Below are 568,190 nucleotides of genomic sequence, written 5' to 3' on the forward strand. Positions count from 1 at the left end.
ACACTCATCAAAAGCCGCTCCCAGAGGGAAAGGGGCCCTTGCTCCCTGACGAATATCTGATTCACACCTGAGTCCTGCGTCAAGGGTCCCACATTCCTTGCCTCACCACCATCCAGCTGCACGCCTGTACCCATAAGGTCCCAGACCCGAAGTAACCAGGTGGTATAAGGCTCACGCCCCCGCCTCACAATGTCTTTTTGTAACTTACGGAGACTGTCATATGTCAGAGACTCAGTAATGATTTCAACTTCTGGCTCCCCTGTGGGTTGTGAGGACCCTCCTTTCTTATCCTTATCAGCAGGGTGCTGTGATTTCATCTTAGACTTCCTCGTTTCCACAGGGGCAACAGCTGCTGGCTGTGACTGCCCTTGTGGTTCAGCTGGAACCTGGACGGTTGTAACATCTGTGGGTTCCACTGCTGCACCATCAGACTCTCCCTCTTTGGGGCAGGGGAAGGGTTTCCCAGCAGCTGAGTAAATGCACTCCTTTAGCATCTGGCCCATCTCATGCATCTCCTTCACCAGCACCCCCACCCACCCTGGGTGGGTCATTTCTGAGGTGGGCTGTGGGGCAGGGGCAGGCTCTGGAGCAGCACTCCCTGTCTCTGGGGCAGGGGCAGGCTCTGGGGCAGCACTCCCTGTCTCTGGGGCAGGGGCAGGCTCTGGAGCAGCACTCCCTGTCTCTGGGGCTGTGCCAGGCTCTGGAGCAGCACCTCCGGTCTCTTTCCCTTTGTCTCTGAAGGCTAGGTAGAACAGGCCTATCAGCAACACCAGCCACTGTATGATGTCATTAGCATCCAGAGAAGATTTTAGCCCTTTGAAAACTGGCGGGGTAGGCCCAAGGAACTGGGTGAAAGGTTGGGAGAAAATTTCCCCAGCTGTCTTTTTCTCCCAGTAGGTACCATTATTAAAGTAACCTGAAAACCATCCAGTTAGTGTGTGACAGCTCTGAATCCATGAGCCCGCCGTCCAGAGGACGTTAAACATCCATGAATTCCTCACCTTATCAACCCACAAAACAAGCTGGATAATAGCCACAGTAGCCTTAGTTATAGGACCCATATTTAGGTAAGGTGCAGCAAATGGGAGAAATATAGCTGTGACCACATGGCCCACGAACCTGGGTAAGCTAAACAGCATGGTTCTACCTAACAAGGTTTCTAAATCCAGCACACAAAAGTTAGGTTATTTAAGAACTGTTATTCCTTTTTTGCCCTTTTTCTCTCAGTGCCCCACGATGGGCGGCCAAAATCTGTCTTGGTTCTAGAAGACAGGTGTCTGCTAGGGAGAGCAGGAGCCTCCCTTGGGATGAAAGAATGTAGACCCCCTCCCTCCGAATTATTATAATTTTGAAATCAGGGGCTTTCAGGCAGAGATCTGGGGATAGGAATAACAGTTCTTTACTAGTATAACCAGGTAAACAAACAAACAATAACTACAGCAATAACAAGAAAACAGAACCAGGGACCCCGGGACAGCTTTCTCGGCTGAGACGGGATGGAGGAGAGGCTTTGTTTTCACAAACCCCTCGGGCAGTCAGTCCCGGTGCTCCTGCAGGGCTCCGAGGAAACAGTCGGCTGGGACAGCAGGGACGAGCTGCGATCCTGGGCTGGTGGATGAGGTGTATCAGCAGCTCCACGGCGATGCCTGGCAGGACAGCGGGTGCGAGGCCACCGACCAAGAGGGGAGAAGGAGAAGAAGCAGCTCCGCGACCCAGCGCACCAACGTCCTTCTTCCCCGAAGCCGAGGAAAAAGCCAGCCAAAAACTGTCCCCACCCTCCTTTTTCTGCCCCCTTCCCCGCCACCCTGGGCCCGGCTACTCTTTGTTCTTCGTGAGCACCCTTAAGTACCGGTAGTTAGGTTTCCCAGCACATAATGGGTAAAAATTCCCACCTAACCCTCAACAAGTAGTTATTAAGACATGCTTTTACATCAAGTCACAGAATATGTTTAATCTCTAGCAGTTGGGGTAAACATGGGGTTTTCTGCAAGGTTTTTCATGGCAGTGGGATTGAAGAAGGTAGGTTTAGATGGATTTTCCAGGCTGCAGCTTGCCTAGGTTAGCCCAGTGGTGTGAGCCTGCTGTAGGAGTGATACAGCAGGGAACAAACAGGAAAGTACCTGCTTTGCACATGGCTCCAGGAGCACTTCTTGGGTTAGTTCTCCAGTAATGCCCACATTACTGCGTTATGCTTCATATCCCAGAGCATACATACCTCCCTCCTTCTATAGCATCCTAGCAATCTAGGACTGTCTTTGGGGAATCCTGAAGTCATGGATCTCAGACTTTAGAGAGCAAGTTGTAATTGACAGCTCAGGGTAGGTGCTATTTGGGACACTTGGCTGCTGCAGATTACTACCAGTAAGTTGTCTGCAGTTGTATTACATCTCCTAAGCATAGACAGTCTAGTGCATTCAGTACAAGACTGAAAAACTTCTAGTGTCCGTTCAAACTCTATCATTAGAGGTACAACAAACAGCTTAGTGATGTGATACAAATATAAAATTTACATATTCCATTTTCTAGGTTATTTACCCAGAGGTAAGTGGCTAAGAGCAGTTAATATGAGGTTGGATGCTTTAATTATTTATTCACCACAACATGCATTTGTAGTTCATCCAGCAGCGGATGTTCAGATTATGTGGATTTTTCCTTGAAAGGAATCAAAAATAAGTATTATTTTTTATCAGGTTCCTCATACTTTGTCACAATTCTCTTAGTTTCATTAAAGAGAGATGAAAAATTCCAAGCTGACCTTAAAAGAAAATACTAAGTACTTTAGAGATTTCGTTGCAATTAGAGTGGCAAGACATATGGCACAATTTTACTCGATAAAGCAAAAAAGACTGCCAGGAGAAGCCTGCCTGGGAATAGCATATGCTGTACAGGTACTACAATTGCATCATAGTGATCTAACACAAGAAACTTGAATGAAAATGATTGATTCCTATGCAGTAGCTTTAATTGGATCTTGTTAAAGGAGTAGCCATCAGTTAATGCACATTTAGGGTTAAGTAATTCTTTTCACTGATATAATAGTCCGTATTGTCAAAAAATAGAAAGAATCATGACAGTTTTCATTTTGGGAGGAGACAATTGAAATGGTGATGTTCCTAATTTTCTCAAGTGGAGTCTGTGATATGAATCATTGTGAAAAATCAAAATTTATGTGAATGGTAGGTGGTAAAAACATTCTGCTTAATGATTTTGAGCTGGCTAGCTGTTGTTTTCATATAGCCACCTTATTTTCCTGAGTAAAATGAGTTACAGAGAGCTGTTCTAAAGTATCAGTTAAAACAAAGGCATTAAAGATGGCTTCTTGCTCTGTTCTTAAAAATGGACTTCCTATGTCTTTGTAAGAGGTAGAGGGTTTGTTTTTTCTGTGAGATCCTATTGTCAGTCATTTCCTTACTGATACAATTATTCGCATCTAATTATTTTGGATGAAACACTTCTGCCTTTCAGTTATGAAAGAGATTGTCCTTAACAAAAATAAATAAAACTGAGTTCTAGTTCTGCTTTCTCAATTTTTTTTTTTTCAGAGCAGACTATTGACTAGTTAATGAATTTAATAAATTTACAAAATATTCAGCAGTTTAACTGGCTCATCTTATCTCTGGAAAATGCTGTAAAATGTATGAAGCTAATGAGGAGCAGTTGTGAAAACATCACATATACAATAACATTTTTTTTCTTGTCTGTTTACTTGCACAGCTTGCTTTACCTACTAAGTGATGCTTAGAAGGATGAATATAGGACAGGGAAAGGCAAATCATGGAACTGCCGCTCAATTTGTTGTTGCTGATAGTCAGCGTGTCAGGCTGAGGAATGTCTTTGGAGACTGCCTTGCAAAATAGCACCTGGATTGATGCTCAACTGGGCTAGGAAGAACAGGATGCTACTATTTTTAAAAACATAGCCTGGTAATTTAACCTTAAAAATATTCAGCCTCTTGAGACTATTTTCTTTACTTGTCAGATGGGTAAATGTTTTTTGTGTAAGAAAAGTACATAGAGGTTGATTTATTCTGGTGCAATTTCTGTCCATCTGTAGTACAAACAGACTCATTTTTCTTGTGTTGCTTTAATGTTCTGAAAATGTTCATCTGTAACTTCTTAGCTTGGGAATTCCCAGGTGTTTTTCTACTTGGATGATAACCAGTCCCAGATATGCTCTACAGCTTCAAAAGTCAGGCAGGACTGAATGCATTTATATGGCATTGCTGTGGGTGATTCCCAGTTTATTTAATGAAGCGAGGCTTGCTCATCTTGCCTGGTTTTTGCTCTTGGTCCATGGGCGTTTTAACTATTATTTAATTTTTTACTCTTTATACAGCAGAGTTAGGGTTAGGTCTACAGAAACACCCAGTGGAATCTGGTTATCTGCCTGTGCATGAGTGCAATTTACAAAACCTTTCCTGGCTTAGGATGGGACTGCGATAAAATTGAGACACAGTTCACAACCTTTGCCTGATCTTAGGTAGTTTTACAGGTTAAAATTTACTGTCCTGTGTGTGGTAGTGCATCACCTATGTGCTTGGATTTTTGCTTCTGCATAGGTGTAAAATTACTTTCTTGCAAGAACTTTGCTCAGTTCGACACTTTTCTCATCCTTAAACCAACAGATCGGGTGTCTGGTGTCTTCAGTTCCCTACAAAGGCTGATTTGCTATCTGTGGTTGTAGCTTGCCTCATCAGCCTAGGTGTGAAAATCGAAATATCTGACCTGCTACTTAAGTGAGACTAGTGATGAAGCTGGGCTGAAGAGGTGATAGCACTTGCTCTGCTTCCTGCTGCAGCTGTGCCTTGCTGCAAAATGTAAGGCTCATAAAGCCTGCAAGATTCCTGAGTACTGAGCTTAGGTCAGCTTCAAACTCCAAAACTATGTCTAAACAACTTAAGGAAATTCACCAGCTTGACTTCTTAGGAGACTCGCTTCCCACAGGTTGGTCTTTAGTATTTTTCCTTTCATTCAGACTCTTCTATGAGCTTCTGTATGCTAGTCTGACTTTGGCAAGCAGCATGAGAGACTGGCACTAAATGGCCAGCTAAACTTCCCAGAATTTTTAGTTAAATTATGACAAAATGATTGTTTTCCTTGGGTCATAAGCAGCAGGTTTTTGTGTGTACATTGCAAAGACATATTAATGAATTTGCATCATCACCAGCACAGTCTTGGGACTTCTGAATTTTGTCATTTCAGCAATTGCTCTCAAGCAGCAGACTGTATGTATGTGTATGTATAAGCACGCATGTGTTTATACACAGAGAGAGCTTTTCTGGATCTTTGGAACTTTGCATCTTTACTGGGGCACACCTGTAAAAAAGAATACTTCTCCTGATTTTTTTTTTTTTTTTTGTTGACTAAATTTTCCAAATCATATCAAGACAGCAAAAATAATGCCAAAGTAAATTAGAGGTCTTAATTTCATTATGTGTATAAATAGGAAACCAAATTTAAAAAAAAAAAATCAACGCACACCACCCAAATGTCTCCAATTTTTGTGTTTTATCGAGTTTATTCTGAGTGTTGCTCTGGTATGGATATATACAGTGTAGTTACAAGTCTTTTAAAGAAATAGTGTTCTTATGTCATCATACTATATTTGCACAAGATCCTTGTACCCAACTTTTTTAAATTAGGCAAAAAATAAGAAATGTCAGCTTTTTGGGATGTTGCCCAAAAATTTTTTTCTATTTGCAAATTATTACAATTTAAGCTACATTTAAAATATGCTTTTGTATTTTACTCTGAGGCGTTGAGTAGGAGGGAGGGAATTCTAAATTGTCATTTGATGTCTTACTCATTGTTAGTGGTCAATGAACCATGGATACTCATGAATACTTGAATTATCAGCCTAGTTAGCACTACACCAACTTCCCTTATTAGGAAATGACAAAACTATACTTACAATGAGAAATATCATTTTGACAATGGTAACATCATCACATTAACATTCTTGAGATTTTTCAAGAGTTATGGAACACAGTAATTGCTCTACAGCTTCATGTGACATTAAAACACGTCTACTTTGCTATTGCAATTTCCTTGTTTATATACTAGCTTATACGAGAAGAGGTTAATTAGCTAGATTTTTTTAATAAAGCAAATATTGCATCTAATAAACTCTAGTTTTAAATAGTGGCAAAGTTCTCCAAAATTACTGTATGATGTAAATATTACATAAAGCATGGTTCTGAATACAGTGATTTCTCCTGACAGATTTGTTCTTGGTGTGTGAACTTGGGTGTTCCTTACATCTGGCAGGTGAATGAGCAGTTTATGGTGCAAGGAATTCTAGAGGTCCTGAACATTACAGTGAATATAATTTGATTATATGTTAGGAATAAATTCATCACTATAGGGGTAGTGAGGTACAGGTTTCCCAGAGAAGTTGTGGATGCCCCATCCCTGGAAGTGTTCAAGGCCAGGCTGGATTGGGGCCTGAGCAACCTGGTCTAGTGGAAGATGTCCCTGCCTATGGCAGAGGGGTTGGACTAGATCTTTAATGTCCATTTCAACCCAGACCATTCTGTGATTCTGTAATATAATGAAAGAAACAAAAACAAAATTCTAGTGACCTCAGGAAGTTGTTGGCATGACTGGGACCAGATAGAAGTGGTTAAGGGGCTTACTCTCTGGAAAAGCTGGTTTGTCCTGGGTCTTTTCCTGTTCAACAAACTTTTCAGTGACCTGGAGAAGGAGGCTGAGCTCTCTCGTCAAGTTTATCAATGATACCAAACAATGTGAACCACTTTTTACAGTGGAGGGAAGAGCTGACATTCAGGGGAACCTGAAGAGGCTGCAGGAACAGGGTGGCAGGAACCCTTAATGAAATTCCACGAGGATGGGTGCAGAGCCAGGTGCCTGGGAAGTAAGTGCCCCTTGAAATTCTAGGGACTGGGGAATGCCAGGCTGGGGAGTGATTCTGCCGAAAGGGAACTGGGGCACAAGAAGAACAAGAGCTGGTGGCATGCCCTGGCAGCAGAGAGGGACAGCAGCCTCCCAGCTCTGTGAATGAGAGCTTGGCCACCAGATCAGCAGAAACAGCTCTTCTCAGCCAACCACACCGTGCTGTGGCATGCAGTCTGGAGACAATGAGCAGGATAGACATTGGCCAACCACAGCAGGTCCAGCAAAGGCCACCCCAGTGTTTGGGGGCTGGAGCACTTCCCTGTGAGGAGGGGCTGAGGGAGTAGGCCTTGTTCACCTTAAAGAAAGAAAGTGCTGCTGGGGGACCTCAGAGCAGCCCTTCAGCATCATAAGGTCATAAAGAACATGGTTCCAGGCTCTCCAGAGTCCTGTGTGGTGGGAGGTTGAGACAAAAGGGGCACAAGTTGAAAAGGGAGGTAGCGGTTGGACATAAATAATACTCTTTCACCCCACAATCCCGCAGTGCCACAGGTTGCCCAGAGAGGTTGTGCATTCTCCTTCCTTGGGAGTTTTTCAAGATTCTCTGTTCTGACCCTGCATGAGGCCTTGCTTGGAGCAGCAGGTAAGACCAAGGACCTCCTGAAGTCCCTTCTAACCTGAATTGTCCAATGCAATGAGATCCAGTGGGGAGGATAGATGGAAGAGCTATAATAACAAAGGAGTCGCATTCGGGAAAGTATCCTCCAGTAGTTCTATGCATGGCTTTTGTTCGCTTGCCTTTTATTAAGTCTGAAGTACAGATGAACTTAGAATCATATTTAAAATAGTATTGAGAGCTGCACAATACAAAATAAAAGTATTTTAATACTACTCTCTTTCCTGGAGCCAATGCATATGGGGACTCTGGGTCCAGTCTTGGTGCTGCTGGTCCAGTCAGTCCTTTGTTTTTAATACTGGGTGATGGGAAGCTGTCTAGTCTGCACTGGGCCGAGAACAAATATGTTCTGCCTTGTACAACTGCCAGTGGTGCAAACAGACAGAAATACCTCCTGAAATCATAAGCACCTAGCTAGTGTTGGACAGTGGGCCAGCCCACAATTGTTGAGTGCTTCCCACGTCAGTGAGAGTTTCTGTGGAAGGAGCCACTGCAGGGGACAAATTGATCACCTAAGAGAGGCTTAAAGATCTGAATGCTGAGTTACTGACAGCAGGTCAGGTTTCTTGAATCAAATAGAGGACTGCCAGATTCCCAGTTAGGTTTACTTTACTTGCAGCTGGGGAAGAAGCAATGTGAATCCCATTTGAGATAAAAAAAGTTCTTTGCAAGCTCAGATTTGTTGTGTTTCTTCTGATCCTTATTTAACCACCAGTCCACATCATTCTCAACAGCACACCCTTTCAGCAGGGGCCTTAAATACCTGGCAAAGCAAGCTGGGATCCAGGACCTGTGCCACAAAGCAACATATTCAACTTCCTTATGTGCTCAGTTGTCATCTCCATATGTTGCTATTACACAACTAAATATTTCAGTGTTTGTCGAGTTAGCTTCAGTCTTTTTCACCATTAAGATACAATCCTGGAGATATTTTCAGGGCTCCTGCCTTCCCTTCAAGCCATCTTCTCAACAACTCTGAAAGTGCCCTCACTACCTGTCTTTTTCTTTGTGCAACCACTCTAGCTCCATTCTTCAATAATTCATGATCTTGCAGGAGGTGCACCAAAATGATTTTAGCTACCTCCAACTTTTTTGGACAGAAAGATAATAAAAATGATTTCACAGTAACTAAAGTAAGTCAGTTCATTGGTGCAAGCACTTAAATATAACTTATTAGCTATTCAGGAGGAAGGTTTTACTAAAGGTACAATGCATTTATGTTTTGAAGTGCAGCTCAGCTCCTGAAAAATGACTACGTAAATAATCACTTGTCACATCTTATTTTTGCTGGTTTTTTCCCTTCTCCTTCTAAGTTTGTTTTTTGCTGTTGACCCTATTGCTGCCATGATTTTAACTGTGAAGTAGCTGGATCTTACTCCTAATGGAGTTAATTGCCAATGAGTTACACTTGTGTGTTGCCACTGATGAGCTGCTGTTACAGGCATTCTAACAAGACAGAAGGCACAAGTCAGTGTGATCCATGGCACAATATGACACAGAAGCTTTTGGAATATGATTATTGAGATAAAAAGTTCAGATTGTGGTCCAGTTTTCTAAGTCTGGGGTAAAAATAAATATAACTGAAAATACTGAGGTAAATCCACAAAATATTTTAAACTCTTAATTTCCACTAGACCTGACAGTATGCCATTATGTCCAGTGGGGGATCAAGAGTTGCTTTGGCTCCAACAGCATCCATGGCTAATCTAATTTCCTAGTTTCTTGATGTCTGGGCATAGGGGCTATTAGCGCTAATAGACTTCATTCTAGCACTGTGCAGTGCTAGAGGAACCTGAGGAACCAGAGGTTAAATCAAGAAAAAAATACAGCTGCAGTACTTCTCAAATCTGAGGTGAAGGAACAGCTGGGGAGGTGTTTCTAGAGTACAAGTCTGACTGCAGACATCATGATTCAAGTTACCCAGATGTTTGGCTCCTTTTATCTGTTTTGGATCTTGCTGTTAGCACCTTGGTACTTGTATACAAAGAATAGTTGATAGCACAATCACAAAAGCAATAAAGAGCCTTACAAAGGCATAGATCTAAGGTGACTCCTTCTAGTGGAATCTTACTTTAAGCACAATTTCAATGTCACGTATCATAATTGCATCTAATATTAGAGACTGACTTAATGCAACACAACGTCAATGACAATATAAAGGCAATCATGAACAGAGCAGATAACTGAAAACTGTTTGGGGGGATGGAAGGAAGAATTACACTGCAGTGAAGACTTCTCTAGACATTACAAACCTTTTTCAGTGACATGCAGAGGAATTTTTTTTCTCTACTAAACTTCTGGAAACTTTCTTCCTTTTTCCATTTTGATCCTGAAATCTTTCCAGAATCTCTAAATGTGATTTAGGGTTGGGGTTTTTTCCCCTTCCTCAGACTTGTGAGTCTATCTTCTGCTAAGCACTGCAGTTACATATGTAAGATTGGTTAGCAAGCTGAATATTATTCTATATGATATATTACATATATTTTATATTTTGTTATTATAATATGAAGTACTATAAGCTGCTGAGTACTAAATACATACATACAAAAGTTTTCTTCCCCTCAGCAGCACATATCCTCCCACCCCCCAAAGGAATATGGTTTAAAAGGTGTGAAGGTAGACAATTTTGGCTCTATTAAAGTCTGAAGACACAATGAAAATGCTGCACATCTTCTGAAATGACTGACTGAGAGTCTCTCAGATTTTTTGTGGGTGTAGGTATCAGCAGAGTGACCTGCTTTTACCAGCTTAAAAGCATGTTACCACAGAAGGCCCCTGTGGCTTGTGCGTGATTCCTACTTGCAGCAGTGCTTGTGATGGGGCTGTAATTTCAATGAATTGAAATGACATCAGCTGTCCTGCACAGTCTCTGTCTTGCCCTGATGTGAGTGCAGAGGTGCACACAGAGGTGCTGGAGATGAGCTGCCTTTGGCAGTGGCATTTTAGACCTGCTTATGGCAGGCACGCACAAGCATCCTCCATGTGCTTCAGGTTTGGCTTGCCTACAGAATTACAGAAGGGAGCCACAGACTATCCTGAGTTAGAGGGGACCCACAAGGATCATTGAGTCCAAATCTTCTCCTCTTGTGTCCTCTCCTCACCAGAGGAATGGATTTACTTATGCTGAAATTTATACTTATTGAAATTCCATGACAAAACTAGTGATAGCACCTTACAGAATCCGTATAACCAATGCAAATGAAAACCTTTGCAGATATTAACGCAGCAGCAGGTGAGGTCTTAGGTTTTGAAACACAGAAGCTTGCCTGCGCCGTTTCTACTAATTTAAACAGCTTCCCCCTCTTCCCTCTCCTTCCTCCCACACCCCAAAAACACCCAAACAACCCAAAACAAGTGCAAAAAGCAACCAACCCAGAGGTTCAGAGGGAATAAGTTGTACTCCAGTCTCACTGGTTTGCCATTAAAACCAGATTGCTCTACCTGAAGCTAAGAAAAGCTTTAAAAGTGACCCCATTGGAGTCCAACAACACCTGAATTATCAGGATCTCCTATAACAGAATGAATTCTCTTTTTTTTTTTTCAGTGGGCTGCTGTTCTAATAATGCTTTGAATGTCAGCAGTGATAACTATTTCTAATTAGTCCTTCCAATTCTGTGAGGAAGGAAGAAATCCATAATACAAAACTAATTCTAGTGAGGGATGGAACTCTCCTCCTAAGAAACAGTACTCCAGAGCTGTTTCTATCTCCAAGAGCTGCAGAGATTTGCCCCATGGGGACCTGCCTGACACTTTAGCTTAACACTTGAGGGTTTAAGTGACCCTACAGAATATAAATCAGCTTGTGCTGCTTCAGCATTAGCTGCTGAACAGCCAGTGCATGGGAAAGTTGACCTCTTTACTCAGGTTACCTTGAAGCTTAGTTGAAAAAACACCCATGCTTTGTTGGATTGAGAGTGCAGGTGGGAAGCACTCCTAAGTTGATTCTATATTGTGAAAAGTCCTCTTTTAAAGGCATGTCCATGGATGACAAGAAAAAGCAGAGTGCTGAGATGTCCTTGGTGCCTGGCGAGCTCCTGGTTTGGGATGTCCCTGGGTGAGGATCCTGAACTCATAAGCAAATGACATTACAGCCCTGAAAGTGAGTCTACTCTACAAGCTTGTCACCAATAGCCTTTAATAAATATGCAAGCCTAGTCTTTTACAGCACAATCTGAAAAACTGAAAACATGATAACTCTAAAGCTATTAATGATACCAACGTCTATGCTGTGTGATTCCAGACCAAAGAAGAAAAGCCGTAGTAAGTGATGGCTTACACCTTACAAAAGGGCTGGAGTTGAGAGCTTGGGGGAGACAATACTATTTCCCAAAATGCAGCAGAAAGAATGAACATAAATGCTTTAAAATTTTTGAATGACTCAGTGTTTCATAAAAATGTGTAGGGGAAAATGATTTCATAAAAGACAAAGGCACTGTTTCAAGTAAATAACTCATCCGTGCCTGGAAAAGCCACCCTCTGATTCACATTTTCCTCTGCTGTGTCCATCCAGCAGAGGTTGCTAATGATTCTGATAGCAAGTTATTGCAGTCAGTAAAGGTAAACTGAAGAATACAGGGTTTTTTCCCACTGACCTTTGTGCCTGCTTTTGTATCCCTGCTTGCACTTGAGGAAAAGCATTGAACAGGTATAAATGCCCTTCGTATCTGATGCCTGGTAGCCTATAGCTATACCAAGGCAGCCTGGTAAAAATGAGGCTGCCTTGCTTTTGTTGCTTTATGAAATACTCCTTTTATTTTTAGTTTTTGTGCAACCAGCAAATTGCTAATGCCTCTGACTGGCAGGCAAGATTGCCTGATCCTCATTGTTGCAGTTTTTCTACTAATGCCCAGGGCTGAAGAGAATTTTTAACAGCATGAAAGACAGGCTGTATATGACGAGGCAGTGGATATGAGTTTGTGGAGTTTTTTCCTGAGGACTTTGTTACAGTTTCCTTCATGTCATGTATTATTTCTAGGCTTGTGAATGAGTAAAAAAAATAAGTGTATGTTGTTATTTTTATTTTTCTTTTAAAAAGAAATTACCTTCTTGCTTCTAAGGTGATTGACATGGTGGTCTGTGCTTCCAAGGAGAATATGTCTTCAGTTTTCTTTTCTTTACCAGCCTGTTGGACACCTTTGTGGAGCTTCAGAACACTTCTATTTCCAGCAAAGTGGAGTAGCAACAGCTGCATTTTTCTGGCAATCCTAATAACCTGCTCCAAGTTGCAGGAAGTGGAACCCAAAAAGTTATCAGAGAATCGAAGCCATGGCATTTCCAGTATATCACATCATTTGAATATGAATAATGAAATTCAGCAGTCATCACTCTTCATGTTTAAAAACTGTATGTGAGCAGGTAAGCACTTTAAACAAGAAATGCAGTGCCAAAGTAATCTCTGCCATAATATCCTCAAATTCCCTGGAGTTATAGCAGGGATTAACTTGCTTCGTGATGTTTGAAAATTGGAGGAAAGAATGAATTAAAGCTTTCTACCAGAAATTCCAATCAACATTAAAGAGTTGAATGAATACTACTAAACATAAATCTAAAGAAAAAAAAACCAACCCAAACCTGCTCTTACCTGCTCAAAGGTTTAAATGGATGTTTTTCATCTCTGTTAGTGGCTTTCCTTAGTGAAAGTTTTAGTAGCACAAATAGATTAGAAGAATGAACTTTTGGGCTAGGCACAAGTGTTAAGAGGAAAGAATTGGTTTTACTCCCACATGAACATTTGCATGAACTGTGCAAATGTGTTTAACCACTGACACAGTGAAAGTGTCAGCACAGGTCTTGTGCTTAAACTCAGCTCAAATATTCTGCAGTAACTGGTACTGCAGCTACAGAGTAAAAAATAATATTAGCAAAATAAGTAGGAAAAAAGGAAATTGCAGACTGTTTGTAAATATGTTTTTGAGACCACTAATAGAAAGTAATTTGTAAACTTGAATTATTCACTGTTAACTACTGACTGAGATTTGGCCCGGTATAATGGTTTAAGATGAAGAACAGAATAAGTTGTAAAACTTATGATCTCATTTGTAACTTCATCCATTCAAAATGGAAGTATTTTCAATCTTTCTAAACATGTGAGTTATGAAATCTGTGTCCAGTTGCCTGATACTAAAAGATCAATGTGAAGCCTTGATGATTAAGCCATTTGATGAGTTCAGTACAATTCAGCAAAACAGTTGCAACGTCTATAAAGACAAGAAGATTTAGTTTCTGGCCTGATGCTGTGATAAAGAAAGTGAAACCTTCTGTATTGTCCATCTCCTACAGATTCATTTCTTGTATTCATAAATGAAAAAATTACTGGGAATAGCTTCAGTATTGTCCTTACCAGTCTGCTGAAACTGCCCACTGAAGGAAGTAGTTTCTCTAAAGACATTTGACCTTTAAGGTGAAATAACCCCATACATAATCTTCAGTGCAGATTTTTATTGCTGCTAAACAACTTTCCAATGCAGCTGGCCATTTTTATATCTTGAAAAACTGGTAATGATACAAACAGTTGATTATGGTTTACAATGGCAATAAACCTCTCAGTATTGGTTGTTACCAAAATAAATTGCCATTCTGTTAAATGTTAAATAACAAGTCATAAACTGCTGAAAACAACCAATTTCTTGTGGATTATTGCCTGAATAAATTTTAGTAGGAAATGCAGATCATGAAGTTGTGATCAGCAGATCAGGCCTAATGAAATTTTATATTTTTTAAAAAGCTGAAGGATCCTCAGAATATGATGCAAACTGTAACGCTTAATAGAAAAAAATTAAGTCTCCTGGTAGTTTTGGGATTTTTGTATGAGACTATTTTTATCATCTGACACCAGCTCTTACTGTTTTCCATTGTTTCTTCAGGTGTTGAAAAACCCAATCAATGCCAGCACGCTGAGCCCACTGAGAGGGCAGACAAGAGCCTGTTCAAATACAAAGCACCTACATGAGAAGTCTGCTCAGAATCAGAAGAGTTAGAATCTGCTTTGGAGTAATTACTACTGCTCATCTCCAAAGCAAAAATGCCATCAGACATTCATGGCTCAGGTACCATCTTCCCAAGAGTGAGTGACAGATCTTCACCATAGCAACGAGTGTTATCTCCTAAGAATAACATTAACCTCCCTTGTTACTAGTTTTAAGTCCTTGGGTATAAACAGCAGTTGTGTGCCATTTCATTACTTAATATGTACTGGGTGTGCATTAACTGCTGTAAGACTGAAAAGGACATCACCAGAAGAGAAAGTAATTAAAAGGATGGAAATACAGCCATTAATAATCCAGTCCTGTAAACATGATCAGGGAGAGGTCTCTTGTTCATGCTCATGAAAATCAGACCTCTCCACAGAGAAGCCTGGCAGAGAGCACTCTTCAGCAGCAGCATCCTACCCCTCGCTCCACAGGTTGATTTCGAATCAGTCAGGGAGAGGTGGGAGAGCAAAAGGAGAAAGGGAGAGAGGGTTATTTCTATTTCTCTCCCTTTTCTTCTGCACCTCCCTTCCTGCATACTTTTTTTCGCAGGCAGGGCTGAAATCCAGGAAACTTGAACCAAATATTTTAGCTATTTTAAATTGCTGAATTATGCATTTTTTTCCGGAATGTCACCAAAGCTTTTTCAAGTAAAGGAGATGAAATTCCCCTCATAATAGCCTTGTAGGATACAGTGATATCCTGGGAGTGCCATAAAAATGCCATTGAGAGACATTTCATTCTGGCTTCTGGGGGCTCTACACTTATCTATTTTGACTTAAACTCTTTCTTCCATCTCTGCAAGAGAGGAACATGACACAGGAGTTGCACAAAATGAGCTCAGATCAGGGAAGACAGATTGTAAATCGAGACTTGCTAGAGCTAAATCATGTTCTCTCTCTTGATCTCTTATCTGATAACTTTTATCCAAAAGGTATTGAGGAAGTTAATTGCAACTGCTAAGATGAATCTTTAGGAAATATCATTCTCCAGAGCCTTCTTTTCCTTGCTCTCCAGACCCCATGTTGCATTTTTTTCAAAGCCTCAGATATGAAATGGTTATCTTGTGAATTTTAACATCCTTATCCTTTCCTACAGAACTGTTCAGATGAAGAAAACTGTAGCTTTTTATTTGCAAGGTTTAGGACTCCAGAGAAGTAGTGCATGAGGGGGAAAGGTAGCAGCTTTCTGAATTCAAATGCTTGCTCTAGTTGACAAGCTAAAGACAAAGGGAAAAAAGGATGTTTTCTTTTTAGAGACTGAAGTACTGTAGACAGTATTGGATTAGTAACAGGGTGAAATTCCCATTGTAAACTTCTAATTACCTTGTGTGTCATGACTTCTAGATACACTGTCTTGCAAAGATAGTGAAGTTGTGAGTACATGTTAAAACAGCTTTATGCATACAACGAGCAGGTGTTGGTAAAGGTTGTGGGAGATCTAGTTACTTGCTGGAAATGGGTATCATAAAACTCTCGGTGGAAAAATATTGCAACTTTCCCATTGCCAATAAGTATTTAAATATTCTCAGATCACCAAATTAACAACAGAGACAGTAGTTAGTTAATTGACAGAACACAGGCACCAGCAGATGTGAACATTTGAAGGAAGGCAAAAACATAATCAATGGCTGTTGGGAAAGGTCAGGTTATATCACACTCAAAAGGAGAGCTCTTCCCTCACAGATGGATAGGAAGGACATTATAATCCATGCAATACATTGGTGTTTATGCAATGAGGTGGGCTAAATAAAATTCATAGGAAGAAGGAGGTTCCATCTGCTTTGACGGCAATGCAAGCACAAGCAGCTTTTAACATTTTGCACACTCAAAATCAAGTAAATTACCATCTTCCTGACAGCTTCAGCAGTGGCATGAAAGCTGATTGGATACAGCATCAGATTTTGTGTGTAATCTGTTTCAAGATCCAAGTGGTTTTATATTTTAATGTATTAAATAAATGGATAAAAGTCTGGATACTATGTCAGAGGGTGCATAAGGATCTTGAATGCTGAAGAATACCTTACATTTGTGGACATATGGGGAGGGAAAAACACTCCTAAAACATTTCTGCTATGTGGCACAGACAGAGGGACAGAATGATGTATTCAAATTAGCACTGGATTCAGTGATCTAGATTTTCCTCACTCATCTTGACAACGTGCAATTTGTATATTCACCTCCAGTATCCTAGTATCACGTGTAATTTTTGAACTCTAGCTCTATTTGGCATAGGTACTGGTAAGACATTAAACAGATATAGGTTTCACAGCACTGCTGGCATCTACAGTGCTTTTGGACCAGAGCCTATTGTTTTTCATAAGCCAAGGAAGATGGTGAGTCCACAAACCTAGACATGAGTAGGGAGGATGCATGGGAAGCAAGGGCAGTGTCTGTGGGTCTGTGTGTTAAAAGTAAGTAGGTTGAAGCTAGAGAGGACACTTTTCCTAAAGGAGGAAGAAGATTATCTATCCTTTATTACAGAGTTTTCCTTCTGGTGTTTTTCTGTTTGCTGAGCATGGCAGAGCAGAGATTCGTTGTGAAATCTAGCAAAAGAAGTGAGCTTTGATTTTGTTTGCTCAGTTTCTCAAGAGCTGTTCTAAGACTAAGGTTAAAGGCCACTGAACAAATGCAGGCTCCATTTGTTTGGAAATGACTTAATGGCAAATATATTTCTATTATCCAGTGACTAGTTTTTTTATATTTTGCGCTGATGCTTTCATCAATCAAAGCAATCACCACTTGGGTTGTTTCTTTGTATGCAAGTGCAATCAATGCAAAAACCCAAAATCACAAAAAGCGGTTTTTACACAGTTATATTGAGCTGCAATTCGGGCAGTAGGAAGTGGGGGCTCTCCAGGAGGAAAACCCCAGACAGATGTTAGCAGAATACCATTTTTCTGATCCCTGTTTCTCAATACACTTTGTAGGAGGTAGATGTTAAAAGGTGGAGCTGCTGAGCCAAGTGTATTTTCCTCTATATTTGCAGCTAGACAATGAAAGAGGGTGACTGTGACATACAGGACAAGAACTGAAATGTATACTCAGGACCATTCCCCAATTATTCTCATTTTGTGAAGCCAACAGAAACCTCAGTAATGGCCTTGCTGTGAAAGGGAGTTTTGAATGGCAGTTTGTTTTATGACTCTTAATTTATTTCTCCTTCAGTTGTTGGTCTCATGACTGACTCCTCCTTCCCTCTCCCACTCACACTGTGGCGTCATTCTGCAACAGCTTTCCTTGCATTTCACTGTACGCAGCCTCATAAATCTTACTGTGAAATGCTTTGGCACATAGGCAGTGAGGAAAAATCTGTGTAACAAGCCTGATGCGCTGGAAATATTTTGTATGTTCCTCTACAGAGGATAGAAAGTGTAAAAACACAGGGGAAGGTATTCTGCTGAAAAAAATTATTACTGTATGCTACATGAATGCTGTTTGAGAGCTACGAATTCCTGCACATAAAATAATAAAATGTAATGAACACCTGTCCTGCTGGAATCCTACATAAGACATAGCTCAGCTTCCCCTTGAGTTGAGGCTTGGTGGGAAAAGTTCAGGAGGGGAGAAAAAGAGGAGCCCTCAGACCCTTGCAAGCAGGTGGCACCCTGCCTTTCTCATTTGCATGTTTGGACAGTGCGTGACACGGGCATCCCACAGGTATCTCTGTAAACCCTGAGCCCACACTTGAATGATGCACCAAGTGGTGATGGATGTGCACCTGCCTGTCCCTTTCCCAGGCTTTGCTCGGAAAAAGAAGATGCAGCTGAGGCTGAATGAGGTGGGACAATAGGAAAGAAGATGTGGTGTGGCCAATGGAAGTAGACCTGGGCTGCCTCTGAAGTGTCCTGAATACCTCAGCTGGTGTGCACACATCTCTCTCTCCCATCTAATGATGGAAGGGAGGTCAAAAGAGCTCAGTTGGAAACAACTGCCAAGGATAGCAAAGTCTTACAAATTAGTGTGCCTTTTGGGAAGGAGCAAGGCAGTGCAATTTTGATGAGAAAGGCTGCTTTTGGTTTGGGCTTAATCATGCAAGGTGCTGAGTGCCTTCAGTCCTCATTCACATTGATAGGAGCTGACTGTCCTCATGCTACCTGGCAGGCATGGCTGCTAGGTCAGCTCTCATTCCCCTCTCCCCCACAGCCTGTCACTTTACTTCCTAAAGAATGTCTTATTTGATGTCATCTGCAGCACAGGGAATTAATGAGGTTTCTTTCAGAGGCTTCTCATTTATCCCCGCAAAATCAAAGGGACAGATGTTTTTCTCTGCTAGAAAGTAAACCTCTAAGAAGATAACAGAAAAGAGCTGGTTGGATGCTTGTAGTATCCCTGTCCCAGAAATCCAGAGGGGGCTTGGACCTTGGACTTTGGGTCTGTGAAAAGAAGGAGCAGCTGTTTGGTGTCTGTCCTCATGAGCTGTGGTTCTCCTTTCTCGTTTCATTGGATTTCCAACCCTCAGGGACCACCACTGACCACATCATTCCTTGAGAAGTGCATGCAAGGCACGCTTAATGTCATTGACAACTTAATCATCTGGTCTTTGAAAAGCAAAAAGGCCAAGGCAAATACTTCTATTACCAGGAGAATCATAGTATTTGATAAACATGGACAGCATGCATCTAGTTCAGATGCCTCTATGCTGAACTGTGCATTTCACAAAATGTAAATGGGATACTTATCAGATGGATTATTTTCTGAAAGCACAGGCAAAATTACAGTAATTATTTTTCCTCCTGCTACATTATCTGTATTCCCAAGAAACTTTATAACTTCATGCAGAAATAAATAAATATTTACTTAAAAGATCAGAATAGCTGAGTAAAGTTCCCTTCACTTCCCACAAAACCAGCATTTCTCTTGAACAAAAAAGCTGTTCTTGGCAGCATGAGATTTTTTACCGTCAATGAAAACTTCTTCCAAGTAGATCACTAGATATTAATCTAGATTTTCAAGAAGCTACAATTTCCTTAAATTTCCACCTCTTTGACATGCCCTTGGATGAGAAATGAGTTCCTACTATTCTTCCTTCAGCAACTGAGTGCTTCAGCCCAGCTTTTTAGATATAACCACCAAGATTATCACCTGAGAATAATCAATATTAAGGACCGATATTTTTAATGTGAGATAAAGATTAATGTACTTTGTCACTCCACTTAGACTCCCTTAAGCCCACTCATATACATGCATTTCATTATATTTTGTGATTTGCAAAGAATAAATCTAAAGAACTAGTTAGAAAAAGAAATCATGCACCATGGCTTGTTCAGCTCATCAAACTGTGTAGATTATGGTATAATTTTAACACCAAATGGTTCTACAACATCATAGGGCTCTGTAGACAAATAATAAGCAAGCTTTATAACACTCCCCCATCCATCCCAAGTGTAACCATTTTAACCTAGATTATTAGTTTTTTTTTATTCTCACATGTGAGAAGCAAACATTTTCTTGGGCACTTGTATCCTTTGTTACTCTAGAGTGATAGTGTCCACAGTCTTTTATGGTTTTGTCTTCAAAATTTCCCCACAAGGTAGAAAGTGCTGTTTTGTTGTAACTGAGAAAGTGAAGTGCAGAAAAGTTAGAAGACTTTTCTCATGGCCACCTGGGAAAGTCAAAAGGGGTCAGGAACTCAAGCTATGAATTCAGCTGGGACCTTCTCACTCCCTTTCAAGTAAGAAAAATTGTTCACAGCCACTCTCACGTCTCTGACCTGGGAATAATGCAGTGTCCTCACGGGGTACATCTGGACCTAAGACAACCTGTCTGACTGTACACTGAAACAGCCTCAGAATGTTCAGCCTGTTCATCACAGTCTTGTCCATGAGCTGTGAGGATGGGAGCAAGCAGCTGGGTGGTGCTACACACTTGAGCAAAAATACCATCAATCCCCTTAGTGACAGCACCAGGGCCTGAGAGCTAACTAATTCCTAGGACACTGCTTCAGCCTCTGAACTAACCTTCTTCCCTATAAAATACAGTTAATATGCAGGTGCTATGTGGCTGGGCAGAGACCTTGTAATGTGAGCAACATCATGCCAAAAACACCCATTCGATTCTGATTAAGAAATCACACAAAGATTCAACCTCGTCCAGCTCAGCCCATGCCCTAAGTGCACAGAGATGATACAAGAGACATTGCTGTTCTGTAGCACATGTGTGCAAATAGTTGGGAAATAGCTCAAAAGATATCAAGTAACTAATTGAGCATCATGACTGCATCACTGCATAAACTCCTTGAAAGAGCAGCAAAGGGTGAAAATTGCTGATGGCAATTTCCACAGTAGAGTAATTTAGCTCAGAGGCAAAGAGAGTGGTGAAGGAGAGAGAGAATATATATGTCAGCGTGGGAGAGGGTGGATTGGTACAAGAAGGAGTGCATTAGAGTATGTGAGAGTGTGGAGGAGTAAGTTTCTCAGAATTAGGGCAATTTCTGCATTCATAGTAGACCTTGCAGAGAAGCTGCATGTGTGCATGTGTATACATCTATACAGTTTTGAGCTTGGCCATCTCGGGGTCATTAGAGTTTTTTAAGACATTTTTTTAGAATATATTCCCAGTACTTGCAAGTATAGGGGAAAAAAAACCAAAAACCAAAACCTTGAGGGTGGGATTGAAAGTCAGCTGAAAATGCAAAACTTAGAAGATGTACCAGTGATTTGGAAAATATATAAAAGCAGCAGGACTCTTTCTTTTTTCAGAAAGTGGAAAGATGGAGATGGGGAGATGGGGAGACTGTTGTTATAACTGCCTCCTGGAAAGATGCTGGCAGTGTTTATCCAAAGAGGAGATGTAGGGTGGGTGGGCATTCCACCTCCATCTCTTGGCAAAGGAGAACATGTAGAGAGTCCTGAGCCACTGACAATAAGGAATAGGAGTTTAAGTGCGCAGATCCATCCTTCCTCTTTCACCATACCAGTGCCTTCATGTAGGCAAGAAGAAGATGCTCTTTGCTGTAATCCAGGGTCTTTGGATGTAGAGAGGAGAACACTTAGAAATCAAAGGTTAAACAAGTGAGAAATTATTTTCAAAAGCATTTTTTAGTAAAAAATGTATCTTTACTGAGATGGGCAGTGAAGTATATCCAAGTTCTTTACGCACACTGCATCTCTCCAAAATGTATGCCAGGAAAACAGAGTCAGATGTTTAGGCTCTGGTTCCTAGTCATTGCTGGTTTCCCTGGTAATCCACTCTAGCAGTATTCCAGCTTTGAGACTCCTAAGCACAAATTTTTGGGCTCATTTCCAGTCACTTATCTTTCCAGTGGGAACAGTCTATTTCTTACTTCACCCACTTAGGCACAGCAATTTATACTTCTGATTCATGCTGTGGCGACTGAGGGGAAGATTTTATAGTGGTAATACCAATTGTCCCCTATCCCACAGTAACTTTAAAGTACTTAGCAAAACCTCAGGAGGTGTGGAAATGCATGACAGGAAAATAAAGTGTTCATGTAAGTAACAGAATTGTCCCTTACATGTCCCTTAACCCCCAAAAGTCATGTTCACACAGCCGAAGTTTCTTCTAATTAAGAAAACACCTCACAAGGCAAGATTTCACCTGGAAATAATATTTCAAATATATTCTCATTGGTCATTGATCATAATAAGTAATTGATCTCTTGGTCAGTAGCTAAAAGATTTTGCTCTGACCATGTTAACCTAAGGAAGAATCTAAGTGTACATTCATCTGTCTACATTTCCTCTTCCCTTTCAGTGATTCAGTGCAGCGTTGGCTAAGGATAAACAACATTCGCTAAAATAGTGCAATAGCTACATTCCTCACACTTTCCACACTTAAAAAACTCCCAGCACCAGTAGTTCCTATGGCCAGTGCTAGGATCACATAAAGGATTAAGAAAGCCCATTATTCCTTGATTTTGTCCTTTAGTATTACATCTATAAGGGAAATGGAATAAAGTCCTGAGATCTGGGCTGTCTGCATGCTGACCTTACAGGGCACCACCAAATTATTGGAGATGAATGTTTCTCTCAAGATGCTGTTTTCTATTATGTTCTTCTTTAGGAGTGAAAACCACCTGGGATTGACTGTTCAAATGGAACTTGATTTCTATAAGCTTTTCAGCTTTATTGCATGCATGTGGCAATAATTACTGGCAAAAAAAAGGGCTGCGTGGATTGTGTTTTACCAAATGATTTAGGTATTTGTGATGGATTTCCACTTGTTTAAGTTTTGATTGCAAAATCACTCTATGGAGAAAAAATATAGATAAGTGTCAACATTGCCTAACTGAGGTAAACATCTCTTGGTCTCCCAAAAGCTGCTTAACTGGTTTCCACTGTTTAAATGTACTCTTGACTGTGGACTATTTAAAACTCTCCATATGAATTTTTAAGTTGGTTCAAAGCATTAGGCCACAATCTCTTTGGAGTAATTTAAGGCATAATTTAATGGTAATGAAGTTAAAGATAGCACTCAAAATAACCCCTTTAAGATGCCAAATCATTAATATACACTTGCATAAATTCCGTTTCCAAATGAAACCTTTTAACGGATTCTGAAATGTTTTGCATGCTAGAATCCGATCCAAATACATTCATGCACACCTCACAGTGAGACTATATAAAATAAAGTAGTGAGGGAAAAGTCAGCAAAACCCATAGGCCAAAAGCTACACGTTTATCAAAGCAAGTTTTTGGCTATGGATGGAATTAGGTATTTTTTAGTAGACTGTAAAATTAAGTAGGAATTGTAGGTCTCAGTGTTCACCTTGGCTTTGGCAGGCAGATATGGTCTGTGTTAGCCTAAGCTGTATCCCACACAGATGAACTCTTAGGTGTCTGCATGTCTGCTATCATACATGCAGTCGGTGGAGTCTGGGGGGCCACCCAGCTGGTTGGGTATAAAAGTACCTCTCTCTAAAGCAGGCACCTACATCTGGGAAGCTGAATAGCAGTGCAAACTCCTTCAGCCTTAGTGACTTGCTTTTCCACTGCCTGTGAAGGGAACATAAGCACTCTGCTCACACACCAACCTTTGGGAGTGTAAATTAGGGCTTCATCCTTTGCAAAACCTACATGTCTCTGAGCTAGGTAGGCAAAGGCTTCTGTTGTGTCTTTATGACTCCCTCCTTGTAGGCATGGGTGTGTTTGGACATCACATGAAAGACATTGCAGTGTGAGAAAAACTGGATGCTGAGCCATGCTGTTCCTGTGACCTGGCTGCTTCTGCACTAGGGAGCACTGGACACTGAGGTTCAGATTCCAGGAGGAGGGACCATGCAGACCTACAAGCCTTCAGCATTTGTCTCAAGGCTCTCTGTGTTTCTGTTGCAGTTTGGTTTAGGCAGGAGAAGCTGCTCGCTGCACATTGCTGAACTGGCCCAAAGGACATTCCATGGAGCAGCTCCAATGCAGTCCTTCAGGAGAGAGCTGAGGACTGTGGAGAGCACTGTGTCATGAACACAGTTCTGAGCTTCTCTGTGGCCCTGGGAAGGGCTTCATTAATTTCTTCCATAGGTGTCTCAGCCCATTCCTTCAATTCCCATTGCTTAATGGAGAAATTGGCTTCTCTGTTGATGGCAGTAAAGAATACCAGCTTCTCTGGAGTCTAGGGTCTGACCCTCATATGTGGATGTACTGAATCCTTACAGAACCATTTGTTTTACAAACAGTTTATTGGCTGTATATTGGTACGTTTAAAAGGAAGTATTCCAAATATCTTGTATAGGATCATAAAACACCTATTTTATAAATTATTTTAAGATGCATTTACAATGTGGATAGATAGATGGATAGATAGATAGATAGATAGATAGATAGATAGATAGATAGATAGACAGATAGATAACAGACAGACACTTTTTTTCTCCTAAATGTCTGGGATTAGAAGCAGTACGAAAAGTTATGTAATGTTTAAAACACCATCACATTCTCCTAGGTGGTGATAAATATGGATTTTGATATTAGGAATATGCTCCTCTATTAATCAGATCAACTGTTTGTTTTGGTTTTTTTTAAAGTTTGTCCCTTTAAAAACATACTTGTAACACCTTGGACATAATGTTTTTGCTTTCCTCAGAGATCCTGAGATGATATTGAGTTACTAGGGAAATTAGATTTGTCAGTTTTATTTCTGGTTGCTGTCTACATTAATTTTATAATTAAAACCCAAAGATGTGTGTCTAATATGTACGAATCTACAAAAAGCAGAAAGAGGAAGAAGTGTGCTTAAGCCCATATAAAAGAAGTAGTTTGACACATGTCAGCGCTATGTTTCAGTGCAAGAAAGGAAATATTTTTTGGCAGAGAGCTCAGAGAACATGTAGGCAAACCAAGCAAAAACTCATGAATCTGAAAATTAGTCTGTGAAGTGTTTGTAGTCACAGTCATTTTTTGCTAAAACATTCAAATACAAATAGTTGGATTGCAGATTTGGTATGCACTACAAGTTTTGCTCATTTATACACAGATCATATATGTTGCATTTTGTATATAAGGCTGGGATATGGAAGGAGAAAAAGTTGATTCAGGGAGCTCCTCTCCTACCACATATCCCCATCTTCCCCTTATTCTGATCTTCAAGAAATCTTAACCAAGGGGAAACACACATTATTATCCACCACATACATTATAGAAAACTATTTACTTTGTCTGCAGCACAATGACCTTTGTGTGCCTTGCCTCCTTTGTAGATGCTGTGAATAAGTCACTGCCTGTGTGTGTCAGCAGTGGCAGTGTTCTCTGCTGACTGATACCTTCAAGAAGTGATGTTGTTTTTGAGGGTAGCAACACCAAGGAGGTGCTGTATCTTTTTATTTAGGGGCACCCCAGGAAACAGCAGTCACAGTCCCTGCTACTGAAACCACTCTGAAAGTGGCAATGTTTACCAGCTGTTTCCTTGTTGCAAAAAATCAGAAGGCTGTGGTCTAGCATTTCTAGTGAGCCACAGCTGAAGATGGGTTCATAAACTCAGCACCACTTTAACGAGGTGGCAGTGCAAGATTATGGATGTGACTGAGCACTTGATCTGTCTGCTTGAAAGCTAAACTGGGATGAGATAAAGTCACTGCCAACTAAGATTCTCCAGCAGTTTGTGCTTTGAGTAAAGTCATCACTGGCTGGATGTTGTAGCCCTTGGTTTTCCAGCAGCTACCTGCAGTGAGGACCAAGCACACTTTCCCCACGCTTCTTCCTCCTCAGCTGACTTCAGTCTCACATCTCTTGTTGTGATGCCTGAAAAACAGTGTCCCTAGTGATAGGTGGAAGCTGGTTCTTGTTTACCAGCATAACTGGGCTGAGAAAGCAAGGTCCCATCTGTTTACATGAGACCTGCTGTCTGAAGGCTGGGTTCTGCCCCTGCCTGCCAGATGTCGGACAGAGGCTTTGTAGCTGCTTTTCCAGTCATATGGCACAAGCCTTGAGTCACAGTTGCTCTCCTGAATTTAGATACTGTAGGAGTAGTGTCAGTCCCTGAGGCTAGGTACTGCTAATCTGTGGTCTCAATTAGACGCTGCAGTTTGGACTTCTTGTTTCTCCTGTTCAAATGAAAATTTAAGTATGTGGTAGATTTTGGTCCATCAGGATAAAATTACTCTGAGTAGGCAGCCTTTCATCTTTCAAGGCTAATTAATATTATCCATTTATATAAATCTTTATGGTTTCTCAGTTGCAATTTCTTATTCCTTTATTCTTTGTAAACCCGACAGATTGTCATTTATTTACATGTAGATTTTTCCCGACATATAAGATTATTGTTAGATGTATTTCATTCTGTGGCTTGGTAGATATTTTTCCTTTGTAATTCACCCCTTCCTGTATGACTTGTACTAAAATAAACAGAAATCACATAATGAACAAACTAAAAGACCTGATGCGCCGAGGAAACAAAAAGCCATCATCCACTAGAATGGTCGGGAGACTTCACACACATGTACACAAACCCGTATCAATCTGCAGACAGAAAGAGAAGGGATAAAGGCTGGATTAAGAAGACCTTAAGAAAGGTCTCCTCAGAATCCCAAGAAGAATTTGCTATACTTCAAGGCCTGTGTTTCTTCTGCTTCCTTATGTTACTCAGAGTGTCAGTGGCTCTCAGACTTTGAATTCAGAGGACCATGGCTCTCAATCAGTTCCACACAAAGGTCTGAGGACTTTCTGAAACGCCAGAGTTTAGAGTGCTGAGAAGCCAGGTGTGCACTTACAGCTGCAGGAAAGGGGATCAGTCTGGTAGGTGCCCTCAGAACATGTCAGATGGATACAGCCTTGCATGAGGTGATGGCACCTGGGACAGTGGGATATTTTGCCTATCCAGTAGTTCAGCAGATAAAGTGCTCGGCTGGGAAACCAAAACTTAGGCTCTGCACTCTGGAGTTAGTTGAGTGGCTGACATCCCTCACACCTTTGTCTCCATGTCCACATGACAGTGAATGTCCTTGTATGGATGACTTTTAAAAGAAAATTTTTGGTAGAAAATATGCATTGTGTGGCTGGGTTTTGGAGTGTTGCTGAGTAGCTTTAGCGTTGGGTTTGGTCACAGATTCTCTCTGTTTGCTTGGTGACACCTCTCAGACACCCAGTAGTTAAAAAAATGAGAGTCTTAGCCTAAGTCAGTATGTTGTCATATAATATAACTGTGATTTGAGAGAACTTTTTAGCAATGCGTTATGCTCTATGTCATGGCACGAAGTGGTGATATCTCAATATCTCTGCTGGGAGAAGAGCCTTGATACTCATGCATAGCTTTAAACTTGTGCACCTCCTGCCTAGCTGCAAAACTGAGACTTTGTGTATCCAGAGCTATTTTCTTTGTTACTTAGTTCTTGATGTATGCTGTTACACTGGATTCTTGTGGGATTTTGTATTGCTTTTTTTGCCAGCCTAAACATTCTCTTTCGGTTTGTTTCACAATGCATCAAATAAAGAGAGTTAATGAAAACCTTACTTTAGATTAGTTACACAGAAGAACAGTAGCATTGATTGTGGGCTTGCCCACAAGGGAACTTTTTATAACCTGTCCAAAGCCTTGAATTTCTCACACGATTTAATCTCTGGAACACCTTTTGCTTTCTCCTGAACATGGTTGCACGTGTAGATTGGGGAACATGAAGTGCGTGTGGGCCAAATGGGTCTGGGAGATGAAACCTTATTCTGGTTATTTCTGGAAATGTTTTTGCTGTTCCTTCTCCTTTGGAAACTGTAGATAAAGCAATTTCAAGGCTTGTAGCAAATTTAGGAAGAAGTTGTCCGGGTTCTTTCTCTGGTTCAGATCCACCTGCTATTGCTGCAGATCACCCATAGTTTCCTGTTGATTGAACAGCTTGTTAGCTCCCTGTAAAAAGGCTTGAAATACTTCCAAATTAATTTTCCAGAAGAAACCCTGTAGGAAGACGTTCAGAAGAAGACAGCCCATATTGCTTAAGCTGGAAGCAGTAAGCAGAGTGGATTGAACTGGGCAGAGGCTGTACAGTCACAGCTGTGATGTCTTCTGCGGCCAAATTAGCTTGTTCACTGTTTGTGGGGATATGTACTGTGTTACAGTCACACAGCTGGCCACTGATTAGGCCTCTTTCCCCAGATCCATCCAGATTACTCTCTGATGTCTTTCTCAATGCTGCATGTGACAGAAGTGTCAGCATTCTTGAGAGAAAGACAAAAATTTAAGTTCTCAGTCCTAAACATATACAGATTTCCTGACTGCGTGACCAATGTACGTCATTGAACTTCTGACCATCTGCCCAGGATTTATTCCTGTAAATAAAAAGCTCTGCACTGCAGAAAAGCAACAGTTCTGTGTGACTGCCCAGTTCCATTTCACCTGGGCACACACTTTCATACTTTTCTTTGCACATTTGAACTGCACAGACCACAAAAATCAAACAAAGGCTGCAAATCCTGCATTGTTCCTGCTCTTAACTGTAAATGTTTGAAACAGTAGGGATTTCAGCCTTCACACTGAAATCTCTTCAAAGGGGAAGACTAATAAAGTACTCATAAAAGATAATACTTTTTTTTTCATTGCTTCTCCATTTGCCTGTGCTTACCTTTGTTTTAAGAGCATCTCATGTCTATAAACTGCAAAGAGTTTTCTTTAGACTTAAAAAACCCATCTCAAAACATTCTGTGTAAATATAGCATTAGCTCTTCTCTGTCTGTTCTAATAGGATGAACCTCTTTGCCAGCTATGTACTTCCAAATCTTCTTGCTCACTGTGAAGATTGAGGGAGAAGAATGGGGTCACCATGATATATTTGTGCTTCAAGAAAGCCTGCCTTCCTCTCCTTTGTCATTGGATCATTTCCTTAAGACAGTAGTTTATCCATTTTACAGATCACAGATTCAAATCCAGCTCTGAAACTAAAGTTTTAACCAGCAGAAGTTCTGTGGACTCAGATCAGGGTCAAATGTGCACTCTGCAGATGTCCCCTTCCTCTGCAGTTTGGACAGATGAAGCAAGGACTTCATAGGGATGGAAATGAAAGGGCAGGTGATTTCTGTAGACCTCTGGTGGGACAATATTAGCTGCCTTCACTGTGCTGCCCTGTGGACAAATAAAACACCTGTTTCCAGAACTTCCAGTCAAGAACTTCTCAGGGTAGGAGATGCATTTTAGAAAACTTGGGCTGTTGAGACACCATATGGCTTCTTTCTCTGTCAGTATGTTTTATTGCACAAAACCGGCTTCCAGTATCACCCTGCAAAGCAGCTCCTGCCTTGCAATTCTTTATTAGACATATCAGCCTTGAACAGGTGGCACGATGTTTATCCATAGCTGTTCTTCTTCTCAAGACAAAAGTGTATTTTCCACCCTGAGAGACTTTAGCTTTTTTTGTCTCCATCTAACCAAAGTGACAAGTTCAAGCAAGGTGACAGCCAGTCAGAATGGAGGGGTGGAAATGACACCCTGAAATGAGTCCTGATTACCTGGAAAATATTTGCTTTCCATGAGTAATGTATATTCTCACTAGCCTTCAAGAATAAGAAAAATGTTTTTGCTAACATCACCATCAACCAGTGAACTGGTAGAGCTAGAGATACAGATTTTTCTTGCAGCTAGGGGCTCCTCTGCAATTGGAAATTAGTATTATCTGAGTTTATTATTGGGATAAAGCCAACTGCAGAGTAATTTTGGACAGTTCCTCTGTAAAGAGTCTCAGTCACAACATCTGAGACAGCTGACTCCATGGGCAGAACCAGCTGAGGAAATGCACAAACTCTCATAAATTCAATACCTCCATAATTTACAATGATTTTTACTATGAATTTTTATCCCTTCTTTTTCCTTGTTCCCTCTCTTAGTTTATAACAGGCTTCTGGGATGTCCTAGGATTTGCGTGGGTTTTTTTGATGGAACGCCAGGTTCTAACAAAATCCCTCCAGTCTCTATTTTTAATCCTATTTTATGGTCTTCTGTTGCTTCGCTCACATTTCGTCTCAAAAGCGCACCATGTCTCCCCCCTGTGAAATGCAAGTCAGCTTTTAACGTCAGCAATCAGATCTGCAGAGTGTACAAGTTTTCCAGCCTCCTCCCCAGACACAACCAGGCTAATCAGCTGTATTCAGTAAGGAGCAGTGATAAAAACAGAATTGCACCAGTGGGTTAATTTTTAAATACAACAACTCTAACATGGGAAACTTTTTTTTTTCCCGAGGAAAGTTAAAAAAAAAAAAAAAAAGTGAGGGAAAACTTACCTAGTTAAGTATATATTACTACTATATTGAGCTATTTCAGAGCAACTACTTGAGAATTAATCTTTTTCTGGCCTGAAGTCCTGGAGCAGCCCTTTAGATTCATAGCCTATCTTCTTCCAAATTAACTGGTCTTTGCAGACAAGCCCTCAGCTAACTTATTCCAAAATCCTAAAATAGACAAACCAGAGTCAACGCCAATGCCCAAGGGCCTAACTCAGCCAGCTTTTCACATTAAAGGCATTATGCCTCGTCTGCATCAGACTTTTAAAATGTATCAGCTAATATGTGCTAATGACACACATTTAAACCCTAGTCTAGACAAAGCCTGTGCGATTGCCCTCTGAATGCTTGATGCGATCCCAACACCCTGACAGCAAATCTGATTACCCCATTTTAATATTGAAAGGCTATAAACATCTGAGAGTCATCCAAACCTGCCCCATAGCGAAGAACAGGGATCTAAGCCTCAAATTATCCTCGTGGGGTGAGACCTTTGGCCTTGCACGAGCAAGCTTGCCAGTGGGGATAAAAAAGCCAGGCTTTAGCAGACAGAAATGTATCTTTGCAGAGGAATCTGTTACACCAGGATGAAGAGAACAACACAACAGCCATTCACGTGTGTTACTGCTTTGACACTGGTGATCCTCTCAGAGTCTGACAGGAATAGGAGGCAAAGAGCTGAACTGGAGCAGAGATGTGTCTGCATGTCTGTGTGCCGTAAACTGATCAGTTTAATTCAAGTAACAGTCTTTTCCCCACACATTTAAAAGAAAGTTTTGAAAAATTGGAAAGGGTATTAAAAAAAAAGGGATGCAATGATTTGAGGAAGAGAAGATAAACGCTTTATAGCAAAACACTTAAAAACTCAATCTGTTTAGCTTATGAGAAAGAATACTGAGAAGTAAATAGACTACAATATATAAATATCTTCACAGGGAGAAAATACACAGTACTAAAGGATTGTTTAATCTTGCAGAGAAAAGCAAAGCTGGCTAGAAGAAACCAGAAAAAAATGAAGTTAGGAAGTTAGGACCCAATTTTGACAACACTAATCTCTTCTAAGAAACTATCAAGCAAAAAGTATCTTTTTCATCAGTTGGTAACCTTGATTATGGCTGGGTTCTATTATGGAAAGTGTATTTTAATCCACCACATATTATTGGGATCACTACACAATAGTGACATGGCTAAGATACGAACAGTCTAAGTCAATGAGGGTTTTTTAGGCTTCAGTGTTATGTGTATAAGAGTACATAAATTGGCAAGAAGTATTTACCAGCCAGCAGTCTCAGCAAATGGTTGTAATATGTCTATGGTATGACTGCAGGAATGCTGTCTGCTAGCTTTAAAGGAATATTTACTTTTTTTCCTCTTGCTGCCCCACAAATATGCCTGTTGAAAGGGCACCTGACATTGGAGTCAGCCTATTAAATCTGAACAGGCACAGTCTTACCCAGTGTGAGACAAAACACTTAATCAAAGGTACTCCTGAGTGTATCTATTTGATTTTGCTTACAAATTCAATGTAATGGGTTTATATAGTCAGAGTATCTGTACCTTGTAAGCATAATTTCCTGAGCTGGCTGCTTTTTCAGTTGATTTACTTGTTCTTGAAACATTCAGTTTTAAGTCAGTAAATCCGTGGTCAGTTTTTGCTGTCCAAGCAGTCCCACACAGAACCAGAAAGAATTTGATGCTGTTTCTACTTCCTTTTTGAGGGAAAAGTTAGGGCAAAGAGCTGAAAAATTTAGCAGGATAACCAGCATGACAATTCAAGGAGCAGCTTGTACTCTGTTTCATAAATAAATAAATAAATAAATAAATAAATAAATAAATAAATAAAAATATTATAAAAGCCTCACAATTTTAATGCTGAAAACTGACATGCAGTTGTTAAGTGGAAAAAATGGACATCAGTTCTGCATCACACCTGGCTAATTATTGGTGCCAGAGGCACCAACAGAATATCCAAAGCCAACTCTCTCCTTTCCCTCCTTCTCTTTCCAAATCTCCTTCCCCAAATCAACTCATACCATCATCATAGGACATTTTTGTCATACTAACACTGACTGTCAAAGCCATTCTGATTTTAAATAAAACAATGTTTGCAAGACCAGAATCTTTATGTAAACAAACCACCCATAATGCTCTTAGAACCAATTTTCTAGCTTTAGATTCCGTAGCATTTGCTGCACATCATGTGTAGCTAAATGTAGCATAGCTTGATACAGGATTTTCTCTAAATCTCAGTATATCTGTTCCTTAAGTGAATGTGATGCTCTGGCAGTCCTAAACATGCAAGTTTTGCCCTAAACACACGCACTTCAATAAACAATTGACTCCGCTGTGTACAAGGAGATATTAAGAATTTCCTTTTCAGTGATGGGGATAATGCAGACTTCATCAAACATGATCAAACATAAAACATCTCTTGTGGGCATAAAATGCAGTTTAACACAGAGGTTACACTTATCTCCCTTGAATGTGCAAGGTTAAATGCACATTTGTCCAAGAGGTTTTGCACAGTGTATCTCTTAATCCTTCTAGAGGGAATCAGATACAGTGCAGCAAGAGGCCGGCCCCTCTAAGCTGATGAAAGTCACCTCTGCCATCAGTCCAAAACAGTTCAAAGATGAGGATGGTCTGAAAATCTTTCCTGGGAGAACAGGAGTTCAGGCCAACCTAGCTTAAAACTCTGTGCAAAATGCCCTCAGCATGTTTGGGCAGTTAGAAACCAAATCCTCCTGCTCCACTAGTCCCTATTTGAGAAGAGGGGATGCTGCTATAACTTTCTTCCATAACTTGCAGTTGTATACCAGACCGTTGCTCAGTTTCATCTCTGGAGCTCATGGTTAGCATGATGTGATACCTCTTTGGCCCTTTTTTTTTTTCCTCCCCACTACTGTTGTGAAAATCCTTTTAAGTGCAGCTGGCTTTGAGTTTTTGCCAAATGTGCATCTTCCTTCAACCCGACTCAGCTGCAGAAACTTGCTTTAGGTCTTGTGGTGACCTATAAGGATCATCTAATTCAATTGCCTGACCACGTCAGGGCTGACAAAAAGTTAAATCATGCCATTAAAGGCATTGTGCAAACGTCCTTAAACACCAACACCCTCGGGGCATTGATCACCTCTCTGGAAGCCCATTCCAGTGTTTGGCCAACATGTCAGTAAAGAAATGCTCTCTAATGTCAAGTCTAGGTGGCTTTCCTGTACAAAAAAATCCTGTATCAAATCCTGTACTGAAAACAGCTTTCTTGTTATTAATCTCACTGTATTTACTGCAGAACTCCCAGCTGGGCACCCTGAGAGTCATCCTAGGGACATTTCAGCACCTAAATGATGGAGCTCAACATTTTCAGCCAGTTTGCCCCAAAGCACACAAAGTGAAAGCTAGTTCTTGGGGCCGACCTGACACTCATTGAGGATGGTTTTCAAGTTCTCAACTGATATGTTCCAATATTTCAGGATGCCTATATGCTATTCATACTCAAAGTTTAGATCTTGTTTGGCAGTATCTAAAAGCCAATGAAAGAGGTTCCCTTTTAACTGGTACAAGGACTAAAAAGGCACCCTTCTAAAGCTCTGATGGTCCAGACAGACATGAAAAACTCATGAAGAAAAAAAATACGAAAAAACCAGGCAAAACAAATATAATGTTTACATTACAAGGTTCTCTCTCAAAAAAAAAAAAGTTTTCTGACTGTATTTGAAGTTGTTTTCTGAGAGAGACAATGATCTAAAGGGAAAAAAAGGAAGACAAGGAAAGGAAGGACAGAACATAATGAATAAATATGGCATGGAGTACACTGAGGTGGAAGCTTTCTCACATCTCTTCTCCCCAGCCTTAGTGGCATCCATACACATTTAAGTTTCAGTACCTAAATACGAGCTGTCAGACCTAACACATTTTTGCCAGAATTATTCATGAAACTGTATGATCTCAAGAGAGGACAGAGTTGTTACTTGGATTAAACTAGTTAATTTTCATTAACATAACTGGCATATAATTACTAGTTTCACCTGAGTAACTTATCACAGGCTCTATAGCAACCATAATTGAGATGTACTTGATTTTTTTAATTTTGTGTGTACTGCCTGAAAGCATAATTTTTTCCCCATAATAGACCTGCTAAGCCTCTTTCTTTTCCCCTTTTGTATGCAATTAGCATTTCATTTAATATTTCTATATTCCAGGTAGATGCTAGAAGAGAAATATGTCCTGAAGTACCAATCACTGAAAGCCATGTTGGAGAGTTCCTTCACTACTAAATGAATTTGACACTAATTGCTGTTTATTGAAGGACCTGAGTGAAACATCACTCTGACATATATCTGGATACTCCCTGCAGCTGTTTCAGTTTTCTGTATTTCCCACTGTTGGTGCCCCACTTCCTAGGACCAGGTCTCTTGTGGCTGGATCCTCTGCCTGCACAGGGGTGTGGCAAAGAGGGGGCTGCTGTTTCTCACCCACAGCAGTTCTTACCCAACACAACAATGAAAACAGGAAGCTTGAATGTGTTCATTTTTCACCTGTCTGCTTGTTGAAAAAAAAAAATCAAAGGTCCATACTAGTTCTTCCTCTACTGATATTTTAAATTATTTTAATCTTAGCTAATATTGCAAGCTCTTGTTTTTAAAATTATATTTCATTTAACTGAGTTATCTGCAATTCATAGTTCAGGTAGGGGAAAGATAAGTTCCAGGAGACTCTTGCTGGATCGATTAATATTCAATAACGTCAGAAAAAATACTTATACAAACAATATGGTAGAAGTCATATTTATTGATAAAAATTAATATATCTGCTATAAAATTTGTAACAGTAATGCAACTGAATATTTATTTTGATGCATAAACCTGAATGTTACATACCAAATACAATACAGTAACACTGGTTTCCTCCTTATTTACACGTTTATGAAAATTGATATGCAATCCATGTTAAAAGAACTTGTAATGGAGAATAGTTACATTAGAAAAATAATATTCTTGATAAAGCATTCTTGAGGACTCCAATCACATTTTCAGGCCTCTTTCAATAAGGCAAAAATCCCTGGTACAGCATATAACTTAATTTACAAAATACAATAACTTCAGACACGTCTTCAAGTTTTCTTTTGGTATGCTTTTCCTCACTGCAAAATTACTCAATTCTCTTACTAAACAGAAAGAACTTTCTATAACAAAACTTAATGAGTTCTACTACATATTACATATAAATCGCTGTAGCTTAGCGACCATAACTGGGCAATCTTTCTCCTTAGCTGTTTGCTCAATGAGCTTTTCTTAGATGTAGGACATGTAGTATTTTGAAATCATTATGACTGTGGTATCTTTCTTCAGTTTTCATAGGAAACAATCTGTCACATTTTGAAACTTTTTTTTTAAATTTTATTTTATTTTAGGAACCGGTGCACAACTACATTTCCACTCACAAGAGAACGTCACAAATGTAACTAAAATTAGGCTTGGATAACTTTGAAAACATACTACTATGTGCCCAAACCCAAATTTCTTACTTTAATACTTTATAACCCTGCCATGCTCTAGGAATTCTTCTTCTGCATAGCTTCATTACTAGTCACAGTCAGACAGTTTTAATTCCTTCAAAGGCACAAAACTTCCACCTCTTTTCCAGTGTTGCTCCTACACCAGTGAATTCTTGTTTAAACATGCGTGGCAGTCTCATCAAAAGCATTTCTATCTCATTTGCAGAGATCTGAGAAAGAAACAAAGGTAAAATTAAAGTGAGAAAGCTGCTCTGTAGCTTATAAAAAAGAAACATTAAGAACAGATATAACAGGGGTGCAGGGGAGAGGAATCCAGGGCATATGAAAACAGCCAACCATTATTTTTTTTTTAACCTTAGCTTGACATGAATTTCCTGACTCCAAAGCAAGTGCAGATTCCTCACAGGAATAATTTTGCTCATGTGGGTGGCATCCCACTGTAAAGCAATGATAACTGCCATGTCAGGGTTGTGGCCACAGTGTGGTATGAAGTCCATCTAAAAATTACAGTCATGGGTGTTCTTGTGAGGAGGAGGAAGCAGATGGGACCTTATTCTTCTTCTCATCCAACTGTTTTGAATTCTTCTCCCAGCTCTATCAGTTCTTCTCCTTCAAAAAGATTTTATTCAGCTCCCTGCTGTTACTGAAGGCTGACTATCCCTGGAACCATCTTCCCTTGGTCTCACCCAATTCTGCAGTCCCAGATAATTAAAACTCCCAGTTTTGCACTGGTCAGGATGTTTTTATCTTTCCAAAATCTTAATGACTGCTCACCTTCCTAATAGTCAAGATGCTCTCATTACAGAAAAACTTTCACAAAAGCAACCTTCCTGGTATAATCAGTAGGGAAGACATAAAATGACACAGTCATGGAATATGAGCCATTTTATCCTACTGCATCTAAAGTGGTGGTCATGAAAGGAACAGCAAAGAGATCTATTGGTGCTGCCTGTTATCCACAGGCATCTCCATGGTTTGAAAGGCTTCTCTGGAAATAATGATACTTCTGCTTATTAATACTAGTAGAAACCTTCCATGATGAAACCCTTCCTTTTTAAAACAGTATATAAACATAAAATGTGCTAATTATACCTCACTACACCCAAGGGGGGTGAAAAAATATCTATTGCTTCTTATTTTTCTGTAGGGGTTAGTGCAGCAGAAATACTAAATGATTTGTTAAAAGTGGCACCAAAACTCAGTCTAAAGCCTCAGCAAAAATCCATCTTTTAAGTACTCATGTGGCAGCTGTGGGTGTCTGGTTACTTTTGTGCAATGTATCTGAGCCCTCAGCCCACATGGGTATGCTGACCTTATCATTCCTGTTCAGGCGAGGAATGACAGGCTAACCATGGAAAGTAATTGAAATTCATCTCTGAAATTGCATCTCTGGATCGTGCTATTAAAAAGTAATTTGTTTCTACAAGCAGCTGCTTCCAAAATAAACCAACGAGGTCACATTTTGCAGCTTGTGTTTATTATGCAGTAGGTAGGTCCAGCGGTAGCTGCAGAGATGGAGACAATGCTCCTTCCTTGAGGGCTCTGTTTGCAAGTCAAGAGCTGCCCTGGCAGCCTCACAGAAGCCCTCAGGTTACTCATGTGAGCAAAATCTCAAGGATGGAGCCCACAGTCATGTGCAAGAAAGGACCACAGCACTGCAGGGTGAGAATGTTGAAGAGCTCACTGGGCAGAAGCAATGAGCAGCAGGGCTGGAGCCTATAGAGTCCATATTTTGGATGATTGCTGTTATCACTCAAGAGATATAGAGCTGGAGAGGACATCCAGGGGAAAAAGCAGTTGAAACTTGGCCAAATGCTGTGTTAAGGGAGGGCTTGAAAGAAAACTGAGGAGATTGGACAGACTGGGTGATTCAGGACAAGACAAAGCAAAATGCAGCTTTGGCGGGGCACAGAGAGGCAGAAGAATGGCTGGTGTGAAGCTCTGGATTCATCTTGATAAAGAGATGGTCTTGATAAAATCAGACATTTAAAAAAGAATTAAAATTCACCAGTTTCTCCCCTCTTTCTCCCATCCCCATCCCCTACTCTCTTTTCATTGTGTGTGGCTGTAAAGCGCTAGGAAACCTAAGTTGCCATGGCCTGAAGGCAGTGCCTAACAAATTCATCATCCTTCCTCACTCACCAGTGCAGCCTGTTGTAGTTCCAGTGAGCTTCTAGTTCAGGATCCCCTCTGCTTTTAGCTCTACACTTTTTCATAGAAACAGAGGAAAGATCCTGGATCATCCAGAAGCATGAAGCAGCCCATCAAAGCAGTGGGAAGCTGATCTTATCTGTGGGCTGAGGATACTGTTCAGGAGTAAAATGTTACCAGGACCAAAGGAGTTGTGTTACAAGAAAATCTGGGAAAGCACCATCATCCAAGTATTGGCAGATGTGGGACAGAGCTGTGGCTGGCTGCAGGGTGACCCCTGCATTTGCTAAGTGTCTCTTGCAGCCTGGCATCCTGCAGAGCTGCTGTTTAGCACCTGGAGTACCATTCACCTGATCATTTCACACTTGAGCTTCTCACCCGTGACTTGCTTAATATTCAGTGCAGAGGAACAGGCCCTTTTGGGAGCTTGATTTAATCTCATTCTACAGCAGAAATTAAAAAGTAAATCAAAGAATCTTATCCTACAGGTATGTATCGACTGTAAGTCTACTGTATGATCTGATGCATTCAACACTTTGCACACTCTTTTGTGTTTGCCTCACTTTTGTTTTTGCCACAACTTCACTGAAATTGGTATGGTCACCCAATTCCTTTATGTGGTCATCTCTGCTCCCACATGGAGACAAAGGACATGCAACATGGTCCATTCCTGTGTTCATGATGGTTCAGTCCAGTATGACACATGACTAACAGCTTCTCAAAGAATAAAGGGCCATCTCCAAAAACTGCAGTTTGATGTCCATGGCCACACCTGCCTCCTGTTCTGCTTTTTTTCTCTGCAGCTATATTTCAGCATCATATGTGTCATAAAATCAGCTGCTAGTCTTTGCCATTTAGAGCTCTGCTCTTCTGTGCCACAAAGGATAGCTAAGCAGTGCGAGGCAAAGACCTCAACACAAGCACGTGCACTGTAATTTGCAAATGAATAAAGACTGCAAACCCCCAAGCCCCATATCCCATTATCTTTCTAATGGAAATGCATGAAGAGTTTAACCTGCAGTAAAGAATAATACAATATTTCTAAAGAGAAAACAGATTTTGATTAAATTTTTTTTACCCTAGAGTCCAACTGCTGCATATAAGACCAAAGATACTCTATATTGGCTCCAAAAGGGTGGACATGAAGAAATGTGGATATGATACCTGTAATAAAAACAGACACAAAGTATTAAAATTACCTCAGACACTGTATCATTAAAATAGGAAAAATAATTCTGAAGAGTCTGTTCTTGAAGGTTTTTCAATATGAATTATGATTCTTATTTTCTTTGCAGAACCCAATAAACATAACAAAACAGCACATTTTTAATACAGTCATAGTAACATGCTAAATACAATAGCTCATCTTCAGGAAATGACAGCAGTTAGCAAGTAAGTGACCAAGATAATATACTGATGAATAAAGGAATTTCTAAACAAAGCCTTGCTGGGAGCATTTCAACTACTAATTTTATGCTTGATTTACCAATATAAAATTGTGGATATTGTAATGGTAAAATTATTGTTTTTTTCCCCTTCACTGGATTCTGTGTTGTGAAAACTTATCATACAATTGTGTCAGAACCCTCACTCCCTCAAATTTTTCTAGTAATTATGCAGATGCTGGTTATGAAAAGTGTTTAATCCATATTACCCCTAACTGCTGCTGAAGAAAACACAAATGCTTTATGACATATTTGCTTATTTACTTTTTCTTAAGAGAGAACACTTTCTGTCTATCTTCATTGTTGTTCTCAGGATGATTATAAGAGTTATGGGAATTAAAAGTGGCTTAGAAGGAGTCAGGATCTAAGTCTAGAGATTTTTTTCTGCAGTCAAAATCAAGTGCCAGCATTAATAATGATGACCAGAGAAAACAAGATTTGGGGCAGCAGTACTGCTATTAAAAGCATTATCCAATTTCTCCTCTTCTAAGTACACAGTGAAAATACAAAATGGCATGTGTGCTACTTGCTGTTTGGGGAGAGCTGAACTGTAAGAATCAGAATAAATATTTTCAACTCTCTTTGGATGGGCTTCTTAGTTGAACCACCCTAGGGGAAGTTTCTTATACTTAAATCATAAACACCAGGATTAAAAATGCTTACAAATGACAAAAATGGGTCACTGTATCTCATGTACTGCAGGCCATACTGCTTTCTTGATGCTGAATGAATTAGGATAATCTTGGATTTCATTTTTCCCCAAGTACTGGCCATGGTTGAAACTGATAAGCAATATTTAACTCATTTTAGACTGGCTTTGCAAAGAACACCTTTTTTCTCCTCCACTTTTCAAACAGCATTTACAAACTTCTGATCCTGCATAAGGAGTGGCATGTAAAACATATTTTGCTATGGCAAGTCCTAGCAGCAATGACCTTCTTTGTGCTGTGGGTGAGTGACTACAGGTAACCACACAAGAGCTCTAGAAGCAAAAGCCAAGACCATCACACTTGGATGGGATGACTGGAAATCCAATTTGTACTCAAATCACATTTTACCAGTGTCGTTGCACCTGTTATGTGATTCCCATGGCTTTTTAATTCAGGGCATTCAAAGCCAGCTCTTTCATATAATGTAAATAATAAGTAATTTGTCAATATTTTGTAGTTATTGACTGGAGTTCCATTATAATTGTTTATTTTTTTTTCTTTTATGCTCTTTTCCTCTAAGACAACATTGTTATTTTTTGAAATACAGAAAAACTTAGTGAATGGATGGAGGCAATGCCAATTTTTCCCTTGCCACACCTAATCATGCCTCAGAGGAAGATATAACATGAAGTCCTTCTTGAGGAATCTTTAATCTTTGAACTGTGAGTCAGTTGTGGGGGGGTATTATGACCAGCAATATCTGAACTGAGGTTATTCTGTTTATCTGAGTGTGCCACTGAACAGCAGATGTATGGGACCCACTTTGGGACACTGCCACTGTTTGTTACAGTCAAATAGTGAGTGACTTAGGAAAAAAGTTTGCTATTCTGTTCTTAAAATCCCGTGCTTGCTCTGTTTCTCACAGAATGAACTTTGAAAAGATCAAGTACTGTCCCCTGCAATTAAAAGTTTCAGATTTAATTATAACAATCAGAATTCAATCAAGTCATACATTTCTGTGCATTCCATTTTTGCATCTCACTAGTCACAGGGAGTTTGTGTAGTAAGAACTTTAAACATTTAAATACATTCTTCACCTTCAAATGACCTCTTTGGTCTGAACTGAACTTGTGAATTGCTGAATCTGTTCCTCAGCAATAAACCAGCAATCTTCCTGGTGCCTAGGTGATGAAAATGAGTTGCATTTAAACAAACTAATGTAGTTTTGGAGCCATCATTTATCAGGATACCACTGATGTGTGAAAAGACCAAACCAAAGAAATTAAGCCTGTTCTTTCAGATCAACATTTCTGTTGCCATGCCAGAGGGTACACTTTGGAACTGCGGGCTTTGTGCTCCCTGAAAACCTACCCCACTGAAACCAAATGCAAAATATGCACAAGTCTAAATGGGGCATGTTCCCTCCAAGGGTAGCATGGGTACAGCCAGTTCTGTGTGGCTGAATGCCTGATACCAGTTAGCTGGCCCACTGCCTATAAGCCTTAGCTTTAGGCACTATTTAAGAGTTTATTTTAAAAATTTTATTCTAGGTAAAGGGTATGACAGTCCTTGTGGTATTCTTTATAAATATTCATATTGCTAATTCCCTCACCTAATGTCAAAGGCATAAATCTGGCTTGCTTAATACATGCAATATATGTATTTTTTTTTGCTTGGTAGTTTACTAATATTATTTCCACCCCCTTTTCCTTCACCACTTTGTCTAATAATCATCTAACAAGCTATACAACTCTGGCCTGCTAAATCTTGATGTAAATAAAGTCATCATACATTCATGCTGCAAGTCTAAATGCAGATCCTGCAGTTTTGTCATACCTGAAATCCTTTCATTAAACTACAGACTTTTTCAGAAAGGCAACGTTCACTTGTATTTTAGGATTTTTCTTCTTACTAAAAGCCATTTTGAACACAGATGAAAAAAACAAAAAGTCTATTTTTTCTTTTTTACTGGTATTAGGACAAAGATGTGTGTAAACATATATGCAAAACAGAAACCTGTTAGAAAGTGTTTTGTTCTCAAAAATCTTCTTTGGGGTTATCTTACCTATTAATAGTGCCTCTTTCTCTGATTTTAGACCTGGGCTTCGTTTCTCTGAGTTTTTTTCTCTGTCCTGGTTGACCAATGCTACTGTCAATACATTGATTTCCTATAAAGTTTAAAGAAAACAAACAGGTGGTCATGTAGATTTCATTTACCTCGATTAAACTTGTCTGCTTCCTTTCAACTCTATAAAAAAAATAATTACTTTAATTCACATCTAAAGACAAGACAATTATAAATAATTGATTTGTTTACAGAATATTAAGACATATTTTGAACTACCTTTTTGCGAAGCGCTGCCAAGAAGAGAAATTTTGCTTGCAAAGTAATAACTTTGTTGCTAGTGCTTCTTCATTATAACAGCTGGAGAGATTGTGCCATAAAGTGTGGGGATGGTCAGAAAACTCACATTTTCTAGCTATTAAAGCTGTAAACCAAGACCGCCTCCAGGGAACATGGATGGAGACATTCAGCTACAACCATAAGAGTAAATTCAGCAGTCACTAACAACATTTCTAGCTACTAGAGCACAACCCTTTGCCCTGTTACACTCTTCAACCAGGGCCTGGCATTGGCCCATCCCAAGCAATTCTCAGGTATTCTCAGGTTTGGGGGGTCAGCACATTTCAGGAAGACCATTCCTAACAGGTGATTTGCATAATGCTATCTTGTTTTGAGGACTGAAAGAGCATCAGCCTGAAGGGCAAAAAAATCAAGGCTCCTACTTGGAGCTCTTTTTTTCTGGAATCAGGTGGCCTGAGCCACCTGAATTTCATCTGAGAGATGCTCCATCAGAAGTACCCAGGCAGTTGTGTGACTGGGTATATGTGAATAAATTATTTCCAAGGCATGCAAGTGGCCTCAGAGTGTATTGCACAATATTCAAACATGTCCATGGGCTGTTTCCATGGAGTAGCCAATGTGCAGTAACTCGTTCCTTGGTGAGGCAGTGACTCACGCTGCTGCATCTGCTCTGCGAAATGCTCAGCAGTTCCATGCAAAACTTCGGAGGCAGAGAGCACGGTGCTGGAGACATGGTGGTGTGAGGTGGGACTGTGAAGGAATGGTGCTCTTGTTCTGTTTGAGGGAGTCAAGGTAAGCTGCTGGAGGTTGCATGGGACTGGGCAGCCTTAAATGCAAGCAAATATGTACTGTTTGATGTAACGCTGTGGCTCATTTTGGATATACCCATGGTGTGGTGCCTTGCTCCAAAATTTTTGGCAAGTATTTTTGGCAATAAAAGGGGATACTGGGCTTGAGTTGCTCTGAGGCATTTCTGAAGGTGTGAATCATCCATGCTATAAAAAGGCATAAACTCCAAAATTTGTCAAATGTGCTTCTTTATGGATGACTAAAGGCTTCACAGTCTGAGAGGCTGGTAAAAAGAGTCACATGCTTCCTCATTTTTAATTGAAAAAGAAACAGCAATCAACATAACCCAAAAACCCCCAGTGACGTAGTCTGTGCTCTTCATAGGTCTGCTCCAAGGGGCAGCTGCCAGACAGGCAGTGCCTGATGGCTCAGATGCATTCAGATGGATTCAGGTGTTCCTTCATGTCACAAAGAATTGAAGCTACTGAGTGTCAGCTAAGGAACTCTATGTTCACGTAAGTGACATACACACATGTGCATCCTCAGTCCCCAGCAACACGGGGCTCTGACAGGCCCTGGACCACACTGAATGAGGCGTGAGGTCCACTGGGTCATGTGGGGTTTGTTGCAGCTGTAATGGCCAGCTGAGGCATTTCTGCTGGCCACAGATCTATGTGTAGCTGTGCACGTGTCAGCCTTTGCTGGCTTTTGCATTAGTAGAGACCAAATAACTTTTTAGTTGTATATTTTAGCTTAGGGAGTCTGCGGTTCAGGTGTTGGCAGTGATCCACCCCTAAAATAATGGTGCTCCTGGGTGCTCTAGCAGCTACATCACCTTGCCACTAGCACTCCTGTAGTGTCGTAATGCACAAGGCACATTATAGCTTTTAGAGCAGCAGCATGCTCTAAATTGTCCAGCACTGTTGATTCTCCTCCTGACAGAGCCAAAGGCTAATGCAAATTCTGATCTACTGCTGGCCATGACATCCAAAAGCAGTGAAAGGAAATCCAAGCAAGAAACTGAAATAAAAGGTGTTTACCTGACTTTCTCCAAGAAGGCAGTAATGACAAGGGGGTTACAGATCCGAACAGAGCTGTATGACAGATTTTGTGATACTGCAGCAGAAAAGCAGAGCAGCATATGCCACCAAAGCTTGTATATGTTAAGATGTAACTTTGACTTCATCAGAGATAGAAAAGTAGTCTAAAAACAGCAGCTCCTGAGAGGGGAAGGTGGGAACAGAGAGATGTGTATTTGATATAACAGGCACCAAACACAGCACACTGGCAGTTTCAGGTGGGATTAGGAGTTTTGTCAAGCAGTGATGCAGAGAAAAAAACTATAATCCCATTGGGAGCAATGAACAGATGGATTCTCATTTAATGCCTAGATTTGAGCCTCTGCAGAACATTTCATATGATTTATAGGACAGTGTAAATGGATGCTAAAGGAAGTCACATCAAGTCTTCCTTAACTGTATGTTGGAACAGAGGATAAAAGAGTAAAAGTTTTTTTATGGGGAAGCCTGAGGAAATGAGTGGCAAAGATAGATACTCAGCAAACCAGAGGCTTTAGAAGAAAGTTGCAAGTTCTTGGAGGCTTTAAAAGGAGAGGTTTCTGCCATCCAATGCTACCTGCCTCACAGAAGATAATAAATTAGATCACCCTGATGTATTCAGCTGCCAAAAGAAGTTTGTGCAGGCCATGACATACAGGGTGTGCATAGTCACATAAAGTAAATCAGAATTCAGTAGCAATGCTGCTAGGAATTAATAGTGGTTTAAGAGAAATGTCATAATTGGGTCTAAAAAATGGGTGTGAAATTCACCCAGAAACTGGGCTAATTATAGCGTAAGTGAAAACCTTAAGAATCTGACAGCATACTGCAGATACAAATCTGGTACCTATGAAGCCTTGACAACAAATCCTCATGCGGTTAATTTACACTTTTTTAGAGGCACTACTTATGTCAACCCGCAGAAACAAGACTTTTGAGAGTACAAAGGTGAATGAGGCAATAAATAATTGGAAAAAACCAGTTAGGTCACCTCTCTGACATGGGAGAAAGCTACTGATCACCAGATGCCTGAGGAAAATTATTTAATATATACTGCATTACAGTATTTCCTTTCTTTCCTGAAGACCATTCTTTATTTGGCAAATTATATTTTCTGAGGCCCTAAGCAGTCTCCTTCAGCAGGTTTCATTATAAAAGGAATATTTTGCTACCATCTGTCAGTTACTGCATTAAAGGACAAGAACAGAGCTGAGCATGTGCAAACTGGTACTTATTAGAAATGAAATGACCTTGCAAGAACTAAACATAGTGTGTGAAAGGCTTAATCCAGGTTAAATCACACCTGGAGATCATTAGGGACCTGGTCCTATTTATTATTCACAAATTATGTCAGGTATTGGAAACCGAGGAGGACCAATTTGATGACGACAGCTGCAGAGCTGCTCAGTATGAATGCAACCATTCTGTGTGATGCTCTCACCATTGCCAGCTTAGAGCTTTTTCTCACAAATGACCCTTTAATCCATCATCAGATGATGAAAAGCCATGAATTTGCCTCATGGGATTGAAATCCCTGTGGCTCTGCAGATATCCCTTGGGACCAGCATTTTGATTCAGGGCTCCCTGAACCAGGGAGGGAGAAACAGGCAGAGAGTCTTTCTGGACAACTTTCATGAGAACTTGCTGGATGAAACAGGACAGCAAATAACAGTTTTATCCCATGGACTATTAATTTCCACAAGCAGATCTCTGACACCACCATTGACACAGAGCTGATAGCTGTGGCGAGTCATACATTGCAGTTTTGAACATGGATGTATAAAGGCTGCAAGGTGGGAGAGAAGTTTGGTTTTCATCATTCACTCAAGCATCTTGGCTTCTTTTGGAAGAGGCATGGGCAAATATATTGCACCAAAAGTTGCCTGGTCTGACTGTCCAGAGAGCAGGTGGGTCTAACACTGGAGACACAGCAAATCACAGCATGACTCCTGAGAGAAATGCGCTTGCTAGAGAAAGAGACAGAGCTCCTGAAGAGTAGAAGAGATGTGCTGATATTCTACAGAAGATAGTCACGGATCCTCTAAGAACAAAAGGCTAGCTCTGCACTCCAGGGCTCTAGCAGATCAGAAAGCTCCAGATATTTAGGCTGGATAACTTGGGTGTTTCTCTCCCTTCTTTGTTTATTTTTTCCCCTATGGGAAAGTAAGATATTAAATAAAACTTTCTCAATCTAGATAGCATTAATCCTCTTCAGGTCAGTCTTGAACTAGTGCAAAAAAAGCAGACAATATAAAATATTTGTTCTTGCCTGAAAATATGCACTAGCCAGCATCCCTAAAAATGGGGGGAGTGAGGACTTGATATTGTTCATAAACACTGAGCAAGAGTTGAAGAGGGCTTGCACAGTAGCTGCCGTACCTGGAAACTCCTCTGGCCAGAGTGCAGTTCTATACCATCTGTTGTTCAGGACTCTCCTTTGAAAGGCAGAATATAGGATTTAATGACTGTGCCATTGAAGATACCTGACACATGCCCAGGATGCAATGACATTCAAAGAGATTAAATATTCCCTCCACTCTCTGGGTAATCTAGGTATTTGATAATTATCTTTGAATCTAGGGGGAACAATGACTGCTTGTGTACTATCTTCAAAGACCTCATTTTCTTTATTGTAGTTTATGGAATTCTGAAGCATTGTGTGGTGAGGGGGTAAAAATAATATTGAGTCTTCTGAAAGGCCCAGTAAACATCCCATAAACCTACCAGCCTCTGAAAAAGTTTGCATTTTTACTATATGTACAAAGCCAATTGTCTGAGGCATTAAAACAGTGGCAGAAAAAGGAAAGACTTGATGTTTGTCACAGCAGGCAAAACAGAGCAACTGCTGAATGTTGTTAGATGTAAGGGATACACCACACTTTCTCATCAGCCAGGGGATTTATGAGAGAGAATGAGTAGGAGGAGAAAAAACTATATCTGAAACATAAGCAAAAATCTTGCAGGCTATTAACAGCAGGCCAGAGAGATGCTATAAGCTTGGAAATCAAAGGTAATTTTAAAATTCTGGTAGAAGAAAGAGCCATGCACATGATACCAAATCCAGCCTATAAGGTATTGAAAGGCATACATGTGCCTGCTCTGAGCATACAGAACTGGGTTTGGAATTCAGGTGAGTTTACCCAAATTGCTTATTGAGGACCAGGCAAGATTGATTGCAAACTTGGGTCAAAACTGGTCTGCAGCATGAAGAAAGGCTTGTATTTAATTTATTTGCATTTATCTGTGAACCTCCTATAGTCTGGTATAGATAGGTTCGCCTTGCTAGTCGCTCTTTAAATGTACTTCAGAACTACATCTGAAAATTTCATCTTCCAGTTTTAACCTGAGTGGAGCATAATTCAATAACCAATCAAGTGAATGGAAGTCTTGCAATACTTTCAATGCACATCAAGTCAGGCATCTTAAATTTATGGGGACATGAAAGGTTGAGGTACAGGACAACTGTACAGCTTAGCATGGTTGTCAGCTGAGAATGAGCTACTGTCCTTGTCTATGTTCTTATCCACAGTGAATTCAAAATTATTCAATCCAAGTTAAACTATTCTACAGTGAAAGAGCTTATTTAAATTTAACTTAAATCAAATTTCCTTGCAAATGTGGTAACGTATGAGTACACTCACAGGCAGTGATTGTGACTCAGATGATCAGAGCATCACAAAATCAGGCAGATGACCTTGGGAGATCTCTAGTCCAACCTTCTGCTCAGAGCAGGATCAGCTGCAATGGCAGAGCGTGTGGATGTGCAACAGAAAGGTAGAAATCCAATGGCTCAGCAGTTTCTCTGCAACATCCCACTGCTGCACCTTTATCAAGAGAGGGGTGCCTCTGTCCCTGGCAGGAAGGATTTTCCAACCATCGTCACTTGCTTCATCCTTGTGATACTTGCGATTCAAGTTTTATTTCCACAAGCACAAAGGAGTACACAGGCACCATTACAGACTGGGAAAATGTGATAACCTAATCAGAGAAAGGAGAGTCCCCTGACCCAGGTCTTCCCAGGGCTGTTACAGTAAAGTATCAGCCCCAGGGGCCGAACATGACACAGTGAACATCAGTCCACCTTTCTGAAACAGAGGTTGTCAGGCTGCCAGGATTCAGCAGGATTCAGCATCTCCCAAAACCAGTAATAGTTGGTTTGGGCCAAAGGTCTCTTTCTCTTTCTTTAATGAGCTTGCTCCACTTCATTGGCTACACACTGTGTTGTGATGTGATGTGTGAAAATTTGGTTGAGTGTCTGAACTCTAAAAGTACCTTAAAATTGTCCTAACTTAAATAAACATCATGTGTGTTACATAGCTCTTCTCTCAGTCTGTTATCTTCAGTGACTGTTTCTGACTCTCTGCTGAATTCTCCTCTAAAAATACTCTGACTAGAAAATTGCTCATAATTTTGATTAATATCATTCTTTTGTTGCTTCAAATGAATTATCTTGTATCGGTGTATTAACTACTTCCTTCCTAGAAAGCTTATCTTTTACATGGTCCTGACTCCATACAGCCTAAGAACTGATTTTAGAAAAGTGGCTAGCACTAAGTTAAATGGCCTTGTGACACACTGTTTATATGCAGAGAGGTTTCTTGGCTTTTCTATTTGTATAGGGATAACTCAGTTTACAGTAAAAATTTGCAGTGGTGCATCACATATGAAAAAAATAAGGCAAAGAATGAGGCATCCAACCATCTGCCTAAACCCAGAGCTCTCACAAGTAGCTAGTGACACTGTTAGAGTTAGCACCAGGTCAGAAATGCCTTTAAAAAAAGCCTTTGCTTTTCAGTGTTTTTTTTGTTTTTTTTTTTTTTACCAGGGTCTTACAAGATCCTTCTCCTTCTAACCTACCAACCAATATGCAGAAGGACATATTTGCCATTCATTGCTGGTGAATATGACTGATCTATCATTAGAAATGATAGACACCAGGTTTCATTTTTTCATTCAAATCAAGCCTAAACTTGGTAACTTATTTTGTTCTATGCAAGAAGCCAGTATTGGTCTTGTCAGAAACAACACATTGCAATTACTTTTAAAGGACACTCATACTGAAATTTACTTTAAAATTCACTAATATAGTATTTACTGTTATTGTAAATTTAAGAGTGCACTGGTATTAACAAATAAACTGTTGAAAACTTGAAAAATTATCTGGCATTAAAATTATGCTAACAGCAATGTAGACAAATTAGAACTGTGAACGTAAGACCTTGTGAATGAAAAACTTCAAATGGAAGGATCTAAGGTTTGTTTATCTGATTTATACTACATAATAGAAGCATTTTCAGGAGTGAAGATTAATTGTATTATGGTGCTCTTGACATTCTATTTTTCTGATCCGTTTGCCAGAGAGATGCTTTCAACTTTTTCATTATAAAGCTTTTACTATTGTAACTTTCACCTGCTGAGTTTTAGGCAAGTAGCAATAATCTGAAAATGCTTTTCTCATCGAAACTATCTCTTCATATTTTTTCATTGTATTCAAGCACATTTATTTTATGGGAATGTACATACGCAAAATATGGAAGACTAATAGGAAAGTTACTTCATGCTCGTTTTCAAAAGTATGATCAGGTTGCTTCATTTTCTAAAGCTGGATTTATGTGTAGGTTCCTGATGACTTAACACAGATGTTTTATGTGATGTGAAGGTGGTTGCTTTGCAAGATAAAAGGTAATTGTCATTTTGCACATTTTGTTTTAGGGAATTGCAGCAAACCAATGGCTGGCTGAATGAAAGCATCACTTGCCCACCAGCTCTGCTGAAGTTATCATAGGAGGAGGTACTTCATGTTTACTTGAGATTGAGAATTTGTGAAAACCCTTTGAAATGATCTTTAGCACAAATATTGCTCTTGCAATCTCTTTAGAATGATGCACTTCCAAAAGAAAAGTTAAGAGAGAAAAACAAACGCTGTTAGTTTCCCTTCTGGGACTTGTAGAAGTTTTTAAAATTACTTGGTTGAAATAAAAAGAAGTAGCAGGCAGGGAAAACTAACCTTAAATGTCTTACGAGAGTGAATGGCTTTCTTCATGGTTTTGTATTTGAAAGATATTCACTTTAGTAATCTCCACATCTGAATATGCCAAAAAGTACCTAAACACTTTGGAGTTTTTATTCCTTTGAAGTGGGTCTTGATCAGGATGACGAACTCTTTCTGATGTTCCTTAGAGCAACTTGGGAATATTGTTTGATGAAAAGCTCAACATGACCCAGCAGGAGTGAGCTTGCAGCCCAGTAAGCTGTTGGAGTCTGAGATACAGAGTGTGTGCCCTTGTTTCTAATATTTAGTTCTAGGATTCAAGGAAACACTGAAGTTCATATAATATGAAATTCATGAGCATGTTTTCATGGTGATACATGAAAACAAATGCTAAAGTTAGATAGGAAAAGTGTAAGTGTGTAGATTAGAAAGTTCTTTAAATCACTGGGTGAAAAAGTAGTTTAGAGAACAGGAGACAAGATGGAGGATTTAGGGTGTTGTCTCTTGTCCTTCTTCTTTCTTCTTCATGTTCTTCTCCTAGGGGTGTTTGGGTAGTAGTAGGTGATTGGGTAGAAAATGCCACAGTGCAGCACACAGGTGTTGGGTCATTGGGTCACTAAGAAAAATAGCTTGGTTGGCATCTGTTAATTGGGTAAATGGACATATAAAAGACCTTGAAGAAGATCTTTGTTAGCCATTTTACCCCTTTTCTATCATAGTGCACATAGCTCCTTGTACCTTGTAATGCTGATAAGAGAAAATAAACAACTGAGACCGAACAAGAGAAAACCAGGCTTCCTCTCATCAATCTTCAGTTCAAAGGGAAAAAGAACCCAAAACCAAAAGTCCCTAATGAGACAGTAAGCCAGTTGTATCCTGGGCTGCATCAAAAGAAGATTATCCAGCAGGGTGAGGGAGGGAATTCTGCCCCTCTGCTCTGCTCTGCTCTGCTCTGCTCTGCTCTGCTCTGCTCTGGGGTGAGACCCCACCTGTGGTGCTGGATCCAGCTCTGGGGCTCCCAGCATAGGAAGGTCATGAACCTGTTGGAGCAATGCCAGAGAAGAGTCATGAAGATGATAAGAGGGCTTCAGTAACTCTCCTTTGAAGTAACTCTCCTGTGGTTGTTCAGCCTGGAGAAGAGAAGGTTCTAAGGAGAGACCTTGGAGTATCTTGACGTACCTAAAGGGGGCTGCAAGAGAGGTGGAGAGGGACTTTTTACAAGGCCATGCTGGAACAGGACAAGTAGAAATGGCTTTATACTGACAGAGCAGGTTTAGATCAGATTCTAGGAAGAAATTCTTTACTGTGAGGGTGGTAAGACACTAGCACAGTTTGCCCAGAGAAGTTGTGGATGTCTCATCCTTGGAAGTGTTCCAGGCCAGGATGGATGGGACTTTGATCAATCTAGTCAAGTGAAAGCTGTCTCTGCCTGTGGCAGGGGATTGCACTAGATGATCTTTAAAGCCCTTCAAAATGAAAACCATTCTATGAAGAGTGGCTCTTAGGAATACTGAAGTCCCTTTCTCACTTCTGTCACTTTTTTCTATTCTGTGAAAGCCAGTTGGAAGGCACGTGAGCGTGGTGTACAACCCCCAGGAGTGCAGTAGAAGGCTTGTGGCTGAAGCAGAGGTGGCCCATCATCCTTCAGGTGGTTGCGGGGGAGCCTGAGTGCTCTGACAAGCCAATCTGCCTTGCACACTGTGTGGGTTCAGCACACAGCTGCATATGTATAAGGCTGAAAGTTATTCCTCACTAGAAATGACAGGATGACTCCTGTATACGTGTGCAGTATAAATACTCAGGGAAAATGCTTTGGGATGAAAGGCTCCACATAATGATCAGATATTATTAAAATGTCAGGTAGCTCTGAGCATTGAAGATCTGTCTCCCTGTGGAGCTCATATGAAATTTAAAGTGAAAAAAAAACTTTTGTGATTTGCTGAGTGGGTGGCTGAATGGGTTTTATCATTGTGTCTCAGAGTTCTCTTTCTCCTCCCTCGGATGATCAGAATTCACTGCAATCAAAAGCCAAATCACTCTGACACTCTTAATTAGGGACAAAGGAAGTGGTGTGATTTCTTGCTGCACATTAAAAAAGGGGTTATTGCTACAGCCCAGATCCACTTCAGGCAGCACATTCTGTGTCAGAATATACCTTGGTCTGCTCCCTGTTTGCTCCCTGTAGGGTTCAATCATGGCTGGAATCTCATAGAGACTCTGATTTAGCCAGCAGAGACCATGCTAATGAAACTGTCTTCTGAAAAGGCAAACCAGGGCTGGGGTGGAAAAGGGGGGAACTTGGGGAGATTTAATCTACCAGTGTAAAAGAACTTCTAGAGGCTGAGTGGGCTCTTTGATAATACCCTAAACAGCCCGTTAAACTTCTGCTACTTTTCAGGCCTCGTGGTATTGAATTCAGGAGGTGGTCATTCCTCATGCCTGTCACAGGAAGTAGGAAAGCTGCTGATCTGTGAACGGTCAGAGCTGCTTGAATCTATCATGCTCCATGTGCCTTAAAATGAGGAAATGAGAAGAAATTAGTGATGGAAGGGCTACAAATAAATGTCTGTAATGGAAAAAGTAGGGAGTAGAAAAGAGGCACAGCCACTCCTCACCCCCTGGCACTGGCCCCACCAGGACAGAAGAACCACATTCAGTGAATGTGTCTCTCAAAAGCCCCTGTGACTGCTCCAATCCAATCAGGGTAAGGGTCCTTGCACCTTCTCCTAACGACACACCCATGATGAGAAACCAAACCCCACTTCAATCTTTTCAAGGACCTGTCATCATCCCTGCACTCTCCATTATTCCTGCCTGCTGTCTTTATACACCTGCAGAAGGGAGTAGTTATAACAAAAGGGGCTGCAGGGTGACCATAGTCCATGCTCTTTCCTTCTCAGGCATGGCAGAGAGACAAACCCCAGCTGCTGGCAAGGGCTGCCAGGACCTTTTCCTTATCCTCTAAAGCACCCAGGTGTCATGGCCACAGTTTCTGCAGTGCCCAATCACACCCATGTGCTCCAGAAATGCCTGCTGCAAGGGCAGAGGACCTCATTGTGGGGAGCCCAAGGAAGGTACTCAGTGACTAACATCAGTTTGCTGAGGCAGAGGTTCACAGTTTACAAAGCTGGGAGGCTCACACAGGAGAGAAACACACAATTCCTGACATATGCAAGGCCTGCACTGGGGTTTTCTGGTCTGTAATTTTAGACTCAAATTGCTCTTATATAAGCCATATTGAGCATTTTTTATTGCCAGCCTGTGCTGTTCTGGAAAGAGCAAGCCTTTTGAAGAGTGGGATTACCAGGAAATGACTGTTGCACGGACAAGGAAGTGAAGCAGAAGAATCAGCAATCACTTGGGATCTTCATCACCAAAGATGATCAACTTCTGTCCCACACTCCCAAACTACTGGGATGATTTTGCACTCTTCTAGCTCCTACTCCTCTCCCTGTGTTCAGGACCCTTTCCATCTCACCCAGCTCAATGTGATGCTGGCACATCAAATGCCATGTGTGTACTAACACACACACTGAAACATTCACAGCAGGCACCTTTGGATGCCTAAATTAAAGCTTTATATAGTGAAGTACAAGAAGTGAACTCTGATCAGTTTGATTTTTTAAATCTTTTCCTGACTTGTTGCAAAAGTAAGCCTTACTTAACCATTTTTTCTTTGATGAAGATCATCAGTGATTAACCTACTCTATGAAAAGAGAAATCTAGGGTGTAGTTAGGAATATCACCACTTTCAGTGTAATATAAAGTAAGCAATGCAGTGATATATCCCCCCTCCTCAGAGTCAAGGATCATCTGGAAACTGCTTCAAAATCAAATACAAAAGACAAAAATTAAAGGAAGAATCAACACTAAATGTAAGATGCTTAAGCTGAACTCAAGAAATGCTCTGACAACAGCTTCAAGCATTCAAATGGAAAAATGCATCCCTGCTTAATATTATTGATTTTGTGTCTGGAGAAAAACCCCGGAACATTGTGTCCAAGCCGCGGGAGATGCTAACTGAAGGCAGACAGACAAATGCAGTCAAAGTCAGTACTTTGTTCAAACAACAAAACTCAAAGAGAACAAAAAGCTGGTCAAAAAAAGCCCACCCTTGTGGTAAAATCAGTTTCAATCTCTGAAATATATTCACTTCAGTTTATTATGTTATGGTGGTAATGAGGTAACCCTAGAAGTTTTTTGGCAAAATTCTGACTTTTTAACCTGATGGGAATTTACTTAGTGACTTCAACAATGTCAGGACTTTGCCATGAAATTGCAATCAGCATTCAAAATGCTTCTGTGGCCATTATTCATGTCTTGCTTTGGTCTGAATGTATCAGGCAAACTGATACTCTTGATTAGAATTTTACAGCACTTTTATAAAGGGTAGGAGTCATTCACAGCAGTCATCTAAGGAAGGCAGATAGCTGACAAGGGAGAGAAACAAACTCCTGGAAGATCACTGAGTAATTGTAAAATGAGACTTGTATAAAAAAAAAAATCTTCCTTTCTCCAGTTGCAGTAGAGAGATACCATGGATGTTAACTTTCTGACCCCAAACCAGGCCAAATATTCACTGTGTTTGTATGCAGTGCCATAACTATACTGAATTCAGCAGTGAGCAAAAGGAGATCTTTGATCAAAACACAGAATTAATTTGTATACCAGGGGCTTCACAGAAAGCCACTGAACTTATAGAAAGAGTAGAAGAATAAATTGTCTTTGCAGAGTTAGTCACAAAACATCTGATTAGCATTTTCCATTTGCAAAGTGGTCTCTACTCGAGCACAGCTCCCAAGCATGATTATTTTTTTTTCATGTTGGGAGTATTCAGGTCCCAAGAGTCTGGGAACATCCTTGAAGAGGATTATATCTCAAATTATGATTGTCCAGTGGTCATTATTTTCACTTCAGTTAAGACAGAGATGTGAATGAAATACCATTTTATGCAGCAATGAAGAGGAAATGAAAAGGGGGTAAGATTAGAAGCAGGAACTGATCTCTTCTGAAGCACAGGACTGATGGAAATAAGCACTCAGTGACAGCACCTCTGGCAGTGCTTGCTGTTCAAGTCTCTGTTAACACCAGGCCAGAATCTCGGGCTTTGTGTACTGCCTGAGCCCGACATTTGGCCTTTCCTGACACAGAGTATAGCTGGGAAATGTCAACAGCCATAACAAATATTACTGCATGTACCTAGCAAATCACTCATGAAACACCCTTATGACTCTGTAAAGAACCTTGTAAGATGGTTTTGCTTTCTGGAAATAACAGATGTACTGGCAGTACACTAAAATTTTCGTCTACCCCACCCCTGCAGATTTGTGCATGAACTGACATGCAGGGAATGTGACGTTGCAATTGCTGCAGCCTGTTAGTCAACTTAATTAATTTTTCTGAAAAAACAAGAGAAAAAAAATGAATGTCAGTTTGTAGGTTGGGCACCTATAAATTAATTCAGGAAGGAAGTTTTTCTTTTTCCAAAGGTGTCCAGATCCTTGTCTCCCTTTCAGGATGGTCAGGATGATGGTCTCACATAATAAGCATGTAGAAGACCAGGTCTAAGTATACATTTTCATCTGTATCTGCTTTTGCTAAGAAAAATATTTCCACATTTTATTTTAATTGACACCATTTTCTAATGTAAAAGATTATGCAGACTAGTGCCATTGGGAGAAACCCCAAGTGAAGAAAGTGATCTTTAAGGTTACAATATGGGCTTTCTTGATGTGTATGCACTGTGCCTAAAGTTTCTTCTGTCCTTTCCAGGAGCCTCATTTTCTGCAGAGTAAGTAATCTAAATAAGCCACAGAGTGAAGATAAGACTGTGTGTTCAGTGTACAGGCATACGTTGCCATTTTTCCTTACCAACACCTCCCACTATTGCTCGGCATGTAGAGGTATTTCATTTGCTGAATTCAACCTGTCATCTGTAACAAATATGTCCTAATCCAATTATATGCATCACAGTTCACTAAGAACCACGCAGGAGCCACCAAGCCTTCTTCTCTTTGATCATCCCTGATTTGCAGTGGCCAGGGGCAAAACCCATTGAGTCTGCTGAGAATATATGTGGAGACAACCTGCAAGGCACAACACCTGAGTGCTACATATTTGATATAAATGACAATTGTTTAAAAGGCACTTCAGCTTTCATTTTACAAAGTTCATTATCGTAGCAAATGTTTTAACATCAGTTCTTTCCCTCTATTTCTCTATTTCCATTTGTACTGCTGTGCTTTCTCTGATTTCATGGTGGTATTATTGTTGAATACATGGCTGCAACTGTGACTCAATAATTGTAACTATCTGGTTTCCTTCTTTGCCATTAATCTAGGTATCGACTTCTTTTCTTAAGAGTCATATATTGCTGTGAGACCAGCTGGGGAAGAGCTCATGGAAAAGAGGGGCAGAAAATATCCTATGGAAAATTCAGGCATTTGAGACTTGTACAATTACAAACTGGATCAAAATATTATGTTTTGAAAAATTTACTATTAACCAAAGATTCTGAAATATTTTGTTTTAGATATCTGGGAATGATGTACTGAAACAGTCTCTTTACAAAATTGATATGTTTCCTTTCAATGCTATTTCAACCTTTATATTATATAAATATAAAACTTTCAAGCACTTCTGTTTATCCAGTTACATATAAGCTGAAATGGTACAACTTGAAGCTTTCAGGTAATTTCTCTTTAAAACATTTCAGTACTGCAAAAGATTGTTTCATCCATATTTTTGGTGAGGAAACAAGTTCTTTTAGAGAGTTTCTAAGACTTACATGTAGATATTCCTCTAGGATTTCCTTTGGGAAACCTGCAAGCAGCCGTTGGACAACGAACAGTTTTTAGCTAGTATATGTGAATATTTCAAGATCATCGTTGGATTAATGTATTTTTGGTTTGCAAACAGAATCTTTCAAAGGGACAATGGGATGCTGTGCAGACAGACTGCAGCTGCAGATTTGTTGGAGCTATCAGACAATATTGAATGTCTCCTGTCCAAATGCTGAGAGCTACGAGGCTCTATCGACTTCACTGCGGAAACGAATCACAATGAATGAGATTTAGGAAAGGATTAAAAAAACGAGGACAACATTTCCTTATCAAAAAAGCAGTTCACAAAATTTGAGCCTTCCATTCAGGTTGGAAATAAAACTGCTTTCCTGACTGAGCCATTAGACAACACATAGACTAAAATAGGTGCTAAAATATACTAGTGTTTAAACTGTTGCTAGTTCACTTGGCCAGGAGGAAGATATCGCATATAATCAATTTTAATATTCATATGTTTTTGACAAAGCACAAGACTGCACAGTTCAGATGACAAACATAGCAGGAAACTTTACTTTTTTTTTCTCTTCCTCCCTTATGGAAATTGCTGTTTTCATGGCAAACATTAAGGGAATAACAGAAGAAATTTATTTTTTTTTTGGCAGCAGGCTTTAAAAAACACGACCTTAAGAGTCCTTTAATGTTTTTGGACAAAATAATGATTCAATGAATTAATTTAGTCCTCTTGTGAAAATTAACTTTCAAAATTTTACACATATACTTCACTTCACTCAGAACTGAAATATGGCCAGGCTTGCCCAGCTGGAAGGTGGCAGCCACAGAGACAAATGATATAACTTTGTAGCTTGAATAATCCTGGACAGGACACTAAGGAAAAGCATTTCTTTTGCAGTCGTTTCCATGGTATCTTTAACACCCACATAGAGCAAGTAGGACACTGGTTGTTAAAGTCTCATCCAAATAAATCCTACAAAGTAAATTGCATGGAACCCAATTTATCTACCTCGAATGGAGTTCGCTGGGATTTGAACCTGTGGCTTCAAGAAAAAAAACCCAGACACTTCAAACCTGATGTGCAAATCATTCAGCCATTCTATCAGCTTTAAGACATACATAGTGAATTTGAGACCATACACATACATGTACTAAATCTATACATAGACAAATGTACATACATTTGCTTGAGATTCATCATGCCCATTGATTTCTGCTAATTCCTTGGCACTTTTTAACTGCAAAGAGTAAAAAAAAAAAACAAAACAGAACAAAACAAGCACATTACTTCAGTATTTCACACAGTTATCTTTGATTTATTTGAAGGAGCATTTTATAAAGCTTCCAATGAGAAAAACAGATGGAGCATATAATTCTAATGAGTTTTTGCTCAAACCATTTTGAAACCAACATACTTAAGGCTTGATAGGTTGGCAAAAGAAAAAAAAAAAAGATAAATAACAGGACTGAGTCATTATTTTTTAAATAATAAGATTAGAAAGTAGTTTCAAGGCATAAAAGGTGCATAGATTTCTCCCTCAAGAATAATAAACAATTTAATTTCCCATTGTTGTTGCTATTAATTTAAACCTTACAATATATGCAAGTTCCCACTAGCTAAATAGTGTTTTGCCAGTGATTACTTTTGAATGATATATTTTGAGGTAAGATGCCGAGGTGCTACCATACACTGTCTTCCTGACATCATACCTAAATAACTGACATGGCTCCTGAGTATGATGGAAAGGCAGGGGAAGTGAAGAACAGCCCCTTATTTTAACCAGTGGCAGGAAGAACTGAGGAGACACTGCAAATATATGACCTGAACAAAAACTCTTTTTTCCCTCCTGAATTAGCTTTTAGGGAAAAATCCAGGATTACATTGGGAATTATAAAGATCACTCTCAGGAGATTTAAGAGAAGTCCTAGCTCACATCTTGAACCACAGTGAAATATGCTGTCTTTCATCCTGTGATTGAGCAAACAGAGCAAAGAGGAGACACCGCAGCTGTCCTGAGACTATAAGCCATGGAGGTTTTTACACTTAAACAAAACTTACAGATTCATTTGCTCTTTAGGTTAAGCTCTGAAAAGTCATACTTTTACTGTAATTTAATTCACAATAGATATCATGTGGAGGAGGGGGATGGAGGGAGAGGGGAGGGATGGGGAACAATAAACACAACTTTCCTCTGAATTCCTTTTTTGCCAAAGAAGCTGAGTCCTAAAATCCTGATGAAATGGAACACTAATATGTATTGATCAGTATCTAACTCAGAAGTGTTGGTGGACTACCCATCCTAGGCAGGGTTGGTCACCTTCATCATATTTTTGCTAGGTGGCAACAACTGAACTCAGCTGAACTGAGTGTGATTCAGCTCCCAGCTCTTCAGTTTCCAATCTGACAATTAAGGTAAGCAGGCCATGGTCTATTCGTACCTTATTATGCAGGGCTGTGAACTGCACCAATTCAGGAACTGCTGCTTAAGCCACTAAACCAGTCCTGATGGAGAGGGAAGAGGGCAACACTTCCTGATAAAGTAGTACAAATGATATCTGGGGACTGCAAAATCATCAGTTCTCCAGGTGCAATTCACTGAAGCTCATCTTTCAAAAGCCTCAAGAAGTCTGCAATTTATACTGACAGCAGGGTGGTGCATTTCCAATGAATGCTACATGTTTTCCCTACCCTGAAAAAATAACCATCCTGTGAAACCACCTCACGGTGAGGATAGCTGGTAGGAATGAGCTGTGATGGCTACTTCCAGCCAAGCACCAGAATGAGGTATTTATGCATCGCAGTGTGACCAAAAGAGCTGTTTCCAGATTCTGCCAATTCTTTGTTGTAGAAATTCATCCAACATGAGCAGTTCTATTAGGTTCAGCTGAGTTTCTCCTCTGATTATGAGGTCGGGGAAGCATGCTCAGTTTTGTAAAATTGCTCTCCATGCTGATGCAAGTGTCCTGAGTGCTCAAGAAATGCTGTTAATTGCTTATGCTTTGCCTTTCCCAGAAGAGATGATGCTTGAGCCTCTCCATCTCTTTTATTACACACCATGGTCTGAAAAGGATGCTAGGGCTCAGCAAGGAGGTGCCTGCATCCATGCCAAGCTCTGCAGGAGGAGGTGAAGGTGAACCAGTGGAGGTAATGGCAGAAAACTTAAAGGTAGAAAGTGCACAGCTGTATTCCCACAGGTAAAAGGGCTGAAGTTTAAAGGTTAAAGGCCTTTTTTTCCCATTTTTTTTCTAAATTATTACTTAAATTATATTTTTCTCTCATATGTTAAATGGGGAAATGTTGGAATAGGAAGCTCAGAAAAACATACAATATTGGAAAAACAGGATTTGCCTTGGCCCCTAATCTGACTGCAGGGCAAGTCAGGGGCGAGTGTGATGTTAGCAGTGGAGAGTGTGCTGAGGCAACACACAGACCTAGTGCCAGCGATAACCAGGAGCCTGCCTGGGAGGAGAAGGGGTGAGGAATCAGAAGTATCTGTTAAATCTAATGCTGTGGTGGGGTAGGCCTGACTCAAATCAGTGGGCATGAATCCCATGCATGAATAGACAGCCAGAGCTGATGGCCACGTACCAGGTGTCATTCAGAAGCCTTTTGGCTATAGCAATGCAATATGGTTCACCAGCAAGCAGACTTCTCCCAGCAGGACATCCCAGCCTGGATGTGGCCAGGTGGGTGCGTGGAGCAGCCATGCTCAGATAGAGCTGCACCTCCCTGTGCAAACGCCCTGAGCGAGGCAGGACAGGATCCCTTTGCCAACTCGGGATGGAAAGGCAGTTTTCAGAAAGCCTATCACAAAACCAAGCCATAAAGTCAAGGCAGGAGTTCTGTGCGATTTATTTTTGAAAGAAATGCTCTATTTACTTGGCTCGGCTGGATGATTTTCAATACCCATTGTGAATAAAACATACAGATAAGCTGTGGTGCTTGTAAAGGAAAGCTGTGAGTCTTGGCAAGTGGGGGTCATTATTGCTAGGGCTTCTGCTGTTCTGGAAACTTTTGGAACTCATTCAGGGTTCTTGGAGGAGCACAATGGCTGCCTAGCACTCTTCAGGAATTCTCGCTACTTACAGTCTTGGCCTTAGGCGTGTTTCAGAGCTAATTCTCAAGAGAAATGCAGATCCATCCTGCCTTTCTTCCAGCTACTGTTTTGCCTGTCTGCCTAGCATGAGTGCACATTTGTTTCACAATTACAAAGAGTCTGCAGAGATTCAGAGGTCTGCCCTCGTGGTCCCTACTGAGCCTCACACTGCAAGATCTTCCTATACGTTTTTGCAGCATATAATTGCTACAAAGATATAAAATAACTTCATGCAATTATGCAATTTCCGTTTTTCTTTTTTTTTTTTTTTTTTTTAAAAGCACTTTATAAATGCTATACCTTCAAAGCCATGTGAAAATGGAAATGAGATGCAATTAACTCAAGAGACCTGGTGGAATCTGTGTTTATAAAGATTCTGTCATTACCAAATCCACTCTTTCTCATGGCATTTTCTGTATTACAGTCTTGCCTCAGCTTTCATTTAGGTTATCTCTGTGACCATAAGTCCTAAGAACATGTATCTGAACATAAAAGCTTCCAGAATCTAAATTATTAGTTTGTAGAATACATTGTCATCAGATATGTTCAATGATAAATGTTAAATGTGGAACAATGTCCCAACTTTCATAATGAACATTAAAAAAATCTGGAATAAACATAATTTACTTTTCCTAATGTGTGCATTAAATGTATACATCTGTGTGCAGATATATTCAGACACATATGATGAAAAATCTTGAACATAAGAATCATCCGCATTTTAAATATCTGCCACCTGAGCAATTCAGATCCCACAGACCTTAAATTGTAAATACTTAACCGAGACATTAAACATATTAGAAGAAAGTTTATATAGAAAGGGTTAAAAGAAGATCTCAAAGCAGAGACTGTGCCTGTGCAGCAGAGGTGGGGATTTTCAGTTTCAGTGTGTCCAAGCTAGACAGTCTACACATAAAACACATATTTTTTGCACACTGCACTTGCACACAATGCACTTTTTCTTCTCTAAATTTACAGATTTAGGGCCAGACTTGCTTTTTGCTGTGTAGCTATCCATCTTACCATCCTTATAAAACAATACTATCAAATATATTTCTCTGTGTTATAGTACACCTTAGTATCAAAGAAGGTAGGATAATAATAAGATTTACAGAGATTTGATTCTCACTGCTTAAATAAGTGCATTGATAACTACTTTTTTAATGCCATTATGATAATGCCACTGTAAGTTTTTTATATATTAATACTTGTGTGAATTACACAGGAGATGCCAAAATGTGGGGTTTTTTTTGAATACTAATCTTAAAAGGAAGCGATATTTTGGCTTAGTTATATTTAACTCCCCCAACATTTTTTTAATTCAGAGCAAAAACACTTAGCACTGATATCCATGTAGAATACATAAGAGGAAACACTACTCAAGACAGGAAATCCAGTATTGGACAGTATAAAGTAAGGATCCCTTTTCACTCTGTTCTCTCAAACTCTGTTAGGCTAATCAGAGCAGGCAGACAGGCCACATAAGGTTAGGTCTTGCTCACAGCATATCCTGTGGTCAGAGTCCTATGGATTTTGGAGGTGAAGCCATGAGACTTTCAGAGCTAATGGTTTTGCCTTCCTTCCCCTTAGCATGCTTAAGCCAGCATTTTTCTCCTGCCAAAATCACTCACCTGTTCCTGCAGGACTTTAAGCATTGCTTGTGTGTGTGTTTGCTCCTCCTTTGCTTGCTCCAGTTCAGATTTTTTGTTATTTAATTCTTCCTGTATGCTCAGCAATTGCTGCACAAACAAAAGAAGTTTCTGGTTAGCCTCCAAAGCAGTTTAAAACCCTCAGTTTGACAAATACTCATTTCAAACAATATTTTGCAGTCTGCTCCTCCATTTAGATTGTTGCATAATCTGCTGTGTCTAAATGGACCAGAGGTAAATTATTTTCATCTGCATCTCCGTCTGCGGCAGTGCACCACAAGTAATGCATCTGCTAATGTGCATTAAGCTATTTGTTACATTAAAGCAGAAAATCCTGGTATAATATGTCACCCACAGAGTGACTGTCACATCCATCTGAACCAAAATCTTATTTGTAGAAGTATATGTGGTGGTTTTAATAATACTGGGGTAAACACTATGGTACATAAATAATTTAAAAGCACAGTCCCTTAATATAATTAGTCATTGGCCCACAGCCATTTTCATTCTATGCAAAGCAATATTCTGGAAAGCTTTCAGACTGACTTGCCAAGAAGACAAAGGCTTTCCTTTTTTATTTTTTTTATTTTTTTTTGTCTTGCGCTGCGATATTTCATTAGATCAGGAAGACTGATGCCCTACAATCAATATATCAGCCAGGAAGACTGCTGATCTACTGTCAAAACAAAAAGCTATGACCAAAATCTATTTTTATGAAGAGAATTCTAGGATGAAGGGACATATTTGAAAGCCCAAGTCCCCTGGTCTTGGCTAGCTTTAGATTCTGCATAGATTTATTGTGACTGCCAAGAGCAGGTCAGTAGATTTAATTAATTCTGAAATAGTTATATGCTTTTGTATTGATGTGAAGAATGTTAGACACTGATGAAGAGCAGGAGCAGACAAACAGGTGAAGAGTTAATGTGCTTTCTCCTAGTGAATAAGAAAGGAAACCATGATTTTCTGGGGCAACATATTGCTTGTAAGCACACTCCATTTAAAGGACTAATTGAACTACTAATTGCTTTACTAACATGCATTACTGATTTAGCCATGTACCTACGTCTAAAGCTTAGTTTATGGTTGTGCTTAGGGGTGGTGGCTGACTCAAACTGATGTTGCAGGTGTTCAGCTTCTTGGTAAGTTACAGACAGCAGACTTAGAAAAAGTCTTAGCCTTGTTCCACTGCACTGGAAGTCCCAGACATCAAAGGACACAGTGTCAGCATTGTTTTCAGAGTGACTTGGAAACAGATGACATTTCAGGGACTGGTGGAGTTCTTGGTAGTGTATTTCTGTTGTAAGTGAACATCAGTATGATGGATTAATTCAGCCACTGAAGTAAAAATACACGTGGGTATATGTCTGATTATATCTCACACACTCTACAGTCCAGCTGAGTTGGTTAGCTTTTTGATGGATCATGTCGCCTGGACTGTTCCCTGGGAGCCTTCAACAGACATTCTGATATGTGTTTTCACTCTACCACAGCACAAGATCATTTTGAATCTCAAGACTCTTCCATGAAATAAATAGGTCTCTTCCACCGAGGCTCACACCCAACCAACTTTTTTGTGGGAAACTCTGCTTTGCCATTTCTCAAACAGGGACATGTTAACCTTGCCTGTTGGGTACTACTTCCCACATTTTCAGAAGATACACTGGATTTATGCACACTGCCATAGGTCACATGCTGACACCTATGCAGGTTCAGGGTACATGCAGAAGGGACCATCCAGTCACCCCATGTAAACTCATGTTATAAAATACTTCTAAGGTTCACCTAGGATAGTTCTAGTTGATGTCTGCAATTTAGAAAGAATGGACCCCAGTCCTCAGAGGAGAAGCAGAGAATACAAGACACCAGAAAGATGCCATAAGCCCTCTCAATGGTCACTAGTTGGAACACCTGAGATGTGACAAGCAGACGCCTAAGAAGAGCTGGTGAGATGTCCTCTCCTTAGCAGCTGCAACCTGTTTGACTTCACACACCTGAACATATCATGAGAGAGGAGTCTTGGGCCCATGTTGAGCATTTATGTCTCCATATGGCACCAATGTGACCAGACTCCACCTTGATCCTGGTTGAGAGAATTTTACTCCAGCTTCTGGGAGAAACCCTACAGGCCATCCTTTTGAACAACATAAATTCACATCTGGGAGATCCCAAGTGAGTTTTCAGTTCATCTTGGCCCTGAATAACCTTTTACTACTGAATGACTGTTACAAAGAGGAAACCAAGATTGACTCTTGGGTTGAACTTGTTTACACAACTGAACTTAAACCTCCTTTATCCCACCCACCCTCTCTCCATGGTTCTCCCATGGCCATATTTTACTTATTCCGGATCAGCTCATAAACTTCCACTGTTTTATTTTCACATCTCCCACTGTGACTTCCCACTGTGATTTAGCCTAATTATATATCTCTTCTTTTGACCCTGACTTTTCCTGTTTGGTGTTTAAGGCAATTTCTCCAAAACTGAGCATGGGAGGAATTGGTGTGGAAGACACTGAAAGCATGAGAGAGAGAGGGAGATGTGATGCTTTGCATCTTTGTACTTGGCTCTGGACCAGCAAGGAACAGGAATCCCAGGAAAATATCCAACATTCTCAGTTTCCCTGGGGTAAAAGAATGTGCATTCTCATTGGAGTATGAACTACAAAGTGCTTGATATGAGATAAAACCTTCGAGCAGTCTTAGTGGTTAAACTGTCAACTATTGAAGGTTTACTGTGTGTGCATAGGCTTCAAAGACAGTAAATGTGTCCTATTTTCACAGGGGTGGAAAGCAGAGTAACTGTAACTAAGATATCCTATTCCCAGTCATACATAAGGTTTTTCATTCACAGGACTGGGACCTTCCCATTCAACCTCCAGAGATGTCAAAATTTATTAAAATTTGGAGCCATCCCTTAGGGGTTTAACTTTCTTTTTCTCTCCCTCATATTTATCTCTAAAAGCTGCAGAATCTGCTAATTTTGCATGGGTTGGGTTTGGATAATTCTTTTTCCTGAGTGGTTGATGCTGCCACCAAGAAGTCGTAACAAGGAGTTGTACCTGCCAAACAGCATATTTTTCTCTTTTAGTCTCATTTTGGAAAATGAAGAAATAATAAATGTGACTGAAAGAAAATATCAGCCTAAGACAGATGAACAGCCTGAAAAATTTCAGCACAAACACGTGATGTTTGGCAAAGTTAGAAGCAAATGGGAAAAGGATCTTACACTGGCAGAAATGAGACAAGTTTCATAAAAGGGACTACTGTCATGCCTGCTTATAAGCAGACAGGCTTTCCATAAAGATTATAATGAATGATGCCAAGATGCAGGTATTAATTATTCAAAATTACTTTGTTTTTCATACATATATCTGCTTATTAAAAATTGATCCTATAGATATTTCTTCTGCCCTTGAAATTTCTTGCAACTATATACCACAATCAATCAAAATAAAAACTTATTCTTGCTTCCAGTGATTATGCTGTCTGATACTGTTCCACCTACTTTGCCACCTCACACAGCCTTTCTGCCAGTTTCCCTGTGTAGGAAGCTGATCTACTACACCAATGCTCACCACAGCTATGGAAGTGTTTGTTCTTTCAATTTTGTCTCACATCTCTGGCCATTCCATTTAAGCCCTGATGTTTCCAGCTTTGTGACACAGCATTCAGACAGAAGTTCCCCGGTTTTATCAGGCAAAGAACTGATTCCATGGATATACAGCCAGGAAATATCTGGCCCATATTTCTGTTTTATTCCATGTCCCCTGTGTGCAATACTTTGGGTCTGCGAGGGTGCCCTGCATGTTATGCAAGTGTCCTCTCCCTGAACCAAAATGCAAGTGTCAGGAAGCGGAAAAGTGTATCACAGGGCTCATCGCAGCTCTGATGATCCTGAAGAGAGACACCTGCAGAGCTCCACCAGTAACAGCCTGGAAGCTCAGCTGGTCTATGTGCAACCAAAAGCCTTTGTCACCACGACTGCCAGCTTGACCCTAGGAGATAGAGCTGTGTAGCAGCTCAGATCAGACAAGATCAGACTGGCAGACATCACTAATATCCTCTTACTGGTATTTCCAAAGAGAAGATAGGAAAGCCAGAAAGAATTAACCTCCTGGTTGCCTGTCCAGAGATCAATCAATGCATTTTAGACCCCCCAAAAAATGGAAGACATTGCTTCCAATGGCTACTCTGGAACTGGTCTGTGTAGAAATGGTAGATATCACTATTGCTTGTTAATCTTCCTTCATTCACAAGGACCAAATCCTCCCTGTACATAATAAGCCTGTAGCTAATTCCATTATGTAGGGCAAAAGAGGGTGTGTGTTTTATTTTGATTTTTTTTTCACACATTCCCACTCCAGTGCTGAATCCCTGGCAGAGACAGTTCAGTACCACCCATATTGCATAGATCTCAAAAGCGTAGACAGAAAATTACCATCTTAAACCAATCTTCGCAGCTTCTGAAACATTAAATATAGATGGCATTATTGAAGCCAGCTGAATTACTCAGGCTGTGTACAATGCAGCACCAGTGTGGCCGAGAATGCTAACAACTGAGCAGCACACACTGCCTTGGAATATATGAGAAGTCCTAAAGGGAAAGTAATGGCTTGCAGTTGTGTAGCATTGTGCAGCCATGAAACACTCCTTCTATTTCCTCTCCCCCTCCCTGCCCACAGCTCTTCATTGCTCCCCAAAAAGGCAGTGTGGATTTGAATATAAAATATGGACATACCTAGAAGGGTGGTCGCATCCGAAGCCTAGTTGGATAGACAAGGATCCCATAAGGAAAGCATGATTTCCAGCATGAAACCAACAACTTTGCATGCAAAGAAAAGGGAGGCAGATCAGAAGCGACCGCAGGGCCTGGGGCTGTACTTGGGATGCTGTAAGGCTGACAGAATAATGAAAAAGGAAAAGCAGCATTTTCCACAAGTTTAGCAGTTATACTGCTGAATGATCCTGCCCCTGCTATTTTGTTTATGATTTTCTCTACAACTGCTTGAAATGAAGCATGTAAAGGTTATAAAGATCTTAAAGAAAGGGCAGTGAGGAGGAGCAGACGAAAGAACACCTCTGGAGTGGGAGTGTTGACGTCGAGCACAGGTTGTGCAGGCAGTTTCAGCAAACTCAGCCTGTTCAGCCACAGGAAGGAGGCACAGACTCTCCCATTTATGGAGTAGCTGCAGAATGTCCAGAAATGGTACCCATTAAAGGTCTCTGAAATTAATGTATCAGTCAAACAGGGATGCTCTTACACAGCTTAACTGAGCCAACTCAGTTGAATGGTCATCTTCAACACTCAGTGAACTCGGGCAAACTGGATTCTCCTGCCCATATAATGTGTAGGAGAAACATACTCGCATTACTCTCCACTTGCTACCTATAGGAAATATATCCCTATACAGGAAATATTGATTCATTATGTGACTAAAAAGAAGGTGGAAGTTGTGTGTCTCAAATTGGCAGGCTGTATCCCAACCAATGCTGCCAATCCCAACCAATCCCAACCAATGCTACTTTTTTCAGTCTAAAAGAAACCAAGGCATGCATGTAAAACAGTAGCCTTGGGAAGCAGAACTCACTTGTGAAAAAGTGGAGTCCTTTTCCCGAAACTACACAAGAATCAGAGAGCTGAGAAGTATGAAACCACAGGCATTCAAATGACTGCAGCGTTCACCTAAAAATTTAAGCACTCACTTATGATAGCAATTTCTTACATTTTATTATTTTTTTTCTTTTTCCAAAGTAAAACCTTGTTCCATCTTTTCTAACTTCATTTTATATAAAGAAAAATAAGTTAAGAGTTTGCCAAATGGAAAATGACAAAAATTGCAAGGAAATGAGTCTTTTGAAATTCTTAGAAGCTGTTCACAAATACAGAGAGGAAAGATGGCAAATGTTTCCTTTCAGAATCTTCTTTAGGTAGAGGAAAAGAAAAAATGAATTAAAATGAAATCAACTATTTGCAAAATAAAAACAAAAAGTTTTTACCCTCTCCCAGTACTTCCATGTACTGTCTGGAAGAGTGTCTTTCTCTTTCTGCAAGACAGACAAGATTTCATATCACAAATGGCCAGCACATGGCAGGCTTGAATAATGAGAAAGTGACTTCCCAGCTGAGCAAATATGCATTAGTAACAAGACGCTGATGAGGCCTGACAAATCACCAAGGAAACAGGAGAATGTGAAAGACAAGTCAAAGAAGCTTTAGAAATGAGCCCTCAAGGAAGTTAGCCATGTTGCAGCAAGGCGTTATTAAAACAAAAAGTATGGCGGCGGGTTTGGGTTTTTTAAGGGATTTAAAAGAAACACAGTGTAGTAGCGCAGTTTCTCACCCCTGCCAGCACTCAGAGACTGGCTGTATCCCTGGATGCATGGATGGCATTGTTTGGATGGATTGTGGGGCTTGCAATGACAAAAGAGAGCTGCTGAAGAGCTGCACGTGGATGAACAGCCCAGCTCCTGCTTGACAGGCATTCACCTGCAAAGTGAGTTTTCCTGGCTCTCTGGCCAGAGGCAAAGACCACGCTGAACATGTTTGCTCTGCAGGTTACCCACCTCAGAGGGGGCTGGGGATCTGGAAACACACCTGATGGAGGAATGCGTGTGGTGACACTAAAAAACAAACTTGTCCAGCTGCTTCCTTAGGGAATGTTTGCCGTGCTTCCCTTCCCCTGCTATTAGACAGACTCTAGAAGCCCTACAGCTCTGCAGTGCTCAGAGTGGTTGCAGGCAGGCCTGCATCCCAAGAAATAAACTAAAAGAGAAAACAGACAGATGGACACAGACAGACTGAAACTACCTAGAGGGACATTACAGAGGAGGTGGCGTCAGGCTTTTCTTGAGTAGTTTGAGGACAAACAGACAACAAGAAACATTTTTGTTACACGGGAGGAAAATATTCCACAGTGAGGGTGGCCAACTTCTTGAGCAAGGGCTCAGAGAAGCTGTGGACTCTCCATCCTTGGGAGTACCAAGACCATAGCTGGACGAGGTCCTGAACAAAACTGAGATGACTCCAGAGATGTCCCTGTTTTGAGCAGAGGTGTACATGACCTTCAGATGTGCCTTCTGACTTCAGTTTTTCTAGGATTCTAGAGAAAAGTTGATAGATATCAGAGAATTAGCTCTCAATTTCTTTTGTTTTTTTGAGGCTTAGCAGTTCAGCCACACCAGCTACAAGAGGCAGTGCTAAGGGCTGGGCAGCAGAGGGAAAGAACATGGGTGGTGCAATGAATGGTTTAAGAGACAGCCTACAGCTTTCCTCTGCCACATAATTTTCTATATAACTCTTACTCATCAAGAAAGACAAGTTGTCTTCAGTCATCTATGGACTTTTGCAGCAAATGAAGAAAAGACCAAGTCCTTAGGAACCTTACAGAATCAATCCTTCATCTCAGAATTTAAATTTACTAATAAGACATTTAGCTCTATAGCATCAGGGATCCCTCTCTGGGATCTGGGTTTCATCGCAAGTTATGCAAAGTCCCTTATTTTGGTGGTGGCCTGTGAAGGGGAGAAACCTGACAAAAGCCCATTGTACCTCAATAAAGCTCCCTTATTTCTTTGCTAAATGAGGTGATTGGAATATCACATAGCCCTTGACTTTACTGACAGCAGGTGAGTAGATCCTGATCAGAGAAAGCAGGCTGATCCCAAATGAGCATCATGTTCCCTCTGCCCTCATATCTGTCCTCCAAGGAAACAAGGTGGCACCTTGCATGATGCACAGTCAAAGGAAGACACGATTATCTAGTCATAACAACATCTTCAGCCTTTCACTTGTACTGTCCATTGTGGATAACTCTTCATCAGTTAATGGCATTTTCGCAGTGTGATCCCATTTCTTCCTTCATGGGACTGAAAATGAGCATGATACAGCATGTCTTTTCTCAACAGACCGGAACAGATCTTTTAAATTTTGATTTCCTATTCAACAAAAAATATTTTATTTATTTTGATGGGGAATAAAAATTTGATTAGAAGAGCAATATTATGGAAGAGAATCAATTTACCCAGTGTAATTTCCACTGAAACACAATTCCTAGTAATGGCAACAGAGTTCTTAGCACTGATAGCATCAAACACATTTGGAAATTCTAATCAGCAAGCCAATGCTAGTATTTAGGATCTTTTAAAAAATTCATGTAAGATCACTGGACTGTAAAACTTATAAGATTTGTCCTTTACCACCACTGGACTACACAAGCATGTTAATGAAGATATTAGTTGATTTATTTCATATTATAAATAAAATGTGTGCACCCAATTATTTCTCAGTGAAGGGTTTATTCTCGCTGACAATCTCAGTCTAGCTTTATCAACACTAGCAGGAAAAAAGATGCTACTCTCCTCCATCTTACCACTAGAACAGCTGTTGGGAATATGGTGCTTAAAGTATCTGTGGGCCCTTATTTACACTCCCCTAATATTACTGAAGTGGTGGTTGCAGAAGTGGGAAATCAAACACTACTTTCAATAAAGAAAGGTTGTTAAACAGAGAAGAGAACCCATTTGGCTTGTCTGAGATCTGGTAAATAAATAGCACTTAATTGCCAGCTGCTCCTTTTTTTTTTTTTTTTTTAATATAATCAAAGGAGTAAGTGTTTTCTGGAAGTTTAAACATGGATTGGACTGTACAGAGCCCTGAAAAGCACCAGAGAATTAAGGCAACACTTATGGGAACATTTCTCTATGTCCTGGGGGAATCACATATTTCTTAACCAGTTTACAAAATATCAGCCACTGGGTGAGAGAAGGAACAGGCATGGAAGTGAACATCTGGATGTTGAATCCAGTCCCTCACATTTAACTTGTAACCCTTCCCTATAAGGTTAGCAGTACTGGAATAAGGTTATTCACTATAAGGTTATGGAGTATTACTACTCCAGTGCCACTTTTACAGAAAAAAAATAAAAAAATCTACCTGTAATTCATGCTGCAAGAGTAGCAATTGAAAACATTTCCACAGTAATTACTCCACTCTGTTTATTTACCAGGTAAAATGCAAATAAAAGGGATATTTATTTTTTATCTCTTATATTTATTCTTCTTTAATGCTACTTTGGAGAAGAATCAGTTTATAGTTGTGCATAAGTATGCATTGGTTGGGTTGTATGCTGAATAGGTGTTTGGTGAGCAAGAGGTAGATGGAATAAAAAAAGGCCACAAATCTCCTCTGCACTTAGGCTATATTAATAAATACCGCCATAACATGCTCCATCTATTCAACAATGATCTTAATTTCACCACTAAACTCCTACTAGAAACTGTATACTTAAAGGTATATCATTGTTATAATGGCCATGGCACTTACAAAGCACCAGATTCAGCAATTTTCAGCCACCAGCATTTGTGTCTGTGGCTTCTGACATTTCAGAACGTGTGTATGTGACAAAAAGGAATGGCTGTGACAGTTAACAACATGTGTGAAGGATCTGAGACCTGCAGACCTCAATGCCAACTGAGGCTTACTGGAACTTAATAGGTGGTAGATTGGTTAAAAGACTGATAAGGGAAAAAAAAAACCCCTCACAATGCCCTCCCCTCTGTCTGTTGCAACCTCCTGAACAGAAATGTTCTTTTTGTCCCTGCTCCCACTGAAAGAGTGTGGACCATGGGAATATTCAATTCTACTACTTGTATGAGAAAAAAGCTAGGAAAAAAGGGAAGGAAAGACCTCAGCAGTGCCATCTCTGCTTGTAGAAAAAAATTCTGCTAGCTCCATCTGAAAATGGATTGGCTCTGCTCTAAATGCTGGGAATGGTAGAAACTCAATTAATTTCAAAGGCAGCATAGTGAAGCTAGCACCAATTACCTTTGGATTTTCTACTCAGGAGAGTTACTATATTTTAGAGGTACATGGTCTTGCTGAAAAAGCTGATAGAGGCCCCTTGTGACACCTCAATTAGACAAAAGGGTTGTAATCTGTCTCCCAGTGATGGTACTATGGAAAATGTGTGCTCCCCACAGTCCACATCACCAAATATGTACCCTGACCACTCTCCTTTGAGGGAGCAATGAGTGTAAAGAGGGAGCTGCAGTGCACTCCAGCAGCAATTCCTACTCTCCCAACCTCAAAAGCGAGGCATATCAAAGACAAAACAGTCCTACCCTGTATGAACACTAAAAGCTTGAAATGAGGTTTAGGGCTGGATATTAGGAAAAATTTCTCCACCAAAAGGGTTGTCAAGCTTTTGCCCAGGGAAGTGGTGGAGTCACCATCCCTGGAGTTATTTAAAAGATGTGTAGATGCTGTGCTTAGGGACATGACTTAGTGGTGGACTGGGCAATACTGGCTTAATTGTTGGATTTGATGATCTTAAAGGTTCTTTACAACCTAAATGATTTTGTGATTTTATGATTGCTGGTCATCTGGCATTTATCAGAGCTCTTTAAAAAAGGTGTACCAGTCTCAGATGCACGCGCTATTTATTTTACATGTTAAATGATTAGTAAACTGCAAAAGAAAGTCCTCAGTAGGTAGGAAATGCCAGGAGCAATGTGGCCTTTGCAGAAAGACCTTGAGTTGCATATTGAACAGCAAGGACAGGAAGGTATTGAACAGGTGATGATTAACTGTGTACTCTCTGCCTGCAGCACCAAATGGGGAAGGGTCTCTGAGGTATACAAAGAAAAATGCACAGGCAGTGGTTCTGGCAGCTCCTGGCTTCTGACTGTTCAGGTTCATAATCTGCATTGCAATTCACAATAAATTGGCATTGTCTGGGGATAAAAAGAAGACAAAAGTGGACTTTTATCACACTGCATCAGAGTGACACCCATGTGGGTCATCAGCAGAGCCAGAATATGTTCAGTCTCATGCTGACACATGCTGAGCTGAGTTGGTGGCACTCCTAGAAGTGTGTCAGCCTTTATGTCAGCCCTACACCTGCCACACAGGACTGTCACCTTTGTTCTGGCTTTCCAGCTTGAGCACTAATTTTAAGAGAGGCACTGCAGCACATCCCCTGCTCCTGCAATAACCCCGTGCATTAATGCACCCCTGGCAGTGCAGGGGAGCCTGTGCTGTCACTGTTTGGAGTATGATCCCAAGCCCAGCCAGTGAATCAGGCCCCCTGGGGGCAATGAGGTGCCTCTTATATGTCTCAGACACAGCCCAGCATGTGCAATAGCAGAACTGTAGGCATTTGTGTACCTTTCCTGGACATAACACCGATGGAAGCATGATTTAAACAGGGATTTGTGGATGACACCCTTGCCTGCAGGAGCTAAATTCAGCCCATCATGCTCAGGGAATTATTAGAGGAAAGAACATTATCCTACATTTACATGATACGATGAAGCACCATGCAAAATGACCAGCCTATTGGCAAGTGTATCAGTTCAGGAATCTGCACAGCTACACAAGCAGGGCCCCATGCCTTGGCCAGTTAAGCCTGACAAAAAAGGTGGAGCTAACTTGTTAAATTAGAGCCATGTTAAAGAAGGTGTGCTCTGACTCAGGACTAACTTAAGGCTTAAAACATTGCACTGATGGCTGTGCTGTGCAAGTGGTTCATGAACAATCTTGGATGCCCGGCAAAAATCCAAAGTTTACTCAAACACATGCTAATGAGTGTCATCTCCTATGTGGCAAACTGACATTTTTTCAAAGGCTTGCTAACACTATGAGTTTCAGACATTGTATAAAGGATCTGGAATACATCATTAATTCAATAGAGACTCACTGTCAGATCCTGAGCCTTTGTTTCAAAGCATAAAGGTGGCAAGCACATTTCTTCAAGAATTATATTTGATGGACAATATACAATAAAAGTATATTTTCCATGCTTTGTTCTTGGAATAGCTGAGAGATTTTGCTGAGGACTTTTTTCAAAAGAATTCTGCTTGCTAATCCACATGGAATACACTAAACTAAATGGTTAAAATTTGGAGAAATTATATAGCCACCGAAAATCGAGCCTTATAATTTTGAGCATTAAGCAACACTACTAGGTGATATTTTCTGCATTACCTTTAGTCATGTATCTGGAGAAACATTTTAGATACAGAGGCAAGATTAAAAAAATTCCTCCAGCTGTGCTGTGAAGTGTTGCAAAAATAGTTACAACTAAAACATCCTTTCTTGTGATCACAGACTTTTTTAGACCATACCAAACACTGCTGGAAAAAAGAGCCATTCAAAAAGTGATCTTCTTGGTATGGTGTTCTCATATAGAAATAAATTGAAGGCAATACCACCTATGCAGCAGTGACAAGTTAATTCAATTTCCATCTCAAAATCAGGTAAAGTGTATCTCATTTGTTACCATGGATACAAGACATTATTTCCATTTGTTTGAGATCTCACAGTGGGTATGAAATTAAACTGTGACACAGTTTTATGGAGGAAGTTGACTAAAACCCCCATAAGTTCTATGTCATTAGTCCAGAGGATTTTCTTTTTTTAGACACAGCAAATAAGGAGGTTGCTACTACTGTCCATAAGGTACACTTCATAAGCAAACATCTGTGTGATTTTCCTGATGCTTCTTTGGATCAGTGGGAGTGATAGAAGAGGAAATATGCATCTATTTCATCAGTCCTGCAAATACAGGGAAGAATCCTGAAAAACATCCAGATGGTAGAAGTACATTAAAAATACATTGGTGTTGTGTTATTTGCTATTGTTTGGCACCAAATATGTTTACAAAAAATGTCTTGATTCTGACAATGCATGCAATTTTTCTCAGATAAATCTGCTTTTCAGGCTGAAGCTCAAATCACTTGTTCTCTTGTTTTCAGAGTTAGAATAAGAAGTGTATGAAAAAGTGGGGGAGAATGAAGAGAAAAGAAGAAGGAGAAATGTGATTTTTAATGCTGACATATATGAAGGATTCAGGAATTCAGTGGCATTCAGTTTACCTTGTCTGAAATTAATTTTAATATATACAAAAGGATAAAAGGGAATACAGGTCTTCTTGTTAAATTATTTATACTCAAGTCTTGGATATATATTTAATATTTCATAGTGAGACTGATTTCCATAGATGCTGAGCACCTGCTACACTGACAGATTTCAGCTAAGGTTGTCGTCTCTCAACATTTACAAAACCAAGCTGAGATAAAACTGAGTCTACCTAAATCAAAGGTTTATTTCTATATATTCATGCATTAACTGCATGAAAATCACAAAGGTTATGGAATGTCATGACTGTGGCAAATTACTGAAATCCAAAACCATCATCCATCTGCTTAACTGACTGATAATTTCCCACCAAATATTCTGAACTTCACCTCCCGTGCTTTCTGTGTTGCTGCTCTCCTCAGCATATTGTCAGACTGGATTATCTGCAGTGTCTTCTTCAGCTCCTTGGGCCATCTCTAATTATATCCCACTGGGAGCAAGTGGGTCTGACCCTGAGATGGCAAACTAGAAAAACTGAGAACCTCACAGTAAAACTGTCACAAGCACAGAAACTCTCAGAGGAATAGGGACTACAGTGTCCACGGCCAGCTGAACAGAGAAATAAGTCAGCCACTCTGTGTTATTGATTTGCATTATTAACATTTGCTTGAAGTTCAATAAAAATCTATTTATATTCTACAGACTTGATTATACTTTATCCAGACACCAGACAGAAAATTATAACGCCAAATGGGTGCTAGGGCTTTATAATTTTTTTAGTAGTATTTTATGCCTATTTTTTACTAATTTTAATGGAGAATTAGCAGCAGAGTGAAATATAGCACAATCTTTGCATATGGTGTTAAATTTATTAAAACCATGATATTTAAGTATCCATTTATATAAGGATAAGATCATGAACAGACCTAAAGCTTATCTAAAGTATACAGAAACCTCAAGTATTTCTGAGTAATGACTTAATTCTGAAGTCTGGGAAATATTTTATTCCTGAATTATCAATTACTTATTTTCAATTTTTAAAGCATTTTGGTCAGAATTATTCCACCACCCAACAAATCACCCTGATTTTGTAAAACTTTGCAGGCTTAAAGTGGCTTGTGTTGATATCAATATGTGTGTAGGGTTGCCTTGCGCTTTGTCATTGGGTGTGAGTTGGGATTTGCAGATTTGCTGGATTCGATGGGTAGGTACCAGGACAGCCATGCAATTTCTAACCCAACAAGGCAGCTCATATGTAAATGAGTATCTCCTGGGTTTTGCCATACAAAAGCAGCTTAGCACAGTCTGGAAGTGGGTACAACTTGTCCCCTTGCGGAATCTAATAACCGGGGGTGACAGAGGAGCGTGTGCAATGCTACAGATGAAAGAAGCAAAACTAACCTCTGCATGCCAGGCTGAGAGGCTCCACTCCAGCTGGGAGCACAACCCAGCACTGTGGAGAGCCACTGCCCTTGTGCTCTGTCACGTACCAGCTGAACACAAGTGCCTGGGCAGGGAAGATGCTGCACACACGTGCACGCTGGATGAGGGCTCCCGTGTGTCAGTGGACATGTCAGACAACACAGTGGGAACAGTCTGGATGTGCTTGCCAAGACTCACCCAGCACAGTGTCAGGAGCACACTAACAAATAAGGGATAATAATTATGATAAACTGACACCCCTTGCCCCTTCAGAGACACAATGCAGTTTCTTGTTCACTGGTGTCAGAGAAAAAGCTTTTTTGCTGCACTAAACCACTTAAAAACTGTCTGAATGAAAAGGTTACATCCGTGGGTCAGCATAAATGATAATAGCTCAGGAAACAGCACTGATGTTGCTAATGATTTGCAAGTTATGGAGGGTAGTCTGGACATGCTGATATCTCAGTCATTCTCAAACAATAGCAGAAAAAAAGATGCAGATGAATGCAAATGAAGACACCACAGAACATTGACTATGATACATTAGACAATTTTTTTTTTTAAATTTCTGTGCAATACCAGGGCCAGTTGGATTGTGAGAAGAGGAACAGAGCAATTTGCTCATAACTAGCAAATGCATAAGGAGTTTTCTTGAATGATCAATGGGTTTGCAGTTTATGAATTCCTAAAATGACTATGCCTAAATATATCCCCAAATTCTCCTCCTTTTTCCCCCATCAAAAGTCCCCATGATTTTCTGAAAAGAAATCAGGACCTTAATGAACAGTCTTGAGTACAGCAGAGCCCCATTGGTACCACTGTCCTAAAATAGAAGATCTGTTCTTTTCCTCCTTAGCAATACCTGCTGCATGCCTTGCATTGTCTGCTGTAGGAACTGCAGCTGCTGGTCCTTCGTAAGGCTTTCTTCTGTTCGGAAGAGCTGTCCTTTCTCCTGCTTCAGGAGCTCCACTTCATTCCTATAAGCATCCAGCTGCCATCGAAGACTGTCGTTCTCTTCCTTTAGCGCATATGCTTGGGCGGCTAGAGCTAAGAGAAAATGAAAATGTGAAGAAATCAGTCAAATGGATTATTTCTTTTCAAATAATACAGAGGACATTGTCTGGAGAGATGACAATACAGCTGGATGACAGTGAGACATTCCGGAGCTGAGACAAGACCCAGCAGAGCTGAAAATGGTTAGGTTCTGGCATGGATTGTGGCTGGGAGGTTATTTTCTGGGATGGAAGAAGCCATAAAGTGACCCTGGATAATTCAAATGCTACTTGCAATCTGGCTGCTAAATTTAGGCTTATATTTTAGGAAGAAACTGGCATGCAATCCAAGGGCAAGGCACTCACCAACTTTACAACCTTTTCCCAGTGATGTTATAGGAATTGATACAGCCATTTAGTATTTATACTTGCACAGTGGCCAGATGTTCCAATCAGGTCTGTGCTAAGGAATTTTCCCAATGTAAAGTTGCTGGATTTAGTCCCGTGAGAGAGGAAACACGGAAATTTGTCTCCAGCCTTGCTATGAACTACTTCACAGCAACAGTTATGAGGAACCATTTAGACAGAAAAATGATGTAATAGAAAAAAATTATATAAAATGCAAATGCTGAAAAAAAGTGTTGGCACTACAAGAACATTACTACATTAAAGGCATTGAAAGACACTTAAGTCATTTCCTTAGGAAGCTCCATTTGGCCCCTTTTCAATTTAGAATGGCATTTTTATTATCATAACTGATAGCAGGTGTTTGTGAAGAAATCGATTAGTATGCAGGGATGGAAATTACATTTGCCAAATGACTTGCACAGTCTGCAATATAAGCTAAAATTTGTGTAGCAAAAGGCAGAAGGCTATAAAGCATGTAGTAGGAACATTATTTAAATAAATTATCCGAACATAAATATATATAGGGAAAGGTGGCATTCATTAATTGGGGATGTGGCTATCATCCTATAGAAGAACCCACTCCTGGTAGTATTTATATTTGGCAGGAGCAGCGGTCATTTGGCATAGCAAACTGCTATACCATGCTATTTTCCTTCTTGGAACCTGGTAACACAACAGAGTAGCTGTAATTAAAAAAACAACAATCTACTATAGCCAGTTCTATCAACATTTGGTAACTGAACCACATAACTGATTTGCATTCCTGATTAAATGATTTCAGGCTTGGTATCACAGAATTCGTTTTTGCCCACCTACCACAGAACTATGGTTAAACTCCAAATTACATGAAATTGCATATTAACTCCATTTAATACTAGGCACCTCTAGACTAGACCTTTTGCAGATAAAGAGTCCCCAGTTCCCCATGATAACATGATTCAGCACATTTGTGAAATTATACCAGCAATTAGGTAGAATGTCACAATATTTTATTAGCAATAAAAATGTTTTATCTTTGGTAGGACAAATCTACCTTCATCTCAGATAATTTTTACTAATTTTAAAGTAGTACAAATGCATTATTCAAAATAATGTACAGTCAGCTACTATTCAAATACAGACATGGATTGGCTACCGTGCTTAATTTGGGTACTTTACAGAATCTCCCTGCAAGATTTAGCAATAGTTACAGTATTGTTACATCAAATTAAGTTGTTCTGAAAAGCATGTAATCATCCTTCCATGACAAAATTTACCATCAAGAAATTGCACTGATGAGTCCAATGGGGAAATAAGATGATGAAGTATTTTTTTAGCTTTTATTTTTGTAAGAGTCAACAAGCTACAATAAAATAAAGGATTAAAACAAAAAAAAAAGAGGCCAAGCAAACAGAAACATCAGTCCAAAAAAAATCTCAAGTCAAAATTAACTAGTTTGTGTTGGAATGACCTCTAAAGATGATTTAGTACAGCTTGTGCAATTTTCTCACCACCCTTATCCTAAAATATTTCTTTTTTCTAATCTAATATTTCTTCCTTCCAATCTAAACCTACCCTCTTTCAGTACATAAACTGTTTCCCCTTGACTTGTCTTGTCACTACAGCCCCTGGTGAAAAGTCTCTCTGTCATTTGCACTCTCTAATTTCTACCAATTAGACTCTCACAAAATTAATATATATATACATATATATATATATATACTTTTTTTTTTTTTTTTTTTTAATGTAACACTAACTTCTAGCCAGAAGCTGCCTACCCTTCAGCTCCCTGAGAACAGGAATAAAGCCCATCAGGGATGGACTCAAGTTTCCACAGTGGCTCGGGAGCAGTAGCTCACCTTCTGCTCACCATTTATTCCAGTCCTCAAAAACTTCCGAGAGCTGCTGCACAAGTGGGGGCGTGAGGCCAGTGTATTTCCCCACTTAAATGTGGGTTCTGACCCAGAGTCAGCTGAGGTTCAGACTGCCTTATCTGGAAAGGCTGCTTGACTGTTTTCTGTGCCTCACTACAGCCTAATTGGAGAACTTCTTCTCCTTTTTGTACTCCTAGGTGAGTTCAGGCTGTTAAGTGGGGTTACAGACAGCAAGGGATGTCTGCTACGGGGTCAGCAAAATAGGAGAAATGAGAAGGGCCACAACATCTCACAAAAGCTAGTAACCTGCATGTGATGAACCTATTAGAGTTCAAAAAATAACTAATCCAAATGGAACAAGTCACAATACATAGGAGCAATGAAGGTAACTGTCCATTTACCCCGTAGGAATGCAATGCAGGTTTTTACTGTTCAACAACAGAGATGCACTTCTAAATGCTATTATGTCATTACTTAAAAAAATATATGTAATACATAATATTCAAACCTTCATAGCAATAATTACATTGCAGTGCTACCAAGAAGTTCCATCCGAGGGTGGTGCTCTGTTCTTTTCTACACACCAGAAGACAAAGGCTGTGTCTGGAAGATCTTACAATCTATTTTAAGACAAAATGAAAACATCCAAACTACCTAAAGTGAGAGAATAAGAATACAGGAGAGATATGTTTCTGATAGGCAGGATTCCCTCTGATGTACAGTGCCTTATCAACATCATTATACACTTGGGTGATCATTCAAATCACTCATAGAGAGCAAATAACAACAGGGTCCAAGACAGAAATATGTTCTTATATAAGAAAGATGCAACACATAGAGTAACAGTGTAACAGAGTTTTAAATGACCACAAGCTTAAAATTAATTAATTTTAGATAAGAGTCCAGAAATGATACAACATTAACTACTTGTTATATATTTTGCTATTTAATTTAAAGCTACAAAGAGTTAGTTCCTAACATGTATGGACAGAAATGTCAACAGAAAATGAGCGTAAAACAAAAGGAAGACATCTGACAGACCTCAGGGTGTCCAGCTCATTCAACATTGGGTAACTGTTTTAAACAACATCAGACACATTCCTTGTGTTGACCTAACAAAACTATAATTTTGAGATACTTATGTTTTAGTACACCAAGATTAAAAAAACCCTGAATTCGTATCAATGTTTTTTTTTTATTCCAAGCAAAATATCTATTCTATATAAACATCCTATAATTAATTTTAAATTATATTTCAATTACAGCAATTATATATAATGATAATGTGATTTATTATATAGGATATAGAGAAAGGCACTTAATTGAATATTAAATTAAAAATAGAGGAGAATTTTGGGGGAAAGAGAATCAGCATTTTAAAAAGTTTTGGTTTTTTTCAAATTTTGCATAAATTTTTGTCAGGAGTTCATTGACAAAGCTGGTAAGTGCAGTTTTACTTGAAAAAAAAATTGTTCATCTAATCTCAAGCAATTTTACATTTGGTAGTTCAGATACGCATCTTCAAAATCCCTCTCTGAGGCACACTAAAAAACATCTTCGGATAAGAAGACAATGAATGCTGAAAGCATTTACAGAAGAACTATATACAAGGAATCTATATCAAAAGAAAACTGACAACAATCCCAAATAGCTGCCTGTGCCACAAGCAGAAGAAAATATTCCTACCTAAACAAACACAGCTGGAAAACAGCTCAATATTCTCTTTACAGCATTTTCACTGAGGGATGCAAAATGATACCTGCCAGCCTCAGAGAAGCAGCTGAAGGAAGATTAGACATATATATGTGGGGGAAACCTTTGCACTCATATTTCAAAGACTTCCAAGAGGTTAGTGTGATTTCTTTGTGCTGAGGCAGAAGTGCTATATTCAATTTAGCAACAGCCTCAGTGGCAAGATAGACTCCATTAGTGGATCCAAACTAGGTCCAAATCAAAAAGACACTCTATTTAATACAAGAAATGACTGGCTGATTAGAAATCCACTGAAATCTAAGGACATATTCATTGATGGATGTCTCAGAAGAAACAAGCAATTAACTTTATTCTTCTAGGGCACCTACCTTGGATAGCTAGGAGAGTGTGTACTTTCTGAGCAGCACTGATCTGCACTTTTCACTTTCAGCTGGTGCTCAGTGACTGCATTTGACCTAATACATATCAGGGCCCACAGGAGCCAAAGCTGAATAAGTCTTCACAGGTGATATGGGGTAACTGTAGACTTTTATGACCCACATCATGTCATGGTGGCCAGGAAATAAAGCTAACACCCCACATCTCTGAATGCACTTATTTATTGAGGACATTAGCGAGAACTCAAAATTTTCTACCATTTCTACCAATGCACACCCACACTGTGGATTACTCATTCGATGATGCCCTAATAACATTACAGCTAATGTTAATGACAGTCTGCTAATTTGCATACTGAGGACACACTGGGTTGAAAAGCATAAGCAGTAAGTTATTTCAAGAGCCTGAAGAAATCTGAAAGTAGTATCTGAAAAACAAATGACAAACACTAAAAACAATAACAGAAAACCTGCCCGCAAATTCAGAGTAAAGGTTTTCCATATGTCCTCCTAGCAGAAACTCTTCTACAGTTTATATTACAGTTTATATTTATATAGATTCTTCTATATTTTGCAAAAATAGATCATAAATCTGAGAACTTCTGATGTTTGTCCAGACTTTTGGTCTAACCAGCACAATTTTTCAGGGTTTTTGAACTGTAACTGATGTATTGATATAGTGAGACAGATGCCTACCCCCAAACCTTCCTGCTGTTTGAGTCCTACTAATGCCATTATCCTGATTTCCTAACTTGAAAATGAAGGTTTAAATGATATAATGCTTCTTTTGATAACAGCAAAAAGAGAAGCACCAAAACATGTCAAAATAATGGATATTAAGGTAATTTGTTTCATCACTCCCATTGCTGAGCATTTCCAATGTCAAAAAACCCATCTTGCAAGACACAGCTACCTCTTCAAAGAGTTTTCAGCTTGAGGGACTGAACAAATGTGAGTGGAGAAAAATAAGGACACAAAGTTCACAACTATAAATACAAACAATAAAAGTTATCCCTGGCCTCTAGCTAGCCTGCTTGTTTTTCAAATAGGTGAACTGTGAAGTTTTCACAAGCATGTGAAAATCGTCAAGGAAAAATGCTTCTGGAGGATCTGGAAGGACATGAACTGTGTTTTGATGCTGTAGAAAACAGGGTAAATTATAGAATAATGGCATTTTTCATTAGGAAGATAGTCTTTGCAGAAGTACAGTTTGGATTGTCTTAGGAGATACAGTGGGTAGCATCCTTGCTCATGGCAGGGGAATTGTAACTAGAGGATCATTAAGGTCCTTTCCAGTCTAAACCATTCTGTGTTTCTAGGATTATAACTATATAGGACCACTGGCCCCTTATTCACTTTTATCCTCTAAGACTGTCCTTAGTGCTTCAGCCCACTGAAAATTTAATTTTGTGCTAGAATCTGGGAGTCCCATTATGATCACTCAATGGCAGGGTGTGTGTGTCAGTCAGCAGCCCCACACTTTGGGGCATGTGAGAAAGTCATGTTTGGAGGAGTTGTGCAAGGTGGTGGGACGGAAGGCACAGTCCTCATTGCAGATGGCAAGCTGTATGGTCTCTGAGGTGAAGAGAGACACCGAGCACCTGCACAGGTGATAACCAACATCTCCAGCACCAAGTGTCACAGCTGACCCTTCTTTCTGTGCTCTCCTAGAAACTTTCTGATAGAGGAAGACTTGGCAAGTACACCTTGGTCGCTTTGAGGCATCTTCTTGAGTCCACAATATCAGGATCCCGAGTCATCCAATATCTAAAGCGGTTTATTATCATTTACCAATGATCCATTTACCAGTGATCCATTGTCTTGAGTTCCCAGAGGGCACTTGCTTTTCTTTATAGACACTCACCAAATACCTGATAACTATCATAGAGCTCAGATGTCAATGACAAGTGCATAAAAATGCATCTGATATTAGCAGTTGAAAGCAACCTTCTTTCTATAACGCATTCTTTAACAAATACTTGTCCCATAGATGTACCTCATTCCTGAAAAAATAAACTATGTCACTTGAGTTTTTTTTAAAAAACACATTTTGCTTACAGCTTGGAAATAGTTAGCTAAGTACCATGAATAAACTCTAGAAACAGAATTTGCATGGTGTGAAAATAAATAATTGGGAGCAATTACAAGCTAACCTAGCTACAAACAGTTTTTTTCTTTCCCCCTTCAGACATAATGCAACCAACCAATGAAGAGATTTCCACATTATTTTCAACTGCTAAACACACTTCATTTAAATGTCTTGGTCCTTGCAAATTTAAACTCTGAGGGCACTAATTATCCTATATGAGACGGGTTTATTGTCATTAATGTTAGTGGGGTTTAGACCCTGCACACTGGGAAGGAGATTTACTCTTTTGCAAAACCTGTTTAATTCAGGTGCAGTTGCTTCAAAGTCCTTTCCTTACCATGCAGCCTATATTCAATGCAGAGAAGCTCTTTATACCAGTTACATTCATGATGATACCAGATGTTCAAATTGAATAATCATGAGAATTACTTTCAGGTTTTCTATTCAAACAAAACTTGGTGGTGAACAATTAGTAAATGGAAGGATGCTAAAAGAAGGAAGGGAAGGGAAGGGAAGGGAAGGGAAGGGAAGGGAAGGGAAGGGAAGGGAAGGGAAGGGAAGGGAAGGGAAGGGAAGGGAAGGGAAGGGAAGGGAAGGGAAGGGAAGGGAAGGGAAGGGAAGGGAAGGGAAGGGAAGGGAAGGGAAGGGAAGGGAAGGGAAGGGAAGGGAAGGGAAGGGAAGGGAAGGGAAGGGAAGGGAAGGGAAGGGAAGGGAAGGGAAGGGAAGGGAAGGGAAGGGAAGGGATCCATGAAACTTTGGAATTAGATAATATATAAGGCCCCTTCCAACACTAACCATGCTATGATTCTATGAGTCTATTAATTACAATTTTATCCATCCTATTCAAGACAGACCTCTTCACATTTGAGAAATGAAAGTGTTTCTCCTTGAAAAACAAACAAAATCTTATTTCAAAAAGAAACAAAATTTCTTCCTGCTTAGCAGACATTAGCAACATCACTGTTCTTTCCTACGTTTATGACACCTGTGGCTCACCAGTAATTTATGAAAGCTTATTGTATAATAAAGCACATCTCTTTGCAAATACCAGAGAAGGTGCAGGGAAAGGGAGGACCTATTACTGTCCAGCTGGGACTAATAAAAAAAAAATTTGTAGACAATTGCTGGCTCTGCAGGGGACTAAGAATGCCCCAGAGAACAGCTCTGCCAACTCCAGTGGTGTTATGATGAGTCCCATGATATCTAACATTTTATTTAAAGGCCTACAGAGATCATTAACTGAACACCTGTGGTTTAAGTTTCTGGAATAGTGGCTTCCAAACTTTCTAGATTGTGGATCAGTACTGGGTCTTCCATTTAAATCATGCTCTCACAAGCTGAGTTTCAATTAAAAACACTAACAAGACCACTTAATCTAGCTGTTTTAGCCAGTCCAAGGAATAAAGATGTAGATTACTTGGTACAGTCTTACAAGTGATCATTGACTCCAGTGGTCATTTGGGATAATTGATTTGGACCTTGTGGCTGCAGAAAACCCACTTGAGCAGCGATCCAAAGGTTGCAAAGATGCAAGACTCATTTCCCACTTTAAGCCAATCTCCCTACCCCTCTTTTTGTCCCCTTCTCTCTTTTACCTTTGCACTGGTTCTGTTCAGCTCATCTTCAGCTCTAAATGCATGAGTTCATCTATTTGCTCATTTGTAATTCCCACTTGCCTGACATGGCCAGATGTTTCTCTCTTCCCTCACTCACACTTATTTTGCACTACATTCTCTAGTCCCCTGTTACCAGATCTGTCCCAGGTAAATTGCAGCATTAAGCATTTTGGACTTTTCCTACAAAGATGTCACATCACATTACTGAAAGGAGTATTTGGAATTTGGAAGAGACCACATTCTTACAATAATATCAAAGCCTGACATATTTTAGGTTTATTTTACTTGACAGCAGCTCTTTGGAGAACAGGAACCTTACATAGCTTCTAAATGATATTTTGACAGTTGCTAGTTAATCTGGCCCATTGAGACCACTTTCTGCAGGTCACCTCTTTAAAGCAAAGGGCCCTTTCTTCCTCTACTTTTTGAGTTGCATTTCTCCTACCACCATCAGCCATGATATGCACTGATACCAGCTGACTTGGCATATGTATAAGGGGAGACAGGAAGGACAAGATTGACTCTGCACAGACATCTCCGATGGTGGACTTTAGTTGAGTTGGTTAGGAAGAAAGCCATCATAGGAGTAGAACTTTGATCAAAAAGTGTAGCAGTTCTCAGGTATTTTCAAAATTCACAAAAAGCCACTTAACTTCTTATTAGTGTATTTGGTTTCTGATGAGGTGAGTTTTTTTAAACTTTGTGTTTACCAGTAACTGCTACCTCAGTTAAATATGATCAATCAAATAATAAATCTCTTTTTAGAGGTTCTACTTTTTTTTCCTAAATGAGAAGAACTGTTACAAGAGTTTTACAGATACTGTTCTTTAAAGATGCTAGCAAAGAAGTGGCTTTTTCCTCTAATCAATATTTTAAAAATTACTGTATTCATGTAATACTAAAAATGAGCAGAGGAGATTCTAGTCTTGAGGGTGAAGGAATGAAGAAAATAAGAAAAGCGCTGGTTACTGGGGAAATACCCCGTGGCACTGATGACTCACTCCCACACCAGTAATGAAAAACACTGCTTGTTCTACTGGTGCTTCGCAGCTGAGGGCATAGACATTTGAACTCTGCATAGCAGAAGAGATGCTGATGAATGCTGAGTGTTTCATATATGTTACATAACCTGATATATACTGTATGAGTGCGTGTACATGTGATGCATAAATCACTGCGGGTATTCAAGGATTATTGTACACAGGTAAACCTCCATGTAGGTGGGTCACTGATGGTTACTTCTTAGGAGTCTAAGTGCCTCTTATATTTTTATTCAGACTTAATCAGCACTGGCATTTACAGACACATGGCTGCATCACTGCTGTTGGCATTTGAACTAGGACCTGCATTCAGGCTCAGCACCACTGCGAGAACTTGAAAAAAATAATCCATAGGATTTATGAAGAAAATGCCATTGCTACTTTGAAACAAACTTGACAATGTGCATGTGAACCCCTCAATTTGTCACATTCATTAAGGAAGAAAGAGCTGATCTGAGTGGTTTGAATGACTGTGGTGATTTGAATTGGTCTGATTTATAATAGACAAATTTTGTTCACAAATGTAAAGTGCTTTCTATAAATGTGAGGATAAACCACTTCTGAAAAAAATTCTATTGCACCTTGAATTGCAGGAGGGCATTTATCCAGCTATCTCTCTGACCTTGTAGTGGATTAGAGGGCTGAGTTAATTTTTCTTTTAAAATCATGCATAATACTGAAATACTTGCTCAGATACTTTTGCCTTAGATAAAAATGGATTTTAAATGAGAATACATTTTTACCCCTTTATGCCCTAGAAGGCATAAGCAAATGATGACATGAAGCTTGTAATTTTTGACCCTCACATTCAGGGACAATTTCTTGAGCAATTTATCCCTTATGTGAATGGAAGGGTGTTCAGAAGAGCTGCATCTGAAAGGCCAAACCTCCTTTCCTCCCCTCCTTCTGCTTACAGAATATTCAGTGTATGAAAATAGAGGCCTCTGTGCTTTTCCACAATTTATCATGTTTAAAGCAGGTATTTTCTCAGCTTCTAAAAAATAAAAGTATTGCAAACTTGCAGATAACTGTGTTCTACGGGGCTTAGTTAGGTACTTCCAGGACTTTCAGAAACAGAAATTTTATTGAAATTTGCAGAGTGTGTAGCTTTGAAGAGATAAGTGTGAAATAGTCCTTGTAACAGATTTTGTGAGTAAGCCATGACTTAGGACATTTTATCTGCGGGTGTTGAGCAGAATGTGAGTGCATACAGTCCAACCAGCAGGGAGCAGCTTGTAGGATCAAGGTTTTACAGCACAGACATCTCAAAATCTTTCAACAAAACATTATGAGACAGATGACTATCTCAGAACAACATAGGGAGAGTTATTGCTTTTTATCATGTTCTTCCTTGACTGTTAAAAATGCTCACTAGTCTCCAGATAAATTGAAGAAGGGGGATAGTCTGTATCTGACACATGACAAAGAAGCAATGAACAAAGTGGTGTTAGGAACTAGCAACCACCCAAGTACCTCCAGAGAGGGACCTGGTTGACATGTGAGGTGGGCACTTGGCTGTTGTAGAAGCAGCCCAGTAATCACTGGATCCAAGTGCTGTAAAGACATGCTGCAAGACATTCTTGCACCCGATAAAACTTGTGATGCATCGAATATTTGGAGGGCTGTATAAAGAAAAAAAGGTTGCAAAATATTTTGCCCACTGAAAGGCAGACAAACAATAAAAAACCCAGTAAAAATCCTAATTTAAAAAGAAAACAAAACAAAAAACCACCACCAACAAAACAAAACACCTTTCTGTATGCTGATGTTCAAGGAGTCACATGCTGGATCTACCAGAGAACTGGAATAAAATGGGGCAGTATCTAACTCTTCAGTCTGTCATTTCACATCCTAGAGGACAGTTCTTTGTTTTCTCTTCTCTCTGCCATGAATCTAAATCCAAATAAGACTAAAAGAAGATCACTCACCTCCAAGCAGCTTTGAATCCACTTGGCTTTCAAATTTATGAGTCAAATCCCACAATATACTCGTCATGACAATGCTATACTATGGATATTTGTCATTAGTAAGAAGCTTATTTTCTTGAGATGGCCTTTATCCAAAATAAGAGCAGGACGTCATGAAACTCCTCTGAATCTAAGATTCATTCACCAAAGTAAACTAGCAGTATATTGGGGATTTCTGTAGCCCCACAGCTTCAAGCAGGAACTCTTCTAGGTTTGTTTTTATCTCCTGGCACAAAACCACACCACCGTCTGCCAGTCGGCTGGACACATGAGAAAGTAGAAGATTCATGCTTTGAGAAAGAAGCTTTTAATGCTTTGGAAACTTCAGCCACCCTTGCATGTCTCATGACACAAGAACACTCCCCAAACCTGCAATTATGAGCTTAGAAGTTTGTACTGACATCAGAAAAGACTCTGCTTTCTGATCATTATCTCCTCTGACATGTTAGCAATGGCTGATGATTACTGGAAATAAAGGCAGGTAGGAAGGCACCTAAATCTCCACCTCAAACAATATCTGCAACTTTGTCTAATATGCCAAGGTGAGAATGGCTTCTAAAAACAGGGCAATAAGGGCAGTGTGATTAAGAAAAAGTAACCCCTAAATCTCAGTTTAAACAGTAATAGAAATGATCTTTCATTGGAGGTCAGAAATAACATTTAGGCTGAAGTCACTCTTGAAGGAGTCTGTACTCTGTTCAGAATCAACCACCTTCACTGTTAAAAATAGGGCTCATTCTATTGAAGGCTAAATATGAAAGAAAATGTACAGAAGTTTTATATTGGAGAGGGCACTGTAAGGAAGGTCACTTTACAGAAAGCATGAAATGTAATTTGGAGAAGAATGCTAATACAAGCTATATCAGATTGTAAGGAAGCTGAAAACAGCATATGTTCTAATATTGTCTTTTATTGATTTTGCTGCCAACATCCCACTTCAACAATGTTATAGCCACACTTCAGGACTCTTAATGGAGGGGGATGGAAAAAATCAATATACAGAGCTTGCTTCTGCTCCCATTCAATTCAATGTGAGTTTCATTATTAAGTGCAATGAGCAGAGGACAGAGTTCAGACTGTTTCATCACTTTGTGTTTGTTTATTCTTTCCCTTTTTATTTAACCTCCTAAGGGGCAATGTATATTTTTATCCTATGTTTTAGAAAAGTCCCATTTAAATAGGGCAATCCCCTATCAAACTGTAAGTTTACATGCTGGAAATGATGCCCTGTTTTATGAAACCTAATGAAAAATTATAGCCCATATCCTGAATTGGGAAAGTTATAATAAAAGATATAGGATTTGAAATAAATTCTAATAACAAAATCATCTTTTTTCTTAAAAATATTTTCATTCCAATATGAAGAGAATAAAAGCAGTTTAGTTTTCACTGACTTGTAAAATATTACTTTCAATGTACATTGTTTTCTCAGTTACAATTAGATAGGATGCACCTGAGCTTCTTTTCGTTATTATTTTAATGCTATTTACACAAAATGAAATATGCTAAAATTATCTCCAAGAATTATAACCATCATCTTCATTCCAACAACATGCTGTTAATTTTGTTCTAGCATGAATGCAAAACATATTTTAACATGCTGTCAAAAGGAAACACTAAGAATGTCAATAAAATAACACTAAAATAAATGTAAATTTAGACTGCTGTCACAAGTGGCTGCTTGGTTTTGTGAAGATGTTAGGTTGCTATAGCGTTTTCCATAGCAACTTTGCATCTTATTACATAAATAATCCCTCAGTGTCCTTAAAGCTTACTAAAAACAGGATTAAATCTATTCTCATATGTAATGATCCTGCATAAAATCTTATCAGTATGAAATACCCAGAAAACCTGATAAATTGTAATCTAGATAATAGTACTTCTGGCAGTGAAAAAGCATCAAAACACAACAGACTTGTTTCATAGTAAACAGGACATTCTCCTACACCCCATATTGGGCAAATGCCTTTGAAGGGCCTGTTTCCTCCAAAATTTGGGAGTTAGATTAAGCCCTTCACTGCTGCATTCACAGGACCAGCAGACACCTCCATCCCACAGCCCATGTGTTGTACATGACCTAGAGGAATTGGCCCAGTACCTGGGACAGGACAAGGCTGCCTTTATTCCCCCGGGAACTACATTCAGCCCCAATTCATCAAGACCTTTCTGCTAAATTCACCTGCACAAGAAGCATTATTAGAGGCAAATGGACTTAAGACCAGGGGTGTAAAATTAGGCCCTTGCCTACATGTGTCCTGAACACCAGCCTATTTTTGTAAAAGCTGTGGGAAAAATGGAATGCATTTTATGGCACGCAATTGGAGCCTGCCTGATGATAACAGCTCTGAACTGGCATGCTGTGAAAGACACTAGAGCAGACTTTTCCCAGCACAGAGGAAGTAATCATCTTGTGCTGCTTTCTAGTGATCACCCCTGATGGTTCCAGGGAGCAAAGCTGATTGTCTGCTGTGCTCAGAGCATTTCATTCGAAGGGAAGTTACTCTGCTCACAGAGCTCAAAAGGGCTGTTCAGCTGTCTTCTCTGGCCAGAGAGGGGACTGTGTCACTACAGTGACAATTCAGAGCCTCACATTTTAAATAAGTTCTTTTCTTTGAGAATACTTCTACAACCAGGTTGGTGGTGTCTGTTGACAGGGCTCACTTGTTTATCACTGCAGGGCTGTTTATGATACCAGCTGCTTATGGCTTTGAAATGGTACCACTTTATTTAAGGACTAAAAAGCAATGCTAGCCCATTAATTTCTGAAGTAAATACATTTTGTTATTTTTCATTATGTTTATCAATAAGTGTTTAAAAGGAAAATTATGGGTTCATTAAATCCCAATAAAATCTGATGCCAAAAAGCTATGGGACAGAGAGTAATGACAGAAAAATAAATCAGACTTTTGTTTGAAACAAAATCTCTCATAAAACCAAAAGGTTAGTCTTACAAGAAAGGAAGGGAGAATTATCTGATCTCTGAGATCAGGAGGAAGAAGGAGAAGATCTGACATGAGATTTGGTGTGACACTTGTTCAGTTGGAAACAAAGCAAAACCAAAGCTCAGCCCCACGCAGCTGGGGCTTGGTGATTTCTATTCAGTTTTAACAAGCAATATAAAGCTTTCCTACCAGTTTAATCCACCTAAAACCCACAGTTTCCGTTCCATGTGTGTATCGCTGCGTTCACAAAAGCCTTAGAGAAAGTAAAAAGAGGATTCAATTGCAGAGAAAAGATGAATAAGCATGACACAGATCACTTTGGTGTTGTTTCAGGCTTTCCTTGAAGACTTGCCAGGCTTGCAACTTTCAAGACAGACTTGTAAACAATATCCCAAAGCCTGTTTTATGCTGTGTGGACCAGGGTCGGATTTTCAAATACTGAGTTTCACAAGGACTTAAACTCTTCTGTGAGATGGACTGCCCACTATTCAGGCTATCTCTTACAGCAAGTGACATAGCTGATGCTGCAAAGATGACAGATCAGTTCAGGACAGCATTAAAGATCCAACTTCAGTGTTTAAGTTTGGAACCTACTTTAGGTATGTTTGAAAATGCTGCCATGGAGGATGACCTAACTTGCAAAGCAGCACCAATCTTACGTGTTCAAACTGGGCTTGCATTATGCAACTTGCAATTTATTATTTGCACACAGCTTCTGAGATGTTATGAAGCTACCTCATCAGAGGTAGTACAGTGGTGGTGAAATGCTGCAGGGGTCCAATGTGTAGCCTATTGCAAGTCTGTTGAGCTGGAGGGAGGCCTATACCAAGAAACCTACTGTCCATGTGGACAGAACAAGTAGTGGCTGAATGAAAGAAAGAACCATTGTCTCCATTCGATACTAGAAAACTGAGATAACACAAATTCATTGATTAGTCCAGGCAGGGGACATGTAGCAGAGCTGGGATTTGGCCTAGAGCTCTGGGATCCCAGTCAAACACCTTAATCACACCACAATCTTTCCTGCACCCCTCTCCAAGTGCAGTGCATTTCATTCTTTTCCACAGCACCAACTCCAGTCTCTCACTGAAGTTGGAGTTGCTAGAATTAATGGTATGTAGCTGTGCACTGCAAAGGAAAAGATTAACCCACTTCCCCTTAAAATTGGTTTATGCTTTGTAGGCATAAACCAAACCTCAGCTCCTCTTTACAAAACACATCTTTACTGATTCTTAAAATCACTTTTGAGGCTTTTACATGTGGTTCCTTACTTTCCGTGCTAGCAGGTGGGAGAGGAAGCATCCATAAATCCTGATCATTCTGAAGATTTTTGTATATCCTCTGAACTCCAGCACTGAATTTCTTTTTTCTCCATTGAGCTAATGCTCCAGTAGCTGTGTCTGGACTTTCAAATATATTAACTGAGTTGCCAATAATCATTATTATTTTTTTTCTTAGCAATCTTCCAGCTTTACTTCAGTAGCCCTCTTGTCTCTTTCAAACTCCTAAATCCACATTGCAGAAAAAGCATTGTTTAAAGGCTGAATTTTGGGGGCAGGGTGGGGGGGAAGTAATAGCTGGTCCCACGAGTCAGATTCACTCAGTCCCAGGTCAGCCTCCTTCCAGCTTTCCCGGGGATACAAATGACTTTTAGTCTGAATCTGGGAGGATCTCCTATAAACCAGGCACATGTGACAGTCGAACCAACTTATTGGCTACCCTAGGGGATTCTTCAGGCTATCCTTGTGGCACTTTGAGATGATCTCCAACATAACAAACAAGTAGTTTCCTTGAAGATTCAGCTTGCAGAATAGAGTAGGGTACTGACTAAGCCTGGGGAGAATGACCTGTAAAACACCTGGATTAGCAGGTCTATGTGCAGGAAGCAGTGGCCCAGGCCTACCATGCCAACTAGGGGGTGGAAGACAAGTTTAGGAGATTTTAGATGCCAGTTCTCATTCCAGCTCTGCCACTGAGTCACTGATATCAATAAGTCAAGTTCATGAATAGCTATCAGGAGCAAAATTTGCAGATGAAAGAAGAGGATTAAAGTCTAGAATGGAGGGACACATTTTGCAACAAGTCCCTGTGGACCTCTTCTGATTGTTGTGAGACCAAATTTTCCCAAAGGTCAGTTTCTAACATGCACCATGATTTGATCTCTTGCATGACTTAATAGGTAGCATGACTTGAAGAAAAATGCAAACTATTCTTAGTAACAGCTTCTTCATCCCCAGATGTTATTGTGTGCTAGGGTGTCAGCTACCTGTAACACTCCTCTGTGTCCTGCTTGCAGCTGGGATAGAGTTAATTTTCTTCCTAGAAGCTGTGTTTTGGATTTAGTATGAGAAGATTGTTGGTAACATACTGATATTTTAGTTGCTGCTAAAGAGTGCTTTCTCTAAACCAAGGACTTGTCAGTTCCCCATGCTCCATGAGGGAGGAGGTGCACAAGAAGCCTGGAGGGAGCATGGCTGGGACAGATGACCCAAAGTAGCCAGTGGTGTTCTACACCACAGAGCTGCAAGTATGCTCAGTATATAAACTGGGGGAGTTGGCCAGGAGGGGTAAATTAATGCTGGGGACAAGGTGGGCATCTGTCAGAGGGTGGTGGGCAATTGTGCATCACTTCTTTCTCTCGGATTTTATTTCCATCTCTCTCTCCTTTTCATCATCATCATTACTACTACTATTACTACTACTACTACTATTATTATTAATATTATTACCTATGATCATCATCATCATTATATTTTGTTCAATTATTAAGCCCACAACTTACTACTTTTTTTTCTGATTCTGCTCCCCACTGCACTGGGCTGGGGGAGTGAGCAGGCAGCTGAGTCATACTTAGTTGACAGCTAGGTAATGCCACAACACTCTGAAACCACAAGTCCAGCAAATCTGGACAAGCATTCAAGCACTGAAGTTACTTCTTCTCAGGGCTTAGATGTGTTGCAGTATGTTTTCAAATGCTGGGGCTGGAATCCATCCTCTTTTTCTCAGGGTGTTTAATGGGTTTATCTTCAGATATCCTAGAGGAAAGTTTTCATTCTAACTATCTAGCTGTGAGAAGATCTGATGTGCTCAGCGTGTTTTCTTCCAGGAAAGAAGAAATTATGCTGGGAGACTCCTGAAACTATGCTTACCAAGACAGAATGAGGTCTTAGAACCCATTCTAAATTGTTGAATTAATTAAGCCTTCTTGTACTAGAAGTGACTTAACCAGGTGAACCATTGAAAAAAAAGACCTGACGCAGGTGTTGAAGCCTGAGGGAATCTCTGTCACTTATTATGGCTTTAGGGTCATAACGTCCCAGCAGTCTTGCTCAAAAAGTCAAAAAGGGCAGGCTGAAAAATAATGTCCTCAAGAAAATTGTTGGAATGGCAGAACACACAGTCTACAGCTCTGGAACTCTCCACATCAATTCATCATGTCTCATTGCTTCAGCTACTTTTGGATTTAGACTTTTAAAACTTTATGTGTGCACGCTAGCCTTAAATTGAAGAGGCACAATATCCTCATGTTATTCAAGTCTTGCTCTTCCCAAGGTTAAGTACTTAGACAAATTTTTAAGAAAAGGGTTTAAAAATAAAGAAAGTGACAATGTTTTCTTACTGTGCAAGATGGTTTCTTGGTGACAAAAGACTCCTTAAAAGACATGTTTCATACAACAGAGGTTACTGTGAATACAGATAGCCACTCCAGAGAGACCAAGTGGTGGTTCTGGAATGACGTACTTAGAAAGAGAGAGGAGAAAAAAACAAAAAGTGAAGGCAGCTAACATAAATAGTAATTTAAAAAAATGGCAGAAGAAGGAAAGAAGAATCACATTTCTGTACCTAAGAGTAATAATCAAAAAAAGTCCTTTTTCAGTTTATTTTAATTTACCAGTGTTTCATACTCAATAGCTCTTTTGGTTTAATTCCAGGTTCCTTCTATTGTCATTGACAGACGAACCAAATGCACTTGCTTTAGCTGAGAGTGTGGTGTTGAAAGAAAAAAGCCATAATATTAATTTGAGAACTGGATGACTATGTATGCAGCAGGATGGATCAACTTCACTGAGTTTAAGAGGATGATGAATGGTACAACAAACAGTGATGGACACTTACTCAAGTGGATTCACATTGTTAAATGTTGATTTAGAATGCAACACAGTACTGGGTTTGCTCAAGTGCCTGTGTTGTAACAACACAAATAAGCTGAAATTGTTTGGGATAGAACACTGTAGAAATCTCAGACATCAAAACTTTTGACAGTAATGTCTTTTTTCATGCATGAAAACCAAACATGCTTTCCTATCTGTGGTGCTACAAAATGAATGACCTTCACAGTTCTGCTCTAAGCATGCATATGTTAAACCTGGCTGAATTGGTAAGTACTACAGTTCATTCCTGCTCCTCTTCTGGCAGGCAGGCTGTATATTTCTCTCTCTACCTTCCTTTTGTTAGTTCTAATGACTTTTCTGCATGAGAGTGGACACAGTCAATGTAAAATGGTTAGATAGTCATAAAAATTGTTGATTTCTAGCAGTTCCGGGTCTGCAACATCCTACTGTTTCAGCTTCAAACACTCTGCTAATGGCATCTAGAAAATACAAATCCATAAAATTAGCCTAGCAAAATTTAAGGCTGCCCTTAACTGGTTTAATTGTGTTTTTCTTCCAGGAAAAATATCAAATCTCCCCTCAAGAGAGAGGTCACAGTAAAAATTTCTTTGCTAGAATGACTCCTTCCTTTGGTCTGTACTTCTGAGGACCAACCTCACACAGTATCTTGTCACAGAAGGAGCCAAAGAGTTCTTCTATCTGTAAATTTGAATTCATACCTTTTGACTGGCATACCAAGACTTGAAATCATTGAATGGATGAAATTCTTTCCTTTCTTACTATGGTGCCTGTATGAAAAGGTCTAGATCAAGTTTACCCTAATGAAGACTCACAGTTTATTTCCATATTATTCCTGCCTTTTTCATTGTTCTGAAAGTTCACTGCTGCCTGGAAGTTTCTAGTCATGCTTTGGCTTCAGCTCCTGAAAATTTCATTCTTTATATGAGTGTCTAAACAAGCAAACCCTTGTTAGCAACTCACAAATGATTAGCCAATATCAAGAAATAGACCAAAGCATACATCCAGATCATGTTACCAGTTAGTAACTCTGGCAGCTTCTGAGCCACCTCTTGATGTCTGTCCTGGATAGCAGAGTATTTGCAGAAGGCTGAAAAAGCTGCTTTTCTTATTCACATTACATGCACCCTTGTTCTTGGACTCATGATAGCAATCTAATGAGTGTCTAATTCATGCAGAATGCAGTACCATACTGCGAAATAGGTACCCTTAGAGAGGCAGTATGCAGCCATAAAAGCCCTACAGTTAAAATGTTAGTTCTTATCGAGATTAGAGATTTTTATGTGCTTGTTGCAAAGAAAGGTACATCTCAGAGAATACTGACCAAAGCATAAATTGAACTGGTCTCACAATAAAATATTGTTTCTACCACGGAATGAAATGCTGCCATGCAAAGCTGTGGAGAGTGCAGTAAGGAAACATAATGCTTCCAGCCAAGGGCAGAACTGGAGAATTTTCATCATTATAGAACACAGCAGGTGACAGACATCTCCTAGAGACAGCTTGCATCATTCAAATAACTAATTTATGAGGGTTTAAAATAAGATACTCTCTTATATAATCGGGTATTAACATGTCACTTCTCATATGTAAATTTTTGTTTGCTTTTAATAAAACAACACTTGCACATATTTACCTGAATCATCTACTCTCAGCTTTTTACTGGGATTGTCACCACTGTCATCATCGGACATTTCCATCTCCTCTTCCCGGCGGATTCCCATGAGCTGTTCACTGTGAGCATTTCGGAGCTCCTAAAATCCAAAATTACCTTTTGTCAGCATTAACTTCCATAAAGTCATTATGCATTATTTAGTATCTGTTTTTAATACTGATCTGATTTTAATTATACATCATTTATCATTGTAATCATATATATTTGTGTATGAATATTTATAAAAACAGTAGCACAGGGAATTCTTCCTGTGAAAGAACTGAGTTTATCAATGGTAACACTCAGGGAAAACAAGAGAAAAAGTGACTTTCCCCATTGAGTGATCTTTGGGTTTGCTAAAAATAGGAGAATATTTTAACAGCAGGGATAATAATTAAAACTGCTGTATAAAGCAGACTGATAAAGAGATTTTCAGACTGCTTAACGGATAGCTAATTCTTGCTTCTCTCTACCACTTGGGGGTATGATTCATTTGGCCAAATGTAGGTGTCTCCAACACACAAAGTTGCATTGTACATTGTATATTGTATTGTATATTGTATATCAACACCCTAAAAGTGCCTCTTTCTGTCTTCTGACTGCAAAGGGAGCCAAGAACAGACAATGCAGATGAAGAGCTGTGTATTTGTAAGTGCCTCATGCTGGTCAAAGGAACATCACCCTCTGTCCCTATGCACAGACTGCCTTGGATTTAGAAGACCCAGTCCCACAACGCTGGCCTGAAAATCTTTGCATCTTGATCCAAAATGAGCAGCAGCAGGGACAGCTTGGTCTCTGGGTGACCGCTGCAAGGGCAGGCAGGCAGCCCCCGCACATGTCACCAGGAAAAGGATCAGCAGGCACGCGGGCTTTGTGGGAGTCTAGACAGTCTTTGTTCTGGGTAGAAAGGCTGGCGCGGGTGTAGCGGCTGCCTTTTTAATGGCAGCACTGAGAAGATTGAGAGGACTCTATTTTGTCCTAATAATCCTGTCAGGTGTAACATGGGGATGCTGCACTGTGATTAGTGTAGGCTTTGTCCACCCGCAGACAGCTAATTTTTCTGCCAACAAAGAGCTTAATTCCCAAAGAGGTGGTTTGAAGTCTTTGAAACAAGGGAGAGTCGTGTGGAAGGAGGAGACAGCATTGAGGAGTCCGACAACAGCTCTGTGCAATTAACAATAATCTGTCAGAGACGGGCTGCGTGAAAAAAAGGGAAGGCGTTTCTCTTGAGCTGTAACCTTGGTTCATCGGCAGATCTCAAATATTCTGAAAAATGTACCTGCACTCATTAATCCCAGCAAAGGCAAGGAACCTAATTAGCGGGTGTTTTACAGGGGAACGATTTCAAATTAAAAAAAAAAAAATGTTTTTAAAAGGCTAAATTGTAAACCAGTGTCTAATGAAATCAGAAGTGACTCTGGAAGAAATTGGCAAGACATTTCTGAATGCTCGATTGGAAAAGGCCACCTGCACATTTTCCTGGAGAAGAATACTGCATACATGAGCAGACATCCGCTTACATTTACTCCCTCATTAGTGGACAAATGTCCTTGATGCATCCGTGTCTACATTTTCAACAAAGTCAATAATTTTCTATGGAGAATGTTTATATGTACGAGTCTTTACTTTGCCTTGAGTTTCTAGCAAAGCTCTTCTAAATTCAGGAAAAAAACTGGAAGGTGATCAAGTAATTAAACAAATCAGCAGATAATACCATGGTTAGAAGATACAATTTAAATCAAATATACTATTTGGTTTATTTCCATCACGTTTTAGATCTGAAAAACAGGCGTTTCCAAAATAGATTGGTTTAACTAGATGCTTTACATAATTTTGGATTGTTTTAGTTGTCCTCCTCTTAGAAAAACAAAAGGCAGTAATTTTTGAAAAAAATTAGTAGAGAATTAACATTTCTGGAAAGTCCAACTCTTATACATTTCAGTTTATTAAATACTTAGAAACCAGCAAATGAATGACACACCACATCCCCTTACAGAATGTTAGTTTAAGAAGGGATGATCTTAATATAATTAAAATAATCTACCAGCAAATGATATTTTCATATTTCTCTAAAAGATAAGACAAACACCAATTCCCAGCTTCCCAACTTTCAATTGAACAAAGGCATTATCCACTATGTATATGAAATATTTGTGAACAAAATGCAAAATACAGTTTGTACCAATAAATTATGCTAACATTTTATTTTAAGTGTCCCATTATTGAAGTAATTTTGTATTCACCATAATAGCACTGATAATAAAGTATTCATTTGGTATTCATGTGGATGTTACATTTAGTGCCATTGGTATTCAACTGTAATTTAGCATTAGTTAATGGACACTTAAAATGTTATCCAAATGATTTATATCACAGCACTTCAGTGTTTCTCAAACTAAGTGTACAACACTTATTTTACAAGTGTACTACAAAATAATTAAATAAGTGCACCTTACCTTCTAAAGTTTTTATTCTGAGACAGAGAAAAATCATTTAGAGGACTGTGATAGTAACAATCAACACACTGTACCACATGACAGTAAACCAAGTGTATGTAAATTGCTCATATTAAAATTTAAAAAAAAAAAAGGAAGAAGAAAGAAAACAAAGACAGCGGTACTTACTTTTTAAAATACAGGCTCATAGCGTATATACTGAATTAAAATCGAAAGCTGGATGACCAAAACACAGGATGAGGTCTAGCACTTCCTTTGCTGCCACACACAGCAAGGGGAGTTAGAATCCCATTTCCTCTGCTCATGCTTATGACAGTCACACATGCATGGTCCCACATTGCTAACTGTGTGGTTGTATGATTACATTTATACTGGTTTCTTTGCAAGCATAATACTTAGAATCAACACAAGCGATGTATCTACTTTTTTAAAGATAAACATAGAACAAATGGGAAGGAATAGGTCACAGTTACGGACTTAATATTCTTAAGTCATTATTTAGGAAAGAAATTTTTTTATTTTATTTTCACTCAATGTCATCTTATAATGACCATAAGATGGAAAAAACAAAAATCTTTGCCACAGAATTCTTCTTTTAAAAACAGATCACGATGACTCCTAAATTCCTTATTTGAAAATACTGTTCCGAATTTCACTACTTCAGTTCATTATTTTAGATAGTAAACATAATCTTCTAATGATTTCCCAAATTTTGCGTGAAAAATAAGAACACATTGCTCCCTGTCTTCATGCTATTTAATGACTATTACCATAATGAGAGCAATGGGAGCAATTCATACTGTGGACGAGACTGTAAACGGCCAATTGATTAACAGCTGAAATGGTAGCTGTAAATATTGCCAAATACACTATGTCACACTCGTTCTGTGTCAATCCAGCTGTGAGATGATGGATAGAAAGTAAAAATAAAATCACCAACCTCAGAATGCTTTCGCCAAATGTCTATGTTCTTTCGCTGGGCCTTCGAGAAATGGTCCCAAGCTTTTTGTCTGGTAGAAGCGTTGAAAACGGCGACAATCTGCTCAACTTTGGTGAACAAGGAAGTCAAACAAGACAAGCAATTTATGTTGTGATCACTATAGAGAAGCAAAGCAAAGACACTAGGAGTCTATGGATGATGTCATTACTGAAACAACATCATCAATATCCATCCAATGACGTGTCTTTTGTACTTACATTGCATCAATGTTGGAGATGTCTCCCTTCAAGTCTGTCTCCATAACTTTAGTCTACACAACTCTTAACTATGCAACAAGAGCCAGGCATGCAGCTGCTTCCCTGTGATGCCTGCTACCACTCCCTGTGCTGGCACATGCCTTTGCATGTGTGCAATAGGTGTGTGACCACAGAAATAACCTCGGGACATCCACCTGACACATGTTCCCCCACGGCAGCATCGTACAGACGAGTGGGCTGCACAAACAGAAAGTGTGGAGGGCTGGCAGGCTCTGCTTTGAAGGATGACTACCTGATAATGGGAGCTTGACAGCAGGTGGGAAGGGCTAAACCATACACCAATCCTGCACTCTGTGGCCGCAGCTGCTGCTTCTCCTCTATTCAATATCAAATGGCTCACCTGTGGTAGATCAGTGCTGTCTCCACGGCCTATGTATGGTTACTTACATGGACACTTTTTTCTTCCATATAAGATGAAGAACAGATGTGAAATAGGCTTTCCTCATTCAACTCTAATGAATTTTTTCTGAAGCCAAACATCAATATTTCGATCAGTTATTTAGGATCATTAAGATCCCCAAGCTTTTAGCCATTTGTTCATCTCAGTTGAGGAAGCTTTCCTCTCAACACCCTTTTCTTTCTCTTCAGTTACTAGCAAAATTATCCTTTCACAACAGTGACCTGCCTAAAAATGATTTGGCCAAGATGTAAGCCAACTTGATCCCAGCACAATTAACTGAAGAAAACACCAATAAACCCAGATTTTCTACAACCTCAGCTGTGCTCCTGAATAAGCAGCTGTGCCAGCCTATGAAGTCAAACTGAAAAATGCTTCAGCTCTTTGACAAGGTTCTTTCCTATCTTTCTATTTAGATTCCTAGGTGGAAACAATGTCTTTTCTTTATCAAGTTGCAGCTTGCATCACTTCTTGCTCCTCTCACTGAAAAGTGGTGGTGGGAGTGCTGTAACACCCTCTGCCCTGGTCTGTTGTCTTGCTGATCTAGAGTTTCTCTCATTCTTCCCTAAAGTCAGAGATGTAGAGGATCTTATTATACATAGCAACCTATCCTTCCTAAAATGGTGAGCTCACCTACTAAAGCGGAATCTTTCACCTCTAGAATGGAAAGTTAATCTCTCATTTGAGCATACTTCTTCTCTTCTATGCTTTTAGATTCCAGAAGATTACACCATTTTCAATGGAAGTTTTTCTTTCAAGAATGATTAATTACATTCTAAAGTCACAGAAAATAACTGTAGTTCAGTTTATTTTAAAATTAATCCATGTAGGTAGTTTACAATAAAGAAAGTGCCTCAGACCTATTGTGATGATCTTATTCATTTGCAATGCATTCAACTTTTAAAGGTAGATGTGATAATTTCAGCCCATTAGAACTTGCTTAGACTGAAGAGTGGATGTATCAAGGAAATAATGCTTCATATATTTTTTCAATTAATTTGAAAAGAATGAAAATGGTAAAGCACTCTATTATTATGTGTATAGAAATTGAGGCTAGAATTTAATTACTGTCGTTCTGTTGACGACCAGGTGCTCAGAAAATTTTGCTTAATTAACAATCTGTTTTCAGTTTGCAAGTGGAAATTCAAGTAGAAAAAGATTCACAAAGATACGAGGAAGAGCTGGTTTGCCATTTTCCACTAATAAGTATTAATAAGATCATCTGAATTTTGAAAAACATTTGAACTTTAAAGTGTTTAATTTCCATTATGTGAACAGGTGCTAAGATTTATCAAAAGTCATTATCTGATCATTTCAGAAACTTTCCTCAATGGAAACACAAGCTAGGAAGATGGCACAGCTTCTTCTTGTATAACGGCAGTAGACAAAGTGAATATTAAGAGGATCTTCATCACTTACCTAACTTGTTGGAATTAAAAAGTAAGAAGAGGTAGGATAGTATGAGTATGACATGCATAAAATCAAGGCATTTAAAGAAACTTTATGAAACAGGCATCAAGGGATAATAAAAGGGAAAATGTAGAGGAGAATACTAAATTAGTATATATCAAGGACCAACATGCCAGTTCTCTATTCAAAGAAAGTGTCAATGTATGTATAGCAACTTCAATATTCACAGCAATCTAGGCCACAAAACTCTGCAAATTCCAACATAAAAGGTCTCCAAGACATTAGAGCTAAACAGCAGTCAAGGCCTTGGTTTGACAGTACAGGGAAGTACTGCATCAAAATCCTGTATTCATGTGCTATGAGATGGCAATTTAGTGTAAATCTGCTCTGCCACATTTGTTCTTGTTGCACCAAGATTCAATTGTTTTCCCATAGATACCTTGGAAGCCTAAAGCTGGCATAATGTTTGTGGCTCTGGGAAATTGGAAGAGAAAACGTGATGTACCCATTCCTGATCAGGATCGGATTTGTATGGGTAAATGATCCAGCAGACCACAGCCCATAGGAATGGTAGATTCACCCCTAAGGAGAAGCCATGAAAGGTCCATATTAGCTGAGAAATTCCCCAGTTAACTCATGTTAATTCCCCAGTTAACTTATGTCTGGGTAAAACTTGGACAAAGAGAGGCCCGAGATTTTGGGCTGATATCTCCATAATCTGAGTCTCACTGCTGACCATGGTTTTCAGGTTATTTTCTGATCTCCAGGAAGAAATTTCCAAAACTATATAACAGGTCATATCTATCTCTCCAGGGCACCTTGAACTCCAGAATGCACTGTAGTGTCAACTGTGACTGGTAAGTAGAATTATTAAGTAACATGAAATATTCATTGTCAAACATCTGTTAGCGAGTTCTATGCTATATCAAATTTTCATTGACCATATGCAAAGCTGTTTCCTTACTAAATTAGGATTTAAAAAAACACATTGTTCTGGAAGGGTCCATAACATGTCATGTTTTTCCCATCAATATAACTTACAGGATGTAAGTTATTGCATCTTTCCTAAAGACTTATTCTGTGGCTGCTAATTTAAGTGGCATGTTTTGGACAAAGGATTATTAGCTATTTGTTTTTCTGCTGTGTTATAAATAGCTAGAAAGACCCACACAACTAAGCCTAGAGTGGTATGCAAATGCCAATGCTTAACAAAGGTAATGCAACCACAATACACTTCAGTGGATTTAGTTTTTTAGAGGTGCCAGCTCACAGTAAGTACATCAATAGAAAGTTTAAGCCTTGGTTTCTGCTGCCATAAGGAATGCTACCTGGAAAAAGTATTGGTATCAAGTATAAATGTAAAAACCAAGCTAGGAAAAACAACAAAAGAGCAAAAACCCAGAAAAACAGCAAAAATCCCTTCAACAATGCCTGCAGAAGTTGAAAAGAAGATTGCATTAAATGCAAAACTAGAATATCTCCAGAGCATGAAAATATTTTATACAGGATATTTGAAAATTGTACTACGAAAAAAACCCAAAATTCAATGAGAACTAAAGTGTAGCCTCGTCTGCAGATTAAGAGGTAGAGAGAACACTTTCACCCTGAATTACATTTATCAAGGAGTCAATTTTAAATACATGATTGAGTGAAGGCTGAAATTTACCTCTGGGTTCAGGAGTTAAGAAGTACTCAATTTTCCTTTGCTTATTACATTATAAGCTGCCATGCATATTATTTTATACTATATAATATAACATATATAATTTATAATAGAAAAAAAGAAACAAAATGTAAACAAAAAAAATGTGCTAGAATAAAAACAAAAGCCTTGGCTGGCAGATGAAAGAATCGGATTTCATGTAGAACTTTACTCTAAATTCCACCAATTAAGGACACCGGCTGAAAATGGTTTTGCACTAAATTACTGCAAGTGTCAGAGTAGAATATACAGCAATTTAGCACCGAAAAATTCTGTAAGAGTGCGACAGTTGACATGAAGGGTAAAAGAAAAATTCCACCCATAAAATTACAGTGTAAAGGAAACTGTTACAGTAAATGTATAACACACTTTTCAAATATAGAGTCACAGCACAGAGAGGATATAGAGTTGGCGTGGTTTGGGTCAGAAGCCCTGTTGCTGAATTCTGACTAAGCTGCAGTCTGCCAATCGATTTGGCTCCAAGCCCAGCAAACCAAGGAATTACAGTAGTCAAGGCTGGATGCTGTAGTGAATGAATTAGTCTCCAGGTCAGTTTTGGATAGGGAAGAGAATACTTTTGGCAACAGTCCTGAAAGGCGTTTGGTAATGAACTGAACAGAACTTAGCATTAAGTCTGGGGCTAAAACTTGCATACGTAAATGACATGTGACATTAGTAAGAGAAATGGTAGACAGATTGCAGAGTAATGAAAACTGTATTATTTTAATTAATTTCAGCCAAACACTCGTTCTTTTGGTTATGGTACTGTTTACTTTCAAAAAAGAATTTGCCTTTCTCACTTTTTGAGCTGCGAACCTGCAGTCTTTCCCTGTTACTCAATTCTCATGCCACAGACGGAGAAACAGATGTGATTGCCTTCGACTAGCAGAGGAAAACGTAAGAGTTGGAAATATCACCCTGGGGAAGACTGCAGATAATGCAAGGGATGAGTCTTAAAGTAAAGTAGACCACAGCTGGATACATAAGCAAAGGCCATTATAGATTGTATAATGAAGATACAGGTTTTGACAGCTATGCAAAATATCTCACCTGCCACAAATAAATGCCATAGCTGTTTCACTTTGTTTTTGGTTTTGTTAAGGTTTTGTGTTTGTCCGTGTTTTATAAAAACACTTTTTAAAATCCACAGTTATCTGCAACTCCATCAGACAAATTTGGTCTGCATGCTGCCCAGCTGCCAAGAATAACACGATAAAGGAGAAAACCATAGGACTTCACCATTATATCCTCGAATCCCACCTTTTTGGACAGACTGAGAGAATGGTGTCTACAGTGATTTATCTCCCAAATAATTTTGCTGCGTGGGCGGTCAGATTGCAAGGATGCCATTCCTCAACCTGCCCTTCTACCAATAACTACATCTGTACTAGCCATCAAAAACTGCCAGGGACCATTCTTATTCCCTGAAACCACGTGCACAACATGCTGAGTGTTGTCCCTGCAGCAGCAGCCCTTCTCTCTTCCCAAAAAGATGTTCTCCTGGGAAACTACTTGGCCTGTATCAAACTCTAAACTGTACCACATTTTGTAGGAAAACACTAGCTGACCCAGAGCAACAACTTTCTAACAGATAAACAGTATAATGTACACACTCAGCTTTATTTAACCCTGCAGACAGAGTCAGGGGGGTCATCCCTTTCTAGCAGTCTCACCTTTTCTGGTCTCATCCTGGTACAGAGGTCTCAGCAGTGAAGAGAGCAATTACACGACTTACCAGAGGAAGAAGGATGTTTTTCTCTTCCATCTACCCTATCTCACCTATCTGAATATTAGAAAGAATGTCCTCTGTCTAAATTATTTCTGCATTTCCCCTTGACTAGCATTTGAGATGAGCAGGGTGCGTGTCTGGGCTCATGCTTGGTCCCTCTTCCTGTTCCATCTGACTCAGAGTGGTCCTAGTCAATCTGTTTGTATGAGTTATTAAGAGGCTGAGTGAATGTCAGTGGTCTATACATGGGTGATGCAGGAAGAAATACCTCTTTCTAATACAATAAAGAGATCCTTCCACATAGACAAAGAAAAAAAAATACTTATACCACAACACTTACTATAACCCCATGTCTTGTAAGAATATCAAAATCCTGTGTCAGCAGCCGTTGTTTTTCTTCCTCCTTCTTTCAGCTAAGAAACCCAGTGGGGAACAGTGAAAGAAGGAGCATTATGGGGATACTAAAAGTGCCCAATTTATAGGATTCATACTGAAACCTGTGCAGTAATTTGTCTGAGGTATGTATATCAGCAATTGATAGTTCTAGAAATAGAATGCTCCCTGTTAAACTTTGAAATAATAAAAAAAAACCCAACAAAATCAATTTAATTAAAGATAGCCCAGTTTTCCCTGAAAGGCATTGCTGGAAAATCTGTCTACAATTTAAGCTTTGAAAATCTTCTAGGTTGTGAAACCATGGTTTAATTTACAACAGAGAAACTGACAGCTTAGTGTAACCGCAAGAGTTGGTGCCGTGCCATGTGATAAATCACTCGGACTCAACAAGACCATTCACCCTCATGTCATTTCTCAACAAACAGAAGCCTGACATCAGACCAGCACAACACAGTAGGGCAAGTACAAATGTACAGTACCTGCTCTTTCAACACCACCATCTTACTTTACTGAATGGACTTTATGGACCTTGTGTTGACAACCAGAAAAAAACCAGAAAAACCTCAACTCCCCCCCCTCCAACTCAAAGGAAGATGAAGTGAATCCTGCTTTCTTCATTGGCTTGACAAGATTGTAAGCCATGCCCAAAGTACTACAGTAATTAGCTGTTCTTTCTTTTCTTGTTAGGCACACCTTTCTTTTCAGTTCCCAGATTTAAAAATAGCAGAAACGGGAACTACCATTTTTGATAAACCTGTCTAAAAAGAGAACTCCCAAGGAACTCTGCAGTGTAGGAACATCATAAATGGGACTAAACCATTGCAAGTCCCATTAAGTGAAGTAATAATTATGCAAGGATCTTGCAGATTAAAGTGTTCCTAGGGAGATCAGGAGGGCTATATTTGTTTGGGGTATAATATGATTTCTTTTGCTGAAGGAAAAGGATAAAGATGTGGATGAGGAGGTTTTAACAGCCATAGCCTCTTCTGGCAATCAAAACAAAAAATTGTCTCACACACTTTAGGTGTGAAATTTACTTCTCCATTTGTTGCTATACCTTATGTTCCCTTGCCTGCCATGACTTCTTCCTTCTGTATTTTTGTTCCTTCTGTGCATGTCCATCTTTCTCTCCCACATAGTCTATCCCTTTCCAAAACATTTTATTTGCCCCATAACATCTCTGTCATCATCACAAACTAAATCATTTGTAACAAATCCATTGATTTGACATGAAGCATGACTAGTGCACACTGAAGGGAACAAGTATTTCAATCACTCATAGTTGCATAGGATTATATTTATATGAATATATTTATAAAGGTTTATTCAATCATTTTTAAGCATGTGCAGACCACATGGTATGCACAGTAGACTCATCCTTTTGGGTGAAATCACCATCTTTCTTCCTTGCCTAATGACTCTTCCCTCATCCTTTATTTCCACAGAACATTTACAGCTCAGTTCTGTGACGCATCAGGCCCTTAACCCTGTCTCTATTCAGCAAGGCAAATCAAAACCAAGCACAGATTTCCACGTGGCTAAAGCACATGCTTCTTTGCCTTAAACCTTGTGTCATTATCTAGGAGAAATGCAAATTCCAGGCAAGTGGCATGAGTTATCAAAATAGACTGAAATCTCTTGGAAGGCAACACTTTTATTTTTCTGCAAAACACCATGCATATTTAATGGACTACATTATAAAACAAAACCCCTTAAAAGTAACAGAAGAGCTTCTGTTGAAATTCTGGCCATGCTTAAATCGATATCAAGATTCATATTGACTTTAGGTGGAGTGAAAGCTACAGACAATAGAAGGAATGCAGAAATTCAAATAAAATGAAACACAGAAGAATGAGCTATGCGAAACACTACAAATTGCAATCACAAAAGGTTATACTGCCAAAAGAAAGGGAGGAACTACAAGAATGCAAGGTAAAATAAAAATGGAATCTTTCATCTCTGTTCTCTGCCCCTGCCACAGGATCTTCTATAGAAATGTTTTTGGGAACATGTGTGTATGAGATACAAAATCCCATAGATAGGACAACTGAAAAAAGAATAAAGAGATCCAGCTGAGCTTTACTGGACAAATTATCAGTATAGAAACAAGCCAAGAGCACACTGACTAAATGAGCTAACAAAAGGAACTGGATGGAATGTAGAGGTTATTTTGTACTTAATTTTTTATTTTTTTTTTTTAGAAATGCATCAAGGTAGAAAGTAATAGTGGCAACTAATGACATGAATGATTAATGTTTTTGTATTATAACGGCATTCTATGACACCAGCTGAGAACTGGGCTGTGCTGTAAAAACACATTATATGACTCAATCTCTTTCACAAAGAGCTTAATGATGACCTAAAAATTGCACATAAAGTAAGCTCATATTTTTGAATTAGTCAGTGGCAAAGGAAAGAAAGACTGTATGACTGGACAATTAAAGAGCAGGAAAATCCTTTTAAAAGTTGTTATTAATGTGGAGCAATTCACAGAATACTCTGGAAAGCATGATTGTATATAAAAGATCTGACTGTTATGAGAATTTTAACCAGCATGCTTTCAATATCTGTAATGAAACTGGCTTAATTTTTAGTACTATTAGAATAGTAAAAATGGAAGGATTTTTGGGAGAAAGTAACGAAGTATGGAAGTTAAAGCAAATCAGATGAGACAGTGATTTTAGCAATCACCATTATATCAATATATATTCTATGTTTTCTAAAGCAAGAGAGCAACTTCTGAAATGAACCTGTAAAGAGAAAAACAAAACTGATGCCAATCATCTTTTTGAAGCGAGCTCAAAAGGGATTTGTAACGTTTTTCTTACTTTTTTAATATTAAAAAAAATGCAGATTCTATCTGTGAAGGCATTGATAATGTTAAAACAGATTAAATAATATCCAGGGAGATCAGAGAATGAAAATGAAGAAACCTGAAAGGAGAAGAATTTTATTCAGTCTATTGAGAATGCTTTTCCCTTCAGAACTATTTAACTACAATTTTTATATTTTTTTTTTTTTGATGAGGGGGTGTAATTTGTATCAGGTACCTACCACCTATTTGATAAAAAGTCAATGTAATCAAATATACCTCTGGAGTCCTTTAGTAGAAAGAAAACTCAACGTGAAAATTGTGTGATTCCCAAAAAGGGGCACATGACACACAGCCTTATCCTCAAACCTTTGATTCTTCCTAAATGGACATGCCTACTGAATCAGCTCAGAGTTGAATCTAACTTTACTTCCTGTTTCACAAATAAGGTCTGAAGATGCTTAGCCACAGGCAAAGCAGGTAAATCATAATCCATAGAATCATACAATGGTTCAGCTTGGAATGGATCTTAAAGATCATCTGGCTTCAACCTCCTGCCATGGGAAGAGACACCTTCCACTAGACTAGGTTGCTTAAAGCTCCATCCAGCCTGGTCTTGAACATTTCCAGGAATGGGGTATCCACAGCTTCTCTAGGCAACCTCTTCCAGTGTATCACCACTCTCACAGTAAGTTTCTTCCTGATATCTAATCTAAACTGGTCCTCTTTCAGTTTAAAGCCATTCCCCCTTTTTCGTGTTCATCCTGGACATCAGGAAGAATTTTTTCACTGAAAGGGTGGTTAACCACCGGAAGAGGCTGCCCAGGGTGGTGGTGAAGGCACCATCCCTGGAAGTGCTTAAGAAATGATTGCACATGGCACTTGGTGCTATGGTTTAGTTGGCATGGTGGTATTCATTCAAGGGCTGGGCTCAAATGATCTTGGAGGTCTTTTCCAACCTTACTGATTCTATGATTCTATGTCATAAAATCTGGCCAGGGGGCTCCATGATAAAAACCACACTCCCACTGTTCCCCCACAGGCACACGAGAGACTGATTCACAGTCTCTGATGGGGAACTGGTTTCAGAGTCCACTAAGTCCATTAATTCATTAGTAAAATGGACAAAAATGATGGAATGTCATAATCTTCTCAGTAACCAGTCATGGGGGACGTCTCCTCATTACACTGTGTGTGTAACCTGTGAATTGTATACTGGGACACTTCCACCACCTTGTGTGTCTTACTCTAGATATCAAATTAATTTTTGAATATGGAATTTTTATTGACCTATAGGTATTTTTGTCAGTGTTGTCAAGGGAGACTGCATTTAATAGTCTGAAAACTCAGTAAGAGATAGGTGAAGTTCACAGTGCATGGAAAATAGAGTCAGAGGAGGTAATTGCAGCTTTGGTGGTCTAAAAACCACCAACACCCCAAAAGGGATATCTCTAGGGCCTCCATTCTCCTTAAACATGACAATCAACATCTGTAAACCTTAGGCTGTTAGGTGGTTTGGGAGGAAACGCAACACAGATTAATGGAAAATCAGGGGGCAGTGTTACATGTATCTAAGATGTAGAGGTAAAGTAGATGTCAGACGACAAAGACAGACCTATCCAAAGTCCTTGAAAACAATCTGTACTTTAAGCACAAATTGAAATCTAGAAAAATCAAGTAATTTAATAAAAAGAAGGAAGTGGACATTTTTCTCTCTTTATCCCTTAAATACCTGAAGAAGCACCATACCAAGGCTAAGACTCCCTGTAGCACTTAAATCAGGTGCTATAAATTTGTGATGTGACAACAGTAATACACTTTATTTCACAGATTATCCTGGCACAAGTTCCTTGATCAGGTAATTAATTCACGTGTTGAGCAATTGACCCAAATTTTTAGGGGTAATCTGCTCAGTAATCTCCTAAATACCTCCAGGCACAAATTTGTAGCAGGGATTTCAATGCCTGTACTTCTTTAGTAGTTGGGCCATAAGATGAAATGTTCTGGTCACAGTAATCCTCATTAATAAGAAAGTATTTTGTACAGAGACCCACTAAGACAGAGTATGTGTATGTGTGTGAGTGTGTATGTTCCAGGTGAGTGCACTTGAAGCCAGTTTTATTTCTTTTTCACTCCCCATAACATTCATTGCTGGCATTTTTCTCTAACTTCCCTGATGCTACAGCCGTCTGCATCTATGCTGTACACAGTAAGTGGGATTAATCTGCTCTGAACAAGGCACGTAAAAAGTGGGACATCTGGTTCAGAGCTAGGCCCCCTGTGAATCCTCTATGGGCAGCAGAGAAAAAATGGCCTATCCAAGGGATGATTCATCTCACTGGAAGAGCACCATGAGGTCAATTTGATGACTCATTCCATGAAGATTCTTATTTTTCTCTTCTGACTGCAAAGAAAGCCCAGAATGGTCAGCTCCAAGCTGACATCTGACCTAGTTCATGAGAGAGGACTGCCACATGGTATTTTTAAAATACTGTAATATTTATGTCAAACGGCCACACAGCTGCAGCATTACACTAGACTTTTGTATCCTCACTGAAAAAGAGCAGAAGTGGGTTTTGTCACTCTGCAGAATTTAATAGGCCACACACACCTATTTTGGACATCTTATATTTTCAAATTCTTCTTCATAAAGCAACTGACATATTGTAACCAATTATGCAGAACTGTGGAACAACAATGGAAAAAGATGCATGAAAATCATTCCTCAGATCAATTCAAATACAGATCAATTCCTTTGAAAAAGGGAGACTCGTTTCAGAATCTCCATGCCTAGCAATCTTAGGCATATGCATGTGTAAAGGAAAAACATCACCCATCTGTTCGCAGCAAGTTTGCAAGGAATTTTAATAAGACATATTAATGCTAATAATGGCCAATGTTTATGATGTTTATAAAATAAACAATGGGGAACATCTGGAAAACTTGTAAAACTTGTTCTTATAAAATCCATAGTGTAACACCTTTCCCTGAGGCTGCTTTTTGCTGACCTTGTCCTCCTAGGCAAGATCTGTCAGAAACTTTCTTCTTCCAGACACTGCTGTTACTGTGGCACTAGGAAACTCACATTTTCAAGCCAAAGCTATTTCTGTTTCTGTAAATTCAGCATTCAGCACATCACAGGAACAAAACAGATAGCCCAAACTGCAAATTTCCACCTGAAACTACAGGGATCTCTATTTCCAAGTGACAGATGTTCTACAACAGTTGGTGACAAATGGGCTAATTTAGACTGATTTAACTAAAGTTCAGCCTGCTGACAATGGGGGACTTTTTTTAATGCAGCTGAAGAAGGCATTTCTGAATGCTAGAGCTGGCTGTCGCACACAAAACTAGAGAGGCCCTGGTGTGAACTGAACAGCCCGCCATGCGTGGTGCCTGCATCTCTGTGCCTCACACTGGCTTTTAGATGCTGATACGCAAGACAATATTGCCTAGCAAATTACCAAGGGAATTAGCTGGTCTTTTAAATTTACTCTCTGAACATATGTCCACAGAAATCAATGTATTTGGCCCAGAATCTTTGTTTCTAGGTTCTCGCATCTAAACTCTTAAATTAGGATATGTGCCCTATTGTGAATTGGTCTTCTGAGATGCTGAGCTCTCCATCACTTATGCAGGAAGCTTCAGTGGCTGCTCCGCTAAGCCAGGCAAGTCCATCCAAGCTTATGCCTTCAACCCTAACTTTTAAAGGATGTTCAGTGAAGAACAAGAAATAGATTGCACAAAAGCTTTTAGGGCTTTTTTATTTAAATGTAAAGATTAGGGGTATGATTCAGAAATTACAATATAACAATTTCACTGTCTTCTATCTGGTAAATTATCTTGGGTTTTGTTCTCAACTGGCACATGAGAGCTGGCTCCAGGCTTCACCTTTCTGAGTATCATAGTGCCTCTTCCTTGAGGAGCCATGAGCAGACATGTTAAAAACCACCAACAATTAAATCAGTTTTCTTCTTTTTTCCTTGCCTTTTCTTTTTTTTCCTTGAACTTTACACCTTCCTCTCCTCTCCAAAAACTTCTAGGCAAGTATCCTGTTCATTGTTTTATGAGGGAACCTCGTTAGAGTAAGTTCATTGATTGTATTTCTGTACTAAGGAAATAGCTGCCAGCACTAGATATTTAAGACAGTTTATCTGCCCAATTAATACTGGCATTGTATCAGCCAACCACTCCTGCTGCCAGCAGCAGTACAGCATGCTTTTCTGCTGTGGAGGTGGCCTTTACCTGTGAATATATCCCTAAAAGTTAATGGATTCTACTGCCTTTTACCTAAACCCAGGCTAAAAATATTACCCAATTGTGCTCTATTCTGTAATTGACTTAGTTAACTACTGCCACACACAGTACTACAGGCTACATATCCCTCCTCTCAAAAAAAACCATGATCTTTTCTCAGAGCAGTGAGGCTTCTGTCTTGTCCATTCTTGAAGTGTTATGTCTACACAATGGTAGACATTGTGAATAGAGCACGTCTTCATCTATTAATAAAAAAAACTACTGAAACTTTGCTCACCTTGAATAATAAGTTCTTAGGAATGGTCCTTGATCCTCCAAACTGCCATAGAGTATGGAATAGGATGTAAAGGAGAGCATGACTGCATTGCAACTACTTACCCCCAAAAAAACAAGCAAAATGATAAAACCACTACCACCACCACCACCATCACTACAACACTGACAAAAAGGGAGTTACTTACATTGAGTGAGGATCCCTGTTAAGGCATTTTTGAAACTCTCCTTGGCTTGCTCCATTTCTTGCTCGTGAGCTGCCTTTTCGTTCATCAGCCGGCGGACGTGGCTGTTGGCTGACTGCACCATGGAATAGAACTGGTTTGCAGAGCGACGATTCACCTCGCCTCGCTCAATCCAGGTGAGCAGCACCGTGATGGCCTCGGAAAACTTGCTATCATCTAGAACAATCAAAGCACAGGTTTCAAATTGCAGGCATAAATAGCCTGCTGAGAACACATTTTCTGCTCCGTGTCACATTAAAATCACCATAAATCCTGCTTGCAGTATATCATTTTGGGCAACTTTTGTGTCCTTTGTTCTATCAGATGTAAGAAGCCAATACAGCCATGCGAAACTACATAAATCTTCCTTCAAGACTTGTCTTCTCCTCATTTTAACAGCTTTCACACAACAAATAGCAGCCTCCCCCCCTTCCCTGTGGCCTGAGTCTTCACTTTCACAATGTCTGCCTTAAGCCATTCAGTGATATGGAATGACCTTAAAGCGGGAGTGAGGAGACCTCTGTGGTACTGGACTCACTGCGGAAATTAAATGTGTCTGTGTTAATCTGCTCAGCCAAAAGCTCAGTCTTGGAGCTTGGGCTCAGCCATACTTCTGTCAACAGATTTCACTGACATCATGTTGTTAATTAAGGAACAATGTTGAGGCTGAACAATTCCTCCTCAAAACACTGATTAATTACAAGGGACTGCTTTGAACAGATGAGGTGCCTGCATTCATTTTGTGTTATTTGTTTTGTACTATTTGTTTTATGTTTCGCGTAATATATGTATTTTTAAAGGATTCCAGATAAATCCAGGAAAACACCTAGATTACAGCTTCATGTTTACCATTCAGGTAACGAAAGTTGATTTTCTCTGCAGAAAGATTGCCAAAATTGAAGGCTAGATTTTGTACATTCCCTCCCCAGGTAATCTTCTTTCCTTTGACAGTGCTCTCAGCTTCCTCAGAAGACTCTAAGCGCAGCATCCATTACACTTCAGGCTTCATCAGGATTAAGAAGAAACATTTCTTTTTAAGTCCCATTTAGACTGAACTGCAAGAAAATATTACAACGGTGTCTTCCTGTGGAACCATTTTTGCGCAATTTGATATCAATTTTTCACTAGGATTTTATTCTATAAAACTTCAATTTCCCAACAACTCATTTAAAACATCTTGTCTGGTCCTTTTTGGTTATGCTTCTTTATATATATTTCATATGGTATGCATACCTTTCTGTGGAAGACAGTATATGGTTATGGTGGGAAGATGTAGTGTAATCATAACCAGACCTTCAAACAAAAATTGGAAAATACTAAACCCAGCCAACTGTGTTACAGGATACAGAAACACGTGACACAGTTTGTGAGACTCTGCTTTCTATGTACAAAGAATAATGAAATACTAACTGCTAAGTGATGATTTTGGCTTTTATTCTGAGTTAATCATCACTTCCCTAAAAGGCGAGTAGCCTAAAATACAGAGAGGAGTAGTGACATGCTCTGTGCCCACAGCCTCTGAAGAAGAGATTTTTACCTTGCTTGATCTTTAACATCTTATTAACTGAAACATGCTTTCAGCTACAGCAATAAGACTTTCTCTCCACAGATGAATAGGCATGGTCACCCAAGATCCCTCAAGAAAAAACTGCAAAATAACACATAACACCCTCCCTGTGTACAGTGGTGTATCTGCTGTAAACCATTAACATGTGATTCATTATCACCATTTCATTAATTTTTTGCCAGGCAGGAAGAGTCAGATGGGCATCCTTTCTTTTCATATTGTCCCCTTGAATTAGACTCCACTTCTGAGCTTTGCTGGATACATATGCAGCAGGACTGTATTAAGTGGCTCTGACAAGTGAGGTTGGCTGAATATAGACCCCAGAAAAGACAAATGTAAACCAGACTCATGCAAAGCCTCTTCACTGCAAGAAAACACAAGGATAAGGCTCTCCAAAAGACTTGGGCAAAATCTTTAGCCTGCTGAATTGCATGGAAATTGGATGTCAAAGATGCAATATAGCCAAGAACTCATCCCTGGAACATAATGTTTATTATAATTACACTAGTAAATAAGAATAACCAGTAATGGTTTCTGGCAATGTTAGCATGTTTCCATGCATGAGGAAAATCAGCAGCACAGAAACATCCTCCCTTTTCCTCATTTTAGTCTCTCCCCAGTACTCATTTATGTGTTGTTTTGCTACAGAGTCTCTGAAATAAGAACACACTCCCCTTGTTTTGTTTTTATCAGGCGCAGTGGGTGTCTGTAAGGGATGTTCGTAAACATATCATCCTTCTGCCACATAGATTCTACCCATTTAAAAGGACATGCTAAAAACAAGTATGTTTTCATCATACTGTACTTCCAGGGAGCTGCAGAGGTCTGTGGAACTGCTACAGTTAATTCACAGCTCTGTACGAGCAGGAAAAAATCCTTTCATTGGTAAACATCAGCATCTTCATTGATTACATAATTAGAAGGTACATTCAAAAATCCTAGAGGGTAATATATGCACAAGAGGAGCAGATTAGTTAATAAAATCTTTTCTCTACAGTTTTAACATTTATTTCACCTTAATTTCTAATTTATAAATTCTTGCCATATCACTCAGTGACTGGTATAAGGTAACTCACCGTGAATCCATTTTTTTCATCCAGAATACAGTGACTCTTTCTTAGCAATGAGACTGCCTTAGAAAATCAGATTTTTATATGAGATTGTTTATTTCTTTTTTAGTTAGTAGATAAATAGTAGAAGAAATGCAGCAATGGAATCTAATTTAAACAGAGCATGAACTGCCTTATGATTGCAGTTGTTCATTAAAAAAAAATAAAAACAAAACTCCTAATTCTGTTCAAAATTATTCCCTCATGGTAGGATGCACATAATTATACACTGTTTAAAAACACACTCTTCAAATAAATTCCTTTATATAAGACACGTTCCCATATGCAATTGTTCTTTTAAAATAAAGCATGCGGCAAATTATTTGTTACTCTTAGAGCTTTTTCCTCCTCCAAGTCACAGCATATTCTAAGCAAATAAGGTAGGCTTTATCAGTCCTGATTTTGCTGTCTGTTTAATGGTGAGTTGAACTGTGCCCCAGAAGTGCCCGCTTCCCTCAAATGGCTGCAAAGGGAGCCTGGGTTGGCCTGCTCCTGTATCAACATCTCTGCAACAGGGCCACATTTGGTCAGAGAAACCCCAACCATTCCAGAGGTGCACCTGCTGCAAACCCTCACCCAGCACCTGCACCCTGCAGGGTGTCCCCATAAAGGACAGCTCTAACACAAGCTCTGACAATGTCGTGTCATTTGAAGATTACCCATCCATCAAGGATGGCTTGCTGGGTCGATAGATATTTCCAGGTGCTGCCAGACTCAATCACAGGGCTCTAGAGATAAGATATTTCAAATTCCTCCTATATCAACTAAAGATATTTGACATTTAAATCCTAGCTCACAACTTAGATGAAATGGAAGATAAAGAAAAGAAAATGCATTTCTAGAGCTGCCCTGAAAATTGTTAACAGGAATATTTCTATGAAAAAAGGGAATAATTGTTGACAAATATTTTGCATTTTTCTGCTTGCAATTTGACCACCTTTAAGCAAACCCAACTAGAATAAACATTTAATTGAAAAAGCTGTGACAACAACTTACAAAATGGTGTCCTGGGATAAGGTATTGGAAACAGAGGTTTTACTTTCAGCCTATGGAGTTTCCCTGGTGTAACACAGGGCAGAATTCAGCTCAGAGTCCCCTCAAATGTGACTATTTATCTCTCAGTGTTAAGCACCTCTATAAGGTGCTTTAATAACTTAGGTGATGGTGTCTATGGTCTAAGCCATTAGAAAGGATAAAGATTATTCCATCACTCTGAAGCCAGGCATTCAAACACTTATTTCTATAATTTGTACATTTATAGATACTTTGCAAGTATAGCTAACTTGATATTTCTGTGTTTCAAGAGTGACATTGCATGCAGGAGCTCTAGCTAGGACAAGATCAAACACTGGCCTACAGATTTAGCCTTGTTATTATCTTTTCAACCCTTGTCTTTCTCAGATGTTTGAAAAGTATCTGAGATATTTCACACAACACTTGCAGCCTCTCTAAATCACAGCAGACCTTCTACATTGTCCTATGGTCTGTGGTGTTACCCAGTCACCATACACTATCTCTTGTCCCTAATCTTGCTCCCCTTATGCAACCCCACAGGCTTATTAGGACATGCTGAAAAGACAGAGCTGTTGGTCTTTACTCCAATGAGTACACCTAGAAAGCTCCTGTGCTGCTTGCCTATGTTTTGGGATGCATTAACGATCTCATTGTTCTCTGGCCCCTCTGTCAGATGGGAAGGTATACCTTTATGCCAAGTTCTGCCCTGACCAGCAGAAACCCAATTGACACACACCCCTTCAAGGTGTTCTTGTGAGCACTGAGCATGACTGTGCTGCAGGGCAGGCAGAGAAAGGACAAGAGCGGTGGGATATGTCCCTCCTATTTTGCCTCTGATCAACAGCCTGTCCTCTGTCAGCTGCAGCAGTGCCATGGGAAGATGTGCTCCTTGCCTCATCCCTATGCTCAGCACTACTCTTTTGCTCATGGTTACACTGCTCTCAGTCTGCTTGGAACTGCTCAGCTGCTTAGACTCCAGTTCCAGTTTGTCAAACTGGGCCCGGTTCAGTTATAGCAGGAAGGTGGCACCGTTCAGTTCAGGATGTAAATTTCCTCATTATGTAAAACTGCAGCCAGAGCAGGATGCATGGCCAAAGTTACTTTTAATCTGACTTCTGACTTGATAATTTATTAAACTATAACTAAGATTTCTAAACTGCAAAGACTGAATTCAACAGCAAAAAAATAAACCTTAGGAGGTGACTGCTGTGGGTGAATCAGGTCAGAGAAAAGGTTCTCTAACCTCTCTCATCAGCAGGCTCAGCCCAGCTCCCCTGTGCATTGGGAACAATTTGCTTCCCAGCACACACCACTTCTGGTGCCAAAATGACAACCTATTTTTCTCTTGGCTTAAGAGCTTCTTCTGTACAGAGTGCCTGCCAGTGACCTAGAAACACAACTCTTCAGTCTACTACCATCACCTTCTTTTTTTCCTGCTCAAATCCCTTATATAATTGTACCATGCATCACACACATCAGTCTAGTACTTTTGGGATTAATAACATTTTTAACCCAGTGGCATTGCATAACAAGTGAGAATCAAGAAATAAAAATTCTTACTGCCAAAGGGTTCTTTTAAAGAATGATTAATATCCACCTTACTATTTTTTAAATAGCCTTAACTTCATGCTATAACCAAGAAACTTTTCCAGTTATGTAACAAATGTCTAGCTGACACTAGATTTGATAAAAATACGCGTGTATGTTCACTAAAAGATATTTTAAAAAGTAGTTTCTCCCCCCTAAATAATCAAACTCTTTTTTTTCTTTCAAATTAAATCACACAAGATTCTTCCCGGGGTTGGTGTTTCATGTCAGGCACAGAAATCCATTATCTTCTCCTGCTGATGCCATTATTTCCAATGAAAAGTAATTATGAGGGTATTGAGTTTCCTCCTTATTTCTCAAAATCACACCACAACCTTTCAGATCAGTGAGCTGCCATTTCCCAGCTCTTAGTAATTAACTTGAGTAATTTTGCAGTGTGGTACATTTAATCCAGTGGGCTTGTATTAAAACCTCAAAATCTGAGTTGATACAATACAGCTGAGGAGAGGGAGGATGAATTTAGTATTGCACTGAGTGTCCCTCCTGTAGGCTTTGGGAGGGAGGTGCCCAGGGAATTGGGTTACCAGGCTGCTGATAGCTGAACCCACCTTATGCGCTTCTGCCAGCAGACAAAAGTGCCCTCTCACTGTGCCTGCTCACAGCCCCTGTGCGAGGCTCTCGGAGCCAGATGTATTGTGCCACAGCAGATGTCAGCAGCATATGGAAGAAGGAAGGAGAAAATGATAATCTAAAACCAGGAAGGGTGCGTGAACAGATTTGATGCTAAAGTGAAATATGTCTGTTTTAGGGCTCTGTCCTGATATACCACTAATAAAAAAAAAATGTCCGGAGTTTCAGCATTTAAACCTGACATTCACTGGTTTTGTTCACAGGATCTCGCTTTGCCTCCCCTTCTGATGCAGCTCTGCACTGAATTCAATCCTTTCTGGGTGAGACTTGGCTCCCTGCATAACTGCACTGTTTCTGCAGTGCTCCACCAGTCTGGCTCCCAAGAGCAGGGTGATCATGAAAGCAGTGTATTTTCCTTCTTAGAGAAACATCCTATCTCCCAAGCAATTAAATGTTGTTTATATTTCAAACGATGCGCAGGAGTTGAGATTGTCAGGCTTGATGTTACCTGAGTCTTGTGCAAGGCACATCCCTGGTTAGTTCATTCTACTGTAACTGCCATCTATTTATTTAAATTTCCAATCTGTGCTCTCTTCAGGGGATAATACAGTGCCTGGCAAAGAAGCAGCTTCTCAATTTTTAAATTATATTTCTTAAAATGAAAAACCATATGAATAACTTCCCTGTGCTCATAAAGAAACATTCTATTAAAAAGGGAGGTAAATTCCAGGGTATTGTATATAACTCTTAGATATTTATGTCTCCTTTGCTCAAAATATTTAAAAAACTAGATATTCAGATATAAAGAGATGCCTTTGTTAGGTGATAGAACTATTTAGCTACCCACAAAAAGTAAGACAGATGTAGCATTTTAAGGTATCTTACTTGCAAGAAGTGATTTCTGAAGATGATACCATTAGGTACAGATACGCTTGAATTAAGAAAACCATAATGTTCGAAATTCTGCTTTGAAACGCAAATGTCATAAGAACGGATTAAAATGTTTTGTTCCAATGCACCTGACAGAGTAGCATTCCACTTAAAAGGTTCAGCTTATCTCCAGTTGTGTCATGTTCTGGGCACCACATGACTTAACTGTTTATAACGCACCCAGGAAAACAGATGTCAGAGCATGCAAATTTGAAACTAAATATCTACCGACACATTTCACTGTGCAGTAATAACACATCTGATTTAACACTGGGGAATTAAAATCTCAAACACACACACACACACACAAATGCTGCAATGAACCAGAAGAAGCAAAAGTCACTTCTTTCTAGTGTAATAGCTGCAGACACGATATACTGCTGGTTTTGTCAAAACAAGAAATTAGGGTCTATTTTCAAAGACTGTTTACGGAGGTAAATAACATTTACACTTCATTGTAAATGACCTTGGGTTCCCAGAGTTCAGATCTGTGAATTTATTGAGGTATTTCCTCTAAGAAACACAGGTAAGGAGGAGCTCATGCTCTTCATGTTACTCATCTTGTTGGAATACTGGCGCTCATTTCATTCTGATAACTGAGGCTCAGGCAAATGACATGAATGGTACAGGAAGAAAATGTCCATACTGACAACAAGAAGAGAGTTAAGAAGGACTTCATTTGAAGGAGTACTGAAGATCTTAATAAGTAATAAAAAAAGGAAAAAGGAAAAAGGGAAACAGAGACACACATAAACCAACACTGTTTGCCACATGCCGAATTGGAAAGTGGTGAAAAATTGCACTGGTCCATAGTTTTATGGGTTGCTTTAATTTTTGCAAAAATCAAGTGTTCAAACCAAATTCTTTGCAGATATGAAGGGATTTAGGATAGTCCACAGAAAATGGAGAGTATGTCCTAACTCCTCATGTGTATGAGGCCTTCCGTTCCCAGCCTCAGCCATCAGGAACTGAAGAACTAGTTCCTTTGTTCTGTGAAGCTCCACACCAGTAGAGATTATACCTGGCTGAAAATTTACAATGAACTTCTGTTTCCAACTGGCACAGAAGTTCCTCTGTACTCTCTCACCCACAGTCACTGCTGTAACAGGTGACTTCAGGACACCAGAGGAATAGGAATATGCTGACAAGCTGTGGGGCAAGAGCTTCCAGCCAAGTCTGTTACACAAAAACAACGATTTCTTAGTCTTATGCTGCAGTCTGCAGAAGGTGAAAAAAAATTTATTGTCACCTCTGTTACAGACTCAGTAAATATTTAGACCACATTAGGGGAGTGGCTGATAAGCCTACTTCATCTCTGCTTACCATAAGATTTCCTTGCTGTCAGGAATTTCCAAGGTTATTTTGACAACAAAAGTTGCTTGGATTCAGACCAAATTATCTACATCTGTTGTTGCAAAGCAGTATCTTGGGTTGAGATATGCTTAGCTATTTTGGCTTGCTTTTTAGCTAGTGTTGCTCTGTGAACTTCTGGAGGCACTGCAGGAGCTGAAGCCTGCATGTCGGGCACCTGCAGCTCTGTCTCATGAGCTGGCAACAGAGCTCAGGGATCTTTTGAAGTGGGCACCACAGCAAGGTCAGGAGTTTCCTTAGGAAAACCACCGCGGAGCATCTGCTGAGGAACCAGTCTTTCAAACTAAATCCTGCCAAGTACAGATATACTGTGATCCTTCTTTATTTTAGGATGAATTGTCCAGGCTTTTGCAGCAGTGCAAATGTGGTGATAATACAGAGACCTGAGATTTTAACTCCAAGTTTTACACATCTGTGAGTGTATATGTGTATGTCTATGTGTGTATGTATGTAGTGCTAAACCCACCACATTATGTATATTCTGCTACTTTCACTCAAGTCCACATTTAAATTGTGAATGTATGATGATGGCTGGACTCAATCTTAGAGGTCTTTTCCAACCTTAATGAGTGTATGATTCTGTTACATGAACTGCCCTTTGCCAGAGTTGAAGAATTTTCTTTATTGCTTTACCTCTTTTTTAGGATGACACAAAGAGCTCATGTGGTGATTCCATGTTGCCCAAGGGAGCCCATAAAGCTCAACACCACTATTTTACAGATACTGGCTGTGGTGACATAGGGAAGGTAAACTACTGAAGCCCACCATTGCTTTACTACCTAGAACAGGGAACAACTCATGTCTACTGAGAAGAGAGGGGTCTTCTCTGCATTCTCCACCCTTAACTATCTGTACAGATCCAGGGCTGGTGTCTTTAATCTGACAATAAGGCAACTGTTAATTAGAAGAACTTTTAAAATTTCAATACATTTTTTTTTAAATTACATACACTGCTGAAAATTTATTTCTGGAGAAACAGTTATGCACATAGTGTTGGTCCATACTGTGCTAAAAAAATTTTATATTAAGCTTGAGCATATATGTCAAACTCTGGTTAAATTTCCCTTAGGAGAACCAAAGCAAGATAAATGCTTGGAGTAGATTTTAATTAAGTATGGAAACTTCCCATAATGAAAAGAAAATCTTTCTAAATATAGTCATCTTAGACATCTTGCAAAAACCCACATTCAGTTGCCCCAAGCAATGACCAGCCATATGGAAGAAATTGTCCAGACTTCTTGCATTTTCTGGTTTAGTTCAGGAAACCTGTAGGCCTTACTACATAAAGAAAAACCTCCCTACAAAAGATTAACTCCTAAAATATTCAACTAAAACCAGATGGATCTAAAACTGGACTGGAAGATAATTATGAATTAAAATTTCTTATATTAGAGCCTCTTTTCTCCTGGTCTATCAACCCATCTGGGTTGTTTTAAAAGTTAGATAGATTAATGAATTATTTTATGGAGAAGTGTACTTGGTGGGGATGACAGTCAGCCAAACTAGTAACTGACTGAGTTACCAGAGTACTCAGAGAGTACTCATGCAACCAATGCAGTACTCAGAGAGACAGCAGGGTGCATCTCTGCTCCACGCTCCAAGGATGAAACACTTTGCACTGTCCTTCTTCAGCTCCCCAAACACATTTCATAGTTAGAACAGAGGGCAGTGTGATGACAGCTAGATAGTCTTAGCCTAATCTAGATAATTCTGAAATAGTGGCAAGAATCACAGCTTCTTGTGACCTGGCACACAGTTATGCAGCGTGCTTGGCCATCATGGGGGAAAGAATGCCAAACACAACTGCTAAACACTTGATGAAAATAAATACAACTCTAAGCGGTGTGAAGAGTTGTTTGCTAGAAATTTCTTTTAAATTTTGTTACCATGAATAATTTTATTTCTTCGCTTCTTAATGTTTATGTTAGCTATTAAAATAAAATGGATCCTCGAAGTACACCCTTGGAAAATATTAACTCAGTAAATGTACCTAGGAAAAAAACCACAAGGAAGCAAACACATACCAAAACACGACACTATCCTGGACAAGTAGTTCTAACCCTAACGAGGGAGTGAAAGAATGAATGGTGTGTGTCAGAGATAAGTTGTGTCAGCTCATGAGGGCAATTTGAATGCCAGGGACAGTCAAATGCATGCGATGGAGTAACCCACATGTTGAGGACTAAAGTAATTTTAAGAATAAGGCCTTTCATATGAAGAAGGATTCTTGCAACAGGTTGTCTTACTGTGAGAATATTTCCAAGATATATGATGGCAGCAACTTAACAGAAAAAAAACCCATCTGTAGCATTCTGATGACTGTGTTTTAACTGTTAAAGCACAGGTAGATAGATAGATGTCACACATTTCCAGCAGGTGGGTGAGTATCATTACCATTGGCATAGAAATGGCAAAGAAAGCCATTTCAGTGGGGGAAAGCTAACAGGGCAAGTAATGAAACACATCAGAAAGAAACTGGCTTCACTGCCCTGGCCTCTGCATGGCTCCTGCTTTTAAGGAATAATAAACTGAGAAGTGGCAAATGCTGCTTACCTTTCAATTTTTCAGCCAGCAAAGCAGCTTCGTGTTCAGAATAATGCATTATTGCCGGAGGTGAAGGAGGGCGCAGTCTGTCTTCTTCCATTTTGCGTCTGTGGCGTTCTTCTCTGGCCAGCATTCTTTGTTTGCATTCCCATTCATAAAAGTCATCTCTTGCCTGAGCAAAATCAACATGAAGGCGACCTGAATCCTTTTTGTCTGTGCTAGATCCTAATCTCATGCGGTAACCTGAAATCAACAAGTAGAACTAACTGTTGCAGGATTTATTTGCTTAAATTTCTCTTCATTTTTTTCCCCTCTTTTCAAGTGCAGCCAGGTAAAAATCTACATTAACAGATTCCCACATATCTATGCAATATCTATCAATCACCATGTTTTCACAAGAAGATAAATATCCACCCACTCATTTTTCTTTACAATTTCCTGCATCACCTATCACCGTTGTAGATGAACTAAAAAGTCAACCCTAAGGTATAGAACCTACATTTCTGTTTAGAAGTCTCTCAAAATACATAATTTTTCCACTTGATGGTCCCAACTTTTAAAAGCACAAAAGTCAGATAAACAATTACTTAAAATGGATCTGTCTTAGTTTGAGTGGGGAGTCCTTCTTCCTCTGATCCTGTTGAGATTGTGTTCAATCTAATGTTTTTCTCCACTCTGCCAAAGGAATTGGAAGTATGGGGAAAGGCTGAATTTTCTAAAACACACGACTACAGGTGAACATGAAAATTGTGCTACATAAATTCCTGTGCAACAAAGAGTTCCATAACTACAGTGGTGCTAGATCTCAGATTTTGAGACTTTACAATTGCAACCATTATTTTCAAATTCCCCAGTGAAAATAATCTAGCAGCAAATATAAATCACCTACAAATTAATTGAGTTCATAATTCCTTAAAGTAATTTCTAAAGTAGGGACAGATTTATTAGGCATTTGCAAGACTCCTTTCAGAACAAATAATGAAACCTCTTGTACCTTATCTTTAGGGATATTCTGCATATTTGTAATTTGGTCAATGTATCATATTCTAAAGTTAGCACACAGCAAAGGCTTTAAGTTAAGGGCTAAACAGCAGTACAAAGGGGCCCTGCTCTGAAATAAAACCCTTGACTAGTGTCAGAGGCCAAAAAAAGCATGCCAAAGGTATTAGAGGAGGTTTTTGTGGACATATTTGGGCACCTGTCTTTTTTCCAAGTTTTATTTCTAAGGCACAAATATATACACAGAGCAGTTCATCTAACTTTTAAAATGCCAACTCAGAGAAAGTGTGAGAAAGTTCTACATAGAAAGCTCCAAACAGAGCATTCAAATGTGGGCAAAATTAATCAGTCTACACAGGATAGCTCTAATTTTTCCATGCCAACACACAACAGCCCAGCAGAGATTTGTCAAATGACGGGATGCTGCAGAGATGAACTCTGTGCTGAGCTGGCACACAGGAAGCTCTTCAGAAATGCACACTACTGTAATCACTGCATAATAACTCCAGGAAGAGAAAACTTCTATTCAAAATGTCAGGAAAAATGGTGTTTGCTGTTTCTCATCTGCAATCCAAGAGAACCTACCTTCCAGTCTTGTGGTTTGCCTGTGGTTTTAAGAGCTTTAGCACCTCACCACCACAGTTAAAATTCCATTTTGAGCTCCCTCCAGGAATAGCAGTAGACTAAGCACATCCTTGCAGAAATGCGTACCTAGGCATACTCTGTTTTACTGCTGGAAAAACATCCTGCTGTATGAATACAAGGGATTGTCTGTACTGCAGCACATATGAGACAATAGCTTCAAAGACATTAAATATCTATATATGTAGTGATCCTTCAAATAAAAAATAATCTGGGTGCCTTTTGATTTGACATTTTCCTTTCAAACATCTTGTGGAGTTTAGTTAAGGAGTCTGCAGGTGAGGGAATTATATTACTTTCATTGACCAGCAAGGAGCCCAAACCCAGATGAAAAACTCGAGCTGAATGTTTCAGAGGTCCTTCAAAACCAGAAGATATAAAAAACTTCACTACCAAGGCATGGTTTTGGTAGGTCCCTACCAATGGTAGGTTCCTATCAAATCTGGTCTCCAAGATTCAGGAGCTTGGGGTGAAGTAAAACTGAATATTGTAGGAGTGGCAAAGGAGGGGACTGTTTATTATTTTAAATTCCTCTTGGCTTTGCTTTCTCTAGCTTAGAGAAGTAAACACCACTCTTTCCCCCAAAAAGCTTTTTGTGGCCATAGATGTAGCTCTAGTCCCAAGGTGTTGAAGGGAAGAGTTACTTATACACCCCATTCAGTGTGACATAATAGAAGAAGAGCGTGAGTGACCTTTCAGAATTGGGCTCTGAACTAATGAGAATGTAATTATATGGTTTTATCCACAGAGGTGTAGGCACAAAGGAGTCAGCCAAAAGGGGTCAGTGGTGCAGCTACCCTGATAACTGTGACAAATGTTAGCCCCCTGCTCCCCGCCAGTTTGGCGTGCCAGCTGCATTCCTCACACAGTGTTTGCTCTGTGCCAGAACAGCATTATCAGCAATGTAAAGGACACTGCCAAGGTGCCAGGTCCCGTGAACCTAAAATTAGATCTCCCAGCTGGGCTGCACTTTCCAGGAAGACTCAATTTCTCTTCCTCTCCCCCCACCATCTTTCGCCTCCATTGGCAGGAGTACAATAGTTATGGGCAGAGACAGAAATATGGCACTGCAGAAGGCAAAACTCTTGTGGACTTCAAGGCCCCTCACATAAGCTGAATAAAGAACTAATGAAAAGGACTGTACATCTATAGGTTTTGTGTACACTGGCAAAGCTGAGTTGTAATAAAGTGGCCCTCATTTTTGAAGTAAATGGGAAAAAAAAATGGAACAGTGAACATTGCAGTAGCACTGGACAGGGTTTCCCTTTAGGAAAATTAAATTAACAGATTTTGGAAATTTACCATGAATCACACTGAAAAAATGTGACTGCTTGTTTAACTCCAAAGACTGAAGATCGTCAGCAAGCCAGGTGATTTCCACCAGCACAGAAACCTAGAACAACCGAGCTAAAAAGGGACCTTGGATATATCACTTAGTCCAGAGCAGGGTTAGTTTAAAAGTCAAATCAGAATGCTCATGGTTTGGCATCTTTCCTTTAACAAAAACAACAAATGCCTTTAGGATGGTTTCTTGCACCCTCATATATTAGGCTTTGCTGACACTACAGGCAGGACCAGCAGCCTGGCCAGTGAAGAACAGACTCCTTGATGTGTTGATAACCAGAAAGACTCTGCATGCACAACTGGCAGGTTCTATTTTGTACATGAGATCCTCAGGCACCCATCTGTGATGGAAATTTTGAGCCCCAAGGCAGCTGGGAGGGCCGGTTTCTTTCCAATACCGTGTCTCCCTATTGATGTTTGAGGATGTTTGAATGTATGAGAGAAACACCTGGCACTGCCTCCCCTTCATGCATGGGCAATGAATTTTTTCTCCATCTCTTTGCTCAGGGCTGCAGTTAGCATTAACTTTGTGCCTGGCTTGTCATTTTTAATTTCAGGTTTGCACAAAATGGAAGAGGAAAAGACTTTGGGAACTTGCCAAGATCCTCACTTTAAAGGAGCAGAAACAGGAAAAGTTAATGAAGGTGCTAAATAAAAATCAAACAGTATTTTCATATCACAGGTCTAGTGCAAACTCCATGGCTTGACTTACCTTTGAGTGTTGCTATACTGGGAACCAGCCAATAGCTGAGGGCTAACTGAGGATCTAGATCAGAGTGTTAACGGTGATCAGAGAGAACTTAAAATAAAACAAGTAAACAGTACTGAAAGGAAACCCACAGGGGGAAAATATCAGCACAGGAAAAATGCATACACAGGCTTTTGTAGTATAAACAGGTCTGTGTCCACACACCTGTTTTCCCATACATTTAAGTCTGGGGCCATCAATATTTGCAGGAGTTACTGAATTATCATCCAAGAGACTAAAGTACATACAGTTTTGAGAAAGAGCTTTCTCATGGGCTGGTATATGATTTTAGAAAGTCTTTTCCTTGGATGATCAAAATACATCTTTAAGGGTTAAATGAAACCTAGCCCTCCTCAAGTTGACAATTTTATCATAGTCTTCTACCCATCTTCCAGTCTCCCTTTTCATACACATTTACTTGGGAGTACAAAGGAAAAAAAAAACAACCCAGTGATTAAACTGCTTGATGGATTTTGTAATCACTTGCTCTATTCTGATGATAAGCATGGGATAAATGCAAAACTTGATGAGATTAGATGGGCTAGACAGATAAAACTGATTAGGTAGACAAAATTATCATTATACCAGAAATATCAAAGGCATGACTTTCCCCTAATATAACACACATACTGTATTTGTACATCTCTTTTGTCTCTTTCAGGGAAAATAAAATGCCTTAAAAATATGCTTTGTTCCCACTATTTCAGAATATATTATGTTTGAGAATGGAATAAATACTGGTAAACCACCCATCCAATATTTCAGTACAAGGAAAACATGCCCCTGCCTAGTGCCAGACCTCCCTGGTAGTGGTGGGGGCAGTCAGTGCTTCATGTTTCATCTGCAGAGTTCAGCAGCCTTGGTAAAAAGAAGTGGAACTTGGCTACAGAGTACTCCTGCATTTCTTTCTTATCCCTGTCAGTTCCACTGGTTCTTTCCCTTGTCTGGATGGAGACAATAGATACAACACTTTGGAAGAATGAAAAGGTGTGGAGGAAAAAACGGATGGGAAGGGAGGCTGCGGAACAGACATAAGAGGAAGCACAGACAGCAGAGTGACTGTGACAGAAGGAAACAGAAGAAGGAATGATGCATTGGGAACTTGGAATCAAATTTGCAGAAAATTCAGAATGTGGAAGAATGAGGAAAGTGATCTTTCACCTCTGTTTCTACTCGTGTCCCATCTTCTGAATGAGCACTCCAGTGCATTATGAATGAAGACACAGGGCAGCACAGAGAATTTCTTACCTCGATGGTCCTTCAGGATTTAAGGCAAATTAAATTAAAACAAAACTTGACTTGGAGTGAAGCAAAGGATGTAGCCAGCTGCTGAGAAGCAGGAAACTGAGCTAGGGAAGCACTGCTTCTGGCCCAGGGTGGCAGTGTGTACATTTTTGTGCTTTGTTTTCCTCTTTGTCACTGTTTTGTTTATCATAATATGGTAATACCAGTTCCTACTGAATCTGGTGTGGCCCTCTTCTATTCTGTTACTAGGGCCCCCTAGACAGAAGCTGGAAGCTGGTAAATGTGCTACTGCTTGTGATGCCTCTAATCTGCTGCAATGATATACAGCATTTTAGATATAACATGAATAAACAAATAAATAAGAAGGATGGAAATCAGGAAAGATTGGGGGTGGGGGTGAAGAAATTACGTGAAAATTAAAAAAAAATAAAAAATAAAAAAAATCCAGAGTGGAATAAAGATCTGGAATAAAACTGAAAATATAGCAATGTTTCAAAGAAATCTTTACCCCAACAGACCCCCAAAATGAGTGATTTTTTTGTAGCTCTTCAAATAGGTATTTAAAGCAAGCAGCCAAGCTAGAAAAAAAACAACTCATACAACCTAAAAATCCTAAGGAAAACCTTTGTGAAACAAAGGACCTAGGCTTTTCCTGATGATGCATTTCAAAAGTTGAGAGGCTTTCTTTTCTCTCTCTCTCTCTCTCTTTCTTTCTTTCCTTCCTTCTTTCTCTCTCTGTCTCTCTTTCTCTCTTTCTTTCTATGTAGTTGATGGTGGTTTTAAAGGAAGCTTGTTGCTAGCAGTATGAGCTTCCTATGGACACCTACACGATGCTGAGATTCTGTCCTTATTGCTGAAGAGAAAATGGTCAGGGTGGGAGCTCAAACAAGAATCCTGGGTCATTAACACCCTCCCAGGCTCAAAAGGATGGTCCCAGTGGGTGCTTTGAGGTCACCCTACACAGAGTGCGTGTATGTAAGCCAGTCTATGTCCCCTTGTCCCAGCCAAGGAGCAGTCCCTGGATCTTGTTTACTCAAGAATACATTGCATATGGGTTGAAAGTGTTGCATTACAATTGTGAGGCAAAACAGTGCTTTTGAGCCTCTCCAGGACCCAGAAAGATGGATGAACCAGACTGTGGAGTGGAGACAAACACAGGCAGGGCATGTGATCCAACTCAGTAAGATGAAAAAGGGCTTGCTTAGCAAGTCAATCCTCAAATGAAGGAAATTAACCTCAAGAAGACACTGACAATCACAGAAGCCTAAAATGTGAAAGCAGATTTGTTTTTCATCTTTTGTCTTAATATTTTCTCCCCTGTGAATTAGAGGCTGGGGGGTGGTTGGGTGTTTGTTTGCTTGGTTTCTGTTTTGTTTTGGAGTTTTTTTCCTGTTCCTTTGTTGGAAAATAAAGAGATTCTGAAATGTTACACCCTGTAGTTTCTGTAGCACTCGTTGTCATGGGAGGCAACAGACGTAGCCTACAGATGGGGCTCAGAATCCAACCCATGCAATAGCTGAATACATGCATGCATAAAGACAGACTTTATTCAGGCTGCACCACAAATCTATAAAAATATGCCAGGGAAATTGCCAGCCTATCAGAAAAATTGGCACTGGAAAACAGCAAAGTTCCTGGCCTGGTGCCCTTCCACTTCCACAACCTGTGAGCAAAACTATATAAACCTGTGTAAATTGAAAATAGGATTGTTCTGTAGTGAATTTCAGGATCTGCTGCATTGTTGTGGGGTGGCAGGAAATGGCTCCCGGGTAAGTAACATACAACACCATTCATGACTCTTGGCAGACAGAGAGAAATAACAGAATTGCCCCTTGCCACTCCATGCTATAGCCACTGAGTTCAAGAAAGACTTGCTGAGAGAAAAGCTAAGAAAATAAGCAAGCATTAGCATCACAAAATACAAATGAGAAGCAAGGAAAATCCATTTAAGAATGTGAAGTACCAGAAAGGTATATGGCTTTATCAACCATGAACTCCTCTGCAAAACGAATGTGACAAAAATTCTTCTTGCTTTTCCGAATTGCTGTTATATCTCCACACTGCTCAAAGACTTCCTGAATAATTTCCTCCGTTGCGTTTTCTGGTAATCCTCCAACAAACACTGTTTTACACCCAGGAGGTCTCTCTCTTGTTGAAGGTGGTGGAAGATCTAAGTCAAAACAGAAATCACACTGGAATACAAAATTTGTCTTTTGATCCATTGGCTCTATTCACCCCTTTAATCAGTTCTGGGCAGCAAGTTACTTGACATAGTATAGAGACAGAAGAGAGGGACAAGCAAAATAATTGAATATTGCAGAGATTATCCAAAATTGATTACTTGAATCTAAACCCTTTCAAGCTTTAGGTGGTACTTCAAACATTAATTCCTGCCACTGCAGGTTGTTCTCCATGACAGACAGTGAAGTCTAAAAGGGTCTTTCTTTTCCCTGTACAGCCACACAAAAACCAGAAAAATATTCTGTTTCAAAGCAGAGGAGCTTCTGCAACTGATTTGACCCTGAGCACAGATCTCAGGCTCTAGTGCAGTGCATTCAAAGCCTGAAGTGCACCATCTCTGGCTCATACCCATCACTCGCCACACGCACCAAGTGTGTGGGCTGTGAGCAAGCCCATGCTGTGTACACCCTGTGCACTTGGGCTGGACACCTTTCCCTGGTATTAGCATAATTTCATTTCTGTCTGAGAGTACAGGAGCATAGCAAACAGAAAAACAAAGTGGGAAACACAACAAAGTGACAGCATGATGAAAACACTCTGCTGGTTATCTGTTTTGTCTTGTTGCCAGATAATGGAGCAGATGCCTGCACAGGGGAAGGATAACCTCACTGTTTACAAGTGTTCATGAGGTGGAGTAGCTAGAAATGCTACTTCCATGTATATATAGAGAGAATGTACACAAACTTACATGGAAAAAACTAATAAATTTTTGAAAGCCATATAAAAAATAGGAGCTATCATAACACTTCACCTTATTTATACACAGTGAAAGCAATTCTATAAGAAGGAATCTGACTAATATGACTTTTTGGGCCCCTTAAGACAGTAAAGGAGGTTACAACCTTGAAGTGTACATATACATATATACACAGTCACATACATAACCAGTTTGATTAAACTGTGATCAGGGCACACTGCAAATCCAGAGCACCTGAATATTTGCTAAACATTCTCATTTCAGAGCGACAGTGAAAGTCACTGGTATGATGGCTCTGAAACTCATGGGGCCAATACACAAAATCAAGGTTTGTGCCGGGTATCTCAGTGGGAAGAGTCTTCCATGAAGGAACTCTTCAGAAGGAACACGAGGGAACCTGGTCCCTGCTTTCAAAAAGAAGAAGGAACTCATCTACCATGTTGAACCTCCTGAAAAATGGCAGGAGAAAAGCTGTAGCCCCCTTTCCCTCCATCTCCCTGCAGAAGGGACTATAGTGAGGCAGTTTGGGGTGCAAGATACTGTGTTCAGGGACACAGCCCGAATTGGTCCCATCTAACTACACGCACCTGAAGCACAGAGATGACCATATACGCTTTATGTTTTGTGACATCCTGATCTACAGGAAAGACAGATATCAACTATATCAGCTATAAGCAGTGTAGATCATGAGGATGTTACTTTCCTTTAAGTGTTTTTATTTTTGTACAAGCTGCATTGTTTTTTTGTGTGACCTTACAGAGATGAATAAGAATGCTCTTATACCATACCATGCTTTACACACAAAATAGACCTTAGAAGGAAAGACCACACATGCCTGTAATTAAAAAGCATAACTGCTACTAGATAAAAAAATTCATGCAATGTATTTAGGAAAGTAATACTCTTTCTTCGGTTCCACTTACTTGGGTTTGGAGGGAAGAGCGTGCAGCTTTTGCAGTGAATAATTTCTTTGACTACAGGCACATCTGTTGGTGGTGGTGGTGGCACTAACCCCATGCCTGGTATCATTGGGTTAATTGGAGTGATTCCAGTCATCATGCTAAGGCTTGGATCAAAGCCTGGTACACAGATTGAATCTGTAAGCATAGAACATAAAACCCCGGCTTATAAATCTTGAAATACCTGTTAAAATTTTCTTGTACAGACAGTTTCACTTCAAATTTGTTTTCCTTGCTTGTTTCCACAAGCATCACTGTGAGAATTAGGAGAAGAGAAAAAAAGAAAAAATGGAAAAAAAGAAAAGGCTGAGAAATAGGGAGAAGAGAGGGAGAAGGAGAGATAAATGGAAAGGAGGAGGGGGTTGAGGAGGAGGGAGCTACATTCTCAGTGAAAAAAATAAACTACGCATAAAGAAGGGAATGTTACATAATCTAAAATATTAACATGACTGAGTAAAACATAGCACATTAATGTGTAAAACCATGCACCATGAATATCTGTTATTATCTGGAATGCAATTTTCTGTTCATAACGCTACTGTGGTGTTTACATTGCTTTCCGCCCAAAGCGTACAAAGAATATAATTTAACGTTGATATGTCCTCTCCATCTAATTGTCAGACAGATTTATCACAATATAGCCTTCTCACATAAATGACCTTGATTTACAAACAATACAGAGAAAGATCCATTTCTGTCTGCTTTATAGAAGTCTAGTTAGCCAAGACTTCTAACCAATTTACCCTGGAATATAAATTTTCAGCTGCAAAGAATGGGGTCTTTTTGAACCTTGGAAATAATTCCTTCTTGTCCTGTTATTTAATCGGATTAGTAGATCCTCCTCGACACATGTACTATTAACATATACCACTACAGCCTCATAAAGTAAAATGAATATTTGGCATGCATTGCTCTTTCTCCTTTCTGATCTCTTTGCCAAGACTTCCATACGTGTTACTTAAAGCTGAAAGATTTACTGGGGAGCACCAGTGCTTTAACACCAAGAATTGTAATAAGCAGATGTTTCAGAGGAAACGAGAGCCAACTTCTGAAATTCGCTTTCGTTAAAAACAAGGCTTTGGGTTTCTTGAGGCATAATGAATAAAATATTTTGAGAGACCGATCTCTTTGTTGGCATAACACTGCTGCTATTTGGCATCATCAATTATTTAAAAGAAGACAGTTACTTTGGTGTTCTACAGATTTTCTGCTGAGTTTTCTGGCTAGCAACTGGAAAGTATTTAATGATACGTGTAAACATGGGGTTTGGTAGCTCAGGAGCTTGTTTATTTTGAAGAAGCAAAGAGGGAAGAGGGAGAAAACTCCTTCTCAAGTACTTTATGCATAGATAGATAGATAGATAGATAGATAGATAGATACATGAGATTTGAGCTAATTTTAAAAAGGCAGCATGATTAATGAAATGTGAACAGAGAGACACCAGTTTCTTCATCTCAAATCTGCTGCTGAGAAGCTATGTGGCCCTGGGTCAGCCCTCTGACCTTCCTGTATCTTCATTTCTGTGTCTACAAAACAGGCACAGCAATATTCACTTACTGGCAAGTATTAGCTCACATTTTTATAGCACTTTGCAGGTGTAAAGCACTCTGTGGGGGCTGAAAATTAGCATTATTATTCCTGTGAAACATCCCTAATCGTCTTCTCCGGGAAGGACAACTGAGGACTGAGAACTACTCTTAAGAGAGCTCCTATCTGTCTCAACCGTACGCTCCCTGTTCTTCGCGCACTGACTGTGAGCCTTTACCCCCTTCAGGCAGTCCTGTACAACAAGCGTAGCAAGTGCACAGTAAGCAAGGATTTGCTTCAGGCTTAGTGAAGACTAGTATTAATGAAAAGTCATGATATTACATTACTTTTTTTTTAATAAGTGGGTTTATGAAAAAGGATTTGCTCTGGGTGTGATGCTTTTTTTTCAGTATCAATGTGTATGCATTGCTTTTCAGATTTAGCTTTGAAACTTGGAGCCTGTCGTTTATTCTGCAAGATGCAGTGGTGGCCATATATTAAATATTCATGGTGAATGCTGGGAGATAAAGTTACAGGTGAAAGGGCAACATATAATTCAAATAAATCCTTAGGCTATGCTAATAATCTTAATCTCATTTTTACAAGTCGGGCTTCTGACAGTCACAGAAGATCATCCTGTGCAGCACTCCCTGGCTGTGGGTGGAGCTCCATCTTTGCTACTCACTGCTAAAACATCCCATAGAGCTCAGTGGAATGCAAAGCGGGTCACCACACTAGCACCCAACACACTGTGCCATAGCAGTCCTCTCCTGGGATCAGGAGATGCCAAATGAGGCATTTTTCCCGTCCCTCTGGACAAGTGCAGGGAGCGCTACAGTCCCACCCAGATATGAAATTTCATATTGAATCCAATATCCACAGTAGACCTGCAGCATTCTGAAGCATGGGTCCAAGATGATGGCAGAAGGCCAAGTTCTCCCTGTCCCATAAGTACCTTTCAGGCCCCATGTCACAGCCAAGGAAAGAGATTGTCATCTGGCAAATGCTACCACAAGGTGTATTTAGGTTTTGCTGCTCTGTCCTTAAGACAACCACTAGATACATTTCAGCTCCTCTCCAGGGCTAGTCACATGAAATAACAGCAAACTCGGCCCAAACCACGGGCACATGCTCTCACCCAGAGCAAAGACAGCAGGTTTCAGTAAGGTGCAGTTTTCTGAATTTTCTTTTGGCAGTGGTGCAGACACATAGAAAAACAAATCTAAAGGAGATGGCCACAGGGAAACTCATGCCCACAAATGCTGTGAATCTGGGCATGGGGAGGGAGAGCTTTTAGGCTGCATGCTAATCAGAACAGGTTTTGAATTAAGCAGAATAAAATTATTTGCCACTAATTCCTGGCACATCCAAGGAAATGTGACTTTGCAAGTAACTTTGCCTGCATGTCATTAAATAAGTACACAGCTTTGTCATCAGTTTCTTTTACAACTAGAATCAATCTAAAAGAGCATGAGCAAAGTGCTGGGGTCCAGTCCAACACTCATGGAATGTCCTTCTAGGAGTGCTGGGACTCCATGCCTTTAGAAGGAGACTGTGCTGAGGCGTACTGAAGGAGGACTCAGTCAATAATCCTTGAAATCAAATTCCACATCTTACAGGCACTAATCCAAGCCCTGCTAAGGTCAATAGCAAGACTGCTCAAGGAATGAACAGATTTTAACCCTGACCAGGTTTACTTTCTCTGTCCTCTTGAATCAATTGCTTCATTTTCCCAATGTGTTAAATTGACAATGAAATGCTTTCATACACAGCATGAGCACTGAGAGGATGCACAGGTACCAACTGCTGAACGTCCTGGAAATGAAAATCATTCTCTGAAACTAAAAACTATTACTATGCATTGCAGTGATGGAAAATCCAGATGAATTGCTAAAGAGTGAAGCTCTTGTTTAGACCCCAAACTGGTGGTGCTTGCATCTCCAGAGAAGCTGATGCATGCCAACTGGATATGACTGACAAACCATGACAAGAGACTATAGATGGGGTGTCCAAAGGAAATACTGGTCTGGACTCTGGGGTGCAGAGAAAAAAGACCGATAAGATCTCTGTAAAAGAAAGTCAATAAATTTGCCACATCTGTGATAGGATCTAGAAGAATCTCAAGTTTAACTATATTAATGCTATTGAGTGGTGCAATAATAGAAATTGGATATATAGCTCTTGTCTTGAAACAAGGGACGATCATCCATCAGCACCACCACTGCAGTCTGCTCCAGGTCCTGGCAAAATGCCTATCTGGAGCAGGGCCAGGACACCAAACTTAGCACTGGAGGCAGCTCCTGTTGAACTAACTGCTAAGATTGTTGGTCTTCAGCATGAAAGGAAATGATAAGAGTTATGCAAGGTTTTTCAAAATATAGGAATAAATCCTGCCCACATGTGAATTTTTAACAGATCCCCTTAAAGACATGATTATTGAGATATTGTAGATAGTAATATGTTACACGAAACAAAAAGATATATTACTTTTATAAGCAACACATCTGAAGAGTTAAAAAAGCAATATTTTATGCTTTCAGTGATCATGGCATTCTTTTTAAAGGGATCTCTATATATTTATGCAGCTAGGTAAGAGTTTATAAATTATGAAAAACAATCCATAAGAAGAGACAAAATTTTCATTTAAAAATGTTAATTAAGAATTACTAAATGAAATCATTAAAATGGAAAGTAATCAGAGATGATAAAGAACTTTGAGAAAGGAAAAACACATGTTGATCAAGTTAGAGTCCTTGTAGATACTGTACAAAAGGCCTGAACGATCACACCTTTGTGTACAAAAATAATGGTTTTTAACAGTATTTTTGAAGTCCGAGTTCTGCTTAAATTTGGCATGACAAGTTAATTCCTGTTTCATCTGATAAGAAATTGGAATGGTGGAGAACAATGAAAACCTCTGGAAAGCTAATATTTGGAACTGGCAGTCAGATAGGCAATAAGAAAAACCTTGAACATGTGGAGTAGTTTTTAAAGCTTTTTCTCTCAAGTGGAATAAAAGAACAAAACATTTCACAGGAAGCCTCTGAGTCTGAAAAACACAGAAGAAAAATAAAATCCCTTTGATGAAAACTACAATCTAACACAGTAAGCAGTGTAAAACAATTGTTTTTATTAGGGTCCATTTTGGAAGGGTAGGAACAACTTTGTCTTCCATGAAATTGGCCACACAATCCTGTAGAACCATCTTCATTTCCTTCTTTGGCAATGGTTGCTGACTGAATCACCTTACATTTTTGCCAAGTTATTGCTCTGCCCAGGTAACAGGGATGTTTACTCCTGCCAGCTGTGCTTTTGTGTATTGCACTCCATCACCAATACTAAGTTAACACCACATTTCCACCAGCCCTTGCCACAAGGTATTTATCTGATCAAAATCACTTTTTAAGTGTATAATCCCCTCTACAATTAATAGTATTAGCTCTTGTGTGCGTGTTTTTATTTTTTTATGCCTGCAGCTGGCAATTGTTTCTGTGGAGTTTTATGACAGCTGCCAAGCTGTATTTCTGTTGGATGCATAAGAACTTCCACAAAGCAGGGGTTTGTTTTTGAGCCCCTGCTCACATACGGGGAAGGTTTCCACCATGGACATCATCAGCCATGTGGCTCAGACCTGCTGGTCAAACACACAGAGAAATGGTGAGCAGTGAAAACAATCATCTGAACACAAAACAAAACAAAACAAAACTAACATTGAAAAGGTTCCCATGGCCTGGGAGTGATAATTTTTCACCTAAAAATAGTCTGTTTTCTGCTAGGGAATGCCAACATGAACTGGAAGGACTAGGACAGTCCTGGCAGCAGCTTGTGGTAAATGTATAAGAAGCTCTTTAAACTTTGTGTGTGTTTGTGTGTGTGTGCACATGTGAAGGTGTATATTTGGAGGAGCAAAAAGGAGTGAGTTAAGAAGGGCCAGGAGATCAGCCTCTTGACCTCTGGCTTTCTCAGCTGGCCAGGGGATTCCTATTAACACCATTCAGCAATAAGCTACATTCTGTGAAACAGAGCCTGGTATGTAGTAAATACAAGTCTCTAAGGGAGTTTTGACAAAACAGAGGGTGAGGGGGAATCCAGATGAATGTTTCTCATTAATAATCAATGAAGTTATAATTTATGTGAGCTCTATAGTGTCTGCCAGACCCACTTCATAAACAAAGCTCTTGTAGCATCATCAAAACACTTGCCACTTGAAAATTACATCTACAAGACACATATCACTGACAAAGCTTTAGGGCTGTATTATTGTACTTGCTTTTTTGAAGAAAGCACTGTGTCTGCACAGAGGAATACAACAGAAAATCCCAAAACTTTAGATGCAGTTCTTCAGAGATATCTATGCTACAGCTGAAAACACTAAAAGCAAATCTGTTCTCCTCTTGATCCCTGCCCACAAAATCACTTGACAAACACTATATTTAGAGCAATATACATGACAAAGACTAAATTAAAGAAATACACCTTCTCTTTTTACAAGCAAATCATGGGGTGAATCCTGGTTCATCTTTTATTGCCGCAGAGCTTGGCACAACAGGACCTCAATCGTGTTTAGAGCTTCTAATGCAATGCAAATAATAGGAGAGAATAACAAATAATAATAATACAACAAAGTGTTACGACAATGGATGCCACTCTCCTGCAAAGATGCAATTTCAACACTGTTGTGTAAAGAAATCTACAATGTTAATGTTATTTCTAATGCTGTTTCTGCTTATGGATAGCCACCAGTGCCTTTTTTACCTCAGAGGGGCTTCAGGCACTCCCTGCCCGTGGTGGATCTATTTAGTTTCCTCTTAGAACACGTCTGCAAAATAGTACCTGACAGACAAGCCTGAGAGTGATCTAGAAAACTCAGGACTTAATGTTGAGGGAATCTGATGATGGCTTGTCAGTTTTTAATGCCTGACAGCTGCATGTGTAAGAAGCTAAGCCAACAAAAAAGTGACTAATCTTAATCTTCATCCACAATCAGCTGCTCTTCCATGTGGAAAACCCTGTTGCCATTGCAGCAGAAACTTGTGGGGATGAAAATTGAAGTGGTAGAAAACAGAAAAATAAAAAAGAAAGAAAAATGTGAAGGGAAAAATCAAAATTAATTCAGGGAAAGAGATGAAGGAGAGGGAAAGAGGACAATATTGTCTAGACTGTCTGTGTCCATGCCTTATCCACAGGCTCTTTTATCTGTACCAGGATTTTGAAGGATTCATGACTTTATAGCACATCACAACATTCAGAGTACTGACCTTCCCAAAGTGTCTGCTGTTAAAGAACCTTTCCACAGAATAGGAACAATGGGCTTCTTCCACCTTTTCGCCAATAAATCACTTCCTTGCATGGGCTCAGTCACAAGTTCATTGTGAAGAAAATAACAAAAATGCAAATTGTGCACAGTGCCACCTGGTTCCCAGTTAATGGCTCCTGAGCTGGTTTGCAAAAATATGGGGCTGGCCAATACGCAAGATGCAACGTAATACATTGCCTATATGCTGTAAAATCTGCACAGCTGTTATTTCCTGACTTTCAAAAGTCTTTGTTCACTCACTATTTGCTGCCTGGGGCAATCCTCCCCTGTTCTGAGATTTTTTTTCTTACATTTCTTCAATTTTGAGCTCATCGCAGTGGGCTATTTAGTAAGGTTAGCCTTAGCCAAACTAAGTAGCCTCTGAAAACTGTTCAGTCTGCCAAATGAACCTCTTCCTAAAATAAAACTTTGCCATGTTCCTTGAAAACAAGATCACCTTTCATTTCAAAGCCCTAGACGATGAGAAAATAAATAAATAAAACATGATTACACAGTCTAGGAAATGTTAATGGATTTTTTTTCTTGCTTGATATCTAGGAAAGTGCTATATTCCAGAAATTTGAGAGGCATTTGTGCAGGCACAAAAAGAAAAAAAAAGTTTATTAGAAGATATGAGCTCCTAAGATGTAAATGAATACCGAAAAGAAATTGGAGAAATAGGAAAAATTTCAGTTCCCAGGCTATGCTAATACTGAAATATAACCCCTATAATAAATGAAACATAAAAAGCTTTCAGTGTGTAAAAGATGGTAAAATACCGTCTCTTGGTTATTAATGTGACCTCAGAGAAAATGGGTGAAAAAAAAAGAAATTCAGACATTCCATTGGACATTTTCCAAATGAAAGCAAAAGGGACTCATTTTTCTCATGAACCATGAAAGAAATTCTGGCTATTAAGCTGGAGTTACTGTGTAGATTCTTGAATCTGTGGAATGCATACAAACACTCTCCTTGCCTTTCCAGGGTCACAGGAGTAACAACAGCCTTGCCAAAACTGGAAAGAAGCTGTACAACCCAGAAAGGTGCTGCACAGTCAAGTTCTCAGAGAAACACAACAAAAATTGTGCTCTGACAGACTGAAGAGTCCTTCCAGCCCTCTAGCCCAGACACCTGCCCCTATACAGCAAGTCCCTAATTTTGTTTAGCACCAGAACAGAAAAATGCTGAAGTATAATTCATTCTTCTACATAATATTTTCCCAATCTCCAACACTCACTCTGCTGCTCAGGGGCTTCCAAAAGCAGAGCAAGTTTTGTGCCTCCTCCAGATTTATTTTTGGACAAAAATACCAATGAGCTTTATTGCATGGGATGTATTTCTTTGGGTGCCATTACAAGAGATGACAGAAAGTTGTCCTGTGAAATCAGCTGGAAAATCTTGACTGACAATATTTCAAACTTTTAACCAAGTTGTTCTACGTGCATGCTTCTCTTTTAAAAGCCTGAGCAAACAGCCAAAAGAGAGACTTCAGCTATAATTTTAAATAATTATTCCTGGTACTATTTTCCTAGTCTCTTTTATGTTAAATCACTTAAATAACAGTGTCGAAACTCTTAAATCTACAGTATCTTTAACCCACTGAGTACTAGGAGAAGATAAAGATTTGCTGTTTGTATATGGATGTAGTAAGAAATCTTGATATTTTGTATTATCCTCCACTAGAACTGTTTGACCTCCATACAGTTTATGGCAGTAACTTGTAGGACAATATTTGAATGTTCTGTGCATGAGCAGAATACATGTTGGATTTGAATTTGATTAACTAACTGTTGAGTAAGTAATAGAGTGGTACTTGGTGAATTAATAAACTGTTTATTGGTTAAGAATTAACCAAGAATCCTATCTTGAGAATACTGTGCTACATAAAACATGATCTGAAAAGAATCTGGAGTTGAGAGCAGCAAGTAATGCTCCTGAGTGTCTGTAGACCGAGCTATCTTAATTAAACTCCAATGCACTTGGCTAGATTTCTGCTATAAAAGCCATCTAGCACCTCAGCAACCTGAAAACACTCCTACGTGCTTAGGTCTCACTGCAAACACAGAGTGTTGGTGACTACAGCTCTTCAGGAACTTGAGCAACCATTTAGCTTTACATAAGCAGATACCTTACTTTACATTCTTTTAGCTCACATAAGCAGGTACTGTAGCTAAGGGCAGGCTCAGGCCATGGGCAGCTCCATGCAGACCAGAAGGATTTGTGAATTCACAGGGGTCACAGCCAGGTACAGCCTCAGCACTGGGGAGCTATGTGGGGAGGGAGTGACCTGTGGTGACAAGGGGGCTTGCACACAGACAGAGATGGCAGAGGATGCAAAATCAGACACAACGAGCCACTTAAAGAGCAAGCACTTAGCTTTGAGGGATGAAAGCCGTATAAACCAAGAGAATGGAAAGTACTGTCCACAGTACTATTCCTTCCACATTCAAAGGAGAAAGAAGGGCAAAAAAGACCGTGGAATTTAGTCACAATTCTCAGTCAACCCTTTTTTCTTCAGCTTCGTATAATCCACAACACCCTCATCTTTGAATGATTTGCAACACCCTCAGTTTTTAGCCGGAGATCTGCCAGAAGGTGAGGTAATAAAGTCTGCTAGACAAAAACAGAATATGTTGCTTATCAAACAGCAGAGGGTTTTTTTTATCTTTTTCATTGCTAAATCTGGGATTTAACCTGTGTTCTCAAACACAAATAAGTGAAAAATATTAAATAAATAAATGCTATAAATTTCCACAGGTTAACAGTGCTTCATCTGCAGTTTGTAATTTCATGAATGTAGTATTGGGCTTGAGCTAAAAAGATTTAAAATTCTAGTTTTTGAATCATCTCTTAGTTAGTGAAGGCTTCCTTTGGCCACCTCCCCACTTCTCGAATTTCACAGGGTTTGAAAATTTTCTGATGCATTCATTGCAATTCAAGAAAATGTTTCAAATTCCCCTTCCATCTATGAATTCAATAATTCAATGATTGTAGATCTTGATGGTATAAGCACAAGGGCCCTCTCAGCTCTCTGAAGTGCCTGTTTTAGGCAGCCAGACTCAGTGGCCAAATGGCCAGCAGTGGTGGTAACTGGAGTACTCTCCATGGCTGGTAGAGAAATCCCAAATGGACACCCCTAACTTCATAATAAAGCAATTCCTCTTCATGTTATTTGAGTACAGTAATTATCCCATTGACCGGTTTAGAAGAGGCTTGACATTAAAACAGTGTCAGGAGAATGTGCATCATGCTAAGGTAAATAAGGTGTCCCATATGTCTGAGAGCTGTTACCTCAGCCTTTTAGAAGGCTTAGACAGAAATTTCTGTGTGTTTTGACATCTGGGTCACAACCATAAAGTTTTCCAGCACAAGTACAATAATTACAACATTATGAATACATTTTTCAGCTCATCTCCACTCCTTCTGTATATCCCATGGAGCAGAAAACCCTTCTTTCCACCATCTGGGCATTTCTCTAGTACAAGGAAGGTCAGCAGCAGCTAGAGATGCCAGAGTAGCCAGCTGCTCTGCAGACTCCCTCCCCGGGGCCTCAGTACCGGAGCCATTATCAATGGAACGGTGCGGACTAATAAACTTTGCTTTTGGCAAATAGCCCAGGGGCAGCCAGCTGGAATGGGTTAAATCATCCTGAGGTTCTTTTAAGATACTCTAGGACCTATGCAGGGCAGTGCACAGAACTGGGTTAATGCCTCTGGCCCCCAGTGACTCCTTCCATCTTTCCAGTCTCTCACAGCAAGGGGAAATGGATGCCTCAACTAATAATAAACTGGAGCTGAGCATGTGGAGAACACCAGGCCAAATATAAAACAGCTGGGGCTCTCAGCCCAGCCATTAGCTTAGCTCAACCACAGCATTGCCTGGAGTCATCTAGAAAATAGGTAAAAATAGGATGAGTAAATAAGAAACTTCCAAATCAAGCAGGAAAAAATAAAAATACATCTTAAAACAAGCTCTTATGTCTTGTCAAAGAATTTATTATGACATAGCTTTTATCTCCATACAAACTTCTCAGCATGTTCTTCACCAAAAAAGGGACTAAAAAGATGAGAAATGCTTACACAGAAGGAAGAAGGAATCTCTCCGAGAACACTTGCATCTCTGTACCTCCATACAGACATTGCTCTTGTCTGTCTTTCATTGTGGGTAAAAAAAAGGGCCTTATTTCACTTTAGAAAGTAGCGGTCTTAATAACATTCTTACAATGTCATATTTCATTACTTAGTTTAACAAGGAAAAATCCTGTCTCAAAAGAAATCAGGAACTTTTTTAAATGAACAACATACTAGAGGAAGCAGACTGAGACAGTGTGCACAGAATTAGCTCAACTTTTATTCAATTAAGGAAGAATTCAGGTTTTGTATCTCCTGTGCATAACACATTTTAATTTAGATTATATTAGTGGTTGTGTGCAAAACATGTGACTTAAAATTCCTGCTGCTAGAAAATTTAATCTGTAATTTCTGGCAGCCTACACTGAAGGTTCAGCTGCAAATATTGCAGAGCAGTGAACTAAGTGCATAGCAATTTCACACTCATACACAATCACCCCCACCATTCAAAAATGAAATTGGCCCTCTTGGTATTTACAATTTACCATCAGAACACCCTACATGTGACTTTCTTAAACAATACTGTCAAGCAAGGTTTGCAAACACCAAGAGCAAAAGATATGTTTATTATTTCAGGAAGTATCTATTTTTTTATAAATTAAAATAAAGCCAAATCATGTCAGACTGACTTTCTTTCAAATAATAATTATTTTTTATCCCATTTTTAGTGAAAATGCATTTCTTTGTAACAATTGTGAGCTAGAATATGTTATCCACATAAAGATGCTTCTTTTCCCTCACCCTATACATTTTCACAGCTACAGTTCTGTCAATAGCTTTATTAATTTTTATTTTTATAGGTTTGTAAAAGTCTACTGTAAAAGTAAGTTCCAAGATGAAAATTGTCAGTGTTGTTTGTCAGTTCAAGGACATATGACAGCATTGCTCTTAATATACCCTTAGCATATTTTTTCAAATATGAAAAAGAAACCCCAACGAAACCTCCTTTACCAGCTTTGTTAAGCCTTGTTTTACAAGGTGTACAACTATAGTCTCTGACAGTGAAGTAATATAAAAATAACAGAAAGACACTTGCAGCATGCAAATGTGTTGGGGATAAAGGTGTAGATGTATTTGAAATTCTGTGTACAATAAATGCAGCATAACTGAGCAATGTGTAGTTGTATTTGAAATGCTATATACAATTAATGCAGCATAATCGAGCAATGCTCAATAAATAGTGGGTAATTATTTAAGACTGAAAAAAAAAAAAATCTTTGCTAAAGTCTTTCCCAATAGGCTGTCAAAAAACCTGCAGGCATAAAGTGAGAGACAAGGTCCTGTCATGATTGATACAGGTCAGAAGCTGGCCAAAGAGATGGAAATCCAAGAACAGGAACTAACAAACACTTACCATCTGTGATAAGTGGTGTGATTTGAGGTGATTTTATTAATAATTGTACTGAAAAGAAAGAGAGTAATGTTACAGCAAAACATCCATCCAACAGACATATAACTAATTGGCTGAAAAATACATATATATTTATATATAAAAGGCATTTTAGAGGAACCAAAGACAAGGAAGAAAGGAGAGCACAAGGTTGTCAGTGCTAACAAATCCCAAAAGAGCCTCTTTGCAGAGAACAGGCAGAATGGCTTGTGCAGTAAAGACCTGGCAGTGTGGCACTGTGCATTGAAGGGGTCAGGGAAGCCAATTAAAGGTTAGCCTGGATAAGGGATAAGAGAAAAAGGTATGGGAAAATTACTGCGAGCCTCTTAGAAAACCCAGACTCTCACCATGCTCTGTATTACTCACTCCATCCTCTCCAAGGAATAGAAAAGCACAGCAAAAACAGGACAATGAGTATCATCAGGAAAATTATAAAGTAGCTTAGTGGAACCATGGCTGAAAAAGCTTTGGATTGCTCACTGGGGAGAAGAGGCAGATGTGTAGGAGCACTACAAAGCTCACGAATTTTATAGAGGAGGGAAGTGGACAGGTACTGTGGACTCTGTTACACGATACAAAACTGAGAAGCATTTCATGAAATAAATAAAGGAGGTTTTAAATGAAGGACAGGTAGGTGGAAACACTTCCTAATTGCAACAAGAATTACTCCCATTAAACTCCATTTTTATCTGAAATTTACTCCATTAAGTGAATGAAGATCTTATCAGAATTGATATATAAAGAAAGAAAGAAAGAAATGCAGACAAAAACCACACAGAGAAATATATCATACACCTTAGACAACAAAAGTGTTCAAAGTGATAGAACAGGAGGCAGGGTGATCTATTATTAAAATCGTCTGACACTTCCTATTACAACACCCTGTTGTCAGTTGCTTTTAGCTTTACCAATCATTAACAGTTTGGACTGAAATTTTACACTTCGAATATCTGCCTGAGGCTGCAATACTCTGGAAAATTTTAGTCTGAACAACTCAAATGCTGCACAAATGGAGCCAGAGAAAAGTCCTTGTTTTATTTTTACTTCATTATTTAAAAAAACCTGATGCTGTGTCTCACCAGCTGTAGCCCCTCCAGACTTCTGAGGGAGGATGTAATATTTTAGAACTGAAAAGCCTTTGCATTGGAGCAGTAACATTTGCCATTCTCTTTAAACTCTACCTGAAAATTCAGGCAAATTATGCCTTTGAATAAAATTATATTCACTCATACTCTGAAAAATAGGTCTATTTTTGGCTTTAATAGCTGAAATCACAAAGGATTACATCTTCCATGAACGTTCTGGATTATGTTTGTGGCTCTGCTCAGCAAACAAGTAAAGAGGTAAAGCAGAAAGAGCTCAGCTATTGTTAACATTTGAAATGATTTGTTTCAGCTTTTTATAACTTGAAATCTAAAGTTGCCTTCTACTTTCTTTGCCTTCAGTCTGTGAGATTTCCAGCTTAGCTGCTGAGGACAAATCTAACCTTGCAACACTTGCTAAGATCACAGTGGTTAAATCAGAAGGTTGTCTGAGCAGCCTAAAAGCCTGTCAGGTCTGAAGCAGCTAATTGGGTCTTGCCTCATATGTTCTGCCTGTGATTTTTCCAACAACAGAACACAGAAAATAACAATGTCAGCAAGCAGAATTTTCCCCAAGTCTTGCTATTCTTGTCTCTCTCCTCATTTACGGGAAAAAATATCTTTCATGCCAATCCTAGGAGAGGTTTGCAAAGTTCTGAAAGTTTGCCTTTGTTCACTTGCTGACCATTTCATTTGAAACATCTCCACTCTGCAGGAGTTTTGAAGAGAAACCAACTTTTCAGACTACAGAGGATACATCATGACCGGGATGTATCTAGTCCACTCTGAACCAGCTGTTAGCTCCCCACCCAACACCGCTTTCACCAGGGAGGCACAAAAACAGCTTTTCAAGCACCGAGAGCCAGGCAGATGATAGCAGCATTTGCATCTACTGCCGGGCCAAAGAGAGAACGTGTCAGAGCTGATGATATCACCTACCTCCCTTTTCCTCCTCTCCATCAGAAGAGGCTCAGCTCTCCCTGTTGCTCTAAAAGGGGCACAGGAAAAGGCACATAGGGAGATAGTGGTGGGGAGGAGAGAAGGGACAGTGACTCGCCATCAGTTTGGTTGGCATGGAGTGAATGGCTTCAAATCTGGCGGCAGCCCACGTGGTTTGGCTGGTTGAGTCAGTAGATTTGCTCGGGTGTTTTCACACCAGCTGAACTGATTAGCTCTGCGGGTTGCTCTCGGCTGTACTACAGCTGTGTTCAGGGGAGCCCAGAGAAGAGGATTTTAGCAGCTGGGACTGCCAGTGACTGCTTTGTTCTTTGCTTTGTGCTGAAGTGGCCGCAGGATAGTTTTGAGGTTTTTGGGGCTGCGCTACTTAACACAGACTGCTAATGGGCCACGGGCCCTCTGCTCTGCTCTGCGTAATGCCAGCTCTTAACCACCTTTGCCACGCCAGTGAATTTTCGGCCTTTGACATTTTAGGCAGCTTTATGGCTTATTTGCAATGCTGAAATGGGACAGAAGGATGAGGTTAAGAAAGGTTCTTTCTAAGCCTAGCATACAGGCTTTTAACTCAGCCGATAAATTTGCTGTTCAAAGAGGTTTCCAACTGGCTCCTTTGGTCTCTGGGTTCCAGCACTGAGAGGATTTATGTTTCACACCATGTACTGTAGTTCCAGATATTTAAATCAAGAACATACTTGTCTGAGCTTCACAGGAAAGTATACTACTTCAGATAGAATTATGGCCAGCATCTTTATGTTTTGTTGTCACTTAAACATTAAACAGCTCCATGCTGCCTTGTATAATTCTTAAAACAGTCAGGTTTCTCAGATTAAATGCCAGTCTCACATTATGAAACAAGTTGTGTTCTGGAGAATTAAATCACAAAATAACTATGGTACCAGGCCAGGAATTCATGTGTAATAATTTTTTCCCCACCTTTTCCAACATTTCCAGATTATAGGTCTTATGTTATCATGAACAGTCATCGTCACGGTACCCCTCCAAACATGAATTGACATCATTCCAAATCACAGATGAGACATAGCCCATCCATCAAAAAAACACCCAATGTGGCAGAAGTAATGGGAAACCCTTCCCACTTTATCTGCCACTTTATAAATCTGACTGCACTTGACTGAATCTTTTTCCCTAGGGCTTGTTAAATTTCAGCAGAATTCTCTGTCAAGTTGTGAACTGAATGTGAAAAGCAAAGTGACCAAACTGATACTCAGCAAAGCTAAAATGCATAGTAACACTGATTCTGTAGGTCAGCAAACCACAACTTATTAGAATGATTTTCTAAGGAAAAAAAAAAGGCAAGAGAATAATAAAAAAAAAGCCTCTTCAGGAAAAAAAGAACCCATAGATCTCAAAAAAAAAAAAAAAAAGGTGGAGGAGGGAGAGGATGAAAAAGAAATGGCTGATACAAGTAAAGATAAAAAGGTAAACCACCCAGCAATGTCTTCTTTGACATTCTCCTTTGATGGCAATCTATTGCAAAGCAGAATACTCTAAAATAAATATTTTGGACTGCACTTCACACCCAGTTCCACCAGTGTGACTACACTGCTACTAGCAGGACTGTGCCAAGGTCCCAGGTGGCAAGGATGGAAACAGAAACTCATTATGGAATAAGAAATGTAAGAATTCTTTGGTGAGAACACATTCCCTGCAGAGTGCTATGAAAGTAAAAAGAACATTTAAATAATACTGGCCCTTGATCCCCTCAAAAGCTGAAAGCACATTTATTCAGCTTGAATTCTAAAATCCCAGCCATGGTTTAAAATGTGCTTGATCCTTGTGTAAGACCCTTTGGCACTTTTTTTTCAGAGAAAAGATCTCCAGATGTTATTTTTACAGCTCATCTTAAGCAAATGTATGTGTTTAGCTAAACAGGCTTAAATGCAAGAGGCACCTAAGAGAACAATGATGAAATGCTTGACTTGATTTATGGACCAACTGTCAAATTCTTGTTTAGAACATCTGGCTGGTAAGGTGATTTGAAAACTTTTTCTGTCAGTGAATATCAGCACAGTAGGCTCTTCTACCTTACAGACAGCTCTAAATTGTAATTGTAATTAGTGGAGAAGTGTCATCAGATATTATGTCTAAAGTCACATTCAGCTTATCCACGCTCACAAAACATTCATTCTACAGCACCGCTAACATGTAATGTGCAATCATTTGCAACTTTTTAATTAACAAAATATGCAAAATATCAGCTTCAAAACCTGAAAGTTGCTACCTACAAGCTGCACAGGCAAGTGCAAGTCTGTCTCTTACGACAGTCCTTCAAAGTAAGCTCATGAGCCTCCATGACAACTTCTCAGCAGCCACTGTGGCCTGGATTTGGTAGCCCAGCTTTCTCTCACATGCATGTAACCATTCCCTCTGGCTTTGTCACACAGGTCCAGCAGGCATCCTTGGGAGAGAGGAACTTCACCCGCCCTCTGCACACCCCGTCTGTTTCTCAGCCCAGTTTCTGCAGTTTTCCATGAACACAACAGCTTGCAAGGGCATAAATGCCACAGCAACCGTCCTAATTCAAAGGTTGATATAATCTAAACTCAACAAAGCAAGGCTGATCCCAGGAAAATTGAATTTTTCTCTCTGTCTTCCCCTGTTTTGCAACAACATGACAACTCAGAGATGACACAATCCAGGAACCCTTTCTGTAATTCAATTCTACTTCTGAAGCAAAAATCTACTTTCATCTTGGGTCTAATCTAATATCAGGGAATGATGAGGTTTTTTGTGAGGGATTTCTTTGTTCCCTGAGAAAAAAAAAAAGCAGCAGCTTTATTGTAGAAATCACTTTCAGATGAAATTAAGATAACACCAATCTGGGCCCTCTCCATAGATTCAGAAAGATTCATATCACCCACACACCAAAACATCTAACCACAGCATCTCAGACAGGAGTCTTTAACCTCCGCATAAGGAAAAGCTGGAAAAGGTGAAAAAGGTGAAGATTTCATAGAATGATTTGTCCTCCCTTCAGCAATTTCTCCATCCCCTGAAGGAGATTTTTATCTCTTTTCAAAAGCTATGGCAGAAACCTACTGTCATCACAGGCCTTTCTTTGTCACTCCTGTTGTGCATCCAGTAACAGGGAGGCAGAACCATGTACTTCTCTGCTATAAAGAAACCACTGGGAAATTACTGCATTACCTTATTAAACACCATCAACAAAAATTGAATTAAATCTCAAACTCAGACTAGGTGGAAAAATTACTGTGAACTAGAGAAGCAACTTAGAACAGGCTCATTTTGGTTAAACCACATTAGAAAAGATGCCGCTATATTCTTGAGTGGTTCTCCATACAGGCAACAGCCAAGACATTTACTGACAAGGATGAGATCTTCAGACATGTTTAAAACATTGAAGAGCTCCATCACATGAAAATTTCACCAAAGCCATTGAGTAGAAAACTGTTGCAAAAGGGACAAGATGAAAAATGTGTCAGACTGAAATGGAACAGCAGTCCAGTTTGAACGAGGCAAAAGGGATTTAGAAGATGCAGAGCACAGGAAGAGAAGCTGGGGCTTTTTCTAGACATTGTGTTTATAAATGATAAGAAAAATAAGTATGGAAGTAGCATATTTGTTTCAATTTCCAAAAGTATTTGACAAGTTTCCATAGGAGAGATTAATGGCTAAGAGGCACAGGGCAAGAATAAAGAAATAAAGAAGTCTTCTGTGTATAAAATCTAGCTCAAATTGTTGCTTTGCCCTTAGAAGATCACCACGTCTTTTACACAAGGGATCTTTTCCTTACAGCCATAAATTGACCATTATCCTGTGGGTCTGGCTTTGGAGTACTACTTTAAAGATAATGTCACACATTTGTAATAGTATTGCTGTAGCTGTAATGGTCTAAGAGCAAAAACAGGACAAGACCTATGGGTCAGTATAGTCAGGAAAAAAAAAGAGAAGTCCATGTTCAGGTCTGAAAAGCATTGAACATCCAAGAGAAGTACACGTAGGGAGCACATCCTTTGAGTTTAATTAGATATGTTAAATCAGACAAAAAAGCTGGTTGGCACCTGTAAAATAAAGGGAATATTAAAAGCAAAGTGCTGACACTGCGATTATTCTGTAAAGGAATAGATAGGTAAGCCTATGGCAGATAAAAAGATTAATAAAGGGGGGAAAATTATAGTGTACTGCAAAAACAACTCTTTCCTTTGAATTCACCTTTTTTATGTCTACTATAATTAATATTTTAGTCCCCTGGTTGCCTCAGACAATCAGAGGGCTGGTGCATATTTTCCTAGCTACCCAAGTTGGTCCAAGAAGCAATATAAGCTTTACCCACAAATCTTGGTTTGTGCAAAAGGCAGGCAGGGATAGTACCTGCTACTAGAAATGCACACCACTTGCTTCCTTGCTCTCTGAGCAAATCTATGTTGGAGGAGTCTGCTGTGAGCCTGCCCTTCTCTTCTCATCTTCTCACTCACAAAGGTTGGTTTGTTGTTGTCAGAGTCTCCGAGGTTAGAGCAGCACACGCTGTGAGTGGAGCCTGTGCTTTAAATGAAGGGGTCAATTATATGTGATGGAAAGGACTTTTTTTGTTTGCTTTTTTCACAGGTTTTGTAATCTAAAAGACAGATGAAGCCTGGTCTTTTATGGTCAGATTCATTTTCCTTTATTTTACTAACACAAGGGAGAAAAAAAAGTACAACCTCTTATTCCTGCTGGCTCTGCAAACCTCTACAAATGGAAGAGGGAAACTGGGTCTTATTCTGGTCCATATTATTGATGGAGGGGCTCTCTCCACCTCACCCTGGAATCACTCTCTTCTCTGTGTTCATCTCTGAAACTCCAGGGGGGACAATCAAGGCTCCAACAACAATATTTGCCCAACAACACCTTACTACTGCCTTTTATTGATGTCAGAGCAAAAACCAGGTTTGTTACCCTTTAAATCTCAAAATGAGTTTGCAGAGCACGAAGAACTTGCAGACCTGTAAAATCTGTTTTTATGCAGCCATCAAGTATTGTGTACTTTCCTGATATTTTCAATCTATAACACAACTGTAAAAGAAAACCATGACAGATTGTCATCTTTTGATCATAAAAACATACTGAGGAATAAAAAAAGTCTGCCAGAGGACATCTTTAGCTCACGCTTATTATATACATATGTGGATGAGGCATTAAACAGAGTATCTCAAGGCTATAGATGAAACAAATCTTGGAAGCACAACAAATAACAGGTCATGTAATCCAGCCTAGTGAGATGCAGCTCTAATGCAACACGGCCCACGGAGGTCAGATGCTATTCTGCCTTGGAAACTGTGACATAATTGAATGAGAATAAGGCAAACAACCTAGGAACCCCCAAACGGTCTTCGAATTCTAACAAGAGAACTCTGAAAAAGTACCACTAGATCCACAACCTGATGCCTGTAAGGATTCAGAAGGGAGAACTACAGTACCCAGGAAGAGCGGTTAGAACACGCAGATGTGTGATAATGTTTCTGTTACATAATCCTTAGAATAATGGAATCCCTCTACTAGAGCAAGCTGAGACCTTCATGCCCATTAGTAGGCATCTGTAGCATTACAGAGATTGGCATTCAAATCTATGACACTGCTTTGTTGATGGAAAAACAAAGATCAGGGGAGTGAGAAAGCAGGGAGGTAGGAACACGACTGTCTGCTAAAAGAGCTGTGGCAAAAAAGCCCTCCGCTGAGAACTCAGGGCCTCAAATCCCAGTATGAATAGAAGGATGGTTAGTATGATTGGAAGGATGGTTAGCTCTTGTGTCCCCGATGAGCTCAGTTGCTGAAATAAAACACTGAAAGAGAGGCAGTTCCTAAGGGACCCCAAATGGTGTATATGAGTCATTAGCTATCATCTGTTTCCTTAGTGTCGCACCTTTATGTTTTGAAGGCATGCACATGTGTACAGACACACGCCACCCCATCAGGTGGTGCTGAAGCTATAGGGAAGCAAGTGCTGGGATCCTTGATGGAGATGCATGTTTGCTTTGAAGGCCCTCTACTTGTAATTTCCAGCAATACATAATAGTCCCCTTACCTTCAACCTCTGTAATGATGGGTTACATGCAAGCCTGTTTCTGCAGAATTGGATGGTTAGAGTTTGTTTTATCTTAATTCCAGTCCAAATTCCACTCAAACACCAACAAAAAAAACCAAACAGAAACACAGTCAGTTTTCTCTTTTGAAGGGAAAATACAGGACATGTTCCAAACCACATTTAGATTTTTAAGTTCAGAATTAATACCCTGAATTTTAGCCAGAAATTTTCTTAGTCTTGAGGTTGAAAGTCTTTAGTCTTGGGAGTCGACAAATCAGTCATGACAAGCCTGAGCCAGCCATGGTTTATTATAAAATCAAGCCTGATTATCTACTTGAGGTAATTAGACAGACCAGAACAAAAGGACACAAAGTTAAAAGGCAACATATGTAGGAAGAACTGGAAGAGAAATCTTACTTTACAGATGCTGGTGAATAGCAAGAACAAACTTGTACTTGATTTTTTTTTTCGTATACTAAATTCTGGCTAATAACATCAAGGGACCTACAATATTTATAATAAGCAGTTCATTAAAATCAGCTACTCAGCTTCTCAGCTGCAGATTCCTCCCATTCCCTGCTACATGCATAAAGTCCTGAAATCCAGGCACAGCTTCTGAGCTCTTTCTGTCCATAACAGTCCTAGAAGGTTACAAAAGTATTAAAAACACAATGAAGAAAGAAAAGGAAGCTGTGACATTTTTTACATTAAAGGACAGCAGCAGTGTGTTTGGGTTTAAGCACATTTAGTGTGAATTAAAAGACAACAAAATCTAGCCACTTTTTCTTGTCCTCTTGTTTTGGTGAATTTATTGCTATTTTAATGAATACTTAATTAATTTATGGTACTGCTTATCATAGCAGATAAAGTTTAGGATAATCTGCAATGTCGCAAAAATGCTTCAATTAAGTGCACTTAATTAAAGTGCCAAAATTGTTACCAAAAGGCGCCAGAAAAGAAGGTTTCAGTGACTACTCTTGGAAAGGTCTAATGCAAGTCCAAGTATATATCAAGACCTGAAAGAGGTGATTTCCAACAGAAGTGTTAAATACATTTGACAAATGCGGCTCAAAAAGAGGTAAAACTTTAACACTGCAGTCCGCAATAATATTCCACATTTATTGCTACAGAAATGAACCACTTGAAATACAATTGCGTCAGAAAGAAGAAAAAGTCGTGGAGAAGCATACAACTTGCCCTCTCCCTTCAGTGCAGTCTGGACAAGTGTTTTCTGAAACACAGCTTGTGCTACTAGATCTTTACGAAAAAGGTGACATTAAGCACATCTGCACCTTCTCCCAAAGTGCTTTCTTCTCTAAATGCTACCAAAGCTCTCTCCCTCCCCTTTCCCAAATCCTTCTCTAAATATCACAGCAGCATAGTCAAAGAGGAAGAGAAGGTAGGAATTGTCTGCCTGTTTCTAATGTGCACAATAGTTTTCCTGTTCTTCAGTGCCTGACTCAGAATATCAGATAAAAAGTGTTAAAACTGCTTTTTCACTTAGCACCATATTACTGCTCTACCAAGATGCCTATAAAAAAGCCTACATAATAGTCAGGAAGCTCCATAATCACTGCTACTTCTCATGCCAATCAGTATTATCCCATTGTTTCCATGCAGTCCCTTACCTACCTGGTTTATCTAAGTGAAAGAAAACAGACCATGTGCAATTTGGGCCAGGATTGACTCTTAAGGGGTCAGGCATTGTTTAGCTTACTAGAGCTCTGTATCTCTAAGCCCTTCCTGAATTGAAATAACAAATAATTACTACATAATGTAGGCATTGTGGTCAGGAGGAGGAGATTACCTATAAAGGAAAATCTTCTAGAGCCAAGAAAATAATTTTTTTAGGAAAAGAAAAATTGGGATAAGAAATGTGCAAAACCAGGAAAGACAGATAAAGCTGTTCTTGTTCATGAATAGACTTATTAAATTTCTGAAGCTACAGTAACAGAATATCTTTTATATTTGGGCAGAATACAATCTAAATCTATACTACAGCATGTTAGAGCATATTGTATGTATTAAGCTTAATTATCTTTCACCTCCATGTCCACTAAGGGAACTACTCCAGTGGCCAGCTGCTTCCCATTACAGAGACATTACTCAGAGCTGCTGTCACGCACATCATTTGTCACCACCAGAGCACGGGAAGGTGTGGCAAATCCATTGTTGATCCGACCGAAGACAACATTAATGAAATATTCTCTTACAAACTCCCTCACATGCCCAGGGATTAGGCTAACTGAAACCAAACTTTCTTCTTCAGTGTGGACCATCAAAAGACATTTTTCCACACTGATCGGTTCTGCTCATATTTCACAGACCGACTCCTGCCTTGAACTGAATGTGCATCTTCATGCTCTTTGTGCGACCTAGTTCTCATGCTATGAGCAAAGGGCATTTGAAGCACAGGTGGCAGAAAAGAAAGAAAACCATGCTTATGTTCTTCTCCTCAAGCTAAAATATAGAAATTAAGCTTCTCATGCTTCCTCTCCAGGGGCCAAGCTCTACGCATCAACCTAAACCATACAGAAAAAAGAGCAAACCTGACTAGGGAAGAACAAAGGATTTTATAGCCTTGATTTGGGGTGGCTGCCTTGGGATCCATTCATATTCAAGTGTACCCCTCTCAAGAAGTTTTGCTCAGGGACTGCCCCAGGCGGTGCCATCTGCACCCTCCTGAGAACACTGCATGGACAGAGCTAACAGTCCTCTTAGGACTGCTGTGTCCATCCCCTGAGGACCACAGCCAGAACCCGTAACAGCTTTGGCCTAAGGGCTTCAGGTAGCATCGCCTTGCCTTTGCCACCTAGACACCAAGACTGTGCTCAGCAGCTCACCTTCCAGCAGCCTGCCATTAACGAACCTTTTTCACCCCTGAATTTATGTAGCCTGGTGTTAATTCATCACCTTTGATTAGTTAAAATGGTCTCTCTGCTTTTTCTATTGACTTCTACCCAATACTCAATACACAAAAACTCAGTTTTTCCATCAGCAAACTGTATGTCACCCAGGCTACACTGGGCTCCCCATGCTGGCCAAGGAACCCGGGATCCTTGGAAGGGAAAGTGCTGCAGACAAAGCTATACTCAACAGAAGTAAACAGTCAGTAGCAAATGGCTCCCAACAGGCTCTTGGCTTACTTTATACAGTGGGATGCTCATAATTACTCGTGGGCTTTCTGGTCTAGAATAAACAAACACATGGAAAATAATAGGAATGGAGGCTTTCCAAAGCAAGATAAAAGATGGGGAAAACTTCTGCAAAAATAAAATATTTCCTTGTATTACTTTATTCTAACATCAAATAAGAACATGCTAAACAGATTGTGGGCGGTATAATTAACAACAGCCAGGAATTAAAAAAAAAAAAAACAAACCTAAAACAAAATGCCAAAACATCCAAACAATATGGCTTGCATCATAAATTTATTCCAGTATTTTGAGACCATTAAAAAGAGTATGCCAAATAGTAATCAGTTTGTTTTCCTAAACTGTTAACTGGCTGGGATAGAAGTATAGCAGCAGAAAGGGAGATATTCCTAAAAAAACCTCCACTCCACATTCAACACAAGTTTTGCACTTAGCACTTCCCTCTATGTGGCCCTGCTCACCTCTGAATCTTGTTTACTTGGGACATTCAGCCCTTCATACCATGTTAAAAAGTACAATTTATCTTCAAGCACCGAGCAGATTTTAATCATTATCTTCATCCCTGGCCTCAATTAAGGTCTAATATAGAGGAGGTACTTGAATGACCTAAGAGGCACACTTAACCCTGACAGCGTGTCAAAAGGCACTCGAGAGTTTCTGCCACATTTCCTCTGGCTGTCAAATCTTCCTCTCCTTTTTCTGTTGTAAACTGGCTGTGTTTGTTCCTAGCACTTTAATGTCCCCTGGAGTGAAGTCTCCTTGAGTAACACTCACATGATAGAAAGTGTGATTAACTCTGCAGGCGCTTTTCAGGTCAATGAAAAAACCTACTTGTTACACTAGTATATAATACTTTAGAGATGTTCCCAGTGGCTCTACACACTGGGATTCCCACAGTACCTATTTTCTCTCATCCTTGCTGTTCTCCTGTGTCTTGGTAATAAAAGTACGTAGTTTGATCTGGGTATACGTGCAACACTAATCCTTTAGAGTATGTTTCATACAACTGCAATTATTCTGATGGGTCATTCAGATAATTTGAATGGTTTTTCTTTTCCTCTTGACTAAAATGTTTCTATAGTGAAGATGATAAGATAGAAAGGAACTAAAATAAAATTAAGAATTTATTTTTTTTGGAACATACCTTACTACATTTCTTTTGCATCATAGGCAAACTTGTTAACAAAACACAATGCCTAAAACAGGTTGGGAAGCCATAAGAGATGAAAAGATGCCTTCTGAAGATACCCTGTAACCTCGAGAGGATTGCAAAACCTATGGAAAAATGTGGACTTTATTAAGACTTTTGATATTTTTTTTTTTACTGCCAGATGTCAAGCCAGTGCAGCATTCAGATAAGGGGTAAAGACACTGAACACTACTTTGCCATGGGGCTGCTGAACTCTTCAGTTCTTGTGGTCTGCAGCTTTCACAGGCAGAGGAACCTGAGCCTCAGCTTGTGGAGTGCCTCAAACAGCTGCCTGTTCACACCAAAGCTTACATCTGGAGAGTGCTAAAATTCAGTCACAAATTATAGATGCTCAAGCATTTTTTTTCCTTGGAAAAGTGACTATCTTCAGCTCATGATGCGAGTGACTCACTTCAAAATTTTTGTGGATAGACTATAATGAGATGCAGGAGTTAAGTGTTAATTACAGAAAAGGAAGCTGTGTTTTGTTAGGCATTCTCTTGGATGATTCGAGTTACGGACTCATCAGCACATTGGATTAGTGGCTGAGCAATGGAGTGTAGAAAAAAGGAAGCTTTAATAGGTAACAGGGCAGCAGAGTTAGAATGAAATGAGACTGCCAGATGGCTACTAGTGGCTCCAAGCCTTCAGTAATGGAGAGGCCACAGAAGAAGAGGTATACACAAGAGAGTTGGCAGAGTCCTCTGGCCAGCTGACTTCTTAAAATCTTCAGCACTGTACAGTCTTTCTTTGGGGAGCTGCTGAATACAACCAAATATATCTTGATTTTCTACTTGATTTGATTTTTCTTCATTAATGTTACCCAAAATGGTACACAACCAGAACAGTGAGGAATATGTTTACAATTTAGTCAGCATATGATGACCTGCAGTGAACAATAATTAATAAAGCATGCCTGGAATCTGAATATAGTGATTGTCTTTACTTACAGTCTTCATTCTGAAGAAAAAGAGTCTGAATATTAAGACTCCAAACACTTGTAGGCCTCAAGCTAATAAAATTCTGTGAAGGATGTTTAACCTTGTGTCTTGAGATTTAGGAGTCTCTAGATCAAAGTTTCACAAATCTTTCTGTTACCAAAAAGTACATCTGGGGTTGCAGTTTCAGGATTTTAACTACTTACTTTAGCAGCTATTGCTTCTACAAGTGAAGTTTTCCTGAATTATGACTTGATTTGGATAGATAACTTCTAATTTGGGGAACCTCATTCTATTTATTAATGATCAAGAGGCGAGAACATTGGAGAGAGCAGCACTAGAGCACTGATTTGCCTTGTGGATCGCTCCCTATGAAGTATCTGGCACCCAACACTGTCAAAAGCACAGTCCTGAGCGAGGTGACCTGATTGGAACTGACAGCTCCTATGTTCCACTGAAATCAGGTCAAAAGACAAGTGTGTAGGGAAAGCAGAGACAAATGGAAAAACAGAAAGGTTGATGTAAGTGCCTAATATTTCACAACCTCTAGTGTCTAAAAAATACATGCCTGAAGCCACAAAAATGGTATTCTTTTCTATATCTTTTGGTAAGCAAGATGTTAGGCTTCAAAGTTTCCTAGTCTCTGATTTCACTAGGATTGTGTACAAGTGGTCAAAGACTAACTTCAGGGGGAAAAAAATAAAAAAAAACCTGTGCATCACTGAAAATTTTAGTACTTTGAGGCTGAGGCATATTGGCCAGACTTGCTATGGAGCAAAGTGCCTTAATAATTATTCTGTAAATAAGCAGAAAGCATCAGTTTTCAGACATACCCTTGACTTCCAGGCAGACCTGTAACTTCCATCTTGGATGTCTGCCCTTGTGGTTTGCTGTTTTACTCTGCAAGAGCACAAATATGCATCACAGGGCATGAGCTTAACATAAAGGCTAAATGAATTACCACTTGTGTACCACTCTTCAGGCTCATTTGTACTGGGGAACTTTTTGACATGTACCATTTTTGACTCACAAATGTTTAGGTCATCTGGAGGAAAGTGCCTCAAAATTGCCTCCTGTTTCTGAGAGCACTGCTTAATTAGTGAAAGGAGAACTGAACTGAACCAGAGAAGTAAATAATTTTCTCAGCAAGAGATCTTCCCTTAGAAAACAGGTGACCTGATGGCATTTGCTGAAATAAATGAAAGTGCAAGAACTCTAAATTCAGGAATGTCAAAATTGTCTTTAAAAAGTAGCAGTGCAAAGGCAAAATAAAACATTCTTGGTTGGCTTAGGTCACCGAGTATTTCTTCTAGTCCTAGAATCTAACAAAACAGCAGCCTTGTATGTACTTGAAAGATGTGCTTGAATCAGAGTTGCTGAGTGCAAAAAGAGGATTTAGTTCTCAAAAAGATGAACTACAAACTAACCTTCCCCTCTCACCTGACTATTTTTCTCAAAGTCTCAAAGCATAGAAAACAGCAATTTTAAGGCCTGAATCATTCAGAAGCAGTTTAACAGATTGCCTTCAACTTTTCCAGATCCTTTTTCCTCTGGACTAAAAGCAACCATGAGAAAGTTCAGCTGAAAAGTTACATTTTTTTAAGAAATTATAACCTGCTGAAAGGGGAAATTTAGACTGAAAATACTTTTCAGCTGTAAGTATTCCACTTGAATCTTTAAGACTTTAACTAATGTATTATTAAACCACAGTTTATGGTATGAATTATGTATATATAATGTATAAATGCATATAGAAGTGTATATGTAATGCAGTAGCCAAATACCTGGGAAAAAAGTAAGCTTTCTGAATAAGTGTAAGCAAAATATATGTAGACACACCAGACATATTATATAACTATTAACAGGATCCCATCTTTACAAATGAAAGGTACTGACATTTGCCCAGATCAAAAATCCAATTTTACAGCACTGGGAGATAAGGAATTAAATAAAGTGCAGATATCACCTAAACTGGTAGTAAAAGGTTAGCAGTGCTTAAAATTGATTAGTTACCAAGATCAGACAGCCGTGATCCCAGGCTGAGAGGAGAGTATTGGCCAGATGTTGTGGAAGCTTTAGTTGTCATTTTAGCAAACTCTTGAGCTAGACAAGAGCTTCACAGATTGCAAACTGGGGAGCATAACTGTTGCAAGGCAGGCATCCCAGCGAACGTAAGAACTGCTGGGAGATAAAAAGTCTTGAGACGCCTCTAAAAGGACTTAGCAGTTCATATGAACTCTATACATATGAGAATAAAAATGCCCTGCACAGCAATCAGGAACTGATCAGTTTGGGGAAGGAAAGTTCAAGAATGCATAAGTCCTTCAAGCACTGATAGACCAGAGGACTAAGAGATATGTCAGGATGCAGGTGAATATCATACTCCAAATTTCAGACTATGGCAGGATATGTAAAGATATCCAGTAAAAAACATAGTCTCTCCAAGATTAATCTAAACTACTCACTGCTTTCCTAGCTATCAACAAGGCTGGGGACAAAAAAAAAAACAAAACAAAAAAAACCCAATAACATAAAGTTTTAAAGATGGGCAAACAGTTAGCACTAGGACACGGTTGTGTCATTTTCATCACAGAGAAATGTAACAGATGATAGCAGCAAAAGCAGTATGTGACTCCTGACAAAGCTGACTTCATTACTAGGATTAATAGCAAAAAAATGAAAAAGCCAGAAATAGCTAGGGACTAGTTAGATACTTGGGTGAATATAATGATGCAAACCCTCACTGAACACAAATACAGTAAATATATTAGAACAAGTAAATCTCTAAGTATTTCTATGGCAAACTGAAGTTTTGCTATTATGGATGCGCCATAAAGAAAATGTACCAAAAACGTATGAATCTTAAGGAAATATAATGAAGCATCAAAGCACCTATTTACCTTGAAAATACAAAGGAGTCTAAAACAAAGAAAAACAAAAAAAGAAGAAAGAAAATAAGTTATTCTGCATCTATAGAGAAATCAAGCACTTCAGTAATTAATATTTATTACTTATGGCACCTTTCATACATTGAAAATGCTGAACAAATATGAACTGACTTGTACAACATCTTTACAATACGTGATACACATAATTATGGAAATTACAGCAGGGGGCTGTCAATGGTGTAAAATCCTGGAGATCTTCCCTTGTGGGGAAAAGCACTGCACCTGAAATGAGGCTGCCATGTAGGGACTGCACAGCACATCTGAGAACAAAATTTACTCCAAAACTGAAAATACAGAATACAGCAAGACGAAAAGGCAGGGTAAACTTCCACAGCATATGCAACTAAGATGCTTACAAATGAAAGCAGCAGAAGCTGACTTTGACATGTGACTATTTTCAGGTTGGAGGTAATCACATTCAAGTCGAGCACAACACCTGCAGGCAAATCCCCACCAGAAGATGGAAAAATTTGTTTGCCCATCAACACACAATCATTAAATGTTCTGGAAGGGACTCACAAGTCCAGCTCCTAACTCCACATGGTACAAATTATAACATGTATCCAAGAGTGTTGTCCAAACACTTGAACAACAGGCCATGACCACATCCCTGAGTGGCTTGTTCCAGTGCTTGACCACCCGCACAGAGAAGAACTTCCTCCTAATAACAAATCTGAACATCCCCTTATGCAGCTCGAAGCCATTCCCTCACATCCTATCACTGGACACACAGAGAAGAGATCAGTGTCACCCTCTGCACTCACCTTTATCAGGATGTTGTAGACAGCAACTCCTCAGCCTCCTCTTCTCTAAGCTGAACAAACCTAGTACCCACAGCTGCTCCTCAGAAGTCCTCTAGTCCCTTTTATCATTTTTGTTGTCTTCCCTTGGACACACTCATCACTCATATTTTTCATGTGACTCTTACGACACACAGCTCTCATGGTGAAGCAGCACCAAAGCTGAGTAAAGTGGGATAAACACTTCTTTTGAGTGGTTAGTTACATTGTGCCTAATGCAACACAGGTTGGCCCTTTTGGCCACCAGGACACATTATTGACAGATACTGAGCTTCCCCATCAACAAAGCTCTCCAGATTCTTTCTGCGGCCTCTTCTCTCCCAGTCCACTCCTGCATCCAGGATAACATAGTCCCAGGTGCAGAATCTGGCATTTGTCCTGATTAAACATCACACAGTTGGTGATTGGCCAGCCCTGTAATCTGTCCAGACTCCCTATAAGGCCAGTCTGCCCTCCAGAGAATCAACAGCTTCTCTTTTATTTAGTATCATCAGAAAACTTAGTGTGGATTCAGCTTCTGCATCCAGGTTGTTGACAGAAGCATTGAAGAGAATTGGATCCCAAGGAGTGGATGGCTTTGCTTGTTTCTTTTAATCAGGAGCATGGGGTTAAAGCCAGAGATCACCAATCAGTTCACAGCCTCCACCAGCTCAACTCTCTGCTTGAGACTGATTCGCTATAAATCAGCTTTCTTGCAGCTTAGTGTACCAGCCTGTAAAACAGGTAATTCAGAGCCAGACAGTCAGCAGTGAACTGGCACAGCTCCACTCAGTTCCCAGTGTCAGGAGGGAGCATATTTGGCCAAAATTAAGCATCAGGAATCCCTGGTGAGCAAGCAGAGTGATTTACATCATGACCTGGCTCACTGCATCCATGTCTATGTGGAAAGGCGCAGACGTGACAGGATGCTGCTCTGATACAGATATTACACAGCTCTTCTTGAGATGAAGTGGCAGTGCAGCTTCCAGAGGGAACCTGTCATATGCCTAGCATGTGGCTTGTGTCTACAGGGCACCCACCCATATATAAATAATGTTTCTCTACATCACAGGAGCAAAGAAGTTTTAATGTTTCCAGCTAATTGGGCCTCTACTGTTGACAACAAAGTCTGCTATGTCCAATCTTATCTGTAAAATATTGCTGGTTTCGAAATACTGTTTTTGTGGGTGTTACAATAAGCGTTCCCTTGCAACACTCTCCCAAACTATGATTGGGAAGTAAATGACAAAGTCTAACAAGAACAATCCTTTGACATTCAATTTTATGGAACCAGTCAGAAAGTAAATAAGCACACACCTGACAGGACAGCTGCATTTCACTAATACCAACTGAGCACATGAACTGGACAGGCTTCATGATTTTCTGCCCAATTAACACAACTCCAAAATCTCCAGTCAAGAGTTCTCAGCCCAGGGTATTCCTTGGCAGAACCTCAAGACATCCTGCTTGAACAGAGAAACAAAAACAAATGTTCCTCTTACATGACTTGCCTCCTAGTCTTGACCCAGCATAAAGATTGATGGTTTAGCTGTACAATTTCCCCTGAGAGTTTTAGTTTTTTCACAAGGTTAAAATATAATATGGATTACATACCTACTACAAGAAGAGACCAATACACAGTATGCAATATTAATCATAGGTGATGTTTTCAGAACATAAAAATATAATATCCTCAGAAAACATTCCATATATTTTTTTCAAAGGACACAAAGAATTCATGACTGGTGCAAGTGATGTTTTTTTAGAAAAAGAAAAATCTTACCTGTCACAAGCTGTTGTCCTGCTAGTCCTACTGGAACCATCCCCAGATTATTCATAGCTGTAGCCCAAGCCGTGGGATCAGTGACTGACATGTTAAGCTGTGTGGTATCTATAGCTATACTTCCCAAACCATCAGCTGCTGCAAGAAAGTAAACATGCTGTAAGCAGAAAAGCCAATGCACCACAATTTTAACCAAAATTTTCAGTGAAAACAAGGTTTTCACCACTTATTTTGGGTCTGTTTTATTTCTTAGTTATGATTCACCTTTTGATCATTGATAACAGTTCTTGGTATTGTATAAAGACATTGTAAACATTCAACAGATGTAAAATCGTACAAGGTAAAGAGAAAATTATTTCACCATGAGGACAGTCAAGAAGTAGAACAGACTGTGCAGTCACCATCCCTGGCACCTTACAAGACTCAACTTGACAAAGCCTTGAACAGCTGGTCTGACCCTATGTCTGACCCTGCTTTAAACAGGAGGTTGGACTGGAGACCTTCTGAGGTCTCTTCCAACCTGAATAAATTGCCTTGCAACACTCTGATAGACCTTAATGATACATAAATAGTTGTGGAACTTGCCTGAAACCTGTGAGAACCAAACACAGCTGAAGGAAAAAAAAGTTTTCTATAAGGCGTAATTTTTTATTTTGAAAAACTTTAAGAATACATTATCCCCTAACTAAAAAAAATCAAAAAAAAATCTATTCACTATAGCAAATATCAAATTTTCTAAAACCAAAATAGAAATATCATTAATATGGTGAAAATAGACTGAGCCCATGTATGGATCTTCCTTTGAACAGGAAGAGTGGGTCGGGTAGTTAAGGGATGGCACCTTTCTGATACTGAAACACCAGACACAAGATGTAATCACAGATTTTTGCTTCTCCCCTCCCCAGTCACACCTGAAATCAACTCCTTCCAGTTATTTTCTTATGGTCTTTGCAGACCTGAGATATTTACCGGCAGCCATTGCTTTTCCCTGTATCCTTTTTCTTCTGTTAGACTTCTTCAGACAGGAATAATTAGCTACTGTATTAGCAGCATCTTGAGATGGGATATCACCAAGCACAGGGCCCACACACAGCTCATGAGGCTCTGAAAGAGAAAAGATGGAAATGAAGTCCAAGTGCCAGAGTCAGAACACAACAATGTTTGGGAGGCACTGGAAGCTCCTGCCCTCTGCCTCCGGATCACCAGCCCCAGCCTCTGTGCACACATTTCACAGCCCCCATAGAGGCATTCCAGCAAACGCTCGTCCTTGCCTGCTGAACAAACAGTACCATGTATGAACCTGTCAGGCTGCTGAAAAGCCCTTCACAAATTAGGTCTTATCAGCAGCCACACAGCCTCCTCGGCATGAAGGCATCAGCTGAAGGAACATATTAAGGGATAAATACGACTTTTTTTTTTTTAAAACTGTTAACAATTAACTGATGTTGCAAGTTTCAAGGAAATAGTCATCTGTTCTGAGATGGAAAGAGGAAAGAAAATACTATGCAATGACTTACGGAATGGAGTCTGCAGACATGTGGCAAAGAAAACCTAACAAAGCTGAGGATGATGCCTGCTCCTTAACTAACACTGCACCCTTGACTCACAGGGGTTAGTTAGCTCAAAGCAAAAGTGCAGTATCTGCTTCTATCTAAGACACATTGCTCTCATCAGGTGTCTGTCAGGCCATGAATGTTTCATAAGGCCAACTTCTTGCTGTTACTGTTGTTATTTGGGAGGATACGTTAGCGCATCGCTCATCGGAAAGGAGGCTGAACAGGTGACAGGTAAGAGGTGTGAGTAAAGTCTGTGAGCTCCCAGCATTTCCAGCAGGGGCAGAAAACACTGGGCTGAGGATGATCACATACACAAGCCCAAGTTACTCTTTGTGCACCAGGTACATGGGACTGTGGGTGAAGAAGGGCCACGTTAATTTTTTTTTGGCTGTCCAGTAGCTTAAGCGGTCTGATCCAGGGTGTTGGGTACCAGGGGCCAGCAACTGACCAGAAGATTACAAATGTTCAGGGAGATCATTAGCACCATGCAGCTGAGTCTCAGTGACTTGTTCAGCCCTAAAATAGCTGTGCTGACTTTAAAAAACTACTTGAAGGACCATAATTAAGAGGTTTCCAACATGCAGACCCTAAGGATTCTTCTATAGAAAAGACACAATTAACATAATTACACTATATTTTAGCTTGGTACCTCCCACACCTTTTTTTTTTTTTCATTTGATGTGCATAAAGTACAAGCCAGAAAGTTTTAAGTTCCATTACATTGTACACATCATTTCATAGGAATGTGACCAAATCAATGGCTGTAAAAGTGAAGAAAGAGTCAGGCTGAGCCAGTGGTCTATGTTTTTTTGTATGTTGTAATTTACAAATAACCAGTATACTAGGCTAAAAAGCATTTTGTTCAAATCTACAGTGGGTCTAATTAAAAGTCAATATTTATCAACCCTTAATATTTGAATTTGCAATTCCAATTCTTATTTGATCTCCACTACTCATTATACATAACATAAAATATTTTATCATAAAATTAGCTTTAAAAAAACATCTATAAACACCAAACAAACATTGAATGGAAATCCTCTGCAGGGAATGTGACTAACATAAGGCAAGGCAGCCAAGATTTATGTCAAGTTTTTAAAAACTGGGTGTCTCCTGTTCAGCTCTTAAAACTTGTACTTAGCCCTTTCCACTGAGGCTATAAACTTCTGACCACAAACATCTATTTTGAGGTTAAGGCTGGCTGAATTATTCCTTGTCAGTAAGTTATTTCTCAAGCAGTGCAGCCCTCCTTGCTCTTTATGAACACTGCCAAATCAATCCCAATTTACAAATATATGCTGAATAGCCCAGACGAGAGTGGTTCACCTCTTCCCCTGACCAGCAGCCTTGTTGCCTTGATGAAGGAAAGAGCATTTAAAACACAATGGTGATGAAATGCCTCTTCATAGCTTGCTGTGTGCTACTTGCTTGGCCCCATAATGCATCACCACAGCTAATGGGGAGGAAGGAGGCACTGCCCCATGGTTTTGGGGCAAGGCATCTCAGATAGGTGTGATTTGCTGGGATAAGAGGAGGAAAATGGGTGTTGGACTCTCTCTGCCATCCCCCTCGCCCATGTTTTACTGTTAGGTGAAGTGTGTACCAGGCAACAGCTCTGCTGCTGAACGCTACAGACTTCTGCCCAAGCCCACACTGCAGCTGCATCAGTTCTGCCAGAAGTGCAGGAGCAGGCACTGGGCTAGGCAAACACACCTCAGTCTACTGGGAATGACTTTTTGGTGTTTGCCTTCTGACATGTTGTTACATATTTCAAATTCTGGAATACTTCCATGAATTATCTATAAGCATTTGTTAAATTCCTTTCAGAGGAAGAAGAATATAACACCATGAATATGAATGAAAGCAGAATCAGTAGGTTAAACTGGTGAAACTCATGGTGTACTATAACACCAGGTCTGCCCAATATGCCAAGGAAGTCTTTGCTCAAAACACTCTCTCATAGCCCACCCTGGCTCTGGGCAGCTTTGTTTTCTCCCTGACCATCAGGTCTGCTGTTTCATCAAAAGTACCTGGATGCAGTGCAGGGTGAACCAGGGGAAAACCCATAAAAGAGAACGTGAGGAGCCTAAAGTGGAACTAGTTCTATCTAACCAAGAACTGCTGCAGGCTATTTTGTCAGTGGAAGAGAGCTGAATAACAAGCATAAACGAACCTATGAACACTGAATAATTTGCAGTAAGCTGTAGGCAGAACTAATACTCCATACTGAAGGACACAGATTGCAGAAACTAGCTCTTTTAAAAAGAAAAGTACTAATTGTGAACATCCCTTCTAGTGACAACTCAGTGGTTACATTAACACAGAGCAGCATAGTATGGCTAAAGTAGTCTCACAGGCATTTCATACCTGATTTAAACTCAAACATTAGCTATTGTTTAAAAACTTCTGAAAATTTGTATAGAGAAGGTTTCATTAATGCTTAAAATAAAGTCAGCTTTGGGCAAATTTCAGCATTTCTTTGTGTAGCTCAGACACTGCACTGTTATACCCTTCATGACACTGGAAACAAAACAAGTAAGGAAAACTGTATAAGTCATAAAAAACAAGATCATAAGTTTGATGAGAAATACATCTACTAGCAAAGATTCTTGCTTTCTTAATAATAAATTCAATCACTGTTACTGGTTAAACAGGCAAGAAAGCGTAAGCTTATGCAGGGATTTTGTGTAACCTGAGCAGACATTAACCAACACCATTTCACTGACATCACACCTTTAGAGAGCATTCCTGATTTGCAATTCACTAATACTCCTCCGGGCATTAATGACCTGAAGATATATGGAAAAGAAATCTGTTTTTATAAACACATGTGCATGGGAGTAGCTCTACTCCAGGGGAGTAACTTCAGAAGCAAATAAAGCCATAATCCTGATTTACAGGAGAAAATGTATAAAATATTCTGGGGCCTGCTATTCCTTGATGTTTGGGAGAGGCAGGGACATTAATAAAAACTTCCTGATTTGAGAACTTCTGAATAACAAAATTTTGATGCCAAACATTTTGTAAAGAGATTTCACGTTATACATTTTTGGTGGTCTCTCTTTTTGCAGACACTATGCAGGTATCAGCCCTTGGACGGTGAATTGCAAGAGACATTTAGATTTCCCTCAGACAGGCTGTCAGGAAGATAAAGCACCCTCAAGTCCATACCAATGAGCACTTCTCAGTCATAGCAGTCATAGCAGATTGTACTTAGTGCACATATTTTATACCAGGCAATTAAATGCAGTTACCCAAATGAATACAGAAGTCAGTTATACATTGTGCATCAATTATCACAGGCAATGAATGCCATGAGACAAAGAAATTAACGCAACATAAAACTAATTCAATAACAGCAGATTGTGAAGTTAAAATCCTACCCTTTAGATATCCATAACACCACAATGAGTTACAACACAGAGCGAAGCTGATTAAATGCACCACAGTAATGAGGCTCTGTGGAGTGCCCGGGTCAGCAGCCAGCCCTGGGATGCAAGGAGGTGCTTCTCTGCCCAGCTCTGACACTGACCTTCTGAGTGACCTTCAGTCATTTCAGCTCCTTGTCTAATTTTTGTGACCACTAAATCCTTCAAGGAAAAGAATGATGGCATCAACCTTTTGAAACCTGGGCATACAAGTCACAAAGTCATTAAATGCTATTAGGGCTCTTGAGGAAACACAGATGGGAAGGAGCAATGTGGAATCTTGTGAACTGTTACATCTAGGTGAGTTTTCCAGTTCTTAAAAGAACGGCAATTTCAAAGTGTTTGTTACTATTCACTGTGATTCATAGGACAGTGGTCATTAGGTTAGTCACACTCCACCTGACCTGCCAAAGTACAGGTCATTTATCAGGCTACCTCAATCTGTCTTCTAAAATATATCAAGAGTTTTGTACTGGTTCTTCCCAGTGTTTTTGTTACTCCAGCTGCATACAGGACTCCCAGTGAAGAAGGGAGAAACAGAAAGAAAAGCTAGACAAGGATATGCTGTAAGTCACTATTCATTTCTTTCTGCCCATCTTACAATGAAGAAGAAAGATGGGAGTAGCAACAATGAAAATGATATTTTTGTGCCATAGCCATCGTACGTGAGCTACATGAAAAAAATGGCATCTCCCATGTGATTCCAAGGATGGCTTTTTAAAATATTTTGATAGTACTGCATATGCAGTGTTACAAGAAAAGACACTCTTTTGCATGGTTAATGGTATGTTAACACCAAGAAACATCACCTAAATTCGGAAATCCAAAACTAATTGAAGGAAAACACATTTCTTGCAACAATGTGCAAAAAGACATTTACTACAGCAAGTGAAAAATTGCATCAGGTACCAAAGCTTTTTTTGGAACAAAATCTGTTTTTCTGGAAGGGAGTTCTAACTCATGCATCTACTGTATGCTTCATCTCCCTCCTCTACTGCAAAGACCAGTTGGTTTCCAGCATCTCCAGAGTCACTGTTTACGTGGATTTTTTTGCCACATCTCCTTCTTACAGGAGGTCTTTGAAAGCAAAGATTAATTCTGCAGGAACTAGCACATTTCTTAAGAAAACAGCTTCATTAGGCACAGGCTAGGGAGGGTACGCTCCCTTAGAGCCTAAATAAGGGCTCCGGTTTTGTGTTCACTTATATAATCTTCCCAATTTTTTGTCTTAAGAATGATTTGAAACACCTTTGATCATTCTGTATTATGCCACTAAAAAACCTACATTGTCATCTTATAAACTTATAAAATATGTGCTGGTGCATTAAGACCTTTCATTTTTAACTATGTAGACCGAATATGTAGGTTTTCCCATGATTGCAAGGGATCCTTTCCGCCAATTTTCACTGAAAAAACTGTTAATGAGTAAATCATGTCCATACTGATAGGACTAAGACAACTTAGAGAAAAATCACGATATATTTACAGTTTCCCTCTATATTCAACGAAGAGAATTTTAAAAAACATATTTTCTGGATGAACTGCTCATTTGAGATGCCGCATTACTTAAATCCGCTGTCCCAGCACTTCTTGAAGATAACACATGGTACACACAAAGGCCAGACTTCCCTTGGAAAGCAGAACGCTGCAAGATTTCAACAGAGAAAGAAAAATAAAACAAAGGTCTCCAAGATAAACAGGTATTCTCTGGTGATGTTCCTTGAAAGGTCACTCAGTAATATTTCATGGTAAATCCCAGACTTCACTGGCATCTCAGAGCAAAGCCTTAACAGGTTACAAATGTGCTTTTTGTTTTGCATGTATTTTAGCAGCTGCAGTCTGATTATGCTGAAGTCTATAAATAACAGAATCTGGAGACACATTAAGCAAAGCATTATAGAAGTCCAGCTTACTTACTGAAAAAGCGTATGCAGTTCCAAAATCATCTGGAACAGGGAGAAAAAAAGCCATGTTTCTGGCTAGCAATGCAGCACAGCCTTGATAAAAACAGGTCTGATTATTCCTTGAGCACAAAACACTGTTGTGAATTGATGATTGCATCTCTGTTTTCCACCCTGCCAAGATGGCTTGCAATTGTGACTCACTTGCTTCCCATTTAAAAGAACAGTGACTTACTGACTAAATTAAGACAATCCTTTCTTTAAATGCGGCATTTTAACTTCATTTGTATTTAACAACAACAAAATATTCTGAAATGTTTTAATTATTTACAGCAGTATTTTAATAGCAAGCCTTTTATCACACTATTTCCTACTAAAGGCCAGTGATTATTTTAGAAACATGACATCCCACACCACTGCATTTCAGACAAAAGGGGAAGCATCCGAAGAAAATTTTGAACAAAGACACTTCAGCAACTTCATTGAAAGGCTGAATGCTGAAATGAGAGGTGCTGGAATGCTTTCTTGATGCCATAAAGTACCTAGGGCAGACATATGGGCTTTCATGCTATTTCTTGTCTTTTTGGGCTTGAGAGAATTCCTATGTAAATGCACCACACCTATCAAATATATTCTCTCACTCACTGTACCATACAGTGTTCTTGCTTCATGTTTACTAAACCTACATCAAGTAGCTAAAATACAAGGGATTGTTTGGTTGAGTGTTTTTAAAGAGTGTTTTTAAAGAAAAATTAAGACAAAAGGGGGGAAAAAAAGAGACCAAAGCAAGCTGGGACACACTTCCAGAAAGAGTATTTTAGCTTCTTGGCTAAACTAAAGTGAAATCATTCCCATGTCACCTACTGAAAAAATGAACAGCTTGACAGGCAAGCCCTGTCTGTGGCAGAGCCCCAGCGACTGTATCATACAGACCATCAGAGGCAGGGGTGCCTTGCTATTGAATTTCCAAATGAACACAGACTGCTGTCTCCTAGTCCCAGAAGATCAAGATACAGCTGAGTTTCACATGGTAACATTATGTATGGAAAGTCTATTTTAAGTAACTTTTTAGAAATTTCTAAAATGCATTCATTATCATTTTTCTTCTCCCTCAAAGTCTGTATAATTGAACTCCTGGAGTCAAGGCAGCCTGTCTTTTCAGGCAGACATTCATCAGGGGAAAAAACCTCAAACCTGTCAGCTAAGCAATTTTCTTATTTTTAAAATACACTTTTATCATTAGGTCAAATTATGACAACAGGTGACATCTAAGTGTCCTTGGCTAAGTGCGAGGGTGATCTGCAGAGCACTTTTTGCAGTATATTAAAAATCTAAAGTCATATTGATCAAAATTTTATACAGTACCATCACATATTCTCTCAGTGATGGGTATTCAGTGGAAGTCTGTTTTGTTTGTTTTAATTCAAGATTTCTGGTGATAAATTTTGCTTAAGAGAAAAACCCACTATCTCCTCTATCAGGTTACATCTGTCCTCACTCTGAGAGCTGCCATCCCCTTTTAGCACATCACACTCAGGATATTTTCTCCAGCTACAAGCTCTAAATTGCCAGTGTGCTCCCTGGGCTCATTTATCTTGCAGTCCTTCCATCTCTCTTAGTACACCTCCTGTTCTCCATTTACCTCATAATACTTTTTCTTGCTTTTCTTTATGTTATTTTTTTCCATCCATTGACTCCACACTCCTCCTACAATGTAGGCACATTTCTTGCCTTAATCTGCCCTGGGCCGTTCTCTCACTCAGAGATCTCTTCACAGCCAAGGTGTTACTGTTTGTTTCACTGTGCTGTTGTATTAGGGAAGAGAGGGATTCACCTCACCTAAATTCTGCCAATGCAGACATTTATGCTTGAGCTTTCTTGCTGTTGTTGTTGCCAATGGGGAGAACCAGATATTTCTGCCAGCCTGTTTCAGATACCTACCTTGCCAGGCAGCGAAGCTCACCTTGGAGGTGCACATCTCACTCCCTGGCTGGAAGTCTACACTGCAGTTTTGGATATGAACATCTGTTTTGTCAGACACCCACGGGATGAGATGAGCTGGGCTGAGCAAACTGTGCCTTGGGAGCTCAATTGTCACTCTGCTACCTGCATGCCATATGAATCCCAGCAAGACACTCAGTCCTGAGGGACTTGGCTCCCACTCCTGTCCTTTGCCTGATAACTCTGGCACACTGAGCTGCAGGAGAACAGAAAGCACGACTCAGTTTGCAATAGCTCATGAGAATGTCCCCAAATATAGATACATACAAATTAGAGAGAGAGAGATGGTTGTCTTTCTGATTATTTTTCTGCCCATCCCTAGTGAATATGCCAACATATAATTATTAGTGTTTGACAGCAGGAGCTGCCCACTCTAACACAGTTCCAACAGCTGTGATGCCCTATATCTGCCTTTTCTCTGGAGAGAAAATTCATCCTGGACCTTTTCTTCCTACTTCCAAATGATGAATCCCATCTCCTCATCCCCATTTCCTTACCAGACACTTAACTTTCCTGCTCCTTTTAATTCCCATTTTAAAGACCAGGGTAAATCACACACCTCTAGGCTACCACAGTCCCCTGTTTCTGCCCATCAGCCTTGCCAAGGCTGCTCCTGGCTTTCTTCATCAGCCCTGCTGTATTTGGGGACAGCATCTGTTTTTGAATCAGAAGTGAGGACAGCTACAGGGAGTTTCCCTCTGTCCTTTCTGATTTACAAGGTAGTTTGCCCTACATAAAAGAGGGAAACAATGAATATTTTCCACCTCCCACAGGATGAAGCAGAGCTTCCAGGGTCTTTGTGCTGCCACATGCCCATTAGCTTTCCTCAGAGGCTGAATTAAGTTGCTAAGCAGAGCCAGGAATTTTGCCTGTTTTCTAAACAGTTGTTTATGGGATCACTAGCAAGTTACATAAATTTAGGATTATCACATACTGTGTGGGCACTGAGGGAGAAGGAATTCCACAGTTAACGTGAGGTCAGATCAGGAAAACAGCAGCTACTATGTGTGCATCAACTATGACCAGGCAACAAAAATTATTTTGATGCTTCTGCCTTGTAACTGGCTGTCAGGGGGTCAGGATGGAGGAGATTAGGGCTGCAGATCAGGGTGAATATAGTGATGCTAAAAGCCCTCCTTCCCTCCAGGTGGTCCTGCCATATCTTTACTGAGACAACAAGCCTTCCACTCCCCTTTCCCTGAAACGTCTTCTTGAATGTGCATTTCTTTTCTTCAATTTCAGTTACAATTCTTCAGGGCAGGAAATCGTGGATTTTCCTTCAGGCAGGGCTAAAACCTACTGAAAATGTGGCATTCCTTGTGCTGTAATTGGACTGATGCTGCCTTTAGCCAGGTACCCTCCAGGCAGGGATATCAGCGAGGCAGCACTGCTCTAAGACACAGAGACAAGGCCACCCCCTTGGCAGGCTTCTGCCAAGCCCCTTGTACAGCCAGGCTTTCATCCCATTTCAGGCTTTTAAGGTGCCACTGTGTTGTAAAACTAGGAATAATGATAACCCTATCATCTTTCTCTCTCCTCACAGAGCCCTTCCACCTCTTTCAGGTAGTTATAATCCCCTCATCCACCATTTTCTGAAGTGTTGTACATTTGTTTGTCTTTTCTTATTTGAATTATAAGCTCTTCAGGGTAGAGAATTTGCCTTTATCTGTGTTGGTAAAGTACAATGTCAATTTACTGCACTATATAAGTATTTTCTAATAACAAGGGCAATAACAAGAATAATGTATTTACTTTACTGCAATACAGTATTTCTAACCTTCAAGATACAATCAGAAACAACCCAAAGTCAACAACAAGACCAAAAGATTTGCAGAACCTTTAACCATGAAGCGGAAGCCATGAAGCCACTTTGTGGAACTTTGGTAAATTAGTTACTTATATTCATAAATAGCAGTAAAGATTCTTGCAAATTGACCCTCTGGAAAATATAAAGCAGAACATAACCAGTGTAAACCAGCAGAGCACTGCTCCACATGTGTATTATAAGGGTCACAAATGGCCTCCTAGTTACTTTTTAAACAAATGCAATGTTAATACTTTCACTGCAACATTATGAATAAAGCATTTGGCCTGTAGCTATGAATCTCATGGCTTTTGACTGGTTTGTTAATATTGTCATCCAGAGAATTTATATACCATGCTCTCTTGGAGTCAATCTTGACTCACCCCTTGAACATGCAGAGGACACGGCCCATGTAGAGGGCTCTGGGGTGCAGAAGTTTCCATCAGCTTCCCCAGTGCAGCTTGATGGCCACCACAACAGCAGCACAGCGCTCTTCTGGCACACAGGAGGAGAACGGGGTGCCAGGGTCAGTGTCCAGGCCTCTTTGGCACCATCTCTGCTCATGCTGTTAATGGTTTCTTTGTCCTTTAAAGCTCTGAGGTATCAAATTAATCAAAATAATGGGGATGGTGCAAGAGATTAAACTGACAGGAGTATGAACTGCCCTTGTTTATCCAGGTGATACTATAGGAAGTGCAAAGCAAATGCATGTAGAGGACAAAGCCCTGTCCTTTGAATTTACGGTCTGAATGGAAAATACTTTGTGAGACCACCATATTTCTGTCTGAAATATATGGTTTAATTTAGGAGTGCCCGAGTGACACTAGCAGCCTCTGATATATAAGTGGCCAGGTTAAATGACCTCTACTTTCTTGCCTGAAGCTCCAAACAACAGCAAGTGGAGCATTTTGAATGAGTCCTATTTCTTATTCTTTTAATTGCCTACTAATATTTCTCTTGGTGGGAAAGACTTAATAGAGCCCTTCTGCCTCCAAGTGTCTTCCAAACTATCCAAACTGCAATTCAGCCAAAAAAAAATATGGGTCCTCAGTTCTCTAGAAATGAAAAAGAAACTTGATGGGGATCCAGGAGATTTCTGTTCCTCATATAGCTCTGCAACACACCTTCGGCAAGTAATTTAAACCATCTATATCTTGATCTCCCACCCATGAAATGGTGTGATTATACTTTCTTTAACGCAGACTTTATTAATCTTGCCTAGTCAGGCTGTGCTTATGGGGTATGTCCAGCATCACAGGACCATGACCTGGGCCTGCAGATAACACAGAATTGCATTAGGCCAAGGAATATTCTACCCCCATAAAATCCAAAACTAAAGCAGAGTGGAAAAAACAAAACAAACAAACAGAAAAATATCAATTATCATAATTTCCCATGGAATCACTCTTTATCTGAATGTGGAGAAAATAGCAAGTTTCCTTTAAAAGCATTTGCAATGAAATTCACATTGTCAGGTGTAAATTACAGCCTGTATCTCATCTTGTTCTATCTACAGCTCCTTTCATAGTCATGCATAGCACCAGTGTACAAAAATATTTCCTGCATGTGATCAAGCAACTGTGGGCACATAAGATGCAAGCAAAATAGGAGACTCAACAAAAAATGTTTACTGGTATCTTAAAAGAAAACTAGGAGTTTGTAATCATGCCATTTCTCAATCAGATAAGGTGAATTACAATTGTGCTTGAGAACACAATTCAAATAAATCGAAGAAATATTTTCTTTAAGAAGTTGCAGAGAACTGAAGTAGCTAAAAATAAATCACAAAAAGAAATAATAATCCCAGGAACACGATTATATTTGCAATCACAAATATAGTAGATCACTTAAATTAAGTCGTGACCATAATAGAGTTGCTCAGTGGAATAGCATGGGAAACAGGCTTTTCATCTTTTTTTCCTCGGTGTTTTATGCAAGATCTTCTGGTTGCATATGCTCTATGACATCTAATAGATTACTTCAGACAAATATCTACATACCATAGTAAACTCTGCAGAAACCTGGTTTCAATCTATACTCATCTTCGAAACAGTGAACTCCTCCCTGAGTCCCATGGATTGGTGATACTGCGAGGTGCATCACTGGCACACTGTGAAGCACCACTGAGTTTGGGAGGAGTCACCAGATGGAGTTGTAGCACACAGTCATGTTATTTCAGGGTCCATATTTCAGGGTACAAACAAGATTTCAGCCTGGGTAGAAACTCAATGTTGTTAATCTTCTTTAGGACAACTGTGGCCAGGGGCAAGGAAGTGGCGTATTTAGTTTAATTACACAGCCAGAAATGCCTGAGCTAGGAAATTCTCACTTTAAAGTTGGCAATTTCCTTTCATTCAGGAATGGTTAAAATGTCTTAATTGTTAAGTTATCTATACAAAGAGTATACCTCAGGTTTTCTACCAATTAGGTCTCCAAATGCTCATCAGATGGTGAGGACTGGATATCTGCCACAGCATAGAGAGAGAGAAACAATAATTTTCTAGCTGATAAAACCTTTGTGGGGCACTAAAATTAAACATTTGCTTGTTCAAATAGGGTCTGAACAAAATAGTTCTGTATGACTTCTCAGTGAATGAAAAGAGATGCCATACCTACTATGCATGGCTACAGAACTTCTGAAGACTCTGCAGACAAGCCACCCAACTTTCCTGTCATGTCTGGCACAGGTTTTTGCACTTTACAAGATAAGGCAATCAAGCTTTGACCCCTAGCTTTGTCATAATCAACATTTGTGCAAGTCAATTCAGTTTAATTGGAATTTATTCATGTTTCTAAGGGGAGTTTAATGATGGAAAGATTCATGCTACATCACATCTCAGTAGTACTAAGATTTGCACATGCAGATCCATCACTGAGAATGGCCTGACCTCTGTTATCATTAATTGAAGCATATTAAGAGACTTAGCAGAAAAAAAATATCCAAATATGAAATGTCAAGAGACAGATCCATCTAGTTTCATATCCTGTAGTTATAATATACCTTAATTACAGTTAATTAGGAGACATTGTTCCTGGTGGAAGATCATCTGACATAGTTTCTGTTGGTGATTAAACACAGAACATTATTTGTTGAATGTGGGACCTGTTTATTGTGACTGTACAATTCTATCTAGAGTATCATTCCTGCTACTTAACAAAACAAAAGAAAGTCATAGGTCAAAAATATTTCCCTTGACTCATGATGCTTTAATATACCCTGCTGCCTTCTTAAATTTTCCACTGCTGGTGCCTTAGGACTCTAGCACATGATGCATCTCCCACTAAGGAGGGATGCAGAGCCTCTCCTTGGGCTTCAACTGAGCCCCATCAGATCCTAAATGAACAGCAGATATAGGAAAAGGCTGAGAGAAGACAAGTGCTACAGGAATTGACCTCTGTGGAAGAACAGTGAAGTTGGACAGAGAATCAATGAAGGCTTCAGTACCATTTGTGAAAAAGTAATCTTTGATTTATTGGAGGAGTGCTATTATCTGGAATCCTTTCCTCATACAGTGTAAAATACAAAAATTAGAAACTCAGGCTGAAGGCATAAGCTCAGCTTCTGCTGGCATCAATACAGTTTGCCCACACTCATTGATCTATGGCTATATATGACTCTGAAATACATTTTGCTGGGCTGTCTGGGATCTTTGCTCATGCTTAGAATAGAAATGATGGGATTGGTTTTGTCACTGAAAAGTAAGCAGTGCATATCTTCTGCCTGAAAAGCAAGCAAATTAACATTTGTGAAGCAATCTTTTTTCCTCAGTTACAAGAAAAAAAAAAAGCAGCAGCATAATTGGCTAGATTACTTGTACTAGGAAAAGTCTTGGTTTTCACAAACTCTGTGCACACTGGTTTCCTAAATGCTTGTTTACTCTGAACAGCAACAATTGTGATAAATCATTTGCTATTTACTCTTCAGTGCTACTATATGCTTTGGGCAAAGATTTTTTTTCTGCTCATTATTTATTTATTTTTAATAGCAAAACCACTCTTTTAACACATTTTTCCATTTCCAGTGATGGATTTTATCTTTGATATGTGATCCAGATATTTAACTACCTCTCTCTACATCTCCCATGAATTGTTTATACAGCCACTTGGCAGCATCATTTGCATATCACAGGAAAGATCCCATTACATGTTCCCAGAGGTGCGGTTTCACCAGCTTTATCACTTTCTGCCACCTATGCACGTCTCAGAAGCTGAGTGTCTGGTTAATCCAGAAAGGCACTTCTTGGCTACCAATAGTAATTAAACATTAATGGTGCAGTCACAACATTTCCAGCTACCCAGAACTTATTTTCCCATTGTCTTAGACAAATATAATACCCAAAAAGATATTCATCTTTTTATACAAATTTTTCTGCTACAGGAAAATCACAGATCTTTACCTTTAATGCATTCTGTTCAGCTGTTGCAGACTTGACCAAAAATAATTAGAAAAGGAACAAATACACAAAGGAAAAAAAGTTGGAAAGAAGAGAAACATTCTTAGGAGCAGAGGAACTGAACATACCACAAAAGAGCTAAAGGAGATGTAGAGCTGGACATTGTATTCACTCTCCAGACTCTTATTTGGTGACTGAATGGGACAATGGCTCTAACAGCAGGCTTCATGGTGATGAAATGCCGATGTTTGGGTGTATTCCAGATTATTCTTCACCCGTTGTATGAAACATTAAAAAATGACAGCAGTGTAACTTTCACTGAGAGGAGCACTTACTCCAAGAGCACTCTAGCAACATCAAAGCATACAATCACTAGGGATCGGGCACAGGAATTAAAGGGAAGGCAGAACCACAAGTCAAACACCAACTAATTTCCTTGCATAAAGCACTGCTGCCTCCAGATGTTTTTCCCAATAAGCAGATAAACAGTACTGTGTCTTCAAACAGAGTTTCCTATGTACATTTGGGAGAAACAAACATTGCAGGTACCAAATTTTGTTAACTTTGATTTTCCCTCTGCAAATCCACCTTGCAGTTAGACTGCTAACATGAAGTTTCAGAAATGCAAGCTCTGGGTGAATTTGGAGAGTCTGGGATCTAGAGTAGAATTATTATCAAAAAGAGCCTTTTCAGAAAGTGCCCCACACAAACCAAGTAACACCCCTCCAGTTGCTTTCAGTGCAATAGTCAACCCAGCATCGCTCTCTCTACCAATAAGAAAAACCCCACAAACTCCTCAACACCATAGAAGGCTTGAAGAGCCTTGAAGAGAGAGAAAGGGTTGATTCACTGATAAAACTAATGAGCTATTGAGTCAGCGCCCTTTGAGTCACAAAGTCAACCTCAGTGAACATTGATTGAAACTGGTCACATCCCACAGCCCAAGATTGCATTATACAGTGCAATAGCCAATAGTCACAGTGACAGAGCAAAAGGCAGATGAAGCACAGCTGTCCTCTCAAGTCCAAGTATAGCCTGGTGGGCAGGAAGGAAAATCAGAGCTGTTCCTGCCTGTTTAAAAGAGAGCATTTAGTTTTTGAGCCTGTCAGCATGATTCTTTTTGAACACATTATGTTCACTGACATGTCACCCTGACATTTTGTTTAGTAGTACAAAAAACCCCAGAACCTAAAGCAAGAAGTAAGGTTATAAAATCAAATATGATGCTCTCTGCATGTTAAAAGAAGTATTGCTTCCACAGAGACCTGGAAGCTCAAACAGCTGCAGCGCAGTGCCAGTACATGAAAACCAAAAAATGGAACTGACCTGGGTTTCACGGTTCAAGCGTGCCGTGGCAGGGATCCCGGCACGACTCCCAAATTCAAAGCTTGAATAAACACAGTTGTAGTTTCTTGAAGTGGATGCTTTTAATGTAATCTGTAAAGGGTGAGACAGGACATACTCCTGAAACCCATGTTTCTTAGGTAGAAATTCTGCCTGGAGAAGCCCAGCTCGTGACTGTTTGCTATTAAGACTGCACAGCAGCGAGGGAGCGTCTTTGAGTTCACATACTTAATGCTCAGTGGTGTGTCTGCGGAGTGGCAGGAAATAAACAACAGTGAGGAGGGGTTAACCAGAGACCTGCTGGCTAAAATCTATATGCCTGGAAGCAGAAGGGAGAGGGCTGCACAGTCAGATATAGTTCAATTGTTTCTAATAGGGGAACTGCCACAGAGCTACCAGGCACAGACAAAGACACCTATCAAAGGCTGTACCTGTTTTACATCTCCCCCTAAACCCAAAATAGCAGTTGTGTATCAGGTCATTTCAGTTTTTCTAAACTGATCTAGAACATCTTCCTAATTCCCAAATACAGCATCGCTAGAAAGCCATACAGTAAACAGAAAAGATCAAATAAGCCACCTATTCATGGTTCTCCATCACATCTAAAACTCCTAAATCACACCCTAAGATGTGTTCTCTAACTTATTTCCTAAGACAGCTGTGTGCCTTATGAAATAATGTCCCCATTCTGCCATAACTGCATCAAGGGAAAATCCACACAGATGGTCAGATGCAAGTAAAAATGTCTCTGAGCCTGATAGGAGACGGTAAAGTGAAAATCCCTTTACTTGGAGCCTATCTACCAAAATTTCACCACTGCACCAAGTCACAATTGACTCAGCAGGTAGGTAAGGGCAGTGCTTTGTGAAGCCACTAGCCATATATGCAGACAGAGGTATGGAGTTGGGCACAGAGCACAGAATGAGTCAGAGAGCCCAGGTGTGGGGATGGCTTGAGAGGAAGAGGGACAGCAGCTGCCCACTACGTGTGGCAATGTGCAGAGGAAGAATGAGCTAAGCTATGCTTCCAAAGAGCTCCTTCTGCTGCAAGATGCAAAGGATGCAGCAGACATGTTCCAGAAGATCCGTCACAAGCACTAACATTGGCAGAAATCAGATACGCTTGCAGACATTTCACTCTAGCTTTTTGCTAGCAGCTTTTATTAGAGAAGGAATCTCCAGACCTGGGATACTGTCTGGGATACTGCCTCCCCCTCCCCCAAAAAAACAACAGATCAAACCCAACTCTATGAACTCAATTGGTGGACAATGGTATTGAGGAAACACCCAGTAGCAATGGAGGAACATACTGTAAAGTATAAAGCAGTTATGTGGCTGCATGCATTTTTTACGTACAGAGTATTTATAGATGCTAACCCGGGCAATTTCATATCTCTAGCTATTTACTCTATGCTTGTCAAATGAAATGGCATTTTTCATCCCATTTTGACTGGAAGAGAGAATATGTTTGGATTATAAATTGTTTAGAATTACTTGTTAATGCTGTCAGCTTTTCTGTATCTGCTTGTAGGAGGGACAGGAGGGAGAAAACAAATAATACATTACACATAAAACCACAGTGGAGAAAAACAGAAAGCAAGATGTTTTCAACACATTTAAACTGTTCAAATTAGAAGAATCAGTTGCTGTGGAAGCAGATCTGCAGCTGAATGAAACCTTTCACCTGTCCAACATATGAAATATTTATTATCTGAGGGTGACTAGATTAAACAAGCCAGACATACAATGCAGAAAGCAGATCATGGCTCATCACCTCCATGATTTTCACAGGTCCTGTGGCAGCCAGATTAGATTTTGCCATAGAGAAAGGGAAGTGGGTTCAATTGCAGTATTGGGTGTCAGGAGAAATAAAACTAGAGGAAAGAAACTTCTCAATTTTAATTTAACCAGGTTGGTGAGCCTCTGCTGTGTTTAGTAAGACTGGAAAATGTTATAATTTCCAATTAGAGAGAAGAGCCCACTCTCTTTAGATAATTACTTCTCCAATAAATTATTCTTGGCCACTTGTTTCCCCATAAAAAATGCCTAGTGTTTTTGCCTTGTAGAAGTTGTTGGGTTATTTCCCCTTCTTTTTTATTTCCTTACCTTGTGTGGGTTGGACTTAATATATTATGGGGCTGAAACTTGGCAGAGATCCAGACACAACAATTTGAAAAATGTTCATACTAAAAGTCAGTGATGGCATTCCTTGTTCATTTTATCTCAGAGCCTCCCTGATAATTCAGTCCTGCAAAATCGAGAATAATTGATGCAGAAGTGGGTATGTAATCCAGGTAATTTTATTTTTCAGAAAAAAAATTTCAACATTTCTTTTGCTGTAGACACAACTCTGACTATGAGCAAAAGCCAAAGCCATTATTTAAGAAAGTGATAATTTTGCATAGCTGCTTTCAGCAGTAAATCACACTTGGAAATAATATTTTTTGCCCTTTATCACACTAGTTTCCCAGAAAATCTGGATTTCTAAGACCTTTGGCATCATTACTATAGTTAAACAGCTTTAATGTCTGCATTCTAAGATGCTGAAATTGTCTAATTAAACCAAGGGGTAAAAATAAAGCTTAAAGTCCATTGTTATTAATTCATAAATGATACCATGATAAAATGTAATTCTGCTAAGTCTGGTGTGTGTGTGTGAAGTGACTGAAAAGTTGTAGAGAGCAAACACACAACACCAAAATATGATCACTTCTTTCAGTTCATGCCTGCTGCATTTGCCAATTGCATGAAGATTTTAGCAGTAAATATTGGATCAGGTAACGTGATTTCAAGTCAGATTTACAGACTTGGGTGCTGCACAGGACTGATCCTGCCCTAACAATTAAGGCAGAAGTGAGGTAGGAACAAGATGGGGACGGGAGAAAGAACAGCAGAAGAGTCAACACGATATCCGAGCAGTGCCACTGAACAAACTGTGCCATCACAAAACCAATGACACACTGCAGAAACATGGGGATTCCTGGCTCCATAGTGCAGATGACATTTCTCTCTAGCCTCTTCCACAACGCAATAGACCTTAGAATATTAATTAGTCCTCTCTGCCAGTTATGCTCTTCTGGCACTAGTCCTGTACCTTAATAGGTGCCTCTGATGGTGCAGGGCAGGAGCCCTTTCACATACCTAGAACATAATACTCACTTATACACTCTGGATTTTCCTAGTCTCAGCCTTCATTTTCATTGCTTCTGTGCGAATAACTTCCTCCACATCTGTTACAGTCCCTTTGCCCTCTCGCAGAGTGCTGCGCTTACACTTTCCCAAGTTTGCCAGAAAGAGACTGCTAGGCTCCAAGTGCACCAAAAAAAGCACAGAACGTGCCTTCTTTCCTGCCTTTCCATCTGTCTGGAATACCCTCCCTTCTTTCCCACCGTGGTACATCAAGTACCTTCCCTTTCTTTGAGAAAACTGAGAATCCATCTGTTCGGCATGGTGCTCCATCTGCAACAACGGCAAGTCCAGTGATGTGCTGCCAATATTTCAACAAAGGGCTCCTCTAAACCCATTCCCCTGAGTCAGTAACACAACCCACGTACCCAGGGTGGGGATGCTCACAGACAGGAGGCGTGTGGAACTGGCAGGCTCTATTCATTTGGTTTTCCCATTTCCACAAAATGCTTTCCCATATCCAGGGAAAGAGGCAGCACCATTTGGCAAATACATTTCTGTTACATGCCTCCTACTAGAAGTGTTAATACTTGGGAATAAAAAAGTAATAAACAAAAGAACCCACTTTGTTGTTGAGACAGTTGCAGAGTGTGCACCTGGACAAAACACAAGGGATGACAATGGTAGGGAGGGATCTAGATCCCTTTAAGGGACTCCTCAGGACCATATCTGTGTCAAGCAAATTAGTGAAAGGGCCCCGGTTACAAAGAAGGAATTCATGACAAGTTTTCCTTTTAGTGTGAGCTAGAAGAGGGTTGAGCTTTGCAAATGTGCCTGGTTAGTCTGAGGACAAGGGTGAGGGAAGAGGGGTAAACAGTTAAGGCAGACAGTTTTTCAGAAAGGAATTGTACACCACTTTTGCATTCATATTTCTGTATCAGGTGTGAATACATATCATACAGTTTGTAAATATGCTTGTATGTATAAACACACACGAATTAGTCAGTTGCTTTTACAAACTTTGGCTGCTGCTTTTGCTTCAAAAGCTGTCCTATCTCAGGCATTTTAGAAGTCCAGGCTTAATAGTTTTCCATATGTGGTTATACAGATGTTGATGCACACAGTTCAGGATGCTCTGACTGCATGTACTTTGGATTAACCACTTTTCCTGTTGCTTTTTATTAGCTGCACAGTGTTAGATTTATGACAAGTTTCAGAGACATATAAATGGCCAACTGTTAAATTAAAGTCCCAAAGTTTTCAAAGGTGACAGTATAATGTATTATTTGCTATTTTTAAAAAATAAAAAATCAGCAGTTTTTCAGAATGGTCCTCATATAAAATAGGAGTTACTAGAGTTCCACTCTGCATTGGAACACATGATCACACCACTTCAAATCTCTTATCTTGATTGCTTTCTAAATAAGGAAAATTAAATCAAACAAAAAAACCTCCAAAACCCAAGCCAATCAACCAAACAAAACACAATGAAACCAAAAATTGGACTCAACAACTCAGTGTTCAGTTCAACAGATGACTTTTGTTGGCTATTAAGAATAATGAATGCAAGATTAGCAGGAGTGGCTGCCATCATATAGTTTAGTTTGAGAACATTAAAATATAATACATGTGAAAATTATAACACAAAATAATCTCTATTTATATGCCAGGAAACAAATTTAAAAGTATGTTCTGCTTTTGTCTACTTTGGCTGCCACATAGATGGCAAAGTGTCAAGCCTCTTACCTAAAAAAGCAGGCAACGCTAGTGTGTCTGTCCTGTAATGAGTTCTTCCAGAAAGAAATCCTGATCCTTATCTAGCAGAGCACATCAGCACATTTTGGAGGTCACCCATCTGTAGCAAAACATGCTGGAACACGTTTATGTTTAAAAATAATTTGCTGAACTGGCAGAGATTAGGCAGGTGCCCAGTCAGTCTGTTGAGCTGTGACCTGTTTTAGGCTCCCACAAGATGCTGTGCCATGCTCAGAGCTGCCCTGCACAGACACCCCACTGGCTCCAGCACCACAGGTCCTCCACACAACAGTTTTAAAACCATACCACAAGAAAATAACAAAAGGCAAGTACAGCCCAAATCAAAGCATCACTGGGAACATTCCTCTCAAGCCAAATTGTCCTCTCAAGACAAATTTTCTTAAGCAGAGGGCTGGTGTGGTGTGAGAGGGCTGGAACACTGCTGATCCAGGGCACAGATATGCAGAGCCCCAAAAATCCCACCAGCTGAATTGGCAAGGCATGATAGCATGGGTGGAACATAAGGATCATCCTCTTTTATTTTTGCAGACAACATGAATAAAATGAGGCACAGACAAAAACCCTGAAAGTTAAAATCTGCTAAAAATCTCCTAAAGCAAAGCTATGACATGAATTTGAAATTAATCCAGATCTGAATTCTACTCTGATTCTCCAACCATCAGACCAGTAACCCTCTTGCCTTTGAAGGAAGCATTCAAACTATAAGTAAAGCAATTTCTATTTCCATCATGTTCGCAAGGCAAGTAAGCAAAAATGGAATTGTCCAAGTTACTTGTCACACAAAGACAAGATGAACCAGTTTAAGTGGGGCAGAGAGTTTGACATTCATAGGAGCATTTTCCTCTTCCAAACAGGTGCATGTTAGTTCCCTTCACATCTTTCTCTATTTTCTTTAAATCTCTAATAATACCAGTAATGTGTCCAGCCCACTTTCACTTAGATTTGATCTTGACAAAGTATCTTATCAGTCTTCTCCCTAATCCATGCTCCCAGAGTGATTGCACAGAAAGTCAGTTCATTTTCCCAGAGTGAGTTCTTTATAATCTATACAGCTCTCATCTGTTTAAATCATGTGAACAAGAATACAACATTCCATACAAAAAGCTCACTTTCCTTTTGGAAAAAAAAGTTCCTGCCCTCACTAGTGAGTGAGCAGGAACACAAAGCCACCAGCCTTAACTTGAAACCAGAGGGGTTATGTTAGGCCATAAGGGGTCCAGTAAGCTTGTGAGTGGGATGGTTTATAATATACCATGACTTTGAAACATTCTGTATTTTCAGGCTTGTAAAGCGATATCCATCATACAAGTCAAGTTGGGAACTACATGAGAGAAACTAGCTGGGCTGTGTTGCCTTTAGCATTTGTACTGAATTCTCCTCTTTGACCTGAGTCTACTACTGAGCCGCTTTTTGGCCTCAGTGTACCTTGTGCACTCTGTGAACCCTTCTCTCCGTGGGTGCCACAGCCCTCTGCAGGATTGAAACCTGATGATCTAGTCTTGAGCTCCTACTGGGCTACCACTGCACCATCTTTCTTTGCAAATGCTGCATGCAAAGAGGAGGGAAGATGACACTGAAATGCATGACTGGAACTATCTTGTACTAAAATTCTGTGGTGATCATGTTAGTCTGATACTTTAAGCTGACCACAAGCTTCCAAACTGAGAATGTAAGTGCTGCTGATAGGAGCAATTTAGTGACAAAATAAATACCCCAGTGTGAACTCTGACAACTAAAGAATGTCAAACTTCTCTCTTACCTTCCTCTCTCTGAGAAGACCTATTTCTCAAAGGACAGACTTGTTTCCAAAAGCACACATTAGCACTGAAGCTGGAAAACACTGCATGCCATTAAAGCATTGGCCGCAGCAGTTTCATCTCCAACACACACCTGAAGGACCCATCCTCCTCATTTTTTTTCTACAGCCCTTGAACATCCCAGCATTCCAATGCAGTATCTTTCAGTCTCTATTTCAGTACCTATTTATTTATCCATAAACTGTCTCCTAACAAATATAGGTACGTATGTGCACACATGCACGTACTAAGAGACCAACTAACCAACCAACCAGCAAGCCAATACTGTATATTTATACCTAGCCTCTGACTTGCCCAGTATCCTATTTTAAATTATCTCTCCTCAAATATTTTCTTCACATTCCCTCAAACTTTTTTACTGCTTCAACTCTGTATACAGCTGCTTCTTCATGAGGCAATTTTGTTGCTCAGTTAACTATCACATTAATCAGGTGAATGTGTCTCCCTAGTATATCTAACAATTGCTCATTAAATCAGGTCTCCAGTACTGTTGAAAAATAATTAAAAACCTGTTTCCAATAAACAAGCTATAAAGGCATTAAGGACAAAATAGTGTGTACGAAATGTATTAGAAACACAGGGAAAGAAAATTCTGACCAGGCACAGGCTGGGCAGATTTAGTTGAATACTGCTATAATTGCTCATAGTGTCAGGCTAACAGTAAAAAGAAAGTTATAAATATTCACTTCACATTAACAATGAATGTGTTGTGGCTGAACACAAGCGCCTTTTATGTTTGCTTCCTACAAAGAGTCATGCAAAGCAAATTCAAAGCTTGTATGCTCCACTGTTTGTTTCCAGAATAGGAGGTATAATTGATATGGGATTTACACAGCTTGACAAAGCAAGGGAGGCCAGGCTCCCCAAATCTTTTGGATCCAGCACACAAAGTTAATTAAATAAACCGTAAAGGAACTGCACCAGTTCCCTGCAACTTCTTCATCTAGCACCATGCACAAGGATACCTAATTACAGTTTGTCAGCAACTGAGGTGATGAGAGAAACCTGCCAACAGGCAACTCAAACAAATATAATCTAGAGATAATAATACTTCCATTGAAGGAACAAGAGACTAAATTTGTCAGGTAAGTAATTCACTTTGCCTTAATTGCTACACACAAAGTGAAATGACACAGTAAGATCTCAGTGACCAGATAAAATATGTCATTTTCTCCCCACCCAGTGAACCATGCAGTGCTGAACATATGAGTCACCTACCTTTTCCTGCCTGCATTAAAGGAGAACAATTGGAAAAGATTTAAAATTTAGTTTGTAAATTGAGCCATTTTAATTCAGCTTGAAGTCTATCACCCCATCTCCAAGTTAGTCACTGATGGTAGAGGCAACTTAGCAAAAATGAGCATTTATAATTTGCAATTCTTATATGTTTAGTTAGCATTGTGGTGGTTAATTTACTGTTCCACTTAATTAAATACTGCTAAAATTATACTTTAAGCTTTGTCTCATATTTTGTTAGCACAATTACAATCTAGAAGTGATTTTATATCAATCACTAATTTGCTCTCCGGCAGTGTAATTTCTTGTTACAAAGCACTCATCTCTAACAAGGTGTGCTGAGTGCTCCTAACACCACAGCAGCCACTCACCATGGTGAAACTGTGACCCCAGGATAAAGAATCAGCTGTCCTCCTCCTTCTCCAGGAGGACTCCCATGGCATGTGACACAAGTCATATAAATACACTACAGGCACATAGTTGTGGAAGGGTACTCCTGAACCATGGGTGTGCTAAGGAGGTGTGTGCTGAGGACACTGCCATCCTGTACTGCAGCTGAAGAATGAGCAGTAGGACCAATTTAATTCTATAGAAAAGCAAGAACCTGATAATAGAGAGATGATTATCAAATCCACAAAATTAGCAAATAGAAAAAAGTGAATAAAGCCTCACACTCACTATAGCTGAGCACCCCCATCCTCTAGAAAGCAGATGCTTCTTGTAAAATAGCAGAAAGAAAAGGGAAAGGAGGACAGCCTGACAAGCAAATCAGGGATAGAAGTGAGATATTTATCTTGATTTTGTATCTGAGTGCTCTTCACACATTTCTGCAAGGTTTAGCTCTGCACTGCAAGCTTACTCGACAGTAATCTCCCAGCCACACTGTGCATTAAATTAGATGGTGTTTTCCTGGATATTGTTTTATGTCTGCACTTCATGTGTAAAGATTCTCTGTGCTGACTCTGGTACAATGCTTGCCTCTTCGGGAGGCATGCACATCTACACAAGCATTACTTAAACTCACACAGAGCATATGCTGTGTGTAACAAAAAGCTTGCACGAGTGAACCTCTTCTGAAGTTTGCTGTTCATTAATTCAGGGCAAAGAAAGCTTTTCAAAGGGAATCCAAATCCACTGCTTTTGGAAATCAATTATGTCTTAACAAATAAGTGTCAATCATCATCTATCCTAAGGGCAATATCTTGAGAATATTGTAATTCTCTGCAATACTTTCTTGGAGATTAAAGCATATAGATACTTAGGGTATTAGATATTTCTAAGCAAAATAATTAATTGTGCCTATTTTTTGCTCAACAAGTAGGTAGTAGAAAAACTATTGAGAATTAAATACAATTTAAAGCAGTCCTTGCCCGAGAGTAAGCTGTGTGTGCAAAACATCTGTTTTTCTATGAAAATGCTTCAGGAAACTTTCATGGAAGAAGACAAATTGTTTTGGTCTCTCAAAAATTATAATCTTGGCTGCTTACCATTAAACTATACAATACATTTTGGTTTGTGAAGCCAAAGCTTTATTCCTCAAAAGCTTTATTCAGTAGCCAAGAAAGCCAATGTTCAGAAAATAGGAGTGAAACTTAACTGATGTGGTCACAACTCCTTCACTGTCTTTTATAAGCTTGCTATTATAATGTAATATAACCTGTATATTGTACTGATAAACAGTCCTTCCTGGCTAAGTAAATAATACTGATTAAATCCATCTGGTCTTTACTGTACATGTTTCTTGCAAGAAACATCAGTTTTCACAGGATTGCTTTCCTTTTTCCCAAGAAGGCAGAACTGTGCAGACCTGTCCCAAATGACAAGGAAAAATACCCTAGTTATAAAGCCAGATGTTTCAACAATAACCATAAGATGATGTGGCAGGCAGAAAATCCCCATGTACGGTATTTACGTTAAACTATCCTGGTTCTGTGCTAGCTTCTACTCTGTTTATCAGAGGAAAAGAGAAACATTTATTGAGATACAACTAGCTTCAGAAAAAATGTAAACCTCCTCTGCAGGTTAAAGTTTTGCACCCTCATTCACTTCCCAGGTTGTTTCACATCTAGAAGCAGTGCTGCTGGAGTGTCTGTCACAACTGCAACCCAGTTGGATCTAGCAAATTAAGGAAGTTTCATATTTTTCTTATTTTACTTCATGAGACAGGTTTGTCCTATTTCCAGACTTTTATTACAGAACAGATATATTGAAGTCCATTGAGCTGGTTTTGGCTGGAATAGAGTTAATTTTCCTCACAGTAGATGGCAGGGGGCTATGTTGTGAATTTGTGCTTAGAACAGTGTTGATGGTAACAAAGAGATGTGTTTGTTACAGCTGAGCAGAGCTCACACAGAGTCAGGACCCTCTCTGCCTCTCACCCAAACAGAGAGTGGCTGGGAGTGTGCAAGGAGCTGGGAGGGGACACAGCCGGGACAGCTGACTCCAAGTGACCAAAGGGATATCCCAAAGCAAACAGTGCCATGCTCAGCATATACAGCTGGGGGAAGGAGAAGGAAACAGGGAATGTTTGGAGTGATGGCTTTTGTCTTCCCAAGTCACCATTACATGTAGATGGAGCATGGATGCTTGGCCATGGCTGAACACCTGCCTGCCCATGGGGAGTGGTAAATGGATTCCCAGTTCAGGCCTGCTTGTGTGCTCAGCTTTTGTTAAAAAAAGTTTTGTTAAATTGCCATTATTTCAGCCCAGGACTTTCTCACTTTAACCCTTCTTATTCTCTCCCCCATCCCACCAGCAGAGGGAGTGAAGGGATATGTGGGGCTAAGCTGGCAGATGAATTAAAACACAGCATCCATATAAGACCTAGAGTTCATATTCTATATGTACATATTCCATAAACATATCCCATCCTTTGCTGTAATATACTATAAATACATTGTGTGTTAAACAGAGATCATTCTTCTATACTATAAGAAATTCTGAAATACACAGTCTGTTTAACCACCCTAAATCAAGCCAAATTCATTGACCAGAATTTCAGCTCATAATACATTTCATGTCGCAGCTTTCTAAAAAGTTTATAAATTCTCTACTTAGAAATGTAAAATAAAATATTTCAAGTAGAAATGTGTAACTTCTTAATTTGCAAAAGCACACTCAGGTTATTTAATTGAAAAACTGCTCAAAACATTTTAAACAAAACCAGTTTTAATTCTCAGTTTTTGACAAGAGTCTTTAAAAGTCTTGACTTTAACAGCTTCACAAGGAAAATCTTTTGGGACAAAAGTATTACAAAAGCACACTGCAAAAGACATACATCCACTAAGACACAGATTATTAGAAACAGCAAGAAGAGATGTTTATATTTATATGGAAAACCAGACCTATCAGTGGTAATAATTACATTTATTAGACTTGATCTTATTTTCAGTATGAAAACAGGCATGTTTTGATATTCCAAACTACCACAGAATACTTTTATTTGTTTTGTTCATTAAAAAGAAAAGAGAGGAAAACACTGCAAATTAATCTTATTCATGGATACAGATATCTCTGCTCATAAAATCAGTGAGCTCTCAGCACATGTTTTCTACTGGGTATTATAAACAAAATGTATGGTTCCAGAGAGAAGTATATGGTTTTGCAGTTCACTGAATCCTTTCTTTAGCAACCTTTCTGTTTCTCATCTAAGTAAATGAGAGAAAAACCCAGTAGGTTCTGAAAACAGACAGAACATTTCTCCTTTATTTAAGAGTTAGATGAAAACAGTAAACTACATAAAAGGAACAGAATTCATAGAAGCACAGAACTTAAGCTGGGGGGCATCGTTGGCAGTCACTTGGTGCAATCTAGGTATGACCAAGTCAGATCTGGTTGCTCAAGACTGTCAGGTCTGACTATCTCCAAGTGCAACCTGCTCTAAAGTTTGGCTACATTACTGTGATTTGGTTTTTTGGTTTTTTTTTTTCCCCTAATATCCAAGGGGGATTTCTCACATCACAATTTATGTCCATTCCCTCTCCTATCACTTTCCCCTTACAAGAAACATCTGGTAGGGGGCTTCCTTATATCCCCATTAGACAGCTGAAGACAACATTTAGATCCTGAAGATAACATTTATATATTTCCTAGAAATTCTTTTCCTCAAAAATCTTTTGTGGAAAAGCTCTTGCAAAGGCATGCTGTGCAAAAGACACGGCTCCACTATTGTGCAGAAGATAACAAACACCAAACAGACTCAGTTGTCTCAGTTCCATTGTGTGTGTCATACCCTCTATCTCTATCAACACTCAAGAAATCTCTAAAGCATTTGTTACAAAGACAAAACATACAGGTGATGTCCAAGCAGTGGCCAACCCAGCTGACAGATAATCTACTTCAAAGGGCTTTTGATCAAGTCCTTGTTTTACATGTGTACTTGAATGAACAGTAAGAAAGGAGGGGAAAGATTAGGCATATCACAGAGCTGTTGAATTCAGGTATCTCTGCTTTCAGTTTAAAGATTTTTTCATAATTGGAATTTAAGCATCTCAGTCCTTATGATATCAGACATTATACACTGATGTCTTCAGAAAAAAAGCATCTAAATGTCCTGGTACATAATTTGGTTTAAGATGAAATGGTACATTACATCTATCTGTTCTACAGCAGGAGTGGAAATCTTTAGATTTAATTTGCCAAGTATTTTGTTCTTTCTTGGTTACTGCACTCAGTGACCAAAGTACACTGTGTACAAATAGCTGGTAAGTGGGAGAGAGCACACTGTCACATTGCTGGCAAAGCACTCATCATTGAACACTTATTAAAGTTCTAATGTTTAGATACATCTTAACTTTCAGCTTTCAGTGCTGGGATTCATCTATATCTCTGTGTACCTTTATTCTCTGACATTTCATGATTTCTCTTGAGACTATAACGAAAAAGAAGCTGTTTATACACACATCAGATCCAGAAATTGATTCACTTTCCAAACAGAAACACGAACTAATAGGATGGTGAGACTGTGAATCACATATTCTGGGGCTTTAAGGCAAGCTGATAGTCATAAAATTAAGTTCCCTGGAGACACTGAAACTCAGCAGAGCATATTAGAGTATATTTTCTGAATAATTTGTAATTTTTTGTCCAATGGAATACATATTTTGAGTCAAACTTATAATAATACGATTATTTCTGTCATCATCACATACTGATTTGACTGCATTTTAAAAAGTCAGCTACCAAATAGAGAATTTGCAAGCATTCCTTCAAAAAGAACACAAAGCCTCCCGTCACTAAGCCATCTCCAAGCTTCCTTGTTCCCATTCCTCTCAAGCAAGAAGTGCATTCACTAGCTATTAGATATGAAGTGGCTGTAAGTCATTAGTATTTCACTTTTTCAAGGACCTTATTTTTTCCCCGGTGTTTTTAAGGGCAGTCAGCCAGCAACATTTGCTGTATGTGACAGACATCTGCAAGAAATGCGAACCCACACAAAATTCCAGCTTTCAGACAGCTCAAGCTAAATTACTAACTTGAAGTTTCAATATAAGCTTGCTGCTGGATGCAGCAAAGACTCAGCACAAATAAAGGCAATACTCTGTCCCAAAGATCATACTAGACACAACTAAAACAAGCTGATGTTCTTGAAAGAGTAAGTTCTCGTCTGCTGATTTCTCTGTTTCTTTTACTAATTATTCCTCGAGTTTGTTGCACCTTCTACAATACTGTGATGGAGCAAAATTTTGACTAATAATAGCATTTGAAAATTTCCTGAAAAAAGAAAGAGGTTCTTCTGTTATTTTGATACATTTAGATACAATCAGGGATGAAAAGTGGATTCAAATTTTAGGAATCAGAGGGTGTCTGGCACTTCAGATATGGATATGACGACAGGAAAGGTGCTTTGTGCTCTATAATACTCTCTCTGGATTTTGTGGATGAGAAAATCTCATAAATAGCCAGATCAAAAGGGAGATAACACCTTGAAAGTAAGATAAGTCTTCATTTGATTTCTCAAGAAGAGAGTTTCCAGTCAAAGGAGAAGTTTGCAGAAGGCTCAGAGATATAATTATAGTACTGGCACCTTTAGTTGGCTTGAAATGATAGACATATTCTTAGCCCTCCTAAAAGCTCTTAAGACCTTTCTTAGTTAAGGCCCCATGAGCTTGAAATTATTTTGAAACAAGTGGCTTTATAGCAAAGCTGACCTGGGGACTTGCCTGTAGCAAACTCTGCTCTTTGTGTAGACAGAAATGGAAAGCTGACACACCAAGGGCACAGCAAGGCAAGTCAGGGAAGGGATTACACTCGGAGGTTGCTTACTGGAGACAGAACACAAACCAGAAACACGGCACTGGATGATGCAAGACAAACTAAGCAAGAAGAAATAAATTTGTGAGTTAAAACTGCAGAGATAAAGCAGATGCTTTACAAACAAATGAGGTTACTGATGCTGGAGGCATGGAGGGAGGTTCCCACGTCTTGTGGGGGTTCAGCTGAAAGATGGAGTGGGAGGAGGAGAAATTCCACGAGATGAGAGAATGATAAGAGAAGAAGGACACAAGCGCAAAAGCAAAGTGAGAAGAAAAGGTCAATAAGATTGAAGTAAAATTGCAGTGAAGTGCTTCTGAATAGTCTTACAGATATTATATAAATTACATACTTTATCCTTAGCTGTTTTAAGAAGAATTGTATTGAAATCAATATAAAATTATCAAGGTACTCCACACAAACACCAGATTGGATAACGTACCTGCCCTGCAACACTTACCATCAATCTGAACTTCATAAATCTCACTCATTCAGTCATAAATAACTGCCCAGAACCTCTGCCAGATCGGCACTATTTCCAAATTTCAGCTATATTTACACACCCACAGTTATCAGCTGACAAGTCATATATGAGGGAAATTGCCTCCCTCTAAAAAAGAGCTGCTGTCAGAGCTGCTCTGTTCCACATGGAAATAATTCAAAGGAGTTGTCATGAAAGAGCAGCTATACCCAGAATACTTACCACAACAGACATTTTTACTCAACACCTATTGCAGTATTTTTTCACTACTTTTGTTCAACTCCTGAGTTAAGTACCAAAGATAAGTTTTCTTTTTTTAATTCTTTTTTTAAACTCCTCATAACTTCATGAAGCTAGCAGAAAGAAATAAGATTAAAGGTCCAGGCAATGTTTTTAAAACTTCAAATACAGGAGGCAGGTAGACGTTGCCCAGAGATGGGCCCTGTGTAATTTATTAGCTCTTGATAACCACTGTCAATACTTGGAAAGGTAGGTATGAGATAAGCAGTCTCACCCTATGTCTTGGTGTTGCAGATCTGGTGGAGAAGGGGAGGAAACTCTTTACATTTCAGAAGCCACCACCTTCACACCTAATTTTGGCAATGACTTCAGTGCCTCCTCTGGGAGGACCCTCTGTATTTTCTTTTTCTATATCTTTTTTTTTGCCTTTTCCTCCTTCAGAGCACCAAGAACAGATGAATGGGGAGGGCAGACTGCCTTTTATGAGCTGGATTGATACTACAATGCTGGATGGTGACAAGTCTGCAAGCTCCGGGAAATGTGAGCTCAGAGACTCATATCCTAAAGAAAGGTGAATGCAGAGGGAGAGGGATTTTCTAGAGGGAAAAGAGCACTCACTAATCATAGAATGGCTTGGGTTGGAAGGTACCTTAAAGAACATTTAGCTACAACCCTACTGCCAAGGGGCAAGACACCTTTCTCTAGACCAGGTTGCTCAAAGCCCTGTCCAACCTGGCCTCAAACACTTCCTGGGATGGGGCGTCCACAGCTTCTCTGGGAAACCTGTTCCAGTGCCTGCTACAGCCTCCTGCACCTTCCCCCCAGCCCCACTGTCTCTGCAGAGCTCTTCACTCCTTTTCCCCAGCTGTTCTTAGAGAATTGATGGGGCAAGGTAACTTTCCCCACACACAGCTGACCTCTTGTCTGTCTAGGACATCTCCAGCAGCTCAGCCATTATCTCAAACCCCTTTCCCTTATTCTCTGCATCCTAAGCTCACCCTGCTACTGCAGAGCCTCAGGCTCTGTCTACAGAGGCAGAAAACCTTGTGCTGGTCCCTCACAGAGTTGAACATCTGAATGGCACATGAGTCCCTCTTGTGACATGTGTCACCTCTTCAGCTGGGCAAAGAGTCGCAAGCAGGCAACATGCCCTCACATCCAGTTTTCAAGTCCTTGCAGTGACATGCCACTGGGCATGGGGGATACTAAGATATAGTTGTACCACCCAAAATGGCACTTTATGCTTACATTTTTTCAGTGTAAATCCTAAATGGAAATTTCCATAATTTTGCTTTGAAAGCAGTTTAAGTTACTGCTTCATTCCCTAATCTAAGAAAAGGGAATACCATAAATGTCACAGCAATTTCAGTTACTTACAAAAACATTCATAGAGATTTTAGTATCACCTCCTATACATGAGCAGTATTGCCCTAAGTAAGTGAATCCATAAAAAGCAGGTTTTATTGTTAGGAAATATTAACCTTGGTGAAATAATCAGTATTCCTGATATCTCTGGCTTGGTTGACATAGATACTCGTTCCAGATAAACCTAAGATAAAAAGATGAAATGCAGCATTGAAGACAACTTGTGAATTTAGGATAACTAGTGAATTTTGGATCCACTGAAAACATTACAATGAAATGAAATATAATACTTCCTTATGTGCCAAATATTCTGTCTGGTTTTGTTTGGTTCACATAACAACCCAAAATTCAGGTATCCATTCTTTTCAAAGCAGCAACTCTCAATTTCAGATAGAAAGCATGAATAACTAATATTATGCCTATATATATACATAGACATGTCAGCTTTTGGACTGTACTGTGCCACAAGTTATCACAGCTGTAAAACAGGCTGGATAAACTTGAAAAGAAAACATGGACAGAAATCCTGCTTTGCTGAACAGCATGCCCAGTAATGATCTCAGCTCTTAGCACAATGACAGAATCCCCAGGATCTGCAAAATTCCCACCCCGCTGTATCAGAGTAGGTTTCCTTTTCCCTCTTACAATTCTTTAGACTCAGGGCCATCACTCAAAGGGTTTGAGGACTTGCAGTTCTTCTTCTTGTTGTACAGTCAGTCAGGGTGGGAGAAAAGATGGGAGACAAACTTAGTTTATTTATCCTAGGCTGGCACCCCTCTTTCTGCAAAGCATCCAGTGCCTGCCTTGGCTCACTCCCACAGGTTTCCTAAGCCGTGATAGAATGATATGGACATAATCCTTGGCATTTTGTCACTGGTGTCCAAAATGTTCTCAGCAGCAACGGTGAGTATTGTCCAACATAATCAGACATTGAGTAATGTGAAGCTAAAATAAGACAGAGGGACCAAATAATAATAGCTAAGGCTCTCCATCACAAATGGATCCAGCCCACGAACCAAACCAGATGTACAAAATGCTCTCACAACCAGCACCATGCATTAAATCCATACCCTCCTACCCCAGGGCTCTGCTGTGCATTTGGCATTCTCTCCCCAAATGTTTAGCTCCCTTGTTCATTTTCTCCTTCAAATGACTGCTAACAACAAGAAGCAACCATGTTCACAATTTGAGGACAAGAGTGGCTTTAAGAAGGAAGATCATTTTTTTTTTATTATTTATTTGAGGCTCTAAACTATGCATTTCTTTGTCTGTCTTATTCTGATCCCACTTTACTCCTGGCCAAGAAGTAAGCCAAATAACACTCTTCATAGACTGCAATTAAAAAAAACCACAAAAACAAACCAGAAAGCATTGCTAGTACCTGGACAAACAGTCACTAATTATTTAGGTGTGCGTGCCAGTACCATTCCATCTGATTCTGAAATGGAGCCTGGGTATATATTCTAGGAATGTTTGAGATGGGAAGTGCTCAGTATTTTTACAGAAGGGTGATGAGTTCAAGTACCTTAAAAATGTCAATATGGAAGACTTCACCAAAGTCTTTGTCAAGCTTTGAACACAGATCTGTTCCACAGCAAGAAAGTTTGATCCAGGTATTTTGGAGGGTAATAGAATAAATGCTGCGCATTACCCTACAAGACACCAACCACAGCATAGTTTTATCCAAGATAGTTCTCCTCATTGCAAAGTAAATATACTGACAAAATCCAAGGTAAAGCCAGAAATACACTTGTTTGCATGTGGAAAATAGGAATAAACTACACACCCAAGCTCATACCTGCCCACCACCAGATGAGCTGTGAGATGAGATGAGCCTCAAGACAGGAGCTGTTTGCATCACTCAGGCCACAGCTTCATCTTCTGTAGCATCACATCCCTAGATTTTTTTTTTCAGAGACCAAGAACAGGCATGAAGCTACTGACCTTGTCCTATCAAGGTTAACCATTCTTTACAGAGCAGCATAGAGAAGAAAACAATACAAGAAGTCAACAAGCATCTGCTTTTGAAACTTTTATCACACCTTTTGGGGATTTTCCTCATCCCCCTAGCCCACTAATTTTGTAACAGGGACTGCTGCACCTACTGAAGTTGTACAGCTGAACTACAGAGGACCTCTAGTTTCTGTGAATTCGAGAACAGCAATCAAAGAAATAGCTACATATGGTTACCATTTTGTATCTTTATCCATTTTTTTTGCCTTTATTATCTGCACAACATCTTTGTTGGAACTTCTTGATATTCATTTTAAGTTTAGCAAGTATGATAAAGTAACTGAGATAAGTTGCCTCGCTAACTTAGACATTACGTCAGCGTACCCTTTCCAGAAAGGATAAAGTATTTATGATGATTAATACAAAAGACATTACCAACAGAGCATTTCAGGAACATCAGAACAGATTAAAATTTAAAACAATAACATACCTAATAGCTTTCTCTACTTTGGGATCTGAAGGGCTGTACTGAGGGTCTTTTACCACTTCAGAAATAACATTAAAAGACATTCCTGTACAATTTGTACTTAGGTCTAGTGTGAAAGTCACGTGAAAAACATGATAAGTTCAGATTATAGTCTTTCTTAACTCACCACAGGCAGGGAAAGTTGATGCCATGTTTAATATCAGCAAGCACCACCTGTGTAACCTGAAGTGTTGCTTATTTCATTGATCTAATGAGAAGCAGTAACCCTTTGGGAATGATCAGCAGTCCTGCTTGATCAATGCCAGCTGGATGTGGTGTAGATCAGCTGCAGTGTGGGATGGAGCTGTGAGATGCCTTGCTGGGACCCTCTTCCCCCATAGCCCAGCAGCTGCTTGTGCTCAGGCCTGTTCCTCACTCCCTGCCTACACTGTGTTGTAGCTGTGGTGTGTCTGGCCACTGCTCCTGCTCCTGCACTGCCACCCTCATAGCTTCCCTGGCCCTTAGAAGCAACCCTGACACAGGGATGTGTGGAGACATCCCATATTTCCCATATTGTCCCATACACTCATAATTTCTTAGAAAGGTTCTCTACTGTTTTTCAATAGAATCATAGAATCATTAGGGTTGGAAAAGATCTTAAAGATCACTGAGTTCCACCATTAAACACTAACCCAACACTACCACCTTGATAAAGGCCAGAGCTTTATCAGCCTGACATTTGCTGTATGACTGGCACATCTTGTAAGTCTGAAATGTTCAGCCTGGAGGAGACTGTGGAGAGACCTCATTGTGGTCTTCAACTTCCTCATGAGGGAGGAGGGGCAGGCTGATCTCTTCCCTGTGACAGGACCCGAAGGAATGGCCTGGAGCTGTGTCAGGCGAGGTTTGGGTTGGATATCAGGAAAATGTTCTTCACCCAGAGGGTGTTTGGGCACTGGAACAGGCTCCCCAGGGAGGTGATCACAGCTCCAGCCTGACAGAGCTCAAGGAGCATTCGGACAATGCTCTCAGACACAGGGTGTGACACTTGGGGTGTGCTGCACAGGGCCAGGATCTGGACTTAATAATCCTTGGCGGTCCCTCACAAGTCAGAAGAGTCTATGGTTCTACAAAAAATACCAAATCTCTTGAACTGAGTGGTTTTACACACTGACCACAATCCAGCAAAATCTTTGGTTTCCCCGGGCTGGCTGAGCAATAAAGTCAGGCTGCAGCTGTGGCCCTCAGGATGGAGAAGTGTTTGCTGGACAGAAACAACTGAATCTTCCCACAGCCCATCCTGGGGCAGTAGAGGGAGGCATTCAGAGGCTGGAATGCTTTTGAAAGTAAGGCTTTGCAAGAAAAGCAGGGTGATATCTGTTCCAGACCACAAATACACTGGGGAAAATGCTGACGAGGGATTCCTCAAGCATCTGTTTATACTGTGTAGGAGAGAAATCTGAGTTGCCACAGAGGACTTAGTAGCACATGCTGGAGGCTTTGTGCTGCCTTGAAATAAATAAAATGATTTTTAAAATTCTACATAAAGATGTTTTCTGAACTCAGTAAGAACTGCATTTAGCTTGCGGGAATTTTACATTATACCTAATCTTGAATGATAACATAAAAATTACCACAGAACTAAAAATTAGCAGTTGCTTCTTTATGAATGTCACCTTTTGCTCATTATGTTTCTTAATCACAAACAGGATAACATGAAAACAAATATACCTGATGTGTTAAAAGGACTCATTTTGCAATCCTAAGAACAATTATGAGCAAATTCAGCTGGGAGAAACAGTTTATTTGGGAAAAAGATGAAAGCTGGGACCTGTTTAAGAACATTTTATCAGACACTAAAAAAAGCCATTAACAAAGAAAAAAAATGAATACTTGCCTGAATCATCACACTGTCCTAGTGAAGTAAAAATAGATATAAAAAATAATCCACATTAGGGAACACAGGGAAATGGATTGCAATTAATATACATTAGGTGATTAAGAAAAAAATTAAAGTAGAAAAAAAATCAATGGTATGCAGACTAAAGGACATCATCAACTTTCTAAGTATGGCAAGCAAAAGAGGAATCTCAGCAATGACATTAGTGCTTTTCTGGACAGAAATTCCAGCAATCCCAATAAAGATGCAGGAAAGTTAAACATGCTCAATAAATAGATCGCTTCTGCTTTTGTTGGTGAGAGGAAGCTTCTCTGAAGTTTACTCTTCTCAGTAAGTGTGCCTCTCTGCCAAATGCACTTTTTTATTCTAATTTCAAGCTGGTTCATTTGGATTTTCAACTGTTTTGATGGTCAGTGTTTCCTTTTTATTGTCTTCTACAGTGCTTCCATAGAATGAGTTTTTCTTCTCTGTGTCATCATTTCGTAAGTGAACCTGAAATATTTCCACAAAGAAGTGAAGTCTGGGACATTCTCAGGAGATGCCTGCAATCCCTCCATCACTGTCCTCAACCCACCCCTGCCATGATACATAGGTGCAGTTTACTTGGCTACTTTGATGTTTTAATTTACACTCTGCTATGATAAATACTTTCTCTGCTTGTAAAGTAGCTTGGAAGCATATTAATCAGCAGTTGTATCAGCACTTTTGTATAAAAAGCTAAATTAGGAGGTTTTGAACCACCAGCATTGATTTTTAATTAATCTTAGACAGAGAAATTCTCTCTTATGGAAGAATGCTAAAACTGTGTTGGTTTTGTAAATGGTAAATAGGATAACCAAGGTCTAAACAGACCTATAAGCCCTTCATCAATCCCAAACAAAGAAACCCAGAGTGCTTGCTATCATGCCATAAAGTTATTCTTTATCTTGCCCAAACAAGCTTCACTGATGACAGGGGTTTCCTGAACAAGACCACAAAAAAACCCTAATGGACTTGGTTGAGGCAGAAAGCATCCAGGAACTTGGACTAATCTTAAAATAAAAAAAAAAAGAGAAAACAGTAATCAAAACTTTTTTAAAAAATTTTAAAACCCACATAGTATTAATCCTTACCAGATGACTTGTATGTCCTCCCAACTTTACAGGGCTGTTTTCATTTATTGTAATTTATTTATATCTCATTTCATTGTCTACTTAAGTAGACAAAAACAGTAAAGAAATTAAGCTGAATAATTACACAGCTTAAAGAAAAGTTGCATTTGATGTATTAGGGTATCTTCTAGAACACTATGTTTTTATTTTTAAAACATTTTGGGATACTTTATACATCTTTGGGTTGGCTTTTTTTTTTTTTTTTCCAGATCGAGAAGTAAAATTTAAAAAATACACGGAAAAATCATGGCTCTTCATTCAGCATTAAGTCCTCATGAAGTCCAGAGCCTTTAAGTGTAGGTGCAGAAAATGACACTGATGTTTCCTTGTGGATTGCTTTTAAATGGTTTTTTTGTACATAGCTCGTATTCATCTAAGAAGCTAAAGAAATATCAGTGCAATGAAGGCAAACAGAAATGGTAAACTTTCTAAAAGTTTTGAGGTTTCAAATGTTTTGAGGTCTATAATGTCATATTTCCTACAAACAAATATTTATGGGGTGCCACTCACAGTTAAAATAAGCTTTTGCAACATATATGTAGGTTAAGACAGACCATAACACAATTAGCTAAGGTATGAATTAACTTTTGACTTCTTATGTTGTAGTGCCTTGAACAATATTTTCTTTCCCAGAAGAAATAATCTGGCTTCTATTTATCAGTCATTCAAAAAGGGGACTCTCGACACATCCAAAGGCTGTGTTTAGGAAGCATTATTCGCCCATAAGAGTCACAGATCGCTAAGCAGATTTACAGGCTTGTACAAATGTTAGCCTCGCTAATCTTTGCTTAAGAGTAAGTTGAGTCTGATACGACAGCCAAGCAGCTTCCAGTATTGTATTGAGTTATGCTCCACTGCTCATAGTGTCTTTTCTTCCTGCTAAATGATCAATCTCAATTTAGGCATTGGGGGGGAAAAGAAAGATGGAAGAGGATGGAGAGAAGGCAGTCCTAGTCTTCACTTGGCCCTCTGTAAAGCACAACAATTCCTGATCCCCTGATGGTTTCTGTGTTGAACTGGGCCACAGAGAATTCCAGAAGCCTTGCATGAGGAGGGTTTGAACAGAGAGTGATTAACCATGTACATCACAGACACTTGCAGGTAATAATGCAATGGATTTTTAATTAATACATTCAAGCATCTAAGAGACTGCCTCATGACTGTGAAAGTCACTAAAAATTTAGATTATTTGTAACCAAATATTTTACTTTCTTTTTTTAATTATTCTTCAGAATTTCTCTCTTACAGATAGGGAATATGAAGCATCAAATTCTGCTTTCCTATCCCTATGTATGTATGATTTGTATAAAGAGAAAACATTTTTCAGCATTGACTGATCTGCAAGCTGAAATACTGTGATCCTCTTTGTCAGGTGAAGAAGTTCAGCCTGCTAATCTTAGCAAGAATTTTTTTTAAAAAAAGGAAAAATGTGTTCATTTATAATTTTTAAAACAATCCTGTTCCTTATAAAAGAAAAGTCAATAAACTAAATCATCTCTCTACCCAGAGCTGCTCAGGCAAGAAGCAGAGGATATAGAAGAGGCCTTCACACCTGGGGCAAACCTGAGCGCTCTCAGAACAATGAAGATGTAACCCTTGAAGCTGAAATCCTCCCCAGTAATGCCTTGTCTCCAGGCCTGAGAACTAGGACCAGCAAGAGTGTAACTGGCACTTTTTCAGTTTGTGCTAGCATGCAGAGCTAGTTCTAAATTACATACAGCAGCACACCTTCAGATCTCTGTGTATCACATTCAGCCCTGGATTACACCTGGAAGATTATACAAAGCATGGGACGCCAGTGTACCACATACCCTCCACTATGTAAACATTTCACCTTGCCAGCAGTCTATAACAGTGTCAGTCCTATCTCTGTCTGATGCTAAAACAGGCACGTCTGTCTCTCCAACACTCACTAATCAACTACTCTGAGCAAACAAAAGGAAGAGGCTTGGCAATGCCATCTCAAACCTTGTAACCACCAAATCAGAAATTTTTATAGAAATACCATTATTTTTGTGATTATATAATACTGGAAATTTACTCTGCAGAGTACAGCCATCAAACATTCTAGCTGCATGTGTTCCTGCATCCCCACTATTGCAGTGGGCCTGCCAAAGTCCTGTCCTGCCAGCTAGGATTTGACATGCTGTGAAAAGAGACCTTGAAATCAGAGTTGCTGTGCAGCTCCACTTGCTGATAACTGATCTATATGAGATAGCATGACAAAATGTGAACAATGATGCTTGACATCCCACATGTTATCACATGCCAGAAATGTTTGGAGGGCGGAACAGAATGACATAAAAGGAAATTATGTGCAGCATACTTTTCTTTCCACGCTGGTTAAGTGACATTGTTTTGGCAGTTCAGTCTGATGCAGTAAGTACAGTATCCTATATATTTTCTATTTTGAAGAGATACACTAATCTGGCAGAGAAAAGATTTGACTTTCTTTCATTCCAGTTGAAGTTGCATATATTTAAATGCAAAGTACACATAATTTAGACAATTGTCTGTAAATAATCTCATAGACCAAACCCCAGGCCATCACACTTGTTTCTCTAAACAAGGTAGAAAACTTCAGTCTCTCCACCAGAATTTTCTCAGTAGAATCAAAATAAACATGTATTAAAGCAAGACAATATATAATTATGTTTTCTTTTCATAAAAGCAACAACTGATGAACACAGAGCTTTTTCCAAATCAGCAATTGAGAGCATTTTGCAGCCTTGCAGAGAAATAAGTGGCTAAAGCACAGACATTGCAAAGTTTCATCTGCTAGGGATCAATAGCTCTGGGATATAGCTTGTGCACAGAAAAAGCTTTGCATCCCCCTCCATTAGGGGTCTGCCTACTCCAAAAATTAGACCACAGAAAAGAGTAGAGGGGAAACAGGAAACAGTCTGCCTTGTCCCTAGAGAAAAAATGTTTAGCTTTCCTTGGCAGAACTTTCTTCCTCTTACATTTCCCAGGTTTTAATTGTTTGAGGTTTGTTTTGGTTTTGTTTGGTTTTTTTCTCCCACTTCTTTTCCAGCTCTATCCTGTTTGAGAAAAATCTAGAATTCCACCCAAATGGCTACTTTCCTATTTAAACATACTAATGACTGCCTTTCTCACAAGTTTTTGTTTAATGTGCTCCTCTCTGTTTTCCGGAGAAGTCCCTACTCCTCTTTCCACTTTGTAGGAAACAAACGCTTCAAGATGCGGAGCATCCTGAGGGCTCCTTCTCAGCTGACACTGTCATTATATGGAGGGTGTGCCATCCCTGGCTGAGCTGTGATTTTATTTATTTTGCATTTTCTCAGGAGAAACAACAGCCTTTGATCCCCCAGCCATGCACCTGCCTTTTTACCTGTGCAGTCTTACGTCCAAACACCCACTAACGACGCTGCAATGGATGAGCTGTGTACGCACTAACTCAGGAAGTGATTTGGTAAAATTAACATTTAGAACCAGGCACCAGTAGTTATTTCACACATTATTAACTTATATTACAATTCAAATAAGCTTACAGCTGGCAAAAAAAGTCTCTTCTGTAAAGTGATCTCAAACATAATAGGCTTAATCAGAGATAAATTAAATTAGTCAGTCATGCATACTACAGCATATTAGCACTGAGTAGTTATTAAATACATTTTCTGTTATCAGTTGTGCAGGCAGTATTGTAGCAAACAAAGTGCATGGGAAACCAGTAAATAAACTTTATGTTTGGGAGGCTACATGTTTGACACTTCCTAGGTTTCATCAAATGTTACATGATCTTTACCACTATAACTGCCACCAGGTTAAGTCCCCATAAATGATTCAACTTCACTCCCAGGCAATTAGCCAAAAGCAGAGCAGACAGAACTAATGAATACCTAGACAACAGATGTTCAGCATAGTTTTGTGTTTTGGAGGGAATTTCTTTCACGTCAGTTTTTGGAAAGAAAAAAGCATGCATGGATGAGTCATGGCTGGTACACAGTTGATAAAGAGGTGACAGGCAACATTTCTATTTCTTACAAAATTAATCTTTTTGTTTAGGGCTTTTCAAAATTTATTTTCTCCTTCGGTTTCACAACTACAGTTTGAAAAGTTCTTCTAGTTGTGTACAAATATTGAAAAGCATTGCTGTTGCCTTGCTGCTATTTTAACTTCCTTTTCTATGGCTGTCTATGGCATCACCTTCAGCTGAAAATTTGTGTGAAAAAGAATACAACACAAAATCACTCACATGCACTTTAAAAGAGGAATCATTACTTTTGTCATAGGATCCTAAACCCATATTTTTGTCCTCTCATCCATCTTACCAAAACCCATCAGTACAGTACTTGGAAATATCATAACTTGCTGAGCCTGACCCAAAGACTTGGGAGCACATCTGACATTCTCTTACACTCTGCACATTTAAAACTCAATGTAAGGTGACAAGAACATTAAGCTGCCCACAGACCAAAATGTGAAACTAATCAGTATCTGTTCTGAGCCACAGGTACGATAATTGGAAAATTAAAGTGCCTGTGAACTGCTGGGGCTGGCTGCATCAAAAAGCAACACCTTGAAATGATTAATGAAGACAAATGTATGCAACTATTTCTATTGACAACAACTTCAGACAATTGCAGACTAAAAAAAATAACACTGTAGTTCTCATTTATTTTCTCTAAATCTTGCTGCTTCCAAGAATCACTTCCTAGGAAACGTGTAGGCACTCACTGGTTAAAAAGTGTTTTAACTGGAAGCTCCTTTAACTCAGATGTAGAAAACACAGGTTCTTTGCTGCACCTCCTGTAACTACTGTCTGTGACAATTCTGGTACAGGGGACATCAGTCACGACAGAGGCATGCAACATCACACCCTTCACCTGAAAATGTTAACATGACCTGTAAAAGTAAAATGTCTCAACTAATATGTGATGGCAGCGCTCAACAGGCCTCTTAAGAAAATCATTCATGGCAGTGTTGTTTCAAAATGTACCTTTCTTTTTTTACTGCTCCCATCACATCCATCAGTGGCATGGCCCACTGGATGAACAGGATGTGCTAATGCACACCATCATGGAAGGGGCTACTGCCATGGCTCTGAGCTGCACAGAGCAGGGGCTCCTTTTCTTAGGTGTGAAAGGGGGAGTGAGGCTAAATAAACTCTTCTTGAAAAGTAAATGGTGTATACTTACCCACACATTTATACACACATATATATACATACATATAAAAATTAATGTGATTTTTTTTCAGTTTCCTCCTCCCCTTTAATGTCCTGACAGTAAAAAAAAAAAAATAAAATTATTCAGTCCTCTGAGAAACTGGAACTGAGTCACAAGCAGAAAAAATGAAACATTATCTATTTTTAAATGGAACTTACTGAATCTTATTAAGAGAATCCTGACTTCCAGGATTTTGATAAATTTCCTAAGTCAAAGCATGTCACATGATTGGAAGTCAGCACGACAGCCAATGAGTATCAGTTAAGTTTTGAAGAAGAAAGGCTTCACCACTTTGAAGGCAATCTAAAGTACAAATGACCAGCACTGCAGCCAGAGTATGTTATGACTATTCAATTATACATACATTCAGAAGCTTGGAACTGCAACCAACTGTTATGTCTTTATCCAGCATGAACGTGTAGTTGTGCTACCCATGGAGCTGTATCCATTTCTGCTTTATTCCCCCACACACTTTCCCCCACCATTTCTTAGCAAGACAGTGCTCAATGTGTTTCAGACAAGTCTTCTTCAGGTCAGGCTTTTAAGAAAAGCAGTAAGAATGGTCTGCAGCAGGCAAGCAGAATTTCCGCATGTCTGTTTATTTCCATTAGAATGGTGTTTCGGATGAAAATACACTTGTGATGATGCAGCTGTCCAAAGGCAGGATGTTCTCACACATTATGTTTTCTGTCCTTTTCTGTTACCCATGATGGAAAAATATAAAGCATTATTAAAAATTTATAGATGTATTTAAGGTACAGTTGGGAAAAAGAGACTGACAAAGAAAAGTCTCTGTGCGGACACAGGTCTATATTCTAAATCTAGTCAGTAAAGGCAGCAGAGACAGGAAGTTTTTAAATGTTAAAATATAGGAAATCTGGTTTCATTCCACAACTCTTCCAAGAATTTACTGCATGACCTTGGACAATCTCTGAGGTAAAACAGACAAACCTTTTGTGGTTTTAGATACCATTAGATATGAGGAGAAATCTTGAGCCTCTGTGAGAAACTTTGCACAGGATGCTGAGAATAAAATTTATGAGCATGTGGTGGGCTGAAAATTGGCCAAATGAACTTAGAGAGTCCATTAGATCAGCGGCACAAAGTCCAGCTGGGCACTGGTCCCTTGTGATGATCGATACTAAGGTGAGCACTGTTCAGAATCTTCATTAATGACCTGGATGATGGGGCAGGGTGCACCCTCAGCATGTTTGCAGAAGATACAAAAGTGTGAGGAGTGACTGGTACACCAAAAGGTTGGTGTGCCACCCAGGGAGCCTTGGACAGGATGGAGAAATGGGCTGACAGGAACCTTATGCAGTTCCATTACAGAAGATGTCAAGTCCTGCCCCTGGGGAGGAATAACCCCAAGTACCAGTGCATGCTGAGCCATAATATCTGGAAAACAGCTTTACAGAAAAGGACATGGGGACAGGAAATGTCCCCTTGCAACAAAGGCCAACAGGTCATTCTTTCCCTCTGTTAGCATTGGTGAGGCACAAATGAAGAGCTGGGCCTGGTGTTGGGATCTCCAGCACAAGACAAGACATGGACAAAATGCAGTGAGTTCAGTAAAAAGCCACAAAAGTGCTGAAGGGTCTGGATTATCTTCAAGATAAGAAGGGGTTGAGAGAGTTGGGAGCCTAGAGGAAAGGAGGCCTAGAGAATCTTACCCATATGAATAAATACCTGATGGGGTGGGAAACAAAGAATATTGAACCAGATTCTTCCCAGTGGCACCCAGCGACAAGCCAAAAAAGACAAATTGAAAAACAAAAAATTCCATGTAAATGTAAGAATATTTTATTTTATTTTATTTTATTTTATTTTATTTTATTTTATTTTATTTTATTTCATTTTATTTTAAGCATAGTCAGGTACTGTGGCAGGCCCAGAGAGGCTGTGGCATCTCTACCCTTGAATATCTTTGACATTCAAGAGGCCGTGGTCCTGCACGACGTGCTGAAGCTGACCCTATTCTGAGTAAAGAGTTGGACTAGATGATTTCTAGAAATGCCTGCCAGCCCTATCCTTTCTCTGATTCCGTAAGAGAATCACAGAAAAGATTTATGGAAATGAGGCCAAGTACTGAAAGTGGAAGTACTAGACCTTTGAGATCATTAAGTCCAACTCTTAACCCAGCACTAAGGCCACAACTAAACCATGTCTCTAAGCACTACACCTATGTGTCTTTTGAACACCTCCAGGGCAGGAGGTGACCCAAACACTTCCCTGGTCATCCTGTTTCAATACTTAACAACCCCTTTCTGTGAAGAAATTTTTCCTAATACCCAATCTAAACATCCCCTACTGCTTGTTACTTGGGAAAACAGACTACTCCCACCTGGCTACCTCCTTTCAGGCAGTTGTAGAGAGCCATAAGGTCCCCCTTAGCCTCCTCTTCTCCAGGCTGAACAACCCCAACTCTCTCAGCCATTCCTCAATACATCTGTGCTCCAGATCCTTCATCAGCATCACTCCCTCATCCAACTAAGTGGGTCCCTTTGCCACAGAAGGACATCAGGTTGGTCAATCAGGACCAGCCTTTCTTAAAACCACACTGGCTAGGCCTGATTCCTGAGTTATCCTGTACCTGCTGGTTGATAGTATTCAAGGTGATCTGCTCCATGACCTTTCCCAGCAACAAGGTCAGGTTGACAGGGCTGTAGTTCCTTGGATTCTCCTTACAGCCCTCTTGTTTTCCCTGAAGTCTTGGGATAGTTGAAGAGGGACCATAGCACCTCTTTTACTTTACATGACAGTAAAAACATCTAGATTTTTCCTTCTAGGTTCTTCCTTTGCCCTGATGGCATGGGAGTAGGAAAACGGCTTTTCCTGCTTCATGTGCTGAATTTCATTGGGATTTGAAAGAGAAGCCACAGGGCTTCTCTGCCCAGTATATAGAGGAAGAACACTTAGCAGGCATCTCCCTTGCACATTTTGTGCAGGTATTTACAGAACATTATATCTATGTATCTATCTATGTATCTATCTATGTATCTATCTATCTATGTATCTATCTATCTATGTATCTATCTATCTATGTATCTATCTATCTATCTATCTATCTATCTATCTATCTATCTATCCAACATTATATATTATTATTTTCATTATTATTATTACATTATTATTACACAACATTATATATATATAAGCAGAAAAAGATGGAGTGATTTAGACTCAGTTTAGAAAGAAGGAGAAAACTATGTGATGGAAGAAGGGTAAAACACAAAAATGAAGATGTAGAGAAGGTAGGTGTGAAGGGAACAACATGAAAGGAATATAGCCAAAAGTCAATGATGCAACCTGACATCTCTCTCACTTAAAAAAAAAAAATAAGGAAAGACTGGACAGCTTTTATCACACTTTTTTTCTGGAGCATTCACATACCAATGAGTTAGCCATTCTGAGGTGCAATTTCATAAGGTCTTCCAAATGCACCAGATTCCCAAAATTATAATGTACAAAGTTTAACTATAGGTTGATCCCTTTCAAAGCCTTGTAAGAAAGGGCATTTTCACAAGTACACAGTCACAACCTCCCAGACATTAATGTCATGTGGTTTCCATTAAGTAAAATATGAATAAAAATCTAATGACAGAAAAGGAAAATTTCTTTCCTCAAAATGCATTCTGAAGCTCACATCCCATCATCACTACAGCTCTAATGTCCCAGTCAGAGCTGAATAACAAGTAATAGATTAAAAAGCTCTGAATATGCACTTGATATTCTCCTCTTCCATTACTCTGTTGCACTCTCTGCTCTTTTCCTGCACTTAGTATTGGATAAGACTTACAGGAAGAGATTCTTCTCTGACACAGCTATTGAAAACCCGATAGTCTGATTTCCATTATTCAGTTTGATTTCTCTCACCTTTCTGAATCCATTCTCACAGAAACATAGATTTCTTAACATCCATTACACAAATGTAACTTCCTCATTATTCACAAGCATAATACCAGCTTCATTTTGCACCTGTTTTTTGTCTCCTAGCTAAAACCTCTTTTAAAGAATATCTTTACTCCTCACTACTGAAATTTCTTCTTTACCCTAGAGCAGCACTTCTTATTAGCTACGACATATTTTTCAAAATCACCTGAAATACTCCTCAAAAACCTGCACATTTCCTGTTTTATGTCTGATATGCCTCTACTTTCAGATTTAAGAATTATAGACTACCCCAGGGTTCAGATAAGAAGCATTCAGCGAAGTTCTGTATGACCACTGCAGAATAAAAAAAAAATCAACTTTATAAACAGAGCCTGGACAGTTCATCAAAAGTATAATAAACTTACATCTTGCATAAGCAGTAAGTAAACTGCCTTATGCATACAGGTTTTATTGTCTGCTTCCAATGAATTTATCTCATTTTCACTATCGATAAAAAATATAGATTTGGGGAGGCATAAAATGAGTTTAAGGAAGAATTTTTAAAACTCTCATAAAATGATGGATCTACTAAGTAAATACATTGATTTTGAATGCAATGAAATAGTGAACATTACTCGTTGTCTGTGAACATGTAGATAGGCAGAGGTAATGTCAGGATTTCCCCTAACAGCCCTGTTTTTCAGTGGTTTCACAATTTGGCCTGCAGACTCTCACTGCAGACTACATTTGGCAAAGAACACTTCAGCCTGGGAGTATTTTCTTGCCATAAATAATTTTCAAAACAAATTAAATCTGGGTCATTTTATATGTAGTTAGCAGTGTAAAGGACATTTTCTATGCTTGTTAACAGTCTTCAAAAAAAAGGGCTTTGATTTTTAAAAATTTGAAACTTGGCAAGTGATAAATCCATAGAACTGTGCAGTCAAATCACTTGGGGTATTCTGAAAGCAAATTCAGTTAAAAATAAAGAATTTTTTTTCAGTTAAAAAAAAAAAACCTAAATAAATAGTAATAAATAAACCTAAGGGTTTGACTTGTAAATTTTGAACAGAACATTTACAGTTCTTTTTATATGTGAGGCTTTCCAAAGCTATTCCTGTTCTCCAAAAGAGATTTAAAGAATATTTTAGCACACCCTTTAGCACATAGTCCTTTAGCAATGCAAAGGTTGTAAAGGTGTATTGGAGAGATGACACCAGAGAAAAATAGCCCTCATCATCTCAGCCCATTGCTTTGCTAATCTGCATCGACAAACCAGTTTCAACACATTTTTAATCCTAAGAAAGGGACACTTTAATGTCTGTGTTTACTCTCCCCTGATGTCCACCAGTGACTTCATGTGAATTTTCTTATGTTAAATGCAGAAAAAATGGTGACAGAATTAATTCCCAGCTCTGACTAATCAGACTGAGATCTGAAAAGGAGATGGACATTCTTCTGCCTGAATCTCTACTAGTATTAAAACACTGGCAAACAATGTTAGGCCACTGTTTATATTTCTGCTACCCTGCCGAATTCAAAACCTGTAGGCTCTTCCACAGCTGCACAGACTTGATGTCTTCAGCACATTTGCATAGGTGACAATCACTAAATGCAATGAACAACTTTGCTGCTATGGCAGTAAAAAGGAAAGAAAACCCACTTTCATCTCCTGTAGTTGCACTCTCCAATAGTCAGTCAGAATAAAAAAACTGAATTTACTGTAGACCCTGAAGTGGAATGGATGGGACTCTATAGAAACAGGAAAGGACCTCCCAAAAGATGTGCCGTTTCACTGTTTGGCATGTAAAAACAAATAGATACCCATACCTCTAGCTCTTGCATACAAAAGATTGGTCAATTCCATATATATTAGTGCTGTTAACTGTCCCTTCTTCCTCTCTGGCTCTGCAGCAGATGTAGCAGAAGGGGACATGCCTATATGCCATTTACTTAATACCCATCCTACTCATAATATCACACAACCAGTTTGGTTCAAGCTAAAATGCCAACCTCTGTGTTGGGGCTTAGCAGGTATAAGCAGATGATCCCTCTTCTGCTACTCTTCATTTCTCAAGCAGCGACCTCAGAGAATTATTCTTGAATTACCAAGCAATAATTCAATATTTTTGCTAATACCACAGCACAGCCTGTCTGCAAAGCTGGAACTCTGGACCCTTTTGTAAGGCTGACTTTTAACAAAGTGCAATAATTCTGCTGTGACAGAGAGAGCCTGCAGCTATGGGAAGAGTATCCTGGTGCACCTGTGTTTAGGTAGATGGACAGGCATGTACAAGACTGGTTTTCATCAAGAGAGGGCTCTAGCTTGGAAAGCCCACAGCCACCACCAGATACCTGCAGTCCTTTAGATCAATCTGTTTGACTCTATAGGGTAAGTGTTGGAAAGTTGGATGGATGGATGGATGGATGGATGGATGGATGGATGGATGGATGGATGGATGGATGGATGGATGGATGGGAGTTCTGTGAGTTTCTGGAAGAGCTCTTGGGTTCTGGGACAGCCTTTATGGCTAAAAGGACATATGCACATGGTTACATGTAAAAGCCTTGCACAGAAGGTGTTTCTGTATCCTACTGGATTCTCTGATGGCTGGTAGTGGAATAACTAGTTGATGCTTTTAAGGGTAAGAACTGCCTCCCAGTACAGAGGCGGGATGCCTCAGGAGTACTTTAGAAGAGCTGGCAGCCATGTGCTTTGTAAGAGTCAAGCTTCTGGAAGGATGTCTGTGGCTGACTGCTTTTCAGTGTCACATGAAGGATTAATCTCTCTGGGGAGGTTGGACTGGATTAGGTGGTTTGTTCAGGGCTGGCAAGAGTGTTTTTGCAACCAGTGCCAAGGCTGGAATAAACTAGAGCACAGCTATACTGAAATGAATTAAAATGTCCAGATATTCAGGGACTCCAGCAGCATTCTGAGGTTTGTTACTTCAGTAACAATTTTTCCAAGCTTTAGGAGAAACAGGTTTAAGAACAGAACTTTCTTAATATTCTATATAAAATAATAGCATTTAAATGTTACATTTTATAGCTAGGCTGTATTGAGTTTTATTTAATACTTGTTACAGAAGGGGCTCATCTGGGAATGTGTTCTTTTCTTATGTGAAGTGGTACAAACAGAAGAAATCACGTGCAATGCATGGAATTACAGAGGTCTACATGTGAAGAGTCAAACAAGGGCTCTTCACAGCCTTCAGAAACTACAATTTTTTCTATAGCTACTCTGTTTTTAAAAAATAATAATTCACACTAACATAGTGCTTCTATCATTAATGTGTGATTTGGTGTAGGATATTTACAGATGTATTAATTAGTGGGAATAATTGATCAAACTTTGTAGAAAAATAAGTTAGTAGCACAATCTTCAAAAAGGTGCCCATAACCTCCAAATCTCATAAACTTCAGTGCTGGTATGTGGAAGTTAAACACCTGCAGAAGGCAGGAAATAGTTTGGGCAGTTAGTTTTGGTGTTCATATATTCATATGAACTGTAAAATGAGAACAGACAACTAAAAATATCTTAATAAGGCACAGTGCCAAAAACAATGAGACAGAAACATTTTTCTGGTGAGATTACTCTGCAGTAATTTAAAAGGAATAGTTTAAAAAGTAGAAAGAAGCTAATGACTGCAGGCAAGTTACGTTGCAAATGTGCTTTTCCTTAGCAAGCTGTCACTGTGTACAGAGGTGAAATATAAACCTGTGAGTAAAGAAAATACATGCCTATATTTTAAAATATAATGTTTATATTTTATTATGTCCTATTTTTCAAATGCTGTTAAAATTATCAAGCATAAAACTAATATTTATTCCTCTATTATAAGCACCAAGCTACTCTGCAAACTCAGGACTTACAGCTATACAAACACAACTTATTTATGTACACAAGGAGAAATATGTCTTGTTGGGAATTCAGTCCAAGTGTGTGGTCATCAAGCTTTAAATCAGAGACTAACATGAAGATGTATGTAAAATATTTACTCTTCTATTATTACTATTATTATTTCTTAAATTATTTTTCTTTTTTTTTTTCCCCACTTTCAGTATTCTGCTACTTGTAGAGGTGCACTGGTTTGTGCTCAATTATTTTTTTAAAGTAAATAAATAAGCAAATAAACAAAAAGAAAACTAATTCTTGAAGTGGTGATTTGTTAGGGAAAGACAGACTATACCCAAGAGAACCACACTGCAGAATATATTCCTTCCCTATAATGAAGCTTCAGATCCTAGGCATTTGCAATTACAGTCCCTTCCACAGCAGGAACTGCTGTTGTTATTGATACCTTTTATAGTCCATGTCATGTAGAGAGGCTCCCAGAAGGTTTGATATTTTAAGAGCAAAGCAGGCTGGATTGAAAATGGAAGCAGGTTGAAAAGCCTGACATTTGTGCTAGTCTCCCCTTAGAAACAACTTCCAGTACATCGAGATATGAAGAATACAGGAAAAGTAAGTTATGACACTGGCCTGGTTTAAACTGATGAAAACAATCCCAACTGAAAATACAGACTGCATTCTTTCCTCTTGAATGGCAGTGAAAGAAAAATATACATAAAATATTCACCTTAAACAACTTGAACAACATGCATGTTTTTTGATTGAATAATCATGTAGATCTGTAATTGTAGTTTAGAGCTTCACCAGCCATGAAGGCTGAAATTTTCTATTTGAGATGTCTGCCTCAGGCTCTCCTCCCTTACCTATCCTCTCCTGTCATCCCACTCCCAGAAGTTCAAAAATTAAAATCAACTTGTGTTAGTTCATCTAAACAACTGGGTTGTTTCTGAGAACATGGTTGACATGGATATTCTCACTGTGTATTTTACTTTTTTTTTTGACATTCTGCTGTCCCCAGGACAACACACATACTGAGCAGGAAAAAGCAAGGCTTCTTTTGAGAAGACCTGTGATCTGTGAAATGATGATTGTCTGTTGTCAGCAGGGAATTCACACATCCTCATACATCCGACTTCTGGTAGCACCAAATGCTCCAAAAATGACATCTGCACTTGAGTGTAGCCCAGCACCCCAAAGGTAACTTCACAAATTAAACTGACCTTATTCCAGGAACACTTCTGTTGACCCTGGGCACTATCTCTAAGACTACAGAGAATCAATCTTTTTCTCTGCCACTCTTTCCCCTGAATTAATGTCCTGTTGCCATAGGAGAAGAGAAAGCTCCAGGGAGGATTCATATGCCCTACCTTTTGCCTCCTAGAAAAGAAGACACTAGGATCTGGAATAGACTGTTAAGAGTCAATGGAAAAAAGAGGTTTTTCATGAGGGGTAACTGATCTTAGAAACTATATTTTAGCTATATCTGATGCTACCTGTGTATTTGATGATGGTATGAGTTGTCCCTGGAAAGGTTTATTTCTCTGCAGAGGATACAGAGGAAGCTCTGAGAGGCTGGTTCAAATGTCAATGTCTATGTTTCAGATGACTCAAAAAGGATAGACTAAACTTACTCATTTTGATTTCGTGCAAAGAAGTAAATACTGGACAGAAAAGATACCAAGGTGAATAAAAGATGTAGGAAGAGACAGAAAGAAAAAAGAGCAAAAAAATAGGGACAGAGTGTGACACAGAGAAAACATATGAGTGGCAGGCAGAATAACCATCAGTTTGGAAGGTATAAAAGTCAAACTAGTCTGTAAGTAATGGTTACACATCTCTCTTCAGAAGGTGGAATTGATCCTAGAAAGCTTCATTTCTCACATTCCTCCGTTTTAACAAAATGCCTCTAAAATTCACAAGGAAAATTACTGTCTTAGTCCTCCTTTAATTTCTGGTGTCCACAGAGGGCAGACAGCTTATTATTATCGTCAGTAGTTCAACTAACTCAGACGGGAGAGGTATGAACTATAAATCCGGGCATCTTAACCTGCAGTTAGCCTGTGAGTGCTAGCATGTAAGATACCATTTCTACTTCCTTAGTTTTAGAAGAAGAGACACTCTTGGACTCTTAAGTCAAACTCTCAGGAGGCAAGCAATATCCCAATCTAGGCATTTTTTATTATATCCCTTTTAAATAGGATACAGATTAGATATGGGACTCTACATTAATGTCTGCTTCATTCAGCAGTTCAGTATTGGTTATTTTTATTGACTAAGTTTAGAGTGAAAAGTGAAGATGACTTTATTTCCTTGCAGGACTCACAGCTACTTAGTTGCAGAAGGCTGAAGATATTTCAGGAATAGAAGGTGGAATTACAGGGGGAAAAAAAAGGCCATATGTAGAGGCAGTGGGATTTCAGTGGTGAAAGCCAGTTTCTTCATTTGCCAGTTATAAATTATTTTGGGATGGATGAGCTATGCTAATCAGAAAACTTCATTTTGGGTTGGAGGTGACATGGCAGGAGCACAGCTATAGATTGAAATCATTATCCATTGTGTCTAGAACATATAAAATGCTATGAAATACCCTGAAAAATCAATATCCCAGCCTGGACACTAAAAAATAGGTCAGCGTATTTCATAAAGCTCAACTGGGACAAATATCTCCTGGGAAATTCAGCTTTCCCATTAACCTCAGGGATGGTTAATTTCCAGATGATTGAAACTGGTTTAACCTGTTAACCATGCCTCTACTTCCCAAAAAATAGATAAAATCTTGCCTTTTTTCCATTATTTTTCTTCCATGTCTGATCTAACAATTATTTTTTTTTTAAGCAGGACCTTTCTATCTCAACAGCAGTTAACACCTCTCCTATTGCTTAATATATTTTGCTAATCAATATCTTTGAGACAGTATGAGTTGGTTCATCTTGCTGAACACTGGACATTTGCAAAGCTGATATTTAACATTTGAGGCTGTTTTCACAGGCACAAGTGAGAAATGGGTGAGTTTTGGCAGCTGGTTCATCTGACCTATTTTAGACATGCCTATTTCTCTTGTCTAGCTATACCACCTTCAGGCAAGTACCACCGCTGTACACATCTCCACTGGAGAGGTTCAAATGCCAGCAAAACTAAATCCACCTGCCACTTAGCCTTTCAAACAGAGAGGCCAAAATCACTAAAATTAAATGGGTTTACATAAAAGCAAATTTCTCTCAACATTTTTAACATTTTCATGCACCTTACAGTTTGCTATTTCTTTTTCCTTGTTGTCCTTATCTTGGACAGATTTAGGATATTGAACATGCACAGATAAGCCTCCATGACTACCTACTTTGACAGATACACAGATAAGAATGTACTGTTAAAGTGATTTAGCAAGGTTGAGGTATTTAGAAACAGCTTTAAAGGTGCTTCAAAAGTGGTTTAGTACTACAAAGGCATCATTAAAGCATTTATAGTTTTTTCTGCTTCTTAAGGGGGCATGGGGTGGAAAAGAAAGAAAGGAGACAAGGAAGGAAGAAAGGTGATAAAAGTATAAAACCTCAGCATTAACTGAATGCCAAAAATAACAAAAGAAGCATATGAGTATCCCCAGGACACTGTTTTGATTTGGCAGTTTTACTAAAAATTCCTCAATTTTACTAAACTTCCAAGGACATATGAAAACTGAATGTTCTCAGTGTTTGTATCTGAATAAAGAAGGTCTCTTACCTCTTTTTTCAGTCACTGTTATCTGCTGAGAGAGCTACAGGTGGGACACTTACAGACTTATGAAGGAGCTTTTCACCCAGCTTTTACTTTTGCATTGTACTTTTTATTGAGACTCACCATTTCAAGCAGAGAACTCTGTAAAATGCAAAACTGAAAAGAGACATTCCCTGGTTTCTGTTGAATGGCACCCTCATGGTTTCTCTTGCTGCAAGACTTCTGCAAAGAGCTTCCATAAAGGATAGCCTGAAAATTGTGTACAGTTTACACACAAGATGAGTATGTTTAGAAAGTGCTGGTCTGACAGATGGAAATTTTGTTTCATATATTCATCGTACGGTTTTAAGCTCTATGGCTTTGCTCAGACAAAAAGTGCAAGAATTCTAGCAAACTGGAAATACTTTAAATTTTCTGATATAATATCTTTAATTTTAGTTCACAGCAAATCTTCTGCTTAGCTGGAGATGAATCAGGTACTAAACAGAACTACATACACAGCTACTGCTTATGAACACCAACAGTCTATCTTCTGAAGACACCTCTACCACATTGAGAGAATGGCTTTTTCCAGTTTAATATTATCTTTTTAATTCTGATGGAAGTATCCAGATTGTATTCACTTAGAAACTGCTCTTACTTCCATTCATGATAATTGATGCAGTAACTGCAGATACCTGATATTCTGTTACATGTATATAAATTATTGTTACAAATTTGCAGAAGTCAAATCCTAATCTAACCACTGTCAAATTCTTAGCTACATAAGATTTGGTGAGATTCTGTAAAATCTTCTGGGATAAAAGATAAAATGCTTTCAAAACTTTAAAAAATGCTAGTACCTGCAGTGAAAAATAAATTTGAGTAGCATAAGGCCTCATTGTGCTAATTTATGGCTAAGCAGACATGATGCACCTACATAAAAGGAACTCACAGGAAAAAAGGATCTTCTGTGTCACTGAACATATGTGTCACTGAATTATAGTCACTATATGTGTGATGTATGCTCAAGATTTTTGTATTTTCTCTGACACTAGTCTAACTAATCACATGGTGATGGAGGAGTCAACATTTCTTTTTACAGGCTACCAGGAGTCATATAGTGATGCCTGCACAGAAATACATTTAGATTTATTTTTTTTTCACCATGAAAGTAGGGCAAAATTCTATTTTTTCTTCAATGATAGAAGGGAGTTATTATTTTTTTTTCTGTAACATTGAAGAAAAAAGGTACAGATAGAGTCCATAAAAGTTTTATGAATACTCTTATTTACACTGTGCTTAAAAAGAAACAACATCTGTGACTGCTTTATAGTTTCTTTGTTTGCAGACAAAATTTATCTGGTTTACAAGTTCCTTCTGAAAAACAGCTGAAACATAAAATTCATCACAGCATTCTGTTCCACATCTGCCCTTTTGCTAATACACACCTTTTCAGGCTACAGCTGAGGAGGATCACAGTTCTTCAAAAACATGGAGGCAAGATTTTAAATGTAAGAAAACTGATTTCCTTAACACAGCTGACAGTAAAATAGTTACTGACTTGTTCAGTGGCTGCAGTTCCTAAAGAAATATTGTGTGACTATCTCCTCAGTCACTGTGCCAGAGTCTCAGGATGAACACTGCCTGCTGCAGTCAAGTCCTTCATGCTTTTGTGTTTCTAAACTGGCAGTGCACAAAGCTGGATTAACCACACCATGCACACAAAATCTGAGCGCCATCCAGCTCCAGCTCAGTGCAGAACTGAACCAAGAGGCCACACAGGATACATATGTCCAGCATGGGTGAAAGAACCTGCTCTTCAAACAAAGCAGACTTCTGCATGTACAGCCATGCACGTACACATCCATAAACACACCAGATACCGCAGCTTCCCATCAGGAAATCCCTGCTAGAAATGCTTTTTAAATTGTGTCAGCGCTGCAGTTGGGCCCCACTTCACTTCTCTCCCTGATACAGTGACATACTAACAGGTAAAGGGAACAACTCCACCTCTTCAATGAATTTGTTACCACCAGGCACGTTTCTGAGAGAAACTACCCAAGCAGGCTTAAACCTTATCAAACTTCCTCCTTGATTCTGGAGTTGTACCAGCCAGTTTACAGCATATTTTGAATCATGAAAAAAGCCACTTTGTGTTTGTTCTTCAGTTGCCAAATTTTCCCATTTGTTAAGGGAGGTTGGGGATGTGCTGCAAAATTTCAAGGTGCCAGGAAGGCTTATGAGCAAAAAACACCACATAATGACAGAGGTATTTTCAAGAAAGATTTGACATTCAGAGTAAAAGGGCAACACAGGTTGGGGAAGAGATAAATATAAGATGGCAGAACTCATCTTTGAATTTAGATGAGCAGTCAAATCTGATGCTTGGAAGCCATAGGGGATGGATGACATTAGGTCTGCTGCCCTCTAAAAATGATAGTGAGATTTTTTACAGTTCTGGTGTATAATGTTTCTGCAAGACAGCAGGTATATATACATCCCCAAAAACCTGAAGGCTGCCCTGAGATGAGTGAAATGTGTTTCAGTCACTCACTTGCATATCACTGAACAATTTGGAAGACCAAAATTTGACAGTTGTGCAATTCTTCAGGGCTTTCACAGGAGTAAAGCCGAGAGGATCTGTGCATTGCAATGGATGTTGTTCAAGCCTGGAGCCGTGCATCTTCCAGGATGCCCACAGGGATGTTCCAGCTTCAAAGTGACCTTAGCAGCAAGGGACATGAACTTTTCTCCCAGTATTCAGGCAGTTTTTCAATGGATTTTGACAGGGAGTCCCAATTAATAAAATCATATTTCACCATTAAGCATGGTTCAATATCCTTATTTGAAGATTCCAGTGCAATTGGTTTTTTTTCCTGCCAATTAGCCTCAGTTCAGAATTCTCTTTACTTTTTCTATTGATCTCTCTTCCTTTTGAAGAAGCCTTTATTTGTGAGGACAAATAAATTAATGTAAGCTGGGTTAAAAACTTCTCATGCTTCTGGTATTAGTGGTAGCATGTACCATGTTTTGATTAGGACAACATCCCTGGGCAATTCAGGAATTTGTGCAGCTGCATCTTGAAAATGGAATAGTCTATCCCTGCCTGCCCCTAGAAATCTTCACTTGCCGGGGATGTATGTGATTCAGTCCAGCCTTGTCAGGAGAGCTTTGGAACAAGGGTTCTGTTTGGTCTCCAGGTCTCTGTAATGGAGTCGAAAAGCATGACACATATCTGAGTCCCCAGATTCTCCACTTCTTGTCCAGGAAATTTGAAAATCCTGCTGCAGATTACAGCACTATAGCCCCAACTCCTGACAAAACTGATGTTCTCAGTTGGACTGAGGTGCAATACTCCTAATGACGCTCAAACTCCACATCTTATAGGTGATATTTCCAGTTTATAAAACTGGCCTTTCTAGATTGGTTGAAAAACTTCCGGAGGTTCTAAGAGTAAACAGCAACAGTATGAGGCCAGTTTGCCCACTGGTGTCCTTTCCAGCCTTGTCCTTCACCCTACCTTGGTTATGCAATGGCCACTGCATTAGCCCATGACACAGGGGATAATTTGGAGTTTGTAAGCAGAGCATTCAGAACCACTCTATTGACAGGTGAAAAGGAATAGACAGCTCATGCTTAGAGATGTTGACTCTGATGTGCTAACACAAGTAAAATATAATGGGGGGAACAAACCTTCTATTTTTACTGTTAGCATTTGAAGATAGCATTCTGAATACACTCTGGGATTAAACTTCCTGAGTCAAATAGTGGCATATACCACCACTATTCAGAGAAGAATGGCCTTTTAAGTGATGCTTAGCAACAGCAGTCTCCATTCTATTCTATTAGTTTTAACACTTCCATGTCCATTTTTTGAGTGAAAAATGCACAAGAAGAATTTTATTCATGCTCTGAATGCCAGCATGTTCAGATGGATGGCAGTAGGCATAGGAAGCCTTTCTGCAACTGACATTGCACTCAAAGTCTGTCTGGACCAAAAGTCCAAGCCTCCCAAGCCCACAACTAATGTCAGTCACTTTTATATGGATGTGATTTTCAGCCCTCTATCAGCTTACACTCTGTCCAGAAGAAGCTGTCAGACTGAAGATGGGCAATCAATTTGCAAAGACCAGGATGAACCACAGCCTATGAGAAGTTATGCATCCATGTACCACACAGAAGTAGACAGAGCTGTGCTGATCAAAGTCTCTTAGGAATGAATAGATGTGCATAGGATTTCAGAAACAGAACAAGGAACATGAAGTTTAATCTTGCAAAAAAGAGAGAGGGGTGTGTGGCTGAGGGGGAAGGGCCAGGAGGTTATTCTGTACCATTCCACATAACTGCCAGGGTGGGAGTAAGGGATTCTCTGGCATCCTGGAAGAGGAGCAGGGGTTTCGGTGGAGGAAATGTGGCAGGAGGGGGAAGTTCATTGTTACCTGAGGTCTGCAGGAGCATTTTGTATGTAAATCTCTCCTTCCTTAGTGCACTTTTTTCATTAATATATTTGCCATAGTTCGTTTTCTTATCTCACTGCTGTTTCCAGTAAACTTTTCTTATCTCAACCCATGAACTTCACTTTTGTACCTCCAGCTCTCAGCTATGGATCTGAACAGTAAAACCAAAATTCTTCCTCCCTTGCAGCTTCAAGTAATTTCTTCATTTCTGTTCCTTACTATATAAATTGACTTGTGTTACTACAAATCACGTTTATTTGGACTGCCATGTGAGTTTGCTGAACGTTTTAATACAATTCTCTACCAGATATAAAAAAAAAATAAAAATCAGCTACTTTGATCAGGACTAAACCATGAAATCAGAGTTCACACATAATACTTAACCTAAATAAAGAATTCATGTGAAACAGAATCTTGCTATCATAATATTTATTGGAGAGGTATACAAGAAGAAAAAATCCATACATGCTTCTCAGGAAAGCATAATTTCCCAATGGATACTGCTCTATTCGACTTGAATCTAAACTAACACTGTAGATTCTAATAGCACTTGGCAAGCTGCAGACACCAGCATTTTTTAACTTGGGCTTATATTTGAATTACCTGGAATTCAGATTTCCAATGTGACCTTTTCAGGGCTTTGTTTAGGAACAAAAAGGGGTTCTCACTGGAGCGAGAAAACACCTTTTAGAGAACAAGATATCTCGTTGAGGTTAGAGGCTAAAATAGGTTGGAGCTGCCGCTAGTCTAGATTTAAATAAAACAATGACTATGTACGTGAGATTTGTTGTTTTCAGAAAACAAGAAGGAAGTTGTTTTTTTTTTTACATTTAAACCAAAATTTGTGATCTTTTATACTGTGCTTTCAAGTACATATTTATTCACCCTGTGCCTGAAGCTTATAAAATGCAGGAACATGGAGGTTTTTCTGCCTGCAATAATGGACACACTAAAGATGTACATGACAAACAGAATGTTTTTATTTGTGCCTTCAGTTCTGCAAGGAGTTCTGCACCAAAGAATATAAACAATGAATGTCAAAGCATCTCACCTCTCAAAATAGACCCTGCAGTCTTTAATGACCATCTAAAATTCCAGCATATTAGGATCATATTAGATTTTTTTTCTTTTCCCATAGTTCTGCTGATAGAAGTACAGAAAATCTGACTTGCAAAGTGCAACTGTTCCGCTGTGTAACCAGATTTATACTGGAGCTATAGGCTGTTTTTGTTCCTATTTCCTTTATCCTTCCTAAGCTGCATAGCCTGGCATTTAAAACTGCCTTTTCACTGCTGAATTTAGAAATATACAACAGGAAATTTCAACTGCATATTTGTACAGAAAAAAGTGGAAAGCATGGGGGAACCAAAAAGAGTTTTGAGTCTTTTTGTGGCATGCTCAAAGACACAAGTGGAGAAGAAGGCCAAAATAGATATGCTATCTAATTGCTAAATATTTACTTAATGCAATCATCATTTATTGAGGAAGAACAAGAGTCCAAATATTTATGAGAGATGACAGCATTAGTTACTATAGATGTGGCTTAACACTAATTTGGGGGAAGAAGACTGCTATGACAGATAAAGATTAGTTTACATTATTCAAACTCATTATGCCCTTAATTTTCCACAAAAACACAGTTCAAAATCCACCACAGAATTAAGTGGTTCTTCCTCTGAGCTAGCCCCTTCCCTTCAGTCCTTCTTCTGCCTGTTTTTTTTTGTGGATACAATGCCTGAGTGCTTGGTCCAACATTCCACATGTGCCATTCTGATGCAAATGACAGAAGACAGGGTAGTACATTCTTTCCTCTTCTCTACCATTAGAGGCATGCCAAAAGGGCATGTAATAAAGAATTACTTTGTTCAGTTTTATCCCTGCAACCACCTATAAGCGTAAAAACTGCTCTGCACAGAGGCAGAGCAAGTAGGAACAGTAATGGGAGAAGATACTTCATCTCTCTGCACCTCATGGGCGCCAGTCAGAAATCCATGCAGGCAATTAAACCATCATCCTCTCAGTGGAGTTGAATGATCCTTGAGGCTTTGGAATTATATTCTTTCAATCTACGAAGGTCCTGATTGGGAAGAGAAAATTGGAGTAGGTGGGCTCATAACACAAGGATACAATTCATACATACAACATGGAAAAGCTTTGGATGATGAAGGAAAGCTACCAGCAGTGCTCAGAGTGGCTGCAGGAATTAGTGAACATGACAATTACTGGATGCCTAGAAACACCACTTTTGTCCCATCTAATGGATCTAATTTATATGAAGTGCATTCAAAACATCACTTAAGGTTATTACCACATCTCTGAAATCATTTCATTCAACTGACTAACTGAAACGCTTTATGTACCTTTTATTAATGCATAAACATGATTAACTTGCACTTTACCCATCTGAAATATTAAAATGTTAAAAGAAGCATAAAACCAGAAAATTACTGGACATTTCCTAGTTGTTGCTGAGTGAGACAGGCAGGTGGAATGAACCGTAACCAACCTGTGACCCTTCCCTTCAATACTAATGCCACTAATGAAATCCAATGTCAATCAGGAACCCCCATCAAAACAGCATGATCACTTGTCATCAGTCCCTTAGAGCAACATAACAATCTGAAAATTGAATAGGAAAGAAGTGCTTTGTTAAAGATTGCCTCGGCAAAGTGGCTGCCTTTATATTCAGCTTATACAACTAATGCTGCATCTGCTTTTGGTTGACTACAGTCGGATTAAATTTAGATCTAACATGAGGTACATACTGCTATACAGTCACCTCCAGCTGAGATTCCATGCAGGGTTGTTAGAAATACATTATTTTTTTCAAAGATGCAGTGTGAAAGCAATTTTGTAATGCTCTAATACAACCAAAACTTCTCTTCCCTTTCCCAATAATATTTTCCAACACTGTGGCAACATGAATTACATAAAACCTCTCTGGGCCAGAAAAGAGTGCTTGAAGAATAAGCAGTACAAACTCAAGAATTCTGCTTCAGATCATTAAAATGAACAAAAAAATGTTTTTTTCTGAATAGCTTAACTAGGTAAAGAAAGACAAATGACATGGCAGGAGAGAGGAAAATTTTTTTAAGTAAAAGAGATTATTTCAAATAATCAAAAGACAAATAAAATAGATTAAATTGAAGTTTATGCTAGTATTAACGGGGCCATGACAAGGCTTAAGGTAGGTCTGCACTGTCCCATCTGGAGGGACTGTGTTTACACTGTTTCCACTTTCTGTAGGCTTTTAACTGGCTCCTTGTTTGATTGCATCTAATTGCTTTATAATTTACGGTTGCTTCAGTTCTTGCATGGCTTTCATTACATGATATACCTATAAGAAAATGGTTCACCAGCAGATCACATGGATTTGTTAGTTGGCTACATAAGCTCTTTTCTCAGGAAATAAACATGTGTAAATTATGCATGCTGCTTTGTTGCTGTAGAACTGTTCAGACAGGCCACACTTAGATCCTTCCAAGTTGCTAGAAAGAGCACACCCTGCAGTGAACTGAGAGGGGAGCACAGCAAACACAAAGACTAAGTTTTCCCAGCCTCACTGAGCTAGGGCCACCCTGCATGCAAGCAGGGTGTAAACAGACAAGTTCTCCCATTGATAGCCCTAGTAGTGGGGTAGATGTAGAAGTCACTTGAAGGCATCAGAGAATCACTGCAGTCCTGTCTCAACCACTCTACTAATATCCACACAAGCCCAGAGAATAGCAGGTGATTAACCCTGTTCTTATAGCAAGAGATGTGAGCAGAGCGTTTCTCCTGCCCACTGACAGCATGGCTGAGATCCCCCTGCAGCACATATCCTCTGAATTCTGTCCAAGCATTGCACCATTGTCTTTGCAGCACAGACTTTGCTTTAAAAGTCATCTTCTGGCACTCAGTTTGCAGAATAGCTTGCTGTTTGGCACCCTCTGCACCAGATGTTATCTTGTAAACTCAATGAACAGATGCCTATTCCATTGTCACAATAAAAGAATAATCAGAGTTACCACTTAATTCTGTGATTCGAAGTTAACAATATTTAAGATTTATAAATATGCAACAGAAGCATGTTAATTCTGTAAATGTGCTGAAAAAAAGGCATGTAGCTCAGGAATGAGACAAATATTTCATAAATATGCCTAACAATAAGGATTTAATTTATTAGCACTTTTGGCAGAACAACTGCAAAGAAGATTGCAGTTTTGAAGCACGTTTGTCATTTGACAAAGGGGAGGCTGTTACTCAATATGAAGACAATACTAGGTTTATTTTCTTTTAACTATTCAAAAAATACCTGCCTGAAAAATTCTCTGGATCATACTGTTTGCTTCTAATCCCAAGATGGATTTCACACCATACTTGAGAGACCAGACACCAAGGAGATCCTGTTATATTTATGAGGCCAATTATGGCTTCACAGTAATCAGAAGTTTCATGGAAGTTCTCAGACCCGTGTTTCATAGATGGATGACTAGGGCACTTCATAAGCCTATTTTGACTCCTCCACCATGGCTACTTCAATCCCAAGAGTGACAGATGGAAAAAACTAGATATCAAAACAGCAGAAGGTTAAATTAATCATAAATCATCGCACTCCATCAATTTATGCATTTATCCTACTCTGCACATTTAAAGCTGAATGAAGTGTCTGGAGGTTTTTGGTTGAGCAAACTGAAGTAATGAAAACAATTTCCTAAAAAAAAAAAAAAAAGCATTTTCAAGAGGTCATAAATAGAAGTCCAGCAAGATGAGTTTCCATCTCAAAAGGAACAGAAAATTGGTTCCTTCAGACCCACAATCAAATGCGCCCATAAGTGAAATTTTGCCTATTGAAACAGAAAGACAGAGCATTGCAAAATGTGATAATCCTGCAAGTTAAAAAGGTTTCATATCATAACCACTGCTGTGACCACAAGGTTAGAGAGACAACTTATATAAACCACACCAGCTTGTTCATCATCTCTCAACAACATATTCATTCAAGACCAGTCCCTGTTTTTGTTTCCCATTAAATCAATTGCTGAAGATCAGTTATCAAGTACGCCAATTTTAAAGAATTTACCATTCCCTCAAACTCATCTACTTCTCTTCCTTACTTTTGGCTGCTTATCTTTCATTGAAAATAATAATATAAAGGAGACAGTGAAACATTCACCCTGAGCATTAAAGTTCAGAGAAAAACTACCGGAAACAGCCAAGATTTTTTAAAATTATTTTTTTAATTCGTTCATAATAAAAACTAAAAAGTATCAGGCACAGGAGTAGAAAAAAGCTGGTAAGAAATGGTACATATAAGAAGATCTAGAGGAAAAATGTGTCCCTACTCAATTATATTGGTCTAACATCTTGAACCTAAACTGCATAATATTTGCCAATTTTAACACCCATGTCGATGACACGAATTTGCTCTGGAAGGTAAAGGTAAGGGTAAGTGGTGAAGTACTGCAGTAAAGCTTGAACCCATGTTAAAAATGGGAAGAACCAAGGATCAAAAGGAGCAGATGTGTACAACGAAATAGTTGCTGATGAAGACCACACATGATCCAAACTTCATAATTGTTTTCATTCTATTTTTTTTTAATTTAATTTGTACTCATTCTAGTCTACTTCCATGGGTTCAATGTCTGAGAATAGCACACCTAAGCTGAACTTCAGGAGCTTATCTTCTGGTTTAATTACATCTGAAAGGAATCAAATTTTTCTGTGTATACAAATACATGGTAAGGAGAAACAATCAGGAGATTTGCTCCAAGAGCACCCTCTTGTTCACACACCACCAATACCAGTGCATTCTTTGTAGCTCAGAAGCCAAGCAATTAACTAGCAGGTAAAATTGAAAACATGTAATTTGACAGTCCTGGACATGTGGAAAAAGCCAACAACCATGACTTTGTACACAGGGGGATGAAGTCTACAATAGGCTATTATCAGGCACAAATGAGATTTCAGAGTCACAAGAGCTTCAAACAGCTCAGCTCGGTGCTCATGAAAGTAAAGTAAATGTGCTGGGTTTTGATGGGGTAGAGTTAATTTTCTTCACTGTAGCTGGTATGGGGCTGTGCTTTGGATTTGTGCTTAGAACAATGTTGATAACACAGGGATGTTTTTGTTACAGCTGAGCAGGGCTGACACTGAGCCAGGACCTTTTCTGCCTCTCACCCCACCAGGGAGAGGGCTGGGGGTCCACAAGGGGCTGGGAGAGGACACAGCCTGGACAGCTGACCCCATCTTACCTAAGGGATACTCCAGACCATATGACATCATGCCCAACATATAAAGCTGGGGGAAGAAGGAGGAAGGAGGAGGGCATTCAGAGGTATGGAGTTTGTTTTCCCAAGTCACTTTATGTATGATTGAGCCCTTCTTTCCTGGAAATAACTGAACACCTGCCTGCCTGCTCGTGGGAAGTGGTGAATGAAACCTTTGTCCTGCTTTGCTTTTGTGTGTGGCTTTGTCTTTACCTGTTAAAGTCAACCCGTGAGGTTTCCCACTTTACTCTTTCGATTCTCTTTCCCATCCCACCAGGGGAAAATGAGTGAGCAGCTGTGTAGTGCCTGGATGCTGTCTGGCACTAAACCAGAACAATAAATCTAATTACTAGGAAAGGAAGGGAAAACAAACAGAAATATCATTCTCTCATTGCAAAAGTTCCATTCTTATCTCCTGGTTTCTCTACCCAAAAAAAAAAAATGTGGAAAAATTTAATAGACCAATAGGAAGGTGGCAAGTACACTCAATGACATGGAGCAGTTTCCAGGTGAAAATAACTACAGAGTTATTTTCAGCCTGGAAAAGCAATGACTAAGGATGGGATGTGACAGACATTCACAGAATCATCAGATGAATGAAGAGGATGGAAAGGAATCTGTTCATCCTGTCTGGAGATATAAAGAACAGGGGCATATCACATGAAGCTACCATGCTACAGAACCAGCAAAAAGATGTGGTTCTTCATACAGCACATCATTAAACTGCGTGCAGGTCTTTGCCATGGGAAGCTGTAACTGCTAGAAGTCTACTTGCTCTGAAAAGCTGACTGGACCAATTCATAGAAATCACAGGAACTTATCAAGGGCTATAACCTCTGGCTCAGGTGGTCTTTGAGCAATGAAGTAGTACAAAGTATTTCTTGGAAACAGCTACACCTGCCTGTCCTCTTGGACTTTTTACTAGGCTTTAATTTCAGAGCTGAAGACTGAGTATTAACTTAGACCAGATTTGTTCTGACCCAATGTGGCTGTTTCTGCATTAGCCTTTCATTCACTAGTCAATGGAATAATCTAATAAATCAAAAATCAGAATCAGTTGATTCTGAATAGGGAAAAAAAAAAACAAAGAAAAAAAAAGAAAAAGTTGACTCAACAAATTTTATTTATTTTTATTTATGCTGGAATATGATACTGGAGATTTAGCTTTATAATCCAAATTTGTGCTGGGAAAAGAGTTTACACATCACAGTCCTACACAGAGATGATGGAAAACTGTAAATGTAACAGAAAGTCTAGAAGTTGACTTTCAGCATTCAGAATTATTATTTTTCAGTGTATTTATTCCTGAACAATGAAATTTCCTAGCAAATGAGCATGTTTTTAGCATGTTAAGACCAATTTGAATAAAATTTTTAACACATGATGGAATAAGAAATATGTCAGCAAAGTGTGCCACTTGTTAATGATGAACTCTAAATTATGGTAGGCTGAACACTCTCAGCAGGCTGGAGGATTTGATTGTAGTGTTTTGAGTCTGTCTTATAGAATTGCACATTTTGTGGCTCAGACAATAATTATTATACCTCAGAGAGCACAACCAAATACTTTCACTAAAGCAAATATTTAATAGTATTTACTTCTCCTTCCTTCCTTCCTTCCTGCCTTCCTTCCTTCCTGCCTTCCTCCCTCCCTCCCCTTTTTGGGGTGTTTCCCTTTTCCTTTCTCCTGTCAAAGGTGTATTTGGGAAGAGGTTGCAAAAGTCCTGTTTTCCCCCACCTCTTGAAACACACATGGTAATTATCCTAATCTGAAATTATCCAGTTTTGCAATGTGGTCATTTAGCGCTTGAAAAAAAAAATATGACAAATGGAGGAGTTATTATAAAAAAATTTGGTCCCTACATTTTGTGAACTGTGATTTTTTTCCTGCTCATAATGGAGACCCAAAATGTTGTCTGGGTGTCACTAATGCTAGCAACTATTGCTCCCAGCTGTTTTTGCTTCAAATATAGGATACAGTTGAAATAATATCCTGTATCTGCCACTACTGGGCTTCCCTGATTTTGAGGGGGAATCGGGTATGTTCCGATTAATGTGACCCTGATTAATTTATTCAACAAGCCCCATGCACAACCCACCAACACACAATTTCAAATTGACAACTGCATCTTGATGAAACTGGTTATTTCAAGTAAACTGCGACCTCCTGGGAATTTTTCCTCACTTTCTTTAACCACTACCATTAACTAAAACTCTTGCTTCATAGAGGATACGAACAAGCAGTTAATAAGGCAGCTGTTTATGGCTTCAGCCACTCTATGGAAACTAAGATATCATTCTGAAAGTGATGACATAATTCACAAGGAAACGGTGATTAATCCATCACACAAACTAGGACACTTCAGACTATGAGTAAAAATGCACATTATTCATTTGATCCAATTATTGTTCCAGGTATTATTCTACAGCAGAGACTTCATTTTTTTTTTTTTTTTTTAATCTTGAATTTAATCTTTGTGGAAAGAAAAAAAGAAGAGGAAAATATGAAAAAAAAATCAGAGGTGCAGATAGACTTTGGTCTTTGATTGCTACAGGGCTGAAATGCTGCTATGGCAGAGGTTTCTGGCCCCAAAGGTGTCCTGTGCCACAGTGAAATCCCTTCCTTACTCCCTGAGGGATCCTTGGGCAGAGCCTCTGCAGGGAAGGGCACTTGTCTTGCTCATTGTAGCCTGCATACAAAAATTACTATTGTTTATCTTCAGCATCCCTCCAACAACTGACTTAGTGGAAAGAAATGGTTTGGGTCCAAACAATCCTTATGGTGACACTGTATCAGTGACCTCACTGCTTTTCACCCCAAGGCAAGAGCTGAGGTCTGTGGGTGCAAGGATCTGGCTTCTCACTGGCCAAGAAGCAGCCAGCCGTTCCTAACCTTGAGGGCATGAAAGCTACAAATGGTGGTAAATTAAGCACAGGTTAGCTTGGGAGCTGTAATCACATGCAAGCAGGTGGCAACTGAGTTTGGATACCTGGGCTGACAAAGCCTCAGGAATGTGCAGTGCTATACATACAGCACATACATAGAAGCAGATAAAATGAGATCTACATGTTAAATACTTAAGAGATTTGTTTTAGCCCTCACATTACAGGGTGGGTATGCCTTATACAGGAGTGTTACTCTTCATCACCATGACCTCATGAACTCTGCAGTGGGACAGACTTACATTCTAAACTTTGGTATACACCAACATCCTCTGGAAAACTGGAAATGCTAGGTTACTCAGGCTCCCTTTGTGATCTGGGCTCCTCTAGCCAAGGGTTATACTTTTCTATCTGACATTAAAGGAGGCTCAAGAAAGTAAAGTAGAGGTCTGAACTGATCACTGTACCATTTTGGAACAATAAGTCCTGTACTTACTTCAAAGCTGGAAATGGTATCTCAGGCACAATCAAGAATGAAGTATTAAAACTGAAAGAACTCTTTCAACACAGACATTGCCCCAGCTTTAACTAAGCATCCAGAAGCAGAGGGTTCATTGTTAGCATGTATGCATTCTTAAACATACTAGCTTTTTAAATTTCACAAAAAATGGATTTGGAGTTTTGTTCACATCAAAAGAATTATAACAAAGAAACAGGAGACTGGATTTATGATTAAGAGAAGCAGAAGCACATTCATTTTCTTTTCCAAAGCAAAGCACCATAGGAAAACCAGACTACGGCTGCTGAAGGCATTCAGTGATGAAGAGTTTAGATTAGCATGCAAACAATAAAATGTTTGACTACATAAAAGATAACCTGAGTACCAGGACTATATTTTATGCAAAAACTAGTTATAAAACTGCTGCATAAACGATCCCCATAGGAATAATTTAGGGAAAAATAATCTTGAGATATTTACGTACCTGACAAACACTCCAGACTCTGGGAGATTTTTCTTCTGTTTATATGCCAATCGTCTAAGCCTACAATGCTTAGCCATGATATCCAAAGTCAGGCTGACCATAAGCACCAGCCTTGATGCTGGGATCAGCCTGGCTACGTGAGAAGGGCTAATCAGCCCAGGTGGAATATCACACGAAAGCAGCCTCCCAGTGCCGTGGCTGGGGTGTTCACATGGCTCAGGTGATCCTGCAGCCTGCCACAGAGACACATCCTAGGGTGATAAAGCTAACAAGACAGCTGGGCTCCAGACCACCTGCATTAACGTTTCATCTAAGCAATGGTCCCTACGCTCATTGCAAAATGGTTGGAGCCCAAGGGATGCATTGTCCTCACTTTCTCTTTTTGTGCCCTGCACCTCTCTAAAAATTATTGCTTCCACCTTATCAGCCTCCCCACTTTTGCACATCTCCCCAGTGAAATACCATGTCCTACCTTGTTCCTGCATCCTTGGTCCAGAGCTCCTGCCAACACAGTGGAATACACAGAAGAGCTGGAAGCTGCTTCTTAGTACTAGAAGCATCACATGTACCAGACCATTGTACATAGATCTTGTGCCTATTTATTCCATTTTCTTACCTTGCAGAGCTGGCACTACACTTCTCTTGCATTTTGGGCAGCAGCACTAACACTGAATAATCAGCAAAAGAGACACATTGTAAGAGCTTATGAGACACATGTACTTCACAAGCTGGAGTTTGGCCATCATCATCATAAAATGAAAATGGACAAGGTATAGAAAATGTCTGCAAAAATCATTTTGGAGAGAGCTTTTTTTCTTCAAGGGAGATTAGAGGAGCTTAGATTGTTTAGTCTAGCAAAATGAAGTGAAACAGCTAAGGGGAAAGGTAAGGGAGGATGTGTTTGCTCTCTATTAAATATTAATTAATACCTCATTAATTATTAATAAAGAACTATTCAAGATAAAAGGTAATGGTGTCACAAAACAAATGGATAGAGGTTGTTCGTGAATATATTTAGGCTAGGAATGCAAATAAAGTTCCTAGCCATTAATTTGGTTTGGAATCAGCCTTCCAATGGGAAAAGTGGAAGGAAAAGACCTCAAACACCTCTAAGATGATTCCTCTGTCAAGAGACTGTATGTTCCTGAACTATATGTGCCAAGAGAGGGTTCAAGCCCTCTAGCCCAAACCTGTTCTTTCATCTCACTTCTGAAAGAAGATGCTAAGACCTAGTTTCCAATGTCCTTTCCTAAATCTTAGGCAAAGAGAAAGTCAGTATTTTCTAAGTACAGAGGGAAAACCCCCATATCAGAGGGTTTTGATTAGTGCTATTTGTATTTTACATGATGAAGTCCACTTACACTGTGAGGTGGAATTTATGGCACTTCACAGCTACCACCCTGGCCTGTCTTTAAACTAGAACACTCTGAAGTTCATCTTCACCATCTATAACTGCACAGTTCTCTTAAGATCCACCTCAAACACATGGATCCATCACCAGAAGCATAAAAAGATAAGTGATTACAGTAGCAGTGGGGGATGCTCCAAATGAAGTCTTCAAGGCAAAATTGTTTAAATCTCAACTGTAGTACTACACTGAAAAGCTTTCCTATTGAAAGATATAGGCCAGTGCTCTCTCAAAAACAACTGACCTCTTTAATATGGAGGTGCCATTGGATATTTACACAAAACACATCCATTACAAAAAGTTATTTCCTGATATGAGTCATCCAGCAAGAAGTAAGGCTTTATTGTGAATGGTGGGTCAAATGCACTGGGGAATATCATCACATCAAAATATTAGCTTTTACTTTACTGCTTTGTTGGCACAGCATTTAAATTCCATGTGAAAAGCAAAGGAGAGAGTAGAAAAATCAAAGACATTTGAAATAGAAGGGGAAGTACAACAGAATGATAAAAAAAAAAAGAGATCAATAAGAAAAGTAAAGTTTGCACCAATAATTTTAAGAGTGTTAAGAAAATAAATGTGGGTATAGATACATGAGAAATGGACTGTGGTAGTTTAAGGAATGTAAGGGAACTTTAAAGACTGAATCTTGGACTTAATCCCATTTAGAAAAAAATATTTCTGTCCAGTACCCATTTCATAAACCTCTTAAGTTTTAGTACAGTTCCTAGTGAGAAAAGGATCCACAGAATGAGCCAATATGTGGCATTTATGTAACAGCATTTTCAAAAAGCTCTGATAGTCAGAGAGAGCCATGCAATCGTGGCTACTCTGTGCCCAGCAAGTGGTTCCTTCATAGCAGGGTTGAGATGCACCATTTCACAGTGAAGAGTAATTTGCTCACATCCACCTGCCCCTTCTGATGCATTTGCTTTCTGCTCCAGCAAGTGACTACAGGTAATACATAAAACTTAAATGTAATAAAGAAACAAATCCCAGGTTATCCACATAAATCCCTTGGTCTTCCCTTGCTATGATTTAAATTCTATGACTTACTATGTCTTAAACTCCACTTTCAAGGCACTCAAGTAGCCAAAAGAATATCCACCTCCCCTCCACCTCCTTAAAATAGGTTCTTCCATATTTCCTTTGTTCTATAGGCATGAAAAATAGTTATAGAGGGTCACCAGCCAGGATTAGCATGATATTTGTCTTGTCTGTGGAAGCAGAACTGTCATTCTCTCCATCCTCTGGGCACTGTGCCTGATGACCAGCAACAGCTGTGACTGGAAGTTTTATGGGATAACCAATGAACACAAGTAGGTAAGAAAAACAAATTGAGAAAAAAAACCCCAGGAAACCAAAACCCCACAATGTGAGGAAATGCACAAACTATTCAATTTTCACCATTTTCAGGAGGTTTTGGTTGTTTGTTTACATTTATTATGCGTATAGGTCCTAGAGGAGTATTACCTACTATAAATAAGGAAAAACGAACCCTGCTTCTAAGCCAGCCTTTCTGTACTGGGATTTGTGACAAAAAACATATGATGGGTATACAAAATGAGTACAGAAAATTGATAAACTCTGTTTACAAACCTGTTCCCTACAGAAACCACAGATGTGTATTGAGATGGGCAGATTCAGCAGGCAGGATAGGAATCCAGACTGTCTAGTGAAGCGTATTAGAATAAATGCCTTAACCCTATTTATACTTGCCTCTGTTGAAGTCTTATTTCTGCCTACACAGAACAGGAGATTTTTTTATGTTCTGAAGAAAAGTGGTGTGGTGATAGCCACTACCAGGAAGTGTGCAACTGATGCTGGAACCATTGACTGATTTTGTTTGTTCATTCTAATTATCATCCTTCAGATGCCTGATGGTGATTTGCTGTCAAGGTAGTCAGAAACTAATAAAATGATCATGTCCTACCCTCACTAACATAGTTACCATCACTGGGAATGAACTGAGAAATGAAAGAGAAAAGGGGAAAACAAAGACAAAGGGAGCAGACCCTGATTTTCTGAGGAGTTGAGCCTTGGAATGCTGTGTGTGACAGACAAGGAACAGAGGCAATACACCAGATCAACATCTACCCAAAACTGAAAGAGACAATTTAGTTACCTGCCAGATATTTCTGACAGCCTACAGAAGAAACATTCCTCTCTGTTATTGACAAACAATAAGATAAACTGCAGTACTGTATCCAGAAGTGTTTCCAGTCAGGAATGCATGTAATTGCAAACCAGCTACTGTTTGTTTTTAAATGACTAAAATACCAAAGTAATCTCAGGAACTCCTCTAGAAAATGGGATTTTTAATGAAAAATATTTGCTGAAAAAGCAAAAGTGAGAGCACAGTTTGCCTTCCCATTTGTCTTTTATGGTGCTTGACAAATTGACACACAATTGTTAATTATGGGCACCAAGTGCCACATGATTATGAATAAAATATTCCAGCTGATCGGAGCATAAGTCTAATAGCATTTCCAGGAAATTAAGTAGCATTCTTACAGATACTGAAGCCTACAAATTCCAAATCATGACATAATTAAATTTCTCAAGCAGATATTCAAAATGTTCTTAATTTTTAGTTAGCATTTAACCATATCACAACCTGAGTGTGTTCTCTGGAGAAAGATTTTGAATGCAGCCTTTAACAACCACCACATCACAAAAAATCTGCAGATCATTGAAAATTATTCAGAAGAATGTAATCTTGGACTTTTTTTTTTTTTTTTTTTTGTGCAGGGTGTTTTCTGAATTTTAAAGTGGAAAAAAGAGAAAAGTCAGTTTTCACTTAGAGGTTTCAAAAAAATGTGAAAATGCCTGACAGACTTCGGATGAGACTACTGCAAAACTTGGTAGCCAGAAGTGGAGAGGATGATAATGATAACACATTGACAACTTTTGCTCCTTACTAAAATCTGTGAGAATGTGTCCCTGACCTCCTCTTCCCCACCAGAGCTGGAATGGACTTGTGTCTTTTCCCTGGACAGGTCCAGTCCCTGCGCTGGCACCATCTGCTCACAGGCAGGATCAGGATGGAGAGGGTCACCCACCAGCATCCACCAGCGAGGAGGGAGATCATTGGCACATTTTCCATCTCCACCTCCATTGCTGTCTGTTCCATGTGTAAGGAGCAGCACAGATTTCAAAGAGAGATCATACCTACCATGTACACAAAGACATACATTTTTTTCACAGGTTCGGAACAAGCTTCAGAAGACAAACACTGTGGCACCATTGGGGGAGTGTAATAGGCAAAGCATGTCAAAAAGTGAAACAGTGATTGAACCTAAGATATATCAAAAAATAAAATTTATATTGTAACCTTAAAGGAAAAGTATCTCCTGAAGCAAAAATCCAAAATTTAAAAAAAAAAAAAAAAAGTTAAATCTTGTCAGAGTTTTTTTTTCCTCTACATGATATCTTGCTTGTGTCAAGTAATAGGAATACACACTGTGTTTTCATGTGTTAATTGTAAACTAAATATTTTATGAATCTATGTAATTTTCTTATCTCTGGAAGGTCTCAGTTGTTCCTTCAGCTTTGGAATTTCAGTCCGAACACATCAGTTCAAAGGGTGAGCCAGATCTTACAGTACAGACAAAACAGTGTCATGGAATGACTTGGAAAGGCACTTGGAATTTACAAACTTTTTAGTTCCTTGCTCAGGAACAGGGGTAACCACGCCTGCCCAGTGCAGAAGGGGGCTGAACACATTTGTCAGTGACCACTGGACCCTCTATGTCTTGAGAAGTATGGATCACCATTCCTTCAGCAAAGGGCACACCAGCTGCCTTGTCTGGTTGCTCAGCTCTAAGAAGCGACTCTGCTAACAAAACATTTTTGAAGAGAACAGAGATAAGTGTCTCAGAAGAATCAAGGGTCTTCTATTCAGCACAGTATATGTTGCTAGTTCAGGCTAAAGATACAATTCAACAGTGTTAAGACAAACTCCTGAGCAGAAACAAATATTTCAATATTCATCTGTATATAATGCTCCTTGTGGGTCCTGAATTCACTTTGCCTTGAGACAGCTGCACAGGATCCTCATCAGGTTCCCCTTGCACTGAGAGCTACCAACACAACTGATCAGCTGTGGCCCCAGTGGCTTGATCTTGCTGAAGAACAATGATTGTCAGCACACACTGAGGGATGCCAGGAAATGGTGAGATTGTTACAATGACTGAAAATCCTTCAAAATAAACTAGAGAGGCACAAAGCAACCTCTACTCCATATTTTTCTCCTTCCACACAGGCTTCATCTCCATCAAAATATTGATAAAGCAATTCACTACCCAGCATCATGTTCTCAGGTGCTTGGCACCTCCAAACACAGGTTTTCAAAAAGACTGGCTCCTCTCTCATTGCATTTTCCACGTTGAAGTAGCATCTTATAATACAGCAGAGCACCCCACAGCTCCCTCACCACTATTTATAGAGAGGATTTCTGGGTAGCTGAACCTTCTCTTTCACATCCTACTGAAACCTCCAGATGTGTGCTCTGGACTTGGGCTAGAATCTGAACCTTTCTGGACCATGCCTCCTGCTGTGGCCCCGGGCATGTTTGAAAACAGGCAAATAATCAGGTATCTCTTCATCAAAGCAAATGAAACCACTGCCATCTATTCCAGTGGAGGTAGGATATGGAAGGCAAATGATTTTAACAGCTATCTGCAACCAATTTTGACATACAGTGTAAAGCACTGCATATATTAGAGTCTATGCTGCTTAGTTTCTGTAACATCCTGTTAACAGTGCTTGAGGAAATAGTTAATGTTTAGGAGGAGAACATCAAAAGGAGAATGTGCAAAATAGAAACAAACTGGGAGGACAAGGGGGAAGGAGTCTGTCAGGGGGGCTTGGCATAAAAAGGGGAGAAGGATGAAGGGAAGAGAGAAAATGAATGAAAAGTGCGTGAAAACATTACTGAAGATCTGAATACATGGTTTGGTCAATAGTTCAGAAAAATGATACAATGTTAATATTTTTGTGGGTTTTTTTTCCCCCTGCTGTTTGAGAACCTGAACTACTAAAATAAATAAAAATAAATAGGCTTGAAAAAAAAACTTATTCATCCTGCAGCCAGCTTAGCTCACTGTATGGCTCACCCACCCAGGGTGACAAAGGCAAGTGTTAATAACCAGTTTGCAAAATACGGTGTCAACTTGTGAGTACGGGTTCAGAGGGCACCAGGCTGAAGAATGACATGGACACTGCATGAACAGCTGTCCAATGGGCAATTCCATTCTGTCCTGTATGAAGAAGAATTGAATTGTTGCACATTTAATCTATTAAATTAACTTTTTTGGAGTCACATTTTCTAATCCTCAGATATTTTTAAAGGCATCTACTCAGCTGAAGGAATTCTCAGCATGAAATACAAATATTTATAAACAGAAGTCATGCTGTCTCCATGCTGTAGTTCATTTTTCACTGTAATTTTTACAAACTGTGAGAAACATTTTATCTATTTGTAGCAAACTCAGAATTTTTTTTTTCTCTGTAGCCAGTTCAACACAACTCCATTTTCTCTCATCCTACAGGTCTGGATTAAAACAAAATCCATCACTCCTCCACCTGCTACAAGAGTAAAGAAAAAAGTTCTCTAAAAATCCATAAATCTTCAGCCCACTTCCAAGGGGAGAGTTCTGTGATTCCTGCTCAATATGACTGATCTCTTGATTTGGAGTTTTCAGACCCGGTCTTCCTGCAGCTATTAACCTGAGCTTCTCAGTGCTAGCCTCCACAGCAGACCCTCAGGGTCTGAAGCCAAGGAGAAGCTTCCCTTTTAGCTAAGCCCTTCTGGTCCATCATGTAGACATGAGAGAAGTAATTGTTCTGTGTGAAAGTGAAATAGCTGAAGCACAGGGTTAAAAAAAATCAAACAACAACATCAAAAACAAACAAAAAAAAACCTTTACAGAAGAGCATTTCAATTTTCTCTCCAACCTACTGAGTAAAATATCTCTCAGTAAGTTCATTTTTACATTTTAGGCTGTTTCTCCCTAAAGTTAACAATGTCCTTCCCATGTGAGACACTGCCTTGGTGTCTCGTGTATCTGTTTTCTCCTGCTGCAGCCCAGGCTGCCTCCAGTGAACATCCATCACCATGGGATCCCTGTGCTTTTTGGTCTATCATGGGAAATGGCAGTTATGAAAGACACTGTGGCTTTCCACCATGAAAATGTCTACAGCACTACATACAGTAGAATTATGACTTCTATAAAGAAGGGGAAAAAAAATAACCCAGACAGGATATGAGGAACATCTGTTTATATGAACACCCTTAGGATCAGCAGTCTGAGTATGAGAACCGTCAATATATAGCAGACAAAAAGCACTCAGAGCGTACACGAAGAAATAAGACTTGAAAGGTAACGCTTTAAAATAAATTGTTTCTTCTCAGATCTGAATTAAACCCAGATGATCACTTTAAGTTAATACAGCAACATCATGGAAAAGTGATTTATCCTTTAATTGCCATAATATTATCATTTACAAAAAGCAGATATGATTGGCAAATCCGATTTTGTGTACATCCTGAACAAGTCAATTAGCACCAACACTATCTCTGCAATCACTCTCTAGCCAATTGCTTCCCATCACTTTTTTTTCATAGAAATCGTCTGTACTCATAGTTCTTAATGAAGCAGGTAACTAGTTTTGCATTTCAGTAATCAGTTCCTTCAGCTAGAAAAGTTTACACATTTCAGTTCACTCAATCTTCTGCTGATTTACTTCCATGCACATCAAAATATAAATTTTACTAAACCATCTTTATTGCTACCAGAATAGGCACTTAATATGCACACCGCATTTAGACATGAGTGGAAGTTATAACACTGCTACAGACAGTATCAATAAAGCTCTCTTGTTTTAACTTTAAAACTGCCGTAAAGAAGTGATCATATCTGCTAAGTAATATGGCTAAATACTAGAGATTGTCAAAAGAACTAACTTTCTTCACACATTTGTCTAAAGTGGGGAAATAAACTTTTGACTATTTTTTTATTTTGGTAATTTCTTTCCAGTCTGCTTCCCATTCTCCAAATCTTTAAAAAATAATTCTGTGCCTGTAATTCTAAAATGATTCAGCAGAAATCTTACAGAAAATGCATTTTGACTTTTGCACATTAATTTATCCCAGAGGTCAGTAACTCCTATTCAGCTAGGAGACTGAAACCAGTACCACATATCCAATTAAAAGAGCAAAACCAATATGTTTGAATACCCAGTTATATAAGCAATTAACTTTCACGAGAAATTCAGCATTTGTTTATTTATGTTTCCATGTGTCAAACTCTGAAAAACAAACAGCACTGCTGAAGTTATGTTCTATTCACAGATAAATGACAAAGAAGAAATGAGGCCAACCTAATAAATTATTTGTTCACTGCATACAATTGGCCCTCTTCTGCCATGTCCTCAAGCAAATATCCCATTGCTTTCAGCCCACAGAACAGCTGTTGCACTGCCTCCTGGCTGTGCACAGGAAGTTTGTTTAAATAAGGAGCAAGAATTAAGGACAAATTTCAAAACAAGTGGAAAAAAAAGTTAGTGCCCTAGTCTTTAAAGAATTCTGGACTCATTTTATTAAACTAAAATACATCTTTTTTTTTTTTTTTTTTTTTGCATGGTGGATCTTCAATTTATGAAGTGCCCCATTTAGCATTATTATGAAAATAGACTTCATGGCTTTTAATTGGTTTCCTTATCAGTCCCAGAAAAACAGTTTTTAATAAACTAGGAGTGGACTAACTCATTCTGCTAATTTCAAATCCATGCTCTGCAGAGTAGAACTCAGATATAATGTGGCTTTTTTCAGCTTAGGCAGGAATGAGGGACAGAGAAGAGAGGGACAAAAAAATAAAAAGATACTAAAAGAAAAGTATTCTTACCAAAAATACAAACTCCTGCAAAGCTGATAAAACTGTACCAACTTCTTCATCCAGAACAACCTCTCAGAGACATTTGGAATAGTGTCTGGATTCCCAGAGGATGCAAGAGCACAGGCAGAGCTGGGGATTTGTGGGCAGCTCCACAGCTCTGGTGAAGTGTGTGAGGGGAAGCACAGCTTGAACCTGACTGAAAGGGACCAGTAGAGACAGGAGAGATGTTTGGGTTAGCTCAGTCCTTGCTATCATGTGCCTTGCACCAGCAAGGCAATGCCTCTGCCCTGGAATGTGCTGCACAGGGAACTGCAAATGTTCGTGCAGACTTGGAAGAACCTCAGGCAGGGATGGTGGTTTGCTCCTTGCAATTGTGTCACATTTACTTTGTGTCCTGCCCACGCTGCTGTGTCAGTAAGGAGGGAAATGCAGCTCTTTGCTGTTTTTTCTCCTCAGACAGAAGTAATTTCTGGAGAACTCTGTACTCACTATACTAGATCATACATCTTCAATTACTCACCTGCTCTCAGCATTTTGGGGAGAACCACTGACTAAAACCACAAGAATTCCAGGCTTTGCTGGGTCTTACCTTGTGTAATTCAAGCCTGTCAGCAGGATCTGTGTCTGCATTCACATTCAGTCTCTAGGCAATCAGTCCTGCTTTGAATGTCTCAGTGAATGATGTATTTATTATCTGTGCCCAAGCTCACAGGGTTTTGTCTGGGAGAGGAGATGGCAGTGGGGAGCACAGACTGCTGAGTGTGATTTTTAAAAGTCTCTACCACAACTGTAGCACAGTGGCATGGTTCTGACTCCAAGCATGCAGTGACCACCCTGGATGGGTCTGGCACACCGGAGCTGCAATCCTGCAAACCTGAACCTTTATCATGTACCCCCTGTGCTGCCCAGGCATGACAATAAATGGCTTTTTCTGATGCAATTATCCATCTCCTTTTTATTAATTTAAAAAAAAAAAATCACATCAAAATGTAACAGATTTCTAAATACACAGGAAAGGTCCCACTGTCAGCCTTGCACCTCAGGGTTTTAATGTGCCTCCCTGGGACTGTATGCCTCTTGTTAACACAATTTGGGGCCCTTGTTAACTCAGTCACAGATTTACACATTGATTTCAATTCTGTTTTTAAAGTATGGAATAGAGGTTCCAGCCTATCCTTACCAAGGCATTAGACCAGCTTAAGACCTGACCATTTGGTAAATCTGTGATGCTGCTATCTATTCCAGTAGACAAAAGCCCATGGTTAATAATAATAATAATAATAATAATAATAATAATAATAATAATAATAATAATAATAATAACAACAACAACAACAACAAGTTTCTGGCTCTAAATCTTCAATATAATTGTCTGGCTCATGAGCACGAACTCAAAAAATAAGGACTTTTTGACCATCTCTGGGTTTTGCAGATTTCTTTTTTTGATTTTTGTTTTGTTGTTGCTTTTTGTGGGTTTTTCTTTTTAGTTTTTGGAGGATTTTTTGGTTTTGTTTTTGTTGGGTTTTTGTTTGGGTTATTGTTTTTTGTCTGGTTTAAGTCATGCTTGGCTTTTTATGCTTATATTTGTTTCCTTTAGCTTGGAAAATGGCCCTCAGCTAATGACATCTTGCCACCTTTATTCAGAGTGCATGCACTGGGTTCACTTTTTTGAGAGAGTTAGATTCCTCTGAAAAGTCACCTTTATTTGTCCTTATGGCAGACCCTAAAAGAGATGCAGACAGAAGGAAAGGAGATGTGAAAACCTGTTTGTTTCTTCTCAGAAGACAGCTATATCAGATTCCTACTCCATTTCCTTAGACCAAGTGAAGGCTGCAGGGTAATGAACAGGGATGCATTTAGGAGGGACTGCCATGCCAGAGGCACTGGGGAGATTCCCAAAGCAGCGGTGTCTGCGCTACAGCCGGATGGACACACCGCGCCAAGTCCTGCTGGGACTCCTGCTAGGGAAGAACAGGTGATGTACTGGTGTAATTTAAAAGATACTTTTGGGCTCAGTTCCAGCAGACACAAATTAATTCCCCCAGAGCAACTCAAAACTGAGACAGCACACCAGTTCCCAAACAGAACTAACAGCTTTACCCACTCTTTCCATTTTTTTCTTGTTAACAAAATATCAAACTCAATCAAAATATCAAAAGGAGTACAACAAACACACATTTTACCAAAAGCAGTATATTAAATAAATTACATCATCCAGTCATCAAAATGTGTGCATGTGTAAGCCAACCATATACAGTTGTTTTTGTTAGCTTGCTAAATGAAATGGCATAGGCCAAGTCTAGCAAAATGAAATTTAATTCTTCTCTTACATGTAAAGCTGTCAGAGTTTAAGAAAAATAATCCCACATGATGACAGCTGACTCTTATATTTGAAATTATACATTACAAAGAATTTATCAGACTTCATCCTGGATTTGGTTTAGGTTTCATTTTCCTTCTTTTTTTCTATTTTTCTTTAAGACTTAGGACAAAGCCAAATGCTGCTGCGTCTTAGGTTTAAAAAATGAAAACGTCAGGGTTGAGAGTGAAGCCCACATCTATCGCAAAGTTGCAGAACTGTAGGGAAGAAAATAAGTATAAAAATGCAATGTAGAAACAATTGAAGCAGAAGTACCAAACATCTCCCTAAAACACCGGCCCACCAAAAGAGTTGGTGTCTCTGTTTACAAAGCAGAAAGCCCTGCCTTGGCTACATGTGAATTTCATTACAATCCATTTATGTTATCGGCTGAAATTGCATCAGCCCTGCAGAATGCATAGTTCAGGGATTAGGAATGGGTTTAATTGTGTTTCTTATAGGACAGATACTTTGGCAAGAATTAATGACAAAATTTATTTGGTGTCCCCTGTCTGGTTTTCACTGATATGTATCGTAGAAAGAGGTCATGGATAAAGAATTGAACAATCAGGAGATCTGGTCATCAGTGCATGTGAGAAGGAATTTCCCTGAACAAGATTTTCACATGTTGCTGAGGAGTAATGGAATATATGTACTGCATCAACCACACTGGACTAAAGTATACAAGTGACAAACTGTGCATTACCAGGATTTCTGTGCTTCAGTAAAAAACTCCCTGTCAGTGTCATGAGAAGACGGTTCATCCAAGACATTAGCCTTAAAATCAGATGACATCTGTGATCCCACCCACCACTGCAAACATCCTCTCCCCTAAGTCACCACAAATGTTACTAGTGTCACAGCAGATTAAATTGAGCTTAAATGTCACAGGCGACATTTCTCATGCTGCTGCAACCCTCTGTTCCAGCTGATTTTTTTTTCCACTTGCTCATTCTAAAAGGTATTAGAGCACAACCTTTATTGCAGCTCCCTAGAAACTGTAGTTAAAGTACGAAGGTTAATTCAAAGTTTTCAGAATTCTTTGAAAAACAATGCATGGCAGATGTCACAAAGAATTTCTAAACCCTGATTTTCCCTATGAGTAATCCACTGTCTTACTCATATGTCTCAAGTTTCTACCTTAGTAAGAATCCTCATGTTTAGCAGGTGCATCACATATGTGCAGAACATAAAATAATTCCTATGGTGCTGTAAACAAAATCAAGTATTAACCTTGAGGCTGTATTTATGAATTTTTGTTGTTCCTTAAGAAAGGCAGCTTTTGCCTGTTAGAGGAGGATCATGATTTCAGCTGGCGTGGTGGGTAAAGCTCAGCCCTGTGTGTCTTGAAGCCAAATGACTTAAAGTCATTTGCAGAGCTCCCACTTCAATGTGGGCAGGCTTGTGCCTCCCCCCAAAGCACTGTGCTGCTCCTACAAAAATGCCCCAAATGGGCCTTGGGAAAGGGCATGAGACAGATTTTAATGAGATAAGTGACTTGGAAAGAAGACTTGGAGCTAAATTAAAGCTGCTGGGAAATAGTGTCTATGTCATATTGTGCTTCCTACCCCCCCCACCCCTGCCTCCCAATCTAACATCCTGCAGGACTGAGATCAGTTTTTCCACCTTTGGCAATGTTTTTGGTTGATTTTTTTTTGTTTGCCTTGGGGAGATGAGGTTGTCTGGGCTTTGCTTTTTAATTTCCTGCATACAGTTACTCAACTGGCCAAATTCTATCTTCTTCCAGAATTTGAAAACATTCTGGAATAAGTTAGAAGTTTTTACCAGTGTTTTTACCAGTGTCATGCTAGTGACTTCAGTATCAAGAGAAAGAAAGGGGACGTGCAGGAAAGAATGAGATCTGAGAAGCTGCCGAACCCTAGAAACTGGAAACTTCAACTACTCGTGTGCACAGGGGCCAAAGAACTCAAAGGGAAAAAACAAAAAGAAAAAAGACAAGAACAATTTCTGAGAGCTTAGAAGCTTCCACCTGCAACAGGTGTGGAGCAGAAGAGCAGTGAAATCCAGTGGCAGCCACACCTGAAGTCATGATAGCTCATTTTGAGTACAGCAAGCCCACATCACCACATCTTCCTTCACTGCTTATGGCTGCTGTGCTGTCTGGAGGGAAACTTCTTCAGGCTGATCCTCACCAGCTGCAGTACTGCACTCAGAACCCTCCCTGCTGTGTGGATGTACCAAAGGTTTTGCAGATTCCTTCCAATTAACATATCTCAGACGCACCTCTCACTCCCAGTCCTGCTGTTAAATTCTTATCTAGGCTCTCATCACATCATGTCTCAATTACTCCAACATCCTTTTCCTGGCCACTGACAAACTCATTCATGCCCTGATGGTGTATTGATCCACAATGCTGCTGCAGAGATCATTCCCCAGCCTGGCTTTCTTTTCACTCATCTTCCTGGCTCCTTTTCATATCAAACAATCAACTGGCTTTCACTTTCAAGGACTCTTCCACCTTATTGCTCATTCTATTCAGCATCCAAAAGTCAACTCTCACACCTGAACAGTCGGCAGTTCCTGCTTCTACTCAACACTTTCCAACTTTGTAGTCTCTTGAGACTCTTTGTCACATTTGTCAAAAGTCTCTGTAAAAAAAACTACTTTGTTGCAGCCCCTCAACCTGTCCCTAGGAATACCTTCTGGCCAAAAAAAAACTTTTGCCAACAGATATGCTTGAGATGGGCTCTAATGGTTGTCTGTGATGTCCTTTTGTTAAAGCTCATTTTGCAAGACAGGACATGTCCAACATCAGAAACTTAGGGAAACACCCCATGAAGTCTCTTCCCAAAGTAACCAGGAACAGACTGAGATACACTGACACACAACACTTAATCTGAAAATGAAGCTGTTTCACATGGTTGCAAACTTTTCTTTGTCTGTTTGTGCAGCATCTACCAGCATCTTTTTATCCTTGTCTATGGCTGACATCCTACAATAATGCAGCAGACAACCTCCAACAGGTCTCTGATGGGTTGTTATAAAAGAAGCTAATACAGGAACTAATCAGCCATGAATGAATGAAGGATAATGTCACAGATGAAAAATGAGCAGGATACAGGAAAAAAGGAATAATGTTTAATTGATAGCTTCCATCTTGGAAAAAAATAATTAACAGTTCCTTTGAGATTTCCTCTTGTCTTACGACATTTCATAAATATATGACAGAAGAGAAAAGCATTTGTGTGGGGAGGGCTGCAAGACAGTGAAAGCTGCAGATAACCTTTATTTATCAGCTGGGATTCTTGAGAAAAACTTTAGAGAGACCTAAACTAAGATAGCATACTAAAACCAGAAATTTCAAACACCAATTACTGGAGGACACAGTCCGTGCCAATACACATTATGTGGCCAAGCATTAAGTGGGTCAGCTTTCAGACCAAGGAAAGTGGTTATTCCCCTCTACACAGTCCTCATGAGGCCTCATCTGGGATGATGTGTCCAGCTTTGAAGCTCAAAGTGCAAGAAAGATATTGTCAGTGAGTACAGTAGAAATCAACTATGAGAGCAGGAGGTGGAGCATTTGGCACAAAAGCAGAGGCTAAAGGAGCTGGGTTAGAGCAAGGGTGAAGCCACACCTTCTTGGAGTCCACAGTGAAAAGACAAAAGCCAGCAATCACTAGCTGTACCAAGGGAAATTGCAGCTGGACACAGAAAATTTTCTCCATAATGAGAGTGATGCAGTACTGGCATAAGGGTATAGAAGGGCTGTGGAATCACCACTCTTGGAGAGTTTCAGAATTCAATGGGACATTGCCCTGAGGGACCTAAACTAATTTTGAGGTTGTCTCTGTGTAATTGTAGCTGTGGTCAAGACCCTCAGGATGTACTTTCTTTCCATATCAGGCCAGATAAGTAAATGTAAACCCCCATCACACAGAATTAAGATGAAAAGATTAAAAAATGCTTTACATAGGTACATCTGAAGCATTCAACTGTTTTGCCTTTTGTGTATCATGTCCAGTTCTGGGCTGCCCAGTGACATGGGCCTGCTGGGGTGTGTCCAGAAGAAGGCCAGAAAGATGATGAAGGGAATGGAGCATCTAGCCTGTGAGGAGAGCTGGAACTCTTCAGTCCAGAGAAGAGTAGGCTCAAGGGGATCTTTTATCCATGTATATAAATATCTGAGGAAGGTAAAGCAAACAGTGCCAGACTCTTAATAGTGGTACCCAGAAATAGGATAAGAAGCAAAGGGCACATACTGAAACACAGGCAATTCTGACTGAATAAAAAAAAACAAAACAAAAACCAAACACCTTTTAACTATATGGTTGGTTGAACACTGGCATAGGTAGGCCAGAGAGGTCATAGAGTCCTCATCCCTGGAGATATTCAAAACCTGACTGGACACAGCTCTGTTATGAGCAGAGGGACTGGACTAAATGATCCCAGAGATGCTTCCAGCCTCCATCAGATTCTGTGATTTTGTGACTGTATATATTAGACAATGAGACTGTGAAGATTATATGATAAGATATTATATGACAAAAGATTTCTTAATTTCTTTCCAACTTCCTTCACCCTTTCTCTCAGCTACTTTTACAGCCAGTTTAGAACTCAAGGACACCCAAATTATGTGTCACTTCCTGTGTTCCTACGAAAGTCCCTTCTTTTTCCCCTCTCCAGATAGTTATGTGAGGTTCAGCCTGGGCAGGCAGACATCTGTGATTGAGAAAAATTTCCCACCAGCAGGATTCCCAAAGATGTGGACAACATAATAACAGAAAACCTCTCATGGCCCATTTATTGTCATGCAGCTTTCTGCCTCGCCCTTTCCTGTGACAGCAACCACTCACATGGAAAAACAGCATTCAAAGAATGTAAGTTCAAATAAATATACAGTTGCAGATTCAAGGTCAGAACAGTGTTCTCTGCCACCTCTCCATCCTCTCCTACAACATTCTTCGTTCACCAGAAAAAAAACATGGCAAGATTAAACATGTCTGAGTTAGTAGATTATGATAGGAAATGCTGTCTTATCTTCTGCTTTTCAGCAACACACATTACAAATTGTCTGGCAGCTATTCACTCATTCACTCTCTCTGTAAATAGCTATTCAGCTAAACTTGATGGAGCTGTACAAGTCACCAAACTCTTACTGAGATTTTCTGCACACAACTGCCCAGTTGGAGAGCCAGAAAGTCTCAAGGGCAAATTGCACGGGAGAAAGGAGAGGCTGGTGGGCCCTCCGAAAGATCTGCTGAGCTCTGGCCAAGTAAAATTCACCTGCTTGCTTGGTGCATGTGTTTTCATTATTACACTGTCGCCTTAGGTGACTGGTGAATCTGCACTGCTGACACAGAAACCAGATCTGCATCTCCTGCACCGCTGTGCGGCAGAACAGGTCAGGACCACGCCGAGGGAGGGATGTGCAGCTCCTCTCATAAAACCCTGGCTCTGATCCAGTCCTGCAAAAGCTCCTTGACCATCGCTGGGAATGCTGACACCCCTGAGACTGACAGAAAAAACTCTGCATTTTGCTGGCTTTCATACAGAGGAGTAATTTGTCCCAAAGCCCAGAACGTGGAGCAATCTCTGGTGTATTTGGTTCGATTAGAGAATGTGTTAATTATGGTAATAATGCAACTAATATGGCTTAGAGAAGCAAGTCTCAAATAGTGCTTATGATTTCCTGTTTTTCCTTTGCATGCTGCCCAAACAGAGTGTTGATTAGAAATCAGCATGAATTTAGGTATTTAGGTATTTAATTTTTGTTAAGTGATCACTTACATTTCACATCTCTGGAATTTTTTCTTTTTTGTGCAGATAACATTTTTGTACCTGGAAAAGGGGATAAGATAATCTGACACCTGCAATTTTCTGTGTTTACTGAAGCTTTTCAGACTGTACCATAGTTATATATATTTTCTAATTATGAAATCAAAATTTGAGAAAAGACCTCTTATGATAGGGTGGAAAAAAACCTGGATGCCTAAAATTATCTGTCAATTTTGAAAAGAATAGTGTTGTTCCCTCTTTCTTAAATCACTGTTCTGTGCTGCTGACCCAAAAGTGACATCTACTGTCTTTTCTGCCTGTGAATCTCACCTTCAAGGAACAATTTTTTTGTCAAGTTTTTTCTCACTTCTCCACTCTTATCCACTTTTCTATGTAGCCAGAGGAAGAGGCGGAAGACAGTTATTATACTTAGGCCAGGAAGAAAGAAATTGTGTGTGTATTCACTGCCAGCAAACACAAAGCCCCATTGTAGACAGAAAAGGGCCATGAAAAGATCTCATCCTAGAAAATGAGGCATTGTCATCATGATCCCTTGCATTTCCCTGTGAGACTGGGACTTGGAAAACATGCAATTGACACTATTTTTCCTGGTGGTTGAAAGGGTAGGAACTGCCAAAAAACTACAGAAATTTAGAATTAATGTCCAGGCAGTGCAAGGGTGCAAAAAGATGGTAAGAATGAGAAAAAGAGCAATCCAGACCCTCAGGAAAGGATAACTCTCTCAGCAGAACAATATATTTCTTAAGCACCAACATCCATTGGCTTCCTCCTTTTTAGCCTATAAATCTTGCCAACCACCCTGACCCACTGAGACCTTTGACGGAAATACAGTAATTTAATTTCAAAGTAATCCATTCTTTAATGATAGAGCATGCAGGAAAAGCTTACATGGGCTTGTCTGTACATGTAATTAGTAGATCAGAAGAATAAAACAATTAATTTCTCTCTGACCAGTTCACGGAGATAAATGTTTATTTAATTCCAAATTGTTTCTTATTTATTTATTACTTCTTCTAGCCCAAACCCTGGTATATGATTAGAGCTGAGCAAAAAGCAATATTCATGTCCCACAAAAGCATGCTAATTAGAAGAGAACCAAAGGAATCTGCACTGGATTGAAATTACTGATTTCAATTGTTCAAGATTTTTGCAAAAGCCTTTTGTTGAAGTCTGCAACCTGCCAGTTGCCACTACAAATCTCAGGTGAGTGGTGTGCACTCGAGTACAAATTAGTCATAGTTCCCAGGACAAGCACTCATGGGTTCTGACCAGAAATTCCAGCCTGGATTAGATAGATCCTTCCACAATGGAAAGCAGCTGGTGTGTTTCCCCACCTCTTCTTCCTTTCCTCAGAGGAAAACATCTGTTTCTAAGGAATGGAGAGGTGAATGAAGCTCCCATTTGGCTAAGAGGACTGGGCAGCTGTGATTATGTCAGGCAGTGTGAGATTGCTCCCCTCACTGGGCAGTGCTGAATGGGAATGCAGAAGCAGACAAAGTCCTTCTGGAACATCATAGATACATGTCAAAATGGCATGTGATGGCAATGAGGATTTTCTCTGACAAGAAACTTATTCCTCGAAATGACCAGCTCTAAAATTCATCTCTAAATGCTAAGAGATAAAACTGTGCTGTTGGGAGTTACAGTCTGTACACCTTGCATGAATACTAAATTTGTTCTTCTTCCAGGAAAAAGAAAAGAGGAGAAAAAAATGCCTCACCATATCAGCAATTAAAGCATTATGTTGGGAATCTGTGCTATACATTCCAGGAATTTTAGAACTGGTGTGAATGGCAGGCAAGGAGCAAGAGAGATAATGATTGTAAAGGCAGAACATTGTTTAAAAAAATAAATTAATCCATAGCATATCTGAATGCAAAAAGGCTTAGCAAATGCTTCACATGGAAACCCTCAGTGAAGGTGAAATGCAAAGAAATATATTTTAGTCATTTTGGGCAGCCGTTGACAGGTAAGATTTCCTGTAAAAGGGATGACAACATTGACCTTTAGAAAATTATCACCAGATAGCAGAACAAAGCTTCCCTCTGTTTATCCTTGGGGGACTGGGAGCTGCACACAGACAGGATTCCAAAACAAGACAAAAAACGCTTGGTATTTTTCAGTGTGCTGGAGAGCTACATGCACCACGAGACAATCAAATTTGAAATAAAGCTTCAGGAACACAGAAATAAATGCTCATGAAATGTCCTGGTTTTTACAAGCACCAGCACTCTGGGCAGAACCCTGCCTACAGAAAGGGCTCCATTAATTCCTGTTAATGGGGTTGCCTCTCTCCAAAGGTGATTTTCAGGCAGACTGAAAAATTACAAGGGAGATTTGTCCCCTGACACCAGGAACCTTTGCTGACTGCACACAAAGAAACCAGGAGAGAAGTGTCCTAAAATTACACCCTGTGGCAGCCTCTTTTAACAATAGGCAGGCAGGCACATGGATTTCAGGAGAACTGTTTTAATTACTCATACAGACTCTATGGATGAATTAACAATTTCCTGTTACATTCTCGTAGCTCCAGCAATCCTCATGGCCTTTAAGAGTCAGACTCTGAAGCAACATCAGCCAAGCACCCCCTACCAGCAGGGAACGGTGAAGTCCCAGCTCAGATGGGGAGGGCACAGGGGACTTCTGTCTTCTCACACCTGGCTACCTGACTACTGAAAGGAAATAAATCCTTAAAAGCATTCTCATTTAACTATCTTGCTCCTTCTCTTTGTAAAGTACATAGAGTGTCCTTCTAAAGAGTAAGAACTCCCTTTCCTTTTTTATTCCATTTGATGGGAGGCTTGTCTAAACCTGCCCTTTACAGAAGCATGGCAGAAACTAGCTGCTGTGTGCGCTGCTACCAGTGACCCCTTGTGGAAGCAGATTATCTTCTCCTGGTTCATAAATCTACCTGTCAACCCTACCTGGAGAGCAGACAACTCATCAGTATGGATTACTGAAACCACTTGCTGCAGAAATAAAGCTACAGCAAGATAGATTAAAAAATAAAACAAAAGATTCCCCTTGGGATGTGACAATTCCTTAACCTCAGCCTCAGAAAAAAATACAACCTTGAAATGGAAAACAGTGATCCAGCCAGATGCTTGGAAGAGAAACATAGAAAAATGGCAAAGGAGCTTCAGCAATGATGCTTGATCCAATCTGGTTGAAAGCACAGGTTTACTTTACAGCTCATATTTATCACAGACAACAAAGCTGAAACTGTACGTTCCAAGGTTGCATCTATATTTCAAATTACAAATACTTGTGGTAAGGGGATTTAAAATTCCACCATAAAATCTTGGTCAATGTGATCACAGGCCAAGGGCACTTTCTTTCTTTAGTATAATAATGAAATATTTTGTTTATGACACTGGTGACTTATAAGTGAATTTAAAATAAGCACCTCAGAAAGAAGAAAAAAAAAAACAACTCAACAAACCGCTCAGGAGTGATTTCCAATGTCATCTACATATTCTAAGCTGCTTACCCAAATGTTTGTTAGAAAAAAAACAACTTTGATCCATGATATGGTGCAGTGACTGGCAACAAAGATTATTTATATCAAGTTAGAAGCTTTTTTAATTTAGCACTTCTTTTTCTTTGGCTCCTGCACATTGAGTTTTCCACATTAGAATTCACAGCACATAGCTCTGTGATTCCTGAACGGAGAAATTCATCTGATCCTGTTCAGGTAGCAGGACAATGACCAATTAAAAAGCCATCTCTCCTGGAAGAATAAGAGATTTATGAAGACAAAGGTTGGTCCAGGTATGTTGTCTAGGCATGTCTAGTTGGCCCTGCCTGTCCGCCTAAAGCAGCTGAGCAGAGAAGCTCAGCTCCTACCCTTTTCAAATCACAGGGATGAATCCAGTCTCCCTCCATGCTCAACTTGACATTTCCCCAGCAGTACATGTCCAAAGGTACATAAAAATGAAATTTTAGACTATTAATTAGCCAAGAATGGCTAAATATATAGCCCCAAGTCTGTCCATGCTATGTCAGCACAAATCTACTGCCTTCTATAGGCTTGTTAGCTCACCTGAGTCACCATTACAATCTGTATCATTACAGACAATCTCAAATTTCCTGACCTTTTCAGATGTGATAATGTTGATAAAAACTAAAAGGAGCTGTCATTTCTCTTTCTGAAACCCTTTTTTTCCTTGAATTGCAGGACCCTGAATCACAGAGAAGAGAAAACTTATTTCCCAGTTGTCTAAGAGAAAATGACACCTGAGTCCAGACTGATGTATGCAGGAACACCTGGTATAGCCAAAGGCACGCATATTGCTCAGAAGGCTGATAGATTTCGAGTTTAGCTTAATAAAATGTAAGCATTGCTTATTTCTGTAATCTTCCTCTTAAACTTTCAATAAAAGTTTTGAAAAGAGTTTCTCTTTCAAATATATATTGGTATCATTTAGGCTATTTTCAACATCCTCCAGTGTCATTGCAAGGAGCTCCCAAACCACCAATAAATTAATGCCTGGGTTAAGTCTGCTTTGTGGACAGTAATTATTTGGCCTTGTTTTACAGAACTGGAGTAGACCAGGGTTAAACCCCTTACAAGGGACCACATGTCAAAACACTAAGCTGAAAAATGCAACCAAATGCTGCTGAGCTCCACTAACTCCTGTTTATACATTATCAGCCTCTCTAAGCACACGTCCTCCTGAATGACAGTATTTAATGACTGGTGATCATGCAGAGAGCTGGGACATAAATAAACCTCATTAGGGAAAGTTACAGTGGGAATCAGATGTGCACTGACGGCTGTGTTACCAGCCCAAAGTATGTTCCTTTCCCCACTAAAGAAAAGCCAAAGCATTTTTCTGTTTCACTGAGGAACCAGCTTCCCTAACTGCTCTCATTTGCTGACGGATGATGCTGTGCACACATCATATTGTGTCTGTAGACATTTGTTTGCTGAATTTTCAGTAATGATACCTGTTTGCCACTATAACAACTTAAGTGCCACCTTCCAGGTAGATTCCTTTTAAAAAACACAGGTAATTGAAAAACCTCGCTTGGCATAATTTCATCGCCTTTGTTCAGTCTCATTTTTAAGTGGCTGACCTTAAATTCACATCAGCCCCAAAATAAAAGGCCTCTGGCAGAGATGTTTGTAATACATTTCACATGAAAGAAGGAACATATAAGCCAACAATGGCAAAACAGAGCTCAACAGGATGCCCTCGTTCTGAAAATTTCATCCATCGTGCTCACTGATGCACTTTAATCTCATCTTTTTTAAGGGATCCAATCCTAAAAAGTCTTCCTCTTACATACAGCCTGACAAGTTCATTGGAAAAGCCTCTGAATATAAAGATACCTTATGAGCAGAAGTTTTGGAAGACAAGATGTTTACATATTACAAGCTCAAACTATAAGCACAGCGGTACTCATCTGATTTATCCTAACTTCTATGCCTACAGTACCCAAACAGGACAGCCAGGAGGGACACCCACACACTGGCACATCTCACACACAGAATCTCCCCCTCGGGGAGGAATTGGCACCCAGCAGTACCTTGCACCAAGGAGAGCAGGGTACCTTGTGTGTCGAGGACCACCACCACGTGAGCACAGCTATGAGGAAGCAGCTCCATGTGGGAATGCTGAGCACTCTAACTGAGAGCTACACTATCAAGGATTAAGGTCAGTAAGCAATGCTTTCATGTCAGTGCTGCCAGCCCCATGGGCCAAATGTCCTGTCTAAAAGCCTTCATGGCTGCCTGAGCCCATTTAATATAAAAGAAGTAAGCAAAGAAAAGCGACTATTTTTTTGTTTACAAGGGAAACAAAGTAATCTTTCCATGTCAATTCTGAATGGCAGAGAATAAAGTCATTTTACCCAAATGTGAGCAGCACCTCCAGACTTCCCTACGGTTCTCTCCCCATTACTTACAGCACATAAAAAGGGCAATTTAACTGAAAGAGTTTATATTTGGGACTTTTTTCAGCACTGTTTCCAGAAACTAGCAGATGTCGGTTAATGATCTTTAGACATTAGATCATAAACCACACTCATTTCAAACACTGCAATCCGAGTGATTATTTGTATATCATTAAGCAACATTTTCAGAACAAGCTCAGTATATTTCCTTATTCTTGCCTTTTAATATTTCTTGCTGTTTCACTTAAATACAAAAACATTGGATAACCTTTTATTTTATATTTTTTTCATTTATAGACTATGGGCAAGGTTCTTTCCTTCCTTTCATTCCCTCTTCTTAGCAAAGCAATATACAAGCACAGTGTCATTACAAAGTGCAACATTTCTTCAGCTTCACAACATGCTGACACAAAGCAAATGACATTTGTCCACACTGAAGTTCTGGATGAGTATTAGAACTGAATCTTATGAGTTTCCTTCTTCACAGAGTTACAAAGCCGCCAGTCCTCACACGGGGAATGCTTTTTTTAAACTCCAGAAATAGAGCAAGATTTTTTATTTGAAAGCGAAGATAGATGAGTTTGAGTCAGACTAGCATGAGTATACCTGGGTGTGCATATATTTAGTAGGAAGAAACTGTCTGCATTTTCAAACATAGAGAATCGGCAGAGCTATATAAATATAAATACAGATATATGTATGGAGACAGCAAGTCTTACATGCACCTATGCATGTATATCTACCTGTATATGCCCAGCTATGCATAGATATTTATAACTGCATATATACATAACAACACATGTTAAACAGTATAATTCATACACATATACAAAATAATATTCTCTCTCATAACGTGAAGTCAGATTCAGTTTTATCTAAATATCTACTTTAAATATTAGTTAGGCCTCTGATTCATTAGAACCACACTTTAAAAATTAATTACATAATATATGCTGAAAAATGCCTAGATACATGACAGATAAATTAGTTTCATTTGAAAACATGTAGTGTATGAAAGAAATTAATTTAATAAACATTGTGGCTCTCATCCTGCAAAAGCATATATAAGTCCCAGTGAGTTCAGTTGTAATAACTAAAATTATTCATGGGCAAAAGAGTTTGCAGATCAAGGCTATATATGCGATTTGGTTGTTACATTATGTTAATTTTTGGATCTACTATTTCACCATAAAATCTGACAAGGCAGAGTCATTTATGAGACATAAATATAGAGAACTGAATTATAGGGAGTCCTCTACATACATAACAAGATCAATTATTAATTAACATTCAGAGATGAAGATATGTTGCTGTAGAGAAATTACTTAAGGGCATCTACTGACAATGCTGGTCATGGGCTGGGATCCTTTCCATTCCCACCATGTGGGCAACAGTGATTTAAACACAGCACCTGGGTACAACCTATCCCCTCACACTTACTGCAAAGGGGATCCCCCTTCCCCTGTTCCCCCCCAGCCCCCCCTATTACAGCCGGCTACTGTGAGTGGAACAAGGCCCAGCCATAGATCACATTATCCTGCTTAAAGAAAGATAAAATCTCACCCCTTGACTGCTGCTGTAATTCAGGTGCAGAGCTACCTTTCTGCTGATCAGATCCTGTGCTGGTGCAGTCAGCAGAGCTCTGCTGGCAGTAATGGAGCTGTACAGATCTACACCTGTAAAAGACCCACCTCCTACATGCAAATTAGGTCCAGACTACCTGTCTGGACCTGTAGGACAGAGCTCAGCTAATTAAGATAATCTAAAAAATTGGAACTGAGTTTGAGTATGCTATCCAGACTTTCTCAGCAATATATTCTTTCCTTTGGGGACTCACAGAGGGTAACTTATCCCACGTACCACACCAGTATGGGTTCATCTCACTGATCTGTGGACACTTCCCTCTGAGCTAGTCGCTCACAGCTCCCTTCACTGTTAACAGAGAGAAACACTTCTAGGGTGTGATGAATCTGATTTATTTTGCCTGTCTATTTAAAGCTGAGATTATTCTTGTCCTAGAAATGCCTGTTTGTCTCCACTGGCTATGCAGGGTGACTAGCTCTCATGTGGGTGACAAAAGTCCTCTCACCTATGTGACAGCTTCACTAGCAACAGTGCTCACACTTAGCAAAATAAAACACAAGTACCAAATGTTAACTGAAAACAAATCTTGAACAGACTAATACATGCGTATTTCAAGATACAGATCTTAATGCAAGGCAACAATACTCTTCTACTCTGTGCTTTCTGGCCAGAGTTTCAGGAGTAGGTAATTGCACAGGAGCAAGTGACATTTATCAGCATCAAAAACAGCAGCAAAACTTGCTTTGTGTTCTGTTTTCAGCAGTCTTCACTGGAGGAAAAATTTTAAAGGACTACAAAAAACCTATTTCTCATAATCTTCTCCCCACAGGCAAAGTCCTTCTGATCCTGAAATAGCCAGAAATTAGTTTTAATTGTGAAGCATAAAAATTAGCATGATTATACTAATGTGTTTTCACTGTTAGAAGTTTGCAACACAAGACTACAGATACCCCAACGGGGCAAAATGGGATAAAACAGGATGCCCCAGTAAGATTAAATATAGGAAACTGTTTTTTGTAATGCTATATCCACAGCATAATGCATTAATTAATGCATTAAGCATTCTTAAGCAGCCTAATGGAGACACAAATCCACCGCCAATCAGGTCACCTCCACCTCCACATGGCTTCATTTTGCTGAAGCCTTAAAAGCCTTGTCCCATATTTTCCATGGAGCTGTCCCCTATTCCCTTTCAGCATTTGTAGTTACTACAGAAATAATGCATTTTCCTAGGTGGTTAATAAAAAGTACAAAAGGAATCAGCTGGGTTACAAAATTGATGCCTTCCCCACCACCTAGCAGGCATTAACATTAGAAAGGTTTCTCAAGAAAGAGGAGGTTAGAATAGATGACAGAGAACACAGTGGAAAATACCAATGTAATGTAAGCATAAATGCCACTAATAAATCACTGGCCCAGCACATAAATCCACATAGCAATTCCCAGAAAGATTGTCCTAATCGATAATAAATACATAACTCCCTGAATTTGCTAATTCGTTTTTGGCCAGTATGGACCCACTCCGTAATTTCAAAGCACTGTCCTCTAACTCTTTGTGCTATGTAAAGCACACATTTGGACATGCTGAATTCTCTAATTAGTCTATAAATACTTGACTTTTACCCACGGCTTTGGTAAGTGTGATAATTGCTGGGGAAAGGCCAAAGCATTTATGGTCAATCAGATGATGAGGAAAGGAATATGGCCCTTTCAGCGAGTCGAATGCAAGGCATTCTGTGGCAAAGCAGAAGCTATTAGCAGGATCAATATTTCTCCTAGTACCTTAATAAATCATTATATCAAAGAACAGTTGCAGGACGAAGAAAACCTCATTCTACCAACAAGGATGTTTCCAAATCAACAAATAAAACATCATTTAAATTACAAAGACCTAATTGGTGTACAAAGGCAAACGGCAAGCATAGAATACAGCCTCTGATGCTAGGCATGTAAACATTTTAAATCATTAGTGAAGGAAGAAAAGCAGAAAGACAAAGAAACAGCTATGCTAAGAGCTCTCCACGCATAATTTGCAAATTGGTAAATATGCATGAATCCACCACACCGCAGCTGACTGATGGCACCATGTTTGGTGTAGATATCATAGGTGGCAGAAACAGGAGAGCACCTGGAAAACAGGATGGCCTTTGATATCCTTATTGTTGACTGAAAAGGAATCCCCTTGATGTTATTTGCATGGAGGCTTTTTCCTGTTCCCTTCCTTAGCTAGCAAAGAATCAGCTAAGATTTGTAAACATTAGAATGAGAGAAGGGAAGAAATATTCTAATGGCTACTTTCAAGTTAGAGAGTGCCTCCTCTCAGCAGACATTGCTTACCCAATACAGCCATCATCACATGTACCCACAAAGCCCTCTTAGCCACGTGACATAAGTTAGAGTTTTATCCAAGAAATGACTGGGGGACCACAATCATGTCCTGAACAACAGGCAACCCCCCTACACATACACATATATATGTGCACACATACATGGCAGAAAGAAGAAGATAAGGTGCAGTGCTGCAAACCTACATGTTGCTATGGAGCAGACTTCTGCACTGCTTGTGAGCAGCCACCAGCACCTTTTTTTTTTTGGAAATGCCAACTCTCAGCACTTTTGTTTTATAGTGTAACCTTTCAATCTAATACAGAAATTACATAACCTAGTGGGGAAAGAGCTACTAGAGTAATAATCCCTTGGGTTCCACCAGGAGAAAAATGTAATACACTGTTGTAAGCAGCATTTGGGTTTATTCTTTTGTTTCAGTAATCTGCTTTTAGCTCTTTATTGAAGGAATATTACAGAAAAGCAAATGCTTCTCAGTTGTTCAATCACTACTTTTGATTCCTGTCACAGCTTTGGAAGCTTGTTCCTAATTTTTTTGGAGGCAAAATTGTTGCCTTTGTGAAGACTAATCATCTGTTGAAGGAATTTAATTGTGGAATTCAAAGTGGGTACTCTTTGCTTCTCCAGTTCACATTTCATAAGCTTCTAATTCCATAGATGTGATATTTTAGAAGGTCAATTGTCATATGTCTGGAAAGCTGACAAGAAAGTAAACAATACCACATGGGAAGGGAGAAGGAGCATCCTGTTGCTACATGGTATCTCCTCACCCCACTTCAAACAGCAGGCACCTTACCCATCTATCTAAATTCTCTGGAAAAACTGAGTTTTGGACATATGGCAATAGACCTTGCAAGGTTCTGCCCATCTGCATTTCCACTATATGACTGGCTCTTTCAGTTAAATATATACAAAAATGGACAGTGCCTAAACTTTTCATGCTCTGAACTCTCTATAGAGATGTATTTATTTTCTCAAACTGTAATTTATTCTGGAAAGAAAAATGGATCAGTCTCTCCATAAGTTATGCCTCAAATCAGTTTGTTGGCTGATCCTCCTGTTGTAGAAAACATATCAATCCTGCTTTACAGAGCATAACATGCAAACTTTAGCAGTAAGGAAACTGCTGTAGTTTATACACTTAACTGCCTATAGGCATCCCAAGAGCTCTTCCTCTCTTCCTGGGGAGATCACAAATTCCTCGACTCATCTCATGCCTACAAACACACATCAACATAATTTCTCTGGCAGCATCCCAGGACTATTTCAAAAAGCAATTGAAAGTGCCCTTTTTGCCAGCATCCCAATGTATTACTTTTTGCTTGGCACATATCAGCTTTGTGGACTGTAAACCTCTCGAGGCAGGGACTACTCCTATTTGTTTATGTCCTGAGTGACCTAAAGGCATTATCAGCTTTATTCATCAAATTATCAGCAGCTGAGGGGATCATTGTGGGCACGACCCAAACTTCAGCCATCACGTCCAATGGGATCACAGGGGGAAGGCTAATGAAGTCCATATGCCCTTTCAATTCTATTATCATAAAAATCTTTGTCCAGTACAGTAAAAAGATGCTCTTCAAATAAATAACCAAGAGCGATTGGGATGGTAGTATATGGATTCAGCAAAGATTCAGGATTTTCTTATTCTAGTCAGCCTGAACAATTAATTAACAGCTTCCTTCTTTGTCATTAATTTTGTTGCCATAGTAGCCTCTGTAAGTGGTTTCTAACAAACAAGGAAGATTTATCTGTCACACTCTAAATCGATCAGAAAATGAATGATTTCACATTCATTTTTGTTTGATAATGATGGGTAAAGCACAGTGAATCATTACAACAGCGTTTTCTGAGAAGTATAACGTGTCTGTTATCTTAAAAAGCAATCCTAAAGAACAGGCCCAGAGATTAAAAGTGAAGTGCCACTTCTATGTAAACAAAATACTGTTTCTATTAAGAAATGACAACAATTTATAAATAATAAATAGAAAAAAGTTTCCAGATTTTTTTTTCAGCTCCAATTAAGCATATTTTGCTTGGATACAGTTCCACACAGTATGTTTTTGCTCCAAATTCACAGCTGGTGAGAAACCATGGAGAAAAACATTGTAAGATAATTTCCTAAGGAACAGAGTTTAAAAAATTAATTTAAACAAAGAAATTTTCTTCTACTTTAGGTTGCTTGGATTGTAAAAAGAACAGCAATCCACAAGGGAGAAAGCAGTGGGGGTAGGTACATGTCTGCAAACTAAATTCAGACTAAGTTCTGGCCATCATCATGTGCCAGGGCTTTGGACATATTTAGAGAACTACAGGCTGCAACCTGCAAATTGGATCAATATGTTTCTTGCCTGATAAATTCCAGGAGGGAGATAACGTGTGCATTATTGGAAAAGATTGTTGTTGCCTTTCTTGTAGAGGACAAGGTAACAGATTCTCTTAAAGCAGTAACAGCTCTTTGCTTCTTCACCAAACAATGCTTGGAAAAGGAATGTCGTTTCAAATCTTGTCCAATCTATAACTTGTCTCAGCTGGAGTGGGGACCAGAGAAGAGTTGGCAACATAGTCAAATTACTCAGATTTACTTGATTGATTAAGAAGCTAGTAATAATCCCAAAGGCAAAATGCTCCAGTCACATCAGTCAACTCTTTCCATGAAGGAAAATAAAACAAATATGAAGGCAATGGGACTTAATGTTCCTCATTATACTTGTCACTTTTTACAGCCAAGCCAAAGTGGCCGTGAAGATTTTTTCATATTATTGATACCCAAAGTAATTGACTCAGCTACAGACCACAAGATACAGTTAAATCTTATTCAGATCAAACTTTTTTGTTCTTTATCTCACTTCTTGGAAGACCTAAAGTGAAAATTTTTGGTCATCTCCCGCACTGAACAAGGAATATGAACAAAGTACTGAGGAGATCATGTAGTTATGAAAGTCACAAATACAGAAGAACATCAAGACAGCAAGAACATGCAAAATTTTCAATTTTCTAGTAAAAACGTTTTCATTAGTATGTAAATTTTTTTATTGTTAAATTTCTCTCCTGGGACCAGCTCCTATAAGCTACCGAACTGTGGAGACAAAACACATAGAAATAAGGAGACTAAGGAACGGGGATTTGCCTCTGGTAATAGCACTGCACTGAGGGATATAAAGTTCTAGACATTAGTGAGTAGCACAGGGCCTTGTTTCTGATTCATTCCCCCTTCCACCACATCCCCCCAGCTGCCTCAGTTCAGTCATTTGCCTGGCCATACCCAAAACCATACTAGGGTCATTAAAAAAAAATCTTTGAAAAAAATGGTTCTTTTAACATGAATCATTTCTCAGTTCCCACTTACAAAGAATCTGCTGAGCCTTTAAGCTCTGCCAAAGGGAGGGCAGCCTCTGGTGATGAGTGTGGAAATGAGAGCTGGAAGGCAGTATGCTCCCAGATCAGATCTGTGTAATACAGTATTGAAATAATATAAAAATGCAGCTTAAGTGCAAAGAGCAAGTCTGATTCTTGTTCACTGTGGTTATTTTTAACTGAACCTCTGCCTGTCCATCTATTACACCTTTCCTGGCAGAACAGGGGCAGCAGCAAATCTGAACCCACTTTTGAGCCAGCATAAAAGTTGGAGAGAAGTCACAAGAGGTAATTTCATTACTGGAAGTTTAATGAAAACCAGCAGCCGGACGGTGAAGCTGCACACAAATTGCTGCCTAGGGAGAGGGAGGCAGGCAGAGCAGCCGACGTGAGCTGTGCCTGGGAACAGCCGACGGGCAGGTGTGGGCAGCCCTGCCAGCTGGCACCGACGCGCCTTCACAGCACAGGCTGCCCCTCGCCCAAGGGATCACCAGGAAACTGAGGCGGGACTTTTAAGGGAAAGGGGACAATAATCCACTGAAGGAGGCTTCTTCTCTGCACACAGAATGCTTTGTTTCCAGGGCTCTGTGGGGCTTTAAATGTTGTGCAGTCTACTGTAGCAGGTGCCTGCACGGTGTGGGTGATGACACCAGCCCGCTGAGTGTTTGTTCTGTTCTGGGTTGGAGACAACTGGAAGCCACATAAACTCATCAGCAGTGCTGAGCCAAGCTGACTGCACTGAGTCAGAGCTAATGAACACTGCCAATCATGGCAATTTATTAGTTTGTACTCAGCATCTTGCTAACTGTGCTACACAGCTTCTGGTTGGCTTGGAAAATGGACAGAGGTAACTCCTCCTCTATGTAGAGGTAAACCCTTAGCCATAGGCCTATGTACTCACACTAGGCACCTGAATCCCAGTAGACTGAAATATAAACCAAGGATTTCAACTTTGGGGGAAATTCTGCAGAGGGGAGTACAAGTGGAAAACTAAGGAAGTGAGGAAAAGCCTCTGAATGAGCCACAAGCTGCAAAGTTAAAGCCCTCTACTTTGATTTAGACTCCACAGTCTTAAGCACATCATGTATTCACTAGTGAGACTGTCAGCAGTCAAGTGAATCTTCAGAATATTCAGTGAAACACCTCCAAAGAAAGAAAATGCTGTCATGAAGGACATATATGTTGACTTGTGGAGATTTTTTACTACTTTAAGACCTTGAAATACTATATTGCATTTGGCTAGCAAACACTGACTTTTTTTTTCTGAAAGCCCATGCTGTGGCACTGCAAGCTGCCTGCTGACTGTATGGCTCTTGACAAACTTCCTAGACAGAAATCCCAACTCACTTCAACATGTACACAGAACTACAGAGATGGAAAAATCAAGAGTGCATTAATGGTGGAAGGATTGCAAGAGTGACCATTACAAAATCTGGAGGCAAAGGCCTCTAGCAATAAAGGGGAATGTTCCTGGAAGGATTACAGAAAGATCAGAGGCTCAAAATGCTTCATGCCCCAGAACAAGAGAACAGCCAGATCTCTCTGTGTATCTACACTTCATTGGGAACAGATAGGGCGTTTGATTGATCTCACTCATGTGTGACAGACACAAGAGCCTGACAGGACCTGGTCTGCAGAACTTTGGCCAGGATTTCAGAAACATTGCTGACAACCCTCAAAAAAACAAATAAAAAAAAAATAAAAAAGAAAAGTAATACTGGGCAATGACATAACGCATTGCAGAATAAACTATGTCTTTAACCTGTTACTCTGTAATCATCTCCTCTCTCTTCTCCCCTTGTTTCCTTGTCACATCAAAAGAGTGAAAAAGCTGGGTGAAAAGAGCAACACCCAGGATGTTTTCATGGACTGACAGGAATACAGAACATCGTGATTAACTTAAGTGAATTAGTGGCTCTAAAGCATGAAAGAATGGCATTATTAAGCAACTAAGACTCCTTTAAGCAAAACACATGATATCAGCCAATTTTGCAAACAGGATGCCATATTTCAGAGTTAGCCCTCTCCTAGATTTATTCCTTAACTTTTGAGTTCAAGATCCTTGGTCCCTCTGAAACGATTTCTTTTTTTCTTTCTGGTGCTGGTTCTTGTTTCAATTAGATTAGGTCAGGTCAGGTCTGAGACTGTAAGAATCTGTGTGCAACTTGTCAAGTACTGTCATAACTACCTTCAACTGCTCTTGTAATTCTAGTGCCGCTGTGAAGTCCCATATTATGAAAATTGTCTCCCAAAGCCTTTCATCTATACATTAATGTTTTCAGAAATTCCAACAACTTTTATTGGGGGCTGTAAAGGCAGGAAAATTTCCTACTAAAACTACTAAATGCAATAGTAAGAAACTACAATTAGCAAGACGGAGAAGAGAATTGGTTTGCCACACATCAGGAGGAAAAGCTATTTGCAGAATCAGTGGTGATCAGAGAGCCACAAAAGTGAACACTGAAGACAAAGGCATTCCAATTCAGTTCATAATAGGAAAAAGTAGATTAGAAAGAACTGAGATAAGTTTAAAATTTTTCAAATTGTCTAGGCCTTACAGATTTCACCCTAGAATACATATATCACTGACTGAGAAAATCTTAGAGCTGCTGGCAATTAACTTTGAGAGGCGAGGTCAGAAATAGTTAACTTAGCAAACACTCAGTGGGAAATAACCAAATAGGCTCATCTTGCTATGCAAGACCTCAGGTTAGTCAGTGGATCACAACCCTCAACAGACACTGTCACATATGTATGAATATCAGATTGGAAATATAAAAGAATGTTATCTACAAGACACAAGAGGGAATTTTGCTTTATTACTTTGTTTTGGAAAGAGTTCAAATACAACCTTAGGTGAAGTGTTGGATGTTTTAAGGAGGACGTAACTGCCTGACAGTGAGTACTCTTAAAAACATGACAAAAAAATTGAAGGAATAACTTGTTAATTAATGCAAAGTAGATAAAACCTGCGGAAACATGGCAAAGCACACTTAAAATTTCAAATATGGCTGCAAGAACAAAGGGAACCTATTCCTCTTCATTGCAGGTAGGAGAGAAGTAACTCACACGTTGAGAAAAGAAAAAAAAGCATTTTTCTAATTGTAAGGGAAATTAGGCATTGGAATTAATTGCTCAGAGAATCTCCATTAGTGGAGGCCCTCAGAAATGGGTCAGCCACGAGTCTAATGGGAAGTGTCAGTACAACTGATACAGCTGCAGGACCCTCAAGCTACTTCCTAATTTTCTAGGATAGTTCTAGCAAAAACCTGTGGCTACTTAGATGAAGAACATTTTTTTTAAGTTCTCGGATATTTTGAGCAATGGTATGTATTACCTTTTCCTTGGTTAATTTTTAACAGTGTTCTGAAGGCTCAAAGTTAAAGAGTAGCTTGACCCAAGATATTCTTTCATCTTTCTTCTTTCATTTTTGCCGTTTGAGCAAAGTTGGTCAAGATTCCTCAGTTTCTCAAAACACTTCTTGAACTCAATATTCAGTGGTCTTTTTGGGTTTTTTTCTGAATGTGGGATCAATGACATTAACTAGGAACACATTCTTTCCTGAATGGTTGCCTACAGCCATTTTTGGGTTGTTTCTTCTATATAGTAAACCAACCACATTAAAGCTGACATGGGTTCCTTTAAGTTCCTTCAAGCTTTTTTATTCTGGTTAGTTTTTTTAACTTGTGGTGTCTACTACTCACTTTCTCTATATTTTCCCTTTTCTGAAGTGATAATTAAGCCTAGAAACCTGAGTCATTCTGGAGCAGTGTAACTTGGGACTCCCAATCCCAGAAGTGCTTTATGTGCTACACTTCAGCCAAGAAAGAAGGCTGGAACTTTACCAAAATCAAGCTTTTGCCTTACTATTACTTATGATATTGATTTGACTTTGCTCAGCTTTGAGTTCTGAACAAAGCTTGGTCCTAATTTAAGCTAGTGTCAAAGAGTTTTTACAAGGCTGACAAAAAGGAGCTGGATACACAGGCAGTTTCTAATGTCGATAGCATTGTGACTATATTAATTGCAGGGCCAAACTCACCATCAGTCAGAAATTATGTGGCCAATAGGATTAGAGTAGTGACATCCCCCTGCACTCAGCACTATTGAGGCCACACCTTGAGTGCTGTGTTCAGTTCTGGACCCTTCAGGTGCTGGGGCACTGAGCAAGAAAAGATGAAGAGAAGAGCAAGGAAGATGGTGAAGGTTCTAGAGCACAAGTCTTATGAGGAGTGGCTGAGGGAGCTGGGGCTGTTTAGCCTGGAGGAGGCTCAGGGAGATCTTACTGCTCTCTACAAGTGGCTGAAAAGAGCGGGTACTGAGGTGGGGTCAACCCCTTCTCCCAAATAACAATTGACAGGACAAGTGGAAATGGCCTCAAGTTGCACCAGGGGAGGTTTAGCTTGGATATTAGAGGAAATTTCTTCATTAGAAGAGTTGTCAAGTATTTAAATAGGTTGTCCAGGGAAAACACTGGAGTCACCATCCCTGGAGGTACTTAAAAGACATGTGCGTGTGGCACTTAGGGACATGGTTTAGTGGTGGACTCAGCAATGCTGGGGTAAGGGTTGGACTTGATGATCTTAAAGGTCTTTTTCAACCTAAATGATTCTAAGATTCTATCATTTGCTCTCATGTAAACTAATTCAAAAGAATCCTTTAATGTTTACTATTTGAACAGGTAGCCTTTTTCCATACTTTAGCTAAAAAAGCAGGAGAAAAGGACATAACCCTGCCAACATTGTTCTATGCTGTGGTGGAAAAAATAAAGGCTTGGTTTTTAACTGTGCATTTTGGCTGGTGCTTGGCCGTATGAATAGTCCTTGTTTTCTAAGTACTAACTCTTCAAGTTTCACTGCTGTTTCTGGAGACTTGAACAGTAGTGGTGACAGTGGATTTCTCCTCTCAGCTGGAGAAGATGTTTTAACTGCTTTTCAGAAGTTAAATCAATTAATATCTTTCTGTATATGGCACGAGACTCTCACTGGAGCTGTAGCTTATGACTTTTATCTTCTTTTGACACCTGCTTTGGTCAAGAGGATTACTCCTCCTGGAAGGTGTCAATACTGATGGTGTTCAGTTGAACAGCTGTCCTCCCTTTTCTATTATTATTATTCATAAGGTGTGATTGATTCTTCTGAGGGCCTTAGGGATAAAAAACTTAGCAGTTCTCTGCTGTCTTTCTTTTAGAGGGGCCTAATGGACAATGATTGTTTCTGAAATGTGCTACGGACACCATTTCACCTCATCTAGTGCTCAGCTATCTCTGTGCAGGCAGAAAGTGGGCAATGAAAAGGTGCAAGATGTGCCATAATCCATATGCTGAGAGCCATCAGTTGCACACTTAGTGCTTCTCCAACAGTGTAATTCATTACCCAGTATCACACTCAGAGAGTTTAGCTGATGGAAGAGAGAAAGCACTAGCAGTGACTCCTTACACGCAGCTGAGACATAATATGGGGTCATTTTAGCTGAGGGTGCAGCTCCATAATTAATTATTGAACTTCTAAATTCTGGGCTTATTTTACATAATTTGTATTATCTGAAAGTCGCATTGGCTATATTCAGCTTCTTAATGCTGGCACTTGTATGAAGAATTTAGCAACACATGGAAGGAAAAAGACAGGAAAAAATATTTGAAATGGGAACTGTAAGATCTGCAGATGCGTATTCTGAAAAAGAGATGAACAACTTAAATCAGCTACAATGTAAAGTCATTTTCCCTTCTAATATTTGAAAGATTACCATAAAGAAAGTTATGTTCAACTGTTCTCTAGCTTCACTATAAAAAAGACTCCAAATGGCTTCCTGTGGAGCAAATAGCACAACATGGATTTTAAAAATACTCAGGTGTTGTATAGGTCTGGAAGAGATTACATGGGGTGTACTGAAATATTGTTCACTGGAAGATTGTATAAACATCTCTCTCTGATTATCTAGACAACTCTCTCTGCTCTTTCTGGTAGTGAAGGCAAATGAGCCAAATTATCTTTGTTGTCCCTAAGGTGTTCTTCACCATTGACACTAAAGATCTTCCTTCCTTTTATGTTATGGCTCAGGAATTAAGATCGGCAAAGATTATCATCAAAATGCCACTTTGCAGCAGAAGATGATGGCATGGGAGTGAGACAAGTAAAGAGCCTTACTCCTAATCTGAGCCTATGAAAACTTTGCTTCATTTGTAGGAGACTCTCAACTGGTTTCCCATTCTTCTAGGAAGCAGCTAACATTAAACAACAGGGGTTTTAGGATGTTTAACATTTAAGGATGTTTCCGGACTGTTCCTCTAACAGAGGAGGTACTTGCGACCATTCCTAGAAATACTTTGAAAATAACTCAAAACATAAAATCCAGTAGAAGGTCAATCTGCTGCCAGGGTTGGTTGCTGGTTTGTTTTCCCTGCATACATACGAATTTCAGTCTCTTGCAGTTCCTCTGGCCACAGCTCTTACTCAGGTGAGCAAACTGCCATTCTAGGTTTTCTCATAATAACTTGTTCTGTGTCTTGCTGTGGGCAACAAATAACCAGAGCTGGATGGTAACAGACACTCTGAGCCACCATTCAAAAATTAAAGTAACAAATGCATATAAAATCATCGAATTGTTGAGGTTGGAAAACACCTCCAAGACCATCAAGTCCAACTGCTAACCCAGCACGGCCATGCTCACCACCATGTCCCTAAGTGCCACATGTTTTTTGGACACTTCCAGGAACGGTGACTCCGCTACTTCCTTGGACAGCCTATTCCAGTGCTGGATAATCCTTCCTGTGAAGAAATTTTTCTTAGTATCCAATCTAAACCTTCCCTGGTGCAACTTGAGGCTGTTTCCTCTCACCCGACCACTTGTTACATGAGAGAAGAGATGAACTCCTACCCCACTATACCCTCCTTTCAGGCAGTTGTAGAGAGTGATAAGGTCTTCCCTGAGCCTCTTTTTTTACAGACTAAACACCCTCAGCTCCCTCAGTTCACTCCTTACAAGACTTGTGCTAAAGTCCTTGCACCAGCTCATTGTGTTTATAATTAGCTTGTACATAAGACTCATGATTTGGACACAAGAGTCTTTACAAAATCACAGTCTTGTTTGGATTTCTGTTCTAATAAAATACAATTCTCCCTCCATGGCAGCTTTGAGAGATTCACTTCCCCCACCTTCCTATTTTATCTTCCCATATTTCCTTCAAGCATCTAGCTTACAGATTTTCTCCAGCTACCAAACTATTTTTTTTTTCATCTTTTCAGTAATTCAAATATATGCATCAAATGCACACATGGCATATTTCCAGGCAGTAACATCCTTCCTGCCTTTTTCTAACCAGGTAATTTACATACAAGATGCACAAAGATAACCATGCTCCTCCACAGTCCTTGTTTATGCAGCAGCTCACTCCACTTTCTCATTGCAGCCCTCCATTGGAGCCTCTGGTGGGACAGCTAAGCCCTGAGCAAAGCCTGGAGGCACAGAGAGTTTGGCCTTTCTGGCAGCATGGCTTTAAGGCATGGCTGCATTTTTATCCAGTGCAGCAGCACATTTTTATCCATGTGCGGCACTGGTATGGAGATCAAAGGTACAGCTGCCATGAATACATGCTACGGTGGAAAAGTGTCCTCTCTAGACTCTTCCTCTCCCTTCTCCCTTTCCCTCCTATGTTTTTTGACAGATTGCTGTTTTGCCAGTCATGATTTCTTCACTTGGGAAGCAGCAAGACAACGGAGCAGTGCTCCCCCCACCAACCTTGCCCAGGAGCCAGCCCATGCTGACCGTGTGCCCAGGAGGTTGTAACAGGAGGACAGGGCAGAGGAGCCCAGCCCCAGGGGTCAGAGGCTTCTCATCCCATGTGCTAGCCATGAACTGCTATCACCACTTTTGTTTTTCTCTGTTCCCTGTAAAACCAAGATACTTGTTTCACCACAGAGGTGTCGAGGGCACAGGTCTGAGGACACCCCAAGAGATATTTAGTGACCTCAGCAGAAAACTTTAGAAACTCAAGCAATGAATTAATAAAACTCCAACAAGTAAGAAGCCTCTCTAGAGAACAGGTTGAGGGATCGTATGCAGGAAATAAACAAGAGATTGAGAAAACAAGAGGAGGAAATACTTACAAATGACAAAAAAATGCCTTGATATTTGCAGTGAAAGATGTGGGATAAGTGAAAATAGCTGACCCAGGTTAAACTAATTATTTAGCTAGATCACTATCCTGTTTCCATTCAACGTCAATACCAGACACTGCAGAGAAGTGGTACAAGAGATACCTACATAGTTGCAGAAGAAGTTTCACACAGACCCCAGGCTGAGGATTGCTGAGTTCAGCCTTTGTCACTGCTGTGTAACCGCTAGAGCTTCCTCACAAAGGTATAATATGAAAAATATATCTGTGATGGCATTTTTATTGATGTAAATATCTATTAATACCTTATAGATACTACTAATAATACTAATACCTTTTGATGATACCTCAGGACAAGACTTTCCACGGGGAAATTACACTTTCTATCTCATTTCCAGTAGAACTGTCTTGCCTTTTAATTTAATTGTTTTTCCTTTGCTTCTGCATTATAATGAAGGTACAGCACACCCATACCCAAATACTTTAGGCCACTTAATGCACATACATCTAACATGTACATATATCAAATGAGTATCATATTTATCCTCTTTTTAAATGGCACAATACTTATTTGTATGTACATCACAATTTTCCAAGAACTAGATTGCTGAACAAGGAAACTTTTAAAATGTGTTTTAGATGAATGACTTGCCTAAAACTTCTCCACATGGCAGCTGTTAATTGCATTTGTATTACATTATTAAGACACAGGCCCAACCTCACTTTGCTTTGGCAATTTTAGCAGTAACTCTTGGAAGCCTTAGGTGAGCCATGATTCAAACAACACTCATAGACAGGTCTGGAAAGGAAGAATTTATAAAGCTGCTGTTGCTACTAGTAAAGTAAAATACACAAATGCCAACACTGCAACTAGTTTTCTCCCTTCATGCCAAATGTCTTCCAGTATTTTGCACTTCTTTGTCCCCACCCCCTGTCTAAGAAAACCACAATTTTTGCCTGAAGGGATATCATCATTAAAGAAAGAAGCAGTGCAGTCAAAGCCTTAGGATGACACAGATCATTCAACAGTTGTTCAATTACACTGAAAAGCTACTTATTTTTGAACACAGAGCTTTCACTCAACACAGGCCCAAGGCACTATCAGATTTGTATCTGCAGTATCTCAACCAGTCTGATGTAGGGCTTTGGCTCATTACTGAAGCTGTGCCCTTGTGTGAGGTTTACATCTAGGTTCAAAGAGTTTCTTAAGTGTCTTGGAGCTGTGTTGGCTTTAAAAGGTATTACCAAATCACAGCCATTTCCAAGAATGAATTAAAAGTTGTTTTGGATACCTCTCATCCCCTAAATCCATCTGACTTTGTTTAAGGTTCACAGGCTACTTTCCCTGCAGAATTCCTACAGACTAATAAAACAGTATGTGACTACAGAGTCAACAAGGAAAGCAGTAACACCCACAGTATGCCAAGGTAAACCAAGCAAATTAAATACAGCATATTCCAAAATGAACATTTTTGAAAATTATTATTTAGGGCATACAATTCCTACAGATCCCGGGTGTGACCGATAGGAGGGTATGACCACCCAGATGGAAAAGTTGATTCCCACAGTTTTTTCTTAGCAGATTTCTCTAAAAATGCTGTTCAGTAGCAGCTTTGAAAGCAGTAAGAAATCAAATTTTTCTCTGTTATACAGCTGCATAGAAAAACATATTGAAATGCAGGGGAGTGTTTTCTACCCTCTAAATCAGAGTGATTGCTGGCCACACTATCATTTCAGCTGACAAGGACACAGCTACAGGCTTCTCACCACTTCTTGCCATGCCGACACTACAGGAGTCAAGGCATTATTATTATACTCTTTTTACAGTCTCTTAAATATAAACTTTTTTTTTTCATTTTTGTAAACTTTCCATGAACCTGAGATCCTCCTGACCCAAAAGCCTCAGTAATTCTGCTGATCCTCTCCTAAGTGTGCCTCTGAAAACATCCACAGCTGTAACTGTGGTCAGCTGCTCACATTTGAGCAGCCTGGGTGGAAGCAATCGATTGCAGGGCCTTTTAGGGTAATGCAGCTCCAAAACATACTGAAAGGCATAGCAGTGAGAAGAAAATGACATACAGGTCCAATTCCTTTCTGCAGTTCAACTCTATAAACTGCAATCATTCACTTCAAAGGAAAGACGAATGCGTTACTCTACACCTGTACAACACTAACAGAATAGAGTTATGTCCTAAGCATCTGGCAAGAAACAAAAATAATTTTTCACAACACTTTCTCCAGAATAAAATTAGATTTGGTTTGCAGGTATTCAAGATAAACAAGATAACATTCCAGCACATGCTAAACTATTGTCCTGGTTCTAGCCAGGGCAGGGTTAATTTTTGCAGCAGCCAGGGCAGGTACAGCTAGGACCCAGAAGTTATCCTGTATGCTTCAGGTCATCTTCCAAGGACAAGGGGAAGAGCTCACTTCTGGACTGGGGTAGCAGTGGCAGAGGGAGTGGCCATGTGCTGTCAGCGGTTTCCATGGGGTCAGTGAGAAGATTTCTTTCTCTTACACATTCTGTCATTAGTATTGTTGCTGTTACTGTTCGTTTTCTTATCTCATTGCTGTTTCCAGTAAATTGTTCTTATCTCAATCAGTGATCTTAATCTTTTGTGGCTCTCATTCTCCTCACCAGTCCACCATGGAGGAGAGAAAGGGGGAGGGAAGGAGGGAGAGAGCCAGGGAGAGAGGAGGGGAGTGAGCAGCATATAGCTTGGAGAGGTTTCAGTGTGAACACTAAATCGGAGAATACCATTCCTAAACCATGACAAATAGGCAGAACACGATACAGTTTACAGACCTGTACACAGGAAGGTAACTTCTCAGTGGCCCCATCACAGTATTTCCAAAGGAATGTTACAAATTCTCATGGCCAATCCTACAAAAAGTGGAAAGAAGAGTTAAAACTAGGAAGTTTCCAAAGGAAAAGAAAATAAGACCAGCTCTCTCCTTGGATACACAATGCTAAAAGTCAGAGTAGAATTGGTTTAGAGGATGTTAAACATTTTACACTACAGAAGCAGCTAGATCATAACAATTATATAAATATAGCAAAGTCCAAGTTAAATAAAATGCAAAGTGGTAAGTTTTTTTAAAGATATGTTTCAGGGTAAAAATGCAATGAATATATGGAGCTGGATTAGAAAAGAAGAGAGAATACTGCACCAATTTATATTCCCTTTGAACTGTCTGTAATACAGACCTTAAAGTGCATTTTCAAACATATGACATATCACAGAACCAGACACTTATTTCTAGCCATGGCACTTCTAGGCTTTTGGGAAAGAAGAGCAGAAATAGTCTAGTGGATTTGTGCCCTGTGACAAAGTGTCTACTGATGGGCTCTGCCCAACGTCAATAAACAATTGTTTTTTTGCATTAAATGAAGGAAAGAATTTCAGCAGTAAACAAATGCTTCACATCTTGCATGAATATTTCAACAGAATCAAAGCAAACCTGTCTTTTCACACCTCCTGCAAATGCTATTCCAAGTCAGAATACAAGTTGCAGCCTGAGATCTATCAGTTGCTAAGTTTTCAATCATGACAAGCATGATATTATACATAAGGGATGGTGACACACAAGACACTAAAGCTTCCTGCGATACTCCCCCCTGGAATCCAAACTCATTATTGTAAGGATAATTATCTGGGTATCCCTGAGACCAGTTTTTGCACTTTTTGTATAAATATGACCTCTTGCATAGGACATGAAATTTAAAATCATCTCCTTCACGGATATCATTGAGTCATTCCATTACCTCCGGGACAGATATGAATTATGTATTCCTTGATTCTCTTTAAAATTTAGATGCGCAAGGGGACATGGAAAAATCGAAATGGTACTAAAAATATAATGCATTCAAGAAAGAAACAATCACTGGTATGCTGCTAACAGCTACAGTGCTCCGAAGGCTCCCTGCCTGGTCAAGAAAAGCACATAAAGCACTGAAACATAACAGCAGGCCCCCATGCTAATGGCTGCTAGTGACAAGGGCCCATTGAATGTCACTGCTTCACATACTGTGTAGTGTTCATTTCTCTTATCTGTGTGACCTCTCCTTTGAAATGACTGATGAAACTCACCTGAATTAGCATCTTTGCTTCTGGGCATTTGCCACCTAGAAGGCATTTAGCAACATCTCTACTAAATACCAAAATAAAGCATGGGGGGGAAAAAGATTATGATCTTAACAAAAAATAATCACTATATCTGTTAAAAAATACTCCATGTGTATGTGCTCAGAGGCAGCAAAAGGGCTGCTTCTCTGAAGGCTCCTCGTTAGGTTTTTTTTTTTACCTTGACACCCTTTAGGAGTACTGGCCTGTCAAAATACATGCATTCACATTGCATACTTGGCTAACATTTTCATAATTGGTGTGAATAAAAAGAAATAGCTGTTACTGCAAGAAAAATAAAAAAAGCAATGCCTCTGTTCTGATGCCCTGCTGCTATGATGACCTATTTCACACTAGCATCTGTTCTCTTCTCATGAACCACTCCAGATGTAACCTGGCAAGACAGCACTGCAAGTATGTTACCCAGACATCCACTGAGTGCTGCAGATGTTTTCTTCCATGCTTCACATTTAATGTGTGCCTGATTAATTTTTTCATTATTATCTCAACTACTTGGCCCACAGATTTTCCTATGAAGTTTTCAGAATCCGGGGTCTAATTTGCAACCATAAGGAGCAGCTCCCTTTGTGTAAACAGGTTCATTAATGTCTGGAATAACCAGTCAACAGAGCCTTGGTCTGAATTGCCAAAAAGAAATGCAAACTTCAGTAATCTATTATGCCTTGATAATATTTGCCGGAGGATTTAACACAATGTTTATTTCAATTTCAAAATTACAGATGTTTGCAATATGCAGATGCATCAGTCTGACCAAAAATATTATGCCCGTTCTCTGCCTCAAGCCCTTGACCTGAATGAGGTTAGTGACAGGGATATGAATGACTTGAGTGGAAAATGAAACACAAAAGTAGTTTTATCGTGAAGTACAATATTTCTTTTGTCACTTAACAATTTTTTCCCCCTCAGAATTACAGGGCAGACTGCAAATCTTCAAGGCTAGCAGTCACGACGACAGTCTAAGTGCCATTTAAAAGAATAATAATTTATGAGGCGCCTTGGTAGAATAGCAAAGGTCACAGAGTAAACTCCCCAGGGAGGAGAGGATGACAAAGGTCACAAAGATGACTAAATACTCGCCTACAGAAAGGAATTTTGTTGGAAGGAAGATGTTTTCTTCAAACAGCTTCATCCCACCTAACACACAGTTCCTCATCCAAATGAGCAGTTCACCTTTAAGTTAGCTAAAAGGCATTGCTTGCAAAATACACTTCTGAAATTCATAGATTAGCAACTTGGCCTTGTACCCACTGTGCGCCCATTGAAGTGCTGGCAGGTGGAGGACACTGTGGGTCTGTCCCACAGGGCACATGGGGAATGCCTAATGACTGGTGTCATCCCACATGGGACATCAAGCTTGAAAAAATCTCTGGATTTGGTCCCCAAATAAATGCTGCTTCTGTGGCAACTGGTACCATTTGCAGACGTCCAACAGACCACCACAGATTGGTGCAATTTCCCTTAAAGGCAGTGTGAGGAGTTGGTAGGTGAGGAGCCTAAGACACGCAGTTGACACATTGCTCCTGGACACTTGTAAATACACACATTGTTCTGCAAAGTAGTTTGGGCAGCTTTTCCTTGCCACAGCTACAGCATTCCCCTTCTTCAGACACCACAACTACAGAATAAAAGGCAAGCATGAAGACAAGCAGGAACAACTCTTTTTGGCACAGCTCCACTTTCTGCCGAAACATCTCTGGGCTCATAAAATACACATGAACTGGTGGGAGAAGCTGATGCTGCGAACCTGGGAGTAACCAGTGGTCGCTACAAAGCCTCAGAGTGATAAAGAATAGCTTAATCTGAAGCCAGCATGCAACACAAGACAGCTCATCTCTTCAGAAATGTGTGGCCATAAACATTTTGAAAACTGACAGCTTCCAACTGCTCATGATCAGTTGTGGGAAGATTCTGCAGCTGGATCAATGGCTGGCACTTGTGGAGGGGGCTGGCACAGCTCTGAGGGGTACACATGTACATGTACACATGTACACAGGTGCTGGTAAAGAAGAGGTTAATGACTGCTTTGAGTATAAGGGATTATATCTAATTTCTGTAGGATAACTGCGAGAGCCCATCTTGCTGGTATTTGACCTCCATGCCAGGTCTCCCAGTTGATAAAGAGGTACCTGAGAAGCAAATAATCATTGAGTCAGATTATCTAAGGAGTGTTTGAGGACCATTACCTATTTTCTATACTAAAATCAGGCAATTTTCTGAAGGGGGCAGATACCACAGACATTCACAATACCTTCATTCCCTTACTCTGGCAGTCCCTGGTCCATCACAACAGCCCATGAGGCCTTTGACTGGCTGCTCAGATCACAGAACATTTTTACAGACTCATAACTGCACACTGATGACAGCAGAGTGTGCCTTTGGGAGAAGGAAGGGCAGAAGGCAAGTGGAAGGTGGGATGCAGCTGAGCAACACTCCAATTGAAGCAGCATCTTTTATCCTGCACATCACCTTCAGGAAGGAGGGAATGCCACAGAAATGTTGCAAACACATCAAATAGCTCAGGCAATGCCCACTCTTGAGTGACAAATCCACTGGGCATGCTGCCAGGCAGCCCTCCTGAACCTGCCTGAGAAAGGGAACCAGCATTTCCACCATGTGATTTGCCTCACGTTTGGAGCCGCTTACTCCAGCGCGGAAGCCCGCCCTCAGTGCCAAGCCTTGGCAGGCTCTGTGCAAGGGGTTTCGTACTCTCCTGTGTTGGTTTTGTATGCCTTGTCTTCCTTTATTAATTTTAAACAGAATGGGGGGATGTAAATTCACCATTGGGGATATGTCAGTGTTTGCTCAACATGCTCTATATACCTTTATTAATTTTGTATTGAATGGTGGATATGATTTCACTCCGGGGGGAAATCAGGGATAGCAAAAGGTCTTTCCCACAGCAGGACAGCAGTGGGAAGGGGAGGTAATTTCTCTGTGGGTTTATTTTGAGTGATTTATGTGCTTCCATGGGTTTCTAAAACTGATGAATTTTGAGCTTTCATGAACAGGCAGTTTCAGTGCCATGACCCACTGGCCTAAAGATGCTTATTAGCTTAATGTAGCATTTGTTATTCAAGTCTTACTGCTCAGAGTAGAATTCAAAAGCAGCAGATGATGCCTTTTTACAGTGCAAGAACAGTATGTAAAGAGGTAAATTTAAAATATTTCAAAATTTCAAAATTGAGACCTATTTCCAAATAAGACTTATTCTTTAACAGTACAAATGCATAAATACCATATGAACCACAAAAGAGTTGTTATTTGACGCAGGTTCACATGGTTTAACTCTTGGCCACAAAGTTTAATTCTTAGCTCACTGCAAAAATTTCCTCTATCTGTGAGAACAGCTTGGCAGCCTGTCATTTCCAACAGTGCAATTCCCGGCCCCCAAACAAGCCAACACTTGGAGCATGCAGGGATATACTCAATGCCCTGGATGGATGGAGATGTTGCAGAGTTGCTTACTTGTAGACAGCTCTTTGCTATCAACCTAATTCACTCAGTATGGTTACACTCCATCATAGTATATCCCTTGTTTAGACTCATGATCCCAGCATATCTTAATTCATCAGTATCATGACAATGAAGGGAATGTCCCCTTTCTGCCTGTCCTACTTACTTTTCTAGGAAAAAAAACATTTTCAGAGGAAAAAGAAAAAAGCCTCATGCCTCCCTCAATTTCCAGAGATTCTTAGGTTGCATTTTCTTCATACTCAGCTTTGCCAAATGAAATAAAATAGTGAACAGCAGTATCCTGATCTGCGTCTGGGCATTTCATGTATGACAGTCAAAAAGCACAGAAACAACAGGTGCTGTTTATTGTTCAGTTCTTGAATTTCACCCTCATTTCACTCTGTGTTTTTTCACCCACGTTTCTGTAATGCCAGGTACAGAGGCTGCTCCACTTTTGGAACCCTCAGAGCATGACAGGTGTCTTTTCTTCTACTGACTATCCAAGCACCAAATCTGTGAGTTCTTACCTCATCTCCAGCTCTACCAGTGAAATCCAGCCTCATGTTTACTGCATAAGGCAATTCAGATGGTGATTCCTCTGTACTGTTGAGTCCTCTGTGACTCCTCAGTCCAGGGACCTGTTGTGGAAAGGTGGCCACGGGGTGAAGCTATCAATGAACAGCAATTTGGGGAATGTTTGCTGGATAAGGAAGATGAGTATTTTCATGGATAGACTAATGCTTTTGTTTGCCCTTCTCCAGGCAGCTGTGACACGACCAGACAGCAAAAGACCTGTTTCACTGACCAGAAGGTGCCACAGTAAAATTTATACTTATAAAGACTTACTAGGATTTATGCTGCTGAACAATGCCTTACTGAGACTGTTTCTCATAACAAACTTCAAATGGTGAACTGAATTAATTATCTGCTTGAGCAAAACATACTATATGCTTGAAACTGAATTATAGACTGGCTGGCTCTCCCTACACATGTACAAGTGATTCTTTTCCTAACCTGGTGCAGCTGGCACATGAAGTCCTTGTGTGACTGACGGCAAGGGCAGAAAGTTTCTGCACCGAGAAGCACAGTTCCCATTTTGAGCACCAGAAAGAGCAGAACTGCTCCATTTGAAAAATGAGTGATGGAAACAGGAGACAAAGGGAATAGGGGAGTGTAGCTGGCTGTCATGGGCTCTCTAGGTCAGCACTTTTACACCTGCTGAACACAGCTGGATTTTGAACACGTGGGAGGGAAAGAGGAAGGGCAGGATTTGGAAACTGGCTCACATCCATCCAAGATGATACCATGCAATCCAGAGAAAAGGTAATAAATACCAGGTACATGTCACAGCACACAATGCTAACAGCCTTTAATAATGGCTAATGCAACGATACTCACCAGCCTCCTTGCTGTGCTGCCAGCAGCCTGGGTGTTACCAAGGCAGGCAGGCAGGCAGGCAGTGAGGCAGGGAGCAAAGGAAGACAGGCAGCCCTGCCTGACTCTGAGCATCTTGTTCAGGATCCCGCTTACTGACCCCACATAGGGGTACAGGAGTCAGCCAGTGTTCCACATCATTTGCCGATTAGCTGTGTCCTTATCCTGGTTTCAGCTAGGATAGGGTTAATTTTCATCCTAGTAGCCGGTAGAGTGCTGTGTTTTGCATGTAGTATGAGAACAAGGCTGATAACACACTGAAGTTTTAATTGTTGCTAAGTAGTTCTTACACTGAGTCAAGGACTGTTCACGTTCCTGTGCTCTGCCAGTCAAGGAGTTGAGAGGGAATATGGCCAGGACAGATGATCCCAAGTGATCAGTGGGATATTTCATACCATAGAAGAGCATGCTCAGAAATGGGCAGGGCATTTGGTCAGTGGGTGGTGAGCAACAGTATTGTGCACCACTTGTTTTTCGAGGGGTTTATTTCTCTCTTCTTTTTTCATTACAATAACTACTATTATCATAATTAGCAGCATTATTTATTGCTATCATTAATATTAAATTTTATTTTACTGTATTTATTAAACTGTTCTCATCTCAACCCACAACTTTTACATTTTTTCTCAATTTTCCTTCCCACAGGGAGGGGTGATGTGGGATGGGGTGAGGGAGTGGCTGCATGGTACTTAGTTGCTGGCTGGCATTAAACCACAGCAGTCCTGGACAAGCCACAGGTCGGCAGTGGTATTCTGTGCCCAGTTCCTCTCCAAGACCTCCAAAAATAGAAGAGGAACTGGCTAGAGTCTCTGTCTCTGTCTTTCACCTTCCTGCAAGCTGTCATGCTCTCCTCTCTTTCAGTGAGACTGTTTATTAAACTTTGGATGAGAATTGCATTCAGTTACTGCCTCTCTTCACCCTGGAGAAGAGAAGGCTTGGGAGACCTCATCACAGTATTCCAGAACTTAAAGGACAGCTACAAAGAGAATGGAGGTGTTCTCTTCACAAGGAGACACAGGGGAAAGACAAAGAGCAACGGATAAAAGTTGTACCAAGAGACGTTTCAGCTCAGTATGAAAAATAAATTTTTACTCTGGGAACAATCAACCGGTGGAACAACCTCCCAAGGGATGTGGTAGGATTTCTGCCTCTGGAGGTTTTCCAGATGCAATTAGACAGAAGAGTGCTAGACAATCTCATCCAGGCTTCTTTTTCCACAAAATGTTGGACAGATGATCTTTTGAGGTCTCTTCCAGCTATCCACCAAAATCCTGTTTCTCTGGAGACTGATTCCCAGAGCTTCCCATCCAGACATTCAAAGCTGTCCATATCATCTGCTGTCTCTCTCTCTGAGGTTAAGGTTGTCACAGAATAACTTATATTAGAAGGGACCATTGGGGGCCCTCTTGTGCTTAAAGGATATTGCTCAGAGTCTTCTCCAGTCAAGTTTTACACACCTTTGAGGCTGGAGACTTCACAGCCTCTCTGGACAATTTGTGTCAGTCTTTGCTTACACATATAGTGACTTTTTTCCCTCCAAATATATACAGTCAGAATTTCAAATGTTCCAAATTGTGTCTGTTGCTTCTTTTCCTATCATTGTACATCTTTGAAAAGAGTCTGACTTATGCATCCCCTCCCATTAGGCAGTCTTAGACAGCACTAAGATTCCCCAGTGACCTTCCCTTGATCTGAACAGTCCCAGATCTCTCCACTTCTCATATATCCTCTGCTGCAGCTCACTGTACACCTTGGTGGTCCTCCAGGGGCCTTGCTTCAGTCTACCTATGCCTTTCTTGTACTGGGGACCCCAAAATCAAATACAGTACTTCAGGTACTCACATCAATCTCACATGTGCTGAATGAAGGACAATTATGACTTTCCACTAAGCTAGGTCCAGCTAAAAGTATCCAGGGGTCAACAGAGCACAGAGCTAGAACAAAACAAATATGAGCAAAATATACAGAGTTTTACCATGACTGGAGTAGCACTGAAAGAAAGATTAAAGTCAGCCACCCAAGCCCAGAGCAGTAGCAGGCTCATAGGCAAGGCAGTCCAGCCAGCTGGGAGAGACTGTACAGATATGAGGGGAGAAAGGTAGAGATCACCATAATATTTCAGAGCACATAACCACTTAAATCAAAGAAGCTACAACTGATCTTAAATTACTGCTGATCTTAACAGGAATAAAAAGAGCAGTAATTTCTCCATTATAACATAATGGAGTACTGTATCATGCAAACACAAATTTTCTTATTGTCAGTGTAGCATGATTAGACACTGTACAGCACCATCATAAAATGGGCCAAAAGTGGTATTAACCAATTGCAACACAGAATATATACATAAAGACTGCAATCCACACAGTCCTTGTGAAGAGATATTTGCATCTGCTATCCAAGCCAATGATATCCTGCAAATTAAAAAAAAAGCAAAGTCTTTGCTTGGCAAAGGTTCATCTCCAATACACAATACCATAACCTCCATATTCCTTGAAATGAGACCACTAGTAACAGGATGGAAAAATTTCTAAGAGATACCACAAAGAAAGCAAGGAACAATCAAAAGCAAAACTCAGGTTTCTTCTTACTTTGTTACTGGAGGAAAAGAAAAGGAATGAAAGAGGCTTTTACGCCAGGAATAGTACTCAAAGCACTGGAGCAAAGTTTCTGATCAGTTCAATGACTTGGGAAATCTGCCCATGAAATAGAAATTCCGGTTAACGTTTAAGGAATTATTCAGATGAGTAACTGCCTGCCATGGACACTTTTCTGCCAACACAGATTTCCTATGTGGACAAGACTTTCCCCAAGTCCCTTCCAATGACCAGAAATATTGTCCACTTCTTCCATTTCCCCAGAAGGGCATTAAAAATGCCAAAAGTTACTAAATTCTACAAACTTACTCTTTGTCCTCTGTCAAGAGAGGCATATTCTGATTTCTTTTGTCACTGGTTTGTTACAGAGTTACTTGCAATAAAATCTTATCCTTGACCCAGCAAAATTTATGCAATGATGGTATCAAACAGCAGAATATGGTCTTTTGGACTGAACTGCCTCCTTTAAAACCAGAGTACATGACTCTAGATACAAAATACTTCCAGCGAGGGTATGAAATACATGTTTGTATTTATTTTAAGTAATGGGATGAGACTAGGGCCACACAGTGATTTTTTGTGGTTGGGAGAGGTTAGCAGCTCAACTGAGGTTGAAAACTGCTGTCTTAAACTACTCAGAGCAAAGCCACAGTATGGAAATACATTCTTTTTTGGGCTAGAAACTAGAGGAATAAGCAGTGCTGGTGGAGATTCCACAGCTACTTCTGGCTAGAAAAACTGCCCTGATGGAGATTTGCTGAAGCTCCTTGCTGGCCTCCACCTTTACTCACAGTCATGTGTCACATAATTAAGCCTGGAGGGGATATACGTGTGTCTCATCATGCCTACCTGAACATACAAAAAAAGGGTCTGCTTGTGCAGAATGGAGGATTTCTGGATTTCTATCAGCAGGAATAAGTGAGGACACCTGAGGGATTCTGTGACACCACATCATTGCAGTAATGAGCAGGCAGATGCCCTTGACAGAGGGAAAGGTCATTATTTTTCTGCATAGTTTTCCTACCCACATCACCAGGCAGCTCACTTCCAGTTTGGCAAGCTGCTCTTTAAGCAGAAATCAGCCTGACAAAGACTTTAAGAAATGAAAGTATAATTAGGATCTGTTATATTTGGGATGTGTCTTTGCCATGTTACCGCTGACTTTGGAGCCTGCAATTACTGGCAGAAAGCTTTTAGCAAAGACAAATTTGAATGAAATAATAAAAAAAAAACCTCATCCAAAAAACAGCAATCATGTATCAGGGTGTGTCATCCAAGGGAGAGTCTTAATGGCATTCTTAAACATCCCTATAGCTCTGCACATGGAAGGATTCTGTAGAACTAGCCTGTGACCACTAAACACCAAAGAGCAGAAGAATTCTGCATTGGAATAAATTCTTCAAGCACTTGTTCTTGAATTAATACTAAAATTGCAAAGTGTCTATACTCCAACCACAATAGCGACATAAAGTTAAGGTAGTTTGGAACAAAACAAGTTTCTCCTGTGCCTGCAAGTGACTTGTATGTGCATTTGCAATATGCCAATTGCTAAAGTATCTGAGTCATGAGCTGGTAAAGGAAATACTAATAGAATAATGGAAAAGCTGCATGCACAGGCAGCTCTTACACTGAAAACTAAGTACAAACAGAGGTCACCTCTGGAAAAGATAGAGATAGGGCCTCCAGTAGCCTAATCCTAAAAGCTATACTCTCAAAAGAACAGCAGCACTTTGCGCAGATGAATTTCTGTGTTTGCAAGTACATATTAAAAAGTATAAAAGCAAGACATCTGTGAGGGATGAAAGCTCTCATAAATCATTTGCAAGACCAGGGACAGTCTGCATGTACAGCAGCATACACTGTATTTTGCACCCTACAAACACTAGTGGGGCTCTTCCCTGAAATACAAATTTCTACTTTTGTAAATGTTCTTCAGTTAGAATGAAATATTCCAATTCAGTTTTTTAGGCTTTCAAACACAGACACTGTTAAAAAATTAGAAAGGGATTTTTATGGGCTGGAAGGGGGTCACAAAGAAAGCCTGAGCCCACTTTGAGAACTGGTTCACAAAAGAAGTCCTTACACATATTTGACTACAAGTTTGCAAAGACAATTCTCCAGATTTCTGCAAGGTCATTTCAGGTAAAGGTTTGAAAAGCACACTGTTTCCTTAGATATCCGGGTGTATATTCAGCAGGAATTAGAATAGCAAGAAAATCTGTTTTGTTTTGTCTGCCTGGAATCTGTCACCTTTTAAATCAACTTCTTAAAAACACTAGTTTCCATCTGCCAACATCACCACAGTATATATATAGATATATATATAGTGCTTCAAGTGCAGAAGAGGATATGAAGTCCCTCAGAAATCCCATGCTGTTAAGTTTAGGACATATTTTGATGATATTTCTTACAAGTTTCCAAGTGATGGCTGTGTGAGCAAGCTCTGGCACAGAACAGCAGCCAGCAGGGTGTGGACTAGACAGCATGTGGACAGGAGTCAGGCTGAGGACAGCACTGGAGCCAGAACAGTTGTATCTGTACTGGAAATAAGGCTCTCATTTCTAAAGCATTTGCAGCATACACCCCCACTAGGAAAAAAAATAAAAAAAATAAAAAAAATAAAAAAAGAAACACTTGATTTTAAATTACAGTCTTTAAATCTACATTACTTAGAATTATGTTTTAAGAGGATTTATGATGGGAAGAACAAAAAAAGGCTTCTAAATTATTAGCTGCAATTTGGAGGAGGATATCACAGAAATTATGTTTAAAGGTCTAATCCTGGCAGCTCACATACATGTAAATTGTTCTGTACAGCTCAGTTGCACCCACTTGCTAGACAGAGAAAGGTGTGCAGGTTTGAACTGGTTGCATTATCATTGGACAGATAATCTCCACAGAGAGCTGGAAATGTCCTGCTTCAAAAAAAACCCAAGAACAAGTTAATATATATTTGCAGGGCAGCTTGGAAAATCTTATGAAAAAATGTTCTTAAAGATCTTTTTCTCCACTGAACAGCTCAGAGAAGTATGTCCCTGACAAAGGCCCGTAAGGGGCAAAAACACTGGTTATTTGTTCTCTTTTGCACTTTATAAATGAAGCAAACTACAGTTAATGTATTATGCATGTCTTGCAGCATATTTTTATTTAGCCTGTTTTGGTTTGCTGTGCCTTGGGAACTTTCACTTTGTTTTGTTTTGCCTTGGGAACTTTGATTTGATTTTGTTTTCCTGGTTAATAACAAAAGTGAAGTATTAGGGCAGGACATCAACTAATCTACAGCATGTGAGATTTGTTTAAGTTTCAATGAAACAGCCTCTCAAACGTCTCTTTTCCATTCCCTTATCTTATCAGCCACCAAACCACTCTCAACAAGCTGGCTTGTCAGAGGAACAGCTCGGGCCAGTTGTTATATGTCATTTCACTTCCTATTAACATGATCCATTGTTTCACCTGCAAGAATGAGACAGACTTTTCCAGTAACACACTATAGGGTCTCAGTTTGGGCACAGCGTCCAACCTGTGCCTTATACCATTTGAATTACCATTAAGGTTGTGATTAAAATGGATAAGCAAAAGATACTCCTCTGTTGCAAGGAATTTACTCCTACTGCAGAACTGAAAGAAAGTGAAGAGCAAAACCTGTGGGAGAAAGAGGGGAAATAGAGGAAAATTGCCAGATTAGACAGTCACTATATTCACAACTCAGTAGTACTTTTTAATATTATTTGGGGATTGGGGGGGGGGGGGTGTCTCTTACCTTTTAGCAGCATACAGGAAAGCTGAGGAGCAAGAATGGATTAAAGAAAGCAGGATCAAAGAGATGGGAATGCAGGTTGAAGGGTTTTGATGGGGCTGTAAAACATATTCTGAGTAAATAATCAGCAGAGACAAAGAGTGGGGAAAAAAAAAAGTTAGAAATTATCTGCAAGGGCAAGAGTACAGAAATGAATGGTCACACAGCAGCACTGAGAGGTAGGCAGGCTCTCCCCCAGCAGCATTTGTCTCTATCCTGCCTGACCCCACCATCTATACACCACTGCTACAATAAACTGGTATTCTTGGGTAGCTAATTTCCCCCTTCGTTTGCTTCCAAAAGGATATCTTCATTCAGTCCCTAATGTTTTTAAAACCCTTTTCCAGCCTGGGGCAAAGACAGAAGCTTGCTTACATGGGCAGACTCCTGGAGGGTCACTTTTTATTTTCTAAAGGATATACAGAAATTGTCCGTTTGTATGTCCCTGTCTAGACATATACAAACTCCTCCTAATAAAGCTGCAAGACAATTTAGACTGAACCAGCCCTGTTTCTTGCCTCTTCAAGGACTTCAAGCTTCTTGGTTCCATATAGCAGAACAAGTTATTCAGAAACTCTGAGCGGAGAGACTGCCCCAGTCCTTCAAAGGTGGTGGAAGATGGTTTCAGGATGTCATCCTCCTTTGTCCTCTTGTTTGAGGACTAAATCAGTGAAATTCCTCTACTGTGAACAGCACCCAAGGGTGGGAATAATCTTGCAACAAGAAATTTGCAATTTCTCCTCTATGTGGCCCAGTTTACAACCAAGTTTTCCTTCTTCCTACCACTGATTTTATTTTTCTAGTGGTGATTGTGATTTTATTTCTGTGGTTTTTTTAATTTATATATATATATTTATTTACCCTGGATCTAGTGGGACAGTGAAAAGCTGCAAACTAGATGCTGAAGAGAAGGTCCTCAGATGCAAGCTGAAGGCACTGCCTGGCTGTCCAGCTGAAGGAGAAGGGAATTGCTTCCCAGTTAAACTGTCTAGCTCTGCCAGCCCCCCCCACCCCCACCCTCTGCACTCTGCTGAGCTGTAACTTACTTGTGCAGTTGTACTCTTACCATGAGGCATCCCCTGGACACAGGTAAATTATCTGGGTATCACACTCTCATAGACTTGAATCAAGCAGGAACTTTCCTGGCTCACAACCAGGATGAGCTGAAAAGGGCTGGGAAGATGGTTCCATAACCCTCAGTGGCAACTCCCACTGGCATCTTGGTATTCCTCTTTTGACAAAGTTTCCCAGGGTACTTCAAATGGCTCCCATAAGATCCACCGGAAATTTAAAAGACAGTTGCTAAAGATGGACTGAAATACAAGCTGCTGAAGTGCCTTTTTGGTGATGTTACCTGTTCTTGGGTCTGATAGTTCTCAGCAGCAAGGACTGTAAATGCTGACAGCTGAGATCAGACTGGAAAACCCAGGTCTAAAAGACAGCTGGCACAATTGCTTAGGTTAACCCCAGGCTGCCCACCATGATGGATATCTTCAAGTGAGGATTGCAACTGTCTGGCACAGAGCAACCAGTAAAAAGATTATATATATATATATATATATATAAAATTAAAATGGAGCCCTGGGAGAAAATGCACCTTTTGGCTGGCCCTGAAAAAGGGCCTTTTGCCTGCTTTAGCCCCGAAGTCTTGTGGTGACATAAGGGTATTGAGACCAGAAGGTATAAGCTGTCTGACCAACAGCCCTGAAAATGACAGCACTGAAGCCATTATCAGGTCTCAGCTGGCCACATGTGGCAGCATTATCTCTGAAAACTACTGCTTCTGCAGTCACTGCTGCACCAAAGCATTGGACAATCCTGCTAAGAGCTGGGTCACCAAAACCTGATTTTTTGCTTTGTGGTTGTCTGCAAAATAAAAAAGAAATTCTGCCACTTCTGCATTAAAGACAGACTTTCTTAACAAAGAAAAAAATTGTGTAGTCGGTATTAGATTACTCATCTGGACAAAAACCTACATCCATATTTAGATAAGAGAAAGAGTTTCTCTTTTGTCTCAGCTTTGCCTGTAACTTAAAAGAAGTTCTTCAAGGAAACAACCACCCCTTTTCCCTTTTCTCTGCCAAACCTAGCATGTGGCATCTGAAAGGATTCCCTCTCCCCCTTGATGGCGAGTTGGAATTCATTCTCATCCACCCTCCTGTACAGGCTTTTGGAAGTGTAACTCCACCATACCCAGAGGAAGCTTGTCCCAGCTAAGGAGGCATGAGATACATCAACCACCTCAGTGCTTGTTACACAGCCCCAGCACAAGCCCTCCTAACTCCAAATGAGCTGCCACGGTGGCAGGGTGCGGTGTCATACTGGCTTACCTTGGACCCTGAAAGCTGCCTGTTTCCATCAGTGTAGCACTGCTCCTGATAGCATTGGATCTGTCTCTTAATAACCAGCTTAATGAGGCTAGAAATGGCAGCACTGGCATGTCACACCCTGCCACAGAGACACTCTTTCATGCTGGGAAGTAATCAGTGCAGTTGTGACTCCTCTTTACTCTGCTGCTACACTTGGGATGCAGAAGCCCCAAGGTGAGGCCAGAACTGACTGCTCTGGTTCTGCCATTCTTCCAGTTCCTCTCTTAACCCTCAATGTGGAGTTGATTTCCATAGTAGAATAAAACCCAATCCAGCCTTTCCAGGCTGAAAAGAAGAACAGAAAACCTTGCTAGAAAGTGATATTCCACAAAACCCTCCCATTAACTTTAACTTCATGCACCCTATACTTCTCAGCATCCTCTTTCCAAGCAAGTAACAGAGCCATCACACACTTAGGCTAATAAAGCAAATGTAATATCCTCTTCCTCCCTGTTTTCCTTTCTCCCTGGGGTTAATATAGTAAAAAAGGGACTCTCTAAATGATGTTTAGAAAAGCTTCCAACTATTTATTCACTTTCCTTTATCACTGTGCTGAGGTTGCACCCAGCTGATACAGAGGTTTGGTGTTTCCAGCTGGGAATCAGACTGAAGCACAGCAGTAGAAGCAGCAGTCAGATCCCACCGGCAAGACACAAATTTTCAAAGCTGTTGTGAGTATGAACTCATTTAAAAATCATTTAAGAGCCATTTAAATTAATTACAAAAAGAAAAAAAAAAGTAAGAAAACTTACCTCACTAACAGCTTTAGGGTCTGTACTACATCTCATCTCTCAGGCTGGATCCCAGATGGTCAGAGCACAAAATTGCTATTTGAGTTTTAATTATTCTTGTTATTATATTCAAGGTATGTCTGGAGACAAATTATGAAGCCTCTTATGAGTGGTCAGGAAGCAGGCACACATAAAGAGCATCAAAAGGCCCTGTCATACCTTGCACTGTGGCAAGGCTCAGGTCACCAAACTGCCCCATGCAGACCTGCCACGACTAGAAAAGCCACAGGCATACACAGCATTTGAGTCTTTGCCCAGCTAACGTTCATGCACCATGTTCCCTACTGGAGATGTTTCTGGGATTTGGCTTTGCTTGCAACACTTTTCAAACAGTAGCAGAGTTTCCCAAACTGGCCGTCTACAGCCTTGGCTAAAGATTACTACAGAGATGATTTGAGGTGTTAACTTGAGTCTTGGTACAATTCTACTTCACCCATACCGAGCGAGTTAAGTGCAGAATGATGGCATATGGGAAGAAATGCTGGTTTCCTGATATTCCTCCATTCCCTGACCTTCATCCCACACTCAAACCCACACCATCATTGACACCACTCGTGCACCAGGCTGGGTGTCCTAACTAGCTTCAGGATGCAACAAAGCCAGAAAATAAAAGTCACCCATGAGGAGAGAAACAACAGCTTGAACTCAGGTCAGAAGCAGAGGCAAGCAAATGGGTAGACAGGCACCTACTTCAAAACCTTGTTTGGCTGGTATGTTGGAGGTATTCCAGTTGCCTTTGCCATATTATTAATTCATGCCCTCTTCACACATCATTGCCCGACTTAGAGTTGCACAAAACCTAAACATATATTAAAAACACTATCATTGCATAAACAGCTCATTAAAATGGATTTTAAATGGAGACTGTAAAAATAAAATAAACAAATCTAAACCAAGGGTAGAATGCCCTTAAGATTAGAGATTTATGCTTGACTGGAGAAAACAAACGAGAGACAGTTCTCTCATTTCAGCCCTACAGATATGCCTACCCAACTGTATATCCCGTAACAACCTAAAAGGCAGATCCAATGTGATCCCTCTGTGGGAAAACACTAATCTCCTTGCTTTCACAGACAACAAAAAATAAACTTGAGCATTTGCTAGTTTGGCTAGATTATTCCAAGCAGACTCTATTTTCTGTAATTCCTCAAAATAGATCCTTTTAAAGATATGTTTATGTGCTCAGCAGTTGTCCTGCGCTTCACCCACCCATTATCTGAGCTTCAAAGTATGAGACAGAGGCTGCTCCATTTGATAAAAAAGACTGGTCTGATGCTTTGTTGTAAGACTGTGTCCATGCTAAGAAACTCTGCCTTGAGGCAACCAATTCTTCTAACTCAGTGGGCATACATCAAAGAACAGTTTGGGTGTGAAGGGACGTTGCAGATCATCTAGTTCTGACCTCCCTGACATAAGCAGACACCTTCCACTTGACCAGGTTGCTTAAAGCCCTATCCAGCCTGGCCTGGAACATTTCCAGGGATGGGGCTTTCACAGCTTCTCTGGTCAACCTTTTCCATTGTCTCACCATCCTCACAGTAAAGAATTTCATCCTAGTATTTAATCTAAACCTGCCCTCTTTCAGTTCAAGGTCATTACTCCTTGTCCTTTTCACATGGCCTTATGAAAGTTCCCTCTCCAGCTCTCTAGTAGGACCCCTTTAGTTGCTGGAAGGTGTTATAAGGTCTCTCCAGAGCCTTCTCTTCTCCAGGCTGAAGAACCCCAACTCTCTCTGCCTGCCTTCATCAGAGAGGTGCTCCAGTCCTCTGATCATCTTTATGGCCCTCTTCTGGAACCACTCCAACAGGTCCATTTCCTTCTTATGCTGGGAGCCCCAGAGGTGGATACAGAACTCAACATTACCAAAAATCCTCCGAGACCATGTTTTAAAGCAACTGAAGTGACCTGAATTTTACAACAGTATTCACTTCTGCATAGATGCAGAAGTATTTTGAAGTGTTCAGGATATCACAATAAGAAAAGAGATTGACCTCATCCTCTGCCCACTAGGACTGCAAACACAGGATTTGACTTTCTGACAGTATTTTAAAAAAACATTTGTAACTAGACTTACAGATCACAATTAACAGATAAGCAACCTATCCAAAATAAAGATAGATCATTTAATGCAGCAAATTCAATATCACATTTAATGCTTTGGAAATCTTACCTTCTATCTGGCTGCCAGGGTCAACATCTGCCTATTAATCTTTTTAGAACAATAAACATATCAGTTTGCAGCATTGTATTATAAGATTATGGGACTGGCTATCAGAAAGTATGTGGCAACAATAGAAACTCAAAAGTACTTACTGCTTAATATGCTTGAAATCCAGCACTTTGCAGCTTAATGTACTACTACTGAGAACACTAGTTAAAACATCTAATTTCCAAGGGACATGAAATGTTCAAACCCAAGCATGAAACAAAATTAACTAGTCCAAACCACAAGATTTTGAAGAGTAGTGTAAAATAACAGGTTTTTCCATTATAAACAGTAATATTTACATTCAATATCCATGATTCTAAAACAAAGTCCTGCATTTTGCCTTCTGTTTTCTTACTCATTATCCCACTTTGGAAAAGATGCCTCACATCTATTCTTTCTATAGTGTTTTAATAAATAAACGATTTTCAGACATCTTAATAGTACGATAAGAGCTAGATTTCCCAGCATCTGTAATAAGAGAAATTATCATTTGATTCCTCACATGTTTTTTCAGAAGTTCATTTTCACTTGGACCTTCAGCAAACCATAGTCCTTTCCACTCAAGGGTGAAACACCAAACATAAGGAGAGGAGAGAGAATTTCCCAACTCTGTAGCTCTGGTGTGAATCACAAAGGAAATTTTACACTTCCTTCCAAACAGATGTCATGGCAGAAGAAGTGGACACACCCTCTGCAGATGGATCTTCAAATGTCTCAATGCTGACAAAACATGTTTCAATTGAATTTTACATCCAGAATGACCCACTTCCATTTCTCATGCAACTGTTGCAGCATCCCAGCAAAGGCTGTTCAACTTTTTCCTTGACTGAGCTTTCCAGAGTTGGGAAAGGCCTGTCAGGCTAAAAGGACCTCAAAAACTACCTACCAGCTCAGTGCTCTTCCCAGAAGAAATTCTTCAAACATTTCTACAGTAAAAAGGGATGTTTTCACACTTGTGTAATGCTTCAATCTGAACTAAACGTGTCAGATAACAGAGCAATATCTGTTACCACACTCAGTGCTATCAGTAGGGAGCCCACCACTCTGAACATCACAAAACTTTTCTCCCAAATGGTGCCTTTTGGTTCAGTGGATTTTTCATGGAAGATCTAAACAAAACTACTCTCAGCTGGAGACTTTCTCAGAAATCTGCCACAAGGCTCCTGATGCCACAAAACTAATACTGCTGCTGGTAAAAAGGGGAGCAATCCCATTGATGCCAGTGGTGCTGGCATGTGGTGCAGACACCAAACAACTGCATTTCTTTTCTGCCTTTATTTTCTTCACCTGTTGCGTCCACCCTCACACTTCAGCACAGAAGCTTATCCACTTTGGAGGTGGTTGGTTTACAGTATTGTCTTGGCAGACCATGGAAAAGCAACAATGACGGGTTAAGTGTGCTATAATGTGACCTCAACCCCTCACAAACTTCATCCACTGTAGCTGCTGTCTTCAAAAGAGCTGAGAGCTCATGCTGCAGCTCATATGTAAAAATTTCATTATGTTCTTTCAGTTAACAAAACAGCACTGCAAAAATTAGAATGCTTCTGGCTGCCTGCAGATATTTTAACAAAATGGAAAAGAATATCCTTCAACCCACTTGTGAGTGACCTGCATTTGCTCTGTTGATAACAGCCCATGTTTCCTGCCACTCTTGCACAGCTTGAGAAGATTTGTACCACTCCTACTGCCTAAGCTCCTCTTGAAGAAAAACATTTCTCAGGCTGCATGAGCTCAAAAACATGAACCTTAAGATAAACCAATCTACCTTTAGACAGACCACATATTTGGGAGCACAGTGTTAAGTGTGCTGAGCTAATTAGGAGCTGATGATTCTTCTTCACAGCTTCTATTAAGAGAAAATTTATATTCTACCCAATCAAGGTAACTAGTAACTAGGGAGGAACAAAAGAGACCAAAAATCCTGTGAGAACTGTAGTAGGAATTTTTCAATAATTATGCTCTCCCTTTTTACAAAACCTCCAAATACCTAGGAAATCATGATCAATTCTACTTCATGTAATGCATCTGCTGCATAATCTGCTGGCTAGGTCTTTGATGTTCTGAAAAACACCAGTAACTGTCATAAATAAATCCTCTCTAGTTACTCAGCTGCATAGCTCAACTAATATTTCACACAATACCACCAGTATGAAAGCCCACCAATTCTTTGACCTGCTGGTATAATTGGATTAAATTTTTTATGTTTGAAGGGTACTATGTGTGGTGTATCACTGGGGCTTCCATCTTTCCCTTCAGTCAGCAAACAGCTCTGCTGCACATTGTGAGGAACATTTGTCTTTTGTGACAAAGCCATGTCCATGTTACAGTCTTGCACAAAAATCTTACACGATGTCAGAAGTGTCCCTCATGTCTGGGGAATACTTTGTCTAGACAGATAGGAACCATAAAGCAATATGGACAAACATTTCACCAAGAACAAATGACTTGTTGTAGATTTGGTTTGACTACTACTAATTATTTCCATGTTGTTTACTTCCATGGCCCCAAAAAGAGGGGTTTTAACTGATGTTATTAAGTTGATACATTTGTGCTCGTAAGTTGGAAGTCAGAAACCACTCTTTCACATCTGCTGTTTTTCATTTTGTACTTTCCAGTTCCAAGGTTTCTCACTGACTGCACAGCACACAGCCCCTCCTTCTTTCTCTTCCCTTCCTCTTGACTAAAAATAGGGAAAAAGCCAACCCACATCAAACTATACTAAAATATATTTAACTTGTACTATCTTGCAAATACTCCTTAATATTTTGAAAGCTTTATAAAAATTTCAAAATTTTTTTTGTGCCTCTATTTGCTCTTTTCAAATAAGCCCCCCAAGACAATAGCTGAAACACACAGTTATTTTTTAAATAAGCCTCTGTTGCTCTTGGCAAATATTTAAGCAATGTCTTTTGCCAGATTCTTTGCCAACATTAACTGCCTGGCACCCTCCCATGGGGTTTACAGCCTTGAAAGTGTACTCACCCAGAAATTCTGGGGAAAAAAGGGAAATTAATGTAATCGGTAAGTTAAAAAGTAAATATGCGAGATCAATATTGCTTACAGTACAGCCAGCATCCTTCAGCATGACTCACATTAATCCAATATGGATCGTACATAGTGCTTTCAGATGAAGAAGCTACAGCATCTGGAAGTCCTAACAACTTTTATAGCATGTCCTTGAAGTGTCCTGTTCCTTTCATCACTGCTGAGAAAATATCACAATCCCTTTACATTTTCTACACATAATAATAGTAGTGTACCCATAATGATAGTTTTTCGGCAGTGCTGAGAAAAGAAATGCAATCACAATAACAGAGAAAAAAACCCATGATTCATAGGCATAGAAAGTAAATCACTAGGAAAGCCTGTCTTGTCCTTCTCTTTATTTTGCTCATAGGCCAAACAATCTTAATGAAGCCTCCTCCACACTCACTTTATTGTTTGCTCTCATATAGAGCACAGTCAAACTGCTTAGTTATTTTTAAAAGCTATGCTGAAAGTCCTGCATGGGTTATACTGGATGTTTGCTGAAGACCTGCCACAATTGAAAGTATCAGAGCTAGAGGACAGCACCATGCTCTGCTCTGCTCTCTTTTACCTGCTGGTATCAGGTAAAAGTTGCCAGGGAAAACTATGAATGATGATTACTCCTTCTGGGTAATCCACATCAGAAAAGGAAAGGTGCTGCTATCTAACTGCCTAACTTCCCGCTAACTTTCAACATACAAATGAAGGTTGTTAGCTGCCTGCAATTTTATCTCTTTACCTGAATAAAGGTGATAAATTACCCTATTACATTTTCATATGCAAATTTGAAGCTGGATTGATGTCAGATCAAGAATCTGCTTCGGCAAATCTTCCTTGCTACATATTTTGTCAGGGACCTTTATCTGGTGGAAGAAGAGAATAAAAAGCCTTTGGGCAATGGGAAGCAAACCGTAAAAAGGAAGAGAGAACAAAGGAGTGTTTGCAGCACTGAGACATTACTGCACTGCCTTAGTCTGTTTTTCCTGGTTGGTATGGGTTGTTACAACAAAGTAACACAGATAGCAGATGACAACATCCAAATATTTTCCTAGGATCCCTGAACAGCCAAGCTAAAGCCTTTGCCATTGCATCTTCATTACTACCTGGAGCTCCTCAAACCAGCTAGATGTAATTGCTAGCCTGGAAAAAGCTGCCTCTCCCTGAAGCAGAAATTCAGAGTGCTTAGAAGGGGCTTTACCACGTTTCCTCTGGTGTTTTAATCCCACTTTCGGCAGATTTGTCCCACTTTTTCTCCCAACTTTGCTCCATGCTATGCTTTTCTACTTTTTCCCTCATTTTCTTTTTCTCTTTGAGCGACCTCTCTCTCCACCTCTTCTGCTACTCTTCATGCACAGCATAATGATAATGAAGATGAAACAACAGCTGCATCAGTCAAACTCATTCCGTCCTTCACTCTATTGACAAGCCTAAAGTCCAGTTCCAGCCATTTCCCGCCACTCCAAATGCTTATTCTTCTCCTTTTAGATAAAAAGTTCTTCCAGACACAGTCTGAAATTACTGAGAAACTAGTATGGACTGGGGAACCCACTTAGAGACATATACAAACAGAACAGATCAGCAAAGAAATCTCAGATATTGAAATTTAAATAACTAGCACTAATCAAGTCAGCAATTTTTTCACACCACAGAAGAGATCGTTCAGAGATCTCAAAATAAGAGGTCAGTATGCAAATCTAACCAAGAAACAAATTTAGGTCAAATCCTATCCCAGAATTACCATACCCACTTCCCACAGAGTCACAGTGTCTAGATGAAAAATAATTCAAGTTTTAACCTTGTTTAATACTCTTAACAAGGGTAATCTAATACCAACCATCAGGACTTTATTTCCTGATGTCCAAAGCAAATGGGCAGAGGATTCTCTGCTAGAAACCCTGTCTTTGTTCAACCTCTTCTCCACAGATGTCAAATCTCTTGGGCTCGTGAAAGGGATGTTAAGGAAATAGTTTATACTAACTCAGAATATCTACAAAATGAATGGACTCATGAAAATCCTTAACAGCTGAAGCTGAATGGCTTAAACATATTGATTTTATGCAGACCTGTGGTGGTGAAATTTCAATATAAGTTATAGTACTACTGTAGCTTGGCTTTTTTCTTTAATATCTTTTCCTGCTCATGGATGCATATATTGATGATGGGCAGGAATAATCCATTAAATTTTTACTTTAGGGGGTGTTTCTGAACTATATAGTTTTTGTAACAAATAATCCCTTACTTCTGAAATTATCCAGCTATTTTGAAAACTGGATGTGAAACTGAAAAAACAACATGTCCTTCTATGGTATCTTCAGACATGCTCTTTGGAGAACTGAGTTACTTTTTGTCTTTTCAATACATTTCTTCCTGAACACCAGAAAGGAACTTGAAACAATGATTTCTTCCCCCCTGCCACTACTGAAAAAAACCCAGTAATTTCATATATTTTCCTTTCAGACCAAGAATCTTGCAACCATTTCACGGCATGCCAAGTACAGGAGTGACCCGATACCAATACATGACAGACCACTAATAACAGAGAGTTGTGGTGGCAGTTTCTCAGACACTATAACTTAATGTTAACAGGAATAGACTACTGTGGTAATCCTCCAGAATTCTGTTATGAGTTGTTTAAATGTATTTATTTAATGAAAACCAGGATACTTTCTATATAAATTCTGCAAAATTTCCAACAGCAATAGACAAGAAACAGATCTGTTTTCTTTGAACCTGTAAAATCAGATGCCTTAAGGTAAATAATTGCACCTCTGAGTTGTTTGGGAAGGGTTTTTTTCGCATCTTTCCACAGTCTTGAGATTAAATGAATATCTGCTTCATACTTCCCTGCAACTACATTTCAAATAAATACTCAGTGACAATTCTTGCCAAGTCTCTCCAGATTATTAAAGATGCACTGAGTATTTCTGTACTTCTTTGGAAGGGAAAGGTATGGGCAACACACCCATCATCACTGAGAGCTTGCATCATTGCTCTGAGCACATTTCCATCACCTCTGGAAAAGCTGTGCTTGTTTGTTGCTATTTCTTTATCTGACAGGTTCTTGTTACATTCTTGGCAAGAGGAATTTTATAGCATAAATCTTTTGCAGATAGAATTCTTCTTAAAACTTACTTTCAGCTATATTTCATGTTAGAGTTTTAGCCATTTTTCCTGCCATCAGCAGCAACCATGCTTTAACAATCAGCTGCTATTCACTTTGCAAAACAAGAATGTTTCCAGGAGCATGAAGATTCACCCAGAGTGTTACTGGCTCACCCTTTCTCAATCTTTGTTGAGATGTGCCACGATGCAATGTCATTCCTTCTCAGCACTTCAGATTTCAATTGACAGAACATAAGTTTTTTCAAGTCTTACAAAGATTTTAGCATGACTTTTCCATTTATTTTGTTTTTATTCTCCTTATGCACAGTTAAGAAATTGTATTTCTTAGGTTGGGTGGGTCTAAGAAAACCTAGAAACCCAGCTTGCTTTTTATAATTGCTTGCAGGGAGTGGGAACGGGTGCCAGTTGCATTTGGAAGTATTGTTGTAGGTAATTAGGCAGTAGGTTCAGAGAGAATGTCATCTGCATCCAGTCAAAGCAAAGGACTCTCAGCAGAAGGAATTTTGTTTTTCCATCCTCAGAAAGACTCCAGCTCTCTGGTCTCCTTGCTGCGTAATGTTGCTCCTGCCATTTCCGACAGCTCCAGGGTTCCTTTCACACCCTGTCCCACCCTCTTCCTTGAGATGTGGGTTCGGGATTTCATTTCAATTTACTTGTGCTCTCTTCCTTAAAAGTATCATTAAAGAACCTACGTGGGAGAAGCCCTATTTAAATCCATCTAGGTTCAACAATGGCAATAAAAAATGATTGCATGGTTAAGCTCATAGAAAGCAAAGCACAAGACCTGGGCCAGTATTCTTTTAATCAAATAATTGCTATTCAGGCAAGTCTTTCTATGCAACAATTATTTCTTTTTAAAAGCCCCCCAAAGTACTTGAATGAACTCAAGCACTTGAGTGACTTTATTTAACTCCCATCATAATACTGTATTATAAATACATTGGAATATTTCTTAAGCTTTGTATATATTTTCTTTCCTAATCATACCACTAGAAAAATAATACCACACTCCGGGATAAAAGAAAAAACACTGTTATTGGGAAGAAGCTTCTTCTTTAGCTTGCCAAGCAGCTACCAGCCTTCCAAGCAGCAGAAATGGCATACAATGGGGTTGCTATACAACACAGTCAGTGGGGCTTGGAGAGTTGCTTTGCTATTTCCAAACATATAATGACTGTTCTGAAACGACTGTGTTTTGCATGAGGAAGATTTGAAGGGAAGCAGGTGGCCACTAACAACAGTAAACATTGTGCTGATGTTAGGGATGGAGGAGGAGGAGGGCAAGAGCCTGATGGCAGAATATTTTGTTTCCCTATGACCATCTCAGAGAATCACTGCTGTGATACATTATCTCATCTACAATAACTCCATAACCTTTTTTAAAATATGGTAATAACAATATAGATAAATTGGTTTCTTGCTTTCTCTAGATGGTTTCATCATCACCAAATTTTCATATTGAGTAGTGCTATGCATGAAGGGTCATCAAAGATTTTTGCATTGTTATAATATAGGCAATAGAGAGGAAAGAAAGAGAGAGAGGGGAAGGGGAAAAAATTGAGGTCATTTACTTGTCTTTAACAGGCTTGGATTACTTTCTAAGTATAAGGAAATCCACCATACCATGTAGACATGACAATGTCTGTGCTTCATCAAAATATTTTTAAACAGCAGCCTTTTTTATCTACAGCATGGATTGAATTCTATTCACCATGCAATTTCAGAAAGATTTTCCACAAGAAGGATGATCTCAGACTTGACAAAATCCATCTTACCTTGTGCAGGCCACCAAGATCATAAAATAGCACAAATGCATCCAGGAAAGTGCCCTTAACAGGCATTTGCTTGCCAAAAGAGATCTACATTCTCAGTGAGGGAGGGTTAGGAGCATTCGTGGTTAAATGGGAAAACACATTAATAGCTTCCCTGTTTCTTCTCCTCTGCAGGCTAATGTACTCCAGAAAAGAGATTCTTTTTCAAAAGAGCAGGAATATGTCTGGAAGAGCTCCTTGTTAAACTACTGGCTACATACAGATAATACCATCCTGGGGACAATTTTTTCCAGCTACTTTTAATGTGAAGTAGCATTTTCAAAATAATTTTTTCAGACAGCTCTTCCACACGTGAAGGGCTTGAATTTTGATGGCCCTGAAGTAACTAATATTGCCTTTGCTGTAGAGCCAGCTCTGCAAGATACTAAATGTCCTTGACTTTCATTATTTAAAAGCACACCTTTCCTGGTAGGATTTTACACTAAAAATAATCCTTTTAGGAATGCAGAGGACCCAGCTGGAATCCAAAAATAATAATAGTAGTGATGTTAATAATAATTCTAATAATGAGTAGTTTATTGAGCCTAAAAGAATTTTACCTTACAAAAGGAGATGTTCCATATCTTGGTTTTTGTAACACAGTATCGACATTTCAGTCCTGAAGAGGTCATGCAGTTTGACTGTTGTAGGTGCCTTACCACCAAACTATTCCATTTTAGCACACGTATCATCAGACAGAAACTATCACACATTGATGTTAAGAGTTTGGTCAAGTGCATGTTTGTTCATCCCAGGGCAGGAAATTCTCCTCCTAAAGCAGTGTGAGAAGCTTCACCCCTTTCACAAGCAGATGCCTACACTCCTTCAGAGGGCAGCCAATATGGATCAGCAAAAATGTAGATGAAGATAAACGTCTAAAGAGTCAGCTAGGACATACACCATCTTCTGCTTAAAAGCCAATGTTGGTATTTTGGAAATAACAATTATTCTATCAACTGATGCATGGTAAAGATTGGCAAATGAGGCATGAATTCACAATTACTTCTTCTTACACATTCAGATATGCTAATACAGCTAACTTACGTCATGTTGCCTTTTAGCTTCTTGAACTGTTCTGTTACTCTTCTGTTCTTGTATGCTCCACTTGTGCATTGCATAAGTATCACTTATTCAGTGAGGAGAAGGCAGGGGAGAGTGATGAACCTCCATTAAAATGGAAAACACGAGCCCAGAATATTTCATGTTAAGCATAGAGAGAAATTTGTTTTCTGATGAAAATAAAACAGACCCTTGAACTTAAAAGTCAATGACAGGGAAAAAAATACCATGAAGGAATGATTTATAGTACTAAAAGAAAGTTATTCAGGAGTCAATAATTTTTCAAAAGGATTAACAGAGCATATGCAGCATTATCCACAATGAGATAGGGTAAGTATAGGAAGCTCAATTTGCAGGCTATTTGGATTCAACTGATATTTAAACTGTTGATACCTAAAGTGCTGTTATTGTGACAGTAAAGGCAGAGGTCCTGTACAGCCTTTGAAAATTACTATAGTACAGGGAGAATTGTAAACATTGCAACACTTTTCATATCTAGAGGGATTTAAACTATACAAGGATGGTTTAGATGACTAAATTTCCTTTTTTTATCATCAGGACACAGGGGCTGGCAAAAAAAAAAGGATTCAAGGTATTTTTTTGAATTCAGATATATCTGCCTCTGGGATTCAACTAGGAATTTAATGCCAAATGGAAAACAGTAGGTAAGCATGAAAGCTGAAGTAATTTATCACTGCTATCTTTTCAACAGATAAGCATTTCTTTGTTTGAACAAACACACATTACAGTACATGAAAAGAAAAATGTTTTGGACAGCACAGCTTCCATGGGGCTTCTACATAATGAAATTTCAGAAAACATTCAGTATAAAAGTTTTGGTGCACAAAGAAGATTATTAATTTTCCTTCTGCATGACAAATAGATAAATACCTCTATGCTAAACACAATTTTAAAGCACCATACACTATTCAAGTTCATATTTTCAATGCTTCAGAAAGCACTAAGAAAGGTACTCAAATTATTAATTGCTTGGCATATAAAGTTAAAAAAGGCCCAAACAATTCAATTGAAAACCAGTTTAGCTGATAGATAATAACACCTGTTTTTCTCTAGACTGCCACTTACAAACCAAACATTGAAACACCCTGATTCCTTTCCATCTCGTACATCAGTACCAGTCATAATGATTCCACAGACCCTCTTGCTGTAACATCACTGATTTGTATTTCTGCTGTCAGCAGCAGGCATATCACCAATCTGTTTCACTTTTGGTCATCTCAGTGACTGATCAATTGGAATTTAGTGAATGGCTCTTTGGATGGTACATGTCCCGTCCCAACTACTTTGGCTCAGCAAATCAAAGAAAAATGAATTATACAGTCCTTTCTCTTCCCTAAATGCTTATGAGGGAAAAATACAATTCCTAAATACACAGAAAATATAGGTACCATGAATAATAAGAAGTAGAAATATAGATGGTTGTATTTGTACCTATCAGGTAAAATGGAGGAGATTCTAGTATGTAGTCAGATGGGCTTTATTAAGTGATAAAGACAACTGGAATCTGGAAGAATTAGTATTAGAGGAAATAAATTATTATTTGATTTTCTATTGTTTTCTCTTCTATGTGATTAATGAAAGGTAGCCAGGTATCTATTGCACTTAGACTCTAGTGACAGGTGTGACTGCTGATACACTGATCCTATCATAATGGAGGGAGGAAAAGAAGCTTTAAGTAGGATCAGAGCATATAGCAAACCATAACCACTGTATCAAATGTTTCCATCAACATAACCAATCTGCAAAGAGACAGAAAGTAGGTGGCCCAATCAACCCCTTGCCTGCCACAGCTGATGGCTGTTGGAAAGAAAAGGAGAACTGAGTTCTCTTAAGAGTAAATTCAAGCACATAAAATAAGGAAAAAAGAACTGGAAGACAGTCTGTAGACAGTGTTGGGGAAGAACATAAGTCAACAGAAAGGATCCTAGAGGTTCCTCTCTGTGTCACTGAATCTTTGAGGTAACCAAAGAGTTTACAAGGGAACAAAGAAAATACTTTTTGGAGAAGAAAATACCAAAATACCTTTTTACAATGGGAAGGAAGGAAAGACTGGAAGCAAAATGTGGAAGCCAGATACAAATAAAGTTATATCGGTGAGAGGAGAGAGAAGCTGCACTATGCACGATATCTTATCCATTTTATTTCCATGTTCTGAAAAGCAACGTCAAAAGCCATGTCATTTAAAAGAAGTAAAGATCTAGTCCAGGCTCGCAGCCCTTGCACATCCCATATGGTGCTAACTTCCCTTTTGCCCTGGGCCTCCAAAAACACTCAGCCCTGGTATTCAGACTTGAGGGTAGAAGCAGATCTCTGAAGAAGACCATTCCTCTCCTAGTCCTTTAAAGACTTCTTAACCAGAAAACACATTTTCTGCATGCTTCAAATCTTATAAGGATTTGTATTTGAGATTTTAGCTTATGGCTTCCAGAAGATGCCCAATTCAAGAAACTCAACTGATGGACTTGTAAATTTGTCATATGCTTCTTGAGACATTCACTGCTTACAAATATGGTGAAGCTATGTACATTCTTCCATGGATGATAATCCCTTGTTCCTTTGGGAAAGAGAGTGAAGGCCTAACATGACACACTTCTGCACACCTGACCAGGCAAAGCCTGGCACAATCCCAAACCAGCCTGTGAAGAGGCCAGAACAGTGCCATAAAGAAGCCTTCACCAAGGAGCAATCTAGGAACCACAGGTGTATGAAGGTATCAATGGATGAATCCACAGCTGGACCATACTCACACCAGAAGCAAGAATATCTCAATAGGCTTTTCCCTTTCAGATTTTCAAAAGGACAATGAGAAAATTCATGTCTACTAAACTGGAGGCAAGGAGAAATGCAAGAAAGATGATGATGTGGCATCACGAGGTTACAAACAAGACAACAGTAAGTCTGCAGCGTAAGAAAATTATATAAACATTTTCTGAGTTGCCTGTACTTTCTGCACAGCTCAGAAAAATACCTATACTCTACCAAGAGAGCACATTGCAGCAACTCCCCTCACCGGTTTAGGATGGTTGAATTTACCTTTCCTTATAAGCCATCTGAGAGACAACTGTATATTGTGCAAATACAGTTGGGACACACATTAATTTCAAACCTATCAAATAATCTGATGAGATTTCCCTGGAGATCTCCTAGCACTTTGCAGCACTGTGAGCCATAATTTCCATACTTATTGGAAATAACGTCTGAGCCCAGCCAAGGCACAATATTCCCACTGAGAGTTGTCATGACGGGAATGGAATTAATTCGTATTGTCACTGGACATATCCAGGGTCTTTTTGGTATTACTACCATATACCCAAAAATATAATTTAATCCATGACAGTACAGTATACCATATAACATATACTTTGGGGTGTCCTAAATTTGGACATAGATTCCTTTTTACATATAGAGACCGCAAGTCACATTTCCCTGTATTTACAGAAGCCTGATGCAGCTCCATCATCTTCAGTGGTCGAGTTCCTGGCTTTCACCCCGGTGGAATAAGAACTGTATCTGTGACATAACAGAAACACTCAAGATCCTTTTAAGATGCAATTTATTAGACAGATAGACCTTAATCACAATGAGCTGTGATGCTGGCTGTCATATTTTAGAGGATGAGCAAGAAGCTTTTTTTTTTTTTTATTGCAGTTAAATTAATTCACACTTCTTATGAAGTTACTTATCTATTTTAAGCATTCTCCAGGTGGCTGCTGTTACCAGATGTGGACAGATCCCTTTGTGCTTCACTATAAAACCAGCCATGCTGGAATTTCTGGATGAACTGAAGACTTGCCTATGTTAAAATCATTTTTAGATTTCCAAGCCATTCTCCAGAAAACTTTCACAAATATTTCTGGCTTATTTTTGCAAGCAAATTTTCTCCGTTTATAGTTGATCTGTTTTTCTTACCTGATTCATACAAGCATGCTTGTAACACTGCAATTTGTCACCACGGAAACAACTGTTCGGTCACCATAGCTGATGTCACTGAATGACTCAAGTGTGAAAATCATGGAAATTATTGTTAAAAAACCCCCAAAACATCAAGCAAACAGCTTTCTAAACAGTAACAATTTGGAACTACCCAGAAAGAGATTCAATTAAATATCATGCTTTAGTTTCAGTTTTCAGAAATTTTCAGGGTTTTTTTAACTTCTTATGTTTCTCTGCGGATGGCAGCCACTGAATAAAATCCTGTAAAATGGGTTCTAGCAGACCCATCTTCTAGCCATATCCACCACATCTCACAGTGAGATTGCTGCAGCCTCAAACCCATCTCTCCCAAAACTTTCACAGGAGGCTGAGACACAGCAGTCTTCTCCCTGAGGGTATGCTGAGACCTGACTTGTCCACTTAATTAGCCACTTAACCATTCTAGCAAAAGAGGCTGAACATGCAGCTGTCTGCAAACAGCCTACCATTGCCCAGCAGCTTTAAATATTATATATCTATATCTTTATCTATCTCCATTTTCCTGACAGAAATAACCGCGGGCCAGAAATCTTTTCAGCTGCTGTGCCCTACCCATGTGGATGCTACAGTTATGTCTATTTTATGGATCAATGTTGATTTTCATCCAGGATTCTGTAAAGCTTTGAGGCAAAAACATTGGAAAGGGAAAGAGAGATACCATTTCATAATCCTGGGCAGCCTTTTGGAGATGTACCCATAACTCAAGTACAAATCCAGAATAACCACATTTTTATTTAAATTGTATATTTCTGTATTTAGTAGGAAAGTAGATAAACTCATTATTATTTAGTCTGGCTAACTTACAAATTTCTTATAGCTACTGGTAACACAGCTAAAAATGGCATTCCAAGGTGATTTTATTTTTAGAAATAATAATAATTATTATTTACCGTATTAGTCCAAAAGTTCTATAATTTTGTCACATTTTGCATTTAAAGATAAGCTCAACTTTATTTCTGAAATTGTATCATTGATGCTGCCTTAGAAGCAGCCACTTTCATCACTATCACATGTAAAATCTCTGGAGGATTAAACTTTAGGAAACACTTTACAAAAACCAAGTGCCTCTAATTAAATGTAATTAATTTACTAGTGCCCTGGAATTGCAAGTATTTTAAAAAATAATAAAATCCTTGAGCATTTTTGCTTTGCATGTGATAAATGCTACAATCACTCTTTTAAGTAAAAATATAGAGGAAATAATATTAGGTGACAGCAAAGTTCATCGCAGCAGGTCAATTGAGATTGTCAGGATTCATTAGCATGTGTGTGACTGGTAAATAATTGAGTTAATTTTAGGCTGAGTGACATATTTAGAAAACTATGAATCACCTTATTTTGTGAATTTAATCAACCTTTGCTCTTCCCTGGATAATTCAGTGTACGTCTGCAATATTAAGTTGGAACTGACTCTTCACTCTGTTGCCCTCACAAATGCTAGTGGTTTGCAAAATTTCAAAACCATCAACTGCATTAAGCACTGGCCTCCAAGTAGGATTGCAGCACAAATAAAGCACTAAACTACAAAGAATACAAAAGTTAAAAAATAAACAAGCACACAAACAAAAACCCTAGAAGCTGAAGAAGTTACTTTCTTCAACTGAAGTTTTGTCTAGATTTATGCTGAAATCTCAATTTGCTTTGTCTCTAGGAATAAAAATGCTAAAGTCCACAAGACAGCAACACAGAACGATTATTTCTCTGGAAACTTTCCAAAAAAATAGCTTCTGTTTGAAAAATTTAGTCAATCCTCAAATGCTTCTTTGTGACACTCTGTTAGCCCAATTATCTCACATTACAAAACAAAAACATTGCACTGCATATGGATGTTCCAGCTTTGGCTCTGAAAAATGCTACTTTCAACAGCAGGAACATCTTTTTTCAAAACAGCTTCATTTGGAAGTAAGTCACAATTCCTAGCTAAAGTGAGCTATTAATTTATTTCTCATAAGATGTTTTCTGATCTGTTGAGGGTTTCTCTTCATTTCTGGAAGACATTCTATTAGCACTAGATTTAATATTGAACTTGACAATATTTAGGTAACAGTGGGCTTTTCTATGTAAAATTTGAGCTGTGACATGCACTAGCAAAAAGAACAATTACTCTTCAGTTTTGTATTTTGAATATGCAAACAAGTTGCCTGTGGATTACTGGCAGCTACAGCTTGGGTTCTGACACTTAACTGTTACTAATACACAAAGCAATTAATGTAATTAAAAATATGAGGAAAATATCAACACTATTTACATTAGTTAGTTATTAGGAGGTAAAATACTTTGTCAGCTGTAATACAATACAAATTGCTGAATGGCATTCAATACAATTATAACACATATATTCAAAGTACTACAGTTTATATTCTAGGTCTGTCCTCAAGGGATCAATTTATGATACTTTGTGCTGGGTATTTTATCTTGACAAAATAAGGATACTTTGTTCATGTGTAGCTACATTTGGCTACCACACACTTTCTTCCAGATCCAACCCTCACACAGTGAATAGGGATACACATCGGGATGCACGGGAGGCATCATTAGTATCTACACAAAAAAAGCACCACACAAGTGTGCACCTGCCTCTCCAATTTGGAAACATTTTCCTCAGGCAAAAGCATAACAGAACCAACAGCAGATTGTACCCATTCTCTTCACTGTTGGCATTGGTTTCTTGAGTGTTCAAGCTAAAAATTAGATTTGGACATTTCCCATCTACACCCCATGCAGGCATGGGATGTAGTGACAGGCAGTGACTCTGCTGTTTGGGAAGTCTACTGAAATGACCCTGAAGGTGACAGCCAGCTAGGTGACTAATGTAACACGGACAAAACACACTCACATAGGAGACTGCTGCTTTCCTCCATATGCAGATTCATTAATCCATTTAAGCGGAAAAAGTGCCTTCATTTTCATGCACTTGGAATTAAAGTCCTGCTCAGAATTAATGGTGTTACAAACAACAACCAATCTTAAACAAGACTATTTCAATGCTCCTTATTAGTGCTTTATTTTTTAAGTCTGACAGTTGTGTCACCCAATATTGACATCCTCAATTATTAACACCATGTGTTACTGGGTAGCATCCGGCATGTTTAGCAGCAAGACTCAGCCACAACCATTCCAGTGAATTAAGAGAAGTTGCTCCCAGGTACCAAAGTTGTGTCCTTGTAATCACTTATCATAAACATACATTTTCCTAGCCCTGCCAAAGGAGACAAACAGTTGCAACACCACACCAAGTCAGAAAAGCAAAATAACTTTGACTGATAAAAGGGACAACACAGCAGAGGTGCACATTACTAAAAACACAGTGCGCCTAGATAGGAAAGCAAATTAAAAATGAACAGGGAACTGCTAAAAGCTGACACTTTCCCTAACCAAAGCAAATTGCTACTGCCCAGGTCATAATGGCTGATGCACAGTCCTGCTTTATTTCCCAGCTGCTCCATGAGACTGATTCAACCTCACTGAAAACAATACAGTCCTTTTTGGATACAGTCTCAAGTAAGAACAAGAACAGACAAAATATCTCAGTCTAATTGATTAAACAGTTCTGCTTAATATCATTATCAATGGTCCGGGTAAGGGGATCAAGTGCACCCTCAGTGTCCTTGCAGAGGACACTAAGTTGGGTGGGAATGTTGGGCAGGAAGGCTCTGAAGAGGGATTTGGACAGGCTGGATTGATGGGCCAAAAACAATTGTATGAGGTTCAATAGGGCCAATTCCTGGGTCCTGCTCTTGTGTCACAACAACCCCATGCTACAGGCTTTGGGAAAAATGGTTTGGAAAGCTGCCTGGTATAAAAGGACCTGGGGGTGCTGGTTGACAGCCAGCTGAACATAAGCCAGCAATGTGTCCAGAGAAACTTTTCTATCAAATCATGGTCGGATAAGGGAGAAGTCCTTCCCTACTTCTTCCTACACGATAGAAGATCCATGCATTAGTTTTTCCTGGTAACACTAATAAGCAAAAAGTCAGCTTGAAAGTGTTTCTAAAGAGGTAAAATATTTGTGTTTTTAAGAAAGCTCAGTGCAGAATTCAGACTATACTGAATATAATTCCTGACAGTTGGTATCTGAAAGTTCTTTGTTTGATCATAATGCCTTCATTTTCTTTAATGACGACTGAGTTGCTTAGCTGGTCTAGAGTATGTATTCAGTGTCCTCCTTCCAGATGTCACATCTCAACATGGTTTAAGCCACTCTGCACCTCTGAAGGAGTCTTGTGAACAATAGACACCTTCAAGGCTACCAGCCACCTCCCTGGTCCCTCCAGGAGGGGACAGCCAAGGAACTGTCTCCACAATGGGTGATCACTACCTGCTGTAACTCGACAGCAACACCCATGCAGCAGTGCTGAGGAGTTCCATGCCCTGTGCCAGGGCTTTGTCCCATGCACAGCCCTTCCAGCTGAACTTCCCAATTTCTGCCTGCTTGTCACATTTAACATTACTTTCTGTGTTTAATGTTTCAGATTTGCGTGAAGTTTAAAAAAAAAAAGTTGGAACGTGCCAGTTATTCCTCTGAGGTTTCAGAACACCAACTTTGCAGTTCTTCTGCCATTTGGCAGAGGCTGCCACAGATGGAAGACAGATATCTGTCCGCCAAGGCTTAAAGAGGACCAGATTTTTTTTGTTTAGAAATTTTTGCTGTTCAGCACTTCCAACCATACAATCAGCCAGACCAGCCCTTCACTCCACGACAAGTGCATTCACAAAATGAACAGGGGAGACCATTGCCTGCACAGGATTCACAGACACAGAGATGTCTGGGGCGCATTGGGACTGCCTTTGTGGATAGTTTTGGAAAGAAAGGGGCCAACTTTTTCTAACCTGGCTTGAAAAGCTCTGAAACTCACATACCCTTCTACCGCAAGGGAGCTCATTTACTGAAAAGGAAAACAAAGTCATCCAGTAGCCTTTTCAGCAATGTCAGCCAGGAAGGTTTGCTAATTCTGAGTCATTCCAACCCAAATATCTGAGGGAAGCTGTTGAATTGGTGTATGCTCTTGCTAAATCAGCTGTGTTCCCTTGCCTGCTGATGGCTGCCGACTTAGACTGACCTCAAATGCTCCAGCTTCCTCCCCCCAAGTGTTACAGTCACTCTCTGCTATCACACCTGATCTTTCACAAAAGTTTCTGCACCTTCCAGGCTTGTCACAACAGCCCTTCAAGCATCAGCTGAAGCCAACTTGACACAACAGATTTCCCTTTTCTCTTGGAGACACGCATATGCCACAGCAACTGCAGTTCACCACCTATGCACTTCAAGCACTCCTGAGCATGCCCAAGTGGGATAGCACTTTTGCAAACTGGGCAGCACTGCTGCTTCCTTTTCTTCACTCTTTTTTTTTCCCCCTTTTAAAGTAGAAAGTTGTTTAAAGCAAATCTGTTTGAGGTTAAGTTCCTAATTTAAGCTCAGTGAGCTGTCTTATGCTGTGTCCAAAATTGGCACAAAAACATTGTCGACTTTTCCTGGAACCCCTGTGCACAGCCTAACAAATGAAGCTCTCTCTTCTGCTCCAGCATCCCTGGAGCCTGAATACTTCAAGGCTTAAATATTTCTTGCTTATGCAGAAGGGTGGTGCCTGCATGAATGTAAGGAGAAGTTTTCAGGAGCAGCAGAAAGTAAGCTATGTCACCAAAGTCCTGCAGTGCTCACTCCTTTCTGCATGACATCTTGGGGAAAACTCAGGGAGAAAATGAATGCTGAAAAATGACAGGCACTGGGCAGTGTCTGGAGGAAGGCAGGTAAACTTGCTACCCCAGGGACAAGGGCACGGCTGGCAGGAGGGGAGAATCCAGGCAGCTGGTTTGCTCCCAGCTGGGGATTAAGAAGTCGCAGGTGAACCAGGGCCACGTGCCCTACTAATAGCAGCAGCTTTCTGCTCAAAATAAGAAGCAGGTTCACACATTTGTTCTCCAGTTGGATTCAGACGTAAGCTGCATCACAGATGTTCACAGGGCACAAAGGGGACACCCAGCAGAGATGGCTGCAAAAGAAAATTTATGGGAATGACAGCAAGTTGCCTTTTACAGCAGGCTCTCCCGAGAGGCAGTAAAAAGGAAGCTCATTCCACTATGATTTCTTTTTCCTGAAACTCCTCCTTGTGTAAGGTCTCACTACAGCTAATCTCCAGAGACTGCAAGTGAATTAAGAAGAGGAGAAAACACAGGAAAGCAAAATAAGAAAGCAAAGTAGAAAACAAAGCAGAACAAATGAGAGTGAAGAGAGAGTATCACAAAAGGGAGCAGTAAGGGCACATCAACAGAGATGAGAAATATTAGGAAAACGTAAACATTGGAAACATTGATCTTTTGCACACACTGTGAAAGGATGGTTAGACATGGGATCCTCTGACAGGCTGGGCACAGGTCTGAACATCCAGGAGCTGTAGTAGTAGGGCATTAGGTGATCCAGGCAGGTACCTGACTCCATACATAAATTGGAGACAATGGCTCTTCTCCAGCTTTTCCTAAATATCTTGGGACCTAGAGGTGAAGCACACTATGAAGATATGTTGCATTCAAATTCTTACAGAATAACCAATAAAGTGCAAAAATCCATTTTGTGAATTTCACGCATAAGCATTTAATTTCTCCCCATTTCTAAATCTCTTCAAAGTTTCTCACACAGATCAAGGTAAGTCAGACTGTTACATCCAGGTATTCAAGAAGCCTTTCACCATTTCAAAATGAACTGAATCTCAAAAAAATTGCCCAGGTCTATGAACCCTTTGGAAAGAATAAGAACTTCTAAATCTTCTCTCATTTATCTTTCTCCATTTCTAGGATTTCAGCAGAGCTTCAAGAACCATAAAGTGTGATCTGGCTTTTAAAAAAGAAATCACCTGAAAATTGCTTTGTTATATGCAAGAATGTATTTCTGAAATTGCCTGAATATTTTCTGTAAATGATTGAAGTGAGATGTGAGCTTCACTGAATCACCTAAGAAGAAAATTTCCAGGAACTTCAATGTACCCAAGTTTTCAACTTTTATGGTCATTTCCTTCCCATATTTAGTTATATTCATTCCTTTACCACCTTCAACAGCTGCAAAGAAAATCCCAAAGGACACACAGATGTAAATATAGATGAAGCACAACCTTGAGTATGGAGGGATCAAGAGTAAAACCACTTTCTCTTTCTGATTTTACCGTCAAAACTTGCTTGTGGAGACTCATCTTTTTGTTCACTCTGAAGTTAAGTTTGTGGGTTGGGCTAAATATTTCTCTCTGAGCAACTGTGAACATCATACCCTTCCAAATTTCTGTCCTACAATAGCCACGTGTTATTGAAAATTCAGCCCAAAAAGATCCATCACACTGTCCCTTTCACAGCAACTGAGATTTATCAAGAGCTGTAAGAAGCTTAGCATTAAACTGTCAACAAAACTCACACAGTCCAAACCATCCAACACAAAACAAATGTATCCATTGCACATACCTACTTATTGCAGATGCTTTCCGAGTGTCAAGAAGCATATAATCTTGAAGAACTGCTTCAAGTTCAGAATCCAAGATCTGATAAAAAAAGATTATATATATTTAAAGTCATTGAAAGTATATGGCTTAATCATATAAAATGAAAAAAAAAATATTGTGCAAAATTACTACTTAGAAAGGAGTCTATGAGCCAGTCCTTCTGAAGCTGTGCATCGTCTGAGAAATGTTGTGGGTGATAACAATGATAGTATGGTAATTCATAGTACTTAAGGTAGATAACATTGTATAGATTCTTAACCAACTTCTACACAAGCTCAAAATTAGTAGACAACTAAAAAAAAAAAAAGAACAAAACCAACAAATTTTCAAGTAGCAATTTTGATACAATCATTTGCAATGAAAAAACAAAACCAACATGAAAAACAGGCTCATGAAAAACTGCCAGTGGCATATCAGAAAATATAAATTATTTAGGAAACCACAAGCATCCTTATGTGCATTTAAGCAGTATTCTGCCTTTAGCTTGCAGCAAAACAGTGACATGAATAGGGAAACAATATGAAAAATCAAGGGTATCCTTAAGTGCATTATTTCTTTAATGTCCAGAAATGCTGAACATGGCAGTTCTGTTACGGTGTGAAATTCTGGACGTACATTCTTGTAAGGATACATATAACACCTAATCACAATTAGTCCCAGAGTCTCTGTAAATTTTCCTGGTGATTCTCACACAGCGACCCTGAGCATAATGCATTTGTTAAATCTGATGTGCTTAACAAAGCAAAAAGAAAGAAGATGCAGCAGTAGAAAGAAACAGGCTCAGCAGACTAAGAAAAGACACAAAGGAAAAAAAAAAATTTAAAAATGGGAAGAAAGTTTATGTGTCCAAATGCATTTGGTCTGATCTCTGTTCTGGATAAGCACCATCATTAGTACACGCTCCATTGAGTATTTCTGCGGCACTATAGGCAACTTGGCATTCTGTAACAAGAAATACCATTTCACACAGGATTACCACATAGCCACAGCTCTTAAAGATAATTAAGAGCCTATATTAGAAAAAGTCTTGTCTCTTTCTTTCCACAGAGTTTTTCCTGAGCTTTCCACAGCAGCTGTGCTACTGGTACCTCCCACATGATTCCCAGTGAAGGCAAAGAGAATCAGCTGTAGAATTGTCTGTGCCCACTATGCATCAATAGTCACCTGGCTGGGAGCACCTATATGTCCCAGCTGAAGAGCAGACATTTGCTTTTCCAAAGGATTGGCCCACCCAAGGAGTCCTGGACTCCCTCTGTTCCCTTCTGTGAGCTGGTTATTTTCAAGCAGAGAAATGAAATGTAAATATCAGCATGGATAATTATTTCACTGCTCATTTTTTGCAAGATAATCAGACAGGAAGATAAAACTCACTCTGAGGAACAGAAGCAGTAAAATTTTTATCCAGCAGCAGCATGAAAGATTCTGCCAATTCTTCTTACAAAAGCAACAGTTCGTTGATTTGTAGCTGCTGCCTACTTTCATGTGCAAGAACAACAGAAATCCCTCACCGGTCTTCTCTACATATTTTCAGGCAATCGCTACAAACATGACAACTTCTAGGATTATTTATTCTATGCACTGTGTAGCCATTCCTGCTGTTGATGTCAGCTGCAGACAAGCCAGGCTCAGAAGCTCAGATTCAATTACACAGGCACGAGTAACATCACTACATCTCCACCCTTTGCACCTCCTACTCAATTCCCCAAAAGAGATTTCCACAATAACGCATAATCACAAAGAGAATGTCATTAAAGTGAATCTCAGCCAAATACCACTTCTAAAATGAGTGGGAACTACTTACAAAATAATACCAATAAAAATCTGCAAGATCAGAAGGTGGCCAAAGTTTACCCTTTATTTTCTACAGTAGTGTCTTCCTTTTTTTCCTACAGTAATGTCCTTCCTTTTTTCTACTTCTTCATCAGTTAGCTTTGTAACAACTTTTTCCACATAGAATCACAGAAAATCTCCGGTTGGAAGACACCCATAGAAGGCACCCAAGAATCACTGAGTCCAGTTCTCTGCTCCTTGCAGGACTACCTAAAACTAGGCCAAATGACTACGAGCACTGTCCAGACACTCTTTGGATTCTGACAAGCTTGGTGCCATGACTATTTCCTTGGAGAGCCTGCTCTAGTGACTGACCACTCACTCAGTGAAGCACCTCTTCACAGAACTCCATCTGAACTTCCCTGCAACTTCATTCCATGTCCTTGTGTCATGTCACTGGTCCAGAGAGAAAGGAGATCAGCACCTCCATCCGTGCTGGCCTCTCTTGAGGCACCCCCTAAGCTATGTCTTCCCTCTTATTTATCCCCTTCATTTCTTACCCAATTTATGACTGCCCACTTTACCTTCACTTGCAAGGCCTCTGCAGCTGCCAAGCACTCATCTTACTACACCTTAACAGGAATTACCACCCATCAGATGTAGCATGTTAACCACCTAAATGTTTGCTGTTCCCTGGCTGAAACACCTTCAGCCAAGTGACCTTGACAATAGGCAGAGATTCCGGGGACTGAACTGTCAGGTTCTGCAAAACTTGCGTCATAAAGGTAACCTGCAGCTGGAAAACCCTACTAATTCGATAATACATGAAATTATATTTCTCAAAGACACATTTCAGGGGATTGTTGACCTGAGAATTTCTTATGACATATTTGCAGAGAAATGTTATGAATTACTGCATGGCTGAGATAGATAGCTATGTGACAGAATGTCTGCAACCAAAGATAAGAACAATTGTGTGTTAAGTACAAGCACACAACTTGCTGTGCATAATATTAGCAATGTTTATTTTAGAACTGACCACCCACCTGACTGTTCCAAAAAACCTCCTGGAGTAGCTAAAAGATGCCAAAGAAAGTTTTCACTTGTAGCAGACTTTCTGTCTTTAATAACACCAGCTGTCACTTTTACAAACAAACATCATGCCCTTCACAGTTATCCCATATTCTGCAAACACCAAAAACCACCAAACTCTCCCACAGTTAACAACATCTGCTTCGCTTACTGATTCTGACAAACTGAAGGACAAAGGCATGATTTAACAGATTGCTCCACATAAAGCAAATGCAGTCCACAGAAGGATTCATCAAATGCCCCTGTCAGAGAGCTTTACAAAGCACAGCTTAATGAACGTATGCAAATTGCTATAATATATAAAATGCTTGATACCACTTCAACAAGTATCATGTCTATGAAATCTATGGAGAATGGTAAGATAGATCAATCTAATTTGTCTTTGAAATAAAGTGATCTGGTTTCCTCCAGATAATTTCAATCTTTTTTTTTTCTTTACTGCCTTGAAGCACACATTACATACAACGAACCACTGCTTTAGGCAATGGAAGATGTGATTATTCAATAGAAAAAACATTCAGCAAGAGACAAACTGGAAGCACACTGGTATTCTTCAGTATTTTCCTTCAATGTTTTGACATGCTGGCACATTTAAAAAACTGTTTTTTCAAAGCCTCGTTGCATTTAAACAGCCCCTATTTTTTCTGCAGTTGCTGGATTTGAGGTTGAAGCCTGAGTACAAGTCAGACTGATATTTACAGCATGAGGAAATGCTCAGAGATATGAAAGCGCATCAGAAAACAACATACATCCAGGATGATCACTGCTGATGCTGTTTTCAACATTATTGATCTAGAAATTTGATCTTTTTTTTCCATCAAGACAAGGAAAGAATAGCTTATGAGTCAAAATGATTTTCGATGAAAAAAATCAACATTTTCTAGAGCTTTATCCCTTCTGAGAACTGAAAGTTCTTTTCACCAACTGACTTGAAAAAAAAAAATAAAAATACACTAGTGTTTTGTCAAAGAAGCTAAAACCCACAATCACCCTTTAAGAACCTTGTGGAAAAATAAACAGAACTTCTCTAATTCTTTTACTTTGGCAAAAAAAAAACAACAAAAAAAGACATGCGAAAGAACACATCACAATATGTGCATCAGAAACTAGAAGGTGCAAAGTTCCTGGATCTTGGCTTTACCATTTATATCTAAAGCCAGGTGGGTGTGAAAGAGAAAGAGGACTGTGAAGTACCACGACTAACTCTTTGTCTCTCATGCTGAGACCGTAAAAGGAAAACGAACACTGGGTAACACTTTATTGGGCATTTCTTGGTTGTGTTACGTTAGGAGAATTCCCAATTTAGCAGTCTAACAGATAAACACTTTCAACTCTTATTTTATGTCCCAGTATGATAGAATCACTTAGGTTGTAAATGACCTCTGACATCACAGAGTCCAACCATTAACTCAGCACTGTCAAAGCCACCACTAAATCACATGGCTAAGCATCACATCTACGTGACTTTTAAATACACCCACAGCTGCTGATCCAACCACTTCCCTGGGAAGCCTGTTCCAACACCTGACCTTCCTTTCGCTAAAGAAATTTTTCCTCATATCCACTCTAAACTTTTCCTGTCACAACTTGAGGAGGCCATTTCCTCTTGTTTTATTGCTTGTAACCTGGGAGAGGAAATCAGTTTGCAACTTCCTTTCAAATAGGGATAAGGTCCTCCTAAGCCTCCTTTTCTCGAGGCTAAACAACTTCAGTTTCCTCAGCTGCTCCTCACAAGACTTGTGCACTAGGTCCTTCGTGCATTAGATATTTCTTTTTAAAACAGAAGTAATTGCTGTTGCTGTCAAAGCTAGGCACAACTTTTGCTCAGTGCCTTAGGCAAAATGACCAAGATGAACAGTACTTGGTACAGGATTCTCAAATCTCTCTATCATGGGACCACAGTTTCTGCACTGAGAATTAACATTAAATTGTAAAATAAGAGTCCAAGTTGGAATACCATGTCAGAACTGTATTGTGATCTCCTCATTTTAAAGGCACTAACTTGTAAAATCCTTTCCATTCTACTACACTAAGTATTCAGTATGTGCCAGGCACTGTGGAAAAAGCTTTTATTTCTGTGCAAATGAATATACATTAGAGTGACTGTTTATAACATTTTTCCAGATTTGGGTTTATATAACTGACAATTAAGGGGTGATATCTTTAACACTATGTATCACTTCTAGATGCCAGTATCACTTTTAGATGCCAGTTAGCAATATTTAACAAAGCAGGCAGTTCTCATATTTATGTATTGTTTTTGTATTCAGATTTGGTCCTCCAGCTTTGCATCCAGTTGAACACTAAAATCAGTGAATAAATGAACATGACAAGCTTTCCTTTATTATACCTCATCTCTCAAAACAACTCTTTCAGCTTCTATCATTACCGTTCTTATTTTAAATTTGTTCCTTTTAACATAAATCTACAAGTACAGAAAAATCTCTCCCTTTTTGACTGTGCATCAAGGCCAACAGATTCACAGCTGATATAGGTAATAAAGACAAATTAAGGAAGTTCCATGTCACACCTCCCCTCTTATCTCCTGAACCTATATAAAATTATACTAATTATCATAAGTAAAAATAAACGTACTAACTTTTCCCTGACATAGAGAGAAAATTATTATTCTTGGGAGTCAGTGTTCTTATAGCTCCGTTAGGATGTAACATCTAATAGATTTTAGGGTACAAAAAGAGCCTCTTACACAGATTCCAGATTCAATATAAGGAAAAAGCTTCGATAAAGTATATTAACCCGTAGACCATCACTGACAAAATTACAGTCACACTGTGTGCAATGGAGTGTGCTAAATGATAATGCACAAAAACATTTTTTTAACCTATTATTTTGTGGTGGTTTGTCAGGGTTTTTTTCTTCAGGAACAGCAGCACTTAAAATCAGGATGTACTGCTTTAACAAAATAGCTGTGAAGCAGAGCCAGTCCACACAGTCCCACATCCCTGCCCACTGACAGATTCCTGCCATCCATTGCAGTGAGGATATTAACTCATCATGTTATGGACAAACTACTTATGCTGGACAGCAGCATAACCAGTAACAGCAAATGGTTCTGGGACAACCCTGAACTGACAGTGAAGTAGATGAGAAAGTGTAATCCTTGCTTTGATAAGGTCCTTGGCAAGCTGGTACAAACCCATGTTCCCTGTTCAAAAAAGAAAAATGACAAAGTTTGTTAGATTGCAGACCTTTTTCTACTCAAGGAAAGTGAATTTCCAGTGGCTGAAAATGCCCTCTTTCCCTGATCTGTGGAAAAATGCAAAAAAGGACTCACTGCCCTGAAGTATGTTTCAAAAGTACCATCCTAGGTGCAAAGCCTCCCAACCTGAAATATTTCTGTAGAAGTACTGAGCAACATTACCTTGACAGACAGTTCTGAAGGGAAGGGTCCCCACCTACCCTGACAAAGGCAGGGGAGGCACACAACACGGCCACTACTTTTGGTTTGACAATGCAGAGCCCAAGCCACCTTCCTCCATCTCTACAGACTGTCTGAGATACAAAGAAATGTGCTGCTGTCGCTCAGCCTAGAGGTTGGAATAGAAATTTCATAAGGAAACACATACCCTCTGAGGTGTTTTTTGTTTTAAAAGCAAGGCAGGAGCTTTGCGCTCTTCATCCCAGCGAAAGACTGGCTAAACAACAGAATGCAATAAACTTTAACCCTTTACCTTTTCTAATTAAAGTGACAACTCTTGGATACTCCTATTCAAATCATCATAATGAACGTAAAAAAGGGTTTCAGTAAGTTCAATATAGGTGATATTTTTTACAAGACTTATGAGGACAACATGGGTAAATCCAGTATGACCATGACATTAATTTGTCCTGGAAAGTCCTTAAACACAGCACCATAACATCTGAAGATTATGATACCCCATTCCTACATTAAAGGAGGAATCACTCAGAAATATCAGTAACATCCCATCTCAGAAACCACAGGTAAGTCAAAAAATCTATAGGAGAGCCAAGAGGACCATCAAGTCCTCCTTGAAATAGACACCTATTATAATGGGGGCCAGATGCAATTCACAGGTGTGTGTTTACATTACTTGAAAGAAAGAAAAGGATAATGTTCCCTTCTGTCACAGAAACAAACACAGAAGATGGAGCAGTGAAGAGGAGCAAGATCAAACAACTTGAGAGGAGTCTAGGAAGTCTTCCTTAGCAGTCAGTCATGCCTGCTGTTAGAAAAGGAGGTCAGGCACCAAGATGTCATACTCTGAAAACTCTCATCCAATGAGGAATAGCTTATCAAGATAAGAATTACTAGCAGACAGGCTAGTGGCAGAATTAGCTCACCATGGTGATGATAAAACAGAGTTAGGAAAACAGGGCAATTTTAAGAAAAGGCATCTAAAAATACCTAACATACACTGCTCCCAGTCCTTCTCATCTCCAGTATGCTGATGCTTCAAAGTTAGCTGTCCCAACAGACAGCCCTGTACTCTGCCTGCCAGTGTCATGATGACTTATAGCATGCTGTGGTAGGCTTGCAGCCTCTGAGGATTGCATGTCTCTGTGAGTGATGAGGATGGCCGCATTTTGTTCCAGTTACTGTGAATTAGGTGCAGAGCCCACTGACTAGCAAGCATTCAGCACAGGCTGAAAAAGGCTGAGAAAAGGCTGGGTACAGTGTTTGGGCTGCAGTATTGAAGGAATACACTTCTCAGGAGGATGAACTGGGTCTTGTCCAGGTTTCTGTTCCTGCTTTGCCCAGAAGGACTGATGACACAGTGTCTTTTCCATAGAGACACATGTCCTTCCTAGCATCACCAACAGAAGACCAAGACCAGACTCCCATATGTTTTTCAGGAAGGGACATCCCAAACTCCAAGGGTCTAGCAACTACAAGAAAATTCTTGTACTCACCTTGGACTGCGACTTTCTGGCATCTGTTAATAACCAGCAGGAGCCATTAACCACTGCATTAGACATGAAATAGGTGATAATGGAGACACATGAGCAGTGGCCAGTCTCCTATTCAGCCCTCACTAACATTGTGACCTCATATTGCATACCTAGCTGGTTTTTTTCAATCCCTGCAAATGCTTCTACACATTATCATAAGAACTTCCCTAAATTTACCAAATTCTCTCTTCAAGTTATTTTGGTTTTCTTCTCAACTAGTTTATTCCAGAACTTGACCCTCTTGAGATGCTTGAAAAATTTCTGTTAATGTTCAGTCTAAATTCATTCAGGACTAATTAATAAACATTATCTTGGGCAATTATAATCCCTCAATTTCAACAGGTCTCCTCCTTCTCTGGTGCTTGCCCTCCAAAAGAATTTAGCACAAAGCTTTAATTTCCTGGACTGAAGGTAACCAACCACTGGGAAAATGTATTTAAGGTATTTTTTGGGTTTTTGGTTTTTTTGTTTTTTTTTTTACTAATAAACAAAAGGCAGATGCTGATTTCTTTTCCTAGTTACTCCAGTATAAAGCAGGAAAGGTTGGACCTGTATGGAGAACAATCCATAACCTAAGGCTAGAGGTAAGAACTGCATCTGAGCAGGCATCTGCCCAAGGCTGCAGTGAGGATTGTGAGCATTAAGCTGTCAGCAGAGAAGAAATACCTGATAGAGAAGGGAAGAGCGATTGACATCTGTCATGTAAGAGCCATTTTTTCAGAGGCCTTTGAAAATGAAAGGCATTGATCATAGATTTCCTTCAGTCCAAAGAAACTTAAAAACCAATATATCTGGCATCTAGACTCATACTCTCTGGGTAAATGCTGTACCTGCTTCAGCTGAGATCAGACACAGAGAAGTTCAGTGGGAGGGGGACTGGTCTCTGGAAAAGGCTCCCCAGGGAAGTGGTTACAACACTGAGCCTGTGAGAGCTCAAGGCACATCTGGATGATGCTCTTAGTCAAATGGTTTAGTTTTAGGTTGTCCTTCAAGGAGCAGGGAGTTGGGCTCAATGATGCTTAGGGGCGCCTTTCAACTGGAAATATTCTGTGATTCTAAGCCTATGCAAAAGGCAATTTCATCCACTCCATTATTCAGTGTAACCATCATACTTGTGAGTTGAATTTAATGCCATTCAACTGTGTTAGGAATGGTCTCAGGACACACAATGCATCAAACCACTCTGCTGCTGTTTTTAAGCTGAGGTGTCATTGCCATGGCCAAAACTGACTCACCTCACTTCCTGAACCACAGTGTCCAAATATCCACACACCCTGTATTTAAATACCCAAGGACATCGGGTCCCGGACAAAGACCTCAGACAGAGAGAAATGCACACCTCTAGTGCTCAATTCCTCTTATCCTAAATGTGGATACCTAAAACAGCTTAGATTAATTGCATGCAGCTATAGGGTCCAATGATCATAAAAGGAATCTAGAGAGAATAGCTTTGATGTAGGCATTTATGCTGCAGATAAGAAAGTTGAGACCAATCTTATGACTGAAGTCTGCCTCAGGAGAGCTGGCATTCAGACAGATCTGAAGGCACAAATACTGGTTCAAAGGATGGGTTTTCAATGACATCATGATCTAATCTGTAAGTCTTTATTCAGTCCTGCCTTTTCTATTTGAATACTAAATAGAAGAACTTGAGATTTGGCTCAATGATAGCAATAAAAGTCATCAGGAAGGCTGATTTATAGGAAAATATTAAAATAACTAAATATGTATAGCTTGACTAAAGCCACTATTGAAAGGGAAATATGTTAATTACCTACAAGCTCTGGAAGGATACACACACTAAGGATTTTTCTAATAGGGTTTTTCAGGAAAATATAGCTAAGAATAATGTGATTATACTAAGCAAAGTAAAGTGTAGGCTGACAGGGAAAAATTCTTATAATGAAGTGTATTCTATTGTAGAATAATCTTCCAAAGGAAATTGGCGGAAGTCCAATCACATCACAAAGCCTGTCCATGACTGGACAAAGATCTGGAGAGGACAATCCTGCTGCAAGATGGACTAGATGGCTCAACAGTGTTTTTTCATTTTTAAATTCCTATCATTCTGCTGTATTAAATAATCCAATAAGTCAAATGGAAGAGGGAAATAGGCTTAGCAACAGTTGCACAGCTGTTTCTTCTTCAAAGTCTGCAGGCTACAATCAATGCAAGACACACTGATTGCACAGAGGGAGGAAACATCTGTATGTGGTCAGAGCACTGTGTTAATTCAGGGCCTACAAAGTCGCATGCCTGATGTCCCCTTTTTCCCCTCTTTATACAAAAACATTGACAGAAGAATCGACCCTGTGTTGTAAATGTATCAATCATGATTTTTGCTGCACCAGCTACTCATAATTGGTTTAAGCTTTCTTGATCTCAGATGCCAACCGGTGCTAAACAAAACACAAAAAATACACAGCCTGTGGGCACATATTTCCACTGAAATAATCTTGCCACGTGTTGATCTACAAGGAGTGGGGCAACAATGTTTTCTTAAAGTTGTGATACTCATTTTTAAAGCCAGGCAATATTTTACTCATTAATTTTGAAGAGGCTTTGACATTTTATAACTAAAATATCCTGCCGAGAGTCTGTGTTAATACACAGTCTGTTTTCTGTTACAGATAAGCCACAGGTAATAAAAGCCTTCTAAAGGAATGACTATTCAATTTAACTATGGATTTAATTTCTCTCTCCAGAAAATCTTAGATGGTCTTAATAGTATGCATATATCCATAAAATATATTTGCTGAAAAAAGTGCTTTCAAGTGTAACATTAGCATTCCATGACCAATTTCAACTCCAGTTTTCCCACAGAAGTTGCACTCCGATGGTGACCAAACCCTTTACCCACTTCACGGGAGAGGTCTGAGGCATCAGAGAATCTAGTTAGTATGTATACCAGGAAACAGCTCTTCTAAAAAAATATATATTAACATCATCTGAAGAATAAATCTGCATATCATAGGGTCTTTTGTCATGCTTTGCTTTACTTTTTGTCATGAGGGTTTTTTTTGCCTCAAGTGTTTGTCTTGGAGTTTGAAAAGAGGTGTCTGCTAAGGAAGGCAGCATCCTCCCTTAAAACGGAAAAATGTAAACCCCCTCCCTCCAAATCACTATAATTTTGAAGTCAAGGGGCTCTCAGGCAAAGATATGGGAGTAGGAATTACAGTTCTTTAATAGCATGTATAAATTAAAAAAAAAAAAAATAATAAACCTACAACTTAAGAGGAAAATTAAAATAAAATGCAGTAGTACAAGACACACCGACAGAGAATACAAGCTGACAACCTGTTAGTCAGGGTGTTGGTAGCAGTCCAATTAAATGGTGGCTGCAGTCCTCCTGCAGTGACAGATGTGGTTCTCTTAAAGCAGTGATCCCATAGAAGGCCGTAATTTTCCTCTGGAGGTCCACTGGTGGTGTAGATGGGTCTGGCCTTGCTCTGGGAATCCAGTGGAGAAAGGCTGCCTGTGGTGTTCCAAGGCTCAGATTCTATCCAGGTAGGAATGCCTGGCTCCTCCCCCTGGGTGGAGCATCTCACACTGGGATGATGTAATTTTATCAGTCCTGCAATGAGACTCACTGGCCACATTTAACAGAAGAGATCCCTCTGGAGTTATGAGGGATGGGTGGTGGAAGAGATAAAGAACACTGCCCCACCTGGTTTGAACAGATGGTAATAGAATACATACTGCTGGTTACATCTTGCATTGCAGCCTAAGACAGTGTTCAATCAAGCATACAACAGTGGAAACAGGATTTCTGTTTTTCAAAAGAAGGAATATTAATGGAAATCTATGTCTGCATAACAAAGCAGTGATCAACAGCTCATAGTTTACACCACTCATTTTGAATTATTCACGTTATTTCTCCCTGATTTCTTTCCCTTTTCCAATGAACTTCCCAAATGAGAACCCAAATTAATATTTTCATACTTTCTTTCCTTTGTCAGAGTCAGGAAAAAGCAAATATTAGAGTTTTGATCACACACAATCCTTCTAAATGCTTCTAAATGTGAGATTTTTTTTTCTTCTTTTGTTTTAAGATAATACTCAACATAAAGCATGATCCACCCTTTAACCAATGCAGCTCCTAATTCCTACTCCCAGAGGCAGAGCTACAGCAATAAGGTGGCAGCTGTGACCCTGCAGTCTACCTGCACCTTGCCTCAGTGGAAGGAACCCACTGCTTTTAATGGGTCTGAACTTATGAGAAAAACCGGCTGCTGCATTTCAGTTCAAAGGGGTTGGGCACACAGGGCTGCTGGATGGGGCCCTAAGAGCAGCCTGGGATGTGTAGATAATGGAAGATAATCAACAGGCAGGCACTGGGGCCCAAGGAGAGGTCTGGGGATTGCACCTGTGTGGGTATATGACCAGGGCAGCAGGCAGGGATAGGAAAAGGAGCAAACTGGGAATGGGCCTGTATGAAGCAGCATTTTATCACCTCCAAATGACCACAAGGCAGAAGACCCTGCCTACCAGAAGACCCTGAAAATGTGATGAACTCATTTCATCCTGCAGCTTTCTGGGCAACCTGGGAAGAGCTCTGCATTTAAACCCAGCAACAAAGTCTCTGCTGCTGCCCTTGGGCTTGATTTCTGCGTGATGTCCAAGCAAAAACAAAGAGCAAATAGCAAGACCTGAATACGATGAGACAGAGGAATGGAAAAGCTGATTAAAGCATTTTCCAAATGCCACACAGAGGAACACATGAAGGAAGAAGTGGAATGACTCTAGTTTACTGTTATGCACTTACTGCAACACTCAGCATTAAGTACCAGAAGTTTTTGAGGTCATTGATTCAGTGTGCTCACTTTTAGGAAACCAAAACTGATATGAAGTCCTACCACAAGCTCAGATTATTATGTAAAAGGTAATGGAAAACTGATAAATTGAATGGAAAAAAAAAATTTCCACAACAACCCCCCACCCCCCAAAAAAAACCCAAAAAACAAAAAAAAACAGAAACAAAAAGAAAGCCATAAAAAACACTTGACCAACCAAATAAATAAATATCTACCACATCAAACCACTTTTATTAAACTGAAAAGAGAAACTTGAAGGCTAGAAAATGCCTTTGGAGGCTTGGGATTTTGTATGTTAATAGTCCTACTTTGGGAGGATATCTAGAGGACCAGGTGGTGAAATAGAAAGGAAGAAGCTGGACAAGTTGGACAGAAATAAAAAGCATGGAACAGTTGCTCTTATTTGAGGGTAAGCAAAAGGAAACTATCTCAGCTGGAGAAAGTAGAGAAGACTCCAAATCAAAGGTGCACTTTTTGACTTCAAATTTCTTCCCACCCCCTCACATCCACCATGAGAGAAGTCATGGAAAATTAAACTGCATGAAGATTGAGGGGGAAAAGCTTTCCTTTTTCTTAAAATCTTCCAATTTGGGAGTCTGAGTTTTAGGACTAAATCACAATGAATAGCACCTCTCTTGTTTTGAGATGTATATTTTAACCTACCATCCTGAAGACTCTTTCAAGGTTTTGTTTGGATGGTTTTTAGTTTAGGGGATAAAGGAGACAAAAACAAACACAAGGGGATAATCATTTCACAAAGTATTCACAAATATTTCTGCACTGTCTCCCAGGAACTGTTAGGGACTACTTCGGCTCTGCATGTGTAGTGGGTTACACATTCAGATCCTTGTAAAATACTCCTGGGCTCCCCCTCCGCTTTGTAATATTGAGCAAACATAACAATTATAGGACATTTTCAAATTAGAAACATTTACACAAGACTACCAAAATTGTCTTAGCATTCTGAATTAGAAGAAAAGAAGACTATTTGATTACAAATGAGATTCTTAGATAACTACATACAGAAATCCAGTAAGTTTATATGCATTGATTGTTGCCACAATGTTGAAGTATCTATGAGAGCAATTGCTTTACCCAATTAAGGCCCAAATTGTAAAATTTATTCATGCAGTGCAGGCATCTCATATTTTAAAATTGTTCCAATCAGTTAGATAACACTCCCTGTCTGCACAGGAAGACATTCAACAGCTTTAAGACTAAAATCTTTCCAATTTTTCTTTCAATCACAGAGTGGGTTGGATTTTTCAGCTTAAACCTTCCTAAGACAAAGAGAACTAAGTATTGAAAGCACTGTACAAATTCTGTAATTCAGAAAATGGGAGTTTAGAAGCACATGTCTCACAATTTCATCAATAGTGAAGGCCCAGGTTGTTTAACCATCACAGGCTCTTTCATCCCCCATGCAATCATAAAATATCATCTTATGGTTCTCCAGCATTAGACCCCTCTATGGGCTCATAGAAAACAATTGTCCGCGAACTGTGAGTTTTAAGATACATGCAATTAATCAAGATTAATAATAAATACAAAAGAGTAAAGAGTCCCATCTTTCACTTAGGGAAGAAAGGCACACTCTGGCACACCAGCTTTTGAAAGATTTACAACCCAAGCACAGGATCACAAGGTCTGCTGGCTACACGGTGTTTTCGCATGACTGAAAGAGATTTTCTTGCCACTAATAACACCAGTTTAAATTTTAATGGAGCTGTTCTGAAGAAAAATAATTAACATATGGTTGACTTCCCATATATTAGAGAAAACAATAATAGCAACTAAATCAGTATCTTCTGTATAATTCCAGCTGTCTTGGTCATGATGAGTTGTGCATCTGACTCATCTCACAGACATGTATGACATAACGAGAGCAAACACAAATCGTTTGCAATGTCAAGGATTAGATTTTACCTAAGACAGAGGAAATAGGACCATATTATGAGGGACTACCTAGGAAGCAGCAGCCAGCCAACCATTACTTCTTTGAATCACAGAAAATCCCTGACAGGTGGTTAATTGATAGTACTGTATCACAAGGCAACCCCTACACTTTCAGCTTGATTGCTAGTCTTCAAGTGAGGGCACATAATCTTGGCTTTTCATAGTGCCTCAGTTTAAGGTGTCACTCTGAACACTTGGTTTACAAGTCCTTCATCCCTGCAGAGTTAATTTCTTATAGGGAATTTTTATCTGCTAGAAACGAGGCACAAAGCAATCTCAAGCTATGGCAGTGCCATAGAGGACTTCTTGGGATGTGATGTTCTACCAGTCATGGCCACCAGCACAACACTAGTAGTTGTCAAAGAGAAATCAGGACACTGATTTTCATCCACCAAAGAAGCTCTTGACAGGACTTTCTAGCTTATGTTTAGGGATGTTAGCTGAAATAAACTAAACGGGGAAATGATTAGTGGCACTGAGTCTGGCAGGCGGGTTCTTATCCTGGCAGACACTCGGCAGACTGTGGGTTCGACTTAGTCACAAAAGGAGGATGTGAAGAAGCCCAATCAGATAACAAAAATAGTCTGCAAAACACATGCTTCTACTTGGGATTGTATTTATTAACACAGCAATTCAAGCAGTCTTATTCTTAGAACAAGAGCTAAAATAAACAGAACAATCCCAACTGTCAGAGTACCACCCATTTATCACAAGGGTTCCCGTGTTTGAAGAAAAACAGAGGCATCTAAACAACCATCCACCTCTTGTCCAGGCCCCCCTAATTTCAGTGGGACAAAGCAAGGAGTATATGGCAACTGGAGTCTTGACTGAAATGGCTGGTGAAGGACCTAGAAGAGGATGGACTAAATCCAAGAGTGGCTGTATTACATTTCCACACCATGTGAGGAGAGATCGGTAGTGCCAAAATGCAATGCCAAACATATCTGGGCTAAATCACTCTCTGAAGCTGTCCTCTTATCTGGAGAGAACAGGGCCCCTAACTAACATCTGTAGGATCACATCTGGATTCATCCCACCACCATCTTGGCAAAGCAGACTCTTTATAAAAATTTAGCATGCCAAAGGATTAATATATCCATCATTTAATTCAGATGTCCATAAAATGATTGCTGGAGTTCAGAAAATATAAGTGGCATAGTAGACAAACTTCTGCTTCAATCAATCAGCTTTTCATCAACATCATTCATCCCATCCTCTATATTCTGAATAAAATCTGCTTTCCCTCTTTACCATGCAAATTCCTCTTACATAATAAATACTGCAACACAATAAATCCTTCAGTGTCCCTTTTCCTTCTAGGGAAACAGTCTCTGCACTGCTTTATGCTGAAAAGCTTTTTCAGACTTCAGCACAGGCATTAACTGTGATATTTCCTTCCTGTGCAAGCACATCCAAAGACTGTCTTTTTCATTTTCTCCCTGGTAAGGAAAGGTATTACCATCAAAAATCTTAGGCTTTAGCTACTGACCTGTGAATGACTGCATGCATGAAAGTCCCTCCTAGAATTATCCTAGTAATGAGAAGCCTAACTTAGAGACCTTCCTCCAAAATGAATGACGCATGAACGATAGGCTCTTTTGAGGGGGTTTTTTGTTTCCTTGCTCACCTCTTTTGTTCGCTGAAAGATTTTCAGACATCATCTAAAGAGGAAAAAAAATCAACAAATGAAATCTCATCTTGTTAGGGGCTTTCAGCCATAGAAAGTGTATAAAAAGAAAATAACCTTGAACTCTTTTCTTCTAGGAATGTTGTCAAAGCCAGAAAATGTGATCCTCTCCTTATGGAAAATGGGTGAATTTCAGAAATAAAACCCAAGTTTGGACTCATCTCTAATTTTCATTCATTGATTCTCTATCTATACAGTGAAGGAAAGACTAAAAATCTCTGTGTGCATATGAAGGCAACCATCTGTAAGCAAAAGGACATTATCTGAATGTAAGAACGGAAAGGCAACAGAAGGACCTGTTCCTGTAGTAATTGCTGTCTGCTGCTACAGCATCATTTTGAGTTGTCAAAACTTGAAACCTAAAATAAACCCCACCAAGTTTTCTTCAATGCTTTTCTGTGTCACACTACTTCTCTTCTGAATTGCCTTCGTAACTTCAAATTCCTCAACAGCCTTGTTACTGACTTTCAGGGAAAATGCCAGAGAGACAGATTTAATATGCAGCTCCAAGACACTTCCTTACCCTGCATTATTACCTCCTCTACTGCAAGAACACTGCTTCTCCTGGGAAGAATTTGATTTCCTTACTTATCAACACCTTCCTCTGCATGTCAGCGTGTTTCCTCTCACTTTCCTTCAATCACATAGTAAAAAAACCCTAGAAAAGGTGAAATGTTGTATGTGTTAATGAAAGGCTGATTAGGAATTGACTGCTAATAGAATAGATGCTGCATGCCATATTCCTGTGGGATTTGCTACCAACTATCAAGCCAGAACACATGTGCACAGGTAGCAAGTATACCATGGAGAGGCACTTGTGCACCTCACTATTAGCCTGAAACAGATTTTCCAGCATGCAAGCAGTGACCCGTTAATAGCTTACATAATGGAAACCAACACCAAAATGAGTCAGTGTGCTTGGCAAATTCAGATCATTAACCATGAGAAAGTGCTTCAAGTAGATCAAGGGAGAAACACATACCCCAGAGAACATTAAATAGAGAAGTCTTATTAGTGATGAGTAAACAGGTGCAATATCCCTCTGGATTTGGCAGGATGGACCCTCTCATTTCCCAAGAGAATTCCTGTCTGAAAGACTAGGTCCCACTTCTCACAGCAGAGAACAAGCTGGGCTCTTGATCTCCCTTCCCAGGTACCCACTTGCCAAAAGGGAGCTCTGTAAGAAATAAGCAGGAGGAGAAAGTACATGGCTCCTACAGCTGCAGACTCACCAGCTGACGCAGCTGACTCAGCAGGAGCACACAGATCAAGAGCAATCTGTGTGCAGATCCATACTGTACACAGTTGATAAGGAAAGACTGGGGCCCTCTGGGAGGCACTCCAATGGTCTGCAAGCCAACTGGGCTTCACTAAGTGGTGGCTATGATGCTTTTCAGTAGGAAGACAGACCAAAAGTAAAGCAGATGAGTTGTTTACCATCTCCCCCGTCCCTCCCCTCCAAAAAAAACACCCCACCAAGCCAAACCCCAAAATCAGAAGCTACAGATTAATCATTTCAATTAACAATATCACCAAAAAAAAAAAAAAAAAAAAAAAAAAGAGAAACGAAATTGCGATAATTTTATACCAGGGCTGCAACTGTTCTACTTGAATTGACTCATGGTCAGCATTTGCATATGGCATGGTAACTGCATTGTAACGGTGGTCACATACCAGCTTGAAATATCTGCAGAGGCACTTACACCACAGTTTTGGAAAGCATGGTCTAATTGTTTTGACCATTTCAACCAGATATTTCAAAGTCTTTTTAAAAAAAAAAAAATTTAAAGGTGAAGACATGCAAGGCAAAACTGTAGGTTTCCACTGACCCAAACTAGTCCTACATAAAAATGCAAATCAAAATATATTTCATGTTAACTCAAAATGTTGGGTTTTTTTTCCTAAAGCATGTGTCTTGGGTTGCAATGCAAGATGTAACCAGGAGTATGTATTCTGTTACCATCTGTTCAAACCAGGTGGGGCAGTGTTCTTTATCTCTTCCACCACCCATCCCTCATAACTCCAGGGGGATCTCTTCTGTTAATGGGCCAGTGAGTCTCACTGCAGGACTGATAAAATTACATCATCCCAGTGTGAGATGCTCCACCCAGGGGGAGGAGCCAAGCATTCCTACCTGGATAGAATCTGAGACTTGGAACATCACAGGCAGCCTTTCTCCACTGGATTCCCAGAGCAAGGCCAGACCCATCTACACCACCAGTGGACCTCCAGAGGAAAATTACAGCCTTCTATGGGATCACTGCTTTAAGAGAACCACATCTGTCACTGCAGGAGGACTGCAGCCACCATTTAACTGGACTGCTACCAACACCCTGACCAACAGGGTTTGCCAGCTTGTATTCTCTGTCAGCGTGTTTTGTACTACTGCATTTTATTTTAATTTTCCTAGTAAAGAACTGTTATTCCTTCCCATATCCAAGGGCCTGAGAGTCCCTGGACTTCAAAATTTTAATAATTTTGGGGGGGAGTGGTTACTTTAAGGGAGGATACTACCTTCCTTAGCAGACACCTGTCCTGTCCAACCAATACAGCTTGGCGTAACAAGTTTATTTAAAACTTAATTGCCCGCACTGCAATATAAAGAGCACATGAAGAGCACACTTGGTTCTACATCAAACAGCTTAAATCATAGAATTTCCAGAGACATAGTTTTCAGGATATACCAAAGCTGCTTGAAGAACTTATGTTTCATACCTTCAGCAATTCTCCACTTCTGTTCAGGGTTCTCAACCCTAGGTATTACCCTGGAGATATGACATATATATAGTACTTCTCCATATTTCATTTTTATGAAATTGAAGTGACTCCTTTGATATAAAAAATGTAATTTCTTCTCATAAAAGGCCAATACAAGGGCCATTTGACAGGCCAGGATGTTGCACTACTGTTTGAGATGCCTATCACAGCAAGCAAGTCTGGCACTACACACAATGCTCACTTGGCTTCATTTTCTTATCTATTTTATGTGCATGAACAGCTGGAGATGGACGTATAGAGGCTTTAACCTTCTGCGGCACATCTAAAAAAATACACAACCAAAATCTATGCAGCTGTGAATGCCAGAAAGCCATCTGTATACAAGTTAATTGCTTTTGGTTTGAATAGTTTCCATTTTTATCCTGCCATCTACATTTGCACCTATTCAGTGGTTCAGTTTGGATGTAGCAGGGACATGAACCATGCTCCAAACCAGCTCTTCCATCTCCCAGGCCTGCTTCGCTGCAACCCTTCCCTCAAAATCTTTTCCTCCTTTGAGTATTTTCTTTCCTCTATCTGTCTCAGAAATCAAACAAACAAGCCTAAGGAATGCTATTTACATCAGCACTTCCGTGGAGTGCATTACTAGACTGAGCGGATGACAGAAGCAAAGCAGAGGTTTATTTTCTGGTTTCCCAACCTCACTTACTTTCCAGTGACAAAATCGAGCTGTTCAGACACAACAAATTTATCTCTGAGCAGAAGGAACAGCGATGTCAGCCTACGAAGCACCTGATTGCTTTGAAAAACAACCAGCTGTTCCTTTTGTTCATTAAATCTGTATTTACGCATACGTATGCATGTATAATAGATTAACAATGCAAATCTTATACCAAAAAAAAAATCTCTGACATCTACTTAAAATCTTGCTACTAATTACAGATGTGATTCAGACCAGTGATGTACTTCTAATTAGCAAAAACAAGCAGTCCTGTTTTCCTTGGAGGAAATGAGTATGGCCTAACTAGGGAAAATTAAACTAAAGCTAACACTAAACACTTTTGCTCTGTACCCTCTAAACAGTTTTTGCTAGCTCTGACAGATCTTTATTAATGACCCTATAAAAGCATCAATATTATCTAAGCAAATCCACTATTTTCTTCAAATATTTTAATCTGTACATCTCATCTCAGAATGTCATTTCTGTCAGAGATTGAGTGCAAAGATGGAAGTTGTTTTACAGACAGGCTTAAACTTGAAATATTTACTGGAAACAAAACAAGTACATGGAAATGCTACTAAAGAAACACGCACAAGAACTTTTCTATATTTACAGAAAGTGCTCTCAAAAAAAAAAAAAAAAAATAGAGCCATGTCATCCAAATCTGTCCTTTTATAAATATGTAAGTCTTTTAAACATTGTTTGCTGGCTGTAGGAATAATAACAACAGCCTTGCTGTAAGTCACTTTGGCCTTCTAGGTGATATAACTAAACTAAAACACTATTTATTGTGACCTTTCCCATTTACTTTACAGTTACTGGTCAAAAGTACAGTGTCACCCTGAAGACATGCATAATCAACTTTATTTTCCAATCTAATTGAGAAATGGAGCTGTTAATGTCAAGAAACATTAAGGAAAAGCTGCTCCACTGAACCTGCTCTATCTAGCTACCTAGTGCTAGATTGTTATGATAAAAAACTGTTCCACACACACCCAATGGAGCACAGGGAATCATCATTTTGCAAGGAGGACCCAAATATTTTCCTGCCCTATTTTCCCCATCCCATCACTGGAGTCCTCCCATCTGCAGCACATAGTGAGCCTGGAGGCACCATGACAGCTCAGGGAGCCCCAAAAAACCCTGGGAGACATGAGCCCTGACCCAGCCCCACAAAGGCAGTTTTCACCTTGGGGACCAGAGGGGTCACCCATTGCCAGAATTCCATGACAGAGGCTATCTGGGTCACCCCATAGCCTGTCCCCATGAGCAAGGCCACCTGAGGAGCTGGCTATCAGAGGGACCAGGGGAGCCCCAGCCAGCTGCTGGAGGGCCTGGGTGTAGATTGGGACACCTGTGTGGAGAAAGAGCACCCAGAACCAGCTACTGGATAATTGGCATTTGGAAGACCAGCTGCCAGGGGGTCTGTAGTGTGCATTTGTGTCTATTTGTGTGCCAGGGAGTTTGTTCTGAAAACTGGTCCAAAACAGAGGCTTTGGCAGATCATATGTCCAGGTGCCAGCAGCAGCAGAGACAGGGAACAGTGACTGTCCATACTGTATACACATACACATTATATACTCCCTACTAAGAGGTGTAAGTCCTGGGCAGCCAGAGAGGGAAGCAGGATGTGGTCATTGCTGCAGTTCAAGATTGCATGAGTATAAAGTGTGTCTGTGGATCTGTGCAGCTGGCCGTGTATATAATGTTTATAATGTATACTGTGTGTGCGTGCCTACTAGCACGCTCCTGTACAGCCTGGCCCCCCTGCTGCTTGGACACAGGGACATGCAGCTCAGGCAGCCTTTTCTTAACTGGACTGCTGGATTCAGCCTCCCCACAACACTTGGAAGTTCCCCATAAAGGCACTATCCATCATGCATAAACTAACATTTATTTGGAAATAAAGGGATGTAACAGAACTGGCAATTTTCCAACAATTGATGCGATCGTGATCCTCTCACAGTAGCTGTGACATAAGACGGGATGTCCAGACTGAAAGATGGTCATGCAGACTCCAAAAGATCTTTTGTTTAGAATGAGTGATTTTTTTGTTGTTGTCAAAAACGTACATTAATTGCCTAGCATCTGCTCTTGCTGTCTTCTCCCATTTCTTTGTCTACACGCAGCAGCACATATGTCCAGGTGCTTCTAATCAGCACCAAACTGAAAATTAAAGGAGTGGTTTCAGGTCAGACCACTGCACCACAGCACTGACTTGAACTTTACTTATTGGTTCATTTAAAACTAAGTTTCAGCATATAGTAATAGATAAGGGAACATGCTCTCCTATGTAAGAATAATGGACAATTTTAACACTATTTATGACATATTCTATTTCTCCTGCCTGCAGTAACAGGGAACTTCAAGAGCAACGGGTCATCAGAGACTAATATTTAGGGATGACTCAAAGACAGATAATCTGATCTGCCTCGCAACAGACTTATGCTACACCTACTTTAACAGAGCTGCATCTAATTTGTACTAAAACAAGATCAACATCAGGTCCCTGGATTCCAGCAACAAAATGTCCCACCAAGACAAAGTTATAAAGTATCATATACCACATACACTTGAGATAAACAAAGCCCTTTGGCTAAGTAAACAGTAAATAAGCAGAGAGAATTACAGATTTTGGCTTCATGATTTCCACTTCATAGAAGAAACATAATTTTTTGGGATACAGACAGTAGCCAAGACATTTTTTCCCCTCAGGACAGGCGGGGAGAAATTTCCACACCATGGAAAACAACAGCAGTGGCGGAACAAGGAGAGTCTACAAAGACATCATGAATTAGCAGAAAACTACTTTGGAAAGATAAGATATTAAACATTTTCTGTGGGGAATAAGAACACTGGAGATTATTTACTTTGCCTTAATTACTTTGGCACACTGCTAGATTAGTTTTTGTACGTTACTAGATTTCCATACCATCATTTAACAAATGCAAAGAAGGGAGTTCATGTTCTGAATATTTAAAGTTCACCCTATCCATATTATCTTGTCCTGTGCTGAAGTTTCTGCCACTCATTTCACAAATAAATAAGACGGCTACAGCTTCACTTCAAAAATTATTTTTTTACAAAAATAATCTACAGTGATGCAAGCAGCACCTTTAATTTATGTGTATGTCTTTCTCGCTTGCCTTGTGCCTACCTAGATGCATTTTGACAAGAATTCACTGTCGACATATACAATATCAAAGCAAGGATAAGCATCAAGTTTCACTGAAGCTTTCAATCTAGATTACATTAGGTCATCCTCCACTCTTCTGAACACTTCACTTTGATGGAAAACAGATAATAAGCCAATTTCCAGAGGGTTATAACTTATAAAAACACAGTGTAACATTTGTAAGAAGTTTCCTTGAAGGTTTTATGAAGTGTTTAATAGGCTTTATAGTTACGGACCATATTATTGAACAACACTAATAAAATAGCAGTTTTAGACTCTCCAATAACTAGAGCACAAATAAACGTATGATATATATATAAAAAGATCACTAGTCCCACTGTTTTGATACTAATATGAGATTTATGAGAGCCTGTGCTGAAACAAAGATCCTGTCCTTTCCTTGTCTATTTCCTATTGCAAACTGATTAAAGAAAGCCATTTACAAGAAATCCAAAATTTCCCAGCCTTGAATAGAGCTGTCTGTATCTAAAACAACTGCAAACAATACCACTTCAGCACATCTAAACAAACAAAAGTCTATTCAAGAAACAAACAGAGGTTAGCAATGGGATTTTCACCTGAAATTTTCCCAAACTAATTTGCCACATTTTATTTCCCATTAGGAGGTTTGGCCACAGTACTGTTAAAAAGCTTTGGATTTCCCTGCAGCACTGATAGAGTGGGGATTTTTCTTTTCTCTTCTTTATATGTGCAGTATCTAAGACACTCTTCTCCACAAACATAAAATTCCAAAAATAATGAATACCATTATAATAATAAAATGAAAACTGACCAAACAGTAAATACCCATGCAGCCATAAAAAATTCAAATGTTTGATGCCTGGAGGATTACTCCACGCAACATGACAACAGAGTTAATTTAAAGCCTATTGGGAGAAATTAAAAGGCTCAGGTTAATTATTGCTTTACAGCTGAGCTGGAGGCATGAAAAACAGAGCAACTGAGAAGAGCGTGGAGATAAGCAACCAGGGTTCCAGCCTGTCTCCTCCCTACTCCCCGTCTGCTCTCAGGCCAGGCACCACGACAGGGCTCTTCAGCAAGCAAAGAGGCCATTTCAGAAAGCCCTCTCTTCCAATAGCTCATCTCTTTGTGCTGCTCTTTGCTGCACGCCCTGTGCTCAATCCCCAGCGTGCCCATCCCTCACAGCACAAGGCAGAGAGTCCCACCAAGCCAGCCGCTGAGACCTTCCCCGCCACCCATACCAAAGCTACGGCAAAACTAGTAAAACTAGGAAGCATTACAGAAGTGGCAACTTGTAAAGGAGATGTTGAGAAAGGTTTCATTGTCAACAGAAAGCAAAACAGCAAAGGTTCTGGGAGACAGGCATTTGTGGGGTTCCTCATCAAAACAATGAGTTTTGCAGCACTCTGTGATAAAAACACGAAACCAAACAACAAATTTGCCAGCTTACAGCAAGCAAAGCAGGAAAGAATGAGCCCAGAAAGATGGTAAAACACATAGTTTTTAATATATCCCTATAGATTTGAGTATCAGGACTCTGAAAATACTAGTTACAGTTAACAGCTCATTACGTATTACTAAGAAGACAACATTTGTTGTTTAAGTGAAAATATTTGTTTGAAACTAGTTTGAAACATGTAGGAAGCAGATATCTTGCTAGACACATATTTAAATTTTTATGTAAGAAGGAGCAAAATCTTCACATTAAAAGGATGCGCATTTGGATACTGTGACAGGTTATACTCCCCAGCAAAATTTAAGAACCTCAGGAGAGGATTAGGGATTAGACAGTCTTTTTTTTTTTTTAAATTTTAAATGGGAGCTTGAAGACAAAGAGTATCTAGTACACATAAAATCCCTTCCAAGTGGGAAAAAAAATTATCTGCAAATGACTAGAGCTTCCTGATGAAAACTGAGATATTTCCTTGCTAAGAGACTGAATAATTCAGTTACCAGTCATTGATCTCTGAAATGGCTATGATCCATCTGCTAAAATCAGGGAATTGCAAGTTTTTGTGTTAACTCTTGGCTTTTTCATATTTGAGTAATAAAGTCTGTGCCAAATAGCAAGGACTTGCAGGAGGTTCAAGGACAGTATCAAATATTGTCTTCACTGACAAGGCACTGGTTTGCAAGGCTTTACAGAAGGCAGCCTAAACGTTTTGAGTACTTACAACTTCATTACCTAAAAAAACAATATCATCTATGCTTAAGGAGAAGTTTAAACCCTCAATTATCTTTAAATTTGCAAACCTGAATGGCAAAGTAGCTTAGTTTGATCAGCAGACTCTTCAGATTCCTTGGATATGCACCTTAGCCAGCAGCTTCTTCACCTTTCTAGCAGAGCTGCATGATGCTGTAGTGGAATTGTCTCCTTCCCACCATCAGGTCTGGCAGAATTTGGTCTTTCTGTTAACAACAAATCTTCCAGAGCTGGGTAAGAGTTGCCAAGGAGAGCTCAGGAATTTCTCATTGTTAATCCCAGCAGTAGCACTGACTCTGATTAGCTCTCAGGGGAATCCAGCTGAAGATCATTTCCTCCAAACTGAACAGAAGAAATCATCAACAGGTGATGCATAATGTACTTCTAGTGAAAAAAAGCCACAAAGACAATACTGCTTTTTCTCTCTATCATGCTGCTGTAGATATATGGACAGATAGACACAAAGTACTACTATAGATTTCCATTTCATAGTATTTTAATGATTATTTACAAAAAGAAAGATTTAAAATTCCAGTAGCATTAATCATAACATTATACACATTATCTAGAGAAATTTCAAAAACATGCATTCACATATATATGCTCTACCAAAAAAAGCCCAAATGCACACAACAGCAACCTAAAATTCCCAATAAAATTGCTTCATAAAGGACATATCCTCAAAATACATATATGTTACTTTTGAAGATTTCTTCTGCATTTTTAAAAATAAAAATTAAAAGTTGCATTATAGTATACTTTTGTCTCAGAAACAAATTAAATTCTGGAGAAAATTACATAAAAGATGAAGCTGTGAAACTCAGGTTTTTCAGTCTTTAGAAAAGGATGGTAAGCAGAGGTTTTACAGTTGTCTATAGCTACCTAAAAGGCAGGTATTGAGAAAACAAAGCCAAACTCTTCCCAAAGATTTAAGGTGGCAACACAAAAGGCAACAAGCACACTTTGTAATAAAGGGCATTCTCACTGAATATAAGGGGGTGGAAAAATTTCCAAAAGAAGGGTCATACAGTGACAGAAATGCCTTCTGTACTCACAAAAACTGGGATATCCACCCTTGGAGATGCTCAAAATCCAACTAAAGCTCTGAGTAATTTGATCTAGATGGCCCTACTTTAAGAAGTAGTTGGACCAGATGGACTTCAGAGATCCATTCAAGACTGAAATAGTTCTGATTCCATGATTTTTCGAGCAGAGTAAAATAAATTTGTGGGGAAAAGGCTGTTCAAAGAGGCTGATCTTTTGTGATACCTCAAAAAAAAAAAAAAAAAAATTACAGTTTACTGCCGCTAATATTGTTCTGCATCTAATATAATGGAAATGCACCTCTATTGCATAAATTATACATGACAGAACATTAGGTCATTAAATAACAGTGAACATCAGAGATCATGCAGGAAAGTCATTCTTCAGGCTCTCACTAATAGGAATCAAAACCACAGTGTGCATCTTCCCCCTAATTCCATTTCATTAGACATGTCATAAGCAGGCCCTTTGAGCCATGAAAAGGGAACAGACCCCACTCTGACAGCTTTTCCTAGAACTGGTGAATTAAAGCACTTCAAAGAGAAAAATGACACCATTTCACAACTTGAGACTCCCAAATGCTGGCCAGCACCCAAGACTGAGATGGAGGCTTTGGAGCTAAAAGCTCATGTGCTACAAATGAGCCAAAGGACACGACTTTATACATAAAAGAAAGAAGATAAAAGAGGTTTAAAGTTACTTGGGCATGAGGTCCAGAAAAGAACATGGAATATATATTTGCCAATAGTTTACAATTTCACTTCTGCTTTATCCAGCTTTCAAGAAATGTACCTCACCTGGAGTATCTTGGCCCTGGACAAAGGGCCTGAATGCTGCAGAGTCTGGCTGTGCTCCCACCTTGCCATCGTGGAGGTCCAAGCTCAAGGCCCCACTCCCAGCTTGAGATGACAACACCAGAGAAGTAACCACAGCTGTTCTAAATGTTAGCATTGTTAACTGTTTCACTGCTGTTCAAGGCAGATACTGTAGGGTTTCACATCTCTGCAACAGTCAAAAGACACTGTTGCCAAAACCACAAGGTTCAATGCCTCCCAGTGCAGTGGAATTTCTTTAGCACAACACTTCCTTCTCCTAAAATCAAGCAAACCTAAAGTCTGGCACCCTGATCTCATCAGAACAATGTAAAATCTATCTATTTAAATGGAAAATAAATACTCAGACATCAAGTATCCTAGCTGTAACTCCACATCTTTTATTTAAGGAACCCTGATATGATAAAATTCTAAAATGAGACACAATTCTTAATCTGCCACATCAAAAGCATGACTGCTTTCTAAACCCTTGACAAGGAAACCAGTTTGAGCACAAGAAGACTGGGTTAAGAGTTACAAGGCTCTTATTTTTGCTGTCACAAGTGGTGACTGAAATTGTATGTGCCGAAATGAAACAACAAGATCAAGGAAGTAAGGTTCACAGTGAAATCTGAAAGACAGCATTCTGGTTCTGTGCAAGACACAAAGTGGCTGGCAAAGTTGCATCTCCAGCACAAACAAGCTCCAGCTCAGGAGCACAAAGGAGAAGAAACACAGTGGATGGTGCTAACTTACTGTTTCAACTACCACAAATTTCAACTAATCAGTGCCACCACCGCAGCAACAGGGAAAGAACTTGCTAGACAGAAACAAAAAGACTTTTAACTGATCCTATTCCTGATGAGACAATTTTCTATTTTAGACTTTGAAGATGCTGAGGAATTTGGTTTCCAGAGCAAGTGGGCAGCACTGTGTAAGGAAACGGACAGGAATGGAGCTCATATCATGAAAATGAGGAAAGCGCCTTTACACCCTGATTTATTCCATTAACTGAAAAATACTTTTAAGTCAAAATTGGTGGAAAAAAAACCAAAATCCTGTGGGGATCTTTGAAAGGGAATTCTGTTGGGGTCTGAAAGCTACTTGAAATAAACTAATTAAGAACATAAAGAAAGAACAGTGAACGACTCCACTGAAGTTCTAAGTGCCCACACTATACAGCTGGAAAGAAACCGGAGAAGCCAGATTTCTAAAGAAACTATTATTTAATTGGAGTAACAGAGACTTGGATAACCCTTGTGGAGGTATAAAGAGGCACTGCTCTTTCAAAATGGCTGGTGCTGCATTGTACATTAAGAAATCATAGAATTGATGTAGTTTCAGGCCATAGGGAGATTCAGATCTTGGAGAAACAAATGGTTGCAAAGTTAGAGATGAAAAAACCAGGAACACTCCCATGGCAGGGATCTGTTGCAAACCACCAAACCAGGGAGGATCAGGGAGGAAAGATTTTTTTCAACACTGCCAGAACCATCCAGAGTACACGACTGGAATACTATGTATTTTAACTACTCCCACATCTGTGAGTAGCTGAGAAAGAAATACATCAGGACATCTTGTTCTGCAAAAATTCAAAATAAAATGAAGTCAGCTTTTGACATAGAAGGTAAAAAGAACAGTTTAATAAAGGGAGGAAGGGAATAGGAGGTTTCTTCCAATGTCATTATAGAGTTCATAAGCCTGAGGATGCAAAACCACAAAACAGCAAAGCATTTTTCAACAGCAGGTTTAAATTAATTATTAAAGTAGCAACATGGGTGCTGTCTAGTCAAAGAAACCCTCAGAAAACAATTGCTGAAATCACAACGGAGCAGCATATTGTGTAGGGCTCCACGGGGTTGTGTTTCAGGTCCAATGCCATCCAATATTTATATCTATGGCTTCAGCAGTGGAATAGAAGTTATGTTTATGAAATTCTCAGACGATACTGAGCTCTAAGAGACTGCAAGTATTTTGAAGGCAGGATCAGGAATCAGAATGACATGGGAAAACTGGAGAGATGAAATGAAATTCCGGTCCAGATTGTAAACTAATTATTTCTACAGTTAATGGAGGTCAAGTCAATACAGTTATTGGTGTTTGGGGACCTAAATGAGATTCTTCATCTAACCCTCAGTAAGGCATGTCCAATTGGCCAGGCTCCATTGACTAGATTGGGAATTTAGTGACAGTGCTAACATATGATGTACATTTAGGCACCTACACTCAAATGTTTATAACCTGATGCTGGGTCCAATCTACAGTTTAAGGGTGGCATAGGAATCATTTAGTAGGAACACATGCAAGGTACTTGGGTATATTAATAATTAACAGTATAATTAATTGCATAAATAATGAATTGTATAAATGCAGGAGGAATCACTTTTTCAGTTGCATTTCTGTACAAGAGGATCTCAAGGAAAGAATACCTATATTGCATAAATATTCAATACCACTAAAAAGCTACAGCATTAGTGAAGTAATCCTCTCTGAACAGAGTTGTCTTATGTTCAGTTTGGGGCATCACACTCCAAGAAATACGCAGAATAATTGCAGAGACAGATTTCTAGAAAACTTAACCTGTGAGGAAACATGGACAGAATGAGGATTGTACAAAAAAAGACACCAAGAAGGAGATCTGTAAGTTGCTATATACCAAACTGGCTGCTGAAAATAAGAAACATCCACGAAAGACAGAGTGATAAGAAATATGTTCAAACTGAAGCAAGAAAGATTTTTATTTTGTAACAGTAAGAACTGGGCCACACCGGAATAGAATGTTTTTAAGAACAAACCAGGGATCTGACAGAATATAACTGATCCTGCCTTGGGATACCAGGATAGCCTAAAAGATTTCTGAATTTCTTTTCCATGAGTGCTCTTGGGGGTTAACAAAATTCAGAGCTACTCATCCCTTGGTCAGATGCACAACTGTGTGTGCCAATGATGTTCAGCAATTCCCAGGGCCGGGTCACAGAGGAACAGCTGTCAGATTGATTTTTTTTTTATTTTTTTTTTCCCCTGGCACTTCATAAGTTGGAACTTGTGGCAGATGTGCAATGATCACCACATCTTCACACAGTACATCCATTTGGTATCCCAACACAGACCTCCAGAATTATTAGTAGCAGCAAAGGAGTTCCACTGAGCTTCTTCTGCCTTCTTGCAAAGGCAGAGAATGAATGGGTACTGCTCAGAACCATACCCTTTTGTCTTATTCATGAGTAACTCTGAAGTGAGACCACAACAATTGAGCAGTGAGATCCTGGACCACACAGCCTGCTGATGCAGTACACTTCCTTCACCAAACCTACCGATTGAATAATCTAGCTCCCCTTATCTTACAGCAGACATTATTATTAATTTAGTGGTAACAGTTACCTCTCAGATATCTTTTATTAGAGGGAAGTAAAGGAAAGACTGAAGTATTCAAATCTAATTCAATATATTACAAAAATTACAATTTGTTATATTACAAAAATATTACACCAACATACAGTACATATTACCATGATCTTCATAGCTCAATATCATGCTCTGTTGTAGTCAGTTGATGTATATGAGACAGGTGAGAGGTGAGAAAACCTTTACAGAGTTCTGACAATAAGCACACATTATTGACTACAAAAGCTATCAAAAGACAAACTCTGCCTGAGTGTTTTCATGATTACTAATAAACTTTGAAAAAAACCCAAAATTGGCTTATGAACTCTTTTTGTGGTATTCACTATACATACTTCAATTTTACTCTGTGTCCACATTATGCTTGCATGGGCAATAAAATTTTCAGAAAATAATCCAGTCCAACAACCAGAGTAGCTATAGTTGCCAAATGCCTGCCCTGAAGTAAAACAGTAGAAAAAACCCACCTATTTAGTAGTAGAGAATGCAAATGTCTCCATAAAAATTTTACCTATTCCTGTAGCCAAGGGCAACTCTGGAACAGGAAATAACATCTTTAATAATGTTTTTAAAAGATGGCATTTTGTTCACTGACTGTTTCTGAGAAAAACATCCAAACAAATCTCATCTGGTCCTCATAAACCCTCTCAGATGCAGTTTCAAGAATATTTAAAATAAAAATAAGTTAAATTTTCATACAACAAAGACAGATGACCACGTGCTGAAATATCTTGACCAAACAAAGTGCTGAGATAACTGAACTTTCTTCACCCCAGCAGTTTATAAAATGCAGCATCTAATAACTTACTCTCTTCTGTATGAGCAAAATCTCTAAAGGTTCTTGAGAATTTACATTTCAGACTGGCAAACAGGGTCTTCTTCATTGACCTTATTTATTTTAAATTATTCACCCACTTCAAACACTCTAGGATATTCCTGCTAAAGTCAAGTGGCTGAAATTCATACAGCTTCATATAAAGACATCAAAATGCCTCATAAACTCTTTTCCTCCTCAGGAACGTTCTTTCCAACAGCTATATACGTACCTATACATATCTATCTATATATAGTTGAGACTTTATTTTCAGTTTTCTTAGCATTAATTCAGCTCATTAACTTCTGAACACCTCATGCAAGCTCCTGCAAGGAGCATTAAGCCCTTGCTTAGCCAGTTTGATGAATCTCATGCACTAAGGACACAGCAGGAGATCACTGTGTCCAGGTGAATTTCACTACCTTATCATAATGGTCCTTTGGCTGTAAAAACGTGAAGAAGCATTTCAATCTCAATCAGCTATGCAGTGTAGTTTCTTCTTCTATCCCCAGTCCCAGGCTTCTGGACACAAGATGCTGGATGATCTCAGATAAAGGTCCAGACAAAAACACATCTTTGCAAACAGGCTTGCTACCCAGTAGAGAAAGCTTTAAGCTAGGATCATGAGGGTATGGTATCTGAATGCAGAGGTAAATGAGGAAGCAGTGCAGATAAAGGGGAAGGACATGTTGGAGAAGGCCATGAAACAGAGCAATTCAGGCTTCTCAAACAGTAATAGGCATACCACTGCACAGAGCTTGAGCAATGAACAAGTAGAACTGGAAGTCTGTGTATGATAGTACAGCTGGGGCATAATCAGAATCCCAGATCTGAAGTAGCACATGTGTAGGTGAAGTAGCACCAGTTTTTGCATCTTTATTTCCTTACTTTTCTATATTGTCTAACCTCTGAAAGCAGGAGTGCACCATTCTGGCTGTACCGCAGGTTAGTTCACTCAATGGAGCAGAGAGAAGCAAAAACAGGATGCTAAGCCACCTGGAGATCCATCCTTGTCCAATCCTGAGGTCAGTCAGACAGCAGGAAAGGTCTGGCAGAAAGCCAGAAATGTCAGCTTTAGCCCACTGATGGTCTTTTCCTGATGGTAAGCTTCCAGCTTTCCTTTCATACCATATTCAAAGGACCCTATCATACTGTTCTGCAATATTGACAAGAGTCTGGCCCTTCATGGCAGTCACTAATAACTCAAAATCCCTGATAGAAAAAAGTGAGACACATAGGAAATACATATAAAATACAGGTCTATGTATGGAGTCAAAGACTCTAAATATTCAACTTTTTAAATTAAAAATTATACTACATTCACCAGAATACTATTAGATCAGGACTTATAAAAACAAACAGAAGAATAACTGCATAAAGAATGCAGAATCAGGTTCTTTAGTAAAGTCATGGAGTTTTTTCCAAAAAACTTTCCAAAAGTTACTTCCACAAATTATTGAGATTTGGCATCAAGTTTGTTTTAGCTTTGGGGTTGTTTTTCAGAAGTTTTCTACTGATTCTCTTTATTGACAAACATTCTTTAAAAAGCATTTTGAAACAACGTTTAGGATTTTGTCAATTTTGTTCGCTGTCATCTTACAAATTAGAGCACTGTACAGATTTCATTTCCTTAGTCTAGGCATGATATGGGACTACAACAACAGGCTAATCTTCTGCCCCAAGTTATTACTCCATGTATTGGTTTTCAGATGTCACTTGGGACCTTCTACACACACAGACAGAAAAATCTCCTAGAGTCTCACACAATGAAATAAATTCTCTGAGCAACTGAAACAACAATTGGGCGGGTTTTTAACATAAGTTCTGCTCCAAACACACTTTTTAATGTGCATTGTCAGTTTCTCTGAACTGTTCACTTCCACAGCTTTGTGCCAGTTTACATGAATTGACAATCTAGATCTCAGAAATTAGTGAAATCTAAAAAAATAAAGTGAATTTTAAAGTACCCCTTGTTTTCCTGAATAGAGATGAAATCCTAGGGGAGGTTGTGCTCTCTTTACTATTCTTTGAAGTCTGCATCACAGGAATCACTGTTTAAAAGAGGAATGAACAAGTGCTCATCATCTCTAAATATATACATATATACATTTTTTTTTTTTTACTTAGCTATCAATATGATTTATGTAGAAATTCTCATCTATAGTTATTTGCAGTACAGGATAATCCAGAAAGAATTTTTTTTTTTTTTTTTTTGGTTCTCATTGATTGTCTTCAAAAAGAGCTTATTCTCATCTCAAGTATGGCACCCCAACAAGTGTGTAATTTTCTGATAGATATCATTGTTCCCTAAAGCACATAACTACTACTCCAAATCAGTTTTCATCCATCTTTTAAATGTTTCCCCAGATCTAAATGTTTCTGGCAATGAAATCAGCCGTTGAAATATATTGCATCCTATGGTCTTGAATTGTAGATACATGATAAAATATACATGAAACTTATATAGATTAAACTCCTTCTTAATCAAAGGAGTACCAAATTTCAGGTGACTTCCTCCTCTTCTAGCTTCCTATGGGATACTGACAGCAGCTGTGTCCTTAGTTTCCCTTCATCTGTGCCTTATCTCTGCATAACATCAGCAAACAAAAATTCCCAGTGGACAAGCAATAAATCTACCATTTCTGCTCTCAGTTTGCCTTCCTTTCTACTGTTCCCATCAAACCCTCTTCCTCCAACACTAAAATCCCCCTTGTAATCCTTCTCCCTCTTCCTTCCCCATGAAAAGTCTTGCCTAAGACCAGAATGAGTAAAATAAAGCAGGTAACATCCTCCCGTGTCTCAGCCCTCCAAACCCTCTTCTAATCACTTTGGACAACATCACTGTCTTATTTGTTATGGAAACCACAATATGGATGACATTTTCAACTCAGATAGTCTCTCAAATCCCAATTATGTGTCAGTTCAGTGGATTTGTTCTACACAACCTCTCTATTATATAGCTTTTCATACCCATTCACACAGCTCATGCTCCTGCCCAAAAATCTTATCACATCCATCATTACAGACATTCTCTTCTCTATATCTGACACACAAAATCTTGCCTGTTGCAAAGGTTGTTTTCCTTTGTCATTCCCTTTAACCAGATCACCCCTTTGTGTGTCCAACACAACTTGTTCTCACTTCTAAAGATTCTTTAATCTCACACCTTTTATGGTGGTGTTAGTTTCCACTGTAGTAGCTAAACATTTCCAAGCAGAATCCACTAAAATATGCTTTTTTGAGATGCCTCCTAATTTTTTTTATTTTTTTTTTTGTGCAAAACACACCACTTACCATGCTGGTCAATACTGTGTCACCATTTCCTTGTACTTCTCCAACCTGCTCACAGCCTTCTGTTCCCTTTTACCTCACCACTCTTTGGCTGCCTATCTAAATAGTTTACATAAATCGCTGTCTTGTGCCCTCACAAATGGAGGGCCTTCGTTTATGGCTTAGGTTCCTAAATACTAAGACCTGTAAATGCTATTGGTAACCTATGAGACTGTGTGAGTCTATGGAAATATGGAGATGAGGGTTACTGTATTTGAGACACCAAAAAGCAATCAGGTCTCAAAAGGCAAGGCTGGTTTTGTTGATGCTCTTGTCAGATTCCAGCAAATAGTTATCTTGAAAAGAAACACAAGCCTACAATCAGGCCAGAGCAAGGAAGGTACATAATAGCTATACTTTGGATGCAAACAATTTTATAAAATACATATACTGTACACATATGCCCACATATATACATGTACTTTTGTGGCAAAATATACATATGTAATCTCAGAAAAACAAAACCTAAGAGATACAAAACAGACTCTTGCTTCATATTTCAGCATCTTAAAGACGGCAGCTCATCTTCCAACACCAGAAAGTGCAAAATCATCTCTACATTTAGTATCATTTCAGATAAGCCCAGTTCCAGCTCAATAAGAGACCAGCAGTGATTCACTACTTATGAACCAGCAAAAACTGTGGGGAGGCGAAAGAAATTTATACCACAATTTCATACACGACTAATTTTGAAACATTCTTGGCTGCAATACATCCCATTAATTGCCAACTTGGCACATCTTTCTTAAGGCAAGTAATTTAATGACTGGTCAAGGACCTTGCAAGAGTTACCAGACCTGATTTTTACCTGCTTACAAGTGACAAGCAAACAATATGATCTTTAACTTCACCTTACTACCTCAGTTTTAACAATCCTGTCTTACACCTGTGTACATATATATAGGTCTTCTTCCCTCACTGTCAAGCTGCATTGAACATGTCACAGTCTGAGCCCAGGTCACTGAGAGAGAATGACAGAAGCTACCGGCATAAATTACTATTACCTCCGTAAGGGCATGCATGCATAGTAAAAGACAGCATACTTAATTGGCTGTGTAAGACAGCTTAACTCTTTGTTTCATGAAGTAAATTCTCCCTCTGTGAGGTATTAGGAGGAAGTCTTCCCACCCTCCCTTGTTCGTTCCTTCTAAACCACTATCCTACATATAAAAGAAGGAGAAAGAAGAAGGCAAAGAGGAAAGCTTTTGAGGGAAATGCAAACAGTCTGGAACAATAATGGAAATAAAAGACTGAGAATAGGAACAAAATCCTGGAAGTTTTTTGTCCTCCCTGGAGAACATGCAGCAAAGACCACGAGTATTTCAAATACTAGGCTAAATTCTGCACTAAAAGCCTTTAACGTTGTAGAGGTTACAGGTCACCTTCTGCTGTGGTGTGCAATGCATGCCCACACCTAACACATGTATGCTCAAAAAAACCACTATGAAATATTTAAAAACTACTCCAAAAATACATAACACATAATAATACGTTATAATACATAACCACCATGTATATGTACCTCTGGTCAGTCACTTGCATCCTCAAACATGCAGGTAGTTGTTTTGCTTCCCTGTGCTTTATGGGAATCCCAAGAGACTGCCACAAGGCAAACGGCATTCAGTCACAAAGTGTTTCTTTTTGTTAAATCACTGCCATGTGTCAAGCATTGGTTTTTTGGTATAAAGTACATCAGCCATATTTATAAACATAAAACAGAAATCAACTACATGTATTCTCAAAATTGTCTGATGATATCGAAGTAGCAACATACAGGCATGGGAAGAATAATGACATTCCTTTTATTTTGAATTAAATTAATTTGCCAATCTCCAAAACTCATTTAGGAAAGTATTCTGCTCCACCAGGTATATATATAGATATGAAGTAGTTAAAAATAATGGAAAGCATGACATTTTAGATTATCGTCTGGTAAAAATATGACCTTTATGGAATGGTTACACAGCAGAAGGTAGAGATACTGAACAGGAAAAAAAAATAACCATACAGTAGCAAGGTAATTAATAACACACATTATCACTACTTACAAAACAGAAGCAAATAGTTGAATTTAGTTTCACACACTATTTTCTTTAAAGCAGAATCAAAACTGGAGACAAACTGCATTTAACAAGAAACATTTCTGCTGTTGAAAGTGACACAGAAATAAAGCATGCCAAGAAGAATTTTTGTAAAAAAACCCCTCACAAAGTCAGAGAAAAATCTACATTCAAGTATATAGTTCAACACAAATCCACAACAGCATGAAATTAGGCAACTGAAAAGTAATGACAAATGCTGCATCTGACACTCTGTCCTCATCTAACCCTATTATGCCTAAGGACTATAGCATGCGTAATATATAAGATCACGCATTCTCTTGGACACTAATGTAATCACCAACAACAAAATGAGTTGAATAGTTTATTTTAAGACCTGATTTTCAACTTTAACTCCTGTTTTCCATTTCCAGGTTTATTCAAAGCTGCTATGTGGGTTATAACCACTTATCCTGGCTACATTCTTAGAGAACAGAATAAAGGAAAAAAAAAAAAAACCCACACTGTACACAAGAAAAAAAAAAAGTGTTCTGTTGGAATCAAAGATGGGTTTAGGGACTTCTAACTAATACTGAGCATAATCACAATATACAGATATACAGAATAGAAAGCAACATCCAAAGATGGATGTATTTTGGAGGAAATTTCAGAAAGACATGCAAATCTATTTGGTAGAAATCTGGGACCCAACAATTTCATTCTGGAATCCTCATTACTCCATATTCTCCACCTAAAGCACAGAATTTTCTATGCAGAGCATCACTTGGTATATAAAGGGACTGAAAGCCTACCAATGAGGAGTGAAGAAATCACCATCCTAAGCAGGAAGAAGTTTGTGGCAGAGACTGGAACTGCCTCTGCCTACTCTCTTGCCCATATTCCTGCCACCTGGACTACAGAAGCATCAGGGCGCTCTATCCAAGATCTTCGATAAATCTGCATCTGAGGCCTCATGAAAATAACCATCTGCTGGCTGAACTTCATGTGAAGTTCATTCAGGCCAAAAGATGGCTTAAAGTATCTAACAGGACCTTATCAAATACACTGGAGGTAGTTTGCAACCTGAAATACATCAGTCATACACCTACATGTTTGCTGGACTGAGCCCCAAGCATACCAAGCCCACAAATGAAAGAAGAAACATGACATTATTAATTTTTTGAATCCTCACAAAAGCAGGTTTCAGCTTCAGTCTTCCCAAAGACAACAACAACAACAAAAAAATTAAAATCCCTATCTTCTTTTCATATGGGTACACTTACTCTGACACTTTATTACCAAGCCCCTAGCAAGGGTATCTTTCATAAGGAAATACACACACAAGCCCTGAGAATCTCTGGTTCAGGAGGCCAGAAGCAAGAAATGGGTTGGTCCTGGGTTCATCTGTTAGTGAAGTCTGCTGGGCTTGCTCTTCACTCATCTTCTTTCCCTCCTTCTCATACTCCAGCTATGGAAGAAGTATTTCTAAGTAACTGGATCCACACATATGGCTTTCAGCAGCTTCCCACTGAATCCACAATTATGAACCACATAGGCCTAACTAGGTCATTTCCCAGATTCCTCCCTAACATTTCATTGGCAGCTTTTACTTTCTCTTTGTGGATCATAGCAGTAGTTTCAAAATTACACCAACTAATAGAAGAAGTACTACATTCACCTCCACTGGCAGACAGTAATACATTACATTTGCTAAAAGCCACAGAGCTGTGGAGAAACAACAAGATTTTTTATCTCATCTAGACAAAGGAGCACATGAAGAGGGTAAGATGAACTCTACCTGGCACAGCCTTTTTCAGGAAGCTGCTCCTTCCAGGTTGAGGAAACCTAAGATGCCCATTGCGAAACAAGAGTTTGCATTACACTTTTCCCATGGCAGCTGCATACTGAGGCCAAAATTCATCTGGAGCGCTGAGAGGTAAACAATGGAGATGACTGACGCCACAGAATAATTGCATCCAGGTATCTGTGAAGCTCTAATCTCAAAACTGTGGTGGGAGGGAGGAGATTGTCTTTCTACGGGGAGAAATGTGTTCATTTAAAAGCTTTCTATTCTCCTTTCCAGCAGTCAGGCCTGGCCAGTAGCTATCCAGCTTGGTGCTGAAACTGTTCTCTCAAATAAATGATTTGCAGTACAGAAAATTGCACAAAAATTGGAAAATTCTTACAGAATTGGTGGGGAGAAGACAGGGAGAGGGTTCTGGGTTTCTGATTCTCGTGGGATCACTGACATGCCATGAGATGGTTCTTGTGACCCTCACTGTGATTCACTGTTCTAAACAAAAGAAGTTTCTCAACAGCATGAATCATGAATCATTCCATGTGTTGGAAGGAACCTTAAATACCATCTAGCTCCAGCTCCCTGCCATGGGCTGGGAAACCTTCCATTAGACAAGTCCTCAAAACCCCCTCCAACCCAGCCTTGAATACTTCCACATATAAGGGGTACAGAGCTTCTCTGGGCAAAATCTCACCAGGTTCTCTTATCTACACAACTCTTAGGCTTTTATCACGACACCAGTATTTACAACCCTTCACTTTCAGAATACTTAAATTATGCTTCCCAATTTTAGTGGAACCACTGGCTAGGCATTTGGATAGCGGGAAAAATAAAAGTTTTGGATTCTGCTTGATATTCACATCTATCCCCAGGCAGCCATAAAATGAGATATGAGAGTGTCTGGAAAGCTAAGAAGAAAATAGTGCAGCATTGTAAAATTAGCAGCTGCTGACCCATAACTGATTTGCAATGGCAGTATTTTTCAACTTCATTAATGAAGTAGGATCTAGAAATACAAAATACTGACCAAAAAAAAAAGGTTAAATACAGCAAAGGCAGCTTCCTAAGCAAATTATCTAGGCCCTGTTATGGATGGCCTGTCTAAAAACTTTGCAACAGACTGAAAAAACGGAAATGAAAACTTGTGTTATAAAGCCTGGTAGATTTTCATTACTTTCTGAGTACATCCCTTCAGCAGCAACTTACTAAAAGAGCATTTTATTATAAGTTGATGGGTCATTTTGTGAAACTGTGGCACTTTAGTCAAAATAACTCACTAAAGAAACAGCATGAGTAATAGTGCCATTTACCACACAAATAAATATGTGCGGATTTTTCCTGTAATAACTAACCACACAACAGAGTAGCCTAAAGTTTATTCCACATCTAAGTAGTATTTTCAGACATTGCTCATGATTATGCTGTTTGATAACAAGTGTCTGTAAGTGTGGGATTTTTGCTTGCTCCCTTACTTAGGATGGTGAACAGTACTGTCAGGAACCATCATTATTACCTACACAAGTTTATGTCTCTGACAATCATTACTAGCTCTGAGCAGCAAGTGCTGAAAATACTGCACATCTGCTGAAACCCCTGAACAGCCATTTACTTCTTACAGCAGTTGCTTTGTAGAGACTTCAGGACGTGGCTACACAAGTGCTGGATTGCACTCTCATACTCAACACTAGCACTGCCTATCTCTTTTTCTGCACAGCTCCACAAGATGCTTCTGAACACAGGTGCCTGTTTGGTATTGCTCCTTATATTTTCTGTCTCTGCAAGGACAGCCACTCTGCCCTTTTGTCTCTTCATGGGAAGATTACTTTCCTTGCTGTAGTGGGCCTACCTGGTTTGGAGCTGATGCTCCTTATAGCCAACCTCTTAGTGCTGTGCTTTGCACATGTGTCTAGTAGGGTGTTGATAACACACCCACACGTTGTCTGCTGCTGAACATCACCCACACAGTACCAAGATTGTCTCTCCAACACCCCCACAGGCCAGTAGGCTGGGAGTGGGCAAGAGGTTGGGAGGAGACTCATCCAGGACAGCTGATATCAACTAACCAAAGGGACATCCCACACTGTACAGTGTAATACTCAACAATAAAGTTAGGAGAAAAGCAAAGGAGAAGTGCACTCATTATTAAGGCATTTGTCTTCTGAAGCAGCTGCTTTGTTTAGTGGGATTTCTGCTTCTCCCTGAGTGTCTGGACACAGATGGAAGTAGAAACCAAATCATTTTGCTTTGTTTTTATAGACAGCCTTCTCTTTCCTTATTCAGCTGTCTTGAACTCAAGCTATACTTCATCTCATTTTCTCCCTGTTTGCTGAAGAGAGGGAGTGAGAAAACAGCTGGATGGCCATCTGGGTGCCAAAATTTTTCTTTCCTCTGTCTTTCCTTTGGAGTGTATAGGCCAGGAAAGCTCCTCCTATAATACCACCCAAAGATCACCAAACAATTACCGGAGCTTCTCCACTTGTCATTTGGATATATCAAATATTTTACAGTTGGTAAGATTCTGTACCTTGCGTGCTCAGGCTGAGGAAAAGGGTAAAACAGCTGCTGTACTGATGCCAGTCTTTGTGGCAGCACTGACAAAGACTCATTGCTTTGTCCTCCATGCTGCCCAGACTTTGAGATCATCCCAAGACACAGCCTAACTTTGCTTTTCTTTCCAGCCCATTCTAACCCTGTTAGTGATAGGCAGACAGGCTAGGATCTTGCATATTTTTATGGCAGTCCTGAGGTAGGACATGCTACCAAGAAATGAGGAACTTTCTTAAACAATTTACCAAACAGACCAGATATGTGTATCTACTGATCTACTTTGTCAGAGACTGTGGAAGTTTCAATGGCTGAACACAGGTTGCTTGGAGAAAGTTTTTGCACCTTGCCTCAAAATCCATACTAGATTTAGGCCAGAAGTTTAACTACTGCTTATGAATAACCGGCCTTACTATCTCAGTGGGTTTTTTTAAAAACCACCTGATTCTGGGTAATTTCCTCCACAAAATATTGTTAGATGATCAAATTTATTCTGCTTTTACCCCCTACTTGATGATTCTTGATAAAACAACATATTTGATGAGTTTTAAAGAAAACACAGGCAACTGTGGTATCACCAGTCCAACCTCATGAAACAGTAGAGACAGATATCTCAGCAGCAAGACGGCTGGGATGCAAAATTAAAAGAAGAAGTTGAAATGGTTCCTCCCTGTAGAGGACATGCAATTTGAAAGGAAACATCTGCCACTATGCCAAAATTCCCTGACACAAATGTGTCATTTAGAGAACACAGAGGCTGGGAAAAGCAGAAGTGTTGCTCAAAACAAACAATGAAATCTTGTTCTTTCTGTACAAGAAGTCATCTGCCACTGGGCATTTAGAAGAAAATTTTGCAGTGACTCCATAAAATCCTCCTACATTATCATGTATAAGGACTTTATTTGCATAAATGCCCTTCACTTGCTGCTTTGTTGTGTTCTTGACGGGCATCAGGGTCAAACCTCCTCAAAGTGGAGCCAGAGGAACACTTGATTTTTCCATGGAACTAAGATCTCATCCTTTGTTTGATGCACTTAGGGACCATTGCATCTTTAGCACTTTCACAGTGTTAGGAACATACTAATCTTTACTAGTGCCACTTTAGAAGAACATTTAAGTTCTTGCCAGCTTCCTAAAGAAAGCAAATTACTGGAGAGCACAAAGCCTCTGCTCCTCTCAAAGTGGCTAATGTGATTCTACAACACTGCAGCTCCAAGTGCACCATTTGCATCTCTCTGGTGAAAGACAGTTTTCAAGAAGTACATCTTCCCCTGCATGAACATAGAATCCATGAGTGGAATAACTTTAGAAAAGAAAAAAGTCCTTGGCATACTTTTTCAATTGTGAGAAAACTTCATCCAAAAGAAGAGAAATGCCCACATTCCCATGAAAATATGTAGGAAGTGTTGTTTTTGCAGGAAGTACCTAGGGTTCTTTGGATATCCTGGGCAAAGCATAACAGCTTGATTTTTTTGTTGTTGTTTCTTTCACTTCCTTCTTCATCATGGCCTTCCCCTCTCCCCTGTCTCCCACATGGGTATTTTTATTCCCTGAGCTCTATTCAGTGGTCACCTTTATTTCCAATGTCCCTATTTTGTTTCCTCTCCTTTCTTTCTGAACAATCCAATTTGTCTTTTTTTTTTTTAATGTTTTGCTTCCAGAAACACCTAGAGATTCTACTAAAAGGCACTCCAACCTCCAACCTATTTGTAAAAAAGAAAAAACATCACTAGCAAGTCTCTGTTGAAATTAATAAAACTTCCCTAGGGGCAAAAGGAGATGGGGGTGGGGAATCACCTTTTTGGAAGAAAATTCTCAGTAATTACTAATGGAGTTTAATGGGTAATATTATAATTTAATAGTTACACCAGATAGCTATTAAAATATATTATCATATATTAAAACATCTTATTAGGTAGTGTGATTTACTAATCAAAAAAAAAGTGGATCACTAGATCCACTAGAGATGAACCATGAAGTTTAAGCAGCAAAATTTTGTTGCTCTGCTGCTGCTGTCAGCTGTGGATAAAAGGGGCATCAGCTGAAAAATGGACTCCACACAGCATCTTTCAAACTGTCACCTTCATGCCACCATAAGACCTTGCTTCCCTCTAATGTTTTTCCTATTAGTCTGTTAAAAAAAAAAATAAAAAAAATACACCCCTACTATTAGTAAGCCACGCTCTGGAAAGAATGAATTTCAGAGGCAAGTGAAGGTCTGTGCACTTACTGCTCAGGAATTGCTATTCCTCTAACTTTGAAAACAGACTCATCAAGTTTAGCAGAATTGTTACTGTACTTAAAATATCTATACATGTGTTTATAGATCAAAACTTTGTAGTGCTTTCAAGATAATCAAAATTGATGTACAGCACATCTTTTCTGCATTTATATAACATTCTGACTTCCAAGGAAAACTGCTAAATGAAATGACAAAGCTCAAACTCCAACAGGAACAAATTCACCACTAAAAAGTGATAAAAATGATAAAAATAAAACAGTTCAATTGAGGGTATATGAAGTAGAGAACACATAAAAATAATTGAGGAAAAGATTGCCCTGGAAACAAAGCTATTTCAATTACAGTGTATTTTGATCCCTTTATGATGAACATACATTGTAAATTAAAAAAATACCTTGTACAGCGCTAGCTAAAGGAGGTTGTATCAAAGTATTTTTACCAAGTAACCAAACCCATGTTTATCACACAGCACAGCTTTTGTTAAAAGAAAAGATTCTTTAAAATTATAATATTCTAATTGCAGTTAGTTAGAGAATCTTTTGAAATATAAATTGAGTATCAATTAGTCTTCTACTGAAACAATAAAAACTTATGTAAGTACACTCTGTACACAAACCCGAAAACCTACTTCAAGGTCCAGTTCATCTTTATTTTCTAGTATTCAGAAATGTTCATTCTGGGTCGAATCCAAGATGGCAAGAGCTGTCAACTGGCACGTTTAACTAAGTCTGTGGCACTTTAAATTAGATCCTGTGCCTCCTGGTGCACATTCAAATTCACACCTCTACTCTTGGACATCTCACTTGCAAAAAATGGCCAGTGATAGCTTTTCTCCATTATTACCAGGCAGAATTTCACCTGCTGCACCCAAATGCAGAGCTGACCACAGCAATCCATCTCACTGTCACTTCCAAAATGTCTCCTACTTATGGCTAACAATGGAAGCTACAGCTTTTAAATCATGCAGCCATATGTCCCCAAATTTGAGCTAGTGGATATGGAGTGAATATATAATTTATATATATATATACATATATATACATATATATATATATAAAAACCACCTTTGTGTTTCATACTGAAAAATTCTTCTGTAACTAGCAGAGAATTTGGATCTGACTGTCCTATAAGAAACTGTCTCTACACGTCACTAAACCCAGTGCTGATCACACTGATACAACAGCTTAAAATACCTAACCTCAAGCTGTTGAGCTGGGGCACTGCTACTGAAGACAGACAGAAAAACTTGCAGATTAAAAATCTTTAAGAAGTAACACGAGGTACTTATTTGCCAAAACAGAAACCACAATCTCCTAAGTGGAAAGTTCACTTCTTTCTGCAGTTGATCTCTCAGTGAGGAAGCATGTTTGGTGCATGATGGCTTCTTCACAGGGATCATGGCCCTGGAGGAGAGCTTGTGCACACACTTCTTAAGCTAACGTGCCAAAGACACACATACCAACAGTCTTCGTCTCCTATGGATGCACATAAGGATCTATCTGAACTCCAGCCATAAATCTCAAGTAAAGCCAAACTACTCTGCATAAAGCTCCTTGAATCCAAGCCAACAGAGAAAAGAAATCCAGAGCTTTTAACCACAGATATAAATGTGTTCATGCCAGCCAGCCCAAATCAGTAACTGGCAGTCAACGGCCTGCAACAGCTGACATTTCTTCCTCTCTCTCAAGTCACTTGCGAAGATATACTCATGGGTAAGCTGCTGCAATGAGCCAGAATGTACCAAATGGAAATATGTATGCTAGGAAGACCCGTCTTCACAAGAAACACTTGTAATCACGAAGAAGAAAGATGGAAATGTGCATTTGTGACCAGTTTTGGTGTTTTAAAACCAAATGGAAGTTAAACTCCAGATAAGCCTTTCCCCTTCTTTTAGCCCCACTCCAGTGAGATAGGGACAAAGGCAGAGACTATGGGTTGAGATAACAAGTTACTGAAAGCAAACGTCAATGGAGAAACAAACACAGTGACAGCAGCAATATTAATTACAGAAGTATACAAAAGAGAAGGTGCTTTACACACAGAAGAGGTGCTCACCACCACCTCAGCACAGCTCTGTGTGGCTGCTGGGACAAACACAAGATAGCAAATACCCTCCGTAGCCAGTGCTCCCCTTCCCCAAGCCTGAGCCAATGAGAAACCACAAGGGACAAACCCCCAAAAATCCAGATTGTGCACACTGCACCATACATCCTGCTTTTGGACTGCTCCATTCCTCTGGTTTGACTACACATAGTGCTGTCCGCTTCCAGACTCCTCTGCTGGTTTGACTCTACGTAGTCCCACTTGCTCTGGACCACTCCATTTGGCTACACTGGACTTGGCTGGGGCTTGGTTTGGGCTCAGCTCCTTTTGACTCAGTTCTCTGCTGATTGGTTCCCCCACCTGCTTCTGGCACTGGTGCTGCGGCACATGTGTTTTGCTGAGTGCAGCTGTGTCCACTGCTTGGAGCTGCATTCTTCCTGAGGGATGGGAAAGGATGGGCGGCAGCAGGAGAGCGACAGAGTCTGCAGTGCTGGTCCCAGGAAGAAATGAGGAAGAAATGGGGCAAAATGATGCACTTCCACTACATGTACATTCCTTTTTCTCCTGAAACCAGGCCCCCCAGTGATGATGTGTATAGTATAGAACAGCAACTGCTTCCCTTGCAAGCAAACCCAGGACACCAGTGTCCATGAGCACTCCAAAGAGCACCCACAAAATAAACACCCTTGAGGTGGAAAGCACAGGGAAAGGCTAAGGTGAGATAGAAAGAAACTTCCTCTCCCTTTGCCAAGCCCTCTACTTGTTTTAACAAATGAGCCATTAGCATCTCCAAATAATCTGGCCCAAGCTACAGCCAGCTCCCTTTTATCCAAGCCCAGGCTCCAGCCAAACATTAGGAAATTAGCAGCTGGATCCAGCACAAGGGCAGCAGGCCTGCATATTATCAGCTCTGCAACATCAATGAGTCCCAAGCTGCACTCTCCTTCACCACTTTTGTCTATATATTAGCTGCACGTGGCCATGGAAAGGAGCCTACTTACCTGAACCATTCACTACAAAGCCTGAAGGCAGATTATCACCCACTGGGACTTCTCTGTCAGAACAGGGGAACAGAAAGAAATACAAGATGCTAAGTACCCTTACAAGAATTGTACAAGGATATTTAAAGAGAGTTCTGCATTACCCCTTGAATTAGTGTGAACATTAGCCTAGTCTTTTCCAAGAGAAGTCCACAAAAAAGGCAAGAATGGTCTCCATGGTTATACTACACACAGGTGTGAACTTAACTGTCAGAGAATGAAGAAACAAAACTTGCCAAATACTGACAAATCTCTCACTATCACTTCCGAATCTCTGTCCCAGTACATATAGACAGGGCAATTAACTCTAATGGTACTTTAATTTTCCCATTATCTAAATTATGGCAATAACCAAGTCATATAATAAATTATTTTTCCAAAGACTAAAAAACTGAATAATAAAGTAGATGGTTTTGTTCTTCTTAAGCTCACTTTGGCAGCCTCTTAAACATCCTGGTAAGACCTCATAGATGTTAACAGTGGTGACTTCTTATATTTCAGGAGAGTAATAGAAAAAAATGGACATATTCCTACACAGTGCAGTATTCCAAATGAAAACCTGAGATTTTCTAACTTACAAGTCAACATTAGTTAGCTGTAAAGTGGTATACCTTTTATGACACTGCAGAGTATATACAATCCAGGGCAAAAGAAGTCCTCACATTAAAAACAATCAGATTAGCATATTAAGAGGAGAAAGCAAAGCTGTGGGAACATTTGGGGAGCTTTTAATTTTTTTTTTCCTTTAAAGCATTTCAATTCCTCCAGCCAAAGTAAACACATTACAGATTAGTTCTCAAAAGTGCTCTCAGCCAAGAAGTAAGTTACCGTAATTTGAAGAATGATGCTGGGAGCTAAGCTAAACTTTAAAAGCCTCCATGGCATATAATAGATGTGGAGGGCCCAGAACACAGACAGCATGTAACTATATGTTAAAGTTTTCTGACCTAATAAAGACATTCAAAAGACAGTGAGCTAGCTGGAACGCCGCTAACGCAGTCCTTTTACCGTCATTGTGGAATTAAGAAAGCACAATGCTAGTTTTCTCTCATACCATTCCTGTAATAGAAAAGGCCTTCTACAAAACACAGCCCCCTTGACTGCACTCAACTCCCCTTGTTGCTGAAACAACATGGAAATGCGGCATGTCAGCATCCAGGGATACTCACCACAGCCAGGCAGCATTCTGCTATCTGTGAATGATTAAAAAATGAAATGCCCCAGACACTGAAAAAGAGTATCTTCTTAACAAAAAGTTTTATGGGACGAGTAAACTGGAAGAAGCTCTCTCAAAATTCAGTAGGAACCCAAGGTGCTTGGAATCTGTCTCAGGGAAGTCACCCAGGGACACTGGACCCTACAAATATTACTAACTTGCACTTACACAACTTCCACTTTCCATACATGATATTACTTAGAATGAATAGAAAAAGAGGCAAGCAGCATGGAAGGTATGTGCTCTGATCATACATCTACAGCATTATGCTCGGGGAACTTCACGGATTAAAGCAATGCCTACTCTGTGTTTTATGCAATAAGAATTAATTGATAATCATATATGAGTACCGCCAGTGCATTTATAGTTAGTGAATAATGTTCTTAAATAAAATATTAGTACTTAGACGATAGAAAGTATAATTTGCTTAACTTATAATAAAGTTGCTACTGAGCTTCTTTTAAAAAATCCCAATTCAACACAATATGAAATATATGAATAGCATTTATTACAGTTACACCCAAATTCTTAACTGCACACCCAGAAAAGGCACCCCTTTTTACTTCATATACTCCCCTCAAAAGTGTACCTTTGAGTGCACTCAAAAGGTAAGTAATTTCTTTGGATTGAAAGTTATCAGAAACATGTCTTTCCTTACTCTTCCTCAAAACTGAATCATCACGTCTTCCCAAAGAGAAAAGCAGACCTAAAGTATATAAACATAATCATACCATTCTTCAGCCCTCAAAGGCACCCTCCAAAATTTTCTAGCAAGTTTATAGGGAAGTTGTTGGTTCACTGATCAGGTCTCAGCTGTCTTTGGTGCCCTGTATCCTCAGAGATCAACAGAATGCATGAAGTAGGTGTAGCAACTGTTTTTCCTTTCTTGCTTTTACTTGAAAGATGTGCTGGATGGTCAGCATTTCTTCTCAACTTCCACCTGTTCCTGTGTCAACACAGCTGAAGGTCAGTAACGAGCTATCTCAGCTGTATAGGTAGTCCATGTTTTTCTAAATTATTGCACAAGAGTAGCTGCTGAAGAGAGGCTACAGAAAAGCTGCTGTCCACCACGCCCACAGTACCAGAGATTCCACCTACATGCTGCTCCCAGCTGAAGGACCTGAATTGAGTATGTAACCATCCTAGACTCTTTGTCTGGGCAATGCAGAGAAACAGGTATCTTCAGAAGATGTCAGCCATGTAGACCAAAGTTTACACCTATAGATACAGACCTATAAAGGTATCTGCCTCTCTTCACACAAAGGAAAGTTGGGTGATGTATGTTTCTAGAATAGATGGCCTTGTTAAGCACTTATTTTTAAAGTTACCTGGCATGAATTCAGGCTACTTTTTCTCAAGACACAAACTCCTCATTTTCTCAGCAACATCAAAGACACCAAGAATATCTAGGACACATAACAGTTTTGGTCATGTAGTTTACTAGACATCTTAGAGACAGATGCATATGACAGTTAAAAAAAACCAAAACAACTGAGAAAAACAAGAAGGCTGTGATGACATCGTCACATACAGAGGTCCTCAATAAATATACTGCCTCTCTTGCTACCTCTCCTAATTCCAAGAAATGACAGTCTAGATTTTCATGCCCTGTTGGCAATGCTGTATGCTGCAGAAATACAAGCAGATGATTGATGGGGTTTGCACTATGGAAGCCCTGGATGCTGGCACTTGAAAAAGGATTCCAGATCTCTGAGCCACAGCAGGAACCAAGAGAGTCTGTAAAACCATTTCTTTCGGATTTATATTTAGTGTCTGACAAACGCAACTCTCCTTCTATCTGCTTTTTGATTGCAATAGCTTTGGTTAACAGAAAGTATTTATACTAACTTTTGGCAAAGCAGGTATTCAGAGCTAGGCAAGATTTGGGAAGGATTCCATTGAAAGCTTTCATGGAGTGTGAAGGAGCTACTGAGTGCTGGGAGTTTTTCAAGAACACTCTCCTGGAAGCACAGAGTCCATCCCCTTTAAAGGTAAGGGAAACAGATGGAACAAGAGATTCCTTTGGCTTAACTGTGAACTCCTGAGCCTGCTCAAAACCAAGAGTAGCGTAGCAGAGATGGACGAGTGGACAAATACCAGTTGAGAACTATGGGGCCAGCGTCAGGAATCTGCTATGGTTGCAGAAATGGTGTCAAAGATGCAAATAGAAAAGCAAAAGCTCAACTCAAACGGAAATAGGCCCAAGATGCAGAAAACTACAAGAATGAGTTCTTCAGATATACAAACAAAAGGGAGGTACAAAACGAAAATACTGACCTGCTGTTAACCAGGAAAGATGAATTAGTCACTAATAACAGTGACGAGGCATAGGTTCTCAACTCTTTCCTCACCTGTTACCACCAACAGTGCTGGACCCCAAGCCTTGGAAACAAAAAGCCAGGTTAATGCAAACACAGAGCCATTGCCAGTGATAGAACAGTTTGTGAACTCAAGCTTGACCCATCAAATACATGGGCCCTGACAATATTCTCCTGAGGGTTTTAAGAGAGCTGGCTGATGTCACTGGGAGGCTGTTCTCCATAATTTTTGAGAAATCATGCAGACTGGGAGACATCCCAGGAGTCTGGAAAAAAGGTTAACGTCACTCCTGTCTTTGAGGACTTAAAGGAGTATCCAGAAAATTAAAGGATTATCAGTCGTATTTCATTACCTTGGAAAGTTATGGAATGAATCTTCCTGGGGGCTATCACAAGTCACTAGAAGCACATAATTGGGAAAGGTCAGCATGAATTAACCAAGGGCAATACATGTTTGATAAACCTAAACACATTCTCTGACAAAGGAATCTGCTCAGTTTATATGGGTTAAGCAATGTATATTGTCTACCTGGATTTTTCCAAGACTATCAGTACAGTTTCTCATGGCTTCCTCCTTGAGAAACTGATACATTGAGGTCTAGACAAGCAGTCCATGTGGTGGGTGGGAAACTGGCTGACCACCAGCATTCAGAGGGTGATGGTAAAGAGCTCCTTTACAAGCTGGCAACCTGTGGGGTCTCCCAGCGATCAATACTGGGTGTACTGTTGTTTAATGTCCTCATAAGTGATCTGGATGATGGGATCAAGTGTACCTGGATGAAATTTGCCAAAGATATCAAACTGAGCGGGGAAGTGGGCACTTTGAAAAGGAGAGCCATTCCACAGGAAGACCTGGATAGGCTGTAAGAATAGGCTAACAAGAACCTTATGAAGTTCACCAAAGATAAGTGTAACAACTTGCACCAGTGGAAGTATAATCCAGCAGTGCAGCACAGTCTGGGATCTCCCCAGCTGGGGAGCAGCTCTGTGGAAAGGGAGCTGGGGGTTCTGGTGGATAAGCAGCTCAACAGAAGTGACAAGTGTGCAGCTACTGTTGCAAAAGAAGCCAACAGGATGCATCACCAAGGGCATCCCCAGCAGAGATAAAGAAGGCATTGTCCCAGTCTACTCAGCGCTTGTCAGGCCACACCTGGAATACTGTGCTCAGTTTTGGTCCTCACTAAGCAAAATAGACGTGGACAGGATGGAGAGGGCCTAGAGATAGGCCACAAAGGGGATGAAAGGACTGGGAAGCCTGGCACAAGAAGAAAGGCAGTTCTCTCAGCCTTTCTGGAGGCTTTGTTCAGCCTTGAGGAAAGAAAGCTTTTCACCATGCTCCAGTATTTAAAGGGTGGCTACAAAGGTGATGGAGATCCCTTTTACAATCAGTCACATTGAAAAGACAAGAGGTAATGAGTACACGTTAGTCCTGGAGAGATTGCAATATGACAAAAGAACCTTTTTCTCAACAAAACAAACAACACATAGGAATAATTTCTTCAGGGAAGTGGTGGATTTCCCAACATTAGACACTTCTAAGATTTGGCTGGACAAGGTGCTGGGTCATCTTGTTTAGAATGTGCTTTTCCCATAAAAGGTTGGTTGGACCAGATGATCCTTATGTTCCCCTGCTATTCTGTGATTAATAAGAGCATAGATTCCCAATCTATATAATTCAAAACACAATAGGCAGTAAAATGCCATCTATTTTTTCTAAGGGAATTTATATTACTTGGACAGTACATTTTCACACATTTTCAAAAAGTTTGGATAGTTTCCCAGATGACTGTATCCAGGTCCCAACACGTCCAGCCAGAGTGTCCCTAAGGCAGTCCTTGCTCTCTACCTGAACCACATGTCACATGCATTTTGAATAACCCTCCCATCCTTTATTTCCTCAAAGAAATGTGGCCTGGAAACGCAAAGATACCAAAAGCAATATGCTACATAAATCACTCTCTCCCAACTACTTATAGACACACAGAATTTATAGCTCAGAGCTAACACAGTCAGGTTTACCTTACTTAGATTTCTATTTCTCTGCTTTCCTTTCCTAAAGTACATTGAAACAAGACACCTAGCAGGAATATGGGAGTGTTTTTTCCCCACATATGATTCTACTGAATAACATCATGTTGCCCTATCACCCATATGGGACATTTCCTTCCCTCTAGGACAGACAGTCATGCAAAGCAAACTGCTTTTCTGAAGAACTCAGCCTAGCTTCCTGGAATTCAGCAAGTTCCCCAGGGTCTTATTTATAAACTTACCTTGTTCTGCTTCTGGAAAAATAATGAATGTTCCCACTGCTTTCCCTGCACAGTAATTTGGCTGAAGACTTTTCCTAAGACTTTAGCACCAGTAGTTCCCACTTTGGTGGGCACCATCAAGGCTAATGGTCATCCATCACTCCTGCTCCAGGCTCCAACTGCGTATCGCTTGAGGCATCCCATGATAAAGCAACTGAACCAGAATTCATAAACAGAATGCTGATACTACAAAAATACAAGTTTCCAAACCAACCTGCTCAAGGAGTTTCTGAAAAAATCAACCTTTTTCAGAAAAAAAAAAATTCCCTGCACTGAGGCAAATAATCCTCTGTGATATTTATATGACATAAAAGTTTGTGCAGCCAAACAAATGAGATTAGAAATCAAACCTCAGTCAGAATGATACTCTTATCACAATATAGCAGCATTCTGAAAAAACAAACCATACATTTTCCTCCCTTTGGATGTGTTTTTCTAAGAGCTTGAAAAAGGAACACCAACATTTTTGGTGTAGAGAACATTGAAGATTCAGTCAAAACATTGAAAAACTGACAACAAAATTTTTAAATAAATAAGTACTATACTGCACACAGAGGAAAATAGTTGGACTACAAAGTTGTTATGAATGCTACTGAGTTTTCCTTGGCTTTCACCAAGACAAAGGACTTCATTTCCTTAACCAAAACTAGGGGTGTAGAGGAGCAGAAATGGAGGGTTTGAGCAGGAATTAAAGAGCCGAAGTCAGAAAAAGGATCAGGAAAAGGACTTCCCTCTTCTTTCCTTCCTTCAGTTTTAAGAACTGAAAATGCTTACATGCAAATGTTTTGGTTTTGGGTTTGGTTTTTTTTTATTATTATGTACTTTTCTTGTCACTTTTAAAATCCCTAGACACAAATCAATGGAAGATGAATAATCAAAGATATATTTGAACATAGTCTCTCCAAAATGATGAACAGCAATTAGCAACGACCTTTACAGAGAGGAGGATCATAACAAACAACCACTGGGATAATTCGCCCATTCATATAATTTAAGGGAAGGACACCACGTAGAGCCCATAGAAGTGAAGTTGCACCATACATCTCTTTCCCAGGACTGTAATGACAATCCAGAGGAGTGTGCTGATCCTGTGAATGTTCTTATCCTGATCTTCTTATCTCTGAAACAAAAGCTCAAACACAGAAAAAGGAAGAACATCTTCTAACTCCAATGCTACCGTAATTTTAACTTAAAAAAAATAAAAAAATATGTGGTATAGACAGAAAGATAATAAACAAAGTTTCATAAACTAAATAGCAAAACTAAAGAGAGTTTTGCTATCCTATTATCCCCAGACAAGTCTTTTTGCAGGTAAAATGCTCTCTATTCTAGAACCTGGGACTGTATTCTAACTTAAATACACAAAAATGGCAGAATGAAATGTTATCATACAAAATTCAGTACTACCCATCTTGAAAACTGTAAATCTGTCCTGGTTAGATGTGTAGAATGAACATTTTAGAACCTTTTATTTAGGAATATTTGGTGTAACCTGACTGGTGTGTAACCTGACTGGCTGATAGTTCTCAAAGATCAATTTCTGCAACACAGCAGAGCCATGTTCTGCCAGAAGTACAGCTTTGGTTTAAAGCTATTGTGAATTTGATCCCTCTTTGCAAAGAACAGTTTGATTGGCCTGGATCAGATTCTGGTTCACCTACAGCAGAGAACTTCGTGCTACAAGTTTTCTCATTATCCCAGATCCTGACCTAGTTCTTTTTGTTTCAAAACAGAACCAAAGCTTGCCTAGTGCTTGCTCCCTGCAACAGAAATTTGCAGCAGTTGGTCTATTTCAGGTCCTCTTACACTTCCCTTGGGTCAGGCTCTAGCTTAGGCAGGTTAAGTGGATCATATAGTATTTTGTGCATGAATACTAATGTTTATTAGGAGCACCAACACAAGATTACAGACAGATTTAAAAAAGAAAACGCAGCTATTCCAGATACAGTAAAAGGCTTGATTGCATGCACTGCACAAAAAACCAAATAAAGTGGCAGTCAAAGTCGCTGCTTTGCCAGAAAATTCCAGATGAAACTGAAACTCGTTCCTGAAGAACAGAGGGAAGTACTTGCACTCACATACACAAACCCTGCCTTTTCTTTTCCTCCCACCTGAGCCCCCATTGCTGCTAAGTGCCTAAGAAGTATTTGTAAGGAAAATTCCTACCTAACAAAGTCTCTCAGAATTGGTAAGGCAATACACATGACTTTGCACAGAAAGGTCAGAGACCAAGCAATAAGCTTTCATAATTTCTCTTTTCAATTATAGAGGTAGATATGATGACAAATACATGTTTGAGAAAGCTTGAATGTACTGTTATATCAGAACAGTATGGCATATCAAACAATTCCCTTTCCACCTCAGATTACATAAAAAAACAATACTCAATTTCCCACATAAATGGCCTGTTTCATTTTTAAAAGCTTGATTTTTTTTAATTTTTTTTTTTTTAATTCTTTGTGTGTTTTTATATTTTTTTATCTTAACTGTTTCCTCACAGGACTCTGTTTATGCTAGGATACAGTGGGGGTCTTCTGGCCTTGAAGGAACGGTGCAAAGATTATCTCTTTGAACAGTGCCTGCCAGGGGACTGGAGAAAAGGAGAGTAAATTGTACCAAGGGAATATGGAAAGGGGACTTTAGAATGGATTGGACACACAGCTGGCAATCAAAAAACACAGGACAAAATCCACACCACTGCATTGATTAATTTTCTTTTTTGACTCCTTGTTTATGTACTAATATAGCAGCAACCACCCCCAACATATACCATGAGATAAGGATATAATAAAGTAATTTCTGCTTGGGGGAAACAAGATAAATGTTCTTACTGAGCCAAGTAAGTCTTTTTTTTTTCTTTTTCCCACCCCTCCCCCCCCCAAAGGAACCCACTGAAAAGCCTTTCTGGTCACACTGCATAACAAGAAGGCAGTTCAAGACAACATTAGCAATTCTCATAAAGTACTTGCAGAGATGGTGAATTCATAGCTCAGTTTGATATGGGCATCCCCTGTGTGCATCTACCTGTGTGACAACTACAGACATCGCACACTTCAGGATCCTGTCACCACAAATCCAAACCAAAACTCACATGTATGCTTTTAAATTTGAACTCTCTTCTTCACTATGGCAGGGATGAACCACTGGCACAGGCTGGCCACAGAAGCTGTGGATGTTCCATCCCTGGAAGTGTTCAAGGCCAGACTGGATGAGGCTCTGAGTAACCTGGTCTAGCGAGTAGCATCCCTGCCATGGCAGAGGTGTTGGAACTAGATGATCTTTAAGGTCCCTTCCAACCCAAATCATTCTATGAATCCATGATTATTAGGAGCAAGTATTTTATGCGCAATAACATTTTGAAAATTTGTTTAATCCAGTTAAATTTTTAGAGTTGAGGACCTTATATTCATCTTACAGAGATTTACAAGTCACGTTCTATTACCTTCTGATACGCAAAGAAAAACATACCCAGCCATCTCCCCCAAAAAGATGCATTTATAAATTTCCAAAAACACATAGGTGATATGTAGAAATTGATGATGAAGTAAAAAGCAAGTTACCATGCCAAAACTACAATTTCTACTAGTGGGCAAAGCAAAGCAAGAAAATGCTTGTATAAATCCTCCTACTATGCTCATCACTCTGCTTCATTTACATGCATCCTGGTCTTAACATTATTGAGATTTAGAATTAATGACCCACTGAGATTTATAGGGCCAGTTACACCTCTCAGCATTACCACCTTGGGGGCCTCCACAGCCTTGAACAGACATTAGAAGGTCACCCAGAAAATACTCACTAAGTTCAACAGACTTCAGATGAGGCTCTTTGCCTAATTAAAAAAGAAAAAAGCATTCTAAATAGGAGATGCTTTGAAAAAATCCCACATTAACCCGTATTTTTGTAAACTCACTGTGCATTTTTTTTGAGGGAACTGCTTAAAAGTATTTGCTAGTTGAGTCTAGATGGGTTTTTTCTCCATCTCTTCCAAAAACAGAAATACAACTGGATCCAGCACTGGTCATTATGCAGAAGGAAATGACAGAATAGTTAATGTGTGTTAATGTAAATGTGACAGATCTGACTATTGAGTGATGTCTAGAGGGATGGCTCAGTGCTCATGGAACTGTGAGGAACTCAGCAATGTTCCCTAGGAAGCAACAAGTCCTCATATTAATATTGCCCAGTTGCAGCAACTGCAGCAACTGAAACCATCTCTGCTTGCAGACATAACTGTGCACAGATTGCTCAACTTAGACAATTCCATATGTTCTGGTGTTTCTTTCCCCCTCTTTCACAGGCATGGCTTTCTTTGAGCAACTCACAGTGCTGAGTGATGCAAGTCACCAACCAGTCACCACATGTGTTGCACAACAGAAAAAGGTTTTGAAATTAAGGAAAAGCATGGTGCTTTTGTAACAAATAGACTGATAGGTTAATAGATATTATCAAAGAAATTCAGAACTTTTCTTCACTTAGGAATTTTTAATGAAGGGAAAAAAATGAGTAAGTAAACAGCTAGTCAGGCTTCTGCTTGGCATGAATAAAGTCATTCAAGTACACACAATTTGTAACAGAAACACCAACAATCACCTTTAACTACAGCATCACTGCCAAATGGCACCATAATTAGGCTGAAAATGCTGTTCTTTGAGTCATGAATAGGATGTGCTCGGCCTTGTTTTCTATATAGGACCATGCCATCCAAGTACAGGCAGCAGCATTTATTGAGAAACTCCCTGAAAGATAACAACAGATTATAAAAGGGGTTCATGTAAATTTTGTTAAGAACAACTTCAGACATTATTTTCAATTACTGAGATAAAATCATGGCTTCTCTCTGGAAGAAAGAGGGAGAGTTTTTTTTCCTATACACTACACAGAACCTATGAAAGCTTTAAAAATAGTCTGTTTTCATAAACAGTACCAGCTGCCTACTGATATTCCTTAACTCTGCTTTTCCCTCCCTTAAGTAATTTTTCCTATTATTTTCAACATTTTGTTTGATCGATTAATAAAAGGCAGCTTTCCTGCTCTAGATAACAGGACACAGAATTCCCTTTACACTGAACAGGTTTACCTGATCTCAAGAATGCTAACTGATAGTTTTATTTTCTTTCACCACATCTGCAGGGCTCTGGACAGTGCAACCACTGACTTTTTCTGCACCAAACTCTTCAGTGATTTCAGACAGCATGAGGATGACAGCAGGACACGTGCATAAAGTTCCAGTCCTTCTAAGTTTGCACAAGGATCTGCAGTTAATTAACCAGGAAGTCTATGTTAACATACATTAAAAAGAAAAAAAAAAAAACAACTTTACCAGCTCATCTTTGGAAGGCTGCAGATCTGGGAAAAAAAAAAGGGACCATCTCCAGCTCCTCTAAATTCGCTAACAGGTTAGCATCCTTATTTAATAAGCTACACATGCATCACCATCTGATGCAAGGGAATACATCTACACTGTCTACTTTAGGCATGTAACTCTGCTATGACTGAACCTTGTAATTGCAGGGTTCCTGTACACTGAGCAGATCCTCACGACACCTGAGGCAGGCAGTTCAGAGCCCAAGGGGTTGCACTACACATAGTGCATAAGCTGCTAATTCTTGCAGTTATGTTACATGCCCAGAGCGAGTCCGTGTGCTCCCTCCACACACTTCAGCACAGCACCACGCTTCAGGCACACTCTATACACGAATGGAGCCCCTTTGCTATTTCAGCCTTGCTGCCTCTTTTCACTACCTGCACCTCCCTGAGTAGGAAAAAATAAATCTACATATGCATTATGCCTCTTTGGGCAACAGAAGACCTCATGAGTTCATGAGCGGAATGCACACAGAAATAAATAAAGAAATTATATTCATTTTCTTTGGCATAGAAACTTGGAAACATGTCATGGAGATTTATTAGCCCTCTTAAGATAACTACTCAAGATACTGATGGAGTTGACAGACCACTGTCGGACTCACGCACAGCAGAACTGCAGCTCCAGAGCAGTCTAGCCCCTCTAATACATCCCATTCCTCTCCCAAGGTACACTTCATTAGTCTAGGGAAAAAAATAGAATCATCTATATTCCAAACAGTAGAGGTAAAACAGGAAAGCATGTATGGCAGAACATTTAAGGATTTACTAGACTGAGGAGAAAAGCTCATCTTTGTTGAGAAAGTACTGTCATCTGTATCCCTTTAAAGACAAAACCAGATGTTTCTTCGTCATAAGCCCTCACAAAATGATTGGCTGATCACCTGCTGTCTTGCTGTACATCAAGCTAATTTTTCAGCACAACTTGTTCACTTAAATTGCCCAAATGAAAGTCTCTCTTAAAATAAAAAAATAAAAAAATCTGTTGCAAATAACTCCCTAATCTGCTATCCCTTCAATAGGACTGAAGTGCTCTTCACAGACATAGTACACAAGCATCTTGAATTAGCAGGGAACTATTTTTAAATACATGAAGGATAAGCTACAAAATTAGTTTCATGGGGAATGAGAACCTCAGAGATTATTTGCTTTCTCTTAATTACTTTGACTCACCACTCACTGAGCTTTCCAATAGTACTACCTATTTCACACTCAAATTTTGATACTTATGACATGTGAGAATGTTTCTTGAACATTTAAGATTATGGACCTTAGCAATACATAACCACATTTCTCAAATTGACTTACCCACTTAAAAAATAATTAAATATACTGTATGGCACAAATTTCCCTGTCTTTGGAACAACTGCTTCAGATTAAGGATCCCTATATAAAAGCAAATCTTTCTTTGTGCAAAAACATGAACATTTGGACAAACTGTACAAAACTATTACACTTCAACAGGCGTGGGCAGCCTCTTATACTACTGATCATATATAATACAAGGAGCAAAACAGAGACTATTAGAAAATTACTTTTGAGAGCAAGGTGACAGGAAAGCCTACCCAAGCCCTGAACTCAAGAGAGAAACATGAGTTCCTAAGCCTTCAAACAAAGATAAATTAACGGAGGCCATACAGCGCTGCTGGGCTACATCCACTACTCATCTTTGATTCCTATTACATGGGCACATTTCTATCACTTGCACAGGATACAAAAAAGGAAATCTAGAGTAGTCTACAATTCTATCCCTGTAGAAATAAATTAATTAGAATCTTTAGGACAGAGCTACAAAATATAAAACAGTGGAAAAAGCAAGTAAAAAGAATAAAGAGAGAAAAGAAAAAGATAGCAATAGGGAAAACAGTGCATTAAACAGAAAATAACACATCTGAAATATAAAGAAATAGACGCTATGGTAAAAAGACATGGGACAGACAGACATAAAGGAAAGGAGGAATTATAAAAATGAAAGAAGACAAAAAGTGATAGAGAGATAGGCATACAGAAGTGACCGCTTAAAATTTTAAAGTCTCAAAATCAACAGACCAAAAAAAGCCCATACAAACAAACAAACCAAATGAACCTACACAAACAACCACAGCTCTACATTCCTTCCCAAAAATTACTCTAGAAACCAGAGCTGGAACAAAAGTAAGCGGAATTCATTTCACTGAATAATGAAGTTTCATTTGATTTCATTTTAGGGTTCAGCCCTGTCTTCAACAAGCAGTGGGATTCTTTTGCCAGAACCTCTCAGGTCCTGTGGGATTAAGGATGACCTGAAGCAACACCTGAATGATTTTCTGCTCTGAGACACCTGAGATACTGCATACCATAGTATCAGCTCTGGATTTGTAAGGATGACTAGTCTTTACTAGGTAAGAGAATTAGGCGGTAACAAACCCATCAAGATACTACATATTACTGTCACCATGTATATGAAAGAATGACTTCTCTCCCTAAGCTGAGTTAGCAAGCAATTTATTATTCTATAAAGTACTAATAATTCCTCTATCAGCTGTCAAAGACTTACTCATCACTAAAAAAAAAAAAAATAAAAAAATTAAATATATATATATATATATATACACACATGGACTGGCAAAGAAATTAGCAAAGGAATCACCATGAAGTGGATTTTTGAAGGCTTACTAGGAGACATGGCAAGAACCTTTGGGTTCCACTTCCCACCAGTTGGAATATTGCACTGTTCCAACAAAACAACCACTGGAATGGAGAGAAAAAAATGGGAGAGACTCTCAAAAGAATTTCTCTAATCACTTATTAGAATACAATGAATATTAACAAAAGACAGTACAAATGCTCTTGAGAGCTGAGTATTCCTGGGGTTTGGATCTCTTCTTCTAGGCTGTTAAGGTTGCTAGGGAATTTCACAGTTGATGGTGTATTTCCATATGAATGTTTCAAGAAGGGGGAAGGGTTTGCAAAACTGAATTTTAAGCATGGAGTTTTCTTTGTGCTTCAGAGGGAAGAATCTGATGTTCTTGTAAAGCTGAAATAAGAAGCTTTCATATTTAACTACAGATTATCAAAGATTTTTAGTAGAAAAATGTACACAGAAAACACTTTGTGAAGCACTGTGACAAAGAACTTGCTTCTCCTACTATGGTTAGTAACAGTGCACCAGACATGCCATTATACACATGCTAAGGTCATCCAGTAGTCTACAAACAAGAGCAGCTTTGTTTTGCTTTAACAGATAAAAGCAACAAGTTTATTTTGTTTTAAACAGATTTTATGTCCATTTTTCATAAACCATTTAGAGAGCACATTGCTGTGGACTTCCCAGTGACAAATACACTGAGTCACCAGCAAGTGACAACACACTTTGTACTCTTTGACATGGATGAAAGAATTCAATTAAACTTTTCTTTTTTCTATCTGGAAAGAGAAACATCTGGGAAAAATACTTTTTAGCCCTACTTCCTGATAATGAATCTTAAATGATCCTCTGCCTGCAACTTCATCTGTTTCTCCTCCCTTTACTTTGCCAACTTTGGGTGGCATTTGTTAAGAGTGGCCAAAACTGCCAGAGATCCCTTCATTTTAACAAAAATAAGTGGATGATTAAAGGACAAAAATAATAAACCTCCCACGGTTAAAATGGCAGGCACTCAACCTCACATCAGAAAATCCACGGAGCCATCAGCACTAAATGAGAACCTGCAGAAAACAAGGTGAGGTCGGCTCCATGCTCACATCACCACCATTTATCTGGTTATTTTCCCCCTCCTTTAATATTCAAAACATCCCAACTCAAACCACCCTTATTTATGCAAGCATTCAGTAAATAGAGACACACTTCCCGTGGCAACTGCTGTGACAGTTGATCTTCACACCACAGTATTATCTTAATAAACTGTCTCTCAGCCCCAGGGTCTTTGTTCTCACACAAATGACCTACAGTTGGTCACCCTGGATCTTACACAAAGCATGACGAGCACAGGGGTTATATGAGCTAATTGCATAGTGGCTGCAAAAATAGCATGCTTTCTTCTCTTCAGAAACGTGTTCTTTCTCTACTGAAAACAATTCAAGTTAATGACAGAACTACATATCTGGATAACTCTATCATTAGTTAATGTTACCACCACATGAGCTTGTCTGCATGGTATTTGACAAAGAAATTCAAGTTAAACAGCCTCCTCCAGAATGAAGACAATATTGGATTAATTATGTAACTTGTTACACATTTGGAAAATGAAGATGAATTTCCCTTTTACAACCTTATTAAAATCCTACAGAATAAGAAGCAGATTGTAATCTGTTATTGAAGTATAACTCATAAATATCTTTTGAATTACTCAAAATTTAAATCACTGGGGATCTGAATCTGGCCCCATACATCTTAAAAGGATGTTTGACTCATTACTCATGTAAACCTCCATGAACACATAATGCACAGGAACTAATTTGTTCTCTAGGAGAGTTCAATATTCCGTGCCAAAAGAACTCATATTATGGTACTTCTAATATACTATGTTATTTTTATTGGTCTACATGCTACTTTTACTACTAGTTATAGAGCAAACATCTGGAGTAAAGCAGAAACTAGGGTCTAATGGACCCTTAGTCTTTTCCCGACATGCTTCCCAGACCTCAGGCAACTTTCTTCCTCTGACTGAAGACAGCCACTGGAAACACTGCAAGAAGTCCACAAAGCGTTTACTATGAAAAACACAAACCGCAGACTACCAAACTAACTTTGTAACATGGTTATTCCTCTAACACGGTCCAAAACTGAAAGCATACAACTCAAAATATACAAAAACACAGTAGCTGACTAGTAAGTCTCTAGACAGTAAGATCTACCATTCTTTTAGTTTATTTTCAGGGGCGTCTTAACAACTTGGGAAACGGTTACATAAGCTTTTTGAAGACAAATTAATTTTCTCTCTAGCTATGCTTGTTTCATGTTTTTGCACCAGCCAGGTTTGAACCTCAAGTTGTGTTAGCATGGGATCATGCAGGATAAAGTGAATTTATCAGAATGTCTCAAGCCTAACTGTGCAACATGGAAAAACGCCCCACACTTAGCTGGACAGAGAAGAAAATTTTCAAGCCTGAACCATCCATGTTCAACCGCCTGCGTCTCCTACAACTCAAATGCTAAATATTCCACTGCTCTGACACAAACGGGGTAACAGACTGATCATCTGGATTCCAGTTTAACTTAGGAAATCATGCTCCTTCTGACTGTCTCACTTCCTGTTATCCCACTCACTGTAGGGCTTGGTGAGAATCACAGACAAAAAAAGCTGGAAACAACCATGCAACAGGATCAGTTGCATTCTTTCAAGGCAACACAGTTATAGCTATCAAATTCTTTAAGACCCCAACTGATAAAGACCCCAACTGATAAAGACCCCAACTGATAAAGACCCACACTGTTCACACAATCCATGCTAGGAACCCTCTGCACCCTTGCCACTAGAAAAAACTTAATAAACTTTTTATTTCTTGCAACATATTCAGCCTATTACCTTTAGTCTACTCACTGTGGGCATTGTAGACTTTTTCCTCATAGGTCAGACTTCTTCCTGTCCTTCATCTTCACGTAAAACATTTAATCTTGCAATTCAGTTTGTATAACTACTGAGAGCTCCTTCAATATTTTTCTCAGATATCTGATGTCAAGTTATTTCCAAGCTAGGTGAAGAAAGTTTCCATCTGAACTGAAGCATCATGAGGCTGTAGCTGCTGGAAATCCTTCTGAAACCATCATTACGTGCCTTCCTAAGATTTCCACTTCCCTGGGGAGTCTCTGGGGAATTTTTATATTTACATAAAAATATAAAATAATTATATTTATACCATGCAGTATAAAATGTCCTTGAGGAAGTCACATTCAACTTCTGTTTAAACGAAGTTTCATTATTGATGACCACGTAGTAGAGGCAAAAGTGAAAATAAGATCTTCCTCAGATGATGTCCATGAGTAACTGAAGGAAGGAAGCATATATACTCTTTTACATTTCCAGCGAACTTCTAATCATACAGACGGTTCTCTCTCACCAAGATGAACTCAACATCAGGACAAACCTACCTCCAAAGTTCTCATTTCAGTTTGTTTCTGCCACTACTATGCTTGCTCCTCAGGCACTTACAGAACGCCTCCTTGTTGTACAGCCATCCCGCGGCATCCCTTAGAGACATGGCTGGGAGCACTACAAAGGTCTGAATTTTGTCTTGCATGGATGCTTCTAGCCACTTTCTGAACACTTTTCATATTCACTAAACACTTTGCATTAACAGAAGTGCTGTTTCATTTAGGTTTGGGTTTTGAGTTTTGCATTGCCCTTTCCCATCATCGGTTTAACAGCGAACTAGTGAATTTAAATGTCTTTGAAAGGGCACTATGTACAGGCTTACATCTCACTCTGTGTTGCCCATTTTGTATTAGCATGAAAGGAGGTTTCCCACCAACTCTGAAGTCTTCATTTTCCTCGTGTTTAAAACATGAGTGGCTCTTGCTCTTTGTCCCCCCAATAACAAAATTATTCCTCTACAACAAAATTACATTGAAGTGCCACTGAAACCTAGAACAGTTACTTCAGTGATCATCACAGCTGTACTTTAATGATGCAAAGGTTGTATCAAGCTTGAAGCTATCAAGGTTGAAGCTGTAGTTCAATGATGCAAGGGATCTCATCTTCAGAATTACCAAATTCAACCTTCTGCTTTCAATTCAATATTTACTTTCATCAGGTAGCTTGTCTGATAATGGAGAATCAAGATAAAATTATTTTCTTCATAATTTCAAGATGACCACTAGTCCTTTCTGCTTAGCTACTCATGCAGTATTTATACTTGAGGTATAGAAGAACTGATGGATTACGGTGAATTGACTGACTTGCTTCAAACTACTCCCTCGATTCTTGGGCAAGATGAGCCTGAAAATTACTACTTTTATAATTTCTGTTTTATATATATAGTATATAACACCAAACAGAATCAACTTTGTTAATGTGGAAAAGGTAAAGATAGGTGTCAGACCAGCAAGCTGGCCTTATACAGATTTGCCCATCGGATGTGCTGCTTACTCAGCTTTGAGCAAATGAAGCCTGGTCTGATGGTGCAGGTCTCCCTTCTCATCACTTTCCATGAAGAGTGGATTACATTAAGCAGCTATTTGGTTCTTTCATTATCAGCAAGGCTTCTTTTTCCTTTTCCCCAGAGACTTCATGCAGTTATATAACCTCCCTTAGTATTTTCTAAGAAACTGAAAAAGAAATTCCAATTTTCCAGCCTCCTTTACTTACAAAAATGTAAATACGTGCCTTCATAGGGTAAATTTACAGCTCCTTTCTCTTTTGTAAAGAAAACAGTACAAACTACACATTACGCCTGTTCTGTAAAACGATAAAGAAGTTAAGCAAACATATCACAAAAAATAAAACTTAAAAAACCCAACTAATGACATATGCACAATACCTGGTTTCACATATTTTTATGTAATAGTGTTAAGCTTACAGAATTGGCAAGAAACTGGGTAGCTAAGTAGATTGGCAACAGCACACTGAGGCTCTTGCTTAAGTTGCACCCAGGTCCCTCTAGGAACTGAAATGGCACGTTCCCTCACAGGCTGTCAATGAAATAAATGGTAATGGCTCTCTGGTTCATATGAAATGGGAGATTACACTGCAGAAAATGATTCATCAGCACAAATGGTATTTCCTCTTACTCTGAAGATACGAATAAACTTGAACCAAAAAAATGGCCAAGGGTACCTTCATTTGCTAAAATTAAATTAACCAGATAGATGCTCATTTTAGGCAAACTAATGGAAAGACAACATATAGAAGATTCTAAATCAAATGTACTTTCCAGGATCTTTAAATCATCAGCTTTCTTATGGAACAGCCTGTCGCCAGTACTTCCACATTATGCTCTGCCTTGAAGACAGTAGAAGCCAGAAGGGCGTGTGCATGAGAGGCATGAGGATGCATGAACAGACCACCCATTTACAGCTAGTAAATCCAGAGTGCTTTCTCACATCCATATCTGCCAGAAGAGGACCACAGCCACCCTCTGATGTGTCTGTAACCTTACCACCCTCTGCTGTGATCTCAGCAGATTTCACTGCTAAGCAAAGGTCCCACCTCCGAGAAAAACTCTAAACTAAGCAGATCGCTTATTCAGAAAATGCAACTCTCTCTTCTGAGTCATGCCAACATCTATCAGGAGTCATCAGAAGAGATTACTCCATGGACCTCTAACACCAAAATACCTCTACCACTGCAGAAGGAGAGGGAATGCTTCACTTGGTAGAAAATAGCAAGCTCTTATTCTATATACAGAGCAGCCACTGAATTAGGATATAACACAATTTCACAGAATGTCAGACCAGCAAAATATTAGGAAGCAATCTGCTGCTTTCAGATGAAACAAACTTATTTGTCATTGCTGAAATACTTCTTATAAGGGCAGAAGAACCAGTGCTCGTTCTAAGAGCATGTCCTCATTCTGGTTATTGCAATCCACCTCCCTAAATTCACCCCACGCCTTTATCAGCTCCTTCTATTTCATTTCTTCTTTGCTTCCCTGACAAAATACTTCCTAAAAGGAATGAATAAATCTAAACAGAATTGTTAAAAATACTATTAAATCCTCACTGTATTCTACCCCAGGCAGAGCTGTTATGTCCTGAAGCATTTTTTACACTGTGTGTACGGCACAGGTCCCTTTAAAACCTACACAGAGAGAACCTTCCATACCAGAATAGTTGTATATTATCCACTCTGGACATGGAGAAACTGTTCCTACACAAGTACTGTCAAGATCCAGTGTACCAAACCCCACATCCTAAATGGTAACACTATGTTAAAAGTACCTGTATAAAAGCACTTTAAAGCCTCATTTAACTTAACTCTAAAAATAAAGATCTATTAACAGAAACAAGTTGTAATTAAGATTACTGTTAACCTAGCTTCTTCCTGCAAAGGGAAGATAATAATCTTACACTTATACAGTACCTTTCAGTCTAAACTATCCCATCCAACAAGACTGATCTTAGACACATTGACACAGAAGAGTGTTATTAACATACACAAATAATTCTAAGTAAACCAATCTACACAATTTGATTACCAGCACCTACCAAGCTTGATCTACTTGATCAACTGTATGACTTCTATTTATCTGACTTATCCATCTACCAACAAATTATCCATCCCAAAAAAAACTGTCCCTGTAGCAGAAGCAATGCATTAGTAATCAACCTCAGTCTAAATCCTTATGTTCTGCCTAAAAATCTTCCTTCAATTTCATCCCTTCAAAATGAACCTCTTCTCAGCCCTCCATCACCAATCTATCCACCAACTCCCAGAGACAAGCACCAGCAAGGACTGAACCTGGATTACCTCTCGAGGATTTCTATATAACCAAATACACCTGGAGTGTATTGGGAGTGTACTGGTTTTTAATAAGACAGACCAAATTTTTCCACATTATATTGCACACAGAAGACTTAAACCTATCTTCCACTACTTCAATGCACTCCTTTCTTGCACTGTCAAGTACATAAACCAAAGGTCAGTCTCACCAACCAGCTCTACCCCAGACCAGCCTTCCTCTGTATGTGATATTCCTGCAGGATTGCTGTTTTAATCATTAACATGCTAAAAAGGATTATTCTGAATCACTTGTTTTTACCTTATGGTTACCAAAATAGGCCTTGTTTAAACAGTTGGCTGTCAGGTATCCATAAAGCGCAGCAGAGGGAAATCCACCTCCTCCTCTGCAATTGGCATGGCTGTTGGAAAACATTCCCTGATGATATCAGTCTGCAGAACATTTTTTTTCTGAATGCTTGCTTCGAGTAACATGAATTGCAATAAACCAGTATATTAACTTCATTCCAGGAAAAGGTTCCACAAGAAAGCCGTCATTATACCTTGAACCTGCACATTCCCTGGCTAAGTCTTCTCCAGTTTATACAGATGATGATGGAGACATTTAAAGCAATGCACCCTTGGAAAGGTCATCTCTATGTCTCTCCCCTTTTCTCAATCTCTTCCAGAAAACACACCACTGGTGGCAGTGGTCATCAGGACTTGCACTGCACATTGACTAGCCAGATCACAGGAGACAGCTGTGCAGAGATCAGGGCATCATGATGAGAAGACAGGAAGAAAGGAGCAGTACCTGCTATCCATCATTGCACCTAATGGCAGTAAGTGTCCTCAAATGATAAAAAAATATGCTGCAGAAACTGTCAAGAAAGAGGAAGCTGTCACCTCTATGCCCTCTACACCACCTGAGATGCTCATCATTTCCAAAAGGGAAAACAAATTAATAACCTACAGCTGTTTACTAAAAAACCTACTGTAGCTAATCCTCATACATCCACCATCCCATCAGTGACTCAACCTGAGCCCACATGATGACCCTGTTCTGAATCCTGCATTACAAAAGCACAAAACCCAACTGTCTCAGCACTGGAAATCAAGTCAAGGTTGGCCAGACTGGGATCTGACCTCCTGCAACCTTCAGCTGAAACTAGAACAAAACAGAAGCATGAAAAGGGGCTGTTAGGTCTTGTACTTCATCTCCTTGAAAATACAGGATTGCCTTCTCCAGTACACCTGCCAACAATTTGCCTATTCTTATTTTAAACATCTGAAGAGTCGTGGGGGGCTTGCACTACAAACATACTAATAGAGGCTACAATACATTTTTCTATTACTGAGTTTTGGCCCAGAATTCATCTTAAACTTATATTTCCTCAATTTCTCAATTTAGTCCTAAGTATTCTCTCACATAAGACAGAAAAAAAAAATCTGACTGCTATGACTGAAATACATTTCAAACAGACACGTAGTTAACCCATCTTCCCATATTCAGTCCCAGACTAGAGATGTCTGTTTTTGAATATTTCCCTTCAAGCTAGTTCCTCCAGACCTGTGAGTATTTTGTTGCTTTTCTTTGAGCTTCAGTCAAATTGTCAATACCTTCCTATTGATATTCAGTTTTCACATGTGCTCACAACAGAGTCTTACAAAAAGGGAATCCCACCTCTTTGTTTGCCAAAATGGTACCTTTTTCTTGATAGCTCAAGCACAAATCATGATCTTCTGTAATCAAATCCCATTCCAGACTCATTTATTAATTCTCAATCCCTTCCAGCATCACTATCACCCACCAGTAAATTCCTGATTTGATACCCCTTGCCCCAAGAACTTGCCTTTTCCCCCTACTTGTTCCCTTCACTCTGCTGTCCTGGAGGAATTGTCCTGAAGTTCTGTTTACAACAAAGCAAAGACATTAGTATCAAAGGTTTTGCCCTATTCGACCAAGCATTTAATTACATGTCTAACTTTCACCACTTTCTTAAACGCAGTTGATCTCAGCAAGTAGAGATGAGCTTAAGCACACGCTTAAAAAAAAGAAAAGTTGTGTGTCCAAGTCAGTGCTCTGCTGAACCAAATCCTCAGTTTCCATAATTACTGGGGTGGTCTACTTTCTGTATTTGGCAAGAATTGACAGCACAATAATTTAAGGTAACAGGATTTAAAAAAAAAAAAAAAAAAAAAAAAAGCTTCAAGAGAGTCCAAAACTAGCATCATTCTTCTTAAAAGAACAGGAAATAAATACCTAAGTAAATATCCCTCAGTACAGTAATCATGAAGCCTATAGGTTTAAACACGCAGTAAGTAAACTCTATATTCGCATTACTTCAGTACCCACTTTGAAAAACAATAATAAAAGAAAGCCTTGTGAAAAATTTGGAAAGGCTTATGTATCTCAGCAAGATATGCAGCACATTCCCTGGTAGCACATTAGCCACAACCATCATTGTGCAGTTGAAGAGAAAGAACAAAGTTGTTCATTTCTTAATTCTTGTCTCCTGAACACCTTTAAATGGAATAGACATAACTCACTGTTCCATTTAAGATGATCTTTAGTGGGAAGAAGGGAGAAGAAGGTTTTTGGTTTGGATCATGGGTTGGCTGCCTCCATCAGTGGCCAACCCACATTACAGCAGACAGAAGCTTTACATTCACCACCAGCAAAAAATGCAGTTGGTGTAAAAGGAGTTTCATGGAGAGCATCTAAAATCACTTCCAAATGTCTTCCGTTGTTTATACACAGAATACTTCTCTCCCCTTTGTTTTTTGTTTGTACTTTTTGTTTTATTTGCTTTCTTTCATTCCGCTGCCTGGCAAACACAGGCAGAGGCAAAGCAGGGACTGCAATTAGTCAGCCATATCAAGCTTCATCTGTGGACTACCTAATTGTAAGACTCAAGTTTTGGGAGTAGTGCCATCTGAGAAGGAAACGGAGAAGAAAAATTGGAAAATGACTACTTCCTCTCAATCCATAAAGCCTTCCAAAATTCAATTAGCATGCTCTAAACTAAACCATCCACACATGCTATGGCACTAAAATGCGTGATTTCAAATATAGACAAGAAAGTAACTGCTCATAGATATTTATCAGAATTATAATACTCTGACCATTCCACTTCAACCCTTTTTATTCAAGTGGCATCTGCTGTAACCCTTTTGTACCTCAGTACTTGAGATGAACCAGAAAAATACCTATAGGCAATATAAATAAATTGTCTGTGACTGCACATGGGATCGCTTAAATAATGCTGTGAACCCCTAAGTCACTCAGAGAACACCCTTCCCATGCCTAGTGTGAATACTGTTCAATAATGCATACATGACTAAGTACGCTATCTTCCCCACAGCAAATTTTCCTTGTGATTTTACAGTTTCCCAGACTGGAATAATATTTTCACTTTCACAGAATCACCGATGCAACCAATAGAAAAACTGCCTCTGTTTCAATTCACTGTGATGTCTGTAAATACTGCTGGATAGTGAAGACTTGCAGGTAAAACTCGGCAAACACCTTTTTGCCATTTTCTCCTATAAAAGAGAGACAAAAGCATAGAAACTTCTCTGTTGCATCGTAAATACAGCTACATATCTGTGCCTGCTCACCTCCTTTTCCTATTCACCTTCCTTTTCCAGCTCAGCATCTCCAGCAGCTTCCAGAGCTCAAACACCTGCACCCATCCCAGGTCAGATCTCCAGCTTGCACTAATGGATTTTTTCAGATAGATGGCAGTGCACAAAGTGCATCCCAGATTGATTCAGGGTCGAGATGCCATTTCAGTGCTCAGGCACTTTAACTAAGGGAATTACTGCATTATCAAAAGCTCTTTTAGAAAGATGATGGCTTAGGACCCAATCCTGCTGCACTGTGATAGCACTGATTCCTTGGAAGTGCTGAACTGAGTGCCAAGAATGTAAACATGGCAAAGAGGTACTTAGATTTTACTTTCCATTCCTAGGAGCCACAAAGGATTTTTCTTCCAATACATTCTAATAAACATAGTTTTAAAACACAAAACTAAAGGATGACTAACAACACAAAATCCAGAAAGATATTGGATGTTGGATAAAGGAGATGATATATCTGATTTTCAAGGGTCTGTAATAGCACAGATTTAGAAACAGTCCTGCAATAAGAACAGAAAACTCAAAATCATTCTTAGTGGCAAAAATTCTACTTAATTTTGTGCCCTCTTCATTCTAACAGACATTATTATTAAGAGACCAGTGTGAAATTTTAACAATTTAACTGCATTTACCCCAGCAAATCTTTCTGACAAAAGGAAAATATTAACAAAGCAGCTGAAACAAATAGGAGTGAGTTTCCCTAAACAATTAGTACTTCAGTATCTACTGCTTGGGGATTTCGACATATAGCTATCATCATGTGGAAGCATCCACCACCGTTTTGTTTTCTGTTTGCAGTAGGGGGTTGCTAGGAAACAAAATACTATTGTCTGATTTCATGATCTATTGCCTGGTTTGCCTGGCAATAAAGTCTTCTAAATCTATTATTGGATTATTTTGTATTTTACAGTGAGATTAAGACTAACATTAAAACACATGCACACAGAGAAGAGTGGTAAAAAATTGCCTCAAAATTCTGGGGAAATATGTATATATTCCAGGCTGAGGAAGACAAACTATACTGAGAGAAAATGAACTCAGACAATCTGGTGATATTTATACATGCACACACTCACATGTGTATCAGTGTTCCTTGACTGTATCTATAGTTTTGCTGACTTGTTAAAGACTCTCTCACTTCCAAGGATACAAAGCGTTCTCTTACTACTGGAGAGCTACTGTACACTGCAAGTTCTGTAAATACCACATGCTGCAGAACGCTTGGTGGGGGCAAGCACACATGCCACCGTAATTTTTGTTCTTGGAATTCAGATCTAGGTTGTCTCAGTGCTTTAATTTCTTTACATAATCTTTCTATTATTTTTTTTTTCTTGTAGATTTGGACAGACAGAAGAGTCAGAGACAATTCCCTACTCTCCCGCTCCCTCTTTGGTTGTAATATAAATAAATAAATTATCAAATAGTGAAATGAATAAAAGCATCAGGAAAAGAGATCTGAAATTGAAAGCCACAATAGCAAATTTCATGTACTTTTGACCATGGCAAGTCTTTACAAAATGAGAGAATAAAAGATTATGAGGCAAATGTGGGTGCCTACCAATGCAATTCCCACAACATGACAGGAGACCTCAATTGCAAAAAACAATCAGACTTAAAAGCTGAGAGACAGATGAAGAGAGTTCAGCACAAAGTCACAGAGAAGAAGGTTTAAAAGAAAACCTGCAGAGTAGTTATTATTCTTTTATGTATATCTACAATTTCACACCATGCACAACACGCGCTATTTCAAAATCCTTTCAACTTACTTATTAACGCCTATACATTTTATCACTCCATTTTAAATTTGAGAAAAAAAAAATGAATTAGGTTCATTGCAAAAAAAAAAAAAAAAACCAAAGCTTTTGAAACATTACAGCAGAACTCCCAGTGATAAAGAAAAGAAAAAGAAGCAACAACACACAACGTAGAAAATACACAGTTCATGGGAAGGAGCCGAAAGCTTCTTGCCTCTCCTGCTCAGAGATGGATTTTTTCAACCTCTATAGTTTCTGATAGTTTCCTATCAGAAACTAGGAGCCCCCACCAAACCACATTTAGAATCAAAGAACAAAAGAGTAAAATGCAAGTGAGCTGCTTCTACCACAAACAACAGCAAGCTACTTCTAGCAATTAGATGAAAGAAGCGGAAGATGGACATGACCCACAACCAATCCCTCTCCTCATCGGGGTCGAATACGGCTGTTCCCCAGCTGATACCCCGCTACAGTAACACTGCTAGTTACAAAACGGAGCACGGCTCTCGGTGACACCGGTATCCTGTCACCTATAGCTTCACAGAAACCTGTTTTAAAACACTCTCTCAGTGAACGAGGAGAAGCAGGAGAGGGATGGGACAGTCTCCTCCTGAGCTGCCACCAAAAACTGTTCTGCCAACTGCAGGGGGGCTGCCGGCGACCTCGCAGCCGCAGCCACCCAGCTCTTAGAGGGAAGAAGGGCAGCGGGAGGGACCCCGGCTCCGGCCGCCCCGGGTGCGCCGCCCGCCTGCCCACGCGTGTGCCCCGGGGGACTCTGCCCAGCGAGGCAGGGGCAGCGCCGGGCGCGGGAGCCCCGGTCTACCCGCGCTGCAGCAGCGACTGCAATTAAAAAAAAAAAAAAAAAAAAAAAAGGAAGAAAAGAAAAAATAAATAAATAAATAGCCCGCTAGCTGGAATGGGAAAATAAAAGCCCAGCCTAAACAGGCGGACCCCAAACAACAACAAACACCAGGCGCCCAGGAGAGCAAACTTTCAGACTCACCGGGAAGAGCCGGTGCCCGGGGGGCGCCGGGCAGCGGCGGGGGCGGCGCGGGGCCCCGCGGGAGCGCAGCCGGAGCAGGAGCCGGGCGAGGCGAGCGCCGCCGGCGGGGCTGGGGCAGCGCGTCTCGCCCCGCTCCCGCCGCCCTCCCCTCCCTCCTTCCCTCCGTCCCCGTCCCTCCGCAGCGCCGGGAGCCGCCCGGGGCGGGCTGCCGCCGCGGGACCGCCGTACCTACCTACCGCTGCCGGTGCGGGGCCGCGGAGCAGCGGGAGCCGCCGCCGCCGCCCCCCTTCGGCGGCTGCCGGGCCCGGCGGCGCTGCAGCAGGCGGAGGACGCCCCGCGGCGGCGGGGAGCGCGGGGCCGGGGTGCGGAGAGGCGGCGGCCGCTGAGGCACAGGCAGCGCGGTGCTTCTGCCCGTCCGGCTGTGAGAGCGAGCGTGTGCGTGTGCGTGTGTATGTGTGTGTGCCGGGGAGGGATGCTGCAAGGGACCGAGGGAAAATTCTCCCCTCCTAGCAAAGCCGCCGACAAATGGCAAGGCAGGTGTGCAGGGGAGGCAAGGCTCCCGAAGGAGGAGGAGGAGGAAGAGGGGGAGGAGGAGGAAAGGGGAGAGGGGCGTGAGAAGGGCGGGGAGCGCACAGCCGTCACGGCGTCCCGGGGACAGCGGCCCCGCCGGGGAGGTGCCGGGCGCGGCCCCTGGGGCGGGCGCTGGGGCCGCTGGAAGCGGGGTGCAGCCCCGCCGCAGCCGCGGGGAGCTCGGCCCGCTCCGCCGGAGGGGTGGGGAGCCGGCCGTGGGTGGGCGGCGGGGAGCGGGCACTGCGGCGGGAGGGGTGCGAGCTCCAGGCACCCCGAGCTGAGCATCCTGCCGCAAGTTTTTCCCACCTCAAACGCCCCGGGTGCTAAGCACAGCATCCTGTGCAGCTTGATGAGCTGATCGGTGCTTTCTTTGGGAGTCCTCCCGTGAGGAGTAGTTGCGTGTCTTACCTGCGAGACTTCCACCTACCCTTTAGCCGTGGCTTTGAACCAGCATCTTTTAGGGAACACTCTTCACTCTTAGCTAGGGTCTGGTTTTCTGCTTATTCATCTCCTGGGCAGGAGACAACCCTCAAGTGTGGCAAGTGCACCATACCTCACCTTTATATCCGGGAAGCCATGGGGCAGGCGGCCGAGGACAGCTCTCCCCAGGACAAGGGACTGGGCCCAGGGATGCTGGCAGCTACAAGTGCTTCCCAGAGCTAAGCGCTGCTCCCAGAGAGACTGCTGAATGCCTTGTCTCAGCAGAGAGTTAAAGAAGGCTTTTGCAGCTGCACTTCTGCTCTCAAGGACAGTGCTGGCTAATATGAACTCTTCCTGTTATTTGAAAAGGGAAAACCTGCTTCTTTCCTGGCCTGAATTACCATGCAGGGCTGCTGTAAGCAGTCCCTTTCCTCTGTAGAGATGGCTGTGATTTAGTGCCGGAGAAAGCCTTTGTATGCTCATTTACAATGTGTTTCCGAACACTTCTAGGTGGCGACTAGTTGGCAAGTGAAAAGTGGCTGTGGCTGAAACTAACATCAAGTATTAAATATTGCACACAGCAGCTGTGATTTGTAGGGGTAAGAAGAAAATCTGATAGAAAGATCTCCTGCCTATTATTTTCTACAGAACTTCTTTCACCAAAGCAGTATGGAATTACATCCACAGGTGTTGAGCTAATTATATATGCTTACCAGCCCATCAGTTTGGGTCTACCAGTGAGCACACTTATGCAACAGAAGCAATTTCCACACCACTGGGCTCATCTGATTTAAACAATACTGGCTTGTGTTGCCTCTGTGCGTAGTTTTTTTTTTCCCCTCAGTTGGCAGGGTTAGTGTCACAGCTTTAGTTTGAGAAGTGACAACAAATAATACTGACACATATTATACCGAGCAACACAAGGACACACATGGAGGACAAAATAAGGAAATTAATGCACTGATTTAGGTAAGGAGCGGGAGCCACTCTTGATCCAGCTGTGCAGATGTAGATTACTTATTTACTGACTGGTTCTTGATTTTTTTTTTTAGTGGTAGATGGCTGAATAAAGAAAAAGTTGCTGGAAGAATTTCTGTTAAATGTAGCCCTGATGAAAGTAAGACATAATTACAGCTCAGGAACCCTCTCCTAAGTTCTTTACAGTAAAACACATATTTTCAGTCTTTTAAATCCCAGGCCCTAAGCCTGTTCACCCCTAAGCAAGCACCTTTTGAAAAACACACAGAAATCCCATAGGGAAACTCATGCACAACTTGTATTTCACCTGTAAACTAGCATGCAAAATCAAGGGCTAGTTAAAAAAAAAACAAAAAAACCCACAAACTTCAGGGCCTGAATATATTTCTGAACTGTATTGCCTTTGGCTGTGTTGAATTTGCTTCTCCATCTCTTCCTGCTAACACTGAATGCAATTGTACTTAGAAACACAGATAACAACAACAAAACAAGGTTTAACCACACTCCTCTTGTCACTTGCATAAACCTTGGTTGATATAAAACAGAGGTAAAAGAAGATATTTCTGCCAGTACTGGTCTTGTTTAATGTAACTGAATAAAGCATGAACACACTTGTTAAGGTTATTTCATTATTGCAATTTAGGGTTGTCCCCTCATTCATTGCCACAGAACTGCCTGGACAAGTGCAAGCACACAAACATGGATGCACAAATCTGCAGAAGAAGGTGTTACTGTCTTTACTGTGTCTCACTAACACATTCAGAATTTATTTTTTTATTTGCAGGTTGGTACCGAGATGAGTTCCAGCCAAGACCTCACTTTGTTATGTTCTGAATAGCTCTTGGGAAGTTGCTGGCTTGACCCTGGAGACTTTAGAGTCTAATTTTTTAATAACTGAAGGATTATTTTTTTTTTAATTTAAAAAAGGACTCATTTTAGCTGTCGCATAAGCATGCATTATATCCCAAGACTTCAATCGGAGCTGCACAGACATATCTGAGAGCACAATTAGGCCCTCTGGACCTTTTAAAGCTTCAAAAATAGTCATGTGTAATTCCTTCTTCTGTGGATCCTGCAAGCTTTAAGAGAATTTTTGAAAGCTGTAAATTCCTATTTATCCACTAAGAGGCTCACGGGCAATCTTCCCCTAATGGAAATAGAATTGTAAAGCTGAAACATTAATATACACAATATGATACATTAGGCAGGGAGACTCGTCGGAGCCAACAAGAAGGCACAGCGGCCGTGCCGCAACGGAGCCACAGCCAAGCAGGTTCACTCCACTTTCTTCGCTTCCTGCATGCAGGATTCACTATCTGACTTAATATCATTAATACTCCACACTTCTCCCTTTAAAAATTAAAAACAAACAAACAAACAAGAAAAACCCATCTGACCTTTGAATCCCTCATCTGCATTGGCTGGCAGCTGGTGCTGGCGAATCGGAGGGCACATTTTGGTCTAACTGCAAGACAGCTATTCTTCAATAACCGCGCTGTTAATATGCAAATCTCAGCCCTCCACCAACTGTAATCTCCTGCCTCTGATTGGCTTCAGTGATGAAAAAGATCCAGGTTATTTGTTAGCAGGGAAAATATGCTCTCCAGGTTTCCCCTTAAGATGAAGCATTATAAAGCCTCAAAAACATGCAGGCTAGCAACAAATAACAAAGCAAGACAAAGAGAAGCCAAGAAAATGAGATTAGAAACATAGTAAAAGAGAAAACTGCATTTAAAAATTTTCCTCATTCTTTTTCTTCTTCCTAGTTTTCCCTCGGGAGTTTTGCCAGTGACTGCAGATGGGCCATTTTTGTTAATTTTTTTTTTTTCAACTCTTGCTTTCTACATATGATGTTGTACTCAAGTTCACAGCAGAAGACTTGAATTTGTTCTGAGAACATAATTTCTGTACTGGAAGGCATGCATGTGTCTGTCTTCCTGAGTCAGCTTTGTTGGCTGGCAAACAGAATACTAGGAAGCAATGTATCAACATGTATTGATAAATACCTTGATACCAAAAATGGAATGGAGCAATTGAGCAACAAGCAGGCCATGGTTCAACACTCCGAAAGCCATTGCAAAAACCAGCCACCAATATCTGCACCAATATTGCTTTATTCTTCACAGAAAGCCAGACTTAACTAACCTCTGAATTTCACAGAATGTTTTGTGTAAAACATGAGCTGATGGAAATGCTCATGCCATCTAAACTGTTGAGAAAAACAATTAATTTTCCATCAGTGTCCGATGCAGCACACAAGAGGAAGATGTGTTCTCCATTATATGGTATAAAAATCAAACAATTCTGGTAGTGTTAAATTCTGAGGAACCTTTGCAGAGCCGGGTTTGGCTTAGGAGTCTCCAAAGCAGGTGTGCAGCCACTCTGCTCCTCCATCTTTGGCTTTGTTTTGTGAATTTTCCTTTATTCTTGTAATTCACCCTTCCTGAGACATAACACGGTGCATTGTATTTACTCCTGTACAGACGCAGCCAGCTCTCCTGCATACTGCTCTGAGGTTGGAGATGAGATCAAGTTGGCAATTTCTTAGATCAATGTGTCTGGGCTGAAATTGTGTTCCCAGTAAAGGCAGTATTAATTTTATCATCTATTTTGTCACAACTGTGATTTTGCTTCTCAGGCCTGGCAGCAGAGTGTTTTTGTTTAAAATTGATTTTAATTTCCCAATAAGATGAAGAAGGCCAGGTGCTGTTAGCGTTCAGCGAGTGACTCTTTTCTTTCCTCAGGCTTTTCACCAAGGGGGAGCTCGGTAATTTTTCTGTGGGTGGACAATCCCTCTGACTAAAAAGAAGCAGACTTCTGTGCAGTATGGTCATCTTGCCTGTTTCCCACAAAGCAGGTAAGGCAGCTCCTTGTACAAATTACTAGACAAAAAGTGAAGCACACGCACCTGTGGGGAACCTGCAGTGAGAGTGTGACAGGGTTACCTGACTGCAAGTCCTTGAATACCTGGGAAGGATGGAGGGCTGAGCTCAGAGAGGGCTTCACACAGGGCTTTTGATTAACTTGCCACAAAGAGAGATGCTTTAAAAAATAGAGAGCTATGCCTCAAAGCCACTTTCCTTTTCTGTCTCACGCATTTCAGATACAAAGATAATGGGAACAGCACAGAGAAATGCAGGCAGATAAATGAAACTAAAGGTTAGAAGGAAAAGATTTTGACAAGAAACACATAGGCTTCCCACAGCAAAGGTCAAATACTGACCTCCATGCAAATTAATGCCACTTCAGCTATTATAAAAGAACTTCAGTATTTCAGTTTCAGAAGAAGTCTGAAAAATGCATTATGCAATCCCTTTATTCTGTTGGGGATTTTTCCTATGTGATATGACTATCTCTTTAAAATATATATAAGGATTCTCATTCAATAAATAATAATAAAGGTGGGAAATAATTAACTCTTAAATGTGGTCTCCCTGGTCTTGCTTAAGGGAAGAAGGGGAGAAAGAAAACTCTACATGCTTCAGCAGGCAGAACTACAAGCACGTCCAACCAGATAATTGACACAGCCGTTGAGCCAGCACAGTGTTAACTCTGTTTTAAGCCTCCTCAAATCATCTAGCTTTAGAAACCATGTAACTTAATTGGATTGCTACAGACCTGACAGCTCCCTGTGTACCGTATGCTAACGGATTGCATTGCTGCCGTATGATCGGATACGTGAGCTAATGCTGCCAGTCCTGGGAACTGCCACTGGCTCTGAAGCTTGTTTTCATCTTCCAGTCACTATCAGAAAATGAAAACAACTGTGTTCCTCTCCTAAGTGTGAAAAATTAAATCTAGGAGAATTCAAAACCACCACATACGGGAAGCAGGATATTTGGGCCAAAGCTCACATCATTGGTCACGTAGATGATTGTCCACCCTGTGGCCAGTTCCAGTGAAACTCCAGTTAACTCAAAGAGGCTTCTCAGAATAATCACTCTGACTTAGATAAGGAAAAAGTCTGCTGAATGAGATTTTTATAATCCCATAGGAGAAAATTTGAAGATGGTTCACAAGGCAACACTACATAAACTCAGTAAACTCAGGTAGAGACAGTGTGGATAATACAAGCTAAATAGCAGACTGAAATATTCAAAAATGCAGTTTCATTTTCCTTGCTAATGAAGCAAAACCCAAGAATATTTGTAAGCTGTAGATGTCCCCAAGGCATAAGTCACAGGTAGGTGCCAAATCATCATCAAGTCTGTGAGAATTAACATACATCTCTGCCTTTTGAGTCAGAACACACTCCCTGGCTTCAGAGATTTTTCAAAAGAGAAGATTGGTGTTTTGACCTTTATTCTGTCTCTTTGCTGCTGATCTCATAAATGCCTGTTATACTTTATCACTGTTCTACTTATTTTGTACTTTTTATTTATAAATCACTCCAAGCAGGCATAATCCTTGTTCTTAATTCTTATCCAGATATTATTGCCCCATCAGGGGGAAGGGGGTGTACTCAAAGCACAAACTTGTTCAATTTTTCTCATGTTAATGTCAATAAATACTGAGTTAAGTAGGTACTGATTATTTTATGGACAAATATCTGGTTTTTCAACAACATCATAGGCAATTTTCAAAACAGACAGAAGTCTGCAAGATTCTGCATTCTGCAAGATTCAATTTCAGTCGGCTAGTCCTGATTTTTGTTCTTGGGGGATGGGGGAGGAAGGTTTTTTGTTGTTTCATTTTTTCTTAAACTGTTCATAGTGACATCTTTCCAGAAAATGATGTATAAAGTTACTATGTCCAGACACTCTTGTCTGAGGGCACTATCACCATTTTTTCCTCAACTGTCCCTCTTCATTTTCCTTAGGTGATAAGTAGTCCTTGTGCAATCCTATGAAATAGGCTGTTAAAGGATTATTTTTCCCAAACTGGACCATTCTTCAAGTCAAAGACTCACCCTGACCTACCTTGCCTGCAAAGATCTCGCTAAGTGGGACTATAAAAATCCTTCCACTGTTCTTTGTCATAACTACATCACTATTCAAAGTTTCCACAAGCTATTAACTATCTGTACAGTCCATCCACATGGATGCGTACATGCATATTTCCATCAAATAATGCTTAATTCAAGCAACTTTCACCCCAACATTGCACTTTGATGCTGTAAATAGTCTAGATTTTTACTAGGAGGAGATATTCTGATTTTTTTTCCCTTAGTTCAGCCATCACTGTGATTCAGCCAAAGGTAGGGTGCAATACACAGCAGTGCTATGTAATGTGATGATCAGGAATGGAAAATAAAGACTAAAATATTCAGCTGAATCGGCAACTGAAATTTCCATAGGCAGAATATAATTACCTAAGCTGGCATTCTGCCAGGACACTGGGGTTAACATTATTACTCCTACAATACTCCTATTTGTGAGTAATATGGAAAAAAGTAGCAACAGGATTTTTTAATTGAGCCAGTGTGAACCCAACTACTGTAGGTTGCAGTCCAATTAAAATTGACAACCCAGTGAAGCAGATACACATATCACAGAGATAAATATAGAAAATCCAAGTTGTTCTCTTTTCCTTTGTCTTCTCCTCTTGGTGTGTAGGGTTTTTTTTTTTTCCTGCTGGATATTTCATTTCATTTTCAGAATCTTTTGATGCCAGGAAACTATCATTGACTGGAAACACTTACTAGCTTTTTGCAGCCAGTTTTCGTAACTTAAAATAAAGATGGAAAAAATATATCCTTTTAAATGTTTCAGCATTGCATTTCTTTCCTTTTCTACAGCACACAGTATTAAAATTACATTGGCTGTGCAGCAGGAGATTAGAAAGAGCAACAGCTTTTAACCTTTAATAGTAAATGATGCTGAAGTCACTAAATTTGTCTTTGAAGCACACAAAGTGCTATCAATTGAAAACTTGGAGCTAACCTTCAAGCAAGCAGTCTGATCTCCCACCAAAAATGCTGCAGAGGCTAATTCCTGAAAGGCGAAACTACTTCCTTTTCTCTTTCTTTTTTTTTTTTTTTTCTTTTGGGAAAAATAAATACTTGACATGGCATAAAATATATTGCACTGTTTACTCCTGGTTCTGCATTCTTTACTCACATGAGTACATCTTTCTCAGACACATAGGACCATGCAAGCAGCCACCGAGGTCAGTGGGACTCCTGGGGAATTACAATTCCCTATCTGGCAGAGGTGTTGCAAGGCACACTTCATTAGTGTTCTGAAGCAATCTGAGAGCCCTAGATAACAGCTGCTATATGTTGTAATAAAATACAACTATTCATTATTACAGAAGTGCTAAACCATGTTTGTAATTGACCATCGCTTGATTCTTTTCTGAAGTTATTGGGTTTGGAGATACGCCTCAAAGTAAATCTGTTATTTAACAGAATGGAGAAAATAAAGCAGCAATGGGTGTGTTTTAAGAGCAAAACAGAAGACAGCTCCCCTGGGCTCTATCCTATTGACCTCTAGTTCCATTATTGTTTCTAAAATGTTTTTCCTTTTAAGGCATTGCCACCGAGTCCTTCCCAGGAAGCTCTGGGAGAGGATATAAAGTGAGGTCTCTACTAAGCTTATAAGTAACATCTCTGAAAATGGAGGGTTGATTTATGTTTTACTGACAGCCAGGCTTAAGGGGGGAAAATCCTCCAAGCTTTGCTTGTGAATCTTCTATAATATAATAAATAGTGCCATCTACTGGCTCTCCTTTGCTTTTGATCAGTGTCTCAGTTTGTGCAAGTAGCATTAAAACACCAAAGAAATCAAGCCAACATGACTGTAGCTAGCATACTTCTTGGATCTTGGAATGATTTACAGGAGTTTGCATAAAGCAAACAGCCTAAAATGAAATAAGAGTAGCAGGAGAAAGAAAAAATTGCAAGATGCAAGCAAGGGAGAAAAGGCAGGATTCCAGCAGACATGTGAAACTGGATTAAGGGTTGATACTGAAGACCGATATAGCTAAGCTGAACCAGATGCAGCCATCCCAGAGGACAAATCAACGATGAGACTCCTCAGAGAGAAGAAGAGAGTTTCTCCAATCCCTCCCAATTAATTTTCTGTTAGAAAAAGAACAGCCAATCATGATGGGTTTTTTCCTTTCCGCCCACTCCGGTTTCTACTATTAAACAAAGTAGAAAATGTAAACAGCCCTGACAGAAGAAATAGACAGACAGACAAAGATGTTATGGGTCAATTTCTTTCTTACAGTTCAATATTTTTCCTGATTGACACCAGGAGCAAGATTTGACACTTTGGTTTATGCCTCAGAAAACCACATGTTCTACTATTAGGCACACTAAGCAGTCTTGGCATCTCCTGTGGGGTCAAACTGGACTCACTGTATTGAGGAACTGTCTGAGATATTATTTTTATTGTTGCTTTTAATGTATATGGATAATTTGCTTGAAAAAGCAAAATTGGCTGTAGAGCTATTTTAGTTTCATTTCCTAAGAAAAAGAGACTAGTGCAATCACAGTATCTGGCAAAGGGGATACAGTTGCAAAAATATGCAATTATGTCAAGCGCTTCACAAAAAAGCAGTGGCTGTTAGTGCCCCTTTGGAGGAAAAAGCACAAACAAAAGTTCTTCTTAGCTATAACACAACCCCAACAGATACAAATCCACATGACAGTGCTCTTCCTCAGTTTGAATTGTCATAAAATATGTTTATCTTGACAGTCTTCACCCAGTAAAAAACAGATAAGCAGGAAAGGATAGGAATGCAGGTTATCGGGGCTTTTATTGCTACAAATGGAACCCACATCAGAGCAAGGTACACCTCCGTGGGCTTCAGCTTTATCTCCTGCCAATGAAGATCATGTTTACCTGTGCCTCATGGAGTGATTTTAGATTATAAAAATATAAGATGTTGGAAACCATCTCTTGACACAGATGTAGATGTCATAGTGTATTCTGAGTTGGAAGGGACCCACATGGACCAGCTCAGGTCCAGCTCCTAAATCAATGGCCCATATGGGGATCAAAGCCACAACCTTGACACTTCAGCACCACTATAGCATACTTTTAACAGCTGAGAATCAGAAGGGCAAAGATACACAGACAACTCTCACTGCAGAGTCCCATCTCCACTCCTGGACCCCAAGATAGGATTTTGATACAGCCTGCATAGTAGGAGTTTTGACAACAGGCACATACAGAAATTTCAGGCAATGCAACCCCATTTTGGAGTTGTGCTGGAAAGGACTGGGAATACTGGAGTTGCTGTGCAAGATTTTCAGACAGCCTGTAAGATTAGAGGCTTCTGAAATGTAAAATCACAAAACACAGGTTAAGAACCCTGTTTCCACATTTGTAATCATGACTTATAAAAGGGGGTAACAGGGGACCACAAAGAAACTTATATAATTATATAAGTTGTATACATTTTGTGATTAGCAAGCAAATCTGCTCTAGCAGAGTCTGTTTTCATGTCAATATGTGCAAGTATTTTCTCAGTTTAGTTTATCCAGTAGTTAATGGCCCCACATCAAAGTCCTAAGGATTTGGTACCCTTCTAGATACAGGTTAAGGCTTTCATTAATCTCCTTTTCCATTTTTCGTCAGTATCAGATTACTGTAAGATTTTAACCTAATGAAGAGGACATTCAGCACATTGATTCCTTCCACCACACAGGGCAGTTTCTGTCCCAGTATGGATGTGCAAGGGTAGAAACTCTCTTTTTGCCACCAACTCCAACCCGTCATAAATGGCCCCCAACTAGTCTGTGGTGAGCTCTTAAGAGGAAAGACCTAGCTCCTGTAAGAAAGGTGCTGGTAAAATACTCCCATCCTCCAGCTCCTGTAAGAATTTATCTGGACAACATGTAGCATTGAAGAAATTGGCCCCTTGCTGCTGTGCATAAAGGCCACAGCTTCCAGCTCAGTTTCTGGCTCCCAGAACAGGCTGGGAACAAGCATGAGCCTAGGCAGCAGATGGGGACATTACTAATTGGTCTGGTTTGATTCTGGGCCATCAGCTGACAGTCACTTCACACTTCTCTCTCAGCAGCGACTTGCCATGTCAAAGAGCTACAGATATGGGAACGATAACAAAGGAAGTGGAAACAGCAATCACTTCAGTGCAGGCAATCCCTTTTCCTCTACTGTGCTGACCAAATTTACAGCAGAATGCTGTGAGGCAGGTTGGACTTGGCAGACACCTTGCAGACCACAAAACGTGATTTTTATTTCTTCAAGTGTCAAGGGACAATGATTTTACAATATTTTTACCCCAAAAAATATATTTTTTTACTTAAAAATCCTGGTGAAAACTACAAATGAAGGAAAGTAGAAGGTGCAAAATAATATGTTGGGTGAAAATTACAGTGGCTCATAAACACGGGATTAGAGCTCAGTAAAGGCTGTGAGTGCAACAGAAGTTTCATTGCAAAAGCAGGATTCACAGCCAGGAGCAGGAATAAAAGACTGCAGCTGAAACTGAAAGAGAATTCAGGAGCATGTTGGAATCAGTGGAAAAGTTTGAGAGCTGTTACATCAAACAGTTCCAGTTTAAAAAATCGCACCAGATTACAGTCTTCGTACTATGTAAGACTTCAACTTTCACATTTTCTTCCTCTCCTGAGATTACTGAATACAAATCTTAGTAATTTTGCAGTAACAGTTGTGGCTTTGTCTTCTGTAACGTCTCTGCCATGTCTTGCAGGCTCTAGGACAGTAAATGACCATGATTATACTGCTTTAGGGGAGTACAATATCAGAGAGCCTGTCTGCATTTCACTTTTGAGCAAAGTTGCTAAGTTCTCTGTGTTTTGTAAGAATTTTTTTTGTTTTTCATTAAAATAAAAGAAAATTACTCATTATACATCAGCCATTTAACATGCAGTAAAACAAGCAAAATGTTTATTGAGTGGAAGGAGTATACTGACACAGGTGCCTAAAAAGGAATTTTACTGTCCATGTGGATTTTCTTAATTATCTCACATGGAAAAAATCACCCTCTACAGGGCCAAGTTCTATTCTTTCATTTTTGGTGGAGCTGTATATTTCTAAATATAGGAGATTGTCATGGGAAATGCCAGCAGAACCATCTGTGGAGTACCTCAACAAAAAAGGTAATTTGAAATTCAAAAGCAACTATTTGCCTTGACTTTTCTGAATGTCACCACCTCTGTCTCAAACATAGGAAGAAAGGATTTGCTGTGGCATCTCCAACGCCAGCAAAAAAACCTCTGGACACCACTGCAGGGCAATTCTGCTTTCTTAGCGCAATTAATTTCACCAAGACACTTACTTGAGGAGAGGGTGGATCCCTCACTGCAGGTGATCTGCCTTGCTACCCATTCCACTACAGAAAGTCTCTTTGCCGTGTGGGTGAGGGATCTGATCAGCTGACACAACACCAATCGCAGGCTGTGGAGGGAGACGAATTACTTGGAACCCCAGCACTAAAGAACTGGTGTATCTGCTAAGGAGCGTCGCTCCCAGCTGGAGTTTACAAGGCACACCTGCAGAAGTAAGAGGTTTAACGGCTGTGAAACAGACCATTCGCTTTCACGACTGCTAAATCCCCACTGAAGGAGTACTCCCACTTGGCTATCGATTCAAAGTAACTGTCAGGTTAAACAAACTTGTCCCCAGCTACACCCCAAGGACAATTGCCGTAAATGAATGAGGAAGAAATAAAGCGAGCACGTAATTCACACTGGTAATTTGGTCTCAATAGCCAAAGTTTCCCTTTTGATATCCCTCAGAACTATGCCTCGTTTTCCATTCAGGAGAGAAAAGAAATTCAACCAATGTATTTCCAATCAAACATTTGTTCAGAATTTCAGAATTCTCGGCTATTCTATTGCACATATTTAAACTTATTTTTAGTATACTAGCAGATGTTTTCCATTAGCAGATCTTCTCTTTCTCATTTATACTTGACCTTCTATACATCATTAATTAAAAATGTTAACATAACAATATGTCAGCTCTTCTTGTGTTCCATTGCTTCTAAAAACAATGCTGCATTGCTGTTTCTCTTATCAGCGGCTCTTTTGTGCTTTTATGACAGCTTTTGTGTTGTTTGTTTCCCAATGTACATTATTTTCCACATGCAAGTATTAAAAGCAAATAAAATTCTACTAAATGGTATCAGAAAATTAAAGCATTTGGGAAGGACACTAAAAAAAGTTTAAGACTCCCTTTGTATGAGAAAATTAGCACTCTCAAAGGTCTAAGTAAGCATGGTTAGTCTCTGATGCCAATAACATAAAAAGTAGTCAAAATCCCTTCTACCATCATCTAGTAATAAAATGTAACACGAAGACAAAAACAAAATAAAGTAAGCAAGCAAGTACTTACGAGAGAAGCAGAGAATTCAAAGCCATTCAAATGGAAAGGAAGCCATCTGCAGCTGCTTGGGCAATATGAAGGCAAAGTGAGTTAGATTAAGTTTTCAAAGTGACAGATAAACACCCTACAGGTGTAACTGCCAACATATGGTTCCTTTTTCCACTCCAGACTCCAATTTACTGAAGTGAGAGGGTTTAGAGGACACAAAAGCAGCAGTGATTCAGCAACTCATCTATTACATCCTAATCTTCAACAGAAAAACAGAAAAGCTTTGAAATTCTTAATTAATACATTTCTTAAAATGGAATAAGCATTTTCTGTAGCTTCTTTTTAAGGTACCGAAGGAAAACAGTCAAATCCACCAAAAGACTGATTGCTATTAAGAACTGAAGTGGTGTTATTGTAATGATTTACTTTTGTAATGAGTTATTTGTGATTTCGCACTTTGATCCCCTTTTGAGTAGTGAGGTGTTTCTTTGTTGTTTAGTGAGTGTTAATTGCTTCAGTGCTGCATTGAATCATTGTAATGCTGGTTTTCTTGAGCGGAAGAATGAATAATTGAATAATTATAAAGGAAAAGTTCATTCAAATGGGTATGGCTATAGAAACAACATTTTCCACCAATTCAGGTAGGTGTCGTGTACAGTAATGCAAACAACCTGTTGAAAAATGGGGGTTTTTTTCCTATCTAGAAAATAAAATCTTTTCTACACTCAGCTTCCCTGAGAAGCAGACCAGGGAATTATATCAACTGCACTGGGATGACTTTCCTCTCCACATGCTTCTGTGAGAAGCCTTACTCTGGGTAGGATTCCAAGTTCAGCCATAGGACTCTGCTGTTATTATCGGTAGCTCACCAAAACTCAGATTCCCAAATAAATGTAAAACCAGATCTTGAGGGTATTGGAGGTTTAAGAACTGCTATACACCACTGAAGAATAACAGAATACCTTACAGAGCTTGCAGCATAACGTAGAACATTAATAAGAAAACTCTCTTTCACTTGGGACTTTCAAGACATTCCTTTCTAGTGCAGAAGACAGCAAAACTTAGGGTCCCATGATGCTGAATACACTTAAGCCATTAGATCACAGAGTGAAGGAGAAGCTTCAGTGTTGAGCTGCAATGGGACCTAGGTGCTACCCCTCCAGCTGCTATGCTTACTGCCTTAAAGAATTTAAGGAGCTGCTGCATCCTGTGAGGAAGCACTGGAGTCACCATGAAGAAGAGAAAGAAGTTCCATGGAAAACTGAGCATCAAACATATAGATTAGTTCGAAGAGCCAGTTAAAAAAAAGAGTAACCTTATGAGATTCTTCTGACACTTGAGGACTTAACAACAGGATCAGTCCTTCAGATCTTTTGGACAGGTCCCTGTCACATGAGTTAACAGACCCTGGCAGTAACATGGACTGTTACAGTTCTCCAGCAGCTGGAGCAAGACAAGCATATCTGCTGACCATTGAGGATTTTTCAGACTTAGGAACCTCATGCTCCACTACAGGTTCTGTAGTATAAAATGGACACAGGCCTATATACTACTGTTTTCCCCTCCCCAATTTCTATCACTTCTACTCATTGCAGCCTGTGTCAATCTGCCAGTCACATTACTCTGTGATACTTGTCAAAGTTTATTACTTTGTTTCCAACCACTGCTCAAAGTTTTTCTGGTCATTAGTACTAATTTTAAAAGTCCAGGTGGCAAAGAAGACTCTGGAAATTTTCACTGATAAAAGTATTATTAACGACTGGTGAGTTGAAATTCTGGAATGCTAAAGACCTTTAGCTAAAATTTGTTTAGGGCAAGACGTGAAGTAGTGAATGATGCAGTGGCAGTACTACAAAGACACTGCTAGCCTGTCTGCATATCCTGATAATTCAGAGGCTAATTGTGAATGTGCTAAAACATAGAACATGAGAAGAGAATAAAGCAGAGTGGGAAGGAGGGAAATTCTTTATAGACCATGAAACCATAGCTGAATTATTTCTTATGACTTGTCTGCAGTGAGAGGCAGACTGTGGGGGAGCAATTGTCTTGCCATGGGAGAATTCAATTTCAGAAATGTACCATGGAGGTCACACAACTTATTAGAGTTTCTAAAATTATTCCTTGCTATCCTTTAACACAGAAAGTATTATTGCTCTCAGTGCAGAGTAACTCAATTATGGTCTCACTACGATGGATAGAGCTACACTAATTCCTGGCCTGGAGTCAGTCAGGCATAACTGGAGATAATAGATGGGATTTATGTCATGTAATTTTAATCATCTACCATGAGTTTAGAACTATTTGCCCTGGACTCTTTCTTCAGGCAACAAAGGCAACATGCTAGAAGGCAGCATGCCACCCATCTTAGAGCCCTAGGAAGTCTCATCTTACCTCATGTTAGCTATCCAAGAGGTAGATTTCTTCCCATCCAGATCTCCTCCACAGTCAGTGCAAAGAGCAAGGCACCACCACAATGTGAGCTTCTAAATAGACAGGCAAGGTGATTCCCCTGAACGTTAGCTGATGCTGCAAAATGGCTGTTTTTCCATAGTTGATGAAAATCATGAGTATGGAAAAAAGCAGAGAGAAAATAACCAAAAGGAAAATGGGAGTTCTATGAAAGAAACTGAAGAGATTCTAAAAAGGAGAGTACTCCATCATGAAAGCAAAAACCTTTAGCCAAAAGCTTACTCCGGTTCACTGCAAATGAAAATGACTGTTCAAGGCAGCCTCCCACTGCTCCCCAGTGTTACATTCAGGAAAACATGACAACATTGAATTGTTACATTATTGAACATAATATATAAATGAGAAGTGTGCAGCCCAGGAAATCAATAGGGAAAGTTAGAAATGCAAAGGAAAATATGTGGCCAGCAATAAGACAATAAAGAACCTTTACTAATAGTGATCTTTGTGGCTGTGATGGCTTAAGAATTTAAGGCTTGGATGCATCTTTCCTTACTTTAGACATCAGAATAATACTTATTTCTATCTGAGCTAGTGACACTTCACTCCCTTTACAGTTAACTGAGAGAAATGGGACATTTTAGGGTACAATTCCTGTCATCCTAAAGCAACTATGTAAAGCAGTTAAGATGAAGCATCCCTACAAGTGTTTCCTTCCTTCCATGACTAAAAAGGAAGAACCATCAGATATAACTGGGAAAAAACTTGAGATACCCAAACTCTCATCTGCAAAAATCCTTCTTCACTTTCCCAACTGCCCCAGTTAACCCAAAATAAATGCACTAGCAATTAAAGAAGTCTTAGCAACAATATGAACTCATAATTTGAAAGATGTTAATAATTTTAATAGAGATGCACAAAAGGTAGATAATGTATTAGTACTGCACCTGAGGCAGGGCATTCCAATCCTTTAGTAAATATGACAGAAATGACAAAGCCTGAGGATAAAATTTTAATCACGAGCCTCAGATAGCTTTTATCCAAGGGGATTGAGAAGGCCACTGGTCTATTAGTGTAAATTTTATAGGAATATTATCAAGTCAGGATTCAATAGATTAGAATTCTGTGCCAATACTCAAAAAGAGAAAAATTCTTAAAGTCAATCATTATATGATTGTTATCCTGAAACTGTCCTCCTTCTCCCCTTAAAATCCCCTGCCAAAGCTGTCATTTTCTCCACAGCAAGCAGCCATAAAACAAACCTTTAAATATGTGTAAACAAAAGACTGTCTGTGCTGTTTCTGGGCTTATATCACATGAAATAGGTATTTAATTGAGTCTTTTAATTTAAGAGTAGTTGCACTAGGATTCCTTTGAAGTGTCTGGGAAGAGCCAGGCTCTGCCATAAGGCATGCAAGAGCTGAATCAGCTGCAGGATGCCTTTCTCTTGTCAAGTATATTGGGAGCCTCAAGCACTGACATTCATACCTTATGTTTCAGCTTTCCAGAACACTGACCTTGAGACAGAACTGCAGTTTCAGGCCAAAAGATTCAGTCCAGGCAGAGTTATTTAAGAAGCCTGAAAACACAGGCTTACATAATATTTTGTAAATCTGTAACTATCAACTGTCATCAGTTTTAGTCAGCTGTGAGCCTGATCTGCTAATTCTGAAATATATTCTTTATCAAAGAGTGGGAAGACAAGGATTTTAAACAGAATAATTTTTACTAAGGAGATAGTGACCTAAGCAAAAAATTGTAGCAGACAAAACCAAGTATTTTTAATTATTTTTAAGAAAATAATTGCATATCTTCTGTTTGTAGTGGAATTTGCATTATAACTGATATTAAAACAGAAGGTTTAAGCAAATTTGCCAAATTAATCCTCTTTAAAAAGCAGATCAAAAATTAAGAATGAATACATTGAATCCTCCAGTTATTGTAAAAGTTGGAATGTGCAGCATCTCCGTTTTATCCCGCACTTTTAGGAAAAAAAATAGCATTTAGGATTATACATCATGTTCTGTAGAAATGTTAACGCTTCTCACGGTAAGGATTGACCTTCAAACGCGGAGGATGAAAGGCGCCTTTACCATGTAGGAAGACGTTTCACCACTGGAGGGAAGCATTGGACTTCAGTGCCTGTGCGGGGAAGCAGCAGCTGCGTTTCAAATGCCGATGCTTGTTCCACCCCAAAGTCTGCCCAACCTTGCTGAAATCACTGAAAGTGATAGATTGCACTAATTAATACAACGTGCAGATGACAGAAAAACATCAAAGCTTTTATGTGACAGTCAATAAGTATTGAATAAATGGTACATGATATTTATAATAAAATGAGAGCTTAAGAAGCTTGCTGCTCTTGGAAAGATTTAGAGAGAATTTTACTAAATTCTGTACAAATATTGAACTATTTTAAATTAAAAAGCTACTGAAAAAGGTAGAAGGAACTCATATGGTTTCCTAACAGGAGAAATCTCTGTTCAACACAGATTATTGTCCTTTGCTTGGTATTGTAGCAACCATTTTCAACAAGAATTATTTCGTGACACAGTAAAACTGTCTCTTCTGTTTGCTTTCATAGAATCATAGAGTGGTTTGACATAGAAGGGATATTTAAATGCCATCTAGTCCAACACCCACTGGAATGAGCTGGGACATCTTCAACTAGATCAGGTTTCTCTAAGCTCAGTCCAACCTGACCTTGAAAGATTTCAGGTATGGGGCACCCACCACCTCTATGGGCATCCTGTGCCTCACCACACTTTTAAGACTGTTCCTCAAAAAGTCACTGCTTCCACATGACTCAGAGTTACATGCTACAGCTGCATTTTAACAAAGGATCTAACAATTACTTTGGTAATGATATATTAATGCATTTCAGAAAATCAGCAAAGAGTTCTGAATTTATTTTTTTTTTTCCCCACCCTCAGCAGCATTATGTACCATGAGTGCATGATGTGGTCATGATTCCTCTTCTCTGAAGCATCCTTTTCTCTGAAGCATCATGTAAGAACTATAGTAGAATATCGTGCATTTACTGTCACATTTATGCACACAGTTCTGCAAGTGACTTTCCTGAGGGACAATGCAAACTGTTAGAGAGGCAAAGCAGCACAGCACTGATGTCTATCCCCAACCCTGCTTCCCTTCTCTGTTGTTCTGTTGCTCCGTTGTTCTATTGTTTATCTGATGCAGCCTTGATAAGAGCAGTGACTTTAGCAGGTACGTCTGCATTATCTGACACATTTCCTCTGCTTCCAGCACCTGAGATTGTTGAGTCACATGAAAGGGTTTCCTGTGGACCACTGGCCTACAGCATGGGGAAATACCTCTTTATCATACAGCAGTACATTTGCTGCATGCCATGCGTGATTCAACAGCTGTATATTTTCCCTGTCAAGTGTGGAATTCCCCCAGTATTCTCCAACTCATTGACATTGTATTGTTGGAATAAATCCAGTTTCCTGTGCTTTAAAGTTTTCCTAGGTGGTGGGTAGGACTCATGGGTGGTAAGTTTTCCCACGCTTAGTTATTTACATGCCCACTGCTCATTGCTGTTTTACTTTTCAGAGTGGGCAGTCACTCTTCTTGTCATTCTCTGCAGAGCACTGAAGCCAGAAATTCTTCCCTTAGTCCCACACCCATCCTCAGAAATGACTGATATGGGTTCAGCAGCACAGTTCTCCAACAGGAGCTGGGAGAGCTTCATGCAATAGGAATACAAAGTTAATTCACTGAGTTATTTCCCAAAAATAATAAACCATTCTCCTATTGTCCATGCTTGCTTGCTAAGGGGGGAAAAATGCCCTGAAATCAAACTGCTACTCTTCAATGTTGTACCAAGAAAAATATGCCTCAGCAGGTTGTCAGGATTTGTTGAAAGTAGACATTGTTATAAAAGGCTACATAATTTTTCTTTTTTTTTTTTTTTTTTTTGTTTGTTTGTTTGTTGTACAGAATGTGGATAATTTAGGGAAGGCAGTAATTTATATTTCCTTGTTTCAGCTGACTTTTTCTCTCCAGATGAGGTTTTCTCCTAATTAACTGTAATTCCCTAGTAAAATGTTTATACCTTCCTTATATTTATTTTCTGTTGAACACTGAATGATAAATTTGAGATGCTGCACCAGGGAAAATATGTAAGTACTTTGCTAAATAAAGTTCTGTTTAATGCAAGTGTGGAAAATGTTTTTGATCCTCTAAAATGTGGTCTTTAGCACTGAATACAGATTTTGGGTGTAGTCAGTGGCTAAAGCAGAAGTCTGGTGGAAACTGAGGGCAAAGTTTCCATGATTAAAAATTAATCAACTCACAGTTTAAGGCAGTTGAGTTAAACACACAAACAATGTGTTTATGGGGAAGGAAAGATTATAATTGTGGCATTTAACTAGGACAGTGATGTGAGATGACAACAACAATCAGTGTATGCATGTAATAAAATTTGTTTTTTCAATATACATATTTAAATGAACTAAGTTGTGTCTCAAATATTCTGGTAACTACTGGGCATTCCCTGGTAATAGCTGAAGTCTACATGAAAAAGATCCTTGGCCATTTGTGATTCCTTCCAATTCACATTCTGGTTTTACCAAGAAACTCATCTGTGCAGGCCAGAGAGGAGCTGTTGTATGATTTAGCTGTGCTCCCATATGAATGGAGGGAGCTTTGGAAATTAAAGTACATCTCAGCTTCCAGCTTTCTTGCCACAAAATGTAGCTACAGTTAAAGTATGCATAATGAAAAATAAAGTTTTACACTGAAGGAAAAGCAGGAAAATACCTTTGGTAGCTGAGATCCCATGAAGAGGTCAAGTTCCCCAGTAGGCAAAAATATGGTCTCTCTTGCACAGAGCCAGGAGTGTAAGACAACTTAGATCTTGGATGATAGGAAAGTTTTTGTATAGAAAGGAACATTTCTTCCACGAGTAGCAGTAAAGGGAATACTATACACAGCCCTTGTATGCACCTCTGTTAAATTATATTAAACTATTTTAAAAAATGTACGAAGAATCATAGAAGTCATTTGAGATATTGCAAATCACTGAGATTTATGGAAAGGAACAAGGAAGATGTAAGTCCAAGGTATTTATTTGAGATGAGTGAGTCATTCTGTACATGTGTTGATACACAGAAACCCCACTAATTCCCAGGGAAGTAATAATGAACATCTTCATTGGTCAGAAAGAAAAACAAAGGTGTGATATTGTTGTTACATTAGAAGGATTGGATTGTTTGCTATAGTTGTTTTTAGCAGGTAATAAATGCAAGGCTAAACTGTGATATTAGACCATGGTAAGAGCTGTCAAAGTGAACTTAGCTGAAGTAAGACAAAAAACATATTTTGATGCATTAATTGTTCTGGAGCAGAAATAATGATAAAATAAAAATAAAAACAAGATAATATCAGTGGTAAAAGGCATACTTAAGGGTACATCATCTTAAAACCCTGAAAATGTTGGATGTTGTACCACTGGGGGTTACATTAGCTAAAGCTGTTGGTGAGATCTGACAATCAATAGCTTTAGAAGGCTTGAACTATTGAACTCATCAAGAAGACAGCACATCAGTATTTTTACTTATATCATTGTACTTGATATACTCCTTTCACTTGAAGGATGAATAAACTGAAACTAGGAACCATGCAAAATAAAAGAAGAGAGTTAATTGCTGAAACTAACAATAACACAGTAAATTCTCCAGCTTTTCAGATCAGGACCCTTTCTAGAAGACACATGCATAAAAAGGACAGCTATTTTGCTCTGTGTATGGATAAACAATTGTAATGTCACAGTTTTGTGCTATATACTTAATAAGACTCAATATTCAGGACATAATATTACTATAGCATAGGATATAGAGGTTTCTAGTACTACTTTATTGCTTTAATGAAAGCAGCCTGGTTCATATTATTGCAAAGGAAAAACACTGAACAAAAAAGCCTTAAGAGATGAACAATGTTGAGAAAGAGCCTTAATGAATCAAGATATTGTTTAAAATAACTTTATATTAAGTGAAATAACGTATTAAGGGAAATGTAAATATACATGAATATTTGAAGGTAATAGTAGTACTACACTTTAAGCTTTGCTTTTGTAAAATAACAATATATAAGCAGTTTAACATTTTTCACAGTAAATAGTCAAGTCTTCATTTTATATTAATGAGTAAAGGTAATGCTAAATAATTTAAAACAAGACCTTAAATAAAAAGCTACTTCCACAGAACAGATAAACATTACAAGTTACATCCAAGCAGAACTACTGCCTTAAGTGTAAGAGTAGGGAAAGTACTGTAAATTCTTCAAGTGCCAAGCAATAAAAAAATAAAGGAAAATAGCTGCTGTTCACTACTATTTTAACAAGAATTTTTAATATGTTGTCATTTACATTGAGTCATCTTAGATGATAAATCACTTAGATGGTAGATGGCTGATATTAGTTAAAATCCTCTAGACAATAAATTCCTCTATCATCAATCATCTGTAACACATTCCTATTCCTTGAGGGTGAGTTATTCCACTTTAAAAGCTGTCCAGAGATGGTACCTACTCACTCCTCTTTGCTAACATCTATTAGACCAGTTGAAGTCAGACTATTTGAAGTCCAGTTCTGAGTGTACTTGTTCCAAAGTCTTTTACAGCTGGACAGCCTTTGGCCCCTTTGTCCCCCATGCCAGAACATCCTGGCAGACTGTAACATTTTCTAGATGAGTTTCCCACAGAGCAAAATCCAGGCCGCCAAAGCTTTCAGAGTTTCTTAGAAAATTGCAATAAAAAGGGATGTGGATAAAAGATAAAAAAAACTTCGGTCTCTCAAGTGTGCAAATATATACCAATATTAGTTTTTCTGCAGGAAAAGCAGCATATATCCCAACCTTCAGAGACCAAATGAAATACACAGGAACTCCCAAAATCTTGTTTGGTTGATTTTCAAATAACTTTTTAGATAAAATTAACACATACTTTGAAAACACCTGGAAGTGTCAGTAACTTTCTTCCTGAATAGCTCACTTATTCTGAACAGCTAACTTATTATTGTGGTTATTAGTTTAGGCCACAAAATGAAAGCAAGAAAAACTTTAAAAAGAAGGAAATCACTAAGGCCTGACTCGGTTATCAGGCTATTTAAGATTTGTAGCATTTCCAGAAAAAAACTCCCCTGCCTGTAAAAGATTATGTGCATTCTAGCTTTGTTAAGTTTGTTACATGTTTTGTAACTCTGCTACTTCAAGACACTTTCTTAGTTCTGTGGCCTTCTTCTCCAACTGCTGAATGTTCCAGTGCCATTGTCTTTTATTTGAATGGACTTTGTTCAGTTGGCAGTGCAAACGTTTTAAAATAGCATCATATCTTTTATTCTGTACCTAAAAAAAAAAAAAAAAAAAAAAAATCACTTCAAAATTTCATTCAAGTAAAACTATTTACATAGGTGATTTCAGCTCACCTAATTCTGTCCAAGTATGTATTCTGACATTTGACCAAGTCATTCCATGTTTATTTTTAGCTATGGAGGAGACAGAAACACCTAGGAAGCCATTCATCTGACTTATTTCAGGTGTTCTGATTTAGGACATGAATCATGCCTCACTTTCCCAATAAGGAAAGAAAAGGTATGTCCTAGTAAGACCTTAAGTGTGGAATTTTGTGTGGATATCTGCTCTGTTATGTCTAAAATTTAACAAACTAAATACCACCCAAGGACTCAGCATGTCACAGCTCTGGCACAGCTTTGCACGTGGAAGATTTGAGGCTCTAGAATGAGAGGGGAGAAAGAAATTTTCATTCTTTGACAAGCATGTTTGGGTACCAGTGGGAATACAAATGAGATAACCTTCATGGCTATAGTAGCACCTTTGTAGCTGCACTGCACCTAAAATGGCACATTCTTCTAGGACAGGCAATACTGTGGTAATGCAGGACTGTCAATTCTGCCCTCATTGCTGCCTTATGTGGAGAAGAATGGCTGCTGCAAATAATCCTCTGAAAAGTTACATTCTGAAGTGTTAAATGAATGAAACACTTACTACAATAAAAATGGAAATAATGGGCATTCCCTTAATGAAATTTGGGCTTACTTACCCTAGTTTAAATGGCATATGAGTGGTAGCATATAATTACTCTTGTGTCTGCTTATTGAAGCATTATTACACTGTATTTCACATGCACATGATGATGTACAGCTGCATCAGAATCACAGCAGTGTCAGTGATTCCTGCAAATCTCACTGCCTAAATTTCACGAATAACTAGGAAACTGCCTCACTGGTGCTCTATAAATTAACTGCCTTCTTTTATTGGCGATGGCTTGTCTTCCTTCATGTTACCTCACTCTCCACTATAATTGCAACTTTTTGAGGGATGCTGTCAGATTCACTCATCTGAACAAGAGCTTGGGGCATCTGCATTGCTAGGACTACATTGTATGACACTGAAACATCTATGATCAATATTATCTGCTTTTTTTAGAAATGCGTCTCTAGCATCATTATTGGGAACAGTCCGTCCCATCTGCTGAGGGAGGGAGCACTAATATGCTTACTGGAGACAGGGAAGGGACAACAATGTGGTTTTTATTGGATCTTGTGTACATGAAAGTCAAACACTAGAAAAAAATTGTCTGGGCACTCAGGGTATCTCCACCACCAGGGTCATTTAAGGACAAGATAGACAAGCATCTGCCAAGAGTAATACACTCACATACTGATATTGGGGAAAGAGGGCAGCAGGGGAACAGTCCTTTGGGCTGGGTTTTTTTAATTACTTTTACATGACAAATTTTCTATTTGTGGATATCTTAAATTATCCTTATAACTGAAGCCTTGACCCTACACAGATAACCACCCTAATTTTTTGCTGACAACCCTGTCCAAGGCTGGGAACAGGATCTGCTTTTCAAGAAATGAGTGATGGAGCTGGTGCTCAGGAAAGAGAGTAAGAGAGTAAGTAAACAGGCTGCTTTAAGAGTCACAGAATTACAGAATAGGCTGAACTGGAAGGGACCTATCAGGACCATCAAGTTCAACTCCCAGCCCTGGACAGGACATCCCCAAGTGTCACACCATGTCTCTTAGAGCATTGTCCAAATGCTCCCTGAACTCTGTCAGGCTGGTGCTGTGACCACTTCCCTGAGGAGCCTGTTCCAGTGCCCAAGCAACCTCTGGGTGGAGAACCGTTTCCTAATGTCCAACCTAAACCCCACCTGACACAACTTCAGGCCATTCCCTTGGTCCTGTCACTGGTCAGTGCCTGCCCCTTCTCTTCCCCTCATAAGGAATTTGAAACTGCAAGGAGGTTGCTACTCATTCTCCTCCAGGCTGAACAGACCAAGTGACCTCAGATGCTTCTCATACAGCTTCCCCCCAAGGCCCATCTTAGCTGCCCTCCTTTGGATGCTCCAAACAATTACATCAGGTGCCAGCAGTCCCTAGCTGCAGCTCAGTAAAACGTCATCCATGTGCCTTGTATCTCACTTTATTCCTGTGCTTGAGTATTCTTCCCCAAATTGTGCTGAGGACTGCTGGGTATAAATATTTCTGTCTATCCACTGTCAGTTCTTATATTAAAAACTGGACTGTTTTCAGGAGAGTTCTTAATAGAAAATAATACCCTGAAAGGCTTTGGATTTGAACCTGCTACCTTCTGAGACAAAATGAACATCTAATCCAAAAAACTGAAGAACAAAAGTGAAGGTTAACTATTTAATTAAATTTATTTCAATAGCAGAACAGAACATTATTTTTAGGCTACCTAATTTAGCTTTTGGTTTAGAGAATTTTCATAGGAGGATGTTGCCTTGGTAATAAAAAATTTTCTCAAATGCTGACAAGCAGACCTATTCTAAAGCAGCTGTATTTTGCATTTCAGGTTAAAAATTCTCTCTATTCTGTCACATGAAAAAAATTATTCTTTCTTCCTCCTACATTTTACAATGGGCAATAGACCTAACTTCAGATCAGTTAATCTTTATATTATTAAGCTTTGCTCATTAAATTTTGTGGTATTTATTTGAACTGACAAGATAAATGGTATGAAGCTTCCAAATTAAAAATTATCTAATCATACAGAGTATTTTAGTAAGGAACAAAACAAAAAATATAGTTAAATTATTTAAAAGAGAAGGTTTTAAGTATTGATCAGAATTTTATCTTGTCAGCTAATTAGTAGCTGCTGTGTTATTCCTAATTTAATGTCAGTTCAAATTAGGGAGACTCATGGGAAGTCCATTTTCCTGGTGCATTTGATTCTTCCATTGATGAGTTATCAAGTCATGAATAATCAAGTCAGCAGTGAAATGTAAAGTATTTCAGAAGTATTACAGAAATTTTAAAATGTGCATTTGCTTTACACCATTCAGTGACCTCTTTTTTTTCCAGGAATCATTCCAGAAGTTCACAGATGAACTCCTTCTCAAAAGACTTCAGAAAAGAAATGTTCTTCACAATTAAGCTCTGAATTTTAGAAAGACTATCAGTACCCACAATTTACTACAGCATCATTACTGCATATACTTGAAAAATGTATAGCCAGCAAGGGCATATAAAGTACTTGAAACTTCATTTGCATTATCTACATTCTGTCAGGAGAACTGCAATTAAATTTTATTCCAATGACTCACCTCAATTTCTTTTCGAAGCTTAGCATGCTTTTCATTCTCTTCTTCCAGCAGATCTCTTTTTTTGTTGATGAAATCTTTCAGTGTTGTGATTTCGCTTTTTAACAGTGTGATTTCTTCCTGCAGATGTAAGTCAAGATACAGAAATCCAGTCCTTGAAAGATTGTACAGTTCATCCAATACACTTATTAAAATGGTCTCATTTTAACAGTCTCAGTTAATAGAGATGAGATAAAGGTCTATAATAAACAGCTTCACAATAAACCTATTAACACTAATTAAGATGATAATTTAGGATGGGTAATTAAAAAATAACTGTTAAATATTTTATCACATTGTTTTACACATGTAAGAATATATACTCTTGATCTGAAATATGAATACTACAACACAGGACTTTGAGCTCATTTTGGTGGTCTTTATTTAAAATGCAATTAACTGCAAAATGGAAGAATATTTAATATAATATTTGATATATATTTTTCTTTCTCAAAGGAAAATACAATGTTAATTAATCTTTATTTATCAGTATTGAAAGATCTGTTGTACAAAAAAAATTTTCATCAATTTACATTAGTAGAGTACCATCAAATTTTCAATAATGCAAGCTACATCAAGGTTGAAATCTGTGATCCTATTTCAACTTCATACTTGTATTTGTCCATATATTGGCAAAATTCCATGGTGAAAAATTTCTAGTTGTTATTAATAAAAATTGCAATTGGGTGAAGTAAATCCAACAGTGTTAGATTAGGATGCCAAACATATTTTTCCTCTCCTCTTATTTCTGTCACCATCTCATCAAATCTACCTCCTGTTGGCAAACAGCCAAAATTTATTTTGTTGACAGCAAAGTTTAAAGAATATTGTGCTCTTACCTGAAAAATGTAATATGAGTCTTCCACAGAATTCTGAAAAGCGTCCATATAAGTTTATCCAAAGATAAAGTTTAATTTACAGCTCTGTAATATTTTCATATTTGAGTTCATTCGATCACAAAGTACAAACCTTTTTTTTTTACTACATTACACAGATAACAATACTGATATTTTTCATTGCATACTGAAGTAAAAATTTCTCCAATTAATGCAGCATTTTGAACTACCTATATTCTCTTGTAGTCAGTCCCTCATGAACCATAAACTTATTAGACAAAACAATCATATTATATGAACTACGTCAAAATTATTTCTCATAAAAGGAAAGAATCAAAAGGAAATATAGTACCTGCACTTGTTTCATAACAGATCCTTCTGGACTCTGGAGATCACATATTAACTCCTCTTTTTTTGCCTTTAATTCTTCCACAACTGCTTTCTTTTTAGCAAGTTCAATCATAACTGGCAATTTACTTTCCATCTCCCAAAACAGATGTTTATGATCCTTTATTTTTTCCCGATATTCATTATTTCTTGCAAGTATCATCTCAAACTCCTCTTGTACTGTTTCTGCATCACACCTCAATTTTAAATTTTCAGAATACAGGGCTCTGACTTGGGCCTCCAGATTTTCACACTGATATTTTGTCACTTCTATGGCATCATTTTGCAGATGTATTTCCCTTTCTGTTGTCTTTGTTTCCAACAGAATAGAATTAATTTCTTTTTCTAGTTCCTGATACTTTGCCTGTAAAATATTTCAGTGTTCATTTAAAAGGTTTTTTTTTTTTTTGGAAGAAGATATGAAGTGTCTAGTTAAACGTTGAAATTTATATTTATTCAACAGTCTATTTTTTTTTCACTTGTCTAATGTGGTTTGAATGGAAGATAATTAGACTTACATTTCTTAATATAATCATCTTACAGGCACAATGTAAGAATACTGTCTTAGTCTTCTCCCCTTAGATTGGGTCTAAAATATTAAATAAGACACCTTTGAACTCACTTTTAAGTTCCTCACAGTTGCAAGATATACAGGACATGGAAGATCAAACCTAATTCTAATGTTTGCTTAGAGCTGGTTAGGTCCTAATCAGACTAAAAATAACTAAGGATGCCAAAAATCCCTTGCAAACCCACACAAACACATAGAGGGGTGTGTCAAGTGATGGAGCTTAACTAGACTGTTCAACTGAAGTTTCTAATCCTGACTTCATCACAGTAGTAGCTGAGAGTTGAATTAATCACAGCTACTCTCAACCCTGTAAGAAATATGTATCTAGTCCTAAAAAGGCCTCTACATTATCTCACTGACGAGAAGTGAACAAAACCAGGAAGAAGTACTTCAAACCATCATAAGAAACCACAGAATCATCAAGGTTGGAAAAGACTTGTAATTACCTAGGGCTTTAAAGTTCTGTGGGTCTTTTTTAAAACTGATACATCTTTAAATTGTATGATCACAAATTATTGTTGCAGCATTATCAGCATTATGTGGTACAGGACAAAAGAATCTTTTGTAAAAAGAGTCTTTGTAGACTGTGGCCAGTCTAGTGATATTTCTAAAAACCACAAAATTTCACTGCTACTTCAGAAATATTATCTTTGTGCAAAATTTCAAATATCAGTTATTTCAGTTGTAGAGCTATGCACAGATGTTATAACTGGAACTCTACTATTTCCATTTGCATTCTTCCATGCTCAAAAATGTCATCTGGAATAATCTTTTCTCAGACTTAAAAGTAAATTTCTCAATAGAAACTTGATCTTGAAGGTTAAATAATTGAAAGCTTAATAAAAAAGAAATTATCTCAGAGTCTTATGTGAGAAGTCTTCACAAAAACTACGCATATCCAGCATTCTACAAAATAATAACAGTATTTAATGACTATTTAGGATACCCACTTCAAACACAAGGGGGGAAAAACATTTAGTAAAAAAAAAAAAAAAAATGGGGAAAAAATATATACTGTGGTGAAAATCTAAAAGAAAAAAAGTTTTAACATACTTCCCCCACTTCCTCCCCTAGTTTCTTAGGAAATTATGATTAAAAAGAAATTCAAAAGGTTCTAATTTTGCATTTAGTTGTTGTGGATTTGCTTTGTGGGCTCAGCTCCGTATTTTTAGGTATTTTTTTCCAAGTAACAAACCAATGTTTCACCTGCTGTAACGAAGACTTAGCTGCGTTGTGGCCTTACAAACAATACACATCCAGAGTTTTGGCTGAGCCTAAATGCCACACACATTGGAACAGAATAGCTGCCTTACACTTAAATGCACTCGTCCTATAAGTACCTATAAGTATCAGCTTCTCTTGTTCAAGGAAATACTTCATCTAATGAAAAATAATTGATTAAACTACTCTCAACAAGGTTCATTACCTGCAACTGGAAAAGAACTGTTTTGCTTTTTTCTATATCTGACACCTGTGACTGCTGCTGATTTGCAACTCGTTTCACAACCTCAGCTAGTGATGGGGAATTTTGCTTGGCCATTTCAGGCAGAAGCGAAGAACTGGAGGGATAAAAAAGAAATTAATTGTTTTAACTCCGTTCCATTTAGTTCTTGTAGACAAAACAATATTGAAGGCTGCCCCGTGAGATCGCAGATGGATATATTAATTTCATCTGGTTCATATTTAATTAGCAAGAACAGGTTACTCAAAGCTAATCATTGAGAATTAGAACACTTTCTTGCAGAATCTCATTAACTACTGCGGCTGTTCTTCCGGCTTCCCTGCAGAACAGATCCTCATTTGTGAGCACAGCCGTAACTTTTAAAAGTACCCTTAGAGCGTCTGAAATGCCAGAGGCCGTGCTCTCGCCTTCACCCGAATGCCCGCCTTGCCGCGGCCGCCACACGGCCCCTGCAGCGCCCTCAGGGCCGCGCCCGCCCCGGGCCCGCGGGAGCCCAGGGCCACGGGAGCCGGGAGAGGGGCCGGTCCCGCCGGGAGAGGGGCCGGTCCCGCCGGGAGAGGGGCCGGTCCCGCCGGGAGAGGGGCCGGTCCCGCCGGGAGAGGGGCCGGTCCCGCCGGGAGAGGGGCCGGTCCCGCCGGCAGAGGGGCCGGTCCCGCCGGCAGAGGGGCCGGTCCCGCCGGCAGAGGGGCCGGTCCCGCCGGCAGAGGGGCCGGTCCCGCCGGCAGAGGGGCCGGTCCCGCCGGCAGAGGGGCCGGTCCCGCCGGGAGGCGGAGGGAGGGATCCCTTAGGAAAGGTGTGGCTGTTTCACCAGCCGTGGCGGTGGTGCCTCCCGGCTCGCCCGTGCTTGAGGCCAGCCTGCTCCGCGCCCTGTGCTCCCAGGTTCCCCGAGTTATCCCATTCAGTGTATTGGACTGCGCTTGCTGCCATCATCTGCTGTGCAGAGAACATCAAGTTTTCCCGAGCACCACTGCGTTACAAAGGAGATGTGGCCCAGTTTCTTCTGGCCTATGCCCTGCTCTGTAGCCATGGACTTGCCCCTGGCCACCTTTTACCCCTCTAGGGAGTTCTTGGGAATTTAAACCCTAAATCGCAGTATTTTTATAATTCGGTTTTTAAATTTATCAATTTTATATTTTTCGTATTTTTCATATTTTTATAACGTATTTAACTTAAAAATATAAATATGTTATGTTAAGCAACTTTATTTTATATATATTATATTATATATAATATATACCATATACTATATAATGCCTATTGTATATGTTATATATATAATAAGAAGAAACTTACATAAATAAAGATAAAAAAGATATATAACTTCGTAACAACTATTTTATAAACTAATTGCTCATCTCTGCATATGACCTATTTATTTCATCCCTTTTCTGAAGTGGCATAAGCTGAATATAATATTTCATTCAGGAGATGTCAGTTTGCCATTTTTCAATATTGTTTTGCACCCTGAATATTTTCTGACCTTTTCTTTCTCAGCATTCTGCACCAAAAATAACGCCAGTAATTAGTTTTGCTTCCTTAGTCTGGCTGAAGGAAAGAAAATTATTGCATTGGTTTTTCTCCTGTTAATTTTTAATGACCTAACTCGGTCACATTTGGCAGTGGGTTGGAAACCCTCAGAGATGACCGATTTCTGCAAACTTCTGGAAAAGAGATGTCTGGGTAAGGAAGGGCAAGGTCACCTCATCAATTCCCTTCTGGAGGGAGAAACTGGATTCAGCTCTCATCCCCCTGTCCAGCACATGCTGATGGGAATGGCAGGAGGGGAAATGGCAGAGCACTCGCCATGTGTGTTTTGGACCTGACAGAAATGTAGGTTTACTGTGGTTGCAGGGAAAGGAGGAACAGGAGACAGCAATTTGTGGGAAGTTAGACTTTACTAGTTCCTCTGTCCATTAAAAATTGCTGTCCTTTTTTTCTTGCCCCTTTCTTCCATTGTCATATACTTAACAGTCATGACTATGCTTTTAACACAGCTGAGGAAACGTATTAATTATCATTTGATTCTTGCACAAAGCCTGATATAAATCCCTCATTTCCTTGCTTACCTTTTAACCTTTGTGTCATCCTGTCAAAGATTACGACCTTTTCACTAACCTGTGTGAAATTCCCGACTGCTGCAAGGAGAAATTGCCATCCTCATTTGAGGCCTGTGGCCCCAAAAGCTGACATTGTGCAACCTCTCTGTCTAGGTCCAGAATATACTTTTTTGTGACTGGCTGCCAAATTCTTCAGTGGAACATGCAGCTACAGCTAAGAAAAGGAAACTCCTTCGCTCTGCACAAGTTTTCCTTTAACTTCTTTGTGGGGTTGTCCTGCTTGGCTGTGCCGTGCGTCTGGGAGTTGGTTTGTGGTTGTGCAAAGCTGGTGCAGCAGAAGGTGTGATCACAGCAGGGTTAACGCTGCTTCCGCGTCCAGCCCTCCCCAGGCACTTGTTAATCATGTTGGTGCCTTGCGGTACAGTTTGTTCTTTCCGGTGTAACCAGCAGCAAAGCAGGGTCCCGTCAAAAAAGAAGAAATACAGGTTCCCACTGCAGCCTTACACAGCGTAGGAATTTCCAGCTTGTACAAATCAGCTCCCAGATTGAAAGAAGTGAGATATATAAAGCTGGAAATGTCTGCGTATTTTATCAGATGGTACCTTTCAGAATTTAATAGGATTGTCCACCTGTGTAAGTAAACTCCTGTGTTTATGAAAACTGTGTGCGCTTCAGTATTTTCATTGTATGGGGTGATTTCTGTTTCTTCAACCTTGCCTAAAAAGAGGAAGAATGTTTTATTTTAATCCAGTTTAGGAGGCTTAAATGTATTTCTTTTTCCTCCTGGTTTTTGTATTTATTTATTTTTTTTTCTGTTTGCTCTTTTGAAACATTACACATGTGCTGTTATCTCTGTTCATTTGGGCTGCTTCAATGACCTGTTTTCTTTCTCAGGGCATCTCTCTCTGGCAGATGTTAAATATCTCCTGCCATTTTAATTTTCAAAAAATTATGTCTGTTCTCTCAGTTTCTCTATTAATATAAGATGACCAGCAGGATTCAAAGATGCAGGAAATTGTCAGCAATCTTGTCTTGGCCAACAGTGAACTTTTAGAATTAGATCTCTGGGGTTCTTGAAAATTGCTTTTTTGCATCTCTTTTCTACCCTGGGTTGTCTCTTCTCTGCAGCCTGGTTTTATTTCCTTCCTTGTTCTTTTTCTATATTCACTTTGCTTTTCTACTTTTTGCTCTTGTTACCTTCCTCACTTCTCATATTGTTATTGATCGTTTTCTTTGATCTACTTTTCTTGATATCTGTGCAAAAAAGTCTCTTACCCTCCAAATGTTTGTACTGTCAGTTTCAGGGAGTGGGAAAATAGCTAACTTGGTGGCCTTGGCTTCAAGTTTGTGCAAATATTTGTCTTGAACTGTGTACCAAAATGATCAACTCCTTAATAAATGTACTTACTTTTTTGGATGTGGCTTCAGTGGGACACTGGGACTGTAGAGCATGCTAATTAAAACCCAAATAAGCAGGAATACATCTCCCATAAGCTACAATGTTGCTGTGCTTGGCAAGCATGTGTTTTGAGAAGAGTTTCTTTTGGAGTGACTTAGAAAGAAATCAGTTTTGCTATGGTTGTAAGCAAATTTATTCTGACACCACTGTCCTCACTAGGACTCTGTGATGCAAAGCTGGAAGGATACGAGGGTGAATCAGCCCCATTGTTCGTATGTGCACATCCCAGTAATTGCCCCTGTGGATTTTTTGCAGCGCATACACAACTTTATAACAATGCAGGCAATTACCTCTCCCTCATCAAACACTTTCCTTCCACCCTTCCTTTGGTGGCATTTTTCTGGGTAAGTGCGAGGATAGCAATGAACTCTATTTACCTTCTACTATTGACATATCTGAAGTGGAGCAATAATCTGTTTTTGCACTACACCCCTCTGTTGTACTGTCTTTCCTGGGACTATTAGCTATATCTTAATTGGGATCATGTCACTCAGACAGGCCTCCCACAGAGAGTGTCAGGGTAGAGAAAGAAACACTACGATTTCCCAAGTCGTCGTTTTTGGCATGAGTCGGTTTCAGCACTGTTTTCTTAGCAAGCTCTTTCCTCTAAAATCCATTATCAGCTGTGCGTAAATAATACTCTGAGCAAAATCAAAAGTCATAAATTCCTTGGCAGTTGTTTTTTTATCTGCTATCACATTTTGATATTTTCAACTCAACTGTTTTGATAGTCACTAATTAAACTTTGTAAGTGTTCAATTTGCAGAAAGGAAAACATCATTTTCAGTCAGAATTATTTTTCTTCCAGTCTGGGAGAAAGAACAATGAAGAAAATACAAAATGTTTTCTGTAAAACCTTCTCTAAATAATCTGTCCTTTAAAACCACAAAGGTCTTTGACCTCTCATTTCAGTGGAGAAACTCTGGAAATCCACTGACAGCCATAAAATGCCAAGGAGTATATCACACCTACCATAATGATAGGCCTCAAGTACACACAGAAGAAGTATTTCTGCAGGATAATGAAGTGATGTAAAGCCAGAACATTCATGTGGTTACAGGAGAATGAGATCTGGGGGCAGGAAAATTGTGCCAGACATTATTTGGTGTGGTTAGCTCTGGCAGCAGAGCATTGATTTCAAAGACTTAAAAGATTCTCAGGTTCTCTGTTCTTGCAAAGATATGAATTTTCCTACAAGTAAATTAATATTTATGCACAATTTGTTGCTAAAAAAAAAAAAAAAAAAAAAAGGGTGCTTGAGAATACTCTGAATTATTATGGGATCTTACAACTATTGGTAAAGGTGCATATATTTCTCCTAGATCAAGCACAGTTGAAATCTAAGTAGGTGTCTTTGAGGTTCCCAAAGCAGAGTGATCTAGCCTTTTGTTCCAGACCTGTGGATGACTGCACTGGAAACAGAAGGATTATCAGAGAGAGAGAGAGAAAAGAAAGTGAGACACTTCTGAGAGGATATGTAAAATAGGTCCTTATAGCAACAGAGAGAGGAAAAGACGGATTGACAAGTTTCCACAGGTAGGCCTCGGCAGGCTTGGATCAACAAAGTTCAGAAAAGGGAAAAAACTAACCACTAAAACTGGAATTACAACATGGGCCACAAGACAAAATGTGAATAATAGGATGATACTGGATAAGCTTAATACATCTTGATTTCAGAGCAGAGTGCAGCTAGCAGAGTGAAAAAGCTGAGTCAGGAAGTTGTGCACAGTATTCTATTGCTTTAATTTAGTTCCAAGTACTTCTTTCATTACTAGGTAAAGTTTCAGTAACCACTACTGATTTCTTGTGCATGCTGAAAAGAAGAACTATTGTCATGTGCCCCTTCACACAGAAGTCAGAAATTAGCAAGTCAATGCTTTTGGAAATGCAAAAGGGAGAAATACAAAAGGTCTTGTGAAGGCCTGGGGGAAAAAATGTTATTGCCCTCACAGCTCAGCACCCTACTACCAGGAGGGGTAGCAGAGGTGAGCTCCACCTCAACCATAAGTATGTTAAACACCTCCAAAGAGAATGTTACAGGAAGTCCTCTAGTCTCAGGAAGCTGAGGGACCTCTGTATTTGTTTGCATCATGGAAGCTGGAGGACAGCCCTTTAAATCATGTCAAGAAGATCCATTAAGTTAATGAGGGTTAATTGATTCAATATATCTAATTTTATGTACCAACCTTTCATCATCCCTGACCTGGGAAAGACCTGAGGTAGGTGGGGTGGTAGGGAAATACCTAAACACTTAAATAAACACATAATTAATAATTAATTAATAATTATAAAAATATAATTTATTATATTTATAATTAAATAAATACATTTCTGATAGTTTTCTTTTGTTGGAATTTCTTTTGATGCAGCTGGGAAAGCCTAAGTTAGTCATTAACTGCTATGTACCTTCTCTACACAGTATCCCTGAATTAAATGCCTTAACATGATTCTGTGTTCAGACTAACAGTGCTGTTCTTGATTTTTGTTTGTTTTTCATGTTTTGTTACTACTTGACAGCTGAAGAAACCTTTAAATATCCTGGAATATGGTGGAAGCTGTACTGATAGATATGTTCAGCCTCCCAGCTAACTTGCAGAACAACATACAAGGATTACTACACAACACTCTGGAAGCTATTGAGAAATGTTCTGCCATCCATGCCCCATGTGTTTATGTCATGTGTTGCCAGAGGCAGGGGAGTGAAAGGAAAGGTGAGCAAGAGTTCTTGCTTTCAGCTCTCAGAGGTTTTCAGAGTCTGAAGAGGAGACTGGAGGTGGTATGTGCTCAGACTACAGCTGCTGCGTTGTACACCATCAAACAGAGACTGGATGAAAATGACCTGAGCATCATTAAAGTTATTCTCCCTACCTTAAGAAAAGACTTAATGAAAGTATATATAGACCATCTCTTTACAGCAGTCTACCAGTTTGAATTTGAGGATTTACAGGTGGTATCTGACTGTGAAAACCTGTGGCAATCTGAACATCAGCATGAAGGGCAAAGACTTCCTTCACAGGATGTGGCACTTATCCACAGTGAGATTCAGATGTACTTGGAAAGCCTGCCAAGTCTGAAAGGGGAGCTCACCATACTCAGATCTTCCCTGATCCCAGGTAAAGAGAGTTCCAGATAATAGTTCTTAACAGAGTTTTTAACAGAGACTTACCAAGCATACTTCTTCAAGGGAGTTGCAAAATGGATGAGATTTGGAAATGCCTTCAGGGATCAAATAACTCTATATGATGTTGTAATAGTGTATAATGTGTATAAGAGAAAGAAGTGTCAATAGAAATACAGCAAAAGGCTGGCAAGACTGTTCAGGCCTAAGCATGATCTGAGGAAAGACAGTCCTGGGTTTAGTGAGGGCAGACCATAAAATCTTCTCCTGTGTAGGAATTACACACTTTGAGAGTTACCATCATAATTTGGAAAGGCAGGATAAGAGTTTCTGCTGGTCTGCAGCCACAGACATGCCTGATGTCTCAGTGTCCCTACTGTGGCATGATTATGAGCTAGAAGGAAATTAGGAATCCTTATATTTAAATGCCACAGATAAATCCAAGGTAAAGCAATTCTCTACTTGACTGGCTGATTCCATGTCTCTTCAGTATAAACCCATGTAACAGCTGTTTTGATCTTGTTTTGAAAGCAGTTGTTTGTTGTGTCTTCTTGCCTTTCAGATGACATTTTCTTACATGGGTTCACCACAAGGACAGGAGGGATCTCCTATATACCAACTCTAAGCTCCTGCAATCTCTTCAGCAGCTCCAAGCGGAGGGATCCACAAGTTGTTGTTAAAGAAAATCTCCGCAGGCTAGCTAATGCTGCTGGATTTAACCCAGAGGCTTTTCACAGAGTCAAGGTATCATATAAAACAATGGATTCAAGTAAATGGCTCAGATATTCCTTCATGTGTCACCGGCTAAATTGTAGGCATTATTCTTATCTTTGTCAGCAAGAGCTTGTGATAAGCAGGACAATTAAAACATTTACGCTGGCATCTTATCTGGGAGAATAGCCATCCAAACTATCAGCCATTTGGCACAATATGGAGAAGCAGCACTGATTCTTCCAAGTCTAATGTTCTAATATTTAACATACCACAAAGTAGAATAATCAGATAAATGATCAGAGCATTTTCTCCTAAAGGAAAAATACACCATCGCTTCTTTAGTGGCTTTCTACTGATACATCTGCATGGCATCTGAACAAGTGAGCACCTGATTTCCATGCGTAATCAGTGCAGAAGAGTATTTCATGTCAAAGAAAAAACCTGGTACTAGTCAGAGCTCAGTTGTTTTGCAGCCATGTCACTGTCCACACTCTGGTTTTGTTTTGACAGGTTGATCACGCTAATGCTGTGTGTATTATGGGAAAGACAGAGCCTGACAACTATGATGGAATAGTTACGAATCAGAAGGGTGTCACACTGGCAGCTCCAGGTGCTGACTGCATACCCGTGCTGTTTGCTGATCCTGTCAGAAAAGCCTGTGGTGCTGCTCATTCTGGTAGGAATTGCAAATTGCACTCCCTTATGCAATGCACAGGTTTCCTGGGACTCAAACTGAGATACGAGACCCCAAAGCTGGGCTTTCTTCTATCTGTTCCAAACAATGATACTATCTCTAACTTGACCCTGGGTTTTTTTTTTTCCCCTAAAAACAACATTAAAACACTTGGACCATATTATAAAAATATATTTCTGATTTATTTATATTGTATTCCCACTTAAATGTTTCAAGCACAGAGGAGCTGTGAGTTGTGCTATAATTGCCCAAACCAGGACACTTGGGAAAAAGAACTCTGGAATTCTCTGTAGTTTTCATCTCCACAAAATTATATTAGAAAACTGATTGCTGTTAATCTGTATGTTTGGGATGGGGGCGGTGGGGAGAGGGCAGGTTCTAAGCTAATTTATTATTAGATATAATTATTTAATTTTAGATGTAAATGCATCTCCTAATTTATACCTTTAATAATTGCATATATTTTTAGCTGCTAGAAAATTAAAAAGAAAATGTATACCATTTTTTTTCAACCTCTCATTTCTCACAGGATGGAAAGGCACATTGTTAGGAGTGTCTATGGCCACAGTGAATGCTATGGTATCTGAATATGGCTGCAACGTGAAAGATATCCTTGTGGTGCTGGGCCCATCTGTGGGACCTTGCTGCTATAAACTTCCTCATGAATCAGCAAAAGAATTTCATAGAATTGATCCAAAGTGTGTGAGACTATATGACTCTGCAAGTCCTTATATTGATATCAGAAGAGCAACAAGGTAGGCCTCCTGAGGGAGAAAAACACTAATTCTGCATTCATTACCAATAATTATTTTGATACTGTATTATTCAGCCCTAATATGGTGAGGATTCTGAACAAAGTACTCTCTAGTTTTTTGCAGATCAAGAAAGGATACTTTTGAATGAATGGTATTTGCTCACTTTTGCTGGATTTCAGATTATTTTATTGTTATACTGTTATATATTGTTAGTTTATGAATTACAGACAAAAGTTCAAATTTAATGTGATTTTATGGGTTGCAGGAGAATAATTATTTTAGTCTAAAACTGAAAAAAAGAAACAAAAAAGCAAATGAAAGCCCCAGTCATAATATTGGCACAGTTTGGTTTGTTCAGTTGGTACTTGAGGTTTTGCCTTAACGATAGTGCCTTACGGAATGTATGTACAGAAAATAGTATTTTCTGTTTCTCTTTTTTTTTCAGGATTCTTCTTGAGAGAGGTGGAATTCTTCCTGAGAACATCCAAGATGACTCTATCACAGACCAGAACCAAAACATCACTTTCTGTACTGCATGCCACCCTGATAAATTTTACTCTCACTTTCGTGATGGCAATAACTTTGGGACACAGATTGGCTTCATATCAATCAAAGACTGAGAAAGTGTCTCTTTCTCTAGAACAGCATTTAGATAGTAAGTCTGCTGCATTGTCTGGCATCCTGCTCTCCTCATAGAAGTTATCCCTCCTTTGACGGATTTGCAGTAGGGAATCCATAGGTCTTGAGATTCTCCTGCTTATTTGTTTCCTTGACCTTCTGAAACAAGAATAAGTACCTGTGGTGTGGGGACAACAATTCTTGTGTGAAGCAGGGTGCAAAGGAAACAAGGACAACCCACACTAGTGGCAAAATCCTTCTATAAGACCCAGATACAAGCTCCAAGTTTATGGATCCTCCTTGACCAAAAATTTTGCAGAATCCTTACTATCTTAAGGTGGTGGAAGCCCAAAAAACGCCAGTCTTCATTAGTTTCTGGTTGAGACTGCTGAATGACACTAAGTATTTCATTGCTAATACAGGAAGGGAAGCCAGTATTGCACGTTACCTGTTTGAGACACCCAACTTTGATAGTTTCAGCTGAAGCCTTACAAAATTTTGTGCATGGGATTAATTTTCTTCTTTGGATTAGTTTAAAGAACTCCAAAACATTTAAAGGACTTGTCCTATGGAAAATGATTTGAAAGTGAGAAGCAAGCAGGCTCCTTTGGGGCAGACATTGAAAATATATGAACTCTCACCATTCTGTAATTTTTGGTTATAGTAAAAGTAGGACTAAAACCCTTAATTTATGATGTGTATGTTCAAGTCTCCTTAGGATTATTTTTTTTTAAACAGTGGTGCTTTGATAATGTCATTGATAGTCTCAACAATGCCAAGTTTTTCACTAAATATTTAAAAAGTTCCGTTAATTTATCCCAAGTTAATTTTACTGACCAATAGTTGGATTTATGTGTCTTACTAAGCAAAGTGCTTACTTTGCACTGTGTGCACTGTTTACTTTTGACCATAAAAAAAAAAGCCTCTAGATTTTACAATAGACGTGATGTTTTCTGACGCGCAGACAGTGAAGGATTGCTAACAGTAGAGCTGTGCTAACTGCGGCTTGAAGAGATGCCAAGCGCAAGCCTTGGGCCAGCGGCTCGCATGACGTACTTTCTATTTTGGATTCTGTGAGCTTTCTCCGGTCTGACCGCTATGCCCACTAGAGGTCAGTGCTGGCTCGCTCTGCTTTTCCATCCTGCAGGGATGGATGGATGGATGGATGGATGGATGGATGGATGGATGGATGGATGGATGGATGGATGGATGGATGGATGGATGGATGGATGGATGGATGGATGGATGGATGGATGGATGGATGGATGGATGGATGGATGGATGGATGGATGGATGGATGGATGGATGGATGGATGGACGGACTGATGTCCAAACCATGCAGTTTGCAAAGCACAACACATGCTGCTACTTTTGCCTTTACAATCGTCTGTCAAGTTACTCTAATATCTGTGCTTCTGGAATAATCTGTTTTCACTTTGATTTGGAGCTGACTGAATTAGATCTTTCCTTGTTTTCTGGAAGAACAGATGTTTTCTTAAAAACTTACTTTTACCTGTGAATGGTATTTCTCAGAGAAGAGCCTGGCTCTTCTCTGACTTCTTTCAGAGAACATACTTCTCTGAGTATTTTCTCTGACTAACCATCTATGAAAAAAAATGCTTCTGCCAACTCTCTTACTTCTTCAGAAATATTATTCTTCTGCTGCTGTAGCCCTGCAGTCACTGACAATTTTCAGTTACATTTTTAAAACCCTTCCATTGCTTTTACCATTCATTCAGCTGGCTTCAAACCAGAGGCTCGGGATCCAGCAGGGCAACACTCACAGTACTCTGTTTAGAGTTGCCAAGCACATTGCTGCACACCAGGTGTGCATGGTATGTATTGCATGTATTATTGACTTGTTCTAAATATAGGATAGTTAAATATAGGATAATTATATGGATACTGACAGGCTTATCTTGCTGCACTAGTTAAAAACACCAACCCAACAGCCTACCTTCACCTTTTAGTTCTGTCCCTTTGCTCTGATTTCTGTACCACTTTATGGAAACCGATTGATGTAACGATGAGGTAAGGTACCCTTCTTGAAGCTATAGGGGCAGTAGCACTACACAGCTTTCAGTCCCTGCACCTGAAGCTCAGCCAAAGCGTGTCTGTCAGTGGTGCCCTTCACCTAACCCTCTTCCCTTGTGGATTAAGGGTATGCCATCAAAAACAGCTGAGTTACTTGGTTCTGCAAGGTACTTGAATGATGAAGCATCATAGGGGCCCATGTGCCTGCTGTTATCCCATCTCACCTCAAAGATGGTTTTAAACTAATTCATTTATCTGTGCAGTAAGTAGAAAGATCTTGCAGTCATGCTCTTTACCACGGTTCAAATGTCCAACAGTATACTAGGTCACATTAATATGCTACTGATAGTAAGCCTTGTCTTGTTCTTATCTGCTCAAGGATTGCAATAGAGATTTTATGTCTAGAAAAATACCATTTACAGGTCATGGTAGGGCTATGCAAGCTGGAGAGAACATCAGAATGAGCAGAAACACCAAAGGCTTCACCTTTTGGAAGACAAATCATTACCACAATTGTTCTTTTTTTCCTTTTCCATTAATTACCTAGACTGTAAACCTTTCGAGACAGGAAACAGTCTTTTGTACATGGATGACTGAGGTAGAAAAGTCCATGATAGATTAGAAAGTATTATAAAGTTCAGTCTCAAATCATGCTAGACTCCAAATCATAGCTTCTTTCAAAAGTCCTTGCTACAAAGGCATGGTAATCCTGGTATTAACAAAAAAAAAGCTTGGAGGGAGGGCATGATAAGAAGGAGACTAGGCTGTTTCACATATCTGTTTATTTACTTTTCATTCTTGTTGCTCACTGAAGGAGGCAAGCACATCACCCATGATTCAGGGCCTCTAGAGAAGCTCTCAAAACGCTTCATAGATTGTTCAAGTGTACCTAACTAATTATCAGGTCCCATTTATTACCCTAATATCCATTGAATTTCTAAGCTGCATTTTCCCTATTCTTGTTATTAAATAACATTAATTATGATAATGGTGTGCCCTGAGGAGAGCACACGACATGATCACATTGAATATTGGTTTTGCTAGTTGTTACTGTGCAATTAACATTTGTTACTATTGTAGATTCTCAATATGGGCCTCTTTATTTACATTATATACTTGAATGAAGTGTACTAAAACATGTCTGAGAAAGACTGTATTTACTATTCCAGTAAAAGAGGGCATTTCTAGCAAGCCGTTCTGCCTGGGGAAGCAGTGTGAAATTTCAGAGGCACAGATCAAAGCCTGAGGTAATTAGTGAAATGTTTATCCAAATCATGCCAATTATTGCAACAGGTATGGCAAAGTGGAAAACTATTAAAGAAATGAGATTAAAAATGTTTTTAATGCATTTGTAGAGGTCAGTTCCATCAGTGACTGCTGGTCTCTGTCTACTGACAACCTGAGGAGACAGGATGGGAGCAAGGCAGTTTTGAATTTGACAGTTGCCTTTGTGATTGGCTACAAATTCAGAAGCCATGGGCCTGGATGTTCAGCAGAGCATTTGGGCACATCTTGACTCGCAGAAAGTATGTAATCCCTCCCAAATTACAAGCATTCAATTACAGGAAAGCATCTCCTTTCCCCAGCAGTATCATGGACTTGCAAAGTGGTCATCTTTGCACATGTTGTTTTCCTCATGCTTATCTCTTGTGCATCACTGCATTTCTGTCTAGCACCACTCACAGTTGCCCTGTGAGGTGTGAATGTGTTCACAAGCGGTTGGAAGACACAGGTGCCATTCTGCTCAGAGCAGCACCAGTGCTGCTTTCTTTTGTATACTTCTTCTCTTTTTTCTTTTAGCAGCAGCGTGAGACTTCTTAGCACAGTGTCTTTATCACTATCCTCCAAACCATTCCTATTTTATAAGTTTCCAAAAGAGCTACCACTTTCCAGATTACATAGCAAATAAGTCAATATTCCTAGATTCCCTCACTGCTGTCCTCATTTCCACTCCATATTCAATTTGCTGCTGGGCGATGCAAAGAGGGGGATGAGCTGCACTCATTTATCCCGAGGCCCAGAGGGGCTGCGCGTGTGCACTTGCCTTGATGTCATTTGTGTGAAGCTTTTGTTCTCTGAGTACCAAAGTCCTTCCTGAACTCAGGCCTCTTGTGCAACCATATTAACAGGACAGTGCAGTGTCATGAGTAGTAAATCCTATATGTGACAGAGGAAATAGTGTATTGACCTGCTGAGGGATTTACATACCTCCAAAGACAGCAAGCTCTGCCTGTGAGGCTGGCTTGTTCCACTTTCCATTTCCAGCAGGTACTATCCAGTGCTTAAAGGTGAATGACTTGAATAGATATGTATGTGGATTTAAAAACTGTCCTGGTTGAGTATATTCTTATATCCATGATGCTACTAATCATTACCCAGTGTAATGCCTTTTTATAAAATACAGAGATTTTGCAGTTGTGCTTACTTTAAATATACAGTGCCTGTGGCTGTGCTGCTAAAAAGCTTGATTATGTATTTCCCAAAGGCATGCAGAGAAATAGGAAGCTTGCTTTTTTAAGTGATCCTTCTGATCTTTCATTAGTAAGTGTTTAATTTACAGTAGCATCTCACATTGCAAATACTTGTCTGTCTGTCTTTGTCTGCAAGCTCTCAGGGCTGAGAGGAGATCCACAGAAGAATTTTGGGGGCATGGTCTCCAAAGGACAGCAGGACTGAGTTCTCTCTCTTATCCTTTTATGAAGGCAGCATCATGTCTCCAGGGCAACCTGAATTCTGACGGTCATAGGAGCAAGGACATGGCATGGATGTTCTATTTGATTCCTGCAACTGAAAAGAGATCTGAGACAAAAATCAATATGTAAACTGAATTCTTTTTACAGTTAATTTTATCCAAAGGTTCATTTTCTCTATTCCTGTGCAAATGTAATTCAAAACTGCTGAGTATTGTGTTTGTTTTGTTGATCTTTCCCCTTCTGCATGTAGCAAAGGCCCAAACAAACTGAAATAAATAGGTTGCAACATAAAAATGAGGGGTGAGCCTACCATAAAACTGAGCATGCATTTTATAATGGAACCTGAAAAGAGTGTTCATATTTCAAAATGTATATATTTTTGCAATATTTTTAAGCAGTGAATCATAGTTCTGGTCAATTGAAAGTGATTTTTCCAACAACAGCTGTCTGAAATAAATACCTTATCATTTCTCTTTGAGGCACTGAGCTCTATCCTAAAGCAATATTGAAGCATATGTTGCAGCTAAAGGAAAACATTTCTGTTCTGCTTTGGTTATCTTTCTTAGAAATATGTGAACTTGATTTTCCTACACAAGAATGAATCACAAAAAAACTCAGCTGTGAAAACAAAATTGTGACAGGTAACTCAAACACTTTCAGTCAGTTTTAATATGTGCTTTTAGTAAGTGCTTCATTAAAGAAAATTGGGTCATGCAGATGATTTTATTTTGACTCCGTGCTTTCTTCTTTATATCATCCCCATAAAAAGCTACAGGACATAAAAGGTGAGTCAATCAAAAAACTCTTTAGAGAGGCTCCTTTAGGTTTGTGGATGTTTATTGCTGCATTTGATACTTGGATCTTCCTCAGTTCCCTCAGTTATGGTGCAAGTTGGATCCATGGGTTCCCTCAGCACTGACACATTCTGGCTCATGTAACTCCATGCTATCCATGGCAGAAACACAGATTCAGAGTCAACATTGATGTTCATGTTGTAGCTTTTGTTCGAACTATATGTTGCTGACATAAATGACATTGCAACAAAAATATGGTGTGATGATGGTAAGATATTTTGAGAAAAATCTCCTGAGCAACCCTGCATTCACTTAATGTTTTAGGGGCTAGGTCAGCAGCAATTTTTTGCTTTTAATGAGACTGGGAAAGTTCAAGATAATTCTGCACTCTCCTTATCTAGTAGATGTGTTCATCAGAGTGACATAGTTTGGGTTTTAGAGTCTTGTCCCACGTACAATTATATTTCTCTAATTTCCTTTAATAATGGCTTCGTAAGAAGGGACTGACTATGTGTATATTGGCTAAGAAGTGCAAACTTCAGCTGACCCCTCTTCATTAGTTTATATTACTATTTAACATAAAAGTCTGTTAGAAAATACAGGCACTACAAAATGGCAAAGCTGGACTGCTCAAACTAAATGTTCTTTTAGGAGAAAAATATTTAGACAAAGCTAGTTTCAACATCTTCAGGATGACAGATTTCAATACAACTTTTGAAGCAGCTCTTATTTCCTACTTTGAATATTAGGAGTAATCTGAAATAAACTTTAAAATTGAAGAAGTGCCATTGCAAATTAAAACAAATATTAAAATCTCAATTTATGCTGAAAAGAGCCCGCCTTCCACAGAGCTCATCTTATTAATGTATATTTATCTGCATGAACCAGTCCTCTTATTTCTTCAACAAATATTTCCTTCATAGATTGTAGATTGTTATATTCCCTTCAATAAATGTTTAGAGAAGTTTTACATACAACATTTAGATCCATTAGTCTTTCCTAAGATGACCCTTCAGCTCTTAGTTCTCCAGATTCTGCCTTATTAATGTCAATTAGGTGTTCATCAGTTTTCACTTACATGCACTTTTAGAAGGAGAGTGACATTTGAACTTTGTACAGACTTGTTTTTTTTTTTCTGATAGGCTTTCAAAGTGGTGCTTTTAGATACAAAAAAAAAAAAAAAAAGCTTGAAACAGTCTTAATTGAATGACCTTGGTTTCCCTCTCTTCCTTATTTTCCAAAAGAGTCATAACCTATTGCACTTCAATTTGGATTTATTTTAGGCTTCCCAGCTATAACTCATAATTCATCACATTGTTCCAGAAACAATCTTCATGAAGGAGGCTCAACCCAGAAAGTGAAAAATGGTTGTTATTTTTGAGGCTGACACGGAATTTATGGTAGGAGAGCATTTATAACTTAAGCAAAAACTTTTTAAGTATCTGAGGTTGAAAAGCTGATACTAGGAAACTAAAATAATATGGAAATAACTTCACAGTTTTGCAGGGAGAAAAAATATCCATACGTGCGACACTGAAAATTCATTCCTTGAATTATATTCACATCAGGACTGGATGCCTTTATATATACTCATCCCTAGCAAACTGGGAAGAGGCTAGAAGGAAAGAATGATGTTGTTTTCCCACTCTAATAAATTATAGGAGAAAAGAGGTATAAAGCAGCAATCCTTTTAGCAAGTGAGTTAAAGAGTGCACTGGCTAATGATGAACCACTTTCTATGGAGCCAATATCTGAGACTGAAAAAGCAGCCAGTCATTCCCTGGCTCTGCAGCAGTCTCAGTTATACACAAACAGAAGCAGGGAACAAAAATCTCATTTGGGATGCAGCTAGCCTGAAACAGGTATCCATGGTGAGACACTCTTGGATACAAGAAGCAGAAAAAAAGCATCATGATAATAAAGACATTTCTACACCTGCCTATTAAAGATTTAGTGCAAGAAGAATTTTTCAATGTGGAAACATGGCCCCTACCTTATTGTCTGAGCAGAGAGTGGTTCTGCCAAGCATCTTCCTGTGGGTAGCTATTTACCACAGTTGCTAAAGCTTTTGAGGCTTCTTTGTGTGGTAGAATTCTTCCCCAGAACCTGGAAGGGTTGGAGTATTGAATTCTTATAGATTTATTTCAGTTCTCCTCTTTTTTCATCCCTAATTCAAACCCTGCTACAGGCATACCATGCACTCAAAAGCTTCCAATCCATGCAGGCAGGGAGAGGACCACAATTAATTGTGGGAGGCAGATAATAACTGTCTGTATTATCTGCATGCAGGACTCTGGGACCTTGCTGGGGCCAGAATAATCGCAATGAAGGGCAAATCTGCCCTTGCCCACTGCAGCTGTATTTCTGAACTGAAGATGTGGAAGAGAAGCTGCTTTCTGATATTTCAGTCAGCTTGGCTAACAGCCCAATTTGGCAGACTTGGAAGATTTTCTATCATAATGTTTCTCTGAAGTAAGCTGTAAGAATAAATGGCATAATGTATGTTTGGCTCAAGAGATGAGAGTCTAAATTTTGAAGAATCTTTTCTTGTTTGTTATGGAACAAATCCCAAACTTATTGCTTAGAAGTCCAGGCACCCTGGTGCTATGAGGCCCCATCTGAACATCTTGAGTAAAGCGGGCAAGTATTCTCTAGTGCGAATACTTGCTAACATTTCTAATCTCAGCTATATTAATTACTGTGGCAGAAGTTATTTCACAATGGACAAGGCAGATCGACCTCCTGATCAGTCCTAGAAAGGCAGAGAGGACAAGGGGGATAAATACTGTGAAACTACTCCTTACTTGCATGTCAGCCACTTAAGACTCTGGGCAAGGCTTCAGGCCTGAGAAAAGGTAGAACATGAAGAGAAATAACCCAGTTATCTTGGGTTCTGATAGAAACATGTGGAATTGGCAAGGTAGATTTTTTGTACCCTATCCGCTGTATATTTTGCTTCAGTTTGTGCAGTACAAAGTTGCCAAAGTACCATCTTGAGCACTACTGGTTTTGAAGCAATAAGCATTTCTGTCTTTTGTCTGTTCTTGATCCTGCCTAGCTCAGCCATATTGGTAGTAGTAGGTTCAAGATTTTGAGTGGTCAGTTTAATAAGTATTCCACACTTCTCATAAGAAAACCTTAAGGAGAAACTTGTAACCTGTGAATTTATGGTGGTTTTATTCTCCTTCCTGGGCGATGCCACTGCCAGAGACAGCAATGCCAGTAGCACAGCTCACAAGATGGGCAACTCTACAGACAGTGCACAGAGATCTCAAGGGTCTAGATATTTAAGATCTACAGACCAAGAGGCATGTAGGATTGTGCCACACTTCAAGGCCCTGAAAACACCATCCCAAAATTTCAGAGCCATGAGACATATACCAGAGGCTCTCAGATCTGAGGAAGGAGAAGGGGAGATTTCTAGGAGATGCTCAAAGAATGGAAATCCCGTGGCTTTTCCTACTATGTGTTTTGGGGGCATCTGCAGCAGGGTTTGCATTTGTCATGGAGCACCCCAAATGCACAGCACCTACAATGAAAAAACAGTGCCTTTTCATGAGTTTTTGGAGACAAAGTTGGTTTTGGCACTGTGCTGTAATAGCTTGTGACCCTCATGCTCTCAAAAGTCATAACTGTCTACTTTTGGATGCTGTAATGTTCTTCCACAATTTTGGACTGGCTATGGATGCTGTTAGAAGGCCCATTGTGTGAAAGTGAATGCTTTTCTAAGTGGTAGGGATATCAGAATTCTCAAATTTTGAATATGCAGTTCCTACAGACCAACTCAGGAAAATTTGAATGGTTTCCTGCTTCCTGCCTTGTCCGTTGTGGGAGGCAACGTTTTAATTCTTGCTTATTTTGTAGTGACCAGAGGTAACATTTGAAATTGCTGTAGCATTTTTACTTCTGTTTGCAGATTGCAGATTTCATAGGTGTGTTTTGAATTGGATGGTATTTGAAATGTTCAGCTTTGAGGATTGGTCATGAGAAAATGTTTTGTGGATGTTATGTTTGTGTTTTAAACTACTGATCAGCTGTGATTAAACTGATTAGTCCTTTGACTGGAGGAGTGTGAATTACCTTCCCTCAGGTATAGCTGCTTGGGAACTGAAAGTGTGTTTTATGGGCACAAGTTCAAAGTTCTCATGACAGACTTCATAAGTGCCAGCAAAAAATTAATAACACTTGTGAAAACAAGAATGTGAACTGTAAAATCACTACCAAAGAGAGTGTGTTTAAATATTGAAGTGAACAATCCCAGATAGTCTGGAGTGGAAAATTTGCTTTGTTTATAGGGAGTGTAATATCTCAAAAAAAACCCCAAAAACAGAAGGGCTGTTAGCCAAAAACAAATCTGCCATAGCCTCTCTCTTGTTATTCATTTAATGATGTGCATTGTAGTCTTCTTTCTCCATTATCTAGTATTAACTTCTAATTTTTTTCATAATTTTGGATATAAACTGAGATGATACTGTTCTCTGTTGATGATGATGACAGTGCTGTTCAAGCCTACCAGTCTGGGAACTAGACCTGGGTTTTGAAGGATTCTCTGTGAGCTGGACCTCGAAAACATATGCTTTCATCAGTCTGTAGGGCGACATCTTAAAGAGGCCAAACTCTACTCCATACTGATTAACAAAGAAATTACTCCTGAATGAAAACAAGCATGAGTACTTCTGCGAAAGAATATGGTGGTAGGATCAATATATGAAAGTCATACATAGAAAATATTTTGACCATGATCACAGAGTTATTGGCAGAAAACGTGAAATGTAGTAATGAAGTTGAAGGTCTCCGGTATCTCAGAAGAGATTGTTTTGTGCTTGAGAACATGCAGACAAGTCCAGGAAGAAAGATTCTTGGAATTTAGAGTAAATCCTGACACATACAGATTTCTCTGCTGTTTGAATAGAGGTGCCAACTCATTTGAATGCATATGCTTCCATCCATATTTTTATCACTTATTTGCATGCATGGGCACACAACTTCAGCTATGCATCTGTGTTTAAAAATGCACACAAGAGCCATGTATGACTCTGAGCATATTTTTGTTAATATATATATATATCATGCCAGCCAGCCAAATAGCAATAATATTTTTCCTGCTTGCTCATTCTTGGATGGTTCATTTACATGTTTATGCAGCTCCTATTTTCTTTGTAAAATAAAAAACCTATGAAGTTATCTGCCTAGGGTTTCACAAGGACACAAATCACTAAGCTTCTGATTTTTTTTATTAATTCTATCCACTTCATTTTTGCAGTTCTAGACATTCCTGAAAGTGAGGCTATGCCATCATTCATTTGCTTTCAATGAATGGCTCCAGAATAAGCTCATAATTGTGGTCAGCATTTATGTCAACACCATCCATAACTAAACAAAAATTGATGAATATCAGCTTTTTATATTTAAATTGTAGAGCTGACTTACTGTGCTATCATACTAAATTACTTAACAGAAACAGAAATAGATTAAGAAGGATTTTGGATTGGTTTGATTTATTTATTAATTTTCTTTAAAAAACAAGCAGGTCACTGGTAAAAGAAAAAAAAAAGAGAAATGTAACTAATCAAAACAGACTGCAGGTTACAATCAAAGTACAGTCACAGGATTCATTGCAGTCACAGTCATGCAGTTGTGACCTATGTGCTCTTTCTATCTGCTTTGTACTCAGCTACACTGTGCTTTATATAGATTGAAAGACCTACAGGGAGAGAGTTATAGCCTGGATTGTGGAACAGCCTTTGTGCTATGCCTCCAAAGGCAAAATGCATGTTTGTACCAACATCAGATTATGCCAAGAGGTGCAAATCCAGCTCAGCTATCAAAGGAAGGATGAACCCAAAATAGAAAATAAATTAGTAGCCTAGCATAAATCTTCCCACTTCAGCACTAGTGCTGGATATAAATTCTGATGGACAAAAAAAGCTATTCTGGGAAATCCCAGCATTTGAGCATGCACTCCTTAATCTGAAACATTTTGGGCTTCCTGCATTTTGAAAGAATACACAGCTGACTTTTGCCCCATGGCTGGGGAACCAAGGATGGGATTTGCTCATACCTTTACAGCCCTCTTTAACGGAGGATTTTAGAGAAAGTCAGAGTCACACTAATCCTGAGTGAAAGGATCTCATGCTGCATAGTGATGGAAAAAGGAGCAGTTAGCAGTTATGTCAAGGGAAATTCTGATTGCATGGAGGTTGGGGGTTTTTCCTTCCCAGTGAGGGCATTACTCAGCAAGGCAACTATGTCTGCAGCCATGGAAATTTAAAATCTCAGCTAGACAAGGACTTCAGCTTTCCATGTCTAACTTTGAAGTTAGCCCTGCTCTTAGTAAGGCTTTGGCGCTCCAGACTTCATTAAACCATTCTGTGACTCTTTGACTTCAGACAGATGAAATACTTATATTTACACTTGATTTAGTTAACCAAGATCTCCTTTATAGCCAGGATAGAAAACCTGGGTGTGGTTCATTTTCATACTGTGCTATCTAGGTCTGACAGGTTGCAACACTGACTACAAGAGGTATCTATCTAGGGTTTGTGCACCTCCATAGCATTTAGATAAGACCAACACATTTTATCTTCTGTGGAGATGTTTGGGCAATGGGGATCCAGAACTCACAGGCTGCTTGACCTCAGAGGAACTTGATGGGAAGACGGAGCCATGAAAGTCTTCAGCAGATGCTTGGTGAAACCCATATTCTCACTTATATATTCCAAATATTTTTATTTCTATCATGATAGATCCTGAAGAGCTCTGCAATGGTCCTTTTATTGAATGAATTCAACTAAAATAAATGTTTTAATCATTTGTATGCACTGGTGCATCCTTTGGGGAATTTCCAGTTTTATTCCAGTCTTATTCAAACAAAAAAAGTTTTAGAACAGAGTTCTCCTGAAATTTTACTTTTTTTGGAAACTTGCAGGGCCTAAATAAGGGTTGAATGCTGAAAAAATATTTTTGAAGCTCTTCTATTCATGTTGAATGAGACTATAACTACGCTAGTCCTGTTGCAGGTCTGCAAGAAAGGGAAACCAAGAATAAGAAATATTTGCATTGCAGTCAATTTGTGAACCTGACTAATAAAGTAACAACTGGTGTATCAGGGTCACCCTGCATTGTGCAGGTTGAAGAAAACATATTTAGAAATATATTTAAGTGCAGTGGAAGAAAAGTTAGAGTGTACCTAACAAATCCAATGTTAAACCTGTGACCTACATCTGTGAGCTCTGGAAGCTCATCTAGAGGGGCTTTCTTACCAATGTGGTTGTGAAAAGTAAAGCTATTTTCTCAGCCAAGGGACACTTTGCCAAGAGGAGTCAGAGTCCTTTTGCTGCCTTTCCTACAAACTCTGTTCTGACTCTTACAAATGGGGACTTGGCATTTGCCAAAACAAGGACAGTGACAGGCGCTTTTTGTCAGCACATGGGAGCAAAGCCATTAAGATTCTTTTTTTTCCCAGGAGGTACCAGTATGTCTCCCAAAACTGTACACAGAGTTTTAATTAAGATGTGATGTTTACTACCATCTTTCTGAGCCAGAACAGATGTTGCTCTCCAGCAAAAGGCTCTTCCAAGATGACTGGAGAATTCAGTGACATATGGAAATTAATGGGATTTTTGTGGTCAAATTTATCTCAGCATCGCTTTCTACAAGGAGGTCTTGATTCCTGAGTGCAGTCTTTGGGGCTCTTTCACCCCATAAGTCCAATGTTATTACTAAAAGTAATGACGAAACCACTTCTTTCAAGGTGCTTAGAAACATTAGTGACTATTAATAACAACTGGGTAGTGAAAAAGCATCTTTATGCCAATAAGTGAACTCTCTTTCTCCTAGATGAAGAGATACTGACTTGCCCAAAGTGTGGGAACAATCTGGTAGGAGCAGTGGGAATAGTCTTGACTAGTATTTGAGTGTGGGTGGATGCCAAGCCATGCACTTCCCGCTGGTGGATGGTCTGAGAGCTCCGTGAGACGTCAAGTCACCAAGCTGTGCCATGCTCTGTAACCTTTTCACCCTATATGGTGAGCCTGCACCAAAAGCAGGCTCAGCCTGGCAGCCTCTGTGTTGGTAGGACCAGTGCCAGCTGTGACCTAAAAGCTGAGGATTGCTTCTGCCCAGTGCTGAGCCCCAGATCCCCCATCCCAGCTGCCAGTAGGGCTCCCTGGTGTGCATTTGCCCTGGATATGTGGGTTGGGATGTTCCAGAGCACAGAAAACACTGGTATGCATGCACAACATACTGTGCACCCATATCTTGGGAAGCCTGCTAAAATCGGGGAGAATTTGGCCTCTTCTCTGTATTTCACTGAAGAAGAAAATATTTTATGGTACTAACAAGAACACAGCTCAGTTCCTTAGTCCTGAGGCAGAAAAATGTCAAATGTGTACAACTAAAGTAGCACTTGTTTTGAAGGCAGATCAGCTGCAAAAAATGAATTGGCTTTGCTTTCCAGATCCTCCTACGAGTCCCCAGAATACTTGGTGTGGTTTGCAGTTATGCCATCCTATTTCTGAGCATGTCTTCCTCTCCTTTGTACTGACAAAAAAAAAGTCCTCTTCATCAAGAGAAACAAGAGTCTTCATGTGCTTCATGTGGGTAAAATCAAAAGGAGAGTATATGCAGGTATGACTGTTTTACAGATATCTGCATCTCTGTCACAGGATAGAGGGGTTTTGTAAATAGCCTGGTGTTCCTGTATTGACATTTCCTCTGCAGGCAGCGCTCCAGCTTTGTGCGAGCGCCTGGCACTTGCACACAGCCCTACTCTGTTATGGAAAGCCAGGCATGCGTGAGCTGATCACTGGAGACAGGCAAGGAAAAGCGGGACCTCAGAGAAGATGAGTCAGTTGGGGACAGGGAACACTGCGTCTTTTGTGGAGCGGTGTTAAGAGGGAGAGGGAGGCGAGAGTGATGCTTGCACGGCATCCCCATGGCCCCCTCTCACTCCTCAATCCAGTGTCAGAAAACGATGGAAAAAGGCAGACTTGCTGGAGCACGGCAAAACCGTGCAGCAGGAAAATAAAAGCCTTGGGGGGAAATATAACTCCCATGCATTTGTGGAATACAGGTCCCGGAGAGGAAGAGTGGGGGAAATCATGCTGCTGCTGCTATGGAAACCAAATCCTCCCCATCACAGGGAGGAGCTGTGCCAAAGTCCTGGCCAGCCTGGCTGCTGCTCACATAATAAGCCAGGACCCCCCCCCCTACCCCCCCCTCCCCATTTCCTACCTCTCTGCTCTCTCCTAAGACCTTAATGGTTTCGAGGCTTTGTGTACAGAAATGAAGGGTTATAGAGCTGCAGCGGTGTTCAACCAACCATCCTGGCAAAAGATATTCAGGTCTTTCTCCGAGAAATGCCGGAGGCTTCCTAGTTATTATTTGCTACTACGGGAATGTGCTGGGGTTTTTTGCTCCCCCCTTGAATCAGATTGAAGGGAGGATAAAAAGAGGTTTAGAGGCATCACCTGTGATTCATGTCTGTCTCTGTGGCTTTTTCCACTCCTGAGGCTGGATGAGAGATACCGTCTGGAGAATTAATTTTGGAATGGGGCTCCTGTGTGCCAGTAATCTAGCAGAGGAAAACATGCTTCCTACCCATGTTATTTCTGCTGCATCCATGTCTGAGGAAATGAGAGCAGGGTTTTACCAGTGAAGGCAGGGGAGAGTGAGGACCAAGGAAAAAAAAGCAAAAGAAAAATTGTGATAAGGACTGAGCAGGCCTCTTGTTATCTTTTTTTGGTCTGTGCCTTTTCCAGGCTGCAGGGTATGAAGAGTGATTGCTCTCCAAGCCCTGGATTTAGAAATAGCTTGCCATTTTACTTTTTTAACCAGCAGCTGTGCTCATTACAATGTGTGTTCATGGTAGTTTTGTATTCATCAGTTTTCTTATACCAGAGCCAGAGGTATGTTGCTCAGTGGGTTCCTGCAGATAGGAAAAGCTGGTAGTCATGTACATACTGCATTATCCTTACACAAGTCCTTTATTTCAGAGAAATCTCTTAAACAGGCTAATCTGCAAATAGAAGTGGAGCCCATGGCATAAAATGATCATAATTGAGACCCCTGCTTGGAGGGAATCCTGGTACCTGCTGGGATGACAACAGATGTGTGTGCTGAATTTCGCAAGAGACAGAAGAACATTCCCTATAACAGGCCAAAAAATCAGGTACTGTGCCAGAAGTATAGGAAGTTACTGGAAACTGGGAAAATACATCAGGGATGTCTACCTTATTCTTTAATTATTCCCTTTGTATCCATAACTAGCTGCTGCTGGAAGCCCGAGTGCAGATATTCTGGTAGTCTGACACAGTTCCCTCTGTGAGGGGTAGTCCCATTGAACCCAATAGCACCAGTTATTAGTATATTATTGTGAATTACTGACAACTATTTACAGGATTTTGACTTTATTGAGGCTTACAGGATTTCTGCATTGCTGTAGCTCTTCAAATATCAGTGAGGATAAGCCATGTTCATTGTGAATGCCAGCATCAACCCTGTCCCTGCTTGCTGCTACTGAAAGTTTCTGGGGGCACACCAGCCAGCTTGCAGTACATGCTGTAAGGCTGCAGCATATTTTAACAATGACTAAAGGAAAATAAAAGCAAAAAAAAAAAAAGAAAAAGGCATCTGAAGACAGAGTGACCTGGTTGAGAAAGGAGGAATTTCACTGGTCTAATGATCAGCATCTTCTTCAAAGACAGGAGCAAGAAGAATGTTAAATATTTGTCCTATCTGCATCGTTCTGTGACAGGAGATTCACCCTCAGTTATGAACCCATTTTTTTTACAGTAGAACTCCTGCATGCCTCACTTCAATGATTTTCAGTGAAAGGTCAGAAGGAGGGGGGCACTGGTGCAGCTAATTCAGCAACTGTGCAGAACCTGCTCTTAGATTCTTGGGGTTTTATTCCGAATTAAAAATAAGACGCAGTTGCTTACTAGGGGATTACTGAATGGCCTGTGTTCCCATGATACCTAGAGGAGGCTGACAATTATTCTCCCTGGGTTTTCCCTGGAGCTCTTTTCTTTGCTGGCAGGGAGGAAATTGTTCATGTTTCATTTGCACTACCGTTGTTCCAGCTGCCAGAGCAGGAATGTTTGCCTGCCAGCCTGCATTGGTGGCAGCGGCTCCTCTTCAGACCTGCCATCTGTTAGCGTTATTCCTGATGTCATCTGCATCATGGCAGCTCCTAGATGGATGTCCCTCTGTGCTAGGCACTGTTCACTGTGTCAGGAACAGCAGAGGGGCAAAACAGAGGCAGGTAAGAGAAACAAGGGGCTGGAGAGGGGCTGTCTATCCCAATCCCTTTGGCAGGCTGGGAACAGGGCCTTGAACTACATTTTCCTGTTTCAGACTCCTCTTGGCCTTTTACTGAAATACCTCCTTAAGTATCCACTGTAAATAGCAGCTGCAGCACAACACAAGGGTCTGCAAGTCCCTGATTTACAAAACAAGGCTTTTTATAAACATCCTCATCCTGAATCCTTGAATGATCTGGACAGATTAAAGGGGGGAAAAAAAAAAAAAAAAACAAGGAGGAATTTTCCCTTAATTTTACTTGATTCTTAGCCTATCTGGATTCTCACTGCTCAGGAGAGTATTTTTTGTTGGCTCATTGCTTCCCACAAGGAACCCTTTAGGCCGAGTTTAGCCCCATCACGCTGAGCCCGTGATTTAGGAAATGAAGCCCACTCCCGGCTGGCCAGCCCTTGGCAGCTTGGGCGACTGCGGTCAGAAACAGCCCCGCTGGAACCCCCTCTCGAGATGTCACTGCCCCCCCCCCCAGCCTTTCCCCTTCCCTTTGTGCGGGTCCGGGGAGGCTGCAGTGGCGGAGCGGCACCGCCGAGCGGCACCGTCCGCCCGGACACGCGGCCCGCCCGGGCACGGCACCCAGCGCCGCTCGGCATCCGGACCGGGCACGGCACCCAGCGCCGCTCGGCATCCGGACCGGGCACGGCACCCAGCGCCGCCCGGCAGCCGGACCGGGCACGGCACCCAGCGCCGCTCGGCAGCCGGACCGGGCACGGCACCCAGCGCCGCTCGGCAGCCGGACCGGGCACGGCACCCAGCGCCGCCCGGCATCCGGACCGGGCACGGCACCCAGCGCCGCTCGGCAGCCGGACCGCGGCCCGCCCGGGCACCCACACCGCCTCGGACCGCAGAAATCGCTGGGCTGCTCCCAGAGACAGGCAGGCCGTCCTCCTCCCGCCGCGGCTGGGCACGTACGCTACCAAAAATGATCATTTCCCAGTAATGTCTGCCCCCAAGCCTCGGGGTTACCCACATAGGTCCATCAAACACGAGCGCCTGCGTCACGGGTTTCTGTGAAGGGTGAGTTGGTAACTCAAAATGCTGCTTCATAAACCGTTCAAGGTTGCATCCAAACACAGGAGCTTTTCATCATTTACAGCATTTGGATTGGTAGGAAGAGTTTGTTTGGGTTTTGGTTTGGTTTTCCCCTCCTGTCTTGCTTTTGGTTTTGAGATTACATTTGTGCTTCCAGATGCTCAAATGATTCAATATTAAAAAATTACAAACAATGTTTTTCTTTTGTTTGTGTTTGTATCTATATCATGTCTATTTTCACTTTCTGAAAATAATGGACTTTTTTTTTTTAACCTGGAAATCTGGATATTTAATGATTAGCTTTTATCTTTTTAAGCCAATTGAATAATTCTTAAGGATATAAAAACAAGCAGGCAGGAAAAGAAACATTTCAAATCCTATCAAACAGAAGTCTCTTCTGCATTTTCCATTAATTCAGTTCCTTCAGTTTTTGACCAGACATCATCCCAGTAGTTCTCCCAGTCCTTATTTGAGCATTGCTGTGGCCAATGTGGGGCTGCCTGGGGCTACATAGGAAGATCTGCCACGAGTCCCAGCCTCCACATCATGAAGACTAGGGACACATGCAGGATGCCACATCTCCTTTCTGCAGGAGACTGAGGTGACAAGAATGACTTCAGGGGTGCTCCACCATCTCGCCCTGGTCATGATATGTGAGTCCTACTTCAGGAACTGGGAGTCTTCCACACATACCAATTTCTGTGTGGCCAGTCTGTCTGCTATGCCTGTCAGAGCCACTTCCCTCCTTCATCTTTCCCAGCCCAGAACTGAAACTTCTGTTGTTATTTATCTGTGTGTTTTGGAGGAGTCATTTGGACATGACTTTTTGCCGTTTTGGAGAGCAGGCTTCCTCCTGCAGCCTGATGCTTTTGCTCACCACTAGTGCATTTGGAAACAAAAGACTTTAACAGCTTCAAGCAGGACAGAAGGTTTGCCAGCATTTTGGTAATGAAATTGGTTTCGTTTACATACATTTAAAGAAAATGCTTCTGTGGTTGACAGCCTGAGGAATGTTTAGTTTTTGTTTGTCAGATGACTTAATATATCACACACACACACACACACAGAGCCAGTAATCAATAAAGTCAGACACCATGCTTGGAGGAGGGACTCAGCATCTGGGGCGACCCTCAAGTCCAGTTTCCCAAAGTTATATAGGGTTCCTAAATCCCACAGAATTCAGTATCCCTATGTTATCTGTGTGGACCTTGCATGAAGTGCAACTGCAATGTTTTTGTTGTCTTTGCTCTCTGTTTCAGCATGTTCAAGGTAGATCAGGCCAGGCTGGTCCCAGAAGTAATGAGCTGAAAGGACACCCCATGGACATGTATGGGAATCCATGTCTGCACATCCCTGCTGTAGAAAAATGTCCATTGTTTTCTCTGTCTTTTGTTTTTTAGGACAAAACCCAAACAAACCCACACAAATAGAATATGGCCTGCTTTCCTTCTTCTCCTTTTAAGATCAGAGTCAAATTCTTGTAGTTCTGCCCCTCTCTCATAGGCCCTTTTCCCAAGAGTGATAGCACAACAAACAAAGCTTTTCTAAAGAATTATAGGCAGCAAAGTGTCCTTCTGCCAGTCCCATCCTTTCACTGGCTTTGAATCCAGAAGGGCTACTCCCTGCCAAGCCTAAATGAGCTGTGTCAGCTTGGGTTTGGATGCTTGCCTTGGTCCCAGGCATTTTCTTCTACAGTAAACAAAGCACAGGTAAACAGAGCAGCTGCTGAGGGAAGTTGGTTGGCAGACCTGCAAAATGGCCGATCACCACTTTGTCCCGGCTGCAGAGCCAGGTGGCCCATGGCAGCCAAGGCCAAGGCTGAGGCAATGAGGGCTGTGCTTGCACCTGGAAGAGAAGAGGCAGCCTCTCTTCCCATGGCCCTTCATGCCCCATGGAGCACGAAGGAGCAGCCATCCCCTACCACCCCTTTCTGTGGCAGAAACAGAATCAGCTGCAGTCCACTCTCAGAAAAGCCCAATGCATCCTTGTCTATCTTCTGATCAGCCTTGAGCTTGGCGTCTGAGTGGGGACATCCCCCTGCGATGCATCACCCGGTCTCTGAAACAGCACTGTGCCTACCAACAACACTCATCTGCTGTGAACTGCTGGGTGGAGACTGAAGGCAGGGAACAAAAATTCAAAAAGATCTGCTGAGCAGCATAGATGCAGCCCCACAATGCTTCTTTTAGGGGAACAGCTGCCTTTTTCCCTGTGTGGTCTGAGCCATATACACACAAGGACCAACATTGTTGCATGCTGTGGTGCAGGTATGAAAACAGCAACTGGCTGCAAAAGTTTCACATACTTGGATCCTGGTGCAAAGCTGGGGAGGGACAGTCAGCTATATCCCCCCCTAAGGCTCCCTGCCCTCCTCATGTTCCAGCTCTCTGCAGGGAAACTGAGGACTCACCTCCCACAGCCAAGCAGCTTTCTGGGAATTATGTTTGTCCCTTCTACCCTTGTAGTCAGCATTTTAAGGGCTTCTTCCCAGATAAAAATAGAGGGTGAGGGAATAACCTAGCTGTTTGTCCAAAATTGCTTGGGAGAGTAAAAGGCCTTTGTGTGTACTGTGTTGTTTTAGGATATCTTTGCGTTTGTCTTTCTATGATCACTGGAGGACCCATTTGAGGCTATATTAGGGCCCGTGCCAGCACCTCATAAAAAAGTTAGATGTGTTCTGAGGACCCTCCCAGGAGATAATGACAAGAGATCCAAATTGATGAGATCCTAGACAGCATGTCTAATAAAGCACACTGAAATGATCATCCACCTTTTTGGCAGGGGTGTTATGTAAAGTAAAACTTGTTTGTTTCTGATTTCTGTGCAGTCATTTTTTCTTTCAGATATCACAACTGAGAAGGCAATTTGAGAGGGGAGGAAGAGCTCATTGCTATCACTGTGGCTGAAACCCAGCTGTAATAGTAGAAATAGCTCTTCTGTCTTCTTAAATTTTCAGGTTAGGACTTGCTGTCTTCTCAAAATACATGCTGTTGGCTCATATTAAACCTGCTCTCCACAGTATCACTCCAATCCTTCCCTGCAAAGTTGTTTTCTCTCCAGCTCACAACCCAGCCCATACTGTGGCATGGAATGACTGTGTCCCAGATGCAGCACTTCGCACTTTTTGAAGTTCTTGTCAGCTCATATCTCCAGCCTGCTTTTTCCTTCCAAACAATACCTCAACTCTCCAGTTTATCAACTGTTCTCTCTAATTTGGTACCATGAATTTGCTGAGAGTGAGTTCTGTCCTATCATTTAGGTCATGGATAAAGACATTGAACAGATCGACACCCTTGTTCCATGACCTGGATGCCACCTGAATTTCATGCTGCTCAGAACAGGCCTTTGAACCCAAAGGTCCAGCCAAATTTTAGTCCAAATTACTGTCCACTTAGACAGTCAATACCTGAACAATTTAGTTGGGAGGATACTTTGGGAGACTGCATCCAAGATCTTTCAAAATTAACATCATCTCTTCTCCCATTGTTCCCTGAGCTGGTCATCTGATCATAGAGGAAAACTAGGTAAGTGAGACATGATCTGTGCTCAGAAAATCCATGCTGGCTGATTCAAATCACCCTATTGTCCTTTGCATGCCTGGAAATATTCCCTATGACCTTTACAGGGACCAGAAGGTGAGAAGTATTGGCTTGTAGGGCAGAAGGTCTCACCTCTCAACAAAATCTCACCTTCTCAGGAGGGCTCTTCTTTCTTGGTTTTCTTAAAGAACACATTTGAACAACTTTTGCCTTTTTTCCAGTCACGGGAATCTTGACCGATTACACAGCCTCTCAAGGATGACAGGGATTGCACTTGCAGTGACATTCACCACCTCTCTGAGACCCGTATTATTAATCACATCTTCTTCTGTGGACTTAGGCATGTCTGATTGATTTAGGTGATCACCTTTGTCAAAGGCTCTGCTGCCCCAACTTTGCCACATTCGTAAATGCCACAGAACAAAACCAGAAACTACTGCTTATCCACCCCAGACATTTTTGATATCTAATCAGGAGCAAAAGTTTGACTGTAGACAGTAGTTGAGATGGTTTGAATTTTTCCTTCCCAAAACTACTCTATGGCCTTGTCTTCATTTTTGTTAACTGATGATCCAACTTTTTTTTTTACCCCTAGCAAAACACAGAAAAAACATTAAATGCCTCAGAACACTGAACCTCTGTTTGAGTAAGAGCCTCTTCATCAGCTCCCCGCCTTCTGTTGTGACATTCAGATACTCTGTAGAAGTGCCCACAACCATCATTATTCTCTCAGCCTGAAGATTGAATAAATTCTGATGACAGTAGGCTGGTTTCAAATTACCATGTGATGATGACTGGAGACCAGGAGCAAATGGCTGCTAAAAGCAGAGATATGCCTGGGAAAATAAACCAGTTGTGAGTTGTTAACCAACAACACACACACACACACAAGATCACTTTGAACATTCAAAAGAATACAAGTTACTTTCCTCAGAGTGCAAGTGAGATTGAACAATTCTTAAATTCACATAATACGACTCAGTAACACCATATGGTCTTGGTTAAAATTATTTTATATTGTAACAAAAGCAAAGCCATCCCATGGAAAGCAAACCTTGAGCCAGTTATGTGAGTGCTGCTGAGGGAGTGAGAAACCTGAACTTGATTTCCTGACCAGCCATAGTGCAAGTCACTTTTTCAAGATATCTTATCTATAAACTTTAATAGCTTTGAGAATTTGGACTTTCATTTCTTCATCTGTAAAATTATGATGTTGGTAATAGCCCCCCTGTGTTGTGAACTACTTGGATACTATGCTACTGGTGATCCTATCAATATCATAGCATAAGTTAAATAGAAATTGATTTTATTTACTCCAGACTGCTTTACCACTGTCTAAATGCAACCCTTAAGATCAGTAGGTGTTTTTGCTCACTTTTAACGTACTATTTCCTATTTTTAGGGTGTTTTTTTTTTCTTCTTCCAGCAAATATCACCAGAAGTGTCACACCTTAGAACTGGTTTCTTTAACTTTGAGGAAAACAGGACTTATCCTGCCACTTCCTAACTTTTTTTTATTGTAAGAATTACTCTGAGATTATACCCATGTAGAATAATATGGCATTTTAACACAAGCCAGTGAAATATTTTATGCCTTTATATCACAGCTCGATGTTGTGGCTATACTTTACTATCAGGAGCATAATCCTTTGTTTTGAAAATGAATTTCCAAAATTATAGCTACAATACACTTGGCCATAGTTGGCTATTAGCCATGGCCATCACTTGGCTTTTGAGCAGGATGGGAAGTGTGCCAGGGAAGCAATTATTCTAAGTAAAGAAGAACTTGACTCTGTAGAACAATTCCTATTGTAGAACTGCATCTATTATTTCTACCCTGCTATAATCACAGAATGCAAAAAAGATGGTGTGGGATAGATGGAGTAATGGATCAGCAGTCAGAACATCTGTCTTCTATCCCTGGGTGTGGTGTCCCTCTCTTCAGCTCTTGCATGGGCCATCACTGTTTGTTTGTCTCCTTGGAGGGATAGTTTTTTCATTAGCTATGGGTGAGGTTCTTGCTGTTTTGAGGAATCCTTGTTTGATAAAAAGCAGCCTTTTTTTTTCCCCTCTAGCTGGGGTCTGTTTCAAGCTTTGCAAAACTAAAGATCTGTCTTGAAGCATGATTTGTGACCAAAAAAAAGGTTTGACCATTGCTTGATTAGACAAGTTGAAGAATTATTCCTGTTATTACAATTTGGTTCAGACTTCCAAACCTAAATCCACTCCTAATATGGGACTCTATGCTTCTGAGGGAAGAACACCAAGATTAATAAGGCATTCTAAAGTCTATTTTTTATTCTTAGTTATTACTTCAGTGTAAACAGATAGCAGTGCTTTGCATGGGGAGGAGCGTGAGCTTCAAGAGCTGGTGAGCCATCAGAGATGATAATTGGAGTTTCTGGCTGTTGGGAAACACACACACACACAAATCCCCACTGCAAACACAGTACAGCCTGAGCTGCAGTTATGGGAGCCATTGCTCTGTGCTCATTTTCATTTCTAGCCAGTAAAATAATTCGCTATGTCAATAGTACATGGGAGGCATGGATGCTAATTTACATTCCTTTGTAAAAGGTTTCAGATGATTATGCTTCCCTCACAGCCAATCCTATGCTAATGAGAACTCTCTGATTCCAAAACACAGCCAGGATTAATGTTCATGGACTCTGCACCAGGGTAAATGACCTGTGGCATAGCTTTAATTAAGGAAGACAGCCACATAATTAGAATAACAACAGCTTACTATCAATTTCTGCAGCAGTCTCGGCCTCCGGGTGATACGTCATTTGTGTGCACCGCCTGCATGTGGGTGGACTACTACATGAAAGGCCCAAAAAAGAAAGCTTTGTCATTTCTAAATGGATATTACATAAGCTGCATCCTTTGTAGAATCCCTGAAGCAGCAGTTGCAGCTTTATTATTGCAAGAAGGGGAACAGAAACCAGCATTGCACAACAGAGACCTGAGGAGAGATTCATATGAACTGATCCCAGCACTTTTGGCCTGCCTTTCTGAGCAGATATAGTAAAAGATTTGGTGATGTCTCAGTCTAACACCTGGCAGCTCTCTGGAGAGAGGATTGCTTCTCAAAATATCTGGGTGCCTGGCCCCACTCCCCTCCTTATCACAGAGTATGGCATGTCTTGCAGTGGCAGATCCTACCCTCAGGATTTTAGGCTGTTTTTACTTGTGAACTGTGGTGAACAGGTATTTTTTGCTCAGAAAAATAAGTCACCATTATCCACTAACACTTGTGCTTTGCATATAAAGCTTTGCATGAGGCTGATTGGCTCTCAACAAATTGGCTCTGACAAGTTTGTATGTGGACCCTTCTCTGGCAGTGACTATCTTCCTTTTTTGTGTTTGCATGGCACCATAGTAAGACATGCTTTTCTAACACTGCATATGGACTCAAATTGTTTTACAACATAGATTCTTTAAAACTGCATTTTAGACCCCCATAAGCCCCAAATCCAGTCCTAAAGCAGCTCCTCTCCTGACATGTCATGACTAAGCCTCCTGGCAGCACCTGTCCTAGTGACCCTAGACACTCTACTGTTGTTCTGACCCTCACCCATCTCAGAGTATGTCTACTTCTCTGCCTTGACGGCCTGCCCAGCTATCCCATTCAGTCACAAAGCAGAAGGAATCTTCAAGGGTCATCTAATTTTATCCCACAGCAGCATGCATAGTGATGGTAGATGTCTAACTTCCTCAAAGAAAATATTATCTGCAGTCTTTTTAGAAAGTCTGTTGCACTGCTTCACTGTCCTTGCAATTAGAGATCTTTTTCCTTATGTTTCAGCGAAATCTGCATTGCTGCAGGTTAATTCCTGTCCTAACACAAATACTTGGAGGGGAGATTAATTCCTTTGTTTGGAACAATCTTTCAGGTGCTTGGAAAAGGTTACCCTGTCCCTTCACAGATGTTTGATCATTCTCACTGGTCTACTTGATGACTCTAGAATTGATTAATATCTTTCCTTAAGTGGACTCTATCTGCTTTTGTCGCTTTTGACTTCACCTTCAAGTTTACCTGGATTTTAGAAAATTGTTTTTCTGCCTATGCACACAGGAACTTGTAGACCCTACAGAAATAAAAATAAATTTTGTTACATAACATAAATAAGGACAAAAAAAATTATAGAAGACTCTTAGCTGTATAATGACTTCAGTGAATAAGGTGATACAGAGATAAATTAAAATAGTCAGCTTTTTCATATGATAGCCAGATGAGTTGCCTCACTGTCAAATCTCTGAACCTTAAAAAATAACATTTCAGAGATTTGGTTGCAACATGACACAAGGCTGACTGAAGCTCTAATTAGTCTGGTGGACAACAGACTTGTTCCTACAGAGCAGGAAGCTAATTATTTTTGCTTATAATAAACTCTTCAGATTTCACTCGTAACATCTGCTCTTCAGCACTGGCACAAACACAACATACAGACAATGAATAATTATATTAGCACCACAATGTTACCAGAAGCGGGGTTTTATTCTAAAGTAAGACTTCATTAGTCAACACTGTAATAAAGAACAGAGAGTTAAGTGCAGTAAACTCAATTATGAGTTGTGCAACTGTGATTGCTTCATACAGAAATTTGGGGAGCCTGTAGTTGGTTTTCCTGATCCTCTGTGATTTGGATAACATTTTTGCATGAGTTGGATCTTTACTACAGATCCAGCCCAAACTTTCAATCTCCTCTTGTTTGTCTTGCATGTAGAAACCAAAACTTTGCTACAATGTAGGGATGTAGGGTGACAAGTAAGTTTTTTCTAAACAACGTATTATTGTGTTTGAGCTGCCCAGTACTTACTACCTTGTTTCAGGGTGTGCCTCGGTTACTCCAAGGCACAATCAGCAATTTCTTGCTCTCAGACAGTCTTGTGTGTAGTTATGAGTAAGGGAAAGCACCCAGAAGAGTACCACGGGTGACAGTGCCACCCCCTCATTTGTACATATGTAATGAAGTTAATTTACATGACTAGGCATGGGTTAGAGACAAGAGCTCTGCTTTGACTTAGTTGAACTCACCTCATTTTAGATCACTTGGGTGATAATTCTCTTGGTGCTTGTTCTCTTGCACAAATGATAACTTCTCCCCTGATCGCCTAGAGAGGAGTCCTAGAGGAGTGGTTTCCAAAGGTTTGGACCAGCAGATTGCCAGTAACCTTCAAGCTTTCCATACAATAAGAAAATTAATAATAAGTACTATTTCAATCTGCTCAGTTTGTGAGCCACCAACTCTAACTTTTCAGGACAAAAATCTGTGGGATGTGCCTTGTACACACATGCACAAATACAAGAGCATTGAGGATGACAGAGCAAAGGCTGTTTGCCATGGCAAAGCTCACCCCTGCATCAGTTTGTATCAGATGTAAGCAGCTGCTCACCTGGTTAAGCAGAAGAAAAAACGTGTCCACTCTTAATATGGGGAAGAATGTAAATACGCCATCTGTAGATGCTCGCTTGGACAAGCACTCAAGGTTGTGTGCTTCTTCTTACACCAGAGCAAGCTGCCTTTCCCAAAATGAAGTTTGGGGTTTTCTTTACTGGGGTGTGTGTAGCTGCACCTCTCATCTCTTTGGGATTCCCCAGCTTTCATTTCTTTGCCTTCCTTGCTTTAGGCCATGTGCATGACTAACCTGTCCTTCCAGCTCAGAATTGTTAAACACAACTCCTCCCTGAAACCATCAGCTGCAGTCCTCAGACCTGCCAGGTCCTGTGTGTTTTAGCATGAAGGTCCCACCTGGCTCCCTCACTATCCATCTTTGCTTAATGCATTTGCAATGCAGAGTGGTGTTGTCTCTGCCACCCCAGGATGTGCCACACCGGTATCGCTACTCCAGGATCTTCTGATCTGCTTGCAGCTGGAGTAGGAAAGGCAGGTTGTCCAGGCACTCTGCAGTGTCCCCATTGTTCCCTCCTCAAAGGAGCCCTCCTAGGATGCATGTGATCCTCAGGAGCATTTGGAGCTCCTTATCATCCTGTGCTATCAGGAGGAGATGGGCTGTGATGCCTTCTCAGCTTTCTGAAATTAAGATATATAACAAGTCAGACTTTGAGGTGAGTCAGGGTTCCAGGCTGATGGACAAGCACATTTAAGCACTTTGGTAGGCAGAGTCCACTGCCCCTGCAGTGCTTCAGGACAGTGATAGCAATGCAGATAGGGGTTTGGGCAGGATAACCATATATAAATGTCTCATTTATAGACACATGACCCTGGCAGCAGGCTCCTTTAATGCTAATTTGTGGTGCGGGACAGGTGATATAGAAAGTTTTGCTCAGTGAAAGAAGCTGTCTAATGAAGTAAAAAATTACCTTTACGGAGGCACTTCTAGCAGATTGCATTTATTGGAGGTTCACTATGGGTCTGTTATATGTTTTACTTTGTGAAGATTGAGAGAACCTTGAGAGAACAATTACTGCAGGTGAAAGACAGTACAAGTGCAATTTGTACTGCAGAAGCCTTTTACAGTAGATAGGGTGAACAATGGCTTGGAACTGCCTCTTTCCTTCCATTGACTATAATTTAGGAAGCAGAGTCTCTTTGGCTCACATATGTATGCCAGAAGTTAATAAGCTAAATCCCATAATAAAAGCACAATTAGCAAACCTAAATCTAGGATATGGATGTTCCTGTGTCTCCAGCTGCTGAATGAAGTGATCTTTGTGTCCTGTAGTATGTCTATAAATACAGACCTATTTTCCAACATCGTTTTTTCAATCTGCTCTGAATTAGAGAACCATATCCCTTTATTTTTCCGCCTCTGGATTCCCAAGGCTACCATGGAGCACTGTACCAGTGATCTGCTCTTCTTCCTTGTCTGTGATCTGTGAAAGCAGAAAGTCCCCACATGTGACAGTCACATTCCCCAGGCAAGTGACTTGCACAGCCCCAAGCCAGCCAGGCAAAACTCTTGTTTTGCTCAGTTCCTCAGGAACTTGAAAAAGCCAAATGTCGTAGAAATCTTGTATATCTCAGGGCCAGGAGAGTGTCTATTTGAACATATTTGCCAAGGGTTTTCTCTTGGCCTCAGTTCTTAGGTAGGCAATCCACCCATCCCAGCATGTGGATTGTGGGGGGAATGTCTCTACCCCATTTTGTCCTGGGGAGGATGACTGCCACAGGGGTTAAGAGGAGAAGAAAAGGCCCCTTCAGGTTTTGCAGTGCTCTTGCAGCTGTTTGTGCTCTCTGCCAGAGGAACAAAACACTGGACTATGTTCATATATACAAAGTGAAATGGCTGACCTCCACCTTAATGAAACACCTCCATGTTTCCCAGAGTTTGGCAATATGCTTTTTACTTTGAATCACGGAAGATTTTGGCCAAGCATAATTGCTTCACAGGATACAGCAATGGCAGACATGGAAAACACCTTATCGAAGGAGCAGGATAAGCTTTGCTGGTAGAGATTGGATTGTCCTGATTTCTCTGATTCACAACAGGGTGAGTCACCTATCACATCAGTAAGAAAATCACTTTCCCTTTCCTTGAAGAAGCCAATCTGATACTATGGTATACGGTATATGGTATATAGTGTATCAGGATCTGTGCTGAGACAGTGCGGGAGAGGAAGGTTGAGCTTTGATTAGTGAATCAGCATTTGGTACCTAGAACCTTGTTTAAAACAGGCACTTTTTAGGAAACATACTGATGTCTACATATCCATCCACTCTCAAATAGAAAAAAAAATGGAGAAAAAAAGGATATGACAAAATACATTGGTAGGAACATGCGCAAAAAAAATAATAATAAACAGCTGGAATTGATCCTTGTACCTATTTCCTAAGCATAACTATTCTACTTTTTCCCAAAGGCAACATTTCAACCATCCAATATAGAGAAATGTGGTGGGAAGAATATCAAGTATTTTCCCCACAGGGTCAGTGAAGCAGAGTCACTTGGGAAGGTGGTTCTCAGGAATAAAAGCTCCTGTGAAATGGCAGCCAGTGCAAGCTGATTTCAGGATGTGTACTCTTGCCCTGAGATGGGCAAAATCCCTTCTTCCTCAGAAGGAGGCTCCCTTTGTCTCAGTTGAACTGGCAGTGATAGAAATGATAGGGGAGAAGGGAGTACCAAGCTGGAGATAAACTGGATGGAGGCTTCCTTAGTTTCTGTAACTGCCAGGATATTTGAACATCCTTTGCCTTTTACTTTATCATGTAAAATAGTGTAAAGGACTCTGAAAACAGGCAGGGACTCTGTCAAGCCAGAACAATTTTTTTTTCTTTCATCCTTTCTGAAATAAATCAGTCCATACAGTAACAAGGCAAAAAATCAGCAGTCCCACTTTCTAAATCTGTTATTTTCTTGATTTTATCTTCTCTTATGGCATTGCATGAGAAACAACTGTGCTGCCATTCAGGATGGTAAGAGTGCTGGTGGGATTAGCCTTCAGTCTAGCACCCTCCTGGTATTCCTCTTTCCTTGAAACAGCATACAGTGTCAAAATCATCTCTGTTTGAAGAACAGTACAGAGTGATAAGCAATTTATGTTAGGAGTACTTTTGCAATGCTTTCTCATCCCAGTTCCCAATATCCCCACATGACTAATTCTGCCTTCCTGCTGTGAGTGCTACTGGTCCTACATGTGAAATTAAACTCTGGAAAGCATTCCACAGCAAGAGGGGTTTGCTCTTTGGGTTCAAGCTCTGCCTTTTGTTAGGAGGCATGCATTAATTGTTTAAGGCTAACTGGTTTCACTTGTTAAACCTGCTCTTATTTATAAGCAAAGCAGCTCTTGCAAAATATGAATCATCAAAGCTCAGAGACTGAAAGGGTAGATGAGGCCACCCTCTCCACTCCTTTGCCAGGACAAACTCGTACACAGCTGTCTGTTCTGTGTCTGGGGTAGTAAACATTTGAAGAAATAGGATATCCAGCACTTCTTGGATACTTTTGGCTGAAGAAGCAAATGATGACTTCTGACATATTTCTCCTAATTTTCTTCAAATCCTGTAGCATCTGTATACACAAAACTTAATATCATCCAAGAAAAAATATGAAGCTCACAAAGAGGAGAAAACAAATAGTTCAACCAGTGGCAGGTGCTGTGTTAGGTGTAATGAAATGATTGAAAAGGCTCTTTTTTTGTGGAATCTACACTAACCTCTCATCCACTTATCTCTCCCTCTCTCTGTTCTCTCTGCATCATTCACTGTAGTTTGTTAAAATTAAATCAGGATTTTTGTTCCTGTGGTCTGTCCATGAACTTTTTTCTTTCTCTTAAATCAAATCTAACAGAGAACTCATTTTACTTGTACTCAGATCATATTCTCCTTAGAAAAATACTGTCCATTTTTCAGTACCACTAATGCGGGCTTCAACTCACTTATGTCCTGCTCTGCTTTGGATGCACTGGATTCCCTCTCAATACTGATGATTTAATTTCTCCCCCTTCCCTGCTTGGGGCATCTGGGAGCAATTGGAGTGACTTTATACTCCTCTTTGGTTTCACGCTTTTGCTTCATTTTCAGATGTTGGCTCGACAGACAGAGAGTTTTGTATTTTATTTTCTAGAGATCTTAGCATGGTGACAGCTTCAACTTTTGTGTGTGTTGTTGGTGTGATTTATGATTTTTGTATTTTCCCCACATTAGTTGTCAGTGTCAATCTTTTCCCTGTGCCAGAAATGTTCCTTTCCTCCTATGACATTAGCTGTGATGTATGTCACCATTTGCATATTGTTTAGGACTGTGTCACAGCTTCATTCTGGCTTGCTGTGAAACCTCAGTTATCACATTTTGCTTTACAACTTCATTGAGCCAGGCTCCTGTGTATAGATATAGATTTAAATAGATGGTTCTGTTTGGATAAAACAAATGGTCTCATTGGTTTAAGTGTGCTAGTAGAGAAGCTTTGCAAAATCAAGAGTATACGCTTTAGTGACAATAAATGATTTAAAACATAGGGTTGCAAGCCTCATTTCTATTTTTACTCATAGCAAGGCCCTTTCACAAGACAGGGTCACCACAAATTGGAATGTGCAATCCCTCATTATAGCTTGAGCATAATCAAAAGGCTCAGAACAATAAAACCAACCTCAGACTTCCTGGGCAATAGAGATGTACAAAGCAGCATCAGTGAGGCAACGCCAGGTGGAGTTTATTAAACTGCGACTTCTTACTGAGCTCTGGAGCAATCTGGTGCTCTTAGCAGGTTGACAGAGCTGGAGGGTTTTCTTTAACTGATTTTTTTTCTGATTATTAAATTATAAATCTACTGACTGAGATCATAGAAAAGTGATCCACAGCTTTCACCACATTCATTGCATCTTGGTTTGCAAGGGGAGGTCACCGATGGGTCTCACACACAAAATTGCATTGCACAGGAATATCTGTTGATAAATGTAGGCTGAGAACATTTTAAAGCAATTTGCATTAAGAAAAAAACCTGCCTAGAGAAACATGTATGCAGTAAATATATGCAAGCACATATACAAGTCTCACAATGCCTTGAGAGGGCCAGTCTGTATCCTTCTGTTCTGGTGATTTATGAGAACTGTAACTCATGTTTAAAAAAAGGCTGATGTGTCCATTTTTGGCCATGCTGGATTCTAGAGCATCCTGCAGACATAGATGAATTAGTGTTTGATCTCATTCTGTTTTCTAGGTGGCACTGGCAATCTGTGCTATAAATTCATGTGGTGCCTGGAGGGTCTCTTTCATTTCATTCATTTGCATTTCCCACTGGCAGTTCTGGTTCAAGCTACAAACCTGCAAAGCAAACTGATTTGTAACCTAGACAAATTGCAGAACTGACAACCCACAAAAGGGTCCCATGAGGTGGTGAATATATTCTGAAGCCCTGAAATTAAAAGAAGAGCAAAGAAATAAAATTAAAAAGCAAAAAAATAGTATAAATCTTTAATTTCTTTTAGTGCTATTTTAAAATGGAGCCATCCTATGGCTACACCAAAACTGCTAGAATCAATTAGTTCCACAACAGGCTATACCATTTGTCTGCAACTTTTTAAGGTTTGAAACACTGCCTGTACCAAAACAGAAGCATGATATTAATTGGGAGATTCTGTATATAAGTACACACACACCCCACACATGTACACACCTGATCTTCCCTCTTCTATTGAAACAGGCAGGGACTGAGGGAGCTGCCTCAGGGGGCTGGGACCTCACCCAGCTGGCTGTGGTCACTCAGCCATATCCAGACCTTGTACCAGTGCTTCAAGGGGTTTCCCATATCTGCATCAGGGATCTGCCCTTTACCGCTTACCTGCCCCCTCTTGACAAGTACTTCAAATTGCTCAGGTCCAGAATGGCACTAATGTAGTACATCTTATCCAATCACCAGGACATATGTGTTTCAGCCCCTCATTTGGCACTATTTGTTGTGACAATTTAATAAAACAGTACTGTATTTTTTCTTTTTTTATGTTTGTCTTAATGTAATGTTGAGCATAATTGAGAGAACCAAAACATGAACTCAAAGGAAAAGTTCAGAGGCTAAGAGCTGCTTTTAAGCCTTAGGAAATGCTGAAATGGAAACAAAGCAGGAATTGTCAGACATGTAGGAAATCATTTCTGCTTCATATTCATTGAAGACATTGGAATTGTTCCAAAGAGGAGCCGGTCCATTAAACCTCCTAAGAGTGTCTGCACTGAGTCAAATCAAAAGCCCATCAAGACGCTATCATGTCTTTAGCAGTTATTGGTAGCAGCTACTGAAAAAGAATAAAAGAAAGAGGTCAGGGAAAGGGGACCTACCTAACCTCTAATAAAATCCATGCATTAGGGACTTCTGGAGCTATTCTCCACCTTACTCTTTAAGGCCCGATGCTCACAATCTCTTTTATTGACCTGTTTGTACTTTTGATATTCCAAAAGTTTATGGTGGTGAATTTATGGCAGTGAAAAATTTATGGCAGTGACTCGCCTTCCTGAATTATATTTTGTGTGAAAGCATGTTCCTTTTAGTTTCTTTGAAGTGTTCTGCCTGATCATTTAATTCAGTGTCCCCAGCTCCTCCCCTGCAGTGAGCAATTACACACTTTCTGACCTATCTGGAAAGCTGCAGGATTTTACATTCCATGTAATTTTCTTTTCCCTGCTGGAGAGTCTCAGCATATTTACTTTTCCCATATACAGGAGCTGATCAGCCTTTGGTTTTCATCTATGCTTTTCCTATAGTTCGACTGTAAGGCCCTCAAGAATATGAGAGTCCTGCCTCATCTGTAAAAAGTGCCTTTCAGTGCTGCCTTCATCTGACACAGCTGACATTACAGACAGTCAGGAGGAGAGCACAAGCTGCAGAATTTATGCAAAGGAGTACAGTTTCTGCATTGTGCACTGGAAAAGAGATAATGCCATTCCACCAGTTATATAATCTATTTCTAGTTTCCACTGGCCATGCAGTAGCCCTGTGACATTGCATTGCCCAAGGTTGCACTGGGCAGGATTAACAGCAGGAGATACTTCAGTGAAAACCAAGCACCAGGAAAGAACTGATGTGTTTGAATTTGTTTTATAGCCTGAGATGCAAAGCAAGTAGGAATACTCTGGACTGATTCCAGCTATATCGCACAGTGGCGTCCAAAGATATCAGCACTAAAGAGACCTTTTATTTTCCAAGCCATGCCTCAGTAGTCAGGAGAACTTGCTCAGTGGGCCTGCAGCCAAAGGGCCCAACTGTCTGACTTTCTGAAGCTGATGTTTACTGTCTCTTGTATCACAAAGCTGCTGCCTGGAGAGCAGCTGGCTGGAGGTGTCTGGAACAATCCCAGCCACCGTTTCATAAGAAACTCTTTCTACATCTCTGCTTTCCCACAAAGGCTCATATTTTATGATTGCTGGTGGGCAGGAGGCTGATGAAATGCATAGCTGATCTGAAAACATAAAAAGGCAACAGGCAAGATCTAAAAAATATACCAGTCATGGTTAGGCCTGTGAAATCAATAACACATATAGTCATTGTGTGAGGAGGAACAACAAACTCACTGCACCTTCCACCAGCTGGTTTCCTGTCTGTGGTGTAATGGGTGGCAGTCTGGGTGGTAAATTTACACCTTGCTACAAGCCAGATTATAAATTCATTGTCCTCTCCTTTCGTCCCCCTCTTCTACATGCCCTCCAGAGCTAAGAGACAAATTGTACCAGATTCATTTTAACTGCATATTTATTTTTAGAAAGCTTCAAATGTCACTTTCTTGTGCCTGAGAACTAAGGTTTTTTTGAAATAGAATCCCCTCCTTGAATCAGAAATGGGGCAAAATGCAGTAGTGTCAGCTTTGACACCTTGGCAACTGTGAATTTCTCTCTTGGTGGTCCCTTTCAGTTTGGGGGGATGACTTCAGGAGTGAAACTAAATATGCCAGCATTCCCAGTCCCCATGCAGAAAAGTGGGATTTGAATCTCCCATGCTCTCCACCTGGCAGACAAACACCCTGCCAAAACCAAACTGAAAAACAATGAAAAGTGGTGAGTCAGTAATTACTCATCCCTGTCAACATTACCCACATGCCTGCTACTGTCTCTGTGTCACCTCCTTTGCCCCGAGGCCACAGGTCAGGGCATCTCCTGCAGTGTTAGAGACCGGCTGTGTGGCTCTTTCACATCTGCTGACAGTCTGAACCATTGTAGCTGCTTCATAGCCCACCTTCACAGATCTGTGTGGGCATGAGTGCTGTGGCTGTCCCTTCTGTCCACAACGTGTTGCTAACGTTGCTCAGATGTCACGCATGCTCAGGTGTACCTTGAGGCTGACCCAAAGGAAGACAGATTACAAAGGCAGTTTCAAAAGTTGTGTTGTGAGTGAAAGGACAGGTCCTTTTCCCCTGACACTCCTCTGATGTTCCAAGACAGCAAAAACCAAAAAGTATTGTTTAGGATCTGAGTCCCAGATATACAAAGGCCAGTTTATTCCAACCAGTTTATTGAAGATGCTTCACCTTCCTACAGCTGGAATACCGAAATTCTCCCAAGTGATCAAGAGCCGTAGATCACCACATACATTCCCTGAAGAGTCCACAGGAAGGGAAAGGTAGATGTCCTGTTTGCTTTTTGACACATTGGAGTTTTACAAGTAAGAGACAGAGATGCTGGATTTTCTGGCTCTTTTTCTTGACCATGAGAGATGCAGAAGACCCAGCATGGGGTGGAGGTATTTATATATAACATGCTCAGCTCAGGAGGGAGGTGTTAGCTGCTTGTGAACCACCCTCACCTGCTGACCATCTAACAGATAAGAATTAGAGTTTAATCTAAACAAGACCAGAGTCCCATTTTTCTAGAAGAATTTCCTTGAAACTTTTACAAATATGAGTAAATAGGTCAAATGGGGAATACACAAAGTTTTAGAAAAACCCCAACCTCCTGGGGCTACTTCAGCTACCTGAATATTGCTGTGCATTGCAATGGCAAGACACCTGTCATCAGGGTTGTTCCTTAGAGATGGCTGTGGCAGTGTTTATTTTGTCGGTTATGGGGAAGCCTGAGTATGTGATTCATGAGAGATAAGCTTATCTACTGAGAGCTTCTTTGAGAAGCTGGAAACTCATTCCAAGTGATACATTCACTGGTGATGATAAATGTAAAGAGAAACCAAGCGTACTATTTTTTTTTTCCTTTTTGAGTAGTGTTTCTCACATAAACAGACATGAAGATGCTGTTTTGTAACCTGCTCTCCTCCTGAGGACAGAAAGAGAGCACAGTTGCTTTTAGTTGAGTAAAACATTGTCAGTGCACAGCCCAGAAGTTTCCAGCTACCCTGGCAAGCAGCCAGACAAAAAAGATTGCTCCATTTTGAGTCTCAAGTGTCATTGAACTGTGACATATTAGAAAGAATGGCCTTGGATGGAAAATACACCTTGACCTATGACTCAGCTAACTACATAACAGAAGCCTCTCTTTCTGTCTTCTAATTTTTACAGCCTAGGAGAATCTTTGTTTCTGATAGTATGGACCTCATCTCAGCAGTGAAACTGCTCTCCGAGCAACCTTCGTAATAGCATCACATGCAGCCTTCTGCTCCCTTTCACTGATAATCACCCAAGCACCTTGTGGCTAACAAGCAGATGCAGATTTTGCTTCTGTGGGAAGCGCCGTTAAAGAAGTATTAACGTACTTTGGCTTTCTGTTATATAATGAGGGGTTTTATCATCCTTTGTGTAAAGTTGACCATAGGCGCCTGCTTTTATTTTGTATTTCATTCCAGCCCACCCATCTGTTCTCCTTCTCTGCAGTGGAAGTAAAGAAGTAGGTTGGCATCTGATTAGCTAGGGCTTCACAGAAAAGGACTGGCTCACCTCCAGTTCCAGCATTCTTGTTCCTGTATACAACCTTCAGATGTGTTCAATGCTATGCTGTGCTCTGTTATGCTACATTACATTATTCTATTCTATTCTATTCTATTCTATTCTATTCTATTCTATTCTATTCTATTCTATTCTATTCTATTCTATTCTATTCTATTCTATTCTATTCTATTCTATTCTATTCTATTCTATTCTATTCTATTCTATTCTAATTTTCTTGCCCTTGTCTGGATTCCAGGTCAGGTGATGTGTACTTCAGATGCTGTACATCAGATATATCAGATGTCTGTAAGTCAGATATTCCATAAATGTGCTCACCATGGCAAAAAGCCTCCTCCTCTTTCCCACCTCCTGACTAATCTGGAGTGCTCCATGCCACTGTGGGGATGCAGGCTGAGTCCCTTCCAGCTGGTGTGCTGCTGATTCAGGAGCAACACCCATTGCAATGGTTTTGTGGATTAGATATGCAGGAATTGCCAATGCCAGAACAGGCCACTGGTCCATCTAGTGGCTAACGTAAGATTTTTTAGAGAAAGACATAAAAAGCTTATAATGAATCCAATTAGTCAATATTATACCAGTGGGGGATATTTCTCCCTGACCTCAGCTGGTTATCAGATTATGTACCCTGAAGCAGGAGGATTGATAGTCCTTGTCATTTCAGTGCATCCGGAGTAGCTGCAGATGCTCTGCTTATTCATATTTATGTTTAGGGACAAATTCAAGTCATATATAAAGTGTTCAACTCCTCTACTGTTTCAGTGGTGTCAAAATAGCAGTGAATCAGATAAATTTATTGATTAAAGACATGCCTTTGAACATGGAAGAATAATGTCAAGCTTTGATTCTTTTTTCTACATGCTAGGAGACAAATCAGTTCCTACAGAAGAGTGTTGCTTTCACTGTGATATTCTTCAGCAGATTTTTTCAGTGTGGGCACAGCAATTTCAAAGAAAACAACAAAAACCAAACAGCTGGCATTTACTGAGGCAGACTTTACACAGGAGCGAGATCAATCTAAGGAAAGTAAACCTCAAGTGCCTACTATAATATTGATACCTACCTCAGGTTTCAGTGGTTTTTAATGCATTTTTAATGAAGAAACGCTTTTTCGAAACACAGTATGGCCCTTCAAAATATTGCCATGGTATTTTCTGCTGAATTCACCTGACTCTAAAAGGTAACAGAATAGCACTGAAGACAGGTATAAAACCTCCCAAAATCCCAATATTTTGTATGAACGTGACTTCCATTTGTGAGAAGGAAGCGTGTATGTGAATGTTCATGGGGTTCGTGCAATTATGGGTCTGACATCAACCTGGTTTGCTGTTTACTATGAGAGGTTGCTAAAAGCTGTACACAGGGACCAGTTTCTGATTCAATTAGCCAGTCCTGTTTGTAATGTTCAGGGTGACTCACTGGCTGGTGCTGGGAACATAATTCATCTTGCAGATTTCTCCTGGTTTTTACTATGTTTATTGCTTTGAGTATTTGCTGATTTACAAATTAATACCTGTACTCAACACTTAACCTTATGGTTACATATCTACTCCCTGCTGAGGACTCGCCCAAGTCATCTAGGGGCTTTTGGGAGAAGCACATGTACAACAGGTGTTGCTATTTTGGAAGAATGTTCACTTGTATAAGTTGTGCACAGTATGGTTTTGGCATTACTGACATATTCATTTTTTTAAAGGTAGAGAGGCAACAGGAGAGCTGCTGTATAAATCAGAAGTTAAAGTGCTTGCAAAAGAAATTACCTCTCATGCAATTAATACTTAAACATTTGTTAATATCTGGTGAACACCTGCACATACTATTCCTAAAAATAACATTCAATTCCAGTTTCTCCAGGAGAAATATTAGAGACCCATGCCTCTTTCCTCTGATGTGGTACATTTGAAAATGAAACAAAAGTGTGGTGCTTGGGAAAATTCCAAAAGCTTTTCCAATTCATTATTTGCCCTTCTTTAATGCCTCTGAGTTCATTCCCTGATTTGTCATTGTGTTGCAATGCTTTTCTGCAGCTGTCCTCCCCATATTCATGCAGAGTTTAAGTGACACATTGCATCCCAGGCCCCTTGCAGGGTTTCAGATGGCCAATTACATTTGTGCCAAGGGGATGCACAGAGGGAGTATTTGCATCACCTGCCATTAGCACATAGGAGCGCAGTGTCCTCAGGATGCCCTTTCCTATGGGAGAAGGAGGAGAGGCTATTCCAGAGACCAGCTCTGAGGCCAGCCTTGTCCACTCGTGCATGGGATTCAATTTGAACCACCCACCTCTCTCCCTGGGGACCTGCTCAGAGCAGACTGTTCTCACCACCTGGTTTGGGTTGCCTCTTTGTGGAAAGCTGTGTGACAGAAAAGCTCAGTGAGCACCTGGACTAGGACATGTCTGCTGCATGCCTCCAGATGAGGAGCTTGGAATTGTGCTCAGGTGCAGTAAGATAGGTACAAATGTAGAGTGTGTGAATTCAGCTCCTCTTTTGAATATCCATCTGAGGGAAAGTCTCTCCTTCTGCACTGCAAATTAAGCTTAGAAGCTGGGTGCAAATAACAGCAACCCCCCACAAACTACCCTTGGGGAGAAGTAGGGCATTATGGTTTGCTGGAGTTTTGGACACACTTTCCATTTGGGTTATTCTGGGGTAATAATCAATGTCTGGTTTGCCATTCCAGACTATGACTCAGAAGACTATCAGTCTACTCTAAAATTTGGATGAACAATCAAAATCTAGACTGAAAATCAAAGATTATGCAGGATGGCATCTATCTCCTTTTCACAGCATGCATTTTCATATGCTCTCTGAATATTTCAAAGTGTTTTGGCACATATTATCCCGAAATGTTTGTTTCAGCTCTAGCAGTTAATGAAAACTCATCAAATGCAGTATTATATTGACATTTAGATGCATGCCTTCTCTATTAGTAGTTCTTCTCTATTCATTTCCATGAACATAAAAGTTGCAAAGTTGAGCCTTGGTTTCTGATTTATGTACTGCCTGTTCCTAGCACAAGGATTTTTGTAGAGGATGAACTGCAGCAAATGAATTCTGAGCAGAGTGCCAGAACAGCTACTGAAGTGACCCCAGACACAAATTTTTGCCACCATATCTACTTAGAATTTTTGACTATTTACAAAGGAGTTGGCTGAAAAAGCCCTTTAGCTTGAGTATGTCTAAAGTTCAGTTTATTTTTTCCGACTCGGGTCCTGCAGGACTCCTAAGGATTCCAGGCACCAGACAGCTGTGTTTAGCCTTGCCTGTTACAGTAATGTCAAGGAAACCTATCATAACTGGCAAGCCTTCTAAACACACAAGTGCTTATGGATTACAAAAGGAGAAAACAGGCAGATTAAAATAAACTGTTACCAGACAGAAAGACACCCACCCTCTTCCCCTATAATTTCTTTCAAAAAGCCCCAGGAATTTGCTTTGATCAGACTTTAAGGTGAGAGCATATCTCCTGGAAGTTATCTTCAAGCTAACAAAATAGTGATAAGCAGGGAAGGAAATGGAGCCAAGATACGTCATGTTTGTTAAAAGACAAAAATCTGACGATTGTGACAAACCCTGCTAAGATCTAGCAGAGAGAACATTGCAGAATGAGCCTCACTGGGACCTGAACAGGATTTCTATTCTCACACTGTTGGTCTGTTTGTGAGGCTTTGGGATTTGAGCTTCTCTGGAGGACACAGAGAGACTTGAAAATTCAGCCACCTCTGCCTGGCTTTCCCCTTGCTGAGATAGAGTCAAAGTATAGAATGCAAGAACAGAGAAACAAGAAACAAACCCCAAACCAACCAATCAAAGAACAACTCCACCCAACAAAAACCCACTCAAACCTCTCCCTCACTACTGGTCTCTGTTGAGGAGTTTAGTCACTGAGTGATTTCAAAGCCAAGACATGCTCATATCCAAACTTCTTGAGACACCAGGAGAATGAGCTTCCTAAGGGAAAACTTTATGTTATTACGAAAAAAAAAAAATAGTTTGGGCCACTCAGTCAAAGCCACATTAGTATGCATCACTTTACCAGGCTGCTGTAAACCCATCTCCACTAGCCAGTTGAAGGAGGGTTTGTGTCAAGTAGCTGGAAGAGCCTTATGAAATTGAGCCTTATTTAATTTTCATGGAGAGTTTCCAGGTTTCAAATGGAGTGAGCAAGATGAGAATTTGCAGTGAAAGAGCATGGTTCCATCATCCTTCAGCCAACGAGAGATGGAAAGTCTCCCTGCCACAGCAGGAGCAGCCAGATCAAAAAAACATCACCAAGATGGGAGTCACCACCATCCTTAAAAAGGTGTCCAGGAAAGATGGGATGCACACCCTTTGTAGAGTCCCTCCCTCTTTACATTGGCTGCAAGAGAAACACAAGTGATGTTTTTGACTGCTTGCTCAGTTTTATACCCCTAAAATCTGTGTCTGGTCAAACATCTCAAGGAAAATGGCTTATTGCCTCTGCAGATGCCAAGGCCATGGTGCAGATAAGCAGAGGACTCCACTGTGTTATTGGCCAGGGCTCCTCCACCCAGCGATATTTAAGGTAAAGAAGCCCAACAGCACAAACAGGATTTGTGTGTGCAGCTATCTTGTTTGCCTGGATTTTTAATAGCAGCAAATTGCTTGACAGGACGTTCAGAGGAAGGTGAAAACAAACAGTCTTCCATCTGGAGTTTCTCTGCTGGTACAGGGTTTTTAACCTGAGAGCCCAGAGAAACCTAAAGTCACATGGAGAAAAGGTCAGAAGTGGTTATGGCTCTGAAAGAAACTGGATGCTTGGACTTCTGCTTAGCACATGATTTCCGCAGGGCAGTTTTGTTCCAGCTGTGTTAGATATAAGGCTTAGATAAGAACTACAAAACACAGAGAGTAAAAGGACTTTCTATTGAAAGTTGTGATACTAAGGGTATCTCAGGACTCACCCTGGTGTATTCAGGGTAAAAAGGAGAGTAAATGCCACGAAAAAGGAGTGTGCCTTGCACATCAACTCAGAACATTTTTATTTTATTTGTTGTTGGCCAGTTCCTAACACTGGTTTGAAACCATTTAAGTGGCAGAGAAACATTCCCGTAGGTAGTTTGCTATGTGTCCAGAGACCCAAGATCCCTTTGGATGCAGTTGGTGTCCAGGAGATTACCTGGCCCTTTCAAAGCTTGCTGTTCACTAGGTCTGATACCCGTCTAATTGTGAATTAATATGCTATTAGTCACTGCCAGTCTTGCTTAAAAATGTTTTCCTCAAATTCCAGACAATGTCTTGCAGCTTCTGCATTTTCAGATAAGGTACAGAAGGGCATTTTTATGGTGTCATTTATGTACTCTTTGAATGTTACATCAGTCTTTGGCTTCATTTCCCTTGACTTGGCAGCAGGATTGTTTTGCTTTATTCCTGTTTTCTCCCAAGCCTTTACCAGGCACTGAGTCTGGGCTGTCAAGGAAGGTAGGAGAGGGAAGTCACAGAGAATTGTCATAGTCTTTGGCATGCTGCACCTTGGTTCCATCTCCAGAGCAGGAGTAAAAAGGCAGTGCAAGCAGCACATGCACCAGAGGAAGAAGTGAAACGGGGCCCTTTGCTCAGCCGAGCACCACAGCTAAGTTAGACAACAAGAACAGCACTCACTTTCCTTCACAATCTGATGGCCTGCGCAGACATCTGCAGCTCTTGGCTTTCCAGTTTTATGTTCCTCCTCATGTTGCTGCTTCCTTGCCCTTCAGACCTTCCTGTATCCCAGTCCATCCCACCTCATCCCTGCCAACCAGTGCTTGGGGCAGATAGTCTCTCCCTGTCCAGGCGCAATGTGGCTGCTGTTCCCTCACCTTTCCTAGCCAGCCATCACGCCCACACCCAGCTGCCGCTAAGCAACACAGCACAAAGCCAGCAGATTTGCATACATCTGTGCAAACTTTCTGTGAGGTCTGAGGGGCTGAGTTTCACTTTGGGTTTTAGGCTAATGTGGAGCCAGACAGTGGTGGGCACTAGCAAATGTGCAGAAGGGATATGTCTCATCACTTCTGCTTGCCAGGTTGGGTATTCCACTGCTGGAAAATTCACTGTCTGCTTGTATTCAAAAGTTCCCTTTAGTGAGACTAAAATTATTGTCGAGACCTTGCTGCTTTTGGCACTGATACGTGTGAGGGAGGTCTCTGGGATCATTTAGTCTACAAAAGAAATAGCAGTTTTGTACCAGTTTTCAAAATGAAGAAGTACCAGTTTTCGAATAGGATAAATATTGCAAGCTAGGAAAAGGGCATGCTCTCTATGTCCTTGGAGAATAAGACAAAATGTGAGGAGCTTAAATTATCAATACAGAAATTTTGCTTGGGTACTAGGGAAAGCTTTCTCATGGTAAAGATGACAGTGCAGCCATGGAAAAGTTTATTAAGGAAAATAGTGTAGCCTTCATCAAGCTGCCAGAGCAGGAGGTGGCAGAAGTCCAGCACAGATTAGATCCATATCTGAATCTGCTGGAACAGGCAGATGGACCTGATGACCTCTCAAGGTCTCTTCCAACCCTGTGTTCTCTGACTTGTTTTCAGTAAGTAGTAGCAAGAAACTGCAACCAGTGCACTTTGGAGGCTGTATTAAGATGGGTAAGAGAGCACCTCTGCCCTGGGGAACACAGAGAGTCAAGAGAGATGAAATAAAGTGTGCTTGGGGGGACAGGGAGGCAAGAGAGGAAAGGCAGGTTTCCCAAAGCTGCCTAGTGTCAAGGTAGTGGGGAGGAATCTTGCTTTTGGAGCCAACATCTACCAGCTGTCTGATCAGAGACTGGTCAGAAACATTAGGCTTTTGTGTTGTCAGCTGGTCTGAAGTTTGGTGAATTTTATATGGCTTTCAAATACTTCTAACATTTTGCAGTCTGTGCCAGAAGGCTACAAAACTTCCCATTCTGCCTTTCAGAGACCCTGAAATATTTAAGTTTCCTTATCAAATTCCTTGTCAAACAAGGTTTTGCTCAGATTGTCTCCAGGTGAGATTTTCAGGTGATGGTTTTCTGCAGAGGAGCCCAAGAGCTGAGGCAGATATCAATCTGATTTGATGAAACCACTGAATTCTCCGTCTTTCTTCCCTTTTCTCCATGGGAGATCAACTGTCTGCTCATCTGTGAGGTAAAATCTCACAGCACTCAAGATACCTTCTCACTGTGAAGAAGCTGCTGAAGAACCAGGCTGCAGCAGCAGCTGCAAAGCAACTGAGGCTGCTCCTTCAGCTTCACCTGTGGAGATGAGAGCAGTTAATAAATTAGGCAAAATAATATTTATATTAATCATTTGTTCTTTTGGTGCTCCCACTTGCAACCTGAGGGACTTCCACAGACCCAGCTGGAGCTGTCACATTTGCACTTGATTTTGGAGTAAAGAAAGCCAACACGTGCACAGGCATGTGCTCAGAGGCAAACACACCTGTCCCTGGTCATTCCCTGTCAGCAGGAGCGGCAGCTCCCGGAGTGATGTTATCTCCTGGAGATGGGGGAGCTGCAGGGGGGGCTGGTAGGAAGAGTTCTTTTAATTTGCGCGTTCACCAGACAGGCAGTGCACAGCCCTGAGCTCGCCGGCAGGGAGTTTAAGGTAGGTCCCACTTCTGGCCGCGGGGGAGAGCCTCAGCAGCGTGGGCAGTGGGAGGCTGCGGCACATCCACACCGGGGGCTGCTCTGCTGGGTCAGCAGCAGGGGGGTGCTGGCAGCTCTCAAGGCACTGCTGGCACGACACAATGAGCCCCCGAGGTCTGGCAGGTGGACGGGCTCTGCCAGATCGCCTGCGAGCCAGCAAACAAATCAAGCGGAGTCGATGGTGTCTCCAGGCAGCTCAGCTCCCGCAGGTGGTGTTTTTATTTCCCGCATCAGGGGAGCAATGCTGAGGCTCTGCAGAGAGGCAGGGAAGAGGGAAGCTTGCCTTTGTTCACTCCGATTTCTTGTGGAGACACCAGAAGAGCCCAGAACTGGCTTCATTGCTTTCTGCAATGCAATTCTGCCTAATTAAGGAGAAATTTAAAAAAAATAGATTTTTGCCCTGGTTTTCTTTCTAGGAACTAATCTGACTCGCTGTATTGTCATGCATTCCTTACAGAGCAGCTTATTTCTGTTTACCCAGTGCACTGCACAGCTCTGTGCTCTCTTCTGGCTGTGAAACCACAGCACCCAATTGGACCTTGGTGACTTCCCAATATCTGCAACAGCCATTCCCTCTTCACAGGCTCATTGCTAGGAGCCCACTCTGCTCTTGGTCCAGCTGCTCTGCATTGATGTAGGGTAGCCCAGGACAGCTGGAACTTGCTCTTTTCAGCAATTAATGATATTTCTACTTTAGTGGGCAGTGGTGGCATCTCTGGGGAATATCACAGTCTGCAGGAGGGCAGAGTATCCTTCAGTCTAGCTGCTGTTTGACACTTGGTACTTATTAGTGGCAATTATTAACAGGGAGAACGAAGTCCATCCTCTCTCCTGGGAGTCACTGATGCTATTTAAAATAGCAGAACAACCAAACCAGGAGAAGAATCTTAGTGATATCAACTCTCAAACACAACAACATAGCAGTACACAAGCCTTTCAAATAACCTTCTGTTTCATACACCCGCCTGTTTCAATGAAGAGCCACACTTATAGAGTTCCCCAAAGACCAAAAATCTCTGGTTACTTCAAGCAGTAAAAGTACTCTTTGTGCTAAGGGGAGCTTGCAGATACAACATCTTCAGGATAAAAATTAATCTAGCTGGAAAGCCTTTAACCCACCATGAGGTGGTGGAAAAATTGGCTTCTGAAAAAATGACAGCAGGCTATGTCCTAGAAGCTCCCAAAAGTAACTGTGCAGTTGACTGAAGTGAGTCACACAAAAACCCACATGATTTGGAAATGAGAATTGCTATCTGTATAACAAAACCTACGTGTTTTTTGTAAATCTACCACCTCTGTTGCTTTCCTAACCAAGGTCTTCACTTGAGTTCACTTCAGAAACCCTGCATACAACCTGGAGCCCGTTGGATGTGGGCAGTCATGGCTACAGATAAAGCACTGAGCGCTTTGAATGGTTCCCACCTGAATACTGAGTGAAATGTGTGCAGCAGCCTGTGGGGTGGAACTGTGCCCCGTGGCAGGTCTCAACAAACAGGGTACCAACCTGTAATTGCTTCAGACTGACCTGAACAGTGGCAGGGTAGCAGAGCCCCTGCAGATAACCAGTGAGAGAGGGATGTTCGTGCACAGCACCGTCTGGCATAGCTGGAGCTGGCCCTAGCTATTTATTACTCTGAAGAAAACCCTAGGAAAATGTGGATCCCTCTGTGTTTCACTGATCTATCAGGAAAGATTAATTGACAAGCTAAGGGCATCTTGGCTAACAAAACATCAAAATAGCCTCTGGGTCAATGGTGGGACTGCTAAGGCCATTACTCTTGACTAGAACTTCAGAAAGGTGGGGTTTTTTTAAAGTGATTGAGGTAGCAATTTTATTTTATTTTTTTTTGTCCCTGTTGTATGAATCTGAGAAATAATCTAAGCTTTAGCAACACCAATATACAGATCCAGGCATTAATGATAATTAAGATAAAATTACAGGAAAATTGAAGTTGTTTGGATGTGATCCAAATTCAGACCTCTGTGTAAGGCACAATCCACATTAACTAAACCTAATTAAAGATGTTTACTTGGCTAGAGAAGAAAAAGAAGTTATAAGATGATAGTACTGACACAGATGCCTCTTCTAGAAGAGGCAGGGGGTAGGAATAGTTTAAGCTGGCATTCACTGCAGGGAAGTATCAGTTCTATCTCAGCCTAAGTATTTGTTAGTGTTGAGCCAGTTACTGCAGTGGTTATTTGGTCTTCTTGAGAGGTGTAAATAGAAGATATTAAAATATAAAATGAATATTTATAAACAACATTTTCATAAACAGGCACAATGGATGCACATGCAAAAACTTGTTTGGGTGAAAACAAAGAGTACTTGCAGCTGCTGGAGTGTGAGTAGCTGCTGCAATTTACCTTGAACACAAAAATGTTAATTTGCATAGTTAAATGTTGTCTTCAAGCAAGCACCTGGATTTGATGCAATTAATGGATCTGGTGGGTGCTGTTCCAATCACCCAAACACCCATGAGACATACCTACAAAGTAAGTGAAAAGACATAGTAAAGGGTTTTGTTCCAAGTAAATATCATATTTACCATCTCATTTTAAAGCTTTGCTGGCTTGTTTGGCCATTTATCTGGGTCTTCAATAACCCATTGAAGTTGTGGATTCTTATCTTTTTTTGGTAATGAGAATTTGCAATTCTAATTCCATAATAATCATTAATTTACAGTAACTAGGGTTTAAGGAGAGCTTGATTCAGGGTCTAATGAGGATGGAGAGGGTCAGCAGCCACTTAATGCTGTTCTCTAATACCTCTCTGGGAAACTCTGGGATTAAAGCAATGGCAGAATAATTCATCCTGGAGGCTCAGAGCAGTCCAGGCAGGCATCGTTCCCCAGCTTCACAGCTCTGTGCTGAATGGCATCCAGCACTATCTCCTTGTATTCCTGCCAAGAAGTCTCCTGCTAGCAGCAGCAGCCAGGAGCATTGGCCACATCCAAACAAGAATCAACAAGATCTTGGTTTTCTTTGTGTCTGTTTCAAGGCAAGATAACATTTTAACCCTTCACCTCATGTTGAAGTGATGTACATGTACGTGCAAGGGCTTTGTGTGAGGTTTTGAAGGAGCCTGGAGCCTCCAGAGCAGTGATGGAGGATGATGAGAGGTTGAAGGAGCTCCCTGTGGCACTACTCACAGCTACTCTCTAGTTTCCGTACCACAGTGTGAACACCCTACCAGCTCACATTCAACTCACCTGGTGGAACTCTTAATTCACTGTAGAATGTGGGTATGCAAAGCAACACGTGTGGGCATTGAAAGGCTGACAAGTGGCAGGGCAGTCTTTAATTTTACATTATAGAAACACCTTGTTAATGCCTGGCTCCTGCCATTCACAACTTCTGCATACAGACTTTTTTTACTAGGTTCCCCTTGGACATTCCGGCCAAAATCAATGTGGGTACTCCTTTTGTCCACTCCTCTTCCCTCAGCTCTGTCCAAGAGAAATGTGGTTAACCTGTCACCCTTCTGTTTCCGCCTGTACCATTAAAGATGTAACACTGCTGTAGCTTCCTTTGCACATCTCAGTCCTTGCTGTCTCCAAGTGCAGAGACTTCTCCCTGCACAGCCATGGCAAGGGAGCCATGAAGCATGCTAGCTACACATTTTAAACATGTTGAATCAGCACTGCAGGTGTGAGAAATAGAAACCAGGAGAGTCTCCCCAGAGAAGTCAGGGGGTTGGCTAGAACCTTCCGCTGTAGTCCAGCAAAAAAGCAAAGTTCATCAGAAAGTAAAAACTTCTGCAAAGTCAGAAGATTTGAAGCTGTGATGAAGTTCCATCTCTGGGATAAGCACACCATTCTGTTTTCTTCATCTCTTATGATCCAGTAGATCCAAGTCTATTTTCTCCCCTCTTTCTCTCAAAGGAAATAAAGATTTGTTCACTCTGCTCAATTATTTGATTGAGCAGAGTGAACAAATTAATTAATTAATTGTTCATCATGCTTAATATTCCTATTTTGCCCCAGTCAGGAGACAAACAGTCTGGGAAATGACTCAGAAGCAGCACTGGGCTTTAACAGGTTGTTCTCTGGAATGTGTCAAAAAAGTTTTGAAGGACAAAAACTAGTAGTAGCAGTAGTAGTAGTAGTCAAAAGAGATGAAAAATAGTAATAAGAAAAATCTCAAAGTCACAGAAATTGTTTTTAAAATTCTTAAAACAAAGGTGCCTTCTGAGGCACAAGGGAGCCAAGAGTAGAAAATAGATTGACATTTCTGTGTTTCTTTTTTGACACTGCTAGGGTTGATTAAGTGATAATTAGGCCAGAGAGTGCACCAAGAGTCACTATTTCATCCTACTCCTTCACCCCTCAGGACTTGTCATCACTGAACAAAGGGCAGAAATTATGTTAGAAATGCCTGCAGTTTTGAGGATGTGTAAATTAAGAAGCTTGTCCTTCATGCTTTATGGCTGATTTGAGGAAAATCAAATTTCCAGAGTGATTCCCACCTCCATCCCCAAAATTAAAGGGGATCAGGTTACATGCTCTTTACTAGCAGGATCTGGAGTCCACAGATATGATGCCTGGACTTTAGTTGTGTTTACATTTCTGTCGACTTAAAACAGGAGGTACATAAACGTTGCCCACACAGAGTGCAAAACAAGGACAAATATCAGTGCATGACACTCGCTCTCCCCAAAGACAGACACTGAATAATCCAATAATAACTATCACACAGTCTATTTCAATCTCTCTCCTTCTCCACAGCTGAGATTTCCAGTCCTAGGGGGGATGCGCATTTTAACCTTTTCTTTTTTTGTTCTCATTCAGTAAAATAAATCTTTTTTCTTTTGTAAATATGTCACAAGAAAACCTCAACCCCCAAACATTAAAGATTGGAGAAGTGTGTACTATAGGAGAATTTTAAATGTGCATTTGAAAATTGCTTAATCAATTTACCAGATTCCCAAGTGAATTTAATTTTAACACTTGTTACTTAATTTTAGATTCTTACATGAGGTTTTTTACATATTCCAATTCCGTGAAGTTTTTGTGGAAAACTAATTCTTAGAATACAAATTATTCTGTAGTCAAAATATTATTAAATATTTAGAATGTAAATAAACTAGGACTGAATAAAACCCCTTACATTCTAGAAGTTAATGTCTCCCATTGATTTGCAAAGAAATGATTTGTTGCATAGCTTAGGGAAAAATGAGCTCTGAGCACTACACCTACAGGGGTTTTAAGTTCTTATTTAATTAGAATATGAGTTAGGTGCATGTACATGAATTATGTGAGTGTGTCTCTTAGCAGCCATTTCCAATTTCCTACCATTCAATTGCTACCATTACCCATATAGCTTAGATAATGTCACAAGATCCTAGGCAATTTTTATCCTGGCTTTTTCACTTACACTCTATGAAAAAATAGAAATTAGTTTTCTCTCTTTAGCTTCTGGGAGAGAAGAGCATGGTGATGGCAAACAGAACAGAGTATGAGTGTGGCCTAACTATAGGCCTGATAAAATTTGAACAAAAGTTCAATGGAATTGGCTAATGTACTTACCTGACTCCATTTATTCCCCACCCCTGGAAATATTCAAGGTCAGGTCAGATGGAGCTCTGAGCAACCTGGCCTACTGGAAGAGTCTCATCACAGAGGGGTTGGACTAGAAGACCTTTAAAAGGTCCCTTCCAACCAAAACCATTTCGTGATTAATTCGATTAGAAAGTATGGGAAGTTCACCACTCATTAAACTGACTTTTTTTTAATTATTATTTGTGGCTGATTATCAACCCTGTAGTACCTTGCATTCCAACACAGAAAGGTTAAGCTCATTTCCTATATCCCATCTGAAATTACCATAGCCTAGCACTGAAGCCTTCCCATCTGTCTTGGATTGCACATGCAAGTCATCCTCACAAGGAAGCAGACTTAATGCAAACCATATTTAAAGACTTTGTATCCACAGTGTATCTAACTATTCAATACTTTCATGAGACCAAGCCAAAATCGTGAAAAGCCTGACTCCTCTTTATCCTTGGCTTCCCACTAATTTTGAATCATCACTTTTCAATGACCAGCTTCAAGCTGAGCTTTGCTTATGTATCTCATTGCCCACAAACAGCTGGAGTAGGACTTACCTCTCATGATTTCTGATGTCTGGAGCCACCAGTTTTCTAAGAGTTAATGGACAAAAACAGGTATATCTGCAGTGCTTTGGTTCATCCTCTCCTGCCTGCATTTCCGTTCCCTTGCTCTTAATATGTCTTGTTCCCTGCATTACAAATGTAAAACACAGCAGGACAGATGCTGCATGTACCTTCCTTCCAATGAAGAGGAGATGAGTAGTATGGCCCCAGCTACAGGGCCTTGGCTGCTGCCTGAAACTGTATTGTTTGGAGTCTTTTTGCTTGGGAGGTTGTCTGACTCCATCTCTCATGCATCAGGCAGGACAAGAGGCTGTAAGTGCCCTGTATCCCATTTGCTGCTGGATGGTGCCCCACCAGGCTAGCAGGGCTTCTCAGAGGCAAGGAGAGGCATGGCACCTTAGGAGCCTCCTAAAATTTTGTGCCTCTAGTTACCACATGGTATGCACAGCACCTGGTGCCACTGATTCCCTTCCTTAGACATGACAAGGACAGGCCTTGTAACACAACAGACCATCAGGAGGCATTTTAATTTCATTCCCCAGCTCTTTTCAGTTGTGCATTTGAGTGCTCAGCTGTTACCATGCTGAAATATGAAAAACTTAGCCAAGAGGTACCTCTAGCTATTGTAGCTGTTGGCTCACTCCTGGGAGAGGCAGGACTGCATAATTTATCTGATATTTCTTCTGCGTAAGAAGAACATATTTTTGAAATCAAAACTCAAGATAGGTTTGTGGTCAGAGTGCTGAGATTCCTGAGATAGTTCTGTGCCAGTGCCCTGGCCGTCTGTCTGATAAACCCTGCTGAAGTTGCTCCTGGCACCCTCTGACCAGCTGGCAAGTGGGTATATTCCTCTCAATGGAGCGATTTTCCAGTACCAGAGCTGAGCTGGAAAGTGAACCTGGAGGCACAACTCATTGGACTAGCACCTGTGGAATGTGAAAGGAATCCAGACATTTAATTCCTGGGTAGCTCTCTGGAAAATCCCTGCCTTGCTGCTCTCAGTAGCTTTAGCAAGCCAGAGCAGCTGGCATTGCCAATGGGCACTGGAACAGCTGGGACAAGGCACACTCATGGGACATTTCTCTTTGCAAATGCTTTGTGCCACAGCTGAGAGGCTGTTTCAGGGACCCGCTTTTTTCCTGGCAAGCCCGTGATTAAGGCCATTGGTCTTAGTAATTATGAAAAAATAATAATAACAAAAAAAAGAGGGAGATGTCTGATTAAATCCTCTGTAAAGAAAATCCATTTTAGCAGGCATGAAATATTGGGTTGTGATCACTCCTGTTGGTACCCCACAAGGGAGGCAAAAGGCACACAAATCTGTGAGCATTTGTCCATTCAACCTTGTCAAGTGAGACCCTTTCTACAACTCACAGGGATCCCCCAAAGGGCAGTGCACCCCGCCTTATCATAGTGTATAGGAGCAGCAGAGGGAAGCACTCTCTACAGGGCCTGGTCTTAGGGGGAATATGGCAGAGCCAACACCTGACTTAAAATGGCCACATTTCAGTGAGATGAACACACCCTCCCTTGTACATAAACATTTAGCTCACATGGCTGAAACATATGGACTGTTGTGTTTGTAAGTTCAATACTCACTATATACCACATAAGGCAAGTCTAGTTAAAATATACAGAGTAAAAAAGGGATATTTTTCCTCATGTCACCACCCCTCTCCAGCACCACTGCAAACACTGCAAATATCACTACATACAAGTAGCTCAAGTGGCCCCAAGTTGTCGTGGATTTACTCTCACCTCCAGCTAGAGTATTAAATCAGCAGCTGCGCCTCTGAAGATTAGCCATCACTCAGAAAGTTCCTGATGGGTTGTCATTGGCTTCTTAATCAACAGCTCCCCTAAAGAAACTCTTTTAGGAACAAACAACTCTCTTGTCAGCAGATGCTTGGCCAGCGCACAGGCAGATGCTAAGGACTTCCAACAGGGAGAAGAGTCAAACTCAAAAATCCCGTAAATTTCCTCACCTACATGAGACCAGTCTCATCATGGCTGAGAATGGGATCACCATAAAGACCCCAGAATAGTTATTATTGTCATGTTTAGCGTGGGTAATGAGAAATATCTGTTGGATCTGTTTGTATTTCTTTGTATGAAGCATTCTTGTCAGTGTGTGTTGCAGGAAATGACTTACTCACTGAGCAAATTGCAGTGTGGGGTTGGAGTATGACTTCCCCAGGTGGGAAAGCATTTTACCCTAACAAAGGTTAATGACTTGCTGGCAGTTCAGCCAGGTCATTATCAGCGATATCTGGTTGCTGCCAGGCTGGGGAAGGATGGCTCCTGCCCACCAAAAAAGCCATCAGCATCCTCAGACAGCTGAAGGCAGACACTAGCCTTGGGGCAGCACTGTGGAAAACGTTTCCCGAATAAATTAACACAAATAATCCCGGGAGTGAGAAGTGACTTAAAGAGAAGCCTGGGTCCCCAAGGAAGGGGAAGTAAAAGAACTGAGGTTTTATGACAGGAAAGAGTATTAAAGACATGAATCTTAGGTAAAAAGTGGGTCCTTGGATACGGCTCATTAGGTGAAAGTGAAAGAAGCTCTTGGAGCTGATGGCTGATAAGCAAATAAGTGCTTGAGCTTTTGTGTTCTCCCCAGGTCTCTAGGTCCTTTCAGGGTGTTGTTTGCATTTAGGCTCTGTAAATAGGCACAAGTGCCCGCTGTGTGTTAGACTGGTGTTAAGGAGAGGAGAATGTGTCTGAGGCACCCGGCAAACAGCAAAGCTATTCCCTGTTGCATGGCTGTTGCAATCCTTAACCTTAAACACTCAGTGCCCCAGCTGCGTGCTGAATTCATTTCTGTGGGCGTTCAGATGGAAAAAGAGGTGCTCTCCACACAAGTGCAGGGCACATATATTAGGGAACGAGAAGGAGGAGTATCTGTCTGGACCTTTCCAGCGACCTGTGTTAGCTGGGAAAGGGCATAACTCTCCAGCAAAACAGTAGGAGAGTGTTCACACCCCCGGGGTTTTAGTAACACGTTAGCAAATAATATTGCATTTCAAGTAACAAGACTCCAATGAAATGAGTTATCATGCAGAAGTTTAGGATCAGATGATATTCTTTCCCTATAGGAATTTTGCATACAAGAATCCTGCATGTTGCCATGGTTTAGCTCATCACAGGTATGTCAACATCTTTAAGGTGGGTATGTTTTCCTACACCTGTAAGGATGTCTTTGTATAAAAAGGCTCTCATTTGCAGACATTATGAGTACATACACCTCTCAGGGAAATGCCTCTGAAAAAATACAGCTGATCATACCCGTACCGTGAGTTTGTCCATGCACACAGGATGGTATTACAGTGATCCCAGCCAGCCAAAACTTTGAACTAATCTTAGCTCCTTTCCTCCTCTTTTGTCAGGGACACATCAGCACATATCAGATGAAGATGTCCCACATGATGTGACCACTGACACCCAGGTAGTGGCTCTGGCTGGGATGGGGTGAACGTTCCCCTGGAAGTGCTGTGCTCTGTACTTGTGTCTAGGAGGGTGTTGGTAGCACACCACGTGTTGCCTGCTGTGAGCAGCACCCACACAGCACCAAAGCTGTCTTTCCAACACCCCCAAGGGCCGGTAGGAATTCCATGGGAATATTCCATAGGAATATTCCATACCATATGGCACTGTGCTTAGCAATAAAAGGTAATAGAAAATAGGCTGGGGGGATGATTCATTACCGAGGTGTTTGTCTTCTGAAGCAGCCACTTTGCATACTGGAGCCCTACTTCCCAGGAAGTGTCTGGACACTGCCTGCTGATTGGAAGTAGAGCATACATCTCCTTTGCTTTTGTTCTGCTTCTGCACATAATCTTGGCTCGCTTTTTTTTTTTTTTTTTTTTTTTTTTTTTTCATTTGACTGCCTGTATCTTGACCCATGAGTTTTTTCATCTTATTTTCTCCCCGTGTCCTGCTAAGGAGGGGGAATGAAAGAGCAGCTGGGTGTGCATTTGGCATCCAGGCAAGGTCAGCCCACCACACCAGCTATGGTGCATTTGGTCCCAGACAACTGAGTGTGGTTTCTTGTCATATTCCCAGATGAGTGACTGGAAAAAGTCTGGACTCATAAAAACAAATAAACGTTCTTTAAAAATTAAACCAAATATATGAGGGAGAGAGTTCTTCCATCCTCTGTTCAGTGGAGAAAGACTGTCTCTGTAGGATTCTATTACCCACTGACTTCTTCTCCTCATGACAGCAGGATGAGTAGTCGCTTGTGCTAATAAGGCTGCCAGAGGAATGATGTGAGTGGGAACCATTCTCTTCTGCAGACCTGTTCTTGTGACCCCATGGGAGTTCCTGAGCACACACCTATGCCCATGTGTATTTGCCCAGACCAAACATATGAGGAACAGAATGGGATTCATGTTCAGTTCAGTTAAACTGAAGCAATATAAATCTGATACTGTCCGTGGCAGTATTTAGTATGGTGACCTTAAAACCTAATCCAAATTCATAAGTTTTTTACATGTTGTCTTGGGGTTGTTTTCATTTTGTAGATCAGCTTCTTCAACCCAAATGTATTGTTATGTGATTAAGGAACCTGCTCAGAGATAAGGGATGAGAAATTTGCCAGCCCCATAGATTGATGTGCAATTAGCTGAGTAATTTTAGCATCTTAGTGCCGCAGGTCTTTTATTCATAAAGGGATAGTATTTTCCCCTTCCTTCCGTGGAGGGAGTTGGATAGAATGCAGCAAACACCTGTAATGATCTTCAATGATTTCAGCTGCTATAAAACCCACAGTATTAATGGAGCCACAAAATTTTGTTTCAATGGAAGCAAGAACTTATTAAAAAATAACATTAAGGAGAGCATGTCCTAAGCTCTAAGATGTATTTAATGCCTATATTAAAGACTCCATTAAAATTCTATTGATATTATTGGTGGGTTTTTTTTCACTCAGTGAGATTGACTCCACATACCTCATACACTTTCAGATATTATCCCAAGCTGGAAGAGTTGCTGTTCTTTCCTCTTTGCCATAAATATGTAGCTGGAACTTGTGAGATCCTTGGCTGCCTGGCAGGCCTTTAAAATAAGGCAGGCAAACTGGAGGAGTGTAGCTTCTTTCTCAGTCTTCTTGTGTAGCATTTCCTGTTTGGATTCCCATGGCAGAGCCACTGGTGTTTACTGAGTTTTTTCTCTACTACAGCAGTCTAACAAACACTGAAAGCTGACAGCTGCCTCTGTCTTTGCATCTGCAGTGGTGAAACTCACCCCAAACTATTTGGTTCCTCTTCCACTCCCTGGAAATTCAGTGAATCATGGGTGCTCATGGAGAGAAAAACACTAAATTTAACAGTGCTTTGGAGCACTGTTCAAATTCATATCTCTAAAAAGTAACTGGCAGCAGAAACACCAAGGAAATGCAGCTCTGAACTCACTCCCCAGGTCTCTGGCTTGCTGTGGTGCAATAGTCACTGTAACATGTACAGCCTTGGAGTAACTGAGTGTGTATGAAAGTGTCTGTGGCTCCTGGGCACCTGTTGGTTTCACTGTCAGAACCAGAGAAGGCTTATTAAAAGACATGATGTAGTCCATTTATTTTAGTCAGGGGTTTTCAGCCATGCAATTTGATTTGCCTGGGGGTGACGGGTTATACAGGACAGTTCCTTATTCAGCCTCAGTTTTCTAATGCTGCAGGTCACAACCTTATCTTGCTTGTTCCAGAGCCCTCCTCCCAGTTCACCCTTCTACACCAGCGTACAGCTACTTTATTTTTAGATAATTAACCTTTTCTTTTGCCAGCAGTAGATAAAGTGCAGGGCTTCATAATTGATGTCCTGTTGTCTCTGACACCCCCGTGGGGGCTTTCAATCATTGTTAGAGCTGGAGTCCCAGTTTGAATCCACGACACAGTGCTGTCTTATTATTTACCCTGAGTAGAAATGCAGCAGAGATCGATGAAATGAATGATTATTATTACCCAGAGCTGACTGGAATTGAGATGCTGAGTGATGAACCCAAATGAATTTTTAAAAAGGCAGAGATGCACAGAGGCTGTCTAACACCAAGTATCACTCAAAAACACAGCTCCTGTTAGGAGGCGAACGTCTGACTGCAACTGGATTTTCAGTGCCTAGTTAGCAGAAAAACACAAGAGATTTTATTGACTAGAATTTTCTCAGGAGGCATATTTATAAAAGCAGCACTTAAATATTGAAAAAAAAGGTAGTGCCCACGTCTTCAAGTAGAGCCAAGAAGATAAGCAATGTCCTAGGCAAGTCCTGTCCCGCAAGCCTAATTTCAACAAGCAGGCCTTGGAAATCAGTCTATTGGATATCGGCTGAATAGAACTTTTATCTAAGGGGTGCAGGGGCTTTTAATCTTCAGATTGTTGAGGGGTTTGCCTTTTAAGAGCACTGTAAATAGAACGTGATTCAGGACTGCACATCATAATTTCTTTGTACTTGTGAACACTTGGAAAGTCAGCATGACCTGGGATTGCATCCGATTTTTCTAGGAAACGGGGTTCTGTATTATATCAGAGTATGACACTGAAAGTGCAATGTAATATAGTGTGCAGATATCATAAAATCTGCTGCTTGCTGTACTCCCTTAATTTTGGCTAATCTGCACTTTGATTAGAAGTAAGCATTATGTCCAGAAGAGAGAAAAGGAAATCCTTTACTTTCTTCAGCCACAGATAGGGAAATTCAGAGGTCATCTTCAGATTCCTTTCCAAACCCATCATCGTTGTCCCATCATCTGGACAAATACATGATTTTACTGCAGTGGTCAGGACCTGTTTAGACTCACAAGCTCAGTTTACTGGATAGTGAAGGTGAGATTGTCAGAACAATTGCTTGATGCCTGAGAGACTTAAGCACAGTCTTTGTTTCTGCTGTGAATGGTCATTTCCTAGTGTAAGAAAGAGAGAGACAACTCTGTTTGTTGGGCTGGCCCAATAATGCAGTTGAGCCCTTACACCTCACCACTAAAACCCAAATGCTCTTTACTCTTTGCCATGCCTCTGCAGAGCAGCAGCTGTGACCTGGTGAAGGTGCCAGGTGGGAAAGCAAGGAGCTGTGTGATCTGTTCTCCATCACCTCCAGGTCTCTCCATTTTCTTACCCTCTCCCTGCACCAGCCCCATATCAGCAACAACACCCAAGGGCACAACCCCGCAAATGGGAAGGGAGACAGAGGGCCTTGTCCCAGCCTTGCTCTGCACAGCCTGTCTGGACTTTTATTGAGCTATCCAGAGGCCTGCCTGCCCACACTGAGTAATTGCATTTTGTTGTGGCTGTTATAAAATACATTGGAAACATGTGTGCTAGAAGGGCACATTAAACTCCTACATCTCAGTTAGTGCGCATTTTTTCTGCCCTGTTTTATTTCGATTTAACAGGACAAAGGAGACATTTCAATGAGGAGCTCTGGCTCTCTTGTGTTTCTCGGTTTTCTTCAATGGGCTTCAGGAATGTGTATCAGTGTCAGAGCAAACACTGGGCTTACAGGTTCAAAGGGACTATTTTGTTCTGGCTAAATCACCCCAAATGGCAACCTAGGGTAGCATCCCCTCCCTTTAGGACATCTCCAAGTGACTTGTGAAAAGGGGGTTCATCTCTAGGGGAGCATTTGATGTCAGGGCAATACTTAATGAGGAATGTCTGTCTTTCTCAGCAATGCTTTGTGGATATTCTATCTGTCAGAGTCACATTCCCATATCTACTCATGGGACAAGATTTCTGCATTGCCCAGGGCTCCTGGCTACCTATCTGAATGGGTTATCTCTTGGTTATTGGCAGTGGCACTTAGGACCTGGTCCTATATAAAGCACCTGAGGTTTTTCAGGATCAGTCCCTGGGCTTATGGACAGGTCCCATTTTGCCTTTGTTTGGCTCCTCTTTGTGCAGCCCTGAAATCAGGAGCTGATCAAGGAAAGAAGCCAGATATGTCAGGTTTCATTATGTCCTCAGTTCCTGATAAAGGATGGGGATTGAGCAGCCCAGTTCTCACAGCTTCCAGCTTTAATTGGCCACTGTGCACAAAGCAGTGTTTAAAATGTTGCTTACACTCTGCCCTGCAAATAAAAGAAGTCTGTGCCTCCAACAGAAGGTATAAAGTATTATGTTTATTCAGTGAAAGATAGCAATCATGAACGTTAAGCTGGGTTTAAAAGCCTTGGACTTTATAAGGGAAATTGACTTCAGTTTAATAGGAAAGAAAGGGAGAGGTGGAGGGGGTGAGAGGAACAAGAAGGAAGTTTCAAACAAAAATGTTCCAAAACCCTGTGAATAAGGGTTTAATTTTGCCTGTTAAGCTTAAACAACTTTCCATTAACATTCCTTATTGAGTACTGTAAATGGAAAAAGCAAATAAACATTAGTCTGTGGCCTGATGGATCGTCAGTGATGCTGTTCATGATTCTTTTCCTCTGTCAGTGAAAGGGAAGGTGCCAGCAGCACCACTGCTTGCCAGCCTGGGCAGACTCTGGGCTGCATCTCTGTGCAAAGCAGGCAAGACAAAAAGCCTTATTTCACCTCCATGCTGCCCAGAGTGGGGACTGATGTGGGGGCTTACAAAATGCTCCCTAATGGTTTCCAAAGGAAAGCCTTCTGCCATCACATCCTACATTGCTGCTCCTGAGCTGGTCACGTTCTGTTTTGCAAAGTCAGTAGGGTTTTCTGGAACCCACCATTTTCAGCTTCACAGCTGTAATAAGCAAGGACATCTCTTTAATTTCCAGTCTGCATTTTATTGACTTACTTATTCTTATCCCAGGACTCACTGTAGTAGTTCTGTTCTCTCTCTCTCTCTTTCTCTCTCTCTCTCTCTTGTGTTTGGCCCTTCCCCCTCCTCACTGGTTAAAAATACATGAACATCAGTTATATAGCCTTTCAAGACTTCACACTGATCTAGGTAAAATCCTCTAGATCTTTCTTACAAAAGACATCTCATCATTGCACTCTGGTCTATAGCATGACTCAACAGACTCACATCAGTAAGTACTTTACCCACTTTCTCAGAAATACTTGTACTTTTCATTTCATCTGGGAATTTGTCCTACCACTGATGTTTCTTGCTCTGTCGCTGTATCTTTCTTTGCCTTATTTCCCTTGCCATTGTTGTATCTTCCTTTGCTTTTCTTTCCTCTTGCTGTCTGCACAAATTGATGTGTAGGAGAGACACTTTAAGTCTTTCTTTCACCTCTTAGTTTAAATTTCCTCTTACCAGGAACAATATTTGAAGTCAAGTAAAATAAACTTTTAAGAACTTCCTGAACCTGTTTCAGTCTTCTCCAGATTCCAGACATAAAAGTTTAGGCGTAGGAATGTATGTCTTCATGAGCAAAAGGTGACAAAGCTCCCTAAATATTTATTGGAAAGTTAGAGCTTGATTCAATGTCTAAAGTGTAGCTGTCTGATGCTATTTATGAGACCAGAGGTCATCTAAGACATCTTCACTAAGCTTGTAGATACAACAGAAGAGCACCACACCTTTCTGGAAAAGCACCTCAAACATAGGTGCGGTCCTCAGGGGTGTCTGGAGGCCTGTGCTTTGCTAACAGAGTCAGAACAAGGATCACAGAGCTGACAGCAGAGCCTGGTGTTAATGAGCCACAGGAGCTGCTGGCAGAGGCAGGAGCTCTGAGACCCACTTCCCATGTGTGCATCCAAATGCCTTGTCCCTTGGATGAATGTGGGTGCACGTGCTCAACTTCGGCTGCAGGGCTCCGAGGGGGCAGCTCAGAGCACCCATTAACTGGTTAAGGAATTTCTGCTCTTGGAAGCAGAGGCTTCCAGTGAGATGGTATTTTGATGGAGGAGTGAATGAGGAGAGGAGGAAGACAGTGAAAAAAATAGGAACGGAGGAGTTGCATGGGATCTTGGGAAACAGGTGTCCATGGCAAATATTTGTGGAGGGGTGGATTATGACTCAGTTACCTTTCAGTTAAAAGGCAGCATAAGCAAAGAAAAGCTTCTAAGTAAGATTTTTAATTATTTATTTAAAAGGAAGAAGCCTTGGCAGACTGAAGGAGCTAATTATCAGACAGCTAATCTCACAATTTGAATGGGTGTGTGAGTTTCAAATCAACTGTAGAAGATACCTTAAACTTCTCTTCCAAGAAAGAAGGGAAAAAAATCCAGCAGATAAGGACTGCTATCATAACTGATTATATGAACTTGCTATTCATATAATGAATAATCCAAGATGAAGAATCGTAGAAACAATTAGGAAATGGAGAGAGAGAAAAACAGGAAAATGAAAGCAAGGAAATTATCTTAAAATTTATAGAGGTAAAAGCAAGATTTTGCAAACCACAAATGAACTTTAGACTTGTGAGAAAGGATGACACCTTCACTGGTTATACAAAAACTGGAGAAGCAGGAAAGTTGGGCATTATGGGGTGAACATTAAAGATATTGTAACTTTGTTTCCAAAATCTATGTAAATGTGTTGCTTCTGTTTTCGAGGGCTTGGGGAGAAAGACAGTGGTTTATGCAAATGGGGTTTACTACATGGCTCTCAAGTGTTTATGAATTCATGAATGGATAACCTCTCACTGGGCTTTGAAAGAACCAGCATACAACGCCAGGCTTGGTAACAAGTTTTTAAATAAAATTCACAGTTTAGGGACAATATTACAGAAATGGAGAACAGCAAAGGTAATATCTATGTTTTAGAAATGTAAAAAATGTGACATGAAAATACACAGGCTTGATCATCTGATCTCAACCAATCACAGGCCCTTAGGATGAAATAAAAGAATGTGGCTAACAGGCAAATGAAGAAATGCAGCACACTAGACTTAAGTGACCTTTCCTTGGTAGGACAAATAAAATTAAATTAATTATGCATGTCTATATTTAAGTGAAGTATTTGAAGGGGGCTACATAGGCAGTTGTTAGGTGAACTGGTGAAGGGGACTAACAGAAGAACTGCTATAGAGAACTGGCTAAACTTGGGTCATAAATGGAGCCGGCATTGAAAGTCAAGGTTTTATAAGGGAGGCGCTCTGATGTGGCTGGTGATTTAAGAATTTCCTGCTAATACAGAGAGGAATTGGAGCATCTGAATAAAAAGGATGTGATTCAAGGTTCAATTAACCAAAGATTTTGCTGTCAGCAGAGCATTTCTGAAGAAAATGGCTGAAGGGCTGGCTGACTAGAAGGCAACGGCAGTGAACAAGCCATAAAAAAGACAAATGTCATCTTAAACATATCAGTATATGCAAAAAAAAAACACCAGGAAAGCAAGTATGGGCTTTTAGAAGATGCTATTGAATTTTAGGTGCAATATCTCAATTAGGTAAAACAGGGTTGTATTTGGTTAGGTTTCTTTAGGGTTTTTTTTTGTTTGTTTAGTTAGAGCAGGTGACCAGGATGCTTTACAGCATGTTAGAATTGTTTATTCAGCCAACGGTGGTTTCTCTCACTCCAGATTTCATCTTCATGTGACTCAGAGTCTCTCCTTCACATATCCCAGCAAGTCCTGCCAGCACTGCCTGGCAAAAGCCTGCCACATTTGTCCCACCTCTGCTTTCTGCATGATTTTATGTCCCAGATACCAACCATGACTTGTCTGGGAAATGGTAAATCATAACTCTGGACTGACACATCATATCTGTGACTGCAATTGAAGTTATTTTAAAAGCATCCCTGTCTCTCCTACACACGGCATTTGGCGGGGGAGTGCAGATTACTGTGCATCTGAGGCAGAGTAATGGCAGTGGGCTGGGCTGGTTCCCACTCAGGCTTTTGCCCTTCTACTGTTGTCTTGCTCACCCACCATATCCTGATACAGCACTGCAGGAAAAAACATCTGCTTTGGCTGCATTTGCAGACTGTTTGACCTGTTGATATGTGGTCATAAAGCCATCCTAAAACCTTTGCTACTCAAGGTTATTGTGTGAATTTGTGCTAGCTGTTCCTGAGCAACTTCACAGAAGAGAAAAACAAAGGATGTTTTCAGGATTTAAACCTTAAACTGAGACTCTTGAGATCAGACCAGAAATAGTTATGAAATCACTACAGATAAAAATTAATGGCTGGCACAAGTTTTGGTGCAAGCACTAACTCACTGAGGATTTATCTGCAGGCTCTTCTGATACATCAGGCTTCTTAAAACAAAAAGCATTAGAATAGAAGTCAAAAGCAAAACTCAGTGAAATTTACCTACAAAAATACAGGCTTTACCTGAGAAACAGAGAACAGCCTTCTGGAAGCAGTGATGAGCTTTGCAACTGTGGGGTAAGGAGAGCCAAAAAAGTAATTCTTGCTTGCATAAACAGGCAGGTGACAAGTAAGGAACATAGTTCACCCCTGTGAAAGCATAGCAGGTGCTGGTAGTCAGCTTCAGCTTCAGTTTCATAAGGGAGGAGACAATAAAGAAAGGCAATAAAAAATTACTCATGGGCTGGGAAAAATGTCTGCAAATGTGAAGTTGAAATTTTAATAAAGAAAGGGCTGCAAAGTGACTACTAGAGGAGGCAATTATGTGGAATCAGGAAAAGATGCTCTAGTTGGAGCATAAGATGGGAAGAGATACTTGAGAGAAGTGCAGATTCCTGACTCCATTGCCACATGTATGGGTGAACTGCTATACATGGTGGACAGGTAGCACAACTACATCATCTAATGTTCCTCTTAATCCTAAATTCTATGAATCTTTGCATCATAAAACAAAGACTTTTCCCCCATTCAGGATTCCTATTCCTCACCAGAGAACAGAGCAAAAGTCCTCTGGAAGGCTTTCCACTGGCTTCAGGGGCTGTGGGCCAAGGCCACAACATAGCAGTGAAATACTTATCTTTAGAGAAATATCAAGTCCCAGTAGTGGCCTAAGAAATATCCTTGCTTCCAGGGAAGTGAAATTAATATTTTGAAAGATGGATGAGTGCTGTCTTTTCTACCCACAAAGACTCAGAAAACCTCACCCAAATAACCCTTACAGATCCTGGGTGGCATGCTGGGGCGCTGCTGACAAGACTCTGAGCATCTCTGAGGGAATTAGCTCTTCACATTAATTTTCTGGCAGGCAGCTTAGGACCAATCTCTTCTATATATTACCTTTGATCTGCAATTTTCTTTCTTTTGCCAGGGCTTAGCTCACTGCACTGCCATATCCTCAGGTAAAAACCATGTGAGCTCCGTTGTGCTGCACAGCTAGAGAGATGAGCTTCTCCTCTCGACCCTTGCACAAAGCTCGAAGGTTAAAGCTGTTATGAGCTCCTCACTGGGACTGACTAGCTAATTACCAACTTCAATTTCATGCACTGTTTTTATCCATTTAGCTCCTAATGAAAGGCTTTGATGCTGCATTTAACAGAAAAATTCCAGTTCATGCTCACCGGCTTTTCAAATCTTCTTTGCCACGAGAGGAGAGATGCACTTTTTTTCAGGAGGCTGAGACCTCTCTGCTGAGCTGTTAAATTCAGTGTTAGGTGCCATAGCAGCAAGAGTACATTGCATTGTTCACCATAAGGGCTTTAAGCTATCCAGGTTCTACTTGCACATGTGCCACAGAAAAAGACAAGGATGAGGAAAGACCCAGGTGCAGATTTCTTTGTCCAAGCACTGCTCTGTGGTGGCACAGGAGAGGTGGGCAAAGGAGCACAGTCCCTGCTGCAGTCATTGCTGGGAGATTTCAGTGGAGATTGCTCTTCTGGAGATCTCTTGCTCTTCACAGCCACTGTGGTTTTAAATGACATGCCAAATTTAGGCCATTGGATAAAATTGGTAAACCATGCAAGGACAAGAACAGCAGTTGGAATCTAGTACATTCTGACTTCAAAAATCGCACCTGAATTTCACCAGACTTGCTTCTTTGAAGAGTGCCTTCTTAGGACCATGTGTAGGACAGCACAGGATTAAACACATGTTTAATCCTAAATACACAGTTCTGGGTACATCAAGGGGAGGAAACTGATTTCCTGCAACAGTCCCGTGGATGTGGCCAAGAAAGATTATGTGTAACCTCTGTCTGGCAGTGATCACTATCCAAGCTTGTGACCCTGATTTTCCTCAATTATGTCATCAGGGTAATTATTTTTCCCCCATTCTGCCTGAAGGCACATTTCAGTTCCAATCTGTCCCAGCTGAAACAGCTCAGCTTGGTCTGGCAAAGAGCAGCCTGAAGATTTCATTACGTTGGATGTTTAACTCTGATACTGAGTGTCTGAATGAACCCTTTCTTTCTTTTTATGTCTTCAAACATAATGGAACCTCCTAAATACAATCTTCCTTTACCTCCACAGCACTGCAGAAAGAGCTCTTGCCAACTACATCATCAGCTGACAATGGGGAAAATGTCCATGTGATTTCATAAAAGCAGTATGAAGGGGCAGAGACTCCCCTGCTGTTCCCAGGAGAAGATCTTGGGTGCATTTGGAGACTGAGATGTCCAAATGGTACAGTGGGATGAAGTTAGGTTTGGAGAGGCTTGGAGCTTGGTTGTATCTGCACATATGGCACAACGATCTCTCTGCTGGGTGCTTCTTTACTGGGGGTTCCTTCCAAGGAAACTTCGAATAGAAAGCATGAACAATTTGGGCCTTTTTTGTCTCTTGCTGGAGAGAACAGTCAAGCAGCATAGACAGCTCAGTATCAAGGCCTCTGGGCTTTTTTGGTTTTTAAACCAAACCACCAGACTTCAGCAAATCCTCCTATTTCAGCATCATTTCAAAACAAGAGTGAGAATCCTAGGGTTCACCTATGACCTAACTGCTCAGAAGTACAATTTTGTTTCACTTAAAATTCAGGCTAAACAGTTTCAAGCCTGCAGAGAATTTACCTAAGCTTTGTCAGGTTCTGAAATCACTTCAAAAAAGGTAAATAATCTCTGTTGAAGTGACTGCCCATCCTGGAGGGGTGTTTACCAGGGCTGACTAAAAGCAGAGCCATAATAGCCTTGGGTAGTACTCCCTCAACACCCCACGGAGTCCCGTTCCCCTCCCAGCTGACTAACGCTATTTGAAAGTCTACCTCATCCTCCCTTTCTGTGCGTGCTACTGGGAAATAAAGGACAAAGGAGAGGCAAAATGTGCCATGAACTGCTCCTGAAGACGTCTGGAAAACTGCAATCACAGCCCACCTCCCACACAGACCCACAGCAAGGGTTAAGGAAATCAGAGTAGATCACAACACTCCTCTGGAGTGCTGGTTCTGCCATGCAGCAGCTGTGCCTCGTGAAGGGAAGGTTTGAAGCTTTAACTGCAACCAGAAAACCTTCCCTACAAAGAAAACACACAACCAAAAAGGTGAGAGCTTAAACTCTGACACCAGTGACTTTAAGCCGTGTCTCAATAAGGCAGGCAGATTGTCTAGCCAGAATGCTATTCAGAGGTGACATCGAGCATTGATTTATTTCCAAGAAACCTTAATTACATTGTTCAAAGTCCTGAAAAAGAAAGAAGGTCTTGGAGTTATCAGCAATTCTATACCAGGCAACTGATAACAAAACCCATCAGTGATTTTGAACTGTTTTAATACACTTCTTGATATATTTCTTAGAAAATAAAAAACAAACAAGAAAACAGAAGACAATCATCAGGAGATATGCTCTTTTAATCTAGCTAACCAGTGCAGCATGCTGGCAGCACTTGTTCCATTACCTCCCCACATTGTCGAGGCTTTATGCTTCACTTATCTGAACAGATGAGCAGACAACCTCTATTTCCAGAGCATCCTTTGGATTTTTTTTGGTGTTTTGAATTAGTGATGCAAATCTAATTTTGCCAAAACAGGCCTAGACTCCATTACTGAAGGAGCACTTTCTATGTGGATTAACAAGGCTGCATTGTGCCACTGTCTGATTTAAGGTGCAAAAATGCCCGATTTATCAGAATATTAAATGCAAGAGCCTGTTGTGGTTTCTGTCTAGCCTACAGAGTGTACCTTTGCAGTTCTGCAGCTGAATTCCCTTCATCAAACACCTCATTACCTTGGCAAAGTGAAGGGAAATAGCAACTTAAATACTTCAGGAATATGCTGCTTATACATTAACCCATGAGCTGTAGCCGTAGGAATCAGACAAGCACCATAGCGTATCTTTTGTTTAATAGAAAACCAAACCAGAAAAAAACGAGTTCCTGTTGAGTCTGGGATGTCGCTCCTGACAGAAATGAGCGTGAGGGAGGAGGAATGATGTTGGTAAGGAATTCAGTCTATTTCTGTACTGGGGTACCCAAGAGCCTGTTTGAGGTGTGTGCTCCCACTCTGTGCTGAAATAAAACACGGGTATGTGCCACCCACCCCCGCCAGGCTCTGGTGTCCCCAGTGGGTCTGCAGGCTGGACAAAAGCTCTCATCTGCACTTCCAAGGGAATATGATCCCACAGTATCCCCCATGCTATTCCACTGGCCAATTTAAACAAAGACCGGGTTTTCTTTCTGACTGAGTAAAATCTGAGTGGCCTTGTAGAATTGCTTGTTCCTTCATGGATGGGCTATCTTATGGAAATCAGTGTGGGTAATTTTTATCTATTTTACAAAAGTATTTGTAATGGAAAAAAATTGGAAATTACAGATGGATACTCCAATAGAAGGAAGCATCTAGGAACACAGTAGCAATCTTCAGGGTCTTGCAAGCCAACATACCATCCCTTATGACACTGTCCATTTGCAGTGAAATTGCCAAAGAAGAGAAAACTAAATTGCAAAATATCTCTGTGCAGTGGGGATAATGCATAATCCCTTTAGCACAGGGTCACTAGGAGCACGATATAGGTCTATTGAGGCTTCAGAAGTTATATTTTATCTCAAAAACCCTCTGCCTCAAAGGAATCATTGCATGGAAATTCTGCACCTCTCAGAACAGAAAATGCTCCCAAATTCATCTGGAAAGCCTTTGTCATTGTCAGCATTTTAGCTGTGACAAACAGGGAATTGCCAGCAATCAGCTGAGCAGCTGCCCCACCAGATGAAAAAGCTGGATAGAATGGTGACCTCTGATTTTGTGGCTCATGTGCTGTAAAGCTCTGCTGTGCTCAGGACTGATTTACCTGCCACAACACATAGGAAATAACAGTGCCATGGACTGCTGTGTGCAAACCCAGAGCTGTTATGCAAGACTTAATTTTCCAGAGAACTGTAAACTCCAGTGAACTGTGTATCTTCTCTGTCTGTTGTTGTGTATGTGCCTATTGATTTATCTATCCATCCATCCACCCAAAAGTAACTCACAGCTAGAGACTTCTCAAATGCTGTACGAATGTTTCCATGTTCCTACTTCCATTCTCCCAGGAGTTATTTTTCTGGCAGTTCACAAAACTCTTTGTCAGTATCTATAAAGTAAAAAAACTTAATTGTGCAGAACTAGTAGTTATTTGCTGATGGAAGTCTGCCTACTGGTTACAAAGATTGCCAAAAATCATCGGCAACTTACTTTTGGGAAAAAAATTGAAACAGAAACTGTAGATTTTTATTACACCAGGACAAAAGTCACTGCATTTACAAAATTTACCTTCATTTGTATGTACTGCTAATCACCCATTTAACCAAAGGGGAGAGCTACTGCAGCAGTCATATGTTGGTTTGAACAACGGGAAGAAAAGGGTCCTCTTATTATGGAAGTAATGGGAGTAGGTATAGTTCAAGTTCTTTGTTCATTCTAGACTGCCCTACAGCAGATTTTATGTACTGCTAGGGATGAAAGGAACAGAGAAAATCCTCAAATATACCTGAATCTCACTTTAAATCCCCTTGAAGTTCCTTCCCAGTGTAGAAATATTTGAGCATCCCAGCAAGTCCTGTCTGTGCCAGTGAGCTTTGGAGACCTGACCTTGAGGGTTCTTGGCCCAGATTGATAGACACATATAACTCTCACTGAAATGGGACTAAACAGGGGTTAGTGAGATGATGAAGAGTCAGTTCCTCATTTTCACCATCTAACTCAAAAAGATATGGGGACATAAAACTGGGGCACTATCAATTGCAAGTCATTATGTGAGATCAGCATTGAAGGCCAAATCTAAGGCAGGCAGATCTAATGATACATCACTCAAAGGGAGCAGGCAATAAAATGTTCTTGATCTTTGAAGATATTATATGCTCATACACTTGCATAAAAATTGTCTTAAAGGGGATGCAATTACTTTAATGGTATCTCTAAGCTGGATCTGGGCAGGTGCAAGTGGCAAGCTGTATTTCTGAAAGTGCTTCAGACCTTTCAAAATAATACATTTTTGGAATTTGTGATTATACTGAGAACATTAGCTCAGCTGGCATCCTGAAAGACCAGGCCTGAGTAGAATAAAATCTAGTGACTTTGGAGGTCAAACAAAGCAGTTAGCAATTTCTGCTTGAAGAAAGGAGCCCAAGGAAAGACGCAATGTCTTTTTTTGGGTTTTCTTGTTGTGTGCTGTTTTGGGGTTTTTTTTGGTGGGGTTTTGGTTTGCTTGTTTGTTTGCTTTTTGTGGTGGTTAAATTGCAATTGATCCTTATCCAGGTTTAATCTCTGTGTGTGATTTTCCTCAAGATGGTTTTGTATTATGCGGACCTGAGTAAGTGAGCCCTGACTCTTCCTCTTACTTGTACCTGGTGTGCTTTCCATTTGTACCTATGCTGGGCAGAAGTACAAGATTACCCAAGCAGCAGGACAGCTTTTCTTCATTCAGCTGGTCTAAGTTTAAATTATTGAATGAAATTAAACATAATTAAACATAAAATTAGAGCGGAGTTAGGCCATATATCATGTTTTGTTCCCAGACTTCAAGCTCTGAAAAACAGAAATTATGTTTTCTGAAACCATGACTCTTATCTCAGTTGCCCAAGATTAATTTCTATTTTCCCTTCCTTCCTCCCCTGCAGCATTTTGAGCCCAACTGCCTGAAATTTTTCTTATCTCTCTTCCTAAAATGGACCATATCTCCTTCCCTCCACCTCTTTCTCACAAGCATTTGTACAGCCGTTCCTTTCCACAGCAGGAAGCCAGAGACAGGTCTGCTCTCATGATGATTGTCAGAAGAATCAAGTTGTTTAATTTCTGGTTTGAATTCACTGTTGACCCTGTTTTGACAGTCTCTTGAGGTTCCTCCCAACCTGAGTAGTTGTCTGAGACAAGCCCTGAGACACTGACCCCAGGATCACATCACCAATTGTCTGCAATCGTGCTCCAGCACTAACCAAAAATGCACATCAGAGCATCGCACACAGAAAGCGCAGGCAGAGGTACAGCTGCCTAAAATCTTTGTGGAAAGGCAATAGTGGCAGGCCTGACAGAAATGTTGCCCAGCCCTGAGGCCTCGTCAGTCTTTGTGCACAGTGAGAGCTGCCTGCATTGCACATCTGGGAGAGCTGCAAGGTGGAAAGACAGACAGACAGGACTTCTCTGAAGTCAGCTACGTGTGGATTTTATTGCAGTCCCAAAAATCTGGGAGTTGTACTGGGTGCTGCAGCATACGTGCTAGAGAAGTCCACTTGTAAACACACTCAAAGTGCCCCTGCGTCCAAAGCAGACAGGAACATGTGCACTGAAACCACTTATGGAAAGGAAAGGAACACAAACAAACAGCCCTAGGGCTTGCTTGCGTATGGTCTAGAGGCAGACTTCCTGTGAGATAAAGAAAACTGCTGAGAGTTTATGGTTTGATCCTGACCTGCTCACAACTCCAGGTTCCCAGGAACTTCAAGAGTAATTTGCACAGAAGGCTAGCTCCTCTGCCATCACCCAGGTACACAAATTTGTATTATGTTAATTACTGCACTTGGTGCATTTGAGAGGTTTTTCAATCATCTGTTCTGCTGATGATATATATAATAAGTCAGAAGTGGAAAGGCCCCAAATTAGCTAAGTGGTTCCCTTCATTTGAGGATGACCTATTATTCCCTCTCCTGTGAGAAAACACAACGTTCTATAGAAGACTGAGAAATAAGGTTCTATCAAGTCATCTTTCTCAAATCCTTTTGAGGTCCTGTTAAGATTTGAAACTGAGAAGCCCATTTAAAGTCATTCCATTTCACCCATTGTTAATTTTATTTATGCTGAAATACTTTCAAATAATATTTAACCAATGTGCAAGGAATAGATGTGCAGATGGTAAGTAGGTAGGTAGGTACAAGGATAATTTATGGCCCAGAGAAAGCTGTAAGCCAGTTTTACTAGTTGTAAATTATGCTCTTTGTGTTTCAGATCTTTGACACTTTACATCCTAGTTAACATATATGATGCTATAAACTAATTCTGCCCTGAGACAATACATTTCCTTGATTAAAGGGTATCTTAAGGGAATATTTATTGTATCACATAACAGTAAAACTCTTTTACTTAGCAAATAATTCCAGATATCCAAAACTGCATCAAACCAAGGTTGCACAGGCAATCCCATATCTGCTTCATAAAAACCATGTCTCTCCTTTTTACACTGGATTTTTAGAAAGTAATAATAAAATATTGGAAATGTGAACACATAAAAAATATTCAAGCCTTTCTTGGAAAAACAAAAGGAGTTTATAAGTAGTTGGACATATTTTCAGGTATGTGGATGCATGCCATTATTTCACAGAAATGGGGATATGGAGCATTGGAAGGGATCTCAAGACATTTTCCAGCTTGAGTGTACCTAGGCTATGTGACATTTATCCCTGAGGATATACAAAACCATTTCTAGGATGTTCATGAAGGCAGCTCATCTGTTTCTTGAAATAAACCTACCCATGTGGATGGTTGCAAAAAGCCCAGCAGACAATGCTGAAAAAATAGGCAACGTGAGAGATACCAGGAGTGTAGGAAAAGTGGTGAGAAACCACTTTCGTTGTTTCACTTGCTCATAACACTATTGTGACACCAGCAAACTCACCCAAAAATCTCTTAGGAGAGATTTTTCTAAGAACTGGTCTCTGACTAGTTCTTAGAAAATCCAGTGAAGCTGACTGATCTATTGCTTTAGCTGTTTTCTTTCCAATGCCCTTCCTGCTGATGCCTTATTTCTCAGGGCTTGATGTGGAAAAACGTGAGGCTGAGGACTCAAACAGATTCCTCTACCAGCTCCTCCCTGGATTGCATCAATTTCCTGGCTGTGCTCATGCATCTGTGAACCACTGGGTGCAGGTGGCTTGGCCTCTGTGCAGTGGCACAAACACAAATCTCCTGTCCTGCCCATGCCATGGCTCTCTCCTGCTTCCTGTGCAGGGGTTCTGCCTGTGGAGCAGGGACCAGACCAAGTGACAAGCTCCATGAAGGCTTTATCTTAGGTGTGCCACAGCAGCCGCACCCCCAGGCCTCAGTGGGTGCTTCAGACAACTCCTGGCATGTCACCTTTGGTCTCAGAAAGATGTGAGAGGTGGTATGTGTCCTCATGGAGGGGCACTATGGATCACTGTAAAGGCAGACACAGCAAGAAGTCAGATCGTGCAGTCAAGTGAGATCCATTTTCTTCTAACCATTTTGTCTTCCTCATTCTGTTCTTGCATTTACAAACCTCTGATTTCCTCTTCTGTTATTTTAGTAACCATCTATGTCCATATTTACTTTAAGCACTTAATAGTGTTTTTTTCTTCCTTTATAGAAAACTGGATTGATATCCAAGCCTCACTGAGGTGTTTTCCTGAATCTATTTTCTTTTTGTGACTTTTAAATATAAGCCTCAGTCCCATTTCCCCTGTTGTATTCCTTTTTTAGCCTCCAACTTTGATGTTTTCAGTAATTCTTATTTTTTTCCCTCTTAACATTTTGAGTTGCATTTATGCATACTGAACTGCAGTCCACTATCTTTTGCAGACCGTGTAGTATTAATTTATGAGCCATAAGCTGGAAAACTGCTGCTGTACCATCCCTCTGTTCTAGTAACAGCAAAATTTGGTCCATTTGCACCTGAGATTGTGTGTGTTACAAAACACTGTCGGAGCAGAGGTTGTCAGATATTGCCTGGGGAGCCCAATAATCACACAGAACAGTCTTTTTTTTTTTTTTTTTTAAAGGAAGAAGGAAAGAAAGATGTTTCTGATCAGTTTTGGTGCTGTGAAGGTGTTCCCCAGTTTGTGCTGTGCACCCATCGTTTTGCTCAGACCCACATGTTTTTGAAAAAATTTACAGTTCACCCATTCACAGAAATCTAGGGATGGGAATGCAGAGGTCAGCGCTGGTGCTCCTCGGGATGGAGAGAGGTCGGCAGCAGTTCTCTCCGTGACTCAGCCTGCTGGAAATGACAGCCAGGCTCTTGCTTTGTCCTTCCCATGACACAGCAATCTCAGAGGCAATCTCAGATGAAAAGTCGGCATCATTCACAAGCCCATGTTCTCTGTGCCCATCCTCAAGTGGCTGGCAGAGATGAGATTGCTCAGCTCAGCAGCTGCCTGTTTTTTCCTGCCAAGTGGAAATGGACCCAATCACTTTTGTGCAGGCAGGCTTTACCTTGGCTATGTTCCTTTAAATCAAAGCATTTGCAGCTCAGTAAGAGCAAAGTATATGTACAATGAAAGCCAGGAGTTCCTTTCAATATGGAAATGTTTCCCAAAATGACTCAAATTAAATTTCAAAAGAAGAAATTCATAGTTCCATGAAATTTATAGGTGTATTATAGACAAAGAAGTATATTGCAGGTTAGTTGATTTAGTGTTGATCCTTTGGGCAGCACTCAGCAGAGTAGAGGAGGAATGTGATTTGGAAATACACTGGAGGGGATTCAGGAATACACTGGCAGCACCGAGTTTCATCCAATTTGAGGGGATTTTCACTCTGCTTGGATACCGTAACTAACTGGGTTTACTATCGAATTACATTTCTCTGGGTCTCCTGTAAATCTGAGAACTAATGAAAATAAATGCAAATATAGTGACTTTTCCCTCACTGCGCTCCCATTAAGCCTTCAGCTATTCTGACATAATTTGTTTCTCTTTTACCGTCTGTGTTTTTACAGGCTGTGCATGGAGACCAGAGCTTCCATACTGGGGGAGGACACACACAGGAACATCCCAGTAGGGAGCAACCCAAAATCCAAAATGGATTTCAAACGAAGCCTTTTGTCTGGCACCAGTTCCCGGGTCTGTGTGTGCACGAAGGTGAGGCTGACCTCCGTGCTAGGGCTAAAGGAAGGTTCTGGGAGTTTGGAGCGTATTGGGACCCTCTGTCAACACCTGGCATTTAAAACAGGACCTCCCACCTCAGCAGTACAAAAGGTTTGCATGTCCTGTCTGCTGGGCACAGCAGACAACGCTGGCACCAGCAGGTTACATAGCAGGTGTTGCTGGCCCATGTAACATAAACTGGTAACAAAGATAAGTGGCAGTCTAGGTGACTCTTCCTCTCCATTGTGGTGGATGCATTCAGGAAAAATTAAACAGAAAAACTTTTCTTATTCTCAAAAATTAGATTCCTTACCTTCCATTAGGCACCAGAAGGAGAGAGCCAAAGGAATCTAATCCTGGTGATTGCACACAGCCAGGCTTGCTTAATGTAGCGTGCAAAAACCTTGCAAAAACCCACCCTGAAGCCCGTGGCAGAGGTATTGGTAAGCAGACACTTGAAAATGCTGGGTGCTTGTTAATGTTTAACAAGCATGTCCTCATCTGACTCAGTGGCGTTGAGCTTTGTTTATCTAATCCCTAAATTCTCCAGGAGAAAAAAACTCCCTTTATTAGCCTGTGACAAATTGGTAAAGTGGAGGACCTGGAAGAATCTTGCTGAATTTTCTCTGTCATAATAAAGCAGCCTATCCTATACAGCCTTCCCTTTATGAGATGAAGCAGTATTTTAGACTGATTTAAGCAAACCTTATTCCCTCTCACATGATGGTGAAAGAAGTAATATTTGTCTGTCCTGGAGTTTGCAAATGGATTTGAGAACTCTCTTCAAATTACCATTTCTGCCAGACTCATCTGTGGTAGAACTCAGGAACAAGTGAGGAGGCACTGTTTTGAGCCAGCCTTAGTTTAATTTTAGACAGGAACTCATAGTTCAAATCTGAGCCCAAACCGTGCTATATAACCATATAAATGGAATATAGCTGTGGGAAATGTGTAGGTTTTCTAGTTACTTTTCAATAATCAGACTTTTTGTATTCTATGGAAAAAATAAGTTTATCCTTTCTTCTGAAAATAATCCTTGTGGAATTCTATGGGTTCATTCTCCCAATTTAGGCATTAGGGCAAAGGTTCTTTCTATGGGGAATGACACCAAAATCCTGACTTGGCTGATCAAAGAGTTGCTTTCAAGCAGAATTAGACAGTGGATCTCAACCAAGTCTACTGGAGTAGGATCCAGTGTCATATTAAGGGTTTATTTAAGTCTCCATGGCTCAGGCAGAGCAAGTGCCACAGCTGCTCATAGCTCTGTTTCATAAAATCCATGTCAAAAGTGGGACCACAAGTGGTTTTGCTTGGAAGCAGTGTGGGCTGCAGGACACATTCCCCAGTGCAGCAGGATGGAGCAACACTGCTCCAATCAGAGGGAGAATCCCCCACTCCTGACATCTGCTCTAACAGCGTTTGCAAGAACTGTAGCACTTAATGAAGCAGCGAGTGCTATTTTTAGACTATGGAGCAAGTAATTCTACCAGGTTTCTTTGATACAGAACAGTCATTTCCTTTAAAAGCCCATGCCTGGTTTTACAGTCTCACTGCCCATCCATGCATCAGCCAGCAGTTTTGATTTTGTCTTCCTATTCTGACTTTCATCTTTTGTGGTTGCCGTGGTGATAGCAACACAAACATCTCCAAAGGATGAGCTACTTCCCTTGGAAGAGGAGCATCTTACTGTGCACATCAGGACTGCAGAAATATTTAATGCAATTTTGACCACATGGTAAACTAGTTTGGTGGGTCATAAAGCACAAATCACCATCTGGGTCCAAGGTCATGTCAGTTCCATTGAGGGAACATTTTATTTTATTCTTTTCCATTCTGAGGACTAGTTTGTTTCTCACTCAGGCCAAATCGGGGGTATAATTTATAAAGAGTATCTGGCAATCCAAAGAACTATTTATAGACTAAGTAGAATATTTACTGCCAAAAGAAGTTTCTCCTCAGATTCAGATCTAAATCAGCTTGATTATATGATTGCAGAAACATGTTCTAGCCGTTTCTCCTCCAGTTCATGGTGTTTTTCACATAGGAGGTTGAACAAAACACCTCAGCCCCTCCACAGAGAACTTACAGTTGTCAACACACACTGCAAATGCAATTTCATATCTGATGAAACTGGGGAGAAACTGTGCAAATAATGTGACCAAAGTGTATGTAGGAGATGAGTGGCAGCACCTGGGAAGGGGCCAGCCATGGACTGCATGGTACCTGCTCCCGTGCCCAGACTGCTTGAACACAACATTTCAGCAAGCGTAGCGCTGGACTCCAAAGCAGCTTTAACATGATCAACAAGGATCTTGCAATGTTGGACCTGGAAAAAAAATGTTTATTGCAAATAAATATTCAGGTTGGAGTCGGTAGAAAAATCCTTCCAGCACAACGATGGGCAACCTCGTCCATTGTAATCTAGAGACAAACCCAGGATGGTATCTCTTGTTTTTCAGCCTTCAAAGAGTTAAAGCAATGTGCTTTCAAATGTCCCTAGCTGCAGGCTCACGTCCTCCCACTCCTGGTCCCGGTCCTATATTCTGGAACCATCACTGGTGACGAAGAATCAAAGACTCTAAAGGAAAAAAGGAAGGGCGATATTATTCACATTTGGAAAATGTAAGAATGAATGTTGTTCCCTTGGGGAATCACTTGAGTGACACAATGGAAAAAAGCCCTGGGGGCATGTCTTTCTGAACCATCTGCCTCCACACCCAGTGCAAAGGCCCCTGGGCTTCCAATGGAATTAAGTCTACATTTTGTGTTGCACAAACAGTACACATCTTGAAAAGATCTTTCTTAGCCATGAGTATGTCCCAAATCAGCTGGTGCTGCTCAGCATAGAGAGTTAAGCTCACGCTATGCCAAATTTTGCAGAAAATGTTCTACGTCTATCTTAACAATTCTGAAATTTATATTTTTGTCATAAATTCTAAAAAAAAAAGAAAAAATAACCAACAAAACCCTAATAAGTGAAATATTTTTTAATATCATCTCAAAGGCAAGAAACATTCTTGGATATATGTACATGCAACCATAATCTGTATATTACTAATATATTTACTGTCTGTATTACTTTGAGGTACATATACAGGGTAAAAAGAAACATGCTACTCAAAGGTTTTAAATATTTTGAAAATAACTCCAAGAAGGTTTCAGTCTGTTATTGAAGTGCTTGTAAACTTCCTTATGTATTTGGGAAAATGGTGGTTAGAAGGCAGCTTTTTAAAATTTACTTGGCAAAAATTTTAATAGCAGCAGCTGTCCAAACATTCTGCAAGACACCCTTGCACAAATATACAACACCTACTGAGAGAACTGAACTTTTGGATTGGTATTTTATTTACAAGGGAATCCAGTTGCTCTTGTACTCCCATCACATACTGCCTTTTACAGATGGTTGTGTGGGATTTTTTTGTTTTAAAGAGTTTTTGGGGTTTCTAACTCCTATAGTATCTAGATCTATTCAGGAGTTTTTACATCTCTATGAGCCTCCCAGGACAGAGAGGATCTTTATTTAATCATTGCTTGAAAAAGATCTTGTGACATGCTGGATGTAAATGAGTTGTCGCTTATATTCTGCTCTTGACACTGGTGCTGGGATACATTGAAGCAAATCAGACTGTCACCATCTCAGGAGTACTGGAGTACCCAGGCTGGCTAGAGAGGGCTCCAGACTGTTCTGAGAATTTGGCTCTGAGAATCAGCTAGTTTTGACACATAGAGCTGATTAAAATAATTTCCTCTGATATTCACATTTCTGTCTCTCACACAAATGCTGAGTTTGGCACAATTTCTTTCAGGTCTGAAGCTCTCATCTCAGTAAGGTGGAGGAGCCTGATGGGAACACTTTGCACCTGCTGGGGTGAGCAATGACTAACAACTGCCATACTGCAAATAACCACCATGCAGAATCCCTGTGTGCAAAATCTGGTGCTGCTATTGGCTCCTTAAATTCTTGCAAGTTCTTTACTAACCAGTCACACTATACATAATCTTTACTCTTTATCTGGACCATGCAAAGTCTTTGCTATTTAACTGTATCATGCAATCTCTCTGCTGGTCTACTCCAGGCACTTATTAATTGCTGTACTCAGGAATCTTTCAAAGCTGAGAAGTGCTGCAGACAAGACTGAGAGCCAGGTGGCTACCCTGGGAGGTTTATGGGTCTTCTGTACAGAAAAGGCCAGAGTGGGTAAATGACTCTGTCCTTTCACAGATGAGGGCTCTTACGTTTCCATGGTGTGACCCTTTGGCAGCAGCTCTCCAGCAATTTCTGTCTCATTCAGAAGTCCTGGTGACTGCCAGCTGGAAATGCTCTCTCTCACAGTCCCTTGCACAATGGCCTGGGGGGTCACCCAGGTTCTCTTTTTAGGAGGTCTGACTGGTGAAAGCTACTCCTGTGCATACAGAAGGAGGGCCCATGCTTAGGCATCTCCCAGGAAAACCATGGAGTGAGATGAGGATGTAAAGAGACTCTGGTTCTTGGAAAATTGTAACATGGAAATAACCATTTTTTGAGGGGCTCCAGTGAAGCAGCGAAACCACATACAACTATTCCAATAACCACTAAGGAGATAACTGCCTTAGGAATAACAGAAAAAAAAAATAAACAGGGAAAGAGGGAAACAGAAATACTTAAAAGCAGGGAGAGAACAAAGCAGTGAACTCTGGAAAGAGAAGAGGAAACAAGTGAGCTAGAATCATACAAACATCAGTTTTATTCTGTTGCTGAGAAACTGAGAATGTATCTGGTCTACTCCCACTAGACATAAGCGGTGGCTTTCCCAAAAGGAATGAAAGAGCAGAATGAAGCAGCATTTGGTTTAAAAGTAAATTTTTGAAAAGAATTAAAATTAAGACATTGAAATTGTCTACCAAAAAGTATTTTGCCACCACCCCACTGTGTTTTCCACACGGTCATCCAGTGTCTTCCTTATATGAAAGTAAGAGCTGTCTGAAGACCATCAAGTAGACAGCTTGGTGGCATCTGAACATGGACTAAATGTGAACATTCACCTACTTTTCTTATCTGTGGAGCCGAGACTCATCATTTTCACAGAAGCAAGAAGATACATAGATCAGACATCCACGTGTGTTCCCACTCATGTGGCCTGGTGTCTCCTCTCAGCCATGTACCAGCTCAGACTCGGAGAATGGCACAGAGGTAACCATAGTGATACGTGCTTTAAAATGGTTTGTAGTCATGATAGACTTAACAACTTAGAACAAACAGTTGCATAAGTCTGCCCTAATCCTAATGAAATCCTCCCAAGTCTGACAACCTAAAAATAGAAAGATTAAAAAAAAAAATAAAAAAAAAATATAAAACCCCCATCCACCTACTCAAAACTAATTCTGCCTTAAAGAGAGGAGAATTTGTGCTTTGCAGTTAGATCTAAATTCTGCCTCCCCAGGAGACAGAGCCTTTGTGTCACAAGTTCATTGTTATATTTTTAGACCCAGACACTGAAAGGTGGGGTCTGAATATAAACCTTATTGTACTTTTCCAGCAAACAGGAAGCAAATGATACCTCATGGAGGTCAAGCTCGACTCAAGTTCTCTGGAAGCCTGGGGTCTGTTAGTTCATTTGTTTGTTTTGGTTTTCCCAGACACTATATTTTTCTCATTACCTCCCTTCACAGGAAGTTTTTAGTAGCTCTTCATGTGCCTGTTACGGTGGTCCCAGTGTAGAGGGTTTCAAAGGCTTCAAGTGACTTTCAGGAAGAGCATCAACAGTGGGTTGAATAACCACTCTGCTAATTTAACTTGGGTCTTCTGCCACTGCAAGCCTGAAGCCATCTTTTATGGGTCAAGATGTCAGTATCCACAGCTGCACTTAGCTTTGGGGAAAGGTGTTTGCACATCTGTCAGCACTTGCTGTTTTAATAGGACAGAGCTGTATGGTACAGACACAAAAAAGGAGAGATTATGCAAAAAGGAGAGATTATGTTTGGATCTGGAGCCTGTGTGCAGGACCAGCTCCTCCCCAGCAGACACTGGCAGTACATCTTTCTGGCAATCTAGGGAGCTGTGTTTATGAGGAGATAGTATGCTTTCCTGTGCTCTTAGGAACCCACCAGGCTCCACTCTTTCCACCTCCCAGCTCCATTTATATATTTCTTATGTCTGAGCATCCAAGAGGACCTTCAACTTCCCATGTGCGAAAAAAGCCATCATAATGAGGTGTTGATATGTTTGGAACACTATCTGCTGCTATAATAGAAATTATTAACAGTGATAGATCATTTTCCACACCCACATAGATAATAGCGTCTCTCTTGGGACAGCTGACAATCTAATTGTGGCAGAATGCAGGGAGGCCTGAAGCACATTTCATTAGTAGTTATTGACTGGGCTAGTCTGTCTTGTCCTTCAGGGGAAAAAAAAAAATATATTACAAAAACACACCTGACAGGAAAAAGGAAAAGCCTGTGCAGTACTTTTTAAAAATCAGCACAGGCATAATTAAGGTTAACAATGCAGCAGCGAGTCAGTGCAGCCGGTCGGCATTCTCTTGTTCCACCCTGCACGACAACATATTTTCCCCAGGAGACACTTTGTGAGGTGCAAAAGTTCACCTGCAGTCTGGTAATTCACTTTGAGCTGGGATTGTGATCACTTAATGGATTCTTCTGTGCTGGCTGCTATGGTAACTGCTGCATCACGCTCTCTGTAGGCTTGTTTTCGGAGGACAGTGTAAACTGTGAGAGCAAATCTCAGATGGGTTCGTTACTGGAATCAAAATCCCAGGGCAGATTTGTAAGTCTACACACAGTCTTGGCCCACAGTGCTCTCCTTTTATGGGCATGTTTGCTCATTTGGCTTAATTATAAACCCAGTCCCTCAGCATTGTGTGCTCCAACACACTTCTTAGAATCTTAAATCTTCTGGGTTTGGGCGGGATTGGAAGCACGTGTGAGATGTGTTAAAAAAAAAAAAAAAATTAAAAAAATTAAAGGCACAGAAAAAAATCTTAAAGGATGAGACAAATAGAGTAGTGATTGGGTTAAAACATTAAGCCCATCTCACCTGGTCATCAAGCTCAAAGGCTGCAGAAGCAAGGCCCTCTCCAAAAACAAGCTAAGAAATATCTTTAGGAGCTGGGAAAAAGCTAGTTAGTGTTAACCAAATGTAACCAAAGCAGGGGTGAATATGCAAACAGTCTGGATTAATGATTCAGAGACCTGGGAGTAGAGATTTCTGATCCATGTGTTTGGTACAAGCTTCACCATGAATGATGACATTTGCCATCCCCTGCTGATCTCTTTGCCGAGAGAGGCAAGGTGGGGTGTCAGGCCCAGGACAGGATGGAGGATTGCAGTGAATAGGAAGAAGTAAAGTGCAGCAGGAAGGAAAAGGAAAAATGGACAAGAGAAAGGCAAGAGGCAGAAAGCTGAAGTGGCTTCCAGTGATCTACTAGAAGCTGGCAAACATGTTTCTGCAGAGGGATGAGTGAGTGTGGGCTGAGGTCACGCTGTGGGTGGCACACAGGATAGAGGTAATAGCAGAGGATGTGGGTTCATGTCTGGGCAGGAAGTGGACCTGGAGCTGGAAGGAGCCTTAAGAAATCAAGAAAGTTATTCCTCTGTCCACAGCAGGACCCTCCCTGTCAGGATCATTCCTCACAGATGCGCGCCTGACCAGCTCTTAAAGGTCTCCAGCAGCAGATGCTCCAGGACTTTCCCAGATCTTGCAGAGATTGACCCTCTTCATTAACATGTCTCAGAGATAGTGTCTAACCTTCCTACTCTTTCCCAGATGGATGAAAAGATGAGATTGATCATATCTTCTTTTCAGCAGTATTTGAAGATGATTTAGTCTATTTGTCTGCATTTTTCTCTGATTTTTTAAAGTATGATGCTGAAGTATTCCAGCTGATACCTTACCAGTGAGCTTCAGAAGGATCTCATGCATGCTATACTTGTCTCGGATTTCAGAGTCATACCATCTGTTTTTGTAACAACATAAAGTTCCTGACCCACAGTCTGATTCTGATCTACCATTACATTCATACATTCCTCTCCAAAACTGCTACCAACTCATTTTCCGCCACTGTATAATCATATAGTTGATTATTTTAGCCTGAGGACAGTACCTTTTGTACCTGAATACCATCTGGGTTTTTCCTTTCAGAACATTTCTTCAATTTGTTAAGGTAATTCTGAATGTTAGCTCTTTCCTTCAAAGTATTTCCCATTACTTTGATCTCCAAATTCACTGTGTGTTCCTTTCAGTCTCTCGTCTATTTTGTTAATGAAAGTACTGAACAGACATAATTCAAGACTAATTCTTACAAAGCCAAATTGAATCTTTTCATTTTAACATGAATCTTCTTCCTGTAAACATGCAGCAGAAGAGATAGGAGAATAAGAAGAAAGTGGGGTTTGGTCAATAAGAGTGAAAAATACTTGTGGGGGGCATAAAGTTAAGTAATAGGGAAATGGTTTATTCAGATACTACTCCCTAAAGCCATTAAGGTAAGATACAGAAGTGAATGAAAGGACTAAACCAAACAGTCTGAAAATCAAGGCAGCCATAGCTGAACTGGTGGCTTCCCAAAGCATTTGATAAAATCAGTACATCAAAACATTTCTTTTAAAAATCAGTATGACAATCAACAAAATACAGAAATTATACATGGTGGTCGTTAAATCAGCCAAAAGGAAAGTGCTGTTTACGAGTAGGTAGAGAGGTGCTTGTGGGCTAGTCCTACCACCACATCAACCAGTCTGGGAAGGGTAAAAGTGCTGGAGCAGCAGTTCATGCAGGACTGGATTGTATTGTTCTCTGGGGCCTGCACCTGCAAGCCATACCAGTCACATCCATAGGATAAGCCCAAGGAGAATGGTATGATAAATATGCAGTAAAATGCAGAGCAGGAGACTGAATGGCTGAAAGTCACCTGATATTAGCCATCAGCAAGAAAATGATGGAGAGCTGCATATCTCCTTGCTGCAGCATTTCTGCAACCTGCCATGTGTAAAATCAAGGTTGTCAAAACAGGATCAATCTGCATAGCCCCAAGGAAGACAAGCAATGGAGAAAGAGGGAGGTATATCTCACATGCTGCCCTCTCTTGCCCCTTTCCAGCTGCGGCTGTCAGACACTGAGTCTGCTATGGGTTTGCCAAGCTGTGGAGTCTGGGATGCCCTGACTGCCCTCATCACATGGCAGGAGCTATTTGGGCTGTGCAATGACTTCTGAGGTGGTAAGAGCAGCCCAGTGTGAGTGGGAAGGCTGGAGGGCTGGCAGGGGTGACCACCACAATGAGGTTTTCTTGGTGTATGTCACCACATCTGTCACTGTGAGGGTGTAATGACAGGTCACTAGGCAGGCATTAAGGTCATGGGTGGGGAAATGACCATTCCTGTGCTCCCAGTAACATGCACCTGTTCCTGACTGTCCCAAAATATGTGATACCTCAGCAAGGGCAAACCTCAGTCACTTGCAGTTGGCCCAAGGCCATGGTCACTGATGGTGATTCACATGCTGAGCTCCTCTTGCTCACCATTCATGTGAGTCTTGATCTGATGTATATTACCCAAAATAGGAATTCCTTTTTAGCAGCATGGTGATCTCTGGAGCCGTGTTTGGGCCTCACACAGCTCAGCTCCTGAGACAGCAGGTTCATACCCCTTGGAGATACAGAGCTCCTCTTCCTCAGCCTACAGACACTGCAAACATCCCAGGAAGCTTTCAGCCATGCAGAGCAGACAAGCTGTGATAGCACTCTCTTCCCATCTGTTTTGTCAATTGGCCACTCTTCCTGGATGCCACCAGCAATGGTTTTGCTTCCATGTTGTCCCTCTGTGGAAGTTCTTCTGGTGGGGAACAGAATGAAACCTACCTTTGTCTGCAGCTGCAGGAGGGTCTGTGCTTGCACGAGTTGTACTCAGGGTAGAGGCACAAGAAAATGACACTGAGCAGGCACCTTCTTTGGCAGTGAAATATATCACTCTAGCATTGCAGTCCTTTAGGGACTCTACCGCTTTACATCCTTCCAAATGAATGTATGGAACCCTCTGCTCTGGTTTATGCTGGAAACTGCTTGTCACCAGAAAGAAACCCCACACCTGTTATTTCAGAGGCTTTGAACTTTCTATCATCCACTGTCCTCCAAAACAAGAACATATATAATTATGTAAACAAACAAGGCCTAGGCTTCTTCAGCCTCTGCTTTATGCTTTTATGTGTGAATTATACCTCAGGGTACCCAAAAGAAACACAAATTAGCCTGAGGCTCTATTTTCCAAGGTACCTGAACACAGTTCTCTGTTAGAGAAAAATGAGTCTGTTATTTCCTGTGAAATATCTCCCCTGTCTGACAGGGCTGACTGCTGCATTTCTTACTTCCTTTACACACGCAGACAAAAAAATGGCAGCTCATGGCCACCCGCACTTTCAGCTCTGTGTACTGATCTCCACAGTTTCCTCCTGAGTCCCTGCCAGAAAGGCAGTTCAGCTGACTACAGGCAGTTCTCATTAATCTCTCCTATCTAAACAAGATGCAGAATGGAAAACTGCAAAGCAGGAAAGCCAGCAAATTGCACCAAAGCAACATTTTGGGAAACTTAAGCAAGACGCTTTTTGCAGCACACCCCCACTGATGAGCAGTTGTTTCTGAGGAGCTGCTTTTTACCAATCTAAAGCACACAAATTTGTATGCCTGTAAGGACATTTGGAACATCTCTGGAAGGGTGCTTCCTTCCTTCCGTGTACCCGCTGCTTTTTGCCAGAGTTTCCACTGCATTCAGGACATTAATTAGCTGACCAGGGGCACTGACCCTTCTTATTCTGCCCTTTTTAAACTATTTGTGTTTTGGAGGAGCTGATAAAAGGCAACAGTGGCAGTGCTGTAACAGAAACTCTGGCGCTGCTACCGCGCTTCCTAATGCCTCCTTTGGCTGCCCTTGTGTTTGAAAACACAGCAAGAGGGATGGGAGGGCCTGTTTTCCTCTCCATTCCCCTTAGCCAACACTGCAATGGGGAAAACCTCCATCTCTGGCAGCTGTTTGGCTGGTTTGTTTCCCTGTTTGCATAGCTTAGGGGTGAGATAACATGGGCAGAAGCAAGTTGTGGCTGCTGCATTGCAGCAGTCTGGAGAGAAGGCTGGGCTTCTGGCCTGGAGGAGGTGGAGGAGCAGGCAAACCCTTTGACAGGTACCCCTGGCATGGCCATGCTCTGTTGTGTCCCATGAAAAGGACACACTTTGCTGTCTTTATGGAGAGCAAAGCCACTTCATGGGATCACAGGGTAATAGGTGATGTTGACAAGGACCCCTGCTCAGAGCAGGATCAACTACAGCAGGTTTCTCGGAGTCAGGTTTTGAATGTCTCCAAAGCTGGAAAGACCACAGCCCCTCTGTACAACCTGTGTCAGTTTTCAACCACCTTCATAGTGAGGAAGTTTATCCACAAGAGTTTCCTGTATTTTGATTTGTGTCCATTGCTTCTTGTCCTGTCACTGGGCACCAGTGAGAACAGGCTGGTCCTGTCTTCTTTAATCCGCTATCAAGTATTTATGCACATGGATACAACCCACCTTAGCCTTCTCTCAGTAGGGCTGAGCAGCCCTGGCTCTTTCAGTCTCTCCATGTATGAGAAATGCTCCAATACCTTCATCATTTTTGTGGGCCTTCATGAGACATTGCTGATGAATGGGGATGCCAGTGACTGGCAGCTGAGAGTTCTGTATTCTGCCTTCTCACCAGCTCCTCTTGTGCTGTAACCACTCTGTCAGGCTGGAGGAGCCCAGCTGAAAATTGCTCATATGCTGATGTCTGTATGAAGGATCTCCCAGCCCATGCACATGACGCTTCCGTGACAGCATGCCAGAGTCGGATCACTTCACTTGCTTTTTGTTTTCCTTTCTCTGCCAAAGTCGCAGACTCAGCAGCCACAGAAATATAGCCTCCAAGGCATGAAGTCAGGTTTTGGGTAAAGACACAGAAATCAGTGTTCTTTTTTTTTTGGTTTTTTGTTTTTTGTTTTTGGCAAGCGACATTGCCCATTGCTCATTGCTCATATCCCCTAGTACCTGTCTCCACTGGCAGTAAAATGAAAAGGGAGCTGACTCTTTGACTCTCTGTGTGCCCAGAAACTCATTCCTTTTCTGAGCTTAAACAACCCAATTGCTGAGACCTGTAAGACAGATAGTCCTTGTAAATGACTTGGAAACAAGTGGGCAATATTTCTATGCTTCATTTAAATAGCACTAACCCTGATTCTTTCTCCTTTTTTTTTTCCTTTTTTTTTTTTTTTTAGGTTGCAGATTCTGCAGAGCATTTGTTCTCTACTCGGCATTAACATAACAAAAAAAATCTGTGGTGGTATGACATTATGGGACACATACAATATATTATAATTCTAGATAGATGGGTTGTTATGTACTTGCACACATACATAAATACCTACATAAATACATACATACACTATGAAGTCTAGCAACCAAAATACAGTTTTTTTCCTTGAGATATTCCTGTTAGAGGCACCCAGAGCAACTTCTTCCTGCCTTTCCTTAAATGAAATTACCAAAACAGGTTTCTGAATTTCTTGCCTTTACAGAATAATGGTCATGTACCAGGGGCAGCTTCAGGACCTTCAGGCTTTCCTGACAGCTACATCTGCACTGTTTGCAACAGTGTCTGTAAGTGCAGGTGTGCTGGGAAAGGGGTGCAATGAAGCTCCATGCTGCTGAAAATCCAAACAAAGCCAAATCAGACTGATCTTCTAAGAGGATGTAACTTTGTGGCATTCACATTTCAAAGTTTTCAGGCAAAAAAGGGTTGGTAGTTTGGTAAATAGTGTTAAAGCCCTGTAAAATCCTGGCCAATTTTCCCAAGCTTAGCAGAAAGAGGAAAACCAAAACAGCTAGTTCAAATAGAAAGTAAACCCCTTACTAGTCAATCTTTCTGATGGGAAAGAAAATTATTGTATAGACCTGGCCAGGGACAAACACATATTCCATCAGGGCAATTTGTGTGGGCAGAGACCCACAAATCTAGAGTGAGAAGGGGCAGATGAGAGACCACCATGGCCGCTGGAAGGAGTACAGCCCCCTGCTTTATAGCTGTGTGCTGCTTTGCCAGCTCAACTGAAGTTACAGCATTTCCGAAATCCACGTAATGCACTGAGGAGTTATTAAGTTTGAGCAGACCAAACAGCAGTGGGTGTGACAGCTGTGTGGTAAGTGCTTGACTCAGATGTCTACCACAGAACTTCAGTTTCTCATATATTTCTGTCCTCAGTGAAGACAACAAGCAAGGCTGGAACTCATTGGTCAAGGGCTCAGCATGAGAATGTGTCAGGATGACTAAACACTTGTCCCGACTGTGGCACCAATCCCTGACTAATCTCTCTGTGCCTGAGGTTTTAGTCTTTCCAATTGCTTTGTTCTCGGGAATTGCTCACAGCAGGAGAAGAGTAATATTTTTTCTGGAATAATTCCCCTAGCCTTCAGTTGATCCAAGATTCAGCTAAATGTGTTTTAAGTGATATAGCAATAAAAACACATGAGGAAAAGAGGGAAGTTGGTTAAATTTGCTACAAGCTACTATTGTCAGCAGCCTGTGTGTGCTGGATACAGCACAGCTTCTGGCAGGACAGATTGGATGTGTCCTCTCATTCTGCAGATCCAGGTCAATGAGTCTTGCAGCACAAAGTGACACACACGTTTGGTTGTTTTCAGGAACTATATCCTAGCTGTGATACTGGGAATGCTCAGATGACTGTACCATTATGTGGGGTCATACAAACAAAGCAAGTCAAGAAGAAGTCCAAAGATCTTGGAGACAGAGTGAAGCATAGCACAAAACCATTCTTGGATGTCCTGCTGCTTATAGACTGTGTCCATTCAAGCATGGCAAAAACTCTCTTTCTGGGACAGCTGTTATTCTTTAAGCTCTCTGGTATAACTTGGCTTCAATAATTAACTTCTGTTATTGATATAGCTGTTTAGATTAGTTTAAAATCTGGGGATTTTTTCAGACTCCTTTTGCTATAGCAGCTCCCTACTCAGTAAAGTGTAGTTGGTAACTTCCAGCTAAATAGTCCCTGAGCTTTTACTGTATTTTAAGGAATGTTTTGCCATAGAAGCAGCAACAGAATTTGGTCTCCATTCTGCAGTATGTTGGTTTGTTGGCTGTTGCTACCAAAGCTGTGGCAGAAGGAAAAAATGCATAAACGCAAGTCTTGTTTTCCTTGTGTGCAGATATGTGTTCAATGAAGCATGACCCAAATTTAGCTGTTAGAGTACACAAGCTATGTACCCTAAAATAACTAAACCTCATTCTATTTCAGACCAAAAGAAAGGCTTTTGGGCCAAAAAAAGAAGTCTTTCCAAATGGAAATGGTCTTAAGAAAATATGTGATCACTATCCATAAATATTGTTTGTCTGTGGTTTTGGGTTATCACCATTATAATAACTCTACTAATAAACTTTATTTTGTGTTGTAAACTCTGGTGTCAATCTGAATCTTGTGCTGAGATGCAGATTGTGCAGTGAGTGGAATGTTTGCTAACAGAGAATGTCTCATAATGAACTAATGCCTATTAGTAACAGCAGTTACTGATTTAACCACACGATTAGCTGCCATCTGTGAGGAACTACCTTTCAATAAGTAACTAGAAGGAGGATTAAAGCCTTTGTCTGTGGTTTGTTTTGCTGTTATGCTCTAAGGGTTTTTGATTCTCCTCCCCCCTTATAAACACCAGCTAAAACAAGTCTCGTTCTGACGCTTATTTCTTTGGAATGCCTTTCAGTGTATAATACTTGCAACTGATGCTAGCAGTTGTTAGGGGGGAGCTATTATGCTGACTTTGTTCTTAATAATCCTTTGATATTCTTAATGAGATGTGAAAAAGTACTAAAATAAGAAACAAAACTGTTCTGAATACATATGCAGGTCTCCCTAGATTCTTCCTGTAATATTGGCATGGAAAGAAGACACTCAGTCTGGGACATCAGACACCATTATCTTCCTCTGTTATGCAAGAAAATGGTTGCAGGGCATGTTCATAAGGAGATAGTCATTATACACCTAAAGTGAACCTAACTTAGTGTTTGGGAAATTTAAGCTGCCATTAGAGTCTGAAGCTCAAGCCAATACCAGGTTTCAGCAATCTTCTGACACAGGCAACAAAGGAAACTGTTGTGAGTTTTTTCTGCATCTAGATGCTAGGATATACAATAGGGATGATTCCTGGCATGGCAAAGATGCAATGCCAATAATGTATTCAGGAAAAGAGTATCTCTGCAATGCAAGAGATACTTATGCTTGAGCCTCCAGGCCTATTCTATCTAGCTTTTCAGTAACTTGTAGCCTAAGCTGTGTCACGCACAAGCAGAACTTCCCACATTCACTCTTGCTTGAAACAAAGAACGTTTCTGTCTGAAAACCAATACAGTCTTGATTTGGAAATTGCCAGTGATGGAAGAACAAACCACAAGACTGGATAAATATTTCCAATGGTTAATTATCTCTGTTGTTATAAAACATTACTTACTTCTAGTCTGAATTTGTCCAGCTGCCACTTTCAACCACTGCATCTCATTATATTGTTATTAACCATGTTAAATAACCCATTTGGTCTTTTCTCTTATACATGTAGGCATTCACAGGTGGGATTCAATTTATTCATCTTTAGCTGTCAAGCCCTCAGTCCATAATCTAAATTAACCTGGTAGGTTCCTTTGCACTCAGTGCAGTGAGATGGCCATCCCTCATCCTCACTCCTTGTTGCTAGCAGGCATGTCTACCTCATGTGATGTAGCTGCACATTCATTCACCTTCTCTCTACTCCTGTGTGACATTGTATGTAGCCACTGTGCCCTGGTGTGACTCTTGCTGTGACTCTTCCATGTTTGGCCATGCAGAGAACAGAGGTTTTGTACAGGTGATGTCCCTGATGGGGCTTTCACACCTCCAGGTTCTTGTCTAGCCCCCTTGAAATCCCAGATGTATTTGCCAGCGACTTGATTTCTGTGATCTACCCACTCAATATTTCATAGAATCATAAAATTATAGAATGGTTTGGGTTGGAAGGGACCTTAAATATCATTCAGTTCCAAGCCCCCTGCCATGGGCAGGGACACTTTCCACTAGACCAAGTTGCTCAAAGCCCCATCCAACCTGGCCTTGAACACTGCCAGGGATGGGGCATCCACAGCTTCTCTGGGAAACCTGTGCTGGTGTCTCACTGCTGTCACAGTAAATAATTTTTTCCTAATATTGAAACTAAACCTTCCCTCTTTCAGTTTGAACCCATTCCCCTCTGTCCTGTTACTTTGTAAAAAGTCCCTCTCTACCTTTTTGTAGGATGCCTTCAGATACCAGAAGGCTCCAATTAGGTCACCCTTAAGCCTTCTCTTTTCCAGGCTGAAAAAAATACATTTATCTCAGCCATGGAGACTTGGTCCATCCCTCAAATCCCTGTGATGGCCTCTTCTGGACTTGTTTCAAACAGTTCAATGTCTTTTCTACACTGTGGCCCCCAGAGCCAGATACTGCTTGATGAGGAAAGCTAATCTTCCAAATTTCAGGGTAAACATGCTATTCTAAAAAAGGTGGCTGAACTTCTTTCTCCTGAGGAAAGAAGAGTGATTTTCTCTAGTGGAGTCCTCAGCTCTACAGGTCCCCAAGACTCTCATTTTCCAAGGACATCAAGAGCTATTGGAAGAATTTCCTTCTCTATTCATCTCACTCTGGCCAGCTCAGCACCCAAACTACCTCCACAGCCTGCTTCTCAAGGAGATAGGAAGGTGTTTTCTAGACTTGGCCACTGCCATCTTAAGATTTCTTACTGGTCTGGGAGGGAAAGAGTGCTCTCTTTCCTTGACTCCATTAATAGGAATCATGCTGGTTTAGTGTCACTCTGGCAAACTCAGAACAATGGAACCAAACCAAGTCACTAAGCCAGGGAATATCAACGATAAGGATCTGAGTGACCAGGAACTAATATGTGTGTCCAGATCAGAGTAGCATGTTTTTGCTCTCTCAAAAATTAAAGTTTAAAAGCTGAAAGCAATGAATGGAGTGATTCAGTGCTGAGAGCTTGGAGGTTTCTACCGTCTGTATTCTTAGACTGATACGAACCATTTGTACTTTTGGAGTCAGATATATAGCAGACACTAGAGCAAAAAAAATATTTATGTAGGGAAGAATGGCCAACCCAGGAACATTTAAAAAGATTAGCTGAGGTGTGAGTCTTGGTGAGTAAAGAGATTGGAGTCTGGGAACACTGGGCCAGTAACATCATGCTTCACCTAGTGCCTAATGGCAAGGAATTCTGCTGCAGTGGCAATGTGGCCGTGGAGAATACGCTGGAAAAGTGCTGCTATTTACAGAAAAATTCACCCTGAACCAGTGAGTGTGTCTGTGTTTATGTGTGTGTGATCACAGGCACAGCCCATGATGAATATCACATTAACAGAGTATTTTCACCACTGCTCAGAGAAGCACAGATGTGCCAAAAGCTGTGATCCAGAGGGAACACGTCAAAGTCTGAGTGAGAACAGTTAATCCTTCACATTTATCCCATCTTTTCCACTGTAATTGCCTGCAGGAATGTTGCCTATCACCAGCTGTGGCAGGGTGTGCAAGCGAAACTGAGCTGGGGGATCTCAGAGCACCACAAGTCTCTCCATGAAAGCAACTACACCGTGATGGTAACACCCTGCAGCTGACATAAGCCCAGCCTGCATTTGCACTCTAGTCAGATGCTATGTTCAGATGGTATAATTTGTGACAAGTCTGCATTCCTGTCCACCAAACAAGTGTCATAGTCTCTGCTCCAAAGCCCACAAGTGTAGTGTCCTCCTGGGTGGCATCACAGTGCGGTCACAGTCCCCTGACAGGGTTAAAAGAGATCACTCAGATTACTTGGATGTGTAAGACCAGAAAGTCTAACAAAACTGGGATTTAGGAAGATTTGGAGGGGGGAAAGCTGAATATGACCTAAACTACTTCTATTTGATCCTCATGTTTCAATACTGAAAGGGCAGAGGGTTTCCTTCTTCACTCATGGAGATCTGAGTTATGGGCCTCTGCCCTACTCACAAGGATATTTATGCTTTGTATTTCTCTGAAGCACCTTCACAGCTTACAAATATTTGCACATGATGGAGCTGGAATAAGACTTTTAAAGATTTGTAAATAATTTAGGCAGATAACTCACATCCACTTAATGCAATTCTCTAGGAAGCATTCAAAAAAGTCCCAGTCAAGGGTTTTAGGAGAAATTTATTTCTGTGCTAGAAAACCTTTACACAGCTACTGCCAATACTACTGTGGAAATAACAACACTGTAAGATTTCAAAATCATGTTTATAAGCAGGAGCTGCTACCCAGTGATTCACCAGCACTGTTGTTATGGTTAATTTTCCTGGAAAAGTACATTATTGCAACAAGTTTTCTCTCTCTCTTTTTTTTTTTTTTTAAGTCATCACAGTCGTTGTTACATTATCTGTTTGTTTTTACTGCTGAATCTTTGTTTGGCACAGAGATCCTTGTATCTAAAAAGCATTTTAAAAACCATCAGCAATTTGAAACATATACAAATTGCCAAGGGATTTTATTTTTGGCTTTCTGAGTAGTGTTTTTGTACTTTTTAGCAGCAATGAGCAATCCACCCTCTCAAACAGCAGAGTTTTTAAGTGATGTTTCAACTTTTGTGGCTGCGGTCCACTCTTTTATAATGTGGGAAATGCCCTGCCTCTGAACTGTGTAAGGGATACGTCACACTCCCCACAAGTCTGCTTTTTAGCAGAAAGGAGTAAACACCTCTGAGATTCTGAGGATGTGTTTTTAAACTGTGTCCAGTGCTTGCAGAGATTGAGATAACTGAGGAGTTGGTAGAGAGAAAACACCAGGTCAGGAGAGAGTTCCCAAGGACAGGGCAAGAAGAGCAACTTGAAGTAACAGCATAAAATGGAGCAAAGGAAAATTACAGCTTAATTGCCCAGAAGCTGCCAGGCTGCTTCATAGGGAAGATGGTGTGAGTCCCAGAGTATAAGCTACAAACATGGGCCTGGACAAAGCACTGAAAAATGTGCTGCTTGCTGGCAACCCTTCTACTACATAATGGAAATAGGATAGATGGCCTAAGATGTCTCAAAAGTCATCTGTGAGACATCTCTAGTGGCAGATCATGAGCTGGAGGTTGTGGCCAGTCCCTCTAGCTCTTCTTTTTACTGTAGCCTTCTCATCCTTTCCTGCCCCTACTCCTGCTGCTCATTTCTCCACTCCCTTCCTGCTCTCTCCTGTAAGACCCCTCTTTTACGGCTCTAGTTTGTTGTGACTCTCTGCAAGCAGTTTGATAGCATGGTGACAGTCTGGGTTACCACAGTATACAACAGGTGTCAAGATCACTCATACCACCATCACTGAACAATACTGGCTGTCTCAGACCCTCATCACCTGCAGCTTGTAGAGATGGCCACAACTCAGCTTAAGGTTTTCCTAAGGGAAAATGGGTATGGATGTTCGAAGCAGGGCTCTGCCATCCTGGGATGGATGAGACACAAGGGTGCAGCGTGCTCGTGTGCTCCTCCCTGCACACATGTGGATCTGTGCTCATGGAACACAGGCCAGAAATTGCAGTGTTGTGATGGATGTTTTCAGACATCCATCAGAAGGCTGGTCCCAGATGACAGGAACACTAGGAGAGCTTGGAATGAAGAAAGGTACAGAATAAACATCCTCTTTCTTAAAGAACAAGGAAGGAACAAGCAGAAGCATTTTAAGAGAGACGTCAAATTTTTCTCACCCAAAAGCAATCTCTCTGGGTCAGATGTCTCTGAGCAGATTAAGACATCTCCATTTAGGCATCCTTGGTGTCTCAGCATCTGCAGGAATAATAAGCACATCTAAAGGTGGACTTCTCATCTGTAGGGCAGGCATTTCAAATGCGCTGTGTATTCCTTCTCATTGACTCAACAGGGATCCAAAAGATTAGCTCAGATGTAAATAGTTGTTTTGTAGACATACAGTAGCAGGTGACATGGATGCTGCCTCTGTGCCTTGACATGCCCTGCTTTCCCTCTTTACCTTTGCTGTAGGCAGCAAAGCTTCACGCTGCTCCCACCTCGATAGTTTCATTTCCCTATGCCTTTCAGACCATTTTTGATTCATGCCTGGACTTTGTGTCTTCTTCCTTGACACTCCCTATAGGCAGGGCATTCCTCCAGTTGAGGTTTGATAAACATCCTTATTCTTAAAACAGCCCAGACTCACCCTGAGCATGGTTTGCTCAACCCTGCAGTGCACTGGTGGCACTGCCAAGGGAGGAGCACCTCCTGCTCCTTTTTCACCAGCTTCAGATTTCAAGGAGGTGCTGGATCCCACTGACATTATAATAAATTTGCTTCTCTAAAATTTGGAAGGTCAAGTCATTCCCTTGTACAGACTGGAAGACCGGGGAAAAAGCAAAAGGAGACATGGGAACTGTCCCTTGACTGTCACCAGGTAAATGACTCCTGCTGAAATGGGGAAATAAATTCTCTCTGTGGCCACTGAAGGTTGAAGGAGAAGCAATGTACTTAAATTACAGCAAAAGTTAGCTGTTAGGGAAAGATTTCTGAAGGAAAAGGTTGTGGAGATCTGCAGTACATTATCTACATTGGAGACACCCTCTTACAGCCGATTTTAGGATCAAATTTGACAAACATGTCACACTACAGTCACAGCTAAAGAGCAGAGTCAGGGGTCACATGGCTGTTCATGACCTGTTTTCCAGAAGCAGGTAAGTATCCCAATGTGATGAACCACAGGGCAGGAATCTCAGCTCATCTTGGGGCAGGACAGTGGCAGAGGGGGAAGGTTAGCAACTGCTGATGTGGTTTTGTAGCCTTGGGGAATGTTGTTGTTGGGGTCATGGCCCTGTTTGATTTTTCATGAAGTTGCTTAATTCTGCATAGCACACAGGGAGAACTGCTGAGGTTAACAAGAGTTGAAGTTCAGGAGAGGGTACAGAGCTGGTAAAAAGGTTGAAAAACCCTTCAGATGTGGTTGTTACTTCTACTTATTGCTCGAAGGGATCTAGAAAATGCAGATGTGAGGGGTGATTTTCTCATTTGGAGAAGTTTTCTAAGTATTCTCTGTGTAGTTATGAACTAACTGCATTCTATTCCTGTAGGACAAAGAGCTGGCATTTGAACAGGCTTGCAAAGGCTGGAAAAATATCTGGTTTAACCTGAGAAAACCAGGTTTAAGGTTAGCATAGGAGGTGAGAAGCTACCAGAGTTGCAGTAAAAGTTATAGCACTAAGGCAGAATGGTTCCCTGTGGACAAAGGTAAGTGCTGTCTCACAACTTATTTCTAACCCTCAGACCAAGAACCACTGCAAGAAGCAGCTCTTCTCATGTTTTTCCCTGTTTCCTCAGCATCATGCAAATTCTTAGGTATGTTCAAGTGCTCTGTCAGGCCCTGATATCCTTCCTGACCAAAGCTGACAATTTGTTGATGCAAATTGTATTTGCATCTCCTCTAATGTGTTCTGCAGTCTGCCCCAAACACCATAATGCAGTAGCTAAGTGGTAGCAGTACCAAAGCAAGGTGGAACATATCAGATTTATCTCCATGGACTTCCATTGCAGACATATGGAAACAGATAGCCTTAACCTGGCCCCACACAATGCTCTCATCAGGTCTCTTCAATTTCCTCTGTGTCATTGTCCCTTCCCAAAGAAGATTAAATGAATTCTGTGACAATAGGAATTTTATAACATGAAGAAAATAAATATTTTCCATTCCCATTTTTCTCAGTGACCTCCAAGACCTGTTAGATGTCTAGCCTATGGGACAGACACATAAAAGACATCTCACACTCTGGTCCCTCCCAGTCACCAAAACCAGGAGACCATTTTGAACAGGTCCTAACTCCTTTTTTACTCAGTTTCTTTTAATGGAAACACCTCTGCTGAGTCATATCCTAGTGAAGAGCAGGTATTTGGCCACAGGACACAACTGTAAACATGAGTGATGGAACATGCAAGGACACTGACCCAGCAAGCATGCATTAACAGGGTCTACACTTACTTTTGCTCCCTGTCGGGTGGTCATTATGCAGAATTTTACTCCTTAGGTAGGTGCTCAGCTGCTCAACTTCATCCTGCTATAAGGAAAGTCCTGTCTGGCCTGTCCAAGGGTAGGATCCTGGCACTGTTCCAGAGGGGTGTCCTCCCTGGAGGCAGAGCTGTGCTGCTCATGTGTGTATAATGATGTGCAATGTCCCTGATGTGCCGCCAGGGCGTGGCTGGACAGGGAGTGACACTACAGTCAGACTGCCACATGCCATCGCTGTCCCGGTGGTGCTGTGATGGCTGCACAGACTGCACCAAGCCATGCTGCCACCTCCTGAGCCTCAGCACGTGACATGGGAGTTCAACTGATTGTGTTGTCCTGCCACAGTAACCACACTGTGAAGGGGAAGCTGTTGCACTGAGGGGAAAAAAAAATCTCAGGACTGGCTGGAATAATGAGGAAGGATGCATGCCCTAGGCTGGAATGTTAATGTGTCCTTGTGCATTTGGGCATAAACATCACTGGATGGGTCCAATCAAGCTCATCCATATAAAACAATTCACACAACCTCCTCAGGGACTGTAAAGATGCCAGGGACACACTCCTTCACATCACATCTTCTTAGGTATCATCTCCTGCACAGAGGTCTGGAGACAGGTAAGTAGAAGTGGGATTTGTTTCTACCCTGTGCAGAGTCAAGCCCATCTTAGCCCAGACTCACAGACCTGGGAAGGTTTCCGCACTGCTGTAACCCTCCAGTCTGTCCTGCCAGGACTGGCAGCAGAAAGCCCTCTGAGAAGGGGGTGTGAAGCAGCCTCAGGAGAGGTGGAAAGAGGGAAGGACTAGCAAGGGAATTGGCTGAGCGAGGAAAGTCGGGTGAGGCAATGAATGAATGTGTCATTCCCTGAGTAACCACAAGATAACTCCCCATGTGGTTGCCCTTCCCAGGCAGGAGCATGTGCCCACACAATGTACATGGATTGCTGCTGGAGATTAATCCCCTCTCAAGGACCCAGCAGATGAATCACTGTTGACTCAGGTCTTCGCAGTCCTCCTTGATCCTTGCTCAAGTGCTACTGGATAGAGGAGGCAAAATATGAATGAAGCCTGTTAGAATTTTTTCTTTGCGGCTGCTAGTCTTGCTATGCACTGTAAAAATTTCACAGGGCATTTTTTTCTGGACAAACTTGCCTGCTAGTTGCACACACTGAGCTGTAAATCCAGACCTTCATAGGGAAAAACAGCATCTATTTATAAGCATCCCGTTAGGCAAGAGCATGTTTCATTATTTGTGGGGAGACCATTCTCCTGCCCACATGTTGAGGTATCTTGGAAGCTGTATGCAGCTCTTTGAGGACCTATTATTAATTTGAATTTATTGAGTGCTGGCAGACATGCGTGGAGATTTATGGTCACATAAGGGAACCCTTGTGGCTGCAATGTTTCAAGAGAAAACTCTCATGAAAAAGTGGAAGCCCTCTTGGCTTAAGGAGGTTGAAAGACTCTATTCTGGTTTTTGAAATGTTGGACTCAGAAGCACTCTGCAAAAAAAGTGCTGATAAACACTGACAGGAGTAAGCAGGGACTTTCTCCTCTGCAGTCAGATAGGTAACATTTGCTACACTGATTCTGGTCTGGCTGAGCTGTATCTGAGGAACACAAACTAGGTACACAGAAATAAATGCTAGGTACACAGAAATAAAATTTGGTTTTGTCTTGCCTATGTAACCATGAGAAGATTTTACATTCTCTTTCTGAAGCCAGTTTGTTGATTTCATGTTTTCCTTGTTCTTCCATTCTCCCATCAGTCTGTCCTGCCAAAGGGTTGACAACTCCTGTAAGTCTGTGGTTGCTAAAAAAGGCATAGTAAGAAAGAAAAAGCCTATTTCCAAAATACTTTATTTAAAATTATTCTTCTCTCACTCTGTTTCAGCAGGAATGAGTCATAATTCAGTTAATGGATGGACACTTGATCATAAAACTCTGGGTCTGGCCTTGATGCTACAGGGTTGTAAAACCATACAGACTCACCCAAAATATCAATTTTCTTCTGTAAAACAAAACTGAGTGTTCTACATGAGTAGATATGTTTGGGTTTCCTGGGTATCTATTTATTTTTGATAGCTTCACAAAATAAAATTTCACCAAACTCTACCTCATGAAAAAAGCCTTGAGATACTTACAATGGCTAAATTGTTGTAAAGGCAAAGAGCAAACAGGCATGCTCTATTCTTGCAGTAGATGGGAGGAGAGTTGAAGTCAAAAGGGCCCCCCCACACATGCTCTTTAAAACTAGTGAGTCAACAACATGTGGGATGGAGTCTAGGAAACCATCCCGCTAACCTTTTCCAGGTCCTGGAGCTTGCTGTGTGATGGTGAGGGTGATAACAATTAAAACAAAAATCTGTTATATTTGGGGAGGTGATGGGGCAAATCATTGTAGTTGTTTTTTTCTTTCTCCTCCCACAGGTTAGATTACACTATAGTGAAAGAATTTACCCAAAGGCAGATAATGTTTAAACTACTTAGAAATAATTAATAGACATTAGAGTCATTGCATACTACAGAAAACTGTGTCCTGAAAGACTACACAATAACTTGCTTTGTTAGAGTAAAGGATGTTTGTTTAGGCTTAGTTGGCATTTCCGACTACCTAATTACCAAGAAATGAGGTAGCTGTGCTCTTAAGGACTTCAGAAACACACACTGATGAATGCAACACAGGCCACATAATTTTCAGAAAAATGTGCAAGTATATGGGCAAATTGGTTTTGCAGGTGGGAGCAGTGGGTCTGTTTACTTCTTTGAATGTCTTTCATGCTTTACATAAGATCAATATAGCATTGCATTTCATCTGCAGAATCAATTCCTTCCTTTGGTAACATCATGCACTAAAATAGAACTTTAGAGATGGCTGATGCCTCTGCTCAGAGTACACCAGAAGGCCATGGCCAGCAACAGGACCCCCCCCTTACCATTCATGGGTAAGCACCATTCCTCTTTGGGACTGTGGCAGCAGGAGGAAAGAGTGCATTCTCTTCATACACCAAGTCCCCAGGGCAGTCCCATAAAACACAAAAAGTCATCAAATCATGGAATCATTATGGTTGGAAAACACCTCCAATATCACTGAGTTCAACCATTAACTCCACCATTCACCACTAAACCCTGTCCCCAAGTGCCACATCCACACACACCTTTTGAACACTTGCACGGAAGGTGATCCCACCACTTCCCTGAGCAGCTTGGCCATCCTTTCAGTGAAGAGCTTTATCCTGATATCCAGTCTAAACTTCCCCAAATGCAACCTGAGGTCTTTTCCTTTCATCATGTCACTTGTTACCTGTGAGGAGATTGACCCCCACCTGGCTCCACCCTCCCTTCAAGCAGTAGTAGACAGTGATAACATCCCACCCTGAGTCTCCTTTTCTCCAGGCTAAACAACCCCAGCTCCCTCAGCTGCTCCTCATATGATTTATACCCTGGACCTTTTCCCAGCTTTGTTGCCTTTTAGACATGCTCCAGCACCTCAGTGACTTCCTCATGGTAAGGGGCCCAGAACAGAACACAGAATTTGAGGTGCAGTCTCACCCATATCAAGCACAGCAGGAGGGTCCCATCTCCTCATGCTCATTTTGGCTGTCCATTCTCCCAGGGCATGAGTGCCTCTGTTTGGCTGCTGGAAACCCTCACACCACAGGGACAGTGCAGCGTACTGAAAGAGAAGCTGAACAAGTCCCAGCTCCTTTGCTTGTTAAACAGCACCATGGGGGAGGAAGGGGATATATCCGCTCCTGAGGTTTTGCAGAGGAGGTTGGGAAACATCACTTTTTCCCCTGAGAATCCTTGCAGCTGCAGTTATATGTCCCAACCATGTCCCACACTGGCAGCACAGCACAACTGAGCCTCTTTCTGTTGGTGCCCCTTCCTACCTCATGCTGCTCACAGCTCTGGCACACAAATCTTGGTTTGGCTCGGAATGGGAAAGGTCTGTCCCACTGAGCTGGGATGAAAACAGGAACTTAGCCTTACAGCAGCTGTAAGCCAGCTTTCTGGATTTGCTCCTGTTGTTTGCCAAATACTCTCTATTCACGGGAAGATGATGAAAAACATTTAGGTGAGTTTGTGGCTGTCTAGCTCCTAGCAAGCCATAAATATTAGGGAAGGGAGGAAAACCCAACCCCAAACCCAAAAACCTGGACAACTTACAAGCCTTCTCTACAGCTTAAATAGAGGCTTGGTTTAATTCCTCTAGTTGGCGGGAGCCGAGCTTACCATTTCCCAGACAATCACTTAAGTGCATGTAGCCACTTTAACTGCTATGCTCTTGTGCTGTGTTCCTTTCAGCCTGGTTGACATGGAGCAATGGAATTACCCAGGTTTGATATTACAAGAGCAGACACTGAAGCCAGAGAATGAATGTAAAAGGCAATAAATACCCTGCGAATCTCTCCAGCAACACAGAAGCAATAGCAGCAGCAGCACTTTGCTCCAGAAAACTAAAGATGGTGTTTATTAAGGCTCTTTTTTCATTCTCAGAGTTCACCTCATTACAGCTTTTGAATATACACACATATTTGTGCCCAAATGATTCATGCTGCTAAAGTAGGAACCCAACTTTTTCCTGAAACCCCAGGACTGCATTTGCCTATCACTCTGACGTGTCACTTAACATCTATCTGTTACTGAAGTCCCCATCTATGAAATAAGGTTGTCACACTGCACTGAATTCTCACAAGCAGAGCCTCTCAGCCCCTCTTCTGGAGTGGCTTTTAGGAGTGTAGCTATGCTCAGTTGGCCTTCATGGTGAAGGCATCCATCCTTGTGGCTGAGGCCCAGGTCCTGCTCTTGTGCCCTTGGAGCCCTCTGACATTCTCCTTTCCCATCCTTCTGCAGGGCAGGGCAGGAGCATAGACTAAAACCTTGCCTGGCCAAGGAAACAGCTGGGCTGTCCATTGTCTGCTGCTCATCCAGAGCAGGCATGCTTGTGTGTAACCCACTGTGGCCTCAGTCTGCCTGCCACTCTGGCCCTCCTATACTGACATCTTTCTCTCCTGCAGAACTTTTGGAAATGGAAAACAAAGGTTCAGGCTGTCTGGAATCCACACATCGGAGCACGGCAGAATGACATCTATAAATATCAAAATAATAATGGCATCATTTAGCTTTCAGGGGAAGGCTTATTTATCTCTGAAAAGATTATGCCAAGGGTTTCCATGCAGAGCAGAGTGATGGAGTAGATACAAAGCCTTGACAGGAAATTTTTTATACACAAAATAAGATTGTAAATTTCTGGTGTAAAGTTATGGATTCCATCCATGAGACAGTAAGGTGGATGGTTCTGGTTTACATCCACTAGAGATTTGCCCTTTATAGACATTTGGAATTGTGATGCCTAATCAGACTGGTAAAAGAAAGTAAGAAGGAGCAGCATGCCCCATCCCCACAAGAACCAGTTGGTGTCAGGAGGGACCCCAGACTGGCAAAGATCCTGGCTTGCCATCCCAGGAGCTGCATCCATTACCAAGCACAGCATGTAAGAAGAAGGACTGATGGCTCTGCGTAGCCTGGCTGCGCTGTGTGAGCTGCTTTGGGCACTGCTGCTAGTTCTGGGTGGCAAAATAAAGAGCAGGATTGAGAAAAAGGCTAAATTCACTGAGCCTGAGGCTGGAGTTGGCTCCCTGGTGTTTGCAGGCATGTCAGGCATGCAGAGGGCCATCAGCTCTGGACTGGAGAATGGTCTGGGCCATGATTAGTGGAGCCAATGCACCTTGTCCCAAGAACAGTGATGGTTTCTAGGCAAATATTCCATGGAGATGTGTAAAGCTGGTGAATGACCTTCAGGATACAGAGCTTGATTCTCATCCCACTTTCTACAGTCTGTTAGCAGTAGGACACGACTCCTGGAAGCCCAGAGACTTAGAGAGTGTCCCAAGTCAGTGAAGAACTTGTCCCCACCCTACTTCTCCAACAGAAAGGTACTGAATGTATGGCAGCAACCACTGGGTTTCTCAGACAGAGAGGGGGACCTTTATCAGGAGAATATAAGAGGAATGTCAGGGCAACTGTCCTAGTAAAAATTAAGCAGACAACAGATTGACCAGTGCATACTGGAAGTCCCCAGAAGCTGACTCCAAGAAGTTCATTGCAAGCATCCCCTGCCTCCTTCTCTAATACCACTCAAATTTGCATGAAGTAGCATTTCATGTCACTGGGGTCAATGAACCAATCCCTGTGTTTGGGATCAAAACAAAACAAAACAAACCACAATTAAAACAAATAAACAAAAAAACCCCAGCCCCCAAAGTATCCAGCCAAACCTCAAAACAAAACAATAACCAAAAAAAAAAACCCAAACCAATCAAAACCCTAAACAAAGCTAAACAAAACAAAACAGAAAAGGAAAAAAAAAACCAAAAAAACCAACAAACTGAAACAGTGATTCTCCATGGGGCAACAAAAGGGATATGAGAAATATCATTACAGTTTTTGGATGCAGGTTGAGTTGGATAAAGCTCTAGGTGTTTCTGCTGAGCCATCCTGACATTGAAGGCTCTGCAGCAGTAGAGTAGATGTGCTCCAGCTGAGACAGTCTGGAGCCAGGGCAGGTGGATTCTCCATGATTCACTCACTGGGTAGGTAGAAGAGATAGTGAGACAAAGGCAGAGAGAAGAAGGTATCCTGCAGGGGTTAGCTAATCATATAAAGAAAGGTCATGCTTTGATCTCCTTTCCAGGATGTGTTCAGTGCTGTTATTTAAAAAGAACCTGGAACCCAAGTACAATGGACATTTACAGTTGTTGTAGTGACACTGATAAGTTACTTTGACTCAGAGCTGAACATAGACACAGGCAGGTAATAAATAAGACACATTTCCTGTCCTGAAGAAATTTCCATCCAGATGCACGTGTCAGGGCAAGGATGGGACAAGAAATGAAGGTCGGACAAGCCTTGTGCCCAGCCAGCCCATGGAGGGGGTACAGTCAGGAGAGAAGGGATTCCTGTTGTTCTTCTCATGCTGGTGCACAGCCTGCACCACTTCGATGGGAAAACTCTGTGGGTGAACTAATATCTGGCCTCTGAACTCCTTGGAAGCAGATGATGAGCCTGGAGTCACAACTTCATGGAATTTTGTCCTGGTAATTTGAGTTATGTGTTTACTGGGAAAAAAATGGATGCAGGGAAACTTGTTAACTGAGTGTTTCTATCAAGTTAAAATGATACATCTATAGACCACCACGGTCACCCATTGTTGCGGCACCCAACCAATACAAATGACTTGAGGCTTCCAAGGCCCTTTCAATTTAGTGATGGTTTAGTAGCCCTGTGGAAAACAAAGGACTGGAGGAAAAGTCAAACTTTGTAAAAGCCATTCTAAGTAAAGCAGATTCTCTATCAATCCATTCTGCATGCTGGGTTAGCTCCCCAAGCCCTTGGTGTAATACTGCCATCTCCTCCCACATGCCTTTTCCAGTGCAGGGCAAAAGTGAGGTTTTCCCTCTTGTCCTCTGCTGCAGTTAAGCTCAGCAGAGATTAGGGGACCACAACTCCTGCTTATGCAGGTGCAAGCCAGAGCAGTCACAGGGAAGTGACTTGGGTCTTGGCAGTGCTGCGATTTGCTCCGTTGTGCAAATGGGATCCCAGCACCCAGCAGGCTTCCCACTCCTTGTTTGGGCAGTGGCTTGTCCTGGACTGACCTGGATGCAGCAAGTGAGAAAAATACCGGACGAAGCCTCACTTAATCCTGGGCTCTCTTTCAACTACTAACCAAGCTGCCTCTGTAGCAGCATGTTACATGGAGAGGATGTGGACAAATATATCTGTGCTGAGGAGTGGCAGAGGCTGCAGTCTGCATTTAGAAATGCTGAGCAGTGTGTTTTTCTAAGCTGGCTAATTAGTATGGGCTTGAAACTAACGGCTGTGTTTAACTGACAAGGCAATATGTCCTTCACCCATCCCTTGAGATGTCAGGAGAATTATTTCTCTCAAAAAGCATGCCTGTTAACTCATTCCTCTCTATCTGCTTTGATCTTTTCAACATAAGCCTTTTCCTCTGCACTCCATTTCTCCCAGTGGAGGAGACCATGAAAGCAAATCGTGCTGATTTGCAAACGGCTCTTCCTCTGTTGCCTGCTGGGCTGCATGGCTGTGTCTCCTGTGCCAGAGACCCTGGTCTCATGTGAGGAGCTGGGAAAAAGACAGCACTACAATCACAAAGTGTTACGACTGGTGCAACCCCGAAAAGATGCTGTAAGAGAAACTGAACTGCTGCAGGTGCCTCTGTCCTTCTCCAGTGCAGGGAGATTCAGCAAGTCACAACTTTTCTCCCAGGTTGTTCCACTGGGCTCTGGATAAAACTAAAAATTGATGACCTGGCCTTTAAATGGGAAGGAGGATAGAATTTTCTGACAAAGCTCATTATGATCCTAGTATAATATACACCCATATATCCAGATACTTGTGATTTTTCCCCACACCAAGATCCTTGTTATTACTTGATCAAACCAGGTCAGAGTCTAAAGGGAAATAGTGGGAAAGAAACAAAAGGAATATAGCAACAAATATACACTGATGTTTAGGGCCAAATCTTGACCTGAATTTGAAGGGTTCTGTATAACAGTAGGAAATATATGTGGATATCTGCAGTTGGATACACTGTTGGGTATATCCAAGAATTGAGAAGTTAATTGCCTCATTGGCAAATGCTGCACTTCTCACTCTTGGTACCAGTAGCAAATGTGGACTTGCACAGGAGTCAGAGGAGGTTTTCCATGTTTAGGTTGCCCTTGAGACACAAGAGGCATAATTTTGCAAGATAAATGTTTATCTTTTGCATTTCCAGAAATATGCTTGAAGAGACTCTCTTCCCTCCCACAAGGATTTGTTTGGCACTTGAAGAGACTCGCTAGCTTTGCATTTCCAAATACGGATGCCTCTATTTTGGCTTGTACATTCAGGGAATGGGCTAACAGTAGCTGTATTCCAGAAGTGCTGAGCACTTCTCCACATTATTTACAGTTACTGCAAGATGCAGATCTTTAGGTCTTCACAAGGTCAAGTCACCCAGACTTAAAACACTGTAGCATGGAATTACAGTCCTATTCTGAGCCACCAACATTTTTGTTAATTTTGTTTCAAGCCAGCAATTGTCCACAGTATCATACCAAATTAAAAAAAAATAAATAAAAGAAGCAGAAAAATATAAGAGAGTTAAAGAGGTTTGGCTGTGAATAACGTTGCTAAACACTGTGCAGCAAAAGGAATGACTTCAGGGACAAATGACCCTTGTGACAGACTTCCCAAATCACAGGATGTCAATTTGTTTTTTGAAGCCACCTACTATGTATTGCAAAGGACTGATGTGAAAAAGTGCATGCTGTCCCTAGACTAAATAAGTGTCGCTCTGTTTCCAACTTAGAAAAGACAGAAAGAAAGATAGAAAGGAAGGGAGAGAGAGAGAGAGAAATCATGTCACAGATGAAAGCACGTTCTCAAAGGTCAGGGCAAAGTGTCCTTACTTCAGCAAATGCTCTGGCGTAACTTCATAATGAAATAATCCTGCTATCTGATACTTCCTGAGAAATAAACAGTGTTTTTATAAAGTTCTTGCCCATTTCACAGCACATCCCTGTGACACTTTAATAAAGTAGGTTGCAGCAAGTATCCTGCATGCCATGCCTCCAAATGTACCAGTTAATTACTGAGCCCTTTAAACCTACTAACAAGAAAAGCCTTGTTCTTTCAACCTATTGCTTTTTGCCAAAAGAGAAAAAAAGGAAAAAAAAAAAAAAAAAAAAAAAAGAAAGAAAAAAAAGTCACTGGGCAAATAAATCTTTCCAGAGAAAACAGATTTGTTTCCAAATCAGTCAACTGTGCTGAACTGGAAAGGAAGAAATGTTATTTTTTCCAGGATGAAAGCAAAACAAGATCTCTCCCTGTTTATCCTGTCTCACCCATTTCTAAAGAAGGTCAGTTGAATTTCTTCATTACTTTTTCCTGCCGTCTTATTTATCTTGAAGTCCTCTAGTCCTTTTCAATTTCACTGTTAAAGGCCAGCCTAGCTGGTCCAACACAGGAGTGCACTGTGCTTTGCTCTTCACAGCTATGTGAAAATCCTGAATAGAGCAGGGTGAACTGTAATCATCCAGACATTCTCCTTTCTTACTTGCTTTCTCCATGCTTCTGAAAAAAAAAAAAACATAAATCTCAAGCGTTAATTGTTGATTTTGTTTCCTTTTAGCATCTTATTCATTATAGATGCTCCAAAGTCTGTGAAAACAATCATAAATTCAGTCTGCCCCAGCCCTATGTGTTGTGCTATGATGAAATACAAATCTTTGAATCATAAGCATCTTTTAATACCGGTGCCTGGTACTGAGTTTGGAAGAAAGGAGTGCCAGTACAAATATAAGACAATATATTAAGCCAGAGCTTTGCTACCCTCACAACAGGTAATGTTTGATCTTTAACTCAGAGCCTAGGGCAGCTCTGGGGGGTGCGACTACACTTCAGCTCCAGTCAGCAGAGGCCATCATGTTTGCCTACGCCACCCCAGCTAGAATACGAGTGGTGTTTCACACACCGCAGAGTCAAATGCAGAACTAGATGTACATTTCTTTTAATAGCCACAGCCTGTAAGAGAGGGTCATTAGATCAGTTGGTTTGATCTCCTAGATGACACCTTAAGGAAAGAAAAATGCATCCTGATGAATTCTCCTCCTAAGTGCTCTCGTTGTGCTGGGTTGGTTGCACCAGTTTAACCTCTTCTGCAGTCACGTACACTCCACTGACTTTGGAGCATCAGCAAAACAGCCTGAAGGGAGGTAAATGCCAGCTGCCGATACGCAGGTCTTGGAGTGAAAGGCTCTGACACAGGATTAAGTGCCCAAGCCTTATCTACAGCCTCTTCTGCCCTTGTGTTACCTCTCTGCTGCCTCGGGTGCTGCGCATGCAGACTCCACACCAGGAGCAGGGAGCTGGGAAGCAATGACTCAGGCACTGTACCCTGACCAGGTGCCTGCACCCCAAACGCGTCTGGGCAAGTCTAGAGGCAAACCAGGTTCAGGCAGTGCACACACTGAAGAAGCTGGGAGAGCCACCACAGCTAAAGGCTCTTTGTGAAACTCCCCAGTGATATGGTGAACCCATAGCTGAATTCAGTTCTCAGCTTGCTCTCTTCATTACTCTGGTCACAGCCCTGTTGTACTGAGAAATGTGCTACTTTTAAAACCAGAGAACTACAGGATGTGATATATGGCAGTGTCTGCAGGATTCCACGGCTTTGCTAGCAAAATGAGCAGCAATTTCACATTTTACATTACAATACTAGTTCAAGTGCCAACATTAGGTTCAGCAGTCCTTTCAAAACAAACCAGTGCTCCTTCATGGCACTCTTTTGTCTCTAGTCAGATTTTATCCACTGTCCCAGAGCTGCCATTGGATTTATTTTACCATGTTGTTCTTTATTTGCCCAGACACTAGAAGATCGGCTCTTTTCTGATTTTGGTGGCACAGGGTGCAGACCTTCCTACACCTTCCTACACCCACTGTTTCATCAGAAATGCTTCCCATCTTTCAGTGTTTGTTCCTTCTAGGGGTAATGCAGAGCTCTCTGAAGTTGCCTGGGTGCTCCTGTTGGAGTGAGAACCTCTCAGGATGTATTCACTTGCTTATTTCCAAGGGAAATGTCATTCTAGGAAGCACAAATACTCTTTCTTGAAGTGCTGTGTTTCCCAAGGTGCAACACCTCTGTCAGAGAGAGGCACATCTGTTTCTACACACCTCTGGCACATGGGTTTCTATTAAAAGTAATTGCCTTGGTGGTACTTTCTCTGAACTGGATTCTCTGATGACAACAACTGATCCCATAATACCAAAGCCATTTAGAAAATGCTACCTAACTCATCTTAGCTGGGATATACAGACTGTTGTTAAATGTCAACTGATCTGTTCTGGTGACTATCATGGGAAGGTGTCCACACTCCATCATCAGTGTTTCCAGTTCTCTGGCCCCCTCAGACCTCTGGGGGCTGTCATTTTGAATCATTGTTAATATTAAAGAAAGTATTTCCACAAAAGCAAATGGAGTGGCTGTGAAAATTGTCACACTCCCATTGAAGTCAACAGGAGTTACCTGAGTGGGAGCAGATGGCACCTGCTTTTTCTTTATAACCAGTGTTTATTCATTCCCTCTAGGTGCCCCTAAAATCCTTACACTGCCAACCTGTCTCTAGATAGATCTAGCCCAGCTTGGATGAAAGCAGCATTTGCCAGATGGGCTTCCAAGAAATTACACTGCACAAATAATTACTCTAGAGGAGAACAGCCTTGGCAGCAACTACCTAAGCACTGGAGAAATGCAAGTAGTCAAAGGGCAAGGCTTTGGAGAGCACTGCCACAAACTATCTGGTGGAGCGTGTTAGAGAGACATTCAGCAAATGTGACTGAGGCCTCTGACTCTCTGCCAGCTGTCAGGTTTGGAATTACAGCCATAGCAATTAGCCATGATTACTTCCCGATGTTGTTAAGTGCAGTGCAAAGTTGTAGTAGTCTCTTTTTGTGATATTGAAGTGCAGTGCCAAAGAGGAGTATCAGATCTCCAGTCTGAAGACTAGGAATACGTTGGCAGGTGTGCTCAGGGAAGAGACAGGAGGATCAATATTTACTGTTCATGCTTAGCAGGTCCCCCTCCAGACATGCACTGGCAATATTTGTTAAAACATTATTAAACAGATAAATAAAGATAATAACCCCAAGTAGTGCTGTAGAGGTTATAAAGACGTCCCATGACTGTAGTAGTCCAGCCAGTTGCCAGGTAGTTTGACCATAAGCTACTCTCTTATCAAAAGCATAAAGAAAATTGCTGTTCTGTTGTAGAACCAAAAGCATTAAATGTTAATAAATTCTTTTGTTTTACCTAGAACTTCTGTCCACCTTTGGTTTAGACAAAATTGATGAGCAAGTGTCAGAACTGAAGATCTGCACATACAGATACATTTTTTTAAATTATCCTTCATACCAGGTAATAAAAAAAAATGTTTCCAGCTGAAGTCCTCTGGAGATCATATCCAAAACTAGGAGAGAACTAAGAGATCTCTAGGCAGCTTGGGATACTAGTTGCGAATTACAGCATCAGAAGTAACCTATGCAAAGATGTTGTTATTTGAAGCAGTGATAAACAAAATATTCTAAGCTCTCTACACCTTAATTTTGTATTTCAGGTTTACAATTTCAGTAAGGAAATTGAATATAGGATGAGGGCTATTTACTCTGAAGGGACTGGGTAACAACATCGTAAACACTCTTTTCCCTCTTCCTTTAAATACTGCCATGCTCCTACCTCATGTGCTCAAGGCTTCTCTGAAGACTTGTAGAGTGAAGATAGGGTCTGTGTGGAGAGATGAATCAGTTCAGCAGACCATGTTGGAAGACTTGCTTATATCCCTGTTTACATCACAACCTGTTGAAATGTCAAAGTGTTCACTGGGGATGCCATGACTCCAATTGTGCCCAGTTTGCAAAGTCTGAAGTTGAGGAGTGTGAGCCCCAGCTATTGTAATCTGTAAAAACAGTCAATGCACACAGAATTACAATTTTTAAGACCCAGACAAATAATGTACCATCAGTAAAAATCCAAAGCTTTCTTGAGTACCTTGGCTGCTGGACACCTGCTATGCAAGAGGTGTGATACAGAGCTGTTCAGTTACAAGTGATCACAGAAGGCAAAATTGTTGTTTACCTTCCCCAACAGAACAGATGTGACTTACAATCAGACTTTGGTTAAACACTTAGGAAAGAGCATTTCTGCCAGATCAAATGAATGCCCATGGAAACCAACGGTGGCAGAAATTAATTTAGTTAAACATTTGAACTAATCCTCTCGGAAATTCTTTTGGTACTGTTTATTCAGCTTTAATTGTTTCATGAACACACAACAGTTTAAACAGGACCTTAGAACCTGTGTCAAGCCATAGAGTTCATTTGATACAATTTAATTTGACCACTTGAGAGGCATAAACATTCTTAGCATGTAAATTAAAGGTGTCTCTGGAAGGCATTCAGCTTTTACTAAATGTTGTTAAGAAGTAGACAGAAGCTAAACAGAGGAGTGTTGTACAGAGCCAGTAATCTGATATTCTGCTATCATTACCATGAAGTTCTTTTTCACAGTAAAAACACCTCAGACTTGAGATTCCAGGAAGAGGTGATTTTTTAAATATGAAAGAGTAGATGCTTTGTTCTTCCATAACTGATGGAAGAAAACTCTTGCTGAAGTTTGCGTAAGTTTCGGTTACGCAAGGTTTGGAGTTATACCGCTCCCTTACCGGACACAACCTCGTAAGTTATTGTTCCCAATGTTACTAAAAATTGTGTGGTAGTGTAAGGTTAGCAAGTACAGAGCAAACTGGCCGATTTTCTGTCTTCTCTACAGACAGGAGAAAGCAGTGGATAAAAAAAAATAAAGAATATATTCTCTTAGCTCAAATAGGAATATTTTAACTCTACACCAAGGTGAAGGCTCAAGTTCTCATTAAGTTAAATTGAAGAAAAAGGCTTCAAAGTCTTGTCTATGGCTGTATTGTTCAGGAAATAAAGATCATCCTATGACTGCCCAGCAAAGTTTGTTGCAATGGAAGTATGGGCATGCACAGCTCAGGGAAAAACCTTGTGCACACACTCACAGGTACAGAACAACCTTCACAAGGACAACAATGTCTTCAGGTTCCTGATTTCCTGTTGGTCTGTCCCTGCTAACCAGAGTAGCTGGAAACATACATCTGCTACTGAAAATCCCAAGCACCTGCAAAGCAGAGGGGCCAAAAAGGACTGACATCTATAAGGCATAAAGGCCATTGTGGGCCAGCCTCACAGAGAGCTCTGGATCTGCTGAGGAAAAGCAGTTTGGAGGGTGAACAAAATGCACCTTGTAGGTCTGGCCTCTGGTAGGTTTGGGTATGGGAGAAGTGAGACACATGTACGGGGTGTTTCAGCCTAAGGCAAAGTGATTAGTGAGGGTATCAAAGGGCAATTGGACTTCTGGTTTAAATGCCTCAGCACGGGCTGAAAGACAGGATGAATCTTGTTTCCAGAGTTCACAAAAATACCTAGGTAAGCCAGTGGTTATCACTTTGATTTACTATGCAAAGACAAAGAGAAAGGGGGAAAAACAGGAAATAATTATAATCTGTCTTCTGAGCTACTTTAAGTAAAAGTGAAAGGACATTTGTCAGTCAGGCATTTGGAGAGCAAATTCAGCACAGTGTTGAAAACTGCGAGACAAAAAACATTAGGAAGTTGTGTTCATCAATTTAGCTGCTGCTCTCTTCTTAAGAACCTTTCCTTGCCTGCTCTCAAGCAATTTGTGACTTAATATTTGCTACCAATAGACACCAAGTGAGTGGTAGCAGCACAGTTTGTCCACAGAAACAGCTGTGGATATGTTCCAACATGGTCTAGACTTCCCAGAAGCTTATGTAAACAAACAACTATATCTTGATGTAGTACTTCTCTTCCCCAGATTAGGGTTTATTTCTCTAGGTCTGGATGGGTGGATTTCTATCCCTGGATAGGGGAAAGATGAAGGGGAAATGTGCACTTTTCTACTTTGGCCAAGGAAGAGCAGCAGTGAAGTCCTTCAAGGATAGGTACAGGGTGGACCTCAGGGAGCTGCAGAATATATGAAGGCTGACTTTGAGGGTCTGGACAGCCAGGGTTATAGGGACAGGTAGAAAGAGCAGGAAGTGAATGGAAGAACAAAGTTGCAGTGCTTTGGGAGGCAGTGATACAGCAGAGGTAGGATCGAGCAAACTCTGAGAAAAATGCCGAAGACACATTAGAAAAGGTAGAGAACGGCAGGTCAGGAAGGTGCAGGATGTGGCTAGGACTGGAGGATAAGGAAGAGAAAAGCAAAGTGGTCTGGTCTCAGAGGGAATAGGCTGAGGACAAAGAAATCAGAGGGCAGTTCTCTCCTCCCCTACCTTTAATACGAATTATTTTTATGAGGAGAATGACATGAATGCAAGCAATCTCTCTATCCACTCCAAACCCATGATAAAAGATGCCCACCTACAGTTTCTTGTTGCTTCAGCCATTGTGTTAATTGAATTACTTTTAATTAAAGCACTTTAATTTTCAAAGGACTTTAAGGAGAGTAGTACTACCACTGGCCTATGGGAACAAGAAGACTACCTAGAGGTACTTATCAGTTCTTCAGGGTGGGCCTGCTCTAGAGACACCTTTGAGACTGCAGGGAATATATAGTGCTTGCTGCTCTTAGTGCAAATTCACTCAGCAGCAAAAGCACAGAGTTCGGTTCAGGCTGCAAACACTCAAATGAAAGCTTGAGCAACTGGAACACTTTGCAGCACAGAGACACACAGGAGGTCTCATTCTTTAAACAGGGACTTGTTTCAGATCCCTGGGGGTACCCAAGAGGTCTGGTCAGCCTGACAGATATCACAGAGGTGTTAAACGCAACATATCCCTTTGGGAGAAAGAGGTGAAAGCCATACAGGACATGTTTTGGCATCTCAGATAGCACTAGATGCCTCTGCATGAGTAAGCTGTCCTCATAGTTTCTATAAGATTCCATCTCCACTGCTAAAGAAAAGAAGCCAAGGACTACTGCCAAGGCCAAGCAGCACAAGCTGACTCCTTCCCCTATTGATTAGGGCTTGTGCTCTCCTGTCTAGGCTGCTTGGTCTTGGATCTCATCTGAACAACATGTAGTCTTCCTGTGATTCTAAGAGGGAAATACTTCCTTCTGCTTGTTGTCTTTTTAAGTGGGAAGTGTATGAAATACCCTGACAGCTGTTCCTCACTCACTAAGATATGTTTTTCCAGAATGCCCACAAAGACACACCAGAACCTGGGGGTATGCTATTAGAGCATGAGTGTGAGGACACAAAGCCTCTTGGGCTTAGTGGAGGACTGTTTTGGGTAGAGGGCATTCTGACCTATCCTGTGTTTGGGAGGGCTCCACAGGATTTTTTTTCAGAGCAATGTATATCTGGGATCAGCGTGTGCATGACCTTTGGTCAGCTGATACAGACCACCGTTAACATCAGATGACATTTTGGGTTTGAAATGAATCATTGCCATTGCTGTTCAGTTTTCTTACTGCAGTCAGTCTCACTGAACAAACACTCGGTTGTTTGGCTAATCGGATAGCAAAGAAATAAAAAAGGAAAGGAAAAGTGGTTGCTTAAGAGCTACTGCTTTTTGAGGGCTTTGGATTTCCATTGCTTTTGCTGGTCAGCAAAAGCTGCTAAGCAGAAGCAGCCGCCTGTGACCCACCCGTGCATTGCTGTCGGTTTGGGTTGGAACGTGTTCCCTCGGCATCCGTAACCCAGCCGTGAGAACAAGCCTCGCTGCCCTGCAAACCCCACCGAGCCCGCTTCTCAGTGCTTAATGTACTTCTTGGTCTGCTGATATTTTGGCAGCACTTCGATTGCAGACCTCAATTTAATGCAATTATTAAATCTAAGATAAATACTGTGTAGGATACTGTCATCAAATACTAGGCTGCAGGTCTGGATCTCAAGAGATGGTGTTGCCAGTGCCCCTGCCCAGAGAGTCAAACACACCCCATGCTACCCCAAATGATGTTTATCCAATTTATTCCTAAAACCTCCAGCATCAGAAGGAGCTTTGGTAGCTCTGTAGGTTCCAGACCCACAGCAATGACACAGTGAGCCACAGTGCCCCTGTGCTCACAAGCTGTTGCTCTGGGAATCAGGAAGGAATAGGCTTCCCAATTCACTTGATGATCTACCTGGTGACCCTTACAGACTTCCCAAACTTAGGAAAGAAGGAATGATGACATTGACTTTACCATGACAAATTACTTGTATGAATTTTTTGATAAAGATCTACAGACTAAAAAATTCCTAATATTATTAGCATCTAATAGTGTTAACATTTTAAAATAGTCACTATTGTTGAAATCACATAATAACTCATTTTAATATCCTTGGAATAGAAAGCCTCAACTAGCTATATATATATATTTTATTTTTTTTTAATTTTTTTTTTTGTGGAGGGGAAATTTTAGGAGACTGGTCCCCTTTCCCCAACTTCAATAAGATTTTGGCTGCAAGTTGCTGGGTGGCGAGGGAGGCAAATTTCTGCTCTTTAGTGTACTGTTTTTACTGCATCTCTGTAGGACTTCAGCAGGAAAACAAATGGCTCTTTCTCATAATCAGCTTACTTAATTCCCTCTCTGATGGACAGTCTGTAGCAAACTGTCTCCAGGTAAGAACCAATGAGCATGGTGAGAGCACAGGGTCACCAAACACACAGTCCTTTGCCTTTCTGACCTGAAAGATTTTCATGGCCCTGGAGACCTTAAAGGTATTTTTAGAAGGAAGGCTTCAAATGCATTCCTGCCTCTTTTTTTTTGAGAGAAAACCACAATTACTTGGGCAGAGTATATAGGGAAGGTTTTTGATTGCCAGGCGCTGTAGAGATGATCTTCAGGAGCACTTGTGTTTGTGTAACTTGGGTTATTTAATCTGGAATGTCCTTTGACTCAACTGCCCTGTCCTCCTCTCCACCAGTGTGCACAGAAGGATGGGACTCTTGGGGGACTTCCACTTCCCCCACACAAGAATTTTGCCTCTGACATGTATGAGGAGTAGGAACAGGACTGCAGCAATAAATAAATACCGAAGTGATTAAAAACAAATGTGTGAAGCATTATTAATGATACACTGGAGAGAATGGAAGTGTACTATGCCAGAAACACCATCAGGAACAGAACAGATATCAAGGGCTACACAGCCTGATGTTAAAAGAGCAGAAGGGGACAAGGCAGTGATTTACTGTGCAACATCTGAGCCTATAGCTGGATAGTTTGGGGCTGATTAGTGGAGTTTTTTGGGCTAGCAGGCCAGGTCAGGCTTGGGTCTATGCAGGTAACCTACCTCTGTCAACAGGAACTGTTTTGTTTTGCCTTGTTCGCAGTATTCAGCACACCCCCTGCACTCCCTCTGTCTTATTTTCTATACTCACTGCTCTTGGAGAAGTTTTGACAACTTGCAGTCCATATGTCCTGGATTCGAAAGCGTTTCTGGAAGGACAGCTGGACTGTCTGGATGCCCAGCAAAGCCCTCTATTGTGCAAGAGTTTGGTGATACAGGGGACTCTCCTTATTGTCATTTTCCCATTTTTCCAATGACATATTTGAAATGCAACCACCACATATGCAATGCTTTACTCCAGTAAGTAATTACGTGACAACTCCTGTTCTGAGCACTCATGCAACCGCGTTCAGACAGAGAAGGAAACAAGTCATTTGCATACAGAGCAAATATTTTGTCATCACCTGCTGTTCATCCTAATGAGATTTTGCCAGACTCATTAGAATGATTCCACGCTTCTTAATACCCACTGGGATTGCTTTATTATTTGATGGAGTCAACAGTTGGCATATGCCACAGTGTCTCTGTATTCAGGTCTCTTGAAACCTCTGAAGGCAGCTAAACAAAGGCAGTGAATAACCAGTTTTGTTTCCTTCTTTCTCCCTGGATGTCTTAACGCTGACACCAGTGACTCATAAGCACCACGGTTAAAGGGATCTCTTTATCAGCCCACTCCCACTGGCTTCTGAAGACAGTAGGCATCTTTTCACGAGGGACTGGCTTGTCTCTGCATGGCTGAAAGCAAGGACCCTGACCTCCCCCTGCAGAGGACTCGTGGGGATTTCTGTTTTTCTACTTCCCCTGCTGGTTTTAAAAATCTTTTTTTTCAAAAATCACTGGTGGTGTTTTTTTCTCTCCTCTTACTCTATCACAAAACTACACAGACAACAGGAAGGAGACCTATTAAGAAATTACAGAAGATTTGGGCATGGCCCAAATCCATATGATCCTTTTTGTGTGTAAGCTTTCCATACAAGTTGGTGATCATGGATTAGCTCAGTTGGTTAGAGCTGTGCTATTAGAACACAGTGCTAATAATGCCAAGATTAAAGGTTCAGTCCCCGTATCAGACCACTCACCTAAGAGCTGGACTCGATGATCCTTGTAAGTCCCTTCTAACTCAGAATATGAAATTAGTGTGCTAGGAATTGCAGTAAAAACAACCAAAAAATTGAGAGTAATGCTTTTTCTCTATCCTCACAACAGTAATCTGAGGTTCTCCAATGGGATTAGTGGGATATAATTGGTTTGGGTGTTACTTATAACAACATGGAGTAAAAACCAAAAATCCTGAAGTATGATATTGAAGTTGACAGTGTCACTTTAAACAAATTCACTCTAGATGATTTTTGCTTTGGGAGTCTCCCTTTACAAACAGACTTTGCCAGGAGCCAGAGTAAACACTATGTTAATCTTAGATCAGCCTTTAATTTTCCGACTTCCTTTCCCTTCCCCTTTCCTTTCTATTTCCTTCTAAGACAGTAATATTATAGACAATTTAAATCAGACATGTCCATAGCTGAACAACAAAATCACCGAGGACAATGAGAACAATAAACTCAACATAGTAATTATTTTCCTGTCAAACAAGTAATTACAAAAGCCAAGAAAGAACAACTGAGTGCTCTTAACCTGATATTGATCATTTAATTTTCTCAAGCCATACAATATTAAGCAGGCTAATGCTCCTAAAGGGAACCCTGGCAACAATTAAGCATAGCTATGAAAAAGTCAGACCCATTGCAGGCTTGAGCAAGGGGGGTAACTCGCTGTTCGTGCCAATGGTAATAATTATGAGCAATGGAAATAGTGAAATGAAAGACAGATTAATACTTAGGCACAAGTTCACCCTTTCAGTGAGGTTTGTATCTGGCCAGGTTTGTGTTAACGTGACATCCTCCGCTTACCTGGCATTCCAGCAAGGCCAACCTGTTGGCCAGTGGTTGCCACAGGCTAACTGGGGGTGTAGCTTCTGTCTACAAGGTGAAGAAGGGACTTGGCAAAAGATTAACTCATGAGCATTGTGACGCACAAGCTCCTCATTCATGCTGTGAGCTGAGGCATCACCATAGCTTTACTCAGGAAGAGCCAAGTTGGAGCTTTTTGCTGTTGTGCTGGTTCTAAACTTGAATCATCTGTTGTTCATTCCACAGAGCGTGAGCCTCTCTTTAGATCTGGAAATTTGCTTGCCAAAACAGAGGTTCTGGTTGGCTTGAGTATCCTACCTAGTGTCTAATTGTTCCTCCTAGATACTATTAATAACCAGTACCTTCAGATCGTGCTTGCCAGCCCATGAATACTTGAAATATGAGAGAACACCTCAAAAGAAAATTGGTACCTGTGTTTAGGCAACTGGGTTGCACCCCAGCATTTGGTTCCATGTGCAGCTTTTAGATGCTGCTGACTGCACTGACTGGGTGCACTGGATGCAGCTGGCTACACTGGGAGCTCAGGCACCCGGCTCACCGTAGACACCAAGCATGTGCCACGTCTTCTGAAATACTGGCTGCTGGAGATGTTCTGCGGTAGTGTGGTTGGCCTTCTGCTGCCTTTCCAGGTGGACATGTGCTTCCTGCAGATGCTGTGCCATGGCTGCCACATCAGCCTGAACACCTCAGCTGTCTCACAGCCTCTCAGGTGGCTCACGGTGCAGTGTGTGAGCAACTTAACTGGCCTCATGGTCAGTTCTATCAACTGTTTCCAAGGAGGGAGACCTTCCAGTGCTGCCCTTGAGATTTAAACCATGAACGAAGGACAAGCCTGCTTATGAGAGCAAACTCAGACTTGTGTTTAATTTCGAGCACAAATAAAACCCACAAGGAGTCACCATGGGAGGAGAAAGAATGGTGAACAGACACAGTGGGGTGAGGTTTTCTTCTCCATGCTTTCATGGTGGGTGCAGTAGCAGTTCCTCAGAAGCATTCTTTCTGTAAGGATCCTGTCAGATACAGAGGAAACACTGAATTGTAACCATATGTGGGGGCCCTGCACAATGCAATCCCATTCCAACTCCATTAATTTTAGTTTCTGTTATTTCATGTTGTACCACTTAAATGTCTCTAGACAAATTATCATCAAAGTCCTACACAAATTAGCAAAACGTTGAATTTTTCCTTTCCTGATTTACGTCAAGGAAGAGAGTCCTGATTTAGACAGGTTAAGAAACTCCACCTCAAGCCTTCCACTACTTCTGTAGGACTTTAAAGAGAGTTCAAAATGTTTGAATGGGTGTGCTTTTGTTTTCATTTCCTGAGGAAAGCTGGAGCAATTGATGTTTGCAGTACTTCTACTACATCACCAATCCCTCTAGCCAGTAAAGGGAAAGAGGGAGAGAAAGTATATGTCAGAGAAGCCAGATAATCAGACATTCCCTCTAGTAAAGGATCATTAGTGAAAGATAAATGGATTCTAATGGTCACACAATGTTGTGGGAAGCAAGCACAGAATATTCTGGTCCTTTATTTTTTTATTACTCCTTTCATTTTTGTTTTATTTTCATTTCATTTTTCCTAGTTTCTGTACAGATCCCATCTTACAGAACTCCATGCTTTTCAAGATAACAAAAAATTCAAGAAGCCAGAAGAATAAAAATTGCCAGTGACATAAAACATGGACAGACATAGAAAATTATGCCCTCTTGGATTTCCTGCAAATGCACAATCTGGCAAAAAAAAATAATAAAACAAATAAAAGGGGGAGGTGGAAGAAAAACACAAATTGAATTTTTTTTTCTTTAAATTAGAATTTGACTTATTTGAAAAATGAGCCAATTTAAAGTTGTGATGAACACATATTAAAGCCTGAATTTACTATATTTAATCATACAATTTGAGTTATATTGAAAGAAATTTAATTTTGTACTATGCATTCTAACTTCCCTTACCAATTTTGAGGAAAGGTAAAAAACTCTGAATTTGTGGAAGTCATGGACTAAACAGAATTTATGGGTCCACTCAACTTGTTTTTGAAACAAAACTGTTTGCTTTGTTTATTCAGCTGAAGTGTCCTCCACAGTATATGTGGTATTGTAACAGGGATGTTTTGTATAATAATAATAATAATAATAATAATAATAATAATAATAATAGTAAAAGCTGCTAGCCAGAGTGTGTCCTCTAGAAGAAGGCACACCCCAAAACATATGGCACCAGCCACTTGGGCAGCTGTGCAGGGAAACAGGCTGGGCGCCACAGAGTTTATGAGCTTAAGCTCACTTCTGTGCAAACACGACCATCCACCTCCTGAACCTTCCCTGACCTTCAAATCCTAATGCCGCCTTCACATGACACTGCACCTGAACCCATCAGCTGCACTGAGCCAGCTCAGGTGTCTGCACCCACGGCACGGCTAATCTGCATCCAGATAAACTCACCATGGGCATTGGACAGATGGATAAAACTCAGTCTGCCATCTTATTCACTTTAGGCTGAGAGTATATCTGAGAGTTGGAGAACCAGGAGGACTTTCTTCTCACTTCTAGACTCTGAGGTGAGAGGATCAGCTGTATTCATCCAAAACCTTGAAAACACAACTGATCAGATCAATTCAGTTGCATCATTTTCACAAATGCATCCTTGTAAAATAAGTGTATTTCACTTTTCATTTAATTCCGCTTTCTGTGGGAGTAGAATCCAACATAAACAGAATCATAACAACAAAAAAAAAGATGAGTGGATCACTCACCATTTACTGCTCTAAAAATAACCACGATTAAAACTATGTTTCCAAATAAACATACACCATTTAAATCAGGGGCCTCCTATGCTGTGTATCCTCTAGGACCTCTTCTGCTCCTGGCTAACATTAACAAAAAGAAGGGAATGTAGTTTAAAGTAGCCATACCTTATTGAAGAGATGCAATTTAGTATTTACCAAGCAATAAGAATTTATTCTCCTTAAAGAAAACAAACAAATATGAATTGAAAAAAAGATTAAAATAGCTACTATATAGACCTAGGTTCCTTGCTTGGTGGTTTAAAACATGCTCACTTTTATATACCTTATCCTAACTTATTCATTCTGAAAGCTATCCACATAGGTTTAGTCAAAGGATTCATTAATTACACTTCCTGACTTATTCTGAGCCACACATAGTCTTGTCAGTCTTGAACATCTTTGTTACCCATCCTGCTCAGCCTGCCTCTTGCAGAAAACTATCTCCATCCAGCGTGATGTTTCAGGAAAGAAGGCTCCATACAGGCTCCTTATTAACCAGCAAGTCAATACTCTCCACCTCCCAATTCAGCCTCTTCTACACAACAGAAAGAGGAAAGTTTTTAATGGAAATCTCCATTGTCATTCTTGCTTTCTGTTTTTTTCCAGGACAAAAAAAACCCAAAGCATTATGTCATCCATGCTTTCCTCCAGAAGAGATATTTAATCTCCACCTAAAGCTTATCATTATTTAATTGCTGCTTTATGCAAGCAAATTCTCTCAATATAACCCAGTATCTGATCTTGCTCTACTCTGGACATGATAAAAGCCCTCGAGAAGGGCTGGTCCTATCTCCATCTCAATCCTGCAAGATCCTGGACTTCTTCCAGTGCAGCATCTAACTGGCATGTGAGTCAGAAACAGTGCCTAGTGACAGTGATGAATGCTCTGCTCTTGGCTGTTGCCTGTGTTCACACTGCTGGATATCCCTACAGTATTTGATTGCATAAACCCTGAAATCCTTTTGTCCACATTAAGGATGTTTGGTCAGCACTACAAGATCTAAATAATAATCTCTAGAGAGGAAACTGGCAAACTAGTGTCCAGCGTAAGCAGAGAGCATGCAGAGAAAGTCCACCTGTTGAATGAAACTCACTGCTCTCAGGGCTGTGGCAATCACATGTGTGGAAATATTTGAAGTAAATTAATGATTAAAAACTAAACAAAATTGTCCCTTTTTCTACAAAGATTCTACATTTCTACAAAATTGTCCCACTCCCACTATGCCACGAGGCAAGGAGAGCTCTTGAACAAGAGATCTCCCTCATAGTCTGTGCTGTATTTGCAAACCCATCTGAGGTTTATCATCATGTGAGTCCACACCCTGACAATTGCCTGAAGGCTGGGGAGATATTTTTTAGGAAAGGGGAGCAAAGAAGCAAACAGAAAGGAACCCCTCCCTTTACTGTGTGTAATACTGTTTTGCCTGCTTATCATCAATAGATGTTGGAGGCTCAAAAAACAGCGTAAGAGACAGGTCCTTTCTGCATGTCAGGCCTGCCTCTCTGCAGCACAAGCTGTGGGTCTGCCCTCACAGGCCCCCTGCCAGAGGGGGCTGTGGCGAAGTGAAGTCTGATGCAAGGACATCATCTTCCCTGAAAGGTCTGAAAAAAGCATCCTGACCCCTGCATGTCCCCTTGAAAACCAGGGTAGGGGCAGGAAGAAATGGTGAAAACATAGCAGGAGAAGGAATCTGAGCTGAATTTGAGTTGTTGATGTTTTTTTCATACGCAGCACATTTTGTTAGTTTGTCAGTAGCTTGAGGCAGCCACTTTAATAAAAACTAGTCAAAGTTTAGGGAAGAAATAGAGAAAGAGGTGCGTGTGTGTGCATGCTTTTACCAATGCCATTGCTGACAAACCGAGGTTTGATAAAGTACATTTCTTGCTTGGGGGTGGATCTAACTGTACACCTTTTGCCACAGTAGAAAGAAAACGCAAAATATGTTTATAAAGCCACAACAAAAACATGCTAATATGCAAGGGGGCCTTTTTTGGCACTTAAACCCTGAGAATCTGCCTGCAAACCCCTTCAGTAAATTCTGCATTGAAGGTTCCCATATGAGTTACCCCAGTTAACATCAGAACGGGTTAAGGAGGAAAAAATCCCAGCTACAACCCCAGTTTAAACCTGCCTGTGTAAATTGGTCCTGGATACCTGTGCAGGTGTGTCAAGTATTTTTTTGTGCTTCTGGGCTTGGACCAGCCAAACACCTCTGTTCTAGAGGTCATGTGCCTGCTTTTCTCACCCACTCCTCCATCGCACCAATTTCTTTCACGATCATTTCTCCAACTCATCTCTTCAGGGTGTCGTTGGTAGACAGAGGGGAGTGAACATCTATTCCCTGGTTGTTGGGCCAGGTTTGTGGGAAGGCCTTTTTTTCCAAGGCCTGTGTGAAGGAAAACCATTTGCTGTGATTAGAAAGCAGGCAACAAAACAAGAAGGCAGAGGCTTTCTGGGCAAAGTTTCTCCATGGAATTCCTGCAAGCCACAGTCCCACTATGAAGATGCTTTTCATTTACAATAACAGAATCATTCAGGTTGCGAAATCCACCACTAAACCATGTCCCCAAGTGTCACATCTACCGTTTCTCCAGGTACCAGTGTGTGTGCTTCTCCTCTTGATAAACAAAAATCAGGCTGTATTTTACTTCACCCACAATGTATGTTTAGGGCTTTACTTGCCATTAACAAGTGGCAGAAGTGCAAGGAGCATGGACACATCTCAGCACACATACAGGAAAGGTTCATCCAGCACCCCAGTCCCAGAGCTGCCTGCTGGCAGGAAGTAGTCATCAGCACCAGAAACTTTAAATTTTCATTCCCAGAGTAAAAACAGAAACATTGCTTCAGTGACACATTGTCCTCTTCTGCTTGTGCAGGCAACTTAAGGCTGGGGCTGGTAACTGCAGCCTGTGTGACAAAGAGTCTTGATAGATGATGCAGCTGGCAGGACTTGGATAGGGTCCTTCCCCTCAAAAGCTGCAAAAACAAGACTGTTTTACTTTGGACCTTTAGTTCTGTTTTAGCATTTGATAAAACACACGGCATCATAGTCAGGAGAGCCTGCCTCTCCCCCTGAGACACTGCCCAAGGAGTAGACAATAACAAGTAGCATTGATTTATTGCTGCAGAGGAGGTAGAGAAAGAGGAATGTAATAAATGCTGAGGAGATGAGAAATGCACCCATTTCCTCACCCCCTACACACTCACAGGCACTCTGGAGAGGGAGGGGAGGCTATCTGCTATGAACCAGCACATTGCTGAAATTCTAATGAAACAAGAGTCAAAGCAGGTAGGAGGTGGTAGAAATGCTGAGCTTGATGCCCATTTATCATCTTCAAATGCTGAACCCAAGTTAGAGAGGAATGTCAAGAGAAGGGCACCCTATTATTTGCAAAAATATTTTGTAAGAGAGAGCTAGCTATTTCCTATGCATAATTAGAATAAATAAGCTTTATTCCAAAACAAATCAATACCCCTCTTTGAAGGAATACTAATAAGCTTGGCAGAACAGGCACATAAATGTTAGAAAAAACTTCATTTAAAATTACCTTTGATACCTTAATGAATCTCCCATACATACAAGAATTATGCAGACATGGTTTGGATTGTCTGATCAGGCAGTATTTTCCCACACGGCTCCTTCCTTCAGTGTACAAATTAGACCCACTTTGTGGCTATGGCAGCATCTGTACTTCATGTTATTCCAAAAGCTAGAAGACAATAAGGAACAGGACTGTGGGACACAGAAAGTACAAAATTACATCCTAGAATATAATCCTTTGTTCCAGAGAGCTGGGAAATACTGTTCATCCAGGCTTCTCACAGATGGGCTCTAATTGTGTCCTTTCACTTTCTAGGTGCCTGGCTTCCAAGCCTAGTGGTTTGGTGTGCAGAAATGCTGAGCTCCCAGTCCCAGCTGAGACAGGCAGAGAGACGCTTCAGTGATTCACACCCTCGTGTTATACAGTAAGTGCTCTGAGAAATCAAATCCTGGTGGGTTCAGACTTGGCAGCTGCAGTGCTGACATAGATGCCCATTTGCCAAATGACAGTATTATGATATCTCATCACAGAAAAGTTCTGCTAAAATGAACCAGCTAATGGCTCGGGAGCTCTTGTTCTGCAGTGGCAAGAGCTATAGAAAATCCCACGAAGAAAATATTTCAGAATTCAAAGAGCATGGTATAAATCAGGAATACACTGGAAAATAACAGATTTAAATAGGTCTTTGCCAGCTGAGACATGTTTTTCTATTGCACAGTATGAGGCTGAAGGACTTGGAATACATGAAGAAACCCCAAGTACGTGTGTGCAATTAAAGACAAAATTAAAGGGAGTTAAGTACTGTTGCATGACATCCACATGACTTATCAGCAGGGTAAACACCATGATGTTGAGATTTGCCAAGGCAGCTAAAAGACCACACCTGTGGGATGAGAGCCGGCTCTTACAGTACGTGGGAGATAAAACATGCTGTCATCAGTGGTTTCACACATAAACACTGATGGCAGTGAACTGGTGTAATTCAGGAACCAACCTATTGACTAGTGCCTTCTCTTGGGTGAAAAACTTTAAATGGTTACCCTTGTACCTGCTGCCTCACACCCTAGGACTTGGCCCACTGAAAACTTTCCAGTCTCAACAACTCAGTCCAGTTCCGTAAAGTTCGGTGTGTGTTTGGCCCATTCTCCCAGTTTCAATCATGGTATACTGCCTGTGTCAGCCTGCCTCATCGAGGACCTCCATCCCTCTTCCCACAGTAACCACCAATTTGAGTTGTGCCCATGGAGTCTAATTCTTTGTCTGCTCTGTTTTCCTTTCTCTCATACAATTACTTTTTCATTCACAGAGCACTGGAGAGTTTCAAAGGGTAGGTAAGTCATATCATTTTTTTGCAAACCAATCTTTTCCCTCAATCTAAGTCTTGGCCATAAGGAACAGCTACACAAAGTTTTCCTCTCCACCCTATCTGAAGTAATTCAGCCTCAGGCAAACACCTGGACTGGAAAACTTTACTCCCAGTGGTCAAATTTTGGCAACAATATAAATGACTGGTAAATGAGAAATCTTAATAAAATGCAAAACTCTCAGAGCCACCTGTAAAAACCTTGAACTCTGGACAGAGCTGAGCTGCTTTAGTGTCCCCAGCCTCAGATGTCTGTCCTGGCCATGTGCTGTATATCTTCAGCTCAGAGCTGGGTATGTACCAGCCACCCATTTAGCTCTGTCACCCTGGTTTCCATCAAAAGGAAAATTGCAGTGTGACCTGGATGTCTGTAGGGCCAGGACCTCCTTGGCTCTGTTCCCTGAGTTGGGTAGATATGAACCCGAAGAGATGTTCCTGAACTCTTGAGAGACCTGATGATATGTCCCAATGAAGACAGTAGCGGAGCCACAGACTTCTCATTCCTAGAGGCAGGCAGGAGATTGTCCCTCAACCCCTAGGGGCTAACAGACCTAACAGGTCCCCAAGGGTACTTGGTGGTGACCAACATGCTCAACAGGGTCTTGCTGTAGGGTGTGAAACCAGTTCCCATCCATTTCTAGCAGTGTGAACACCCAGCGCTGTCGTGCCTTCAGCATGCTGTGTTACATGCTAATGTAACATTAAACATTAAATGGAAATAAGTGAAGGTCTCCAGCTCTTTCTCCTTACTGTGGACCTACTCTCTGGCCTTGAGCAAAATGCTAAATTTTTCTGGGAACCAATTTCCTCAGTTAATAAAGTCTGTGGTCGGATTCAATGAAGATCGATTTATTAATGTTTGTCTAGCATGGGAACGTCCTTGAGGGGAATGCTCAGGGGAGAGCAGCACTGTTACTCTTATCTCCTCCAAGTTAGTATCTAACACATCTGCTCAGGGTGACTCAGTCCCACGTCTAGCCTTTTGCTTACTAAAAAGTATAGCAGAGTTTCTATAGTACAATGAAGCATTGGGAATAAACCGAGACAGGGATTTATAGCTGCATTTTCTTGCAATGTGTTATAATAGCCAGCAGTATTTAATCACAGAAACATGATCTGGCCTCAGCTAACTAGCTTTGCTCAGGTGTGCTTGTAAATTTAATTTGAGTTCTTCTACCTTGTGCAGAAGTTGAATGCAGGCTAATGTGTGTGCTGTAAAAATAACAAATCATGTTATGGTATAGAACAGGAAATCTTTCAGTTTCACAATAAAATAATACAATTCAATGCATGCAGTATTTATATAGCACCATTCAGAAATATATGGTAAATCTTTATACAAACCACTTGCATGCTATACCACAGCCAACATGTCAAACCCTATTAAAGAGAAGAAAGCCATTGTAAAAACAAGTCTTCAATGTACATTTAAACAAAGCACTCATTGGAAGAGGAGCCCGCTAACAATTGGACCTATATAGTCATTATTAATACAGGTCCTGATCAGAAATCGAATCCATGGCATAAAATATTTATCCATTATGCTCACCACATAAACACTGGTATAGTGTGTTTTATTTTAAAAACAGTGTCCTGAATCACAGAATGGATGGGTCTGGATGTTCTTTTCCACTTGCATTATCCCAGCAAATGAAGAATGAAAAAAGTAGGGAAAAGAAGGTGGAACAGAGGCAAAATGTGCAATAAACTCAAATGCTCTGCCTCACTCTACCGCCTGTGTTTTCTCCATGGTATCCAGCGCCTGCACTGCTTACTCCATTATGTTCCCTCACCCACCTACTGATACATTTCCATTGATCGCTCACGCAGATTTAAGCATTTCTACTCTCCTTTCACTGAAAGCTTTTGCAAAGCAGCTGAGGTAACAAACACTGTAATAGGTCATGTGGCAGGAGGAAGCATGTTTTGGGCCATGCACATCCCTCTGCATCAGCTCTGGGGTCTGAAAGACCCCTCACAGCCATCCAGTGGGGCAGGGGTCCCTGCTCCTGAGGACAGACTGCTGTTATGGGGCTTTGGCTGAGAGAGGCACCGGCTGCTTGGCTGCTGCTTGATGTAGCTTCTACACTTCTGCCTTGGCAATGCACCTGTGGTAGGAAACATGGGAGAAAGGCCAGAAGGAAACCACTATACTGGGAATGTGCTGCTCAGTAGTACAAACAGCTGTGAGGAGGAGAGAGGACAAAAAACTGCCCTTGAAGTCTCATCCTAACTTGGATGTTGTAGGCAGCCTTGCTGCTGTCTTCTGAAAGGTTTTTACAGTCCAAAATGACTAGCAAGTATCTGTGTTGAATTTATCATAAAAACACAACAGCATGTGCCAAAATAGCGTGTCTAGCCCTGGAAAAAGAAACTACCTAGCTTTTAATAAACTAAGAACTTGTAGAACAGTATAAGCAGAAATATTAAGTATTACTGACTTCTTTTCAGATGCACCTTATGAATAAAACTCATAAAAGCTGGTTCACTTCAGTTCCTGGAAAACCTTATCTCTAAATTGTAATGTCAAATTAATACAGTAAAGGAACGTATAACTTGTGTTTCTCAGAGGTTAGCAATTTGATCGCTTGCCAGCAATGCTTTGTCATTTACTACTTCCCACTGGCATTATCTTAAAACTAATACCAACAGCCAGTTGTTCCAGAGAGCTTAACTGAAATGTGCAATACTGGGAGTCACAGCCAACACACCATTTCCCACTTCATGTGAATTTATAATTGCACAAGAAGTGGTGCTTACTGTACAGTCAGCTCTGTGCTCTCTGAGATGACTCACCTCTCGCTCTGCTACACCGTGCTAACTTTTACATATATAGTCTACCTACATGGATATCCAGACTCATCCTCTCTAACTCTGAGCCTTTTAGTTGGGATCATTAAATTACAGCCTGTCTTTGCTTTAGGCTCTTCCTGGAGTCAGAGCAGGGAAGCATGCACCTCATGAAGGCGGTTCTGCTCCTCAGTGGGCTGAATCATTGCCGGAAGGCTGCACCCCCTCTCCCCGTTGCTCCATTGACTGGGGAAGGAGCCCCAGGCAGGGCTGGCAAGCCTGCTGTGTTCCTGCCCCGACCAGCCCTCCCTGCTGCTGCCCGTGGGCTGAGAGGAGACCTTGGAAGGTGTGAAAGCCTTACTGACGCTTGTCGGTGGTGACTCGACTGCTGGCTTGGGCAATTCAGTTAAATAAATAAATTTACACAGCCAAGCCCAAGATGACTTAGGGGGCGGCCTGGCTCTGAGCTGGAGAGGTGCCCCACCAAGCCCTGGAAGCTGCAGCCAGGCCTTCCCAGCCTGCAGTGGCTGAACTTGCAGCGTCAGTGCAAGTCACACAGTTCCTGACCCCATGCAGGGCTCTCCCCAGGCTGTTTCCAGAGATAGCCCTCATTTCACTTCTCTTTCCATCACAGTGCTTTGCCTCTGCTTGTTTCCAGGGTTTGTTCCCAAGTGCTTACCCTCTCCCTGCTGCCTGTTTCCTCAGCTGCTGCCTCACACATGCTTCCTCCACTGTTCTCTGGGTACACCCTCTCCCTCGAGCATTTCTCTCCTGCATTGCTGCTGCTCTTTCCCACCAAGTGTGATTTCACCCCCGAGTTTCAGACAGCACTCCAGACATTCACCAAACTCCAGTTCTTTGCGGGTCATGTTCTGCAGAAAGCATCCACTGTCTCCAGGGACCTCAAGTCCCTTCCTCTGTCATAGGGAAGATGAGAATTAATCACAGAGCTGCAGCACTGGCTTTTGGCTCCAGCCACAAACCAATCTATGGTAGGAGGAAGAGATTGGAGCAGCCCCAGGGTGTTACAGATACTTTAATGGAGTAATGGCTCCCCAGTACCTTGACACATGGAGTTACCTTCTCTAAGCCTTCTAAACATCTGATCTGCGCTGTTACCCCATCCTGTGTCTTTTGATGTGAGGTAGAAATCATTTTCCTTAACTTTAAATGTCTCTAAAATTAAATAACCTGTAGGCTGGAAGGCTCTGCTTGTTACTGTAAAACTACAGAGAGGGACTAAGGGGTTTCTTGTGTAGGGGTACATGTTTCTTGGCAGGAGGCATACGATCCTAAAATGCCACCTGGTTTGTGGAGTGACGTGGCAAGTGTGCTGGTCTACGGGGTGTAGGATACTGCAGGCATGTGACAGCCCAGTCCCCTGGACCTGGGATACAACAGGTCCTTTCCACAGCAACCACAAACCAAACTACATGCTTTCCACCCCAATCTTTGCTCCTCTTGTCCACCATCAAGCCTAGAACATCTCAGATACCCTATAGGCATATCCTGTCCACATTAGTGCTAAGTTTATGGTCCCAGCATTATTTCCCCCTTCTGGTCTGGTAAAAATCTGAAGAGCAGGATTTCTGCCTCTAATCTGGGGACTGGAGGCAGACTTTTCACCCTTGCTGAAGAGTCAACTACTGTAACTATACACCACAAGGGGGTTATTGAAGTTACAGAGAAGGAACTCAAGGCTCAGTGTTTGAGGAGAGTTGCTCTTAGAACTACAAAGAGCTCTGCATGGCCTATTAATAGATTTGGTCATGGCCCAGTGCAGCTGTACGCCCACTGAGCAGGACAGTATGTTCTAATGGTGCTTAGTTGGCTGATTATAACATCAATTCTTAGTTTTTTACCCCCACGTTGCTACTTCATTTCCCTCCTGCTGTTTCATGCTGTGATTGATCCAGAGCTGTGGGTAGAGGAAAGAAATGTATTTATATTACAGCATAACTAGTCTATATTGCCAAGTTAAAGGTGTGTAATCAAGCAGGGCTGCAAACAGAGGGCAGATATATTTCACAGCTGTTTCATCCCTGTTGTTTTGCTCCAATGAGGAGTAAAGCAGTGTACGTGGGTGGGCTGGGGAGTGGGAAGGAACAGGTCAAAGCAGTGTTTGTGTGACATACCAATGACATGCGACTCTTGCACCTGCATGCCAGCCTCAGGCTGTCAGAAACACCAGAGCCTGAAATAAAACCCCAAAACTTAACAATTTCTGCTCCAGTAGGGCATGTGTGTGAGCATAACACCTCAGCAGAGAAAAAGTTCCTTTCTGATCATGGATGAAACTGGACCAGTATGGTTACTAATCCAAAATACAGCACAACATGGAAGATCCTCACCATCCTGATTTGTCAGAAATATATATATTGTCCCCTCTCACCTCCAAACCATCTTTCCAGGCTTGGAAGGTCTCTCTATGCCTGCAAAGGCCAGCCTTGCCCAGCCCATGCAGAGCTGAAAACCCTAGCATCACCATGGTGGGGCTCTGGAGCTCAGCTGAGGTGGCTTGGTTGTTGGTGATTAAAACAGAGGGTAAATCCAGTCTTGTGGGTAGTGTCAGGCACACAATTCACTGACAAGGTCAGGCAATGGTTTGTGCTTTTTCGGGTCCACTCCCTGCATGGGCAGAGCCAAGAAATCAAAATCACAGAATCACAGAATAGCCTGAGTTGGAAGGGACCCAAAAAGGATAATTGAATCCAACTCTTAAAGGAATGATCCATACAGGGATCTAATATCCTGAACTAGGAATATCTCCCAGTTTAGAGGAGCACCCAGGGTCACAGAGAATGATGCTGTGTGAGCTGAGTCTGGCTCACGTTTAGTGATGCAGGCTCTGTAACTTTCCTTGGTGCGTCAGAACCCTTTTGCAAGAACCTCTGACTCAGCTATGAACCTTACTGTCAAAACCCTTGTATGGCATGTTATCCTTAGGAAAACACAGGTTTAGTTTGGTCCCAAAATGGATATATTTGAATCCACACACCTGGAGTTTTCTGACAACAGCACTCATGGTGCAAAAAGCTGCAGGGCTGCAAGATCCAGCAGCTACCTCTTTAACCACTTCTTACATGTGTTGAATAGCATCACAGCATCAGGTTAAGGTGACATTTTGAAGAACAGCTCCAAGCTCCTTTAGCCTTTCCAGAGCTGAAGGAGTAGTTAGAGCAAGAGAAGATGGAAGCCACAGCAGCAGCAGAAATGGATGGCGCTGCTGAGGTCCTGCAGCAGCAGAAGCACCAAGCCTCACAGCAAGAACCTGTCTCTGGCACACCACCATTAACAAAGCGAGAAGGCACAGAGTAGAGCTCTGTGGCAAGCTCCTGGCAGGGCAGCCAGGATGTGGCAACACCGTGAGTTAGCCCTGCTGTGATAACTCCACAGATGCATGCTCCTCCCCTAAGATAAACGTAAGTTTGTCAGTGCACATGGTATAAGCTGCCTCAAATTTTCCATGGAGTAAGATTTTGGAGACCAGGCAGTCATGCTGGGAGCTGTTGCTGTTCTAGAAGGTCACACCCAAGTTTGCCACAAGGTCACATTTTCACACTGCCAAGCCTGCACAGGGGAGAGTAGCCAACCCAAATCGACGGAAGAATGCAAACAGAGTGTCTCAGCCTGGGCGCCCTCGCAGTCACCTCAGCATAACCCCGTGGGTGAAGAGAGGATGAGAAATGAAAAGGGAAAGGCAGAGAGAGAGAAAGTTCTGTGAAGTAGAAAGGGGGAGACATTTGGGCTTTTTTCAGTTGTAGCATGGGGCTTTCTTTTTAAAATAATTATTTTTAAAATACGGCTCTGCAGCATGAGATAAATGTCCTGTTGTTCCTGTGGGATATTTAAAAGTGACTCATTAAATATTTCAATAGCAATGTATTGTTCCAGAGAGGGAAGGCTTGACAGTGAAAGAGAGACTTCACTAAAAATTAGGAGCGGGCGGCAGTGTGTCTGAAAATTCTGCTCTACAGCCCAGTAGGCATCTCAAAATTTAGCTCTATATCTGTTTTTAAAAGTTTGGCTTTGTTTACTGGTATAAGTTGGCAGTGCATCTTGATTTCCACTGAAGTAGACCGGCTGGTACTGGAAGAAGGAATGAATTTCATTGTGTGTATTAAAAAGAAAAAAAAAAAAAAAGAAACAAGAAAAACCTGGAGGTTTTGATGTGGAAAATGTCTTCTCCCTGACATTAAGAAATACTGTAACACTGCCCCTCCCTGTAATTCCTGTACCAAGACCACACTTTGTATTTCAGGTATAGCATGATGTCTGGGAAGATGAAGTTCAGAGACTTCAAGAAGTGACGAATTTGTCATACCCCCTCAGGACTTATTTCAAGGATTAATTAATTGCTGTTATGATGTGCACCTTATTGCTAGCTGAAACGTAGCTATCTTCAGCCTCCAGCCATGGGATCTTGTTATGAGTTGCCTGGTAGATTAAAGAGTCTCTGAAATAAAAATCTATGCAAAAAAATTCACTTGTTACAGAATAAAAATCGGGTGAGGCATATCAAATTGCAGGTTTATAGGTCACAGGAAGGTTTTTGGATAATTTTGTGCTGATTGCTTGTAACAAATGCTGACACCACATTTAGAAAAGAATGATAGTTCTTCTCGGCAATTAGGGAAGCCTGAAGGGCCTGAATATGAGCATGGTTTCAGATGAATTGTAAGCCTTAAATTTGGAGGATAGTTTCCAGCACTATATTTTTCTTGAATGGTTCTTTTGGGTTTCTTATCTTCTTTGCCAGGTGAGTCACTTCCAGTGAAAAATACAATTGTTACAAAGAGCTCAAGAAGAATAAACAAAAGACTTGGGATTGTTCTCCTCTCCCTAAAGTGAGCTAAAATCACAGCCTTCGCCTGGTCAGGGTTTGGACACATTTGGAACATATTCACTCCTCACGCTCTGCATTCTTCTTGCAAATAATACATAATTACGGAGACGTAGCCCCAAGTGGAAAAGGCTGTTTACACAAGCACACACAGCATAGAGAAAATAATACTTTTTACATGCCTGCTTTAGAGATACTTAACAAGTTAATTTCTTTTTATTTCACTCGAGGTCTGTCCTAGCATGCTAGTAGCTGGGCTCTAAATTGCTGCCTTACAGGGATTTGCAAGAGCATTGTGATTTTATTATTGTTTTCTGAATCTCTTCCAGTTTACAGATGTCTCTTTTGTACTGAGGGACCCCTTTGTCAAACTGCCATGTAAGGAAAACCAGTAATGGGGTAGTTGCTGTGCAGCATAACATTTTTCAATTCCTGATGCAGGGAAAAGAAAATCCAAAGGATAGGATGTGTGACACTGAGTGCCGTGAAGCCTCCAACAGCCAGAAAACATCATACAATAATAGAATGGTTTGGGTTGGAAAGGACCTGAAAGACCATCTGGTTCCAATACCCCTGTCACAGGCAGGGACACCTTCCACTAGACCAGGTTGCTCAGAGCTCCATCCAGCCTGACCTTGAACACTTCCCGGGATGCGGCATCCACAGCTTCTCTGCACAGCATGTTCCAGTGTCCCACCATGCTCACGGTAAAGAATTGCTGCTTAATATCTAATAGAAACCTGCCCTCTTTTCAGTTTAAGGCCATTCCCCCTTGTCCTGTCAGTACAAACCATGGTAAAAAGTCCCTCTTCTGTAGTCCCCTTCAGGTACTGGAAGGTGCCATAAGGTCTCCCCGAAGTCTTCTCTTCTTCAGGCTGAACAACCCTGATCACGTCAGTTTGTCTTCACAGGAGTGGTTCTCCAGCCCAGTGATCATATTCATGGCCCTCTTCTGGACTCACGCCACTAGATCCACAACCAGTTAGGCCCCTCTAAGAGCTGGATGCAGCATTCCAGGTGGCATTTCACAAGAACAGAGCAGAGGGGCAGAACCCCATCCCTCACACTGCTTTGGATGTAGCCCAGGACATGGCTGGCCTTCTGGGCTGCAAGTGCACATTGCCAGGTCATGCTCAGATTTTCAGCCCCCAAGACTTTCTCCTTGAGGTTGCTCTCAAAGAAGAGGTTACCTCTTAGCCTGTCTTCTTCAAATGGAGCACACAATGACCTCTGCCCCCCATGTGGAGGAAACTGGGTTCTGGTCCCACATCACCACAGGAGCATCTCCGCAGTCTTCAGTGCAATCCTAAGCACTGCAGTCTGAAATTGGGGCTGGTGTCTTTCTCACATGCTCACTGACCTCCGTGCAAAAAGGCGAGGCTCACAGAGCTGCCAAGAAGAGACAGCAGGCAAGCCAGGAAGTATCCATGCCACAGCAGGGGAGTCCCTGCCCTGGGAAAAGAGGAGTGCCAGAGCCGACTCATATATGTTGCATCATTAGGTAAAAAAAATAAATAGTGTTTAAACTAAGGAGGGGAGTTGGTTGGACTCAAGTGTTGGCATGCTGCCTCAGGTTTTGTGGATACACTGCAGGGCATTTTTGAACCTGAGCCTCTTTTTACCTTAAAACGGGGACAATGTACTTTTCTTGTGTGTAGCAAAACAAGGCTCAAGTGGGGATACTTCCAGTAAGTGCATGCAGCCCAGGAAGTACCTACAAGACATTCCCAGTGGTAGGAAATCAAGCAAAAGGGGGAGGAGACCTGCATGGATGAACATGGAACTGCTGTCAAAACCCAGACATAAGCAGGAGATATGTGAGGTAGAAGCAGGACGTGAGGTAGAAGCACCCACCTGGGATGAATATTGGGATGTTGTTAGAATAAATGCAGAAATGCAAGTAGGAAGCCCAAGGTTCATTTGGAATTGAATCTTGCTAAGCATGTCCAGGATAAGATGGTCTTCTTCAAACACATCAACAACAAGAGGAATTCTAAGGAAAATATGTGTCCTCTGCTGAAAGGAACAGGGACCCTTGAAACATAGGTTGCAGAGAAGGCTGAGATACTGCATGTCTATTTTGCTTCAGTCTTCACTGCCAAGGCGAGCCCTCATGAATCTCTGACCCAGTGGACCAGAATCTGGTCCCTTCCATCTTTATCTGTTCCATGATTTTGCTGAACTTCTGGCATTTGCTCAGGCAGGATGAGCTATTCTGCTCAGAAAGATCACTCCAGGTACCACTATAAGATGTGCTCCAGAGCTGGCAAATGGCCAGGTGGCATTTCTGGTAGTCAAGTCCTCAGATACCTTACAGGTGATGTACTCTTGAAAAGAAAGTCTAGTTAAATGTTAAAAACACCTGTTGGGTCTTTTGGCCTAGCAAAATAATCTCTTTAGCTGCATACTGATTTTCTACTGGAAGACACAAGAGCAAGGAAAAGAGAAGTCAGTCGTGTCAGGGTCAGTGTGAGGAGAAGAACTAACTTGCAATGACTGTCTTTGAGAAAGCACTGTAATTTAGATAGAATGTATTTTTCAAGCTGCTCTCAATACTATGGAAACCATCTGTAACATTTAAGGTCCATATCACACACTAAAAGACTCTGAAGACAACACTGCTGTTGTCTTTTCTCAGTATTTTATTCTCTCAGAATTCATGTGTTAGTGTGGCAGTGTGCACAGGGGAGACAAAGAGTTACATTGTCCCACCTCAAACCCCTTGTGAAGGGTGGCCCAGATGCTCTGATTGGGTTTGAGTCCCTGGGGGGTTCTCCCTTGGTGTGCTTCTACTGGTCCCTGACCCTGAACTCCACCCTCAAAGGTGGAAACTCTCAAGAGTTCTGTCTCTCAAAAATTCCTGTTTTGTCTCTCTGTTCGGAGCTCTCTGTTCTGGACCTGAGTTTGTTCTCATGCTGAATAAATGGTTTCATGAACGGGAGCCCGTCTCTTCGGTGTTTCATGCTGGTCCCCAGAACCCTGCTGCTTCCCTGGACAAGATCCTGAGGTTGCAGACTGCAACATGTTAGTATATGTCAGATTTCCAGAACTGTAGTCCTCAACACAGAGGAAAGAGGACATGGCAACATACCATTTAAATTGAGTGCTATTGTGAAACCTGCACTGGGTTATGAAGGAACATTGAGCTCCCTCTGATGGGGTCACTGCTTACTTAGAGTTGTTCAGATTCATCCTCACCTGTCTTTAAACCCAGTTCAAAAGCTCTGAACCTCCTGAGTTTGTGAAGCTAAGGCTGCAAATCCCAGGAGAATGGGCACTGCTAGTTTCCAAGCCAGCAGAGACTGCACAGGAATTGCAGCTTCTTGTGGCACAGGTTAAACATACTTTCATCAGGGGCTTTGACATCACTCACTGATAATGGTAAGAAATCACCTGTGTGGCCATGTGAGGTGACAGAAACTCTGCGACCCCTCCCTCTTCCCATACACTGTACACATGTCTTTATTTGAAACTGAAAACACAGAAGGTACATAAAAAGGAGAATTCATCTTTTCTGAATATCACCACAAACATGAACACCTGCCAGCCTCTTATATGAAAAAAAAATCTCTATCCTCAAGCATGTCATTTTTAATGAAGACACCAGGATTGGTACTCCATGCCTAAGTGAAAAAAAACCAGAAAATATGTTATTATCTGAGCCCTTTGCAGCCAGCCAGATTGAAGAAGAAGAATGTATCAACACAGCAGGGACTCTGCAGTAGTGCCATGCCTGTCCTATTGCATGGTCCATAATGTGCACACCGAACCAGATACAGTTAGCATTTGGGCAGTGGACATAAAAGCAATGTGGTGTTAACCCTTTCAGGCTCTCCCATATGCACAGATGTCTATTAGCTCTGCCTCTGTTTAAAAAAAGAAGGCTAAATAAATGCAGAAATAGACAAATTGCTGCTGAAGAAAAACATGGAGAGACACCAGCAAGGGGCACGTAAAACATCTGAAGAATTACTCCCTCGGGAGAAGAAAACTTGTGATGACGCACTACTCAAGACTCCAATCCAGGCTGTTTTTTAAGGCTTTTGAATTCCTTGCTCCCTTCCTGACCTTTTATGAACAGATCAGGGCCCTCTTTGCAAGTGCCATGGGAGGATGCGTGTGTCCTCCTTGGCTTTCTGCTTGTAGCTTTTAAGAGCAGGCTTCTCACACTTGTGCTAAGTGGGATTTAATGATATGTCAACAAGTGTGCCCGATTAAAGGAGAGGATAACCCATTAAGTGGTGTTGTTTCAGAACAGATAACCTGCAATTTGGAAGCAATATGCTGTTTTAAAAACAGGGTAGTTTGTTTACAAGTCATGTCAGGCAAATAAGGTTCTTTTCTCCTAGAAGACCAGGACACCCACCACAAACCTTACCTGGTTTATCTAATTTCTTTGCTATTGTGTCTGTGTAATTAGGCAGAGAAACAATCATGCCAAGGGAAAGCATCCTGACTCATCAAACATCACATACCCCCTTATTTCTTTTAATCTGAGAGTGTAGGATTTCGAAAGACACAGCAGTGCTTGAGTCACTGATATCCGTTTTCAGTGCTCAGGTCAGTTCACAATCTCCATCAGAAACTCCTGATGGATGGGATTGCCTACTCTGTGTTTGATTTCCAGAGAAAAGGGGGAAGATGGGATTATGACATACTGCCTCTTACATGTAAGAGAGTGAGCTCATTTTTCCCAGCAGTGAATAAGGGACCACCAGTATATTTTCAGAGGAGCTGCGCACTCCTCTTTGTTCCCTGCTTGTACAGAGTTGATCCTATTCCATGTCCTGCCAGCTGAGAGAGGTGTAACCTGAAGGGAATGCTGATGGCATCCCTGTAGGTATGTGATAACCCAAGGTTATTAGCAGGCTTAAGATAACTGGAACTCAAGCACTGAGGAAGCTTACTCATGTCTCAACATGGAAAGTGGAAGCATAAGCTCTCCCTTAACAGTCACAAGATCAGAATCACTGTCAGCAGAATGAAAACTTGTTGTTTAGGGCAATGTATTACACCGAAAGAAAGGGACAAATCAGGTTCAGGCAGAGGCTGAACCACCCCAACACCCTTGTTCCCTCCTTATTCATCTGGGCGTGTGCTCACGCAGGCAGGGCGGTGTGGGTGTGGACACGCTGTTCATGGGATGGTGTTCCGAGGTCCATAACGTCAGTGCTGCTCTGCTCCCTGTGACGTCTCAACTGACCCAGACATCACTGCTTCAACCACGTCCCCTGGGAGCTCCCCTTGCAGCCTGCTAGCATTACAAAGGCTATTCACTTTATGTTTTGCTTTGTTCAGTTTAATCTAATTGCTCTTAGCCATGAAAGTCCTTTAACCATACTAAACAATTCATCTTCCTTACTGGAGTTTACACCCATCAAATACTTGTAGATAGTTATCGTGCTTCCTTTAGTCATTGTTTAGCCAAGAAATACAAGTCTAATCCAACTTCTGCTGGTGTAATGCTGAGCATGGGAGGAATAAAGCCTGCCTAATGGAGAACATAAGGTGGGCTACTTCAGCATAAAGCTTTTTAAGAACTTCCCTCTGGCAGATAATTCACAGCTGGCCTCAAAAGAGGCATTACTAGCCAGGAGGGGGGCAAGTCAAGAGGAGCTAAAAGATGATCTGATTTAGGGCTTTGTCAGTCAGGTTTTAGTGGTTGGGATGATACTGGACAGATTCAAGTATTCCCCAGCTGAATCCTCTCTGGTCCAGACCAATGTTGGGAGTGGGTTAACCATCTGCAAACCATGGTGATGCACTGCCTGGAAGAATGCAAGCTGGGCTGTGTCTGTAATTGAATGGACACAGTACAAATGAATGTGAGACACTGTCCATGCTCATGCCCTGACCATTCTCAGTTTACCAGGATGCACAGAGCCTCTGCCTAGTTCATGCCCAATGAGCGAAGGGCTCATAGAAGACCTGTGGTGGACACAAGAAGACCTGTGGTGGACACAACATGCAGTCCCTGCTCTTGGGCACACTTGCTCCTGCAGGCTCTGGCGGCTGGAGTTTGGAGAACTGGTCTAGAGGACATAGTCTGCCCTCTGTTACTGAATTAATGTACCCATAGGCACCATACCATTTTTGTTTCTTACCTATGTTCTCACCTCACCTTCTGTCTCCTGTTCTGTTTTCTATTTTTTTTTGTTTAGTTTTGTGGGTTTTTTTTTGTTGTTTTTTAATTTCCAGCCCCTGCATTTCTCATAATGCATTTAAAATTATGACTTTATAAATATTCAGGTTTATTTTTTGCAATACTAGGAACAGCACAAAACTTCAGAAACAGGAGAGACACCATTAACTGGTTTCAGGACTGTCAGGAGCAATGTAGAAGAATCTATTTCACCAAGTTGCAGCAACCCTTTGGCCATGAGCATCAATGCTCTGGCATCTCTTGCTAGGAAAATTTAAGTCTAACTGGAATTGTCATATTTGAACTTCCCCACCCACTGAGGGACATGGTCATTGGCACACTCAAAGTAAACATCTGCTCCCTTCCTACACAGCATACCTTTCTTCCTTTGCCAGGCTACAGTGGAGACCAGCTTGATCCTGCTTTGCACAACACACTTTCTGGATGGGTGCAGCAGTCAGCCCTGCACCACTCCTGGGCCATCTGTTCTGCTGGCACCAACCAAGACCTACAGCACTACTGCCATTTCCAGCAGCAACAGATTTCTTCTCTGGTCTTCTGGACAGCACCATGAAAAGCAATGCTTCCAGCAGCAAACTAGAGTGTGAATATGCCAAATGGCCTCCTTGCAGTCTTTCCTGGCCGCAGCTGAGCACGCCTCACGGACATAATGTCATGTTTCAAGATGCACAGAGTGTTGTTTTAGTGCTGGAGGGCTTAACCAGGCCTGGTCTCTCATCCTAGTGCCTACTAGGAGCAAAGCCTGGAGTGAACTATGCTCATAGCTGTACCTGAAGGTTATTTCAAAGGAAACCAACTTGCCTTCCAAAGACAGCCCCAGGTGAACTGTTAGTAGTGCAAAGTGACTTACTGGAGCAACCCTGGCCAAGGGGTGGTAGTGAAGACACAGCTTTCCCCAAACCAGTACATGTTTCCCTTGGGAAGCACCTGAAAACAAGAAAGTATTCACACACTGAGATCTGTGGCATGCTACTTCTCATCCCTTTTCCAGACAGCACTTCAATATTCAAACTAAGCATGGTGAGTTTCTCCAAGTTAAAAGTTCACTGTGCCCAGGGTAGCTGTTCATGTAGGTTCCAGCTTTTATTTCTCCTGGAGGGGTCAGTCTTCTGTGTTCATACCTTTTCAGCAACTCTTGAGAGCAGCTGCTTGGACTCTTGCACAAAGAGACCCTAACCCCAACCAAGCTCATCAAGGATGGATCCCCTGATCACACAGAAGTCCTCTTTCATATGCCTTTTGTACAGCCAGGGGGAAAATACTTGGACAGAGATGAAGTGAAATTTTCCTCTATACCCCACTTCTCTCCAGCTACTGGCTTAGGCACGGTATCAGGCTTGGAAAGGCACAGGTGTGGCTCCAGACTTGTCCTGAGCCGTCTTTGTGTCTCTCTCTGTGGGCCTGGCCTCTTCTATCCACCACATTCCTTCCTTGGCTTGCTAGGGCAGCTCAGCCCCAAAAAGCCATCACTTGTGTTTGGCTTGCTTTAGCCCCTATAAATTCAAGCTGTTTATTACACATTACTTCATATTTGTCTCAAATGGCTCCATATTTGTCTGGATATTCTTTTCCCTTCATTCTCTTTAATAGTTTCCCCAAATGTTTTCCTGACTTGAATTTTTTTTTTTTTTTTTTTGGGCATGGCTGTGTTAGGAATAGGAAGAAAAAGGAATAGTTTGTTCTGACTACAGAAGTACTGGCTTATCCAGAACTAATTTTGGTAGGAGTCTGCCAACACAAGGTATCTGAGCCAGCACTTTTCATGATGTCTGCTGATTTTTCTCCAGAGATTAATTTTTCTAGGCTGTGTGCTGGAAGTGCTTCCCCTACCCAGAGGGCACACATAGGTTTGCAGTATAAAGGGGAGACAAAAGGTGCCTACACTGCACCAATCCTCTTTCTGCAGAGCCAAGGAAGAGTCACTTTTTTCCTTGATTTTATTCAGACAAATGTTCCTGGAAACTTTGGAGGCATTTGTCTTGGTCATAACCACGTTGTACACACTGGAGAGCTCCTAATAATGTAAATCCATTAGACTTAAACGATAAAAGCAGAAAATAACATTGTAAGACAGAAATGAAAAGGAGACTGGCTGTTATGGGTTAGATCTATATTTAGCACCTTGGACTCAAAAGCACTGTAGAATCTGGAAATTAAAAACAGACCAGAGCATCCACTCCATGCAGATGCAAGAGGTATGGGAGAAGGCAGAACAAACTGTTCTTGCTTTCTCCAGAATCCTTCAAACACAAAGGTAACCAGGGGTGGGGGAAAAGGGAATGGTAAGCAGTAAGTCCAAACTGAAGAGAGATCAAAGATGATCCACTCAGTTGTGAGTGCAGGGAGGGACACCTAGGACACAGCAGCCCTGCTCACTGCTCTGTCTCCTAGGCATATGGTGAGTAAACAATATGTTATTAATAACTCACAATAACAGGTCTGTTATCATCTATTCATATCAAACAATGCTGAGGAAGGAACTGTACAAATTAAAAGCACAATATTTTATAATAATAATAATAATAATAATAATAATAATAATAATAATAATAATAATAATAATAATAATAATAATAATAATAATAATAATAATAATAATGTGGGTACACTCTGCCTCCCTTACATAATATAAAAGCCAAAGTAATACAAAGAACTCAGTCTGGTCAGTTCCTCACGTCTTAACTTCCAGATGCCTCTACATAGAAGGTAATAAGTCAGAAACCTGTCTCCTTTTGCAGCATGGTAATGCCTACAGCACCCCAGCCATGCATCCAGGACAGACCCAGGGGCTCTGCCAAGCCCACCTCTGAAGCAGCAGGAGCAGGCTCTGTATGGTGTAGGTGGGGTTTCAGGGGCACTTTGTCACTCTTGCCCAGAAAGACAAACTTCCCTCGGTACCTGTTCAGCAACTGGTGAGTTGGAGAAATTGGATTCCACCCGTGGCTGGGAGGTTTCTCCACTGCATGAGTCCTGGATGCATCTCCAGAAGGTTTCCTTCTCCACTCTGCTCCACCAGCAACAGCTGGAGGCTCTTGCACAGGATGCTGTTCCCACCTTGCCACAGGTGTTCAAGCTCTCCACTGACCAGAAGCAATGCAGTGAAATCTTTGTAGAGGAATGATGTCCAGGATAATCAGAGTAGACAAAACTATTTTAAATAAACATTTTTAAAGAGTTTGAAATCACCAAAGACTCGTGAATGACTAAATGAGACTTGGACAAAATGCAGAAAAGAGTCCAAGGCTAAGATAAAGCCCTGAGCTTTTTGCTGGTTTCTTTATGTAGGATAAATTCCTCCAATTAATTAGTAGCCTTCTATTTCTCTGTCTGACTTTAATAAAGCTCCCCTTGCCTAAGACAAGGACAGCTCACTCCCTCCTCACTCTTCTAGAAGTTTATCCTAATAACTACCATCACAGTGCAATGAAGTTATGCCTACAAAAAGGAAAACATCTGAACTTCTATGAGAAATCTTACTTACTAGAAGTTCTTAAAGCCTGCAGAAATGGAGAAAGAGAAAAGAGCGAAAGAGAGAAGGAAAGAAAAAGAAAGAAGGAA

At 40.3% G+C, this 568,190-nt stretch overlaps 3 protein-coding genes across 22 annotated transcripts; 1 reads left to right on the forward strand and 2 right to left on the reverse strand.

The window, feature by feature from the left end:
• Window positions 1–34,913: 34,913 nt before the first annotated feature.
• Window positions 34,914–388,483, reverse strand: ENOX1 (ecto-NOX disulfide-thiol exchanger 1). 12 transcript variants are annotated; one of them, XM_058829112.1, is made up of 19 exons: window positions 388,160–388,481; window positions 314,767–314,843; window positions 276,320–276,397; window positions 183,956–184,097; window positions 181,833–181,943; window positions 166,392–166,526; window positions 165,423–165,560; window positions 134,170–134,343; window positions 132,272–132,478; window positions 125,340–125,573; window positions 114,582–114,794; window positions 101,101–101,207; window positions 97,687–97,804; window positions 77,786–77,970; window positions 62,629–62,736; window positions 58,082–58,138; window positions 41,968–42,070; window positions 38,886–38,971; window positions 34,914–35,865 (listed from the first exon to the last, which is right to left on the reverse strand). In XM_058829112.1, the coding sequence occupies exons 6-19, from the start codon at window positions 166,399–166,401 to the stop codon at window positions 35,734–35,736; spliced, it is 1,872 nt and encodes a 623-aa protein (XP_058685095.1). In that variant the 5' UTR covers window positions 166,402–166,526; window positions 181,833–181,943; window positions 183,956–184,097; window positions 276,320–276,397; window positions 314,767–314,843; window positions 388,160–388,481; the 3' UTR covers window positions 34,914–35,733. The 12 variants fall into 12 exon arrangements, with proteins under 12 accessions (XP_058685095.1, XP_058685099.1, XP_058685104.1 ...); XM_058829116.1 differs by lacking the exons at window positions 181,833–181,943; window positions 183,956–184,097 and adding an exon at window positions 281,639–281,749; XM_058829121.1 differs by lacking the exons at window positions 181,833–181,943; window positions 183,956–184,097 and having other exon boundaries at window positions 165,423–165,557; window positions 166,379–166,526; window positions 388,160–388,482.
• Window positions 388,484–399,131: 10,648 nt separating this feature from the next.
• Window positions 399,132–419,863, reverse strand: CCDC122 (coiled-coil domain containing 122). 6 transcript variants are annotated; one of them, XR_009276592.1, is made up of 8 exons: window positions 419,575–419,863; window positions 414,168–414,284; window positions 406,500–406,631; window positions 405,647–405,774; window positions 403,539–403,684; window positions 401,169–401,220; window positions 400,111–400,324; window positions 399,132–399,525 (listed from the first exon to the last, which is right to left on the reverse strand). XR_009276592.1 is itself a non-coding variant. In XM_058829582.1 (5 exons), exons 2-5 carry the CDS (start codon window positions 417,535–417,537, stop codon window positions 410,756–410,758), a joined length of 792 nt encoding a protein of 263 aa, XP_058685565.1. In that variant the 5' UTR covers window positions 417,538–417,556; window positions 419,575–419,863; the 3' UTR covers window positions 408,637–410,755. The 6 variants fall into 6 exon arrangements, 2 of the variants coding, with proteins under 2 accessions (XP_058685565.1, XP_058685564.1); XR_009276590.1 differs by having other exon boundaries at window positions 399,132–400,324; XR_009276591.1 differs by having other exon boundaries at window positions 399,132–400,324; window positions 401,169–401,223.
• Window positions 419,864–419,969: 106 nt separating this feature from the next.
• LACC1 (laccase domain containing 1) lies at window positions 419,970–434,799 on the forward strand. 4 transcript variants are annotated; one of them, XM_058827959.1, is made up of 7 exons: window positions 419,970–420,149; window positions 423,493–424,088; window positions 424,656–424,837; window positions 425,318–425,483; window positions 426,031–426,256; window positions 426,702–426,911; window positions 434,685–434,799. In XM_058827959.1, exons 2-6 carry the CDS (start codon window positions 423,521–423,523, stop codon window positions 426,874–426,876), a joined length of 1,317 nt encoding a protein of 438 aa, XP_058683942.1. In that variant the 5' UTR covers window positions 419,970–420,149; window positions 423,493–423,520; the 3' UTR covers window positions 426,877–426,911; window positions 434,685–434,799. The 4 variants fall into 4 exon arrangements, with proteins under 4 accessions (XP_058683942.1, XP_058683935.1, XP_058683949.1 ...); XM_058827952.1 differs by lacking the exon at window positions 434,685–434,799 and adding an exon at window positions 431,516–432,711; XM_058827966.1 differs by lacking the exon at window positions 434,685–434,799 and adding an exon at window positions 421,135–421,319 and having other exon boundaries at window positions 426,702–428,038.
• The last annotated feature ends 133,391 nt before the right edge of the window (window positions 434,800–568,190 follow it).

The sequence above is a fragment of the Poecile atricapillus genome, chromosome 1 (genome assembly GCF_030490865.1).
Source record: "Poecile atricapillus isolate bPoeAtr1 chromosome 1, bPoeAtr1.hap1, whole genome shotgun sequence".
Taxonomy (NCBI): domain Eukaryota; kingdom Metazoa; phylum Chordata; class Aves; order Passeriformes; family Paridae; genus Poecile; species Poecile atricapillus.

What these genes read in the sequence shown, in the direction of transcription:
- ENOX1 (XM_058829113.1), bottom strand. An exon ending in AGGACAACAGCTTGTGACAG is followed by an intron (nt 134,344 to 165,422) that starts GTAAGATTTTTC and finishes CTATGCTTACAG; the next exon opens with ATTCAATCTGTGTACCAGGC. An exon ending in TTAAAGTCCTGCAGGAACAG is followed by an intron (nt 58,139 to 62,628) that starts GTGAGTGATTTT and finishes TACTCTTTGCAG; the next exon opens with TTAAAAAGTGCCAAGGAATT.
- CCDC122 (XM_058829582.1), bottom strand. Translation starts at nt 417,537, where the DNA reads ATGGCCAAGCAAAATTCCCCATCACTAGCTGAGGTTGTGAAACGAGTT. An exon ending in CTGTTATGAAACAAGTGCAG is followed by an intron (nt 414,285 to 415,391) that starts GTACTATATTTC and finishes TTACATCTGCAG; the next exon opens with GAAGAAATCACACTGTTAAA. An exon ending in AGCTTCGAAAAGAAATTGAG is followed by an intron (nt 410,918 to 414,167) that starts GTGAGTCATTGG and finishes TTTTTTTTTTAG; the next exon opens with GTACAGAATAAAAGATATGA.
- LACC1 (XM_058827959.1), top strand. Translation starts at nt 423,521, where the DNA reads ATGGTGGAAGCTGTACTGATAGATATGTTCAGCCTCCCAGCTAACTTG. An exon ending in AGGCTTTTCACAGAGTCAAG is followed by an intron (nt 424,838 to 425,317) that starts GTATCATATAAA and finishes TTGTTTTGACAG; the next exon opens with GTTGATCACGCTAATGCTGT. An exon ending in GATATCAGAAGAGCAACAAG is followed by an intron (nt 426,257 to 426,701) that starts GTAGGCCTCCTG and finishes TTTTTTTTTCAG; the next exon opens with GATTCTTCTTGAGAGAGGTG.